Source organism: Acanthochromis polyacanthus, chromosome 17, assembly GCF_021347895.1.
Source record: "Acanthochromis polyacanthus isolate Apoly-LR-REF ecotype Palm Island chromosome 17, KAUST_Apoly_ChrSc, whole genome shotgun sequence".
Classification (NCBI taxonomy): Eukaryota; Metazoa; Chordata; class Actinopteri; family Pomacentridae; genus Acanthochromis; species Acanthochromis polyacanthus.
The window spans coordinates 31,836,164-32,412,879 of record NC_067129.1 but is presented as its reverse complement, the minus strand read 5'-3'; the positions used below and the strand labels follow the sequence as shown (position 1 = coordinate 32,412,879).

The window sequence follows — 576,716 nt, the reverse complement described above, 5'->3', positions numbered from 1 at the left end:
CGGAAGGATTTCCCCTTGTACTTCCCAAACTGCAGGATGTATTCTCCACACACCTCTGTCTTGTCCGAAGGGTCCCCTCCTGTCTGACGGACCACGCTGACAGCATTTTACCTGACCAGCTCCTCTTTCTGTCACAGCTCCCTTCTCCTCTGCCTTGTCTGTCTCCCATCCGCTCCTCTGCCTTGTCTGTCTCCCATCCGCTCCTCTGCCCTGTCTGTCTTGTCTGTCTCCCATCCGCTCCTCTGCCCTGTCTGTCTTGTCTGTCTCCCATCCACTCCTCTGCCCTGTGTCTTTCCCTGCAGCTCGGTGCCTGAGTGGAGTCTGGCTTCTCAGCTGACTCCACTCAGGCAATCAACCACCTCCACGGCTCCCGGACAGCTGATGATCATCTCTCTAATGACTCACCTACAATAAGTACCGGCTCAGCCTTCCACTCCCTGCCAGAGTATTGAACCTGAACCATGAACCATGACCCCCCGGCTCCCGCTCCGGCCCCGGAGGAGTTCCCGGCTCCGCCTCCAGTCCCCGCGGTGGTCGACGCTCCGCCTCCAGTCCCCGCGGTGGTCGACGCGCCGCCTCCAGTCCCCGCGGTGGTCGACGCTCCGCCTCCAGTCCCCGCGGTGGTCGACGCTCCGCCTCCAGTCCCCGCGGTGGTCGTCGACGCTCCGCCTCCAGTCCCCGCGGTGGTCGTCGACGCTCCGCCTCCAGTCCCCGCGGTGGTCGTCGACGCTCCGCCTCCAGTCCCCGCGGTGGTCGTCGACGCTCCGCCTCCGCTCCCTGAGGAGGCCGTCGACGCCCCGCCTCCGCCTCCTGGAGCCTCGGTGGCGTTGGGGGGGCCTGGGGTCTCCCCCAAGTCCATGAAGAGGCCTTGCGCCTCCCATCCTGCTCCGCCCCCGGAGGACCCACCGGACCCGGCTCCGCCCCCGGAGGACCCACTGGACCCGGCTCCGCCCCCAACCCAGTTGTTTGTCCGGCCCCCGGGCCGCCCGCCGGAGCGGTCCCTCTGCCCTGTCCGGCCCCCGGGCCGCCCGCCGGAGCGGCCCCGCCTGTCTGTCCGGCCCCCGGGCCGCCCGCCGGAGCGGCCCCGCCTGTCTGTCCGGCCCCCGGGCCGCCCGCCGGAGCGGCCCCGCCTGTCTGTCCGGACCCCGGGCCGTCCTCGGAGGAGGACCCTCCGGCGAGTCCGGCTTCGGCCAGCCCCGCCTCCAGGCGTCCCTCTGAAGCGTGCCCTCCGCCCTGTTCAATCTCAACTCGCCCCGCCTTCAGGCCGTCCCCCAGAACGGGTCCTCCGGCTTGCCCTGCCTCGACCAGTCCGGTCCACGAAGTGGATCCTTAGGCCGGTCCGGCCTCGACCTGTCCCGCCTTCGGGCCGTCCCCCGAAACGGACCCTCCGGCTTGCCCAGCCTCGACCGGGCCGCCCACCGGAACGGACTCTCCGCCCTGCCCATCCACGTCCAGTCCGACCCCCAGGCCACCCACCGGAACGGACTCTCCGTCCTGTCCATCCCCAGCCAGTCCGACCCACGGTCCGCCCGCCGGAATGGATCCTCCGCCCACTGGAACGGACCCTCAGGCCCACTCATCCCCAGCCAGTCCGACCTACGGTCCGCCCGCTGGAACGGAACCTCCGCCTACCGGAACGGACCCTCCGGCCCACTCATCCCCGACCAGTTCTGCCTTCGGGCCGACCCCCAGAGCTGCTGCCTGGCCACTCCAGTCCCGTCCAGTCCTGCTCTCAGTTCAGTTCAGTCCAGTCCTGCTCTCAGTTCAGTTCAGTCTAGTCCGGTCCAGTCCTGCTCTCAGTTCAGTTCTGTCCAGTCCGGTCCAGTCCTGCTCTCAGTTCAGCTCCGCTCAGTCCAGTCCAGTCCAGTCCTGTCCTGTCCAGTCCAGCTCCGCTCAGTCCTGTCCAGTCCTGCTCCGCTCAGTCCAGTCCAGTCCTGTCCAGTCCTGTCCTGCTCAGTCCAGCCCGGCCCAGTCCTGTCCTGCCCGGCCCAGTCCTGTCCTGCTCAGTCCAGCCCGGCCCAGTCCTGTCCTGCTCAGTCCAGCCCGGCCCAGTCCAGCTCCGCTCAGTCCAGCCCGGCCCAGTCCAGCTCCGCTCAGTCCAGCCCGGCCCAGTCCTGTCCAGTCCAGCTCCGCTCAGTCCAGCCCGGCCCAGTCCTGTCCAGTCCAGCTCCGCTCAGTCCAGCCCGGCCCTTCCTTCAGTCCAGTCCAGTCCAGTCCTTTCCTTCAGTCCTGTCCTGTCCTTTCCTTCAGTCCAGTCCTGTCCTTTCCTTCAGTCCAGTCCTGTCCTTTCCTTCAGTCCAGTCCTGTCCTTTCCTTCAGTCCAGTCCAGTCCTGTCCTTTCCTCCAGTCCTGTCCTTTCCTTTCCTCCTGTCCTTTCCTCCAGTCCTGTCCTTTCCTTCAGTCCAGTCCAGTCCAGTCCTGTCCTTTCCTCCTGTCCTTTCCTCCAGTCCTGTCCTTTCCTTCAGTCCAGTCCAGTCCAGTCCTGTCCTTTCCTTCAGTCCTGTCCTTTCCTTCAGTCCTGTCCTTTCCTTCAGTCCAGTCCAGTCCAGTTCCTGTCCTTTCCTTCAGTCCTGTCCTTTCCTTCAGTCCTGTCCTTTCCTTCAGTCCTGTCCTTTCCTTCAGTCCAGTCCAGTCCTGTCCTTTCCTTCAGTCCAGTCCTTTCCTTCAGTCCAGTCCAGTCCTGTCCTTTCCTTCAGTCCAGTCCAGTCCTGTCCTTTCCTTCAGTCCAGTCCTTTCCTTCAGTCCAGTCCTTTCCTTCAGTCCAGTCCTTCCCGTCCCTTCAGTCCAGTCCTTCCCGTCCCTTCAGTCCAGTCCTTCCCGTCCCTTTCCTTCAGTCCTGTCCTGTCCTTTCCTTTCCTTCAGTCCTGTCCTTTCCTTTCCTTTCCTTCAGTCCTGTCCTTTCCTTTCCTTTCCTTCAGTCCTGTCCTTTCCTTTCCTTTCCTTCAGTCCAGTCCTTTCCTTTCCTTTCCTTCAGTCCAGTCCAGTCCTTTCCTTTCCTCCAGTCCAGTCCAGTCCTTTCCTTTCCTCCAGTCCAGTCCTTTCCTCCAGTCCTGTCCTTTCCTCCAGTACTGTCCTTTCCTTCAGTCCAGTCCAGTCCAGTCCTGTCCTTTCCTTCAGTCCTGTCCTTTCCTTCAGTCCAGTCCTTTCCTTCAGTCCAGTCCTTTCCTTCAGTCCAGTCCAGTCCTGTCCTTTCCTTCAGTCCAGTCCTTTCCTTCAGTCCAGTCCTTTCCTTCAGTCCAGTCCTTTCCTTCAGTCCAGTCCTTCCCTTCCCTTCAGTCCAGTCCTTCCCTTCAGTCCAGTCCTTTCCTTCAGTCCAGTCCTTTCCTTTCCTTTCCTTCAGTCCAGTCCTTTCCTTTCCTTTCCTTCAGTCCAGTCCAGTCCTTTCCTTTCCTCCAGTCCAGTCCAGTCCTTTCCTTTCCTCCAGTCCAGTCCTTTCCTCCAGTCCTGTCCTTTCCTCCAGTACTGTCCTTTCCTTCAGTCCAGTCCAGTCCAGTCCTGTCCTTTCCTTCAGTCCTGTCCTTTCCTTCAGTCCAGTCCTTTCCTTCAGTCCAGTCCTTTCCTTCAGTCCAGTCCAGTCCTGTCCTTTCCTTCAGTCCAGTCCTTTCCTTCAGTCCAGTCCTTTCCTTCAGTCCAGTCCTTTCCTTCAGTCCAGTCCTTCCCTTCCCTTCAGTCCAGTCCTTCCCTTCAGTCCAGTCCTTTCCTTCAGTCCAGTCCTTTCCTTTCCTTTCCTTCAGTCCAGTCCTTTCCTTTCCTTTCCTTCAGTCCTGTCCTTTCCTTTCCTTTCCTTCAGTCCTGTCCTTTCCTTTCCTTTCCTTCAGTCCTGTCCTGTCCTTTCCTTTCCTTCAGTCCTGTCCTTTCCTTTCCTTCAGTCCTGTCCTTTCCTTTCCTTCAGTCCTGTCCTTTCCTTTCCTTCAGTCCTGTCCTTTCCTTTCCTTTCCTTCAGTCCTGTCCTTTCCTTTCCTTTCCTCCAGTCCTTTCCTTTCCTTCAGTCCTGTCCTTTCCTTTCCTTTCCTCCAGTCCAGTCCAGTCCTTTCCTTTCGTCCTGTCCTGTCCTTCAGTCCTGTCCAGTCCTGTCCTGTCCTTTCCTCCAGTCCTGTCCTTTCCTTCAGTCCTGTCCTGTCCTTTCCTTCAGTCCTGTCCAGTCCTGTCCTTTCCTTCAGTCCTGTCCTGTCCTTTCCTTCAGTCCTGTCCAGTCCTGTCCTTTCCTTCAGTCCTGTCCTGTCCTTTCCTTCAGTCCTGTCCAGTCCTGTCCTTTCCTTCACTCCTGTCCTGTCCTGTCCTGTCCTTCAGTCCAGTCCTGTCCTTCAGTCCTGTCCTTTCCTGTCCTTCAGTCCTGTCCTGTCCTTCAGTCCTGTCCTGTCCTTCAGTCCTGTCCTTTCCTTCACTCCAGTCCTGTCCTGTCCTTTCCTTCACTCCAGTCCTGTCCTGTCCTTTCCTTCACTCCTGTCCAGTCCTGTCCTGTCCTGTCCTTCACTCCTGTCCAGTCCTGTCCTGTCCTGTCCTTCACTCCTGTCCTGTCCTGTCCTGTCCTTTCCTTCACTCCTGTCCTGTCCTGTCCTTTCTTCACTCCTGTCCTGTCCTGTCCTGTCCTTCACTCCTGTCCTGTCCTGTCCTGTCCTTCACTCCTGTCCTGTCCTGTCCTGTCCTTCACTCCAGTCCTGTCCTGTCCTGTCCTTCACTCCAGTCCTGTCCTGTCCTTCACTCCAGTCCTGTCCTGTCCTGTCCTTCACTCCACTCCTGTCCTGTCCTGTCCTTCACTCCACTCCTGTCCTGTCCTGTCCTTCACTCCACTCCTGTCCTTCACTCCACTCCTGTCCTTCACTCCACTCCTGTCCTGTCCTGTCCTTCACTCCACTCCTGTCCTGTCCTTCACTCCACTCCTGTCCTGTCCTTCACTCCACTCCTGTCCTGTCCTTCACTCCACTCCTGTCCTGTCCTGTCCTTCACTCCTGTCCTGTCCTTCACTCCACTCCTGTCCTGTCCTGTCCTGTCCTCAGTTCCGTTCGGTTCAGCCCAGTCTTAGTTCATTCCCTCTCCCGTTTCTTTCCTTCCTGTTCCTCCCGTCGTTTCGGTCCCTCCCATCCTTCCCTCCCTCCCATCCCTCCTGTCGTTTCGGTCCCTCCCGTTCTCCCTTCCTGTCTGTTCCCCTCGTTTTTTCTGCCCTTCCTGTCCTTTGGTTCCTTCCGCTCTGTCTGGTCCCTGTGTCTGTCTGCTCCCTGGTTGCCCCAGTGGGCCCCTCTTTGGTTGGGTCCATGGGGCGCCGGGTGGCGCCCGTTGAGGGGGGGGGGGGTACTGTCACAGCTCCCATCCGCTCCTCTGCCTTGTCTGTCTCCCATCCACTCCTCTGCCCTGTGTCTTTCCCTGCAGCTCGGTGCCTGAGTGGAGTCTGGCTTCTCAGCTGACTCCACTCAGGCAATCAACCACCTCCACGGCTCCCGGACAGCTGATGATCATCTCTCTAATGACTCACCTACAATAAGTACCGGCTCAGCCTTCCACTCCCTGCCAGAGTATTGAACCTGAAACCATGCAGTTCGGTTTGCTCTCTTGCCTTTGACGTTTTCTGTTTGAGTGTCTGCTTAATTCTGACCTTGTTTTCTCCTGCCTTCACGCAGCCAGCTGTCCAGGAACCCCACTCCTGCCTGGACCCCCCCCACTCCTGCCTGGACCCCCCCCACTCTTGCCCAGAACCCCCCGCTCCTACACCCTGGCTTTCTCCATCCGCCATTATTCATCCCCTCCAATAAATCATTCTACGTCTCCTCAGGTCTTGGATGTGTGGCTCTCTGCTCGGGTCCACCAGCTCAGATACGTGACACTTTCAAAGGTGCCGACCTGTCCTGCAGGGACAGGTTGTCCTTTAATAGTTTGGCTGCATCTGTGGGGTCCTGACGAAGATATCCCAGGGGCCCCTTACGGAAGGTTAAGGTCACTCTCCCAGGGAAAAATGTTAGTTTGTGCATTTCACCTCTCATAAAGAAAATAAAAGAGTCAATCTATGCAGTGGTGGATAAGAGGAGTGAAAGTCAGTACTGTTACATTGCTAAAATATGACTCATTCACAAGTAAAAGGACTGGTGTTTGAAAATAGTGAAACAAAAATACAGAGTATTCTTTAAAAAAAACTCCTCAGAGTATTAGTTCCTTTTAACCGGTGATGTCACTGTTACCTCTCCAGGCTAGGGCTCTACATTTGCTGTATTTTGCTTTGATAGTAGTTAAAACATTATCATTTAATCATTAATAACTGATAAGATACAAAACAAGTCTTTTTCCCCACATGGCATAATGAATACTTAAGTACAAGTAAGAGTACAGACTTGGAAATCTACTCATAAAAGCACAAGTACCCCAAAAAAACTACATAATTACAGTAATTTGAGTATTTGTAAGAAATGGCTTCCAGCCCTGTATGTGTGCTACAGACAAAGATGCTTTCTATAACAGATGTTGACGTGTAGAGGAAGACTCTATCCACTGCTACTTTAAGTTGCTGCCTGTCTGCATGTTTCTGCTGTCAGTTCTGTCACCAATCAGTGGACCCCTGTGGCTGAAACTCTCTGAACAATAGGGGGCATCATGTGACACTGATGTGTGAAGTGGTTCAGAAGAGGCTGTCACAGAAACTGGTTTGACCAGTTTCAGTCAACTTTCAGCACAGTCACGTTCCTACAGTTATCTGCACACTTTCGAATAAAGCACACTGGTAATATGTCTTATTACACAACATGCTTAACAAATACAGTCATTTTGTCTTGAACGTATTTAAGGCGCTGGAGCCTATCAAGCAGTAGAAAACGGACGGATGGATTTGTCATTATATCATCATCATAACATTGAGGATAAATCCAACGCGATGTTCAGTGTTAACAGGATGAACGGACATGACGTTCTTTGATCATAACTCGAGGATGTAAATGAACTGTTATAAACGTAAACCGGCTCATGTATGTCCATCAGTCACGTTAGTTAACAGTTATTGACTCCTTAACTCGTACAGTTATGTCTTCAACATCGTACTATGTATATATGTCTATGATCGCAACAGGAGATAGACTCAACACACGGTGCGCGATACTTGGCAGCGGCAGGCGACGGCGACACCCTCACTTCTGATCGGCTGTGAAATTGGAGGGATTTTTTTACGTTTTCAAAGATTTTCATGACAGAAAAGCATAAAGATGATGAGCCAGAAGATACTGCTTGATTTAGCCGAAATTTTACTATTGACATTGGCTTATAAAAGTTTACCCTGGCGCCAACCAACTCCCATGCAGCAGCTTTTTTTATTTATATCACGATAGTCCTTAAGGGAAGGATCATAAAGACTCGGGAAGTCAATCACGGCTAAAATGATTTGCTCCTCAATGTTGAAAATGTTGCACTAATGTGAGTGGCGATAGTGTCACAAAACGATAAGGGTGTTAGTGTCATATGATGCAACTTTACCAAAAAACGTAGGTATAATCGATTAGCTTAAAGTTAGCGTTAGTATTACTACACCGTAGATGTGTCGCGCTACGTTTGACTAATGTCAGTATGAGGGTATGGTTGAATAATGTTATATTTGTCAGACACCATTACTGCCCTAGCGATATGTGTTGTGATCTAGATGCGTAACATACTGCTGCATCCACATGTTATTGCCTATTTTTATTGCGTGTTGATCTTTGCATAAACTCTCTTCTATGAGCTGTTAACCTACAGCTCCTGGTGTCTGTAAAAATACATATTGTGTTTATTAATGCATCAGTGTAGTTACACATAGATACCTAAAGACCATCCACTATTGTAAACATATGGACAATATTCACATATCGGTGTTTGGCCTCTCCTTTTACAGATGCACCCATCAATTGTTGACAAAGATGGCAATCTTTGTCACATTGTCCTTTTATCTGGAGATTTTGGGTGTCCTCCCTGTTTCAAATTTCAAACTAAAACGAGGGGCAATCCAGAGGAACATTCAGCAGTACATGGAATGTGGAGTTCATTTCAATGGTATGTTGATAACAAGTAATTTATTGATATTATATTTGTAATAGCAACTTTTAATCATATTTGTGTTTTTATTATATAAGATATGTACAATTTAGGCAGTGCTAGAATCAAGTTGCACTCATTTGAGGTCTGCTGATAAGCTATTCTCTTCAATGAAGGTACAACATGTACCACTAATTTCAGCAAGACATGCCTGTGTTGCGGAGATGGTGGTGCCTGTTACTTCTGGAGAACAACAACTTGAGCAGGTAGGAATGAGTATTCAGTAGACAGCCTAATAAACTTATGTTTTTCCTTTTAGTCTTGGTTTGTGTTATGTATTATCTTAATGCAAGTGCTGACCTCTGGCCCTTCTTTATTTCACACTTTCTCTATTTGTTTATTATCTGTTGCACTACACTGGAGTAGAAGAAGCTCAGCATTCTTGTATTTGTTCCATATGTCATTAATTATAGTTATGGAAAAGTCTTTGCCCACTGAACCAAGGAATGCGAGGACCTCCTTAAGGGAAAACATGCTCCAGTGTTAAGAATAAAAAGGAAGGCTGAACAGGACAATGTCACTGAGGTTAGTTATCAAGGGGGATGTTAACTAAAGTTAACTAACCAAAGTTTGAGTGATTTTTGTGTTATTAAATCAGTTTAACACACAAAGATGTGACAGCTGTGACTTCAAAATGCACATGGTTATCTGGATTAGAATTGTCATGACCAATTTGTCGCTTAGCTGTGGATGTAATTCTGCAAATTGAATTGTCCAGGAAACCATGGCAGCAAAGGACTGTGATGATGACAGACAGTGCATGGCTGACCCAGAGAGATTCTGTGTTTTCCAGACATCACAAAACACAGGACAGAGGTTGGTTTGAAGAAATGAAAACTTCAAGGCCTATTCAGGCTTTCTAAGAACTTGACTGAAAATATGTTTAGTTTTATAGATTTGAGGGAAATTAGTCATGCTTTTCATTCACATTGACTGTATTAGGGATGAGGGTAAGGATAACAATTGAATAGTATGTGTGTTAAATGTCAGATATGTCTCTTCGTGTTTAGACTTTTATACCCAGATGTTGAGTCTCTGGGATGGGTCCAGTGCCAGGCATGCAAGGGTTGGCTGCACAAAGAATGTGCAGGAAAATCTAAAAATAATGACCCATTCAGCTGTGGATGCACAGATATTGATGAACACCCAAGGTAAAGTATTATTAAATGATATCTGTGTGCTATCCATGTCAAATGATGGGACAACACTTCCTAGAATCATTGTGGCCGAGTAGTTCAGTTTTTTCAGCTGCTGGTTGTCCTAATTTTTTATTCATCTTTTTCTGCAGCATCATGGCCACTGTTGAGGAAGGGGGAGTTTTGGAGGTGTTTTCTAAGACACAGATCAAGGTAACTTATGAATACAGGGTGACCCAAAAGTTTGGAAACAAATAAAAAGTCTATAATCCAAATAATATAACGTTATTTCAATAAATCTGTACCACAGATATATTCAGAAGAGTAACAGATTAGTGTAAAACAAACATATTTCAACATGTTCATGTTTGTTTCTTATACAAAGTTGTGAACGTTTCCACCAACTGGTTACACTGGTATCTTCTGGAATGTATCTTCATTTATGCTTAGGAAGGTTTCTCAAACTGGCCAGTAAATGTTGCCTCATAGTACTTTTGGATGTTTAAAAAAATTTAAACTGTCAGATACTTTACCATCAAGAGTTTTGAAATCTGACACTGATGGCCTGCACTTTGAAGTTATGCTCCAGCATACCTGGACCTTATGGTTCTATTAATTTTCTTCCGAGTTATTGCACTCGGCAAATACTATGCTTTTAAGTTATTTTATTATGCTATAACAAAATGGGTAAAATAAGAGTGAATTCATGCACCCCCAACTCAAATAGACACTGCAGTTAAACTTTGTTTCCAAACTTTTGGGTCACCCTGTAGACTTTTGTTGTTGTTTTGTTGTTATTGTCTTTGATATATTCTCTGATGATTACATGTTCACCTTTCGCTCTTTGGTTTCAGAGGTTACATGATGATCTCATAAGTGGAAGCATCCATTCCAATAGGATGCATCTGTGGCAGAATCCCTCCACCTCAGTGAGCCTCAAGCAGTATCTGAAGCTGAGGGCATTAAATTTTAGTGACGAGCGGGTAAATGAAAATGCCATACGTTATGTGTATGCATGTCCATTCAGATCTCTGTCTTTCCTGATACACACCACAATAACATAGATGTGAAATGCCTTCTTTGTTGCTTTGAGAATACATTAATATTAACTATATGCTAATGTAAAAAATAATTGTGACGTTGTAACCAAATGCAATTTGAAAATGCTCATATTGTTTGGTTGTTAGTTTATCCCCAGTCCTGTGGTGTGTGTGTGTGCGCGTGTATGTGGTTTCATGACCTAACTTTAACTCATAACATAACTTGTTGTAGGCTTTTATAGTTATCAAAGACATGGACACACAATTAACTATTAAATTTTACCGTTGTAATAAACGTGCAACTGCAAAAAATGCACAAGGTAAGTAAAGAAGCAAATGTACGTGTTCTTTTAAGCATCTATTTTTATTTTAACTGTGATTCTTCCAGTAAGGACTTCCGGTAAGGACTTCCGGTATGGATTGGAAAATGGCGGCCACCGTCTTGTCTGCAGCTGGGTGCTCTTGGCTAAATTCGAGACACCCCAAAATCAAAGTGAAAAACTGATGTGGCAGGCCAGTCCATCTTTCTGAAATTCCTTGGCAGCAACTCAAAATGGTATTCAGTAGTTTGTATGGCCTCCATGTGCTTGTATGCATGACTGACGATGCCGGGACAAGCTCTGAATGAGACGACAGATGGTGTCCTGGGGTATCTCCTCCCAGAACTGGACCAGGGCATCACTGAGCTCCTGGACAGTCTCAGGAGCAATCTGATGGTGTCAGATGGAACAAAACACAATGTTCCAAAGGTGTTCTATTGGCTTCAGGTCAGGTGAGCATGGGGGCCAGCTAATGGTATCAGTTCCTTCATCCTCCAGGAACTGCATGAATTCTCTTACCACATAAGACTGGCCATTGTCCTGCACCAGAAGGAATCCAAGACCATTGCACCAATGTAGGGTCTGACAATGGGTCAAAGGATTTCATCCTGATACCTAAAGGCAGTCAGAATGCCATTGTCCAGCCTGTAGAGGTCTGTGCATCCCTCCATGGATATGCCTCCCCACACCATCACTGACCCACCACCAAACCAGTCATGCTGAACAATGTTACAGGCAGCATAACGTTCTCCACGGCTTCTCCAGACCCTTTCATGTCTGTCACATGTGCTCAGGGTGAACCTGCTCTCATCTGTGAAAAGCACAGGACACCAGTGGTGGACCTGCAGATTCCTGTGTTCTATGGCAAATGCCAGCTGAGCTCCATGGTGCCGGTCAGCGAGCACAGCGGGCACTAGAGGACGCTGGGCCCTCAGACCACTCTCATTACATCTCTTTCTGATTGTTTGGTCAGAGACATTCACACCAGTGGTCTGCTGGAGGTCATTTTGTAGAGCTATTGCAGTGCTCATCCTGTTCCTCCTTGCACAAAGGAGCAGATACCTGTCCTGCTGATGGGTTGAGGACCTTCTACGGTCCTGTCCAGCTCTCTTAGACTAACTGCCTGTCCTGGAATCTCCTCCATGCTGTTGATAATGTGCTGGGAGACACAGCAAACCTTCTGGCATTGATGTGCCATCCTGGAGGAGTTGGACTGTCTGTGGAACCTCTGTAGGGTCCAGGTATCGCCTCATGCTACCAGAAGTCACTCTGACCCTAGCCAAATGCAGAACTAGTGAAAAACAGTCAGTAAACATTAGGAAGGAAAAAAAATGTCAGTGGCCTTCACCTGTAAACTCATTCTTGTTTTGAGGGTTGTCTCATTGTTACCTAGGGTACGTCCTCTTTTGCCCGGACATGTCCTCAATGTCCGGGTTTTTGATCTTGCCTAGCTTGAGCGCATCACAGACCAGTGTATTTATCATTCACGTTGAATGGTTCCTTTGGAAACACGCTCTGAGAAGCGGAGTTTGAGCCGAACCCCGGAACGCTCCACACTCACTCACTCCTCGCAGGCTGACAGGCAGGTAGGCACACTGCGAGAGAACACTCGAACCGAAAGAAAATGCCGAAACGCAAATGTCATTTCACTGATGAAATGCGAAAAAAGTACCCCTGTTTTCGTCCGGGTCGTGTCAAATGGGAGGCAGAATGTACAGTCTGCAAAGCTGGGACTTATGTCTCTGTGGCTAATAAGAAATGGAAAAAGAAGGAAAAAAGGACTGTTGACTTGAGGCATTATTTCTATATTTTTTTCATTTGCCATTAGACACATTATTTTGAAGAATGGGCTAACTGAACATTGAAGAATAGGCTACCTCTCTTTTTTCTTTTTGTTTAATATTTTGAGGCATTATTTCTATTTTTACATAATTGATAATTGGGAGGTTATTTTGAAGAATGGTACTCTACCTCACTGTTCCTAACTGAGGTGTAAGTGTCAGACTTAAAGCTCGTGTCTGGAGTTTGAATCGCAGCGTCTCCCAAAACACTGTTGGTCCCTCCCTCCCTCTGATTTCGCCCCTTTATTTGTGCACGCGCGGAGTACATGAGAGGAGTGCCCGGAGTGCTGCAGCATCTCGCCTGTTTTGCTGTTTTCCACTCTTCTACATTTAGTACATTTAGTAAATAATAAAGGAATTACGTTAGAATTCTGTATTGAGTCTAACTTGTCCTAATACCAAAATAACATGAATCTGCTAGGACGAACGAGTAAAGTTTCAATATGTGATTACACTCGTGTATCCCTCTGGATGACGTTGTTTATCAAACTTAGTGTATTTACGCGTGTATATGTGTTACATTGTTTATTTATTTCTATCTAGAGTTCAGAATTGCATGACTCCTCTGACGAAGAGTATGTCCCAGACGCTCCAACATCTTCCTCCAGAGGTCGGGCATCTAAACGAAGCCATCAGGCGGGCTATGGAGGCCGTGGTCGGGGAGCGACGCGAGCACCCCGAGCCAAAAAATGTCCTGCAGTCTCTTGGCCTGACAAGCCGTGGGATTGGTAACTTTTCTGGAAGTTGCTGATCCCTGATGCTCTCTCCTCCACAAGCAAAACAAATGTGCTCGCGGTTGCGTAGTGCGTAGCTCGCCCACCTCTGCATGGGCTTGCTTGCTGTGCGCGTAACCGTTGATTGACAGCATGACAAAGCTGAAGCTCGAACTTGATTGGTCGGCAGCGACCAGCGCTTTTTGGAATAACATGGGGGTCTATGAGAGGAAGGCGGAGCTCAGGAATAAATTTTCATATTGCGTCATACTAACATTATATTGTAGTATCGAACTAGACTAACACATTTAAGCTTTGTTAAACAATGATACATAAATTGAAAACAAACGGAAACTTCGGACACGAGCTTTAAGAGAGATGATTATTTCTTATTTTGTTAAACATCTGAATACATATGTTCCTACACAACTTGAGTCAATAACTATTAAAGACTAGAGCATGCCATATTTGTATGTGACTGATTATATTGTTTAGGAGAATTACTTTAAATTAATAAATATATTATTTATAAAGCAACTGTTTGTGAGTGTTTTGGGCTATTTTTCTGTATATCCAGGTAAAGTGTTCTTTTCTGGGGAATTCAGAATATCTGTTTAACTGAGTTTGAAGCACAGAAAACCCCCTGACCCATGGAAAACCCCTAAAAAGGGGGGGGGGGGGGGGGAACTGAAACTTTTTCTTCCAGAAGGAGACGAGAACTAATAATCAGAGCCTGGTGGTAGAAATATAGAAGAGCTTCGGCCTTGGTTGGCTCTAAAACAACTTATCATGTGTGTTTGTAGCTCCGTCGTCTGTTTGAAATTTCTGTGGTGCCATTTTTGTTGAGTCAAAACTCCAATTCAAGATATTTTTATCCGTATTTTGACCTCCAGTTTGAGAAATCAGCATCTTTCCGACTCATTCAAACACAATTTAAGAGTCTCCAACGGACAATATACATAAAATGAATGAGGGGTTAACTTGCCTGGTGATGACGGCCTCACTGTGGTCAGTAATAACTCTGTGGTTTCCTGATGCTGAAACACTAAATGTCAAGTCACAGTTTCACATCAACACTAACTGAACGATGTTGAAGTTTCCTCCTCCTGCTGGTGTTTGGTTCAGCAGAACCTCCCATACATGAGCTGTGGTTTTCTTCTTATTTTTGCTGCAGCTGTGAAGTCAGTTGGTCGATGTTCATCATGATCGTGCTGCTGCTCACGCTCCTCACAGGTACTTTTACTCTGAAAACATCCTTTTTAAAAAACTTTTTTATCATTTAATTCTGTCTTTTTCTTTCCTTGTTTGTCTCCTTTCTGGGTTTAATTGTTCAGTCTTGTGTCTCATTTGTTGCTCTTACACATAGATCTAAGTGAGAGGATTTTATCTGCCAAAGTGTCAGAGTAACTGAGAATGAGTTCTGATTGAATGATCGAAGTTTTTTAAGGCTGCTGCAACAAGCTTTAGAAAGTACCACAAGCTCATGTCTTTGCTGGGGTTTCTAGGTTAATCTTGCAGTTTTATATTTTAAAGTCGGCTTTTGCAGTCTACAATGCCTTCTAAACCCAAAAATATGAGTAATTCATCTGCTCCACCTCAACGGTCTGCTCCACACAATGCGTCCTCACCTCGTAGAGACTCTCCCTCCTTGAGACAGGAGGCTGCAGTCCCTGAATTTAAGGAGGAGCTGCTACTTTCACTCTGTAACAAGATGACGGTTATTTTTGAAACTGAGCTCCAGACGACCTTCAGGGAAAAGGTAACATCCATCAAAATGGAGCTACAAACAGTAAAATCTGAGCTGTCGGTCAGTATTTCAAACATGAAGTCCAACCTGGGCGCCCTAAAGCACACTGTGGGTGAAATGGAAACTTCACTGTCTGCATGCATCGACGACAGTTTCACACTTGTTGAAGAAATTTCACTCTTAGTCCTTTGAAGTTTGCTGTAGTGGGTGTTTATTGGTATTCTTACCAACACAGAGCGTGAGTCTGTGAAGGTCAGTCCACCCAGAGCATTTGGAGAGTCCACATTTTACAGGCATGTCAGAGGGTAGATCAGAGGGTACGGAGGGGGCTGTATGTCAATACAGGGTGAATAGTGGTTAATTTGTGTTTGGTTGCTAATCAGTGAGAGGAGGTAATACAACTAAGAACAAAAGGTGGTTGAATTACGGGGTCTGGCAGACAGATGCAAATGGCAAAGCTGCAATGTACACTTTCTGATTTTATGTCCAAATGTGGTTGGAGATTCAATAATCCCAGTGGAAAAGAATACTCCTTTTTGTTTCAAATGCATAAGTCTGTCTCACACATTGATTTTTTTATTGATACAAAACTGATTTCCAGTGTCTCTACAGTTACATACCATCCTGTAGTCATTTCTGATGATGCCCCTCTTTCTTTGAATATTCGATTTTCACCACAACCCTGATAAGATAAGATAAGACAAGATAAGATAAGATAAGATAAGATAAGATAATCCTTTATTACTCCCCGTGTCTGGGGAAATTTCCCATGTTACAGCAGCATACATCATACAGTGGAGCAACAATAAACAACAATAAACAACAATATAATGATAATCATAATAACAATCACAATATGTTCAGGAGTGTAGGATGGAGAAAGTGGCTTATGGAGTGATGTGAAGTACAAAAAGACTCAGAATAGCGCAAGAACTGTGCAGATTATACAGTAAAAGATGATGTGATAGAGTCCAGTTTTGTGTTAACATCAGCCAGTGATGCTGACGTTATAAAGTCTTATAGCGGATGGAATGAATAACCTGCGATAGCGCTCCTTCTTGAGGGTTAGCTGTCTCAGTCTCAGTCTACTGCTGGAAAAGCTACTTTGAGACTCCACAGTGTTATGCCATGGGTGAGAGGGGTTGCCCCTGATGGATGTGAGCTTTGCCAACATCCTCCTCTCCTCTACCTCCTCTATTGAGTCCAGGGAACAGTCCAGCACAGAACTGGCCCTCCTGACCAGTCTGTTCAGTCTCTTTCTGTCCCTTTCAGAGCTTCCTGCTCCCCAGCAGACCACTGCATAGGAAACAGCAGACGCTACCACGGAGTCATAAAATGTCCGGAGCAGAGTCCTGCACACTCCAAAGGACCTCAGTCTCCTCAGCAGGTGGAGACGACTTTGGCCTTTCTTGTACAGGACCTCTGTGTTGTGTGACCAATCTAGTTTGTTGTTGAGGTGAACACCCAGGTATTTGTATGAGTCCACTATCTCAATGGCCATTAGGCTTGGGCGGTTTTACGGTAATACCGTATACCGCCAGTGTTTAAAAATAGCAGCGGTATCAGTTCCAGTACCGTCATGAAAAAAATACAATGCTCTTATACAGGACATAAGTGTTATGAGAGTGTGTGGCTCCGTTATTAGAGAGGGAGAGAGAGCAGCGTGTGTGTGTGAGAGCGGGGGAAAGCGAGATGTCCGAGCGACCCTGAATGCAGCGCGAGCGAGGAAGACGGAACGGCAGTCGATTCGGGGAGGAAGAGAGAAGAGGTGTGTAGCTGCTGGGTTAGCGCGATTGTATGGTTCAGGCGCTGTTAATAGACCCTGTGCACGTCAGAATGCTAACTTCCAGGTTCTGACCGGAGGGGCTTACAGGTCCTTCCGGAGGCTATTTCGCAGCATGGATAACATGGAATCAAAAAAGAAAAACATTGTTTTCTCGGCAAAACAAAAAATCAGATTTCAGCCTGTTCAAGGTCGATAGGGGAGGTACTGTAGTGTACCATTATGTTCGGCTTCTGGTGTTTATAACAGTTTTATAAGCCTTCACCGTTTTCCAAAAGACCAGCATTTGCGGGCTCAGTGGATTGCCAAAATTACATGAAAAAAAATGTTTCACACTGAGCTGAGGATCGGGAATATTAGTGCATAGTCACTGATCAAACAGCAAATATCTGATAAACTATAACAACAATCCGTGCACTCTTCAATCATTTGTTATTCCATTTTGACACCTAATAAAATATAGAAGAAATCCAAGCATTTTTCATTTTGTTCAAACAAAACTACAATATGTCTTGCTGAACTCGACTAACCCTTTTCAGTACAAAAAATCGCTAACATTTGTAAATAAAAATATGACGAGAAATACAGGGAATATTGAACGCGCATCGCGAGGTGCATTTCCTTGAAAACGACCTATTCGTGGAGTATATACCGACTTCAAGACATGTTTTGGACAAAATATGTTACTGGCTTGTTTCGTCTGGATGTCCAAGGTTGGATTATGGCCGTTTTTTGTGGAATATTTTCATCCGTGTGTAATAATGAACCCGGAAATGTGAGTCGCGCTGTGTACGTTGAAGCCTTGTATAGAGAACGGATGGATGGATATTCGTTGTTTGTCGGACAAATGTGTTTATATTACCCGCTGTGGTAATCACATCTGAAAGTGGTTTATACCGGCGGATTCATGAGAATCTAAGCTTTCCATCGGCGTATAGTGTTTGTATAATCGCGTTTGCAGTTTCAGACATTTAGCAAATTGCTTACGCAGATCTCAAAGTGTACCGCGGGCGGCACACTGAAGCGCAACTGAAGTGCAACGGGCTAAGTACCAAAGACTAAAGTGTAAAGTGGATTCTAGTAGCTAACTAAGCAAAAAATAGTAATGTATAAATACTAGAAAATAAAATGATAAGGTACATGTTTGGGAAGCCCTACAGTTAAGCTAGCGCTAGTTATGTAGGATGCGATGCCACTTATCTTCAAAGTTATATTTGTACTGGGATATATAAAATTTGAATCCCTTTTCCCGTTTGCTTTGAGGAGCTGACGAAAAATCATCAATGAGACGATAAACATCGTCAACAGAAATTTTAGGCAAGTTGCTTAGGCATCTGGAAAAGTAAAGTGTACTGCTGGCTTCTTCCATTTTGACAGCACTGTAAGTGGGACCGGAAGTAACTGTAGCACCCAGAGTTTTTCAACCGGAACTAGCACATGCTATCGTGCACAGGGTCTATTTACAATAAAGGCTGCAGTATTCTTCAATAAGGCCGGGCTCCTGTGTCTTTGCCTTCTACGACTGCTGAGGAAGTGAAGGGGGTTAACCCCGAAGTAACAACAGTAACTTCGGCCCTGGAGAACTGTCCTCCCAATCACGGTCGGGAGCTGAGCAGGAAAGGTTAACATAAGGATTAAATAAAAGTCATTTAATGCCTAAAATTGATTCTCTGTCCAGTAGCACTTATGTGTGGTTGAATTTTCAGTTTTACTTAAACAGTTATGTTTTAGCCTACTTTTGGAGACTTTCCATAAAGTTTATGAATGTGACATCGTCACGTAACACCGAGGGGGGGGGCGGATCCCGCATGGAGTGATTTGATGTCAAAAAAGAACACAACTTCTGCAGTTTGGCAGTATTTCGGGTTCCAGGCAAACGAGAAAGGAGAGCCGGTAAATACTGATGAAGCAATTTGTAAATTCTGCAATCAAAAGGTGATCGCGAGAGATGGAAGCAACCTCTAACCTAAGGACGCATCTCCGAATCAACCACTCACTCACTGCTGCGAGTATTCAATTTCCGAACGTGAAAGCACAAGCCAGTAACAGTAATAGTCACGGTAATACCATATACCCTGGTAAAATATGAAGGAAGTTTGACGGTATCAAAATTTGGATACCGCCGAAGCCTAATGTCCATACCCTGGATGTTCACCAGTGCAGGCTGAGGTGCCCTCCTCCTGCGGAAGTTGATGGTCATCTCTTTCGTCTTACTGGCGTTGAGCTGCAGATGGTTTCGCTCACACCAGTCCACAAAGTCAGAGATGACTGTCCTGTACTCCAGCTCGTCCCCGTTAGACACACACCCAACAATGGCTGTATCATCCGAGAATTTCTGGAGGTGACAGCTCCCAGAGTTGTAGTGGAAGTCCGATGTGTACAGGATGAAGAGGAAGGGAGAAAGCACCGTCCCCTGTGGGGCCCCCATGCTGCTGACCACTACATCAGAAACACAGTCCTGAAGCCTCACGTACTGTGGTCTGTTAGTGAGGTAATCGATGATCCAAGCAGCCAGGTGACTGTCTACTCCCGCTCCCTCAAGCTTCACCCTGAGCAGAGAAGGCTGGATTGTGTTGAAAGCACTAGAGAAGTGAAAGAACATGACCCACACAGTGCTGCCGGTGTCCTCCAGGTGAGTCAGCGATCTGTGCAGCAGGTAGACAACTGCGTCATCTACTCCAATGTTCGATTGGTAAGCAAACTGCAGTGGGTCCAGATTAGGGCTCACGAGGGGGCGTAGATTCCTGAGGATGATCCTCTCCATCATCTTCATCAGATGAGAAGTGAGGGCCACAGGTCTGAAGTGGTTGGGCTCCCTGGGGTTCCTGGTCTTTGAGACCGAAACCAGGAAGGAAGTCTTCCACAACACAGGAACCCTCTCCAAACTCAGGCTCAGTTTGAAGATGCGTAGCTGCACCTGACTGAGTTGGTCTGCACAGTTTCTGAGGAGTCTGGAGCTGATTCCATCAGGACCTGCAGCTTTCCTGGTCTTGATCTTTTTTAGCTCCCATCTCACCTGATCAGCAGTTACGGAGAGGCTGGGGGAGGATGACAGGAGAGAGGGTGATGGTGGTGGTGGTGGGGGGTGAGACAGGGAGAGGTGATGGGGCTGTGTGTGAAGTCCAGAGGGGGTGGGGGTAGGAGGAGAGGTGCTGTTGGTGGTATGGAGCTGAGGTGTGAAGAAGAAGCTGGCTGGTCAGTGCTTTGATGAGAGCGGGGAGGAGTGGGAGCAGAGTCGAACCTGTTAAAGATACTCTTCATGATGGAGAATTAATACTTTACTTCTATCTGATAACAAATTTGACAAAGAAGCAAACCGGTTGACCAGCCCCCACTAGACACAGGCCCGCCGAGACAGTGATCAGTATGCCAGATGACCAGTCCACCCCTGACTGTGGGACATGTTGGACTGTAAACAGCAGAACTTAAACTCAGTTTGGATTTTAGCTTCATGTCTTTCTGTTCTCACAGCCTCTGGATGTCTCAGCAGCAGAGTTGATGGTCGAACAGGTGAGAACGTCACCTTCACCTGTAGGTACAACCTGTAGGTTCACCTCTTTGTGACATGAAACTATGATACATCCCATAATAATGATGCTCAAAGTTGGTTCTAGAGAAAATGATCAGAAACTGGATTTAGTGTTCAGATTGTGACACCTGAATAAATGTAAAACTGATCTGGTTGAACATTTTGTGTGTCATTTTTCTTATTTTTGTCTGTTTTTATTGTTTTGTGTTCATCTTTGCCTCTTTTCTGTGATTTTACATCGATTTTGTTTGCCTTTGGGACAGGTTTTTCTCTCTGGCTTCATTTTGTTTGTCGTTTTGGGCATTTTTGCCTCTCGCTTTTGACGTTTTGTGTCACATTTCTATTGTTTTGTGTCTCCTATTTATTATTTAATGCCAGGTTTTAATCGTTCTAGGCGTTTTTAAGGGAGTTTTGTCTCTTTGTGACATGAAACTATGATACAACCCATAATACTGATGTTCAAAGTTGGTTCTAGAGAAAATGAAGAAAAAAAAAAGATTCAGCTTTTAGAATGCAACACCTGAATGAATGTAAAACTGATCTGGTGTCAGTTTTTACCAGAACTCAGATGTGTTATTCCTCCTGTGTCTAACTGCTGAACTGATGAAGTTCTGAGGCTCAGAAATGATGGAGTTTCAATCATCCTCTATGTAATTCAAGGGTCTGTAATTCTGGAAATATTTGTCGTTTGAAGGTAAAACTTCACATGACTTCAATAAATACACTAAAATTACTGTAGATAAATAATCAGCTGATTCTGAGGAGGTCAGCAGGAGAAGGTTATTTTTTTTTCATTGAATGACCCATAAAACAAGATGTTTTACAAACATTGTAAAGTCAGAGACTTAAACGAAAACTCAGGTTGGATTTTAGCTTCATGTCTTTCTGTCCTCACAGCCTCTGGATGTCTCAGCAGCAGAGTTGTCGGTCGAACAGGTGAGAACATCACCTTCACCTGTAAGTACAACAGAAAATCCTACGGAGCTCTGTCGGTTTGCTGGAATCTAGGAGACATACCAAGCAGGGGTATGTGCGACAACCAGCTGATCTCCACAGATGGAAATAAAGTGAAAGAACAGAGCGGAGTTTCCAGCAGGTATCAGCTGATGGGACGACTGGACCAAGGGGACGTTTCTCTGACGATACTGAACCTAAGAGAGAATGATACTGGACGCTACGGATGCCGGGTAGACATACCTGGATGGTTCAATGACGAAAAACATCACTTTGATCTGACCGTTAAAGGTAAGAGGCAACTTGTTTAACCCATTTTTATGTACATTCTCAATTTACACATAAAAACATCGGATTTGCTTAAACACAAAATACAAAGATTAGGTTTAACATTCTGACCACTGACAGGTGAAATGAATAACACTGATTTTGTCTTCATCATGGCTCCTGTTAGTGGGTTGGATATATTAGGCAGCAAGTGAACATTTTGTCCTTAAAGTTGATGTCAGAAGCAGGAAAAATGTTCAAGTGTCAGGGTTTGAACACAAGACGACTGGGTCAGAGCATCTCCAGAACTGCAGCTCTTGTGGGGTGTTCCTGGTCTGCAGTGGTCAGGATCTATGAAAAGTGGTCCAAGGAAGGAACAGTGGTGAACTGGCGACAGAGTCATGGACGGCCAAGGCTCATTGATGTACGTGTGGAGGAATGCTGACCTGAGTGGTCCAACAGATGAGCTGATTGTGGCGAGTGCAGTAGCAGCTAGGAAGGCTGCAAAATATGGGAACAGCTTAGAGCAAAGGCTCCAATTACCCAGTAACTTCTAAGTTGAGCTCGACAACGCCACCTTGGGGAGAGAGCCCCCAAGGAAAGTTTTTGCCTCTTAAAAGCACGTTTGAGGCACACAGGTTCGTATATCACGAAGCGAGAGACGTGTTGCTCCCTTACAATAATCCAATTTTATCTACACAACTAATTAAAATCAATTAAAACGCGATAAAACAAGGGGAGAAGGGGTGCAAAGGGTCAGAGGTCTGCTTACCATGTGGCGGTGTGTCGACGGAGGGGAGGAACTAAACCAAAAAAAACAAGGCTCACACATCACATGGGGAGGATACCACCACCGACGACACCACGTCCCAACCCCAGGTACACAGCCTCTGGAACATAGAAAGGGAATCAGTGGAGAACACAGAAACAAAAAGAACTAAACTAATAACCAAATCAGAAGGAATATTTTAACCTAGAAAACAAATATCAAAAAACAAATAAAGATCAGAATAAGAACAGAAAAAAACAAATCAATACTAGTTGGACATTAAACAATAAAGGGCATAAAGCAAAACAGAAAGACAACAAAACCCAAATAATGTCCAACGAATAACACTGTGTTCTCACTGTGGGCGCAGATAAAAAGACAGACAAAGCAACAATTAAAATCAAAGAAATAAACACAGTTACAAATAACCCAGTTCGTAGCTCGCTTGGTCCGAACCCGGCTGACACTGGAAGGAGGTAGGCCAGGCGAGTGAGGCAGAGAGATAGCAGCCGCTAGCCCCAGTTAGCCGTATAGCAGGACACAGATACACGGCAGGGCTAAGCAAAGCACAGCGGTACACATGCAGTACACAAAGCAGCAAACAAAGCAGCAGCAAAGCAGCAGCCAAGCAAAGCAGCAGCGGGTCCTTGGTACTGCCACTAAACAGCATGGGAAAAACAGAAGGGCTGGGTTACAAACATGGCAGTTTGTTATGCTCAACACAAAAGGAACCGAACCTACCTCTGTACAGCAGCGTGGCGCACACACACACACACACACACACACAGGACAGGGAGAGCACGTCAGAAGCCGCTCCAGCTTCCTACAATTGTAAAAACATTTACCATACAGGCAGGCTCCTGACTGGAATAAACCAGACGAAAGAGGTAAAAACCCTACCTTTGGCAACACATACGAGGGTTGGGGCCAGATGTCCACTACTTAAGGCCAATCACTAATCTATTCACTTCAATAATACTAACACTTATAAATCATTGCTAGGTTCTTGTTGTAAAATAATCTAAGTCTCACCAGAAAAGATGAAAAAGAGGTCCAGGAGTCAGTCTTCAGATGCCAAGACAAAAGTGTTTATTTCTGTACATGACAGGTAAAACACTGAGAAAATACCTCCGGAAATATGTTCTGAATATCTGCCAGAATGCTGAATCATTTATATTATTTTGGCTGGGGTAGGTGACACCCCTAGTCCATCCTACTTTTATCCCTTGCCAACTTTCACTTTTACACCATTACCTCATATTCTTCAAGGTCTAACAGAGGCTAGTTTTTCTCTAACTTTCCAAAAAATATGAGACTAGGTCAGGATGTCCCCATGGGGAGGGATGCTTCTTTCCTTTTAGCGTTCTTTCTGCACGTAAGCCAGTGGCACCTGGCACTTCAAGGTCTCACTACTGATTATCACACACACATTGGAACTACAGTCAACTCACACCTCTGAACATCTGGCCGCCGCTGAGTACAAGGTCACACACAGTACACACATTGTACTACACAGTTAACACATCTCTGTTAGACTGCAGAGAATACTGTTTTTTTCCACAACAGGTTCAGGGCCAGTTCATCAGAGTAAACACACACAGGCATAGATTTTTTTCTTTCACAGCAATAGATATGTTTTTACACAAGACTACACAACACCAATCAAAGTAATGCGCCGAATGTTTTAAACGCTGGTGACAGCAGCAGGGCGAGAAGCCGGAAGGGGGCGTTTCTTCAGCCTCAGCAGGAGAGAGAGAGAGAGAGAGAGTACAGGGGCCCCTCTCAGCTTTTATAGTGGGTGGGCTGATTGGCCCACAGGCCAGCACTACCTGAGAGGACACAAAATGTCCTTAAGTAGGACTCATCCTGCTACATACTGTTGCTATAACTGTAGAAGAAGTTAATACTGGTTCTGACAGAAAGGTGTCAGAAAACAGTGCATCACAATTTGTTGCGTATGGGGCTACTAATCAGAAGGTTAAATTAATTAATTCGAAATATAGAAACTGAAAATGGGAACACAGGCAAAAGAAAAACATCAACTAAATCCATTTCACACATCTGTTACACCAGTGTAAGTATGTATATGTTTGTTTCAGTCATAAAACTGAAACAGTTTGTTTTTGTTTATGCAGTTTTAGTTCGATTTTCAGCCCATATTTTTAATCACAGTTCCCCCAAATGAGCACTGGATGGTGCTAACTAGCTGGTGGTGCTCTCTCTGGTTAGTGCTTTCTAACAGATGAGATTAACTCTGGTTGGTGGTAACTAGCAACTGAGTGGTGCTAGCAAGCAGATGGTGTTAACTCTGGTTGGTGCTAACTAGCAGGTGCTGTTAACTCTTGTTGGTGCTAACTAGCAGGTGCTGTTAACTCTGGATGGCGCTAACTAGCAGGTGGCGCTAACTCTGAATGCAGCTAACTAACAGGTGGTGCTACCTCTGGTTGGTGCTACCTAGCAGGTGATGTTAACTCTGGATGATGCAAATTAGCAGGTGGTACTAACTAACAGGTGGTGCTCACTAGCAGGTGGTGCTAACTCTGGTTGGTGCTAATTAGCATTGACTTAGCTGCACTTAGTTCTTTCTCAACTAAACTGATGCCAATTGATCATTTTTTCAAACAAAGTTAACTAAAGTAATGTTGTAAAAACTATAGATTTCACTGAGAGTTGGTTTAGGAACTCACGACTCAAACCAGTGCTTTACATTAACAACATGATGTTTAGATTCATCATCAGATAACTGACTTGAGGCAGATTAAGTCTCTGATGTTGCATGTTGTGTGTTGATGTTGTGTTCATTCTTCATTTTTAGCTCTGCAAGTTACCACCACCATGACCATATGGACAGCAGCAAAGATGTCGACACCAGCCAATCAGATAGCAGGTAATCCATCACTCTTTAGCATTTTTCAGTTTTTGTTTTTTGGATTCCTAAAAGAACTAATAAGGTATATGTGACTTTATGTTCATTTCAGTCAGTAAAAACTAGAACTGTTCTGTTTTTTTTAAATTAAGTTTTAATTCAATTTTCAGGCCATATTTTCAGTCACAGTCTCCCTAAATTAACTCTGGATGGTGCTAACTCTGGTTGGTGCTAATTCTGGTTGGTGCTAAGTAGCAGGTTGTGCTAACTCTGGTTGGTGCTAACTCTGGTTGGTGCTAACTTTAGATGGTGGTAACCATAGATATATACAAACACTAGATGTCTCAAGGCGGAGTCGGCAGCGTCGTCATTTGGCGGCCATCTTAGGACAGGGGACTGCTCTGGCGCACTGTACTGTAGTCAATGGTAAGGTGGATGATTTCCTCACTTTAACACTCATAACTCGCTCAACTCTTGATTGATTTACAAACGGTTTAGTTTATTACAAACCTTATTAACGTGGCTATGATTCAGGCTAAATGTTGAAATCGCAGCTCTTCGTTTTGAAAAATGCGGCATAGTTGTGTGTCTTTTCTGCCTGGCTACTCAAGGCTGAGAACACGATCTGATTTTCAACTATTAGGTTTTCCTGAGACCAACGTTTTTTGAGAACCTAATCTTTAGGCGAAATTACATTCTTTGTGGTTGTGGTTATATTTATTTGCTTGTTAAGAGACTTAACAGTAAATCTGCAAAATATATTTATAAAAATGCAGGGTAAATAAAGATTACAATATAAGTATAAACCATAAATTAAGAATCGTAAGACACTAAATAACCTTTGACTAAAAAGACAGCTAGCAGAATATTTTCATACCCGAGATTTAGAAATAAATAAATTCAAAAGCTTAACATGATACTGTGCAGCTAGTTAGAGATATTGGTCATCAACCTCTAATCTTGTTTTTCATAAGAAGGCTAGATTAACTTAAAAATTGTCCACTCCATTGTTGTAACTTCATTTGGTTATGGGACACTGCAAAAATCCTGGAAAATGATTTATTGTAAAGAGTGGGAACCCTGTTATTATTTTTATTTATTTATTATTTATTTTTTGTTCAAATGTCATCATTTTTTTTCATTTTAGTATTACTTTTTTATTTTTTTATTTATCCATCATCATTTATTTATTTTGTCTATTTGAATATTGTAAATATTAAAGATTGACAGTATAATATCTCTGTGTGTATAGCTATTTCTTTATTACCTATCTACACACGTGGACAAAATTGTTGGTACCCTTCAGTTAAAGAAGGAAAAACCCACAATTCTCACTGAAATCACTTGAAACTCACAAAAGTAACAATAAATAAAAATTTATTGAAAATTAAATAATCAAAGTCAGCCATCACTTTTGAATTGTTGATTAACATAATTATTTAAAAAAACAAACTAATGAAATAGGGCTGGACAAAAATGATGGTACCCATAACTTAATATTTTGTTGCACAACCTTTTGAGGCAATCACTGCAATTAAACGATTTCTGTATTTGTCAATGAGCGTTCTGCAGCTGTCAACAGGTATTTTGGCCCACTCCTCATGAGCAAACAGCTCCAGTTGTCTCAGGTTTGATGGGTGTCTTCTCCAAATGGCATGTTTCAGCTCCTTCCACATATGTTCAATGGGATTCAGATCTGGGCTCATAGAAGGCCACTTTAGAATAGTCCAACGCTTTTCTCTCAGCCATTCTTGGGTGTTTTTGGCTGTGTGTTTTGGATCGTTGTCCTGTTGGAAGACCCATGACCTGCGACTGAGACCAAGCTTTCTGACACTAGGCAGCACATTTCTCTCCAGAATGCCTTGATAGTCTTCAGATTTCATCGTACCTTGCACACTTTCAAGACACCCTGTGCCAGATGCAGCAAAGCAGCCCCAAAACATTACTGAGCCTCCTCCATGTTTCACCGTAGGGACAGTGTTCTTTTCTTTGTATGCTTGGTTTTTGAGTCTATGAACATAGAGTTGATGTGCCTTACCAAAAAGCTCCAGTTTGGTCTCATCTGTCCAAAGGACATTCTCCCAGAAGCTTTGTGGCTTGTCAACATGCATTTTTGCAAATTCCAGTCTCGCTTTTTTATGAGTTTTTTTCAGCAGTGGTGTCCTCCTTGGTCGTCTCCCATGAAGTCCACTTTGGCTCAAACAACGACGAATGGTGCGATCTGACACTGATGTACCTTGGCCTTGGAGTTCACCTTTAATTTCTTTGGAGGTTGCTCTGGGCTCTTTGGATACAATTCCAACGATCCGTCTCTTCAATTTGTCATCAATTTTCCTCTTGCGGCCACGTCCAGGGAGGTTGGCTACTGTCCCGTGGGTCTTGAACTTCTGAATAATATGAGCCACTGTTGTCACAGGAACTTTTAGCTGTTTAGAGATGGTCTTATAGCCTTTACCTTTAAGATGTTTGTCTATAATTTTTTTTCGGATGTCCTGGGACAATTCTCTCCTTCGCTTTCTGTTGTCCATGTTCAGTGTGGTACACACCTTTTCACCAAACAGCAGGGTGACTACTTGTCTCCCTTTAAATAGGCAGACTGACTGATTATGAGTTTGGAAGCACCTGTGATGTCAATTAAATGACACACCTGAGTTAATCATGTCACTCTGGTCAAATAGTTTTCAATCTTTTATAGAGGTACCATCATTTTTGTCCAGGCCTGTTTCATTAGTTTGTTTTTTTAAATAATTATGTTAATCAACAATTCAAAAGTAATGGCTGTTTTTGATTATTTAATTTTCAATAAATTTTTATTTATTGTTACTTTTGTGAGTTTCAAGTGATTTCAGTGAGAATTGTGGGTTTTTCCTTCTTTAACTGAGGGGTACCAACAATTTTGTCCACGTGTGTACTTAATATAATTTTTATATGAATTCAATGGTTTTAATTATTCTTAAGTAAGCAGTAAAAGAAGTACATCTCTGACGTTTATAACAAACCAAGCTGTTCTAAAATCGGTTGAAAATTGACCAATCTACAGTGATTTAAAATCCATGCTCCATTGACTTTAATGTTATGAGTGATTGAGCAGCCCTGTCCCAAGATGGCCACTATGTGGCGACGTTGCTCCCCATAGGCTGACAGCGCTCACGAGCCATCTGGTCTTTGTAAATATCTATGGTCGTAACGAGCAAGTGATGCTAACTCTGGTTGGTGCTAGCTAGCAGATGGTGCTACCTCTGGTTGGTGATAACTAGCAGGTGGTGCTACCTCTGGTTGGTGATAACTAGCAGGTGGTGCTACCTCTGGTTGGTGGTAACTAGCAGGGGGTGCTGACTCTGGTTGGTGCTAAGTTGCAGGTGGTGCTAACTCTGGGTGGTGCTAACTCTGGGTGGTGCTAACTCTGAATGGTGCTAGCTAGCAGGTGGTGCTAAATCTGGATGGTGCTAATTAGCAGGTGGTGCTAACTAGTTGGTAGTGCTAATTCAGCTTGGTGCTAGCTCAGGTTGGTACTAACTCGCAGGGGTTGCTAACTCCAGATGGTGCTAACTAGTAGGTGATGCTAACTAGCAGGTGGTGCTAACTAGCGGGTGGTGCTAACTAGCTGGTGGTTGTAACTCAGGTTGGTGCTACCTCAGGTTGGTACTAACTAGCAGGGTGTGCTTACTCTGGTTTGTGCTAACTAGCGCGGATGTAGCTGCACTCAGTTCTTTCCAATTAAACAGATGCTAATTGACAATTTTTCAAATGAAGTTAACTGAAGTAATGTTGTAAAAACTGTAAATTTCTACAGACTGAGAGTCAGTTTAGGAACTCACTCCTCAAACCAGTGTTTTACATTAACAACATGAGGTTTAGTTTCATTATCAGATGACTGATTTGAGGCAGACTGAGTCTCTGATGTTACATGTTGTGTGTTGATGTTGTGTAAATTCTTCATTTTAGCTCCACAGGTGATCATGACCACATCAATGGCAGCAGAGACGTCCACAGAGTCGACACCAGCCAATCAGATTGCAGGTAATCCTTCACAAAACTTTGGCATTTTTAGTCTTTGTTTTTTTTATTCCTGAAAGAATTCATTTAAAAAGTGATGTCAGCAGTGTCCCGCCCACAACACAATCTGATCGGTGCAACATCGTCCAATCAACACTGATGGATTAATGCTGAAAACTTCACTAAAACACGTCAAACATAAATATCATTCAAACAAAACTGTGTTTTCACTGAAACTGTAACAAAAACATTCAAGACAAATTCTGCTGTTTTACCATAATTTTAGTAATACTCCTTGTTTATAGTGATATACTGTTTTTTTTAATTTAAAAATCACGAGATGCTGAATCTAAATAATGACTGACATCAACATGATCAGAAACTTCATCAGAACTGTCAGTTGAGTACTGCTCCCAGTGCTCCTGCTACACTTTGAATGTGACCATGACTCACTCCATACATGCAGCTTTATTTAGTTCCCCTTTACTGCCTTTAAATAACTTGCTTTTAGCAGTTTTTTTAAACAGCTTTTAATATAAAAAGAAAAATGTTTTCTGCTCAAAGTAGATTCAGATTCAGATTCAGAATATTTATTGTCATTGTCACAGAACAACGAAATTGCGTTCGGAGCATCCATACAGCAGAGTTGATAAGGTGCAAAAACCTCACAGTAATAAACATCATAAATAGCCCAGTACAAAAGCCCCACAAAAATAACAAATACCATAAATAACCCGGTGCAACAAAAACATAATCGTTGGGGAAGAAGGATCATGGAGAAGGGGTGTGAATAGTGACATTCTGCAATTATGCAAACCAGTTCAGATTTATAATTGGTGGATATGGTTATTCCCGTAAGAGCGGGGGAGCAAAGAAGGGAGAGGGGCAGAGTTGAGTAGCCTTATGGCCTGTGGATACAGACTGTTGGCCAGTCTTGCAGTTCTGGCCTGTATAGACCTGTACCTTCTCCCTGAGGGCAGCAGGTGGAAAAGATGGTGAGCAGGATGGTGCTGGTCCCGCATGATGTTGCGCACCCTCCTCAAGCAGCGGGTGGAGTAGATGGTGCTAATCTCAGGGAGAGTAGTTCCAATGATTCTCCCAGCAGTATTCACCACCCGCTGGAGAGCCTGTTGGTCAGCCTTAGTGCAGCTGGAGAACCACACTAGGAACCCATACATCAGTACGCTATTGATGGCACAGTTGTAAAAGTTCACCATCAGAGGTCTGGAGATGCAAGTGCTCCTCAGCTTCCTCAGGTAATAGAGGCGTTGTTGTGCCTTGCCCACCACTGTGGCAATGTGGTCACTCCAGCACAGGTCCTCAGTCAGTGTTACTCCCAGGAATTTAAAACTTCTCACCCTCTCCACCACATCGTTGCCTATAAAGAGCGGTTGGTGGTTGATGCGTATTTTCCTACGGAAATCTGCCACAATCTCCTTGGTGTTTTTGGTGTTTGGAACCAGGTTATTGTTAAGGCACCATGACTCCAGATGTTGCACCTCTCTCCTGTAGTTAGTCTCATCGTCGTTGGAGATAAGTCCGAGCACTGTGGTGTCATCGGCAAACTTGACGATGAGATTGGTCGCTGAGGAGTCAGAGCAGTCATGGCTGTATAGGGTGTAGACCAGAGGGCTCAGGACACACCCTTGAGGGACCCCGGTGTTAATGACAAGGGTGGAGGAGGTGTTTTTGCCCATTCTAACCCTCTGTGTGCAGTTTGTTAGAAAGTCCACAATCCAATTGCACATGGAGGTATTGAGTCCCAGTTGAAGGAGTTTGGACCGGAGTTTGTACGGCCGGATGGTGTTAAAGGCCGAACTGTAGTCCACAAAGAGGAGCCGTGCATAGGTGTTTTTATGTTCGAGGTGCTCCAGAAGTGTGTGCAGCACCATGGCAATGGCATCCTCTGTTGACCGGTTCTCTTTATATGCAAATTGGTGTGGGTCCAGTGATGGCGGCAAAGAAGCTTTAATGTGTTTAATGATCAGTCTCTCCAGGCATTTGGCGGGGATGGAGGTGAGAGCCACGGGTCTGTAATCGTTCAGACAGGTGACGTTGGACTGTTTTGGGAGAGGAATGACTGTGGCTGACTTAAAGCAGGTGGGGACCAATGAGCAGGACAGCGAGATGTTGTAGATAGGGGTGACGACGTCGGCCAGCTCAGCAGCACAGTCTTTCAGCACCCGGCCCAGTACTCCGTCTGGACCGGCCGCCTTCCTAGTGTTGATGTGTCGGAAGGCACATCTCACCTCATGTGTGCTCAGGACTGGAGCGAGGTCGATCGAGGGGAGGGGGCGCAGGACAGGATCGGAGTTGTCCCTGTCAAAACGGGCATAGAAGAGGTTTAGATCCTCAGCCAGAGTAGAACTGTCAACTGAGGGTGGTGGTGGTTTCCTCTTATAGTCCGTAATGGCTCTAATGCCCTCCCAGACTTGCCTCGGGTTTATGGTGTTTTCAAACCTGGCCTCAATACGCCTCTGGTGATGACGTTTGGCAGTATTGATGCCTTTCCTGAGATTAGCCCTGGCAGCCGTGTATGCCTCCCGGTCCCCAGAATGGAATGCGCCATCCCTAGCTTGAATAAGTTGTTTTACATTGTGTGTCATCCATGGTGGTGTATTAGAGAACACACGGAACTGTCTCCAACGTGTGACATTGTCCACACAGAAGCAGATGTAATCCAGAACAGTGGAGGCATAACTGTCCAGTGCAACACGATTGTCAGTGACCTGCCCTTTAAATACATCCCAGTCTGTGTGGTGAAAACAGTCCTGGAGCATAGAGACAGTGACCTCTGGCCATGTTCTCACTGTTTTCACTGAGATCCCAGCGCTCTTGATCTTAGGTGTGTACCTTGGGTGTAGCAGAAGCGAGAGATGGTCTGACAGACCAAGGTAGGGATAAGCCTGGGCTCTGTGTGCATCTGCTACATTAGTGTACACCTTTACCAAAGTTCTATCTCCTCTGGTAGCACACTTCACATTTCGATGGAATTTGTGAAGCACTAATTTTAAATCCGCATGATTAAAGTCCCCTGCTGCAACAAAAACACTGTCCGGATGGGCTGCCAGGCTGTTGTTGATGCTGCTGCTCACCTGAGCTAATGCTAGTTTAGCATTAGAGTCCGGAGGAATGTAAACAGCACAGATATAAACACAAGAGAATTCACGTGGAAGATAGAATGGACGACACTTTAACAGTAGCAGTTCTGCCTCTGGACTACACAGTTTATCCACTACCGTGACGTTCGTGCACCAGGAGTTGTTAATATAGATACACAGTCCCCCGCTGGTCTTCTTACCAGAGTCCGCGGTCCTGTCGGCTCGGTAGGCGGTGCAGCCAGCTAACTCGATAACCGCATCTGGAATGGAGCTATCCAGCCAAGTCTCGGAGAAAATGAAACACGGAGAGTGATTTAAAATCCTTCGCATGGCCATCTGCAGTCGTATCTCATCCAGCTTATGACGGATTGATCTTGCATTGGAGAGAAGGATGGTCGGGAGTGGTGAGATTTGAAAGGGCGAGCCTTTAGCAGAGCCCCCCCCCCCCCGCTTACCTCTCTTCTGCCTCTGCTAACAGCGCTTCCTCCTCCGGCTTGCTGCTGCGGGTGTCCCCGGGGGTGGTCAGACGGTCTCCGGGGGGATCAGATACTCCACAGACAGCTGATAATCTCCGTCCAGTTGTTAAAGTTCGTTACTGCTGTACCTAAGCGTGCAAATACTGTGTGAAATAATACACAGCACCACCAACAAGGTGCAAAAGTAGAAGCTCCAGGCCGCTGCGTCTGTGCACGCCGCCATCTTATTCCAAGTAGCTTCCTATCGCTGCGAAAAACATTTAAAAAAAAACAACAAAGCTATATCAAGCTAAAATCAAGCTAACCAAGTGTGTCATGGTCACATTCAAAGTGTAGCATGAGCACTGGGAGCAGTTCATTTTCGCACAAGGAAGCTACTTCAACAGCTGAAGTTGATTCCTTTAAGGATGCATTTTGTATTGAAAACTATCTGTATTAGACTAAATCAAGCTAACTTGTGTGAGTGTGTCGTGGCTACGTTTGAAGAGTAGCAGGAGCACTGGGGACAGTTCATTGTTGCCCAGGGAGGCTTCTTCTACAGCTATTAATTGAATTACATAAATTTTATTCACAATTTCAATCATAAAGTGTAGCAGGAGCGCTGGGAGCAGTTTGTCGCTGCACAAGGAGAATGCTAAAATTGAAGTTTGTGAAGTTTCTGAATCATATTTATTTCACAAAGACAGGAACCAAAACTGAAGCAACTTGTCACATTTAACTGCAACAATAATCTGTTTGTTTTATTGTTTCAGTGAACTCCAGCCAACTTTACCTAAGAGGAAGTGCCTCAAAAACAGGGCTCAGTGACTCAAAGGTTAATACTTTAATTTATACAATAATAATAATAATAATGTGCTTTCTTTTGTTTTTCAGCCCCATTGAGGGATTTGATCCTCAGAACTGTCGTCATCCTGCTGGGGATGGTTCTTCTCATCACTGTCCTCTACTTCTACTATGGACCACTGTACGTAAAATATATATTTAAAATAAAGATAAAAGTGATTTTAATCATTATAACACTTGTTGTCTGTCTTATCTTTCCAGCTCTGCAGAAAACAGAAGCAGAAATAAAAGAAAAAACATCCTCGCTGACCTCCAGTGATCCATGATTTACCAAGAAAAATAAAGAAAGTGATCTGTCTGGTTTTGTACATAAAATACATATACGTCAGTGAAAAAATGACAACTAGTACAGAAACAATTATATTTCAGCTGATTTAAATATAGCGAAAACAAAAAAGAACAGTGTAACTTTAGAGTCAGGTTATAAAAAATCAGATTTTTAATGTGGATGTTATTTACGGTTTTGGCTGTTTTTTTAAAAAAAATGTTAACATGTAAAATAATAAAATTTGTCAATGATTTTAATAGATATTATCTGTAATTTAACGAAAATGTGTAAAATAACAGTTAAAAACATACAATTTTTAGTTTCCATATTTTTAAACTGAATTTGAATTAATAAAATTAGTCTAAATATGCAGTCAAATATGATTTTTTTATTTTAACCAGTTTTTTTAAACCGTTATTTTTTTCCAGTTAACATTTAAATTATTACAGTTTTTCAGTGATTTTAAAAGATATCTGTAATTTAACAAAAAAGGTGTAAAATAACAGTTAAACTTTATACAATAAGACCTTTTCAGTCTTTAATGTACATAATTTCTTATGTATGTAAAGCAATGGAAATGTTGTTAATTTAAATACAATAAAAAATGTCAAATTTTCAGTCAAATGTGGACATTGTTTACAGTTTTCACCTGTTTTTCTTTTTAAAAAATAATTAATTGAACATAATCGCCTAAAAACAATCCACTAATTAATCCTTAATACCGAGGAAGCTCACAGTGGAGTTTGAAGCAGATCGGATGAACGGGGTTCGTTTTTTTTTTTTTTTTTTTTTTGTGGTCCTCTGCCTGGCCTGTGGCTGCTTGTGGGTGGAGCTACTGTTGCTAGACAACTGAATAAAAATAAACATCAAACTTTTACATTTTAAGTTGGAAACAGGTCTCTTCCACAAAAGCTACTTTAAATCAGACTGAAAACATTTCACATTTTCATATAAAACTGTGAGGGGAGCTCATGCTGTTGTGCTGTTTTGGATCTAACATGTCTGTTGGGGAGTAGGGAGAACTGAGAGGGACAGAAAGAGACTGAACAGACTGGTGAGGAGGGCCGGTTCTGTGCTGGACTGTTCCCTGGACTCCATAGAGAAAGTGGGTGAGAGGAGGATGCTGGCAAAGCTCACATCCATCATGGACAACCCCTCTCACCCACTGTATGACACTGTGAAGTCTCAAAGTAGCAATTTCAGCAGTAGACTGAGACACCTAGCCTACAAGACGGAACGCTATCGCAAGTCATTCATTCCATCTGCTATAAGACTTTATAACACCAGCATCACTGGCTGATGTTTACACAAAACTGGACTCACACAATCCCGTACCACATAAGCTGCACAGTTCTCTCGTACTTCACATCATTCCATAAGCCACCTTTCTCCATCCTACACTAGTGGACATATTGTGATTCTTATTATGATTATCATTACATTGTTGTTTATTGTTGCTGTTGTTGCTCTACTGTGAGATGTATGCTGCTGTAACATGGGAAATTTCCCCGGACATGGGGAGTAATAAAGGATTATCTTATCTTATCTCTTATCTTTTCCCCGAATCTCTCGTAGAGTGAAAAGTCAGCTCAGGCCACAGAGACAAAACAGACACATTAACAGGAAACAATAAACTTTAATGATTCTTTAAAGGTTTCAACTAAGAAAAAGCAGCTGGACTTTGTTTTCTTGGTTCTTAATAAATGTAAGATAAATTAAATAATTATTCAAAGTAGAAAATGAACATATTGAGACAAAAGTGCAAAACAAGTCAATAAAAAAGGAAAGACACATATGACAAATATGAGAATAAACAGATAAAGTACTGAACAATATTATTATGTAAACAAGCAGCACAAACACTATTGATTATTGTTTTTTACTCCACAGCGGTCACATTCGATCTGCGTTAGGACGGACGGAGTGGGAACAGTGATGTCAGAGCGATGATGTCATCGGCGGCCGATGATGTCACTCAGCGTGGTGGGAAGTTTCCCCTTCTTCATTTCTGTGGACATTTGACACCAAACGCAGGGCAGACAGCAGGTGGAGCACACACAGTCTCTGCACAGGGAGCCCTGAATGCACCAAAAAACAACAATAAACAAACAAACAACCTGCCCTGAATGCACCAAAAACAAACAATAAACAAACAACCAGCCCAGAATGCAACAAAAACAAACAGCAAACAAACAAGCTGACCTGAACGCACAAACAATAAACAAGCCATCCTGAACGCAACAAAAACAAACAATAAACTAACAAACAACCTGTCCTGAATGCACAAACAGCAAACAATAAACAAACAAGCTGCCCTGAATGGACAAACAATAAACAAACAAACAAAATGTCCTGAATGCACAAACAATAACAAACAAGCTGCCCTGAATGCACAGACAATAAACAAACAAATAAAATGTCCTGAATGCACAAACAATAAACAAACAAGCTGCACTGAATGCACAAACAATAAACAAACAAATAAACTGCCCTGACTAACTAACTAACCTTAATGCAGCACAGAGAAGAGTTTTAATAACAACTAAGGAATGAAGTAACTAACCTGAATGCAGCATGGGGAGGTGCTTTAATCACAAACACAAACTAAGTAACTAACTAACTAACTAACCTGAATGCAGCATGGGGAGGTGCTTTAATCACAAACACTAACAAACAAACAAGAACACAAACTGCTTGGAATGCAGCAAACATAGACAATTTAATCACAAACAAATGAGCTGTAAACAAAGCAGGATACAGCTTTGTGTCCCTACCCTGATGCCGTAGCGATGCCGTACAGAGGCCCTCATGGACATGGTGATGGGGGGGATGCAGCAGCTGAACATGTCCAGCAGAGGGAGACAGAGGCACTGACCGAAATCTCTGGTGGTTATACAAGCGAAGCACGGACAACACCAGAATGCAAAGCAGCCTGTAAACACAACAACAACAACAACAACAACAGAGTGACTCACTCGGAACCCTGATGTGCGTAAAATCGACTAATATTTGAATGGAGTTTGGTGTAACTTCACAGCTGTTTAAAAGTAGTATCTGTGACTTTTTTTCCTGCAAATGAGTGAAATGTGCATTACGTACACTGCTTCATGTCGTCACAGCAGCCACAGATCCCAGACGACCAATCAGCCTCCTCGGAGGAAACTAACATCGCCTGAGGCTGCGCTGACACCGGCCAGCTCATCCTCCATCTAAAGCTGCTTCACTCAATAGAGCCTGACAGAAGTTAAATTAGTGACAACATGAATGTAGTTTGGTTCAGATTCATATTCAGCAGCCAGAACACACATTAAAGAAAATACAAGGGGGGAAATTTGTAAATGTTCAAATGGAGTTTGGTGCAGTTAGAACAGATGCTTATAGAAATACAATAATCTTCTGTGGGCTGCACAGTGGCGTAGTAGTTAGCACTTTTGCCTTGCAGCAAGAAGATCCCGTTTCAAATCCCGGCCTGGGTCTGGGATCTTTCTGCATGGAGTTTGCATGTTCTCCCTGAGCATGCGTGGGTTTTCTCCGAGTACTCCGGCTTCCTCCCACAGTCCAAAAATATGCTGAGGTTAATTGGTTACTCTAAATTGTCCGTAGGTGTGAATGTGAGTGTGATTGTTTGTCTGTATATGTAGCCCTGTGACAGACTGGTGACCTGTCCAGGGTGTCCCCTGCCTTCCCCCGAGTCAGCTGGATAGGCTCCAGCACCCCCCATGACCCTAGTGAGGATAAAGTGGTGTATAGAGAATGGATGGATGGAATATTATTCTGTATACTCTACATTAAACTGATATTAAATTGGCAGACTTTTGAATGGACTTTGGTAGCATCCCATAGAAGATACTCAAAACAACACGTAACCAGCGTTAAATTATCAGATATTATCATGGAGATTGGTGTGGATTCATGTTTGCTACTCAGAAAATTAAAAAAAATCAAATCAAAAGTCTTTATCATTATGTTTGTTTTTGTTTTTAAAAAAGTGGATTCATGATCAGAAAATTCACTATGGAAAAATACCTAAACATAATTCATCATCATAGTTTTTTTCTTTTTCTTTTTTGCTTTTGTTTTTAAAATCACAGAGTTTGGTTTGGATTTTAATTTCCAATCAGAAAATGGTAATAAACTAATAATTCAATATGTAAACTTAACTAAAATCAGCAGATATTTGAATAGAATTCTATTCATATTAGCTGCTTAAAAACCAAATGAAAAAAAACATGACATTTATCAGTGGTATTCAAAAATATTATTCTAAATGTAAAATTATGTGAAATTAGTCCATATTTTAATGGAGTTTGGTGCCAATGTATATTATATGTTCAGACTGCCCAGAAATTAAAAGATGCTTTTCTTTTGCTAATACAAAGTCTAATCAGAATATAGATTTTAGAAAAGACATGAAGGTGAATCATCAGGAAATAAAATAATAATCTGCATGGTAACTGATGTTAAATCAGTTGATATTTGAATGGAGTTTGGAGCGAATTCATATTATATGCGCAGAAATTATACATTTATCATCAATGTAGTGGGGTAGTAGCTGCTGCTCAGAAAACACATTAAAGCCATGACAGCTATGTTCCTTTGAGGTTACAGGAAACTGTTTCATAACATCACTGCTGCCTGAACAAACAACTGTCAGGAAATAAACAAACAAACAAAGCAAAACAAAACAAAACAAAAGTCCGTTGAGTTTGAAACCTGTAAATAAGTTCAGGTCCTGTTTCTATAAAAACACAAAAAGGGACTAAAACCACAGAAGAAGAAGAGACAGGTGGTGCTCTTACCTGTGTGAGTGTGCGACTGCTGTGATTGGAAGGTTTCTGATGAACCTGATAAACGCGTTTGACTGGATGGTTTCGTCCTGTCGCTGCTCACTGACTCACCTGACAGAGTTTTCTCTCGGTTTTTCCTCAATCTTCAGATTCCCCACATAGAAAACACTCCAGGAATTATTATATTTAATTATAAACTTTAACAAGAAGCACTGAAACATTTCATTCTGTACATTTTTTTGTTTGTTTTTTGACAGATTTATTCTGTGTTTGTGATGTTTCTGTATTAGTTTGAATACTTTTACATCTCAGTTTATTCCGCTTTTATCTAAAGTCCTTCATTATCTTTCATTCTCAGGACAAAAACACGTCTGTTTGATCGCATTTCTTTAAGAAGCTGCAGTTCACCTCACCTTTCTTTCTCAGGTTATTTACACCCACAGGCGCAGATTCGAACATTTTCAATTAAAAAAAAAAAAAAAACAAAGCTGAAAAGACACAACTTGTGACAGAAATAAGAGTTTGATGCTCAAAATTTCCTGGAGTCAGACGAAAAGCAAACACCAAGTAGAAATACAGATGCTTTTTAAAAACAAGAAGTGTGAGTCGTTTCAGGAGCTTCTGAAAAGCTATTTCTGGAGCACATTTTAAAAATGTATTCACAAAAATGCACTGTAGAAAGCTACAATTCTAATTTAAAGCTTTAGAAGAACCTTTTAAGGCGTAAATGTTATTTTGATAGGGTGTGTTGACATAATTATGTTGCCTCGACTAAACATTGTGTGTAATTTAGACTCAAATTTTCGCGTTAGATGTTTCAAATTTAAGTCGTTTCCCTTTTTTAAAATCTACCAAATTAAAAACTTGCTTCTATAATGATGGGAATAAAATACATAATGCTTAAAAAAATACACAAATTGGAACAACCTAAGATTTGTGGGACAAGGTACGTTTTATCCGTTTGATTCCCGGCTATAAAAGACACAAGCAGAAACAAAAAATCAAGCCGTTTTTTCGTTTTTTCGTTTTGAGCAAAAAACAAAAAAACAGGAAACGGTTCGTTTTTTCGTTTTTTCGTTTTGAACAAAAAAACAAAACAAACAGGAAACGGTTCGTTTTTTCGTTTTTTCGTTTTCACCCCCAAAATGAAAATACGACTCAATATTCCGTTTCATTGGTGGGCGGGGCTTCGGAGCCTGCCGGTGCACAATAAAGCTCCTGCCCATCACAATAAAGCTCTTGCGCTGGCATTCATAGACAGACTGACTTTCATTGTATTGCCTGCCCCCACTGCACTTCCCCTAACTCTAAATCAAAGCAAGTCGTGTACACAGTAATGACAGTCATAACCAGTGGTGTAGTCTAGTTTTTTCTAGTGGGTATACTCCAACCTCATAAACCAAAGCCAGGTCAGGTTCTCATATATGTGCGCGTGCACTCACATGTCCACGCGCGCAAAATGCAGAACTTAAAAAAGCATGACTGAACAACCTGAATCGACTTCTATACATCTTTAACAATAATTAAATCTCATAAATGTAAACATTTGAACACTTTTACATTTTTGTCTGTCTCATATCACTCCCCTAATATCTCTGCAGCTTAATGGGAGAACTGAGCTGCTGCTTGTTTGAGCCGTTCTCAAAACATATTTTGATTATGTTCATAGTTGAGAAAGCTGCCTTACAGCTGTTTGCTGAGCCAAACATGGTCAGCATGTGACCACAGTCTGTCCTCTAGAGATGTATAAGGCACAAAAGATACGGTCCGAATTTCCATATAACCACTTAAAATGCTCAAACACATGTATTAGTATGTTTTTTTGACATAACGTTCACTTTTCTCTATGTCAGGAAGCGGTGAAGCTGTATGGGACGGGGGAAGGTGTCTGGCTGAGAACAGGGCTCACAAAAGGCCGACCGCGGTCCGGATCCGGACCCAGACGCCGTCTATACGGGTGTAAATTTGACAGGTCGCTTCTATTTTACCGGTGCAGCTTTCCAGTGTTTATCATTGGTCTATCGGCTCAGAAACGCACAGACCAATTATGTACGAGTTCAGGCATCCCACGTGACGCTACTCAGCCAATGACGTCGCTGAATCGCATCGCAGCTCTGCCTTCAAAAAGCAGCTGAGAGATGAACGACAAAGAGGACAGTAGTGATGGAAGTTCAGCTCTTTTCAGAGAGCTTTTGGCACTGCTTCCAAAGAAAAGCCGGTTCTTTCGGCTCCCAAATGACTCCTAATTTATTATTCTTTGTAGCCTCATGTTTTTGCCTTACCAGGCAAATATGAATCGTTTGTGTTTTGACAAACTCTTTTTCATTCAGTGTTTTTATGAGAAGTCTTATAATTGACTCATTTTGTACATTTGCTCTGTTACAAAAACAGGTATTCTTGCTTTTGTTTATTATTTCAACCAAACTTTTTTGCACAAAAAATAAATGAACAAAACTCTGCACATGAACCCACGGAACCAGAACAGAACCAGACTCAGTATTCAAACAGTATAAATGTCCTCAGAGCAGGCTGACATTCAGAAAAATCAGATGGCTGAGCTGATACATTTCTTCTTTCAGTGAATATCTGCCGTGTTTTTGAGAAGATTCTCTCAGATGGAAGAAGTTGTCTCTCCTCCATCACCTTCACCAGGTGGGGCAGACTGAGGCCTTGTCCTGCTCCAGCTCAGTGGGTCGTCTGCTGGTTGGATGAGGGCTTCCTCTAGATATGATCCTCCATTACCACATCAGCTGTAGGATTTCTCTTGAATCATCTCCTGTACACACGTGGACAAAATTGTTGGTACCCCTCAGTTAAAGAAGGAAAACCCACAATTCTCACTGAAATCACTTGAAACTCACAAAAGTAACAATAAATAAAAATTTATTGAAAATTAAATAATCAAAATCAGCCATCACTTTTGAATTGTTGATTTACATAATTATTTAAAAAAAACAAACTAATGAAATAGGGCTGGACAAAAATGATGGTACCCATAACTTAATATTTTGTTGCACAACCTTTTGAGGCAATCACTGCAATTAAACAATTTCTGTATTTGTCAATGAGCGTTCTGCAGCTGTCAACAGGTATTTTGGCCCACTCCTCATGAGCAAACAGCTCCAGTTGTCTCAGGTTTGATGGGTGTCTTCTCCAAATGGCATGTTTCAGCTCCTTCCACATATGTTCAATGGGATTCAGATCTGGGCTCATAGAAGGCCACTTTAGAATAGGCCAACGCTTTTCTCTCAGCCATTCTTGGGTGTTTTTGGCTGTGTGTTTTGGATCGTTGTCCTGTTGGAAGACCCATGACCTGCGACTGAGACCAAGCTTTCTGACACTCGGCAGCACATTTCTCTCCAGAATGCCTTGATAGTCTTCAGATTTCATCGTACCTTGCACACTTTCAAGACACCCTGTGCCAGATGCAGCAAAGCAGCCCCAAAACATTACTGAGCCTCCTCCATGTTTCACCGTAGGGACAGTGTTCTTTTCTTCGTATGCTTGGTTTTTGAGTCTATGAACATAGAGTTGATGTGCCTTACCAAAAAGCTCCAGTTTGGTCTCATCTGTCCAAAGGACATTCTCCCAGAAGCTTTGTGGCTTGTCAACATGCATTTTTGCAAATTCCAGTCTGGCTTTTTTATGAGTTTTTTTCAGCAGTGGTGTCCTCCTTGGTCGTCTCCCATGAAGTCCACTTTGGCTCAAACAACGACGAATGGTGCGATCTGACACTGATGTACCTTGGCCTTGGAGTTCACCTTTAATTTCTTTGGAGGTTGCTCTGGGCTCTTTGGATACAATTCGAACGATCCGTCTCTTCAATTTGTCATCAATTTTCCTCTTGCGGCCACGTCCAGGAAGGTTGGCTACTGTCCCGTGGGTCTTGAACTTCTGAATAATATGAGCCACTGTTGTCACAGGAACTTCAAGCTGTTTAGAGATGCTCTTATAGCCTTTACCTTTAAGACGTTTGTCTATAATTTTTTTTCGGATGTCCTGGGACAATTCTCTCCTTCGCTTTCTGTTGTCCATGTTCAGTGTGGTACACACCTTTTCACCAAACAGCAGGGTGACTACTTGTCTCCCTTTAAATAGGCAGACTGACTGATTATGAGTTTGGAAACACCTGTGATGTCAATTAAATGACACACCTGAGTTAATCATGTCACTCTGGTCAAATAGTTTTCAATCTTTTATAGAGGTACCATCATTTTTGTCCAGGCCTGTTTCATTAGTTTGTTTTTTTAAATAATTATGTTAATCAACAATTCAAAAGTAATGGCTGTTTTTGATTATTTCATTTTCAATAAATTTTATTTATTGTTACTTTTGTGAGTTTCAAGTGATTTCAGTGAGAATGGTGGGTTTTTCCTTCTTTAACTGAGGGGTACCAACAATTTTGTCCACGTGTGTAGCTCTTCCATCAAAGAGCCTCCACACAGCAGAAGTTTGAGGTTCCTCCTCCACTTGGTCCTCTAATGGTGGAGGTGTCAGACTGCTGCTCATATTCTCTGAAGTGTCTCATCAACAGCTCTGTTGTCACTGAAGGCAAGCATCTTTAATCTAGGATCCAGTAACATGTTTTCTGCTAGGACAGTGTTAAACTCCATACTCCATTAAATACGTTAGGAGTCGGCTCTTCAGATTCACTACAAAGCATCGGCTCTGAGAGTCGTATCTTTTGTGCCTTATACATCTCTAGAGGACAGACTGTGGTCACATGCTGACCATGTTTGGCTCAACATACAGCTGTAAGGCAGCTTTCTCAACTATGAACATAATCAAAATATGTTTTGAGAACAGCTCGAACAAGCAGCAGCTCAGTTCTCCCATTAAGCTGCAGAGATATTAGGGGAGTGATATGAGACAGACAAAAATGTAAAAGTGTTCAAATGTTTACATTTATGAGATTTAATTATTGTTAAAGATGTATAGAAGTCGATTCAGGTTGTTCAGTCATGCTTTTTTAAGTTCTGAACTTTATTTTAAGATATACAGTTACATATAAGTTATTTATTAATAAATGTCGAAATGTTTTTGAACCTTACAGAATTTATTTGACGGTCAGTTTTTGATTACAGGCAGACTCTAATAAAACTACCAGGTTACATCAGCATATATCACAGTAACTCAAGTTAGACATTATGATGTTTTGGACCTTTGCTGACTGGACCTCTCTGAATTTTAGCTGAATACCCCTGGCTTAGAAGAAGAGGGACATGAGTCTAGAACTTCTAATGACCCAACATCAGTCAGTGGAGAAAAAATAAGAAAAAGAAAGCAAAGCTAAATGAAACTATTTCAGTGTTTTAATAAGCCTGTTGCTTGTCCTGTGAATACTGCCACTTTAGGGAACACTACAGCTGGAGATAAGGTTAACGTTTGGGAAAGGGAGCCTGATGAAGAGGAAACATCAGGTCGACCTGATGAAGAGGAAACATCAGGTCTACCTGATGAAGAGGAAACATCAGGTCTACCTGATGAAGAGGAAACATCAGCTCTACCTGATGGCAGGAGGAGGAGCTGCTGACGCTATAATGTCTATAAGTATCTAATTGGTAGTTTGAAATAAAGGAGCTGCTGCTGCGTGTGTGTGTGTGTGTGTGTGTGTGTGTGCGTGCGTGCGCGCGCGCGCGTGGGCATGTGAGTGCACGCGCACATATATGAGAACCTGACCTGGCTTTGGTTTATGAGGTTGGAGTATACCCACTAGAAAAAACTAGACTACACCACTGGTTATGACTGTCATTACTGTGTACACGACTTGCTTTGATTTAGAGTTAGGGGAAGTGCAGTGGGGGCAGGCAATACAATGAAAGTCAGTCTGTCTATGAATGCCAGCGCAAGAGCTTTATTGTGATGGGCAGGAGCTTTATTGTGCACCGGCAGGCTCCGAAGCCCCGCCCACCAATGAAACGGAATATTGAGTCGTATTTTCATTTTGGGGGTGAAAACGAAAAAACGAAAAAACGAACCGTTTCCTGTTTGTTTTGTTTTTTTGTTCAAAACGAAAAAACGAAAAAACGAACCGTTTCCTGTTTTTTTGTTTTTTGCTCAAAACGAAAAAACGAAAAAACGGCTTGATTTTTTGTTTCTGCTTGTGTCTTTTATAGCCGGGAATCAAACGGATAAAACGTACCTTGTCCTTTGTGTTGCCACTCAATGCGTAATTAAAAATCCAAATTCTCCTAATTTAAGTTAGTTTGTTGGTTGAAGGTAATTTAACAGGATATGTAGCAAATATAATAAAAATATTGATGTAAACTGTTTGATGATATTTTATTAAATTAAATCCTGAGAAATACATGAAATTATTCCTGTAAAGAGTCTCCAGAATGGTGCTCTGTCCTGCACGATTTGGGGAAAAATATACAAAATGGCCACTTCCAGAACTCAGCATGGAAACTATTTACAAACTAAAGCTCTCTGATTGGATGACTCCCACAGCAGTGCTCTCTAGGATTTGTGGTCGACTTCTCTCCCGAAGATCTCCTCGTTTTCACAGTTCGTTCTGACTTTCGTGTCCATGTTCACGTCTCGAGGACCACAGCTCGCCGTGGTCCCAGCTCTGGTGGGCAGAGCTTCAGGGACAGTACTCGTAGTCGCCTCCGTCGATCTGGTAGATGTTCTCCACCGCCGAGCCTCGACTGTGGAGCTGCAGCGTGGACGACGACGGATTGAACTGGTCCAAACCGCTGATCTGCTGCTGAGGCCTGAGACACAACCAACACGGAGACTTATTGATCATGTGATGGAACGTTCTGAGAAAGTTCTGCAAAGTTTTCTTTTAGTTCCCTGAATGTTCTTACAGAATTCCGGATGACTAAAGACATTCTAAAAATGTCTGGTGATGAGATCATTAGGCCGTTACACTAAACGTTCCCAAAACTTAATGTTCCACTGAGAACATTCTTCTTTTCTTATCATGTAACACTGTGAAACATTATGGGAATGTTTTATAAATTCTTTAATATGTTCCTGCAATGTCCTCAGAACATTGCAGGCAGAACGTTCCAGCTTTGGTAGTTATATCACATCACAGGAACGTCTTATGAAGAACATTTTGTCATCTAAGGTCTTGGTAACATCTTGAAAACATGTTTTGTAGAAGAATGTTCTATAATGTGTTTCCTCAACAACATCCCTAAAACATCTACAGAACATCACAGGCAGAATGTTCCATTATTGTCTAAGAGTCATAAAAAGAACATTGTCTAATGTGTTCCCTCAGCAAAAACGTAAAATGTTGTACCTTCAATATATCATATTACAGAAACGTTATAAAACATGCTTTATAGAGAACATCTGGAAAACATATTTTGAATGTTGGTTTGAGAACATTCCTCTTCTGTTATCACGGAACATTGTGAGAATGTCTTACAGAAGAACATTTTACCTTGTGCTTCTCAACGACATCTCCAAAACATCCTCAGAACATTGCAGGCAGATTGTTCCGGCTTTTGAAATATCACAGTACAGGAACGTTTTGTAAAGAACTTTCTGCCATCTGAGGACTCAATAACGTCTTGAAAACATTGATTGAATGTCAGTTTCAGAACGTTCTTCCATTGTTATCATCGTGGAAACATCTTATTGAAGAATGTTCTATGTGCTCCTTAACAACATCCTCAAAACATCTTCAGAACATCACAGCCAGAACGTTCCACCTTTGTTAATATATCACAATACAGGAATGTCTTGTAAAGAACTTTCTGTCATTTAAGCTCTCGACAACATCTGGAGAACATTTTTTGAATGCTGCTTTCAGAATGTTCTTCCTTTGTTTTCATTGTGGAAACATCTTTTAGAAACACTTCTATAACATGTTCCACTTTTACCATATCACATAACAGAAACGTTCTAAAAGGTTCTGTATAAAACACATTGTCATCTGTAGCCACAGCAGCATCTGAAGAACATTTTTTGAATATTGGTTTGAGAAGGTTCTTCCTTTGTTATCATAGAACATTGTGAGAATGTTTTATAAAAGAACGTTCTACGCTGTGTTCCTCAACAACATCTCCACAACATCTTCAGAACAACTTCAGCCAGAATGTTCCACCTTTGTAATATATCACATTACAGGAACGTCTTCTAGAAATCATCTGAGGACTCAATAACGTCTGGAAAATATTTTAAATGTTACTTGGAGAACGTTCCTCCTTTGTTTTAATGGAACATGATCCATGTTCCTGACAACATCCTCTGATTTTTAACACCAAAATATTAAACACATTAAACATTAACTTTATAGGAGCATTCCTGAAAATGAAAATATACTCATAATGTTCCTGGAACATTTGATTAAAACGTTCACTTCTAAAATTTCTTAGAACTTGTAGTAGATGTTGTTGATCATTGTAGGAACGTTCGCTATCAGCCGGGAAGAAGACTGATTTAGATAAGAAATCATTTTTAGTTGTTTTTGAGCTAAAAAATGCGACACATTTTCTGATTCCAGAGTCTCAGATGAGACAACTCGCTGCTTTTCTTTGACACATTTTAGTATAACCGAGTTTTCTCTAGACGGAGTAGACATTAACCGATCGGGTCAGTTGGGTTCTTCAAATGTAAAAGCATCTAACCTTTTGAAACCTGTTTAGAACAAACCTCAAAGCTTAGGTCTAAAACCAGACGAGTCTTTAAAGGTCACCTCGAGTCGCTCCGAGCCTCGGTTGGACTGACTGCTGGTTAATCTGCATCAGCACTCGTGAGCTGACGGTTACGTTTCTCACTTTTAAACTTTGACATATTCAGAAGTTTCTCGTCAGCTGGATGATGAGCGCAGTGGAAAGTTTGATCTCGTCACTTCAAAGTTTCTGTTTCTGCTAAAAGGAAACCTGCTGGACAGAAAAGACCTGCAGCCTCAAGATGCTTTCTAAGAACTTTTAATCAGGTAGGAATAAAACTATGGAGGCTATCAGGTCTACTCAGGTGTCACTCCTCAAGAACTAAGCAGTAAAAATGAGTCCAAAATCTGATTTTGTTCTCAAAAGACCCTTTTAGAGAAGCTAGATGCGTCACGAATGCGCTGCTCGGCTGGTGTTCAACTGAAACTTGGCATGTGGTTTGTGGTTTTGGAGGTCTTCTCTCATTGTTGAGTTTCAGTCTGAACACTCGCCGGAGCTGCGATGAAGACGAAGATGACGAATCAAAGGTTTGCAGGCTGAGAAAGCTTAAAAACATGACCCATCAGCAAACCTGAAGACGCTTCAAAAACTGCCTGAAGGGAATTTATGACAGAAAAGGACCGAAGCTCACGATTATCATCACTTGTGACTCACTTAATTGATAGTTTGGTTTATAAAATGTAAGAAAAATGTCAAAAAAGATTATTTTTTACTCCCAGATGTTTTCTGGATCCATCCGTTAGTTGTTTAGTTTATAAAACGGTGAGAAATATGGTAACCCAAAGGTGTCAAATGTCTTGTTTTTGTCCATAATTCTCTAAAAGATTCTCCATTTTTTCAAACTACAAAGTCTTCCAACTGAACGTCAAACGACAAAAAATCTTATAGAAATTCATCCTGATTCTGGAGTTTGCTGGAGGTGACCAAATCAGAGCTAAAAATCAGATTCAATTCAAACACTCTTCATTTGGCTTTAACTTTAAAACTTTTTAGAATGGAGTTTGGTTTGATAACGATTCATTCTAGAGCTGCAACTAACGGCTATTTTCACTGTCAACTGTTATATGGGTCAATCGATTAGTTCTTTAGTCTATAAAATGGTGACAAATGGAGTTTCCCAAAGGTCGCAAATGTCTTCTTTTTGTCCACAATACCAATGCTTATTTTTTCCAGAAATGACAACAAATCTGACAGAAATTCATCCTGATTCTAAAATTTGCAGGAGGTGACCAGATCAGAGCTAAAAGTCAGGTTCAATTCAAATGCTTTTCATCTGGCTTTAAGTTTTAAACTTTTTAGAATGGAGTTTGGTTTGATAAAGATTCATTTTAGAGCTGCAACTCACAACTATTTTCATTGTTGATTGATCCGACACTTATTTACTTGATTAATTAATAGTTAGGTTCATAAAATGTCAGAAAAAGGTCACAAATGTCAATCAGCACTTCACAGTCCAAGAAAACAAATGTCTTGTTTTGTCCACAACACAAATATATTCAGTTTTAGATCATAGAGGAGGAAAGAAACTGAAAATATTACCATTAAAGAAGCTAAAACCAGGGAATTTATACTTTTAGAAATTCATCCTGATAATAAAATTTGCTGGAGGCAACCAGATAAAAATCAGGCTCCATTTATACTTTATCTGCTCGATCCTAAATGAAAACTTTTCAGAATGGAGCTTGGTTTGATGAATGTCCAGAGCTGCAGCTAATGACTGTTTTTACTCTCTGTTGTTTTCTGTATCAATCTGTTGTGTATCCTTTAAAATGGTGACAAATGGGGTTTCCCAAAGGTGGCGAATGTCTTGTTTTGTCCCCAACCCCACTGATAATTCCTCTAGAAGATTCTCTACTCCATAAACTACAACAACCTCCAACTGAACATTAAACGACAACAAATCTGACAGAAATTCATCCTGATTCTAGAGTTTGCTGAAGGCAACCAAATGAGAGCTAAAAATCAGGTTTAAAATAATACTTTCTCAGTCCAATTTTAATTTTTAAACTCCTAAGAATAAAGTTTGGTTTGATAAAGTTTGGTTCTAAGACTACAGCGATTATTATTGTCATTGTTTTTTTTTGTCCACAACACAGGGATATTCTGTTTAATGTTACAGAGAAGGGAAGAAATCAGAAAATATTTGCCTTTAGGAGGCTACAATCATTGAGTTTAGACATTTTTTCCTTATATATATTATATATTTGTAATATAGTGCAGTAAAATGCAGAATGTTTGAAATGTGGTGGAGAAGAAGTCAAAAGTGATTTAAACTAGTGATCCATAATGGACAGTAGAAATGTAAATATACTCACCAGGCTCTATTTAAAGGTTAATTAATTGAGAAAATAACATAAATAAGACAAGTTAAACTGCACTGAAGCACTCAAGGGTTAATTATAATAGAATTAGAGAATACTAAGTAATATTCTGGGATCAGAAAAATTACACATTTGTCTCTTTTAAAATTTCCCAACTATTATTTTAGTAGTTGAAAACTAATCGATTGAATAAAGTATGAAGTAGTTAAAATGTGGACGGGTCACTCACATTTTGTTGAGTCGCTTCCATCTTCTGGCTGCAGAGACACAAAAACATCAGGAGGAGCGTTAACAAAGAGAGAAATGTACTGTTTACAGCTGCTTTGCATCACATTTAGGACGTTTTAAACACAGAAAAATTAGAATACACGAAGCAAGATGAGTAATTGTGTGTAAAAGCAGCAACAACGAATGACAACCTGCAGTTAATTTGACAACTAATGACTTCATCTTGACTTTTTGCACCATAAATATGAATACATGACATTTACACGTTTTATTGGTACAGACTCTTTATATATTTAACATTTGTTTATCTCAGTGTGTGAGCAGATACTGGTGAGTTTGTATGAGTACTTTCTGTAAATAGTTTATAAATCTAACACAGGCCTTTGAATTCTCGCAGCTTTGAAGAAAAAAACTGCTACTTTTTAATATAAAGTGATATTGGGAAGTTTTTCACATTTCACTTCATCTCACATCTGGGCAAGTTTCAAAATTTTGTACAAATACATGCAAAAACTTGTCAACAGAGACAAAACCAAACCTGTTTAGCACATGTTAAAAAATGACATTTTAATGGCTCAGCAGTAATAATAAAATGCTTCATAAATGGAGATGAAGTCATGTTTGTTCTCTGCAGTCTGACCTGGTTAATGGTTCAGTTGTATTCAAGTATATAAACTCCCACAGCCAGTGAACTCCTCATATTATGACAGCTGAATGCCATCTGGCTAAAACTAAAGGGAGCAGGCTGGTTTTTATCTTTGACTCACTGATAAAGAAGAGTCCGCCGGCAGTGAGCAGAACAATGATCCCGAACAGAACACACACCAGAATCCCCGTCAAACTGCTGCTGTCCTGTCAACACACACAAACACACACACATGAGGCTTCAAAATAAAGAAAAGGTTTTGGCATTCAGTTGCAGTTGCTGCTTAAACTTGCAGGATTTCACATTGCTTCGTCCTCCTGCAAAACTGGACTTGTAGCTGCAGTGTTCAGTAGGTGAGCATTTATACCACACACTTAGTTAAAGTCCCACAAAACTTGGTGTTAGATGTCCTACTGCGTTGTCTGTATGTTATTCATATTGCATCAAAGGCAGAAGGTCTTTAAATGTCTCAGAGGTCTTTGTCATGGTTCCCTTTGAAACATGCTGCAAAAAAAATCTTCGGGTTGTAGTGACACTATTCTTATCAAACCCAATTTAACATTCAACTACCGGCTGGAAGTCATTGAGGATCACATAAGTCTTTGTCATGGTGACCCTTTACTGGCTAAACTCCCACAATACCCTCTTGAAGATACAAAATACTAAAAAATATGGCTGAATGACACTAATTTTAACTTTTAAGAATCACTTTCACACACAGTACCTACTAATTGTGACTAAGTTTCTCAGTACATTGATGTAGGCAGTCATGACTTTGACTCTATAACTTGCTGTTACATATCTTACTAGGCTGTAGGGAAGTTGTTCTTATTGCACCCAAAGTAGCATTCAACTACTGCTGGACGTCATGAATGGTCACAGAAGTCTTTGTCATGGTGCTCCATTACTAGCTAAACTCCAACAATGCTCTCTGGAAGATAAATACTAAAATGTGATCAAATGACACTAATTTTACTTTGTTTATTATTTTCCCACCATATCTAACAGCTTTGATAAAATATCTGACCATGTTGATGCAGACAGTCATGACTGACTTTAAAACTTGCTGTTCCATATATAACTAGGTAGCATGGATGCTCTTCTTACTGTACAGAAGTAGAGATTTGACTACTGGCCAGAAGTCAGTAGGGGTCACAGAAGTCCTTGCCATAATGTCATTTACTAGCTTAATTCCCACACTGCTCTCTGGAAGGTAAATATGCAAAAAAACATGGCTGAACAACATTAATTTTACTTCACTGTCACATAATTTCTCATCACTTTAATGCAAACAGTCATGTTGTTCACTCTAGATCCCACTGTCACATATATCACTGGGTTGTAAGAACACTATTCAGATTGCACCCAAGTAAACATTGGACTACTGGCTGGATGTCATTAGGCATCACAGAAGTCTTTGTCATGGTGCCCCTTTACAAGCTAAACTTCCCCAAAGCTCTCTGGAAGATCAGAAATATTTTAAAAATGTGGCTGAATGACCCTAATTTTATGTTGTCATTATCTGGCACCCCCCTGATTTAGCCTTTCTAACCAACAGATATTAGCAGAAAAAAGCATTATTGTGTAGAATTAACCTTTAAAACTATCAGTACTCTGACAGAAAGTGATATTTGGGTGGAATAATCTTTAAAAATCAACAAGTCTCATCTAACCTTTTGAAACAAGTCAACGTGACGACCATCCAATTCTGTAAGCGGCATAAAAACAAAACCAAGGGTCGTAGAACTGTGGTCCTGAAACTGCAGCCTCCTCTTGTATTTGTCTTCTGATATTAACTCAACCTGTTAAATCTGTTCATCTCACCTCGATACTGCTGACACTGCTGACACTGCTGGACGAGGACATCAGGCGTCCTGTGGACATCATGTGATCTACAGGATGAGGAAGTGAAAGCAGATGTTTTTAGGACGGCTGCGTCAACAGTCTGACATCATGACTCAGATTTATCCGAACACAGCAGCCTCTGATCTTTATGTCAGATGTGACTCATAATGGATCAGATTTCTGCTGGATTGAAGCAGAAAAATGTGAATGTGCGATGACTAATAAAATTTTTCCACAGAAATGATTCATCACTTTGGTTTTTCTCTAAATATACTGCCTCTGAGACTTTGCTTCCTCAGCAACATGCAGAGTTTGGTTTTACTTACCGAAAGCTTTAATATGAAGCTAAACTCTCCATTCACAAACCTCTGTTTATATGAAAGTTTTCATTCTGTACTTTATTTATTGTTTTAGCTATAAATAAAATGAAAACAATCAAAACGATGCCTCTACTATCACAAAGTATGATAAAAGTATGACTTGCAATACCAACATTTATCTCTTTATTCATATTTTTCAACTTACTGTTTTTAAGCTAAAATAGTAATTTCTACCAGTATTGCAGTTTTGACATCGAATGTCTTTGTCATGGTGCTCCTTTACAAGCTAAGCTCCCACAATGCTCAAAAAAATAAAATAAAAAGTAATAAAAATGCTGGAAATCTGATCTGGACTACCTTCAGTCTGACTGGCTGGTGTCGACTCTGTGGACGTCTCTGCTGTCGTCCATGCGGTCGTGGTGGTGTTCACCTGTGGAGCTAAAAATGAATAATTAACACAACATCAACACATATCATGTAACGTCAGAGACTTAATCTGCCTCAAGTCAATCATCTGATAATAAAACTAAACCTCATGTTGTTACTGTAAAATGCTGGTTTGAGTAGTGGGCTAACTGACTCTCAGTCTGCAGAAATTTACAGTTTTTACAACATCCATCCATATATTTTTGGACTGTGGGAGGAAGCCAGAGTACCTGGAAAAAACCCACACATGCACAGGGAGAACATGCAAACTCCATGCAGAAAGATCCCATGCTGGGATTTGAACAGGGGATCTTCTTGATGAAGGTGAAAGTGCTAACCACTACGCCACTGGTTTTTACAACATTACTTCAGTTAACTTTGTTTAAAAAATGATCAATTAGATTCTGTTTAATGGAGAAAGAACTAAGTGCAACTACATCAGCACTAGTTAGAACCATCTGGAGTTAATTTAGGGAAACTGTGACTTAAAAAATGGTCTGAAAATTTTACTAAAACTAAATTAAAAAAACAAACGGTTTTAGTTTTCATGACTGAAACTGACATAGAATCAGTTATTAGGTCAGACATACAAATGCACAGAAACATCTGGTGGAACAGATGTGAGAAATGGATTTGGTTGCCTCTTACCTTTAACGGTCAGATCAAAGTGATGTTTTTCGTCATTGAACCATCCAGGTATGTCCACCCGGCATCCGTAGCGTCCAGTATCATTCTCTCTTAGGTTCAGTATCGTCAGAGAAACGTCCCCTTGGTCCAGTCGTCCCATCAGCTGATACCTGCTGGAAACTCCGCTCTGTTCTTTCACTTTATTTCCATCTGTGGAGATCAGCTGGTTGTCGCACATACCCCTGCTTGGTATGTCTCCTAGATTCCAGCAAACCGACAGAGCTCCGTAGGATTTTCTGTTGTACTTACAGGTGAAGGTGATGTTCTCACCTGTTCGACCATCAACTCTGCTGCTGAGACATCCAGAGGCTGTGAGGACAGAAAGACATGAAGCTAAAATCCAACCTGAGTTTTCGTTTAAGTCTCTGACTTTACAATGTTTGTAAAACATCTTGTTTTATGGGTCATTCAATGAAAAAAAAATAACCTTCTCCTGCTGACCTCCTCAGAATCAGCTGATTATTTACCTACAGTAATTTTAGTGTATTTATTGAAGTCATGTGAAGTTTTACCTTCAAACGACAAATATTTCCAGAATTACAGACCCTTGAATTACATAGAGGATGATTGAAACGCCATCATTTCTGAGCCTCAGAACTTCATCAGTTCAGCAGTTAGACACAGGAGGAATAACACATCTGAGTTCTGGTAAAAACTGACACCAGATCAGTTTTACATTCATTCAGGTGTTGCATTCTAAAAGCTGAATCTTTTTTTTTTCTTCATTTTCTCTAGAACCAACTTTGAACATCAGTATTATGGGTTGTATCATAGTTTCATGTCACAAAGAGACAAAACTCCCTTAAAAACGCCTAGAACGATTAAAACCTGGCATTAAATAATAAATAGGAGACACAAAACAATAGAAATGTGACACAAAACGTCAAAAGCGAGAGGCAAAAATGCCCAAAACGACAAACAAAATGAAGCCAGCGAGAAAAACCTGTCCCAAAGGCAAACAAAATCGATGTAAAATCACAGAAAAGAGGCAAAGATGAACACAAAACAATAAAAACAGACAAAAATAAGAAAAATGACACACAAAATGTTCAACCAGATCAGTTTTACATTTATTCAGGTGTCACAATCTGAACACTAAATCCAGTTTCTGATCATTTTCTCTAGAACCAACTTTGAGCATCATTATTATGGGATGTATCATAGTTTCATGTCACAAAGAGACAAAACTCTCCCTAAGATGACTAAAATGATCAAAAAGTGACACTAATGACAAAAACCAACTCTATAAACTTCTTTGAGCGTCAGTATTATGGGATAAATCCTAATTTGACAGAAGTTTAAGTGATGCAGAATGAACACAAAAATATACAAAACAACTAAAATGTGGCACAAAAGGACCAACATTTTGACAGAAAATGACAAAAATTTTATGGAAAATGAACACAAACAGATTCTAAGCAGTCAAAATGTGAAACAAAATGAGAAAATGTGAGAAAAATATTACTAAAGCTGACGCAAAATGATGCAAAAAAACCCTAAAATATTTCACAAAGTGACCAAAATTTGATTCAAAATGACCACAACGATGGAAAACAAAACAAATCCATCCATCCAGGTGTCACAGTCTAAACACTAAATCCAGTTTCTGTTCATTTTCTCTGTAACCAGCTGTGATCATCAGTATTATGGGATGTATCCTAGTGTGAACAGTTTAATGTCTGTGACGTGAAGTCATAGAAACAATCACTAGTATCCTGGATGTGTTTCTGTTTTCTGATATTTCACCACAGAAAACTTTAAAAAGTGCATTCTGGGTAAACTTTCAAGGCTGAAATCAGCATGTTGGTAGGTGGTTGGACAAAACAAGTATGAACAATGAAAGGGGCATTTTTAACCAGGATCAACTTCATCCATCCATTCTCTATACACCGCTTTATCCTCACTAGGGTCGTGGGGTGTGCTGGAGCCTATCCCAGCTGACTCAGGTGAAGGCAGACGACACTCTGGACAGGTCTCAGGGCTACATATACAGACACACAATCACACTCACATTCACACCTACGGGCAATTTAGAGTAACCAATTACCCTCAGCATATTTTTGGACTGTGCGAGGAAGCCGGAGTACCCGGAGAAAACCCACGCATGCACAGGGAGAACATGCAAACTCCATGCAGAAAGAGCCCAGACCCAGGCCAGGATTTGAACCGGAATCTTCTTGCTGCAAGGCAAAAGTGCTAACCACTACAGCACTGTGCAGCCCAGGATCAACTTGTATTTAATAATATTTTAACACCTATAAATGCAATTTCTGGCTGCGAAATGGAGAAACAACTTTGGTGTTCACAAGTTTTTCCATAATAGTTTAGAAAAATCACACAAACTATATTCCCCGATTGATTTTAATTAAACAAACAGACTCTCAAATATTACATTTTGCCTAAATTAGAGTTGATTAGAAAAACGGCAGGACATTTCAAATCACTCCTGTGTACTTTAAGGGTCTGAAACTCTGAAAACATTCATAATAAGAAGGTAAAACTTTGCATGGCTTCATTAAAAAGACTAAAGTTGGGATTTCTTCAGATGTTGTTTATTTTAAAGAAAAAAACTTGAGAAAAGACGTTGAGTCGGGTCACTGATGGTGGATTTTCCTGCTTAAAGGAACTTTTCATCTTTTTTTCAGGCCTAACTAAAAAAACAACAGCTTCGAAATTATGAAAAACTGAGAAAAAAAAAGAAAATCCACTTTTTTAAAACCAGTTTGGTGAGTTGGGGTTTCATTTACTTCAAAATATTGTTTAGAAATAACAGGAAATGCAGTTTTCTGTCAAACAAGGTAACATATTTACTGTCCTGTTCTGAGAAGGAAAAACCTCCTGACTGATCCTCATTCTCCCTCGTTATTCTGGATTTGTTTTTTTAGATCAATTTTTTTTTCTCACAGATGAGTCTTTTAGTGGTTCCTCTTTCTGCTGCTGCAGGTCAAGATTCACACAGCAACAAAAAAACTGAAGATTTCATAATACAGTGAATATGAAACCCACAATATCATGGTTCAGCGGAGAGAGAATATCTGTCATCAAGCTAGTTGGGCGTTTGCAGCTGCAGCTTTCTTCTTGTTCTCAGTTATTCTGACAGATAAAATCTTCTCACTTACATCTAAATATAAGCGAAATAAATGAGTCTCTGTCAGACAGCTGCACGTCAAAAAGAATGTAAAAAGAACAAACTCTTTATCGATATTAATAAAAGTGAAGTTGCTTCTTGATTTAAACAATTTTACACAAAAAATGAAAAATTAAACCCAAAAAGGAGACAAACAAGGAAAAAAAGACAGAATAAATTGATAAAAAGTTAAACACAAGGGTGTTTTGAGAGTGGAAGTACCTGTGAGGAGCGCGAGCAGCAGCACGATCTTCATGACGAACATCGACTGACTGACTTCACAGCTGCAGCAAAAATAAGAAGAAAACCACAGCTCATGTGAGGGAGGATCTGCTGAACCAAACACCAGCAGTAAGAAGAAACTTCAACACCGTTTCAGTTAGTGTTGATGCGAAACTGTGACCTGACATTTAGTGTTTCAGCATCAGGAAACCACAGAGTTATTACTGACCACAGTGAGGGCGTCACCATCAGACACTAAGGAGACTTCTCAGTTCCACAGTTTAATTCTTAAGATACCATTAATTCCTCTCATTCATCTTATCAATATTGTCCTTTGGAGACTCTCAAATTTAGTTTGAATGAGTCAGAATGATGCTGATTTCTCAACCTGGAAGTCAGAATACAGATAAAAATATCTTGAATTGGAGTTTTGACTTGATGGAAACGGCACCACAGAAATTTCTGCAAACGCACACAGTAAGTTGTTTTAGAGCAAACCGAGGCGGAAGTTCTTCTATATTGTGACCACCAGGCTCTCATGATTAGCTCCTGCCCCCTTCAGGAAGAAAACTCTCTCTGTGCCTGAGAATGAATTCATTTATAGCACCCAGTCTTCTAGCATGACCAGTCCCTGTTTACTTCAGATGGGATTTAGCTTTACAAGCTCACAGACACTGGCAGAAAAAAGTATTATTTGGGTAGAATAGACCTTTAATCCTATCACTAATTGGACCGAAAGTGGTATTTTGGATGGAATAATGCTGCAAAACATGTGCTCTGTGGCAATCATCCAATATCATAGGTGGCGCTGTTGCAAAAAAATAAGGGTTGTAGAAACTGCAGTGTAGCATGTTGAATTGAGGTTGCCTTAGTTTCAAACATACACACATGATAAATTGTTTTACGGCCATGTCAGAGCAGACCGAGGCTCAAATTCTGCAAAATTTTGACCACCAGGCTCTGATGATTAGTTCCTGCCCCCTTCAGGAAGAAAACTCTCTCTACACCTGAGAATCAGCGCATCTATAGGGCCCAGTCTTATAATACGTGTCCAAAGGGGCATTTTTTTCTCACAAGGAAACGCACCACATCTGAATATCGCCTGCTTGGTGGACCACTCTTTGGTCACATGACAGCTGCTGGAGCTTCAGTCGAGTAGAAACGTCAGACCAACATGGCAGCTCGGTCACAAAATTGCTCTTTTATTACAAAAACACAAAGTATTTATAAAAGCATCTGAGGTGAAAAAAAGCTGCTGAACCTGTCCTTGTTTTAGTTCAGCGACGGCTAGTTTAGACATTTTACGAAAGTTTCCCGATGCGTCGCACCTCCACTTCCTAACCCTGAATGTAGCTGGAAATACAACCAGCATCCAGTACTGTGCGTTTCACATAGACAATGAATGGGATGCAAGAAACTGATGGATCCTGTGGACACATACCTTTACTTAGCAACCACCAGACAGAACACTCTAAGATCCACTATGAAGACCTTAGCAACCATTGAGCAACACTGTAGTGATGGTTGGTGAGTTTCTTTACATTAAATATCTAATAAAAAGTGAATTATGAATTAAAATTGTATATTATGAGGTTATGTGAGAAAAAATATGAATTGTGGATAATTATTATCTGAAATATGATCTTCTGCTATTGTTTAGTTCTAAACTACACATCTATACCTCAGATTCCTCTGGCATGCTGTTTTTGAGGATGAAGTCACATCATAATGACAGAACCACCACGATTTTAAATATAAGGGAAGTATTTGCAAAAGTCATGCCACCACATTGTCCAGAGGATTTTAGGTCAGCACATGATTTAGTTTCCTGTTTTCAACACTTTTTTCGACTGCTTCCTGCGTCTGAAACCCCACACTCTGAGTTTCACTTCATTAATTTATCTTCAAAAGGGTGAAAGAGGACAGCTGAGCTCCTCACTGCAAACAACATCTGCAGCTTGGAGACAAATATATAAATATCTGACAAATGGTTTAAAAGTTCAGACAGTGAAGTAAATTTTGCTGTCCATAGTTGATTTTAATATAATCTAGATCAGAGGACAGTCTGCTGTAGTCTGAATGCTGCAGTACCATTTATGACCACAACATGTAGGTCTATGGACTTGTGGCGCTGTTCCAAAGTTTTGACAAATGATAAAAATGATAAAATTGATATAAATACACACAAATGCACTTCCTGTTTTTGAAATCATCATTTTTATAGGAGGCATTTTTTTCTTGAAATCACTAAGACTAAAATAAAATGGGAATTGTTGAAGCTGGACTTTAATGTCCCACTCAATATGAAACAGAAAGAAACTGATATATGAAAGAAGTCTTCATGCATTTTCATCTAAAATTCTGACTTTTAACTTCACCAGAAAGAAATATGTGACAAACAGAAATTAACTAACCCTAACTCTATCACTTTAGGAATATTTACTGATAATTATTAAGGTTTTAATAAAATAGAACTTATAACATGACCAATAAGTGTTCATTGGTATTAGTAGGTTTATTTCTAGGACTTGATTAAAAACATGCAAAAATGAACACAGGTTTTACTCCTCGGCAGGCTCTGTTTTAGAGAAACATTGAAATTCTATATGTAGTAAACAAAAATATATAATTTGTATTTGTTTGCATCTGTCGAATGCAGCCACACCTTTTGAAACACAAAAAAGATTTTTCCACAAATATTTCATCATAATATCTGAGATTGTGTGAAATTTTAAAGATGTCTGAAAACTTTTTTTCAACCACTGTACATGATAACCACTACACTATGGGAATCGGTGGCCAGTGGTGCATTCAAGGACACGGGACAAACCTGTGATTACATGTTTTGATCTAAAGGTGGGTCATGTATTTATCAAGCAATTGAATGTTTCAAGGTAAATCATTCAAAGCCATTAATCAGTAAACTGGTTGTAACGTGACATGTTGTAAGCTGGCAAACATCAGCACTTTGAGGTTAGGGTGAGTTACCTGAGGTCAGAGGTCACAGTCCTGACTGAGTTTCACTGTGTTCAAGAGGAGGATCAGCTGTACACACAACTTTTGTTCTGTCTTTGTTTTCAGCTGTAAGTTTGTGGTGCTCCTGACCTAATTCCTGATTTGCTGCATTCCAAAAGATTCCCACGTTGTCAGCACGACTCTAACCTGCGCAGGGAGACCCCAATGGATTTCTAGTCCATCACCTTAACCACTCGGCCACGACAACACATCCAGAAGTTTGTTTTTTGACCCAGAGAGACACCTGTTATGTGTTTAATGCTGTTAGACGGCAAAAAACTTTTGTAGCCCAGACACACGAGCAGAATTAACATATTATTTGGATAAAATGAGCCTTTAATCCAATCACTAATTAGACCAAAAGTGGGATTTGGGTTTAACAATCTTGCAAACCCAGAAAACGTGCACTGTGGTGATCATACAAACCCATAGGTGGCGCCACTGGAGAAAAAAAATGGGTCATAGAAACTGCAGCACAGTATGTTGAATTGTGGTTGTCTTAGTTTCAAATGTGCACACATGATAAGTTGTTAGAGCAGGCTGAGGCTGAGATTCTGCTAAATTTTGACAAGCAGGCTCTGTCTTAGAGAAACGTTGAAGTTATATTTTTATTAATACATTTATTTGTAGGACATATAAAACCTAAAACAAGTTTTACTCCCCATCTGCTCACACCACCCTTATATGTACATTTGTCTGTGTTTATATCCATTTGTAAAATTAACTGAGTTAAAATGTACATTATCTGACTAAGCGTTAGCAGCAGCACGATCTTCATGACAAACATCGACCGACTGACTTCACAGCTGCAACAAAAATAAGAAAACCATAGCTCATGTGAGAGAGGTTCTGCTGAACCAAACACCAGCAGGAGGAGGAAACTTCAGCACGTTCAGTTAGTGTTGATGTGAGACTGTGATCTGTCTATGATTACCAACTACCTCACAGGCCGCCCACAGTATGTGAAGCTTCAGGATGTTACATCAAACACCGTGGTGAGCAGCACGGGGACGCCACAGGGGACGGTCCTGTCTACCTTCCTGTTCACACTCTACACCTCAGACTTCAGGTTCTGGTCTCATTCCTGCCACCTGCACAAGTTTTCAGACGACTCTGCCTTAGTGGGCTGTAAAAGTAGGGATCAGGAGGTTGAGTACAGGAGTGTGATGGACGGGATCATGGAGTGGTGTGGACTGAACCATCTGCAGCTCAACATCTTGAAGATGAAGGAGGACTTCAGGAGACAGAGGACTCATCCAGAACTGTGGATGACTTCTAATTCCTGGATGTCCACATAGACAATAAACTGGACCGGACTATAAACACAGATGCTGTTCATAAGAAGAGTCAGAGCCGGCTGCATTTCCTCAGGAGGCTCAGATTGTTCAACAATTGCAGAAGCATGCTGCAGATGTTTTATAGCTCAGTGGTCTCCAGCGTCATCTTCTATGCTGTAGTGTGCTGGGGCGGCAGGCAGAGGGCAGCTGGCACTAACAAACATAATAAGCTCTTTGCTAGAACCTCTGTTCAGGGGTTCAGCTGGAGTCGATGGTGGAGGTCTCAGAGAGGAGGATGCTGAGGAAGCTGCTCAGCATCATGGACCCCCTCTCACCTCCTGCATGCCACACTGACATCCTGTCAGATCACCTTCAGTCATAGACTGAGACTACCGAGGTGCACTACAGAAGGCCATAGGAGGTCCTTCCTACCTGTGGCAATGGGACTGTACAATTCCTCCCTCTTCTGCAGAAGTGATACAACATCAACAGACTTATTTCCATATTAAATATAATTTGAGTCTTTTCTAAGAGACTTACGATCGAGTGCTGCAGCTAGTGCTGCATTCAAGGACACAGGACAAACCTGTGATCATATGGTTTGATCTAAAAGTGGCTCATGTTTCCAACAAGCAAATGAATGTTTCAAGGTAAATCAAGCAAAGTTACTCATTAAAAAACTGAGTAACCTGGTTGAAACTCGATATGTTGTAAGCGGGCAAACGTCAGCACCTTCAGGTTAGCTAATATTGCTATATATAGGTAAGCTAATGAGAGCAACTTCAAGTTAGGGTGAGTTACCTGAAGTCAGAGGTCACAGTAATGACTGAGGGTCAATGGAGCACTGAGTCCTTGTTGAACTACAAGAGGAGGATCAGCTGAACACACAACTTTAGTTCTGTCTTTTTTTTCAGTTGTAAGTTTGTGACCTAATTCCTGATTTGCTGCATTCCAAAAGATTCCACTGTTGTCCACAGGATTCAAACCTGCATGGGGAGACCCCAACGGATTTCTAGTCCATCGCCTTAACCACTCGGCCACAACAACTCACACAGAAGTTTGTTTTTAAACCCAGAGAGGCCCCTAGTGAGCTATGTTGTAAACTGGCTAATGTTAGCATCTTCAGGTCAGCTACTGGTCAGGCCACAGACACAAGCAGAAGCAATGTTTTATTGGGGTAGAATATACCTTCAAAACTATCAGCCACTAAGGATTGTTATTCATGTTCTACTGAAACAACACAAGAGGCAGTGAGTGATCATGTTCTTTATCAGAATGATATTACTTCTGAGGAAAACAGTGTTTCCACCTGGTTACAAACCTTTCCTGTGTGAGGCAAATGAGGTCAGTGACGTGTTCAAAGACGTCAGACAAATCTGCGATCACATCATGAGGTCAAGTTCTTCAGCTATTTTTATCACGACTGTCATTGTAGAAAGTTAGCCCGTTAAGCTTCAGTGTACCCCTGGCGGTACACTTACTAATTTGCATAGGAATTTCAAGAATGTCCGAAGGCTGCAAACGCGATTATACAAACACTATACATCCATGAAAATCTTAGAGTCTCATGAATCCGCCGGTATAAACCACTTTCAGATGTGATTACCACAGCGGGTAATATAAACACATTTCTCCAACAAACAACAAAAATTTAAAGGGACACATAAAGGGCATAGCTCACATTTCGATGGTCTTTTACCGGTCAACGATGAAAATAATCCACAAAAACCGGCCATAATCCAAAAGTAGTCATCCAGACAATACTAGCAAGTATCATATTTTGTCCAAAACATGTCTAGAAATAAGTAAATAATCCACAAATAGCTCGGCTCCGTGCGCGCCCACGCGGCGCATGGTGGCGCTGCGCGTTCCATAATTCACTGCATTTTTGTCCATAATTTTATGAAGCATTCAGATATCCACACGGTCTCGGTCTGAAAATGGTGATTGAAGCCTCTGCTTTCGATTCCAGCCGCATTTCAACCAATCAAGTGACTCATCGCTGCCACCGAAGCCTAAACAGCCAACCGTTGCTGAGACCGATGGATCTGGACGTTCCTTATATCATCAGTAAATCCTGAGCAAATGACGTCGGAGGAAACCTTTGACTGACAGGGCATGTAGCCAATGAGCTTGCTGAATAGCCGAGAGGCGGGTTTTAGCGGCTCTGTGTGATTTTTCACACCTCCTGCTCTCCTGCTGCAGTCAGGAAGCTGCAGCTTTTCTCTGTCTCTGTCTGTGCCTCTGATTCAGATCAAGATCCACACTGAAGCTTATCTGAAGTGATTTTTTGAGTTCTTTATGAGTTTTTGGAATGAAAATAATGTGAAAAAGGGCTGATAAACGAACATATACCATTTTTGCACAAGGTGTACATAGGGTGTCCAAAATTGACATAATTGGGCATATTAGTACAAAAACATGTGTGAAACACTCATTTCTTGTAGTATTGCTCTGAAATTTTGTCCTGAACTATGTAAGACCCCCGGGCTGTTGCCTTGTTGTGTTTCAAGCTGTCACAGTGCTGCCACACTAATTTTCAGGTGTTTTATTAAGGAAAAATTTTAGGCGAAAATAAAATTCATCCTAATTCAGTGTGTTCCAACATAAATAACTCTGTGCCAGTAGCACCTAGAATAATTCTGACTGTACTGGGTGAAAATTCAGGTTGTCTGCTTTCAAAGGAGACCCCAACCATGCCTGTACTCCAAACAGTTCAAGAACAGCATTCAATTTACTTTCTGTACATCTTCAGTAGAAATTTCAGGCGAAAATTGACCGCTGTAACATGAAGCACAAAACAGGTTTTACTCCCCATCGGGGAATCAAACACCACTTTTCCACGTGACAGGCAGAGATACTGTCCACTATACTAACAAGGATGTTGAAAGCTTGTGGTGTGTGACATCAGGAAAACCTGTGATCATATGGTTTGATCTAAAGATAGTATATGTTTTCAACAAGCAAATGAATGTTTAAAGGTAAATTATGTAACGCTACTCATTTAAAACCTCAGTCAACTGGTTGTAACTTGATGTGATGTAAGCTGGCTTATTTGAACATTCCAGATTAAAGGGTTTTTGTCACATGTGCATACAGTTTGTAGTAAAATACAAAGAGGCTGTTCCTCAAGGATGTGCCATAAGAATAAGACTTTTTAAAGAAAAACAAAAAAAAGAGACAGAATGTCATAAATAATGAGGCAGCTGTTGTGAAGCTGAAGTGCAGATGTCAGTTAATTTTATAACAAAAAAATGACATAAAGCTTGTCCAAATTACTCAGATTTGTCCAAAAAATGTTGAAACGTAAAAAAAAATGGTCAAAATCTTTATCAAAAAGGATGAAGATTGTTCAAAATGACTTCAAATTATCCAAAATGAAACTGATGAATAATTCTTGGACCTTTAAAATGTAAAAAAGCTCCAAATGTTCAATCCAGACTGGTTTAGTGTTTCTGTAAACTTCCTGTAAGTGTATCTATATGGATATAGTTTATCCATTTATCCAGCATAAAGACACTAAATTAAGGAAACATTCAGTATCTCAGGACTTTTATCAATATGTTAAGGCTCCATGTGCTGCTACCATTGTGTTTTTAGCCCAGATTCATTATGTGAGAAAATATTGATGCAGCAAGAACAGGATTCATGATTCTAGCTTAAAGTTGCTGAACCAAAATGTCAAATCACAAACTGAACTAAAATCCAGAAAGAATCAGAGACGTCCTGAAAAACAAAGAGATCAAACCAGTAGCTCTAAGTAGTAGTTAAAAATGTCTTAACAAATATATTCTTTCTGTATTAATAAAATGTAAATGTTTTTAACAATATACAGTAAATCTAATAAGTAAACATCCTGACTGATAAATGCATGAATTAGTGACACAAAGCAACAACTTCTGCATTAAAGTTTAATTTACACATAAAACATCATTTGGAAGAGAAATTATGTTGAATATAGAGAGAAAATTAACATTTTTAAACTGTTATTTTACAGATTTTCTTCTCAGTTTTCATAAATTATAGATATTGAGTTAAATCACTGAAAAAAGTAATAATCAAATGTTAAAAATAAACTGTAAATAATTTCCACATTAAAATCGGAATTTTTCCAAATGTTAATTTTTTCTTTTGAAATTGTTTGTAAAAGTTATACAAATTATATTTAAATCCATAAAAATATTATACAGATATTTGCTGCCATTTCAAAAAATATATACAAAATGATCTGTATTAAGGATTAATTAGTGGAATATTTTTAGGCGATTATTTACTAGATTATATCCAGTAAAATCCTTGGAGAAATGTAAATATTTAGAACAGATGAAAACTCCACATTTGACAGTTTTTGTATTTAAATCCACAATAAATATTATTTTACAGACATTTGCTGCTATTTTTAAGAAGCATCACATGTATTAAGGACTAAAACATTCTAAGGTATTTAAATTGTTATTTCACAGATTTTCACGTTATTGCTGAATTACAGATAATATTTCATAGAATCACTGAAAAATAGTAATAATTTTCATATTAACTATAAAAAACAGGCCAAAAGTATAAAAAACGTTCACATTAAAAATCTTTATTTTTGAAAACAAAAAGTTTGTTCTTTTGAAACATTTCACCGGAAAATTGAACTATTTATTTGTATTTAAATCCACAAAAAACAGCAATATTTTACAGATGTTTGCCACCATTTTCAAGAAAGGACAAAAAACGTATTTTGAAAAAGTATTACTTTACAAATTTTTACAGTCTTGACTACAGATTGTATCCAGTAAAATCTCTGAAAAAATAATAACTTACATATTAACCATTAAAAAAGAAAAACAGGTGAAAACTGTAAATAACGTCCACATTTGACAACAAATTAGACGATTTTTATTGTATTTAAATTCATAAAAACATTCATTATTTTACAGACATGCTGCCATTTAAAAGAAAAAATATGTTTTAAAGACTGAAAAAGTATTGCTGGAAAGTTTAACAATTATTTTACACATTTTTGTTAAATTCCAGATAATGTCTTTTAAAGTCACTGAAAAAAACTACAATAATTTACATGTTAACTGTAAAAACAAACTATTTTAAAAAATGAGTGAAAATTGTAAACTGTAAATAATGTTTATATTTGACTGTATATTTATTGTATTGCATTCAAATATATTTTTAAAATATGGACATTTAACACCATTTTAAAGAAAAAATACCAGTGAGGGACTAGAAAAATGCATATTTTTAAAATGTTATTTACAAATTTTCGTTAAAATGGTTGTATTTATATAGCGCTTTTATCCAAAGCACTTTACATGATATGTCACATTTACCCATTCACACACACACACACACACACACACATTCACACACTGATGGCGGAAGCTGCCATGCAGGGCGCTAACCACGACCCACCAGGAGCAATTAGGGGTTCGGTGTCTTGCTCAGGGACACCTCGACGGGCCGAGGATCAAACCGGCAACCTTCCAGTTACAAGACGGCCACTCTACCCACTGATCCATGCCGCCCTAAAATATAGATTATATCTGTTAAAATCACTGAAAAACTAATATTAATTTACATGTTAACGTTTAAAAATAAAACCATTAAAAATCTGAATTTGTACAACCTGACCGTAAATTTACATCATTATTTTTTTTTGCTGTATTTTAATCAGCTGAAACATAATTGTTTTCTGTGTAAGTTGTTATTGTTTCACTTCTGTGTAAAAGTTTCTTTTATGTACAAAACCAGACAGATCATTTTCTTTATTTTTCTTGGTAAATTGTGGATCACTGGAGGTCAGCGAGGACGTTTTTTCTTGTATTTCTGTTTCTGTTTTCTGCAGAGCTGGGAAGATAAGACAGACAAGTGTTATAATGACTAAAATCACTTTTATTTTTATTTTAAATACATATTATACGTACAGTGGTTCATAGTAGAAGTAGAGGACAGTGATGAGAAGAACCATCCCCAGCAGGATGACAACAGTTCTGAGGATCAAATCTCTCAAAAGGGCTGAAAAACAAAAGAAAGCACATTATCATTATTATTATTATTAGTAGTAGTATTAATGATAATAATAATAATAATAATAATAATAATAAATGAAATGATAGGCTCCAGCACCCCCCGCGACCCTAATGAGGATAAAGCGGTGTATGGAGAATGGATGGATGGATGGATAAATGAAATTCAAGTATTAAAAGGTAAAGTTGGCTGGAGTTCACTGAAACAATAAAATCAACAGATTATTGTTGCAGTTAATCATGGTAAGTTGCTTCAGTTTTGGTTCCTGTCTTTGTGTAATAAATATGATTCAGAAACTTCACAAACTTTAATTTTAGCATTCTCCTTGTGCAGCGATGAACTGCTCCCAGCGCTCCTGCTACACTTTGAAACGTAACCGTTACACACTGGTTAGTATGTTTAGTCCATGTTTTCTCCCTTCAAACAACTTGTTTTCAGCATTTTTTAAACAGAATTTATTATAAAACCAAAACCTCTCTAAACTAATCAATGTTAGCTGCTGAAGTTGTTTCCTTGTGTGAAAATAAACTGCTCCCAGTGCTCCTGCTACACTTTGAATGTGACTATGACACACTCAGTTAGCTTGATTTTAGCTTGATTTAGCTTTTTATTGTTTGTTTTTTTTAACTTTATTGCAGTACTCGGAAGCTACTTTGAACAGAAAAGATTTTTCTTTATATGCTAAAGTGTAGCAGGAGTGCTGGGAGCAGTTTGTTGCTGCACAGGGAGACTATTTGGACAGCTAAAGTTGCTAAAATAGAAGTTTGTGAATTTTCTGAATCATATTTATTTCACAAACTGCTGTTTAAAGAGGAACAAGTGTAGATTTTTAGAAAATTTAGTTCAGGTTTGGCCGTTGCATGAATAGAATCACCACAGTGTGTCTTCGTACTGGAACTGAGACACCAATAAGCCTGAGAAGGTCTGTCTGAGAAGAAAGTAGAACTTCTATTCCCCTCCTGGACTCTGAAGCTACCTGAGGGGATGAGATAGATGGACCGGCTGGTGGAGGAGAAGTTTTGGGAGAAAACGTTGAGGTGGTAAATACAGGTGTACGTCCCTCTGTGGAGGCTTTCTGCAGCAGGAAACAGGAAAACAGCTGAATGTGTGACAGCTGGAAGAATGTAGTTGAGGGTTCTGCTGGAGGAGTTGAAGACGAGCTGGAAGGAACCTCCTGGATACTGAGGCCTGGTGGAGCAGATGATGCTGAAGTTGGAACCCAAGAGAACCCGAACCGTCTGCTGCTGGACTTCATGACGGGACGAAGACACGGAGATGTTTGGTTGAACCAGCAGATCTGAAAACACAGAGGTTTGTTCATCTACACTGTCAAAAAATCTAGTGTTTTCAGATGTTATTTGTTGAATAATTGCTGTTATTTCACTGTTTTTCCCTGTTTTGTTAAATTACAGATAAGTTTATTATTATTATGATGAGATATTCTTACATTTCTAAAAATGAGAAATTCAAGCAAACTTATGGTTGAATGACACTCAGCTGACAGTTCTGACAAAGTTTCTGATCATGTTGATGTCAGTAATGTTTTAGATTCAGCATCTCATGATTTTTAAATAATTTTTTTTATATCACTATAAACAACGAGTATTACTAAAATTATGGTAAAACAGCAGAAATTGTCTTGAATGTTTTTGTTACAGTTTCAGTAAAAACACAGTTTTGTTTGAATGATATTTAGGTTTGACATGTTTTAGTGAAGTTTTCAGCATTAATCCATCAGTGTTGATTGGACGATGTTGCACCAATCAGATTGTGTTGTGGGCGGGACACTGCTGACACCACTTTTTAAATAAATTCCTTCCGGAATCCAAAAAACAAAAACTAAAAATGTCAAAGATTTGTGAAGGATTACCTGCAATCTGATTGGCTGGTGTCGACTCTGTGGACGTCTCTGCTGCCAGTGATGTGGTCATGATCACCTGTGGAGCTAAAAATGAAGAATTAACACAACATCAACACACATCAGAGACTCAGTCTGCCTCAAATCAGTCATCTAATGATGAAACTAAACCTCATGTTGTTAATGTATAACACTGGTTTGAGGAGTGAGTTCCTAAACTGACTCTCAGTCTGCAGAAATTTACAGTTTTTACAACATTACTTCATTTAACTTTGTTTGAAAAATTGTCAATTAGTATCTGTTTAATTGGAAAGAACTGAGTGCAGCTACGTCCGCGCGAGTTAGCACAAACCAGAGTTAGCACATCCTACTAGTTAGTACCAACCTGAGCTAGCACCAACCTGAGTTAGCACTACCAGCTAGTTAGTACCATCCAGAGGTAATTTAGGAAAACTGTGATGAAAAATATGGGCTGAAAATCGAACAAAACTAAATAACGAAACAAGTTTTTATGACTGAAACGAACATAAAATCACATGTAAGGCCAAAAGTACAAAATATACATACACTGGTGTAACAGATGTGTGAAATGGATTTAGTTGATGTTTTTCTTCAGTCTGTGTTCCCACTTTAAGTTTTCAGGTTTTGAATTAATTTAACCTTCTGATTAGTAGCCCCATACGCAACAAACTGTGATGCACTGTGTATTCTGACACCTTTCTGTCAGAACCAACATTAACTTCTTCTGCAGTTATAGCAACAGTAGCTCATCTGTTGGACCAAATGGGTCCAGACTTCCTCCACACGTACATCAATGAGCCTTGACCATCCATGACTCTGTTGCCAGTTCACCACTGTTCCTTCCTTGGACCACTTTTCATAGATCCTGACCACTGCAGACCAGGAACACCCCACAAGAGCTGCAGTTCTGGAGATGCTCTGACCCAGTCGTCTTGTGCTCAAACCCTGACACTTGAACATTTTTCCTGCTTCTGACATCAACTTTAAAGACAAAATGTTCACTTGCTGCCTAATATATCCAACCCACCAACAGGAGCCATGATGAAGACAAAATCAGTGTTATTCATTCACCTGTCAGTGGTCAGAATGTTAAACCTAATCTTTGTATTTTGTGTTTAAGGAAAACCATTTTTTATGTGTAAATTGAGAATGTACACACGTGGACAAAATTGTTGGTACCCCTCAGTTAAAGAAGGAAAAACCCACAATTCTCACTGAAATCACTTGAAACTCACAAAAGTAACAATAAATAAAAATTTATTGAAAATTAAATAATCAAAATCAGCCATCACTTTTGAATTGTTGATTAACATAATTATTTAAAAAAACAAACTAATGAAATAGGGCTGGACAAAAATGATGGTACCCATAACTTAATATTTTGTTGCACAACCTTTTGAGGCAATCACTGCAATTAAACGATTTCTGTATTTGTCAATGAGCGTTCTGCAGCTGTCAACAGGTATTTTGGCCCACTCCTCATGAGCAAACAGCTCCAGTTGTCTCAGGTTTGATGGGTGTCTTCTCCAAATGGCATGTTTCAGCTCCTTCCACATATGTTCAATGGGATTCAGATCTGGGCTCATAGAAGGCCACTTTAGAATAGTCCAACGCTTTTCTCTCAGCCATTCTTGGGTGTTTTTGGCTGTGTGTTTTGGATCGTTGTCCTGTTGGAAGACCCATGACCTGTGACTGAGACCCAGCTTTCTGACACTAGGCAGCACATTTCTCTCCAGAATGCCTTGATAGTCTTCAGATTTCATCGTACCTTGCACACTTTCAAGACACCCTGTGCCAGATGCAGCAAAGCAGCCCCAAAACATTACTGAGCCTCCTCCATGTTTCACCGTAGGGACAGTGTTCTTTTCTTCGTATGCTTGGTTTTTGAGTCTATGAACATAGAGTTGATGTGCCTTACCAAAAAGCTCCAGTTTGGTCTCATCTGTCCAAAGGACATTCTCCCAGAAGCTTTGTGGCTTGTCAATATGCATTTTTGCAAATTCCAGTCTGGCTTTTTTATGAGTTTTTTTTCAGCAGTGGTGTCCTCCTTGGTCGTCTCCCATGAAGTCCACTTTGGCTCAAACAACGACGAATGGTGCGATCTGACACTGATGTACCTTGGCCTTGGAGTTCACCTTTAATTTCTTTGGAGGTTGCTCTGGGCTCTTTGGATACAATTCCAACGATCCGTCTCTTCAATTTGTCATCAATTTTCCTCTTGCGGCCACGTCCAGGGAGGTTGGCTACTGTCCCGTGGGTCTTGAACTTCTGAATAATATGAGCCACTGTTGTCACAGGAACTTCAAGCTGTTTAGAGATGGTCTTATAGCCTTTACCTTTAAGATGTTTGTCTATAATTTTTTTTCGGATGTCCTGGGACAATTCTCTCCTTCGCTTTCTGTTGTCCATGTTCAGTGTGGTACACACCTTTTCACCAAACAGCAGGGTGACTACTTGTCTCCCTTTAAATAGGCAGACTGACTGATTATGAGTTTGGAAACACCTGTGATGTCAATTAAATGACACACCTGAGTTAATCATGTCACTCTGGTCAAATAGTTTTCAATCTTTTATAGCGGTACCATCATTTTTGTCCAGGCCTGTTTCATTAGTTTGTTTTTTTAAATAATTATGTTAATCAACAATTCAAAAGTAATGGCTGTTTTTGATTATTTAATTTTCAATAAATTTTTATTTATTGTTACTTTTGTGAGTTTCAAGTGATTTCAGTGAGAATTGTGGGTTTTTCCTTCTTTAACTGAGGGGTACCAACAATTTTGTTCACGTGTGTACATGAAAATGGGTTAAACAAGTTGCCTCTTACCTTTAACGGTCAGATCAAAGTGATGTTTGTCGTCATTGAACAATCCAGCTATATGCACCCGGCATCCGTAGCGTCCAGCATCGGCCTCTCTTAGGTTCAGTATCGTCAGAGAAACGTCCCCTTGGTCCAGTCGTCCCATCAGCTGATACCTGCTGGAAACTCCGCTCTGTTTTTTCACTTTATTTCCATCTGTGGAGATCAGCTGGTTATTGCACATACCCAGGTTTGGTATGTCTCCTCGATTCCAGCAAACCGACAGAGCTCCGTAGGATTTTCTGTTGTACCTACAGGTGAAGGTGACGTTCTCACCTGTTCGACCGACAACTCTCCTGCCGAGACATCCAGAGGCTGTGAGGACAGAAAGACAGGAAGCTAAAATCCAAACTGAGTTTAAGTTCTGCTATTTACAGTCCAACATGTCACCCGGTCAGTGGTGCACTGGTCATCTGGCATATTGATCACTGTCTCGGTGGGCCTGGTTTCCTTCTTTGTCAAATTTGTTATAAGATAGAAGTAAAGTATTAACTCTCCATCATGAAGAGTGTCAGGGTTGTGGTGAAAATCGAATATTCAAAGAAAGAGTGGCATCATCAGAAATGACTACAGGATGGTATGTAACTGTCGAGACACTGAAAATCTGTTTTGTATCAATAAAAAATAATGTGTGAGACAGACTTATGCATTTGAGACAAAAAGGAGTATTCTTTTCCACTGGGATTATTGAATCTCCAACCACATTTGGACATAAAATCAGAAAGTGTACTTGACATAAGGAGGGAGTCAGTGTTTTGACAGTAGAACGGTCTAACCTGGGCTTGACAACACAGGTCATATCTCCTCCATATATGAGGTGATTGTTGTGCAGCGACGGCAGGGATTTGAAAAGCTTGTTCATGAAATGTGGATCATCAAAATTTGGGGCAAATATATTGACTAACAAAACAGGATCATTAAACAATGTCCCTGAGACGATCAAATATCTGCCATTGTTATCTGAAAAACAATTAGAAGATGAAAGATGAACTGAATTACTAATAAATAATAACAATAATACATTTTATTTATAAAGCGCTTTACAAGAAACTCAAAGATGCTGTACATAAAACATAATAAACTAAAACGAGTTATAAATAAAAACAGTTTATATAAAAGTCAATAAACAGTCATTTTAAAATCAATCAAAATTAAAGATAATATACAGTGTCACTTAAAGAAGGCAGATCTGAAAAGGTGAGTCTTTAAAAGGGATTTGAATGTGGAGAGGTTGGTGCAGTCACGGAGGGCGAGGGGGAGTGAGTTCCAGAGTGTGGGGGCAGCGATGGCGAAGGCTCTGTCCCCCCAATGTCGCCGGTTGGTCCTGTGCGTGGGATGAGCGGAGATTCCTGGGGGGGGGGGGGTATGGGAGGAGCAAATCAGTAAGGTAAGAGGGGGCGAGATTGTGGATGGATTTGAAGGTGAGGATTTGGATGTGAAATGGGGAGCCAATGGAGGTTCTGCAAGACAGGTGTGATGTGGTCATGAGAACGGGTTCAGGTGAGGAGTCGGGCAGCAGAGTTTTGAATGTATTGAAGTTTATTGAGAGCTTTGGAGGTGGTGCCAAAGAGAATGCTATTACAGTCGTCAAGGCGGAAAGTGATGAAAGCATGAATGAGGGTTTCGGCGACTGAGAGGGAGAGGAAGGGGCAAAGACGGGCAATTTTTTGAAGGTGGAAAAAAGCAGTTTTGGTGATCTGATTAATGTGGGGTTCAAAAGTGAGGTGGCTGTCAAATATCACACCCAGATTGTGGATGTGAGCGGAGGGAGACAGGGTGGTGTTATCAATGGTGATGGGGGAGTGGAGAAATGGTGTGAGTGATATGGGACCGATAATGATAAAGTCGGTCTTGTCACAGTTTAACAGGAGAAAGTTTTTCTTCATCCAGAATTTGATGTCGGCCAAGCAGCTGGAGAGAGAGTGGAGGGTGGTGGTGGAGATGGGGTTGGTGGAGATGTACAGTTGGATGTTGTCGGCGTAGCAATGGAAGTGTAGGTTGTGGCGGCGGATGATTTTGCAGAAGGGGAGGAGGTACAGGATGACGAGGAGGGGGCCAAGGACTGATCCCTGCGGAACACCATGGGACAGGGGGGTGGTGGTGAATGTGCAGTTGTTGACCTTGATGAATTGTTGTCTATTGGGGAGATAGGATGTGAACCAGGTGAGGGTGGTGCCAGTGATGTTAATGGAGGATTTAAGGGGGGACAGGAGGATGGAGTGATTGATTGTGTCAAATGCTGCAGAGAAGTCGAGGAGGATGAGGATGGTGACTTGTCCAGAGTCTGAGGACAGGAGGACATCGTTAGTGACCTTGAGGAGAGCGGTTTCAGTGCTGTGATGAGAGCGGAATCCAGATTGAAAGGTTTCATACAGGTTGTTGGAGGTGAGATGGGTTGTCAACTGGGCAGCAACGACACATTCTCAAGTTTTGGATATGAAGGGGAGGTTGGAGATGGGTCGGACGTTGTGAGGGGAGGTTGGATCCAAACCAGATTTCTTAAGGATAGGGGAGACAAAGGCAAGTTTGAGGGGTGAGGGGTCAGAGCCAGTACTGAGAGAGGTGTTGATGATGTTAGAGATGAGGGGGAAGATGACAAGAAGGCAGTTTTTGAGGAGGGCAGTGGGGATGGGGTCCAGGCAGGATGTGGAGTTTTTAGTTCCAGTCATGAATTTGGTCAGGTCCAGGGGGAAACGGGCGAGAAGTTGTGTCCCAACTTCCTTAATCCATCGTCTCTGTTTATTAGTCTCCGAGGTTACAATCCTCCCCCCGTGACACGTCACCAAACGTGATGACGCTCTGAGGAAGACAGCAGAAGCTGTCAAAACATGTCAGCAAGGTAAAAACAACGCTTTCTGAATTGTCGGTTTAAATAAATAACACTATCGTATACTATACAACGACAAAATGAACCTAATCCAACTATTAAAAGGAAGATCAGACAAAGACTGTGTCACAATATTCTGTCACCTGGAAAACCTGGAAAAGAAGCGAGCACGCCACCGAAACCATCTTATATTTAATCTCCAGTGCAGAGACAAGGACATAACACCCATGCTAGAGGACAGGAACATGTACGAAATACTTCAAAAAGATCCCACAGAAGAAAAGAAAAGAACACTAAAAACTCTGTTAAAACCATTGCTTGAATCCAATAAGAAAACACCGGAAGCATATGGCCGCCTTATTCCCACAGCTAACATTACCCCCCAGATATATGGAACACCAAAAATACATAAAAAGGACATACCACTACGTCCCATAGTTGACAGCATCGGATCAGTCACCTACAACCTCCCAAAAGCCTTAGTAGACATCATTAAATCCTCCTTGGTACATCAAAACATCATTGCAAGAATTCAAAACAACTGGCACAAGAACTCAACATTATCACAGTACAAAAAGACAAAATTTTCATGTGGCATGATGTAGTATCTCTATTCACAAAAACACCCATTGACGTCACATTACACATTGTACAGGAACGACTCTCTAAGGAAAGGACATTGAAAAAATGCACAAATCTCACAGTAAATGACATTATCACACTACTCCGGTTCATCGCCACATCCACCTATTTTCAGTTTAAAGGCACAATATACCGTCAAAAACAAGGTTTTGCAATGGGAGACCCACTATCCACAATAATGAGCAATTTGTTCATGGAGGACCTGGAAATAAAAGCCATCCACACAGCACCCATGCACTGTAGACCCACTCTCTGGAAAAGATACGTTGATGACATCCTGGAAATAGTAAAATCTGGACACGGGCAAGAGCTCACGAACCACCTGAACAACATAGACCACACTGGGAACATACAATTCACACATGAAGAAGAAATAAACCGGACCATCTCATTTTTGGACATAAACATACATCACAGACAAGACAGCAGCATCAAAATAACAGTTTACAGAAAACCTACACACACGGACCAGTACCTCCTCTGGACATCAGAACATCCCAAAGCACACAAACTTTCAGTAGTCAGAACACTCTACGAACAGACTAGTATCATAATGGATGATAAGGACAGACAGGAGGAGGAAAAACATATCAAGAATGCACTTACAAACTGCCAATATCCGACATGGGCTATAGCCAAAGGAAAACAACAAGCAAAAAATCAAAGAGAAAAAAACAAAGGGAAGCAAAATCAAAACACACACAAAAATCGGACTATAAAAATAAGGACTTAATCACCATTCCATATATCCATGGGATAACGGAACCAATACAACACATTATGAGAAAATATAACATCAACACTGCAGTAAAACTACTTACAAAACTCCGGCAGCTATTAGTCCATCCCAAAGACAGAATAGAACCGGACAATAAATGTAATATCATTTATGAAATACCGTGCAAATCATGTAACAAACATACATTGGCAAAACAGGCAGGTCATTCAAAACAAGAAGAAAGGAACATCAAACAGAATGTCAAAAAAAAACAACTGGACGCCTTACAAGAGCACAAAAAGAGAAAGCCGAACTAGAAAACAAAAAATCTGCCATCACGGATCACTGCAGAAAACAAAACCACGTCATGGACTGGGACGGGGGGGGGGGAGGATTGTAACCTCGGAGACTAATAAACAGAGACGATGGATTAAGGAAGCCATTGAGATCAGTAAGCGGGTGGGCTGCACTGTGAACCGGAATGAGGGGGCCTACATCCTCTAGTATACCTGGGACACCATCATCTGGAGACCACTAGATGGCGGGAGGCATGGTCGGTTTGACAGATTCTGACAGATCTGTCAAACCGACCATGTGATAAAAAGGACACGTCACCAAACGTCAGATGACGTTCTGAGGAAGACAGCAGAAGAATGTCGAAAAATGTCTGCAAGGTAAAAACAACGCTCTCTGAATTGTCGGTTTAAATAAATAACACTATTGTATGGTATCCGGGGGGGCAAGGAGTTTATTGGCAGTTGAGAAGTGGGACTTGAGGTTGTTGGAGCTGGTATTGATCAAATCAGAGTAGCAAGTGGACCGTGCAGATTTCAGGGCATCTTTGTATTGTTGGAGGAAGTCTGAGTAGGCTTGGCGGTGAACTGTCAGGTTTGTTTTCTTGACGAGACGTTTTAGCTGTCGTTTATGGGCTTTCATGTGGTGGAGTTCAGGGGTGTACCATGGAGCAGAGTGGGAAAAAGTGACTAATTTGGATTTGAGGGGGAGCAAGCTGATCAAGACAGGACGAGAGAGTGTGATTGTAGTGGTTAATGAGGTCCGTGGGGTTGTCAATTGATGGGAGGGGGGACAATGCAGTGGTCAGTGAGGTGGAGAATACAGAGGGGGAGAGTGATTTGGTGTTTCTAAAAAAGATTAGCCATTTTTCCTTGGGCAGAGGGGTGGGGAGGCTGATGTCCATGGTTATTGCTTGGTGGTCAGAGATGGAGACATGGCAGCTGGAGATGTTTGGGACTGTGAGACCAGAGGAGCAGACCAGATCGAGGATGTGTCCATGGTTGTGGGTGGGGAAATTGGCGTACTGGGTGAGGTTGAGTGTTTGTAGGAGGTCAAGAAACTCAGAGGCAGATTTGCTGTGAAGGTTGTCCATGTGGAAGCTGAAGTCCCTGAGGATGAGGACTGAGGAAGATGTAGCAGATAGCTGGGTGACAAAGTGGGAAAAATCAGAGAGGAATGAGAGGTTTGGTTTGGGTGGGCGGTAAATGATGGCGGAGGCCATTGGGGTGGGACCGGGTAGTTTGAAGGCAAGGAGTTCAAAGAAAGGGGGGGGGGATGGAAAGTGGGATGGTTGTGAAGACCTGTTTGTGGATGACTGCGATGCCAGCTCCTTGACCTTCTGGGCGTGGTGAGTTGTGGTAGGTGTATCCAGAGGATGTGGCTTGGTTGAGTGGGTAGAAGTCCAGTGGTTTGTGCCATGTTTCAGTTAGACAGAGGAAGTCCAGTTTATTGTCAAGGATGAATTCTTCTAGAATGGGGCCTTTGCTGGTGATGGAGCGGGTGTTGAACAGGGCAGAGTTCAGGAGAAGTGTGGATGTGTGATTAGGGGAAGGCTTCTGGGGACAAGGCTGTGAGGTCCATGGAAGTGGGTGGAGGTTAGCAAGATGGAAGTTTCTGAGGGTAGACTGCCGTGGTGGTCTGAAGCTGATGATGGTGGGGATTTGGCAACTTGTTGGATTCTGGTGGAGAGAGGGTAGCAGGCAGGGGAGCCAGACGGGTGGGACAGTGGGTGCGCTGACGGTGATGAGGGGGAGAGTTCCAGGAGGGGACAGAGGGGGGCGCTGTGGCAGGGAGGCGGTTCAGTGGAGCGTGAAGAAGAGATGGATGTAAACACTGGCACAAGTCAATCTGAAGTGTGGACGGTGTGTTGGATATTTGAAATTAAAAGTGATCTGTCGGATCTGTTTGGATGAATACCATCACTGTTAAAATATTCTGGGTGGTTCCAGAAACAGTTAAAATAGTCAATAAAATTGATTCTGCTGGTGCGGCAGGACAAGCGAATCGAGGTGCTTACGCTGAGGAGTCGGCTGAAGCGCTCAGAGTTACTGTTTACCATTGGTAAGGGCCCGATAATAAAAACTGACTTTCCACAGTCTTTCAGTAAGTCTGTCAGTTTTTGAAAATCCCGTTTTGTCTGCTCAGACTGGGGGCGCACTGTGTCATTGCAGCCAATGTGAAGGATAATGCGGTGTACAGAAGTGGGGAGTGAGGGGAAAAGGGAAGGAATTTTGATGGCGATATCTGCAGCTGTGGCACTGGGGAATGACAGTGTGATAGCATTAAAGAACCTGATGCCTCTCATCATACTGTCACCAACGATGAGCATGGTGGGGGTGAAGAGTGGAGCGAGTGGTGGACGGGAGGTTGTGGACTTAGGGGGAACGATGGTGTGAAGGACCTCCAGCTGGGGCCGCGCCGGGGCCGGTGGGTGCCTGCTGTCCTGGTGGCTTGGTGTCGGAGAGGGGGGACGTGATGGTGGAGCGATGGAGCGATGAGGAGACTACAAACTTGCGTTGTAAACAGCTGCCATGTTGGTCCAAATCTTTGCCGACAGACCCGGCGGAGTGGCGGCGAACTGCGTCCCGCAGCAGACATCGTCGGGGTTTGGGACCGCTGGGTTTGTTGCTCACCGGAGGAGGACCAAGCGCTGCCGGTTGCCAGCGGAGGAGAGACCCTGCCAGTGGCACCAGGTTGAGCCCAGGGACCACCGTACATTTGCGTGGGCGTGGTCTTTGCGCCGGTGTGCAGCAGTGACTGGGAGGTGGCCGACCCCGGTGAGGATCCACAGCATTGAACGTCGAGGGGTCCAGAGCCTTTGGCGGTCCATCGGTTGTTCGGATGGGAGCCATGAAAGCTCCAGCAGCTGGCAGGATGGAGGGCGAGAGGACCGTGTCACTGCCGCTCGGCGTTTGGGCCGGGTTGGTGGGCTGGGGCTTGACCGGTTGGGACAGAGCCGCAATGAGGCTTGGTCGGGCTGGGGAGACGGTGTGGTCGTTGCAGCTGCTTCTGCTACGAATGACGACCTTGGACCAGGATGGATGTCAGTTCAAGGTTGAGCAGGACGAGGGCCGAGGGCTGGCGGGGACCCACGGTAGGGTGTCATGGAGGGAGGCCTGGACTGAAGCGAGGTAGCGAGACTGCTTGGAGGCGACGTTCATGCAGGAGGTGAATAGATCTGATTTGATTTTTAGCTCCTCAGTCGACGGATTTCTGCCTTCAGGCAGGTGATGGTTGTGTTGGCTGTGTCCAATTCAGAGGTGTAGGGGGCAGACAAGCTGGTGGTGTCCGGCAGAGAGTCCCTGACTGTGTCCGCCATATTGACTGTGTCCGCCATGTTTGGAAGGCTTTGAAGAACATCAGCATCTGAATTAAGATGGCGGCTCCTCTGACTTTAGAGTTGAAACTAGAATGAAACATATTGGAGAACCACTGACATTTCAGCCTAACCTGGTCTGTAGTATGCATGTGAGTTTATTGTAAGAACATTGGCTTTGAGTCTCTTTAGATGAGAAAATGCTCTCGATCTTTTAACGGGGCTCAACTACCTTTTAATACTCCAGCTCACAACCCTCACAGAAGAGCTGGTAGGGGCTGCCCCCATTATGTCACTAGAGTTAGTAGACATCACTTACACAGACCCCATTCCCAAGCGACGGGAAATCCAATGCTAACTCGACAAGCAGCTGAATTCCTAAAAGTTAACGTTTTTTTCCTTAATGGTAGTGAATAGCCTAAGATAAGGCTCCTGCAATCCAAACATGACTAGCTGCATTTCCATTACCCTTAGATATGCGCAAAATGTAAATAGCGCAATAAAAAACTGGTAATGGAAACACCTGAATTTTGAAAAAGGACTAAAACAGCGCTAAAAAGTTTTTGCGCTCTTATAAGGTAGTTTTTCAGACGTTTCGATATTGAAATATATCGCAAAAGCGCAATGGAAACACTTTTTCCACCATTATACGTCACTGGACATGACGTACCTGGTCACATGACCAGTTCTTCCGGAGTAAACATGGCACGGTACGTGTGGACAGAAGAGCAGACCAAGACCTTTCTTGCCATTATTCTCGAGAAAAACGTCACTGCCATACTAGACAGCAAACAGCAGAGGAATGCAGAGTGTTATAAGGAGATAGAAGCGTCCATCTTCCTGCAGTGAAATCTCGCGGGATGATATTTTACGAGAGTTATGATGCTTCTGCCCAGAACAACCTTCAATGGAAACACGTTCAAAGCGCAAATATACTTTGTTGAAATTTTAGTAATATCGCTTTTATTTTGCGAAAAACTGTAATGGAAACCCAACTAATGATGATAGCAAGGGACACGGCACATATACACATATCTGCTTCACCATCATAAAAAGAAAAGAACTGTTATTCTTTAATTAAAACTGTCCATTTTAATTCCACAACAACAGGATTTGTTATTGGTTTTTCCTACTTGGCCAGTGTCTTACTGACTGATCTGGAATTCTCTGGTGACTTGAACTTTGAGCTCCATCATGCATAATGTGGAGGCGTGACGGGTAAAGTAGACCACACTCTGTCTGTGTAGGTTCTCATTCATCCCGGTCATGGTTATCCAAAGTAGTTTAAATCAATCCACTGGACTTTAAGAACGTTCCTTGAAGACATTTCACCTCTCATCCAAGAGGCTTCTTCAGTTCTGGTGGTGGTTGGTGTTGCCTCAGCTTTTAAACCTCTGTCAGGTGTGTCCAGGACACTTTGACAGATAAAATCCTCTCACTTAGATTTAAGTGTAAGTGTAACGAATGAGTCTCTGTCAGTCAGTTGCATGTCCAGATACATTTAAAAAGAACAAACTCTTTATCAATATTAATTAAAGCACCAGCTTTGAAGTTGTGACCTTCTTCTTCTTTGTTTTGATTTAAGCAACTTTACACACAAGACAAAAAAATAATCCCAGAAAAGAGAAAAACAAGGAATGAAAAAGACAGAATTATATGATAAAAAAGTTTTTAAAAAGAGATGTTTTCAGAGTAAAAGTACCTGTGAGAAGCGTGAGCAGCAGAACAATCTTCATGGCGAACATCGACCTTCTGACTTCACATCTGCAGCAAAAATAAGAAGAAAACCACAGCTCGTGTATGGGAGGTTCTGCTGAATCAAGCACCAGCAGTAAGAGGAAACTTCAACACCGTTCAGTTAGTGTTGATGGAAAACTGACCTGACATTTAGTGTTTCAGCATCAGGAAACCACAATGAGGCCATCACCACCAGACACCGAGGCAAGTTTTCTAGGAGACTTCTCAGTTTCACACTTTAATTCTTAAGATATCCTTAATTTTCATCATTCATCTTATCTATATTGTCTGTTGGAGACTCTTAAATTGTGTCTGAATGAGTCAGAAAGATGGCGATTTCTCAAAACTGGAAGTCAAAATAAAAAACATCTTGAACTGGAATTTTGACTCTGAAAATGGCACCACAGAAATTGCAAACAGACGACGGAGCTACAAACACACACAATAAGTTGTTTTAGAGCAAACCAAGGCCGAAGTTCTTCTCTATTCGACCACCAGGCTCTGATGATTAGTTCCCGTCCCCTTCTGGAAGAAAATTCTTTCTGTGCTTTAAAATCAATGCATCTATAGCGCCCAGTCTTCTAGTATGACCAGTCCCTGTTTACATCAAATGGGATTTAGCTTTATTAGCTCACAGACACTGACAGAAAAAAGTATTATTTGGGTAGAATAGATCTTTAATCTTATCACTAGTTGGACCGAAAGTGGTATTTTAGGTGGAATAATCTTGTGAAACCAGAAAATGTGCTCTGTGACAATCATCCAATCCCATAGGTGGCGCTGTTGCAGAAAAAATATACAAACATAAGCTGCAGCGTAGTATGTTGAATTGTGGTTGCCTTAGTTTCAAACATACACATGATAAGTTCTTTTATAACCATGTTAGAGCAAACCAAGGTCGACATTCTACTAAATTTAGAACACCAGGCCCTGGTGATTAGTTCCCGCCCCCTTCAGGAATAAAACTCTCTCTGCCCATGTGAATTAATGCAGCTATCGTCTTACTTAACAACCACCATAAGCGGACAGAAAACCCTAAGCTCCTGTGTATGATTTTCCTGATTTCAACATGATGTAATCCAAAAATGATCTAAAATGTAATCAATTTAGGAGTAATTACTGAAAACAATTTATTTATCTCTTTGTGACTTTTCTTTTTTTTTGAGAGACATTGAAGTTGTATATTTATTAGTGGATTTATATTTAGGACTCAGACATTTAATTAATTTAACAAAGAATGTAAAAGTCACTCCCCATCATTTTTTTTATCTTTAATAAAAAAATGACCTTTTGCTGAGCACAGGCATGTGTTATGTATGTACATGTTATGTATGGATATGAAACTGCATGTAAATAACACTTATGAAGGTGTGTTGATCAGTTCATCACTTTTGGCAAGCTAGTGTTAAAATAATTGCTTTTGTTTGGAAGGTGTATTTTTATTGTTTCGGGCTTTTTTTTTGTAACCATTCCAGCGGCACAGGAAGTGTTGTCTAAGAAGCGTTTTCTTGACACGATGAAGACGCTGCCGAAAAGTCCGAAAATTCACATAAAAATGACAGAAAACGGTTTCATGCTGTTGCTGTCTAGTAGAGGACGTGTCCAAACTTAGAAGCACCTAGCAGGGACAAGGTGTTATGGTGAAGAAATGAGGGAAGGGCAGAAAGGTGAATTTGTGTTCAAATAAGGCTGACGGCTGAACTTAACTGTCTGGCTGGGGTTTGCTGCATTGAGTACCCTACATATGTAGCAGTCTTCAGGAATTGATGGGACTCAGAAACACCCCACACTTTAATCATTTGTTCCTTGTATGATTTCCAACTGATAAATCAGTCATTTTGTCATAGGACAATCATGTCATCATCAGCTTGTAGCAGACAGTGTTCACGTCATGGTTACAGCCATGCTGTGCAGGCTGCTGTATCTGGCAATGGGAAATCTTTAACAAAGCCGTGAATATAAGGGACCAGGAGGTCGAGTACAGGTTAAGTCAAGTGGGTTAGTTATTTTGTTTCTGAGTACTCCGCCTGCCCTCTAGAGGGCTTCTTGAGTTTGGTTGTTCCTGAGTCGCTAGCATTTAGCGTAATTTCCGGTAATAGTCTTCCGGCCCCGTTTTGTAGTTTTTGTTATTTGTAAATTCTGTAAATAAATGTTGTCTTTTTGAATTCATTCATTCTCCTCCTCATTCCTGCATCTGAGCCTCACTGAAACCGTAACAACTTCGACTAAGATGAGTTTGACACCCCTGATCTTCAATGTGAAAAACAACAAAATGGAATCACATAAAATAACACAGCCCTGCATATTCACATTTTCACAGTTTATATATATACAGGGTTTCCCTCAGTGCTTTATAGGCCTGGCGGGCCGCCAGGTTTTTCTTGCCCCCCGCCAGGCTAAGCGTCGCTTGTTTATTTATTGTAAATATGTTTTTTATGCACCAAAACAGTGATACCAAAGACGGTCTATAGAGCTTTTAACCGCATCTGGTGATACGGTTGAAAGTGCAATGGCGACATCTTATGGTCGATACATGAACACATAGGGGGTCAGAGGTTAGGTGTATTTTCATCACCTGACCCCTACAACCACTGCCTGTCTTTACCTGACGGCACGCTAACAACTTTTACATGACATGTCATGGAGAAAGGGTCAAAAAATGTTGGACACTTTCTTTTTCCGAAGTCAGAGGAGCACAGGAGAAGACAATGAGGCCGCTCGTTCACCCCCAGGCCAAGGGGGGTGCGTCCACGGTGAGCCGACCGAGCCGCGGCTTGATGATGAGGCAGAGCCGGTGCGAGTTAGCATGGATGTCAGCATGTCGTCAGAGCAGCCTTCTGCGAGCCGCGATAGTAAACATCGAACCAGTGGATTTAATCCAAAATGATTAGCTGACCCTAAATTTAGCGGATGGCTCTACAAGACTGAGTATGGTAAGCATGTTTTGTACTATATTAAAATATTAACAATATTACGCTCGCTAATTTCATGCTGGTTTAGCAAATTTTGCTATTACATTCAGCACTAGATACGCTTCGTTTCATAGCTGTGGCTTTTTTTTTTGTGTCGTTCTTAGGTATGTTTTGTCGGGTGTGTCGCAACCACCGTCAGCGGGCAACGCAAGGATTCTCAACCAGAGTCTTCATTGAAGCTCCTTGTACAACTTATAGGCAAGATGTGCTAAACGCACATATTGGGTCTCTACACCATCGCACTAGCATTGAGATGGCGGCAAGCAAAAGCAAAAGTAACCAATAAATAATGTAATTACAGTACACTTACTAAAAAGAAATATCTATTATGAAATAACTAATAGCTTTCACGTTTTTCATGTTCTCGGCTTGTCAATCACTGAAGCCTTTGAGCCAGTGATTAATATGGAGCATGAGGCGATAGTTGGTGGGTTTAAATGCCTGTACTGGCTGCTAAAACATGAAATTGCCCACCATACAAATTATGGAGCCTTGCTTGATCTTGCCAAATTACTTGGCTGTGACTACTTCTCCAAACTTCAGGTAAATTATTTAAATGTATATTTTGTGATTCTGACAAAGTTTTCAAAACACTATAAATGTTATGTGTGATATTACTCTTTCTGTCTTTTTTTAGATTGACAAGAGGACCAATTATAGATCCCACAAAATTGTTGATGAGATGTTGGAGATCCTGGACAGTGTTGTGGAAAAAACAATTCTAGAGGCCATCCGACTCTCTACTGCCATTGACCTTGAGGTGGACGAGTCCACGGATATGTCCATGACCAGGCAACTGGATATACATATTAGCTACTGCTATGGTACTACTAATTTTACAATGAATATAAATCTGACCTTATGCTGGATAAAATAATATTAATAAAACATTTTTTAGGTACCTGGACAGAGAAGGCCATCTTTTTTGTTAGTTTCCCACTAAATGATGGGAAGGCAGATACCATTGCAGAGGCCATCCATGAGGTGATCACAGTCACAGGCATACCAAACAGATCGAATTTTTGGTTTGGGGACAGATGGTGCTGCTGTGACGACAGGTAAGAACTGAAAATAAGTTTAAGTTGAGGTATAGCTACAATTTATCTTTAACTAAGTACTGATTATTGTAACATCATACGGCATACGGGTCTCTGACAACCCGAAAGTAGCTCTTTAAAAATGTAGTTGCCTTTAATGTAATTACATGAAAATTACAGCAGTTCTGCATAATCAACCTCTTTTTCAAATACAATTGAGTACCCCCCCCCTGCACTGCATCATGGGTAATTTATAAAACAGAATGGCACTAAAGGCCTTCCTGGTCCCTATGGACCCATACACTACTAGGTGGCACTATACGTTACAAAATTTATTTTGGTGTGCTTTCTGTCACAATGCACACATCTATTAAAAAGAAATTACCATCCTCTCACTCACCTATACCAAAAAAAAAAAATCTCACGCCACCCCCACTCCCACCCCCCAAAAACATGCACATTCACACACACATGCTAGATTATGCTATAGGAAAAATCTGACATTTCATGGCTTTCTAGAACAATCAAAGAATCAAACTCCACTCTCACTCATCCACACACACCTCCAACTCTCAACCCCCCCCCCAAACACTCAAATACACACCTATCCAGCAAATGACTATTGTCTGACAAACACACACACTCCTACGTACACTTCACACACACACACACACATGTCTGGTTCTGCTATTCCCGTGGGGACCTACCATTGACTCCCATTCATATCTAACCCCTAACCCTAACCCTAACCTTAACCCAGACCAAAACAATGCCTAACCCTAAAGAAACTTTTTTGCACTTTTACTTTTTTCAGTAACAACAACATGGCCAAGAAAACACTGTTTCCCAGCTAGATTGGTGGCCAGACTCCAGGAGAGGCCCTCAGCCTCAGCAGAAGCCATCCTGACCCCCCCAGCTGTACCTACCAAAGGAGGAGATGCCGATACTGCAAAAAGAGTGACCGGAAAGTTGCTACCAGGTGCCACAAATGTAGATCATATATTTGTAAAATTCACACTTTGATATCCTGCCACACCTGCAGTTAGGGACTCACACACACACACAGGCTCACACACACACTCACTTACACACACGCACAGCAGTTTTGTTCTTGTTCTGTTCTTTTGGGCCACTCATAAAAGTTAGATCTCAACATGTATGCACACACACACCAGTTTTGTTGTTCTGTTGTTTTTGGCCACAACACGCATGCACCAAGCACACACCATATATGAACTGAATAAAGTTCAGTTGCTGTCATTATTTGTTGCCATTAAAAAAATGTTAGAGTTAAAAATGATTTGTCTCTTTCATCATATACCACTCTCTTAAAACCTATATTTTGCAACTCAGAATTCATTATTTGTAATTGCTGCTGTTGTTAACCCCCAAAATATGTATAATTTTATGCAAATAAAGTCAATGACATCATAAATTTAAAAAAAAAAGATTCAAATTTGTTTCAATTAGGTGGAGGGAAGTTGACAAATTAAGTGAAAGATAGAATTTGTGGATAATTTTAATCTGCATGCTATATATGGGTCAAACAAAACCAAGTCATTAATGACCCGGAATACAGTTAATGTCAGTGTTTGTTGCCATTCAAAAAAATTGAAAGGGTTAAAAAATGTATCATCTGAACTTTACCATATGCCCTTCTCTAAAAATCCATAATATTAAATTGGACCTCAGAAATTATAGTTTGTAATTATTGCTGTTCTTAACACTAAAAATATATATCATTTTATGCAAATTAGGTAAATGATGCCATACAATTTTTTAAAAAAGTGTAAAAATTAATTTCAATCAGTTGGAGGGAAGTTGCCATATAATGTGAAACATAGAATTTGTAGATAATTTTAATGTACATGCCATATATGAGTCAAACAAAACCGTGTCATTAATGACCCGGAATACAGTTAAAGTATTTGGTGCCATTCAAATCTTTGAAAGGGTTAAAAAAAAATTATTTTGTCTGAACTTCAACATATATGCGCCTCACTAAAAATACATAATATTGTATTGGACCTCCGAAATCATAATTTATAATTATTGTTTTCTTTTCACTCAAAATATGTATATATTTATGCAAATTAGGTAAATGATGTCATATAATTTTCAAAAAGTGTTCAAATTTGTTTTAATCAGTTGGAGGGAAGTTGACATATAAGGTGAAACACTGAATTTGTGGATAATTTGGATCTACATGGCATATATGAGTCATACAATACCAGGTCATATATGACCCGGAAGGCTTTTATGCGGTATTCAAAACGAATACCGCATAAAGGTTAATAGTGGCCAATAATTTTGACCAGAAGAAAATTTTCTGTCAGATGAAAAATTTTTGCTTTAATCCCTGGTATAGATGTGGTCATTTTGGCTGTTGGGTGTCACAAATAAGTAGAGTGGACATTCATCAGTGAAAATCCAGTTCTCCAAGTTTTTCATTTTTGCTCATTGTTTACTTAGATTTGTGGTGACTGAATTTTCAAAAACCAGTCCCTTCACAGCATTAACTAACCACGTGCCTGACAAGTTTAGTCACCAAAACAATGTGGTTTAGATGTAGAGAAATATTATGATTTGAGTCTAGATACAACCCTTTCAGAACATCTTTGGATTTTTCCTCCATGTTCTGGGTTAACAGACACCTTTATCATGTAAGCAAAGTTTTCAAGACAGATGCTAAAGCTTCTTCCATTTACTTTGGACTTGTTTGTGCTTGTTAAACTTTGTCTCTACAGAGGAACACATCATCTCCTCAAGCTTTAATGAATATTTAATGCATCTAAATGAGTCATCAGGGGACGAGGTCAGACGTGGGGATTTCTATTTGTGACACCTCAGAGTGTTTCACCAAACTGAAAACAACATTTCCAGAACAACAATAACACACCTCATCATTTGAAAAGTTTAGTAGCAGTTCAACTTTTCCTCATAACTTTGTTTATTATCTTTGTTACTGCACAATTCTCATACATTTTTATGGATGTGGACATTAGATGTGAAATCCAGAAGAGTTCAAAACTTTTTGGAAAATCCTAATAGATGATACTATGTTAGATAATAAGCAATAATAAAAGTAAACAGCATGCAACAGCCAAAGTAAACAGCATGTGAAAATGAAAATAGACTCTGAAGTCACAAGTAAAAAGTGAGCAAAAAGTCAAGTATAAAGCAATTGTGAGCCAGAGAAGCAGACAACGAGAATAATCAGCAGTTGAAGATCAAAATAAACAACGAGCAAACGCAGAAGTAGATAGCGAGAACAAATGAAATAGCAAGGAGACTGAAGACGAAACTAAACAGCAAGCAAAAACGAGCATACATAGTGATCTGTAACATTATTTGGATGTGGCGTTGGTGTTGTTTTAAGGATCTACATCTCCAGCAGAGCAGCTAGCTCAACTACACTGCATGTTTACCTCACGACAGTTTGTTCATGTGACTGATGTATTGTTAACTCTCCTTTTCTACTTTGTACAAGTTTTTGAACTTGTCTTTGAAAAAGAACAAATACAAAGTTCAGTTTTAGTTTTCTTTGTTTTTTTTTACTTAAATCAACAGCCTTCGAATTGTACCTTGAAATATAAAGTAAAGATGGAGTTTACTGCAGTGTTGACATGATTAATGACTCCCAGAGACGTTTTTAGAAGTCTTCATCCAGAGGGAAATAACATACCTCGCCATGAGGACAAATGGAGGCAAAGTTTGACGAGAATAAACAAAGTAAGTGAGAAAAGTTTACTTTAGAATTTAAATGTACGAAGCATCTAATGTTGATTTTGTTTTAGTCAGAGTACAGATTTTTATTTTTGTTTCATTCACAAAACTCCAAACATTTAACTTATACTTTAACTTTTATCTTGGGGACTGTTTTAGGCTGCAGCTATCACTCTCTTAGTGCATAGTTTCCATGGTTACCAGCATTATTATGGTCCATGAGTCAGTGTCCATTGTCCTTCAGTGCTGCAGTAATACAGCGGACTGTTTATAGTAAATGTAGTTATCAATTCTAAACTCCAACTGCTTTGTCCATCTTGGTCATTGGACATGCTAGATATTGGGAGTAAAAAGATGTTTTTCTGTGATGTATGGTGCCTGTAAAAAATTAATTCCCTTTGTAAGCTTTCCCTTTTATTGCTTTTCCACAATCAATCCCAGCCAGTGTGTTTGTTGTTTAGTTTTGGCAAATGTTGGTAATTTTTTTGCAAATATAAGGGTTTGGGTTAGGGTTAGGGATTGGTCGGGTTAGGGTTAAGGATAGGTCGGCTTAGGGTTGGGAAGGGTAAGAGTTAAGGTTAGGGTTACGTGGGGTTAGGGTTAGCGTTAGGTAGTGTGAGGGTTTGCGATAATTTTTTCGGGTTAGTTAGGGTTAGGTAGGGTCAAGGTTTGGGTTCTGGATAGGTCCAGTAAGGGGTAGGCTGGGTGAAGCCTCAGCATGGGCACATCGGCTGCGTTTGTTCCCTATTGTGTCCCTGTGAAAGATGTAAAAGGACATAAACGAACATGAGGATAAAGGCTATGTTTCGAGAAATGACTAGTGGGACTTAAGGTCAGAGGTCAGGGTCCATGTCCAGCTGGAAATTATACAGGTAAGCAATTGCTCCTGTTTCTCTTTTTTTGTTTTACAGGTTCCAGGCTGTTCTGCTGAGGGAGGACGGGACAGAGTAAGAATGCAGCCCATCATGTCGGGAGTCGGATTCAAAAGGTGAGTATGCACAGTAAGTAACAACACAGACTGTAGTGAATAGAAAACATGTTGAAGGTAAGTACTTTGAAACTCACACTAGTAAGTATTTCAGAAAATCGAATATATATACATATATCCAACCAAAATTCATAATAATGTGATAAAAACAAACCACACTTGTTTGAAAAGATACAAAGACAACAGCAATCAACGTAACATACAAGAGCAATTGATTAAAGTCAACCTAAATATATTAAGTGAATCTGTCAGGGCCTCCTCCTCCCCCATCCTACCTGGCATCCCAAAAAACCCTTTTTCCCATCTGTCTCCCTCCTTTCTCTCCCTCTCGTGCTCCTCTCTCCCTTTCTTCTGTTCTCTTCTGTCCTCAGCGCTGCACCGGGTGGAGTGCAGCCACACGGCTGCCTCCACTCAGGTGATTAGCTGCCTCCCCGGCGTCCGGACAGCTGCTGCTCACACCACTGATTACACCGACTGCAATAAAGACCGGCTGATCCTTCCACACCCTGCCAGATTGTCAAACTCGACCACACCGTCAGTTTCTCTCTAACCACACTGGTTCTCTCTGTGTCTTGGAAAAGGGCAAAGCTAACATTGTCTCTGTTCTCTTCCCGTCTAGAAGATCCAGCTGCCCGGACTCCCTCCTGCCCTGCCTGCCGAACCTTGACCTAGTGATGGTCAAATGAAGCCCCATGAATCACTGAGGCTTTCCAGCCCATTGCTTCACCAAAAGGTTCACTTCTTGAGGCCTCAATGAAACAGTGAATACTGCCATCTACAGGACAAACTGACATTACCAGCATTGCCAAAGTACCATGACCTGAGCTGAAATGTTAGCCTAGCTGTGCTAGACCCATGCTCTGAAGACACAAGGGTCTAGGCACGCTCGACAGGGAGGGAGGCGGGCTAAAAGGTTGTCTATCAAATCACTCTGCAGCAATTGGGTAGGTATACAACCAATCAGCGCAACGAATAGGCTCCTGGAGCACCGGAAATCAGAGGATGCGGGAGTTCGGTGAAGACTTATTTATACAGTCAATGGGTGAAGCTCAAGTATATTACAGACATGTTAACAGAAAGATTATTCAGAGTCGGTGCTAATAGAGCTCAACGACTGTTGTCGTTTTTGTTGTCGACCCTGGCAGAGAATTAATTCGTTGCCGTGGGTTGTCTAGCGCGGCTAGGGTAGTTGTTTCCGGTTGTTTCTGTCAGAATCGTCGCGCCTCTGTCGTCACTTAGTTACGCCCGCCTTCTGACTCTACACTTCATGGTGATTCGTCCTGCAAGTTTTAGGAGCATCCAACCTCGAGCCTTATGGAGGGTAACTAGACCCACCCTGGCAGAGAATTAAATTCGTTGCCGTGGGTTGTCTAGCGCGGCTAGGCTACTGAAATGTAGGAATGACTTTTATGTGCAGAAACAATAAATAATGGATGCTTCTTGTTGTGAAGCATGGAGATATGAGATCCCAGAATCAGCCACAAAGGGGAGACTCTGACAGAACAACAGCTAAATAAGGGAACATTGTGATATTATAACCTGTGATTTAGGATCAGATTATGCCATAACCTAATGAATGAGTTTGATCTAACCAAGTGTCTATTTCTTACATTCTTTAATGTTGAAACTGTGTAGAAGTCAGAACAGCAGCTCACTGTGAAAGCTGATGTGTTTGATAGATTTGAGTAAAAAGAGGAACTTATGCTTTATGAAATGGGAATGCTTTTAAGAGTTTTGATTTGACTACTGTTAAGATAAGAGGGTTTTAACTTTGTATTGAGGTGAGAAGTCACGAGTTAAGTGAACTAGGGTCAAATGTTCACCGTAAAGATTGCTAAACTCAAAATAGATTGGGTTTTTTTAATAAGTCTGTACACATTGTCCAAAAGATTGCACAATGGGATGCCAGCGACAGTTAGAGGCTGACATCCGCTTTTCCATTTCCTGATCAGGAGCCTGTGCTGAGTTGCAGACAGGAGAGATCAGGGGGGCAAGATGGGCTGTCTGGACAGTCCAAAGCAGATAGTTTCAGTTCCTTAAAAGTGGAGGTGATCATGCGGTCAGTGTATGGGGCAAGTGTGTGAGTTGGGAGGGGGTAGAGATGAAGTTATTGCTCAAGTTAATTTAGTATGAGATCATGGAGTCATGGCATATGCATAAGGTTCAGTAAACTATAAATTGCATCTGATCGAGACGCAAGTTGGGAGATTGTTGCGGGTATCTGCCTGGGTGCAATCCAGACATCAGTCTGAGCACAGGGGATGATTACCACGTACAGTGCATCCGGAAAGTATTCACAGTGCGTTACCTTTTCCACATTTTGTTATGTTACAGTCTTATACCAAATCGGATTCAATTCATTTTTTCCCTTAAAATTCTACACACAACACCCCATAATGACAACATGAAAAAAGTTTTTTTGAGATTCTTGAAAATTTATTAAAAATAAAAAACTAAGAGACCACATGTACATAAGTATTCACAGCCTTTGCTTAATACTTTGTTGATGCACCTGTGGCAGCAATTACAGCCTCAAGTCTTTTTGAATATGATGCCACAAGCTTGGCACACCTATCTTTGGGCAGTTTTGCCCATTCCTCTTTGCAACACCTCTCAAGCTCCATCAAGTTGGATGGGGAGCGCCGGTGCACAGCCATTTTCAGATCTCTCCAGAGATGCTCAATTGGATTCAAGTCCGGGCTCTGGCTGGGCCACTCAAGGACATTCACAGAGTTGACCTGAAGCCACTTCTTTGCTATCTTGGCTGTGTGCTTAGGGTCGTTGTCCTGCTGAAAGATGAACCGCCGCCCCAGTTTGAGGTCAAGAGCGCTCTGGAGCAGGTTTTCATCCAGGATGTCTCTGTACATTGCTGCATTCATCTTCCCCTCTATCTTGACTAGTTTCCCAGTTCCTGCTGCTGAAAAACATCCCCACAGCATGATGCTACCGCCACCATGCTTCACTGTAGGGATGGTATTGGCCTGGTGATGAGCAGTGCCTGGTTTCCTCCAAACAAAACGCCTAGCATTCACACCAAAGAGTTCAATCTTTGTCTCATCAGACCAGAGAATTTTTTTGCTGATGGTCTGAGAGTCCTTCAGGTGCCTTTTGGCAAACTCCAGGCGGGCTGCCATGTGCCTTTTACTAAGAAGTGGCTTCCGTCTGGCCACTCTACCAAACAGGCCTGATTTGTGGATTGCTGCAGAGATGGTTGTCCTTCTGGAAGGTTCTCCTCTCTCCACAGAGGAACGCTGGAGCTCTGACAAAGTGACCATGGGGTTCTTAGTCACCTCTCTGACTAAGGCCCTTCTCCCCCGATTGCTCAGTTTAGATGGCCGGCCGGCTCTAGGAAGAGTCCTGGTGGTTCCAAATGTCTTCCATTTACGGATGATGGAGGCCACCGTGCTCATTGGGACCTTCAAAGCAGCAGAAATTTTTTTGTACCCTTCCCCAGACTTGTGCCTCGTCACAATCCTGTTTCGGAGGTCTACAGACAATTCCTTTGACTTCATGCTTGGTTTATGCTCTGACATGCACTGCCAACTGTGGAACCTTATATAGACAGGTGTGTGCCTTTCCAAATCATGTCCAATCAACTGAATTTGCCACAGGTGGACTCCAATTAAGCAGTAGAAGCGTCTCAAGGATGATCAGTGGAAACAGGATGCACATGAGCTCAATTTAGAGCTTCATGGCAAAGGCTGTGAATACTTATGTACATGTAATTTCTTTGTTTTTTATTTTTAATAAATTTGCAAGACTCTCAAAAAAACTTTTTTCATTTTGTCATTATGGGGTGTTATGTGTAGAATTTTAAGGGAAAAAAATAATTGAATCCGATTTGGAATAAGGCTGTAACATAACAAAATGTGGAAAAAGTGAAACGCTGTGAATACTTTCTGGATGCACTGTAACTCGGACAGGGAATTCAACATGATCTGCAAAGGAATAACTGTTCTATTGGAATTATGGACCAAAGTACTGCGTTTCCTGCAGTGTTGGAGGATTACTGAACTGTGATCTGGAAATAATGCTGTCTGAAGGAACATTACTGAACTCTATTTTCCATGTGAGGAATACTGGACCAAACAACAAAAATGGATATATGCAGATCTAAATCTGGTCGGACCCCCGTCCACTTCCCCCTGGGCCCCGGCGGGTCTCAGGTGAGCAGCCGGGTATGGCCACACCGTGACTGCTCTCCCTCCAAATTATGTAATCTGGGTGAATATTACTTCTCTTTTATGAAAGCATAGTTCCACTAATGAGTCGTGTTAAACAATTGAAAGAATAGTGATGTTTGATTAACTGTCTGATGATTTATTGGCTATGCTTTTGCCCTGCTAAAACTATATTAATAAAGCATTATTCTGCAATTAAAGACAACAAATTGCAAGTGCTATTTTTATCCCTGAATGAATACTTATACATCTAGCTCTGGATGTAGTAAGTCAGATTACAGCGTGCATAACAATAGTAGAGGTTCTGAAAGGTTACCTAGTCATGGGGCCAGGTTGGCCCTGTATAAACATATCCTAGAGGTTGTCTATATGTCCATAACCTCTGAATTAACCTAGCAACTTAACAAGTGCAAGATCTATGAGAGGAAAAGCTGTCGTTAACAGGTGTGTCTGGTGGTTAAATTTAACTATACCGAAGTGGCTACTCGGTTAAATTAATTATCAGAGGAAGCAGGGATAGGCATCTGGATGAAGGCAGTGAGACAGCTAGGCGAATTTTCCTCGTCAACCAGCTTAACAGTTCTGCAGCATCCCTCTGAGTAAGATCTCAGGGGGCAGTAGAACCGGACCCGAAGGATGGAGAGCTGGTCCGGTGATTCCCTGACAGCTGAGTAAGTTAATCAGGGGGTCACTGGCCCTGAGGATCGACATTCTATAGTATATGCATGTGTAAGTACATGGAAACCAACAGAGATACAGAGCTCTTAATTAAAATAACAATGAAAACATCTCAAGAGTTTGTTTTTATTTAAAAACAAAGTTTTTCCATTGTGCCTGGATTCAGGCAGTTTCTTCTTTTACATAACAGTTCACCCACCTTGGAAAATACCCTTTCACAGGGCACTGATGAAGCTGGGAACATAGCCATGTAAGCGCTATTGTATAAAGGTGACGGTCTGGGTTTTGTGCATCTTCCAGTAGGCCAGGGTTATTAACACTGACATTCATCTTTAAGTCGGTTTACAGCTTCATCTGCTTTTGCCAGACTTTGGAATTCAAGTTTCTTGAACCTTGGTTGCCATTGTCAGGGCACCTGCTGATTCCAGGCAGCTTATGTGTTCCCTGAGACTTCTTATCAGGTTGTCACCAAGCTGCCTTGAAATGGTGGAAGTCATTGTCTGCGTCTTGTTGATGACTGCATTGTGCAACATTTTCATCACTGGAATGACTTTTGAAGCCGATACTGGCTTATATATATATATATATATATATATATATATATATATATATATATATACAGTGCCTTGTGAAAGTATTCGGCCCCCTTGAACTTTTCAACCTTTCGCCACATTTCAGGCTTCAAACATAAAGATATAAAATTTTAATTTTTTGTCAAGAATCAACAACAAATGGGACACAATCGTGAAGTGGATCGAAATTTATTGGATATTTTAAACTTTTTTAACAAATAAAAACCTGAAAAGTGGGGCGTGCAATATTATTGGGCCCCCTTGCATTAATACTTTGTAGCGCCACCTTTTGCTGCAATTACAGCTGCAAGTCGCTTGGGGTATGTCTCTATCAGTTTTGCACATCCAGAGACTGAAATTCTTGCCCATTCTTCCTTGCAAAACAGCTCGAGCTCAGTGAGGTTGGATGGAGAGCGTTTGTGAACAGCAGTCTTCAGCTCTGCCCACAGATTCTCGATTGGATTCAGGTCTGGACTTTGAATTGGCCATTCTAACACCTGGATACGTTTATTTGTGAACCATTCCATTGTAGATTTGGCTTTATGTTTTGGATCATTGTCCTGTTGGAAGATAAATCTCCGTCCCAGTCTCAGGTCGTTTGCAGACTCCAACAGGTTTTCTTCCAGAATGCTCCTGTATTTGGCTCCATTCATCTTCCCATCAATTTTAACCATCTTCCCTGTCCCTGCCGAAGAAAAGCAGGCCCAAACCATGAGGCTGCCACCACCATGTTTGACAGTGGGGATGGTGTGTTCAGGGTGATGAGCTGTGTTGCTTTTACGCCAAACATATCGTTTTGCATTGTGGCCAAAAAGTTTGATTTTGGTTTCATCTGACCAGAGCACCTTCTTCCACATGTTTGGTGTGTCTCCCAGGTGGCTTGTGGCAAACTTCAAACAAGACTTTTTATGGATATCTTTGAGAAATGGCTTTCTTCTTGCCACTCTTCCATAAAGGCCAGATTTGTGCAGTGTACGACTGATTGTTGTCCTATGGACAGACTCTCCCACCTCAGCTGTAGATCTCTGCAGTTCATCCAGAGTGATCATGGGCCTCTTGGCTGCATCTCTGATCAGTCTTCTCCTTGTTGGAGGTGAAAGTTTAGAGGGACGGCCGGGTCTTGGTAGATTTGCAGTGGTCTGATACTCCTTCCATTTCAATATGATTGCTTGCACAGTGCTCCTTGAGATGTTTAAAGCTTGGGAAATCTTTTTGTATCCAAATCCGGCTTTAAACTTCTCCACAACAGTATCTCGGACCTGGCTGGTGTGTTCCTTGGTCTTCATGATGCTCTCTGCACTTTAAACAGAACCCTGAGACTATCACAGAGCAGGTGCATTTATACAGAGACTTGATTACACACAGGTGGATTCTATTTATCATCATCAGTCATTTAGGACAACATTGGATCTTTCAGAGATCCTCACTGAACTTCTGGAGTGAGTTTGCTGCACTGAAAGTAAAGGGGCCGAATAATATTGCATACCCCACTTTTCAGTTTTTTATTTGTTAAAAAAGTTTAAAATATCCAATAAATTTCATTCCACTTCACGATTGTGTCCCAATTGTTGTTGATTCTTGACAAAAAATTAAAATTTTATATCTTTATGTTTGAAGTCTGAAATGTGGCGAAAGGTTGAAAAGTTCAAGGGGGCCGAATACTTTCACAAGGCACTGTATATATATATGCACCATCACATGAATTAATCATTACCCAACACCAGTGTATAGTTTACAGCTCATTTTATTAATAATTCATAAAGCTTTTGTACATATTTCACTTACACATGTTGTCTGTCAGAATGGGTAACACAGAAACTAACACATGCTTTGCAGGCCCTGCTGTAGAACTGTAGCTCCCAGTGGCTTCTTTACATATACGTGTCAAAGTAGTGTCTAGTTCACATGTGACTGAAGAAGGTGATAGAAGGTGCAGACACCAAATACAGGAGTGACGTTTACAAATGGTAAAACTGATACACAAACACCCATAATTTTACACAACCCACAAACCAGTGTAAAAGAAAATATATATAATGTCTCACATCAAAGCACTGCAGTGGGGGAATAATCTAAACTGCTGCTCTTCCTACACTTCTCCTACTCCTCCAGCTACTGCTATTGTATTTCACACCGAATAATACTAATAATACTTACTGAATAATACTAACTATAACTCGCTCTGACTACACCTCTCTACAAATCGCTTTCTCTCTACAACTTGCTCTGACTCTCCCTACAACTTGCTCGCACTCCTCTCTCCACAAACGCCAACAACACCCACAGTGTGGCTCGAGATTCGAAACGTTTTTATGGGACAGCGATACGTTGAACGAACCAATCACGTGATCTGCACAAACCGAGGCCTCGTTTGTCATCGGTCATGTGACTTTTTCGGAAGCGACCTGAGCCTCGAAGCAAAGCTTCATCTGACACGCCCACTTTTACTCGAGACACGCCTCAATGCCTCGGTTCATTTGTCCCATCACTACCTCAACCCTCTCTGTCTCCCCGCCTTGGCTCCCTCCTGCATCATGTCCCTCTCTGGTTCCCCGCCTTGGCTCCCTCCTGTTCGTGCCCCCATCTGGCTCTCCGCCTTGGCTCCCTCCTGCATCATGTCCCTCTCTGGTTCCCCGCCTTGGCTCCCCTCCCGCCTTGGCTCCCCTCCTGCCTCGTGATCGCTGACCAGACCTCCGGATCTCCCTGACCAGACCTCTGGACCGGACCTCCGGACCTCCCTGACTGGCCCTCCCTGGCCGGACCTCCCTGACCGGACCTCTGGACCGCCCTGACTGGACCTCCGGATCTCCCTTGCCAGACCTCCCTGACCGGACCTCCGGACCTCCCTGACTGGCCCTCCCTGGCCGGACCTCCCTGACCGGACCTCTGGACCGCCCTGGCCGGACCTCCGGATCTTCCTGACTGGAACCCCCGGACCTCCCTGACCAGACCTCCGGACCTCCCTGACCGGACCTCCTTGACCGGCCCTCCCTGGCTGGACCTCCCTGAGAGGACCTCCAGACCTCCCTGACTGGACTTCCGGATCTCCCTGGCCGGACCTCCCTGACCGGACCTCCGGACCTGCCTGACCGGCCCTCCCTGGCCGGACCTCCCTGACCGGACCTCTGGACCGCCCTGGCCGGACCTCCGGATCTCCCTGACCGGAACCCCGGACCTCCCTGACCAGACCTCCGGACCTCCCTGATCGGACCTCCTTGACCGGCCCCTTCCTAGCCGGACCTCCGGACCTCCCTGGCTGGACCTCCCTGGCTGGACCTCTGGACCTCCCTCACTCATCTTTTTGGTGCAACTCTCTAGACAAGCCATAGGTGTCTTTCTTGGTGGCTTCCCTTATAAGTGTCTTTCTTGTAACTCTTTCTCCAGAATCATGTGTCTTGGTGAACTTCCTTAGTAATTTTCTGTAACTTCTTCAGACTACTCATAGGTGTCTTGGTGACCTCCCTCACTTGCCTCTGTCTTGTAATTCCTTTAAGGAGTCATAGGAGTTTTGATGGCCTCCATCACTAGTCTCTTTCTTGTAACTCCTTCAGACTACTTATAGCTGTCTTGGTGGCCTCCATCACTAGTGTCATTCTTGTACCTCCTTCAGACAAATCATAGGTGTCTTTCTTGGTGGTCTCCCTGACGAGTGTCTTTCTTGAAACTCTTTCAACACAGTCATAGGTGTGTTGATGACATCCCTTAGTAATTTTTTGTAACTCCTTTAGACTACTCATAAATGTCTTGGTGGCCTCATTCACTAGTCTCTTTCTCACATCTCCTTTAGACAAGTCGTTGGTGTCCTGGCGGCACATACAAAAATCGTGAAAACATAGGAACTTCTCCACTATGTTCTCCAACATACAGTGGGTATGGAAAGTATTCAGACCCCTTGAAATTTTTCACTCTCTGTGTCATTGCAGCCATTTGCCAAAATCAAAAAAGTTCATTTTATTTCTCATTAATGTACACTCAGCACCCCATCTTGACAGAAAAAAAACAGAAACATAGAAAGTTTTGCAAATGTATTTAAAAAGAAAAACTGAAATATCACATGGTCATAAGTATTCAGACCCTGTGCTCAGTATTGAGTAGAAGCACTCTTTTCAGCTAGTATAGCCATGAGTCTTCTTGGGAATGACGCAACAAGTTTTTCACACCTGGATTTGGGGATCCTCTGCCATTCTTCCTTGCAGATCCTCTCCAGTTCTGTCAGGTTGGATGGTGAACGTTGGTGGACAGACATTTTGAGGTCTCTCCAGAGATGCTCAATTGGGTTTAGGTCAGGGCTCTGGCTGGGCCAGTCAAGAACGGTCACAGAGTTGTTCTGAAGCCACTCCTTTGTTATTTTAGCTGTGTGCTTAGGGTCATTGTCCTGTTGAAAGGTGAACCTTCGGCCCAGTCTGAGGTCCTGAGCACTCTGGAAGAGGTTTTCCTCCAGGATATCTCTGTACTTGGCCGCATTCATCCTTCCTTCAATTGCAACCAGTCGTCCTGTCCCTGCAGCTGAAAAACACCCCCAAAACATGATGCTTGTCGTTTCTCTCTCTGATGTCCGTGATGTGCAGGTGAAGGGGAAATGTCCGTGACACTGACTTTCTTTAAAAGTATTTTATTAAAAGAAAGAGCAGCATCAGTACAAACAGAAGCTGCCTGGAAGGAGCCAGCCAATCGAATCCTTGCTGGACAATAGCCAGCAATCCCTTTTATAGGTTTTCAACATATAGGAGGGGTCATAACATATGGTTCTTTATTGCCTACCATATGGGAAAGCAGAGAGCATCCCCAAACAACTCCCCTTCTCTACAACAGCTGAAGAATCCCTAAATCAGTGTTTTGGACAGAAGAACCCTCATAAAAACACCTCCAACAGGGCTCTGTAAACAGGAGAACACATTCCAATGGCATGGATAGAATTAGTCACACATGTCATGCAGGTTCCATCTGTGGTCAGAGCTACCAGAGCAGACACTACATATAACAAGCAACTCATATCAGATACTAGAACAAACAAAACAGATTCCACTCTATTAACTTATTAAGTAATACATGTAACAGATCAGATACCACATACTCCCACCACCATGTTTCACTGTAGGGATTGTATTGATCAGGTGATGAGCAGTGCCTGCTTTTCTCCACACATACCGCTTAGAATTAACACCAAAAAGTTCAATCTTGGTCTCATCAGACCAGAGAATCTTATTTCTCATAGTCTGGGAGTCCTTCATGTGTTTTTTAAACTCTATGCGGGCTTTCATGTGTCTTGCACTGAGGAGAGGCTTCCGTCGGGCCACTCTGCCATAAAGCCCTGACTGGTGGAGGGCTGCAGTGATAGTTGATGTTGTGGAACTTTCTCCTATCTTCTGACTGCATCTCTGGAGCTCAGCCACAGTGATCTTTGGGTTCTTCTTTACCTCTCTCACCAAGGCTCTTCTCCCACCATTGCTCAGTTTTCCTGGACGGCCAGGTCTAGGAAGAGTTGTGGTCGTCCCAAACTTCTTCCATTTGAGGATTATGGAGACCACTGTGCTCTGAGGAACCTTGAGTGCTGCAGAAATTCTTTTGTAACCTTGTCCAGATCTGTGCCTTGCCACAATTCTGTCTCTGAGCTCCTTGGGCAGTTCCTTCCACCTCATGATTCTCATTTGCTCTGACATGCACTGTGAGCTGTAAGGTCTTATACAGACAGGTAAGTGCCTTTCCTAATCAAGTCCAATCAGTTTAATTAAACACAGCTGGACTCCAATAAAGAAGCAGAACCATCTCGAGGAGGATCAGAAGAAATGGACAGCATGTGAGTTAAATATGAATGTCGCTGCAAAGGATCTGAATACTTCTGACCATGTGATATTTAGGTTTTTATTTTTTAAGACATTTGCAAATTTTCTACATTTCTGTTTTTATCTGTCAAGATTGGGTGCTGAGTGTACATTAATGAGAAATAAAATGAAATTTTTGATTTTGGCAAATGGTTGCAATGACAGAGAGAGTGAAAAATTTCAAGGGGTCTGAATACTTTCCGTACCCACTGTATTTCCATATTTTGTTGGGTACTTGGTGTTTTCCAGCTGCACAGCTGCTGGCTGGTTTATGTCTTCCTCTGCTGATGCGTGGACATGTGATGGTGTGACGTGAAGCTGCTGTGAGGACAGAGTTCAAAAACAACAGCAGAGGTTTAGTCATCTCTGCAGATCAGCTCTGCCCACACTGTGACACAACAACCTGCTGCTACGCTAAGGTGTGTTTGGATGATACCGTGTTTGGCTCCAAAGAGCATCGTTCTAAGTTGTATTTTTAACACCTTCATTGTGTTTTTGTGCTTCACTTCCATCATGAATCTCTGAAATGTCATTCAGAAATCAGAATAACACCACAGCTGGGCTGCAGGATGACAGCCTGCTGGGGATTGTATTGTTCTCCATTGTGACCATGCTGCCATGCTGTGTGTTTCTCTACGTTAACGGGATCATGTTGTTCACTCTGAGGAGTAAAGCTGTGTTTTGTGAGACTGCTCGCTACATTCTGCTGTATAACCTGCTGTTTGCTGAAACTGTGCAGCTGATTCTGAGTCAGGTTCTGTTCCTGTTGGCTGCTGATAGAGTAATAATGACGTATCCTCTCTGTGGATTTCTCACTCAGCTCGCTAATTTCACCACTACGATCTCTCCCCTCACTCTGGTGGTGATGTCTGTGGAGAGATATGTTGCTGTGTGTTACCCACTGAGACATGCTGATATCGTCACTGTCAGAAACACAGATGTGGCAATCATTTTGATTTGGATGTTTTCTTTTCTGAATGTTCTCATTCAACTTCTTCTGCTTTTAGAGCTTCCTTTTGACAACCTGCTGAACGTACAGGTCAAAGGAATGTGTTCGAGCATGAGCATGTTTGCTGGACCAATATCTGAAGCTTATAACGGAGCATTCACATGTTTTGTGTTCACATCAGCCGGTGTGACAGTCATTTCCTCCTATGTTGGTGTTGCAGCAGCAGCCAGGTCGGCCTGTGCAGACAAAGCTTCAGCCCATAAGGCTCGAAACACTCTGCTGCTGCATCTGGTGCAGTTGGGCCTCAGTCTCTCCTCCACCATTTACGTTCCACTGCTCATGACTCTGTCAACAATAGTAACCAGGGTCATGTTTGCCCGCATCCACAATGTTGTTTATTTGCTTATTTTCATTGTGCCCAGATGTCTGAGTCCACTCATCTACGGCCTCAGAGATCAGAGCATCAGGCCTGTCCTCATGTTCAACCTCTGCTGCCGACTGAGACTCTCATTCGTCATAGTGAAGTCTGAGGTCTCATCCTCGGCTTAAATGTAAATGAACAAAGCTCCATATGTGCCTATAAATGTGGTATTAATTGTAAATCACACCCTAAAGCTTCCAAATTCTTGATTTAGCTTGAAAGCTTCTGATTGAGCTTCCACTACGTTGTTTTTAGAATGTCGTCGTGTACTTTTGTCAGTCTGTCTTAAACCCTCTGCAACAGTAGGATCCTGTCACAACAAAGTATTATTGTTCTTGCTGAGATTATATTATTAGTGATAGTTACGTCCAGTAGTACATGTCGTGACTCTTTCTGTTCTCTCCAGGACGGATGTGATGTTTGAGATTTTCCTGTCAGCACTTTCAGTGGTCGTGTTGAGTTGTTGTTGTTATCAGCTGCTCTCTGACAGAAACAATCTCTTTCTGGTTCTTTGTCCTATGTAGCGTCACCCACCTCATCTGAAAGACACCTTTCACCTCTGTCTCATCTTTCACTGGATTTTTTTTTTCCAAGGGTGAACAACAATGTGAACTGTATTTTCTGTATTTATTTTTTTATTAAACTGGAATGTTGCAGTGAAAAATTGGTGAAAAATTGTGATTACTAAAGTGATTGATAATGACTCTTTCTTGTTATTTTACTCATATTCTACTTGATGAAACTACAGTGTGACAGAATTTTACAAGAAGGGACGATTGAAAAAAAAATGAAAACAGAACAAATTGAATGTGTTTGCAGAAAATCTGGGACTACCTAAGAGGTAGAAAAATAATGAATACAGGACTAATCTGCAGATTTATTAAATAAAAGCATTTAGAAAACCACATCCAAATGTGTGAAAGCAAGGTTGAGTTTTCAGTCTGGACTTTGAAGGATTTCTAAAAGACAAATGTTGAAAATAAGGATTTCTTGTGTTCTTTGGCAGACTAGAACAAAGAGCATCACTGTAGTGTAGTATCCTGGTTATGATGAGCATTCATGTGTCTGTTTGTTAAAGAGAGAAACTACAGCATTCAAGTAGTATTTTACTGCCCTGGTCCTCTGACACTTGACAAGTAGTCCTGACAGCTCTCTGGTCTACAAGTCAAAGTTATTGTTTTTCCAGCCACATACAATCATACAGTAAGAAATGAAATGTTGATTGACCTGGTCTGCAGTGCAGCTTCAGAAAAATGACAACAGAAATCATAGTGACAACTGTAAGAAGTCCAGATACTTGGTGAATCATATACTTAGAGAAAAGAGAGATGCACCAGAAGACAGACTATAAACATACAGTGTGGACATGGTGTACGATGCAGGAAATAGTGTATTATAGAAATGGTAATGGACAAGTCAGAAGAGGCAGGTGGTTTATGTAGAGCAGTGCAGTAAGAACACAATTTAGTGATTTAGTAATGCTCTATAAACATGGTAGTGGGTTCAATCAACCTAAATATCACAGCAGCACATAAACCAATGAAATGACAAGTTGTGGTTGAATGTCAGCTGGCAGCTTGTTCTCATTTCATACTTCCACAGAGTAAGTTTAAAAGTTATGAAAAGAAACGCTTTATTTACCACTGTAAAGTACAATAGAGTGTATATTTTTCTGATGTGAGACATGAAGCATCATGATGTGAATCCTGTGTGATGATGTGACCTCACCTGTAACAAGCTGGTGGCCCATTGTGAAGAGTGTGACGCCCTCTAGTGGCTGAATTACGGCAATGCAGAAGCTGAATTGAATTTTATTTCAACTTAATTGGAAGTGACTGTGTGAGCTTGATGTGCTGTGTGCTCTTTGTCGGTTTTACAGTCATGACTTCATTGTATATTTACCAGTATATTTACCTTCTTTTGGCTGAGAGGTGAATGAATCTGTAAAGAAATAACACCGGCCCATCCGCATTTTTGTCCTTTTTATTGAGAATAAATCTGTACTTGATGAAAGTGAGCTTGTTCAATATATTTGAAGACATAAACTAATAACGGATACATTTTAAAGAGTAGACTGACTCTGAACTATATTTTTATTTAAAAAAAAACCCAACTAGTTAAGTTCTACATTCTCTTTTTCTTTCTGGAGGACAATATGTTTCTGCATCAATGCCAGATATTTGAAAAGATATAAAATAAAATAGCAGCTTGCAGATATCAACATGTTCAATAATAAACACATTTTCATTTTCAAAGTTTTTCAACCTTTTTTGTCCATTTTCAAATATTTATCCAGACTTTTTAAAATCCATTGCAGTTTATAAATATATTTGTGTTATTGTCTCAGAGGGGAAAATAAAAATGGACGACGGCTATAATACATTGAAAACAAATAATAAAAAGAAAAAAAAACACATTTTCAGTCACTTCTTACTGTAAAAAACCTCTCAGTTTCTGGATTGTTTTTCTGTGGGACAAATTATGGTAAATTATTTGCAAATAGCCACAAATTATTATTCCATTTCCAGACTTTAAAAGACAGAATCTCAGACTATAATAATAATAATAATAATAATAATAATAATAATATGTAATAATAATTTACTGGTGACAGATATTCACTTAAAAAAATTCTACAAACAGCATTATTGTTGTTTTTTGTCTCAGAGGGAAAAACAATAGACTCATTAAAAGAAAACCTGTTTTCAACCAATTCCAGCACTGAGAGCTTTAGTGATGCTGGATTCAGTGGGTTAGCAACCCAGCTAACTCTAATAAAGCAACATTACAGCATCATACGACAGTTATTCAGTCAATGATGCTCTATTAACCATTTCATCTCCACTCTGTCTCAACGGACTGCAGTAAAACAAGATTAATATGCAGACTTTGGTTTATTGGCCCATGTGGCAGCCCTGCTGGTGAAGACGACTGACGATAGAGGTCATGTGTTTTTGGCGCTGACCACAACCATTGGATGTTTCTTGTCTTCATTTCTCTGGACATCTGACAGTTGCTGCAGACCGTGCAGAAGGCTGCGTAGACACAGTTCCGACACATGGTGTCCTGCAGAGGAAACGTCAGATTTTTACATTTAAGTTACAGGTAAAAGGCCTCAAACAAGCAACATCTGAAAGTATTTTCCCCTGTCTCCATTTCAGAACACTTAATTGATCAAATATAGTGACCGAAAAACCTGATGATCCACAAAAATAGTAGACATAAAGATTCATAATTTTTTTTAAAAACTAATGAAATCTCTTCTTCCTCTGCTTTTACATACAATACAATATTATACTGTACTGTAGTACTCTATAATACTAAAGTATATTATACTGTACTGCAGTGCTATTCTATTCTATAATGTCCTGTACTATGCTATGCTATACTATACTATGCTATTATATACTATGCTATGCTATTATATACTATGCTATGCTATGCTATTATATACTATGCTATGCTATTATATACTATGCTATGCTATACTATACTATGCTATTATATGCTATGCTATGCTATGCTATACTAAACTATGCTATACTATGCTATGCTATACTATGCTATTATATACTATGCTATGCTATACTATGCTATTATATACTATGCTATGCTATACTATACTATGCTATTATATACTATGCTATACTATGCTATTATATACTATGCTATACTATACTATGCTATTATATACTATGCTATGCTATACTATACTATGCTATTATATACTATGCTATGCTATACTATGCTATTATATACTATGCTATGCTATGCTATACTATACTATGCTATTATATACTATGCTATGCTATACTATGCTATTATATACTATGCTATACTATACTATGCTATTATATACTATGCTATGCTATACTATACTATGCTATTATATACTATACTATGCTATCATGCTATTATATACTATACTATGCTATGCTATACTATGCTATTATATACTATGCCAATGGTTCTCAACCCTGTTCCTCAAGACCCACTGTCCTGCATGTTTTAGATGCTTCCCTGCTCCAACACACCTGATTCAAATGATCAGCTCATCATCAGGCTTCTGCAGAAGCTGGAAGCTGCCCTGTGACCAGACTCAGCCAATCAGAAATTAAGTGTTTCCCGTCATTTTATGTGTGTAATATATTTTTGGCCACTAACGGGATTTTGGGGGCGCTGTTTGACCACTTTGGATGAGAACACAGCAGTTTGAGGAAGTTATTTCTGAGCTGTTCTTTTTTTTTTTAAAATAACTTACTCTCTGTAATAATGCACTGCCTGACGGGATAATTCAGTATTTATTTAAGTATGATTCCTTTTTTTTAAATTTGAGGTTAACAGAGTTTGTTATGATTCATTATTTTCCATTCATAATCACCTCACTTATTCATCTGTTCTGATATCTATCTGTTTACATTAATATATGTGTTAAAACTGTGAAACTATCTATTAATCCTGAATAGGATTATTATCAACATTATAATTGACCATGTTGTTTTTTGTAATTATTGCTCCATAATGTGCACTCTGGATTTCTCACTGGGTCTCTGATCACTGTTCATACTATATATACTGTATATGTACTGCATATATCTCATATTGTTTGTACTGCTCGTACCATCATTAGTACCTTTATATGTACATTTATCTATTTTTATATCAATTTCATCAATTAAGTGTCAACATATTTCCGTAGAAACTGTCATCTGGTTCATCCTCTGGAAAGCATCACAAAAAATTAAACAATTTTTAAGCTTCAGTGTACCGCCGGCGGTACACCAACTAATTTGCATAGGAATTTCAAGAATGTCCGACGGGTGCAAACGCGATTATACAAACACTATACACCGATGGAAAGCTTAGATTCTCATGAATCCGCCAGTATAAACCACTTTCAGATGCGATTACCACAGCGGGTGAGAAAAACACATTTGTCCGACAAAAACAAATATTCATCCATCCGTTCTCTATACACGGCTTCAAAGCACACAGCGCAACTCACATTTCCGGGTTTATTATTACACACAAAAAAAAGATTCCACAAAAACGGCCATAATCCAACCTTTTACATCAGATGACACAAGCCAGTAAACTATTTTGTCCAAAACATGTCCTGAAGTCGGTATAAAATCCCCGAATCGGTCGTTTTCAAGGAAATGCACCTCCCGATGCGCGTCCAATATTCCCCGTATTTTTCGTAATTTTTTTTATTTAAAAATAGAATATTAGCGATTTTTTGTACTGAAAACAGCTGGAATTGACTGAAGCTTAAAGGGTTAACAAGGTTGTGTTTCTTTTTGATTCCTTTAATCAGTGTGGGAACCTTCAAACCTAATCCAGGACCGCAGTGAGAAGGCCAAACATCATGATTTTACAAGATTTCAGCAACATTTTTAAAAAGAACACATTATTTTATTTGCAACCATCCTTCACTTAAGTACAAGCAATTAATATTTTTGGTATTTACATTTCAGTTTTTTTTTTAATATTTCACAATTAATTAAAGGAAAGCTGAACTAAAACAGGAACAGATGGTGGAAAAAAATCAACGTCGCCAGTGTGAAATGCTCACAAAAGTCATTGTATGCTTCTATGCCGGCTGGTTTTCTTTGCAATTTTGTTCTCGTATCAAGAGTCCATTAGAACAGAAGAAAGAAAATCTAATGAAGAAAGACATGGAAAATACATTAACCACACAAAATCACATTTAACAGCTCAACAGCAACCAGCCCTCTTAGAAACCAAGAGGATGAAGGCAAAGCAGAGGAAAAAGTGCATCTGTAAGCTAAAATAATAAAACGTCAGAAGGCTTTAAAACGTATGCTGATTTGGGACAAGAGTGCATAGGGAGAAAATTTTCTCCTAGTTTTCCTCAGAACTGCAATGACATCAATTATTCAAGTGTTTGCCTCCTCAATAAATTATAAAGTTCCGGTAAAAACTAGAAGCAATTAGAAAAACAATAACATCGCCATTTTGTTTCTCAGATTTATGTGAAACTTAGTGTGATAGCATTGTGTATATTCAAAAAGCAGCTACTATATATTACTATATATTTACCTTACTGTAGAAAATTTTTATCCCATAGAAATGCATAATTGACGTGAACAAAAAAAAAGTAACAGCATGTAAAAACCAACTGCAGTGGCTGCAATGTGGCTAATAACAGCTAGCTGGTGAGATAGCCTTTGCTACAGCTAATTTACACACTTTCCTGTGTTTGAAAAAATAATTTCATGCTCCAACAGTTTGGAAATTTATATACCACATAAAGAAGGAAGCTACATCTGATTACAGTGAGAGAGAAACGCCAGATAATCTGGTCTTGCTAATTGCTAACTAGCCTAGCAAGAGTAGCTGTTTGCATTTAGCGCTAGTGAAACTGTCTCAGTTTGAGGTGGTTTAAATCATATATTTAAAGTAAAATAAAACTGACTCTCAACATTTCCCTGTGTTTACATTCAGTGTGAGCTCCTGTGTTGCTTTTTGCAGTTTGTCCTGATAGAAAGCGTGAAAAATCAAGTATTTGAGACACATCAAAACCACCGTCCAAGGAGCAGCACACACGAATACCAGGCTCTTTGTCCATTTGCATGCTACTAAAGACAGGCTTAACGTCAATTGTGGAGAAAAAACAATGAGCTGCATCAGTGCCATGCGATTACTTTCTCTGTTTATCAGAGATTAATTCTCCAGTCGCTACACTACTCAGGAGAAAATTTTTACAGATGGTTCACATGCATCGGTATAAATAGCATAAAAGTGCTCTAGAGGTGCGTCTTTACTGTGTGCTGTGAAAATACAGAAACCATCAAGATTTTAGCAAAACAGAGTTTTAATTCCTGAAACATTTGAGTCAAGGAGAAATTATCAGTTAGCTAACTAGTGAAAGAGTCAGCTAGGCTAATGCTACGCAGCTCAATTTTAGGTTTATGATACTAGCTTCACCAGCATACTATTAGAAAGAATACTTTTGCATTTAGATAGAGAGAACACGTTACACGGTAATAAAGGTTTAATAATTTAGCTAAATTATGTGTGTCTCAGCAAAGTGGAAACCGATGAAAGCGCGATTAGCATCAACATTGTGCTAAAATAAATGGCACTAAGTGATGGTATTTAGCACGCCAAGCTAGCAGCTGGTTGAGAAAAACAATTTGCAGGTTTTTAAAATGTAATATGAGAATTTTCTTAATTGTGAAAACATTGTGACCCTGTATGTTTTCTAATAACACAAGACTTCTGCTAGCATACGCTTAGCATCAGTTAGCATTTATGGTGAAGCTTCTGTAGAAAGATAGTTATTATTGTGTTAGTCAACCACAAGATTGGACATTAGTACACACATTGGTTATTTGTCACCACCAGCAAAAGCTAACTTTGCTTGGTTTTGGTTAGCATTAATATTTCAATGAAAGTACATCTGCAACGTCAGCTAGCTAAAGATAAATATGAGGAGATAAGACTTCATTTCCATTTGTTTCTATGTTGCTTTACGTCTAAATATTAAAACTGTTCATATATGAGCTAGTGAATGTGTAACCTGTCAATAGTATGATACTAGCTAACTCAAGACTGGCTTAACAAACATACAACACTTTTTTTGTGGTAGTAGCAGTACTATAAATGCTTGTTGTTTCTTAATTTGCTTAAATGTTAATTTTTAAACTGATTGAAACCTTGTATTTGTTCATTATATAAACCAGAAGCAGTAACTGAATTAGCTTAGCTTAGCATTAAGGCTGGAAGAAGCTAATGCAGTAAAAACTTCCCCATTAGCCACTATTCGTCATGAATTAAACAAAACATGTAGTGTAATGAAAAACTTATTTCGATAAAACACGTTTCACTGAACCACAGTTTTTGTTCTTCTAACTGAACAAATGAATATTTTTGGAAGTAAAACTCTGTTATGTTTTGCATTACTGAGCCACAGAAGCACAGTAAAGACCGTCCTACCGGGTCAACAATATATACACTACGTGAGAATTACAAAAAAGATTACTGAGAGTAGGCTGTTACAGGGTAGACAATACTGGTACAAAATCAATTTACTTGAGTGACATATTGTTGGGTTAGAAGTCAGCTCATCCACAGGCAGTATTTTCTTTGATAAATAGGTTCAATACGGTGTTTATACAGGTGTGGAGATGCGTGTGCCACATGGAGACATTCATTCATTCATTGTCTTCTGCCGTCTGACCATGAGATGGATTGAAACAGTCAGGACAAGGACGCATTTAGCCTAGCTTAGCACAAACAGTGGAAGTGAAGGGAATCTGCTAGCTGACTGCTGGTATGTATCTGTAATATTTTATGATTTGACTTTAATTCTGAGGATGTTTACGTCCTATTTTGGCAAATTTCCATTTCAAAGTGACCAAAAAGCCAAATATAGTTTCCTCTGACTATGCCTCGACATCCAGCTAACTAAACAAAGAGCCCTGAAAATAGGGCCGTAAAATTCATGCTGTAAAATTATGTCCGGGAAGCTGTGTTGGCAGTGAAGAATTGATCGATCCACTGATCTGGAAATTCTAGAAATCTGTACCTGCAGTGACTCTACCAGTAAAACCCTCTGGAACCGCCAAGCATCTCAAAGAAGAACTCAGAGGGAAATTATACAACCGACAGCTTTGCAAAGTAAAAATCTAAATCGAAGTGACAGAATGACTAATAAATTATGCACATTTCAAAGGTAAAAGCCCTCTCTGTGCAGGTCTGCATGGTCGGAGGTGCATTTAGACCTGTGTAAGGACATTTTTGATTAACTTAAGGACCATACCACTGATTTAGCACATTACAGTCTATATACTTAGCATTACTGATGTATATTTAGAAAAGTATCCCATCAGGTTTTAGATTAGAGACAACCAAAGCATCACAGTTAGTGTTTAGGGATTTTTTGGTTCAAAAAAGTGGATTAATCTGACATTTGAAATATTCCCCAATAAATGCACAACGAAGGAAATCAGGGAACAGCTTTTAAAAAGAGAAACTAGATATTTTTGAAGTGGCTTTAAAAATTTATGTCTTCAGTGGGAACCAACAGGCTTTGAGCTTGTAGCCACAGACAGGACAGGGAAGTCTTAAAGAGCCCATCGTCTGCTGTTTGAATGTTACTGTTATTTTTTTTGCAAGCAAACTTACAAAACCCAAAGTTACAAAGCTTGTTCATGACCTTAAATGCCCCATTTAACGTAAATGTTTTGCTTGCTCTCTTAATTTTGTCATCATATTTGCGTAACACCTGCCTGACAGCTAGCTAAACTAAGGATGAGTATCTGCCTCATAGTCCCACATTTTTTCTTCGCTGCTTCTTTATTTCAAAAATGTTTCAGCGACAAGCAAAGAAAACGCGCTGCAGTTGGCTGCAGGAGTGAACACAAGAGTTACTATGTACTGCCAGAAACTGAGGAACTAAAGATAAAGAGGATTACTTCTATTTTTGATGATTTGCTGCACAGCAATTGGAAAATCCTTGGTGTTAGCACATTAGCTATAGTGGCTAATGGTACCATTAGCATTGATGGAACTGAGATGCTGAGGGACATTCAGATGTTGTGGAGACTTGAAGACTGAATGCCATGAACGCCAACCTCAATACTTTGCCACATTGGTGCAGACGTTCTTGTATTCAGTGGCTCTTTAGTGTTAGCATTTGCTAAACCTTTAATTGGCTTTCCCTGACTGACTGGGGCCACCTTCTCCCTCCTGAATCCTTTCCTGGATCGACTTGACTGACCATTCTTCCCTTTCGGTTGTTCAGCTTTGTCCCGTAACAGACGATCATCATGTCACCTTTAGTGCTTCGGTGCAACTTGAACTCAGTCCTTGACGGTACAAGCAAGCAACTAACGCCACTGGGTGAAACCTTTGCATGTTGATTTCTGCATGTCTCTTCTGGCTGAACTTTGGGGTTTAAGCAGCAATTTAGAGGCCTATAGTCAGAGTTCACGGTGCCAGCTGACTAATCAGAACATTTCAATACAGTATGAGATCAGTACCACACGTTTTTGAACATTATAAACCTGTAAATATGCAGAATACGGACTCTTTAAGAGACAGACTGTTGAAATGTAAAGACCTGACTCGTTCACTGTGACGGAAAATGTTTCTTAGTTAAGTCTCGAGTATTAAAATAAAGTTAAACTGTTTACTATGACAGATAATTTAGGTTTTATTTGGTTAATGTGCAATGAATCATTATATACTGATATCAGACCTTATATTGTTTGCTATGGATCGATAATTGTTAAACTCTAAGATAACTTGATTGGAAGCACGTATTTATAAACTGTAAAGAGTCACTTGATTTAAAATAGCAATATTCTAATAATTTTACTATATAAGTGGTGAGCAGATTTTTGTCCTGAATAGCGACATCAATCAAAAACATGATCAGAAAAAAACATATTTCTGTTAATTTTGCACCACATCATGTTTTGGGTTTTTTTTAATGTTGGATTGTTAATGCTCTGAAATTTACTCCTAAGAATTCAGGACTGCAGCTAATGTTTAGCAGTACTAATAAGTAAACACGACTTTTGGTTGCTTTCCAAAACAGTGGTGGTCCTTTAACGTGTAATAATTCTAAGTGGAATGTCCTCATAAGGATATGTGGCTGGCCCATCGATCAGCTGATTGGACTCGAGCGTGTTTGTGTTTGTGTGTGATGGTAAACTGATGTGTTTACAGCCTGTATGATCAACATGTAATATTCATAGACAGCGTTTGTTTTGGTTCGGCAGTGGTTATGAAGTTTTCATGCGTCTGTCCTCGTTCTTCATGCAGGGTTCTGCTTTCTGTTCTTCCAGTCAGTGGTCGGGTTCTCCTCCGGCCGTCTGGGTGCAGTTCAGGCTGCTGAACCCGGGCAGCGTGACCCGTCCGTGAGTGTAGATGTCGCGGTTGGAGCCCTGGTTCATGCGCTTGACCAGGTTCTTCTCGTACAGCAGCGGGTGGTAGGCGCCCAGCGTGCAGGCGGCGTCGTAGAAACGCTGGTAGTAATGGCAGAGCTCCGTCTTCCTCCGCGACGGCAGGAACTCGTAGACGTGCACCACCTCACACAGCGACATCATCAGCACGGTGCCTGGCAGGAAACAGAGGAAATGATTAGTCACATAAGAAAGATGGTTTTCTCTAAACTAGTGGAAGCCTCGAGACTTTGGAGAAAACTTAAACTCAGCAGAAACAGAAAAAAAGTGCTTTAAGAGGCTTTTCTTCACTGTGTGCTCTGACGCAGGAGAAACTGTGCAGATGTTAGCAAAATTTGGTTTTAGTTTCTCAAAGTAAGAATGTTAAAAAACAAGTAAACAGTAAAAAAACATGAAAAACAAGGAGCCATTTTGTTTCTCAGATTCAGATAAAACTCATTTTGTTAGCTCTCTGTCTTTTCATATTACTATACTATGACATTTTATTTTAGTGTATTAACTTTTATATCACATAAAAATGTGTAATTTACTTAAAAAAAACAAAGTAGCACCATGTAAATACCAACTGCAGTGGTAGCAATGTGGCTATTAACAGCTAGGTGGTGAGATAGCCTTTGCTAAAGCTAATTTATGCATTTTTTTAACGTTTCCTGTATTAAAAAACTATTTAATTCTCCAAAAGTTTGGAAATGCATATACCAAATAAAGAATGACGCAACATCTGAATACAATGGAGAAGAAAATCTGTCCTGCTAATTGCTAACAGCTGTTAGCATGTAGCGCTAGTAAAACTCGCTCAAATTGAGGTGGTTTTAACCCTTTAAGGTTTGGTCAATTTCCGCCCGAAATTTCTACTGAGATTTACAGAAAGTAAATTGAATGCTGTTCTTGAACTGTTTGGAGTACATGCATGGTTGGGGTCTCATTTGAAAGCTGACAACCTGAATTTTCACCCAGTGCAGTCAGAATTACTCTAGGTGCTACTAGCACAGAGTATTTCATGTTGGCACACACTGAATTAGGATGAATTTTTTTCTCGCCTACATTTTTTCCCTAATAAAACACCTGAAAATCAGTGTGGCAGCACTGTAAGAGCTTGAAAACACAATATTGCAAAAGCCTGGGGTCTTACATAGTTCAGGTCAAAATTTCAGAGCAATACTACAAGAAATGAGTGTTTCACACATGTATTTGTACTGATATGCTCTGCCCCTGTCAATGTTGGATACAATCTTTATACACTGTGCACACTCTCTACAGAATGGTATAAATTCATTTTCACTTCATTTTCACTTCATTTTCATTCCAAAAACTCATAAAGAACTCCAAAAATCACTTCAGATAGGCTTCAGTGTCGATCACACACACAGATTGAGAGGAATACAGAGAAACAGCAGGTGGAGCCCGGAGCTCACGAATGAAATATCATATAAAGCCGCTGGCAGAGGCGGGATTTATATTCAAGCCATTCAGCAAGCTCATTGGCTACCAGGCCTGTCAATCTAACGTTTCCTCCGGCGTGATTTGCTGAGAAACAAGTCAATCAAGTGATGTAATCGATATCTGTCAGACTCGGCCATGGTTGGCTATATCGCCGAAGTAGGCGGAAACGAGTCACCTGATTGGTTGAAGTCCGGTTTGAAGCGGTCGAGAAGCCTCCAGTATCCATTTTGAATCGCGAACAAAGAAAATAGGACCGTGTATGATAAAGTTATAATAGAAAGATGCAGTGAATATGAAACACACAGCGCCACCACGCGCCGCGTGCACGCGCACGGAGCCGATCGTTTTCTGGATTTTTTACCTATTTCGAGACATGTTTTGGCCAAAGTATTATACTGGATTGTTTCCTCTGGATGGCTAAGCTTGGGTTCTGGCCGGTTTTTGTGGATTATCTTCTTTTATGACCAGAAACGAGCGTCCAAACTGCGTCGACAGGTGAGCTGTGCACGTTTACATGACTTGTTGTTTGTTGGATAAATGTGTTTATATTACCCGCTGTGGTAATCACATCTGAAAGTGGTTTATACCGGCGGATTCATGAGAATCTCAGCTTTCTATGTGTGTATAGTGTTTGTATAATCGTGTTTGCAGTGTCCTTCTATTTTAAAAAAAGCGTATACCGATAAAAAAACGGCCCGCCCGCGGGCCGGCGTACTTTATTAAATGATATATTTATTTTACTCATTTTCTCGATGCAAAGCTTGAAAATATGAGCAGCAAACAACAAAGTACCATTCAGTTAGCAAGTTGAGACTTTATCTAGGCTAACAGGCTACCCGGCTTCATGTTAGCTTCACCAGTTTACTACAAGTAAGAGCACTTACAGTCTTAGCTAGAGTAAAAAAAATGTGTTTTACTAAATAAAAATTAAACTATTTAACAAAAATAAGTTGTCTCCACATAATGGAAACCAGCAGAAGCATTATTAGCATCAATGCCATGCTAAATAATTTCACTTAGCCTAGAAAGCTAGCAGTTAACAGAAAAAAGCAACAATGTGCCATTTTAAAAACACAATTCTGAGACATTGTTCAATAAGGAAGCATTATGACCTTGTTTGTTTTCTAATAAAAAAAGATTTTTCATAATTTTTGATGGTAAACAGAAGAAATTTAATGTAGCTTAGCGTCAGTTAGCATTTATAGGGAAGCTTCAGTTGAAATATATTTATTACTGTTGATGTTTAAAAGTAATAAAATAAGAAAACCTCCAACCGGGGTGAATACGTCTTATTGACACTGTAAGGATAAAGGATTGTGAAGATCCCCAAAGCTGTGATGTGAGGATATATTAATAAAATTAAATGTGATTTCATTAGAGGATAGAGTGAGTGTCCACACCTCTTACTTCCTGGAAGAAACCCTGAAATGTGATTATGAGAAAGTGTTTCATTGTATTTCCTGTAACATTATCTCTCCCATTTTCTTCACCCTGACTGCAGCTTCAGATGGAAATGCAACAACTCTGCAGAAGGATTTAACTCGACCTTCAGACTGAACTCGTTCTGAACGGGAGCAGAAATCTGATTTTAGAGTGAATATAGACACCGTGGCACTTCTGTAATCTCTGCAAGCAACAGATCAGCAGCAAAACCATCAGATTGGATCAGGAGGTGCTAAACAACCTTCAGAAGAAACACTAAGGACCAAGGACACAGCATTTGTACACCTAAAAAATCATAAAAATGACCACAGAGACACTAAACAACCAGAAGGAGACACACAGAACCACTACAAAGAAACTGAAACTACCAAACAGATGCAGAAAACCACCAAATACATATAAAATGACCACAAAAACACACAAAACAACCACTGTGAGATTTAAAATGATCACAAATTGTTGTCACTACGTAGAACCATAAGTTGATTCCAACATTGGCAACACGCGTGGAAAATAGTTTTACACGTAGGTTCCAGGTTTGTGCTGTTAAACGAAGGTGCAGGACTTTATACTGTAGTAAAAAATGAGCTCACAGTGAGGAAAAAATGTAACAGGAGCAGAAAAAAACGCTCAGACACTGGTTCTAGTTCGGGATTAAACTGTGCATATTTGTGCTTTGGGTCAGAAATTAGCATCTTAAATCACCATGGAGAGACACAAAACCACGACAAAAAGACATAAAACCATCAGAAAGACACAAAACCACCACAAAAAGACACATAAAAGACACAAAACCACCAAAAAGAGGCTCAAAACCACCACAAAAAGACACAAAACCACTACAAAGATACACAAAAACCACTACAAAAAGGCACAAAACGACCAAAAAGAGACACAAAAAACCACATATAATCCATAATTAAAATGTATGTAAAAGACAAAAACATTCACCAATGAGGCTTATTGCCATTCCTGAGCAGACAACTGATTCAGTTTACTATCATCAATGATTATTAGATCATCTGTATGACGATAATTTAATAATGATTAACAGCAAAATGTTATGTTTGTGCTGCTTTTATCTGCTTCTTTTGGTTTTGTTCCTAACAGAAAAAAAACGAAATTAATTTAATTACAAAAGTACAACAGAATGAGGGGATTGTTTGGTTTTACATTGGAGGACTTTGAGTCAGAAATTAGCTGCTAAAACACCAAACATTCCCTAGTAGCTAACAGTGGGAATAAATAGAAGAGCAATGTGTGTTACGAGCACAGAATAGAGAGTAAACACAAAATGATGAGGGGGTTTTCACGGACCGAGCAGGCCGGAGGACGGCGGGTTCTTCTGGATGGGCTCAGCCATGTTGTCTTGAATCCGCTGCCAGACCTGCCACTCGAAGCGAGGATGCAGGATGTAGAAAGGCTGCAGAGGGTGAAGCCTCCGGTACCGCTGGTACTGGGTGAAGATGGGGTAATCTGTCCGGTTGTACCACTGCAGGAGGGAAACACACAGTCAAACGTGTTCGCATCCGGTGGGAACAAACTGCTGCAACTTTTAAACAACTTCCTGAACTGTAAGTCAGCTGTGCCAACAATCAATGAATCAAATGGACACTTCTCCTTACGTTGATAAAACTACTGAACTGATTACTAGTTAATAAAAATGTTTAAAATTTGCATTTCTACTCAGAAGATATAAAAAATATGACACAGCTTTGGAAATGATTAATGGACCACTTTCTCTGCAAAGACACAAAACAGTTAACATACATAAAAGTTATCACAGACATGCAAACTGACCAGAATGACCAAACACAGACAAAAACATCACTAACACACACAAAATATTTAAAAGAAAACACAAAACACCCACCGAAGAAAATCACCACAAATAAATACAAAATGACCACAAAATTACACAGACCACGAAAAAGTGACCAAAAATGACCACAAAGAGACCATTATTACATTTCAAATGACAACAAACACACAAAGCAAAAAACAGTCCCTCAAAAAACAGAGAAAACTACAAGTGGATAGAGAATAAAAACACTCCAAAAACACACAGAGACACAAAACACCCATGAACAGACATAAAACAACAACAAAGAGACATAAACGTATCACGAAGGCACACAAAACCACCAAAAAAGACACAAACACCACAAGAAAAGACACAAAACCACTGCAAAAAAACACAATACCACTGCAAATTGACACATTACCACAAACAGATACAAAAAAATAGTACAAAAAGACAAAAAAATCACAAAAAAGACACACAAAACCAACACAGACACAAAATTACCACACAGAAACACCTGAATTACACACAAAACCCCCACAAACAGACATAAAAACACAACAAAAGACACAAAGCCACCACGAAGACACACGAAACCACCAAAGAAGACAAAAAATCCACCACAAACAGACATAAAATCCCCACCAAGACGCAAAACAAGCATAAGACACAAAAGCACCTCAAAAAGACACAAATAGCCAAAAGAGACACAGATAGCCAAAAGAGACACAAAACAATACAAAACATATTGAAAAGACAAAAAAATTCATCAATGGGGGTCATTCTCATTCCTGAGTAGATATTTGATTCAGTTTACGGTCATCAATGATTATTAGACCGTCTGCCTGACAGTTATTCAACTACAGTGCCTTGTGAAAGTATTCGGCCCCCTTGAACTTTTCAACCTTTCGCCACATTTCAGGCTTCAAACATAAAGATATAAAGTTTTAATTTTTTGTCAAGAATCAACAACAATTGGGACACAATCGTGAAGTGGAATGAAATTTATTGGATATTTTATACTTTTTTAACAAATAAAAAACTGAAAAGTGGGGTGTGCAATATTATTCGGCCCCTTTACTTTCAGTGCAGCAAACTCACTCCAGAAGTTCAGTGAGGATCTCTGAATGATCCAATGTTGTCCTAAATGACTGATGATGATAAATAGAATCCACCTGTGTGTAATCAAGTCTCCGTATAAATGCACCTGCTCTGTGATAGTCTCAGGGTTCTGTTTAAAGTGCAGAGAGCATCATGAAGACCAAGGAACACACCAGCCAGGTCCGAGATACTGTTGTGGAGAAGTTTAAAGCCGGATTTGGATACAAAAAGATTTCCCAAGCTTTAAACATCTCAAGGAGCACTGTGCAAGCAATCATATTGAAATGGAAGGAGTATCAGACCACTGCAAATCTACCAAGACCCGGCCGTCCCTCTAAACTTTCACCTCCAACAAGGAGAAGACTGATCAGAGATGCAGCCAAGAGGTCCATGATCACTCTGGATGAACTGCAGAGATCTACAGCTGAGGTGGGAGAGTCTGTCCATAGGACAACAATCAGTCGTACACTGCACAAATCTGGCCTTTATGGAAGAGTGGCAAGAAGAAAGCCATTTCTCAAAGATATCCATAAAAAGTCTTGTTTGAAGTTTGCCACAAGCCACCTGGGAGACACACCAAACATGTGGAAGAAGGTGCTCTGGTCAGATGAAACCAAAATCCAACTTTTTGGCCACAATGCAAAACGATATGTTTGGCGTAAAAGCAACACAGCTCATCACCCTGAACACACCATCCCCACTGTCAAACATGGTGGTGGCAGCCTCATGGTTTGGGCCTGCTTTTCTTCAGCAGGGACAGGGAAGATGGTTAAAATTGATGGGAAGATGAATGGAACCAAATACAGGACCATTCTGGAAGAAAACCTGTTGGAGTCTGCAAAAGACCTGAGACTGGGACGGAGATTTATCTTCCAACAGGACAATGATCCAAAACATAAAGCCAAATCTACAATGGAATGGTTGACAAATAAACGTATCCAGGTGTTAGAATGGCCAAGTCAAAGTCCAGACCTGAATCCAATGGAGAATCTGTGGGCAGAGCTGAAGACTGCTGTTCACAAACGCTCTCCATCCAACCTCACTGAGCTCGAGCTGTTTTGCAAGGAAGAATGGGCAAGAATTTCAGTCTCTCCATGTGCAAAACTGATAGACATACCCCAAGCGACTTGCAGCTGTAATTGCAGCAAAAGGTGGCGCTACAAAGTATTAATGCAAGGGGGCCGAATAATATTGCACGCCCCACTTTTCAGGTTTTTATTTGTTAAAAAAAGTTTAAAATATCCAATAAATTTCATTCCACTTCACGATTGTGTCCCACTTGTTGTTGATTCTTGACAAAAAATTAAAATTTTATATCTTTATGTTTGAAGCCTGAAATGTGGCGAAAGGTTGAAAAGTTCAAGGGGGCTGAATACTTTCACAAGGCACTGTATGATTAAAAATACGATGTCTTCACACTGTATTTTGTAGGCAGGGTGTCTGTATGAGGTCCACAGGTAATCCAAACTACTAACGACTCAACAAAGGGTAAAACTTGTAAAACTCCATTCAAGAGCAAGTTAGAAAAAGAGGCATTTTAATTAACTGTGCATTACAGTAATCGTCTTTGTGTGTGAGCAGTGCGTAAACGTCACCTGTGTGAGGTCAGCAGAGAAGGGGGCGGGGTCCCAGGCCACCAGAACACCTGAGCTGTACAGAGAGCTGGACAAGAAGCGGTGGTCATCTGACGCCATCACCTGAAACACATTTGAAGGCATTTAAGTATATAATATTATACTATATTATATTATATTATATTATATTCCTGTAACATCATTAATGTTAAAATTAACACAAAGACACAGGGTGACCACAAACTGACTCAAAACCACCAAAAAGAAACACAAAACCAACATAAAAAGACAAAAATCACCACAAACAGACAAAAAAATACGTAAAAGAAACACAGAACCATGTCAAAAGTCACAAAACCACGATAAACAAACATAAAACCACCACAAAGAGTCTCAAAAACACAAAACCACTACGAAGAAACACAATAACCACAAAAAGACTCAAAGCCACCATAGAGGGACACACAAACACTACAAAAAACCCCCACAAAGCTACCACTCAAAGCCAAAAAAGTGACACATAACTACCACAAAGAGAATCCCGACCATCAAAAAGAGTCACAAAACCAATGCAGAGACGCTATAACCACAAAAAGACCCAAAATCACCAAAAAGAAACACAAATCCAACACAAAGAGACTAAAAATCACCAAAAACACACAAAAAATTATGTAAAAGAAACACAGCACAATGTCAAAAACACACAAAACCACCAAAACAAACATAAAACCACCACAAAGAGTCTCAAAACACTACAATAAAACACAAAAGCCCCACTCAAAACCATCAAAAAGTGACACAAAACAAACACAGAGACTCAAAACCACCAAATGTGCCATAAAATCAATACAAAATCACCAGAAAGACACAAAATCACCAAAAAAAAACACAAAACCAACACAAAAAGACTAAACATCACTACAAATAGACAAAAAATATGTCAAAAGGACACGAAACCACCAAAAACAAACCACAAAGAGTTTCAAAAACACTACAATAAAACACAAAACGTGACACAAAACCAATGCAGAGACAGAAAATCATCACAGAAAGACACAAAACCACCAAGAAGAAACATAAAACCAAACACAAAGAGGCTAAAAATCACCACAAACAGACAAAAAATTACATTAAAGGAACACAACACCATGTCAAAAAGGCACAAAGACAAACATTAAACCACAAAAAAGGGACCAAGAACCACCGAAAATAGAAACAAAATCACCAAAAAGAGACACAAAACCATTACAAAAAGACACAAAAGCAACACAATGAGTAACAAAAACATTCCAAAAAAAACACAAAACCACCAAAAGGTGACACAAAACCAACACAAAGACACAAAGACACAAAATCACCAAAAAGAAACACAAAACCACCATAAAGACCCCAAACCACCAAAAACAGACTTAATATCACCACAGACAAACAAAAAATTATGAAACAGAAACACAAGATCATGTCAAAAAGAACCAGAACCACCAAAAGGAAATGCAAAACCAACTCAAAGAGACTAAATATCACCACAAAGAGACTCCAAACCACCAAAACAAGACAAAACCACTGCAGCTGCACTTTGAAAGGCTGCATTATGAATCATACAAAGCTTGAAAAGAAAATCTCACAAAATGAGATGCTCTAAATCAGTGGTTGGCAACTGGCGGCCCGCGGGCCAAAACTGGCCCGTCAGGAATAATATCTGGCCCGCCAGATGATTTTGAAAATTTGATTTGGCACGGAGCCAAGCCAGTCCGTCAACACCAAACTCGCATGGTCGGCTGCTGCCGGGCATTTCCGCGTTTGCACTACTGGTCGTACACGGTTGTACCAGCCAGATTTCAACAGTGTGTGCAAAATGTGTGTGTGTCTCGGGAGTCATTTTTAATACATCTATGATCAGAATTGAGACGTGTGTCCCAAGCAGCGGCGATCAGCTGTAGAAGCTCCGCTGCTCACGGCATCGCTCCCCCGCTCGCGGAATTGGAGCGCACCCCCCCCCGCAGGTTGGCCCGCTGTTCGATTGTTTACAAACATTTTGGCCCGAAGCCACATCTACTTGCGGACCCCTGGTCTAAATGAACTCAAGACACAAAGAGCTCAGCTACAAAAACACAGTTCCTTACACAGAAAAGCTGTAGGTTTTCTGACTTTTCTGCAGTCTACAGGGAACACAAGCTTCTCCAAGGAAAAAAAATCCTCCAGAAAGTCTTTCTTTGCAGTATTTTCTTTAATCTAGAGCTGGCTGCAGCTTTCCTCAGTTTTACATCACAGTAAACTGAATATTTGGGTCTCTCTGAGATTGTGATTTTTACTATTTTCTAACATCTTACAGAAAAATCAGTCTATAAAACTGATTTCAACTCAACAAATATTCAGAATAATTATGCAAACATGCCCTGCAAACCTAATTTAATGCAACAACTATGCAAAATCCAATGCAGTGTACGAAAAACAAAACCCTGGTTTGACTGTTAATGTAAAGCGGCTGACGAGTGGAGATGATTCAAGCTCCAGAAGTACTCCAGAGCTCGTGACACTAGTTTCAGCTCCTCATAGCGACTTGTACTCACTGCAAAAACAGATAAAAACAGATAAAAACACCCACGAGCGGCTCATCTCTGCCGTTGCTGCAGTTTCCTCCGCAAAAACACCCACAGTCCATTTGAAAAACGGCCAAAAGTTTACGTCGATGCCAAACATGCAAAGTAGAAGCGTGTTAAATAATGCAAAAACAAGCTGTATGTTTTGCACTGGGTTCAGTCTGTGTTGGACTGCATGTTAAGATGATCATTTCACACAATGCTGAGCTTAGTTTAGGAGTTTTACAGATTAAAATGACAGGAATCATAAGAATATAAATATCTTCATTTAAAAAACAGCCTGTGATGATTGTTGCTCGATACATGAGGGTTCAGTTCTTCTGTTCTAAATCGTTTGCACGCAGCAGGATGAAAATAAAAGCAGCATGATCGCTCACTGGTTTCCACAGCAACCAGTCAGCCCTGCTTTTTTTTAAACTATCATCACGTAGCCAAGAAGCATCCAGTGTTTTACCAAAACGAACTACCAACTGACCTGTTGCCCTTTGAGTACAGTTACAGGAAGCACCTCAAAATGACACAAAAACATCTACAAAAGTGAAGAAAAACCACCAGAGACACAAAATAAGATACGCAAAAATACCAAAAAAAAAGAGAAGCAATCCCACTACAAACAAATTTAAAATTATTTTAAATACACAAAATGACCACAAAAAAAGACAGAAAATCAGCACAAGGTGACAAAAAATGACTATCAAGTCAAACAAAAATACCGAAAGCCACCACAAACAGATTTAAAAAGACATAAAATTACCACAAAGAGAAACAAAACAACCACTGTGAGACACAAAACCATCACAAAAGACAGAAAACACCCGAAAAAAGACACAAAACCACTAAAAACTACAGCAAAACCATCCAAAAGAGACTCAAGTTGGAATAAGTACTTTCCATTCCAATTTTAAGCTGGATGACTGAAGCAAGTAGAGTCTTTATTTATGAAGGATTCTTTTGAAACAAGGTTCAGTCCTCAGCTGGGAAAAACTGCAGTTCCTCAAATGTCCACTAGAGGCTATAAAAGCGAGTCAATCTCCCATTGACCTCCATGCTAAAATGTTGAACTTTACAGGAGAAATAAACATGTTTACAGCCTTCTATAAAACAATTTTGGTCTCTATGGTTAGTTTTTCTGCTCGAGATAATTGTACATGATGTAACTTTTCTCATAACTCACTGTTATAATTGTATTAAGGTTCAAAGTTATGCGTAATTTAGGATGATTTTATACTGAAGCTGTCTATTAATAATGAACAGTGGGTTGATATGAAAGCAATCCATAATGATATATAAAAGTGAGTAGAGGCTTTTTTATTAGAAAACTGGAAAAAGAAAAAATTCAGTTCCTCAAATGTCCACTTGAGGCTCCAAAATCGAGTCAACCCCCCATAGAGCCCCATGTTAAACTGTCCAACTTTACAGTAGAAATAAACATGTTTACAGCCTTTTACAACAAAATGATGAGATCATTTCATTCTTTCTTGTTTTCATAAATAAAATAAAACACAATTTTTCCTTTTTCAGATTTTGGATTCTGAACTTTATACGATCTGTGGGCTTATTCTTTGTTCTAACTTGTACGTTTTCTAATGTTCACTGTGAGGTTTTCTCTTGGAAGATGCTGTATTTTTAAAGTCGTAGGCCGGATATCACAGTTTCTGCGTTTACCTGCGAGTTGATGAGGCGAATGGTGGTTTTAGAGCCGACGTCCTTCTCGTAGCCGGTGGTTGGGGCGGCGTTGAAGCGCAGCACGGCGTCATGAGAGTCTGCGGTTTAAAAACAACAGCTTTATAGGAGAAGTTCATCTTGGTGGGTCACTGTCTCTGTAAATAACTGTGGGAATGAGGCAGCCTTTAACTGACCTGCCACTTCGACGGTTGATTTTAATGAATACTTTAAAACAAAACAACAGAGGCTGCATTTAGGGGTCTTGTTTCACTAAATTAACAAAGGTCACTTTGTAAACTTCGCCTCTTTTCAACCTGTTTGTCCGCTGGGACGAATCCTCCCTGTTTACTGGCATAAACAGCAGCTGTGGGAACAAAAGTGTCTTTGAAACAACCAAGCAAACAGCTGCCCACCTCCTAGGAGGGTGAAGGTGTTTATTCATACCTGATGATCAACACATTCACTATTTAAGAAAACACTCTGATCTGCAGCTAAACACTGGACAAAACACCGGTTTAACCCTATTCTGGGCATTTATTTCTTTAACGTGGACTCATTTTTCAGTGCAATATAAAGTCCTGCACCTCAGTGGAAAGAACCAGAAATGACAAGAAAAAAATTATTTGTTTTCCAGAAATAAATTGGAATCAACATGTACAATATTTCGCAAATGTTCAAAGGCATTACCAACAGATATTGACCTATCTACATATTTACAACCTCTACAAACTTCAACTGTAGAAAGATGTTTCACCATGTTGGATGTATCTCCAACAACTTGCTCCTCTGTTCACTGTTTCTGAGCCTTGCTGCATTTATTTTATTGATCCACTTCTGTTGCAAATTATATTTTTTGGACAATTTTTAGACAGTCTGAGTCTACAAAGATGTTTCACCATGCTGAATGTATCTTCTTTCAAACATAATTTGAAACTTCTCTGAAAAAAACTACAAATTTCTACAAAGAACCAAAAAAATTTGTCCAAAAATAACTTGAAAACTGTCCTAAATAATTGCAAACTAGTTTTGGACACTGAATCATTTTTGACTATTTTCAGTTGGTTTTGAGTCAATTCTAGAAAGATGTTTCACCATGCTGAAAGTATCTTCCAACAACTTGCTCCTCTGTTCACTGTTTCTGAGCCATGCTGCATTTATGTTATTGATCCAGTTTGTTTTATTTTACTCTTTTGTCCTTTGCTCTGTGGATTTATGTCATGTCACGTAAAACAAAATGGTATAAATTAGAGAAACAACAACAACTAATTTTTAAGCTGAGATTTGGTAGTTTTCCTGATTTTACAGCGACTTGACAATCCACCAATTCTTTCTGTTTCAACAGTTTCCAGCGGATAAATGGGGTCATTTTTGGTCCTTCATTGAAGCTTACGAACCCACTAGTGTCTTCTGTGGTCCAGAGGGTCTAAAATGCAAAAATTCCAAGAGCGAGTTCCCACGCAACTCTGCAGAGAGCCGATAAAAATAGCTTGAAATGACTCCTCAAGGCATTAGGGAAGTTTTTGCAGAGATTAAACTGTTCTTCCAAAGCGGTCAACAGGGAAAATTCTTTCGGATGTGTAGGACAGAGACTTGAATTCTTGTTTTGTGTCTAAATGCGTGAACAGAAACCGGATCAGAAATCTTAAAAAAAAAAAAAGCAATAAAATCTGGCTTCCTTGGTCCAGTCAAACAAATCACACTACATATGTCACAGCGTCAGAACAGAAGCTCCAGACTGATGAAACTGACCAGATCCTCGACCAAAAACTTACTTTAGGAGGAGGATTTAAACCAGCTCATTCCTGCACATACTTTAACTACCTTCATAATACCTTGGATTTGCTTCTTATTTGACGAATTTAAAATATTTCTAGAGACACAGGACACTCAGCTGTACACTATTAAGATTCTCTATTTTAGATTGAATCCACATCTGTATATTCATCTACTGGGTGTGCAGAATTATTAGGCAAATGAGTATTTTGAACACATCATCCTCTTTATGCATGTTGTCCTACTCCAAGCGGTATAGGCTTGAAAGCCTACTACCAATTAAGCATATCAGGTGATGTGCATCTCTGTAATGAGAAGGGGTGTGGTCTAATGACATCAACACCCTATATCAGGTGCGCATAATTATTAGGCAACTGCCTTTCCTTTGGCAAAATGGGTCAGAAGAGAGATTTGACAGACTCCGAAAAGTCAAAAATAGTGAGATGTCTTGCAGAGGGATGCAGCACTCTTAAATTTGCCAACCTTTTGAGGCGTGATCGTTGAACAATCAAGCGTTTCATTCAAAATAGTCAACAGGGTCGCAAGAAGCGAGTTGAAAAAACAAGGCGCAAAATAACTGCCCATGAACTGAGGAAAATCAAGCATGAAGATGCCATTTGCCACCAGTTTTGCCATATTTCAGAGCTGCAACATCACTGGAGTGTCAAAAAGCACAAGGTGCGCAATATTCAGGGACATAGCCAAGGTAAGGAAGGCTGAAAAACGACCACCACTGAACAAGACACACAAGATAAAACGTCAAGACTGGGCCAAGAAATATCATAAGACTGATTTTTCTAAGGTTTTATGGACTGATGAAATGAGAGTGAGTCTTGATGGGCCAGATGGAGGGGCCCATGGCTGGATCGGTAAAGGGCAGAGAGCTCCACTCCGACTCAGACGCCAGCAAGGTGGAGGTGGGTTACTGGTATGGGCTGGTATCATCAAAGATGAGCTTGTGGGACCTTTTCGGGTTGAGGATGGAGTCAAGGTCAACTCCCAGTCCTACTGCCAGTTTCTGGAAGACACCTTCTTCAAGCAGTGGTACAGGAAGAAGTCAGCATCGTTCAAGAAAAACATGATTTTCATGCAGGACAATGCTCCATCACACGCATCCAAGTACTCCACTGCATGGCTGGCCAGAAAAGGTCTAAAAGAAGAAAAAATAATGACATGGCCTCCTTGTTCACCTGATCTGAACGCCATAGAGAACCTGTGGTCCCTCATCAAATGTGAGATCTACGGGGGGGGCAGTACACCTCTCTGAACAGTGTCTGAGAGGCTGTGGTTGCTGCTGCACGCAATGTTGATCATGAACAGATCAAGACACTGACAGAATCTATGGATGGCAGACTTTTGAGTGTCCTCGCAAAGAAAGGTAGCTATATTGGTCACTGATTTGTTTTTGTTTTTGAATGCCAGAAATGTATATTTGTAAATTTTGAGTTGTTATATTGGTTTCCCTGGTGAAAAAAAATAAGTGAAATGGGTATATATTTGTTTTTTGTGAAGTTGCCTAATAATTATGCACAGTAATAGTCACCTGCACACACAGATCTCCTCCTAAGATACTGAAACTAAAAAAGCCCCACTCCAACTTCGAAAAATATTCAGCTTTGATATTTATGAGTCTTTTGTGTTCATTGAGAACATAGTTGTTGTTCAATAATAAAATTAATCCTCAAAAATACAACTTGCCTAATAATTCTGCACACCCTGTATTCTCTTTCCACTGTTAACCGTAGGAGCCCCTTGATATCTTTTATCAAGTGACTCATTATTCATCTTGAAACAGCCACACCACCATCCTGTGGAGAATTCTGCATGTCAGCCGAAGTTATTCGTGGGTTTTTCTTTGTATCCCAAACAATTTTCCTGGCAGTTGTTGCTGAACTTTTGTGGATCATGGCTTGGTATCATCAGAACCCCTTATTTTTCCTTAGTTTCCTTTTCAGGGTTTAAAGACTGTTGATTGGCAAATGTTTGGATATCTTTCGATATCTGTTTCCTGTTTTATGAAGTTCAACCACCTTCTCTCGCAGGTCCTCTGATGGTTCACTGCAAAAAATGCCCCTCTCAAAACAAGAATACAAACTTATTTCAAGGAATTTTTACCTTAAAATAAGTGAAAAAAATCTGCCAACAGAACAAGTGAAAACATCTTGGTCAGATCTTAAAATTAGCTGGGAAAACTTATTTTAAGCTCTATTTTACCAGGATTGTCAAGCTTAGGTGTCTTAAAATAAACCAGACAAGCTACAAAAAATAGCAGTTTTTCACTCAAAAATAGATTTTGTGTCATGTAACCTCCTAATTTGAGATGTATAAACCCTCCTGTTGTCTTGATTTACAGACACCAAAAAAAGATTGTGTCCTTGTCTGAAAAAAATCCAAAAAAATCAGAAGAAAAATTCAACAAATTTATAAAATTTGCAAAACCTTCAGGAAGAAAACTCCAATAATTCCTTAAAAGTTTACCTGAAAAGTTTTATTTTTTAAAAAATTACCCCAAATGTGGCAAGAAAATTCTTGTAAATATTTTCAAAAAATGAGTGAAAATCTTCCAAAAAAATCTTAAAAATATCTAAAGTGATTACATATACATCAGTAAAACCTCTAATATTTTCTTTAAGAGCATTCACATAGAAATCAACCAAAATCCAGCAAAATTTACTGGATTTGGTTGATTTTTTTGTGAATGTTCTTAAGAAATATTTTTACCATTTATTTTTTTCCACCAAAAAATGTCATAATTACGCTCTGGAGATCGTTTGGAATCTGGAAAAGTCAGAACCACGACGGTGTTTGCTGAGTTCAACTGAGAAGGAGGTGACAAGAGTTTGGACGCCAACTGTGTCCATCTAAGGATGAAACATAAATGTGAAAATCTCTCACCGATCTCTTTGCCCAGTCCGGAGTAGCGCAGCGACCCGGCTGACGACACCACGGCGCAGCTCTTGTACGGCCCGAGCTCGGAGGTCAGCGGCTTCGGCGGCAGCTGTGCGGCCCAGGGCAGCGCCGAGAAGGGCTGGAGGTCGGAGGTCAGAGTCGTGACCTCCACGTTGTCCTTGAGCTGGCAGAGAAGCTCGGGACCGCTCAGTTTTGGCCGGCTGGAGACGCCGCCAGGGCCCGACAACTGGACTCCGTATTTATTCATCGCCTCGAAACGCAAGAAAATCACAATCACAAGAGCACAGTATGAGTTTAGACAAATACACACAAGCACAGGCAGCAAACGAGATTTAAAAGCGTGTTATCTTAAAACAACAACTAAAAAAAGCAAAATTTTCACCATTTATGAGCCAGAAAGTATAAAAAAACAGAACAAACCATCAGATCTTCAACTTTCTAATGGTCCTTGAACTAATTATTTGGCTGTCAGAAAAGCTTAGAATCACTATAAATAATTGAAATCACTTCTTTCATTTAAAAATTCACCAAAAATTAAATGTTTGTTGTAAATGGATTCCATAAAAAAACCAAAAATTCTGCATTCCACGACACAACCATGAAGTCATCAGTGAATCAGCTGAGACCAACGATCACCTGACAAAAATTCAGCGATTTTTCAGCTGAACTGCAGGCAGTGTTGACACAGAACAGAGAGAAGACGAGTATAGACACAAATTAAAAACTAAACTAGTGAATTATCTACAGTATGTGGAGCCACAAATTTCACCACCTGTTTTTAACACTTTTATTTCAATTTTAGTAAAAAAAATAAATAAAAGAATTTCTCTTTTGTTTTCTGTTTCTGTTGTTCCAACTGTGTCATTCTGCACAGAAGATATTTCTGAGTTCTCTCTCCTTTATGGTTGTTTGTTTCAATAGAGGTGCAGGACTTCATAATGCAGTGAAAAATTAGATTAGAGTGAGGAGAAATGCAAAAAAACGCCCAAAAACTGCTTAAGGTTTGAAGGGTTAACGTTCACATTGTGCACAACTTATTCTATTGAAAATAGAACTACAGTTTTGTGTGAAAACTTTACATATTTGTAGCTTATAAACCTCAGAGAGGAGAAAGGTGATAAAAACCTTCATGATACCTGATACCTCTGACTGCGGTTTTAGTCTTTACATAAAAAAAGCCTGAAAATATCAAACTTGCTTCAAAGTAAAAACTGTCCATCTCTGTGTTTCGCGTCCATGTTCCCCAGACTCAAAACTCCACAATCATAAACAGTCTGAGCATCAAATTTTTTCCACATTTCAGCTCTGATAACGGTCCGTAAACCTCACAAGGAGCCAGCACTAAACTTTGACTCTTATTGTGAAAGTTGTCCCACCTCCTTCCCAATAACTGAACATTAGAGCTGCATTTGTTGACAAGCTGCAGAAACAGGTGAAGCTTTGAGGCTCATCTCACCTGGTAGTTCTGCACCACCTTCCTCAGTCGGCTTCCCAGCATGCTGCTGGACATCTCGTCGTCCCACACCTCCCCCAAAAGCCCGTGAGGCCCGAAGAACTCGGCGTCCCCGCCCCTGCCGCTCAGCTCCCCCCTCCGTCGGCCTCCAAACAGGGTCTCCAGCGCTCGTGTGAAGGGCCGCGGCAGCAGCCGAGAGAAGAAGCCGGAGGGCTCACGCTCCTTTGATCTCCGCTTCGACGGCGACTCCACGAGGTTGTGGGTGTGGTTCGGAGAGGAGAGGACGGGGATTGGACGGTGAGGGTCACCTGGGACGACACCTGGGAGCTTCTGAGGGTCGATGTACATGGGCTTGGCTCCGCCTCTCAGCACCTGTGGGCGCCAGAAGGACAAAGAAAGACGACAATCAATTATTCATAGCGGTGGAAGCTTTGATTTTATTAGTTTCTTGTGGCTGGAAATGACACAAAAATACAGAAAAACATTGTGTTGAGATGCTAATGAGATTTTTGGACCACTGGACCTTCCAACGACGATGTGGAACATGGAGCTAAAGAAAAGGTGAAAAGAAAACGAATGTGTTGGAGTCCAGATCTGAATCCCATCGAGAGTCTGAAGATCAGAGTGATGGAAGGAAGTCTTCAAGCTCCAATAGATGGAGATCGAGACAAAGTGGAACTTACAGCAAGTTAGAATGATCAGATTAGCGTTTCTTTTTCCGATAAATTAGTAAAGGTGAGTTTTTACCGTGACATCTTTCGACTGCGGTTGACTGCAAAGATGTTACGGTAAAAACTCCCCCTTATGAACACTAATCTGATAGAATAAGACGACAAAATGAACATAATCAACCTACAAGTTAGAATGACTCCCAGGAACATTGAATTTTCACTAATCATACAAAATAAATATAAAAATAGTTCAAATTGATCTTGAACTCAGCCTTTTCTCAGCCAGAAGAAACCTTTTGGTCCAATAAGAACTCTATGAATCATTAACTATAACTGAATTTGACCATTTCACTTCTGTTAGCACCAAACAGCCAAACAACCACAGACCTTGATGACTGAATGTGCACGAGGTTGAGCTCGGGTTCGAGCCCGGATGCCGAAGATGGCGTCGGTGACGGGCACGCTGTTCTCAGCACAGAGAGCGTACAGCAGCGCCATGGAGACGCAGAAGAAGGCCATGCAGAGCGCTCCGCGGCGAGCCCGACGCCTCAGACGCCACAGCAGGCTGACCCGGTCCATCGCCGCCCCGGGGATCTGCACAGGAAACAGCAGTAAACACAGGAGGAAGTGAAGCGTTCAGCACATCCAGCTCTCATTACATCACACATCTGAGGGCTGAAATATGAAACCAGATTAGAGAGTTAGCAAGTAGGGGTAAGGTCTTTTAACCAACTAGATCTCCATGGTAAGTGATGCTGTGGAGTTAGATCTCCATGGTAACTGATGCTATTGAACTAGATCACTATTGTAACCGACACTGTGGTGCTAGATCACCATGGCAACTGATGCTGTGGAGCTAGATCTCCGTGGTAACTGGTGCTGTGGAACAGTTTCTGTTCAGAGTTTCAGCTTTAAATCGGCTTTCAGAAGTGTCTCTCTTTAACCAAATTCCTTCCTAATGACTCTTTATGAATGATTCAGATCCTCAGCTGAGGGGAGGAAATAAAAAAGTCCAGTTAAAGTCTGCCACCATTTTCAAAATCGTTTTTTGACACTTTTTTTTGTGTAAGTCTGAGAGCCTTTAACGGAGCTGGAATAGTAAGGTGTCACATTACTATGATATGCTTTCAGGGTTTGGTAGGATTGCAACTGCAACGATAAGTTTTCATTTCATTTGAATTCAAGTTTATTTATATAGCACAGATTCACAACATGTCATCTCACAGCACTTAGCATGGTAAGGCACAGATTTTATGAATTGTAAACAGAGAACAGCAAACCCAACAATCTAAAGATACCTTTGGATTCCCAATGAACGACGGTGGAAAGGAATGAAAAATGTTATTTGTGTTCAAATGATTCAAATAGGGTTTATTTTTGCATGGAAATGAAACGTTTGTTTGCATAAATTTTAACATTTGTGGTGAAGGACAATAAAAATTTAAAAAACAGTATTTTAGCACCATCCTCTTTTGGCATTTATCAATGTGGAGAGTTTTAGAAAAATATTTAGATGAGGGTTTTGCAATATCTCTGTTTAGGGTTTCACTTTTTATTGAAAAAGTCAACAGTACTAGGCAAGAAAATAATAAATGGATTATTCCGTAAACACATAAACCAAATCAATGAGTATTTTGTTATTTCACATTTAAATACGCAACAAAAAGATGGTACATCAATAAATAGGTCAAATTAAACCACTTAACCCTTGTGTTCTCCTGCAGGTCAAAACTGATCTGGTTTAAAGTTTGAAAATGGGGAAAAAAATATATGTTCACAGTGAAACTTCTGATGTCCACATTTTCAACATTTTTGGGAAATCTTTGAACATTTTTTGGGTGAAAAAAAAGAAATGTTAAACATTTTTCTTAAGAACATTAAAAAAAAACGAATTTTGCTGGATTTTGGTTGATTTTTATGTGAATGTCCTGATTTTTAAAAAAATATTCTTACTCATTTTAAAAAATATTTACAAGAATATTCTTGCCAAATTTGGGGGATTTTTCTTCCTGAAGGTTTTGCAAATTTTCAGAAATCTGGGGAATTTGTTTGCTGAATTTTTGTATTTTTTTCAGACAAGGAAACAAAATTTTTTGGTACCTGTAAATAAGAACAACAGGAGGGTTACTACTTCGATTAATGGTGGAATTTAAAAACCTACTGTAAAATGCAATTTAGAACTAATTTAAAATCTTAATTCCGGGTTCATGTTGAAATCAGGCATTTAAAAATTGAGACTCCTTTTCTGCATTTCCATTTTCCCTTTTGTTGGTTTGAATTCACTTTGCTCCTTTCGGTTGATGAATCTACTTTTTTCTGTCCATTTAAACGCCAGTTAATTATTTCCATGACATTTGAGACGCTCCACATTCCAGATCCACAGAGCAGAAGACGGACGCTATCTGCACGGCCGGATACCGTGTTCTGTTTGTGCAACAACGATGGTCACTTGATTCAAACGCAAAGCAAAGAAAACAGCAGTTTAAAGGGAATCCCGGCTTCTCGTACTCTGAGAACAGAGAGTGAAAGCACAAAGGGGAATGAGGGTGCGGGTGGATGCCATCGGCGCCCCGGGCGACGGGTGAAATCAGGGAGAAAGAGCAGCGAGGAAAAGGAGGAGGAGGAGGAGGAGGAAGATGACTCGACTCACGAGAGGACAGATGGAGGAAGAGAATCGGGACAAGAGAGGCCTGCAGAGAATGAAAGAGAGAGACGGAGAGCCAAGAAGGCGTCTCTCTTTATCCCACAATGCATCTGTGTCGCCTGCATTCGACCCGACTTTCCGCCACATTTAACGGCAGCAAATGAGCTTAGGGAAGCGAGCCGCTATAAATAATAATGTGGCTTCTGCAGCAGAATAAAATTTAACACCTGTTTCACCGTCATGTGTGAAAAAAAGGTGGCGTGGAGTGAAGAGGCCTCATATTACATATTATCCTGTCAGCATCGCCCAGCAGATGATAGCAATTATTCTTACCAATGTCACTGATTAATTATTAAACAAGACCTGGACAGAGATAAGCAGGAGAAAATGAAAGATGTGCATAAAAATGTTCACCAATTTATGAATATTACAGGTCTGAAACAGCAGCACAGGTAAAGATCAAACACCAAAGCCTTTAATAAGTAGCATTACCGTCTAAGGTAAGCTGGACGGATCATATAGACCAGGGGTGTCAAACTCAAAACAAAACTTTTAAACTCAAAACATTTTAGTCACAGAAATCTGGAACTGAATACCAGACAAAATATTACAAAAATGAGACGCAAAATGACAAAAACGAGACACAATACGACAAAACCGAGAACCAAAATGACAAAAAAATGAGACAAATGACAAAAATGAGACAAAAAATTACATAAAGAGTCCAAAGTTCTGAGTTGTCACCCCTGATTCTGAGTCACAGTTCACAGATATAGCCCTTGTGCCTGAAATTGAGTTGCCAGATGTCACCCTTGTTCCTGAGTCAGAGTCAACTTCTGACACCACTGTTCTTGAGTCAGTCCTCCTGGGAACATCGAGCCAAAGAAACATCAGTCTGGTCATCAGTACCACGTTCACCTTCTCAGATTATTTAATATATTTGTTAAAGACCCTTTCCTCATGTGTCTCCTCTGTTTTTTCTTCCTACTTTGGTGTTTTCTTCCTCTTTTGTTTTGATTGCCTGCCCTGCCCTCATTAGTTTCTTGTTTCAGACATAACTAACTGCGTGTACAGTTGTGTGTCTTCCTTATTCTTTGCCGGTTCTTTCCTGTTTGTTCACCCACCTGTTGACAATCTTGTGTATCCTGCGTCTCTTCTCGCGCTCTTGTGTTCCTACTTGTTTGTTCCTGAGTTGGATATCTTCTGTTGGACTTGAATTTGTTGTTTTTCTCCAGAACTCCAGACGGTTGTTGTTTGTGACTCTGCCAGCCTTTGTTTCGCTGTTTTGTTAGTGGTATTAAAGTTGTGCATCCAACCTGCCTGACTGCTGTGTGCTTGTCTTTGGCTCCAGTTTCCTTATCCTCACATAACAGGAATCAGCATTAATACTTAACGAGGAGGAGACAATAAGCAACAAAACGAGCGGCAAAAGAATGGTACTGATGTATTAGTGGTTCATTAATACTCTGAGACATCTCAGGACAAAGACAACAGCAGAACCCGCCTGAGAATTATTATGTTTTCAGGTTTTCTTCAGCATCACAGTATCCAGTGACAGCTATGTCTAATAATAATAAATCTAATAACAATAATGTGTACAATATATACAAGAACGTAGAATGGAAAATGAATAAATATAAATAATTTGTGTTAAAATGTGTGCTTTAAAATCTGATATTCAGACAACTCTGTACCTCTGTGTGACATTCGTCTCCTTGCTAAACTCTGCTGTGACTTGAGTGACTTTGAGCGTCTTTAAGAAAATTCTCCTGACAACATCCATGGATTAATTACAGACAAAATCACTCAGTAAAAACTGAGGATCACAGTGCAGCTCACTGATTCCACTTCCTGTTTACATCCTTCAAATCTGCGAGGAAAAAAATAACAACAGCAACCGCAAATCCTGCAATGTTAGCATGATTATTTACAAATAACTTTGCTCTAAAACGACCAACACACCAACCACCATCACTTTACCACCCTGCTGAGCCCTGTGGCTGAGTTAGTGGTGCTCAAGCATGAGTTTCAGCCTCACAAAACCAGTAGTGATACAATGAAATGCAATCACCGAGCCAAAGTAAATCCCTGCAGACAGGAAGGTGGGCTAACATGACTCAGCGATTCCTGCAGCAGGTACTCGACAAGCATGCAGCCTCAAAATCTGACGCAGGGCGAGCAATGCTTTACAAAAAAGGCAAAGAACAGTATTTATACTGCAATAATTTTTTGTTATTTTAGCATTTTACCCAAATACTCATGAAGTATGTTCTCTTTATGGCTTCTAAAACTGCTGAAAAATGGTTGTTTTCGTTCCTTACGTGCTCCATGGAAACACGTCAGCTGGTTTTCTTTCATTATTTTCATATTTAACCTGCTAGTGGCTTTGCTTTTAAAAATCGCCAAAATGACACCATTTATCAGAGACAGAAACTTCAAAAACAAATCACGGGACTTTCTACTTCATGACGGTCCTTGAACTCATCGTCTGTGACTTGCCATTACACTGGAAAACTTAACCAAATCCAAGATTAACATTATGACATTTCATTAAATCACTTTATTTTACATGTCTCAATTTAAATTTCATCAAAAACTAACTGTTTGTTCCAATTAGATTATGTCAAAAACAAACAATGCTATGTTTCTTGGTGCAACGGAAAAGCAATGACTGATGCAGCTACTATTAACGGTGATGTGACAAATATTCAGGAATATTCGGCTAAAGTCCAGGCTATTTACACTGAGCAGAGAAGAAACTAATGCAAAATGTTAAAAGCAAAGTATCTATAGCATGTAGAATTTGTTTTATGTTGCACATAACAATCTAAGCTTTTTTCAATTTAGGTAAAAATTAATATTCAAAGACATTCAACTTCTAGAACTTTGTTACGCTGCACAAAATACATTTCTGTGTTTTTTTCATGGAGGTGCCAGACTTTACATAGCAGTAAAAAATGAGCAAACAGTGATGAAAAAGGAGCAAAAAACACCCAGAAAACCCCTGGGGTTCAGCGGGTTTAGGGTTTTCCTGGAGGAGTTTCAAACATGGACGGTGTTTTATGTATAAACTGTGAAGACTCTGGAGACAAATTTGTACTTTGTGATGCTGGACAGTAGATACAATTTTTAAAAATGCAGAAGTGCACAATGATCTGACTGATTTGAGGCCTTTTTGCCTAATGGCTCTGGGAGAGGTTTCGCTGATTAAATCGAGGTTTTTCAGCCCTCCCGGTTCGACCGAGCTGCCAGGGGAGAAACAACGATGAGGCACTTTATCCCTGACAACAAGATTCACAGGAACACAAACAGCCCTCCACCAGTCCTCCCGGTGGAGGTATTCCAGTCATCGGGAGGGACCAGAACAAGGTGGAAGGATTATATATCCCATCTGGCCTGGAAACACCTTCAGATCCCAAAGGAGGGGCTGAAGAAAGTAGCTAAAGAGAAGGGCTCCTTTCCTCAGGTTGCTACTGCCACGACCTCGATCTGGATAAGCATCAGAAGAAGGTTGGAGGCACGATTAAATCTAAATAACACAGCTGGGATTTCTGGAAAGCGATGCCAAGCCTCTGAAACGTGACGGTCCTTGTTTCTCTCCGTTATCGCAGGTAGTGAAGCCGAATAATCTGGGACGAGTTACAGTGCTGGCAAAAAGGGTTCTAGAAAGTAATGCCAAATGTTTAAAAACATAACATGTAAATTAGTGACTGCATAAGTATCCACCTCCTTTAAAATGACTCAACTTATTCAACAGATGTACCACTAACTAGTGCTAGAAGTCTCACAGTTAATAACATAAAGGTCATCTGAGGTCAGTGAATGAGTCTCAGTGATTGTAGTATAAAGACTCCTCTATCTGGAAGGTCCGGTCACTGGTGGATCACTTCTCCTGGATAGAACTACACCATGAAGACTAAAGAACGCTCCGAGACACTCTGAGAAAAGGTTGTCAAAATAATAGCAGGTCGTCCTCCAAGCAAGAAAGAGTCTAGTGAGGGAGGCCACCAAGACACCTATGACACCTGAAGGAGATACAAGCTTCAGTAGCTTCTTCACCAGTCAAAACTTTAAGGGAGACAAAGGGAAAGTAGACGCTGTAGAAAAAAACTCAACTAGAGTTCACTAGAAGGGATGTGGAGATGCTAAAGTCACCTGTAAGAAGATTGTTTGGCCCGATGAGACCTAAATTAAGGTTTTAGATGATATGTTTGGTACATCATTGCAAACGCACGATCACTCTTGTGAAGCATGGTGGTGGCAGCATCATGACGTGAAGCATGGTGGTGGCAGCATCATGATGTGAAGCATGGTGGTGGTGTCTATAACTTTTAATTTTTTTCTGTGTATTTCTGCTGTTTTGGTCAATGTTTTTGTCTGTATTATTTTTTTAATTCATCTAATTGAATTAATATAATTCTACTGTGGTTTATCTTTAATGTATTTTTTTATTTTATGTGCTTTTGCCAGTAAAACTACTCTGAATGACCTCTGTGTGGGACAAGGTGACGTATAAACAGGTTATTGATGAATGAATGAATGAATGAATGTGAAGCGAGCAGATCAAACTGCAGAGACAGATGGCGGTGTCGGTCGGTGTCTGCTTAAAGACGACACACTAAATCCTTACACACACACACAGACAGACAGACACACAGACACACACACACACACACACACACACACACACACACACACACACACACATAAAACGACTTCAACTGACCTTGAACTAAAATCTCACGCTAAAATTTATTTACGCTACAGGTGTGTTTTTTAATCCTTAAGGGCAGCAAACGTGCACAGATTAATAATATTTAATAATATTTTGATGTTGCTATCGATTATAGATACAGACAATCTGATCTGATGCAACATGAGGGTGAAATATGTGCAGCATTGCATGGATATGATCAATATATCTCTTTATTTAGTGTTTATACTACGTGTTTATATACATTTCCTACATTTATCTTATCGTCTAATTATAAAATGCCCTAAAATGTCTCTAAATATTTACATTTTTATGCAGTCTGCAGGCAGAACTGGACTGACACTGAAGCCGTTCTCGCAGAGACGGTGTTTAATCTTCAGGCGGAGGACTTACGGAGTCATAAACTGTTGGTGATTAAAAGGTAGGAGTGTGTTTGCTGCTGCAGTGTGTGCGTTTTAATCCGTGGTGTGGTCGTGTGTGTGTGTGTGTGTCGGCAGCCGAGACGCTGATTGGTCGGCTGCGGTGCGACACTCGTCAGTCTTCTCTTTACGAACGTCGGCACCGATGCAGCTGTTTGACGTAGCGAACGCAGCCGTCCTGGATTAAACAGCCCCGCTGGAATTAATGACCCACATGAATGCTAAATCAACACACTGCAAATAAAAAAAATGCTGCAAATCTGGCAGCAAAGACGCCAGAAAAAAATACATCAAAAAATGGTGGAATAGTGTAAATTTGCAAACAGTAAAAACGGTGAAAATACTGCTAAATATCTGTAAAATAATCCTATAAAATAATAATATTTCAAGCCCATTTCAGTGTAACTTTATGGTCACACATTAGAAAATGACAAATGACTCTAACAATGCAATAGGAAATGAATAATGAATAAATATTAATTTAAAAATTTTTACAGTTAACATGTAAATTAATACATTTTTCCTCTGGAATTTTACATTATTTTTTTTTAATTTAGCAAAACGGAAAAATTGTAAAATACTGTTTTATGTGGATAATATTTACAGTTTTGTCCTGTTTTTTTTGTTTTTTGTTTTGCAGTTAACATCTAAATCCATATTTTTTTCAGATTTTACTCAATATTATCTGTCGTTAAAAAAAAATATTAATATTCATATTTTTATCTCTCAAATAACAGCAAGTGCCTGTAAAACTGTGTCTGAGCTGAAAATTTTGATATTTCATCTAAATCATTTTATTATTTGTGTTTCATTTCCTGAAAAAATAAACCATTTTCTCAAACAACAAACTTTAAAAATCTAAAAAATTTGAGCTTCTTGGAGCAACTGAGAAGTCAAAAGTGATCACATCTGATTTTAAAAAAATTCAAAAAATAAAACGTTTGTTGTAAAATAGTGTTGATGAAAAATAAAATCTGCATTCCAAGCATGAAGCCATCAGCGACTCCGCTGAGACCAACGGTCACGTGACAAAAATTCAGTGACTTTTCGGATGAACTGCAGGCAGTGTTCACACAGAACAAGCAAAGAAACAAATTAAAAATCTAAATAGGGAAATATCGTTCGTATGTGAAGCCACCGTTATTTTCTAGTGTTGGTAACATTGCTAGGCACATGAACTAAAATTAAATAATCAAAGAAATTCAACTTATTTTAGTGACTTATGGCATTCTAAAAGTGTCTCAGACAAATAAACACATAAATCCTGGATGTTAATCTGAACCCCAAACATGTTTTTAAAAGGTATGTTATCTTAAAAAAACAACAAAAAAAAGAAACATTGACACCATTTATAAGTCAGAAACTGTAAACACAGAACAAACCATCAGATTTTCAACTTTCTGATGGTCCTTGAACTAATTATGTGTGATTAACTGGCCGTCAGAAAAGCTCAGAATCACGAAAATTAATCAAAATCACTTGTCTGATTTTAAAAATTTGCCAAAAATAAAATGTTTGCTTTAAATAAATTTGATAAAAGGCAAAAAATTCTGCATTCTATCTGATAAGCATGAAGCCATCAGCAACTCCGCTGAGACCAACGGTCACGTGACAAAAATTCAGCGACTTTTCAGATGAACTGCAGGCAGTGTTCACACAGAGCAGAGAGGAAACAGGCATAGACACAAATGAAAAGAGCCTCATGTTTTTCCAACTTTTTAAAAACACCTGTAGGGCATGCAGATTTCAATTTAATTCAGTCTTAGTAAAAAAAAAACATCTAAGAAATTCCCCTTTTGTTCTGTGTTGTGTTTGATTTATGACATGACTCCTCTCTCCTTCCTCATGTTGTTCTGTTTCGATAGAAGTACAGGATTTTATATTAAAAAAAGCAAAAAAACTCCAATTCAGAGGTTTAATCTGCATTTTCTTCTGCTGATTTTCTTGGAAACCGATTAAAATTTGAGCCTCGTTTGGACGACAGCCGTGAAAAACTGTCAGAACTCTGAGTGTGATGTTTTTCCTCCGTCGGCTGCAGTAAACAAACGTGTGTTTTCTCCATTTACGACGGAATGTTTGAGGCTGCAGCTCCGGTGTTTGGCAGCTTTGCCTTCAGCGGGTCGAACCTGTGCGAGCCGAGAGCATCACAACACGGAAAACAGCTGCTGCCGAGAACAAAACACACGTCTGTGAAGACTTAGCAGGCTGAGGACGTTACCTTGTAGGCCATGGTGTTCACCGGCGTCGTCGTTGCTCAGAAACCGGCTGCTGTCTTCAGGTTTCCCCTCATCGCCTCTGCAGATACAAACACGAAAATAAAAACACCGCGGGCCTCCTGCACACAAACAAACACTGAGGCCACGGACATTAACATGTGAAGGGAGTTAAAACACAGCTTGGATTGTTTTTTTCTTTCATTATTCTACAGTTAACATGCAAATTAAAATAATAAGAAGCTGTAAAGTGATCATTTACAATTTCAGTCCTAAATGTTCATGATTTATCTCTGAAATAACAGCAAATATCTGTAAAATAATATCATTTTTAGCTGATTAATTTACAGTAAAAACAGTGCAGTTTTGTTAAAGAATGAGAAATTATTTGTATTTTATTTATTTATTATATTTATTTTAAGTTTTTACAGCTAACATGTAAATTCATTTTTAAAAATTCTGTGATTTCACTGGATTTTATTTGTTATTTGGGAAAACAGGGAAAAATTGCAAAATAACATTAAATGTTTTTACTGTTGTTTGTTTTCTAACATTTTTGGTCCTTAATATTCCAAATGTTCTTGTCTCAAATTTGAGCAAATATATGTAAAATAATATATTTTTTAGCTGCTTATTTACAGTAAAAACAGTGTAGCTTTGTAAAAGAATAAATAATTATTTGAAAAAATACATTTTTTAACAGTTTTGGTCACTTTTATTTTTACAGTTAACATGTAAATAAATACTTTTTTCTGTCATTTTACTGGATATTGTCTGTAATTTAATAAAACAGGGGACAATTGTAAAATAACAGAAAATATGGCAAAATATTTTGCCAATTATAGTCCTTAATATTCATGATTTTTCTATCAAATAGGAGTAAATATCTGCAAAATAATATAATTTTTAGTTTTACAGTAAAAACAGTGTTGTTTTCTAAAAGACTGAATAATTATCTGTAATATTACATATTTGAAGTTTTTTATCTATATATCTGTAAAATAACTACATTTTTTGATGATTTTAATAAAGGTACAATTGTGTAGTTTAATGGTTAAACATTGCAAAAGAACAAATTAACATTAGTAAAAATACAGATTTCTGAAGTGGACATTATTTACAGTTTGGGTCGGTTTGTTTTTACAGTTAACAGGAAAATTTATATTTTTTCTATGATTGTACAAGATATCTATAATTTAACAAATCAAGGAGAAAAGGTGGAATATTAATAAATAGGTAAAAAATTTACAGTTATAAACATAATTTTGTGTCACAGTTTGGGCCCATTTTTGTTTTTCACAGTAAACATGCAAGTCAGTACTTTTTTCTAGGATTTTACTAAATATTCTCTTAAATTTAAGAAAACGGGAGAAAATGTAAAACGGTAAAATACCAATAAATTTCTTCCTTTTTATATTTGTTCCTATTTTCACTCCTTAATATACACATTTGTCCATCAAATAAGAGCAAATATGAGTAAAATAATATTTTTTTAGCTGATTTAATTTCAGTTCAACTGTGTCGTTTTAAGGTCAGATGCATTTGTAATAAAGAAAGATTTTTTATGTGTGTTTATTTTACTGAACAATCAACATACAAATTAATAGTTTCTCTGATTTCACCAGATATAATCTGTGATTTAACAAAACAGCAAAAAACTGTGAAACAGTGAAATAACAGTAAATTGGTTAAAAACCTGCAGTTAAAAACGTCATTTTATACTAAAAGAGTCACATAAGAACATTACAGACCATAAAAATGAACATTTAAACATTTTTTTCCTCTTTTGCAGTCCTTTAAATAAATATTTTTTTCAGAAAAAACAGCACAAACATCTGTAATATGACAGTGATTGCTGACATAGACAATAACGGGATGTCATTCTGCAATCACAAATTATTTTTCATTTAAAAATGACTAAAAATGATAATAAGAAAATGATGTGGACATTATTTATAATCATTGCCCGTTCTTTAGTTTAGTTATTTGTTTGTTTTTACAGTCAACATGATTTCTTCTGTCATTTTACAAGATAATATTTTGGAAATTTAACAAAATAACACTGATTTTTTTTAAAATAAAATTAAAAACGGTTTATTTTCTAGTGTCTGAGGTCGTGATTTAATGTCGTTGTTTTGAAAACAGAAGCTGATATTTAACATAAAATCTGTAGAACAGGCCACAGACTCAACCAGCACATAAACATGATTGGTAGCTATTGATAAACATCGATACGAGTGATCGATCCGTGCTGATCGGGAGTGTTGCGCTGTTTTTCGCTGACCTGCGCTAAGTGATGCTCCGCCGCCGCCGGCCGCGTCGTTCCGCTGATTTATCGACGCTCCGAGCAGCTCGTCGTCTCCGCCGCCATGTTCCCGGTGAGCCCCGTGCGTCGCGGTCCCGCTGTCCGTCCGTCCGGTCCGAGGCCTCCGTCGGTGTCCGGTGGCATTTGGAGATGAGGTCCGACTGGGAGCCCTGCTGCGTCTTCTCCCGCCTCTTTCCGTCCGTGTGTCGGTGTCACCGCGCTCCCGCTGCTGCTGCTGCCGCTGCGGCACAAAGCGTCAAGCGTGCGGCGAGAAGAACGACGCGGCTCCGGGGAGATTTACAAAATAAGAGCTCACTGTGCGAGAATTTCCCACAAACAAAAGAATACCAACAATGAATCAGTATTATTGTTTGCTCTCCAAATAAAATATGTAGTGTAATAATACTAGCCTTTGTGCCGTCCTGCGGGTCAAAATTGACCCAATTTAAAGTTTGAAAATGTTGAAAATATATATATATATTCACAGTGAAACTTCTGATGTTCACATTTTCAACATTTTTGGGAAATCTTTGAACATTTTTTGGTGGAAAAAGTAATATTAAAAATGTTTCTTAAGAACATTCATATAAAAATCAACCAAGATCCAGCAAATTTCGCTGGATTTTCGCTGATTTTATGTTACGTTTTACTGATATAGATGTAATTACTTAAAATATTTTTAGGATTTTTTGGAAGATTTTTACTCATTTCCTTAAAATATTTACAAGAATTTCCTTGTCAAATTTGGGGGATTTTTAAGGAATTATTGGAATTTTCTTTCTGTAAGTTTTGCAAATTTTCAGAAACTTGGGAATTTTTTTGCTGAATTTTTGGACTTTTTTCAGACAAGAAAACAATATTTTTTGATCCCCGTAAATGAAGACAACAGGAGGTTAATTGAATAGTCAAATACTTTTACAAATACTTTTACATTTTCTCTCTAACTTTCTTCTGACCTCACTGAGTTCACTTTACCCTTCATTTAAATTAAAAAATATAAAAACATAGCCACACAATAAACAAGACATCACACCTTATGAATGATAATATTAAAAAATATTCCTGCATGTATGTGCATGTGCAATTTTGTATATATGTCTGTATTTATTTACTTACTAAATTATCTACTTATTTTTCATTTATGCATGTACATTTTTATTTATTTATTCATTCATGTGTGTATGTGTTTATTCATGCATTTCTGTATTTACTTATTTATTTTTCATACCTTTATTTATCTTATTTATTATGCATGTATTTATTTATTTACTTATTTATCTTATGATTTATTTATCGATTTATCTATTAACACATGCATTTATGCATTCGTTCTGCATTGTTGACAGTCTTTTACATAAACCTGTATGATATTTACTATGGTTGAATGTTGATATTTATATGAGCCAAGTACATTTAGATATAAATAATTAATATTACCGTACCTTTACAGCCATTTTTATATCAGTTAGTCAGATTTATATACATATACCATTTACAGGGTTTAACATTCATATTTAAATTAGCCAGTAAATGTACATTATATATAATATTGTGGGGTTTAACTTTAATATATCAAAAGTAGTAATTATTATACTGTTGATCATAATGTTGAAATTATTATTGTATTATATAGTTATTATATTGTAAATTAGTTTTCTATGTAATATTTCACAGCCTAATGTGAGTTTTTAAAGTGGTTATCGACAATAATCACGTAAATTTGAATATTTTGTTTAAATTAATCAGGTAAACGTATATTTTATATCATATTCTCAGGTCTAAACCTTGACATTTAAATTAGTCAGATGAATTTATTGTAGATGTAATTTTACTTGGCCCAAACTGTAATGTTTAAATTACTAAGGTGAATTTGCATTATACATAATATTGTGTATAAGGACTCAAATTTAACATAAAAATTATGAAGGTAAATTGAAATTAGGAGTATTATTGTCAGGTTTTAACCTTCAGATTTAGTTTATTCTGAGTAAATGATAATATTTTTGTAGGGTCCTGCCAATAATAAAATTAGTCAGGTAATTGAGTGTGAAAAATACTCACGTCTTAATAATTAATCAATAAATTAGTATTTTTATATTATTGAACGGTCTAAACCTTGATATTCAAACTTGCTGTTTACATTTCATAATAAATGACAATGCTCGGTTTTAACCTTAATTTTCTGAAATTAATCAGGCAAGTAAGTATAAGAAATAATATTGTAGCGTCTTAACCTTAATATTAAAAAAATCAAATTAACAAAATCACACAGTCTAAAAATATTTTATTTAGTCACATAAGTTGATAATACACATAAAATAATTTTTATCAGAATTTGTAGGATTTTAACTGCAATGTTTAAGTTAATGCGGTAAATTTGCAACATGTAAAATAAGAGTTTCAACTTTAAAATTTAAATTAGCATGACAAATTAGTATTTTATATAATATTGATCAGCCTTAATTAAAATAAATAAATGAATAAATAAAATCTTCAGCAGATTAATTTTAAAAAAAAAAGAACAAACTTCTGTGTTTTTTTTTTAAATTATCATTGTTGTTGTTTTATTGTGAAGGGACGGAATACTCGCCTGCGGTTGTGTTGTGTTTAAGTCTCTGTAACTAGTTGGATTTCTGCAGCAGCAAACACACGCAGCGTCTCTGCAGAACAGGAGGGAAGAAGAAGATGAGAAACAACAGGAGCATCTCCGCTGCTTACACCAGTCTGTTACTAACATTATTACATGGAAATAAAAACAAAAACAATTTAATTTACTCTCTCTGCATGTAAACTCTGATTAGATTGGGATTTGCATAACTTTGAAAATATGTGTGTGTACACACACAGACACATATACATTGTCATTAATTAAAACTAAATTATTCAAAATCCATTATTTCTTCTGTTTATTATATTAGTTGCATTAAATTTTAATACAATGTATCACTAATGAGGTTAATAAAGAAAATGAGAAAACAATTCAATAAAGTCAAAGCAGACTAATACAGGATGAATCTATACGTCTAAAAAACATAAATGAAGAGAACTAATAAAAATATAATAAATAAAATAAAATTGTGGAAGTTACTGTAATTACCTCAATTCACAGCAACTATTCAGTAATATGTTATAGTATGTATGTAACCATACATTTATTTACATTTTTTCCCAAATTACTTGAATTTATGACTGGAATCTGCATTAATATTATGCAAACGTGTTTAACAGGAACGAAAATGTAGATCTGTACGGAAAAATAACTTGTTCCCTGACCGGGAATCGAACCCGGGCCGCGGCGGTGAGAGCGCCGAATCCTAACCACTAGACCACCAGGGACAGATACCAAATTTAACAGCCCTTGATAATTTATACACATTGATATCCCTGGTTGGACTTACGTTTCTATGTTTGTGGTGTACGTTAGTCGACAGAAATATGTCTTAATATGCATGTGTAGTATCTTTGCGCTTGAACTTTTTACTTACCAGCTTCCCTGAACAGCTGTATGAACTTTTCTCCTCCCAGTGGCCGCTATTTGCAGCTAACCGGCTAATATGACCACCGTAAAGTCACCGTCAACTTCCCTCACGGTGAGCACGTTGAAAACAAATTCCTCTGTCACTTCAGTGCCAGTCACCTGAATGAATTAACCCCTTAGGTAAGTTAACGTTGTGAGTTACTAAGTTTTAAGACATTTTCTTTTAATCTTTTTTTCCTGTCTGTCGATGCTAAAGGTAGCAGGCTGGCTAACGTAGCTAAACAATAAGGCGCGCTGATCAGATTAAGCAAGCAGTGCGTGCTCCATAACCTGGTTCTTTTAGAATGTTATTTTGTGCAGTATGACGGCGCAGTTGTTCATAATGTTGAATCGAGAACATATGTATATACATATAATTTTAAAAAGGACGTAAGTGACAGAGCCGAAACTGTGACGCCAGTTTGTTTATATATCGAGTATTTGGAGTTTCCTTTAACGGACCTCGTGGCGCAACGGTAGCGCGTCTGACTCCAGATCAGAAGGTTGCGTGTTCAAATCACGTCGGGGTCAAACTTTTTCTTCTTCGAAATATATTTGTTGTTGTTGTTGCTGTTATTTTTTCATGTTATTGTTACTTTTGATCACTTTCTTCCCCAAGAGACAGCATTTATGACAACAGTGTCTTTGGTCATTATTAAATATATAAATATAATTAAATACAAGTAAACAAATGCTGCAATATATACAGAAACAAGTAGTTAAATTCATACATAATTAAAATTTCATCATTTTAATTGTTTACTTAGATTTGAAAACATTTATCATGATTCACCACCAACAGTTTTCTTATCATTGTTTCTTTCTCCTTTTTGTCTCCTTCATCTTTGAATAAAATCCTGCAGATTAGTAGATATTTACACACCTGTATCTCACACGTTCTGATAATAATAAAACAAGTTTCACTGGTGAGAGTACATTTCACAGAACACAAAAATGGCCTAATCATCTATAAATGCATTTTTTAAAAATCCAAACAAATAGAAACAAACATAAAGAAAGAATTAATAGAACTGATATAATTGAAATTATTTCTAAATTAATCGTGAGATAAAACAGAAATACATTGTTAACTGCAAATAGAAATTAATAAATACCTTTTCATAATTAGTTATTATTAATTGGGACATGAAAACATTTATATATATACTATATAATATATAACGTGCTTAACAGTGTCAGGGTTCTCGCCAGGATTTTTTTCAGCGTAACGGCAGGTTCTCCTGCACGCGCGCACAATAAACGGGAACGCGCATGTGCGCGCGCAATAGACGGGAACGGGTCAATCGACAGGAAAGTAGTGAGGTGGGGAGACATAAATTAACCTTGATAGGCACCCAGTCGATTTAAAACAAACGCACATGGCGTTATCTGTCAAAATAACAGTGCAGCGGCCCTAATCACAGTGTTAACCCTTCCTGTTCGGCCCGTGGTCAGGAAGCCCGGGGTTAACCCCCTTCACTTCCTCAGCAGCCGTAGAGGCAAAGACACAGGAGCCCAGCCATATCGAAGAACACTGCAGCCTTTATTGTCTATCAACAGTGGCTGAACCGCACAGTACCGCCAACCCAGAACTACACACCTCTCCACCTCTACCGACTGCTGTCTCGGGCTGCATTCAAGGTAGCTTGGACATCTCGCTCTCCCCCTCTATCCCACACACACACACGCTGCTCTCTCTCCCTCTCTCATGACGGAGCCACACTCTCATAACAACAGCGTAATCTTTGAAATGTGCTGGCGTAGCGGCTCTAATCACAGCGTAATCTTTTAAACTGAGCGTAACGGGCCGTTAAGACTGCGTAATGGCCCGTTAGACAGTGTAACGGGCCGTTATGACAGCGTAACGGCCCGTTACGCTGAAATGCGCTGGCGAGAACCCTGAGTGTTTATATAGCCTATAATATGAAGTGTACTGAGGGCATTGTACTCACAGTAAATTCAGTATCGTGGATACTACAATGCAGCTGCAGCTGGTGGTGGAATAAGTAGTGGCCTGCGCCTGCAACCACAGATGCAGTGTCAGCCGCACAAACATACGACTATAGAAAAGACTGACTTCCCCGCACACAAGTAGCTAGCTTCAAGCTTCTTCTGGAGAGAGATTCCTCATTGGTGTGGACACCTGTCACTCAAACATGCCCGACCAATGGAGAAGCATCCGCCCACTGTGGGATGTTTGTGTCAAAATAATTCAATCGCAAAAAACAGGCTTCAAAACTTTTTCACTTTGATTGGAAAAAAAGGTGTTTGAATGCCAAAACAAAGTCGAAACACTCCGAACACTTTTTTTTTTTTGCTTTGATTGAAAATATTTTTTTTGATTGAAGTTATATCTTTTGTGATTGAGTAATAAAGAAACAAACGTCCTACTCATTTTGTGGCTCAAATCCAAAAGTATGACTTCAATCAGAAAATATATTTTCAGTAAAATAAAAACTGAATTCAATAATGAAAAAATTTCAATCAAAGAAAAAACGTGTTCGAATGCTTTTTTTTTTTTTTTAGTCTCAAATATTTTTTCTGTTGGGAAAACGTTTTTTTCTTTGATTGAATTTTTTAATTATTATTGAAGTGACCTTTTTTTTATTGAAAACATTTTTTGAGGTTGGGGCTGCTTTTGTTTTCATTGAGTAATAAAGAAACAAATGTCCTACCCATAATATGGCTCAAATCCAAAAATATGACTTCAATCAAAAAATGTATTTTCAACAAAAAAACATTTTTTCTATCAAAGAAAAAACGTGTTTATATGCAATTTTTTGGGTCTCAAATATTTTTTTTTGCGTTTGAACAAGTTTTTTCTTTGATTGAAAACGTTTTTTTTTTTAATTGAAGTGAAGTGTTTTCTGATTGAAAACATGTTTTGCAATTGGAGCAACTTTTTGAAGAATAAAGAAACAAATTTACCTTCATAAAAAAATGCCTTGAAATTGTTTTCTCAATTAAATGAATTTTTAAATTTATTTACATATTAAATTATATATTTATTGCTGGACAATTTTGAAATTACTGTAAATAAAACTACCACTAACTGCGATGTATATAAATAAATATTCTTCTTTATTATTTTTATTCATATTTCTACACTTTTATTCACAATTATATTTCAGGAATTACAAATACTACATTCACAGTTCTAGTATTTATGATTTGATGATTATTTTCTTGATCAATCGATTTATTTTTTGTTTTACAAAATGTAAAAAGTGACACATTCCAGCACTAAAAGCTTCTAAATGCTGAAATTCCCAGGCCAACTTGCTCAACGTGAATTGTTTTATTTATTTAATGTCCAAAAATTTTCTTTTATCCTTCAGTGATGTCTTAAGATGTCTAATTTTGGTTGACTGCCTGTCAAAACTCAAAGCTATTCAGTTTTATGTCAAAGAAACACACCAAAAGTCTTTGTTATATAAATTTATTAAGCAAATAAATATAAAACATCTAACTTCTACAGATTGCGTGCTTAAAAAGACACACCAAGGCTTAAATGAATGGCTTAATATTTTAGGAAATATGCTTATACACTGAAATAGGCTTAGCTTAGCTTAGCTTAGCTTAGCATAAAGACTGCCCTCTAAACAGTGAGATGTTGAAGTGGTGAAAGGTGGATTTTATCATCTTCGTACCAAGCCAGCTTAACTGTTTCCCCTGATTTCCCGACTTTATGCTAAGCTAAGCTCATCTGAACTCTCCACTAACGAGTAAAAGAGCAAATTTTTTTGCTCTTTGTAGGCACTTTGGTGGTGTTAATCTGTGATTCCAAACATCAGCAGTGTTCAGGGAGGATAAACAGATGTTGTGTATTTTCTTGATACAACCACCAGATGGCATCAGAGTAAGCATTTTGTTGTTTTGCTGCACTATTCTGCCATCAGAAACACTCACTACAGCTTCTAATGTGGATCAGTCTGCTGCTAAAAAAAAGTCCCCAACACAAAACAATTTGTTCTTGTGTGTTTGATTGAAAATTCCAGCGAGCAGCTGTTTGAAATTAGATATTTTTGAGGGGTTTTGTGTAGAAACAGGAGAATATTATGCCCGAAACATCCTAAACATTCCTGCCTGGAGAAAAGCTCCTAAAAGGCTGTTTGATGCCGGTTTTATGTGAGGTTTATCTCATCTCATTTGATCTCATCTTATCTTATTTGATCTAATTTTACCTTATTTCATCTTGTTTTATCTCATGTCATCGTATTTTGTCTCATCTTATCTCACCTTGTATTATCTCATCTTTTTATCTCGTTTCATCTTGTCTCATCTTGTTTCAGCTTGTTGCATCTCATCTTATTTGATCTCATTTCATCGTATTTTATCTTAATTCATCTTATCTCGTCTCTGCTTATCTCATCTTGTCTCATTTTAGCTTATCTAATCTATTTTATCTCATTTCATCATCTTTCATCTCATCTTATTTCATGCAATCTCATTTCCTCCCATATCACCTTGGCTCATCTTATTTTATTTTTTCATCTCAAGTTGTCTTGTCTCATCTCATCTATTCTTAATCTCATTTCTTCTTAAGCTTTCTTTTCTCATCTCATCAAATGTATTTTATATCATACTATGTAACGTTTTGTCCTCTCATCATATTTTATCTTATCTCACTTTATCTTATCATATAATTTATTTTTAATCTCATCTCCTCTTCCGTTCTCATTTTATGTAATGTTAGCTCCTATGATCTCATTTCATCTTATTTTTTCTCATCTTTTGTAATGTCTCAGCTGATCTCATCTTATCTTGTTTTTAAATCTCATCTTATCTCATCTTGTTTTATCTCATCTCATCTTTAAAAAAAATCTAATTTCATCTTATTTTATCTCATCTCATCTCTCATTCCAATATGTCAATATGATGTGCAGTATTTCATTTTTGAGGGGATTTTGTTTAGAAACAGGAGAATAATATGCTCTAAACATCACTACATTTTATCGCTGAGCTGCCTTCCTGCTTGGAAATAAACTCCTAAAAAGGCTGTCTGACGGTGATGTGAAGCTGCTAGCTGGCAGAGCTGGTGGAGTTGGTGCTTGACTTGTGGATGCTGACTTTCTTGCGGGTTTTGTCGGTGCAGCGCTCCAGGATGAGCTCCGGACTCGGCCGTGGAGGGACGACCGGAGCCTCCTTCTTCAGCTCGCCCTCAGAGCTGGAGCTGGACTGCTCGGGGATGTTATCTGTCGGACAGAAATAGCATCCGGTTATGTCTGCGCTCAGAGCTGTTTTTGAGATATTTAGATTGAAACTCGCCATCTCAAATCTGCAGATGTTTCTCCTCAATTTGCTCCTCTGATTTGCTTGAAATTTAACCCCATAAATTAATGATATTTATAAAGATTTCTGTGAAATTTTAGCTGATCTAAAATACACTTTTTTGATAAAATGTTTTAAAAAATAACTCACTTTCTTTCTTTCTTTGCACATTTAAATCTGAGGCTGTCTGAACGACAATATCTCAGGAACTATTAAAGATAAAAGCTTCTGATTGTCACTGTTATTTCTGATCATGTCATCGATTCAGAATCTATAATATTGCAATGATGAGAAGCATCCCCACATGATGGTACTGCCACCACCGTGCTTCACTGTGGGGATGTTTATTATGATATACAGTGATGCTGTCCAGTAAAAATAGCTTCTAGTCTATACAATATCTCAAGAACTATTAAAGCTCAACGGCTAGAATTTTCACAGTTATTTCTCATCATGTCATTGATTCAGAAACTTCAAAATTCGACAAGTAGATCAAATAATCACTGATTATGGATGAGTTAAGTGTGAGAAAAAATGAAGCTTTCATGACAAGATCCATCTTTGAGCTCACTTTACCAAAGCATAATAATAATGCAGAAATCAACTAGTGATATTTTCTGAACTCCATGTAGCTGAGTGTCACAATAATACAAAATAAAACAAGCAGAATACTTTTTATTAAGAATTACTTGATCGCAGGCTTTTGTGTAAACAATTTACTGACATTTTGTTGTTCAAATATATTTTCTAATTTAAAAAAAAAACTGCTGAATGTGGGTCGACAGCAAATTTTAAACAAAATTGTCCCAGAAAAAGTATTTCATATATCTCATATCATTTAGTCTCATTATGTTTTATCTTAACTTATCATTTCTTGTCTCATCTATTCTCATGTCATCTTATTTTTTATCTAATCTTGTTTTATCTGACTTCATCTTATTTAATCTAATCTCATCCAAGTTTATCTCATGTCATCTTGTTTTATCTCATCTTATTGTATTCTATCATATGTCTCATCTTATTTTGTCTGATCTCATTTTGTCTCATCATATTTTATGTTATCTCATTTAGTCTCATCTAATTTAATCTCCTCTCATTTTCATTTTTTTCATGTCATCTTATTTTATCGTATCTTATTTTAATTAATCTTATTGTATTCTATCTTGTCTCATCTCATTTTATTTTATTTCATCTTATTTTATCTAATCTGATCTAATATCATCTTATTTTATCTCATCTCGTTTTATCTCATATTACAGTTTGTCAATATAATGTGCAATATTTCCTTTCTGAGGGGTTTTATTTAGAAACAGGAGAATAATATGCCCTAAACATCTCTACATTTTGTAAATGAGCTTGATTCCTGCTTGGAGCAAAGCTGATTAAGAAAAGGAAAGTGACTCAATGGGGAATTTTAAACAAAATTATCTTGGAATGGTCTAGTATGTCAAATTTCTCCGATGCCATTTTAGACATGCAGAGTTTATGACGTTTCAAGCAGATCATAGACGGTGGAGCAGAAGGTCCACATGAGATGGAATAACCCCAGTGTGATTCATTACTTTGGTTCTTCCTCTCCCTCAGCGGCGACTTCGCAGAGTTCTTGGAGTTCCTGAGTGGCTCGGCGAGGCGTCCGGCTTTGTGCTGCAGGTATCGGCGGCTATTCCGGCGGTAGGTGTCCTGGCTGAGCCGCTGGCGAGCCTTGCTGTGGATGCTCTTGGCGTTTCTGATGGTGGACCTGAGGCAGAAACACACAGAGGAGGTCTGGTGAGTTGAACTGCAACATATCACAAACTTTGCCAACAAAACAGTCAAACTCACTCATCAGTGCATTATCTGTGTTTTCACTAAAACATTTACACTAAATGTAGTGTTTTGTACATTTAGTAATATCAATACTTGTAGAAGAATGTGTGCAATATCAAAATGTTTTTATCCTGGAGAAAAACCTTGTGTAATAACTCTATTCAACATATTCAGAGGAATTTGTGCAATCTGTACATGATCAGCAATACTAATGTGTATTTACTGATGTTCCTGCATTTTTGAACTCTAACTTTTGTTGCTGACACTAGAAATTTGGGATTAATGAAAGATTTATCTCATCTCATTTTCTTATCTCCACTCATCTTATTTTGTCTCATCTCATCTCATCTTATTCTATTTATCTCATCTTATTTCATTTGATCTCATCTCATCTTATTTGATCTCATCTCATCTTATTTTGTCTCATCTCATCTTGCCTTCTGCTATTTTAGCTTATTTTATCTCATCTTATTTTATCAAATATCATCTTTTTCAGGTGAAATATTTCATAATTGTGTGCAATAATTTAATTTTGTTTGCACTATTTCTTTATCATGTGTAATACTGTAACTTCATGTGGAAAGGAGAGCACATCTGAAAGCGTGTTTCAGAAAATCTAAACAGCTAAAGCTCAAAAGACGCCACTGAAATCTGTAGGTTTTGGAAATCAGGCAGCCTGAAAATGAGATCAGATGTTTTTGTGGTCAATAATACAAGCAGAAGTGGAGCCATTAGATCCATAATAGGAGAGAAATTCATGGCGGTCTGCAGCGAGGAGAAATGAAATCAGCTGTGGTGCAACAGAATTTCCTTTTAATGGGAAGTGACGCAATAAAACACCAGAGTGACAACATGGGGAGTACGTGCAAACCTGCACATCAGTGGAAAATGTACATTTTAGAAAGAAGATATGAACAAAAACCTGTTTATTTGTGTTAATTCTTTGCTTCAGCTACTTTAAAGTGCCAATCAGAGTGCTAATAAGAGTTTGGCAGTTTAAAATGATTTAAAGAGATGAAATGAAAATGAACATCAGAATAAAATATGAGCAGACCTGCGAGGTGGTGGCTTCTGTCCCCTCAGGTTCATCCTCTCAGTGTCATATTTCTCCTTTTTGCCAGCCTTCTGCAGGAACATGGAGGGGAAATGACCCGTCTCCTCCCCTTTCCTGTGCAAAAAAAAAAAAAATTAGCTTCTTTTCTCTTAACATAGGTGCATTTCACATGTAGAGTAGACATAAAACTGTTCATACACTAATAAATTTGAGTGAAATCTGGCATTTCCACCAAAACGTGAAGCAGAAAAGGAATGAATTGTTGGATAAAAGTTCACCAGAATGAAGGAAATTGTGTTTCCCTCTTGATGTTCAAATGAAAAGGCTTATGCTTACGCAGGTTTTTGCCGCCGCAATTTAGTGAAAGATGTCAGTAAATCCAATGATAAGTTGGACAAAGAGCTGTTCATAGCTGATTCAGAGTTTTTGATTTTACAAAATGTGAACAAGTACAAGCTTAAAAACAAACTTCAAGTTGAAATCCACAGTGAAATTCATTTTACAAACATGTTTCAATGCTGTCTCCAAAAAACAACACTGCTATGCATTTTCAGTTATTTTTTGAAAGCTGCTAAAAGGCTGTTTAATGGTGATTTTATCACTGAAATTTATCGTATCTCATCTCATTTTATCTAATCTAATCTTGTATTATTTTATCTCATCTCGTGTTACTTCATCGCACCTTATCTGTACTTATTTTTGTCATCTAATCTCATTTTATCATACTTCATGTAATCTCATCTCATTTTATCGCATCTTATTTCTTCTTATTTTAATCTCGTCTTATCTTATCATATTTCATCTAATCTAATCCCTTTTCATCTCATCTTTTCTCATCTTGTGTTATTTTAGCTCACCTTATGATAACTCATCGTATCTTATCTGAACTTATTCTTCTTATCAATCTCATCACATCTTATCTTATCTTATGTCATCTCATCTTATTTTATATTATTATATTTCATCTAATCTAATCTTATCTTATTTCATCTCATCAAATTTCATCTTATCTCGTTTTATCTAATATCTTATCACATCTTATCGTGTTTCCTCATATAATTTTTGATCTTATCTCATTTAATCTTATCTCGTTTTGTTCTTTATCTTACCTTATGATACTTCATCGCATCTTATCTGAGCTTATTTTTTTCATCTAATCTCATTTTATCTCATCTAATCACATTTTATTTTATCTTGTCATGTCTCATCACATCTTATCTTATTTTGTCTTATATTTCATCTTATCTCATCACATTTTATCGCGTCTTAGTTCATCTTTTTCTATCCCATCTCATCTTATTTTGTCTTATATGATTTTACATCATCTTATCTCACCTTATTTTATCTCATTTCATGCATTCTCATTTAATCTCATCTTAAATTTTCTTTTCACATCCAATCTCAACTCATCTTATTTTATCTCATCTCATCATTATCTCATCTCAGAAATTACACCTCCATGCAGCTGAACTGCACTCTCAGGTATGTTTTGAAAGCAACATATAACAGACGACAAACGTAATGTTTTCTGAGGTGGTGTGGATCGTACCTGACGACCCACCAGCCGTCCAGCAGCTTGTGAATGACCTCCACGGTTTCACCGACCTCCAGAGAAATCTCGTCCTCCTGCTCAGCCTTGTAGGCTTGGACGGTGGCATGCAGCTCACCTGCAGAGATATGCAGCACTTTAAATAAATACAACCGCAAGGAAAGAGACCAAATCAGCGACATGACAAAACAGTGCTCACCTTCGTAGTCGGGCTCGGCGTCCTCGGCCTCCTCCGGTCCATCCAGAGGCTCCAGGTAGGACGCAGGAACCCAGCCTCGTTTGGACTCCAACTGGCAGAACCACCAGCCTAAACACAAAGACAGAACCACCACAACTCAGCACAAAAACAAACTAACAATAAATAAGTATTAAGAAATGCAAATATAGGAAGTAAGGAAAACAAATATTGTCCAAGTCTCAGTTCTTTTCAGACTGCATCAGGTTGTCCTCCAGGATTTCTCTAGACTTTGCTTGTTTATTTTTATCTTCTACCTTTGCAAGCCTTCCAGAAGCATCCTCGCGCCATGATGTTACCACCACCATGCTTCACATCATAATGTTACCACCACCATGCTTCACATCATGATGTTACCACCACCATGCTTCACATCATGATGTTACCACCACCGTGCTTCACATCATGATGCTGCCACCACCATGCTTCACATCATGATGCTGCCACCACCATGCTTCACATCATGATGCTGCTACCACCATGCTTCACATCATAATGTTGCCACCACCATGCTTCACATCATGATGTTGCCACCACCATGCTTCACATTATGATGCAAACTATGATCTAGGTGACTAGTGTTGTATAGTTTAGCTCTTATTTCTCCTAAGATTTGAAAAATCATTTTAGAAATGAGTATATTTATTACTGTATTATGTTGATGCAGAAAATGTAAACTTTAAATAGTTGCAGATGGAAGGACAGATAACCATTTTCCACTCTAGCACATATGCCATGTTTGTGATTTTAAAATGATATTCTCTTTTAATTTTCTGCTCACCATTCTGATTTTTCTCCACAATCTCCACCAGGTCGCCGGTGTGCAGGTTGATCTCATGTTTGGACGTCTTTTCAAAGTCTGCGATCACTCTGTAGGTGTCCAGGATGATGGGGCCAGAAATCTCTGAAAGGTAAAACACGGGTGTCTCTTTTAGTTTCAGGAATCGTGGACAATCTGAGCCGCTAAATAACTTGTAGCTGGAAATAAAGTCAGGTTTATGGATGTTTTTAGCTTTGGAATGTAGTCGTCTTAAAGGATATTAAACACAGTTATACATGTATGTTTGAATAACCAAAGGTGTTTGAATAGTTTAGTAAACCTTTTTTATGTATGCAGCTCAGTATCACAAAATTGAGTTGTGCTTTTCTGATAAGCTCAGAAAAGTCTGTTTGATGGTAAAAATGTATCTTATCTCCTTTTGTCTTATCTAATCTTTTTTTTTAAAAATCTCATCTCATCTGATCTAATCAGATTTTATGTCATGTTATCTCAACTCATCTTATTTTGTGTGTTGTCTAATGTGATCTTAGTTCGTCTTTTCTCATCTCACCTAATCTCATGTCATCTTATTTTATATCATCTCATCCTGTTTTATCCCATCTTCTCTCATTTCAACTTATTATTGTCTCATTTCATCTCATTTGCTCTCATCTCATCTGATCTTAGATTATCTTTTCTCTTCACATCTAATCTCATGTCTTCTATTTTATCTCATTTCATCTTAACTCATTTGATTGTATCTAATTTTATTCCATTTTATCTAATCTCATCCTGTCTGATCTTAGATTATCTTTTATCATTGTATCTAATTTCATTACATCTTATTTTATCTAATCTAATCTTATTTGATTTCATCTCCTTATTTTATCTCATTTTATCTCATCTAATCTTATTTTATTTCATCTCATCTTATTTTAATCTCATCTCATCTTATTTTATCTCATCTAATATCAGTTTGCCATTTCTCATCTAATCTCATCTCATCTTATTTTATCTTAACTTATCTTTTCTCATCTCACCTATAAGGAAAGACTTCTTACAGGAAAACCCCTTTTCCAGGATTGATGACTGCGTGTGCAGATAACACGAAGTTTTAGATTGTGAACATATAAAGAATCAGAGGCTAAACAGTTAAGTTTGCATGAATTTCATTTTAAATGACTCTTACCAGATGCAACACCTCTGTTGAGCTCCCTGGACACCACAAATGTCTCGTTTCTTTTCAGTCTGAAGAAAAAATTGTCATATTTTAAAAAACTGAGCTGCATTTTAATTTACACTTTCTGTTGGTTTGTAGTGGAAGCAGAGGTCTGTGTGAAGCACTGACGTGTTCGGGGCCGGCGGGTTCTCGTCCTCTGGTCGGACCTTGAAGAAGCTGGAGAGGAGTTTGCAGCGGGAGATGTGAGGCGGCAAGTTGACCAGTGAGTGGCAGTACTCGGCCAGCGTGATCTTCCTGGTTTCTCTCGACTTCTGGCTGTCCACCCACTTTGGAGCTGAACACGCAAACATAAACAGTCAAGACCGATTTCAGGTAAAAAAAAAAAAAAAGGCAACACAAAAAGACTCAGCGATTCTTTGAATTTTTGTGCATGCAGACACAGCAGACATTTCAAAACACGACGGTCAAAAACATACAGTACAATATCGGAGGACCATTTGATATACAAGTCATTCCTCATGCAGAAAAATATCATAAAATATTCAAAAATATTTAACAACGAGACAAAGCAAGCGAGGATTCTTGTGACGTCACATGCAGCAACAGTTTAGTCGTGCACTGATTAAGTTTGACATTTCATTTTCATCACAATTCTTACTTCAAACTTGTGGAGGGAAAACTTCCAAAATGCACATTTAGGTGTTTATTTTACTTCACTTTGAATATTTTCATTTGTAGATTTCATTATTTTTAAAGTTTGCTTTGGCAAAATAACTATTTTTCCTCAAACTTTAAGCCACAAATCTCCACTTCGGCAGCATTTAAATCCACCAGACTTTCTATTTGTGTTCTTATTTAGAATTTAAAGATTTTCACTGTTTTATTATTTCTTCAATCACAAGATGACACTTTACTCCTAAAAAAGGGCTGAAAATGCATTTTTAATTCTTGAGAGATCCCAAAATTGTCTCTGTAAAACATTTTTTCTCTAATTTGTAAAAAAAATGAAACATGAATTTTGAAGCTGGTTGTGTTGAAAGCTAAAATTTCTGTTCTGGAAATTAATGCAAATCAGAGCCTTTTTGATGAGACTGTGACTCATCTGCATATTTAAATATAAAATAAATGTAAAAAACAAACTTTCAATACAAAATAAATCTTCTTAACGTGAGCAGTCAGTGGTTGTTTCGTTTCCATATCTATGAGTTAAAATTTTACCCTTCAGCCTTTTGGAGCCACACAATGAAAATACTTTTAGGACAAAATCGTGTTTAATGGTCAAAACTTATCCAACAATAAAATACCGTTTCTTTTGTGGAGTTTTTTTATGTCTCTTTGACAAAAGTAAAAATTCTGTAAATGAGTCACAAAGATGTGCAGTTAGTAGATGATCTCGTTTTTGATTAATAGAAATAAAATTGGTTATTTATTCGACAGAGAGAACCCTCTGCAATGTAAAATCCACATAAATTTCTGATAATCAACCAGAAATATTGAAAAATGTCTATTAGAGACAAACAGCAGCTATTTCGTCTTCTGATTTGTGTCATAAAAATGGAATATGACAAGCGGTGGATTAAATATTTGAGAAATTGTTTGGTCGAATGTGCAGATATGTAAGAAAAAATGTTTTATCTACTATTAAATTAAAAGTACCAACTGATTTGCAAGCTTAGTTTAGCATCTTCGTTGTCTTACTGCACAAAAAGGACTGATTTTTTTAACTTCTGGCTGCTGTTTCGTCAGGTCTGAGGTTTCATCTTCGCTTCTCTTTCTTCGCGTTGCGGCAAGTGTTTTGCAATTAAAGTGTCACAAGGGGAATGTGCTAAAGCCGTAGTTCTGTTTTCATGGAAACTGTCCCCGGGTATCTGAGCAGGAACAGAAAACGATGGTGAAAACACAGACGGATTTCTCTTTGTGACACCTGGCTGTCTGCAAAAACTGAAAGTCAAATGGGAAATGCCCCAAAAATCTCTCCATAAATTTTACAATCGCACTTCTGTTTTTTTTTTCTGACTACAGTTGTTGATGTATTAATTGTGTCTTTCTGCACAGAACCAATTTCTTCCGGTTGTTCTGGTTCCATAGAGGTGCAGGACTTTAGATTACGATGATTAACAATGTTGCGCTTGCAAAAAGAGAGAAGTAAATTCACCCACAAGTGTTTTATAATCACAGGTGCTTCCTGAAAGAGCATTACAGCATGTAGTGGGGGTTTTAACTGACAGGGCAATGTTTCTTTTAATACTACTCTGTGGTTTGATGTTCATTTTGACTTCTGCAGCTTGCAGCTATAAGACATAGAAAGTTTTCAACCCAACTAGATGTTTTCTCCGTGTATTAGTTCAGCATTGAATCATGGTCAGTGCAGTTTGGCCTTTCTTGACAAGAATACACCTAAAAAAGTCATTCATGTCAAAGTTAAAACGGATTTCTACAAAATAATGTACATTAATTAAAAATATAAAATGTAAAATAAGTGCCTAAGTACTCTTCTCATGTAAAGTCACTCGCCTAATTTGACGCTGGTGCAGCCAATTAGTGCTAAAAGTCACAGAATTAGTTCAAATCAAATTATCTGAGGTCAGTGACTGTGTCTCAGTGATTGTAGTATAAAGACTGTTGTATCTGGAAGGTCCAGTCACTGGTGGGTCAGTACTCCTCGATACAACTACACCATGAAGACTAAAGAACACTCCAAGAAACTCTGAGAAAAAGCATTATATAGGTGATGACACAAGAAGATTTCCAAGTTACTGAATATCCATTTGAGTCCAGTTAAATCCATTATTAAGAAATAGAGGGAATATAAAACATGAATAAATCTGACAAGAGCAGGAGGTCCTCAAAAACTGAGCACGAAAGAGACTAGTGAGGGAGGCCACCAAGACACCTATGACCCCTCTGAAGGAGTTACAAGAATGAGACTACTGAGGGAGGCCACCAAGACACCTGTGACTCCTCTGAAGGAGTTACAAGAATGAGACTACTGAGGGAGGCCACCAAGACACCTATGACCCCTCTGAAGGAGTTACAAGAATGAGACTACTGAGGGAGGCCACCAAGACACCTATGACCCCTCTGAAGGAGTTACAAGAATGAGACTACTGAGGGAGGCCACCAAGACACCTATGACTCCTCTGAAGGAGTTACAAGAAACAGACTAGTGATACAAACAACAACCGTTGCCTGTTCTTCACCAGTCAAAGCTCTATGGGAGAGTTCAAAGAAAAAGACCCTGATGAAACAAACGATTAAATCTGGACTGGAGTTCATCAGAAGACATGTGGAGACTCTGGAGTCAAGTGGAAGAAGGTTCTTTGGTTTGAGGAGACCAGAATTGAGCTTTTTGTCCATCAGACTAGACGGTTTGTTTGGTGGACACCAAACACAGCTCATCATCACAAACACACCATCCACACTGTAAAGCATGGTGGTGGCAGCATCATGATGTTTCTCAGCAGTAGATCCTGGAAGGCTTGTAAAGGTAGAGGGTAAAATAAATGCAGCAAAGTCTAGAGAAATCCTGGAGGACAATCTGATGCCGTCCGAAGAGAACTGAGACTTGGAGAAGATTTGTTTTCCATCAAGACAATGAATCGAAGCAAAGATAAGGAGAATGTTCTGCAGAGTCAGAGTCCAGACCTCAGTCCAGCTGAGAATCTGTGGCTTGACTCTTAATAGGTCTGTTCACGTACAATTCCTGTGTAAGCTGAAAGAGCTTGAACAGTTTTGCAAAGAAAATATTCAAAATATTCGATGATCAGGCTGACTGAGACCAACATGGGTTCAACGCTGTAAATGCAGCCGCATTTGGCATTACTTTGTGGAAGTGTGATTTCAATTTGACTTGAAAGATTCTTTTTTGTAAATTATTGCCCAAAAAATAGTTCAATTTTATCAGATTTCAATATTATAAGCAATAAAAGAGGAAAACTTAGAAAAGTGACCCAGGGGTGTGAATTCACCCCAAAATGAGGAAATCATTTGATATTCTAACCTGGTAATGAAGGGATGATTCTGTCCTTCTTCTCTATTTGACCGGCCTCGATGGGAAACATCTCCTTCAGCGATTTCTGCCACAAACACAGAAACATTTCTGATTCTATTAACTGAACTTTATTTACTGGAGGCATTTGAATGATTTTCTGGGAACTCACGTGGAAAGTGTGAATTTCAGGATACGTCCTGTAGATGAGTTTCTCTGCGAGGTTGCTCCATTTCACCATCAGCATGTACACCTGCAAACACAGGTCAGGGTTTCAAACAACAAAATGAACAAAATCCACAATTTACCGCATTAACTCTTAGCACTTGAGCTTATGTTAAAAAACCACCTCTAAATGTAAAGGTTTTTTTGGAGAATCTGGAGTGTTTTGAGCAGAAATTGTGGCTGAGAAGTAGAAGTTTTTAGCCTTACGTAGTGCTGACTCGGGAAGAAGCGTTTCTCGAAGCCCAGAAGCTCCACATGCCTGACGTAGATCTCCTCCATGCTGAGATGCCGCAAAGTCCAACTGATCGAAAACACACCAGAGACAAGGCTTAAATACTCTGAATGTGTCGTCGATGTGCCGCAAGAGCTGAGTTCCTCTTTACATGTCTGTTGTTTAGCTTCGTCGCACAAAAAAAGAAACAAGGAAATGCAGCTGCTTTCACTTGTCAACTGTAAAATGGATGCTAATGATTCTAGTAATTCAATAAGTAAGTGAGGAAATGCACACTGAAGAACGCATTTTATGAAAGATTATAAGCAGGAATGATTCGATGGTGATGTAATCAAACACAAACAGCAACTAATAAAACACAAGGCACAAAAAGCCTAAGATGGAAGAAGAAGGTGCAGAAAAATTGATTGGTTGAGAATTTTTAAACCAGAATCAAAGTTACCAGAGATTAAAAACCTGAGTTTTATTCTAGTTTAGTGAGAGATACAGCTGGGCATCATCAGCAAAACAAGACAGTAAGGACAAATTAACTAAACATGAGCTTAAAATAGCAGTATTTCAAAGTACTTTATTCTATGTGCCTCACTTTTTAAAAAACAAACAATTTGCACCAAATCCTGTAAAAGAAAATCTAAAGAAATTGTGTTTTCAGCACAAGGAGTAGCCAATTATTAGCCTAGCCACGCTAGACCCACCCACGGCAACGAATTTAATTCTCTGCCAGGGTGGGTCTAGTTACCCTCCATAAGGCTCGAGGCTGGATTCTCCTGAAACTGGCCGGACGAATCACCATGAAGTGTAGAGTAAGAAGGCGGGCGTAACTAAGTGACGACAGAGGCGCGACGATTCTGACAGAAACAACCGGCGCACAATAAAAAGTTATCTTTCGACTCGGCTTTGGCCACAGCCCTTAAAGATTTGAAGCTAAAATTCAACTTGAAAGATAAACAAAGGACAGCACTGAAGTGTTTCATTGAGAAGAAAGATGTATTTGGACTTATGCCGACGGGATATGGCAAATCCTTAATATACCAGTTGGCTCCGCTGGTTGGGAAGCTAATGGGACTTAGCCACAATCCGCCGGCACTCTAGGAACTACGTCAGCCTATTCATTGCTCTGATTGGTTGTATACCCAATGCTGCAGAGTGATTTGATAGACAACCTTTTAGCCCGCCTCCCTCCCTGTCGAGCGGCCCGAGACCCTTGTGCCTTCAGAACATGGGTCTAGCGTGGCTAGGCTAGCCAATTATGACTATAATTCCAAAATAAATGTCAGGTGAACTGCAGGCCTTGTTGCCTTATTTGACAGATATCTATACATTTTCCTGATATTTCTGTACATTTGGTGAACAAAAATGTTGATTATGCCTGAGTAAATTAAAAAATACTGGCTAAGAAAATATTGTAACGAATGCCAAAACTCAAGATTTCCCAGCAGAACACTGCCTGGAACAAGATAATCAGTGGTTTGTATAATGGTACATATGGAAAATAAAAGGGCCCCATTATGTAGTTCAGGATTTCCTGTCCTGTGTTGTGAGGGTTCATTAAGTCCAATAAAATTGATTTAAAAACCCACACAGTAATCCCACTTGGTCGATCTGCATCAAATCACACAGAATTCAGGAAACGTGTCGCTGTGCCATCTCAGATTTTGTTCAGTTTACTTATTTTAACCAACATTCACATGAGTTTGATTTTTTTTTTTAAAATCAGGTGAACTTCACGTTATTTGACAGATATCTATACATTTTCCTGTTATTTCTGTATGTTTGCTGAACAAAAATGTTGATTATGCCTGAGTAAATGAAACCCCGATCAACAAAACTGGCTAAAAAATGTTTCAAATTGTATTATTTTCAGCTGTTATCATTTTGACGCCGTTGGTTTCCCTTTGATGCTGGCTAAAACTTCTTTGGCTGTGTGGCAAAAAAGTCTGGAAAAATCCCAGAATTATGGTTATAGGTATTATAATTCAGAGAATAGACTCCAAAGAAAGCCTGTTTACCCATCAGCCATAACATCAAAACCACTTGGAGAGGTGCTACTCAGGACCTCTAGAGGTACAAAGACACTGCCTTAAAATGGCCGACAACTTCCATCAGTTAAAAACAACCGAACATTTAGTTGGGTGGAATATGTCAAAGTAACCACACGAATCCCAGGACCAAAGATTTCTCAGCAGAATACTGCCTTGTAAGAAGATAATCAGTGGTTTTAATGTTCTGTATGATATGTATCGAAAATAAAATGGACCCACTATGGAGCCTTGTGGTACTAAAATGTTAAAAATTCAGGTGAACTGCAGGCACATTATTTGACAGATATCTATACATTTTCTTGTTAAGTTTTACTTATTTGCTATTTTAGACCCAAAATTACACTCTAGGGAATGTCTGTGCCAAAATTTGGCGATTTCATTCACTTTCATTCCTGTGAATTTTTGTATTTCCCTCCTCAAAGTAACATCTAATCTGGAAAATCATTTTAAATATATCCAGAAAAAAAAACTCCCACAGCCATACAACTTTGTGAAAAAAGAGACAATATAATTTCTAGCAGATCTGCATGACTGACTGGCTCCAGCAGAGGCAACATTTTCAATTATTTCATTTAAAATGGAAAAATGTGTAAAATGTTCAGATGGAGATGATATTGGGATGCTAGAAATTTCCTGTACATGTGTGTATAATACACATATTATATTATTTTATCATCAAGAACCAAAATAGACTTTGGCAAAATAATTTTAACAAAAGGCTATGTTAAGGCCCTCACATAGACTGAAAACACAGGCTCGATAAGGGAGAGAGACCGCAGCATATACAGAAGGACGCCACACAAAATATCTCCAATTAAACCCACAGGCTTTATTTGGCCACCCCAAGATAATCAAAAATAACACAAACGAAAACAGAAACAAAGGAGGGCTGGAGACCCCAGACAAAAGAACAAAAGTGGGAAGATGCTGGGCCAACCACGCAGTGGGCCGTCGCTCCCAGCGTCTCCCCCTAAACTACCTAAAAATAAGAACTAAGGCTGAAATAAACAAAAGACGAATAGCGAGACTGTCGGCAATCTCCAGCCCAAATTAATACAACGAAGAAAACCAACAAAAACCCCGGCACCTAAGCATGCACGGGGAAAACCTGCTTGGAGGGAAGAAAAACCACGGAGGAAGGTAAACTCCCTCCTACCTGTCCAGGTGTCTGTGCCGTGTCGTGCCTCTCATCTCTCCACTCCCTGTCCCTTTTAGTCCCTCCTCCTCCTCTCATCACCTGAGTGCCGATTGCACTCAGGTGAGCAGCAGGCAGAAGGAGGAGAGAAAGCCAAACCAAAGAGAAAGAGAGCGAGAGAGAGAGAGAAAGAGAGAGACTGGCACGTAACAGGCTATGACAGATATGTTAAATAAGCATAGTAGGGCCTTATATACGAGAGAGAAAGAAAAAACAAATAAGCTGGGAAACTTTTTTTTTTTAAATCACAGGAAAAAAGACCATAAAATGGAAATCCAGATGTAACAGAACCTAAAGTTTGGGGTGATGTTCATATTAATCGACCAAATAGAAAGTAAATCCACATTGAAAAGATTATGCTCCTTCTTTTTGAAAAACAAAAACAAAATCTTTCATCTCATAGATATCATAAATAATGTCAATCCAATCATCGATCATCAGTCCGATCATTTCTAAGCACATTTTGAACTTAAAGAATAAGAAACATTGAATTAAAGGTTAAAAAAAAATGTCAAAATGTCACAAGAAACACTTGATTAAAGTAAAAAAAAACTGGCCCAAAATGTGACAAAGTGCACTGAAGAAACCTTTGTGACATTAATACAAACTCAAATGCGACATGTCTATCATGTTTTCTATATTTTCATACCATTTTAGTTACTTCATTCGCTGTTTCGTCTATTTGGCCCCAAAACCTGTAAAAGATCAAATGTGAAGAAATGCTGCAAGTTAAGAATTTCCCTCTTAAGTGTTTCTCAATCGTCCCAAAGGGGAAACACCGAGTCGATTTCCACGCCGACTCCATCATTTCACACACTTATTATTTCTGGTTTTGTGTCACTTGTGTGGGCTTTCAGCTAAACTTGTGATTTCCAAAATTTTGGCAGCAGGGAAAAAAAGGAACCAGAACAATGCAAATACAAAACAAACAAACCCACATGAGTGAACTTCCTCAGCCGGAGTCACATTTAACTGAAAAAAATGAAAACTTCCCAGACTGGCACGAGATTTTAGCTTGAATTTAGATCTCTGTTTTTAGCAGAAACCAGTGCTGATGACAACAAAACAATCATCTCAGTGAGATCATTTGCTGTGTGTGAAGCTGTTTATATCTGGAGAAAGCAGATGACTTCCCTCCATGAGTCACCCAGAGTCACATTACAGTCACTGAAGGAGCTAATGACAAAGAAAACACAGATTACTCATCCATTATTGACAGTGCTGTGAACAGGCATTTACCCCCCAACAGAAGGCTTCTATTTTTGCATATTTCTCACACTTCAGTACTTCATCAAACTAATATTTTATTGAACTTTATACAGAGATAACCCACAAAACACAGTTTTTAAATGATGGTTTATTCAAGATTTATTGGAAATCAATATCACCCCTGTGAAAAAGTAATTGCCCCCCTAAACCTAATCACTGGCTTGGCTGCAGCAACTGCAGTCGTTAAGCTTCAGTGTCCCGCCCGCGGGACGCTTTGAGATCTGCATAAGCCTTTCCTTAAATGTCTAAAGCTGCAAACGCGATTATACAAACACTATACGCCGATGGAAAGCTTAGATTCTCATGAATCCGCCGGTATAAACCACTTTCAGATGTGATTACCACGGCGGGAAATATAAACACATTTGTCCGACAAACAACGAATATCCATCCATCCGTTCTCTATACACGACTTTAACGCACACAGCGCGACTCACATTTGCGGGTTCATTATTACACACAGATGAAAATATTCCACAAAAACGGCCATAATCCAACCTTGGACATCCAGACGAAACAAGCCAGTAAACTATTTTGTCCAAAACATGTCTTGAAGTCGGTATATAATCCACGAATCGGTCGTTTTCAAGGAAATGCACCTCGCGATGTGCGTCCATTATTCCCTCTATTTCTCGTCATATTTTTATTTACAAATAAAATATTAGCGATTTTTTGTACTGAAAATGGCTGGAATTGACGGCAGCTTAAAGGGCTACATGTTTGTTCCAGCTTATGATGAGTCTTTTACATCACCATGGAGGAATTCTGGTCCACTCTTCTCTGTAGAATAGTTCAAATTGATTGTAAAATCACATGATTGCGATCCTACTGCAAATCAACTGTGGAACACGACTTTTTGAAGACTCCATCATACAACTACTGAGCAGCCTTGGCGGAGAACTGCGCTCTCTGAGGGCTTTTGTTGTTGCAAAAGTTATGCTTTAATATCAGCAATATCAGTTTCTTCAGGTTAATTCTGATCTAACCAATAGAGATTGATTAAATGGTTGATAGAAACACTTTTATTATGTAATGATAAGACCGAAGGCCTCAGTCTTACATGTTGACTGTTCATGTACCAATCCAACTAAAAGCCATAATCATCCCGCCTGTCAGGGTATTATTACAGAGTAAGTTACCAGAAGCAGCTCTGAAATAATGAACCTGACATAACAGTTTTCTTCTCTTTATATGACAGAGTTGTGCTACAATGCTGGAATCAAAAGCAGTGAAACAGCGCCCCCAAAATCTTTTCTAAAAGAATGACATAATATTTCTGTTTTAATATTTCATTTAACAATAATCGAAATAGCATTAATATTTTACTTTTCATGGCAGTTTGCAGGTTCAAACACGAAGCACTTCTAAAGAAATGCAACATAAAAGAAATTGTCTTGTGATTTCCTCTCTGGGTTTAAAAACAAGCCTCTGTGTGGGTTGTTGTGGCCGAGTGGTTAAGCTGGTGGTCTAGAAATCCATTTGGGCTCCCTGCACAGGTTCGAATCCTGCCAACAGCATGGGAATCTTTTGGAATGCAGCAAATCAGGAAGTAGGTCACGAGCAACTAAAACCTTCTACAAACTTAGAGCACTGATAAGAGTGAACATGAAAGCTTGATATGCACAAGTATGATGAGTGAAGAATCATAGATTAACCTCCCATTTGGAATGTTTGAGGAAATCAAAGCTGTAGAAGATTCACTTTGTGAAACATGTTTATTTCTGCTCTAAGGCTGGACGTTTTAACATGGAGGTCTTTGAGGATTGATTGTTTTTGGATCCAACCTTAAGGGGAGTTTCCTCAGTGAGTGTTGATAGAACTTTTTGTTTTGTTTTTAATTTAGCAATTATTCTCTGTGACTTTCTAGGTTTAATTGTTTACAGAAGAAGACATTTAAAAACATGGAAAGTTTAGGAACATGAAACCATTATTATCAACCCTAAAGTGAACAAATAAAAGAGCAAGAGCAGGTAATTATAAACAATACCTCATCAATAAGTGGTTGTGTGCAAATTGTGCAACAAAGAGTTTTCATATCACTGCAGCACTTCAAGCTGATGGTAAAACATGTTGCTGTTAGCACCAGAGCTAACGTTAGCGACAACAGTCTAATGGCTAACAGTGTAGCCATCCCATAACAGACCATTTTTCAAGACCGTGTTTTAGTTTACAAAAAGTCTTAAAATGTTGAATCACTATAATTTCACTTTGATTTTGCAGTAATCTGTGAATGTAGCAGACAGATGAAAAATGCAGATAAATAGAAATGAAACAAACTATTTTATTGTTTAATTTATTACACTGTCGAGGCTCTGCCTTCTTGGAGGAGTAATAACTTAAACAACAAAAATATGTCTTTTAATAACTTAATTATAAACGTTTTGTTTATAAAAAATATAAATAAAATTTAAATTCCTAAACAAAAAAGAAGCATCAAAATGTAACCATTTATCAGACCCAGAAACTATGAAAACAGAATGAATCTCTGGATTTTCAACTCTCTGAAGGACCTTGAGCTACTAATGCTTTTGTTATAGCCATACAGTGGAAAAACAGACTAAATCCAGACTTTAAATCATCAAAATATTTTTTTCCATATGTACCATTTTACATTTATAATAGATTTGATATTATAAACAGGTATACAGCCATGGCCATAAGTCTGGACACAGCATGACTTACTATGTCTGTTTTGATGTCTATTACAGAACATAACTAATATTTTTTGACAGCACCAGTTTAATTAGTCAACAAGGGATATAATATTATCAATAAATTCCAACAATTGGAACAACTTTGTTCCCAAAACATAATATTAGAAGAAAATAACAAAAAAATGCAGTACTTCCACAACTGAATTTGGTAAGAATAACAAAATGACACCAAACTCTTTTGATGTTTTTTTAAAATATGAAACTTAATATAGTTCTCAGGAGTTGTGTACTGTATTGTAAGTGACAATTTTGTGGTATTTTCTAAGATTCACAAGCGTCATGGTACTTGTGTCCAAACTTATGGCCATGGCTGTAGGTCTATTCATTGATTCAGCTGTCAACCACAATTTTATTTGGACTGAAAAACTTCACTTTTTCGTGTCAAATCTTGCTATTTGACAAAAGTTCGAATTGCGATTAATAATTACAAAGTCTGTAATTAATTAATTTTTTTAAACCATGTTCCACCACTAATATCTATCTATATAGATAGATAGATAGATAGATAGATAGATAGATAGATAGATAGATAGATAGATAAAGTAAGATGCAACTAAAATGAAGTGACTGGATTAGATTAGATTAGATTAGATTAAGTTGAACTTTATTGTAATAGCACAGAATACAAATAATGAGAAAAAAATGTAGTTTGACGTCTAATCAGAAAACAAGATCTACTGTAAGTCAAGGAAAGGAATCAATGTGCAAACTCAGAAACAGGATGAGGGGCCACACAGGTGTTTGTTGATTTTCTATTTTGTGCTGTGTTGTTGCAACTTTCTTATGAATGGAAAGACAGAAAAAAATAATGAAATGTCCAGTTAAAAATACTTTATCTGTGGAGTAAATCAGTGCATAAAAACATGTCTTCAATCTGTATTCGCGCCATCAACTTCTATAATCTTCCTTTTTCTGGCTCTGTCCTGGACAGAGTAGAACCTCCTTCTATTTTCAGCAACCCTCTTTTCCACTTTGCTCAGGAAACCCTGCAGGAAGTCGCTGGAGTTGATGTTGAGTTCGTAGTATCTGTCTCCCACTCTCAGGATCTTTTTCAGCTTGGCTTTAGTTTTGTACAACTGAAGCTCAACATCCATCTCTGACTGGTCATCGTAGGTGAGGACTATGAAGGTGTGGTTCCAGACGTTCTCTCCAAAGATCTCCTCCATCTGCCTCACGGTGTCTTGTTCTTCATCCATTTGGGGCCCCACCTTGATGACCAGCAGGACGGCGTGGGGCCCCGGGGACAACATGTCGACACATCTCCTGATCTCCATCTTCACTTCAGGTGTTTCTGAGAATCCAGGAGTCTCAACGATCGTCACCTTCCAGTTAGGCTCGCCTCTGTAGAAGTTCATGGAGTTGGTCATCATCTCCATCTGCAGACAGCACTGAGTGTTCCCTGAGGAGAAGAAACACAGTTTGCATGTTATGGTTTGTACATATATAGCGCCTACTACCTTAACGGTACTCAAAGCTCTAAATGATGTGTTTCTCATTCACACACCAAAAGTGACAGAACTTCCATGCAAGGTGCTGTCTGTCATCGGGAACAACCTGTTATCAAGAGGAGCAAGTTGTTAGAAGATACATTCAGCATGGTGAAACATCTTTGTAAAGTTCATGTACGCAGTTTTGTGTTTAGGTTGTGTTTTTTGTTCTTTTCACATGCCCCTTTTTTCTGTTGACCTTATTCCCTTTTTCCCTTAAGGTATAGCAAATTTCTTTGCACCTGGCTGATCACACACATCTATAGCTCACCTCACCACTATGTTAAATTCTGACTATTTTTGATCTCCAGAGCCACATTGTTCTGTGGTTTCAGTACTTTCACAGTGACTCTCCAGCCCTCACCTGTGAATCAGTTGAATATTACTTTCTACGTGACTTTACTATTACATTATCTTATTTGCAATTCTTCTGATCCATTGTGTTTCCATGAGTAGATCCACCTGTGTTCTTATTCAGCTCACCTGAGCGTCAGTGTTTCACTTGTTAAAGCCTTCACTTCCACACAGAACTTTATTTTTACTGTCAAGTAGCAACTCCCCTGAATCAACTCTACAGTTCATGGTTGATGCCACTGACACTGGAGTCAGGGTTATCTTTTCTCAACACTGTTCTGGTGTTTGGTCTGTTTTGGTCACAAGCTGTTCCTTCTTTTCTGGCTGGTTTGTTCTCTGCAGACAGGAACTACAGCATCAGCACAGAACTACTAGCTGTGGTCCTGGTCCTCCAGGAATGGAAGCACTAGATGGAGGGCTTAACATATCCCTTTGTGTCCTGGACCAACCACAAAACCTTTCATGTCTATAAAATGCTTCCTGACTCAGCTCTCACCAGGCTCGGTGAGCCTTGTTCCTGGGATGATTTAGTTTCACCTTCATCTACAACCCTGGAGGCCATGAAGGGACATGAAGCTCATTGTCCTCTCACCAAGTCGTATCCCCCGAGGAAGACTTGAGGATGAAAACCATTCACTCCTCGTCCTGTGTGATAGGAGCGTCCAGGTGGGAGATCGAGCAGGTGGTCTAAGAGGCACAACGTGACCGTCCACTCCATGAAAACTGTCCATCAGATCACCTCTTTGTTCCAATGTCTGCCAGGTCTTCAGTGTTCCAGTGAGGACGTTCCTCCATCGTGGGTTTTACAGAACACTCAGCCTCCTTCGACAATGATTCTGGTGTTCAGCCTTCTCCATTTAAGCTAAGCTTCACACCGAGCTTCCTCCAGCCTCCTCAGACTTCTTCCTGAACCACTCCATCCCTGATCCCATACTGTTGATCTACCTCCCTCTGAAGGTAACACCACAATCCTCACTATCTTAGATAGAAGCAACACCTTTCGCAAGAAGCACAGACTGCACTTACTTGAACTGGCTTGTCAAAAGACAATATTAACAATTATCAATATTTACCAAAGATAATACATCAGATTCAGATTTATCTCATGTTACCTGATGATGAACTGGCAGCAGCACCACCAATACTGAAGGCGTCTCTTTCCAGTATTAAGTTTCCACAGGTGCTCTTCCCTGATCCAGTCCTCCCAACAAGAACCAGTCTGAGATCTGGCACAGGAACACAGAGACACAAAACATCCCTTCTGCTGTTAGAAGCTACAGATGTTAAAGGATCATTGAAGTTCATTGGCACCTGCAGTATTTCCTATTAACGTTTCTTTTGGTTCTTTGTGTGTCATTCCACTTTTCACCACTGCTGTAAAGATTCAGGGAAAAAAGGACAAAACTGTGTATAACGAACTATGCTCCAAAAGGACTAAAAAGATGTCCAGAACAGTGGCGGCTGGCCAATAGAGGGCGCTCGGGCACTGCCCCCCCCCCCCCCCCCCGGTGTTTTTGATTTTTCATGTTTAAAATAAATATTTTTTAAATAAACAATAATCAGTTATTTTTAGCACCATGCGTGTTTAAATTCGCAATTACATGTCATGTACAAAATATTAAATAGAATTTTCGGGGAAAATAGTTTCTTGCTCATCTCTGCTGAGCTGCTTGGGCACTAGAGAAATCGCCCTTCCAGTGGAGCAGAGCAGCCAATGACCGACAAGAGATTCGACATAGCAACAGAAATGTATCCAATCAGCGTCGTCGAATCTGATGCCCAGAGGGGCGATATCGATATCGCCCCAAGCCAAGTGAGCATACGCGAGTGCGGTGGATAACTGTGACAGGGACAATGATGGGCAAGGCGGATGGTGAAAGTGTACGATCTCTTCTCCTAATTCTATTTGAAAGGAGAACATTGGTGGAAAAACTCAAAATAAAACAGCGAGGCCCAGATCAACCTAATATCAAAATAAGTCAACAAACCAGCAAAAAAAGGTAAAATTTTATACAAGAGGCTTCTCTCGTAATTGGTACAAGAGGAAGGTTTGGCTAGCTGGATGCAGTCATGCAAATGCTTTATATTGCTTCCCGTGTTTGTTCTATAGAACGGCTGGGACAGACACGGCATGGACTGTTTCAGGAGTAAGTGATATGAAACATTTATCTGAGAAAATAAAGAAACACGAGAGGAGGAGGGCACATATGGAGAACACCGTTAAGCTAACGATGCTAGGAAAGGCTAACACACAGTTACACACTGAACTATTCTGAAGTGGCCTCCGATGAGCCCTGATCTGAATTCTACTGAACATCTGTGGAAGGAGCTGAAAAATGCAGTCTGGAGAAGGACAGCCTTCACATCTGAGACAGGGACTTTTTGTCCAGGCCTGTTTCATATTCATACAAAGTAATCTTCAACAGAAGATACTGTCTGTCTGTATACACACACACATTTATTCCCTTGACCAGATTTTTCTTTGTATAAAGTTGATTTTAGCACAACACATCACCCAGCAATGTACTACACTGAGTAATTTTTTCATATTTTGTCTAAATATTATGTGTTTGCTTATGTAATCCGCTCATCATTTTCTGGCTTGTTCACTGAAATGTTGAAATCATCAAAATTGTTGCAGATTGTATTTTTCTTTGTCTGGTAATTGAAAAATCACTTAATTGTTGCAGTTCTGATCAGTTAGTAACATTTAGCTTTATCATAAATTACTGTACAGTATTTTTCTGTTCTAGTATTAATTTCTTAATATACTTAACACTTAACATCATACTTGAGTCGTCAATTCAACACTAATGCACTGTTTCATGTGCTCAGCTGTATATATCATTTATTGCCAGAATTGTGGTTATGCAATATGTTGTTCATGTCTTGTGCAAAAATGCCTCATTATTAATATTGGCATTAAATAATTATTATTTCACAGAGCACTGATATCCTCCCGTTTCTGTTCAGTTGTATCGGGATGGTTACTGAAACTGACTTGATATGGCACAGCCCCACCTAGAATATTTTTCACCAGACACCGCTGGTCCAGAATGACTCAAATTGTCTGAATTTCTTTTTCCAACACAGCTCAAAACTTGTTCAATGTGTCAACAAATATGTTCAGAATGACTCCAAACATCTCCAATATCACTGAAACCAAAGTGACGCGAAGACTGTTTCAAATTATTCAAAATCCATCCAATATACTCAAAACTTGTCCAAGTGAAACAAAACTTGACACTTTTCTTAAATGTGCATTGGATCAACCAGCAGACAGCAGGTAGAACCACAATTTGTCCAAAATGATTTAAATATCTTTTTGCCAAAATAAGTCGAAGCTTGTCCAACTGTTATGATCCCTGTTCCTCGCCTTCCTTCTCCCTTCTTGTCCCTCTGACTCCCTCTTTCTGCATCCATCTGTCTCTGCATCTGTCTGCCTGTCTCATTGTCTCTCACTCACCCTCCTTCATCACCTATCTGCACTTTACTGATTGCTGTGACGAGAGTCAGCAGCAGTAATCAGTCCATTCAACCCACCTGTTCCCAATCACATCTCCAGGTAGATAAACTCAGTTCATTCACTCACTCCCTACTGGACCATAGACTCTGATCCCTTCATAGATTCTGGTTTCCCACCGAGCCCTGATTACCTCCCGACTGCTTCAGCTCCCCATAGACTCAGCTCCCCTCCACTACCAATTCCCGCCAGTTCTTGTTCTTTGTTTCCTGTCTGCCTTTGTCACATACAGGCTCTGTTTTCCCCAAGCCTGCATCCCCATTTTTGTGAGTACCCTATTTAGCCTGTCCAGTTAGTTTGTCATGCCTTCTCTGATATAACTTAATTGTGTTATTAGGGCTGGGCGATAAATCAAATTAATTCGATTAATTCGCTTTTTTAAAACCCGACAATTTGGAAATTTGCGAAATCGTAAAATCGAGGCGAGCTTAAATATATAACAATATAGATTCTTCTGCCTTTCATGACTTGTCCACTGGCGTTTGCTTCCGCCTCTCATCTCCTTCCGCCAAAACACTCATGTTACATCGATTATATGGAAGTGGTTCGGCTTTGACAAGACTGACACAGAGCAAACTACAGTCATGCGCAAGGTTTGCAAGGTACTGTGAAAACGAAGAGTAGCAGCACAACGAACCTCTTTCAGCATCTCCGGCAGAGAAGAATGGGAAGAGTGCCCGCAGCTAAGGGAGTGCGGCATGGCTCGGGTTGCGGCATGGCTCGGGTTGCCACCCGTCCCTTAAAATATGGAATCATCCTTTATTTGACAATTAATTGTAGTGTCCCGTATTGACTCAATATGGGACACTAATTGTTCCGTATTTTCATAAATGTCCCATACATGTCTGTCACACATGCATCAAAACTGCATAATAAAATAAAACACAGGAAATATTAAGGGCAGCCAGTTTCATCTTCCTGAGACCTATGTAGCGGGGACCTGATGCGAGGTCCAGCAGGTCTGTTTGCCGGTCCTGTCACGGGTTTCCTGGTTACAGACGCTGCTGTTCCCGTGCGTTTAAATATGTCTACACCTGAAACTCCACCACATCCAAAGAAGCAAAGATGTTTTCAAAAGCACAGACATGAGTGGGAAGACTGGAATCCCTGGCAATAGGTACAGGGCAAACTGTGTTTTCTGTTGCTCATAGACTAGCTGAAGTAAGGCAGCATCAGGAGACCAACATGTAAGAAACATGTGAACAGAGAGGACCCAACCAGCAGGTCACAGTTTATCATCATCTACTCATCTCCTGAAGTCCCTTTGGTAAGAGACATCATTACATGGTTGTGGATTTACCAGAGGATGATTATAGTCAGACTAATGTGGCCGTAGACTCTACAGTATTTTAGTGACTCAAATGCCGAAGTAGTTTAATAGTATTTTAAATGCTTTTGTTTTTTTAAATCTTCTTTCTTCTTCTTTTCCTTTCGGCTTTTCCCTTTAGGGGTCACCACAGCAAATCAATTGCCTCCATCTAACCCTGTCTTCTGCATCCTCTTCTCTCACACCTACTACCTTCATGTCCTCTTTAACCACATCCATAAACCTCCTCTTTGGTCTTCCTCTAGGCCTCCTGCCTGGCAGTGGGAAACTCAGCATCCTTCTACCAATATATTCACTCTCTCTCCTCTGGACATGTCCGAATCATCTCAGTCTGGCCTCTCTGACTTTATCTCCAAAGCCTCTAACATGTGCTGTCCCTCTGATGTACTCATTCCTGATCCTATCCATCCTGGTCACTCCCAAAGAGAACCTCAGCATCTTCAGTTCTGCTACCTCCAGCTCTGCCTCCTGTCTTTTCCTCAGGGACACTATCTCCAGACCAAACAACATGGCTGGTCTCACCACAGTTTTGTAAACCTTTCCTTTCATTTTAGCTGAAACTCTTCTGTCACACATCACACCTGACACTTTTCTCCAGCCGTTCCAGCCTGCCTGTACACGCTTCTTCACCTCTTTTCCACACTCTCCATTGCTCTGGACTGTTGACCCCAAGTACTTAAAATCCTCCACCTTCTTGATCTCTTCTCCCTGTAACCTCACTCTTCCGCTTGGGTCCCTCTCATTCACACACAGATACTCCGTCTTCCTGCGGCTAACCTTCATTCCTCTCGTTTCCAGGGCAAACCTCCACGCCTCTAGCTTCTCCTCCACCTGTTCCCTGCTCTCACTACAGATCACAATGTCATCTGCAAACATCATAGTCCATGGAGACTCCTGTCTAACCTCGTCTGTCATCCTGTCCATCACCATAGCAAACAAGAAGGGGCTCAGAGCTGATCCCTGATGTAGTCCCACCTCCACCTTGAACACCTCTGTCACACCTACAGCACACCTCACCACTGTCTTACAGTCCTCATACATGTCCTGCACCACTCTAACATACTTCTCTACCACTCCAGACTTCCTCATACAAAACCACAGTTCCTCTCTGGGCACCCTGTCATAAGCTTTCTCCAGATCTACAAAGACACAATGGAGCTCCTTCTGACCTTCTCTGTACTTCTCTATCAACATCCTCAAAGCAAATATTGCATCTGTTGTACTCTTTCTTGGCATGAAACCATACTGCTGCTCACAGATGTTCACCTCTGCCCTTAGTCTAGCTTCAACTACTCTTTCCCAGAGCTTCATTATGTGGCTCATCAGCTTAATTCCTCTGGAGTTGCCACAACTCTGCACATCTCCCTTGTTCTTAAAGATGGGCACCAGCACACTTCATTCCTCGGGCATCTTCTCACCATCAAGGATCCTGTTGAACAACCCAGTCAGAAACTCTACTGCTACCTCTCCGAGACACTTCCATACCTCCACAGGTATATCATCAGGACCAAGTGTCTTTCCACTCATCATCCTCTTCAATGACCTCCTCACTTCATCCTCACTAGTCTTTGCTACTTCCACAACAGTCACCTCTTCTACTCTTCGTTCTCTCTCATTTTCCTCATTCATCAACTCTTCAAAGTACTCTTTCCATCTTCCCATCACACTATGGGCACCTGTCAACACACTTCCGTCCTTATCCTTTATCACCCTAACCTGTTGCATGTCCTTCCCATCTCTGTCTCTCTGCCTTGCCAACCTATACAGATCAGTCTCTCCCTCCTTACTGTCCAACCCAGCATACAAGTCATCGTAAGCCCCTTGTTTGGCCTTTGCCACCTCTACTTTCACCTTACGCTGCATCTCCCTGTACTCCTGTCTACTCTCTTCAGTCCTCTCAGTGTCCCACTTCTTGTAAGCTAACCTCTTTCTCGGGATCCACTCCTGCACCTCCTCATTCCACCACCAAGTCTCCTTATCTCCTTCCTTCCAGATGATACACCAAGTACTCTCCGACCTGTCTCCCTGATCACATTTGCTGTAGTTGTCCAGTCATCTGGAAGCACCTCCTGACCGTCCAAAGCCTGTCTCAACTCTTTCCTGAAAGTCATACAACACTCTTCCTTTTTCAGCTTCCACCATTTGGTCCTCTGCTCTGCCTTTGCCCTCTTCATCTTCTTTACCACCAGGGTCATCCTACACACCACCATCCTATGCTGTCTGGTTACACTCTCACCTACCACTACTTTGCAGTCTCAGATCTCCTTCAGATTACACCATCTACACAAGATGTAGTCTACCTGTGTGCTCCTACCTCTACTCTTATAGGTCACCCTATGTTCCTGCCTCTTCTGGAAGAAAGTATTCACGACAGCCATTTCCATCCTTTTTGCAAAGTCAACCACCAACTGTCCTTCTGCCTTCCTCTCCTGGATACCAAACCTGCCCATGACCTCCTCATCATCTCTGTTTCCTGCACCAACATGTCCATTGAAGTCTGCACCAATGACAACTCTCTCACTTCTAGGGATGCTCTGCATCACTTCATCAAGGTCCAACCAGAATTTCTCCTTCTCCTCCGGTTCACATCCTACCTGTGGAGTATACCCACTAACAACATTGAACATCACACCTTCAATTTCTAGCTTCAGGCTCATCACTCGATCTGACACTCTTTTTACCTCCAGGACATTCCTAACAAACTCCTTCAAGATAACTCCTACTCCATTTCTCTTCCTATCTACACCATGATAGAACAACTTGAACCCTGCTCCTAGACTTCTAGCTTAACTACCTTTCCACCTGGTCTCCTGGACACACAGTATGTCCACCTTCCTCCTCTGCATCATGTCAACCAGCTCTCTACCTTTTCGTGTCATAGTTCCAACATTCAAAGTCCCTACTCTCAGTCCTAGACTCTTGGTGTTCCTCTTCTCTCTCTTCCTACGAACACACCTTCCTCCCCTCCTTCTTTGACCAACAGTCGTCCATTTTCCACCAGCACCCTGTAGGTCGACAGCACCGATGGCGGTCGTTGTTAACCCGGGCCTCGACCGATCCGGTATGTAAGTCATACATTTGATTCGCATATTTGATTTGGCCAAAATTTTACGTTGGATGCCCTTCCTGCCACAACCCTCTGTATTTATCCGGGCTTGGGACCGGCAAAATAAGACACTGGCTTGTGTCCCCTTGTGGCTACATTGCTTTTTTTTTTTTAAATATAAATTATTAAATAGCCTATATGTGATCAATAAATGGCCTTTGCCTATCTAAAGAAAAACTCACTCAGAACTCGGATATGTTAACAGTACTAAATAAATAAGTCAGTAAATACATTCATTGTGTTAAGGAAAGGTTTTGAGAAAAACCCAAAGGGTAGAGGGGAGGAGAGAGACCCGCAAATCCCCCTAGACCAACTAAATTAATAATTGATCTTCAGAGGATCACTGGAACTCCCTACCCCCTTCCTCAGCTCTCCATCTAACGGGTCCGGTTCTCCAGCCCAGTGGGTTCTGACCCAGATGGGTTCTGAAGAACATTTAAGCTGGTATTTCGAGGAAAATTTGCCTAGCCTCTCACTGCCTACATCCAGACGCCTGTCCTGCTTCCTCTGATAATTAATTTAACTGAGTAGCCACTTTTGAATGGTTAAATTAACTGCCAGTCATGTCTGTTAACGGCAGCTTTTCCTCTCACGGGTTTTGACACTTGGTAAGTTGCTCGGTTAAAGTTTAGAGGTTAGGAAAAAAACAAACTAAGGATATGTTTGTCATAGGCCACCCACGGTCCCAAAGACTAGTAACCTCTCAGAACCTTTTTTAGATGTAATGCACACAATAACCAGATTTTTTACCACCAGGGAAAATATAAATAATTAGTGACTGTGATAGGGATAAAGTGAATTTCTAATCTGTTCACTTTAATTGCAGCAAAAATCTTTATTATAAAATTTAGCAAGGGCGTAGCAATAGCTCTTAATCATCAGACAATTAATCAAACATCCATATTCTTTCAATGGCTTAACACAACTCATAAGTGGAACTATGCTTTCATAAAAGAGAAGTAATAATCACCCAGATTACATCATTTGGAGGGAGAGAGCAGTCAACTATGGCCGTAGTGGGCTGCTCACCTGTAACCCGACAAGCCTTTGTCACTCGTTGGGGTTCAGGGGGAATTGGACGGGGGTCCAGACCAGATTTAGATCTGCATGTGTCCGATTTGGTTGTTTGGGTCAGTAAAAACTTTGTTAATCCATTCTGGTGTTATTCCTCACAGGGAAAATAGAGTTCAGTAATGTTCCTTCAGACAGCATTATTTTTAGATCACAGTTCCGTAATCCTCAAACACTGCAGAAAAAGCAGTACTTTCATCTATAATTCCAATAGAACAGTTATTCCTTTGCAGAAAAAGCAGTACTTTCATCCATAATTCCAATAGAACAGTTATTCCTTTGCAGATCATGTTGAATCCCCCGTCCGAGTTACACACGTGGACAAAATTGTTGGTACCCCTCAGTTAAAGAAGGAAAAACCCACAATTCTCACTGAAATCACTTGAAACTCACAAAAGTAACAATAAATAAAAATTTATTGAAAATTAAATAATCAAAATCAGCCATCACTTTTGAATTGTTGATTAACATAATTATTTAAAAAAACAAACTAATGAAATAGGGCTGGACAAAAATGATGGTACCCATAACTTAATATTTTGTTGCACAACCTTTTGAGGCAATCACTGCAATTAAACGATTTCTGTATTTGTCAATGAGCGTTCTGCAGCTGTCAACAGGTATTTTGGCCCACTCCTCATGAGCAAACAGCTCCAGTTGTCTCAGGTTTGATGGATGTCTTCTCCAAATGGCATGTTTCAGCTCCTTCCACATATGTTCAATGGGATTCAGATCTGGGCTCATAGAAGGCCACTTTAGAATAGTCCAACGCTTTTCTCTCAGCCATTCTTGGGTGTTTTTGGCTGTGTGTTTTGGATCGTTGTCCTGTTGAAAGACCCATGACCTGCGACTGAGACCAAGCTTTCTGACACTAGGCAGCACATTTCTCTCCAGAATGCCTTGATAGTCTTCAGATTTCATCGTACCTTGCACACTTTCAAGACACCCTGTGCCAGATGCAGCAAAGCAGCCCCAAAACATTACTGAGCCTCCTCCATGTTTCACCGTAGGGACAGTGTTCTTTTCTTCGTATGCTTGGTTTTTGAGTCTATGAACATAGAGTTGATGTGCCTTACCAAAAAGCTCCAGTTTGGTCTCATCTGTCCAAAGGACATTCTCCCAGAAGCTTTGTGGCTTGTCAACATGCATTTTTGCAAATTCCACTCTCGCTTTTTTATGAGTTTTTTTCAGCAGTGGTGTCCTCCTTGGTCGTCTCCCATGAAGTCCACTTTGGCTCAAACAACGACGAATGGTGCAATCTGACACTGATGTACCTTGGCCTTGGAGTTCACCTTTAATTTCTTTGGAGGTTGCTCTGGGCTCTTTGGATACAATTCCAACGATCCGTCTCTTCAATTTGTCATCAATTTTCCTCTTGCGGCCACGTCCAGGGAGGTTGGCTACTGTCCCTTGGGTCTTGAACTTCTGAATAATATGAGCCACTGTTGTCACAGGAACTTCAAGCTGTTTAGAGATGGTCTTATAGCCTTTACCTTTAAGATGTTTGTCTATAATTTTTTTTCGGATGTCCTGGGACAATTCTCTCCTTCGCTTTCTGTTGTCCATGTTCAGTGTGGTACACACCTTTTCACCAAACAGCAGGGTGACTACTTGTCTCCCTTTAGATAGGCAGACTGACTGATTATGAGTTTGGAAACACCTGTGATGTCAATTAAATGACACACCTGAGTTAATCATGTCACTCTGGTCAAATAGTTTTCAATCTTTTATAGAGGTACCATCATTTTTGTCCAGGCCTGTTTCATTAGTTTGTTTTTTAAATAATTATGTTAATCAAGAATTCAAAAGTAATGGCTGTTTTTGATTATTTAATTTTCGATAAATTTTTATTTATTGTTACTTTTGTGAGTTTCAAGTGATTTCAGTGAGAATTGTGGGTTTTTCCTTCTTTAACTGAGGGGTACCAACAATTTTGTCCACGTGTGTACGTGGTAAAATCCCCTTAGCTCAGGGCATTTCTACCCTGGTTTGCATCGAGTGACTAGCACCCAACGACTCCCAACTTGCGTCTCGATCAGGTGTAATTTATAGTGAACTGAACCTTTTGCATATGCAATGACTGCACCCTTAATTTACATAGCGATGACTCCATTCCCCCCCCCCCCCCCCCCCCCCCCCCCCCAACTCGCACACTTGTACCATGCACCGACCGCATGGACACCTCCACTTTTAGAGAACTGGAAATATCTATTTTGGACAACCCGTCTCCCATCTCCAGACTTATAAAAATCCCCAATCTATTTTGAGTTTAATCTTTACGGTGAACATTTGACCCTAGTTCACTTAACTTTTGACTTCTCACCTCATTACCAGGTTAAAAACCTCTTATTTTAACAGTTATCAAAACTCTTTCTGAAACATCTCAGTTTCATAGTAATCAAAACCTTGAAAGCATTCCCATTTCATAAAGCATAGGTTCCTCATTTTAGTCAGTTTCCTATGGTAACCAAAAACATCACTTTTCACAGTGAGTTGCTGTTCAGACTTGGTTACTTCTTAAAACAAAGATTCTCAAGACAACCTTTCAAAAATAATCAAACCATCACTTTTTACAGTGAGACACTCTTCTGATTTTTACACATTAAAGAATGTAAAAAATAGACACTTGGTTAGTTCAAACACATTCATTAGGTTATGGCATAATTTGATCCTAAATCACAGATTATAATATCACAATGTTCCCTTATTTAGCCGTTGTTCTATCAGAGTCTCCCTCTTGTGGCTGATTCTGGGATCTCATATCTAAATGCTTTTTTCAAAATTAAATATATCACTCCTGGGGTGGTTGTGGCCCCGCGTTTGGTAAAGTTGGAAAGATATTCACTGATTCAGACTTCCAGTATCAATAACTCATTAGATATAGGTTGTCAAAACATAAATGATGCCTCTTTCCCATCGTTTTAAGGCAGATGTTGTGCTACAAGCCCAGTTTTATGAAAAGTAAGTGTCTTTCAAGTTGCAGAAATAACGTTGGTGTCGATGAGCAGCCGGCTGTGAACAGGGACCGCCTGCAAACTGCAAAACTGCTGCAACAGTGAAGAGAAACACAAATATTCAATAACCTCAGTCTGATACACTGTCGTGTCAACAGAATCACTGCAGCCTTCAACTGGCTCCAGTTGACACCAGTGTTATTCCTGCAGCTTGAAAGACAGCTACTTTTGATAAAGGTAGTGTCTACAGATACGGACCCGTACCCGTAGCCTGTGGCCTACGGATACGGCACTTTCCCTTACCATAAATATTAATGAGACGGACATGAATATTAATGAGCCAGCTGATGAACGCGCTTTGTGATTGGCTGGTAATCCGACGGACATAAATATTAATGAGCCGGCTTGGTAATCCGAGTGATGAAGGCGCTTCCGTGATTCGAGGTGAATCTGCGTGCCGAGCCTGTCATGTCAGTCATCTGCTGTTCTCTTTTCTATCATGCATAATGTCTTATAAATATCATTATCTGACTTTTTCACGGACAGCGATTTGGGAGTTGAAATCAGCACTACTATTAAAAATAGCAAAACTTTTTATTCACGTGACCCTGTTCTAATAAAGCACAAACAGCAAACAAAACAAATGGCGGAACTAACAGCCAGCAAACTACAAGTATTTTTTTTACCTTCAAAAGTAGCGACAGACTATTACATATTAACAACCTAAACAAAACCCTGACGTATTTTCTACGTCTGTCAACACAGACACTGCACGTCAGTCACTTTAATGTTAGCGGACTCTGTTGAATGGCTAAGTTACATCACCACAAACAAATCTCACAATATCACAGTAAATCGAGTTTGTGGGTTTTTTTTAATTCATGCCGAATTAAAGAGCTGCTCCTCACCATTCACGAGTGTTTGTTTCATATTCGACATCCTTAACTTTATCTTGTAAATTAGCGTCCAAAATTAAATGGGAACATTTGCAATGGAGTTCGTCAGCCGCTTCCACCACTGAACGCGGTAAACTCATAGGAACTGGACTTCAAACAATTTCGACACGCCGTCTAAAAGCGTAAAAACTGCAATGTCTAAAGTGTGAGAGGAGACGGTGTATTTTTGGTTAAATTATACAATGTTCGCCATCAAAGTCATTCATATAAACTGCCTGTAATGTGCAGCAAATAGTAGTTAACCGGCGCCAGCTCTTCAGTGACCTTAACGGGTCCGTACCTCTCGTACAGATGCTACGGGTACGGGTCCGTACCTCTAGTACAGATGCTACGGGTACGGGTCCGTACCCGTAGCATCAACCTTTGATAAAATTGGGCTTGTAGCACATTGTCTGCCTTACAACGATGGGAAAGAGGCATCGTTTATGTTTTAACAATGTATGTCTAATGAGTTATTGATGCCGGAAATCGGAATCTGTGAATGCCTTTTCAAATTTACTGAACTGTGGCCCCAAGGAGTCGTGGTGGGCGTCCTTTATTTTCATTTCTGAAAGGTGGCAACCACTAGCCATAGCAAAGAGACCGCAATGAAACAACAAAAATCGATTGAAATCGTAATCGTCCAAGATGACGAAAAAAAAATCGAGATTTTATTTTTTGGCCATATCACCAAATCACCATATGTGTTATAGAAATTAATAGAATGGGGCTGCACAGTGGACTAGTGGTTAGCACTTTCGCCTTGCAGCAAGAAGATCCCCGGTTCAAAAATCTTTCTGCATGGAGTTTGCATGTTCTCCCTGTGCATGCGTGGGTTTTCTCCGGGCACTCCAGCTTCTTCCCACAGTCCAAAAATATGCTGAGGTTAAGTAGTTATTCTAAATTGCCTGTAGGTGTGAATGTGAGTGTGATTGTTTGTCTGTATATGTAGCCCTGTGACAGACTGGCGACCTGTCCAGGGTGTCCCCTGCCTTCGCCCGAGTCAGCTGGGATAGACTCCAGCACCCCCCCGCCACCCTAGTGAGGATAAAGCGGTGTATAGAGGATGGATGGATATGAATAGAATGTTTGCAGAAGCAGATGAAGATCAGGGAGGACAAGGACCAAGATGAAACTCACTTGCACAAGAATAACGCAAGAGAGATATGGAGAGACCTGAGATCCTTCTCTGGTTCCAGCAGAAGCCATGAGAGGGGAGCTGCAGCAGGAGACCAGGAGTGGACCAATGAGCTGAATCTGTTCTTCAACAGATTTGATTCTGCTCCCACTCCTCCCCCATCTTATCAAAGCACTGAGCAGCCAGCTTCTTCTTCACACCTCAGCTCTCTACCACCAACACCACCCCTCCTGCTCTCTTTGGAGTGTGCAGGACTCTGGTCCAGACATTTTATGACTCTGTGGTAGTGTCTGCTATTTTCTATGCAGTGGTCTGAAAGAGACTGAACAGACTGGTCAGGAGGACCGGTTCTGTCCCTCCCTGGACTCCATTGAGGAGGTGGGAAAGAGGAGGATGATGGCAAAGCTCACATCCATCAGTGCCTCTCACTCACTGCATGTGACTGTGGGGGCCTTAAGCCTGTTTCATGCTTGCCGCTTCCGCGAAGTTCATGCGGCTCCGTGCGGACAAATTACGTAATTTTAGCAGCCACGCCCCCTCGAGCGGCCCTTCTCACATGGAAAATTTCCGCACCATGCACCTCCACATTTTTCTAACTACGCTGACGGAGCCGTGCGGAAAATCATGGCAGAGGACCAGGACCTTCTCGTAGCCGAAGTCTGTAAATACGGGCACTTATGATTCATCACACAGAGATCACCATCACAACCGGGTTAAGAACAATTCATGTTGTGAAATTAAAACTAACTTCTGAAACGCTCTTATTCAGTAGAATGCCATTTTTTAAGTGATGTAAACAATGGCAAACCTCTTCTACTAGTTTAGTACCAGAGTAGATCAGGTAGATGTGTGTTGGTGATACACTGCCCCCTGCAGGTTGGGAGCAGACGCTGCATGGAGTATAAGGTCACACACGTTCTCTCGTGCGGATTTCCGTGCGGCTCAGTCGTAATATAACCCAGCCTTTAAGCAGCTCCTTCAGCAGCAGACTTGGACATCCACCCTGCAAAAAAAGAGTGCTATCGCAGGTCATTCATTCCGTCTGCTGTAAGACTTTACAACATCAGCATCATTGGCTGATGTCAACATAAACTGGGCTATATTGTATCATCTGAAACTGTAAAATTTGCACGGCTGCATGTTTACACTTATAAATTTATTTTCAAGCCACTTTATATTGTGTTGTCCACTGTTTTCATTTTTCATCCTTATATATATTGTAAATATTATTACTATGTTTATTTGCTGATGTAAATATGTTTACTGTTGTAACAATGTGAATTTCCCCTGGTGTGGGGAGCAATAAAGGATTATCTTATCTTGCCTTATTAGCTCGCAGCTCAGCCATGTCATCATCCTAAATAATTTTAGTCATGAATTAGCTTTTAGCTTGTTGACGTCTACATCTCTGTCATTATGGTTACTCACTGTAGATACATGCTGATCCAGCACACTGAGATAAAATGCCAAGCTTAAACACTAAGTTGGCCACAGTTTATCCCATTATTTCACGTTTTAGTCTGTATTTTCTTGTACCTGTTTATCGTTTCAACGTAAACTGTGTAAATCATTAACCACGCCTGACGTACACGTCAGCGGGGTTACTGCATTCGCTTCGGTATCTGGCTGGCTGGGTACGTATGTATGTATGTATGTGGGTATGTCCGTTCCGATATCTCTGCAAGTGCTGAAGTCAGGATAATCAAACTTGGCACTGAAGATCAGTCTAAGATCCCATGCTCAGTTGTGGAGTTACAGGTCAGCAGATCAAGTAGGAAGGGATATGCGTAGGATGATCAAAATTGATACAGAGTATCACGCATGGGCGTGGTTCTGCCCTCTAATGAGGGCTCGTCTAGTTTTAAGATGCCAACATTGCAGCAACAGCAGCTTCTTACTTTAAAATAATAAAAGTCTAAACACAGCCAAACTGTAGTTTCTTGGACTTTTCTGTCATTTTTGCCATTTTCGAACCTTCCCAGGTGTTCGTGTTTTTCGAGAAAAACTGAATCATGTTCTCATGCAGAATGATCAAAGAAAAGCTGGTGATTGTGAAGTCAGTTCAGCTCAGTGAGTTGCAGCTGTAATACCTGTGAAACGCAGCTTTAGTGAACACTCCTTGTCCAGTGGGGAGTCACAATCTGGCCACAGAAGCTTAACTTGGTTTTTAGCGTCCTCGAAACTATCAAAAGTCCCGATAGCTGCTCCACCCTGGTGGCAGAACTTGAGGTTCTTTCTCAGTTGATCAGCATCGAACTTCAGCACCTAAAAAGAAAAGAAAAACTAAACAAGCAAATATTTATAAAATATGACAAACTAAAATTGTTACTACACCAAGAGTCGATGTACAGAAACCTTTAATACAAACATACTGAACAGCTCATGATTCTAGCAGGTCAACTAACTTTTCTTTTTAATGACACCTTCTGATGTCACTGGACAAAACAGAAGTTGCAAAAATAAAGTGACAACATTTTTCAAAAGGGATTTTTTTTACACTTGAGGGTGCATTAAATATTTCAGCAGTTTTTAGAGAATAAGCAGTGAAGATACCTGTTTGCCCACATGCAGGGTGATGGCAACGTTATCCCAAATATAATTCTGTCTCCATGTACACTCCTGAGCATCCATCTGGTTTTCTCCAGGTTTCTCCACCAGCTCATAACTGACAGGAAAGCCAAACAGCAACAAACAGAAATATAATAATCAACTTCACAACTCAAATGAAGACAGTTTTCGTAAATTCAGTAGATTCTCTTATTATTCATGTTCTGGTTTCGGCTACTTCAGTTGAGCCCATTACATTTATCTCTTTGTAGGTCTTACTTGACATAATTACTCATGGCGTACGGCCTCCAGATAAAGTGGCCGTCTTTGTAAACACAGACAGCGTTCGGGTCGTCAGTCAGCAGAGGATACTCAGAGAAGAGCTTCTGATTGGCTGGACTGTGGACCAACACGGTATGCTGCACTTCCTGTTTGTGCAGGACAGTTTCATAGACCCTCATGACCGGCTGATCTCCAGAGCAAAACTGAAACAAGAACAGAGGTTTTACTGGAGGATTCACACCTGACTGTGCAAGAAGGACTCATTCATCATTTGTAAATCAGAGGTAGTCAACACGGTGTCCACAGGGAACATGACAGTTGCCCACGAGGCATGTTCTAAAAATAGCACTAGTCACCATGGACATTGTTTTAAAAATTTTAGTTGCTTTTCTTTTTGACTCAAAAACACCTACATTAATGCTGATTTTATAATGACAATTCGTAATATACATTTTTAAAAACAAAAATGTTTTATGTATAAATGAACCCTGACCTTGTCTGAAGTCAAAGTTCAATGCTTGTGTCAAACCTCCACGTCACTCTTTGCTGAAGAACATGATGGGGACTAGATGTGGTTTTTACCAACAAAACATGGCAGGAAAGTGAATTTTTAACAGACATCAATGGGAAACTGAACCATTAGAACTGTGAACTGCAAGGCAAAGATAAGACTGTTGCTGACATGATAAATACTGTAAACACATTTAAAGCTAAAACGAACAATTTCTCTGTGCATTTAGAGAAAGAAAGTGCAGCACTTTCCCTCCGTACGGTCATTGTTGAATGACGATGCTGCCACATCTCAGGCTTTTTCCATAGCTGTGGAAAAGTTTTCCCAAGTCATAAACAGACTGGGGCAAGAGTTGGAGAACAGGTTTTGTGACTTTGATTAACTTGATCCATGTGAGTCATTCGTTTCCAATCATTTCATGTACGTACACGGCATGCATTGCTGAGCAGCTATTCATTCTGAATGCTGAACGGGTGGGAAATTAAATCCTGTGACATTGCAAAATGGCCTCCACCTCACGATAGATATTTACAAAAATTTCAGAGACATGATCGCAACATAATTAAAGGGTGATTGTGGAAGTTTGTTATTCAGAAAGTAGCTCTTGGTACTACTGAGTATGCTTGAAGTAGCTCTCAGTTTCAAAAACCTTGATGACTCCTGCCTGCTGTACATGTACCATTTCCACCAATCTACTCTGCATCGCTCTTATTATATTTGATATGCTCATCTACACACTGTTTGCATTTATTTCCAACTATATTTGTAGTATATTTAATGCCAGAGCTGCACATCATAACAGTAAACTATGACTCAGTTTCAATGTTAGCTTGCACTATGTATGTGTCATCTAGTTTATCATACATGTATCCAACTGTGTTTTATATGTTCCATGTCGCCCCCCACCCCCACCCCTGTCGATGGCAATTTATTAGCCATTGCAGGACAGCTGACATTTTAAGAAGAACTGAGCCTGTAAATACAGTCATGAGCAAAAGTTTCCACAAGGCCATATGTATCATGGCAATCTTCAGTTTCCAATGACTTCTATGTGAAAGTTGCAGCAAATATGTTTGTGACCCAGCAGATTCTGTCATAGACAGCAGGTTTTTAATAAATCTGTAAAAGAACCAAAATGCACAATTGTTTTTTTGTGACAAAGACACATGTTTCAATGAGTCCATCAGAGACTATTCAATGATAGGAGTCATTGGAAACTCAAGACTGTCATGATACAGAAACTTTCATTCACCACTGTGTATTAGAAGTCATTTTCCAGAGCTCCTACCTGCAGGCTGTAGGCCTCCAGTACGTCCTCCAGGTTGAAGGTGAAGCGGTACGAACCCAATCTGGACTTCTCTGAGAATGCTGGAGAGCTGATAAACTGATAGAGGAAGCTGGGATGCATGGCGACCTCATCGTCTGTGAGGTTGGAGAATTTCTGCTGCAGGAGCCTCTTCTCAGCTGACTTCACCTCCTCAGGGCCCACAGCCAGACTCCACCACAACAGGACGCCTTTGTGTGGATCATCTGAGGCTTCGTATGGAACCTTGAAGCCTTCGTCCGTCCTGATGCCCCTTAACCCGTCTTGATCTGTGTCGTGTTTCAGACGAGTCACATGGAACTCCGGCTTTGGTGAGTTTGGGACGTAGCTGTAGAGATACCCGTGTCCCTTAGCTCGAGCTTCCTCCTTCAAATCCTTCAAGTTTAAGTGCCGACCGCTGACAAAACGTTCTTCACGTCCTCTCCTGTTATTCCGTGGCTCCATTGGCATGTTTAGATGAGGATGTTGATCAAAAAGACAAACATAAAGTCTCTGCTGTGAGGAACATGTGCTGACGCTCTGCTGCTGTGGGGAGGAATGTCTTTTCTCTGCCAACTCTAATTCAAACCACGCCCAGTACAATAAATTTCCAGAAATTCAGGCGCCTCTGGAAACAGAATTGAAACTTAAGTGAACACACACACACACACACACACACACACACACACACACACACACTGGATCATTTTAAATTTGTATCCAAAGTGACATTCTTCTAAACACTTTAATACAATAAAGAAGTTGCAGATTTCACAGTACAACACATTTATGTTTGGTGGCTGCATGACAGTTCAGTTGTCTTTTGTTGTTTTGTCCTTTTGTAGTTGTTTTGTGTCTCATGGTCATACTTTTGCAGGTATTTGTTTCCATTTGTGGTCATTTGGTAATGCATTTGCATTAAGGTAATGCGTTTTATATGCGTTGTTTTAAATAATTAATGTTTTTTATTGACCAAGGACTACAGATGGAAATTAGCTTGAAGCTAAATCTGGTGCAACCATCTTTTTAATGTAACTGCACGCTGTCCTTTTACAAATAAACTTGAAACTAAACTAAACTAACTAAACTAAACATTTTGGTTTTATCTGTGGTCATTTTCTGTATCTTTGAAGTCGTGTGAAAATGCGTGTTCGTTATTTGAGATGGAAAACAAACTACTTTCTTTGTATTTAGCTGTTTATTTTCTCATATCAGGGTCTCAAAAAATCTTTTCTGACCTTTTCTGTTTGGAACAGCCTCCCAGAAAAGGATAAAGTCTGATATCAAGAGAACATTTTATTCTATCTGATGCAACATGATTGACTCTAAGACATATAAATATAATTCAATAGTGAAAAGTGAATGGCTACAAGGTGTCGATGGACCGTGGTTTAGGGTGCTTTCACACCTGTTAGTCCATTAGAGTGGTTCACTTGGACCCAAAAGTTGTTACAATGTTGCTATTTTCAACTGGTTCAGTTCACATTCACACCAGTGTTTTCGCAGTTGAACCAACTACGATGAATGTTATATCTCCCCCCAGTCGTTTGGCGGCGCTGTTCACAAAATAAGGTGTTTTAGATGAAGGTGAACGCTGATTGGCGCAGCATGTGAAGAGGGAAAAATCACGGAAGAAAACAACAGGCTGTGTTTAAATGTCAGTGTGTTCAATTAACTATGCTCTCCTGTTCCTTCTTGTTGCCATATATTCGTATCATTGCTTTATGCAGCAAGCACAAATACTGCTGTTGTTCCAGCATGAAGCTCGCATTCGGTACGAGAACATTACACAGTCGTTTTTGGCACGGAGAAGATGCATTGCAAGACGTTATCGGAGAAAGCGGGCGATGCTCCACAACCTGTGCAGGTTGCTACGGAAGCTCCCGTAGACCAAAAAGTCTGCTGCACCATCAAGCCGGTCCGAATGGAGACAGGTTTGTGTTCTCACCAGGAGCGAACCGAACTGGAGTTCATATAGAAGCGGACCGAGACCACCTCCCGAAGGTGGTCTCGGTCCGGTTCTTTAGTCCGAACCAAAAAAATCTGGTCTGCTTTCACACCAGCCCAAACGACGTACTTGCAGGTGTTGCGGACTCCAGTCCACTTTAAGCGGACCAAAAGGCGTAGGTGTGAAAGCACCCTTAGACTCAGTTCTCTCTTGGTTGAGGCACAGATATGTGCATGTCTCTTGGCACATAATTCATCCAGTCAGCAGCAGCCGCACTCTGTATAAAGAACCCCCCTTTGCTAACACTTCTAGCTCTCTAACGGTCAGTTCTTCTCCTTTGTTAGCTGCTGGTATCTCATAGGGAGGACTGTTGTCATCACCAGTCTTAAATCACTTTGGAAACCCAGGTTCAATTGGCTTTTAACTTATATTGTGTTTTGATAGGTTTCAGGTTTCTGTGTGTGCTGACCTGTCTATGACCCTCAAATATCCAATGCTTCAGGGCCTGGGACTCATGCTTTTTCTCTTCCTCTGTTCAGGTCAACACAGCTCACACATTAACTGCACAATGAAAGATCTTCATATCAGTGTTATCCTATTTAAATATGGTGACCATTTCAGTTTTAAGCTAGCGGTGTCTTTATATAAATAAGAAATCCTAGCAGTCATTTTGTGTTTCTTTGTCAGTGTTTGCATCTATTTGTGGTCGTTTTGCATCTCTTGGTAGTAGTTTTGGAGGTATTCGTGTCCATTTGTCGTCATTTTGTTTGTATTTCTGGTCACTTTCTGGTGATCTGTTGTTTATTTGGGGTTGTTTAATGTCTCTTTGTGGTCATTTTGTTTTCCGTTGTAGTTATTTGGTGTCTCATTGTTGTTATTTTCACTGTTTTTTCCAACCATCCCATTGATTTACAGTCTGCAATAATAATAAAGTATCTCCTGGTAAAGATGTGTTCTTTAGCTTCTAATAAATTCAGTTTTTTTCTAAATAATATAGGACCACAATGACAAAAAGAGGAAAATCCAACCTATATTTCAAGTGCATTTATTCAGTGGGGAAAAAAATCACACATTAAGAAATTATTCTTTTACATCAAATCATGTGCGCCACAATCAGTCCCTCCAGGAATTCGCGATGTTGCAATCGCGCGAATTCACGCGAAATCAACCATTTTCAACCATTTTCAAATTTTGCGCGGCCTTGCAGTTTTGTCCAATCACTGCAACTTTCCCGCAAGGTAGTGTCTACAGATACGGACCCGTACCCGTAGCCTGTGGCCTACGGATACGGCACTTTCCCTTACCATAAATATTAATGAGACAGACATGAATATTAATGAGCCGGCTGATGAAGGCGCTTTGTGATTGGCTGGTAATCCGACATGCATAAATATTAATGAGCCGGCTTGGTAATCCGAGTGATGAAGGCGCTTCCGTGATTCGAGGTGAATCTGCGTGCCGAGCCTGTCATGTCAGTCATCTGCTGTTCTCTTTTCTATCATGCATAATGTCTTATAAATATCATTATCTGACTTTTTCACGGACACCGATTTGGGGGTTGAAATCAGCACTACTATTAAAAATAGCAAAACTTTTTATTCACGTGACCCTGTTCTAATAAAGCACAAACAGCAAACAAAACAAATGGCGGAACTAACAGCCAGCAAACTACAAGTATTTTTTTTACCTTCAAAAGTAGCGACAGACTATTACATATTAACAACCTAAACAAAACCCTGACGTATTTTCTACGTCTGTCAACACAGACCCTTTCACAGTCACTTTAATGTTAGCGGACTCTGTTGAATGGCTAACTTACATCACCACAAACAAATCTCACAATATCACAGTAAATCGAGTTTGTGTGTTTTTTTAATTCATGCCGAATTAAAGAGCTGGGGCCTCATTTATAAAGCTTGCGTACGCACAAAACAGGGCTAGAAAGTGGCGTAGGCCACTTTCTATGCAAAGGTTGTGATTTATAAAAACAAACTTGGCGTGAGAATGTGCGCACCGGCGCACCAACCTTGATTCTTGATGCTTCTTTACGCACAAAACAGGGCGTAAATCACAAACTTTGCGTAGAAAGTGGCGTACGCTGTGTTCGTTGTGATTTCTAAAAAAAACTTGGCGTGAGAATGTGCGCACCGGTGCGCCAACTTTGATGCTTGCTTAAGCACATTTTGGAGACAGAGGGAACGGCAGTGCCGGAGGGTGAAGTGGCGAATTGAAACCAGATGGATCTCAAACCTTTATTGTTATCACATATTAGACTTGTAGAGCCGGATAATCATAAACCCTCATTGTTGTAGATGTTCCTATAGTGCGTCATTCGGCTGACGACTGTATTTGCAGAACTATGTTCATATATCAACAGGAGCGGATTGAACGTTATTTCATTCGGTCGTTTGACCAAAGGGCCGGTATCTGGGGCCGGTGCGGTGATCTTTATTAAATAATTTTGTTTACTGATCACCCGGCGCTTTTATGGCTCATCCATTTGTAGGGGTGGTTCCTGACGCAGTGGCTCGGGTTCGGTTCCTGCCCGCGGCACTTTTATGCATGTCTTCCCCCTACTCTTCTCCCCATTTCCTGTCACTCTTCACTGCAACTATCACAGTAAAAAGGCAAAAAAAAGTAAAGAATTTTGTTTATTTATCCATATACGGCCGAATGGGATGAGCGTCCAACCATTAATCAGCCCTGTACAGGCACGCAGGCACACATGCTTCACACCACAACTCCCGAGTGAAAATGAATTTGTCTATGTGAACCGAAAAAATGCACATTCAAACAGTGTGCAAATTATTTGTACATCGGACATGATCATAACAAATTTAGTGGCAGGGTGGCCTGGGTCACACATGATTCATTCATCCTGACGCACAGCAGTGAAAAGACTGCCGGCCGGCGCTGCGTGAAATGCCGTGGATCAGCAGCTTATTTATATACAGATACATTCATGAGTTACTTTGCATTGACCATTCATGGTAAAATGTGGGTGTGTTGTGGGCGGAATGTGAAGTGGATCCACCTGTGCAATCTTCCAGCTGGTGTGTGATTTATCAAGAAATTGCATGCAGCTGTGCTTACGCAAAGTTTTATAAATCAGGGGCGAGGGGCATACGCCCTTTTCGTATTTTCGGCGTACGCAAACTTTAGTATGGATCCTACGCAATGTTTTATAAATGAGGCCCCTGCTCCTCACCATTCACGAGTGTTTGTTTCATATTCGACATCCTTAACTTTATCTTATAAATTAGCGTCCGAAATTAAATGGGAACATTTGCAATGGAGTTCGTCAGCTGCTTCCACCACTGAACGCGGTAAACTACTTAATAGGAACTGGACTTCAAACAATTTAGACACGGCGTCTAAAAGCGTAAAAACTGCAATGTCTAAAGTGTGAGAGGAGACGGTGTATTTTTGGTTAAATTATACAATGTTCGCCGTCAAAGTCATTCATATAAACTGCCTGTAATGTGCAGCAAATAGTAGTTAACCGGCGCCAGCTCTTCAGTGACCTTAACGGGTCCGTACCTCTAGTACAGATGCTACGGGTACGGACCCGTACCCGTAGCATCAACCTTCCCGCAATTTTGGCCCGACTCTCAAGAGTTCTACCAATCATAGCAGCTCCCAGCGCAATCGTAATGCACGTACGTCACCGAATTCACTTCCTGTTTATGGTTTGAAGATGCAGACATGTGCGATACTAATGTCTCTCATTTCCCAACAAACATTACTGCTGAAGACTGTGATAAACAATTAATTGACTGATGTTCTTCACCAAAGTGGAGCTAAACTGTTTTACATTCATGCAATACTGTGGTGGAAAACAAAAAAAGAAAAAATCATCGATTGATACACACTTCTTTTTTTTTTAAACACGAAATGTATTAGAATGGCTGAAATAATCAGACAACAGACCAGACAAATCACCATGATGGAAACTGTTGCATCTAGATCCGTTAGAGCACTGAAAGAGTGAAGGTAAACTAGATTAATTATTCCACCAAAGAACACGGCGGAGTTATGTGACGATCAGCGTGTGTGAATCCTTCCTCTGTTACCAACGTCACTAAAAACAGACTCAGGGATTTGAATGAAATTTTCAGGGTCGGTCAGAAATGACACAAGGACCAAGTGATTAGACTTTGGCAGTGATGCGGCTTAAAGTTTGGATCCACGGATTTGTTAAGGATTAGCGTGCTCTCAGTGTGCTGGATCAGCATGTATCTACAGTGAGTAACCATAAGGTAGCGTCTGATAGCAGCACGGTAACCATGGCAACAAGTGAACGCTACCTCAGCAGCCTGCTGACGATCAAATGATTGTGATCCTACAACAAATCCACCACTGTGGACGCATTGGAAATGACACAAAGAACAACTGATTAAATTGTGGGGGTGTTTCTGAGTCCCATCAATTCCTGTCGCCCGCTACATGTTTAGGTCACGCGATTTGGTGTGTACACATGCAGAACACACACCTGTGTTCAGCACAAGGTCAGGTAATGAACAGTCTTGGTGGAGTTCTGCACTCTCTCAGTGCTGTTCTTGTTAGTTGACGTGACAAACCGTGAGCGTGTGTGTGTGAACACGTGTGTTCCAGGAAGTGAAATTAACTCTTTAAGCCACTGACAGATATGTCCAAATATGATTCATTCAATAGTAAATTGTCATTTTGTGCTGCAGATCTACCAACCACGTCATGTTAAACCAGTATCTGGCGGCTGCTAATGTCCCACCATGGTGTGTCAGCTTTGGTGGAAATGGGTTGGAACGTTAAATAATTAATTTTGGAATAAATATTGTCAACTACAGCATTGAAACATGTTCTACAAGCTGGAAAAAATTCAGCTTTTTAGCAATTGTCACTGTCTCCCACAATTTCATCACAACAAATAAGCTTAAAACATCGCAACTTTTATCGTAATTTTTTAGAAAAGCTGCTGCGAATTCAGGCATTTTCGGCCGCAGCAATCACGAAAAACGCCTGCAAAATCCGGGAGGAACTGCACAATTATTAGCACCACTGATGCTAATGCTTTGTTCGACCCCCTTTTGCCAACAGAACAGCACCTAATCCTCGACAATACATTTTTCAACAATTTTCAGTTTGAGAGTATGTTTCTGCAGTAAAAACGGAATTTATTTTAAGGCTTTCAACACATCTTAACCAGGAGTGCCAATAATTATGGAGAGTGCTGTAACTGAAAAACTTAGATGCAACTAAAAAAAAAAGCGACGAGAATAGATTAGATTACATTGAACTTTATTATAGTTGCACAGAGTTCAAGTAATATGACAAAAAATGCAGTTTTTCTAATCTGAGGTGCAAACAAAAAGAAAAAAGTTCATCACATGAAGTCAGAGTAAACAACCTCCAATCTGATAGAACACAGATATTAACATAAAGACAGATCTGAAAACAGATGTATCAGTGACACGATAATTAATGAAAAATAATGAATTATAACAAACTCCACTGTTTTTACAGCTGTGATATGAATTTAACAAAACATGTCCACTCTTGTTATGTAATTGTAGACAAAATAGAAATATGTAAATCCATCTGTAGTCACTGCCATGGAGAAGGAATGCAGAAAGTTACAAAAAAGAAATAAATAAATATAAACCTGTATTAATAAAATTAACTCCTGTTTATGAAATTATAGATGAAAGCGACTAAACTTCATGTATTTAAAACATTTCAACTTCGTAAACATCGTACATCGAAAACCTAAGTTACTACTGATCACATGAACATAATCAATAATTATTTACTGCATTGCAGTTATGAAGTAGTGATTGGCTCACTGTGGTCACATGACAGCCTCCAGCTTCCTGGTTAGTATAGTGGACAGTATCTCCACCTTTCACGTGTAAGACCGGGAGTTGCTATTTTCGATAATATGTAATTTTTATTACGTCTGCCAAGTCAGAGCTTATGTTTTTGGTGGCGCTGGTTTGTCTGTCTGTCTGTTAGCAACATCACTCAAACATGTATAAATGAATTTGGATGAAATTTCCAGGGAAGGTCAGAAATGAAACAAGGACCAAGTGATTCGATTTTGTCACTGATGCGGATTATAGTCTGGATCTAAGAATTTTTAAAAGATTTAACGGGACCATTGTAACAGTAATTATCAAGTGAACAGTACTTTAGTTGCCTCCTGATGATCACATGATTGTGATCCTATGAAAAATCGACCAGTACGGACTTATCGGGACTTATCCATTGGAAATGATACAAGGAATGAGCAGCCTTGGTGGAGGTCTGTGCTGTCTAAGTGCTTTTCTAGTCTTATGAATGGAAATATAGAAAAAAAACACAATAAAACCTGTGGTTAAAATTACTGCATCTGTGGAGTAAATCAATGCATGAAAACAGATTTTTCTTCAATCTATATTCGCACCATCAACTTTCATAATCTTCCTTTTCATGGCAAAATCCTGGACAGAGTAGAACTTCCCTCTATTTGCAACGACCATGTGTTCCACTTCCTTCAGCAAATAATAGTTCTGCAGATATTTCCAGAAGTTGATGTTGAGGTTGTAGAATCTGTCTCCCACTCTCTGGAGCAGGATCTTTTTCATCGCGTCTTCAGTTATGGCAACATGAAGCTCAGTGTCCGTCTCCGGCTGGTCGTCGTAGGTGAGGACTATGAAGGTGTACCACCAGACGTTCTCTCCAAAGATCTCCATCTGCCTCATGGTGTCTTGTTCTTCATCCATTTGGGGCCCCACCTTGATGACCAGCAGGAAGGCGTGGGGCCCCGGGGACAACATGTCGACACATCTCCTGATCTCTGTCTTCACTTCAGATGTTTCTGAGAGTCCAAGAGTGTCGACGACTGTCACCTTCCAGTGGAACACTTTGTTCGTCTGCAGACAGTACTGAGTATTCCCTGAGGAGAAGAAACACAATTTTCATGCAAAAGTATATAATCTTCTTGAACCCACTGAACTCCAAGCAGTTTCTGGGTGTTTTGTTGCTCCCGTTTTATTTTTCCGTACTATAGGCTCATTTTTCACTGCACAGGAATTGTTAACCTTAGTTCCCCTGCTTTTTCACTCAGATCTCTGCAAACAGTTCATGGTTGATGCCACCGACACTGGAATCGGACCTGCCATTTCTCAACACTGTTCTGGTGATCACAAGCTGTTCCTTCTTTTCTGGCTGGTTTGTTCTCTGCAGACAGGAACCACAGCATCGGGACAGAACTACTAGCTGTGGTCCTGGTCCTTCCAGGAGTGGAAGCACTCGATGGAGGGCTCAACGCATCCCTTAAGGTGGTAGTCTATCCTAATTTATTAAACAACTTATTTTGTTATAATTTCTAAACAATGCAACCAATCAACACAAAACTTGGCACAAAGAAAGATAGATTTAGTAGAAGCATTTTACATTTAGCTAAAGTCTGCCACATTTTATAGTTTCCATGATAGCAACAGATTTGGCGAGATACAAAAAATCTTGTGGAACAAATATCTTCAGAAGGAATATAGCTATCAACACCAAATTTGGTGTGCTGACTCCTTATGTTATTATGTATGTTTTAAGTAGACAATTTTTTCCTATTTTTGTATACTTGAATGATAACCATTAAAAGAGTCCTTTTTTTCTATTTGAGCAGAAATATTAGTTGAAGTAAAAATCTGTCTACTTAAAACATACACTCAGCCTCCTTCGTCAGTGATTCTGGTGTTCAGCCTTCTTCATCTAAGCTAAGCTTCACACCGAGCTTCCTCCATCCTCAGACTTCTTCCTAAACCACACCACCTCTGGTCCCATATTATTGATCCACCTCCCTCTGAAGGTAACACCACAATCCTCACTATCTTAGATTGAAGCAACACTTTTCTCCAGAAGCACAGACTGCACTTACTTGAACTGACTTGCAAGTTATCAACAGCCAATATTGTAAATTATCTTTGATAATATTTACCAGATTTACAGTCATCCCATGTTACCTGATAATGAACTGGCAGCAGCACCACCAGTACTGAAGGCGTCTCTTCCCAGTATGATGTTTCCACTGGAGCTCTTCCCTGATCCAGTCCTCCCAACAAGAACCAGTCTGAGGTCTGGCACAGAGAGACAAAACATCAACTCTGGTGGTAAAAACTGTGATATTTCATTTATTTTCTGCCGTTCATGTCAACTTGCAAACTACTTTTCCTCTGTTATAGAGATTCAATGAAATGTGGACAAAATTGAATCTCAATTAAAGATCTAAAATGACTCGAAATTTACATAAAATGATTCAAATATCTTTTTTGCCAAAACAAGTCAAAGCTTGTCCAGCATGACGAAAAACTTGTCCAAATTTATCAAAACAATAGTAAAAGCTTGTCAAAAATGACCTGGAAATTGTACAGAATAACTAAAAACTTGTACAATGTGACTCAAACATTTTTTTCCAAATTACCTCAAAATTAGTCAACACGTGGACAAAACTGTTGGTACCCATCGGTTAATGAAAGAAAAACCCACAATGGTCACAGAAATAATTTGAATCTGACAAAAGTAACAATAAATAAAAATTCTATGAAAATGAATCAATGAAAATCAGTCTTTGCTTTTGAACCGTGGTTTAACAAAATTATATTAAAAAATAAACTCATGAAACAGGCCTGGACAAAAATGATGGTACCCTTAATTTAATATTTTGTTGCACAACTTTTGAGGCAATCACTGCAATCAAACCATTTCTGTAACTGTCAATGAGACTTCTGCTCCTCTCAGCAGGTATTTTGTTCCACTCCTCATGAGCAGATGCTCCAGTTCTCTCGGGTTTGAAGGGTTCCTTCTCCAGACGCCTTGTTTCAGCTCCTTCCACAGATGTTCAATAGGATTTAGATCAGGGCTCATAGAAGGCCACTTCACAATAGGCCAATGTTTTCCTCTTAGCCATGCTTGGCTGTTTTTAGCTGTGGGTTTTGGGTCATTATCCTGTTGGACGATCCATGACCTGCGACTGAGACCAAGCTTTCTGAAACCAGGCAGCACATTTCTCTCTAAAATACCTTGATAGTCATGAGATTTCATTGAACCTGCACAGATTCAAGACACCCTGTTCCAGATGCAGCAAAGCAGCCCCAGAACATAACAGATCCTCCATGTTTCACAGCAGGGACACTGTTCTTTTCTTCATGTGCTTCATTTTTGTGTCTGTGAACATAGAGCTGATGTGTCTTGCCAAAAAGTTCCAGTTTTGTCTCGTCTGTCCAAAGGACATTCTCCCAGAAGCTTTGTGGTTTGTCAACATGCAGTTTGGCAAATTCCAGTTGGGCTTTTTTATCATTTCTTTTCAGCAGTGGTGTCCTCCTTGGTCGTCTCCTATAAAGTCCACTTTGGCTCAAACAACGACGGATGGTGAGATCTGACTCTGATGTACCTTGACCTTGGAGTTCACCTTTAATGTCTTCAGAGGTTGTTCTGGGCTCTTTTCTTACCATTCCTATTATCCGTCTCTTCCATTTGTCATCAGTTTTCCTCCTGTGGCCACATCCAGGGAGGTTGGCTACAGTCCCATGGACCTTAAATTTCTGAATAATATGTGCAGCTGTAGTCACAGGAACATCAAGCTGCTTGGAGATGCTCTTACAGCCTTTACCTTTAACATGTTTGTCTATCATTTCTTTCTAATCTCCTGAGACAACTCTCTCCTTGTCTTCCTCTGGTCCATGTTTAGTGTGGTACAAACCATGTCACCAAACAGCACAGTGACTAATGTAATCCTATGAATAGGCTGACTGACTGATTACAAGTTTGTAGACACCTGTGATGCTAATTAGAGGACACACTTTGATTGAACATGTTCCTATGGTCACACTATTTTCAGTCTTTTCGAGGGGTACCATCATTTCTGTCCAGGACTGTTTCATGAGTTTATTTTTTAATATAATTCTGTTAAAGCACGGTTCAAAACAATGTCTGATTTTCATTGGTTCACTTTCATAGAACTTTTATTTATTGTTACTTTTGTCAGATTCAAATGATTTCTGTGACCATTGTGGGTTTTTCTTTCATTAACAGAGGGGCACCAATAATTTTGTCCACATGTGTAGAAAATGATTACAAGCAACTTATACTGTTTTGGGTGATTTATACAGGAAAAGGGAAGCGGAGTGCTGCTGTGGATCTGCTGCAGTTTCTGGAGAGATCAGAGGAACAGTTCTTGGAACAGATCAGAAGACACCAAGACCTGACCACTGCCATGCTCCAGAACATCCAGAGGACGGATGAAAACCTTGGTTGATCTGATGAGACGATCGTGTCTGGTCCCAGAAATAAACTGCATTGTCCACTACTTTTACCCTTTTCTAGAAAAAAAAAATCATATTTTTTGTAAATTCTTTTACTTTTGAGTTATTTAAGTTCACTTGTTTTGTATTTTTACTCTTGCCATTCGGGTCAATAAAAAGAAATTTGTGTTGAGTGATGCATGTTTTGTGGACAGCAGACTACAGAGACTTTATTCAGTGTTCAGTGCACACTTCTATGTAGACACATTTTGACACATAATCAGTTGTGTTTTTCAACCAGATTCTTCGTCTTAAACATATCAGCAGCAGATGTTGTTTTACTGTCACACCAAGCTAGATAGATAAACTGCGCTACAGCAGCAGATATATTATTCACGGCTTAAAGGTATTCCGGCACCATTCCGAATTTCCAGCATGCAACGTTTGGCTCAGAAAAAAAGATAGGACTACATTGTCAATGGAGTTCATCTACCAATGGAATGAGGGGAACACAGCTTTTGCTCAAAACCAAGCTAATATCAGTAGCCAATGGGAGTAGAGTGGGGGCGGGTTTTACAAAGATGTTGAGATCCAGCTGCAGTTGAGTCAATACCAGAGTTTCACACAGTTTCAGAGTTGTGTACGCTGATGAGGAACATGGAGAACAGATTTTTAAGCCAGGGGAAGACGTCCTCATCAATAAACCACTCACAGAGCGCAGTACTCCACCAAGGCTGCTCAGTTGTATCGTTTCCGACAGATAAGACCTGATATGTCTGCAGTGATGGAGTTATCACGTTTGCCTCATACAAGCAGGTCCCTGGTTCAAGCCAGGTGGAAACATCTTTTTTAATTTTTAAAGTGAAGTGAAGATAAAACTTTACTAGTCATAAAAGAAAATTTTTATGCCACACCTTGCTCAGGAAAAAAAATAACATAACTTTAGAAATGCAGTGCCTGAAAGTATAAAGCAGTGAGATATGAAAGTAAGTCAGCTAAAATAAATCAGTGAAAAGTACAGCTGTGCTCATAAGTTTACATGCCCTGGCAGAATTAGTAAAATATGTACCATTCTTTAATGAAAACAGGAATGATCAGAGCAAATACAATAAATAACTTTGTCTGACTGCTAACCCTAAATGAAAGAAAAGTTTTTCTATGATCAAACATATTTTCTTTCAAAAAAGGACAATATGTCACAAAATTTGCCAGGAAGGAAACAAGGAGAAATATAATGATTGAGTTTATGGAATTATTATTATTGTAAAGCTCATAGTGATATTTTCACTGAAAGTACATCGCACTGTGATATTTTGGCTGCTTTCTACACTTTTCTAAGAGCAACATAATATTTCTGTTTTAATGTTTCGTTAACAATAAAGGAAATAGCATTCATATTTTTTGTGGCAGTTTGTTTTTAACATGAAGAACTTCAAAAGAAAAGCAAGAGAAGAGAAACTGTCTTGTGATTTCCTCTCTGGGTTTAAAATCCTGCCGACAAAGTGGGACTCTTTTGGAATGCAGCAAATCAGGAATGAGGTCAGTACTCAACAAATATCAGAACCAGCATTTCTGTTTCTTTGTACCAGGCAGTAAACATGTTTATTTCTGCTCTAAGGTTGGATGTTTTAACACGGAGGTCTGTGAGGATTGATTCTTGTTGGATCCGACCTCAGGGAGAGTTTTCTTATTGAGTGTTTATAGAACAGTTTTTTTCTTTATTGATTCTTCTCTGTGACTTTCCAGGTTCAAGTATCGACAGAGGAAGAAAATTTAAAAAATGGAAAGTTTAGGAACTCAAAATCAAAAATATCAACCCAAACGTGAACAAATGAAAGAGAAGGAGCACAAATTAAGAGCTGATTTTAACGATATACTATCAATAAGCAAAAGAGCTACACTATGTAAAGCAGATAAAAAAAATCAGAACAGGAAATAACCACAAATATACATGACAAGAATAAGTTACAACAAAAAAAGTGGCTATTAGATTAGATTAGTTTGAACTTCATTGTCATTGAACAGAGTACAAATAATGAGAAAAAAATGCAGTTTGACATCTAATCAGAGATGAAAACAAGAAGAAAAACGTGCATAAAGTCAGAGTAAACATCCTCCAGTCTGATAGAACACAGTTATGAACATAAACACAGATAGATATGAGGACAGATGAATCAGTGTGATGATTATTAATGGAACACAATGAATCAAAACAAACTCTGTTGACCCCAAACTAAAAAAAACTGTAATATGAATTGATCTAAATATGTCTACATCGTCACTTCCACAGCAATTTGGTTGTTCCACCACCACATAAATAAAAATACACAATAAGAAAAATATAAATTACAAAATGTGCAGCATAAAGAATGTACCAATGTCACTTTTTGTTAATTTTTTTGTCTCGCACACTATTTACACTGCGAATTAACTATAACGACTATTTACGCAATTACAAATTAAGGAGGTTAAGAGACTAAAGTTCAGACAAAAATGGAGATAAATGTAGATTCTTATTATTTAAATTAATTCCTGTCAATGTAAATATTTATAAAACTGACTAAACTGCATTTAAACATTTCAACTCTGTAAACATCGTACATCATAAACCTAAGTACCGAAGTTTGAGGTTGTTGGTTTCCTGAATCTTGGCTCAGTATTGCTTTGAATTATTTGATATTGTTTAATGTTACGTTTTTTTCTTGCTGTCAAACAGTTTTAGACCTACAGGGCTGCAGCCAAAGCAAAAAAAAAAAAAACAGTCTCACAGCCAGAAGAACAGATCTAGGTTGTTGATCCTCAGGGCCAGTGACTCCTAAATTAACTTAATCAATTTCCAGGGGATCACTGGACCAGCTCTCCGTCTAACAGGTCCGGTTCTACAGCCCAGTGAGTTCTGACTCAGAGGGATGCTGAAGAACGTCTAAGCTGGTATTCTAGGAAAACTCGCCTAGCTTCTCTCTGCCTTCATCCAAACGCCTATCCTACCTCCTCTGATCATTAATTTAACTGAGTAACCAATTTGGAATGTTTAAATTAACCACCAGTCACGTCTGTTAACGGCAGCTTTTCCTCTTAATGGCTTTTGGACTTGGTAAGTTGCAGAGCTTAAGGACAATTAGACAACCCCTAGGATATGTTTGTAATGGACCACCCCCGGCCCCTATGACTAGGTAACCTAACAGATCCTTTACTGTTGTAATGCACACATTAACCTGACTTTTTACACTCAGAGCAAGATATATATGTATTTAACTAACCAGAGTGGTAGGGATAAATAGCACTTCCAATCCGTTGACTTTGACTGCAGAATAATGCTTTATTGAAATATATCTCAGCAGGGCAAAAGCAATAGCCAATAAATCACCAGACAAATAATCAAACATTAGTTAATATTCAAATCACTCATCATGATTCCTGACTGGTACTATGCTTTCAGGTAAGAAGAGTAATAATGATCACCCAGACTATGTAATTTGGAGGGGGAGAGCAGATGGTGTGGCCACACCCGGCTGCTCACCAAGAACCCAACGAGCCACTGAGGCTCACCGGAGTTCAGGGGGAAGCTGGAGAAAGTGTTCAGTCCAGATTTAGATCTGCCTGTATTCTATTTTGTTGTTTGGGCCAATAAACTTTGTCATAACCCACTGTGATGTCGTTCCTTTGGAAATAATAGAGTTCAGTAATATTCCTTGAGTCCGTGTTGTATCTAGATCACAGTTCTGTAATCCTACAACAATGCAGAAAGAACAGTCCATTTAATCCATAATTCCATCAGATAGGTTATTCTTTGCAGATCAAGTTGATTCACCCATCCAAAGTTACGCGGTAATCCTCCCTTGTGCTCAGAACTGATGTGCGGATTGCATCCAGGGATCACCCCGCAATAACTCCCACAAACTCCTTCCAACAGGTGCATTTTATACATTACAACTCTCTTGAGACAATTTAGTAACCCCCTATTCTCACAGGGTGATCAAACTCTTCTGTAAACATCTCTGTTTCATAGTAATCTAAACCTTAAAAGCATTCCCATTTTTATAGTAATAAAAGACCTTAACCCCATTAACCCCTCTGTTAACCAGGTCCCTCTCTGCTCCCAGTGAGGTGCTGACCTTATGTGGTTACTTCTGATACAAAGATTACAAAGATATGCATTCAAAAGCACAATCAATCCCCCCTCTTTATTGCAATGAGACTCTCCTGTGACTTAATTGCTACTATCCTGGATTATATCAGACAAGTATTTAAAATTAAAGAATATAAAAAAGACATATCTCAAGAAATAATCAACTCATCATTCTTCTGAATGAGGCGCTCTTCTGATTTTTACACTGTTTCACAATTAAGAATATAAAAAGTAAGCATTGGTTAGTTCACACATTCATTAGGTTATAGCATCATAAATCACAGGTTATAATGTCATACCGCACTCCCTTATTTTGCTGTCTCTCCTCCAAAACCTCATCCTTATGGCTGATTCGGAGATCCCACATCCACAACTACTGACAAAGCTGAGAAAAGGAATTGATGTATAAACTCGGCTGAAGAGCAATAGACAAGTGTTCGTTGACTTTCTATTTTGTGCTGCAATGTTGCAATTTTCTTATGAATGGAAAGAAAGAAAAAATCCAATTAAACCTCTGGTTAAAAATACTCTATTTGTCAGTGCATAAAAACTAATTTTTCTTCAATCTATATTTGGATTAGGGATCAACCAGCAATCGACCGGGCAGATATTTGACCTTTGGACACATATCGGCATCAGCCTTTTTTAAAAATCCGACGGCTGATAAGAGATCAATTTAAAACTGAGTTCAAATTTTAGGCTCTGATGAAGCAGTGCCTCACTACTCTCACCTACAGCACCATCTGATTGGTCACACACAGAAACGGGCAGCAGCCAATCAGCAGTCAAAGCTGTGCATGCACAGTGCTCACACACATGGGAGAGGAGAAAAGTTTTCCTGAGTAAAGAAGCTCAGGAGAGCAGACACACTACTGGTCAAAAGTTTGGACACGGTTTCTCATTCAGTGCTTATTATTGACTTGTATTATTTTCTGCATTATAGATTAATACAATAGTGCATAAATAAATAAGTTAATTTCATGGTAAAATCTGTTAAAAGGTTCTGGTTAAAAACATTATCAGAGAAACATTTCTCATAAAGGATCGTTTTGGTTACTGCAGAGTGTGGGTACTCATCTGGTCTATAGACAGTCTTTGGTGTTTCTTCTTAGCTAGCAGTACCGAAACAACGTCTGAAAAACCTCATGAATACGCTGTGTTGCCTCTAAAACCTTTGAGCGTTGGGACATTTTTGTCTTTGTGAGTATTGTGTGTACAAAGCACTTATATAGAGACCACAAATGTTTTGAATTGTTGCTTTGAGTAAGTTTTGAAATTCTTTAATTAAATAAAAACATTGAATGAGAAAGTGTGTCCAAACTTTTGACTGGTAGTGTATGTTTTGAAGGTAAGTTAAGGCAGCAGACTCTCTGTAAAATTGTAATAAACATCCCAGTCCTGTACAGCTCACAACTACTCGTAATGTTACTGTGAGCCCAATAACACAACACAAACAGAAGCAGCAGCTCTGCTCCCAGCACGCCCTCCAGACATGTCTGTAAATCACTGAAAAGAAGATTGCTGATAATATCTGAATATAATAAATATAATGGTAGAGATTTTGGGAGCCATTTCATTTGTTTAGTTTTTCATTTAACTTTATAACTTTATAATGCTGCTGAGCACTTTTTGTTTATAATTTTAAAACAAAGGTGTCTCCTGTCTAAGATTAAAAAATATTCATACATGTTGCAAATCTGAAAAGCTGTTAAATAATCATATGATTAAAATTTTGACGCCAATATTTTCACTTTTACTGCAAATGAATATTGGCCTCTTTGATGACTAATAATCGGTATCGGCAATGAAAAAACCATGTTGGTTGACCTCTAATTTGCACCATCAACTTCTATAAGCTTCCTTTTTCAGGTTCTGTCCTGGACAGAGTAGAACCTCCATCTATTTGCAATGACCATGTTTTCCACTGCATTCAGCAAATTAAAGACATGCCAGGAGTTTCTGTCATTGATGTTCAGGGTGTAGATTCTGTTTCCCACTCTCTGGGGCAGGATCTCCTTCAGCTTGGCTTTAGCTACAGACACCTGATCCTCGGTGTCCGGTTGGTAGGTGAGGACTACATATGTGTGGCTCCAGACGATCTCTCCAAAGATCTCCTCCATCTGCCTCACGGTGTCTTGTTCTTCATCCATTTGGGACCTCACCTTGATGACCAGCAGGAAGGCGTGGGGCCCCGGGGACAACATGTCGACACATCTCCTGATCTCTGTCTTCACTTCAGGTGTTTCTGAGAATCCTGGAGTGTCGACAACCGTCACCTTACGGCGGTACACTATCTGCGTCTGCAGACAGCACTGAACGTTCCCTGAGGAGAAGAAACACAGTTTACAAATTTTGTTAAATGGTAAATGTTTGTAATACATCACATCTTCTATTTTAGTGGTACTCAAACCACTAAACAATGTGTTATCATTTCTACATCATATATCTACATTCATTATATTTCTACATTTATTTGTACACATTTATTATATCTCTATATTTTATGTCTACATTCATTTAGGAGCAAGTTGTTGGAAGATACATTCAGCACAGTGAAACATTTTAGTAAACTTCATGTACACAGGTCTGTGATGGGGTCATTTTTTGAGAAAAGGGCTTCAGGAACTCATCAAGAAGGCCTCACCTAATGCTGAGTGGACACACTGTTATACACAGAGAAGCACCGGCATCAAGGCAGATTAGCTCTGAATTAAGTGAGGTTATGACTGACATTGTAGGTGTAGTCAGTTTTATAAAGAATAGACCACTAAAAACAAGAGTCTTCTCTGCTATCTGTGAGGAGATGGGAGCTGAACATCAAGCTGTGCTGTTTCACAGTGAAACAAGGTGGCTGTCAAGAGGAAAAGTCTTGTCTCCAGCTTTTGAGCTCAGAGAGGAGATAAGAATGTTTTTGGAGCAGGAGCACAAGCATGAAGCCACAGAAAAATTTAGTGATGAAAATTTCCTGGGGAATCTGTCCTACCTGGGTGACATATTTAGAAAGCCAAAAATCTACAGCTTCAAGGGAAAGATAAACTCCTCCATCAGGTCACAGACAAGATCAGCTCTTTTACTAGAAAGCTTGATGAAGGGAATACTGATTCATTCCAGAACCTTGAAACTACTGACTGATGCCACCTCAGTGATTCCATGTATGAAGCAGCATATTTCATCACTGATGGAATCTTTAAAAAGTACTTCCCTGAAAACAGTTCCTAGTATGCCTGGGTGACAGATCCTTTCAATGAACCAGCTCCCACTGGCTTCAGTTCTACAGAGGAGGAGCAGCTCATTGACATGATGCCTCAGGTTCACATCACAGACACTGAGTGAGTTCTGGCTGAGTGTAGAGAGACAGTATCCACTGTTAGGGCAGAGGGCTGTGGGCATTCTTCTTCCCTTTACAACATCTTATCTTTGTGAAACTGGCTTCTCTGCTGTTGCTGCACTGCAGACCAAGTACAGGTCCCAGCTAAACACTGAGCAGGAGCTGAGAGCTGCAGTATCATGCTTCAAACCCCGCTTTGAAAAGCTGTGCACTGCAAAACGTGCTCATTGTAGCCATTAATCCTGACTTACTCATTTTGATAAAAAATAATCAGCACAATTTGTTTTATTCATTTTTGTTTGTAGGTTAAAGTGTTTTATATGTTGTACTCCTGAGGTAATGGTGCTGATCAGTTTTCATTTATTATTATTTACTGATTTTACTTAAATGTACTTTTCAGTATCAAATGGCTCCATTAGTTGGTTGAAAAATGCTTATAGTTTACATCAAAATTTAAATGTGCTGAATTTAAGGCAAATTGGTGCACTTTAAATCTTTTCTGGTTCAGACTGAAAAACAAGGTTAATGAAGTTATTCTTCTGTTGTTTTTTTAGTTTTCCTTAATGTTCATAAGAATACAGTGTTCTGTAGAGATGTACTTGTAACAATTTTATAGACAAATGATACTGTTCATAGTCGTGGTGGAGGGTGGGGGGCTTAACAGAAAACAGAAAACAGAATAGCACTAACTGCACTTTCTTGAACTGGCGTGCAGGTTGTTAACAGCTAATATTAACAATCATCCTGATAATATTTACCGTATTCAGATTTATCTCATGTTACCTGATGATGAACTGGCAGCAGCACCACAATTCATAAATAATGAAACTTCAAAGTTTAATTTCTATTTAACGTGGAACCAACATTTTTCCAAGTGCACAAAGGCATTACCAATTATGGACAAAAGGGGGCTCCACATCAGGAGAGGGCTAGTCAATAGAGGGCGCTAGGGCGCCGCAATCTCCGTCTCACATCATGTAGAGTCACAGCCCTTCCTTTAATAAGACGTTTTAAAAATTACATTTACATGTATATCCTATGTTTTTAACAAGCAAAATGATCATAGAGCCTGTAGAGAGTTACTAAAATGTATAATTTGTAATAAAAAGTCAGATTAGAAACGTCTGACATCTACAATTACTAATAGTGGAGATGTATCCGGCCAGGACGCACTCATCTTTCCCCATTGACTCTCGTTATAACTTTGACATGCGGAGTTCGTTCCTCTTCAATGCAAGAAATAGGAGACAGCGGGGCACAGATGTAGAGGTGCTGGCTTTAATCTCTAAAATGTGAGGATTTACTTTTTTGTCATTTAATAATGTAAATAGAAATGTTAGTTGACACAAGTGGCCCTTTAGACTGAAAGCCTGTTGATTCTCATATGTTCTGAAATCTGAGGAATTACTGTTTTTCTTTATTTTCATTGTAAATATTTAATGTTAGTTGACAGAAGCACTTTGGGCTCAAAGCCTAAGATAAGATAAGATAGGTTTTATTTTCACATGCACAGTTATACAGAGTATAATGCCTAATGGTTTCAGTATTTTTTTTATTGCTTTGATCTTAAATATGCAGATTTGCTGTTTTCTCATTGTCATGTAAGGTTGTTCATGTAAAAGTTAGCTCACAGAAGCACTGTCTGCTTTAAGTCTTATAGTTAGGGTTTTTTTTTAACAAAATGTCCAATGTTTGTTGGTTTAACAGGTATGGATTTGTTTTTGTTTATTTGAGTATGTAAATATAAATATGTTGTTGACAGAAGAAGCACTTGGCACTCTTTGAAGCTGGAAAAATGAATTGTTTCTTTTTTTACTTTTGAAGTAAAAAATAGATTTGCATATTTATACATTCTTAATTTGTTTAATTATAGAAAAGGAGATTTTAAGGGTTTGTGTGTACCAATTACACCTTATCTGGAGCAAATCATATCAAACACTGGGGAGATAAATTCAAATTCACTAGCTGGTAACATTTACGTGCATAATTGTCTATTTGACTCAGCAGTAGTGCTTAGGTGTACCCTCGTAGCACATCAAATGGCTGTGAACATAATTTACATCAATTCTTGTATTCCGGTGTTGCCGACTCTGCTATTTGGTTTGGTAAATTAAGTGCGCCCCCCAAGAGAAAAATTCACCAGCCGCCACTGCTCCACATGGACTAAACATCCAGTGTTACCTGCAGCAGCACCACCAGTACTGAAGGCGTCTCTTCCCAGTATGATGTTTCCAGTGGAGCTCTTCCCTGATCCAGTCCTCCCAACAAGAACCAGTCTGAGGTCTGGAACTGGAACACAGAGAAACAAACATCAACTCTGGTGGTAAAAACTCTGATATTTCCTTTCTTTTCTGCCATTACTTGTTAACTACTTTTGCTCTGTTGTTGTCAGGGCTCCCTCCTCACCCTCACCCTTTCCCACCTGGCATCCCAAAAACCCTTTCCCCTCTTCTCTTTCTCCCTCCTTTTTCTCCCTCCTGCTCTTTTTCTCTCCCTCTCTGTATTTCCTCCCCAGCAGAGCTCTGAGTGGTACACGTCTGTCACAGCTGTGTCTACTCAGACAATCAGCCGCTGCACTGGAGCCCGGACAGCTGAGAAGCATTCCACTAATCACCACTGCTGCCATAAAAGACTGGTTCACTCTTCCATTCCCTGCCAGATTGCTGCACTAGGCTTTCAGTCAGTCTTCGTCTTGCCGACTCTAGATTCTGCTGTGTTTATTGTGAAACGTTACTAACGTCTATTTTTCCTCTGCATGCCTAGGACCAGCTGTCCGGGTTCTTGTCCCCGCCGAGACCTGCCTGCTTCCCCATGAACAACTCAGTCCCTATCATTCTGGACCTCCTCCCTTGGTTTCCCCCTCCTTGCCTTCTGGAACCCACGGACCCGCCGGACCTCCACGAATTCCCACCACCGCGAACCTCCTGGAACCACCAGCCGCCAGGGATCCCCAACACATCTGCCGCCTCACTCTGCTCCCCTCCGGAGCCCTCCCACGGCTGTTAATCCCCGGCTCCCCTCCACCTCTGCAGCCGGAAACCCCTCATCCGCCTCCGCTGCGTTCCTGGACCCTCACCCCTGACCACACTCACTCCTTCCCTCCTACAATAAAATCCGTTCTTTCTCTACTAAGCCTCGACAGCGTGGTTCTCCGCTCGAGTCCAGACCCACACACTGTGAGAGCTGTAGAGATTCAAGGTAATGAGGACAAATGTGAATTCTGATTCAAGCTCCAAAATGACTTAAAATTTACATAAAATGATTCAAATATCTTTTTTTGCCAAAATAAGTCAAAGCTAGTTCAACATGACTAAAAACTTGCATAAATTTATATTTAAAAATACTAAAAGCTGGTCAAAAAATGACTTGGAACTTGTATAGAATAACAAAAACTTTACCTCAAAATTAGTCTATAATGATTCAAATATTTTCCTAATTTTTTTTTAAACTTAAACAAAAGCAATCTGAAATGACTTTAAAATTGTTCAGAATGACTGTAAATAATGTGACAATAAAATTACTGCACAAACAGTTGATGAATAGTAAATATTTGTAATGCACTTTTCATTTAGGCAAAATCTCAAAGTGTTACATTTAAGATATAAATGGATAGAAACAACAATCATGAAATAAAAATAGAGCAATCAGATAAAATAACAATAAAAAATAGAAACATTCAGGGGCATGAAGTCATGAAATCATTGCTGAATCATCTGCTGCTGACCTTCCTCCAGCCCACTGCTTCCAGTCTACTCTGCTTCACCCTCACTACACTTGATGTGCTCTTCTACATACTGTTTGCATTTTACTACCAGCTATATACAAGGTTTATTTAATGCCAGAGCTGTACATCATAACAGTAAACTATGAATCAGTTTCAATGTTAGTTTGTACTTTGTATGTATCATCTGTCTTATCATACATGTATCCAACTGTGAGTTATATGTTCCTTGTTCCCCACCCTCCCCTTCTCCCATCCCTATCCCTCTACCTCTCTACCTCTTCTGTCCCTCTCAACCCGCCCGGCCAGCAGCAGATGGGTTCCCCCACATAAAGAGCCAGGTTCTGCTCAAAGTTTTTTCCCTGTTAAAAGGGTTTTTTTCTTGCCACTGTCACCTTTGGGCTGCTCTGGGGGTTCAGGCATTTGGGTTCTGTAAAGCGTCTTGAGACAATTTGACTGTAATTGGCGCTATATAAATAAAATTGAATTGAATTGAGCTGAATTGAATTGAATACAGTCCCTCCAGGAAGTCATGATGCAATCGTGCAAATTCACACAAAATAAAACAACCTCCGTGAATTTTGCGTGGCCTTGTCCAATCACTGCAATTTTGGCCCGCCTCCCGTGAGTTCCATCAATCACAGCAGCTCCCAGCACAATCGTAATGCACGTACGTCACCGAATTCACTTCCTTGTTTATGGTTTGAAGACGCAGACATGTCCGATACTAATGTCTCTCTTTTACCAACGAAAATTACTGCTGAAGACCGTGATAAACAATTAATTCACTGATGTTCTGCACCAAAGTGGAGTGAAACTGTTTTACACCCGTGCAAACTATAATTTTGGAATACAAAAAAAAAAAAGAAAAAATCATCGATTGATAAACACTTTAAATAAAAAAAACACACGGAACACATTAGAATGGCTGGAATGAGCGGACAACAGACCAGACAAATCACCATGATGGAAACTGTTGCATCAGATCTGTTAGAGCAGTGGTTCTCAACCCTGTTCCTCAGGACCCCATGTCCTGCATGTTTTAGATGCTTCCCTGCTCCAACACACCTGATTCAAATGATCAGCTCGTCATCAAGCCTCTGCAGAAGCCTGATGACGAGCTGATCATTTGAGTCAGGTGTGAATTGACATCTGCATCTCTGTTGTCATGGTTACTGACTGTAGGTATATGCTGATGCAGCACATTGAAATAAAACGGTAAACTTAAAAATACTAACTTGGTTTCCATTTTTAGGAATTAATGGGTGGTACTTTTGATGTGATGTTGGAAAAATTGACAACATTTTTGGCCACAGTTTATCCCATTTTTAAAATATTTTGCTTGTACTTGTTTATAGTTTCAAAGTAAACTGTGTAAATCATTTTTAAGATACCAACATTGCAGCAACAGCAGCTTCTCATTTTACGATAATAAAAGTCCAAACACAGGTTAAATAAAGGTTAAATAAAAAATAAAAATACAGCCAAACTGTAGTTTCTTAGACTTTTCTGTCATTTTTGCCGTTTTCAAACCTTCCCAGCTGTTCGTGTTTTTTGGGAAAAAACAGGTTCATACAGTCAACAGAATCAAGTTTTCATGCAGAATGAACAAAGAAAATCTGGTGATTGTGAAGTCAGTTCAGCTCGGTGAGTTTCAGCTGTAATACCTGTGAAATGCTGCTCCAGTGAACACTCCTTGTCCAGTGGGGAGTCACAGCCCGGCCACAGATCTTGAACTTGGTTTTCAGCGTCCTCAAAACTATCAAAAGTCCCGATAACTGGCTTGCCCTTCTGGCAGAACTTGAGGTTCTTTCTCAGCTTATCAGTATCGAACTTCAGCACCTGGAAAAAGAAATAAAGCAAAACTAAAGAAAATATTTATAAAATATGACTAATTGAAATTATTAGTACAAGTACAGCTGAAACAAAGAGTTGATGTACAGAAAGTTTAAATTCAAAATTGCTGAACAGTTCAAGCAGCTCAAATTAACTTTTCTTATTAAAGACGCCTTCTGACGTCCCGGACAAAACAGAAGTTGGAGAACAAAGTCCCAATTTTTTTGCCTTGACTTTTTTTGACAACTGAGGGCATTTTTTCCCTGAAACATTAAACATTAAAGGTTTAAGCTGTTTAGACAGAACAAGCTTTGAAGATACCTCTTTGTCCACATGCAGGGCGATGGCAACATTATCCCAGATATAAAACTCTGGAGGATGCCACTCCTGAGCATCCATCTGGTTTTCTCCAGGTCTCTCCACCAACTCATACCTGATGGAAAAACCAAACAGCAACAAACAGAGATATTCTAATCAGCTACACAACTGATTCTGCTGCCATTCATGTCCTGGTTCTGAACCCGTTTATCTCTTTGTTGGTCTTACCTGTGAGTCTCACTCATGGCGTACGGCCTCCAGATGAAGCGGCCATCTCTGTAAACACAGACGGCGTTCGGATCGTCAGTCAGCAGAGGATACTTGGAGAAAAGCTTCTGATTGGCTGGACTGAGGACTGGACTGTGGACCAACACAGTATGCTGCACTTCCTGTTTGTACAGGACAGTTTCATAGACCCTCATGACTGGCTGATCTCCAGAGCAAAACTGAAACAAGAACAGAAGTTTTACTGGAGATAACACCTGACTGTACAAGAAGGATTCATTCATCAGTCTGTAAATCAGAGGTAGTCAACAAGGTGTCCACGAGGCATGTTCTATAAATGGCACTAGTCACCATGGAGTTTGTTTTAAAAATTTGTTGCTTTTCTTTTTGAAACATAAACACCTACATTAATGTAGATTTTAAAATGACAAGATTTAGTATACATATCCATCCATTCTCTATACACCGCTTTATCCTCACTAGGGTCATGGGGGGTGCTGGAGCCCATCCCAGCTGACTCAGGTGAAGGCAGGGGACACCCTGGACAGGTCACCAGTCTGTCACAGGGCTACATATACAGACACACAATCACTCTCACATTCACACCTACGGACAATTTAGAGTTATCAATTAACCTCAGCATATTTTTGGACTGTGGGAGGAAGCCGGAGTACCCGGAGAAAACCCACGCATGCACAGGGAGAACATGCAAACTCCATGCAGAAAGATCCCAGGCCCAGGCCGGGATTTGAACCGGGGATCTCCTTGTGCTAAACACTACGACACTGTGCAGCCCTAATATAGATTTTTAAAACCAAAAATGTTTTATGTGTAAATGAACCCTGACCTTGTCTGAAGTCAGAGTTCAATGCGAGCTGAAGGTAAACATAGCGGATCGCAGCTGGAAACGCACCAACCGGACCAGCATGCCACATGCTGTGTGTCGCATCAAGTGGACACACACCTTAAGTCACTGCATTATCCTACATTTCTTCCATTTTAAAGTGAGGAAACGTAATATCAGTCTCTCTGGTAACTTGTCTGATGCTAGGGTTAGCTTATTAACTGATTAATGACAGTGATGGGGCGTGTGTGACTGTGAGAGAGGTTTTATTTCACTTTCATCAGCTAAAGCATGGTTTGAATATGCATTACAAATAAACGTAACTTGCACACTATGGTGGTAATAATTTGAAGATTATGCCTCAAGTTTTAATTTTCTGACGACATCTGAGTGAAGACACTGGTCTGTGTTGGAGTGAGGCAGAATGAATTGCATTGATAGGCTTCATGTTGAGAAAGACCTCATGTACACCACAGCAAGCAGCTGTCTGACTGAGAGCATCCTTAACATTACCGTCACTGACATGAGGCCTCTGTTGATGGTTGACGACAAAGGCTTCACTACAATCATCTTATTTGCTCTGTCATTCCAAATGTTCGATTTCTGAATAAAGAGGCAGAAATTAAAAGTTTTTTTATCCGATTCATCGATTAATAGAAAAAATAATCGACCGATTAATAGATGATTAAAATAATCGTTAGTTGCAGCCCTAGTTTTTACCAACAAAACATGGCAGAAAAGTGAATTTTTAACAAACATCAATGGGAATCTGAACCATTAGAACTGTGAACTGCAAGGCAAAGATAAGACTGTTGCTGACATGATAAACACTGTAAACACAATTAAAGCTAAAACAAACAATTTCTCTGTTCATTTAGAGAAAAAAAGTGCAGCACTTTCCCTCCGTACAGTCATTGTTGAATGATGATGCTGCTGCATCTGAGGTTTTTACCATAGATGTGGAAAAGTATTCCCAAGTCATAAACAGACTTGGGCAAGAGTTGGAGGTTTTATGACTTTGATCAACTTGATCTATGTGAGTCATTCATTTCAGATTCTTTCATGAACGTAAACATGACATGCATTACTGAGCAGCTATTCAGTCTGAATGCCGGACGGGTGGAAAATAATATCCTAACTGTGCAAATGGCCTTCACTTCAAGAAATATATTTACAAACATTTCAGAGATGTGATCCCGTTGACTTTTAAATGTTAGAACAGGTTAACAGCAATGAATAATGTTGCATGTTTATATACATCTGTTTCCTACCATCAATGTTGTGGAAATCAGTAAAATAATTATTATTTATTAACACCAATGTGAGCAGACAGTCTCTTTACATATCACTATTATTATTGTTGTTATTATTATTTTGTTGTTATTATTATTATTATTAAAAGGTGATGCAAAAAGGTGCAAGTTTGTCATTCATGAAGTTTGGATCAAAACAGTCGGTCTTCTGAATTCTTAGCCTTTTTGCATCTGAGTCTATTCAGTGCATCAAGAGCGTTCGATTTAAATCACACACAAAAAGTTTAGAGTCCACTAAGAAAATGTGATTAGCACGACATTCATCACCAAAACTGAATTAAAGTTGCTGTACGTACAGTATATTTTTGACCCAGCAAATTTTATCATGTATAGAAGATCAATACTGTTGTGATATAAACATTATTTAAAGTATACAGAAACGTTTGTTCAGCTCTGTATAATAGAAGTGATTTTCCAGAGTTCCTACCTGCTGGCTGTAGGCCTCCAGTACGTCCTTCAGGTTGAAGGTGAAGCGGTATGAACCCAGCCTGGACTTCTCTGAGAAGGCTGGAGAGCTGGTAAACTTATAGAGGAAGCTGGGATGCATGGAGGCCTCATCCTCTGTGAGATTGAAATTCTGCTGCAGGAGCCTCGTCTCAGCTGACTTCACCTCCTCAGGGCCCAAAGCCAGACTCCACCACGACAGGAAACCTTTGTTTGGATCCTTGAAGCCTTCATCCATCCTGATGCCCCTCAACCCTTGTCGAACTGTGTCGTGTTTCAGACGAGTCACATGGAACTCTGGCGTTGGTGAGTTTGGGATGTTTTCTTTGTAGAGGTACTGGTTTTCCAAATGTCGAGCTTCTCGCATCAAATCATTCAGGTTTAAGTGCCGACTGAGGATATAATGTTCAGGTAGTCCTCTCCTGTTTGTCCGTGTCTTCATTGGCATGTTTAGATGAGGATGTTGATCAAAAGACAAATATAAAGTCTCTGCTGTAAGGAACATGTACTGATGCTCTGCTGCTGCGGGGAGGAGAGTTTTATCTCCACCAGCCCAAAGGTAATTCAAACCACGCCCAGTACATGAAATTTCCAGAAGTTCAGGCTCTTCTGGAAACAGAAATGAAACTTAAAGTGAACACACACACAACAGATGGTTTTAAATCTTTGTACAAAGTGAGATTCTTCTAAACACTTTAATCCAATAAAGATGATGCAGATTTCACAGTACAACACGTTTATGTTTTGCTGGCTGCATGACAGTTCAGTTGTCTTTGGTTGTTTTGTCTCTTTGTAGTTTGTTTTGTGTTTCTTGGTAGTACTTTTGTAGGTATTCATGTTTATAATAGTTTTGTTTCTATTTGTTGTCATTTTCTATATCTTTGTAGTGATTTGTTGTTATTTTGTGTCTCATTTTGTTTTTATTTGTGGTTGTTTATTGTCTCTTGTGGTCATTTTTGTGTTCCTTTGTAGTTATTTGGTGTCTGCTTGTTATTTTCACTGTTATTTTCAACCATCTCATTGATTTACAGTCTGCAATAATAATAAAATATTGATCCCAACATCAGTAAGACATTATTTTGAAGTGTGGACATATTTCCATTTTCAGACTCTATATTGTACTAGAATGTCCAATGTCAGAGAACTGGAATTACAGAACAATCTATAGCTTGTATAGTTCAACAACCGTGTCTTTTGTTGTTATTTTGTGTCTCTTCATAGTTATTTTGTGTCTCTTTGTAGTTATTTTTGATTTTCTTTGCAATTATCTTCATTACTTTACTCCTTTGCAGTTATTTTCAATACTTGATAAGGATGAAGCTGGTATCAAACCTGAAACTTTACTTCTTGAAGGCACAAACTGAGTCATTGCAGCCACCAGAAACTCAGCATGTTTGATCGTGTTCTGGGTTCTCCACATAAATCTTTCTGCTGTTAAGGTGAATTATCACTACAAGGCAACAGAGTCCCAGTTCAGAGAAATTAAGATAAGATAATTGTAGTAGTTCTTAGAATTAGCGTCTGTTAATGCTAGCACATGCTAACGTGAGCATGCTAATATTACCTCACAGCCAAACAGAAATTGTCTTAATTCATTCTCTGTACTTCTGTAAACCACAAACACCCCAATAGTGTGAGTTTTTGATGTGAAAAAAATTCTTTCTGTGGGTTGTCGTGGCCGAGTGGTGATAGACTAGAAATCCATTGGGGTTTCTCTGTACAGGTTTGAATCCTTCCAACAACGTGGGAAGTTGGTCACGAGTAGCGACCACAAACTGAAAGCACAGATAAGAAATAACATGGAAGCCTCACACGCGTAACTATGATGAGCTAAGAATCATAAATGAACCTCCCTGTTGGCTGTTTGAGGAAGTCAGAGCTGCAGGAAACTCCCTGTGAATCCAGTAATCTCAGTAGAACCAGTTTTTGCCAAACTCGTCAAACAGTGTCTTCTCAATAAAAATCAAGCAGCATCGTTTCACAGAAACAACATTTCTGTTTCTTTGTATCAGACAGTAAACATGTTTATTTCTGCTCTAAGGCTGGACATTTAACATGGAGGTCTGTGAGGATTGATTCTTTTTGGATCCAACCTCAAGGAGAGTTTCCTGATTGAGTTTTTATAGAACAGTTTTTTTTCTTTATTGATTATTCTCTGTGACTTTCCAGGTTCAAGTATTTACAGAGGAAGACATTTAAAAACATGAACAGTTTAGGAACACAAAGCAAACATATCAACAGTACTGAGCCCCGATGTGAAAAAATGAAAGCGCAAATGCAAAACAAAAAAATAGGTAATTTCAAATGTTCAAGTAAGTAAAAGAGATAGACTCATGTAAAGCAGATCAAAATTCAGAACAGGAAATTACCACATTTATATAATTGGAAAAACTGAGATGCAGCTAACAAAAAGCAACTAGATTAGATTTAACTTTATTATCATTGCACAGAGTTCAAATAATATGACAAAAAAATGCAGTTTTTCTAATCTGAGGTGCAATCAAGAAGAAAAAAGTTCATCATATGAAGTCAGAGTAAACAGCATCCAGTCTGATAAAACACAGATATGAACATAAACACAGATCTGAGAACAGATGTATCAGTGTGACGATTATTAATGGTAAATAATGAATCATAACAAACTCTGTGAACCCCAAACTAAAAATAAAACCTCTCTTTAAAGCTGTGATATGAAATTAGCAAAACATGTCTACTCTTGTTATGTAATTGTAGACAAAATAGAAATATGTAAATACATCTGGAGTCACTGCCATAGAGAAGGAATGCAGAAAGTTATAAATAAGAAATAAATTAAATAAATAGAAACTTGTGTGAATTCAATTCACTCCTGTTAATGAAAATATTCATTAAAACGACTAAACTTCATGTCTTTAAAACATTTCAACTTCGTAGACATCGTACATCGTAAACCTAAGTTACTACTGATCACACAAACATAATTATAATTATTTACTGCATTGTAGTTATGAAGCTGTGATCGGCTCATTGTGGTCACATGACATCCTCCAACTTCCTGTTCAGTGTCATGGACAGTATCTCTGCCTGTCATGTGGAAGACTGGGGTTTGATCCCCTGATGGGCAGTTGCTATTATCAATAATATGCCGTTTTTATTACCTCCACCAAGTGGGAGTTAATGTTTTTGGCCGCTTTGCTTCACTGTGAAACAGCACAGCTTGATGTTCAGTTCCCGTCTCTTCACAGATAACAGAGGACACTCTTGTTTTTAGTTTTTCTGGTCTTTATAAAACTGACTACACCTACAATGTCAGTCATAACCTCACTTAATTCAGAGGAAAGGTGTCTTGATGCCAGTGCTTCTCTGTGTATAACACAGTGTGTCCACCATCACTGCAAACACCAATGTAGTTCTCCCACTTTAGATCATTCTCAGTCAGGAAGCAGTCCAAAATTTTGAATAGCTCTTCAGCGGTGAACCTAATGATGGTGTTGGAGGGCTGGATGGGTGTACAGTCATATGTGTAGAGGGTGTACAGGAGGGGGCTCAGTACACAGCCGTGGGACATAATTACAAAAAAGTACATCCTCACACAGGGAGTCTGTCATGCTAAAACGTACATAAGCAATGAACAAGCAGTCTTTGTTGCTGTCAGATGTTTCATTGAATTGTAAGGCAAAACGTTTGTCTCTGAGTTTATCTACCAGATGTTCCTGAAGATCGTTAGTGATGTCATTTATACATCTGGACACAGAGTCTTTGGACAGAGGGATTGTTTTTATTTTTGTGGCACTTGCGTCATCCAGCATGACAGAGACCATGGGCCTATTTCACGAAGCAGGTTCAAGAAACTCTAAGTTTCTTCTGCGACTCTGAGTTGATCTACTCTGAGATAGAAAACTCTGAGTTTTCGGTTTCACAACGGCTGATTTGACTTGGGTTAATCAACTCGGAGTAGTTTGACCTGGAGTTACGCGCGTGCACCGCAAGTCTGAAAAGACAGCATCAATGGAACCCCGATTCGACGAGTCACCATGGAAACGGGGAAGCGAAAGGCTGCGTTTTTGAAATGGAAGTTTTTAACGCGCTCATATGGCGAGTTTGAACACGTTTTTAGAAAGAAGTGCAACACCGCTGCAGCTGCAAAAGAGAGAGAGACGGTGTAGAGAACACTGCTGCCCGGATCAATGCGTAAGTTTAAATGTAGTCCTTTGTAATCGTAATAATATTACAGGGAATAACTGTCTGAATGGCAGCCTAGTAAGTTATTTCATTTAGGTGAAATCCCGACGGGGCAGCAGCTTAAGATGAAATATAAAAACACTGTTCAAACAGGTCAGACCTCGGCATTATCTCATGGAGGTACTTCATGTTGATCATGTTTTACATTGTAAAGTCGCCTAAATATTAAGTGGCTGTTTGACTGTGCAGTTGTTTTATCCACACATAGCCTAAATGTCTGCATCCATATCATGTCCTGCTAAATAATTAAGCCTATTTAAACTAACATAGACTTCTGCTCAGCCAACAGAAAGAAAGTAGATGCCTGTAAAACGGTGGTATAAAAGGTCATGGATGCATATATATATATATATATATATATATATATATATATATATGTATGTATATATATATATATATACCTTGTAATTGTAAGTAGGCAACACTCCAAAGATTTATCCAAATGGTAGTTTAAGTTTACTGAAACATGTCACTGATCTAGGATGAAGAGGATGAAACTGTGTCTGCTGCCTTTACAGAGGGGGATCCAGAAAGGCATACAGAGGTATGTTACTGAAAGTTCTCTTCTCATTCAGATTTTGGGTGGAATATAGAGTGTGACATTTAGCCTACACTGAAGTATTGCACATTCTCATCCTTTTTAACAGAGCATGGCTGGACAGCAGCAGGATGGTCCCTCAGCTTCCACTGCAGTGAGATGGATGTTCAGGAAACACCAGAGCTTCATTCTGTGGAATTCATGTGCAACTGTATAATTTAATGTCCTCTATGCATTCCCAGTTATCAGTAAAACGGATTTACAAACTGCATTTGCTGAGAAAAATCCAAAAAACAGATTAGGAGGACAGATCTGGAAATTGAACTACTGGAGCACAAGTTAGAGGTGGTGATGGTCACAGGTGAATTATGTTAACTACTGGAACATGAACTGAACTATCTCTTTTATTTGTAGGAAATAAAGAAGACCAAATGAAATGTGTATCATGTCTTTATTTGCTGTGGTGGTGATGATGGTGACTTAAACTCTAAAGTGATTATTGCATACGGTGTCTCTGACTGCTCTGCTGTCCTGGATAGCTGCAGGTGGATGGGCTCATCATCTGGGTCTTCAGTTTGTAGGGCAGGGTGTTGCTCTCCTCTAATGGTGGTAATATTATGAAGAACAACACATGCCACAGTAATATCACAGGCCCTCTCAGGGGTCACCCTGAGGAGACGTAGGCTCTGGAAACGGGCTTTCAGCAGGCCTATGGTCATCTCCACCCGGGCTCTGGTCCTGCAGTGAGCCCGGTAGAAGTTCTGTTGGGGGCCTGGTTCAGGGTCAGGGTATGAGGTCATCAGCCTGGGTTGGCATGGTAACCCCTGTCACCCAGCAGAAGGCCATCAAACTCTCCTGTAATGTATAGTGGATACATCAGAGTATATTAAAGGAGGGAGACAAGAGAATTCTATTGTGAAAATCTTTAGGCTGCTGACCACACTGCAGTCTGTTGCTCAGGTTAGACTCTCCATAAATCCTGGAGTCATGAACAGACCCAGACCACGTGGCCTCCACATTAGAAATGATGTATGCAGCATCACATATGATCTGGACAGTGCAGAGAATGACAGATGTTGAACTATGATGCAGTCTTCAACATTTAGAAACAGTAGTCAATCTACCTGTAGCCTACCTGCACATTTATGCTGTGAATGGACTTCCTGTTCATGATGTGAGGGAGCTGTGATGGGGATGTGTGGGCATCTATGCAGCCAGTCACACTGGGAAATCCTAAAAGAAATTAAAATGACTAATCCCAGTCTGAGGCTGCAGCACAATGTCATTAACAGAATATGATTTAAAATGAATTTAACAGATCTCTACATCATTCACCTGCAATCCTATGGATCCTCCTTGATGCTCTGACAGGTTTATGTCCACAATGATGAGTAAAAGTCGTTTCAGAACCAGGAAAACTTTTCTGACTGTCCTGCATACAGTTGTCTTACTGTAGTGCTCTGCATCTCCGACATTATATAAAAACTTTCATTTGCAAAGAACCGCAGTGAAACACACAATATCTGCTGGATGTGAGAGCATGACTGCGGCTGGTAATGTAAATGTAAGGACGGATTAGGTTGTTTATGTAGATTATGGACTTGAAACGATTACGAAACGGTACCGCTCACACCGATAATTGTCCGGAAATGCGAGAACATTTATGCGCGGTCTGATAACAATCTACCGACGAATATTTAATTATCTGTGCAGTAACGCTGCTCCTTTATCCACTGGATCGTTAATAAAAGCTGTTCTACGCCAAAACTCGCTCGCTTACTGACTGAATGAATGAGGAAATGAAACAGCGTGTGTGGCTGAAAGAGGGCGGAGACGGAGAGAAACTCGAGGTTTTCTCAGATAAACCTGCTAGCGAGCAGGTTAGAGTCATAGAGTCTGTTACTGCGGTAACTGACCGAGAGTTGAAGTTACCCCTCTTTGTGAAACAGGCTCGAGTTACCCCGCATTCCCCGGTTAGAGTTACCTCGCTTCGTGAAACGGAAAACTCTGAGTTTCCCTCATTTCAGGGTTAACAAACTCAGAGTTTTCACTAAACCTGCTTCGTGAAGTAGGCCCGAGCTCCTCAGACTTTCGCACTGCAATGTTTGTATCTGAGTCTAATCAGTGGATCAAGTGGGTTCTATTTAAATTTGGCTCAGAGGAGTCACCAGTTCACCACCAATCACTCATAAAAAGTTCAGACTCTACTAAGAAAATTTGATGAGCTTGATAATTCCAGTTGCTGTATGTGTTTTTGACCCAGCAGATTTTGTCATAGACAGCAAATCTTTAATAAATCTATGAAAGAACTGAAATGCATACTTGTTTTTTGTGACAAAGACGCATGTGTTATTGATTCTATCATGGAAAATTCAGACTTCTAGGAGTCATTAGAAACTCAATTCAATTCAATTTTATATATATAGCGTCAATTACAGTCAAATCGTCTCAAGACGCTTTACAGAACCCAAATGCCTGACCCCCAGAGCAAGCCCAAAGGCGACAGTGGCAAGGAAAAACACCCTTTTAACAGGGAAGAAACCTCGAGCAGAACCCGGCTCTATATAGGGGGGACCCATCTGCCTGCTGGCCGGGCGGGTTGAGAGGGACAGAGGAGGGCAAGGGGGAGGGATGGGAGGAGAGGGAGGGGTGGGAAAGCAAGGAAAACACAACACACATTTGGATACATGCATGACAGGATATGTGACACAGACAAAGTATAAGCTAACATTGAAAACTGACTCATAGTTTACTCTTATGATGTACGGCTCTGACATTAAACATACTCCATATATAGCTAGCAGTAAAATTCAAACAGTATGTAAGTTAGCATAACAAGTATAGTGAAGGCGATGCAGAGTTGACTGGTGGAAAAGGGGAGTTGGAAGCGGAGGGCTGGAGGAAGGTCAGCAGCAGCATCCCACAGTGGAAATGGTGGAGACTGGACCAGTTGGTGGAACATCAACCGCAGATCTGAAGCGTCCAGCTCTGGGACCAGGGACACTCGGAGAAATAGCACAAGACTGGCATGATATTCTACAACTGTGGTGATGATCCTGAGACAGAGAGATCTAATACAAGGAATACAACAACAGCTACACAACAATACCACCATATTTATTCAGGTGTAATAATCAGTGTGTTTTACCCCTCTTTTAGTCACTGGCAGCTCCCGTCTCCCCAGCAGTTCCCAAAGCAGAAAACCCGTGACAATAACTCCACAAGTGATTAAAAAAACAAGTGCATCTCCTTCCTCTCCACCCCTGGAAGGCCTCCATTATTCTGCAAAAAGCAAACTTTCCAGAACTCTGCACTTATGCACACTTTGTATTTAGAAGACAACCTTCTCCCAGAGAGCTTAAAACCTTCTTTAATTGATTACAGAGTCACTTTCCATGGAGCAGTGGTTCACTAATCTCCCTCCTTTCCTTCAATAATGTTCTGAAGCAGACAATGTAACATGTCCGCAGCCAATTCGTCATCAGTGCGTTCTCTGCCATGGTCTCTTTCAATTTGTCTGTGTTCCATCAGGAGCTAATCAATGGTGTCAATGTGTATGCGGTAGGTCTGATGTGATGCAGGAAACGCAACTTTTGACTTTTGTCATTGTCAGAAACAAACTCCTCCTCAGGGGTAACTCCAAGAGACCTCAAATTTGGCAAGTACATACAGCAGGCCTTAGTGAAGAAAAGTTATCAAAATGTTCCACAAAAGTCAGAGGGCGTGGCCAGAATTTTGATGCTTTGTGATGAAACATCAACTGCCGTGTAAAAGCCCTGTACATGCTCCAATCTGCCTCAAACGTTAAAAGTTTGTTGAGAGCCTTGCCCTGATCACATCCATATATCAAAATACATTCACAGCATGGACCATAGCCTCCTAGCAGCATTTTTAGCAAAAAGCCCTCTCAACAAGTTTAACCTACATTTATGAAATTTGGTGCATATGTAGCACATCAGGGCCAACAAGAAAGCCTCCTGGACCCATACTCTAAACCCAACAGGAAGTCCGCCACTTTGAATTAAGTGTTAGATTTTGGGTGTTTTTGGTCATTTTCAGTGGTTAATTCCTCACAGGCCTCAAACTTGGACAGTATATACAACATACCTTAGTGATAAAAAGTTTTCAAAATCATCTGCAAAATTCAAAGGGCGGGGCGATTGCGGCCCCCTGAACTTTGATGCATTGCCAGGAAAGAAGAAGTGTTTTGTAAATCTCTTGTACATGCTGCAATCTGCCCCAAACTTCATATGATTAATCAGAGTTCTGCCCCGATAATGTCCATATCAAAATACACATTCACAGTCATAGTGCCACCTGGGGGCAACCTGAGATGACATGTTTTGCACTTTGATTTACTATTCTTAGTGAGTTGCCAGTATTCATGATTCTTTCATGGTTTTTACACTAACTTTCACTTATTTCTGCCTTTTTATCCTCACTCCCAGCATGTTACAACCCCTTTACACTTCCTCCTAGTGCATTTTCATGTCTATATCATGGCTCCCACTATGTTTTAGATATTCTTCTTATATTGGCTCCTGCTATGTTGCAGTCTATTCAAACTGGCTCCCAGTATGTTTCAGCATCTCTACACTGGCTCCAATATATTTTATCCTCTTTTAAATACCAATTTGATCTTTTTTGTCTCTCTCTCTAAAACATGTTTGTTTCATTTTGCCTCCTTATGAAGCACGTTGAAACTCAGAAAACTGCTCCATGTTAGCACATACTGTTGCTACAAACTTGGCAAGATAATCCTTGAACTATGTCTGCGATGTCTCCACACCTTCACTTTGATGTCACACCCCGAGGTTCGCTGCACCTCGACATGCTCCACGTCCCGATGTGCGTTGGTGTGCGAGGACCCGTTCAACCTGCTTGTAGCTTTAATTCTTCTTTTCTTTTCTTTCTGGCTGTTGTCTACCTGCTTTACAACTTTGGAGTTTCACTGAGGTGTTGCCAACAATGCAGAGATGAGCCAGATTATTCCTGTAGCAACATTTCAAACTTTTTGTACCTACTAACTATGTTTTTGCTGCACTTTTTGCTTGCATTTTAGCCGAGTTTAGCCTGCTAATCTACCATTGTTGATTATGTTTTGTATCATTAATACAAGTCTAAAACTGATTCAAATGATCAAATTAACACTGTGAAGTAAAGACTACTGTTAATGTGCAGCTCTTTTCATGATTTCAAGGTAAAATGCTGATTGTTCTTCAGGTTTCAACTTTGCAGATGTGGAAATTCAACACATTGATTTCTGATACTCGTGTTTTTGGTGGTTTTTAGTTGTTGCTCAAATAAAAAAAGGCATTGAGCACTGCTGGTAATTGTTACAGGTAATTTTGTAACATTTTCTAACATTGTATGGACAAAGTAATAATGAATCAATTAATGGAGAAAATGGTTTGTATTACAGATGCTATCAACAGCATGTTTTGTTCATTTTATTTAGTTGTTAGCCTTGGATGATGAGGTCCAGTTACCAGGAGCACTAGTCTGTTTAGACTGTGCAGACATCAACATTCAGGTTTAAGTGCTGACCGCTGAAAGAATGTTCTTCATGTCCTCTCCTGTTTTTCCGTGTCTTCATTAGCATGTTTAGATGAGAATGTTGATCAAAAGACAAATATAAAGTCTCTGCTGTAAGGAACATGTAGTGATGCTCTGCTGCTGTGGGGAGGAGAGTTTTATCTCCACCAGCCCAAAGGTAATTCAAACCACGCCCAGTACATGAAATTTCCAGAAGTTCAGGCTCTTCTGGAAACAGAAATGAAACTTAAAGTGAACACACACACAACAGATGGTTTTAAATCTTTGTACAAAGTGAGATTCTTCTAAACACTTTAATCCAATAAAGATGATGCAGATTTCACAGTACAACACGTTTATGTTTTGCTGGCTGCATGACAGTTCAGTTGTCTTTGGTTGTTTTGTCTCTTTGTAGTTTGTTTTGTGTTTCTTGGTAGTACTTTTGTAGGTATTCATGTTTATAATAGTTTTGTTTCTATTTGTTGTCATTTTCTATATCTTTGTAGTGATTTGTTGTTATTTTGTGTCTCATTTTGTTTTTATTTGTGGTTGTTTATTGTCTCTTGTGGTCATTTTTGTGTTCCTTTGTAGTTATTTGGTGTCTGCTTGTTATTTTCACTGTTATTTTCAACCATCTCATTGATTTACAGTCTGCAATAATAATAAAATATTGATCCCAACATCAGTAAGACATTATTTTGAAGTGTGGACATATTTCCATTTTCAGACTCTATATTTGTACTAGAATGTCCAATGTCAGAGAACTGGAATTACAGAACAATCTATAGCTTGTATAGTTCAACAACCGTGTCTTTTGTTGTTATTTTGTGTCTCTTCATAGTTATTTTGTGTCTCTTTGTAGTTATTTTGATTTTCTTTGCAATTATCTTCAATACTTTACTCCTTTGCAGTTATTTTCAATACTTGATAAGGATGAAGCTGGTATCAAACCTGAAACTTTACTTCTTGAAGGCACAAACTGAGTCATTGCAGCCACCAGAAACTCAGCATGTTTGATCGTGTTCTGGGTTCTCCACATAAATCTTTCTGCTGTTAAGGTGAATTATCACTACAAGGCAACAGAGTCCCAGTTCAGAGAAATTAAGATAAGATAAGATAATTGTAGTAGTTCTTAGAATTAGCGTCTGTTAATGCTAGCACATGCTAACGTGAGCATGCTAATATTACCTCACAGCCAAACAGAAATTGTCTTAATTCATTCTCTGTACTTCTGTAAACCACAAACACCCCAATAGTGTGAGTTTTTGATGTGAAAAAATTCTTTCTGTGGGTTGTCGTGGCCGAGTGGTGATAGACTAGAAATCCATTGGGGTTTCTCTGTACAGGTTTGAATCCTTCCAACAACGTGGGAAGTTGGTCACGAGTAGCGACCACAAACTGAGAGCACAGATAAGAAATAACATGGAAGCCTCACACGCGTAACTATGATGAGCTAAGAATCATAAATGAACCTCCCTGTTGGCTGTTTGAGGAAGTCAGAGCTGCAGGAAACTCCCTGTGAATCCAGTAATCTCAGTAGAACCAGTTTTTGCCAAACTCGTCAAACAGTGTCTTCTCAATAAAAATCAAGCAGCATCGTTTCACAGAAACAACATTTCTGTTTCTTTGTATCAGACAGTAAACATGTTTATTTCTGCTCTAAGGCTGGACATTTAACATGGAGGTCTGTGAGGATTGATTCTTTTTGGATCCAACCTCAAGGAGAGTTTCCTGATTGAGTTTTTATAGAACAGTTTTTTTTCTTTATTGATTATTCTCTGTGACTTTCCAGGTTCAAGTATTTACAGAGGAAGACATTTAAAAACATGAACAGTTTAGGAACACAAAGCAAACATATCAACAGTACTGAGCCCCGATGTGAAAAAATGAAAGCGCAAATGCAAAACAAAAAAATAGGTAATTTCAAATGTTCAAGTAAGTAAAAGAGATAGACTCATGTAAAGCAGATCAAAATTCAGAACAGGAAATTACCACATTTATATAATTGGAAAAACTGAGATGCAGCTAACAAAAGCAACTAGATTAGATTTAACTTTATTATCATTGCACAGAGTTCAAATAATATGACAAAAAAAATGCAGTTTTTCTAATCTGAGGTGCAATCAAGAAGAAAAAAGTTCATCATATGAAGTCAGAGTAAACAGCATCCAGTCTGATAAAACACAGATATGAACATAAACACAGATCTGAGAACAGATGTATCAGTGTGACGATTATTAATGGTAAATAATGAATCATAACAAACTCTGTGAACCCCAAACTAAAAATAAAACCTCTCTTTAAAGCTGTGATATGAAATTAGCAAAACATGTCTACTCTTGTTATGTAATTGTAGACAAAATAGAAATATGTAAATACATCTGGAGTCACTGCCATAGAGAAGGAATGCAGAAAGTTATAAATAAGAAATAAATTAAATAAATAGAAACTTGTGTGAATTCAATTCACTCCTGTTAATGAAAATATTCATTAAAACGACTAAACTTCATGTCTTTAAAACATTTCAACTTCGTAGACATCGTACATCGTAAACCTAAGTTACTACTGATCACACAAACATAATTATAATTATTTACTGCATTGTAGTTATGAAGCTGTGATCGGCTCATTGTGGTCACATGACATCCTCCAACTTCCTGTTCAGTGTCATGGACAGTATCTCTGCCTGTCATGTGGAAGACTGGGGTTTGATCCCCTGATGGGCAGTTGCTATTATCAATAATATGCCGTTTTTATTACCTCCACCAAGTGGGAGTTAATGTTTTTGGCCGCTTTGCTTCACTGTGAAACAGCACAGCTTGATGTTCAGTTCCCGTCTCTTCACAGATAACAGAGGACACTCTTGTTTTTAGTTTTTCTGGTCTTTATAAAACTGACTACACCTACAATGTCAGTCATAACCTCACTTAATTCAGAGGAAAGGTGTCTTGATGCCAGTGCTTCTCTGTGTATAACACAGTGTGTCCACCATCACTGCAAACACCAATGTAGTTCTCCCACTTTAGATCATTCTCAGTCAGGAAGCAGTCCAATATTTTGAATAGCTCTTCAGCTGTGGCTCTGTCTCCGACATTAGAATCAGAACGGCTTTATTGTCATCGTACATGGCATGACGAAAATATAAATAGCTTCCGCTGGTCAGTGCACAACAACAAGCAATAAGAAATAAAATATCAACATTAAATAATAGAATCAAATGTACATATATATACCGATATATACAATATGTGAGGTAAATGAAATGGAATGAGAACCAGTAGAGTATGAATATGTTAGGACATTGTATGAAAGCAGCAAAAAGTAACATTCAGGTAGACATGTGTTTGGAGTTTAGGAGTCTGATGGACCATGGATAGAAACTGTTCCTCAGCCTGTTTGTCCTGCATTTTGAGGATCTCAGTCTCTTCCCTGATGGCAGCAGACTGAACAGTTTCTGGCCAGGGTGTGCGCTGTCTGCCCAGATCTTTTTTGCTCTGCTGATGCAGCGGGAGGATGCGATGTTCTCCAGAGGGGGCAGAGGGCAGCCGATGATTTTCTCTGATGTCCTGATGACCCTCTGCAGAGCCTTCCTGTCTGTGAACCAGACAGTCACACAGTAGGTCAGCACAGACTCTATGGTGTTCCGGTAGAAGGACACCTGCAGTCTCTCTTCCAAGTGGTTCCTCCTCAGCACTCTGAGGAAGTGGAGTGTCTGCTGTGTCTTTTTAACCAGTGCTGCTGTGTTGACTGTCCAAGAGAGGTCCTCAGATAAATGAGTCCCCAGGAACTTGAAGGAGGCCACTCTATCCACACAGACTCCGTTGATGGACAGTGGAGCATGGACAGACCTATGCCTCCTGAAATCAATGACCATCTCTTTGGTCTTCTTGGTGTTCAGCTCCAGGTTGTTCCTGAAACACCACCCACCCTGCCAACTCCTGTATTTCCTTCCTTTCATCACCCCCCGAGATGAGACCAACCACAGTGGTGTCATCGGTGAACCTAATGATGGTGTTGGAGGGCTGGATGGGTGTACAGTCATATGTGTAGAGGGTGTACAGGAGGGGGCTCAGTACACAGCCGTGGGACATAATTACAAAAAAGTACATCCTCACACAGGGAGTCTGTCATGCTAAAACGTACATAAGCAATGAACAAGCAGTCTTTGTTGCTGTCAGATGCTTCATCGAATTGTAAGGCAAAACGTTTGTCTCTGAGTTTATCTACCAGATGTTCCTGAAGATCGTTAGTGATGTCATTTATACATCTGGACACAGAGTCTTTGGACAGAGGGATTGTTTTTATTTTGTGGCACTTGCGTCATCCAGCATGACAGAGACCATGGGCCTATTTCACGAAGCAGGTTCAAGAAACTCTAAGTTTCTTCTGCGACTCTGAGTTGATCTACTCTGAGATAGAAAACTCTGAGTTTTCGGTTTCACAACGGCTGATTTGACTTGGGTTAATCAACTCGGAGTAGTTTGACCTGGAGTTACGCGCGTGCACCGCAAGTCTGAAAAGACAGCATCAATGGAACCCCGATTCGACGAGTCACCATGGAAACGGGGAAGCGAAAGGCTGCGTTTTTGAAATGGAAGTTTTTAATGCGCTCATATGGCGAGTTTGAACACGTTTTTAGAAAGAAGTGCAACACCGCTGCAGCTGCAAAAGAGAGAGAGACGGCGTAGAGAACACTGCTGCCCGGATCAATGCGTAAGTTTAAATGTAGTCCTTTGTAATCGTAATAATATTACAGGGAATAACTGTCTGAATGGCAGCCTAGTAAGTTATTTCATTTAGGTGAAATCCCGACGGGGCAGCAGCTTAAGATGAAATATAAAAACACTGTTCAAACAGGTCAGACCTCGGCATTATCTCATGGAGGTACTTCATGTTGATCATGTTTTACATTGTAAAGTCGCCTAAATATTAAGTGGCTGTTTGACTGTGCAGTTGTTTTATCCACACATAGCCTAAATGTCTGCATCCATATCATGTCCTGCTAAATAATTAAGCCTATTTAAACTAACATAGACTTCTGCTCAGCCAACAGAAAGAAAGTAGATGCCTGTAAAACGGTGGTATAAAATGTCATGGATGCATATATATATATATATATATATATATATATATATATGTATGTATATATATATATATACCTTGTAATTGTAAGTAGGCAACACTCCAAAGATTTATCCAAATGGTAGTTTAAGTTTACTGAAACATGTCACTGATCTAGGATGAAGAGGATGAAACTGTGTCTGCTGCCTTTACAGAGGGGGATCCAGAAAGGCATACAGAGGTATGTTACTGAAAGTTCTCTTCTCATTCAGATTTTGGGTGGAATATAGAGTGTGACATTTAGCCTACACTGAAGTATTGCACATTCTCATCCTTTTTAACAGAGCATGGCTGGACAGCAGCAGGATGGTCCCTCAGCTTCCACTGCAGTGAGATGGATGTTCAGGAAACACCAGAGCTTCATTCTGTGGAATTCATGTGCAACTGTATAATTTAATGTCCTCTATGCATTCCCAGTTATCAGTAAAACGGATTTACAAACTGCATTTGCTGAGAAAAATCCAAAAAACAGATTAGGAGGACAGATCTGGAAATTGAACTACTGGAGCACAAGTTAGAGGTGGTGATGGTCACAGGTGAATTATGTTAACTACTGGAACATGAACTGAACTATCTCTTTTATTTGTAGGAAATAAAGAAGACCAAATGAAATGTGTATCATGTCTTTATTTGCTGTGGTGGTGATGATGGTGACTTAAACTCTAAAGTGATTATTGCATACGGTGTCTCTGACTGCTCTGCTGTCCTGGATAGCTGCAGGTGGATGGGCTCATCATCTGGGTCTTCAGTTTGTAGGGCAGGGTGTTGCTCTCCTCTAATGGTGGTAATATTATGAAGAACAACACATGCCACAGTAATATCACAGGCCCTCTCAGGGTCACCCTGAGGAGACGTAGGCTCTGGAAACGGGCTTTCAGCAGGCCTATGGTCATCTCCACCCGGGCTCTGGTCCTGCAGTGAGCCGGTAGAAGTTCTGTTGGGGGCCTGGTTCAGGGTCAGGGTATGAGGTCATCAGCCTGGGTTGGCATGGTAACCCCTGTCACCCAGCAGAAGGCCATCAAACTCTCCTGTAATGTATAGTGGATACATCAGAGTATATTAAAGGAGGGAGACAAGAGAATTCTATTGTGAAAATCTTTAGGCTGCTGACCACGCTGCAGTCTGTTGCTCAGGTTAGACTCTCCATAAATCCTGGAGTCATGAACAGACCCAGACCACGTGGCCTCCACATTAGAAATGATGTATGCAGCATCACATATGATCTGGACAGTGCAGAGAATGACAGATGTTGAACTATGATGCAGTCTTCAACATTTAGAAACAGTAGTCAATCTACCTGTAGCCTACCTGCACATTTATGCTGTGAATGGACTTCCTGTTCATGATGTGAGGGAGCTGTGATGGGGATGTGTGGGCATCTATGCAGCCAGTCACACTGGAAATCCTAAAAGAAATTAAAATGACTAATCCCAGTCTGAGGCTGCAGCACAATGTCATTAACAGAATATGATTTAAAATGAATTTAACAGATCTCTACATCATTCACCTGCAATCCTATGGATCCTCCTTGATGCTCTGACAGGTTTATGTCCACAATGATGAGTAAAAGTCGTTCAGAACCAGGAAAACTTTTCTGACTGTCCTGCATACAGTTGTCTTACTGTAGTGCTCTGCATCTCCGACATTATATAAAACTTTCATTTGCAAAGAACCGCAGTGAAACACACAACATCTGCTGGATGTGAGAGCATGACTGCGGCTGGTAATGTAAATGTAAGGACGGATTAGGTTGTTTATGTAGATTATGGACTTGAAACGATTACGAAACGGTAACCGCTCACACCGATAATTGTCCGGAAATGCGAGAACATTTTATGCGCGGTCCTGATAACAATCTACCGACGAATATTTAATTATCTGTGCAGTAACGCTGCTCCTTTATCCACTGGATCGTTAATAAAAGCTGTTCTACGCCAAAACTCGCTCGCTTACTGACTGAATGAATGAGGAAATGAAACAGCGTGTGTGGCTGAAAGAGGGCGGAGACGGAGAGAAACTCGAGGTTTCTCAGATAAACCTGCTAGCGAGCAGGTTAGAGTCATAGAGTCTGTTACTGCGGTAACTGACGCGAGAGTTGAAGTTACCCCTCTTTGTGAACAGGCTCGAGTTACCCCGCATTCCCCGGTTAGAGTTACCCTGCGCTTCGTGAAACGGAAAACTCTGAGTTTCCCTCATTTCAGGGTTAACAAACTCAGAGTTTTCACTAAACCTGCTTCGTGAAGTAGGCCCCGAGCTCCTCAGACTTTCGCACTGCAATGTTTGTATCTGAGTCTAATCAGTGGATCAAGTGGTTCTATTTAAATTTGGCTCCAGAGGAGTCACCAGTTCACCACCAAATCACTCATAAAAAGTTCAGACTCTACTAAGAAAATTTGATGAGCTTGATAATTCCAGTTGCTGTATGTGTTTTTGACCCAGCAGATTTTGTCATAGACAGGCAAATCTTTAATAAATCTATGAAAGAACTGAAATGCATCTTGTTTTTTGTGACAAAGACGCAATGTGTTATTGATTCTATCATGAAAATTCAGACTTCTAGGATCATTAGAAACTCAAATTCAATTCAATTTTATATATATAAGCGTCAATACAGTCAAATCGTCTCAAGACGCTTTACAGAACCCAAATGCCTGACCCCCAGAGCAAGCCCAAAGGCGACAGTGGCAAGGAAAAACACCCTTTTAACAGGGAAGAAACCTCGAGCAGAACCCCGGCTCTATATAGGGGGGACCCATCTGCCTGCTGGCCGGGCGGGTTGAGAGGGACAGAGGAGGGCAAGGGGGAGGATGGGAGGAGAGGGAGGGGTGGGAAAGCAAGGAAAACACAACACATTTGGATACATGCATGACAGGATATGTGACTACAGACAAAGTATAAGCTAACATTGAAAACTGAACTCATAGTTTACTCTTATGATGTACGGCTCTGACATTAAACATACTCCATATATAGCTAGCAGTAAAATTCAAACAGTATGTAAGTTAGCATAACAAGTATAGTGAAGGCGATGCAGAGTTGACTGGTGGAAAAGGGGAGTTTGGAAGCGGAGGGCTGGAGGAAGGTCAGCAGCAGCATCCCACAGTGGAAATGGTGGAGACTGGGACCAGTTGGGTGGAACATCAACCGCAGATCTGAAGCGTCCAGCTCTGGGACCAGGGACACTCGGAGAATAGCACAAGACTGGCATGATATTCTACAACTGTGGTGATGATCCTGAGACAGAGAGATCTAATACAAGGAATACAACAACAGCTACACAACAATACCACCATATTTATTCAGGTTGTAATAATCAGTGTGTTTTACCCCTCTTTTAGTCACTGGCAGCTCCCGTCTCCCCAGCAGTTCCCAAAGCAGAAAACCCGTGACAATAACTCCACAAGTGATTAAAAACAAGTGCATCTCCTTCCTCTCCACCCCTGGAAGGCTCCATTATTCTGCAAAAAGCAACTTTCCAGAACTCTGCACTTATGCACACTTTGTATTTAGAAGACAACCTTCTCCCAGAGAGCTTAAAACCTTCTTTAATTGATTACAGAGTCACTTTCCATGGACAGTGGTTCACTAATCTCCCTCCTTTCCTTCAATAATGTTCTGAAGCAGACAATGTAACATGTCCGCAGCCAATTCGTCATCAGTGCGTTCTCTGCCATGGTCTCTTTCAATTTGTCTGTGTTCCATCAGGAGCTAATCAATGGTGTCAATGTGTATGCGGTAGGTCTGATGTGATGCAGGAAACGCAACTTTTGACTTTTGTCATTGTCAGAAACAAACTCCTCCTCAGGGGTAACTCCAAGAGACCTCAAATTTGGCAAGTACATACAGCAGGCCTTAGTGAAGAAAAGTTATCAAAATGTTCCACAAAAGTCAGAGGGCGTGGCCAGAATTTTGATGCTTTGTGATGAAACATCAACTGCCGTGTAAAAGCCCTGTACATGCTCCAATCTGCCTCAAACGTTAAAAGTTTGTTGAGAGCCTTGCCCTGATCACATCCATATATCAAAATACATTCACAGCATGGACCATAGCCTCCTAGCAGCATTTTTAGCAAAAAGCCCTCTCAACAAGTTTAACCTACATTTATGAAATTTGGTGCATATGTAGCACATCAGGGCCAACAAGAAAGCCTCCTGGACCCATACTCTAACCCAACAGGAAGTCCGCCACTTTGAATTAAGTGTTAGATTTTGGGTGTTTTTGGTCATTTTCAGTGGTTAATTCCTCACAGGCCTCAAACTTGGACAGTATATACAACATACCTTAGTGATAAAAAGTTTCAAAATCATCTGCAAAATTCAAAGGGCGGGGCGATTGCGGCCCCCTGAACTTTGATGCATTGCCAGGAAAGAAGAAGTGTTTTGTAAATCTCTTGTACATGCTGCAATCTGCCCCAAACTTCATATGATTAATCAGAGTTCTGCCCCGATAATGTCCATATCAAAATACACATTCACAGTCATAGTGCCACCTGGGGGCAACCTGAGATGACATGTTTTGCACTTTGATTTACTATTCTTAGTGAGTTGCCAGTATTCATGATTCTTTCATGGTTTTTACAAACTAACTTTCACTTATTTCTGCCTTTTTATCCTCACTCCCAGCATGTTACAACCCTTTAACCTTCCTCCTAGTGCATTTTCATGTCTATAATCATGGTCCCACTATGTTTTAGATATTCTTCTTATATTGGCTCCTGCTATGTTGCAGTCTATTCAAACTGGCTCCAGTATGTTTCAGCATCTCTACATGGCTCCAATATATTTTATCCTCTTTTAAATACCAATTTGATCTTTTTTGTCTCTCTCTCTAAAACATGTTTGTTTCATTTTGCCTCCTTATGAAGCACGTTGAAACTCAGAAAACTGCTCCATGTTAGCACATACTGTTGCTACAAACTTGGCAAGATAATCCTTGAACTATGTCTGCGATGTCTCCACACCTTCACTTTGATGTCACACCCCGAGGTTCGCTGCACCTCGACATGCTCCACGTCCGATGTGCGTTGGTGTGCGAGGACCCGTTCAACCTGCTTGTAGCTTTAATTCTTCTTTTCTTTTCTTTCTGGCTGTTGTCTACCTGCTTTACAACTTTGGAGTTTCACTGAGGTGTTGCCAACAATGCAGAGATGAGCCAGATTATTCCTGTAGCAACATTTCAAACTTTTTGTACCTACTAATATGTTTTTGCTGCACTTTTTGCTTGCATTTTAGCCGAGTTTAGCCTGCTAATCTACCATTGTTGATTATGTTTTGTATCATTAATACAAGTCTAAAACTGATTCAAATGATCAAATTAACACTGTGAAGTAAAGACTACTGTTAATGTGCAGCTCTTTTCATGATTCAAGGTAAAAATGCTGATTGTTCTTCAGGTTTCAACTTTGCAGATGTGGAAATTCAACACATTGATTTCTGATACTCGTGTTTTGGTGGTTTTTAGTTGTTGCTCAAATAAAAAAGGCATTGAGCACTGCTGGTAATTGTTACAGGTAATTTGTAACATTTTCTAACATTGTATGGACAAAGTAATAATGAATCAATTAATGGAGAAAATGGTTTGTATTACAGATGCTATCAACAGCATGTTTTGTTCATTTTATTTAGTTGTTAGCCTTGGATGATGAGGTCCAGTACCAGGAGCACTAGTCTGTTTAGACTGTGCAGACATCAACATTCAGGTTTAAGTGCTGACCGCTGAAAGAATGTTCTTCATGTCCTCTCCTGTTTTTCCGTGTCTTCATTAGCATGTTTAGATGAAGAATGTTGATCAAAAGACAAATATAAAGTCTCTGCTGTAAGGAACATGTAGTGATGCTCTGCTGCTGTGGGGAGGAGAGTTTTATCTCCACCAGCCCAAAGGTATTCAAACCACGCCCAGTACATGAAATTTCCAGAAGTTCAGGCTCTTCTGGAAACAGAAATGAAACTTAAAGTGAACACACACACAACAGATGGTTTTTAAATCTTTGTACAAAGTGAGATTCTTCTAAACACTTAATCCAATAAAGATGATGCAGATTTCACAGTACAACACGTTTATGTTTTGCTGGCTGCATGACAGTTCAGTTGTCTTTGGTTGTTTTGTCTCTTTGTAGTTTGTTTTGTGTTTCTTGGTAGTACTTTGTAGGTATTCATGTTTATAATAGTTTTGTTTCTATTTGTTGTCATTTTCTATATCTTTGTAGTGATTTGTTGTTATTTTGTGTCTCATTTTGTTTTTATTTGTGGTTGTTTATTGTCTCTTGTGGTCATTTTTGTGTTCCTTTGTAGTTATTTGGTGTCTGCTTGTTATTTTCACTGTTATTTTCAACCATCTCATTGATTTACAGTCTGCAATAATAATAAAATATTGATCCCAACATCAGTAAGACATTATTTTGAAGTGTGGACATATTTCCATTTTCAGACTCTATATTTGTACTAGAATGTCCAATGTCAGAGAACTGGAATTACAGAACAATCTATAGCTTGTATAGTTCAACAACCGTGTCTTTTGTTGTTATTTTGTGTCTCTTCATAGTTATTTTGTGTCTCTTTGTAGTTATTTTGATTTTCTTTGCAATTATCTTCAATACTTTACTCCTTTGCAGTTATTTTCAATACTTGATAAGGATGAAGCTGGTATCAAACCTGAAACTTTACTTCTTGAAGGCACAAACTGAGTCATTGCAGCCACCAGAAACTCAGCATGTTTGATCGTGTTCTGGGTTCTCCACATAAATCTTTCTGCTGTTAAGGTGAATTATCACTACAAGGCAACAGAGTCCCAGTTCAGAGAAATTAAGATAAGATAAGATAATTGTAGTAGTTCTTAGAATTAGCGTCTGTTAATGCTAGCACATGCTAACGTGAGCATGCTAATATTACCTCACAGCCAAACAGAAATTGTCTTAATTCATTCTCTGTACTTCTGTAAACCACAAACACCCCAATAGTGTGAGTTTTTGATGTGAAAAAAATTCTTTCTGTGGGTTGTCGTGGCCGAGTGGTGATAGACTAGAAATCCATTGGGGTTTCTCTGTACAGGTTTGAATCCTTCCAACAACGTGGGAAGTTGGTCACGAGTAGCGACCACAAACTGAGAGCACAGATAAGAAATAACATGGAAGCCTCACACGCGTAACTATGATGAGCTAAGAATCATAAATGAACCTCCCTGTTGGCTGTTTGAGGAAGTCAGAGCTGCAGGAAACTCCCTGTGAATCCAGTAATCTCAGTAGAACCAGTTTTTGCCAAACTCGTCAAACAGTGTCTTCTCAATAAAAATCAAGCAGCATCGTTTCACAGAAACAACATTTCTGTTTCTTTGTATCAGACAGTAAACATGTTTATTTCTGCTCTAAGGCTGGACATTTAACATGGAGGTCTGTGAGGATTGATTCTTTTTGGATCCAACCTCAAGGAGAGTTTCCTGATTGAGTTTTTATAGAACAGTTTTTTTTCTTTATTGATTATTCTCTGTGACTTTCCAGGTTCAAGTATTTACAGAGGAAGACATTTAAAAACATGAACAGTTTAGGAACACAAAGCAAACATATCAACAGTACTGAGCCCCGATGTGAAAAAATGAAAGCGCAAATGCAAAACAAAAAATAGGTAATTTCAAATGTTCAAGTAAGTAAAAGAGATAGACTCATGTAAAGCAGATCAAAATTCAGAACAGGAAATTACCACATTTATATAATTGGAAAAACTGAGATGCAGCTAACAAAAAGCAACTAGATTAGATTTAACTTTATTATCATTGCACAGAGTTCAAATAATATGACAAAAAAATGCAGTTTTTCTAATCTGAGGTGCAATCAAGAAGAAAAAAGTTCATCATATGAAGTCAGAGTAAACAGCATCCAGTCTGATAAAACACAGATATGAACATAAACACAGATCTGAGAACAGATGTATCAGTGTGACGATTATTAATGGTAAATAATGAATCATAACAAACTCTGTGAACCCCAAACTAAAAATAAAACCTCTCTTTAAAGCTGTGATATGAAATTAGCAAAACATGTCTACTCTTGTTATGTAATTGTAGACAAAATAGAAATATGTAAATACATCTGGAGTCACTGCCATAGAGAAGGAATGCAGAAAGTTATAAATAAGAAATAAATTAAATAAATAGAAACTTGTGTGAATTCAATTCACTCCTGTTAATGAAAATATTCATTAAAACGACTAAACTTCATGTCTTTAAAACATTTCAACTTCGTAGACATCGTACATCGTAAACCTAAGTTACTACTGATCACACAAACATAATTATAATTATTTACTGCATTGTAGTTATGAAGCTGTGATCGGCTCATTGTGGTCACATGACATCCTCCAACTTCCTGTTCAGTGTCATGGACAGTATCTCTGCCTGTCATGTGGAAGACTGGGGTTTGATCCCCTGATGGGCAGTTGCTATTATCAATAATATGCCGTTTTTATTACCTCCACCAAGTGGGAGTTAATGTTTTGGCCGCTTTGCTTCACTGTGAAACAGCACAGCTTGATGTTCAGTTCCCGTCTCTTCACAGATAACAGAGGACACTCTTGTTTTTAGTTTTTCTGGTCTTTATAAAACTGACTACACCTACAATGTCAGTCATAACCTCACTTAATTCAGAGGAAAGGTGTCTTGATGCCAGTGCTTCTCTGTGTATAACACAGTGTGTCCACCATCACTGCAAACACCAATGTAGTTCTCCCACTTTAGATCATTCTCAGTCAGGAAGCAGTCCAATATTTTGAATAGCTCTTCAGCTGTGGCTCTGTCTCCGACATTAGAATCAGAACGGCTTTATTGTCATCGTACATGGCATGACGAAAATATAAATAGCTTCCGCTGGTCAGTGCACAACAACAAGCAATAAGAAATAAAATATCAACATTAAATAATAGAATCAAATGTACATATATATACCGATATATACAATATGTGAGGTAAATGAAATGGAATGAGAACCAGTAGAGTATGAATATGTTAGGACATTGTATGAAAGCAGCAAAAAGTAACATTCAGGTAGACATGTGTTTGGAGTTTAGGAGTCTGATGGACCATGGATAGAAACTGTTCCTCAGCCTGTTTGTCCTGCATTTTGAGGATCTCAGTCTCTTCCCTGATGGCAGCAGACTGAACAGTTTCTGGCCAGGGTGTGCGCTGTCTGCCCAGATCTTTTTTGCTCTGCTGATGCAGCGGGAGGATGCGATGTTCTCCAGAGGGGGCAGAGGGCAGCCGATGATTTTCTCTGATGTCCTGATGACCCTCTGCAGAGCCTTCCTGTCTGTGAACCAGACAGTCACACAGTAGGTCAGCACAGACTCTATGGTGTTCCGGTAGAAGGACACCTGCAGTCTCTCTTCCAAGTGGTTCCTCCTCAGCACTCTGAGGAAGTGGAGTGTCTGCTGTGTCTTTTTAACCAGTGCTGCTGTGTTGACTGTCCAAGAGAGGTCCTCAGATAAATGAGTCCCCAGGAACTTGAAGGAGGCCACTCTATCCACACAGACTCCGTTGATGGACAGTGGAGCATGGACAGACCTATGCCTCCTGAAATCAATGACCATCTCTTTGGTCTTCTTGGTGTTCAGCTCCAGGTTGTTCCTGAAACACCACCCACCCTGCCAACTCCTGTATTTCCTTCCTTTCATCACCCCCCGAGATGAGACCAACCACAGTGGTGTCATCGGTGAACCTAATGATGGTGTTGGAGGGCTGGATGGGTGTACAGTCATATGTGTAGAGGGTGTACAGGAGGGGGCTCAGTACACAGCCGTGGGACATAATTACAAAAAAGTACATCCTCACACAGGGAGTCTGTCATGCTAAAACGTACATAAGCAATGAACAAGCAGTCTTTGTTGCTGTCAGATGCTTCATCGAATTGTAAGGCAAAACGTTTGTCTCTGAGTTTATCTACCAGATGTTCCTGAAGATCGTTAGTGATGTCATTTATACATCTGGACACAGAGTCTTTGGACAGAGGGATTGTTTTTATTTTTGTGGCACTTGCGTCATCCAGCATGACAGAGACCATGGGCCTATTTCACGAAGCAGGTTCAAGAAACTCTAAGTTTCTTCTGCGACTCTGAGTTGATCTACTCTGAGATAGAAAACTCTGAGTTTTCGGTTTCACAACGGCTGATTTGACTTGGGTTAATCAACTCGGAGTAGTTTGACCTGGAGTTACGCGCGTGCACCGCAAGTCTGAAAAGACAGCATCAATGGAACCCCGATTCGACGAGTCACCATGGAAACGGGGAAGCGAAAGGCTGCGTTTTTGAAATGGAAGTTTTTAATGCGCTCATATGGCGAGTTTGAACACGTTTTTAGAAAGAAGTGCAACACCGCTGCAGCTGCAAAAGAGAGAGAGACGGCGTAGAGAACACTGCTGCCCGGATCAATGCGTAAGTTTAAATGTAGTCCTTTGTAATCGTAATAATATTACAGGGAATAACTGTCTGAATGGCAGCCTAGTAAGTTATTTCATTTAGGTGAAATCCCGACGGGGCAGCAGCTTAAGATGAAATATAAAAACACTGTTCAAACAGGTCAGACCTCGGCATTATCTCATGGAGGTACTTCATGTTGATCATGTTTTACATTGTAAAGTCGCCTAAATATTAAGTGGCTGTTTGACTGTGCAGTTGTTTTATCCACACATAGCCTAAATGTCTGCATCCATATCATGTCCTGCTAAATAATTAAGCCTATTTAAACTAACATAGACTTCTGCTCAGCCAACAGAAAGAAAGTAGATGCCTGTAAAACGGTGGTATAAAATGTCATGGATGCATATATATATATATATATATATATATATATATATGTATGTATATATATATATATATACCTTGTAATTGTAAGTAGGCAACACTCCAAAGATTTATCCAAATGGTAGTTTAAGTTTACTGAAACATGTCACTGATCTAGGATGAAGAGGATGAAACTGTGTCTGCTGCCTTTACAGAGGGGGATCCAGAAAGGCATACAGAGGTATGTTACTGAAAGTTCTCTTCTCATTCAGATTTTGGGTGGAATATAGAGTGTGACATTTAGCCTACACTGAAGTATTGCACATTCTCATCCTTTTTAACAGAGCATGGCTGGACAGCAGCAGGATGGTCCCTCAGCTTCCACTGCAGTGAGATGGATGTTCAGGAAACACCAGAGCTTCATTCTGTGGAATTCATGTGCAACTGTATAATTTAATGTCCTCTATGCATTCCCAGTTATCAGTAAAACGGATTTACAAACTGCATTTGCTGAGAAAAATCCAAAAAACAGATTAGGAGGACAGATCTGGAAATTGAACTACTGGAGCACAAGTTAGAGGTGGTGATGGTCACAGGTGAATTATGTTAACTACTGGAACATGAACTGAACTATCTCTTTTATTTGTAGGAAATAAAGAAGACCAAATGAAATGTGTATCATGTCTTTATTTGCTGTGGTGGTGATGATGGTGACTTAAACTCTAAAGTGATTATTGCATACGGTGTCTCTGACTGCTCTGCTGTCCTGGATAGCTGCAGGTGGATGGGCTCATCATCTGGGTCTTCAGTTTGTAGGGCAGGGTGTTGCTCTCCTCTAATGGTGGTAATATTATGAAGAACAACACATGCCACAGTAATATCACAGGCCCTCTCAGGGGTCACCCTGAGGAGACGTAGGCTCTGGAAACGGGCTTTCAGCAGGCCTATGGTCATCTCCACCCGGGCTCTGGTCCTGCAGTGAGCCCGGTAGAAGTTCTGTTGGGGGCCTGGTTCAGGGTCAGGGTATGAGGTCATCAGCCTGGGTTGGCATGGTAACCCCTGTCACCCAGCAGAAGGCCATCAAACTCTCCTGTAATGTATAGTGGATACATCAGAGTATATTAAAGGAGGGAGACAAGAGAATTCTATTGTGAAAATCTTTAGGCTGCTGACCACGCTGCAGTCTGTTGCTCAGGTTAGACTCTCCATAAATCCTGGAGTCATGAACAGACCCAGACCACGTGGCCTCCACATTAGAAATGATGTATGCAGCATCACATATGATCTGGACAGTGCAGAGAATGACAGATGTTGAACTATGATGCAGTCTTCAACATTTAGAAACAGTAGTCAATCTACCTGTAGCCTACCTGCACATTTATGCTGTGAATGGACTTCCTGTTCATGATGTGAGGGAGCTGTGATGGGGATGTGTGGGCATCTATGCAGCCAGTCACACTGGGAAATCCTAAAAGAAATTAAAATGACTAATCCCAGTCTGAGGCTGCAGCACAATGTCATTAACAGAATATGATTTAAAATGAATTTAACAGATCTCTACATCATTCACCTGCAATCCTATGGATCCTCCTTGATGCTCTGACAGGTTTATGTCCACAATGATGAGTAAAAGTCGTTTCAGAACCAGGAAAACTTTTCTGACTGTCCTGCATACAGTTGTCTTACTGTAGTGCTCTGCATCTCCGACATTATATAAAACTTTCATTTGCAAAGAACCGCAGTGAAACACACAACATCTGCTGGATGTGAGAGCATGACTGCGGCTGGTAATGTAAATGTAAGGACGGATTAGGTTGTTTATGTAGATTATGGACTTGAAACGATTACGAAACGGTACCGCTCACACCGATAATTGTCCGGAAATGCGAGAACATTTATGCGCGGTCTGATAACAATCTACCGACGAATATTTAATTATCTGTGCAGTAACGCTGCTCCTTTATCCACTGGATCGTTAATAAAAGCTGTTCTACGCCAAAACTCGCTCGCTTACTGACTGAATGAATGAGGAAATGAAACAGCGTGTGTGGCTGAAAGAGGGCGGAGACGGAGAGAAACTCGAGGTTTTCTCAGATAAACCTGCTAGCGAGCAGGTTAGAGTCATAGAGTCTGTTACTGCGGTAACTGACCGAGAGTTGAAGTTACCCCTCTTTGTGAAACAGGCTCGAGTTACCCCGCATTCCCCGGTTAGAGTTACCTCGCTTCGTGAAACGGAAAACTCTGAGTTTCCCTCATTTCAGGGTTAACAAACTCAGAGTTTTCACTAAACCTGCTTCGTGAAGTAGGCCCGAGCTCCTCAGACTTTCGCACTGCAATGTTTGTATCTGAGTCTAATCAGTGGATCAAGTGGGTTCTATTTAAATTTGGCTCAGAGGAGTCACCAGTTCACCACCAATCACTCATAAAAAGTTCAGACTCTACTAAGAAAATTTGATGAGCTTGATAATTCCAGTTGCTGTATGTGTTTTTGACCCAGCAGATTTTGTCATAGACAGCAAATCTTTAATAAATCTATGAAAGAACTGAAATGCATACTTGTTTTTTGTGACAAAGACGCATGTGTTATTGATTCTATCATGGAAAATTCAGACTTCTAGGAGTCATTAGAAACTCAATTCAATTCAATTTTATATATATAGCGTCAATTACAGTCAAATCGTCTCAAGACGCTTTACAGAACCCAAATGCCTGACCCCCAGAGCAAGCCCAAAGGCAACAGTGGCAAGGAAAAACACCCTTTTAACAGGGAAGAAACCTCGAGCAGAACCCGGCTCTATATAGGGGGGACCCATCTGCCTGCTGGCCGGGCGGGTTGAGAGGGACAGAGGAGGGCAAGGGGGAGGGATGGGAGGAGAGGGAGGGGTGGGAAAGCAAGGAAAACACAACACACATTTGGATACATGCATGACAGGATATGTGACACAGACAAAGTATAAGCTAACATTGAAAACTGACTCATAGTTTACTCTTATGATGTACGGCTCTGACATTAAACATACTCCATATATAGCTAGCAGTAAAATTCAAACAGTATGTAAGTTAGCATAACAAGTATAGTGAAGGCGATGCAGAGTTGACTGGTGGAAAAGGGGAGTTGGAAGCGGAGGGCTGGAGGAAGGTCAGCAGCAGCATCCCACAGTGGAAATGGTGGAGACTGGACCAGTTGGTGGAACATCAACCGCAGATCTGAAGCGTCCAGCTCTGGGACCAGGGACACTCGGAGAAATAGCACAAGACTGGCATGATATTCTACAACTGTGGTGATGATCCTGAGACAGAGAGATCTAATACAAGGAATACAACAACAGCTACACAACAATACCACCATATTTATTCAGGTGTAATAATCAGTGTGTTTTACCCCTCTTTTAGTCACTGGCAGCTCCCGTCTCCCCAGCAGTTCCCAAAGCAGAAAACCCGTGACAATAACTCCACAAGTGATTAAAAAAACAAGTGCATCTCCTTCCTCTCCACCCCTGGAAGGCCTCCATTATTCTGCAAAAAGCAAACTTTCCAGAACTCTGCACTTATGCACACTTTGTATTTAGAAGACAACCTTCTCCCAGAGAGCTTAAAACCTTCTTTAATTGATTACAGAGTCACTTTCCATGGAGCAGTGGTTCACTAATCTCCCTCCTTTCCTTCAATAATGTTCTGAAGCAGACAATGTAACATGTCCGCAGCCAATTCGTCATCAGTGCGTTCTCTGCCATGGTCTCTTTCAATTTGTCTGTGTTCCATCAGGAGCTAATCAATGGTGTCAATGTGTGTGCGGTAGGTCTGATGTGATGCAGGAAACGCAACTTTTGACTTTTGTCATTGTCAGAAACAAACTCCTCCTCAGGGGTAACTCCAAGAGACCTCAAATTTGGCAAGTACATACAGCAGGCCTTAGTGAAGAAAAGTTATCAAAATGTTCCACAAAAGTCAGAGGGCGTGGCCAGAATTTTGATGCTTTGTGATGAAACATCAACTGCCGTGTAAAAGCCCTGTACATGCTCCAATCTGCCTCAAACGTTAAAAGTTTGTTGAGAGCCTTGCCCTGATCACATCCATATATCAAAATACATTCACAGCATGGACCATAGCCTCCTAGCAGCATTTTTAGCAAAAAGCCCTCTCAACAAGTTTAACCTACATTTATGAAATTTGGTGCATATGTAGCACATCAGGGCCAACAAGAAAGCCTCCTGGACCCATACTCTAAACCCAACAGGAAGTCCGCCACTTTGAATTAAGTGTTAGATTTTGGGTGTTTTTGGTCATTTTCAGTGGTTAATTCCTCACAGGCCTCAAACTTGGACAGTATATACAACATACCTTAGTGATAAAAAGTTTTCAAAATCATCTGCAAAATTCAAAGGGCGGGGCGATTGCGGCCCCCTGAACTTTGATGCATTGCCAGGAAAGAAGAAGTGTTTTGTAAATCTCTTGTACATGCTGCAATCTGCCCCAAACTTCATATGATTAATCAGAGTTCTGCCCCGATAATGTCCATATCAAAATACACATTCACAGTCATAGTGCCACCTGGGGGCAACCTGAGATGACATGTTTTGCACTTTGATTTACTATTCTTAGTGAGTTGCCAGTATTCATGATTCTTTCATGGTTTTTACACTAACTTTCACTTATTTCTGCCTTTTTATCCTCACTCCCAGCATGTTACAACCCCTTTACACTTCCTCCTAGTGCATTTTCATGTCTATATCATGGCTCCCACTATGTTTTAGATATTCTTCTTATATTGGCTCCTGCTATGTTGCAGTCTATTCAAACTGGCTCCCAGTATGTTTCAGCATCTCTACACTGGCTCCAATATATTTTATCCTCTTTTAAATACCAATTTGATCTTTTTTGTCTCTCTCTCTAAAACATGTTTGTTTCATTTTGCCTCCTTATGAAGCACGTTGAAACTCAGAAAACTGCTCCATGTTAGCACATACTGTTGCTACAAACTTGGCAAGATAATCCTTGAACTATGTCTGCGATGTCTCCACACCTTCACTTTGATGTCACACCCCGAGGTTCGCTGCACCTCGACATGCTCCACGTCCCGATGTGCGTTGGTGTGCGAGGACCCGTTCAACCTGCTTGTAGCTTTAATTCTTCTTTTCTTTTCTTTCTGGCTGTTGTCTACCTGCTTTACAACTTTGGAGTTTCACTGAGGTGTTGCCAACAATGCAGAGATGAGCCAGATTATTCCTGTAGCAACATTTCAAACTTTTTGTACCTACTAACTATGTTTTTGCTGCACTTTTTGCTTGCATTTTAGCCGAGTTTAGCCTGCTAATCTACCATTGTTGATTATGTTTTGTATCATTAATACAAGTCTAAAACTGATTCAAATGATCAAATTAACACTGTGAAGTAAAGACTACTGTTAATGTGCAGCTCTTTTCATGATTTCAAGGTAAAATGCTGATTGTTCTTCAGGTTTCAACTTTGCAGATGTGGAAATTCAACACATTGATTTCTGATACTCGTGTTTTTGGTGGTTTTTAGTTGTTGCTCAAATAAAAAAAGGCATTGAGCACTGCTGGTAATTGTTACAGGTAATTTTGTAACATTTTCTAACATTGTATGGACAAAGTAATAATGAATCAATTAATGGAGAAAATGGTTTGTATTACAGATGCTATCAACAGCATGTTTTGTTCATTTTATTTAGTTGTTAGCCTTGGATGATGAGGTCCAGTTACCAGGAGCACTAGTCTGTTTAGACTGTGCAGACATCAACATTCAGGTTTAAGTGCTGACCGCTGAAAGAATGTTCTTCATGTCCTCTCCTGTTTTTCCGTGTCTTCATTAGCATGTTTAGATGAGAATGTTGATCAAAAGACAAATATAAAGTCTCTGCTGTAAGGAACATGTAGTGATGCTCTGCTGCTGTGGGGAGGAGAGTTTTATCTCCACCAGCCCAAAGGTAATTCAAACCACGCCCAGTACATGAAATTTCCAGAAGTTCAGGCTCTTCTGGAAACAGAAATGAAACTTAAAGTGAACACACACACAACAGATGGTTTTAAATCTTTGTACAAAGTGAGATTCTTCTAAACACTTTAATCCAATAAAGATGATGCAGATTTCACAGTACAACACGTTTATGTTTTGCTGGCTGCATGACAGTTCAGTTGTCTTTGGTTGTTTTGTCTCTTTGTAGTTTGTTTTGTGTTTCTTGGTAGTACTTTTGTAGGTATTCATGTTTATAATAGTTTTGTTTCTATTTGTTGTCATTTTCTATATCTTTGTAGTGATTTGTTGTTATTTTGTGTCTCATTTTGTTTTTATTTGTGGTTGTTTATTGTCTCTTGTGGTCATTTTTGTGTTCCTTTGTAGTTATTTGGTGTCTGCTTGTTATTTTCACTGTTATTTTCAACCATCTCATTGATTTACAGTCTGCAATAATAATAAAATATTGATCCCAACATCAGTAAGACATTATTTTGAAGTGTGGACATATTTCCATTTTCAGACTCTATATTTGTACTAGAATGTCCAATGTCAGAGAACTGGAATTACAGAACAATCTATAGCTTGTATAGTTCAACAACCGTGTCTTTTGTTGTTATTTTGTGTCTCTTCATAGTTATTTTGTGTCTCTTTGTAGTTATTTTGATTTTCTTTGCAATTATCTTCATTACTTTACTCCTTTGCAGTTATTTTCAATACTTGATAAGGATGAAGCTGGTATCAAACCTGAAACTTTACTTCTTGAAGGCACAAACTGAGTCATTGCAGCCACCAGAAACTCAGCATGTTTGATCGTGTTCTGGGTTCTCCACATAAATCTTTCTGCTGTTAAGGTGAATTATCACTACAAGGCAACAGAGTCCCAGTTCAGAGAAATTAAGATAAGATAAGATAATTGTAGTAGTTCTTAGAATTAGCGTCTGTTAATGCTAGCACATGCTAACGTGAGCATGCTAATATTACCTCACAGCCAAACAGAAATTGTCTTAATTCATTCTCTGTACTTCTGTAAACCACAAACACCCCAATAGTGTGAGTTTTTGATGTGAAAAAAATTCTTTCTGTGGGTTGTCGTGGCCGGGGTTGGGGTTTCTCTGTACAGGTTTGAATCCTTCCAACAACGTGGGAAGTTGGTCACGAGTAGCGACCACAAACTGAGAGCACAGATAAGAAATAACATGGAAGCCTCACACGCGTAACTATGATGAGCTAAGAATCATAAATGAACCTCCCTGTTGGCTGTTTGAGGAAGTCAGAGCTGCAGGAAACTCCCTGTGAATCCAGTAATCTCAGTAGAACCAGTTTTTGCCAAACTCGTCAAACAGTGTCTTCTCAATAAAAATCAAGCAGCATCGTTTCACAGAAACAACATTTCTGTTTCTTTGTATCAGACAGTAAACATGTTTATTTCTGCTCTAAGGCTGGACATTTAACATGGAGGTCTGTGAGGATTGATTCTTTTTGGATCCAACCTCAAGGAGAGTTTCCTGATTGAGTTTTTATAGAACAGTTTTTTTTCTTTATTGATTATTCTCTGTGACTTTCCAGGGTCAAGTATTTACAGAGGAAGACATTTAAAAACATGAACAGTTTAGGAACACAAAGCAAACATATCAACAGTACTGAGCCCCGATGTGAAAAAATGAAAGCGCAAATGCAAAACAAAAAAATAGGTAATTTCAAATGTTCAAGTAAGTAAAAGAGATAGACTCATGTAAAGCAGATCAAAATTCAGAACAGGAAATTACCACATTTATATAATTGGAAAAACTGAGATGCAGCTAACAAAAAGCAACTAGATTAGATTTAACTTTATTATCATTGCACAGAGTTCAAATAATATGACAAAAAAATGCAGTTTTTCTAATCTGAGGTGCAATCAAGAAGAAAAAAGTTCATCATATGAAGTCAGAGTAAACAGCATCCAGTCTGATAAAACACAGATATGAACATAAACACAGATCTGAGAACAGATGTATCAGTGTGACGATTATTAATGGTAAATAATGAATCATAACAAACTCTGTGAACCCCAAACTAAAAATAAAACCTCTCTTTAAAGCTGTGATATGAAATTAGCAAAACATGTCTACTCTTGTTATGTAATTGTAGACAAAATAGAAATATGTAAATACATCTGGAGTCACTGCCATAGAGAAGGAATGCAGAAAGTTATAAATAAGAAATAAATTAAATAAATAGAAACTTGTGTGAATTCAATTCACTCCTGTTAATGAAAATATTCATTAAAACGACTAAACTTCATGTCTTTAAAACATTTCAACTTCGTAGACATCGTACATCGTAAACCTAAGTTACTACTGATCACACAAACATAATTATAATTATTTACTGCATTGTAGTTATGAAGCTGTGATCGGCTCATTGTGGTCACATGACATCCTCCAACTTCCTGTTCAGTGTCATGGACAGTATCTCTGCCTGTCATGTGGAAGACTGGGGTTTGATCCCCTGATGGGCAGTTGCTATTATCAATAATATGCCGTTTTTATTACCTCCACCAAGTGGGAGTTAATGTTTTTGGCCGCTTTGCTTCACTGTGAAACAGCACAGCTTGATGTTCAGTTCCCGTCTCTTCACAGATAACAGAGGACACTCTTGTTTTTAGTTTTTCTGGTCTTTATAAAACTGACTACACCTACAATGTCAGTCATAACCTCACTTAATTCAGAGGAAAGGTGTCTTGATGCCAGTGCTTCTCTGTGTATAACACAGTGTGTCCACCATCACTGCAAACACCAATGTAGTTCTCCCACTTTAGATCATTCTCAGTCAGGAAGCAGTCCAATATTTTGAATAGCTCTTCAGCTGTGGCTCTGTCTCCGACATTAGAATCAGAACGGCTTTATTGTCATCGTACATGGCATGACGAAAATATAAATAGCTTCCGCTGGTCAGTGCACAACAACAAGCAATAAGAAATAAAATATCAACATTAAATAATAGAATCAAATGTACATATATATACCGATATATACAATATGTGAGGTAAATGAAATGGAATGAGAACCAGTAGAGTATGAATATGTTAGGACATTGTATGAAAGCAGCAAAAAGTAACATTCAGGTAGACATGTGTTTGGAGTTTAGGAGTCTGATGGACCATGGATAGAAACTGTTCCTCAGCCTGTTTGTCCTGCATTTTGAGGATCTCAGTCTCTTCCCTGATGGCAGCAGACTGAACAGTTTCTGGCCAGGGTGTGCGCTGTCTGCCCAGATCTTTTTTGCTCTGCTGATGCAGCGGGAGGATGCGATGTTCTCCAGAGGGGGCAGAGGGCAGCCGATGATTTTCTCTGATGTCCTGATGACCCTCTGCAGAGCCTTCCTGTCTGTGAACCAGACAGTCACACAGTAGGTCAGCACAGACTCTATGGTGTTCCGGTAGAAGGACACCTGCAGTCTCTCTTCCAAGTGGTTCCTCCTCAGCACTCTGAGGAAGTGGAGTGTCTGCTGTGTCTTTTTAACCAGTGCTGCTGTGTTGACTGTCCAAGAGAGGTCCTCAGATAAATGAGTCCCCAGGAACTTGAAGGAGGCCACTCTATCCACACAGACTCCGTTGATGGACAGTGGAGCATGGACAGACCTATGCCTCCTGAAATCAATGACCATCTCTTTGGTCTTCTTGGTGTTCAGCTCCAGGTTGTTCCTGAAACACCACCCACCCTGCCAACTCCTGTATTTCCTTCCTTTCATCACCCCCCGAGATGAGACCAACCACAGTGGTGTCATCGGTGAACCTAATGATGGTGTTGGAGGGCTGGATGGGTGTACAGTCATATGTGTAGAGGGTGTACAGGAGGGGGCTCAGTACACAGCCGTGGGACATAATTACAAAAAAGTACATCCTCACACAGGGAGTCTGTCATGCTAAACGTACATAAGCAATGAACAAGCAGTCTTTGTTGCTGTCAGATGCTTCATCGAATTGTAAGGCAAAACGTTTGTCTCTGAGTTTATCTACCAGATGTTCCTGAAGATCGTTAGTGATGTCATTTATACATCTGGACACAGAGTCTTTGGACAGAGGGATTGTTTTTATTTTTGTGGCACTTGCGTCATCCAGCATGACAGAGACCATGGGCCTATTTCACGAAGCAGGTTCAAGAAACTCTAAGTTTCTTCTGCGACTCTGAGTTGATCTACTCTGAGATAGAAAACTCTGAGTTTCGGTTTCACAACGGCTGATTTGACTTGGGTTAATCAACTCGGAGTAGTTTGACCTGGAGTTACGCGCGTGCACCGCAAGTCTGAAAAGACAGCATCAATGGAACCCCGATTCGACGAGTCACCATGGAAACGGGGAAGCGAAAGGCTGCGTTTTTGAAATGGAAGTTTTTAATGCGCTCATATGGCGAGTTTGAACACGTTTTTAGAAAGAAGTGCAACACCGCTGCAGCTGCAAAAGAGAGAGAGACGGCGTAGAGAACACTGCTGCCCGGATCAATGCGTAAGTTTAAATGTAGTCCTTTGTAATCGTAATAATATTACAGGGAATAACTGTCTGAATGGCAGCCTAGTAAGTTATTTCATTTAGGTGAAATCCCGACGGGGCAGCAGCTTAAGATGAAATATAAAAACACTGTTCAAACAGGTCAGACCTCGGCATTATCTCATGGAGGTACTTCATGTTGATCATGTTTTACATTGTAAAGTCGCCTAAATATTAAGTGGCTGTTTGACTGTGCAGTTGTTTTATCCACACATAGCCTAAATGTCTGCATCCATATCATGTCCTGCTAAATAATTAAGCCTATTTAAACTAACATAGACTTCTGCTCAGCCAACAGAAAGAAAGTAGATGCCTGTAAAACGGTGGTATAAAAGGTCATGGATGCATATATATATATATATATATATATATATATATATATATGTATGTATATATATATATATATACCTTGTAATTGTAAGTAGGCAACACTCCAAAGATTTATCCAAATGGTAGTTTAAGTTTACTGAAACATGTCACTGATCTAGGATGAAGAGGATGAAACTGTGTCTGCTGCCTTTACAGAGGGGGATCCAGAAAGGCATACAGAGGTATGTTACTGAAAGTTCTCTTCTCATTCAGATTTTGGGTGGAATATAGAGTGTGACATTTAGCCTACACTGAAGTATTGCACATTCTCATCCTTTTTAACAGAGCATGGCTGGACAGCAGCAGGATGGTCCCTCAGCTTCCACTGCAGTGAGATGGATGTTCAGGAAACACCAGAGCTTCATTCTGTGGAATTCATGTGCAACTGTATAATTTAATGTCCTCTATGCATTCCCAGTTATCAGTAAAACGGATTTACAAACTGCATTTGCTGAGAAAAATCCAAAAAACAGATTAGGAGGACAGATCTGGAAATTGAACTACTGGAGCACAAGTTAGAGGTGGTGATGGTCACAGGTGAATTATGTTAACTACTGGAACATGAACTGAACTATCTCTTTTATTTGTAGGAAATAAAGAAGACCAAATGAAATGTGTATCATGTCTTTATTTGCTGTGGTGGTGATGATGGTGACTTAAACTCTAAAGTGATTATTGCATACGGTGTCTCTGACTGCTCTGCTGTCCTGGATAGCTGCAGGTGGATGGGCTCATCATCTGGGTCTTCAGTTTGTAGGGCAGGGTGTTGCTCTCCTCTAATGGTGGTAATATTATGAAGAACAACACATGCCACAGTAATATCACAGGCCCTCTCAGGGGTCACCCTGAGGAGACGTAGGCTCTGGAAACGGGCTTTCAGCAGGCCTATGGTCATCTCCACCCGGGCTCTGGTCCTGCAGTGAGCCCGGTAGAAGTTCTGTTGGGGGCCTGGTTCAGGGTCAGGGTATGAGGTCATCAGCCTGGGTTGGCATGGTAACCCCTGTCACCCAGCAGAAGGCCATCAAACTCTCCTGTAATGTATAGTGGATACATCAGAGTATATTAAAGGAGGGAGACAAGAGAATTCTATTGTGAAAATCTTTAGGCTGCTGACCACGCTGCAGTCTGTTGCTCAGGTTAGACTCTCCATAAATCCTGGAGTCATGAACAGACCCAGACCACGTGGCCTCCACATTAGAAATGATGTATGCAGCATCACATATGATCTGGACAGTGCAGAGAATGACAGATGTTGAACTATGATGCAGTCTTCAACATTTAGAAACAGTAGTCAATCTACCTGTAGCCTACCTGCACATTTATGCTGTGAATGGACTTCCTGTTCATGATGTGAGGGAGCTGTGATGGGGATGTGTGGGCATCTATGCAGCCAGTCACACTGGGAAATCCTAAAAGAAATTAAAATGACTAATCCCAGTCTGAGGCTGCAGCACAATGTCATTAACAGAATATGATTTAAAATGAATTTAACAGATCTCTACATCATTCACCTGCAATCCTATGGATCCTCCTTGATGCTCTGACAGGTTTATGTCCACAATGATGAGTAAAAGTCGTTTCAGAACCAGGAAAACTTTTCTGACTGTCCTGCATACAGTTGTCTTACTGTAGTGCTCTGCATCTCCGACATTATATAAAAACTTTCATTTGCAAAGAACCGCAGTGAAACACACAACATCTGCTGGATGTGAGAGCATGACTGCGGCTGGTAATGTAAATGTAAGGACGGATTAGGTTGTTTATGTAGATTATGGACTTGAAACGATTACGAAACGGTACCGCTCACACCGATAATTGTCCGGAAATGCGAGAACATTTATGCGCGGTCTGATAACAATCTACCGACGAATATTTAATTATCTGTGCAGTAACGCTGCTCCTTTATCCACTGGATCGTTAATAAAAGCTGTTCTACGCCAAAACTCGCTCGCTTACTGACTGAATGAATGAGGAAATGAAACAGCGTGTGTGGCTGAAAGAGGGCGGAGACGGAGAGAAACTCGAGGTTTTCTCAGATAAACCTGCTAGCGAGCAGGTTAGAGTCATAGAGTCTGTTACTGCGGTAACTGACCGAGAGTTGAAGTTACCCCTCTTTGTGAAACAGGCTCGAGTTACCCCGCATTCCCCGGTTAGAGTTACCTCGCTTCGTGAAACGGAAAACTCTGAGTTTCCCTCATTTCAGGGTTAACAAACTCAGAGTTTTCACTAAACCTGCTTCGTGAAGTAGGCCCGAGCTCCTCAGACTTTCGCACTGCAATGTTTGTATCTGAGTCTAATCAGTGGATCAAGTGGGTTCTATTTAAATTTGGCTCAGAGGAGTCACCAGTTCACCACCAATCACTCATAAAAAGTTCAGACTCTACTAAGAAAATTTGATGAGCTTGATAATTCCAGTTGCTGTATGTGTTTTTGACCCAGCAGATTTTGTCATAGACAGCAAATCTTTAATAAATCTATGAAAGAACTGAAATGCATACTTGTTTTTTGTGACAAAGACGCATGTGTTATTGATTCTATCATGGAAAATTCAGACTTCTAGGAGTCATTAGAAACTCAATTCAATTCAATTTTATATATATAGCGTCAATTACAGTCAAATCGTCTCAAGACGCTTTACAGAACCCAAATGCCTGACCCCCAGAGCAAGCCCAAAGGCAACAGTGGCAAGGAAAAACACCCTTTTAACAGGGAAGAAACCTCGAGCAGAACCCGGCTCTATATAGGGGGACCCATCTGCCTGCTGGCCGGGCGGGTTGAGAGGGACAGAGGAGGGCAAGGGGGAGGGATGGGAGGAGAGGGAGGGGTGGGAAAGCAAGGAAAACACAACACACATTTGGATACATGCATGACAGGATATGTGACACAGACAAAGTATAAGCTAACATTGAAAACTGACTCATAGTTTACTCTTATGATGTACGGCTCTGACATTAAACATACTCCATATATAGCTAGCAGTAAAATTCAAACAGTATGTAAGTTAGCATAACAAGTATAGTGAAGGCGATGCAGAGTTGACTGGTGGAAAAGGGGAGTTGGAAGCGGAGGGCTGGAGGAAGGTCAGCAGCAGCATCCCACAGTGGAAATGGTGGAGACTGGACCAGTTGGTGGAACATCAACCGCAGATCTGAAGCGTCCAGCTCTGGGACCAGGGACACTCGGAGAAATAGCACAAGACTGGCATGATATTCTACAACTGTGGTGATGATCCTGAGACAGAGAGATCTAATACAAGGAATACAACAACAGCTACACAACAATACCACCATATTTATTCAGGTGTAATAATCAGTGTGTTTTACCCCTCTTTTAGTCACTGGCAGCTCCCGTCTCCCCAGCAGTTCCCAAAGCAGAAAACCCGTGACAATAACTCCACAAGTGATTAAAAAAACAAGTGCATCTCCTTCCTCTCCACCCCTGGAAGGCCTCCATTATTCTGCAAAAAGCAAACTTTCCAGAACTCTGCACTTATGCACACTTTGTATTTAGAAGACAACCTTCTCCCAGAGAGCTTAAAACCTTCTTTAATTGATTACAGAGTCACTTTCCATGGAGCAGTGGTTCACTAATCTCCCTCCTTTCCTTCAATAATGTTCTGAAGCAGACAATGTAACATGTCCGCAGCCAATTCGTCATCAGTGCGTTCTCTGCCATGGTCTCTTTCAATTTGTCTGTGTTCCATCAGGAGCTAATCAATGGTGTCAATGTGTGTGCGGTAGGTCTGATGTGATGCAGGAAACGCAACTTTTGACTTTTGTCATTGTCAGAAACAAACTCCTCCTCAGGGGTAACTCCAAGAGACCTCAAATTTGGCAAGTACATACAGCAGGCCTTAGTGAAGAAAAGTTATCAAAATGTTCCACAAAAGTCAGAGGGCGTGGCCAGAATTTTGATGCTTTGTGATGAAACATCAACTGCCGTGTAAAAGCCCTGTACATGCTCCAATCTGCCTCAAACGTTAAAAGTTTGTTGAGAGCCTTGCCCTGATCACATCCATATATCAAAATACATTCACAGCATGGACCATAGCCTCCTAGCAGCATTTTTAGCAAAAAGCCCTCTCAACAAGTTTAACCTACATTTATGAAATTTGGTGCATATGTAGCACATCAGGGCCAACAAGAAAGCCTCCTGGACCCATACTCTAAACCCAACAGGAAGTCCGCCACTTTGAATTAAGTGTTAGATTTTGGGTGTTTTTGGTCATTTTCAGTGGTTAATTCCTCACAGGCCTCAAACTTGGACAGTATATACAACATACCTTAGTGATAAAAAGTTTTCAAAATCATCTGCAAAATTCAAAGGGCGGGGCGATTGCGGCCCCCTGAACTTTGATGCATTGCCAGGAAAGAAGAAGTGTTTTGTAAATCTCTTGTACATGCTGCAATCTGCCCCAAACTTCATATGATTAATCAGAGTTCTGCCCCGATAATGTCCATATCAAAATACACATTCACAGTCATAGTGCCACCTGGGGGCAACCTGAGATGACATGTTTTGCACTTTGATTTACTATTCTTAGTGAGTTGCCAGTATTCATGATTCTTTCATGGTTTTTACACTAACTTTCACTTATTTCTGCCTTTTTATCCTCACTCCCAGCATGTTACAACCCCTTTACACTTCCTCCTAGTGCATTTTCATGTCTATATCATGGCTCCCACTATGTTTTAGATATTCTTCTTATATTGGCTCCTGCTATGTTGCAGTCTATTCAAACTGGCTCCCAGTATGTTTCAGCATCTCTACACTGGCTCCAATATATTTTATCCTCTTTTAAATACCAATTTGATCTTTTTGTCTCTCTCTCTAAAACATGTTTGTTTCATTTTGCCTCCTTATGAAGCACGTTGAAACTCAGAAAACTGCTCCATGTTAGCACATACTGTTGCTACAAACTTGGCAAGATAATCCTTGAACTATGTCTGCGATGTCTCCACACCTTCACTTTGATGTCACACCCCGAGGTTCGCTGCACCTCGACATGCTCCACGTCCCGATGTGCGTTGGTGTGCGAGGACCCGTTCAACCTGCTTGTAGCTTTAATTCTTCTTTTCTTTTCTTTCTGGCTGTTGTCTACCTGCTTTACAACTTTGGAGTTTCACTGAGGTGTTGCCAACAATGCAGAGATGAGCCAGATTATTCCTGTAGCAACATTTCAAACTTTTTGTACCTACTAACTATGTTTTTGCTGCACTTTTTGCTTGCATTTTAGCCGAGTTTAGCCTGCTAATCTACCATTGTTGATTATGTTTTGTATCATTAATACAAGTCTAAAACTGATTCAAATGATCAAATTAACACTGTGAAGTAAAGACTACTGTTAATGTGCAGCTCTTTTCATGATTTCAAGGTAAAATGCTGATTGTTCTTCAGGTTTCAACTTTGCAGATGTGGAAATTCAACACATTGATTTCTGATACTCGTGTTTTTGGTGGTTTTTAGTTGTTGCTCAAATAAAAAAAGGCATTGAGCACTGCTGGTAATTGTTACAGGTAATTTTGTAACATTTTCTAACATTGTATGGACAAAGTAATAATGAATCAATTAATGGAGAAAATGGTTTGTATTACAGATGCTATCAACAGCATGTTTTGTTCATTTTATTTAGTTGTTAGCCTTGGATGATGAGGTCCAGTTACCAGGAGCACTAGTCTGTTTAGACTGTGCAGACATCAACATTCAGGTTTAAGTGCTGACCGCTGAAAGAATGTTCTTCATGTCCTCTCCTGTTTTTCCGTGTCTTCATTAGCATGTTTAGATGAGAATGTTGATCAAAAGACAAATATAAAGTCTCTGCTGTAAGGAACATGTACTGATGCTCTGCTGCTGTGGGGAGGAGAGTTTTATCTCCACCAGCCCAAAGGTAATTCAAACCACGCCCAGTACATGAAATTTCCAGAAGTTCAGGCTCTTCTGGAAACAGAAATGAAACTTAAAGTGAACACACACACAACAGATGGTTTTAAATCTTTGTACAAAGTGAGATTCTTCTAAACACTTTAATCCAATAAAGATGATGCAGATTTCACAGTACAACACGTTTATGTTTTGCTGGCTGCATGACAGTTCAGTTGTCTTTGGTTGTTTTGTCTCTTTGTAGTTTGTTTTGTGTTTCTTGGTAGTACTTTTGTAGGTATTCATGTTTATAATAGTTTTGTTTCTATTTGTTGTCATTTTCTATATCTTTGTAGTGATTTGTTGTTATTTTGTGTCTCATTTTGTTTTTATTTGTGGTTGTTTATTGTCTCTTGTGGTCATTTTTGTGTTCCTTTGTAGTTATTTGGTGTCTGCTTGTTATTTTCACTGTTATTTTCAACCATCTCATTGATTTACAGTCTGCAATAATAATAAAATATTGATCCCAACATCAGTAAGACATTATTTTGAAGTGTGGACATATTTCCATTTTCAGACTCTATATTTGTACTAGAATGTCCAATGTCAGAGAACTGGAATTACAGAACAATCTATAGCTTGTATAGTTCAACAACCGTGTCTTTTGTTGTTATTTTGTGTCTCTTCATAGTTATTTTGTGTCTCTTTGTAGTTATTTTGATTTTCTTTGCAATTATCTTCATTACTTTACTCCTTTGCAGTTATTTTCAATACTTGATAAGGATGAAGCTGGTATCAAACCTGAAACTTTACTTCTTGAAGGCACAAACTGAGTCATTGCAGCCACCAGAAACTCAGCATGTTTGATCGTGTTCTGGGTTCTCCACATAAATCTTTCTGCTGTTAAGGTGAATTATCACTACAAGGCAACAGAGTCCCAGTTCAGAGAAATTAAGATAAGATAAGATAATTGTAGTAGTTCTTAGAATTAGCGTCTGTTAATGCTAGCACATGCTAACGTGAGCATGCTAATATTACCTCACAGCCAAACAGAAATTGTCTTAATTCATTCTCTGTACTTCTGTAAACCACAAACACCCCAATAGTGTGAGTTTTTGATGTGAAAAAAATTCTTTCTGTGGGTTGTCGTGGCCGGGGTTGGGGTTTCTCTGTACAGGTTTGAATCCTTCCAACAACGTGGGAAGTTGGTCACGAGTAGCGACCACAAACTGAGAGCACAGATAAGAAATAACATGGAAGCCTCACACGCGTAACTATGATGAGCTAAGAATCATAAATGAACCTCCCTGTTGGCTGTTTGAGGAAGTCAGAGCTGCAGGAAACTCCCTGTGAATCCAGTAATCTCAGTAGAACCAGTTTTTGCCAAACTCGTCAAACAGTGTCTTCTCAATAAAAATCAAGCAGCATCGTTTCACAGAAACAACATTTCTGTTTCTTTGTATCAGACAGTAAACATGTTTATTTCTGCTCTAAGGCTGGACATTTAACATGGAGGTCTGTGAGGATTGATTCTTTTTGGATCCAACCTCAAGGAGAGTTTCCTGATTGAGTTTTTATAGAACAGTTTTTTTTCTTTATTGATTATTCTCTGTGACTTTCCAGGGTCAAGTATTTACAGAGGAAGACATTTAAAAACATGAACAGTTAAGGAACACAAAGCAAACATATCAACAGTACTGAGCCCCGATGTGAAAAAATGAAAGCGCAAATGCAAAACAAAAAAATAGGTAATTTCAAATGTTCAAGTAAGTAAAAGAGATAGACTCATGTAAAGCAGATCAAAATTCAGAACAGGAAATTACCACATTTATATAATTGGAAAAACTGAGATGCAGCTAACAAAAAGCAACTAGATTAGATTTAACTTTATTATCATTGCACAGAGTTCAAATAATATGACAAAAAAATGCAGTTTTTCTAATCTGAGGTGCAATCAAGAAGAAAAAAGTTCATCATATGAAGTCAGAGTAAACAGCATCCAGTCTGATAAAACACAGATATGAACATAAACACAGATCTGAGAACAGATGTATCAGTGTGACGATTATTAATGGTAAATAATGAATCATAACAAACTCTGTGAACCCCAAACTAAAAATAAAACCTCTCTTTAAAGCTGTGATATGAAATTAGCAAAACATGTCTACTCTTGTTATGTAATTGTAGACAAAATAGAAATATGTAAATACATCTGGAGTCACTGCCATAGAGAAGGAATGCAGAAAGTTATAAATAAGAAATAAATTAAATAAATAGAAACTTGTGTGAATTCAATTCACTCCTGTTAATGAAAATATTCATTAAAACGACTAAACTTCATGTCTTTAAAACATTTCAACTTCGTAGACATCGTACATCGTAAACCTAAGTTACTACTGATCACACAAACATAATTATAATTATTTACTGCATTGTAGTTATGAAGCTGTGATCGGCTCATTGTGGTCACATGACATCCTCCAACTTCCTGTTCAGTGTCATGGACAGTATCTCTGCCTGTCATGTGGAAGACTGGGGTTTGATCCCCTGATGGGCAGTTGCTATTATCAATAATATGCCGTTTTTATTACCTCCACCAAGTGGGAGTTAATGTTTTTGGCCGCTTTGCTTCACTGTGAAACAGCACAGCTTGATGTTCAGTTCCCGTCTCTTCACAGATAACAGAGGACACTCTTGTTTTTAGTTTTTCTGGTCTTTATAAAACTGACTACACCTACAATGTCAGTCATAACCTCACTTAATTCAGAGGAAAGGTGTCTTGATGCCAGTGCTTCTCTGTGTATAACACAGTGTGTCCACCATCACTGCAAACACCAATGTAGTTCTCCCACTTTAGATCATTCTCAGTCAGGAAGCAGTCCAATATTTTGAATAGCTCTTCAGCTGTGGCTCTGTCTCCGACATTAGAATCAGAACGGCTTTATTGTCATCGTACATGGCATGACGAAAATATAAATAGCTTCCGCTGGTCAGTGCACAACAACAAGCAATAAGAAATAAAATATCAACATTAAATAATAGAATCAAATGTACATATATATACCGATATATACAATATGTGAGGTAAATGAAATGGAATGAGAACCAGTAGAGTATGAATATGTTAGGACATTGTATGAAAGCAGCAAAAAGTAACATTCAGGTAGACATGTGTTTGGAGTTTAGGAGTCTGATGGACCATGGATAGAAACTGTTCCTCAGCCTGTTTGTCCTGCATTTTGAGGATCTCAGTCTCTTCCCTGATGGCAGCAGACTGAACAGTTTCTGGCCAGGGTGTGCGCTGTCTGCCCAGATCTTTTTTGCTCTGCTGATGCAGCGGGAGGATGCGATGTTCTCCAGAGGGGGCAGAGGGCAGCCGATGATTTTCTCTGATGTCCTGATGACCCTCTGCAGAGCCTTCCTGTCTGTGAACCAGACAGTCACACAGTAGGTCAGCACAGACTCTATGGTGTTCCGGTAGAAGGACACCTGCAGTCTCTCTTCCAAGTGGTTCCTCCTCAGCACTCTGAGGAAGTGGAGTGTCTGCTGTGTCTTTTTAACCAGTGCTGCTGTGTTGACTGTCCAAGAGAGGTCCTCAGATAAATGAGTCCCCAGGAACTTGAAGGAGGCCACTCTATCCACACAGACTCCGTTGATGGACAGTGGAGCATGGACAGACCTATGCCTCCTGAAATCAATGACCATCTCTTTGGTCTTCTTGGTGTTCAGCTCCAGGTTGTTCCTGAAACACCACCCACCCTGCCAACTCCTGTATTTCCTTCCTTTCATCACCCCCCGAGATGAGACCAACCACAGTGGTGTCATCGGTGAACCTAATGATGGTGTTGGAGGGCTGGATGGGTGTACAGTCATATGTGTAGAGGGTGTACAGGAGGGGGCTCAGTACACAGCCGTGGGACATAATTACAAAAAAGTACATCCTCACACAGGGAGTCTGTCATGCTAAAACGTACATAAGCAATGAACAAGCAGTCTTTGTTGCTGTCAGATGCTTCATCGAATTGTAAGGCAAAACGTTTGTCTCTGAGTTTATCTACCAGATGTTCCTGAAGATCGTTAGTGATGTCATTTATACATCTGGACACAGAGTCTTTGGACAGAGGGATTGTTTTTATTTTTGTGGCACTTGCGTCATCCAGCATGACAGAGACCATGGGCCTATTTCACGAAGCAGGTTCAAGAAACTCTAAGTTTCTTCTGCGACTCTGAGTTGATCTACTCTGAGATAGAAAACTCTGAGTTTTCGGTTTCACAACGGCTGATTTGACTTGGGTTAATCAACTCGGAGTAGTTTGACCTGGAGTTACGCGCGTGCACCGCAAGTCTGAAAAGACAGCATCAATGGAACCCCGATTCGACGAGTCACCATGGAAACGGGGAAGCGAAAGGCTGCGTTTTTGAAATGGAAGTTTTTAATGCGCTCATATGGCGAGTTTGAACACGTTTTTAGAAAGAAGTGCAACACCGCTGCAGCTGCAAAAGAGAGAGAGACGGCGTAGAGAACACTGCTGCCCGGATCAATGCGTAAGTTTAAATGTAGTCCTTTGTAATCGTAATAATATTACAGGGAATAACTGTCTGAATGGCAGCCTAGTAAGTTATTTCATTTAGGTGAAATCCCGACGGGGCAGCAGCTTAAGATGAAATATAAAAACACTGTTCAAACAGGTCAGACCTCGGCATTATCTCATGGAGGTACTTCATGTTGATCATGTTTTACATTGTAAAGTCGCCTAAATATTAAGTGGCTGTTTGACTGTGCAGTTGTTTTATCCACACATAGCCTAAATGTCTGCATCCATATCATGTCCTGCTAAATAATTAAGCCTATTTAAACTAACATAGACTTCTGCTCAGCCAACAGAAAGAAAGTAGATGCCTGTAAAACGGTGGTATAAAAGGTCATGGATGCATATATATATATATATATATATATATATATATATATGTATGTATATATATATATATATACCTTGTAATTGTAAGTAGGCAACACTCCAAAGATTTATCCAAATGGTAGTTTAAGTTTACTGAAACATGTCACTGATCTAGGATGAAGAGGATGAAACTGTGTCTGCTGCCTTTACAGAGGGGGATCCAGAAAGACATACAGAGGTATGTTACTGAAAGTTCTCTTCTCATTCAGATTTTGGGTGGAATATAGAGTGTGACATTTAGCCTACACTGAAGTATTGCACATTCTCATCCTTTTTAACAGAGCATGGCTGGACAGCAGCAGGATGGTTCCTCAGCTTCCACTGCAGTGAGATGGATGTTCAGGAAACACCAGAGCTTCATTCTGTGGAATTCATGTGCAACTGTATAATTTAATGTCCTCTATGCATTCCCAGTTATCAGTAAAACGGATTTACAAACTGCATTTGCTGAGAAAAATCCAAAAAACAGATTAGGAGGACAGATCTGGAAATTGAAATACTGGAGCACAAGTTAGAGGTGGTGATGGTCACAGGTGAATTATGTTAACTACTGGAACATGAACTGAACTATCTCTTTTATTTGTAGGAAATAAAAAAGAGCAAATGAAATGTGTATCATGTCTTTATTTGCTGTGGTGGTGATGATGGTGACTTAAACTCTAAAGTGATTATTGCATACGGTGTCTCTGACTGCTCTGCTGTCCTGGATAGCTGCAGGTGGATGGGCTCATCATCTGGGTCTTCAGTTTGTAGGGCAGGGTGTTGCTCTCCTCTAATGGTGGTAATATTATGAAGAACAACACATGCCACAGTAATATCACAGGCCCTCTCAGGGGTCACCCTGAGGAGACGTAGGCTCTGGAAACGGGCTTTCAGCAGGCCTATGGTCATCTCCACCCGGGCTCTGGTCCTGCAGTGAGCCCGGTAGAAGTTCTGTTGGGGGCCTGGTTCAGGGTCAGGGTATGAGATCATCAGCCTGGGTTGACATGGTAACCCCTGTCACCCAGCAGAAGGCCATCAAACTCTCCTGTAATGTATAGTGGATACATCAGAGTGTATTAAAGGAGGGAGACAAGAGAATTCTATTGTGAAAATCTTTAGGCTGCTGACCACACTGCAGTCTGTTGCTCAGGTTAGACTCTCCATAAATCCTGGAGTCATGAACAGACCCAGACCACGTGGCCTCCACATTAGAAATGATGTATGCAGCATCACATATGATCTGGACAGTGCAGAGAATGACAGATGTTGAACTATGATGCAGTCTTCAACATTTAGAAACAGTAGTCAGTCTACCTGTAGCCTACCTGCACATTTATGCTGTGAATGGACTTCCTGTTCATGATGTGAGGGAGCTGTGATGGGGATGTGTGGGCATCTATGCAGCCAATCACACTGGGAAATCCTAAAAGAAATTCAAATGACTAATCCCAGTCTGAGGCTGCAGCACAATGTCATTAACAGAATATGATTTAAAATGAATTTAACAGATCTCTACATCATTCACCTGCAATCCTATGGATCCTCCTTGATGCTCTGACAGGTTTATGTCCACAATGATGAGTAAAAGTCGTTTCAGAGCCAGGAAAACTTTTCTCACTGTCCTGCATACAGTTGTCTTACTGTAGTGCTCTGCATCTCCGACATTATATAAAAACTTTCATTTGCAAAGAACCGCAGCGCAACACACAATATCTGCTGGATGTGAGAGCATGACTGTGGCTGGTAATGTAAATGTAAGGACGGATTAGGTTGTTTATGTAGATTATGGACTTAAAACGATTACGAAACGGTGCCGCTCAAACAGATAATTGTCTGGAAATGCGAGAACATTTATGCTCGGTCTGATAACAATCTACCGACGAATATTTAATTATCTGTGCAGTAATGCTGCTCCTTTATCCACTGGATCGTTAATAAAAGCTGTTCTACGCCAAAACCTGCTCGCTTACTGACTGAATGAATGAGGAAATGAAACAGCGTGTGTGGCTGAAAGAGGGCGGAGACGGAGAGAAACTCGAGGTTTTCTCAGATAAACCTGCTGCCGACCAGGTTCAAGTCATAGAGTCTGTTACTGTGGTAACTGACCGAGAGTTTAAGTTACCCCTCTTTGTGAAACAGGCTAGAGTTACCCCTCTGTCTCAGGGTTAAGTTACTTCGCTTCGTGAAACGGAAAACTCTGAGTTTCCCTCATTTCAGGGTTAACAAACTCAGAGTTTTCAATGAACCTGCTTCGTGAAATAGGCCCCAGCTGTCCCCATCTTGTCTCTGCCCTGCTAATAACAACTCAGCAGAGTGATCCTATGATGACATCTAGCTGTCATTAAAAGCAGCTCAATTATGGACAACTTTAACTCTAAACACAATTTAAACAGGTCATTTATATAAAAATCCACCCACCACGTTTGTGTATTTATCAAATCAAACTGGGTTAAGGTTTATTTATTACACATCACATGAAAATATTAGAATTTTATGTCTTGATTATTTATTCTTGACACAATTTGTGTTTCAGATTCAGATTTAGAAAACTTTATTTGTCCCCAGAGGACAATTAAAACCATATAAAAGGACAGAATCTTTAGTTTCATTCACAACTTTAAGATGAGATAAAACTTTACTGATGATAATTAAACGGAATCTTGAATACAGAAATCTACATGTGAGCTGCTGTTTACCAAAGGTCAGAGATACTGATAAGCAGATTAATTACACATTCACACGGTTTAGTGACTTTACTGCAGCAGCTGGTCTGTTTTTAGCCTGAATTACAGTTTAAACTCCTCATTGGTTTAGGGTTATAGTTTGTTCTTCTTGTAAGAAGAATATAAAGTTGTTCACACTTCCTTTAGAGTCAGACTATGTACTGCTTTGGATTGTGTTTTAATATTCATTTTTTTCTTGCTTTCAGAAAGTTTAAAACTACAGGACTGCAGTCGAAGCAAAAAAACAAAAAACAAAAAAACAAACTGTCTCAGAGCCAGAAGAAAAGATCTAAATCTGGGAAAGAAATCGATGAACAAAACCATAAACAGGATGAGGAGCCACTGATGGGTGTTGATTTTCTATTTTGTGCTGCGTTGTTGCAATTTTGTTATGAATGGAAAGAAAAAACAGAATAAAACCTCCATTTAAAAACATTCCATTTGAGGAGTAAATCAGTGGATAAAACTGATTTTATTTCAGTCTATTTTCGCACCATGAACATCTATCTTCTTTCTTTTTCAGGCTCTGTACTGGACAGGGCAGAACCTCCATCTATTTGCAATGACCATGTTTTCCACGTTGCTTAGTAAATAAAAGTCAACCCAGTCACTGTCTTTGATGTTCAGGTCGTAGTATCTGTCTCCCACTCTCTGCTGCAGGATCTTCTTCAGCTTGTCTTTAGCTGCTGCCACCTGATGCTCGGTGTCTGGTTGGTAGGTAAGGACTACATATGTGTGGCTCCAGACGTTCTCTCCAAAGATCTCCTCCATCTGCCTCACGGTGTCTTGTTCTTCATCCATTTGGGGCCCCACCTTAATGACCAGCAGGAAGGCGTGAGGCCCCGGGGCCAACATGTCGATACATCTCCTGATCTTACGTCTCCGTTTTTCTGAGAGTCCAGGAGTGTCGACGACGTTTGCTTACATAGATTACATGTTTGCAAACATAGATTCAACATTAATTAAACATTGACCTGTCAAACATTTTAATTAAACCAAAATACAACGTAGATTCAATGGCATCTTTTAAACACAAACTTCAATGTTGACAAAATGTTGTTGAATCAACGTTGATCCATCCATCAATCTTCAACCGTAACCAAAATTCAACCTTCTTAACCCTAATTCAACATTGATTTAACATCTTTTGTTATCTGGGTAAAGTGTGATCTATGGTTGAAAAGCAAATGTTGACTCAACATTTTATCAACCTTGTACTTTCTGTATAATTTCTACGTTAGGTCTCAACATAGATTCAACATTGATTCACCCATAGTTTGCTATCTGGGTGATCACACACACCTGCAGCTCACCTCATCACTATGGGAGACGCCAGTGTTTACAAACCGTGACGTCACGAAGTCACGTGATTACCGCGCTGATTGGCAAAAGGAACCAGAGGAACAATGGCGGCTGATAACAATGCGAACTATCCTTCCGTGAAATTGTCCGATTATGCTCAATCCTTATCACCTGAGGCCCGACAAATATACGTGAGTAAGCTGAGATATCAGGGAAATAGTAAAACCTTGCCAGATCCCTACAATTTGAAGACTGAGTGGGTTGACGATCATTGTGGCCGGACATTTCCTTCACCGACATTTATTTTTACTTGATTGACACCGCTGGTCAGGTCACCCACCCAAAAATATATAATTATGAATTAAAAATAATATATCTTCTGTTAATCTTAAACAAGATATCAAAGAAACGTCAAGAAGTTGCTGTATTTTTTGTCTGCAGTATGGCTTCTATGTAACAGTAACAGACCCACAGCATTGGTGATCGAAAATAGGACAATTCTAAAAAAACGATCGCTAGACGCATACAGAAACAAATATGGTTACAAATAGGAGGCTGCTGGCTTAAGGAGATGTTATTGAATATGCTTCATTCGACTTTAGTATACTTTCATCGCCTGAAAAGCGATCGGTAACACGTGACAACACTGAACCAAACCGAAAGTGTAGAGATCGCTTCATGTGAAGGATGCGACACTAAATCAATATCTTTTGGTAAATAAGCTCAAAGTTGGACATACTAAACATGCTAAACTGTTGAATAGTTCACCTGAAGAAAAGTGGGAGCCACAAACACGATCTCTGCTGCTTACTGGGGTACAATTTTTGATGTTGATGGCTGAAACCATCGGTATTCGGTGAAATTTCAAGCCTGATCCCTTCTCAAAAAGCTTCGTACAACCAACAACTACACACGATATTACGATTGTGGTAAATACATGTGCAATTTCATTCATGAAAAGCGACAACTTTACGTATTTGTTTCAAACCCGATACCGTTCTCGTAGCAAGCCGTTATGTTACTGCCAGTTCTTGCCAACCAGCAGCGGTCTTGTACCACGTGACCATAGCAAATGACGACACGTTAGCGTCTCCCATATTAAACCTTGACTCCTTCTGCTCTCCAGAGCCACATTGTTCTGTGATTTCAGTACTTTCTGAAGGCGTCTCTTCCCAGTATGATGTTTCCACTGGAGCTCTTCCCTGATCCAGTCCTCCCAACAAGAACCAGTCTGAGGTCTGGAACAGAGAGACAAAACATCAACTCTGGTGGTAAAAAGTGTGATATTTCATTTCTTTTCTGCCATTCATGTCAACTTGCCAACTACTTTTCCTCTGTTGTAGAGATTCAATGAAATGAGGACAAAACTGAATCTCAATTAAAGATCTAAAATGACTTGAAATTTACATAAAATGATTCAAATATCTTTTTTGCCAAAATAAGTCAAAGCTTGTCCAGCATGACGAAAAACTTGTCCAAATTTATCAAAACAATAGTAACAGCTTGTAAAAAACGACTTGGAACTTGTACAGAATAACTAAAAACTTGTACAACGTGACTCAAAAAATGTTTTCCAAATTACCTCAAAATTGGTCAACACATGGACAAAACTGTTGGTACTCCTCAGTTAATGAAAGAAAAACCCACAATGGTCACAGAAATTATTTGAATCTGACAAAAGTAATAATAAATAAGAGTTCTATGAAAATGAACCAATGAAAATCAGACATTGGTGTTGAACCGTGGTTTAACAGAATTATTTTATAAAATAAACTCATGAAACAGTCCTGGACAAAAATGATGGTACCCTTAATTTAATTTTTTGTTGCACAACTTTTGAGGCAATCACTGCAATCAAACCATTTCTGTTACTGTCAGTGAGACTTCTGCAGCTCCATCCATTCTCTATACTCCGCTTTATCCTCATTAGAGGGTGCTGGAGTCTATCCCAGCTGACTCTGGCGAAGGCAGGGGACACCCTGGACAGGTCACCAGTCTGTCGCAGGGCTACATATACAGACAAACAATCACACCTATGGGCAATTTAGAGTAGCCAATTAACCTCAGCATATTCTTGGACTGTGGGAGGAAGCCGGAGTACCCGGAGAAAACCCATGCATGCACAGGGAGAACATGCAAACTCCATGCAGAAAGATCCCAGGCCCACCCCGGGATTTGAACCGGGGATCTCCTTGCTGCAAGGTGAAAGTGCTAACCACTACATTACTGTGCAGTCCCACTTCTGCAGCTCTCAGCAGGTATTTTGTTCCACTCCTCATGAGCAGATGCTCCAGTTGTCTCAGGTTCCTTCTCTAGATGTTTCAGCTCCTTCCACAGATGTTCAATAGGATTTAGATCAGGGCTCATAGAAGGCCACTTCACAATAGTCCAATGTTTTCCTTTTAGCCATGCTTGGCTGTTTTTAGCTGTGGGTTTTGGGTCATTATCCTGTTGGACGATCCATGACCTGCGACTGAGACCAAGCTTTCTGAAACCAGGCAGCACATTTCTCTCTAAAATACCTTGATAGTCTTCAGATTTCATTGAACCTGCACAGATTCAGACACCCTGTTCCAGATGCAGCAAAGGAGCCCCGGAACATAACAGATCCTCCATGTTTCACAGCAGGGACACTGTTCTTTTCTTCATGTGCTTCATTTTTGCATCTGTGAACATAGAGCTGATGTGTCTTGCCAAAAAGTTCCAGTTTTGTCTCGTCTGTCCATAGGACATTCTCCCAGAAGCTTTGTGGTTTGTCAACATGCAGTTTGACAAATTCCATTCGGGCTTTTTAATCATTTCTTTTCAACAGTGGTGTCCTCCTTGGTCGTCTCCTATAAAGTCCACTTTGGCTCAAACAACGATGGATGGTGGATCTGACACTGATGTACCTTGACCTTGGAGTTCACCTTTAATGTCTTCAGAGGTTGTTCTGGGCTCTTTTCTTACCATTCGTATTATCCGTCTCTTCCATTTGTCATCAGTTTTCCTCCTGTGGCCACATCCAGGGAGGTTGGCTACAGTCCCATGGACCTTAAATTTCTGAATAATATGTGCAGCTGTAGTCACAGGAACATCAAGCTGCTTGGAGACGCTCTTACAGCCTTTACCTTTAACATGTTTGTCTATCATTTTCTTTCTAATCTCCTGAGACAACTCTCTCCTTGTCTTCCTCTGGTCCATGTTTAGTGTGGTACAAACCATGTCACCAAACAGCACAGTGACTAATGTAACCCTATGAATAGGCTGACTGACTGATTACAAGTTTGTAGACACCTGTGATGCTAATTCGAGGACACACTTTGATTGAACATGTTCCTATGGTCACACTATTTTCAGTCTTTTCTAGGACTGCTTCATGAGTTTATTTTTTAATATAATTCTGTTAAACCACGGTTCAAAACAGTGTCTGATTTTCATTGGTTCACTTCCATAGAACTTTTCTTTATTGTTACTTTTGTCAGATTCAAATGATTTCTGTGACCATTGTGGGTTTTTCTTTCATTAACCGAGGGGCACCAATAATTTTGTCCACATGTGTAGAAAATGATTACAAGCAACTTATACTGTTTTGGGTGATTTATACAGGAAAAGGGAAGCGGAGTGCTGCTGTGGATCTGCTGCAGTGTCTGGAGAGATCAGAGGAACAGTTCTTGGAACAGATCAGAAGACACCAAGACCTGACCACTGCCATGCTCCAGAACATCCAGAGGACGGATGAAAACCTTGGTTGATCTGATGAGACGATCGTGTCTGGTCCCAGAAATAAACTGCATTGTCCACTACTTTTGCCCTTTTCTCGAAAAAAAATCATATTTTTTGTAAATTCTTTTACTTTTGAGTTATTTAAGTTCACTTGTTTTGTATTTTTACTTTTGCCATTCAGGTCAATAAAAGAAATTTGTGTTGAGTGATGCATGTTTTGTGGACAGCAGACTACAGAGACTTTATTCAGTGTTCAGTGCACACTTCTATGTAGACACATTTTGACACATAATCAGTTGTGCTTTTCAACCAGATTCTTAGTCTTAAACATATCAGCAGCAGATGTTGTTTTACTGTCACACCAAGCTAGATAGATAAACTGCGCTACAGCAGCAGATATATTATTCACAGCTTAAAGGTATTCCGGCACCATTCCGAATTTCCAGCATGCAACGTTTGGCTCAGAAAAAAAAGATAGGACTACATTGTCAATGGAGTTCATCTACCAATGGAATGAGGGGAACACAGCTTTTGCTCTAAACCAAGCTAATATCAGTAGCCAATGGGAGTAGAGTGGGGGCGGGTTTTACAAAGATGCTGAGATCCAGCTGCAGTTGAGTCCATACCAGAGTTTCACGCAGTTTCAGAGTTGTGTACGCTGATGAGGAACATGGAGAACAGATTTTTAAGCCAGGGGAAGACGTCCTCATCAATAAACCACTCACAGAGCGCGGTACTCCACCAAGGCTGCTCAGTTGTATCATTTCCGACAGAAAAGACCCGATATGTCTGCAGTGATGGAGTTATCACGTTTGCCTCATACAAGCAGGTCCCTGGTTCAAACCAGGTGGAAACATCTTTTTTAATTAGTGAAGTGAAGATAAAACTTTACTAGTCATACAGGAAACTCTTGTGCCACATGTTGCTCAGGAAAAAAATAACATAAGAAATGCAGTGCCTGAAAGTATAAAGCAGTGAAATATGAAAGTAAGTCAGCTAAAATAAATCAGTGAAAAGTACAGCTGTGCTCATAAGTTTACATGCCCTGGCAAAATTAATAAAATATATACCATTTTTTTTATGAAAACAGGAATGATCAGAGCAAATACAATAAATAACTTTGTCTGACTGCTAACCCTAAATGAAAGAAAAGTTTTTCTATGATCAAACATATTTTCTTTTAAAAAAGGACAATATGTCACAAATTTTGCCAAGAAGGAAACAAGGAGAAATATAATGATTGAGTTTATGGAATTATTATTATTCTGAAGCTCATAGTGATATTTTCACTGAAAGTACATTGCACTACCCGATGATATTTTTGGCTCCTTTCTACACTTTTCTAAGAGCAACATAATGTTTCTGTTTTAATGTTTCATTAACAATAAAGGAAATAGCATTCATATTTTTTGTGGCAGTTTGTTTTTAACATGAAGAACTTCAAAAGAAAAGCAAGAGAAGAGAAACTGTCTTGTGATTTCCTCTCTGGGTTTAAAGTCCTGCCGACAAAGTGGGACTCTTTTGGAATGCAGCAAATCAGGAATGAGGTCAGTACTCAAGAAAAATCAGAAACAACATTTCTGTTTCTTTGTACCAGGCAGGAAACATGTTTATTTCTGCTCTAAGGTTGGATGTTTTAACACGGAGGTCTGTAAGGATTGATTCTTGTTGGATCTCAGAGAGAGTTTCCTTATTGAGTGTTTATAGAACAGTTTTTTTTTTCTTTATAGATTCTTCCCTGTGACTTTCCAGGTTCAAGTATTTACAGAGGAAGACATTTTAAAAAATGGAAAGTTTAGGAACTCAAAATCAAAAATATCAACCCAAACGTGAACAAATGAAAGAGAAGGAGCACAAATTAAGAGCTAATTTTAACAATATACTATTAATAAGCAAAAGAGCTACACCATGTAAAGCAGATCAAGATTCAGAACAGGAAATAACCACATCTATACATGACAAGAATAAGTTACAACTAAAAAATTGGCTATTGGATTAGATTAGATTAGGTTGAACTTTATTGTCATTGAACAGAGCACAAATAATGAGAAAAAATGCAGTTTGACATCTAATCAGAGATGCAAACAAGAAGAAAAACGTGCATGAAGTCAGAGTAAACATCTGATAGAACACAGTTATGAACATAAACACAGATAGATGTGAGGACAGATGAATCAATGAGATGATTATTAATGGAACACAATGAATCAAAACAAACTCTGTTGACCCCAAACTAAAAATTAAACCAAACTTTTTGGACGTGTAATATGAATCAAGCAAAATGTCCACACTTTTAATGTAATTGTAGACAAAATAGAAGTATGTAAATACATCTGTACTCAATGTTATAATAGTTTGGTTGTTACAGCAGAAAGAGTCCCACCACCATAAATAAAAATACACAATAAGAACACTGTCCCATGTAAAGAATGTACCAATGATAAAGTGTTTTATGTGTAAAATAAATAGCAAAACAAAAAAGTGTGCAAATACAAATTAAGGTGGTTAAGAGATTAAGGTCCTGATTCTCAGACAAAAATGTGAGTAAATATAGATTCTTAGAAATTAAACTAACTCCCGTCAGTAAAACCTGTGTTTCCTTAAAAGCAAGCAATTTATTACAAATTAAAGTAAAATAATCAAAGGATAACTGTAAGTATGGAGTGTGTCTAGTCTGTAATATCAGTCGTGTGTATGTGGCTGTGTGGAAGTGATGTGATGCAAGGTGTTGAAAGGTGCACTAACAAAAGAAGCTAAATAATGTGGATGTGGCTCAGGCGACTGGAACCAGGAGCAGAGAGAGCCCAGACAGATCACAGGAAGGAAGTATAGCTGAGGTGGAGCAGCGGGCCCAGGTGCTCCACATCTCAATGATTACACCTGGCCAATCCCAGCACCTTAAAGAGAACAGATGTCATTAGTTCACCTAATAGACGGACACATGGGGGCCGTCACAATGCTAAAGACTAAAAATTTGCCCAAATTTATCAAAAAAAGGTAAAATCGTGTCAAAAATGACTTTAAACTTGTACAGAATGACTAAAAAATTGTGCAGTGAAACTCATTTCCCCCCCCCCCAAATTACCTCAAAATTAGTAGATAATGATTCAAAGAATTTCCTAAATTATTCAAAAAAAACTCAAAAAGTTACAGGAAAACAATCTGAAATGACTTTAAAATAGTTCAGAATGACTGTAATAATGTAATAATAAAATTACTGCACATACAGTTGACAAATAGTAAATTCAAACCATTATTTAAAACCATTAAATCATTTTTGTAATAAATTAGCTCTTATCTGGCTGACGTCTGCATCTCTGTTGTCATGGTTACTGACTGTAGCTACATGCTGATCCAGCACATTGAAATAAAATGGTAAACTTAGAAATATTAAGTTGGTTTCCATTTTTAGGAATTAATGGGCGGCACTTCAGATGTGACTGGACAAAACAGATGTTGCAAAAAAAACATTTTTTGCCACAGTTTAGTATTATTATTTTTTTAACATTTTGCTTGTACTTGTTTATAGTTTCAAAGTAAACTGTGTAAATCATTTTAAAATACCAACAGTGCAGCAACAGCAGCTTCTTACTTTATGATAATAAAAGTTCAAACACAGGTTAAATAAAGGTTAAATAAAAAACAGCCGAACTGTAGTTTCTTGGATTTTTCTGTCATTTTTCCCATTTTCGAACCTTCCCAGCTGTTCGTGTTTTTCAGTAAAAACAGGTTCATGCAGTCAACAGAATCAAGTTTTCATAAAGAATGATCAAAGAAAAGCTGGTGATTGTGAAGTCAGTTCAGCTCAGTGAGTTTCAGCTGTAATACCTGTGAAATGCTGCTCCAGTGAACACTCCTGGTCCAGTGGGAAGTCACAGTCTGCCCACAGACGTTGAACTTCGTTTTTAGCGTCCTCGAAACTTTCAAAAGTCCCAATAGCTGGTTCACCCTGGTGGCAGAACTTGAGGTTCTTTCTCAGTTGTTTAGCATCGAACTTCAGTATCTGAAAAAGAAATAAAGTAAAACTAAACAAGCAAATATTTATAAAATATGACTAATTGAAACAAAATTACTGAACAGTTCAAGCAGCTCAAATTAACTTTTCTTTTTAAAGACGCCTTCTGACGTACTTGACAAAACAGAAGTTGGAGAACAAAGTCCCAATTTTTTTGCCTTGACTTTTTTTGACAACTGAGGGTATTTTTTCCCTGAAACATTAAGCGTTAAAGGTTTAAGCCGTTTAGACAGAACAAGCTTTGAAGATACCTTTTTGCCCACATGCAGGGCGATGGCAACGTGATCCCAGATATAAAACTCTGGAGGATGCCACTCCTGAGCATCCATCCGGTTTTCTCCAGGTCTCTCCACCAACTCAAACCTGATGGAAAAACCAAACAGCAACAAACAGAGATATTCTAATCAGCTACACAACTGATTCTGCTGCCATTCATGTCCTGGTTCTGAGCCCATTTATCTCTTTGTTGGTCTTACCTGTGTTCCTTACTCATGGCATATGGCCTCCAGATGAAGCGGCCGTCTCTGTAAACACAGACGGCGTTCGGATCGTCAGTCAGCAGAGGATACTTGGAGAAAAGCTCCTGATTGGCTGGACTGAGGACTGGACTGTGGACCAACACGGTATGCAGCACTTCCTTTTTGTACAGGACAGTTTCATAGACCCTCATGACCGGCTGACCTCCAGAGCAAAACTGAAACAAGAACAGAAGTTTTACTGGAGATAACACCTGACTGTACAAGAAGGACTCATTCATCAGAGTCTGTAAATCAGAGGTAGTCAACAAGGTGCCCACGAGGCATGTTCTATAAACTGCACTAGTCACCATGGAGATAGTTTTAAAAAAATGTAGTTTCTTTTCTTTTTGACTCAAAAACACCTACATTAATGCAGATTTAATCATGACAATATGTAATATACATTTTTAAAAACAAAAACGTTTTATGTGTAAATGAGTTCAACGCTTGTGTCAAACCTCCACATCACTCTTTGCTGGAGAACATGATGGGGACTAGATGTGGTTTTTACCATCAAAACATGGCAGAAAAGTGAATTTTTAACAGACATCAATGGGAAACTGAACCATTAGAACTGTGAACTACAAGGCAAAGATAAGACTGTTGCTGACATGATAAACACTGTAAGAAATGGCCTTCACTTCAAGAAAGATATTTACAAACATTTCAGAGATGTGATACCGCTGACTTTCAAATGTTAGAACAGGTTAACAGCAATGAATAATGTTGCATGTTTATATACATCTGTTTCCGACCATCAATGTTGTGGAAATCAGTAAAATAATTATTAACACCAATGTGATCAGACTGTCTCCTTACATATCACTATTATTGTTATTATTGTTACTGTTATTAAAAAGTAGTTGTGCCAGTTTATTCAGGAAGTTTGGATCAAAAAAGTGTCCCTTTAAGACTCGTTCCCCTTGAAGTATCTCTCAGTTTCATGAAGTTTGGTGATCCCTGCTATAAATGTTTCAACAACAGATAGTCAACCTTGATGGCAGATTATTACTGTTTGCAGGACAGCTGACATTTTATTGCAAATTGAACCTGTAGATACAGTCATGAGCAAAAGTTTCCATCAGACCGTATGTATCACTGCAGTCTTGAGACTTCTGTATATTAAAGTTGCTGTATGTTTGTTTTTGACCCAGTGTATTTTAGCATGTATAGAAGATCAGTACTTCTGTGATATAAACATTATTTAAAGTGTACAGAAACTTTCATTCACCACTGTGTATTACAAGTTATTTTCCAGAGTTCCTACCTGCTGGCTGTAGGCCTCCAGTACGTCCTTCAGGTTGAAGGTGAAGCGGTATGAACCCAGTCTGGACTCCTCTGAGAAGGCTGGAGAGCTGGTAAACTTATAGAGGAAGCTGGGATGCATGGAGGCCTCATCCTCTGTGAGATTGAATTTCTGCTGCAGGAGCCTCGTCTCAGCTGACTTCACCTCCTCAGGGCCCAAAGCCAGACTCCACCACGACAGGACACCTTCGTATGGATCCTTGAAGCCTTCGTCCATCCTGATGCCCCTCAACCCTTGTCGATCGGTGTCGTGTTTCAGACGAGTCACATGGAACTCCGACTTTGGTGAGTTTGGGATGTTTTCTTTGTAGAGGTACTGGTTTTCCAAATGTTGAGCTTCCTGCTTCAAATCATTCAGGTTTAAGTGCCGACCACTGACATAATGTTCAGGTAGTCCTCTCCTGTTTCTCCGGGTCTGCATTGGCATGTTTAGATGAGGATGTTGATCAAAAAGACAAATATAAAGTCTCTGCTGTGAGGAACATGTAGTGATGCTCTGCTGCTGCGGGGAGGAGAGTTTTATCTCCACCAGCCCAAAGGTAATTCAAACCACGCCCAGTACATGAAATTTCCATAAGTTCAGGCTCTTCTGGAAACAGAAATGAAACTAAAAGTGAACACACACACAACAGATGGTTCTGAATCTGTACAAAGTGAGATTCTTCTAAACACTTTAATCCAATAAAGATGATGCAGATTTCACAGTACAACACGTTTATGTTTTGCTGGCCACATGACAGTTCAGTTGTCTTTGGTTGTTTTGTCTCTTTGGAGTTTGTTTTGTGTTTCTTGGTAGTACTTTTGTAGGTATTTGTGTTTATAATAGTTTTGTTTCTATTTGTGGTCATTTTCTATATCTTTGAAGTGATTTGTTGTTATTTTGTGTCTCATTTTGTTTTTATTTGTGGTTGTTTAATATCTCTTTGTGGTCATTTTGTGTTCCTTTGTAGTTCTCTGATGTCTCATTGTTGTTATTTTCACTGTTATTTTCAACCATCTCATTGATTTACAGTCTGCAATGATAATAAAGTATTGATCCCAACATCAGTAAGACATTAGTTTGAAGTGTGGACATATTTTCATTTTCAGATTCTATATTTGTACTAGAATGTCCAATGTCAGAGAACTGGAATTACAGGGCAATCTATAGCTTGTACAGTTCAACAACCGTGTCTTTTGTTGTTATTTTGTGTCTTTGTAGTTATTTTGATTTTATTTGCAATTATCTTCAAGACATTACTCCTTTGCAGTTATTTTCAATACTTGATAAGGATGTTAATGCTAGCACATGCTAACCTGAGCATGCTAACATTACCTAGCAACCAAACAGAAATTGTCTGATTTCATTCTCTGTACTTCTGTAAACCACAAACACCCCAATAGTGTGAGTTTTTGATGTGAAAACAATACTTTCTATGGGTTGTCACGACCGAGTGGTGATAGACGAGAAATCCATTGAGGTCTCTCTGTGCAGGTTTGAATCAATAAAAATCACGTGGCATTGTTTCACAGAAACAACATTTCTGTTTCTTTGTATCAGACAGGAAACATGTTTATTTCTGCTCTAAGCCTGGACGTTTTAACATGGAGATCTGTGAGGATTGATTGTTTTTGGATCAAACCTTAAGGGGAGTTTCCTTATTGAGGTTTTATGGAACAGTTTTTTTTTCTTTATTGATTATTTTCTGTGACTTTTCAGGTTCAAGTATATATAGAGGAAGACGTTTAAAAACATGAGCAGTTTAGGAACACAAAGCAACAATATCAAAGCATTTTTAAAATTTCGTATATCCCTTTTTGATCATGAAAAGGAAAAACGCCTTGTATTTCTAATCCGTGAAACCGTGTATCATTCGTTCTTTCTATTTTCAATTGGCAATCAAAAATGAAAACATAAAAAAGTGACAGATTATTTTGTTCTTCGTTTTTTAATCTAACACAAAAAACGACAAAATGCCTGGTTTTTTATATTTCAATTTCAGGATCAGATCAAAAATAAATGGAAAAACGGGCCGCATGAATGAATTTGATTTTAATATTTAATTGGTTGGATGTACGTGACCCGGAAGTTTTGTAATGAGTGTTAGCAAACATAGTTACGCTAGCTTGCTCATCGCAACAATCTTTCGATCTGGAATAGCAGCCAGGAGCCATCAGCCCCAACAGCCATGGACAGCTTTGTGTTGTTTCGGGGAGCAAAGCGTATCACCCTAAAGGAGGATGACATGACTACCGAAAAAATAGCCAGGATTTTCCAGGTAAATATTTTTTTATGAAATTGCCCTCTACTGTTAACCACAAAACGTAACCTAGCTGTTCATTTCTGATGTCTACAATGAGATTTCAGATAACGTAGTTTCAGATATCTGTATTTCACGTTTTGACTAGTTACATTCACTCATTCAGGCCGATCACATCTATCTATCTATCTATCTATCTATCTATCTATGCCATAAAACACTACTGAAAAACAGAGGCAACATGAATAAGACAAGGAGGAAAAGTCTGATTCGTTACCTAGCAACCGGAAGATTCTTTGTAGCAACTTAAAGTCTAAACAATACACGAAGGGAAGACAACACAACACATTTCTATTTCAAAATAAAAACATTTGTCATTGTAACCTGTCACTATTATTAATCTATTGTCAGAGAAAAATATTTACAACACTACCCCACATTTTTCATAAACCTCTTGCTCTGTTTTTTCAAAGGTTCATAACTCCAGTCTCTACATTACCGATGATAACAATATGGCCATATTCCCTGGAAATGAGGGTCAATTCAGAACTATTGACCTTATTGTAAGGGGATATTATGAAGAGCATGGAGAGAGTGATGATATGGGGGAGCCAGCCAGTGTGCCTGGACCATTCCCGACCCGTTTCTCCTTCCGCCGGCCAGCAAGTGCCGCTGCGGGCTCAGCTTCAACTGCAAGGCCCTCTCCGAGAGCACCCATGGCTAAGACATTCCAAAGGTGACCAAATGCTTGAGCACATAAGATAAGCGCATCAGGCTTATATGAGAATCTATCTATCTATCTGTCTATCTGTCTGTCTGTCTGTCTATCTATCTATCTATCTATCTATCTATCTATCAACCATAATTGGTGTGAATTTGATATGTTCTGTCTGTATTACAAGAATGTACAAGGAATTTCCAAATTATTTTCATCTTCAGGACCGTCTTCATTGCTGATCTTGTGGATGGCAGATTGGAAACAAGCAAAGCCCTGACAGTCCGATTCTTGGAATTTGAGGCTTCTTTCGTGGGCATCACAAGTAAATGATGCCCTTGAACTTACTGATGCTCAGGGAAACCAGATCTTGGACACAGAGGGCACCAGAGGTAAATTAATAAATAAAAACTAATATTTATAAACCTCTGGTCTTAACAAACTCTCCCTTTTTCTGTAAACTGTATACTTCACGTACTACTAAATAAGCTATTTTATTTTCAGGATCAGTGTTTTGGAAGCAAACTGCAAGGAAAGTTTGTGCTGTGAAGGAAGGAGATTTACGGCAGTTACAAGGAAGCAAAAAGAGGAGACTGAGGTGAAATATGACACAGGCACCAAGACTGAACAACTGGTTACAATGATTGCATTTTTACTGATTAGGATTCTGTTGAGCCCAAATATATTTTGCCTGTTTTTTTTAGTCGGCGAGATGATAATGGTCTAGATGCAGTGTTTGATACAATTGAAGAGGTGGTACTGGCAGCACAGGGTCTTCAGGAGGTGTCAACTACAATCAAGGAGCTGACAAACCGAGCAAGTTTAAGAACAACAGTGTCCTTGACTGAGGCTGAAGCAGCTGCTGTGAAGGATGCCTTTGCCTGTATTATCTGCAAGAGTCTTCGGAAGGCCGCTTGGACCGATCCTGCAGGCGACGTCTGACGTTACGGGGAGCGTATTGCGTCATTTCCTGTTTCAGCACTGTGTCGTGTTGTTAGCATGGCTTCTGCTTCTGCCTCTTCCTCTCCCTCTCTTTCCCTCTCCTGCTCAGTGTGCCACATGTTTAGTTATTCCTCTGCCTCCTTTCGTGATAACGATATGTGTAATAAGTGCAGCCTTTTTGTAGTTCTGGAGGCGAGGCTCTCTGAATTGGAATCGCGGCTCCGCACCATGGAAAATAACCTGCTAGCAGCTAGCCAGGCCCCCTTAGCCGGTGCGGATCGCAATAGCTTAGCTACTGTAGCATCTGTTAGCCGTCCCTTAGCAGCGCCCGAACAGCCGGGAGGATGGGTGACAGTTCGTAGGAAAAACAGTCCTAAACTCAAGCCTGCTGTCCCGGCTCACCACAAACCGCTTCATGTTTCAAATCGTTTTTCCCCGCTCAGCGATACACCCGCTGAGAAACCAACTCTGATCATTGGCAGCTCCATAGTCAGAAACGTGAAGCTAGCGACACCAGCGACCATAGTTAAATGCCTCCCAGGGGCCAGAGCGGGCGACATAGAAGCAAATTTGAAACTGCTGGCTAAAGATAATCGTAAATATAGTAAGATTGTTATTCACGTCGGCGGTAACGACACCCGGTTACGCCAATCGGAGGTCACCAAAATTAGCGTGGCATCGGTGTGTACTTTCGCCAAAACCATGTCGGACTCCGTAGTTTTCTCTGGACCCTTGCCTGATCTGACCAGCGATGACTTGTTTAGCGGCATGTCGTCGTTTCGCCGCTGTTTGTCTATGTGGTGTCCATCAAACGACGTGGGCTTTATAGATAATTAGAGCTCTTTTGGGGGAAAACCTGGTCTGATTAGGAGAGACGGCATCCATCCCACTTTGGCTGGTGCAGCTCTCATTTCTAGGAATATGGCTGATTTTATTAGTACTCCTAAAGCATGACAACCCAGAGTTAAGACCAGGATGGAGAGCTGTAGTCTTACACACCTCTCTGCAGTTTCCTCACTGCTGTCACCCTCCAGTAATTCAGTTAACTTTATTGAGACTGTGTCTGTCCCCCGACCACCAAAATTCAATAAATTAAACAAATCAAAAATATACAAAAGAAATAGTAACCACAAAAATTTAATAAAAATTAATACCTCTATTTCAACGGAGCAAAGAAACAGGAAAATTAAATGTGGTCTGTTAAATATTAGATCTCTCTCGTCTAAATCTCTGCTAGTAAATGAGTTGATAACTGATCACCAGATTGATTTGTTCTGTTTGACTGAAACCTGGTTGCAGCAGGAAGAATTTGTTAGCCTAAACGAATCAACTCCCCCTAGTCATATTAACTGTCATATTCCTCGAATCACAGGCCGAGGAGGAGGAGTAGCAGCAATCTACCATTCTAGTTTAAAATTGAACCAGAGGCCTAAACCTGATTACAGCTCATTTGAAAATCTCACTCTTAGTCTCTCTCATCCAAATTTGAAAGCTCAGAAACCAGTTTTATTTGTTGTTATATATCGTCCTCCTGCTCCTTATTCTGAGTTTTTATCTCAATTCTCAGACTTTTTATCTGAATTAGTGCTCAGTTCAGACAAAGTTATTATTGTGGGTGACTTTAACATTCATGTTGACATAGACAGCGACAGCCTTACAACAGCTTTTAATTCACTATTAGACTCAATTGGGTTTTCTCAATATGTAAATAAACCAACTCATAGTTTTAATCACACTCTTGACCTTGTCCTGACTTATGGCATAGAAATTGAAGAGTTAACAGTATTTCCCCAGAACCCTCTTCTTTCTGACCATTTTATGATAACATTTCAATTTAAAGTAAAGGATTGTTTAGCAGCTGAGAACAAATATCATTACAGTAGGTGTTTGTCTGACAATTCAGTATCTAAATTTAAGGAAATAATACCCTCTCTGTTTACTTCAGCAACATTTACTGATAAATCAGAAGGCAAATATTATAATTTTACCCCCACAGAAGTGGATTATTATGTTAATAATGCTTCAGCCTCACTGCGTTCAACTCTTGATAGTGTTGCACCTGTAAAAAAGAAAGTTATATCTCAGAGAAGACTTGCTCCTTGGTATAATTCCCAGCTGCGGACTTTAAAGCAGGCATCCCGAAAGCTGGAAAGAAAGTGGTATTCCACTAATTCAGAGGTAGTGTATGTGGCTTGGAAAAATAGTCTAGTAATCTATAAAAAAGCTCTTCGTAATGCCAGGACAACTTATTATTCATCTTTAATAGAGGAGAACAAGAACAACCCCAGGTTTCTCTTTAGCACTGTAGCCAGGCTCACAAAGAGTCAGAGCTCCGTTGAACCTTGTATTCCTTTAGCTTTAACCAGTAACGACTTCATGAGCTTCTTTACACATAAAATAGTTCTGATTAGAGATAAAATTAATCTGGCCCTTCCTACAAATGTCACAGATGCTTTTGAATTGGCTGTTAGACCTGATGGATGTTTAGAATTCTTCACTCCTATATGTCTCTCTGAACTAATTTCAACAGTTTCTACATCCAAACCATCAACATGTCTTTTAGATCCTATCCCAACTAGACTCTTCAAGGAGATTTTACCTTTAATTAATTCTTCAATGTTAGATCTGATTAATCTCTCTCTAGTAACAGGCTATGTACCACAGGCTTTTAAGGTTGCTGTCATCAAACCTTTGCTTAAAAAGCCCACTTTAGATCCAGATGTGGTAGCTAACTATAGACCGATATCCAACCTACCATTTCTCTCTAAAATTCTGGAAAGAACAGTTGCAAATCAGTTATGTGAACACTTACAAAGGAATAATTTGTTTGAAATGTTTCAGTCAGGCTTCAGAGTGCATCATAGCACAGAGACAGCTCTAGTGAAAGTTACTAATGATCTTCTCATAGCATCAGATAATGGACGAGTCTCTGTACTTGTTTTGTTAGATCTTAGTGCAGCGTTTGATACAATCGACCACAAAATTTTATTACTGCGTCTAGAACATTCAATTGGCATTAAAGGGACAGCACTGTACTGGTTTAAATCCTACTTATCAGATAGGTTCCAGTTTGTGCATGTCAAGAATAACTCTTCTGAGCATACTAAAGTTAATCATGGAGTTCCGCAGGGTTCTGTCTTAGGACCGATATTTTTCACATTATACATGCTTCCTTTAGGCAATATTATTAGGAAGCATTGTATTAACTTCCATTGTTATGCAGATGACACACAATTGTATTAATCTATGAAGCCAGATGAAACTGATCAGTTAGCTAGACTGCAAGATTGTCTTAAGGACATTAAAACCTGGATGACTTTTAACTTCCTACTGCTAAATTCAGACAAAACTGAAGTCATTGTATTTGGCCCCAAACATCTTAGAAACTCGCTTTCAAAGCAAATAGTTACTCTGGATGGCATCACATTGGCCTCCAGTACCACTGTGAGGAATCTTGGAGTTATTTTTGACCAGGACATGTCCTTTAATTCGCACATAAAGCAAGTCTGTACGACTTCCTTTTTTCACCTGCGTAATATTGTAAAAATCAGGAACATTCTGTCTCAGAGTGATGCAGAAAAATTAGTTCATGCTTTTGTTACTTCCAGGCTTGACTATTGCAATTCCTTATTATTGGGTTGTCCAAATAGCTCTTTTAAACATCTACAGTTGATCCAAAACCCTGCTGCGAGAGTACTGACAGGAGTTAGCAAAAGAGATCATATTTCCCCTATACTAGCTTCTCTTCACTGGCTTCCTGTTAAATCCAGAATAGAATTTAAAATCCTTCTTCTGACATATAAAGCTCTTAATAACCAATCTCCATCATATCTTAAAGATCTGATAGTACCTTATTATCCTAGTAGAACTCTTCGCTCTCAAACTGCAGGCTTACTTGTTGTTCCTAGAATTTCTAAAACTAGAATGGGAGGCAGAGCCTTCAGTTATCAGGCGCCTCTCCTGTGGAACCTGCTCCCAGTTTGGGTTCGGGAGGCAGACACCCTCTCTATTTTTAAGACCAGGCTTAAAACGTTCCTTTTTGACTAATCTTATAGTTGGGGCTGACTGGGTGACCCACAGGGGTTCGGCTTGTGTCTTCATTGCACAGCTGACTCCTTCTTGGACGTCCCTTCGTTCTGCCCCCAGTCATGCTGCTTTAGGCCTAGGCTGCTGGGGGACTTTTCTTGACGCACTGAGCCCTTCTCTATCTACCTTTACATTTAATACGTATACCGTTATTGCAGTACATTCACTCTGTTTCTCCCTGTGCTATTTCTCCGAGTGTCCCTGGTCCCAGAGCTGGATGCTTCAGATCTGCGGTCGATGTTCCACCAACTGGTCCAGTCTCCACCATTTCCACTGTGGGATGCTGCTGCTGACCTTCCTCCAGCCCTCTGCTTCCAACTCCCCTTTTCCACCAGTCAACTCTGCATTGCCTTCACTATACTTGTTATGCTAACTTACATACTGTTTGAATTTTACTGCTAGCTATATATGTAGTATATTTAATGTCAGAGCCGTACATCATAAGAGTAAACTATGAGTTAGTTTTCAATGTTAGCTTATACTTTGTCTGTGTCACATATCCTGTCATGCATGTATCCAAATGTGTGTTGTGTTTTCCTTGCTTTCCCACCCCTCCCTCTTCTCCCATCCCTCCCCCTTGCCCTCTTCTGTCCTTCTCAACCCGCCCGGCCAGCAGGCAGATGGGTCCCCCCTATATAGAGCCGGGTTCTGCTCGAGGTTTCTTCCCTGTTAAAAGGGTGTTTTTCCTTACCACTGTCGCCTTTGGGCTTGCTCTGGGGGTCAGGCATTTGGGTTCTGTAAAGCGTCTTGAGACGATTTGACTGTAATTGACGCTATATAAATAAAATTGAATTGAATTGAATATTGCATTCTGATTTGGGCAATGCAGGGAATATTTGCTGTTATATAAAAAAGTGAAGTTCTATGATTGTGTTGCTGTTTTGTGTTGAGCACTGAGGGTACTGAAAACTGTTTGATTTGTTAGGTGTTTAGAACCGATGTGTTTACTGGAGTTGTTTTCTTTGTGTTGATTTTTTGCCCATTGTTCTGTTTTAGTAGAAACGGGGACGTTTCTTATTGGGAGGGGGACATGTGTAACAGACTGTTTAGTGTTTATGTTGGGATAGAGAGGAGGTTTGTCCCTCGGAGTTGCCATGGGACGGAAGTGAATGAAGTGTTGGCACAGTTGCGCGGGGAAAAATAGTGCTCTCTCTCTGGTCGGGAGGAATAAAAACAGAAGCAGAGCGCTATTGAACCTGTTAGCTTGTCTCCTGCCCCGTTTGTTATTTTATTACATACAAACAGTATAGGCAAACCCAGAACAGTCGGCTACACGTTTATTTCTGCTCTAAGGTTAGACGTTTTATCATGGAGGTCTGTGAGGATTGATTCTTTTTGGATCCAACCTCAAGGACAGTTTCCTTGTTGAGTTTTTATGGAACAGTTTTTTTGTTCTTTATCAATTAATCTCTCTGACTTTTCAGGTTCAAGTATTTACAGAAGAAGAACATAAACATCAGAGCTCTGTTGAAAACATGGCAAGTTTAGGAACACAAAGTAAAAATATCAACAGTACTGGGCCTGAACAAATGATAGCGCAAAATGCAAAACAAAAAATAGGTAATTTCTAATGCATAAGTAAGTAAAAGAGATAGACCCATGTAAAACAGGTCACAATTCAGAAAAGGAATTTTCCACATATATATATTATTGAAACAACTAAGATGTGACTAACAAAAAGCGACTGATTTGATTGAACTTCATTATGAATGCACAGAGTTCAAGTAATATGACAAAAAAATGCAGTTTTTCTAATCTGAAGTGCAAACGAGAAGAAAAAAGTTCATCATATGAAGTCAGAGTAAACAGCCTCCAGTCTGATAAAACACAAATATTACCATAAACACAGATCTGAGAACAGATGTATCAGTGTGACGATTATTAATGGTAAATAATAAATCATAACAAATTCTGTTAATCTCAAACTAGAACCACTTTTTTAAAGCTGTGATGAAATTGTAAGACAAAATAGAAGTATGTAAACACATCTGTAGTTACTGCCATAGAGAAGGAATGCAGAAAGTTATAAATAATGAATAAACTAAATAAATATAAACTTGTATTAATTAAATTAACTCCTGTTTATGCAAATATTTATAAAAGCAACTAAACTTCATGTCTTTAAAATATTTCAACTTCGTAAATATCGTACATCGTAAACTTAAGTTACTACTGATCACATGAACATAATAAACAATAATCATTTGCTGTATTGTAGTTATGAAGCTGTGATTGGCTCGTTGTGGTCACATGACAGCCTCCAACCTCCTTGTTATTATAGTGGACAGTATCTCTGCTTGTCATGCGGAAGACTGGGGTTTGATTCCCCGATGGGGAGTTGATATTGTCGTGGTTTCTCTCTGATGTCCGTGATGTGCAGGTGTAGGAGAAATGTCCGTGACAATGACTTGCTTAATAATAAGTTTATTATAAGGAAGAACAGCATCGATCAGACAGAGAGACTGTCTGGGAGGATACGGCCAAATGAATCTCCCCGAACAGTATACGGAAGTCACTTTTATATGTTTTAAACAAGTGGAACCATTGTCGCAACATGTGATTTGTATCAGAAGATCAAATAACAAGAGCCTCATTGATAAACGCTGTGGCAAAATCCATAGGATAATTCCCTAGACACAGGAACTACTAGTACAACACTGAGTTCTTTGAACAAGAAGATACACTCCATTCTGACATATAGCACATGCCTAGCAACACCAACATCACTTGTCTCAAGTCATGAGAATCACATGTCTAACAGCACATCTGGTCAGATACTACAATATTGTTATCAATAACAGTGTGTTGTTTTTTTTTTGACATGCAAAGTTTTGTTAACAATAATATCAATAAATTCTAGTTAATTTTGGGGTTTATTGTTTTCCTGAATCCTGGTTTAGAAGCTCAGTGTTGCGTCTCCAGCTGTCCCCATCTTGTCACTGCACTGCTAATAATAACTTCTTCTGTCCCTCTCAACCTGGTGGCCACTGGCAAATGGGTCCCCCTTATGAGCCGGGTTCTGCTCTAGGTTTCTTCCTGTTAAAGGGGAGTTTTTTTCTTGTCACTGTCACCTTAGGCCGAGCTCTAGGTGTTCAGGCCACTTGGGTTCTGTGAAGCATCTTGAGACGATCTGATTTGTAATTAGCACAACATAAATAAAATTGAATTGAATAATGTTTTAATGAAACGGGGTGAGGATCCATAGGTGAGTTTGTTGATTTTCTATTTTGTGTTGCTGACTCTGGTTTGTCTGTTTGTCTGTCTGTTAGCAACATTACTCAAACATGTATAAACAGATTTGGATGAAGTTATCAGGGACAGTCAGAAATGACACAAAGACCAATTGATGAGATTTTGTCAGCGACACGGATTATTGTCTGGACCCAAGATTTTTATAAAGATGTCTTTATCATTGCGAGATAATGGGACCATTGTAACAGTAATTATCAAGTGAACAGTATTTTAGTTGCCTCCTGATGATCACATGATTGCAATCCTACGAAAAATCGACCAGTATGGACTTATCGGGACTTATCCATTGGAAATGATACAAGGAATGAGCAGCCTTGGTGGAGGTCTGTGCTGTCTAAGTGCTTTTCTAGTCTTATGAATGGAAATACAGAAAAAACACAACAAAACCTGCAGTGAAAGATACTCAGTCTATGGAGTAAATCAGTGCATAAAAACTGATTTTTCTTCAATCTATATTCGCACCATCAACTTCGATAATCTTCCTTTTTCCAGTTCTGTCCAGGACAGAGTAGAACTTCCCTCTATTTGCAACGACCATCTTTTCCACTTCCTTCAGCAAATCAAGGCATTGCTGGGAGTTCCAGGAGTTGATGTTGAGGTCGTAGTATCTGTTTCCCACTCTCTCGGGCAGGATCTTTTTCAGCTTGGCTTTGGCTACAGCCACCTGAAGCTCAACATCCATCTCTGACTGATAGTTGTAGGTGAGGACTATGAAGGTGTGGCTCTAGACGTTCTCTCCAAAGATCTCCTCCATCTGCCTCACCGTGTCTTGTTCTTTATCCATTTGCTGCCCCACCTTGATGACCAGCAGGAAGGCGTGGGGCCCCGGGGACAACATATCGACACATATCCTGATCTCCGTCTTCACTTCAGGTGTTTCTGAGAATCCAGAAATCTCAACGATCGTCACCTTCCAGTTAGGCTCGCCTCTGTAGAAGTTCATGGAGTTGGTCATCATCTCCGTCTGCAGACAGCACTGAGCATTCCCTGAGGAGAAGAAAGACAGTTTTCATGTTTTTAAATGATAAATGGTTTGTACATATATGGCGCCTTCTACCTTAGTGGTACTCAAAGCACTTTATGTTTGTCTTGTTCACACATTCACACATCAAAAGTGACAGAACTTCCATGCAAGATGCTGTCTGTCATCAGGAGCAACTTCTTGTCAAGACAAGCAAGTTGTTGGAAGATACATTCAGCACGGTGAAACATCTTTGTAAAGTTCATGTACACAATTCTGTATTTAGGTTGTTTTTTGGTTTTGCATTTCCCCAGTTCTTCTCATCTTCCCCTTTTTTTCTGTTAACCTTATTCCCTTATTCCCTGAGGGTGTGGGTCATTTGTTTGCACCTGGCTGATCACACACACCTGCAGCTTTGTTTTTCCATTATCCCAACTCGTTGCACCTGCCCATTAGTTATATTAACCTTATTTCCATATTTACTGAGGGTGTGGCTCATTTGTTTGCACCTGGCTGATCACACACATCTACAGCTTTGTTTTTCCATTATCCCAACTCGTTTCACCTGCCCATTACTTATATAACCTTATTTCCATATTTACTGAGGGTGTGGCTCATTTGTTTGCATCTGGCAGCTCACCTCACCAAGCACTCTCTCCAGAGCCACATTGTTCTGTGATTTCACTACTTTCTCAGTAACTCTCCAACCTTTATCTGTAAACCAGTTGAGTATTACTTTCTACATAAATGTAATATTACCTCATCTTGTTTACAACTCTTCTGATCCATTTTGTTTCCAGGAGTAGATCCACATGTGTGCTTATTCAGCTCATCTTTGCATCAGTGTTTCACCTGCTAAAGCCTTCACTTTCACACTGAATTTTACTTTGATTGTCGAGTAGCAACTCCCCTGTATCAATTCTGCAATCTGACAATCTCATTTAGCAAATGCTTTTATCCAAAGAGATGTACATCTGAGAATCACTCACCTCTTCTAAGGTCCCTTCACATGGTCCCCCACCACTGACCTAGCCTTCAACCAATTCCAAGAACTGTTCTCTTTAGTTCCCGTGTTTTCTCACCCAGATCTCTGCAAATAGTTCAAAGTTGATGCCACTGACACTGGAGTCAGGGTTATCTTTTCTCAACACTGTTCTGGTGATCACAAGCTGTTCCGTCTTTTCTGGCTGGTTTGTTCTCTGCAGACAAGAACTACAACATCAGGACAGAACTACTAGCTGTGATTCTGGTCCGAATTGAGGCATTGGCTGGAGGGCTTTAAATATCCCAACATATACCAGTACTGAAAGCGTCTCTTCCCAGTATGATGTTTCCACTGGAGCTCTTCCCTGATCCAGTCCTCCCAACAAGAACCAGTCTGAGGTCTTGCACTGGAACAAGGAGACACAAAACATATCATCTGGTGGTAAAAACTGTGATATTTCCTTTCTTTTTCTGCCAGTCACACTTTGTTTTAGAGATTCAAGGAAATGAGGACAAAACTGAATCTCGATTCAAGCTCCAAAATTACTTAAAAATTGTCTAAAATGATTCAAATTTCTTTTTGCCAAAATAAGTCAAAGCTTGTCCAATTTGGCTTTAAACTTGTCCAAATTTATATAAAAAAATAGTACAATTGTGTCAAAAATGACTTTAAACTTGAACATAATGATTAAAAACTTGTGCAATGTAACTCAAACATTTTTTCCCAAATTACCTCAAAATTAGTCTAGAATAATTCAAAGACTTTCCTAAATTGATTTTTTTTTTAAATTGAAAATTTACAGAAAAAATCTAAAATGACTTTAGAATTGTTCAGAATGACTGTAAATAATGATAAAATAATGACCAAACAGTTGACAAATGGTAAATTCAAACCATTACTTAAAATCATTAAATCCTTTTTGTAATAAATTAGCTCTTACCTTGTTGACATCTGCATCTCTGTTGTCATGGTTACTCACTGCAGATACATGATGATCCAACTCATTGAAATAAGACGGTAAACTTAGAAATATTAAGTTGGTTTCCATTTTTAGGAATTCATGGGCGGTACTTCTGATGTGATTGGACAAAATGGATGTTGAAAAAATGTGACAACATTTTTGGCCACAGTTTAACCTTTTGTTTTTTCAACATTGTGCTAGCACTTGTTTATTGTTTTGATGTAAACTGTGAAAATCATTTTAAGATACCAACACCGCAGCAACAGCAGCTTCTTTGTAATAAAAGTCCAAACACATCCAAACTGTAGTTTCTTGGGATTTTCTGTTATTTTTGCCGTTTTCCAACATTCCAATCTGTTCTTGTTTTTTTGGCAAAAACAGGTTTATACAGTGAACAGGATCATGTTTTCATGCAAAGCTGAAAACACGATGACCTGAGCAAAGAAAATCTGGTGATTGTGAAGTCAGTTCAGCTCAGTGAGTTACAGCTGTAATATCTGGGAAATGCTGCTCCAGTGAACGCTCCTTGTCCAGTCAGAAGTCATAGTTAGGTTAACTCCTGATAATGAAAGTATTTATAAAAGTGACTAAACTTCATGTAATTAAAACATTTCAACTTCGTACACATCGTACATCGTAAACCTAAGTTACTACTGATCACACAAACATAATCAATTGTTATTTGCTGTATTGTAGTCATGAAGCTGTGATTGGCTCACTGTGGTCACATGACAGCCTCCACTTTCCTTGTTGGTATAGTGGACAGTATCTCTGCGTGTCACGTGGAGGCCAGCAGCGTATACCTGTAGAGGGCGATCAGCCGTGCGTGGGATCGAGTCCTGCCCGGGGAAGCCTTGATTTACAGTTAAATTATATTTGAGCTATATTTTTAAAGTTGTAACTGAAAAGTTTGCATCATTACTGTTTTTTTTAACTGTGTAACCACTTTTTAAGTGTTATTACATTTTTTAGCAGTTCAGAGTTGTGACCCAGTTTTAAATGGAGACTTTATTGAATTATTATTTTTCTAAAATAAAACAAGACATTTTTATATTAAGGCGCAAATAACTTGTTTTTAAAATGTAGTACAGAACATATATATATATATATATATATATATATATATATATATATACACACGTGGACAAAATTGTTGGTACCCCTCAGTTAAAGAAGGAAAAACCCACAATTCTCACTGAAATCACTTGAAACTCACAAAAGTAACAATAAATAAAAAATTATTGAAAATTAAATAATCAAAATCAGCCATCACTTTTGAATTGTTGATTAACATAATTATTTAAAAAAACAAACTAATGAAATAGGGCTGGACAAAAATGATGGTACCCATAACTTAATATTTTGTTGCACAACCTTTTGAGGCAATCACTGCAATTAAACGATTTCTGTATTTGTCAATGAGCGTTCTGCAGCTGTCAACAGGTATTTTGGCCCACTCCTCATGAGCAAACAGCTCCAGTTGTCTCAGGTTTGATGGGTGTCTTCTCCAAATGGCATGTTTCAGCTCCTTCCACATATGTTCAATGGGATTCAGATCTGGGCTCATAGAAGGCCACTTTAGAATAGTCCAACGCTTTTCTCTCAGCCATTCTTGGGTGTTTTTGGCTGTGTGTTTTGGATCGTTGTCCTGTTGGAAGACCCATGACCTGCGACTGAGACCAAGCTTTCTGACACTAGGCAGCACATTTCTCTCCAGAATGCCTTGATAGTCTTCAGATTTCATCGTACCTTGCACACTTTCAAGACACCCTGTGCCAGATGCAGCAAAGCAACCCCAAAACATTACTGAGCCTCCTCCATGTTTCACCGTAGGGACAGTGTTCTTTTCTTCGTATGCTTGGTTTTTGAGTCTATGAACATAGAGTTGATGTGCCTTACCAAAAAGCTCCAGTTTGGTCTCATCTGTCCAAAGGACATTCTCCCAGAAGCTTTGTGGCTTGTCAAAATGCATTTTTGCAAATTCCAGTCTGGCTTTTTTATGAGTTTTTTTCAGCAGTGGTGTCCTCCTTGGTCGTCTCCCATGAAGTCTACTTTGGCTCAAACAACGACGAATGGTGCGATCTGACACTGATGTACCTTGGCCTTGGAGTTCACCTTTAATTTCTTTGGAGGTTGCTCTGGGCTCTTTGGATACAATTCCAACGATCCGTCTCTTCAATTTGTCATCAATTTTCCTCTTGCGGCCACGTCCAGGGAGGTTGGCTACTGTCCCGTGGGTCTTGAACTTCTGAATAATATGAGCCACTGTTGTCACAGGAACTTCAAGCTGTTTAGAGATGGTCTTATAGCCTTTACCTTTAAGATGTTTGTCTATCATTTTTTTTCGGATGTCCTGGGACAATTCTCTCCTTCGCTTTCTGTTGTCCATGTTCAGTGTGGTACACACCTTTTCACCAAACAGCAGGGTGACTACTTGTCTCCCTTTAAATAGGCAGACTGACTGATTATGAGTTTGGAAACACCTGTGATGTCAATTAAATGACACACCTGAGTTAATCATGTCACTCTGGTCAAATAGTTTTCAATCTTTTATAGAGGTACCATCATTTTTGTCCCGGCCTGTTTCATTAGTTTGTTTTTTTAAATAATTATGTTAATCAACAATTCAAAAGTAATGGCTGTTTTTGATTATTTAATTTTCAATAATTTTTTATTTATTGTTACTTTTGTGAGTTTCAAGTGATTTCAGTGAGAATTGTGGGTTTTTCCTTCTTTAACTGAGGGGTACCAACAATTTTGTCCACGTGTGTATATATATATAAAGGCCACTGTAAAGAATAAAGGCATGTGAGATTCATTTCAATTGAATATTTATTAATAAAAGAGATAAAACAATTTACAAATAATGACAAAAACAAAATGAGTAAAAATGCACTGTACAAAACAAACATATAAAATATACTGATAGAAGAAAAACAAAACTAGAACTAATATAAAGTAACTACAATTATTTACAGTTTTATGTACAAATGAAAAGTCTACTTCTGCTTTTCCTTCTCATTCACCCATCTGTCCCTCTCAACCTCATAGAAGGCAGACCTCTGGAACTCCCTCCATGTCAGCTCTTTGGTCATACCGTGGCTCCTGTACACAGAAAACACTTTGGAGGGACAGTATATATATTTTCCAGGCACCTCAGGAAACCCTGTGTGAATGTAAGGACTGCCTGGGCCCTGCTTCAAGGGAAGGTGGCAGAACCTGCAGCGGTGTCCAGTGGGAGTTTTTGCCTCTACTTTCTTCTTTTCTCTCTCACTTTTCACCCTCTTCCATTCATCTCCTCTGTCCCCAGCACCTTCCAACTCCCTCTCAAAGAAGGGGGAAGCAGAAAACTCTTCAAAGGTCATCCTTGTGTTGGTCAGGCCTTCACTGGAGTACTTTTGATGCACTTTTGTAGAACAATAAAACAGTGGTGTAGTCCAGGGTATACGGTGGTATACGGCGTATACCCACTTATTTTTCAGTTAGCATTGCGTATACCCACTTCTAATGCTCCCCGGTGCGCATCATTCAGTAATATCTGTATGCCAGGTAGCCATGAACAACCCTCCTCTGCCTGTAATTGGCTGGTACATGCTACCTTCACTGATTTGATTGGTTAACTTTAGGGATGAGCCAATCAGAGGCAGAGTAGGGCGGGTCATACAGAGGAAAATTTTGCTAACACCTCTGTGGCACTCCAGTTGATTGACAGGTCTGCTTGAAAGATGCGCGGAAATGCGAGAAAGGCAGAATAAACACCTTTCAAGTGAGTGACACGTATCGAGCGAACCTACTTTCATGGACGATATAATTCTCAGGTAAGTTTTAAGGTGGTTTCCAAATGAATCATAGTTTTAAACTACTGGCAACATGACTGCACATTTCAAGGAGAGGATATTTTGTCGTCAGTGGTTAAAGCTGCAGTCAATTCCAGCCATTTTCAGCACAAAACAAAAAAATAAAAATCGCTAATATTCTATTTGTAAATAAAAATATGACGAGAAATACAGGGAATATTGGACGTATATCGCGAGGTGCATTTCCTATTCGTGGATCATATACCGTCTTCAAGACATGTTTTGGACAAAATATGTTACTGGCTTGTTTCGTCTGGATGTCCAAGGTTGGATTATGGCCGTTTTTGTGGAATATTTTCATCTGTGTGTAATAATGAACCCGGAAATGTGAGTCGCGCTGTGTACGTTGAAGCCGTGTATAGAGAACGGATGGATGGATATTCGTTGTTTGTCGGACAAATGTGTTTATATTACCCACTGTGGTAATCACATCTGAAAGTGGTTTATACCGGCGGATTCATGAGAATCTAAGCTTTCCATCGGCGTGTAGTGTTTGTATAATCGCGTTTTCACAGTTTCACACATTTAGCAAATTGCTTATGCAGATCTCAAAGTGTACCGCGGGCGGGACACTGAAGCGCAACTGAAGCGCAACGGGTTAAACTGAGTGTCGGGCCAAGTCTGACTAACGTTTTGAAAGGCTAACGTTATTCTAACATAAGTCTGAAGCTAGCTACATTGGGATAATGTGCGAAAACCTCTAGGCTGGTAGTTGATTTTAAAGTAAGTAAAAACACAAGAATGGGGACAGGTAGTTAAAGATTCGACCTAAAACAATATTGAGGTTTTATTCATGATGAAATATGAACAAGGATGCACTGTCAACTTCATATTTGAAGTATTTTATTTAAATAAATTTTCAAAAGTAACTGAAACACCATGTTTGCCTCATGATGAATACATGTTACATTAATCCAGTTTGCTTGTGTGACCAGTAATAACTACAAACTGCTCCTAATCAAGTCATGATAATTTTATAATCGTGGGCAAGTAGAAATGACTGAATAAATTGAAGAGAGTAGTCTTCTATGCCAGTGGTTCTCAACCCCGTTCCTCAGGACCCCATGTCCTGCATGTTTTAGATGCTTCCCTGCTCCAACACACCTGACTCAAATGATCAGCTCGTCATCAGGCTTCTGCAGAGGCTTGATAACGAGCTGATCATTTCAATCAGGTGTGTTGGAGCAGGGAAGCATCTAAAACATGCAGGACAGTGGGTCCTGAGGAACAGGGTTGAGAACCACTGTTCTATGCCACTGTTTCTAAAACAGGGCGTTTTTCTGGACTAATTTTAAAAAAAAAAGAGGTGAAAATTAAGAGTATACCCACTTCTCCAGGGACCACTACACCACTGCAATAAAAGTACTTCACTGTGGCACTCTGATAAAAAAAAGTGAATGGTTGATCCATCTCCAAGATAACAGGACTTTGGTGGCCCACAGGCCAAGCAGGTCCTCCTTCTCTTCTTCTCCTTGGTCTCCTGTTGTGGTGGCTGTAGAGGCTGTTGTTGCTGCTGCTGCTTTAGTGCTTCCTGCACTATTTGCTCAACAGCTGCCCGGGTCAGTGTTTCATGGCCTGACTATACTGTTGGAGGGCTGAGGACTGGAGGAGGAAGAGTAGTCACAGGCACACTGGTGGTCTTGCTGCCTGTGGTTAGAGTGTACCAGAGCTGCTGTGTGGAGGTCACCTGCTCTGAGCTGGTGTTAAGGGCAGAATGGGTGTTTTTCAACTTGGCCAGATGTTTCACATATCAAGAGATATGTTGCCATGTTGTCGGGTGGAGAAGGCTGTTTGGGTCAGTGCAAGTACTCTGAACCATGAATGCATATTCTGCATCCACCCTCCTCAGCATGTCCTTGGTGCCACGGTGCTTCACTAGCAGACCATCAATAGCAACTCTCATAGGCTGTGTCCACCGAGGATGATCCAGAACATGAATCAGACCACCAGCTTTAACAGGTCCTGTTCGAGTGGCCCGGGGAGAAGCAGTAATGGGGAGAGGGTCAACCGCTGGAAGATCTGTGATTGCAAGTAAAATGTGGACCTGCTGAATTCTCCACACCTTCAGCATAGAGGGCTTAAACAAAAGCTCACTGTTGGCATCTACTGAGAGATAAAAATGATGCAGGACATCCTCCACTCTCTGCAGCAGCTCCTGGGGCTGTGGCACTTTTGTCCTGCAGTGCTCACGAATGTGCTGTTTGGTGGGATTTGGTGGTGTGATCCCACAGAAGATGTAAGCCTCTTTCAGCTTCTTGAGGTCATCTTGGTCCACAACCACAAAGGCAGCGAGAGGTACTGGCAGAATCGACTGAAGGCAGAATGGTGCTCTGACACACACTCCTGAGTGAAGCGATGCATGCAGTGAAACAAGTCCAACTTAGCGTTTATATCTTTGTTGAACTTGAGTCTGCGGAGATGTTGACCAGTTCACCAGAGGTTGCTTCTGCTACATTAGCAGCTGTGGTCTTCCAGCTGTCCCACAGAAGATGCTCCTGTTCTGCTGGATTTGGAACCCTGAAGGCTGCACGGCAGTCCCTGTAAAATCAAAAATATTTTTTCCTTGCTTCAGCTTTTGTTACAGTGAAATTAACTTTAATATATTATTAATTGTGTTTAAAAAATAATTTTGATTTGTATTTGCAACAATAAAACTCTAATGAAATGTTATAATGTGTTCAGTGTGATAAATACCTGTCCACCCACTGGAAGGCTGCCTTCTCCAGTCCAGCAGCAGTGTAGCGTCGAGCCAGCCCTTCATACAGGGCACCAAGAGAATTCTCAGACTCAGACTGCAGCATGACCCAGCTGAGAATGGTCCAATGCTCACTCATCACAGCATAAGATGACATTGTGCCAGATGAAAGTACCACCTTCCTCGCTACTCTCCGAGTGTGGTCTGACCTCAGCACCTGCCCAAATGTGCCCTGCAGGAGCAGATTTAGGAGCTGCTCCTGCCGCTGGTACTCCTGGACCAGGCAGTCCACCAAATAGTGGGAAGAAATGGACACTCCAGCCCAGTCGTCAGCATCTTCATATCCCCCGAATGGAGCAGGCTCTTCCCTCTGCTTTAGATGACCTGTGATGGTTCTCTGCCCGTAGACTCCAGCCTCAGCATCCCAAATGTTCTGCACACTGAGAAGATAAGCCAGATGTGCCCGCTCATACTTGAGATGCAGTCCCTCTATCAACTGCTTGGCCATGTCCTCAGGTGACCTCCACACTTCTCCACAGCTCGTCCATCACCGACTTGCAAATGGCCTTCTTGTGGGTCATGAAAGCTGGCACAATCATGCTGAATCGCTTTGGCAGTTTCTCCAGCCACTGGGGCTTGTCAGCATGCCAGTATTTTTTACAGACTTTGCAGGTAAGTCTGGAAGCAAAAATATAGTACTGACCGCTGATGCCAACGATGACTCTTGGTCGTCCCACTCCTGAAGAAACTACCTGAGGATTAGTGCAGCCGGAAAGACAGGGCAGGATGTAATTATTCCTCAGCCTCTCCATAATTTGATTTTCTGGCTTCCAAATAAAAAATGGGTGAAGCTGAAAATGTTTGGGAGATGAGAGGTCTGAGACTGTGTCTATGAGCTCAGGCTGAGGAGGATGACGCCACAAAGGAAAGGGAACATGTCCTGGGGTAGAACTGGGCCACAGTCCTAGTGTTTGGAGCTCTGTCCTCATCCAGATCTTTTGTTGGTGAGAGCACCTCCACTGGACAAAGTCATGGTCCACTAAAGCCTGGGCACGATGAACTGTGTGTGGGACATTAGAGGCTCCAAGGAGAATGAAAAAATATTGTTTATATTATTGTGTATAATAAGTCTTGCATTTTATCACATAATTTGAATAAAGCATTTGCCACTTATGGTATATTACCACAACAACTATATGTATTATATAAATAGATTTATTCATTGCATCTAAAATCATACAAAACGATGACAATAAATTCCATTGGCCTTACATGATGTTGAAGCAGGTGGCTGTTCCCCAATGCCCAGCTGTGTTGCAATGGCCAGCAGGTGAGGAGGAACTGGAAGAGGAGGCTTCAATGCAACTGAGAAAGACAAAAAGTGGATATAAACTCCATAATATAAAATTACTTAACACACACTAAAGGACTGACCTGTGCTGCTGTCAGCTGCCGTGGAGAAAGGGTGAGCTGGATCAACATTCTGACCTGCTACTAAGAGAAGACGATTAACTGAATGAATGAGAAAAGTGCATAATAATAAAGAAAGAAAAACAAAAACAAAAAAAACTGTTACTGACCCGTGCTTGTATCAACTGTCCTCTGAACCGTGCTAACAGGAAGAACTGGAGCAGCAGTCTGTTTCCCTGATTCTAAGAAAACCATCCATCCATCCATTCTCTATACACCGCTTTATCCTCACTGGGGTCGCGCTGGAGTCTATCCCAGCTGACTCGGGTGAAGGCAGGGGACACCCTGGACAGGTCACCAGTCTGTCACAGGGCTACATATACAGACACACAATCACACCTACGGGCAATTTAGAGTACTCAATTATCCTCAGCATATTTTTGGACTGTGGGAGGAAGCCGGAGTACCCGGAGAAAACCCACGCATGCACAGGGAGAACATGCACACTCCAAGCAGAAAGATCCCAGGCTCACCCCAGGATTCGAACCAGGGATCTTCTTGCTGCAAGGCGAAAGTGCTAACCACTACACCAGAGCAGCCCCTAAGAAAACCAGATTGGTGTTAAACTATTAATATGGTTTTAATGTGCTAATTTAATGGCAAAATGTCTGCTCCAAACAGGGCCGTTCCTGACTCATTTGGCACCCTAGGCGAGACTCTCCCAACGCCCCCCGCCCAAAAAAAGATATTAGAAAAAAATATGTTTAAACTAACTTTAAACATTTTTCACTTTATTGAACATAAATTACACACTTAAAAAACACACACACACACATTAAATAGCTTAAATAAATAGGCAGCACTAGGGTGGGGATAGAGGAAGGTGTACCTATTTGATTAACAGGCTGGTCTGATGTAGAGGGGACTGTGGGTATGTTTTCACTGCTTCCAGGTTGGGTGTCAGAGAGTCCTCCATCACTGGGTACCAAGGTGGATGTGGAGGCTTCTGTTGATCCAGTAGTGGCAGGAGTGGAAGATAAATATTTCAGAAGGGAATCTAAAAAGAGACAGTAAGGTCATTGATTAACTGGGTGTTTACATGGGAAGGTAAATACATGCACTGCCTTTAATTCCACCTGGCTTAGTTGTGAATCTGCTCTTTTAGAGAAGATTCCCCTGCATAATTTACTCTATATCTCCTCTGAAAACTTGTCTCCTCTAATAAAAGACAACATTATCCTTAAGAATATGGTGAATATTTGGCGACGAATTAGGAACTTAGAGGGGAATAACAAAAAGCTGTCCTTGTTAACTCCCCTCCATGAAAATCCAGATTTTTCCCCTGGCCTTCAGGGTGGTTTTGTAGATTGGAGACACCGTGGCCTTAGAGTTATTGGTGACTTGGTTCAGGGAGAATCAATCCTCACATTCTCACAAGTAAAAATTAAGTTTGGAGTTCCAGATTCAGACTTCTTCAAATTTCTACAGGTCTGGAATTTCATTCAAACTAAGCTAAAGGAGTTTAATGGAGGCTTTGCAACTTCGACAATAGAGCCCTTATTGAAAGAAAATGCAAATGTTAAGCTTATCACTAAACGACTCTACAACAATCTCTGCTGCCATAGGGTGGAAAATTCTGATAGGGTGAGAGGCAAATGGGAATCTGATTTGGGAACTGTAATAGATCCAGAGGCCTGGAATGCCCTGTTTAAAAGGCCCCAAGGTATCATAGCATCCAATTCTGCATGGGAGAGACTGTTCACCAGCTTGAAAAAATTTTTAAGCGCTCTCTCCTGTTAGGTGCTAGGACTTGTCTTCTGGGACTAAATGATGAGATACCCGTTGATTTTCATAACAGGAATCTTCTGTATATTCTGTTACATTCTGCTCGAAAATGCATTCGAGCAATGTGGATTATGGATAAAGCTCCTACGCTTAAGCAGTGGGTAAATGCGGTGACAAGCATTGTCCCACAAGAAGCCTTTAGTACAGCCCTTAAAGACAAACCCTTTCTATTTTACCGGACTTGGGACCCTTTCCTCGACTATCTTGGATCTACAAGATCTCAAAGGATGAGAATGGAACTGATTGACATGGCTTGGAGAAAGTGACTGTGAGTCATAGCTTTAAGAGATGTGTTGTTATGGTACTCTCTTCTTGCTCTCTCTCTTTTCCTAACTGGTGATCTAAAATCTGATGTGGCCATCCAAGACTCCCAGATTATTATTAACATTATTATTTTATTTTATTTTTGTTTATTATTTTTATTTTTATTTATTTCTGTCCGTCTGTCGGATATGTATTGATTTGTCTTGTTTTGATTTTAACTGTATACCTGCTGTATCCATCCGTACTTCAGTGTACTGTAAAAGTACCACTGCAAGATGTAGTTATTTTTTTACTTTTGCTTTGCACTAAAAAAGTTCAATAAAAATATGTTTGAAAAAAAAATACATGCACTGCATGAAAGGGGGGATTTTCGACAGTTAACGGCACTGAAAATTTCCGTGGAATTTCAAATTAACGGCAATAAACAGCAGTTTTCAGGAAGCACAAAAAACTACTGAGAATTGTCAGGAATTGAGATGGACGGCTAATCTCCAAGGGGGGAACTTTCCAGTTTCACTGAAAATGCTGTGAGCTATACAAATGCAAATCAGATTGATGGGTGTGTGTCTGTGGCGGGAGGGTTGGTGGGTGTGGAGGGTGTAAGGTAGGGGGTTGGGGGTGGGGTTGACTTTTCACACTTGAACTGGTTTTTAGAGAAAAAGGACCCTGCACAAACTAAACTATACAGTATATACTTTATTTGAATCAGGGTTCATACAGCTTTTATAAAAGTAAAATCAAAGGACATCACAGGCACTTAACACTGTTGAAATCCAACATCTCAAACTCCATGCAGAGCAGCATGACTACAGTCACCTTTTCTCTTGTGTTGCTTAACTGTACAGTGGATGTGTTTACCACACATCTGCCAGCAATGCCCTCAACAAGAATTTGAACATTAACATTTTGATAACTTAAGTGGGATTTTATTAACTCAATCATGCCAGATGGAATGGCCTTCACAATAGTAACAAGTTCTCTGTATTTGACTGGAAAGGCTTTAGCCTTTAGGACGTTTTAATAGCTATAAAGGCTTCCATTATCATCAAATAAGGATGTCACAAAGATTATTTCCCTCCCAATCCAGCTCTCATTATATACACTTTTGTTTTTAATGGTAATTTTCCCATTGTGCCAAAGTATTTCTTTATGTGGAGAAAAGTTGTGAACATAACACAATTTCCAAGAAAATAATGCCTGCTGATAATACTTTCAGTGGCAATTTAGAAACTGAGAAGTTGCAGCTCATTAGAAATTGTAAGCCTCCTACTTTTTTAAATACATTGTGTGAAATCAAATTCCAGAGTGATTCTGGTAGCTCCAAACATTTTTTAAGCCATGTGTGGTGCACACCAAAATTGGGTGACCACTTATGTGTGTACTTCATTTAACCTGCGAAATATGTTGTTTCAATCAATCATTTATTTACTGTTTCCTAAGACCTTATATTTGCCCTCGTAATTTTGGATGTTATTTATGTCGATTCATTTTCCATATGTAGTGTGGAAAGAAATAATAACTATAAGCAGCATACAGGTGGAACTTTTGGTACGGGAGCAGTTGCACCCCGGGTTGTCTAAGGGGGGGAGCATCCGCCCACACCTCAGACACCAACTGGATGAGAAGCTGAATGCTCCGTGTCTTCATTGCTGCTTAACTTTTCTGTTTTATACAGGTTAGTAATTGGTTAAAATGACCACTGTAAACGCTGTAAAGCCACCTTAACCTGGGGAGATGTCACAAAAGTATTGCAATACTATTTTAGCCTCCCAATTAATATTGGAAAAATCGCGAGTTTGTGTGTGTGTGTAACGCGGCCATTTCAGGTGTCACTGAACGGGCAGGAACTATGCCGCGGGAAGTCGAGTTGCTATTACCTGAGTATTGTCTTGTAGGCAGGTCTTTGGGGTTAAGTAGTTTTTATTTTGCAGTGTTTTATATTTGCTTATGGATAATTTGCACATTGTTATTAAGGTTTCAGGATTGAATTTAACTGAGATTGTACTGTATGGCTGTTGAATGTAAAAGGTTACTATGATATATATGAATATGGTTGATATAATTGTTTTATGTTGAATTTTGAAAATAAGACACCAACTGGATGAGAAGCTGAATGCTCCGTGTCTTCATTGCTGCTTAACTTTTCTGTTTTATACAGAGATTCATCTTCTGTTGCTGGGGCCCCCTCCAAAGCCGGGGACCTGTAACAGATTGTGGGGGCTCGTTCCGGGATCACTCACGCCAAGCGGCCGGGAGCTGATCCAGTGATCCTGAATCCTTGGACCTACCTGTGACCTGATGCGACCAGCGAGTGAGGATCCACGTTTTCATCGCTTGTGCCACCTGTGATAAAGGGGAAGTAAAGACTGTGCTGTGCCGAAACCACCACTCAGCGAAAAGCAGAGACTGAATAAAATTCCTGGACAGTGCGACCACGTGCGAGGAATAGGGAAGCAGTTATGGCGGACAGTGAGCGGAGAAGCTTGGTGTGGGCCATCAAGAAGGACCTGCTCACTCTTTCCACACATGAACTGTTCCAGATTGCCAAATCAGTGGGTCCAGTGCCAGGATTGGACCAGTCTCGTGTCGAAGCAGATGATGAGGAGGGGTGTTTTGAGTACATTTGCAGTTTTATGCACAGTAAACCCTTACTAGAGTCTGAGGATCAAGGTATGGCACACTTGTTAGAGTTAAGAGATGTTGTTGGTGTTGCCATTCAGGGTCGTGTGACTGATGTAACTGTTGATGTTTCTCCTGCTGTGCATGTAGACTCCAAAGCTGATGTTTGTGTTGAGGTAGGACAAAATAACATTGAAACTGGTTCAATTGTGATAAATGAAAGTGGGATGATTGAAGGTGCACCTGCTAGTGTAACTCAAAATGTAGCCACAACAAATACAGTTAATAATGACACAGAACTACACAAAATCCTGAGTAGCTATGAGGAATTAAGTAAGCAAATTTTGCAGTACATGCCTCACACCACCTCTCAGCCCGCATTTCAGTCACCTGCAAAAACACAATACATGTCTCATAACAAGAATGTATCAGACACCAAATGCAGAGATGAACTGTTTAAACCTGTAACACATGACAAAGTGGTCTCCTTAAGGGATCTCTCATACCTCCACCGTCGTGAATTTAAAATTCAAGGGGGTCAGATTGGGGACCAGGTTTCAGACATCAGCTACAGCAGTGTCTGCCGACAGATGGAGGAAGGTTTAAAGGAGCAGTTCAGTGAGGCTGAAGTTGTGAGGGCTGTACTCAGAGTTATCAAACCTGGAAATTTCAAAGACATGCTCATGAATAAGGATGATTTGACAATAGAGGAGTTGAAAGGATTCCTTCATTCCCATCTTGGCGAGCAAAGTAACACAGAGCTGTTTCAGGAGCTTATGTGCACTAAACAGAAGGACAATGAAACGCCACAACAGTTCCTATACAGGGTTATTGGTCTTAAGCAAAAGATCCTGCTGGCTTCAAAGCATGGAGATACAGACATTAGGTACAGTGCCAGCACAGTTCAGGATGTCTTCCTCCACACTGTATATCAAGGCTTGGGGCACAAACACGACGATGTGCGCAGGGAGCTCAAACCATTGCTTGTTGACAGCCAAGTAAGTGATGAGACAATCCTGAAACAAATGAAGAAAATAATGAGTGATGAAAGTGAAAGGCAGCGACGGCTAGGTTCAGTCACTCGCCCAAAACACACAAATGTGCACAGTGCTCAGCTGGAGGTTAGCGTGGCTCAGGGGCCGGATGTTAAGGGGGAGCACCTTGAAAAAAACCTAAAACAGATATGATCCAACAGCTAACAGAGAAAGTTGAGAGACTTACCTGTATGGTTGAGCTTATGAAACAGTCTCTGCAGACACAAAAGCCAGATGAATCAAACCAACCCTGGAAGGGAAAAGAAAATAAAAGGAGGGAAAAAACATATGCCTGTGAAAAGTGTATTGAACAGAACTGTCATGAATGCAATCACTGTTTCCACTGTGGTGAAGCCGGCCATAGAGCAGTGGGCTGCCTGAAGAGACCAACACGTCAGGGAAACTGGAGGCGGTCGCTGCCGGGGGACAGACAGTGACCGGATTCCAGCCACAGTCCCAGCCTGAAGGTTTGGCAACATCCAACACTCAAACACAAGACAAGTCAAAAGTGAAATGGACACAGAGACAACCAGATAAGGCAGCTGACCCACCCATACATAACTCACCTAATGGTAAAAGTGAGCGACTAGCCAAGCTGATTGGAAGAAAAGCTCTCACTCACTGTAACTTAAATGGTTTAGCTGTCACTGCACTGCTTGATACCGGAGCCCAAGTGAGTATGATTGATAGAGACTGGAAGACCAGGTACTTACCGGACACCACTATAAGACCACTCAGTGAAATTGTTGATGATGAAGAAGAGCTTCAAATCTATGCTGTGAATGGTGATATTGTCCCGTTTGATGGTTGGGTCTCTCTTATAGTCAACCTGCAGGGAAACGAGGATCCTAGCCTGTCACTCACTGTGCCCTTTCTTGTCAGCAGTCTTGTTTTGGAGAGGCCACTGCTTGGATTCAATGTGCTGGAAGAGATGATCAAAGAACAACCAGAAAAACTGATTCCAACCCTCACAAACCTGATCTGTAATGCCATGTCGATTCCAGAGGAAAAGGCGGGAGTCCTGGTACACTTCATCCAGACAGACAGGCCCTCTGTGCTGTGCAGCCGCCTACGAACAGGTAAACAAGACACTGTCATCCCAGCAGGTCAGGTGGCCTGGATCAAATGTCATGTCTCACCTAACATGAACTCATCTGAGGCAGCCTTCATGTTCGAGCCTGATGACAATAATGTGCAGCTGGTGGAATTAGATATTGGTGAAGGTCTGTTGGAGATACAAAATCCAAGAAATCCCTATGTAGCTGTACCGGTGGGGAATAATACAAAACATGAAATTCTCTTACCAAGGAAAACAGCTCTTGGCAGCATCCACAGTGTTGAGAAAGTGATCACCATAGACTCGCCAGAAACATCCAAGTCGTCAGTGACAGTTAACAGCGCAGTAGTATCACCTGCTGATGTTAGTCCGTCGCCGTGGCAACCTCCTGTGGACCTTAGCCACCTTGATGAGGAACAAAGAGCAAAAGTTAACAAAATGTTGAGTGAAGAATCAGGAGCTTTTGCATGTGATGGTAACGATATTGGATGCATTCCAAGCTTGCAGATGTCAATCACCCTGAAGGATGAAGTCCCTGTTCAGAGAGCGTACTCATCAATCCCAAAGCCACTCTTTAGAGAGGTAAAGGAATACATACAGGAACTGCTGATGAAAGGTTGGATAGTCAAGTCCCAGTCGTCATATGCAGCTCCAGTCGTCTGTGTGAGGAAAAAAGATGGCAGTCTGCGTCTGTGCATCGATTATCGCCTCTTGAATAAAAAGACTGTACCTGATCGGCATCCGCTGCCTAGGATCCAAGACTTGACAGACACCTTGGGAGGATACGCATGGTTTAGTATCCTAGACCAAGGGAAAGCATACCATCAAGGCTTTGTTGCTGAAAGATGCCGCCATCTCACTGCCTTCATTACTCCCTGGGGCCTCTATGAATGGGTTCGTATCCCTTTTGGTCTGTCAAACGCACCTGCCACATTTCAGAGGAGCATGGAGGAGATGCTTGGCCCTCTCAGAGATGAATGCTGCATTCCATACCTCGACGACGTGCTCTGTTATGCAAAGACATTCGATGAACATGTTGAGGCTCTGCGCAAAGTTCTCCAGGCTCTCCAGCGTCATGGAGTCAAACTGAGACCGGAGAAGTGTGAGCTCTTCAGGAAAGAAGTCAGGTACGTAGGTCGCCTCGTGTCCGCTGAAGGGGTCAGGATAGACCCACAAGACCTTCAAGCTGTACAAACCCTGACGAGTAAGAAACCACACACTGTTGGTGATGTGAGAAAACTGACTGGGTTCCTGGGCTACTACCGCTCATACATCCAGGATTTCTCTCGGATAGCAAAACCAATTTATGAGCTGCTTCAGACTAAGCCAGGGAAAGTGCAAGCTTCAACACATGGGGGAAACAGCAAACGCCCACAACTGTCCTCCCGAGAACCGGTTGATTGGACCACTGAACATCAGAAAGCTCTCGAACATCTAATTACTCTCTTGACAAACCCACCTGTCCTGGCGTATCCTGATTTCAATCTGCCTTTCACACTACACACCGACGCATCAGACCAGGGTCTAGGGGCAGTCCTCTACCAGCGGCAGAATGGCAGATTGAGGGTCATCGGATATGGTTCGAGAACACTGACCCCAGCCGAGCGTAATTACCACTTACACAGTGGAAAACTGGAGTTTCTCGCTTTAAAATGGGCTGTGTGTGAGAAGTTCCGTGACTACCTATACTATGCTCCACATTTCACCATTTACACGGATAACAATCCATTGACGTATGTCATGAGTACAGCAAAGCTCAACGCTGTTGGTCATCGGTGGGTTGGAGAACTCTCGGATTTCCGGTTTGACATTAAATACAGGCCTGGAAAGTCCAATGCTGATGCCGACACATTATCCTGTCTGCCTTTGGACATGGACAGCTATGAAATGGCCTGTACAGAAGAGTTCTCAGATGAGGCAGTGCGTACTATGTGGGAAGGAAGTCAGGCCGCAGAGCATAAGGATGTAGCCTGGGTCGCTGCCCTCAACCTCTCCATCCCAGACTCTCATCAACAGCCACCTTCATACTTACCAGCTATCAGCCACAATGATCTTGTGATGGCTCAAAGAGAGGACCAATCAATCGGAAAAATCATTGAGTTGAAGGTGTCAAACACAAAGATAACTGATGAAGCACGGAACTCAATGAGTGGAGCCACAAGGAAGCTACTGCATGAGTGGAGCAAGTTGCACCTTGAAAATAACCTCCTGTACAGGCAGACACATGACCGAAAACAGCTTGTCCTCCCCCTTAAATATAGGACACTTGCCCTGAAACACCTGCACAATGAAATGGGCCATGTGGGCACAGAAAGGGTGCTCCACCTTGCAAGGCAGAGATTCTACTGGCCGTCCATGGCAAAAGAAATTGACGAATACGTCACCCAAAAATGTCCATGCATCAAGTCTAAGAAGCCTGCCACACATATTCGTGCTCCCATGGGCAGCATCACATCCAGCTTCCCCCTAGAGCTAGTGTGTATTGATTATTTGCATTTAGAGACCAGTCTGGGAGGATATGAATATATCCTTGTCATAGTTGACCACTTCACTAGATTTGCTCAGGCATATCCGACAAAGAACAAGAGCGGAAAAACAGCTGCTGAGCGCATTTTTAGTGACTTCATACCCAGATTTGGATATCCATCTAAGTTACATCACGACCAAGGTCGCGAATTTGAGAACAAACTGTTTGAGACATTGCAAAGCCTGTCTGGAGTGAGACATTCAAGGACGTCACCTTATCACCCACAGGGTAACCCAGCTGAGCGTCTGAACCGCACCATACTCCAGATGTTGAGAACGTTGACGGAAAGTGAAAAGCTGCGGTGGAAGGAGTACCTCCCGCATGTTATACATGCGTACAACTGTACCCGTCATGAATCTACCGGCTACTCACCTTTTTTCCTGCTTTATGGTCGTCATCCACGTCTCCCAGTCGATTTGTTGTTTGGCCTTAGTGGAGAAAAAGAATCATTCTCCCCCAAAGGTTATGCAGAAAAATGGGCTAAAAGAATGACTGAGGCTTACCAGATTGCCAGTGAGAACAGTAAAAAGTCTAGTGCAAGAGGGAAAGTGGCATATGACAGGAAAGTCAAAGGTGTTGGACTGCAACCAGGAGACAGGGTTCTCGTTAGGAACCTCAGTGAGCGTGGAGGACCCGGCAAGTTAAGATCATACTGGGAGAAGGACATTTACATTGTTGAGAGTCAACTGGCCGACAATCCAGTGTACATTGTTCACCCTGAGTCTGGAAACAAGCAGAAAACCCGAACACTGCACCGCAACCTCTTGTTACAAGTAAATGACTTACCAGTGGAAGTTGTTCCAGCCGCAGCCAGGCCAACCCCTGAAAGAAAAACACATCCTGAACAACACAAAGTGAAAGTGAAAAAGACACTAAAACACACAGGAATAACAACCAATAGTGACGACTCAGAAAGTGACTCGGATGATGAATGTCACCCAGGATACTGGTTAAGGGCACCTGTAGAAAGAATGGAACAGAGACCTTATACTGAATGTCAACAGCTTGCTATGCTTCCAGGACATCCTCGAGCATCAGTGAGAGAAACACCTGTACCACCATCTACTAGGAGAGAAAGTCTCCATGTGACCGATCGCTTACCGAATCATGACTCTGAACCTGAACACTTAACAGCTCCAGCTCAGACGCTGGCGAGAGAAGAAGCCGAGGACAATCAATACAGGAATGAGGACCCTCCTGGCTGTGACAGTCCTGAGGAAGAAACTCAAAATGATGAGAGTGAACCAGAGGCCAGACTCCAACCACCACTCGCAGCATATACTCACCCTGAGGTCAGAAGATCAGCCCGTGAGAGGAAGCCACGACAAATCCTCACCTATGAGTCGCTGGGTGAACCATCATTGCAAACACAGGCCACTGTTAATTCAGTAACCGGACATACTGCACCATATTCACTGGCTAGAGTTGTGCCTCATAACACTTCACCTGCATACACCTTTGCACCATATATGCTACCTATCTGTACGCCATGCTCACACCCCATCTTTTACACACAAACACCATACATTCCATACACTCACCACACACCACCTATATACATTCCATCAACAACGCATGTCTGTTAAGTAGAGATTTAAAGGCAAGAGGAAAATGGCTAAGGGTTAAACACTTGAGATAAGGAGTGTGTGAGATGTGTGGAGCCATTCTCATTTTTGTGGGGGAGTGTGTGGTGCACACCAAAATTGGGTGACCACTTATGTGTGTACTTCATTTAACCTGCGAAATATGTTGTTTCAATCAATCATTTATTTACTGTTTCCTAAGACCTTATATTTGCCCTCGTAATTTTGGATGTTATTTATGTCGATTCATTTTCCATATGTAGTGTGGAAAGAAATAATAACTATAAGCAGCATACAGGTGGAACTTTTGGTACGGGAGCAGTTGCACCCCGGGTTGTCTAAGGGGGGGAGCATCCGCCCACACCTCAGACACCAACTGGATGAGAAGCTGAATGCTCCGTGTCTTCATTGCTGCTTAACTTTTCTGTTTTATACAGGTTAGTAATTGGTTAAAATGACCACTGTAAACGCTGTAAAGCCACCTTAACCTGGGGAGATGTCACAAAAGTATTGCAATACTATTTTAGCCTCCCAATTAATATTGGAAAAATCGCGAGTTTGTGTGTGTGTGTAACGCGGCCATTTCAGGTGTCACTGAACGGGCAGGAACTATGCCGCGGGAAGTCGAGTTGCTATTACCTGAGTATTGTCTTGTAGGCAGGTCTTTGGGGTTAAGTAGTTTTTATTTTGCAGTGTTTTATATTTGCTTATGGATAATTTGCACATTGTTATTAAGGTTTCAGGATTGAATTTAACTGAGATTGTACTGTATGGCTGTTGAATGTAAAAGGTTACTATGATATATATGAATATGGTTGATATAATTGTTTTATGTTGAATTTTGAAAATAAGACACCAACTGGATGAGAAGCTGAATGCTCCGTGTCTTCATTGCTGCTTAACTTTTCTGTTTTATACAGAGATTCATCTTCTGTTGCTGGGGCCCCCTCCAAAGCCGGGGACCTGTAACACATGTAAATTTGAAGGGAGAATTTAAGTGAAAAAACTTTTAAATTTCTAAACCTCCTTCTGCTGCCTGGAGAAGTCTTTTATTTTTATTTTTGACTGTGGCCACACAAAGCAGGCCTGGAGAAGTCTGCAACTTTCAGAAATGCTGCGTCACTGACGTCATCACGTTAGAGTTGCTCGTCCAATCACATGCGTCGTCTCGCAAGAACCGCGCGATAAAACGAACGGACAAAGAAGTGGTCTTTGTTATGTGAGCTTCTACAGTGGCGGCCCGGTATCGCCAGTCTCACTACAGGCTCCTCGTATGGAACAGCCTGGACATGACCGACTGGTTTCAGTCAGACCCGCGACAGACACTGAGAAGAAACTGTTGAGCGTTATCAGCGGGCTGTCTGCCAGAGAGCACCGCTGGAGGAGAAGCTGGAGGAGAAGCTGGAGCACAGGCTGGAGCAGTGTCTGAGCTGCAGGAGAGGATGTCCGCTATGGAAGCCCAAATAAACACTTTATCCAGCACGAGGGCGTTGAGGAAATTCAGCGGAAAAGAGGAGAGCACAGTCCTAAAATTGTGGTAAGGATATATTCCATTTGTAGGATATTTTTTATTGAGTTTTGGTACAATTTTCTGAATTGGTAACATTAAGCAGTGATATGTCGTCCTCCATCTTCTCCAAGCTAATAACGGCTTCATTTTACTCTTTTCCAGCCGCTTGTAAAACCCATTACTCTGCGCAGGAATTTCCGCTGTAGTCAACCCAACATAGTGGATCAGGCGGAGGCGATTAAGTTATCTGCCCGGAGTCAGCAGAGAAGAAAGAGAGTAAGAGATATTAATTTGATTACAGATTCATTCATGGGAGCGTGTGTTTTATATAAAATGTGGTTAGAATAGTATTGCTGGTCTCTATGATATTATTTTTCTGTTACATTAGTAAATGTATTGATTTCTTGTACTGATTGTATTCGCAGCTGCTTGATGCCAGGAAGACGGTCCTTGCTCCAGACGAAGAGGAGTTCTGGACTGGTATCACAGCGGACATGATGTCGGATGAGGAGGACGGCAGAGTAGATGGCGTACATGGATGGATTGTGTGGCCTCCATCCTTCCGCAGCCAGGAGCTTTCCAACTTGTGTGCTGCCCTACAGGCCAGGCTGGAAGCTGATGGAAGGTAAACAGCTCTTCGTCACAGACGTTTTTACAATGGACAGCCATCTGAAAGACTGAAGCCATTGAAATACGACAGGGCAGCAGCCAGGAAACATTTAATTCCAGAGCTGATGCCTGAGACCAGCCCGGAGTGACAGATCAACTATGTTTTTCTTTTTGTTTTGCAATGTATATATTTTTTGAAACTTTGAACAATTCTATTTCATTTTTTCATTTTAATTTTTTTGTATATTTTTTTAAAGAACAGCTTATTTTAATTTTGATTTTGGATTACTGAAACTGTAGACTGTTCAATAAAGCGCTTGTTTGTCAAAATGTCTCAAAATGTCATTTTTTAGCCAATTGGTTAACAAGGACAAGTATGCAGGTTAACTAAGTAGACACTTTACATGGCCCATATTTATTAATGCCTTATTAAAAATATTAATAATAATAAGCATTATTATTATGGTGTGTGAGGAGGGATGAGGAGGTGGGGGAATGGCGGGGGGATTTCATGGCCCAGGGGTTGACCAATAGTAACAAATCTTTCAACCAATCATGACATAGTTTTTTTCTGTTGCCATGTCTTATTTAATCCATTCAGTGACCCGAGTCACGCCAGACAGGAAGGCTGGATGCTAATTAGTTTTCACACCTCTGTCATGCCCCAGGTGCGAAGTCTCATTCCCCCCCCTTGCCTCCAGGTGCGACGTCACTCCCCCCCTTTCCCCACACACCCACCCCCCACCCCACAAATCCATTCCGTTTTAGGGCGTTCTCAGCCCGTTCTGAGTGGTTGTTCACACCCTGAGAACAGCCAAGCACTGTGGAGAACTAGGTAGGTTTTTCAGAATTCACAGGGTCGATAATCTGGCTTTTCATGCAGTGATGGTAACACCTGACATAATAACATCCCTGACCTAGGACATCCGAAACACAGCAGCAAGCTAATGTCAATACAAACATCTCAAAATTGTAACATGTAAATAATTGCTGTATGTGGAACAACAGCTTCAGTACACCTGTTCTAATTAAATGTGATACACTGGTAATGACGTGTCTGATAAAGACGATGTAATCCCCTCCTGTTGTACGGCCGTCTGGGACGCATGGAGTCATATTTCCATTCATATAAATATGTAAATATTCTTAAACTTGTGTTTAAGTTGATTTATTTATTTTAATGGCTTAAAATAAATTGAAGCCAGTTAGTGAAGTTCAATGACGGTAGCATCACCTACACACAGGCAACGGTACGAGACTGTCAGTGCGTCAGAGCACAAACTTTAAAAGAAACGATTTCTATCAACAATGTCATCACTACGTGCATTTCGTACATCACTGTCTTTGATACTTTCTTCAACACAGAAGTAACTTTATCATATTGAAAGTGAGCTAACAAAGCAGCACTAACAGTACTGTCACTACGAGGGCTAACGTTAGCCCATTAGCATTACGAGCTAGCCGATACGCGGTTGTGTGTTCATGCAGTTTCTAACAAAATATTTCATGACCCCATACCTCGACTTCTTTCTTGCTTCTCCTCATCTTCTTTACAGTATCTCAAGGCGCTGCTGGGAGTTCCAGGAGTTGATGTTGAGGTCATAGTATCTGTTTCTCACTCTCTGGGGCAGGATCTCATTCAGCTTGGCTTTGGCTATGGCCACCTGAAGCTCAACGTCTGTCTCCGGCTGGTCGTCGTAGGTGAGGACTATGAAGGTGTACCACCAGACGTTCTCTCCAAAGATCTCCTCCATCTGCCTCACCGTGTCTTGTTCTTCATCCATTTGGGGCCCCACCTTGATGACCAGCAGGAAGGCGTGGGGCCTCAGGGACAACATGTCGACACATCTCCTGATCTCTGTCTTCACTTCAGGTGTTTCTGAGAATCCTGGAGTCTCAATGACTATCACCTTCCATTTGGACACCTTCTCCATCTGCAGACAGCACTGAGTATTCCCTGAGGACAGTTTTCATGTTTTTAAACGATAAATGGTTTGTACATATATGGCGCCTTCTACCTTAGTGGTACTCAAAGCACTTAATGTTTGTCTTGTTCACACATCCACACATCAAAAGTGACAGAACTTCCATGCAAGGTGCTGTCTGTCATCGGGAGCAACTTCTTATCAAGACAAGCAAGTTGTTGGAAGATACATTCAGCACGGTGAAACATCTTTGTAAAGTTCATGTACACAATTCTGTATTTAGGTTGCTTTTTGGTTTTGCATTTCCCCAGCTCTTCTCATCTTCCCCTTTTTTTCTGTTAACCTTATTCCCTTATTCCCTGAGGGCATGGGTCATTTGTTTGCACCTGGCTGATCACACATACCTACAGCTTTGTTTTTCCATTATCCCAACTCGTTTCACCTGCCCATTTTTTTGTATTAACCTTATTTTCCATATTTACTGAGGGTGTGGCTCATTTGTTTGCATCTGGCTGATCACACACACCTGCAGCTTTGGTTTTCCATTATCCCAACTCGTTTCACCTGCCCATTACTTATATAACCTTATTTCCATATTTACTGAGGGTGTGGCTCATTTGTTTGCATCTGGCTGATCACACACACCTGCAGCTCACCTCACCAAGCACTATGTTAAACCCTGACTCTTTTTGCTCTCCAGAGCCACATTGTTCTGTGATTTCACTACTTTCTCAGTAACTCTCCAACCTTTATCTGTGAACCAGTTGAGTATTACTTTCTACATAAATTTACTATTGCCTCATCTTGTTTACAACTCTTCTGATCCATTGTGTTTCCAGGAGTAGATCCACATGTGTGCTTATTCAGCTCATCTTTGCATCAGTGTTTCACCTGCTAAAGCCTTCACTTTCACACTGAATTTTACTGTGATTGTCGAGTAGCAACTCCCCTGTATCAATTCTGCAATCCGACAGTCTCATTTAGCAAATGCTTTTATCCAAAGAGATGTACATCTGAGAATCACTCACCTCTTCTAAGGTCCCTTCACATGGTCCCCCACCACTGACCTAGCCTTCAACCAATTCCAAGAACTGTTCTCTTTAGTTCCTGTGTTTTCTCACCCAGATCTCTGCAAACAGTTCATAGTTGATGCCACTGACACTGGAGTGAGGGGTTATCTTTTCTCAACACTGTTCTGGTGATCACAAGCTGTTCCGTCTTTTCTGGCTGGTTTGTTCTCTGCAGACAAGAACTGCAGCATCAGGACAGAACGACTAGCTGTGATTCTGGTCCGAATTGAGGCATTGGCTGGAGGGCTTAACATATCCCTTTTGGTCCTGGACAAACCACAAAACCTTTTATGTCTATAAAATGCTTCCTGGCTCAGCTCTCATCAGGCTCAGTGGACTTTGCTCCTGGGATGTTTTGATTTCACTTTCGTCTACCACCCTGCTTCCAGGGACATGAAGCTCATCACCCACTGACATTCCCTGAGGAAAACTTGAGGATTAAAACCATTCACTCTTCCTCCTGTGTGATGAGGGCAGCCAGGTGGGAGATTAAGCAGGTGGTCTAAGAGGCACAACGTGACCGTCCACTCCATGAAAACTGTCCATCAGATCACCTCTTTGTTCCAATGTCTGCCAGGTCATCAGTGTTCCAGTGAGAACGGTCCTCCACCATGGGTTTTACAAAACAGTTGCCCTCCTTCGTCAGTGTTTCTGGTGTTCAGTCTTCCCTTCTCCATCTAGGCTAAGGTTCACACCGAGCTTCCTCCAGCCTCCTCAGAATTCTTCCTGAACCACTCCACCCCTGGTCCCACATTACTGGTCTACCTTCTTCTGAAGGTAACACCACAATCCTCACTATCTTAAATAGAAGCAACACCTTTCACTAGAAGCACAGACTGCACTTACTTGAACTGACTTGCTGGTTGTCAACAGCCAATATTAACAATCACCATTGGTAATATTTACCAGATTCAGATTTATCCCATGTTACCTGATGATGAACTGGCAGCAGCACCACCAGTACTGAAGGCGTCTCTTCCCAGTATGATGTTTCCACTGGTGCTCTTCCCTGATCCAGTCCTCCCAACAAGAACCAGTCTGAGGTCTTGCAGTGGAACAAGGAGACACAAAATATCCCATCTGGTGGTAAAAACTGTGATATTCCCTTTCTTTTTCTGCCAGTCACGCTTTTTTTAGAGATTCAAGGAAATGAGGACAAAATTGAATCTCGATTCAAGCTCCAGAATAAGCTTCAGTCAATTTTCGCCTGAAATTTCTACTGAAGATGTACAGAAAGTGAATTGAATGATGTTCTTGAACTGTTTGGAGTACATGCATGGTTGGGGTCTCCTTTGAAAGCTGACAACCTGAATTTTCACCAAGTGCAGTCAGAATTACTCTCGGTGCTACTGGCACAGAGTATTTTATGTTGGCACACACTGAATTAGGAGGAATTTTATTTTCGCCTAAATTTTTTCCCTAATAAAACACCTGAAAATAAGTGTGGCAGCACTGTGAGAGCTTGAAAACACAATAAGGCAACATCCTGGGGTCTTACATACACACGTGGACAAAATTGTTGGTACCCCTCAGTTAAAGAAGGAAAAACCCACAATTCTCACTGAAATCACTTGAAACTCACAAAAGTAACAACAAATAAAAATTTATTGAAAATTAAATAATCAAAAACAGCCATTACTTTTGAATTGTTGATTAACATAATTATTTAAAAAAACAAACTAATGAAACAGGCCGGGACAAAAATGATGGTACCTCTATAAAAGATTGAAAACTATTTGACCAGAGTGACATGATTAACTCAGGTGTGTCATTTAATTGACATCACAGGTGTTTCCAAACTCATAATCAGTCAGTCTGCCTATTTAAAGGGAGACAAGTAGTCACCCTGCTGTTTGGTGAAAAGGTGTGTACCACACTGAACATGGACAACAGAAAGCGAAGGAGAGAATTGTCCCAGGACATCCGAAAAAAAAATGATAGACAAACATCTTAAAGGTAAAGGCTATAAGACCATCTCTAAACAGCTTGAAGTTCCTGTGACAACAGTGGCTCATATTATTCAGAAGTTCAAGACCCACGGGACAGTAGCCAACCTCCCTGGACGTGGCCGCAAGAGGAAAATTGATGACAAATTGAAGAGACGGATCGTTGGAATTGTATCCAAAGAGCCCAGAGCAACCTCCAAAGAAATTAAAGGTGAACTCCAAGGCCAAGGTACATCAGTGTCAGATCGCACCATTCGTCGTTGTTTGAGCCAAAGTGGACTTCATGGGAGACGACCAAGGAGGACACCACTGCTGAAAAAAACTCATAAAAAAGCCAGACTGGAATTTGCAAAAATGCATGTTGACAAGCCACAAAGCTTCTGGGAGAATGTGCTTTGGACAGATGAGACCAAACTGGAGCTTTTTGGTAAGGCACATCAACTCTATGTTCATAGACTCAAAAACCAAGCATACGAAGAAAAGAACACTGTCCCGACGGTGAAACATGGCGGAGGCTCAGTAATGTTTCGGGGCTGCTTTGCTGCATCTGGCACAGGGTGTCTTGAAAGTGTGCAAGGTACGATGAAATCTGAAGACTATCAAGGCATTCTGGAGAGAAATGTGCTGCCTAGTGTCAGAAAGCTTGGTCTCAGTCGCAGGTCATGGGTCTTCCAACAGGACAACGATCCAAAACACACAGCCAAAAACACCCAAGAATGGCTGAGAGAAAAGCGTTGGACTATTCTAAAGTGGCCTTCTATGAGCCCAGATCTGAATCCCATTGAACATATGTGGAAGGAGCTGAAACATGCCATTTGGAGAAGACACCCATCAAACCTGAGACAACTGGAGCTGTTTGCTCATGAGGAGTGGGCCAAAATACCTGTTGACAGCTGCAGAACGCTCATTGACAAATACAGAAATCGTTTAATTGCAGTGATTGCCTCAAAAGGTTGTGCAACAAAATATTAAGTTATGGGTACCATCATTTTTGTCCAGCCCTATTTCATTAGTTTGTTTTTTAAAATAATTATGTTAATCAACAATTCAAAAGTGATGGCTGATTTTGATTATTTAATTTTCAATAAATTTTTATTTATTGTTACTTTTGTGAGTTTCAAGTGATTTCAGTGAGAATTGTGGGTTTTTCCTTCTTTAACTGAGGGGTACCAACAATTTTGTCCACGTGTGCAGTTCAGGTCAAAATTTCAGAGCAGTACTACAAGAAATGAGTGTTTCACACATGTATTTGTACTGCTATGGCCAGGCGCTGTCAATTTTGGACACCCTCTGTACACCCTCTGCATACCCTGGGCAAAAATGGTATATTTTCGTTTTTCAGCCCGTTTTCACATTATTTTCACTCCAAAAACTCAAAAAGAAATTTTAAAAAAAAAATCACTTCAGATAAGCTTCAGTGTGGATCAGTATGAGAGACACACAGAGGTGTGAAAAGTCACACAAACCTGCTAAGCGGAGGCTCTAGTTATATCCTGCTATTCAGCAGGCTCATTGGCTATCAGCCAATGAGCCTCCGACGTGATTTGCTCAGAATTTACTGACGAAATGAGGTCGGTCCAGATCTGTCAGTCTCGGCGACGGTTGGCTGTTTAGGTCTGTGACGCAGGCCAGAGTCACTTGATTGGTTGAAATGCGGTGTAAACAGGAAGGATAGAGTCCAGCTGCCATTTTGACTCCAAAACAATGGCGGTATTTTTCTTTTTTTTTATTGAAAAGATTTTATTTTCAGTATACATCCAACAATACTGCCAGGGGGTAAGGTAAAAAAAAAAAAGGAAACAAATACAAACAACAAATGTATTTCATTACAATGACATCAATTGAGACCATATTTGTAGTGTTTTTGCAGCCTTACTATTAGTACAGAATTCAATACATTCAAAATACATATCAATTTCTTTGCGAAAGACATAAAATAAAGGTTCCTTATTTCCAAATTTACATTTATGAATTAAGTATTTTGCTAAGAGTATAATAAGGTTCACAATATATATTTTCTCAGGGCTCATAAGTTTCTGTTCAAGATATCCCAGTACAACAAGCCTGTAATACATTTTATAGTTGACACATATTTTGGCACCAATAAAGTTGGTTGATGCTACGGGTACGGAGCCGTACCCGTAGCATCTGTACTAGAGGTACGGACCGTTAAGGTCACTGAAGAGCTGGCGCCGGTTAACTACTATTTGCACATTACAGGCAGTTTATATGAATGACTTTGACGGCGAACATTGTATAATTTAACCAAAAATACACCGTCTCCTCTCACACTTTAGACAATGTAGTTTTTACGCTTTTAGACGCCGTGTCTAAATTGTTTGAAGTCCAGTTCCTATTAATTAATTTACCGCGTTCAGTGGTGGAAGCGGTTGACAAACTCCATTGCAAATGTTCCCATTTAATTTCGGACGCTAATTTACAAGATAAAATTAAGGATGTCGAATATGAAACAAACACTCATGAATGGTGAGGAGCAGCTCTTTAATTCGGCATGAATTATAAAAAACCCACAAACTCGATTTACTGTGATATTGTGAGATTTGTTTGTGGTGATGTAACTTAGCCATTCAACAGAGTCCGCTAACATTAAAGTGACTGTGACAGTGTCTGTGTTGACAGACGCAGAAAATACGTCAGAGTTTTGTTTAGGTTGTTAATATGTAATAGTCTGTCGCTACTTTTGAAGGTAAAAAAATACTTATAGTTTGCTGGCTGTTAGTTCCGCCATTTGTTTTGTTTGCTGTTTGTGCTTTATTAGAACAGGGTCACGTGAATAAAAAGTTTTGCTATTTTTAATAGTAGTGCTGATTTCAACCCCCAAATGTCCGTGAAAAAGACTGACATGACAGGCTCCGCACGCAGATTCACCTCAAATCAGGAAGCACCTTCATCAGCGTAGCCGGCTCATTAATATTTATGGACGTCGGATTACCAGCCAATCACGAAGCGCGTTCATCAGCCGGCTCATTAATATTTATGTCCGGCTCATTAATATTTATAGTAAGGGAAAGTGCCGTATCCGTAGGCCACAGGCTACGGGTACGGGTCCGTATCTGTAGACACTACCAATAAAGTTAGTTACATCTTTCCAAAATCTTTGAGTCATTGCACAACTCCAAAAGAGATGAGTCAGAGTTTCTGGCTGTAAACCACGAAACGAACAATTGGCATCTATGTCTTTTTTAAATTTGGTTACAAAGGCGGTATCTGTATGCTTCATAAAAACATGGACAGAAATACAGTGAATATGAAACGCGCAGCGCCACCAAGTGCCGCGTGAATGCGCACGGAGTCGAGATATTTGTGGATTATTTACTTATTTCAAGACATGTTTTGGAAAAAATTATATACTTGTTAGTATTTTCTGGATGCCTAAGCTTGGATTCTGGCCGGTATTTGTGGATTGTTTTCATCTTTGACCAGTAAAAGAGCGTCCAAAGGTGAGTTCTGCCCTTTAAATGTTTTGTTGTTTGTTGGAGAAATGTGTTTATCTTACCCGCTGTGGTAATCACATCTGAAAGTGGTTTATCCCGGCGGATTCATGAGAATCTAAGCTTTCCATGGGTGTATAGTGTTTCTATAATCGCGTTTGCAGCTTCGGACATTTAGTAAATTGCTTATGCAGATCTCAAAGTGTACCGCGGGCGGGACACTGAAGCGCAACGGGTTAAAAATTGTCTAAAATGATTCAAATTTCTTTTTGCCAAAATAAGTCAAAGCTTGTCCAATTTGGCTTTAAACTTGTCCAAATTTATATAAAAAAAACAGTTGTGTCAAAAATGACTTTAAACTTGAACATCATGATTAAAAACTTGTGCAATGTAACTCAAACATTTTTTCCCAAATTACCTTGAAATAATAATTCAAAGACTTTCCTAAATTGATTTTTAAAAAAACTTGAAAATTTACAGAAAAAAATCTAAAATGACTTTAAAATTGTTCAGAATGACTGTAAATAATGTAATGATAAAATAATGACCAAACAGTTGACAAATGGTAAATTCAAACCATTATTTAAAATCATTAAATCATTTTTGTAATAAATTAGCTCTTACCTTGTTGATGTCTGCATCTCTGTTGTCATGGTTACTCACTGTGGATACATGCTGATCCCACACATTGAAATAAGACGGTAAACTTAGAAATATTAATTTGGTTTCCATTTGTAGGAATTAATGGGCGGTACTTCTGATGTGATTGGACAAAATGGATTTTGAAAAAATGTGACAACATTTTTGGCCACAGTTTAACCTTCTTCTTTTTTCAACATTGTGCTAGCACTTGTTTATTGTTTTGATGTAAACTGTGAAAATCATTTTAAGACACCAACACTGCAACAGCAGCTTCTTTGTAATAAAAGTCCAAACAAAGCCGAACTGTAGTTTCTTGGAATTTTCTGTCATTTTTGCCGTTTTCCAACATTCCAATCTGTTCTTGTGTTTTGGCAAAAACAGGTTTATACAGTGAACAGGATCATGTTTTCATGCAAAGCTGAAAACACGATGAATTGGGCAAAGAAAATCTGGTGATTGTGAAGTCAGTTCAGCTCAGTGAGTTACAGCTGTAATATCTGGGAAATGCTGCTCCAGTGAACACTGCTTGTCCAGTCAGAAGTCATAGTTAGGTTAACTCCTGATAATGAAGGTATTTATAAAAGCGACTAAACTTCATGTCTTTAAAACATTTCAACTTCGTAAACATTGTATATCGTAAACCTAAGTTACTACTGATCACACAAACAATCAGTTGTTATTTGCTGTATTGTAGTCATGAAGCTGTGATTGGCTCACTGTGGTCACATGACAGCCTCCACTTTCCTTGTTAGTATAGTGGACAGTATCTCTGCTTGTTATGTGGAAAGCTGGGGTTCATTTCCCCAACAGGGAGTTGTTATTATCAATAACATACAATTTTTATCACCTCCTACAAGTTGGAGTTTATGTTTTTGCCAGTATGAGTTTGTCTGTTTGTCTGTTCGCAGCATTGCTCAAACATGGACTGACTGATTTGGATTAAATTTTCCAGAAAGGTCAGAAACTAAACAAGGACCAATTCATTAGATTTTGTCAGTGATGCAGATTATAGTCTGAATCCAAGATTTTTTTAGAGATATCTTTATCATTGTAAGATAATGGGACCGTTGTAACAGTAATTATCAAGTGAACTGTACTTTAGTTGTCTTCTGATGATCACATGATTGTGATCCTATGAAAAATCGACCAGTATGGACTTATCGGGACTTATCCGTTGGAAATGATACAAGGAATGAGCAGCCTTGGTGGAGGTCTGTGCTGTCTAAGTGCTTTTCTAGTCTTATGAATGGAAATATAGAAAAAAAAACACAATAAAACCTGTGGTTAAAGATAATCCATCTGTGGAGTAAATCAGTGCATAAAAACTGATTTTTCTTCAATCTATATTCGCACCATCAACATCTATAATCTTCCTTTTTCCGGTTCTGTCCTGGACAGAGTAGAACTTCCCTCTATTTGCAACGACCATCTTTTCCACTTCCTTCAGCAAATAATAGTTCTGCAGATATTTCCAGAAGTTGATGTTGAGGTTGTAGAATCTGTTTCCCACTCTCTGGGGCAGGATCTCCTTCAGCTTTGCTTTGGCTACAGCCACCTGAAGCTCAACGTCTGTCTCTGGCTGGTAGTCGTAGGTGAGGACTATGAAGGTGTACCACCAGACATTCTCTCCAAAGATCTCCTCCATCTGCCTCACGGTGTCTTGTTCTTCATCCATTTGGGGCCCCACCTTGATGACCAGCAGGAAGGCGTGGGGCCCCGGGGACAACATGTCGACACATCTCCTGATCTCAGTCTTCACTTCAGGTGTTTCTGAGAATCCAGGAGTCTCAACGACCGTCACCTTCCAGTGGAACACCTTCTTCATCTGCAGACAGCACTGAGCATTCCCTGAGGAGAAGAAACACAGTTTTCATGCAAAAGTAAATATAATCTTCTTGAACCCACTGAACTGCAAGCAGTTTCTGGGTGTTTTGTTGCGCTCAATTCATTTTTCGTCACTATAGGCTCATTTTTCACTGCACAGGAATTGTTCACCTTAGTTCCCATGCTTTTTCACTCAGATCTCTGCAAACAGTTCATGGTTGATGCCACCGACACTGGAATCAGACCTGTCTTTTCTCAACACTGTTCTGGTGATCAAAAGCTGTTCCTTCTTTTCTGGCTGGTTTGTTGTCTGCAGACAGGAACTACAGCATCAGGACAGAACTAACAGCTGTGGTCCTGGTCCTCCAGGAGTGGAAGTACTGGATGGAGGGCTTAACATATACCTTTGTGTCCTGGACCGACCACAAAACCTTTCATGTCTATAAAATGCTTCCTGACTCAGCTCTCATCAGGCTCGGTGGGCTTCATTCCTGGGATGATTTAATTTCACCTTCATCTACTGCCAAAACTCGAGTATGAAAACCATTCACTTGTTCTCCTGTTTGATGGAAGCAACCAGGTGGGAGATCAAGCAGGTGGTCTAAGAGGCACAACGTGACCGTCTACTCCATGAAAAATATCCATCATATCACCTCTTTGTTCCATTGTCTGTCAGGTCTTGAGTGTTCCAGTGAGGACGTTCCTCCATCGTGGGTTTTACAAAACACTCAGCCTCCTTCGTCAGTGATTCTGGTGTTCAGCCTTCTTCATCTAAGCTAAGCTTCACACCGAGCTTCCTCCAGCCTCCTCAGACTTCTTCCTGAACCACTCCATCCCTGATCCCATACTATTGATCTACCTTTCTCTGAAGGTAACATCACAATCCGCACTATAGAAGCAACACCTTTCACGAGGAGCACAGACTGCACTTACTTACTATCTTTGATAATATTTACCAGATTTATAGCCATGTTACCTGATGATGAACTCTCAGCAGCAAAACCAGTACTGAAGGCGTCTCTTTCCAGCATGATGTTTCCACTGGAGCTCTTCCCTGATCCAGTCCTCCCAACAAGAACCAGTCTGAGGTCTGTCACAGGAACAAAGAGAGGCAAAACATCCCATCTGCTGTTAGAAGCTACAGATGTTAAAGGATTGTTGAAGTTCATTGCCACCTGCAGTATTTCCTATTAACATTTCTCTTGGTTCTTTGTGGGTCATTCCACTTTTCACCGCTGCTGTAAAGATTCAGGAAAATAGGGACAAAACTGTGTATAACAAGCTGAGCTCCAAAATAACTCAAAATGTGTCCAAAATGACTCAAATGTGTCCAAAGTGTCTGCATTTCTTTTTCAAACATAGCCGAAAAGTTGTGCAACATCACTAAAAATATGTTCAAAATCACCTCAAAGATCTCCAACATTACTGAAACCTTGTCCAAAAGAGCCAACACCTCAAACGTCCTGGAGATAAGCTGTGCAAAGTTATACACCAAGTAATGACGAAAGAAAAAGTTATTTTCTCTGAGGGTCGTTTCATGAAATCTTAACATGAGGCATATTGGTGTTTTGATTTATGATTTCGCGTCGTGTTCTTTTGTTAAAAACACAATAAAACCATTCATTTAAAATACTCTTAATTTTTTACATCTGTGAAATAAATCAGTGTATAAAAAACATTCTTGAGCCTATAATTGCACCATCAGCATCTGTGATCTCACCCTGGATGACTCTATCCTTGAAGGAGTAAACTTTGTTCTCTACAGCCATCTTGGCCACCTCGTCCAGCAGATCCCAGACCTGCTGGTTGTTGTTGAGGACGTAGCATCTGTCTTTCACTCGACTGGGCAGGATCTTCTTCAGCTCAGTTTTGTTTTCTTCCAAAATTTGGACGTCCATCTCCAACTTGTTGTCGTAGGTGAGGACTACGAAGGTGTGGCTCCAGACGTTCTCTCCAAAGATCTCCTCCATCTGCCTCACAGTGTCTTGTTCTTCATTGATTTGGGGCCCCACCTTAATGACCAGCAGGAAGGCGTGGGGCCCTGGGGCTGACATGGCGATGCATTTTAAGATCTCCTTCTGTATTTCTAATTTTTCTGAGAGTCCAGGAGTGTCAACGATGGTCACCTCCCAGTCGAACACCTTCTCCATCTGCAGACAGCAGTGAACGTTCCCTGAGGAGAAGAAACACAGTTTACACCAAGTTCCAAAAAGTTCATTACCTCCACTGGACAAAATGTTTGATTGTTTGTCACCAAAACTGGCTACACCTGGTCAGTCACGTTCTGTTTGTTTGTTTGTCTCGTCAAACTGTCAGGTCCCAGTATATAAATGTTTTGCTTGACCAAAATGCATTACTTTCACAACCAAATTCTGGAAGCATTATCGTGGCCAAGATTAAAGGTGGAAAAGGTACTCTTTCAGAATCTGAGATAGGTCCAGACAGCATCGAGACAGAACTGCTAGCTGTGGTCCTGGCCCTTCAGGAATGGAAGCGCTGGTTGGAGGCCTCAATGCATCGCTTTGTGGCCTGGACGAACCAGAAACTTTTCATATCTACAAAATGCTTCCTGACTCAGCTCTTACCAGGCTCAGTGGACTTCGTTCCTGGGATGATTTAGTTTCACCTTTAACTACCAGCCTGGTCCCAATGACATGAAGCCCATCGGCCCCTCGCCAAGTCATATCCCCTGAGGAAGACTTGAGGGTGAAAACCATTAACTCCTCCTGTGTGATGGGAGTGTCCAGTTGGGAGATCAAGCAGGTGGTCTAAGAGGCACAACGTGACCATCTACTCCATGAAAACTGTCCATCAAATCGCCTGTTCCAATGTCTGTGTTTCAGTGAGGACATTCTTCCTCTGTGGGTTTTACAGAACCATTGGCCTCCTTCGTCAGTGATTCAGTTTTCTCCACCTGTGCCTGTAGCTAAGCTTCACACAGAGCTTCCTCCATCCTCCTCCAACTTCTTCCTGAACCACACCATCCCTGGTCCCACATTACTGGTCTACCTCGCTCTGAAGGTAACACCACAATCCTCACTATCTTAGATAGAAGCAACACCTTTCGCAAGAAGCACAGACTGCATTTACTTGAACTGGCTTGCAGGTTGTCAACAGCCAGTATTGTAAATTATCTTTGATAATATTTACAAGATTTATAGTCATCCCATGTTACCTGATGATGAACTGGCAGCAGCAAAACCAGTACTGAAGGCGTCTCTTTCCAGTATGATGTTTCCACTGGAGCTCTTCCCTGATCCAGTCTTCCCAACAAGAACCAGTCTGAGGTCTGGCACAGGAACAAAGAGACACAAAACATCCCATCTGCTGTTACAAGCTACAGATGTTAAAGGATTGTTGAAGTTCATTGCCACCTGCAGTATTTCCTTTTTACGTTTCTCTTGGTTGTTTGTGGGTCATTCCACTTTTCACCGCTGCTGTAAAGTTTCGGGGAAATGAGTACAAAACTGTGTACAACGAGCTAAGCTCGAAAAGAACTAAAATGTGTCCAAAATGACTCAAATGTGTCCAAAGTGTCTGCATTTCTTTTTCAAACATAGCTGAAAAGTTGTTCAGCATTACTAAAATTTGTTCAAAATCACCCCAAAGATCTCCAACATGACTGAAACCTTGAAAAACCTCAAACTTCCTGGAGATAAGCTGTACAAGGTTATATGCCAAGTAATGATGAAAGAAAAAGTTATTTTCTCCGAGGGTTGTTTCGTGAAACCTTAACTTAACATATAGGCGCATTTGTGTTTTTTTTTTTTTTATTTTGTGCTGTGTTCTTTTGTTAAAAACACAATAAAGCCATCCATTTAAAGTACTCTTGATTTTATACATCTGTGAAAAAAAATCAGTGCGTAAAAAATATTTTTTTCATCCTGTAATTGCACCATCAACATCTGTGATCTCACCCTGGATGACTCTATCCTTGCAGGAGTAAACTTTGTTCTCTACAGCCATCTTGGCCACCTCGTCCAGCAAATCCCAGACCTGCTGGTTGTTGTTGAGGACGTAGCATCTGTCTTTAACTCTACTGGGCAGGATCTTCTTCAGCTCAGTTTTGGTTTTTTCCAGAATTTGGACGTCCATCTCTGACTGAATGTCAGAAGTGAGGACTATGAAGGTGTACCACCAGACATTCTTTCCAAAGATCTCCTCCATCTGCCTCACAGTGTCTTGTTCTTCATTGATTTGGGGCCCCACCTTGATGACCAGCAGGAAGGCGTGAGGCTCCGGGGCCAACATGTTGATGCATTTTAAGATCTCCGTCTGTATTTCAAACGTTTCCGAGAGTCCAGGAGTGTCAACGACGGTCACCTCCCAGTCGAACACCTTCTCCATCTGCAGACAGCAGTGAGCGTTCCCTGAGGAGAAGAAACACAGTTTACACCATGTCCCAAAAGTTAATTTCCTGTCATATATGTTGATGTAACCTAATAGTTTTATTAGCGTCTGCATGTAATCAATAACTGACCGTCAAATCAATTAAATTCAGTATGGTTCAAAAACATTTTGACAACATTTATTAATAAATACATTTTGATATAACTGTACATCTTAGAATAAAGTGCAGAACTTGACAAAAATAATGACTGAACAACCTGAACCAACTTAAATACATCTTTAATAGTACCTCAGTCTACAAACAAATTAAACAATTGAACACTTTAACATTTTTACCCTGTCTTCTACCCCTGCTGCTTAATGGGAGAACTGAGCTGTAGTTTGCCCTGCAGTATTTTGAATTGTGGCCTGAATGGTGTCAGGGTCGTTCTCAAACACATTTGGTGCTCTTTAGTTATAGTTGTAATAGTATTATAGTTGAAAAGCTGCCTCACAGCTGTATGTTGAGCCAAACATGGTCAGCATGTTTTTCTCTCGGTGTTGATTTATATATTTTTCTTTTTGTCCATCCTTCTCTCTGTTGCTCTCCTCTCAACTGTTTTCTGAAGGCAGAGCTGCGATGTTTAGCACCAGAGTCTTCATTGGCTGAGTAGTGTCATGTGGGGTGGCTGAACTGGTACGTAACTAGTCTGTGTGTTTCCTGAGCTGATAACCAAAGCAGCAAACACTGGAAAAGCTGCACTGGTAAAATAGAAGTGACCCATCAAATTTATTATCACATTAGAATTGACTGATTATAGGTTCGGGTCCATATAAGATGGCGTCTGGATCCGCTTCTGGACCTCGGTCCAGCAGTTAGTGACCCCTGGTGTAAATTATAAATGATGAAACTTCAAGTTTAACTTCTCTGAAATGTAGAATCAACAATTTTTCCAAGCGCACAAAGGCATTACCAATCCTGGACAAAAGGTGGCTCCACATGGAGTAAACATCCAGTGTTACCTGCAGCAGCACCGCCAGTACTGAAGGCGTCTCTTGCCAGTATGTTGTTTCCACTGGAGCTCTTCCCTGATCCAGTCCTCCCAACAAGAACCAGTCTGAGGTCTGGCACAGAGAGACAAAACATCAACTCTGGTGGTAAAAAATGTGATATTTTCATTTCTTTTCTGCTGTTCATGTTAACTTTTCCAACTACTTTGCCTCTGTTTTAGAAATTAAAGGAAATGAAGACAAAACTGAATCTCAATTTAAGCTCCAAAATTATTTGAAATTTGCCCAAAATGATTGAAATTTATTTTGCCAAAATAAGTCAAAGTTTGTCCCACATGACTAAAAACTTGCCCAAGATTACTCCAAAAATGTCAAAAAGTATTAAAATATTTGGCTAAAATGACGTGAACATCACCGAAGCAGCGGAGAAAGCGTCAAGATGGCTCAGGATCCAGAGAGGAGAGCCATGGGGGGAAGCAAATGCTACCTGTACACAAGCTGTGACTTGATCAACCGCAGCTGGGTCGCCTGGGCGAGGGTGTCTAATGTTGAAAGACCCGAAACACCCTATGACCCCAGGTTACATTACTGATGATGTGTACAGGTGCATCAGAATCATCTGGTGTTTTTAAGAACATGAAAGTTGTACAGAATGACTTGTGCGTGATTCAATTTTTTCCCCCGAAATGTCTCAAAATCGGTCAATAATGACTTCAAGATTGTCCTTACATTAATTTAAAAAACTCAAAAACCTATTTTAAAAAAGCTAAAATGACTTTAATATTGTTCAGAATGATTGTAAATAATGTAGTAATAAAATTATTGTGCATGTAGTTGACAAATAATGAATATAATTTAACAGCGTCTTTCAGATTAGTAAGCTGCTCAGCCATGTTTTTGTAATTTTACAAATGAATGAGCTGTTAACTTGTTGACATCTACATCTCTGTTGTCATGGTTACTCGCTGTAGATATATGCTGATCCAGCACACTGAAAAAAATTCCAAACTTCAAAATACTAAGTTGGTTTTCGCTTTGACGAATTAATGATGATATTTTTGGCCACAGGAAATCCCATTTTTTCCACATTTTTGTCTGTTTTTGCTTGTACTTGTTCATCGTTTCAACGTAAACTGTGTAAATCATTTTAAGAAGCCAACACTGCAGCAACAGCTTCTTACTTTACAATAAAAAAGTCCAAACACAGCCGAACTGTAGTTTCTTGGACTTTTCTGTCATTTTTGCCGTTTTCAAATCTTCCCAGGTGTTCGTGTTTTTCGGGGTAAACAGGTTCATACAGTCAATAGAATCAAGTTTTCATCCAGAATGATCAAAGAAAAGCTGGTGATTGTGAAGTCAGTTCAGCTCAGTGAGTTTCAGCTGTAATACCTGTGAAACGCTGCTTTAGTGAACACTCCTCCTCCAGTGGCCACAGATCGTTAACTTGGTTTTTAGCCTCCTCGAAACTATCAAAAGTCCCGATAGCTGGTTCACCCTGGTGGCAGAACTTGAGGTTCTTTCTCAGTTGATCAGCATCGAACTTCAGCACCTGAAAAATAAATACAGCAGAATGACAAGACAAGCTAAATTTTTCATGTTTATAAAATGAGACTAGTTGAAATTGTTAATACAAGCTGTAACTTCAATATAAAGTTACTCAATAGTGCGTGATTCCATGATTCAAATTAACTTTTCTTTTTAAAGATGCTTTCTGATGTACTGGACAAAACAGAGGTTGCACAAAAAAGGGACTTTTTTTTTTAACAACTGTGGGTGCATTAAAGACTTCAGCAGTTTCCAGAGAATAAGCAGTGAAGATACCTGTTTGCCCACATGCAGAGCGATGGTGACATGATCCCAAATATTAAACCGTTTTTTGTTACACTCCTGAGCATACATCTGGTTTTCTCCCGGTCTCTCCACCAGTTCATACCTGACAGGAATGTCACACAGCAACAAACAGAAATATTATCATCAACTACAACAACTCAAGTGACGACAGCTTTCATAATGTCGATAGATTCTCCTATTATTCATGTTCTGGTTTCGGCTCGGGCTGCACAGTGGCGTGATGGTTAGCACTTTCGCCTTGCAGCTAAAAGATCCCCGGTCATATTCCCAGGATCTTTCTGCATGGAGTTTGCATGTTCTCCCTGTGCATGCATGGGTTTTCTCCGGGCACTCCGGCTTCCTCCCACAGTCCAAAAATATGCTGAGGTTAATTGGTTACTCTAAATTGTCCGTAGGTGTGAATGCGAGTGTGATTGTTTGTCTGTATATGTAGCCCTGTGACAGACTGGTGACCTGTCCAGGGTGTCCCCTGCCTTCGCCCGAGTCAGCTGGGATAGGCTCCAGCCCTCTGCAACCCTGATGAGGATTAAGTGGTGTATAGATGATGGATGGATGGTTTCAGTTACTTCAGCTGAGCCCGTTACATTTATCTCTTTGTAGGTCTTACCTGTGTTCATCACTCATGGCATACGGCCTCCAGATGAAGTAGCCGTCTTTGTAAACACAGACGGCGTGGGGGTCATCAACCAGCAGAGGATAATAGTTAGAGAAGAGCTCCTGATTGTCTGGACTGTGGACCAACACAGTATGCTGCACTTCCTGTTTGTGCAGGACAGTTTCATAGACCCTCATGACCGGCTGATCTCCAGAGCAAAACTGAAACAACAACAGAAGTTTTACTGGAGGACTAACACCTGACTGTACAAGAAGGATTCATTCATCAGAGTCTGTAAATGTACCAACAAAACACAGATCATCACCTCTGATGGCAGCTTATTACTCACCGCAGGACAGCTGACATTATATGAAGAACTGAACTTGTAGATACAGTCATGAGCAAAAGTTACCATCAGACCAAATGTATCATGGCAGTCTAGATTTTCCAGTGACTCCTATAACTGGATTTTCTATGATGGAACCATTGAAACACATGCACTTTTGTCACAAAAACAAACAAACAGAAAATACAATCACGTATTTTGGTTCTTTTATAGATTTATTGAAGGTTTTTGGGAAATATGCCAAAATCTGTTTGGTCAAAAATATACAAACAGAAATTTTATTTGCTTTGTTTGGTGAGCTCCTCAGACTTTCCCACTGTAGTTTCTGTATCTGAGTCTAACCAGTGGATCAAGTGGGTTCTATTTAAATTTGGCTCAGAGGAGTCACCAGTTCACCACCAATCACTCAGAAAAACTTCAGACTACACTAAGAAAATTTGACTAATTTGATCATTCCAGTTGCTGTATGTGTTTTTGACCCAGCAGATTTTGTCATAGACAGCAGGTATTTAATAAATCTATGAAAGAACTGAAATGTAAACTTTGTTTTTGTGATAAAGACGCATGTGTTATTGATTCAATCATGGAAAATTCAGACTTATAGGAGTCATTGAAAACTCTAGATTGGCATTATATAAACATTATTTACAAGTGTACAGAAACTTTTGTTCACCACTGTGTATTAGAAAGGATTTTCCAGAGTTCCTACCTGCAGGCTGTAGGCCTCCAGTACGTCCTTCAGGTTGAAGGTGAAGCGGTATGAACCCAGTCTGGACTCCTCTGAGAATGCTGGAGAGCTGGTAAACTTATAGAGGAAGCTGGGATGCATGGCGACCTCATCCTCTGTGACGTTTCTGAATTTCTGTTGCAGGAGCCTCGTCTCAGCTGACTTCACCTCCTCATGGCCCACAGCCAGACTCCACCACAACAGGACGCCTGCATGTGGATCATCTGAGCCTCCGTATGGAACTCTGAAGCCTTCGTCCTTCCTGATGCCACTCAACCCGTCTTGATCTGTGTCGTGTTTCAGACGAGTCACATGGAGCTCCGGCTTTGGTGAGTTTGGGACGATGTTGTTGCAGAGGTACTGGTTTCTCAAATGTCGAGCTTCCTGCTTCAAATCATTCAGGTTTAAGTGTCGACCACTGACGAAATGTTCTTCATATCCTCTCCTGTTTCTCCGTGTCTCCATTGGCATGTTTAGATGAGGATGTTGATCAAAAATACAAATATAAAGTATCTGCTGTGAGGAACATGTACTGACGCTCTGCTGCTGTGGAGAGGAAAGTCTTATCTTTTATGCATGTGTAATTCAAACCGCGACCTGTAGAACAAATTTCAAAGTTCAGGCGCCTCTGGAAACAAAAGTGAAACTTAAAGTGAAAACACACACAACAGATCGATTGTGTGTAAAGTGGGATTCTTCTAAACACTTTAATACAACAAAGATGTTCCTGATTTCACAGTACAACACGTTTATGTTTTGCTGGCCACATGACAGTTCAGTTGCCTTCAGTTGTTTTCTTTCTTTGTACTTATTTGTGTCCATTTGTGGTAATTTTGCTTTTATTTGTGGTTGTTTTGTGTCTCTTGGTAGTAATTCTGTTTCTCTTTGTGGTTATTTTGTAGTTATCTGTTATTTATAGTCATCCCATTGAGTTATAATAGGCAATACATAAAAAGTAATAATCCCAATATAAGTAAGAACTGTTTTTGTAATTTGGATATATTTCCATTTTCTTATCCCAAATATGGACTAGGATGTTACAGGGTAATCTACAGCTTGTCTTTAGCACTCATTGTGTGTCTATGGTTGATTTGTGTCTCTTGGTACCACAACCACCAGAAACTCAGCATGTTTGATCGAGTTCTGGGTTCTCCACATCCATCTTTCTGCTGTTAAGTTGAAGTATCACTCGAGGGCAATCAAAGAACACAAATGTCTGCCACAGCATTATTTAATGGTCTGATCTGTCTTAGGGATTGACACAACTTAAGATGACAAGTCAAACAAATGAAAAACAGCAATTAACTCCCCTTGAAAAAAATTGATATTCGTGTAGACAAAAAACACACACTTTGCACATTTTGTGACTGACAAAGATTGTTAGTATGAAGTCAACACTGTAAAGGAACTCATTAAGCACAAATACCACACAGTCCTGTTAAAATGCCCTTTGAACAGTACTTTTGTACGTGTCCGAAATCGAATTACTTGCATCCTAAAAGAACATTTCAGAGTCTACTGACCGGGCTATAACCAGACACACTATAGATGATGACAGCCTTCATATTCTGTTTAAACTATAAGTGTGCTTACATTGGTAATTCAGTTACAAATATTTAAATTAAGCATTTATACCCAATGTAAAGTCATAAATTAAAATATCAAAGCCTTGGGAGTATTTTAAGCCTTAAATGGAGTCTGTCGGTGCATGAATGTCAGAGCAGTAAAATGTTAAAGTCAAGTTTATTTAATTAAAGTTTCATTTGTTCTCACATTTTAAAAAAAACAATAGAAAATCAACAATTACACACAACAGCACAAGAATTCATAGCACACATCTTCTTAGCATGATTCACATTTAGTTTTGGAGCCATGATTCGTATGAATTTCGTATCTGCAGCTTGTACAGTTAAATCTTGAAAAGTTGGTACAGATGCCATGATCTTATGATTTGAGGGTAACCACTCTGCCAGCTGAGCCACAGTCACTGCAAGCTGTAGAAAAATTGGAAGTAGTAATTAGAATGAGCTTGTAACGCTAGCATTAGCTAGCCTGAACATGCTAGCATTAGCTAGCCCACAACAAATTGAGGTGCAACCAGTTTAGTTGGTTATTTGTGCATCTGTATTCAGTGCCATAGGAAGGACTTTGGTTGTTACAGCAGACAGAGTCTCACCATGAGTAAAAATGCACAATAAGGAAAATATAAATTGCAAATTGTCCCATGCAAAGAATTTACCAATGTTAAAGTGATTTATGTGTAGGGTAAATAGTGTGCAAGAGTAAACAAAAAAGTGTGCAATTATAAACTGTTAGGCCTGCCTCTGCAGGCTCTAGATAGGGCCCCTCCTTCCCTGTGTATTAGCTTCCTTTTTAGGTGTGCTGTGTGTTGCGGCGACAGGTGAAGGCAATCCTCTGCAGCTAATCAGCAGAAACAGGAGCAGGTGCACCAGTGTCAATCAGCCCATTTCTCCTCACAATATAACCAGACTCTATTCACACTGTTGCCAACTCCTCAGTCAGGAAAGTTGCTGTTGGCTATCCTAAAAGTTGCTCAATGATGTCATTGCCTAATTTGCATGTAATTGTAATCAACATTGTAGGAGAGAGGAATAACGTTGAGGAAGAGACCAAAAAGTGAATATAAAACACCCAAAATATGTTTTTGTACTCGAGGCTAAATGCTGTGGTTTATTTTAGCATGACAGTGAAGAAACATTTTCATTTATATCCCGCTCCGTAAGTCTGTATGGGATCTGTAGTGTGTCAAGTGGGGCCTAGTTATTTGAGATCCCAGGAGCAACCACCACCTAAATAAAAGCTTTAAGCAAACCAATGAAAAGTTAAAATGAGAAACTATATAAGTTAACCACATGATTATGCTTATGCTTGATGCAAGAATGATTTTAATAGGCTGATATATATTCTGGAAATGATAATTGCTATAGAAGAGAATGATTTAAAATAAGTTATTTGATCATGCTAAGAAAAATGATTTAAAGAAGTGATTCAGTGTAACTAAGTGAGTTTTGAATGGAAGTAATCTGTGCTGTTCTGAGCTGTATGCAGACAGGATGGGAAAAGCAGAAGTCTCCTCAGAAATGAGGAACTTGGAGTTTCCACAGGATGACAGGATGGGCTCAGGCCTACATTGTCATGACAACTGAAGTGTGTGTAACAAGTGGATGTGTTAACAGAAAAGATGGAAAGAATGATGTATGCGTGATAGGAAGAAGGTTGTGTCTTAAACCTATGAATTAATTACCTGGGCGTACCTATTAGTTAGAATTGTGTGTGAAAATGTGTATGTGCTAAGCTGAAGTCGAGCTAGGGTATAAAACCCAGAGACACAGACACTGAATTGGGAGTTCTCCCCCGGAGGGGAGAGATGCTGCTCGCCGGAGCTGCCGGGGAGCATCGCCAAAGTTCTGAAGAGTCGACACCGGACCCTTTTGCCCAAGAGACGTGAAGACAACGCGGGACTTAGGCTCCAGAGTTCGCTGAGAACATCGTTGGAGGCAAAGTCTTTTTCTGACTTTGTTCAACAAGCGAAGACCACACTCTGCCAGACAGAGAGTCCTGAGAGGTCTGCAGTTGTCCAAAGAGATGAAGAGAGGCAAGCACCCATGGCATCCAGAGAGGCACAGGAGGAAGCAGCAGAGGGCTGCTCCACTCCAGGGGCTGGAGGACCCAGTGACCCACCGCAGCCTGATGAGACGGGGGCTTTCCACCACCACCATCCGACTGAGAAGACAGCTGAGACGCCCGCACTTGTGTTCCAGCTGCTACTAAAGATAACTGCCAGACCAACGATTGGCTTTCGGGACCTCTCCACTCCCCCTGCCTATGAAGAACACCCTCTGCCCACAAAGAAGACTTCGTACCGAGTCTGCTGGTCCACGGAGGAGTTCAACTAGACGCAGGTCAAGACCGGGCGTGGCAGCTAAGGCCTGGCTGTCCGCTCTCTCTCCTAAATTTACTAATTAGAGAAGATTCTTAGGTACGCTCAATTTAGTTACTTTAGTATAATTTATAATCAGAAATAATTAAATTGTTTAATCATGAATTAATGCTGTGCCCCTGCTAATAATTGCTTAATAAAACGCTATATTGCATTTAAAGAGAAGTCTAATGAAATGATTATGATTCACCTATTCTGCATAGTGGTAAAAAGTTAAGTTGATTGTGTGCATTAAATCTAATGGTTCTTAAAGGTTACTTTAATCCAACTAGTTATTTAAACATTACCCCTGGGGTTAGTTATCCAAACCTCTAAAACGAACCTAGGAATATCAACAAGTGCCACAGTTTTAAGAGGAAAGCTGTCGTTAACAAACGTGGTCAATAAATCAATTCTACTACTTAGGTGGGCTGCTTAGTAAGAGAGTATTTATTGGAGTAAGAGGGGTAAGACGTTTGGAAGAAGACAGTTAGGACCTAGGTGAGTATTCCTCGACACCAGCTTAATTATTCTGCTGAAACCTGTTAGGTGGAATACTAATAGGCAGATAGAATCTAACCCTTTAAACGGAGAGCTGGTCCTGATTTAACCTGAGGCAAGGGTTAAAGAAGGCTATACTGAACGACAAGTGACTTTGTGCATGCGCGATTCATCTGCCACCTGGCCGTGGAGTGATGTGGGTCTCCCCCTCCCCTCACTGGGTCTGCTGCGGGTTACTGGACTGACAGCCTGTGCTTTGGGAGGGGGAGAAGCTCACAGCAGCACCTGCTGCTTGTTGAAAACAGTAACTGCAGAATGAGCCGTGTTTTCCTGTCAGAGTCTCCAAAACAGCAGAAAAAGTCGCTAGATTTGTCGCTAGTCGCTTTTGACAAAAAAAAGTCGCTAGGAGCTTTGAAAAGTCGGTAGATTTAGTGAGAAAGTCACTAAGTTGGCAACACTGTTCACCTCTCAGATGACGGATTGTGAACTTCCACTGTCAGTTCTCTGATAAAGATTCTACAACCTTAACTCCTGACTGAACCTCAGTAACCCAGTTTCTGCTCTTCCTCAGTTTTGGACTCCACCTGCTACTGTCTGGTCTGACTCTTCGGCTTCATCTTCAGCCCAAATCCATTTCCCTCTGGACACATTGCCTGGTTCATCTCTGCCATCTCCACATAACCCAAGCCCCTTATTCCTTCTCCTGTCATTGTAGCCTCTGCCTTCAGCCCCCAGACAGCCAAGCCTTCAGCTCCCAGTTTACCCCAGTAAATGTCACAGTAGCAGTGCCTCAGTCAGAGCAGTCACAGGTCAGGTTTTCTTGTGTTTTTAGCCTACAGAGGATTATTGCCCTTAGCTTGAATTTTGTTTATAGACTACTGTTTGCTTTTTAGTCACCGTATTTCTGTAGCCTTAGCTTAGCTTTAGTCTCAGAATTAGTTAGCCTTTTTGTTCTTATAGTCGTCATAGCTTAGTGACCCCTTTGTTCCAGGTGAGAGTTATCTTGTGGTACTGTAGCTCTTTGTTACTTTCAGTATTTCCTGTATTGTTGTATCCTATTTGAGAGTTTCCCTAGTTAATGTAGCTGAACTTTTTGAAATGCACCTTAGTTTTATTATTGTGTCCTAGTGGGTTTTTCCATCTTGCATTCCTTCCAGGTGTTACCTGCAGTATGTTTACCTTAGTTTAGTCTGCCAACCTCTAGGGGCAGTGTAGTTTTCCCCAGCTTAGTTTCCTTAGGTCCCCAGTTTAGTTTCTGTGGGTCGATAGCTGGGATTTGTACTTCTGTTTGAGTTTGTTGTAAATAAATCATTAATACTGCATCTGCTTCTCGTTCTCTTTTCCTGAGCTCTCATGCAAAACCAAACACAAACTAAGGAGGTTAAGAGACTAACGTTCTGAAAAATGTCGATAAATGTAGATTCTGAATTAAATTGAGTTTGTAAGAGGAAGCAGAAAAAATTTTAATGACAGGTTTTTAGTTGACCCATACCTGCTTTATTTTAGTTGTTTGATCCACTGTTCTTTAGCTCTTCCTGTTTAACAATTTATCACATTTTATCATTGTCTTTGGTTTTTATCCTTTTATTGTTACAAAACAGATTTTATATATATGAAAGGTGCTACATAAGTTTAACATACTTGAGTTAACTCCTGTTAATGAAAATATTTATAAAACTGACTAAACTGTATTAACCCTTGCATGGCATTCTGGTCTGTGGGACATCTTTTCATTTTTCTAGCAAAGAAAAATGAACGATTAATTATTTGTTCCAACTCAGATTCATTGGCCTTGGCTCATTTTCTGTGAAGAACATATCACAACACATCAATGACCACACACACTGTACATCTCCTACACATTTATTACATACAGGATGCTTGGCTCCACTGAACTCAGGGGCAATAAAAATGTGGAAATTTTAGGTCCTGTGCACCTGCACTCTGTCCTCCTGTCTGGGCCTGGTGTTTGTGTCTGCCCTGTCATTCCTGCACAGTTTTGCAGCATTGCTACAAAATTCAAGCACCAACACCTGCTCTCCATCCCAGCTGCAAATTGTTGGTGGGACACAATAAATACAGCTTCACAGTGTGGTTCCTTATCAAAACTAATCAAGATGGCCAGAAGATTCTCTCTTCAGAGGGCCTTGGAATGGATAATGGAAGAAAGGGAAGCTTTTGATGATGTAGAGGAAGAGGTTTCAGAAAATGAGGATCACATTTCTGAAAATTCAGAGTCTGACAGTGACTCTGAAGAAGAAAATGAGAGTGAGCATCAGCTAGCTCTAAAGACAAGCCACAGGACCAGTCCAGCAGCAGCAGTGAAGAAATGTGGATGTCAAAAAGTGGTGAAATTTAATGGTCTTGCTCAAAAGAGTCACCCCGCATGACTGCGAATGTGATTAGGATGCAACCAGGCCCATACACATGGCAGTGACTCACGTGGAGGACATCAAGTCTTTTGAGCTTTTCATCCCAGATCCCATTCAGAAAATTATTGTGGATTGCACTAATTTAGAATGAAGACGTGTTTTTGGAGAGAGGTGGAAGGAGATGGACCAAACCCATTTACAAGCTTACTTTGGGCTTCTTATCCTTGCTGGAGTTTTCAGGTCCAAAGGGAAATCCACAGAAATTCTTGTGGGATGCAGAAACTGGCAGAGAATTTTTCCGTGCAACAATATCTCTGGAAAACTTCCACATAATTTCCAGCATTATCCGGTTTGATGACAGACCAGCTTCACGGCAGAGAGAGAAGCTCGCTGCCATCAGGACAGTGTGGGACAAGTGGGTGCACCGAGTCCTCTGGTTTTAAAATCTTGAGTTTTAAAACCCCTAAATGATGCCATTTAGAGGCCACTGCCACTTCAGGCAGTATATACCATCTAAACCTGCAAAATATAGTATAAAGATCTGGGCCGCCTGTGCTGCCACCTCCTCATATGCTTAGAACTTACAAGTCTACACAGGGAAACCTCATGGAGGAGCCTTTGAGAAAAATCAAGGAATGAGAGTTGTCCTGGACATGACTCAGGGACTCAGTGGACACAACATCACATCCAACAATTGTTTTACCTCACACAAGCTGGGACAGGAGCTCCTAAAGAGGAAGCTGATCATGGAGGGAATGATACGGGAAAAACAAGTGTGAGCTCCCACCACAACTGCTGACAACAAAGAACAGACCTGTCAAGTCTTCCAAGTTTGTGTACACGGCTGACACGTCCCTGGTATCCTATGTACCAAAGAAAGGCAAGAATGTGGTACTCATGAGTACACGGCACAAGGATTTGAGAATCTGTGGCCAGGAGCATAAAAAAAACAGTGATCATCATGGATTATAATGCAACAAAAGGAGGGGGGACACATGGACAAGCTGGTGACTACCTACAGCTGCAACAGGAGGACCCTACTCTGGCCTTTGTCATCTGGATGGCACTGAACCCAAGAGTGGAGCGCCTTCTACCTTAGTGGAAACCAAATTATTCCCTTCATTTTAATGCCTGGTACAACGAAAGGGACAAATATAATGAGAGCAACAACAGTTCATTGGAGCTTAATTTCAGAGCTGATATCAGACATTTTCTATGCTTTTCTTGATAAGAACCAAAATCACTTCAGTTCTTCCATCAATAGCTATGGCATTGTACTGACAAAAACAGTGCTTTTAGACATTCCATGTTTTCTTTTCTGTCTGTTTTAGTCACATGATCCACACAGGAGTTAGTATTTGATTGCATAACCATTGTTTCTGATGACTGCAGCCATGCGTCTTGGCATGCTCTCCACCAGCTTCTGACAGCAGCTCATTCCTGTTGCACAAATTCAAACAAATTTGCTTTATTTTTGGGCTTGTGGTTCTCATTTTGATTTTGCGTTTGATTATTTTCTAAAGGTTTTCAGTTGGATTTAGATCTGGTGATTGAGCAGCCAAGGCATGGTTCCAATGTTCTGGTTCTCCATCCAGGCTTCAACTGACATTGTCTTGTTGGAAAATCCAGTCATTGGAGGCAGGAAAGAGTCTGTTTTTAGAGTAGTCCTGTACATGACTTGGTTCATTTGCCCTGTTCCACCCAGACTGAAACTACCCCAGATGGTCACTGATCCACCCCCATATTTTACTGTAGGGGAGACAGACTGGTCTGTAGCTTCTCCAGGCTTCCTCCTAACCAGTAAGTTGACTGGAGTGGGCATCAAGTGAAAACTGGAGTCATCATTGAAGAGAACCTTAGTCCAATCATCAACAGTCCAATCCTTGTGATCCCAGCAAAGAGTAACCGGGCTTTCCTCTGCCTTTCCTTGATGAAGAGCTTCTTCCTGCCCTGTGTGACTTCAGACCAGCTTCAAGAAGTCGCTTTTGAACGATCATTGCCAAACAAGTCACGCTTCTCCACAGTGTCCACTCATTTTAAGGTCCCTGGAGGTCTGACAACAATTCCTGACACAGGAACAGATGAGTGCCATCTGGTGGGTAGAAAGACATTTCCTGCCGTGACCAGCTAGCAGTTTGGTAGAACCATGTTGGGTTTGTTTTTTCTTGATGTAATGAACGGCTGTCTTGGAGATCCTCAGTTTTTTCACTACTTGTCTCTCACTCATGCCAATTTCCAGAAGGACCAAGATGGCTGCCTTTGTGGCTTCACATAATTCTTCAGTTTTAGGCATTATATGAGAGCTGACAACTTGGAAGTTGTTCTACAGCTTGAAACCGTTCTAGGCCTTTGCATGAGCTGTGCTGTTTATGACATGAAATGTCCTCTTATTTACCCTGGGAATACAATGAAGCTGAAGCATGAGAGGACATAAAGTATGATGGAATCAGCTGCATTTTTGTCGTGTTCATTGTATTTTTCAGGTAGTATACCTTTAGTGGTACCAAGCATTAAAATGAACAAGAAATTCAGAAAACAAGGATGGTCTAATGATTTTTTCCTTGACTGTATGTATATATTTTATTTATTGATTCTTCTCTGTGACTTTCCAGGTTATATAGAAAGACATTTAAAAACACAGAAAGTTTAGGAACACGAAACCAAAGATATCAAGTGCACTGAGCCCAAACGTGAACAAATATAAGTGGAAGTGTGAAACAAAATAGGTAATTTTACAAAAGTAAGTAAAAGAGATAGATGTAAAGCAGATCCAAATTCAGAACAGGAAATTACCATATTTATATAATTGAAAACAATAAGATGCAATGAAAATAAAGTGACTGGATTAAATTAGATGAAGTTGAACTTTATCGTCATTGAACAGACTACAAATAATAAGACAAAAAATGCAGCTTCACATCTAATCAGAGATGCAAACAAGAAGAAGAACAGATGAATCAGTGTGATGATTATTAATGGAAAACAATGGTTCAAAACAAACTCTGTTGACCACAAACTAAAAATAAAATCGCAATTTTTTAACCAGTGATATGAAATTAGCAAAATATGTCCTTTCTTATGTAATTGTAAGACAAAATAGAAATATGTAAATACATCTTTAGTCACTGCCATAGTGGTTTGGTTGTTACAGCAGAAAGAGTCCCACCACCATAAATAAAAATACACAATAAAAACAATATAAACTGCAAAATGTCCCATGAAAAGAATGTACCAATGTTAAAGTGTTTTATTTGTAGAGTAAATAGAGTACGAAAGTAAACACAAGAATGTGCAATTACAGGTTAAGGAGGTTAAAAGATTAAGGTCCTGATTGTCAGACAAAAACGTGAATAAATATAGATTCTTATTAATTAAACTAACACCTGTCAGTGAAACCTGTATATCCTAAAAACATTTCAACTTCGTCCATACGTACAACTTTGTACATCATAAACCTAATTCACTACTGATCACACAGACCTAATAATCAATAATTATTTGCTGGATTGTAGTTATGAAGCTGTGATTGGCTCATTGTGGTCACATGACATCCTTTAACTTCCTCATTAGTATAGTGGACAGTATTTCCACCTGCCCCATGGAAGACCGGGGTTCTATTCCCTAACAGGGAGTTGGTATTAGTGTCAGTAATTGTGTGATTTGGGGGTTTTTTGCATGCAAAGTTTTGTTAACAATAATATCAATAAATTCTAGTTAATTTTTGGGTTTATTGGTTTCCTGAATCCTGGTTTAGAAGCTCAGTGTTGAGTCTGTCCCCATCTTGTCTCTGCCCTGCTAATAATAACTCAGCAGAGTGATCCTATGATGACATCTAGCTGTCATTAAAAGCAGCTCAATTATGGACAACTTTAACTCTAAACACAATTTAAACAGGTCATTGATATAACAATCCACCCACCATGTTTGTGTATTTATCAAATCAAACTGGGTTAAGGTTTATTTATTACACATCACTTGAAAATATTAGATTTTTATGTCTTGATTATTTGTTCTAGACACAATTTGTGTTTCAGATTCAGATTCAGAAAACTTTATTTGTCCCCAGAGGACAATTAAAACCATATAAAAGGACAGCATCTTTAGTTTCATTCACAACTTTAAGATGAGATAAAACTTTAATGATGATAATTAAACTGAATCTTGAATACAGAAATCTACACCTGAGCTGCTGTTTACCAAAGGTCAGAGATACTGATAAGCAGATTAAATACACATTCACACAGTTTAGTGACTTTACTGCAGCAGCTGGTCTGTTTTAGCCTGCATTACAGTTTAAACTCCTCATTGGTTTAGGGTTATAGTTTGTTCTTCTTGTAAGAAGAATATAAAGTTGTTCACACTTCATTTAGAGTCAGACTATGTACTGCTTTGAATTGTGTTTTAGTATTAATTTTTTTCTTGCTCGCAGAAAGTTTTAAACTGCAGGACTGCAGTCGAAGCAAAAAAACAAAAACAAAAACAAAAAAAACAAACTGTCTCACCGCCAGAAGAAAAGATCTAAATCTCGGAAAGAAATCGATGAACAAAACCAGAAACAGGATGAGGAGCCACAGATGGGTGTTTGTTGATTTTCTATTTTGTGCTGCGTTGTTGCAATTTTGTTATGAATGGAAAGAAAAAACAGAATAAAACCTCCATTTAAAAACATTCCATTGGAGGAGTAAATCAGTGGATAAAAACTGATTTTTCTTCAATCTGTTTTCACACCATGAACATTTATCATCTTCCTTTTTCAGGTTCTGTCCTGGACAGGGCAGAACCTCCATCTATTTGCAATGACCATGTTTTCCATGTCGTTTAGTAAATAAAAGTCAACCCAGTCACTGTCTTTGATGTTCAGGTCGTAGTATCTGTCTCCCACTCTCTGCTGCAGGATCTCCTTCAGCTTGTCTTTAGCTGCTGCCACCTGATGCTCGGTGTCCAGTTGGTAGGTGAGGACTACATATGTGTGGCTCCAGACGTTCTCTCCAAAGATCTCCTCCATCTGCCTCATGGTGTCTTGTTCTTCATCCATTTGGGGCCCCACCTTGATGACCAGCAGGAAGGCGTGAGGCCCCGGGGCCAACATGTCGATACATCTCCTGATCTTACGTCTCCGTTTTTCTGAGAGTCCAGCAGTGTCGACGACGGTCACATCCTGTGCCATCTTTAACTGTGACTGAACAAATTAGTAAGTGGATCAGTTAAATAAGTTAAACATGGATTAAAAGGTTGAAATGAAGAGTTCATTTGCAAAAACAGGTAACTCCGTTTTCAGAAAACTCATTTTTTTTATTGTTTACTTGAGATAATAATAATAATAATAACACTAATAATTTATTTTTTCTCTATTTTGTCATGTATTTTTCTACTGAGTAAAATCCACTCAACTTCAGTTTGATTGATATTATCTAAGTAAACAATTTTAAAAAAAGTTTTCTGAAAGTTTATCAAAACGGAGTTATCTGTTTTTGCAATTGAACTCTTCTAAGAATCTAAGCAAGCTATTCTCATTTGTGTTTTCAAACAGCGTCAGAGTGAGCGCTCTTCTTTCTAGTTTGGTTTTCAGAAGTGGTGACAGTGTGAGCGCTCTCACTGCTCTGCTAACCTATCTTTGAGGGACAGACAGCCATGATGGACAGAGCTAATTCATGGTGTTGATCATGTTTTTACGATACACTTCTGCCCAATTGGAGATCATTTGTCTGCCAGTAAAATGTGTACATAAGCACCAAACATGAATGTCACATTAGAAGTTTTCTGTTGTGTTTTGTGAAGTCGTCAAATTGTGTCTTTTACTGTATATTGCAGATTAATTGTTGGTAGAAACTTTACACTCAGTTAAAGTACATGTGTAATACTTACTGTCTTCATGAATATGTCAGTGCTTGTATATTGATTGATTTAATTCCTCTGCAATGTTTCAGTTTTGCCATATTGATCCAACAGCCAAGACTCAAGTAAAGTACAGGAAAAACAAGCACTGTGTGTTTATTTGAAGACTTTTGAAATGTTAGCTAGCTGTCTAGATCTGTCAAGATCACGCGCTGCAAGGACAACATACCCCCAATAGGTGCTCCTTCTTCGTCTGCAGACAGCACTGAATGTTTCCTGAGGAGAAGAAACACAGTTTTCATGTTTTTAAATGATAAAAGGTTTGTACATATATAGCGCCTTCTACCTTAGTGGTACTAAAAGCCAAAAACAATGTGTTTCTCATTCACACATCAAAGGCAACAGAACTTCCATACAAAGTGCTGTCTGTCATCAGGAGCAACTTGTTATCAAGAGGAGCAAGTTGTTGGAAGATACATTCAGCACGGTGAAACATCTTTGTAAAGTTCATGTACACAGTTTTGTGTTTCGGTTGTTTTTTGGTTTTGCATTTCCCCAACTCTTCTCACCTGCCCCCTTTTTTATATTAACCTCTTTCCATATTTACTGAGGGTGTGCCTTGGCTGTTTTCACCTGGCTGATCACACACCTGGAGCTCACCTCATCCCTATATTAAACCTTGACTCCTTCTGCTCTCCAGAGCCACATTATTCTGTGATTTCAGTATTTTCTGAAGGCGTCTCTTCCCAGTATGATGTTTCCACTGGAGGTCTTCCCTGATCCAGTCCTCCCAACAAGAACCAGTCTGAGGTCTGGCACAGAGAGACAAAACATCAACTCTGGTGGTAAAAACTGTGATATTTCATTTCTTTTCTGCCGTTCATGTCAACTTGCCAACTACTTTTCCTCTGTTATAGAGATTCAATGAAATGTGGACAAAATTGAATCTCAATTAAAGATCTAAAATGACTTGAAATTTACATAAAATGATTCAAATATCTTTTTTGCCAAAACAAGTCAAAGCTTGTCCAGCATGATGAAAAATTTGTCGAAATTTATCAAAACAATAGTAAAAGCTTGTCAAAAATGACTTGGAACTTGTACAGAATAACTAAAAACTTGTACAATGTGACTCAAACATTTTTTTTCCAAATTACCTCAAAATTAGTCAACACATGGACAAAACTGTTGGTACCCCTCAGTTAATGAAAGAAAAACCCACAATGGTCACAGAAATCATTTGAATCTGACAAAAGTAAGAATAAATAAAAATTCTATGAAAATGAACCAATGAAAATCAGACATTGGTGTTGAACCGTGGTTTAACAGAATTATTTTATGAAATAAACTCATGAAACAGTCCTGGACAAAAATGATGGTACCCTTAATTTAATATTTTGTTGCACAACTTTTGAGGCAATCACTGCAATCAAACCATTTCTGTAACTGTCAGTGAGACTTCTGCTCCTCTCAGCAGGTATTTTGTTCCACTCCTCATGAACAGACTGCTCCAGTTCTCTCAGGTTTGAAGGTTTCCTTCTGCAGACGCCATGGCTACAGGATTTAGATCAGGGCTCATAGAAGGCCACTTCACAATAGTCCAATGTTTTCCTTTTAGCCATGCTTGGCTGTTTTTAGCTCTGGGTTTTGGGTCATTATCCTGTTACAGACCCATGACCTGCGACTGAGACCAAGCTTTCTGACACTGGGCAGCACATTTCTCTCTAGAATACCTTGATAGTCATCAGATTTCATTGAACCTGCACAGATTCAGACACCCTGTTCCAGATACAGTAAAGCAGCCCCAGAACATAACAGATCCTCCATGTTTCACAGCAGGGACACTGTTCTTTTCTTCATGTGCTTCATTTTTGTGGCTGTGAACATAGAGCTGATGTGTCTTGCCAAAAAGTTCCAGTTTTGTCTCGTCTGTCCAAAGGACATTCTCCCAGAAGCTTTGTGGTTTGTCAACATGCAGTTTGGCAAATTCCAGTTGGGCTTTTTTATCATTTCTTTTCAACAGTGGTGTCCTCCTTGGTCGTCTCCTATAAAGTCCACTTTGGCTCAAACAACGACTGATAGTGAGATCTGACTCTGATGTACCTGGACCTTAGAGTTCACCTTTAATGTCTTTAGAGGTTGTTCTGGGCTCTTTTCTTACCATTCTTATTATCCGTCTCTTCCATTTGTCATCAGTTTTCCTCCTGCAGCCACGTCCAGGGAGGTTGGCTACAGTCCCATGGACCTTAAATTTCTGAATAATTTGTGCAGCTGTAGTCACAGGAACATCAAGCTGCTTGGAGATGCTCTTACAGCCTTTACCTTTAACATGTTTGTCTATCATTTTCTTTCTAATCTCCTGAGACAACTCTCTCCTTGTCTTCCTCTGGTCCATGTTTAGTGTAGTACAAACCATGTCACCAAACAGCACAGTGACTAATGTAACCCTATGAATAGGCTGACTGACTGATTACAAGCTTGTAGACACCTGTGATGCTAATTAGAGGACACACTTCGATTGAACATGTTCCTATGGTCACACTATTTTCAGTCTTTTCTAGGACTGTTTCATGAGTTTATTTTTTTTAAATAATTCTGTTAAACAAAGGTTCAAAACAGTGTCTGATTTTCATTGGTTCACTTTCATAGAACTTTTATTTATTGTTACTTTTGTCAGATTCAAACAATTTCTGTGACCATTGTGGGTTTTTCTTTCATTAACCGAGGGGCACCAATAATTTTGTTCACATGTGTAGAAAATGATTACGAGCAACTTTTCTGTTTTGGGTGATTTATACAGGAAAAGGGAAGCGGAGTGCTGCTGTGGATCTGCTGCAGTGTCTGGAGAGGTCAGAGGAACGGTTCTTGGAATAGATCAGAAGACACCAAGACCTGACCACTGCCATGCTCCAGAACATCCAGAGGACGGATGAAAACCTTGGTTGATCTGATGAGACGATCGTGTCTGGTCCCAGAAATAAACTGCATTGTCCACTACTTTTACCTTTTTCTAGAAAAAAAAAATCATATTTTTTGTAAATTCTTTTACTTTTGAGTTATTTAAGTTCACTTGTTTTGTATTTTACTTTTGCCATTCGGGTCAATAAAAATAAATTTGTGTTGAGTGATGCATGTTTTGTGGACAGCAGACTACAGAGACTTTATTCAGTGTTCAGTGCACACTTCTATGTAGACACATTTTGACACATAATCAGTTGTGTTTTTCAACCAGATTCTTACTCTTAAACATATCAGCAGCAGATGTTGTTTTTTTACTGTCACACCAAGCTAGATAGATAAACTGCACTACAGCAGCAGATATATTATTCACAGCTTAAAGGTATTCTGGCACCGTGCCGAATTTCCGGCGTGCAACGTTTGGCTCAGAAAAAAAAGATAGGACTACATTGTCAATGGAGTTCATCTACCAATGGAATGAGGGGAACACAGCTTTTGCTCTAAACCAAGCTAATATCAGTAGCCAATGGGAGTAGAGTGGGGGCGGGTTTTACAAAGATGTTGAGATCCAGCTGCAGTTGAGTCCATACCAGAGTTGTGTACGCTGATGAGGAACATGGAGAACAGATTTTTAAGCCAGGGGAAGACGTCCTCATCAATAAACCACTCACAGAGCGCAGTACTCCACCAAGGCTGCTCAGTTGTATCGTTTCCGACAGATAAGACCCAATATGTCTGCAGTGATGGAGTTATCACGTTTGCCTCATACAAGCAGGTCCCTGGTTCAAGCTAGGTGGAAACATCTTTTTTAATTTTTAAAGTCAAGTGAAGATAAAACTTTACTAGTCGTTAAGGAAATTCTTTTGCCACATGTTGCTCAGGAAAAAAACATAACATAACTTAAGAAATGCAGTGCCTGAAAGTATAAAGCAGTGAGATATGAAAGTAAGTCAGCTAAAATAAATCAGTGAAAAGTACAGCTGTGCTCATAAGTTTACATGCCCTGGCAGAATTAGTAAAATATGTACCATTCTTTAATGAAAACAGGAATGATCAGAACAAATACAATAAATAACTTTGTCTGACTGCTAACCCTAAATGAAAGAAAAGTTTTTCTATGATTAAACATGTTTTCTTTAACCTCTTAAGCCCTGGCCATATTTTCAGAAAAAAACGCCTAAAAAGACATACCCAAAGTAAATGAAGAATTACTCCACTATAAAAAAGTTCATATGCATGTTCTTGGTGTCCTTGGACATCTCGGGACTTCAGAGAATGTATTCCTGGTGTAAAAAATGTTGTGTCTGTCACTATGCCTGAGTAAACTGGAATAAACCAGAGGAGAAATGTGAAATTTGTATCCTCGCCTGATTTCTCCCCCTATTTGACAGAAGATAACACTATGCCAACAATGATTTTTGGCATAGTTGGCATAGATGGTGTGAAAATCGCGGATTTCACACCATCAAGGTTTAAAATCATCTGTAAATACTAACATTTGCACTAAAATGCACATCCGAGCTTATTTTGTGACCATTAGAGTATAAACTTTGATCAACAATTGAAAGTAAACACAGTTGTCCTGTTTTACTACTTCTTTTACTGTGTGTATTACTTTCGGGATTTCTTCGGCCCACCCGTGGGCCGACCGGGCTTAAGAGGTTAAAAAAAGGACAATATGTCACAAATTTTGCCAAGAAGGAAACAAGGAGAAATATAATGATTGAGTTTATGGAATTATTATTATTATAAAGCTCATAGTGATATTTTCACTGAAAGTACATTGCACTACCCGATGATATTTTTGGCTCCTTTATACACTTTTCTAAGAGCAACATAATGTTTCTGTTTTAATGTTTCGTTAACAATAAAGGAAATAGCATTCATATTTTTTGTGGCAGTTTGTTTTTAACATGAAGAACTTCAAAAGAAAAGCAAGAGAAGAGAAACTGTCTTGTGATTTCCTCTCTGGGTTTAAAATCCTGCTGACAACGTGGGACTCTTTTGGAATGCAGCAAATCAGGAATGAGGTCAGTACTCAAGAAAAATCAGAAACAACATTTCTGTTTCTTTGTACCAGTCAGTAAACATGTTTATTTCTGCTCTAAGGTTGGATGTTTTAACACGGAGGTTTGTGAGGATTGATTCTTGTTGGATCCAACCTCAGGGAGAGTTTCCTTATTGACTGTTTATAGAACAGTTTTTTTTCTTTATTGATTCTTCTCTCTGACTTTCCAGGTTCAAGTATTTACAGAGGAAGAAATTTAAAAAAATGGAAAGTTTAGGAACGCAAAATCAAAAATATCAGCCCAAACGTGAACAAATGAAAGAGAAGGAGCACAAATTAAGAGCTAATTTTAACAATATACTATCAATAAGCAAAAGAGCTACACCATGTAAAGCAGATAAAAAAAATCAGAACAGGAAATAACCACAAATATACATGACAAGAATAAGTTACAACTAAAAAAGTGACTGGATTAGATTAGATTAGATTAGGTTGAACTTTATTGTCATTGAGTACAAATAATGAAAAAAAAATGCAGTTTGACATCTAATCAGAGATGAAAACAAGAAGAAAAACGTGCATAAAGTCAGAGTAAACATCTGATAGAACACAGTTATGAACATAAACACAGATAGATGTGAGGACAGATGAATCAGTGTGATTATTATTAATGGAAAACAATGAATCAAAACAAACTCTGTTGACCCCAAACTAAAAAAAAACTGTAATATGAATTGATCTAAATATGTCTACATCGTCACTTCCACAGCAATTTGGTTGTTCCACCACCACATAAATAAAAATACACAATAAGAAAAATATAAATTACAAAATGTGCAGCATAAAGAATGTACCAATGTCACTTTTTGTTAATTTTTTTTGTCTCGCACACTATTTACACTGCGAATTAACTATAACGACTATTTACGCAATTACAAATTAAGGAGGTTAAGAGACTAAAGTTCAGACAAAAATGGAGATAAATGTAGATTCTTATTATTTAAATTAATTCCTGTCAATGTAAATATTTATAAAACTGACTAAACTGCATTTAAACATTTCAACTCTGTAAACATCGTACATCATAAACCTAAGTACCAAAGTTTGAGGTTGTTGGTTTCCTGAATCTTGGCTCAGTATTGCTTTGAATTATTTGATATTGTTTAATGTTACGTTTTTTTCTTGCTGTCAAACAGTTTTAGACCTACAGGGCTGCAGCCAAAGCAAAAAAAAAAAAACAGTCTCACAGCCAGAAGAACAGATCTAGGTTGTTGATCCTCAGGGCCAGTGACCTCCTAAATTAACTTAATCAATTTCCAGGGGATCACTGGACCAGCTCTCCATCTAACGGGTCCGGTTCTACAGCCCAGTGAGTTCTGACTCAGAGGGATGCTGAAGAACGTCTAAGCTGGTATTCTAGGAAAACTCGCCTAGCTTCTCTCTGCCTTCATCCAAACGCCTATCCTACCTCCTCTGATCATTAATTTAACTGAGTAGCCAATTTGGAATGTTTAAATTAACCACCAGTCACATCTGTTAACGGCAGCTTTTCCTCTTAATGGCTTTTGGACTTGGTAAGTTGCAGAGCTTAAGGACAATTAGACAACCCCTAGGATATGTTTGTAATGGACCACCCCCGGCCCCTATGACTAGGTAACCTAACAGATCCTTTACTGTTGTAATGCACACATTAACCTGACTTTTTACACTCAGAGCAAGATATATATGTATTTAACTAACCAGAGTGGTAGGGATAAATAGCACTTCCAATCCGTTGACTTTGACTGCAGAATAATGCTTTATTGAAATATATCTCAGCAGGGCAAAAGCAATAGCCAATAAATCACCAGACAAATAATCAAACATTAGTTAATATTCAAATCACTCATCATGATTCCTGACTGGTACTATGCTTTCAGGTAAGAAGAGTCATAATGATCACCCAGACTATGTAATTTGGAGGGGGAGAGCAGATGGTGTGGCCACACCCGGCTGCTCACCAAGAACCCAACGAGCCACTGAGGCTCACCGGAGTTCAGGGGGAAGCTGGAGAAAGTGTTCAGTCCAGATTTAGATCTGCCTGTATTCTATTTTGTTGTTTGGGCCAATAAACTTTGTCATAACCCACTGTGATGTCGTTCCTTTGGAAATAATAGAGTTCAGTAATATTCCTTGAGTCCGTGTTGTATCTAGATCACAGTTCTGTAATCCTACAACAATGCAGAAAGAACAGTCCATTTAATCCATAATTCCATCAGATAGGTTATTCTTTGCAGATCAAGTTGATTCACCCATCCAAAGTTACGCGGTAATCCTCCCTTGTGCTCAGAACTGATGTGCGGATTGCATCCAGGGATCACCCCGCAATAACTCCCACAAACTCCTTCCAACAGGTGCATTTTATACATTACAACTCTCTTGAGACAATTTAGTAACCCCCTATTCTCACAGGGTGATCAAACTCTTCTATAAACATCTCTGTTTCATAGTAATCTAAACCTTGAAAGCATTCCCATTTTTATAGTAATAAAAGACCTTAACCCCATTAACCCCTCTGTTAACCAGGTCCCTCTCTGCTCCCAGTGAGGTGCTGACCTTATGTGGTTACTTCTGATACAAAGATTACAAAGATATGCATTCAAAAGCACAATCAATCCCCCCTCTTTATTGCAATGAGACTCTCCTGTGACTTAATTTCTATTATCCTGGATTATATCAGACAAGCATTTAAAATTAAAGAATATAAAAAAGACATATCTCAAGAAATAATCAACTCATCACTCTTCTGAATGAGGCACTCTTCTGATTTTTACACTGTTTCACAATTAAGAAAATAAAAAGTAAGCATTGGTTAGTTCACACATTCATTAGGTTATAGCATCATAAATCACAGGTTATAATGTCATACCGCACTCCCTTATTTTGCTGTCGCTCCTCCAAAACCTCATCCTTATGGCTGATTTGGGGATCCCACATCCATAACTACTGACAAAGTTTAGAAAAGGAATTGATGTATAAACTCGGTTGAAGAGCAATAGACAAGTGTTCGTTGATTTTCTATTTTGTGCTGCAATGTTGCAATTTTCTTATGAATGGAAAGAAAGAAAAAATCCAATTAAACCTCTGGTTAAAAATACTCTATTTGTCAGTGCATAAAAACTAATTTTTCTTCAATCTGTATTTGGATTAGGGATCAACCAGCAATTGGCCGGGCCGATATTTGACATTTGGACACATATCGGCATCAGCCTTTTTTAAAAAATCCGACGGCTGATAAGAGATCAATTTAAAACTGAGTTCAAATTTTAGGCTCTGATGAAGCAGTGCCTCACTACTCTCACCTACAGCACCATCTGATTGGTCACACACAGAAACGGGCAGCAGCCAATCAGCAGTCAAAGCTGTGCATGCACAGTGCTCACACACATGGGAGAGGAGAAAAGTTTTCCTGAGTAAAGAAGCTCAGGAGAGCAGACACACTACTGGTCAAAAGTTTGGACACGGTTTCTCATTCAGTGCTTATTATTGACTTGTATTATTTTCTGCATTATAGATTAATACAATAGTGCATAAATAAATAAGTTAATTTCATGGTAAAATCTGTTAAAAGGTTCTGGTTAAAAACATTATCAGAGAAACATTTCTCATAAAGGATCGTTTTGGTTACTGCAGAGTGTGGGTACTCATCTGGTCTATAGACAGTCTTTGGTGTTTCTTCTTAGCTAGCAGTACCGAAACAACGTCTGAAAAACCTCATGAATACGCTGTGTTGCCTCTAAAACCTTTGAGCGTTGGGACATTTTTGTCTTTGTGAGTATTGTGTGTACAAAGCACTTATATAGAGACCACAAATGTTTTGAATTGTTGCTTTGAGTAAGTTTTGCAAACTCCGTGGTGTTTCCATTATACTGATGTATTACATGTGTATTAGCTGCTGGTGTTTAGAATACATGTACTACAGAGATCGTAGTTGCAGTTTTCTGTATGTTATAGTCACCAGTTGTCCTGTTTGACTGGAGATCTCCACAAATGCAAGAAAAGAAAGCCTTCAGTAGAGTTTTCTTTAACGGTTCGCTGGCTGTCTAGCAGAACACAGTCATGTGTTGTGAGGACAGCACACAACATAATTCTATATGTGTTCTTTTATAGTTTTGATGTCTTCAGTATTAATCTACAATGTATAAAATAATTAAATAAAAAATATTGAATGAGAAGGTGTGTCCAAACTTTTGACTGGTAGTGTATGTTTTGAAGGTAAGTTAAGGCAGCAGACTCTATAAAATTGTAATAAACATTCCAGTCCTGTACAACTCACAACTACTCGTAATGTTACTGTGAGCCCAATAACACAACACAAACAGAAGCAGCAGCTCTGCTCCCAGCACGCCCTCCAGACATGTCTGTAAATCACTGAAAAGAAGATTGCTGATAATATCTGAATATAATAAATATAATGGTAGAGATTTTGGGAGCCATTTTATTTGTTTAGTTTTTCATTTAACTTTATAACTTTATAATGCTGCTGAGCACTTTTTGTTTATAATTTTAAAACAAAGGTGTCTCCTGTCTAAGATTAAAAAATATTCATACATGTTGCAAATCTGAAAAGCTGTTAAATAATCATATGATTAAAATTTTGACGCCAATATTTTCACTTTTACAGCAAATAAATATTGGCCTCTTTGACGACTAATAATCTGTATCCGCAATATAAAAATAAAAAAACGTTGGTTGACCTCTAATTTGCACCATCAACTTCTTTAATCTTCCTTTTTCTGGCTCTATCCTAGACAGAGTAGAAGCACCATCTATTTGCAATGACCATGTTTTCCACGAAGGTTTGTAAAACAATGTCAAACCAATCAATGTCTTTGATGTTCAGGTCGTAGTATCTGTCTCCCACTCTCTGCTGCAGAATCTCCCTCAGCTTGGCTTTAGCTGCTGCCACCTGATGCTCGGTGTCCGGTTTGTAGGTGAGGACTACATATGTGTGGCTCCAGACGTTCTCTCCAAAGATCTCCTCCATCTGCCTCACGGTGAACAAGAGTTCTTCATCTATTTGGGACCTCACCTTGATGACCAGCAGGAAGGCGTGGGGCCCCGGGGCCAACATGTCGACACATCTCCTGATCTCTGTCCTCACTTCAGGTGTTTCTGAGAATCCAGGAGTCTCAACAGCCGTCACATTACAGCAGCAGGCTATCGCCGTCTGCAGACAGCACTGAACGTTCCCTGAGGAGAAGAAACACAGTTTACAAATTTTGTTAAATGGTAAATGTTTGTAATACATCACATCTTCTATCTTAGTGGTACTCAAACCACTAAACAATGTGTTATCATTTCTACATCATATATCTACATTCATTATATTTCTACATTTATTTGTACACATTTATTATATCTCTATATTTTATGTCTACATTCATTTAGGAGCAAGTTGTTGGAAGATACATTCAGCACAGTGAAACATTTTAGTAAACTTCATGTAGAGAGTTCTGTGTTGGGGTCGTTTTTTGAGAAAAGGGCTTCAGGCATTCATCAAGAAGGCCTCAGCTAATGCTGAGTGGACACATAAAGGCACATTAGCTCTGAATTAAGTGAGGTTATGACTGACATTGTAGGTGTAGTCAGTTTTATAAAGAACAGACCACTAAAAACAAGAGTCTTCTCTGCTATCTGTGAGGAGATGGGAGCTGAACATCAAGCTGTGCTGTTTCACAGTGAAACAAGGTGGCTATCAAGAGGAAAAGTCTTGTCTCCAGCTTTTGAGCTCAGAGAGGAGATAAGAATGTTTTTGGAGCAGGAGCACAAGCATGAAGCCACAGAAAAATTTAGTGATGAAAATTTCCTGGGGAATCTGTCCTACCTGGGTGACATATTTAGAAAGCCAAAAATCTACAGCTTCAAGGGAAAGATAAACTCCTCCATCAGGTCACAGACAAGATCAGCTGTTTTACCAGAAAGCTTGATGAAGGGAATACTGATTCATTCCAGAACCTTGAAACTACTGACTGATGCCACCTCAGTGATTCCATGTATGAAGCAGCATATTTCATCACTGATGGAATCTTTAAAAAGTACTTCCCTGAAAACAGTTCCTAGTATGCCTGGGTGACAGATCCTTTCAATGAACCAGCTCCCACTGGCTTCAGTTCTACAGAGGAGGAGCAGCTCATTGACATGATGCCTCAGGTTCACATCACAGACACTGAGTGAGTTCTGGCTGAGTGTAGAGAGACAGTATCCACTCTTAGGGCAGAGGGCTGTGGGCATTCTTCTTCCCTTTACAACATCTTATCTTTGTGAAACTGGCTTCTCTGCTGTTGCTGCACTGCAGACCAAGTACAGGTCCCAGCTAAACACTGAGCAGGAGCTGAGAGCTGCAGTATCATGCTTCAAACCCCGCTTTGAAAAGCTGTGCACTGCAAAACGTGCTCATTGTAGCCATTAATCCTGACTTAATCATTTTGATAAAAAATAATCAGCACAATTTGTTTTATTCATTTTTGTTTTGTAGGTTAAAGTGTTTTATATGTTGTACTCCTGAGGTAATGGTGCTGATCAGTTTTCATTTATTATTATTTACTGATTTTACTTAAATGTACTTTTCAGTATCAAATGGCTCCATTAGTTGGTTGAAAAATGCTTATAGTTTACATCAAAATTTAAATGTGCTGAATTTAAGGCAAATTGGTGCACTTTAAATCTTTTCTGGTTCAGACTGAAAAACAAGGTTAATGAAGTTATTCTTCTGTTGTTTTTTTAGTTTTCCTTAATGTTCATAAGAATACAGTGTTCTGTAGAGATGTACTTGTAACAATTTTATAGACAAATGATACTGTTTATAGTCGTGGTGGAGGGTGGGGGGCTTAACAGAAAACAGAAAACAGAATAGCACTAACTGCACTTTCTTGAACTGGTGTGCAGGTTGTTAACAGCTAATATTAACAATCATCCTGATAATATTTACTGTATTCAGATTTATCTCATGTTACCTGATGATGAACTGGCAGCAGCACCACAATTCATAAATAATGAAACTTCAAAGTTTAATTTCTATTTAACGTGGAACCAACATTTTTCCAAGTGCACAAAGGCATTACCAATTATGGACAAAAGGGGGCTCCACATCAGGAGAGGGCTAGTCAATAGAGGGCGCTAGGGCGCCGCAATCTCCGTCTCACATCATGTAGAGTCACAGCCCTTCCTTTAATAAGACGTTTTAAAAATTACATTTACATGTATATCCTATGTTTTTAACAAGCAAAATGATCATAGAGCCTGTAGAGAGTTACTAAAATGTATAATTTGTAATAAAAAGTCAGATTAGAAACGTCTGACATCTACAATTACTAATAGTGGAGATGTATCCGGCCAGGACGCACTCATCTTTCCCCATTGACTCTCGTTATAACTTTGACATGCGGAGTTCGTTCCTCTTCAGTGCAAGAAATAGGAGACAGCGGGGCACAGATGTAGAGGTGCTGGCTTTAATCTCTGAAATGTGAGGATTTACTTTTTTGTCATTTAATAATGTAAATAGAAATGTTAGTTGACACAAGTGGCACTTTAGACTGAAAGCCTGTTGATTCTCATATGTTCTGAAATCTGAGGAATTACTGTTTTTCTTTATTTTCATTGTAAATATTTAATGTTAGTTGACAGAAGCACTTTGGGCTCAAAGCCTAAGATAAGATAAGATAGGTTTTATTTTCACATGCACAGTTATACAGAGTATAATGCCTAATGGTTTCAGTATTTTTTTTATTGCTTTGATCTTAAATATGCAGATTTGCTGTTTTCTCATTGTCATGTAAGGTTGTTGATGTAAAAGTTAGCTCACAGAAGCACTGTCTGCTTTAAGTCTTATAGTTAGGGTTTTTTTTTAACAAAATGTCCAATGTTTGTTGGTTTAACAGGTATGGATTTGTTTTTGTTTATTTGAGTATGTAAATATAAATATGTTGTTGACAGAAGAAGCACTTGGCACTCTTTGAAGCTGGAAAAATGAATTGTTTCTTTTTTTACTTTTGAAGTAAAAAATAGATTTGCATATTTATACATTCTTAATTTGTTTAATTATAGAAAAGGAGATTTTAAGGGTTTGTGTGTACCAATTACACCTTATCTGGAGCAAATCATATCAAACACTGGGGAGATAAATTCAAATTCACTAGCTGGTAACATTTACGTGCATAATTGTCTATTTGACTGAGCAGTAGTGCTTAGGTGTACCCTCGTAGCACATCAAATGGCTGTGAACATAATTTACATCAATTCTTGTATTCCGGTGTTGCCGACTCTGCTATTTGGTTTGGTAAATTAAGTGCGCCCCCCAAGAGAAAAATTCACCAGCCGCCACTGCTCTACATGGACTAAACATCCAGTGTTACCTGCAGCAGCACCACCAGTACTGAAGGCGTCTCTTCCCAGTATGATGTTTCCAGTGGAGCTCTTCCCTGATCCAGTCCTCCCAACAAGAACCAGTCTGAGGTCTGGAACTGGAACACAGAGAAACAAACATCAACTCTGGTGGTAAAAACTCTGATATTTCCTTTCTTTTCTGCCATTACTTGTTAACTACTTTTGCTCTGTTGTTGTCAGGGCTCCCTCCTCACCCCCACCCTTTCCCACCTGGCATCCCAAAAACCCTTTCCCCTCTTCTCTTTCTCCCTCCTTTTTCTCCCTCCTGCTCTTTTTCTCTCCCTCTCTGTATTTCCTCCCCAGCAGAGCTCTGAGTGGTACACGTCTGTCACAGCTGTGTCTACTCAGACAATCAGCCGCTGCACTGGAGCCCGGACAGCTGAGAAGCATTCCACTAATCACCACTGCTGCCATAAAAGACTGGTTCACTCTTCCATTCCCTGCCAGATTGCTGCACTAGGCTTTCAGTCAGTCTTCGTCTTGCCGACTCTAGATTCTGCTGTGTTTATTGTGAAACGTTACTAACGTCTATTTTTCCTCTGCATGCCTAGGACCAGCTGTCCGGGTTCTTGTCCCCGCCGAGACCTGCCTGCTTCCCCATGAACAACTCAGTCCATATCATTCTGGACCTCCTCCCTTGGTTTCCCCCTCCTTGCCTTCTGGAACCCACGGACCCGCCGGACCTCCACGAATTCCCACCACCGCGAACCTCCTGGAACCACCAGCCGCCAGGGATCCCCAACACATCTGCCGCCTCACTCTGCTCCCCTCCGGAGCCCTCCCACGGCTGTTAATCCCCGGCTCCCCTCCACCTCTGCAGCCGGAAACCCCTCATCCGCCTCCGCTGCGTTCCTGGACCCTCACCCCTGACCACACTCACTCCTTCCCTCCTACAATAAAATCCGTTCTTTCTCTACTCAGCCTCGACAGCGTGGTTCTCCGCTCGAGTCCAGACCCACACACTGTGAGAGCTGTAGAGATTCAAGGTAATGAGGACAAATGTGAATTCTGATTCAAGCTCCAAAATGACTTAAAATTTACATAAAATGATTCAAATATCTTTTTTTGCCAAAATAAGTCAAAGCTAGTTCAACATGACTAAAAACTTGCATAAATTTATATTTAAAAATACTAAAAGCTGGTCAAAAAATGACTTGGAACTTGTATAGAATGACAAAAACTTTACCTCAAAATTAGTCTATAATGATTCAAATATTTTCCTAATTTTTTTTAAACTTAACAAAAGCAATCTGAAATGACTTTAAAATTGTTCAGAATGACTGTAAATAATGTGACAATAAAATTACTGCACAAACAGTTGATGAATAGTAAATATTTGTAATGCACTTTTCATTTAGGCAAAATCTCAAAGTGTTACATTTAAGATATAAATGGATAGAAACAACAATCATGAAATAAAAATAGAGCAATCAGATAAAATAACAATTAAAAAATAGAAACATTCAGGGGCATGAAGTCATAAAATCATTGCTGAATCATCTGCTGCTGACCTTCCTCCAGCCCACTGCTTCCAGTCTACTCTGCTTCACCCTCACTACACTTGATGTGCTCTTCTACATACTGTTTGCATTTTACTACCAGCTATATGTAAGGTTTATTTAATGCCAGAGCTGTACATCATAACAGTAAACTATGAATCAGTTTCAATGTTAGTTTGTACTTTGTATGTATCATCTGTCTTATCATACATGTATCCAACTGTGAGTTATATGTTCCTTGTTCCCCACCCCCTCTTCTCCCATCCCTATTCCTCTACTTCTCTACCTCTTCTGTCCCTCTCAACCCGCCCGGCCAGCAGCAGATGGGTCCCCCCACATAAAGAGCCAGGTTCTGCTCGAAGTTTTTTCCCTGTTAAAAGGGTTTTTTTCTTGCCACTGTCACCTTTGGGCTGCTCTGGGGGTTCAGGCATTTGGGTTCTGTGAAGCGTCTTGAGACAATTTGACTGTAATTGGCGCTATATAAATAAAATTGAATTGAATTGAGCTGAATTGAATTGAATACGGTCCCTCCAGGAAGTCATGATGCAATCGTGCAAATTCACACAAAATAAAACAACCTCCGTGAATTTTGCGTGGCCTTGTCCAATCACCGCAATTTTGGCCCGCCTCCCGTGAGTTCCGCCAATCATAGCAGCTCCCAGCACAATCGTAATGCACGTACGTCACCGAATTCACTTCCTTGTTTATGGTTTGAAGACGCAGACATGTCCGATACTAATGTCTCTCTTTTACCAACGAAAATTACTGCTGAAGACCATGACAAACAATTAATTCACTGATGTTCTGCACCAAAGTGGAGTGAAACTGTTTTACACCCGTGCAAACTATAATTTTGGAATACAAAAAAAAAAAAAAGAAAAAATCATCGATTGATAAACACTTTAAATAAAAAAACACACGGAACACATTAGAATGGCTGGAATGAGCGGACAACAGACCAGACAAATCACCATGATGGAAACTGTTGCATCAGATCTGTTAGAGCAGTGGTTCTCAACCCTGTTCCTCAGGACCCCATGTCCTGCATGTTTTAGATGCTTCCCTGCTCCAACACACCTGATTCAAATGATCAGCTCGTCATCAAGCCTCTGCAGAAGCCTGATGACGAGCTGATCATTTGAGTCAGGTGTGAATTGACATCTGCATCTCTGTTGTCATGGTTACTGACTGTAGGTATATGCTGATCCAGCACATTGAAATAAAACGGTAAACTTAAAAATACTAACTTGGTTTCCATTTTTAGGAATTAATGGGTGGTACTTTTGATGTGATGTTGGAAAAATTGACAACATTTTTGGCCACAGTTTATCCCATTTTTAAAATATTTTGCTTGTACTTGTTTATAGTTTCAAAGTAAACTGTGTAAATCATTTTTAAGATACCAACATTGCAGCAACAGCAGCTTCTCATTTTACGATAATAAAAGTCCAAACACAGGTTAAATAAAGGTTAAATAAAAAATAAAAATACAGCCAAACTGTAGTTTCTTAGACTTTTCTGTCATTTTTGCCGTTTTCAAACCTTCCCAGCTGTTTGTGTTTTTTGGGAAAAAACAGGTTCATACAGTCAACAGAATCAAGTTTTCATGCAGAATGAACAAAGAAAAGCTGGTGAAGTCAGTTCAGCTCGGTGAGTTACAGCTGTAATACCTGTGAAATGCTGCTCCAGTGAACACTCCTTGTCCAGTGGGGAGTCACAGTCCGGCCACAGATCTTGAACTTGGTTTTCAGCGTCCTCAAAACTATCAAAAGTCCCGATAACTGGCTTGCCCTTCTGGCAGAACTTGAGGTTCTTTCTCAGCTTATCAGCATCGAACTTCAGCACCTGGAAAAAGAAATAAAGCAAAACTAAAGAAAATATTTATAAAATATGACTAATTGAAATTATTAGTACAAGTACAGCTGAAACAAAGAGTTGATGTACAGAAAGTTTAAATTCAAAATTGCTGAACAGTTCAAGCAGCTCAAATTAACTTTTCTTATTAAAGACGCCTTCTGACGTCCCGGACAAAACAGAAGTTGGAGAACAAAGTCCCAATTTTTTTGCCTTGACTTTTTTTGACAACTGAGGGTATTTTTTCCCTGAAACATTAAACATTAAAGGTTTAAGCTGTTTAGACAGAACAAGCTTTGAAGATACCTCTTTGCCCACATGCAGGGCGATGGCAACATTATCCCAGATATAAAACTCTGGAGGATGCCACTCCTGAGCATCCATCTGGTTTTCTCCAGGTCTCTCCACCAACTCATACCTGATGGAAAAACCAAACAGTAACAAACCGAGATATTCTAATCAGCTACACAACTGATTCTGTTGCCATTCATGTCCTGGTTCTGAGCCCGTTTATCTCTTCATAGGTCTTACCTGTGAGTCTCACTCATGGCGTACGGCCTCCAGATGAAGTGACCGTCTTTGTAAACACAGACGGCGTTCAGATCGTCAGTCAGCAGAGGATAGTCAGAGAAGAGCTCCTGATTGACTGGACTGTGGACCAACACAGTATGCTGCACTTCCATTTTGTACAGGACAGTTTCATAGACCCTCATGACCGGCTGATCTCCAGAGCAAAACTGAAACGACAACAGAAGTTTTACTGGAGATAACACCTGACTGTACAAGAAGGATTCATTCATCAGTCTGTAAATCAGAGGTAGTCAACAAGGTGCCCACGAGGCATGTTCTATAAACAGCACTAGTCACCATGGAGATAGTTTTTTTAAAATGTAGTTCCTTTTCTTTTTGACTCAAAAACACCTACATTAATGCAGATTTAATCATGACAATATGTAATATACATTTTTAAAAACAAAAACATTGTATGTGTAAATGAACCCTGACCTTGTCTGAAGTCAGAGTTCAATGCGTGTGTCAAACCTCCACGTCACTCTTTGCTGAAGAGCATGATGGGGACTAGATGTGGTTTTTACCAACAAAACATGGCAGAAAAGTGAATTTTTAACAGACATCAATGGGAAACTGAACCATTAGAACTGTGAACTGCAAGGCAAAGATAAGACTGTTGCTGACATGATAAACACTGTAAACACATTTAAAGCTAAAGCAAACAATTTCTCTGTTCATTTAGAGAAAAAAAGTGCAGCACTTTCCCTCCGAACATTCGTTGTTGAATGATGATGCTGCTGCATCTGAGGTTTTTAACGTAGCTGTGGAAAAATACTTTCAAGTCATAAACAGACTTGGGCAAGAGTTGGAAGTTTTATGACTTTGATCAACTTGATCTATGTGAGTAATTTGTTTCAGATTCTTTCATGCACGTAAACATGACATGCATTGCTGAGCAGCTATTCAGTCTGAATGCTGGACGGGTGGAAAATAATATCCTAACTGTGCAAATGGCCTTCACTTCAAGAAAGATATTTACAAACATTTCAGAGATGTGATCTCACTGACTTTCAAATGTTAGAACAGGTTAACAGCAATGAATAATGTTGCATGTTTATATACATCTGTTTCCTACCATCAATGTTGTGGAAATCAGTAAAATAATTATTAATTATTAACACCAATGTGATCAGACAGTCTCCTGACATATCACTATTATTATTATTCTTGTTATTATCATTACTGTTATTAAAAAGTAATTGTACAAGTTTATTCAGGACGTTTGGATCAAAAAAGTGTCCCTTTAAGACTCATTCCCCTTGAAGTGTCTCTCAGTTTCATGAAGTTTGGTGATCCCTGCTATAAATGTTTCAACAACAGATAGTCAACCTTGATGGCAGATTATTACTGTTTGCAGGACAGCTGACATTTTATTGCAAATTGAACTTGTCGATACAGTCATGAGCAAAGGTGTCCATAAGACCGTATGTATCACTGCAGTCTTGAGACTTCTGTATATTAAAGTTGCTGTATGTTTGTTTTTGACCCAGTGTATTTTAGCATGTGTCATGGTTTCTCTTAGATGTGCCGAGGTTGAATAACACATCCGGTGACACTGGTGCTTTTAATATAATCTTATTATAAAAAGACAGCATCTAATCAGACCCATGGTCTGTCTGATGGAGGATTCAAAAGCCAATAAGAATGTCACAGAACAAAGAAGGTAGGTCGCTTTTATACCTTCTGGTGAAGGATAGAATTACAACATCTGGTTCATGTTTGAAAACCCCTTACTCAAAAACAAGACCACCCTTGAATAGAACCCCTCGGCACTGAATAGGCTTGCGCTAGCCGATCGCCACAGCGCCATTGGCGCATCGTTTTGCTGGATGGCGAAGTCATTCTGAACCATGTGAGCCACAGTGGCGCACCATTTTTCTTGTAAAAAGTAGAGATGGGCGGATCGATCCCAAATATTGATAATATCGACCTCAGCGTGGGTGTTGATATCCAATGATACCAGTGCTGCAATATCATACTTTAGTTTCAGTTTCCGTTGAGTATGTTTGAACTGATGCGGCTTCAATGAACAGGCGATCTGCCTGTCAGAGGTCCTCCATCTGAGGAGCAGCTGCTAATCCTCCGCTTGTGATTGGATGTTGACCATCACGTGACTCGGCGGCGCCAGACAAACAAGCAAGTAGGCTCAGCTACATCATAAATCATAGTGGTGGAAAGTATAACTTTAATTTCTTCCGTGGCTCTGTCAGTCTGTTCCTGTCTAATGTGTAGAATGAGCTGTTTAGCTGTTGTACGTTCCTCAACCGACACTGAGGAAAGAGGAGGCAGAGAAGGAGACAGACTGAGACACAGCTGATGATCATGTTATGGTACGGTGGAACTGCACCCAGAGTGAGAGCCAGTGGCGGTTTTACAATAGAGGCAAGGTAGGCAACTGCCTGGGGCCCCTCCAACTGCAGGGGCCCCCAGACCGGCAGCCCACTCTCCATTCAGCTGGGAATCAGGGCCCTGTGGACAGTGATAATGGACTATTCCATCCAGGCCATGATCGCGAGAGCTTCAAAAGTGAAAGATGGAAGTGGACATGATAGCAGCCTGCACAGTGTTGCTGTCAAAGACATATATACATAGACGCCTCATAGGCTGTCGAGAGACGTGCTTACAGCGCCGCCATCTTGAACCGGGGCCAGTGGAGGCAGTGGTCCATAGACATCTACGGAGGCAAGAGGTACTGCTGAATCTAAAAGTGGAATTATTCGCTGAATTTTGAACCGATTGCCAAACTGTTTGATTTTTTAGAAACGTCACACGTGTAGCTACTATACAATGTGCTCGGATATTTTTTACAATGCTGGTTTTGCCACTCAGCACTTAAGCTACACACTATCTCCCTCTGACTCCAGCATAGTTATTTAAACAGCAGACGAGCTTAGCGAAAGATGCCGGACTTCTGTTCAGCCTATGGATGCTCTAATGAGCGCTGTAAAGAAACAAGAGCTCGTGGGATTACTTTTCACATGTAAGATGTATGTAAGAATAATATATTGTTAGCAGGTTGTCATAGCTAGAGTGAAATAAACGCAGACAAGACGGATAGAACCCCATCAGCTCCGTGTCTGGCTTCTACCCATGATCTAACCAGCTCTCTACATCATCCTGTGTATTACACAGCTGATTACCGGTGAAATAACTAATCTGAGACCATTTTTTGTTTAAAATTCGATGTTATGAATCTAGCGTTCCCAGCAACAGCCTGTTACAAAGAAAGAAAAACAGACTTACTGCAGTAATTGGTGGGTTAGAATACAACATTTGATAGATCTAATAATAGCCCTGATTTATGATGGAATTATTTTTGTTGTAGACAATTCTTTATCTCTGGCTACTTTTCTCACATGTTTAAGCTTTCCCAAAGAACGTGATTTATAGACGTGATATAATAGTAATAGTAGTAATGATAACAGTAATAATAATAATGATAAAAATAATAGTAATAATAGCAGTAATAATAGTAATAATAATAATAATTGATATAGTAGTAATAGTAGTAGTAATACTAATAATGATAATGATAATAGTAATAGTAGTAGTAACAATAATAGTAATAATAATAGTAGGGTAATATAATAGTAGTAATAATAATAATAATAGAAGTAATAGTATTAATAATAATAATAATAATAGCTACCAGTAACTGTAATTGTACTAGAGGCTCTTATTCTGAAGGGACATTCCTCTGCTGACACAGGAAGTAACGGCAGCACCGCAACAAGCCGTCCTGGAGAGAGAGAGAGAGCGTAGCCGCAGCAAAAACACTTTCCTTACCTGTTCGATTTTTGTTGTTACCTGTTGGACAATACTGAGATCTGTCTGTTTCCAGATGTGTTGTAAGTGTGTGTTTTTTTGTCCTGACACTCGCTGTTAAGTCAATGAAAAAACGTGAGTATCGTTTCATGTTGTCATTGCTTGCATGTAGCATGTGTGCTCGTACTGATACACTTATTCTGGGCCCTGTTTGGCCAGCAGAGGGCAGTATCGGTCAGAGTAATTCAGGCGAATATGGATGTGGACACATTTTGGGTGTTTAATGATGAATACGCAGGAGGAAGCGGTGTATAGATTTAAGTTTATGGTTTATTTGTATGTGCATATGTTATTAGGTGAATTGATGTTTTTATTGTTATTTTCATTATTTCAGAACTGTATACACCCGTGTGCCAGATTAAAACGTCACCATATTGAAGACGCTGGTCTCCTCCTTTCATGTCCTGACCGACATCCATTTTGGATACTGTATCAACCTAAAAGAATCAGCTAAAGATCCTTTACCTCCCTTTCAGTAATATAAAAAATAATAAACAATAATCATACAATATTATAGGAATATAATGATAATTAAATGAATAGCAATAACAGTAATACAGTAGTAGTACAATAATACAAAAATAATAATTGTACTCCAATGCAATGTAAAGCTGCAAATGTAAATTTCTATTTCTATCTATCTATCTATCTATCTATCTAGCTATCTATCTATCTATCTATCTATCTATCTATCTATCTATCATGTCTGGCTTTTGTTACAAGCAAACCCCGTCAAAATTGCTTGAGTATTGAGCGATTTATGACAACTTTAATTGTATAAGCAAATCATTCCTCTATGGAAGTAATGCATTGTAGGAGCGAGTGGCCCCGATCCAAGATGGCGGCGCTGTAGGCACGCCGCTGGAGTGGGCGGCCGCAGTCAATGAGGCGTCTATGTATATATGTCTATGGTTGCTGTAACCATGATGTGAACATTGTCTGCTACCTGCTGCTGGCCATCACATGATTTTGATCCTACTACAAATTGACCGTGATTTATCAGCTGGAAATCATACAAGGAACAAATGGTTAACCCTTTAAGCTTCAGTCAATTCCAGCCATTTTCAGTACAAAAAATCGCTAATATTCTGTTTTTAAATTTAAAAAATGACAAAAAATACAGGGAATATTGGACGCGCATCGCGAGGTGCATTTCCTTGAAAACGACCGATTCGTGGATTTTATACCGACTTCAGGACATGTTTTGGACAAAATAGTTTACTGGCTTGTGTCATCTGGATGTAAAAGGTTGGATTATGGCCGTTTTTTGGGGAATCTTTTTTTCTGTGTGTAATAATAAACCCGGAAATGTGAGTCGCACTGTGTATGTTGAAGCCGTGTACAGAGAACGGATGGATGGATATTCGTTTTTGTCGGACAAATGTGTTTTTCTCACCCGCTGTGGTAATCGCATCTGAAAGTGGTTTATACTGGCGGATTCATGAGAATCTAAGCTTTCCATCGGCGTATAGTGTTTGTATAATCGCGTTTGCAGCCGTCGGACATTCTTGAAATTCCTATGCAAATTAGTAGGTGTACCGCCGGCGGTACACTTGAGGGGCACTGAAGCGCAAAGGGTTAAACTGTGGGGTGTTTCTGACAGAGCCCTAGAGATAGTAAGTGTTGCGACACTCATGCTCTCGCAGCGGGGCGGTCACGTGGTTCATGTAAGCCTGAATAGTTCCAAACAGGCAGCGCTGTCATTTCCTTCTATGGGACTGAGAGCGGCGATTTCACGGTAAAAAAGGAATAAAATCACACCTCCAAGTACTTGTTTGATTATTAATTCATTGGAGTATGTATGTAAATGTCAGTTTTACATTTTGAGCCGTAAGGTGACATATTAAAGACACTTTTGGGGTTTTGGAGTGAATGTTTCACATTCGTGTTAGCATGGAAAATCGACTTTTACACAGAAATGTAAGATGATTGAAGATGTTAATTTTTGCCCAGCTGGATTATTGTATTTCCAGACAATGTCTATATTTCTCTGATTCACTTACCCGTAGTCTGGGAGTTATTGAAAAGCAGAATAACAACAGTCCATTCAGCAGATAGTGTCCAGCCACTTCTGATGAGGCAGGAGTTGACTCACTATAACCATTTTAAGACATGCACAAAATATATATTCAAGAATAACAACTCATTATGCTTTGATGAATGAAATAGTATGTTTTATTGACAATGGGAGAAACAATGAGGGTCTTCGTGTCTTCAGTGAGGGTTCTCGGGATACTGGAGGATAGATAGATACGACAGATATTAATAAATATATTTGTTAAATACTTACAAGTATAAGTTTATGCATTATAAAGGGTCTCATATAAAGGACGTAGTCTTGACAATTAAAAAGAGGTAGCGATGTAGCTAGGTAGCTTTCAAAGAAGAGCTAACAAGCACAAGGCAATGCCTGAAAGTCGGTTATCTGCCAGTATTCACAAATACAGATAAATGTATGCACCACAAAGGGCTTCTGATATAATATAAAGACGTTAAAATTAAAAAGAGGTAGCGACTCATCAACAATTAATCCGTCAATATATCCCTGGAGATAGGGTTGCAAAGGGGCGGAAAATTTCCAGTAAATTTCCGGTAAATTTCCAGAAACTTTCCATGGGAAGTTAAGCTGGGGAATTTTGGAAATATTCCTTTCCTTCAATATTAGCTTGTGTGAAATGCTTCCACACATCAGATGGCAAATGTGGCATTTTTCTGTAGAATAAAAAACAAAAAAGCTGGTAAACACACTAAAGCAATGGCATGAACAGAAATATAGTTGGCTAAACAACTGGAATGTCTTCAAAATATTTGACAATTGATGTATAAATTCTTGTATGGTTACAGAAAACCGTCTTGCAGGAGTAAGAAGAAACAGCATCAAATTTGAGCTAGCTACCACCATAATTAGCTAGCCTCTTATACGGTCAATGAAATGAAAAATAGCTTTAATTTAGCACCTAACTTACCAGCTAGTTAGCTACTGTATTAATACATTTTTATTTAATATTTGCAAGTTAACAGGGCTTGGGTAAATATATTTACCCCATGATATTATCAAAACTTACTTGACTTTATATAGTCTGCAGGCTCAAATGTGTGGCTTCAATAGTCTTGTGCTTTGAGCTCAAAAGTGTGGCCTCCAGGCTTCAAGAAATCACCTGTGCATGTGATGGAGGAATGCACAGTGCATGGAGGGGGCGTGGCCTCAATAGCCCTGCAGTAAGCAGTGTGCTGTGTGCATGTGATTGAGGAGCGTACTTGCATTAAATCTGGTTGTTTTAGCCAAGACTATGCTACAATATAGTCCCCCCAACTATATTTAAGTTCCCTGTTAAGGGCCAACCTTCAATTTAGTAAATTTCTTATTTATTCCCGTTTATTCCCATATATTCCCGTTAATTCCCATGGAAAGTTTCCAACTTTGAAAATTCCTGGAATTTTGCAACCCTACCTGGAGATAACTTCACAGCTAACAGCAGAGTCGAGCGAAAAAAAATAGCAGAAATTCGGTCGTCTACCAAGATAAAAAATATATATAATTACGCTGCGCAAATACAAATAAAGCTCAGCATGTGCATCATAAAGAGCCTCTGATAAAATATAGGCAGTTGACAATTCAAAAGGCATTTCATCAGCTTACCACCACATATACTCAACAACCTGTAGTGCAAATGAACGGTGGCTATCACTGTCGAAGCGGTGCTTGGAACTAAACAAGCCTCCACAACCCGGAAGTAGACCGGAAGAAAGCGTACAACGGCACCCTATGGGAGTGTCGCAACTCTTACTATCTCTAGGGCTCTGGTTTCTGAGTCCCATCAATTCCTGCCAACCGCTACATATTTTAGCCACGCCATGCAGCAACCCCAGCCAGACACCTTAAGTTCAGCAGTCAACCTTATGTGAACACAAATTCACCTTTCTGTCCTTCCCTAAATTCTTCACTGTAACACCTTGTAACCGCTAGGTGCTTATAAGTTTAAACACATCCTCTACTAGACAGCAACAGCGTGGAACCGTTTTCTGTCATCTTTATGTGAATTTTCGGACTTTTCCACAGCGTCTTCGTCATGTCAAGAAACTGCTTCTTAGACAACACTTCCTGTGCCGCTAGGATGGTGACAAAATAAAAGGCTGCAACATTAAAATACGTCTTCAAAATTAAAGCATTGAGGGAATGGTTATTTTAACATTAGCTTGCCAAAAGTGATGAACTGATCAACACACCTTCATAAGTAATTTACACGCAGTTTCATATCCATACATAACATGCACATGTATAACACATGCCTGTGCTCAGCACAAGGTCATTTTTTATTACAGATTTCATCTGTTGTAAATAATCAGGCATGTTATTTGGTCGTGGATCCGCGAAAATTCGCGTATGGAGGTATCAATTTTGAGACCCAACGTGAATCGCCCAAATTCGATGAGAAAAAAATATGGGGTGTAAGGGGTATAGGGTTGGATTGCACGAAGTTGTCAACAGTGCGCTGGCAAAAGCACGAGTTGGAAATAACGATTGGAGAGCATTATCGAAAGTTAGATGTAGCTGGGAAAGCGAGGTGCATGGTGTGCGACGAGACGAAATACAGCGACAGAGGATGCCAAGCGCTGATAGACCACATGAAAACGAAAAATCATGCCAGGAAATTGTACGAAAAGCGCTCTAACCACCAAATGTCCAGCAATTTTTTCACCTGGCGGAGGGAAGAGACGCGACAACAAGACCAAACATACGGGATCAGTAGTGTGTACTTGCAACCATAGACATAATAAAGAGTAGACGCTGCTCGGGCTGCTGCGCAGCGAGAAATACGGCCGCCCTCTTGGTCCGATCACCCGCTCCACTCAGCGCTGTTTGACAGCGCATTTAATCCATCTTAACTCTGAATATTAAACTGATTTTCACGCGTTTTTTTATTTTTTGCTGCAAATGTCATACATGTAGCTATGATACAGGACAAATGGTTCAGCGTATTTTAATATTCATAGCGGGATTAACAGTAATAGAATATTCTGATATTAAGCTCGACTGTAGACAGGTATTTTGCAAACACTGTAAACACACACACACTAATATATGTTAGAGAAGCAGATAATGGCAGTAAAGTCAATTATTTTAATAATTTGAAGAGACAATATGTGATTATGCTATATACACATATATAAACAAAATACTGACTAATGAACACATATTTCTATATAAAACAATAAATAGAAGTTATATATCAGAGAAAATGAATACATATAAATCATAGATGGAGTATTAATATAATCAGTATATCAGAGAAATTTATTATATAAATCACATATAGACTATCAATATAATTCATACATATATAATAAAAAAGATATATCAGAAAATGATAATATAGATATATATATATTGTTTGATATAGAAATGTGTTCATTAGTCAGTATTTTGTTTATATATGTGTATATAGCGTAATAATATATTGTCTCTTCAAATTATTAAAATAATCGACTTTACTGCCATTATCTGCTTCTCTAACATATATTAGTGTGTGTGTGTTTACAGTGTTTGCAAAATACCTGTCTACAGTCGAGCTTAATATCAGAATATTCTATTACCTATTATTATTATTATTATCTATTATTCCCGCTATAAATATTAAAATACGCTGAACCATTTGTCCTGTATCATAGCTACATGTATGACGTTTGCAGCAAAAAAAATAAAAATAAAAAACGCGTGAAAATCAGTTTAATATTCAGAGTTAAGATGGATTAAATGTGCTGTCAAACAGCGCTGAGTGGAGCGGCTGACCGGACCAAGATGGCGGCCCCACCGCTCGTCAGCCCCAATGGACAGTAGCGGTTGATGCGGCGTCTACTCTTTATTATGTCTATGCTTGCAACAACCCTGTGGCATTGCCCCACAAGTTCCTCAACAGAAGAGGCTCACTCCCATGGTCGATCGGAAAGCACACATAGTGATGACTTCATGTGGCTCATTCAAATTTGAATCCAGTATAAATATTTGGTTTCATCACATTAACATGACTTTGTGCTGTTTTTGGGGGGTGCCTAGAAGGTCCCATACAGACATTTTTTTAAGCCTTCATGTTTAAAGAATTCTAGGTGTCAGAGTTCACCAGAATGCACCGTTTCAGCCTTTAAATTTCAAAGGTTTCTTGCATTGGAGGGGGGCGGGGCCCCCTCCCAAACCCTCCCCCCGGCTCGGTCGCTCCGCTCACTTGCTTCCAAGGATTCACTTATTTGGTAATTTCCCAATGACATGCCTGAATAATACATTAACTCAGCATCCTTGGTGGAGTACTGCGCTCTCTGAGTGCTTTTCTAGTTTCAATTTGCAGACCATGAAGAGAAGTCAAGACATCTCTTCTTACTTCAAGAAGAAAATTAGCACAGGAGGCGAGAGAGAGCCAACGGTCGAGCAGCAGAGGCATAGTGATGAGGAGGAAGGAAGGGAGCAAATTAACTCAAAATGTTAACTGTACTCTTATTAGTCTATACACATTAGATCATTAGTAACATTAAATATAACATAAGACGAGTTTATCAATAGGTGCTTCTTCCAGTCTTTCTTTTCTGCTAGCCTACATACTACAGTATTTTTTTTTTTTAAAAAAGGACAGTAATAATAGTACTAGTAAAATACCAAGTAAAATAAAATTCCTGAAATTATGACTTTTCAGTTTTGTTGTGCCACCCCACGATTTTAAGTTTTAAATTTTGGGGTGGCTGTGGCTTAGGTGGTAGAGCGGGTCGTCCAATGATCGAAGGGTCGGCGGTTTGATTCCCGCTCTCGCCTAGTCATGTGATGTTGTGTCCTTGGGCAAGACACTTAACCCACCTTGCCTCCAGTGCTCTTCACTGGTGTAAGAATGCGTGTGAATGTTGGTGGTGGTCGGAGGGGCCGTAGGCGCGGATTGGCAGCCACGCTTCCGTCCGCCCCAGAGTGTGAATGTGTGAGTGTACGGTTGAATTGAAGCAATTGTTGTGTAAGCGCTTTGAGTACTCTAATGAGTAGTAAAGCGCTATATAAGAGCAAGTCCATTCATAAGTGGCCCCACCTGGCCACCCCTATGAAAAAATTCTGCAGGCGCCACTGAAAGCAGCAGGGAGACAGTAGCAGTAAGGACAGAGACACATGGACATCCAGGGAGAGAGAAGCAGAAGAAGACAACAGCACTAAAAGAGGAACAAAGCAGCAGGGAGACAGTAGCAGTAAGGATAGAGACACTTTCCTCCACTCCTTCATTCACACACCCTTGTTTTCTCTCTCATACACATACATTCATTCACACACTCTCACTCTCTGTGTCTCTGTCTCTGTCTCGAGCTCTGTCTCTCTCTACACATTGCTGTGATTGATATTATTGATATTATTATTGTATTATTACAATATTGTGTTATTATTATTTTTATTATTATTTATTGTTCAGTTACAGTTACATTTATAGATAAAATGGGACTTATTGACTCACTCACACAAATACTCTGTCACGCTGCTTAACTATTTAAAAAAATAAATATTTCGCATTTTGGCATACAACAGGATGGAATCTGAATCGTATTTCTCACATTTTAAAAGGTCCTTGTTAAAAGTAAGGATTTGAAGGGTGTTCTGAAAGGCGTTGCTAAATAAAATGTATTATCATTATTATTATTATTATTATTATTATTATTATTATTATTACCTCCGCCAGGAGGTTATGTAATCACTGGACTTTGTTTGTCTGTCCGTCTGTGTGTGTGTGTGTGTGTCTGTCTGTTTGTCTGTTAACAGCATAACTCATAAAGTCATGGACGGATTTTCACCAAATTTTTACAGGATGTCCGGAAGAGCAAGAGTAAGAATCGATTAGATTTTGGAGGTGATCCAGATCACCGTCTGGATCCAGGAATTTTTTGAAGGTCGAAGGACAATTGAGAGATGGATCCAGACGGTGATCCGGATCACCTCCAAAATCTAATCGATTGTTACTTTTGCTCTTCCGGACATCCTGTAAAAATTTTGGTGAAAATCCGTCCATGACTTTATGAGTTATGCTGTTAACAGACAGACAGACAGACACACACACACAGACACAGACGGACAGACAAACAAACAGACACACGGCATGACGGAGGTATGCGCTCTCCGAGTGCTTTTCTAGTTATTAAATAAAATAGTTAAAATAGAACTGTTTAATTGAGCATTTTTACCTCAAAATGCACCAGAATGCAGGAAAATGACTCAATTTTTTCCGCTATCACTGACACAGAAATTTGTGGCTCATTGTGGCTCATTGTTATTCTTATGAGTGAGCCACAGTGGCTCTTCATTTCAAATTCCTAGTGCAAGCAGGACCACATCCATCTTCTAGCTAGACATAGGTGCCCCAAACACAACAGTTCATCAGGTTCCTGAGACTGAAAAACACATTCCAATGACATGGGCAAAATTAGTCACACATGTAGTTCAGGTTCCATTTGTGGTCAGGTGACACCCACAAGGAATCATATCAGAGCAGACACTACATATAACAAGCAACTCAAATCAGATACCAGAACAAACAAAACAAATTCCATTCTACTAACTTATTAAGGAATGCATCTCTCAGATCAGATACTACACATGTATAGAAGATCAGTACTTCTGTGATATAAACATTATTTAAAGTATACAGAATTGTTTGTTCAGCTCTGTATAATAGAATTGATTTTCCAGAGTTCCTACCTGCTGGCTGTAGGCCTCCAGTACGTCCTTCAGGTTGAAGGTGAAGCGGTATGAACCCAGCCTGGACTTCTCTGAGAAGGCTGGAGAGCTGGTAAACTTATAGAGGAAGCTGGGATGCATGGCGACCTCATCCTCTGTGAATTTCTGCTGCAGGAGCCTCGTCTCAGCTGACTTCACCTCCTCATGGCCCACAGCCAGACTCCACCACGACAGGACACCTTTGTATGGATCCTTGAAGCCTTCATCCATCCTGATGCCCCTCAACCCTCGTCGATCGGTGTCGTGTTTCAGACGAGTCACATGGAACTCCGGCTTTGGAGAGTTTGGGATGTTTTCTTTGTTGAGGTACCTGTTTCTCAAATGTTGAGCTTTGTGCTTCAAATCATTCAGGTTTAAGTGCCGACTGAGGATATAATGTTCAGGTAGTCCTCTCCTGTTTGTCCGTGTCTTCATTAGCATGTTTAGATGAGGATGTTGATCAAAAGACAAATATAAAGTCTCTGCTGTGAGGAACATGTAGTGATGCTCTGCTGCTGCGGGGAGGAGAGTTTTATCTCCACCAGCCCAAAGGTAATTCAAACCACACCCAGTACATGAAATTTCCGGAAGTTCAGGCTCTTCTGGAAACAGAAATGAAACTAAAAGTGAACACACACACAACAGATGGTTCTGAATCTGTACAAAGTGGGATTCTTCTAAACACTTTAATCCAATAAAGATGTTGCAGATTTCACAGTACAACACGTTTATGTTTTGGTCATGTTTGGTCATTTTCTATAGCTTTGTAGTGATTTGTTGTTATTTTGTGTCTCATTTTGTTTTTATTTGTGGTTGTTTAACCCTCAAGCAACCAAGCTATTTTAGCGACTAAAATGACCGACTGGGGTCATTTATGACCCCACTATATTTTACACAGGAATACGTCTACTTTAGTGCCTCTTTTGTGCTTTCTTACCTATTCCACTCCACTGCATTTAAGATGGCTATTCTAAAATATCCTTCAGTAATTATTCATGGATTTTAATCATTTTTGACTCAGAGCTAAAGTAAAACCATATGAACAATATGACGCACTGTAAGAACGCAATAACATTTATTTAGACACGCTTTGTCTGCCACTTCTTTTAAAACTTTATTCCTTTTGTTTCCTCAATAGTAAATCAAAAGCACATAAAAACAAAATCTACACAAACATCTTTTCTGTATGTGTGCAATGTAACATGCAGAGAAGTGTCTGTGGCTCAGGTAGTAGAGCGGTTCGTCTAGTGATCAAAGGGCCGGCGGTTCGATTCCCGCTCTCCTCAGGTGCTGTTGTGTCCTTGAGCAGGAAGAATGCTGCCACTTACACTGGTGTATGAATGTGTGAAATGTTGGTGGTGGTTGGAGGGGTTGTAGGTGTCAGTCTACCCCAGGGCAGCTGTGGCTTAAAATGTAGGTCTGCCAGCTATAGTACACTGAAATATAGCGATTAGAGGTAGAAATAAATAAATAAAACTAAGGCCTACAATAGTGAAAAACCTATACATCTTGACAAGTTTCCATTATCCTTGTCACACCAGTTGGCCGATCCCTACAAAAAACTATGAGCAGCTGTAGGACAAGTAGATTGACAAATTCATGGTAGGAAACACTTTTTCGGATAAAGGATATAAAAACGACAAATATAATTATACGGCTGGGGTCATAAATGACCCCACTCGGTCGCTTGAGGGTTAATGTCTCTTTGTGGTCATTTTGTGTTTCTTTGTAGTTATTCGGTGTCTCATTGTTGTTATTTTCACTGTTATTTTCAACCATCTCATTGATTTACAGTTTGCAATAGTAATAAAATATTGATCCCAACATCAGTAAGACATTATTTTGAAGTGTGGACATATTTCCATTTTCAGACCTTATATTTGTACTAGAATGTCCAATGTCAGAGAACTGGAATTACAGGGCAATCTATAGCTTGTACAGTTCAACAACCGTGTCTTTTATTGTTATTTTGTGTCTCTTCATAGTTATTTTGTGTCTCTTTGTAGTTATTTTGATTTCCTTGCAGTTATTTTCAATACTTGATAAGGATGAAGCTGGTATCAAACCTGAAACTTTACTTCTTGAAGGCACAAACTGAGTCACTGCAACCACCAGAAACTCAGCATGTTTGATCGTTTTCTGGGTTCTCCACATAAATCTTTCTGCTGTTAAGGTGAATTATCACTAGAAGGCAACAGAGAGAACTTACACTAAGCAAAACAACAAAGTGCATGAATACTGCCATTCTTCTCCCATAACCTTGTGTTGTGTGAGATTTTGCGCGCTGCCTGAATAACACAGCTGGGCCCACGCCTGTTTCAGTCGCACTTTGAAGACATCACTGATGGTCTACTTTCTTTGAAAGACTGTCAACGAGTCTCCCAGTTCAGAGAAACTGTGAGTAGTTCTCAGAATTAGCATCTGTTAATGCTAGCACATGCTAACCTGAACATGCTAACATTACCTAGCAACCAGAAATTGTCTTAATTCATTCTTTGCACTTTTGTAAACCACAAACAACCAAGTGGTGATAGACTAGAAATCCATTGGGGGTTCTCTGTGCAGGTTTGAATCCTGTCAACAATGTGGGACTGTTTTGAAATGCAGCAAGTCATGAAGTAGGTCACGAGCAATGACCACAAACCCAGAGCACACCCATAGGAAAAATGTGTTGCTCATCTGTTGTTCAATCTCATCTCCTGAGCTAAATTTGAGCTTCTCATATTTGTATTATTCTGTGATCATTTTTTTCTGAATTACTTCTCCTAAGGGTCCCTTCGGAGCAAGAGATAAGCTAAAATGAGATCAGACATCACTGAGACTGAGGAGGTTGAGTTGAGAAAACCATTTGAGCAATACTTGAGAAGTGGGATAAACAGATAAGAACTCATATTTGTATGCCCCTGATCTCAATTATGTCTTGGTTAATATTAAGGAGAATAATATGAGATGAATCTGAGAATTTTATGAGACAAATCTGAGAAGTATGAGCCTTAAAAGAGATCTTGTTATTATGTGTCCAATGTCTCTTTCATGTCTTGATTATTTCTCTTAAATGTCTTACTGAAGCTATATATGAAATAATATGAGCCATATTTGAGAAATATGAGAACAAATTGAGAATGTCATTCAAAGATGATCTTTTGTAAATAAAATTAACTGTAAAAACAACACTCAAAATTGAAAACTTTTAACATTTTTATTTGGGTAACACCTTTAGTACAGTATAATTGTGTATCTGTACACTATGTATTTGGGTAGCAGCATAACACTTCTTTAAAAGAATTAAGACAAAATACAAAAAAAACAAAACATAAAAATAAACAAAATACAAATAAATTAAATACAGAAATAAAAAAAACAAAAAAGAAGTCAGGTGTAATTTGTAATCCTCAAAACCTAATCACAGACAAACCCAAATAAAAGTATCCCCCCAAAAAACCTTCAAAATCCTCAAAGCACAGAGATGAAGAATTACATTTTTGGGGCATATTTTTTTGGTCAGTAGTTACGATAGATTGTTGGGAAAAATTAGGCAGTTACAAAAACAAAAAAACTTGACGTCTTCTCAGGGGGTGACTAAATTTTCTTTTTTGGTGAACTATTCTTTTAAGTTAAACAGAAATACATTTGCATAATTCGAACAATGGTTTTCACACCCAGAGGTCCGTTTAGAATGGTGTGTAAGCCCTGTCTATGGAACTTGAGTAATCACAATGTGAACTGTGGTGCATTCTATGAAGCAATCCAACCAACATACAGAAAATGAAAACTTCATGATTTAAAAAAAAAAAAAGACCATTCTGACCAGCACTTCTGAGGTACATGGAACAACCACACTTGGGTTTGTATCAAGCACATCAAACTATGTGAAAAAGAATCTCAGAGTCAACTTGGCAGGTACTGTCTTAAAATCTCTGGTCCATGAAAATGAAAAAGAATAAAGAAAGGGTGAGACAGAAAGCAGTCCACATACCATAGGCTACAGCAGTGGCCTACTCCTGAGAACCTGCTCTGGCCCTACATTTGTTGACAAAGGCTTTCTTGAGCTTGGCTTCCTCAATTTGTTCCCAACCAGGTAGAGTAGCACATCTCAGGACGTAAGCTGCAAGACAAGAGCATTAAAACCTGGCATAAGTAATTTTACAAAAAGACTTAACACCTATACCATACACAATTGCACTGCAGGTTAAAAGGACATAACACAGTGAGATACCCATTTCAGTTCAAAGAACTGCACATTAGCTAGAAATTTTTTGGGCCAATCATTAACAGAACTGTAAAAAACAGTCTGTTATCCTGATTGAGTATAATCATTATCCTCACTAGCACAGCTTAAACACTTAGGGCCCTGTATTCCCCACAGGATTTTAGGAGACCATCCGAGTACCATGCAGTTAACTGTATACGTTCACATTCACACATGCACGCAAAAAACATGGGCGCATTTACAAGTCACCCTGGGGAGAAAACACGAGAGAGACTGCAAGAGGAGGAGCTGACAGAGATGAAAGATAGGAATGCTGCGAAGTAAAACACAATGATGTCTTTTTTTGAAATGAGAGACTATGGTGGGCCCAAACGAGACTGTGGCAATTGCCAAAGACGTGTTAATTACAGTGGGTTGCAAAAGTATTCATGACCAAACTCAATTTCTCAGCACAGAACAAAGGAAAAGTGTGCTTCACCTGTTTGCATGACAGCAAATAGCACAAACACAACAATCCATCACTGTTTTTTTTCATAAGCACTCTTCACTATAGACAGATTGCACAAGTCTGTATTTCATTGCTGTAATAGTAATTACACCCTTGCACCGAAGTTGTTATTTTGAGTCGAAAATGATTGCACACCATAAACTATTGCATCACAATGTCACAAGCCTGCATTTAGTCACCTGTGACTCATTTAGGCTTGATTACTCAATATAAATTGTGCCCAATAGTCACCTGTCCACAGTCATCCCATGCTTGTCAGCAGACAGCAGTCATGAAGTCCAAGGAGCTGTCAGAAGACCTCAGAAAGAAAGTTCTAGAGAAGCACAGAGATGGACAAAGCTATGCAGCCATTGCAAGTTCACTGTGTGCTAAAAAGTACTGTTGCGTCACTGGTCCAGAAGTGGAAGTGCCATGGTACCACTGTGAACCTCCAAAGAACAGGGCATCCCTCCAAGATCACGGCAAAAGGCAAGAGGAAGCTTCTCAGGGAAGCCAGAGCAAACCCTTCCATAACTCTAGAAGACCTGAAGAAGTCTCTCCAGGTTGCTGGGACTAATGTACACAAGTCCACAATATCCTGCACTTTACACAAGGGAGGTCTCTATGGGCGTGTTGCAAAGAAGCCATACCTGAAGAAACAACATCTCAAGGCTCGTCTGCAGTATGCTACCACACATCTGAAAGACACTCCAGCAATGTGGGAAAGAGTGATCTGGTCAGATGAAACGAAAATGGAACTTTTTGGCCTGAACACCAAGAAGTATGTTTGGGGCAAAGCCAACATAGCTGATGATCCGGCTCATACCATCCCTACCGTGAAACGTGGAGGTGGGAACATAATGCTATGGGGCTGTTTCTCTTCCTCTGGTCCTGGTGAGCTTGTCTGTGTACAAGGGACTACGGAAATACATTGACATCCTGGAGAAGAACCTCTTCAAGTCTGCAAAAAGCCTGAACCTTGGGAGGAGGTTCACCTTTCAGCAGGATAATGATCCAAAACATACAGCTGGAGCAGGGCCGTGCAGAGACAGGGCAGGTGCTCAAAGTTCAAAGGGGGGCACATGGAGCACAAATTTGAAACACCATAAACACCATACAGAAACATACCTACAATATACCTGGGTGAATTGTAGCAGCAGATATTCTTAAAGAATGAAACATAAAATCACAACATACGACACACCTGTGTCATTCTTACCTTTTGTGCTCTTTGTGATCCAGCTGGTGAGTGATCCGATGCCTTTCGCAGCCTCACACAGCTCCTTTTGTTTTTCTTTCGACGACCTCTCATTACGAGGCATCTCTGCAAATTGAAATATGATTGATAAACCACAATCTGATACACACACACACACACACACACACACTTCATACCTTTTCAAGACATACACTGTATAACCATAGATTTACTCCATGGTGTTGATTCATAATCTGCCCTTTATTATTCATAGTGCTAATAATAAAGCATAAAAAAATATTTAATGATATAGAAATCATGTATTTAAACTGATTTGTGCTTTTATTGAATTTGACTATCCGCTTTGGGCAAGACAGTAAGGTTATAAAAGCTATATATTTTATATTTATGGATATCATATATATTAATTTTGTGTGTGTGTGTGTGTGTGTGTGTATATATATATACACACACACACACACACACACACACAGACATTCATATGGGAGACGCCAGCGTGTCGTCATTTGCTATGGTCACGTGGTACAAGACTGCGACTGGTTGGCAAGAACCGGCAGTAACATAAAGGCTTGCTACGAGAACGGTATCGGGTTTGAAACAAATACGTAAAGTTATCGCTTTTCATGAATGAAATTGCACATGTATTTACCACAATGGTAATAGCGTGTGTAGTTGTTGGTTGTACGAAGCGTTTTGAGAAGGGATCAGGCTTGAAATTTCACCGAATACCGATTTCAGGAGAGAGAAGATGGCGGTGGCTTCAGCCATCAACAGGAAAAACTGTACCCCAGTAAGCAGCAGAGATCGTGTTTGTGGCTCCCACTTTTCTTCAGGTAAACTATTCAACAGTTTACCATGTTTAGTATGTCCAACTTTGAGCTTATTTACCAAAAGATATTGATTTAGTGTCGCATCCTTCACATGAAGCGATCTCTCCACTTTCGGTTTGGTTCAGTGTTGTCATGTGTTACCGATCGCTTTTCAGGCGATGAAAGTATACTAAAGTCGAATGAAGCATATTCAATAACATCTCCTTAAGCCAGCAGCCTCCTATTTGTAACCATATTTGTTTCTGTATGCGTCTAGCGATCGTTTTTTAGAATTGTCCTATTTTCGATCACCAATGCTGTGGGTCTGTAACTGTTACATAGAAGCCATACTGCAGACAAAAAATACAGCAACTTCTTGGCGTTTCTTTGATATCTTGTTGAAGATTCTGTTAATCTAATATAATTATGAATTAAAAATAATATGTCTTCTGTTAAGATATATTATTTTTAATTCATAATTATATATTTTTGGGTGGGTGAACTGCCCAGCGGTGTCAATCAATTAAAAATAAATGTCGGTGAAGGAAATGTCTGGCCACAATGAAGGATCGTCAACCCACCCAGTCTTCAAATTGTAGGGCTCTGGCAAGGTTTTACTGTTTCCCTGATATCTCAGCTTACTCACGTATATTTGTCGGGCCTCAGGTGATAAGGATTGAGCATAATCGGACAATTTCACGGAAGGATAGTTCGCATTGTTATCATCAGCCATTGTTCCTCTGGTTCCTCTTGCCAACCAGCACGGTAATCACGTGACTTCGTGACGTCACTGTTTGTAAACACTGGCGTCTCCCATACAAATGTTCTAAACAAATACTGATATGTTGAAATGAGAGGTTGAGAAAATCACAATTCAAATTCTTCTAATTCTAATTGTTACTGTTGTTGTATTTATATTGCAATACAATAATTTCCAGTCCAAAATTAAGTGAATATACATGTACATGGCATAGTTTCAGTGAAATAACATAACCTCTGCCTCATTGCCTCTAGAAACACAGGAAACACACTGCAGCTCACTGACAGTAAAATAATACATCTCTCTGATGCACTTTGCCCATGACAAAAGAAACATACAGAAACAAAAAGAAGTCTGGCACACTTTATCCTCTCAGCACGCTGTGTGGTTAACTAGCGATGTTTAACTAACTACAACTGATGACAGGTGTGTTAAGAGTCAGACACACACACACAGGATGCTCACTTTACTTCGTCAGTCATCTTGCAAGAAAACACCGTGCGCAAACGAGTACCGCTGCAAAACATACTGACCGGACCATCAGTTGTCCTTCCTTGAGTCTTCCCTTTCAAGATTAGCAGCACCAGACCATTGGTTGTCCTCCTTCGGGTCTTTCGTTTCTAAATTAGCGGCGCTAACGGTGAGCTTCGGGGCACGTCAGGGCACGTCAGGGCCGTGACTGACGTCTACCTGGATCATGTGACCGACTGAGGGTAGACCTGAATTATTTTTTTGTTTGTTTGAGTTATTTATTATTTTGGACCGCACAGATTTTCTCACACACACACACACACACACACACACACACACACACACACACACACACACACACACACACACACACACACACTTAAAAAAAAAAAACTTTGACAAAAGGGCACTTTGGGCATCAGGTGCAAAAGGGGCAGGTGCTTCAGCCCCCCCAGCCCCCCCCTTGCACGTGCCAGAGCTGGAGTGACACAAGAATGGCTCAGGAAGAAGAAAGTGAAGGTTCTAGACTGGCCAAGTCAAAGCCTGGACATCAACCCAACAGAAAACCTGTGGTGGGATCTGAATATTGCCGTCCACTGGAGATCACCTGACTCAGCTGGAGCGGTATTGCAAAGAGAAGTGGGTCGAACTGTCCAAACAACATTGCGCAAAACTCACTGCTGGCTATCCAAAGCGATTGGAAGCTGTTATTGCTGCCAAAGAAGCTGCAACCAAGTACTGACTATGACTTGATGTGAATACTTTTGCAACAATGAAATACAGACTTGTGCAATCTATTATAGTAAAGAGTGCTTTTGAACAAAAACAGAGATGGATTGCTGTGTTTGTGCTATTTGCTGTCATGCAAACAGGTGAAACTAACTTTTCCTTTGCTCTGTGCCGAGAAATTGAGTTTTGGTCATGGGTATGAATACTTTTGCAACCCACTGTAATGGGAAACACTGGACCCTAATTTTGAAGAAACTTACTTAGAATTCCATCGACTTCTTTCCGGTCAAGGATCCGCTTTCCTTCCTGTCCTCGGGGGTTGTCCCAGGGCGACCAAAGGGGACTGCATTTTGACACTCTTCAACAGTGAAGAAATGTTCAAAAAGTGCATGAAACAGACGCATGCAATGTGGTTTTGACGCTTGATTCATGGCAGCAAGGCGAAACGATGAGAACACACCACTCCCAGGAAAGAGCTCCTGCTGGCCCGATGGGGATGATGGGTTGTCACGATGTTTTTCTCCAATGAGGTCACAGAGTCTGAAGCTCTCTGACCTGATCTGGATCTGAAAGGGAGAAAAAGTACAAAAATACAACAATAAGAAAGTACCAGGATACTCTTTAAAATGGTTAAAAAATTCAGTGGCAGGCAAGTTCATTTTTGAACAGATTAAACACATGCGTACACAACATTGCAAAGGCCTTCTTCAGGGCAAATAAAAAACAATATACCACGAGAAGAAAAAAGGATATATAAAAATATATGTATGTACACACATACATACTCTCCTGATCAAAATATGTTTATTCATGCATATGTGTATAAACACTCCTGATAAAAATTTTAAGAAATTCTATGATCACAGATTGGATACAAAAGTTATCCTAATGCTGTTTTTTTTTTGGTTTTGAACTTTGCCAAATCAGATATTGATCAAAAGTTTTGATCATCGGGGGCCCGGGCAATTATGTAACAGTTATGACAAGCCTACCCATTGGGTGGTGAGCCAGAGGTGTTGCGGCCTGTTGCATGTTTCCCGTCAGGTGATGGATTCAGTGATGGGATTTTCTCACCATGTTCAGACTGTGGGCTCCTATCTATTATAATAGTGTCAGACCCTGATGATGAATCTGATGTCTCATCGCCTTTCAACATGCTTAAGGAGGACTCCGGTTGAAATGGGTGGCCTGTAGGTGGCTTAGCCTGATTTTCTTCTGAAATATATTCAACAGTGGCCTTGTAAAATTTCCCATCTGACCACTTTGCCAAAACAGGATCTCCTGTTCTAAGATTTTGCAGCTGCACAGGAGCCTCATCTCTTTCTAAAATGTCAGATGCTGTAAAGATTTTGCCATTGTAACCATCCTCCCACCTGACAAATACAAAACACCCTGAAAGAGAGAGAAAGAGAGAGAGAATGTCTAAAAATTTCTGTAAGGGCATAATAATTTTAGACTGACATTTTCAGACCTGCATTTGGCCCATAATGCGAAAATCATTACCCTCCATCTCTATTTGCAACATAGCATACACAACAGAAACTATAAGTTAACATTAATATCTCAACACTTACCGGATTTCTCATTCAGGGGAGGAGAGCTCTGTAGGTTCTTCAATTTCTTGGTGGGAAACCATACCCTCTCTTTTGCTGGCATTTTGCCTCTGTCCATCCTGAAAATAAAAAAAATGGATCTTTAAGTATAATATAAATAGACACCATTTTAACCCAATGCAATTGTTTTAAGGCAATAGTTGGATCAAAATGAGCAAAAACCCAATCAAATAATCTTCCTAATTGATTGGTAGTTTCATAAGCTGTAAACCTACCAATATTAAAATAATAAAAATAACTTAAGACTGTGAACCTTAGCGTGTCTATTCTTGGGCAAGCTTTTGTGTAAAAAAAGAAAAAGATCTGCAGCTACCATAGAGGGGGACTCCGGTCAGCCAAGGAGAGTTTAAACTGAATCAAACTGTGAACTTAAATTTTTAATCAGAAATAAAATCAAATCATCGTTTCTCTCACATACAAAAATTTAACAATTGAATAAACGGTCAATAAATGTAATCATTATGTCAATCAGAGATTTCACAAGTGCACTGTACATCAGCGGTTCTCAATTGTTTCCATTTCAAGGACCCCAGTTTGATATGCATTGTAGAGTTAGTTTGAAAATGTTTTTGTACCTGAGACCTACATGAAAGCCTAAATAGTTGTGGGCATTTATTGAGAACAGTTGATTACGACCTCACAAATCTCCTGAGAACTTTCATATCTGGCTTTTTCCCAAACCAGGACTACACCGTAACATCTTGTTCCTCATTTTACAACATAGACTAACTCTTCACCTAAAACACATCTTAATATTTTTTGGAAAATACTAAAATAAAAATTAGATGGAGACAAAGTGTTGACTGCACAGCTTAGCCATTATCTACCACTTTTTCTTATTGCAGCTAGCCAACCATACCATTTTTCATGTAGACATAACGAACATAGACGCCTCATTAGGTGGTGGAGCTTGATGCAGTGTCACCGCCATATTGGATGGGTCTCTTCACTCCAGTTCAGCACCAGAAACAAGTGGAGTAAACACATTTATGCCCATATTCTGCACAGCCCAAGGTTATAGTAAACTGCACAGCACTTAAAGATTCTTCTCCCTTTCATGAAAAACTAAATATAACTGTTGTTGTTATTATTATTTTCATATCTTTGGTTTCCTATATAAGCATGTTGCCACCGTTATTAATTTTACTACGATTAATATGATAATAATTATCATTATTACAAAATGTGTTACGTTGGCATTGTCAATTACTTATTCACGAACATATACATTTTTCTATTTTTAGCTTTGTTTTTACTTCTTTTATAGTTATTACTCCTTCTGACTGTCTAATATTTGCTGGCTTTTATTACCTCCGCCAGGAGGTTATGTAATCACCGGAGTTTGTCTGTCTGTCCGTCTGTGTGTGTGTGTGTGTCTGTCTGTTTGTCTGTTAACAGCATAACTCAAAAAGTCAGGGACGGATTTTCACCAAATTTTTACAGGAGGTCCGGAAGAGCAAGAGTAAGAATCGATTAGATTTTGGAGGTGATCCGAATCACCGTCTGGATCCAGGAATTTTTTTGAAGGTCGAAGGACAATTGAAAGATGGCCGCTAGGCCATCTCTCAATTGTACAGACAGAGGTCGCTGCAACAATCCCGGGCGCCGGCCGAATCCCCCCGCGGCAGGTTCGGCCTTCCCGGGCGAGTCGGGACCGACGAAATGAAGCGGCGGCGACGCGTGCGGTACCGTCACACGCACGCGCAACGGTACCGTCACGTGCGTGCGGCAGCGCCGCGTGCGTCGCAGCAACGATCCCGGGCGACGGCCGAATCCACCGCGGCCGCTTCGGGCTGCCCGGGCGAGTCGGGACCGACGAAACGAAGCGGCGGCGACGTGTACGGTACCGTCACACGCGCGTGCAACGGTACGTGCAGGCGGCGGCGCCGCGTGTAAAACACTGTGCTGTTACACTGTACATGCATGTTATGCTTTCTGTACAAACTGTTGAAACTCAATACAATCCGTCCATGACTTTTTGGGTTATGCTGTTAACAGACAGACAGACAGATGGCCTGGCGGAGGTCTACGCTCTTCAAGTGCTTTTCTAGTTATTACTGTTATTATCATTTTATGGTCATACAAGCCTTGTTAACGTTTCCTTTCACCACCATTAACATCAGCTATCTCTGTGATAATAATGCAACTGTAAATATCACCAATCAAATTGCTAGCACACTCACATGACCACAAATTTTGTTGTTCACATGTCGTTTGTCGGTCCGTTTCACTGTACCGTTTCATTGCACAATAAAAGAGCATGATACAAAGTATTTCAGCATGAACATTTGTATTTTCAAAATCTAACAGGGTCCTGTATCATAAGTACATCTCTGTCGTTTGTAACAAACTACACTGTGAGAAAGTCGGGGGGAAATCCAGGGAGTTCTGATAATTATAGTTGGGCATAACACACCATCCTCAGTGGAAATAAATGCACTGGGGCCACATGGGAGACCCTTCGAAGATGGCGGCTGATTGCTGCGTCAGCTTCAATAGGCAGTGCCCCGCCAGTCGGCAAGCCCTCTTAATAATTATGAATGATTTTTCAGAGGTCTGAATAAAAAACGGGCTGGAGTTACTATACCTACAGCAGTATTTTCAAACATTTTCAAAGTCTTAATTAATATGCATTGTGAAAGCTCATTTTGAGGATTTACTCAAAGACACTCTAAATAAGTTGATGAGCAGACGCCATTTCTGGACCAATTCGTTGTCCATTAGCTAAATATGTGATGGACGACGGTCATAAATTACTTTATTCTGCACTTTACAACGTTATGTAGTTCACCAACTAATGTAGCTTGGGACTCTTACCTCTCCAACTATCGCCGTGCAGCAGCAGCGGCCTGCAGTGCGTACACCTTCTATGGCAAGCCGTTTTAACATTTAATGCCTAGATTGCACTATCCGGAACTAAGACTGCGGATATCCACAACTCCATTCTGATTAGGCGTTAATGAATTTTGGATATCCGGAATTTCCATTAAAGATATCCATAGCGTAATTTTGACTATCCGAAAGGACAGATAGAGATATCTAAATCTCAGTTTCGCCTAGTCGAAACTGAATTAGGGATATCTCTAATGACGTAACTGAAACGTCATGAAACGCGTCACATATCCTAAATGAAAATTACAGATATCCGTAATTCAGTTTCCACTAGGCGAAATGTAAGTAAAAGATATCTTAAATGTCACTATGACTCGTTGGAATGACGTTGCCCTATTTTAGATATCCAGAAATGCGTAACTTCCCAACCCCGCCAGAAAAAACAGGAAGCTTATGGCAAATGAAGCTGTTCCATGGCGGTAGTACTGAACAAGATTGTACAAAAATGCCATGGAGTAGAACGAGCCCTCAGTCAGGGGATTTGCGGGGAGAGAGAGCGTCGTGCTGTCCAAAGCTGTCAAAGTAATGTGGAACGAATTGAACATTTGCTGTCGCCGGACACAGAAAATGCGCTTAAAGCCTGCTTAGATGAGCTAAGAACGCTCATTTACACGGATGTACCGGCAGTGGGAAACCGAGGTTTCTCTGTGAGGCGCATTCGATCAGGTAAATCCTTTTATAATCTTGTTCATATATGAGGAAAAAATGCGCGCGCGTGTGTGTGCATTGGGGGTGTCTTTTATTGCATGTCACTGTTTTATTGCACGTCAAATGTCGTGGACAGCAAGAGCACATTAAATAAATATTGTTTTTTCATCCGATAATTAACAGATAATAATAAACATTGAATCAATTCATTAAACATTAATAAATAAACATTGAATCAATATTGCAATACACTGAACCCACATTGATTCATGATCTCTGGTTGATTACACGTGGTTGACCAGGTGATGATACCAATGATAACATGGTTAAGATAATAATAAACAATTAATATTATTATTCAAAATAGTTTCAGTAACTGCTCGCTGTCTGGACATTCATGTGGAAAATCACATCAAAATAATTCTCATTTTCCTCTTTTTTTGTCTTGCAGGGAGAAGAGGCCGCCCAGAAATTGAGATAGAAAGAGAGCAGATTGAATTTCTGCTGAAACAAGGGCATATAATTGCTAAATGTGCAGAACTACTGGGATGCTCCGCATCATATCTTTACAAAAAATCCAAGATCATGGGTATACCTGCCACAAGTATGCGGTCTGCAATAAATGACACAGAGCTTGAACATCAAGTGAGGCAACTTCAGTGCCAGTATTCTAACTCTGGAAATGAGGTATTTGGCGGTCTTCATGCCATGGGTTGTAATTAATTAAAATTTATATGACATTTGTTGGCCGGTTTTGTAAATTCATCTCTTTTGAAAAATTTCTTTCAGATGATAAGAGACCTGTTGCGCACACAGGGTGTGTTCGTTACACGGTCCAGGGTGCGTGAGACATTAGCTCGGGTAAATCCTGCTGCTGCTGCAAGAAGATGGAGCCAGACAGTTGCAAGGCGTGTTTATCATGTACCATACCCCATCAGTCTATGGCACATTGATGGGAACATGCGTCTCATAAGGTTATTATTACCAGACCTGTCATACTTTTTTATAATTGGAAAAGATTTTCAACAAGTGTTACTCAAATAACTCAATAATATAATCTTTTTCAAGTATTTTTTTTGTATCTGTCACGAATAGGACAGGTGTGAACCCATGCAGCAGGCAGACAGACAGGCAGGTGATTTGAAGAAAACAAGGTTTAATTAATTAAACTGAAATAAACACGCAAAATGCAGAAGCACAGGAACAAACAGAAAGGTAATGAAAACTAAACTAAAAGCGACGAACCAAATCGGCCGTGGTGAGAATTAAATAAGATACAGAACCAAGGGCGGACCCGAAGGCCAAGGAAAAACTAAACATAAATCAAAACTAACCTAAGAGGTAACTCACAAAAAGTCCAGCCATCGGGAGACGGAGTCGGAGGGGGGCAGAGACTGAGAAGCAGACGGGGGATTGGGTGCAAACGGAGCAGAGGTAATTACAGGCGAGTCAGACACAAACATCCAGGAAGTGGGAGATGCATAGCGGAGAATAGTCCAAACGGAACAGACAGAGTCCAAGCAGGATGGCTGACAGAGGAGCGCGTTCATGAGCGGGGAGAGTAGTCCAATGCTGCAGCGCTGAACAGAGTCTAGAGCCAGGCTTTAAGCAGCGCTGATTAAAGATTGCTGCTGGCTGCACACACCGCGCAGCCGCTCGTCATGAAATTAACGAGCCGGCTCATTGCATCAAGAAGGGTGTGACAGTATCTTTTTTAGGTGGGGCTTTGTGACTCATGGTGCTATTGATGGATACTCCCGTCTGATCATGTACCTTAATTGCAGCACGGACAACCGTGCCACAACAGTGCTTTCACATTTTTTGAAAGCAACATGCCTCTACAGTCTACCATCAAGAGTCCGATCTGACCATGGTGGTGAAAACATCCATGTGGCTTTATTCATGCATCTTGTTCAAGGACTTGAACACAGAGGTGTAATAACTGGGGAATCAGTGCACAATCAGAGAATTGAGTGCCTTTGGCGTGATGTATTTTTGCATGTATTGCAGCACTTTTACCTTTTGTTCTACGCCTTCGAGGACTTAGACATCCTTAACCCAGATAATGATGTCCACAGACAAGCACTACAGATTGTTTATCATCCTGAGATTCAAAACAGACTAGAGCACTTTAGACGTGCCTGGAACCTCCATCCACTGCGAACAGAAAATAATCGCACACCAAATCAGCTCTGGACAGAGGGCATGCTTACAAACATTGCGACAGAAAGCACGGCTGTCAACAATGTTTTTGGGGAAAATCCCTACAGCGAACAAAACATTGACACCATTCTAGAGCAGAATGGAATTCAAACACTGCCTGCTCTTGATGAGGAAGAGTTCCCAGCTGTAAATGTAGAACCACCTCAACTCATCCTCACTCAGCAACAACAGAGAAATGTGCAGAATGCAATTCAAGACATTTCTGATCCAAAGACAAAATATCAGTCTTGCTGTGCTGAGATTATCAGTATTTTGCAAATGTAAGTACACTCCAATTCCAAGCTCAAAGCTAAAGTGTATTGTTTGTATCCATTTCATTCCATATTCATTGCTAAAATATGTTTGGTGTGCAGCTAAAGCTGATGAATGAAAAGTATGCTGGCTTTGAGATTGGCAGTCAACCAGCTTTGGGAGTAGTTTTAAGCATTTGAGGTCAACAGTATTTTTTCATTGTTGTTTTGTCATGTGATTCGTCTCCTTGAACTGTGTTACAGGTGGTTGGGTGTGTTGTCGAAATGTATGGCTAACAAACTATTTGTACTGTTTCTAAATTTACTTACTGTTTGTATTTACTAACTTTTGGCGACTTGAGGGCTGATGTTGATCTGATGATGAGAAGGCAGTGCAGGTTTAAGCTCTGAGTAACAACAGCTGCAGTTGTCTGTAAATTCTGTTGCTATTACCAAGCTGTTTCTTGATTGTTTTTGTATGCACACAAAAACATATAGGCCTACATGAATGAATTCACCAACATATTTGATAACAGATTTCATACACAAAGAGCCAGGAATTAAAGAAATCAGTATTTTCTGAAACCGCATTCTGTTACTACACCACATACATTTACTGTTTTCAATAAAAAGCACTTTTTTGTCTGCAATTTCACGTCATAATTCTGGTGACAGTGGAGCATGGTCCAGAGTTGGATGCTTGTGGCTGAGGTGTGAACAGTTGGGGGGAGCTGCATTGAAGAGGTACACACAATAAAATGTGTTCTGAAACACTATTTGTTTTTTTTTATTTTGCACTTTGAATGTTTGGAACAGGAGAGGAACATTACAACATTTTAATGCAGCGAACATTTTGCCATAATTATTTGTGTGTGTGGTAAAACCATACAAAAATAAATTGCTTAGATCTTAAAATACATACAAACTTAAAATAAATAATGAATCACAAGTAAATGAACGACAATTACACACAAACAGCTAAACACTGAGTTAACTGAAAAACCTTTAAAAATATTGAATAACATTCATTAAACTGATGCTCAGTTTTACAGAATTCAACAGAATTCATTTTTTTTGCCTTTAAAGGCTAATTTATTCTCAATTAATTGGTTTTTAACTCTTTAAACAAGAGCTAGGAGATTACTGTGCAGAATATTTAGATAGGTTGTCTTTAACACTTTAACCAGGCTGTCAAAGGAACACAGTGGCATTAAATTGTTTTGCCGCCTCACTGACATCTCTGCAACAACATCCAGTTGTGCCAGTCACAATCCAATTCAGTCCAGCCAGTCCATCCAATTTGCCATTCGGCATGCTGCCCTTTCTTTTTATGAATATGTCTATTAGTTTTAGAGTAAACTTAGTAAACTTACTTAACGTAAACCATCTAAAAACAAGGCATGCAATTCTGTCTTTCCCGAACCTATAACTTCTAGCTTAAAGACAGCATACCATAGAAAAGCTTCTAAAACATCAATATAGCTCAAATAAAGATGTGCTTCAGTTACATTTTACAGAAGGCACACATTTTGCAAGTCCAAAGCTTGGAGCTTGCAAAACTCCCTCTGTCATGTATTGTCTGAAGTCCTCATAGGAAGAGTGAAAAGGCAGGCGGAGAACAAGACTGCATGTGTTTGCTTCTAGAAACACTCTATTGCCCTCATGAAGGAACTGAATCTGTGGCTGGTGTGGAAATCCCAGTGGAGGCACCGTTGAGGCTCCAGACGTAAACTCCAATACATTCTCAAGGGTGAGTGGACTGCATTCTCCTTCTGTAACACAAGAAAGTGCTGAAAAAAGTCCTATTAACATATCAACGCTGTCTAATACCTACAGCTATGAATGGCAAACACAATAATTCAAATGAGAGGAGTAAAAAAAATGCCCCATATTTATTTTAATTTGAAACACTACTTTGTTGTTGCACTTTTTTTATTCTACCAAAACAGCTTGGCAAGTATGTAAGCTATGTAGACACTGTCAGATGCTATTACTAGTCTGACTTTCATTAGCCTTCAAAATTAACACCACTAATTGTAATTATAAAGTCCATCATTTTATATCTTTTACAATATACGTATAGTATACCTTCAACGTCAATCAACCAGTCACGCCAATAGCATATTGTCGTGTTTTCACTGATTCTCCTGTTGCTGCCCTGCACAGAGAAATCCACAGAAAACAGAGTACATCGGTCCTTCGCTTGTAACGGCTTCTCCTGACTGACAAACATGTCGTAGAACACAGCTGGATTCTTTTTCAGCTCCTCCAGTCAGCCAAGGGTTCTTAACCCTTCAACAAACCTAGTAAAAGAAAAAAAACATTATAAACTTGAAAAAAAAAAATGGGATGACACAGATAAATTTCCCTGGACTAAAAAACGAGTCGAGTGTGTTACTTACTGGTCCAGGGCACTCGCCAATCTTCCATTTACAAAGAAGTCTGCAGCTGACTGGACAAGGGAATCCTTCTCCTCCATGCTGGACACATCTCAATGCACCTATAATGCTGAGACTGTCTGCTGCCTCTGTAATCGCATTGTTTGCCTCCTGGACTGTTTTTGCTTCCTGAATCTAAAAATAAAGAAAGTAAGAGGAAAAAAAGAAGAAATACAATGAAAAAAGTGTTTTACATTAGTAAACGTGTAGAAGACAAGAATCTAAAATATGCCCATTAGGATACCTTTTCGATATTAATTTGACATAAACAGTTGAACATTCTACTGAAGCAGTGCTTCAATATTATTTAAAATCAAAAGAAAGCAACTGGAAGTGTTATATCACATTAGAATGTACGGTCAAGTATAATGTCTCATTCTAACTTCTTACCTTGATTAACTGTTCCCTAAATGTGTGGTCACCAACTTCATTCACTGTGGCTGCAGGTGTTGATAACCCACAGATTTGCTGGTACAGCCTTTCAGAGAAGAAGAGAGGCCCAACTCCTCCGTGGATGACACACACAGCTATCATTTTCCCAACCCATTTGTACAGTGAAGTCTGCAAAGCTTAAATTAAAAAATGACAATAATTATTCTGATGTGATACTCTATAATTGTAATATTTTAAAAAAGGGTTAATATTAGTGTAACTATTTAATGCACCTTTCAAAAGTTGTCCAGTGCACCGAAAAGGTAAGGCACAATGTCATGAATTACTTTAAGAATCATGAAAAAAAAATTCTAACCAAAGACTAACAAACCAAAGCACTGACAAATATAGCGTGTGACAGAACGGAGCCTTCCTCCGCTACACATTTAATTTGAGATTGACATTTATTTTTTGAAATATATAATATAAATTTAACATTCGCTACAACAACAAACAAAAGCTGATTTTGTGTTCTCCTTCTTGGAACGTCAACAAACAGGCAAGATTTTCTTATAACTGCTCTACTGTGTAGCAAACGCGAGCCAAGTTAGCCACTGCAGCTGGATAATACGCATCTACTTTTAAATAATAAAAACACTTTTTTATTTAACATAAAACATCCAGAAAAATCCAATCACACACAAAACAAAACTATCCTGAATGAAATTTAAATTAAACACATAAATATGTAATTTATAATATATCTCTAATATATATGTCAGGGTAGAGACTGCGATTTGGTAGAATTGGAGTTTCTACCAGTAGAGATTGCGATTGTAAACTCTACCAGTAGAGATGGAACTTTAAATCTGACCCCTGCCCTGACCCCTGACCCTAACCTTAAAAGTCTAACCTTAGCCCTGACAAATCTCTACTGGTAGAAACTCCAATTCTACCAAATCGCAGTCTCTACCCTGACATATATATGCCACACAAACAAAAGGTAAGAAAGATGACACCTGGTCAAGTTAAATATAGATATGAGGTGCATCTACATCTTGGAATTCTGTCAGTTGAATCAGGACAGTCATGTGGTAATAACTTACCTTGAGTATCAAGACACAACTGTCGGTCTTTCTCATGTCCCTCAAAGATGTTTGACTGGTGGATGGCTCTCATCAATAGCCTTAGGTACTCTCTCTTGTTGGACCCCCTTCATCAACCGCCCCCTCACCATTGTCATCTTCATCCACGAACACTACATCCAGTTTAGCTTCAGGGTTGAAACTCCTCCTTTTGAAAGCTCGCAGGCTACACATTAAAACATTATTCCGACACACATTTATTTGGTTGCTGGTAGGACACAAGTCTCCATCAACTTGGCTGACCAGTTTTTTCAATATGGTCTGTAGAGCAATCCTGCAACCAAAATAATTTCATGAGTTTTATTCATATGCTAAATATGAATATGAAGACTTAGACTGTGATCATGCTCATTTTAGTTAAGTGTAGCCTTTTAGGATATATACAAAGGGAAAACATACACGTACATACAGAAACCATATAAAGTCAAGCTGATAAACAAAAAAACATACTCATCCACAGGTCCCCCTTTAATGTGATCGGTTGATGTAGGAGACAGATTTTGGGCAACTGTCTCATCTTCATCGTCAATAACAATTGGTTCCTGGAAAGATGAAGGAGGGAGTGATGGTTATTCATGAAAATTAAGGATTTCTTCAGAGTATGAGTTCCAAGGTGATAGAGGCACAACAGAAGGCTCAGAGACCAGTGCTTGAGTGGAAGACTCAAAAAGCGATGGCTGAGAGGAGGGCACAGTGGGCATCAGCTGGGGAGTGGGCACAGCAGGCATTGGCTGAGGAGAGGTGGGCATCAGGCGAAGAGAGGGCACATCGAGCATCGGCTCGTGAGCGGGCACAGCGATAGCTGGCTGAGGAGAGGTGGGCATCAGGCGAAGAGAGGGCACGTCGGGCATCGGCTGGGTGGAAGGCTCAGACAATGACTGACAGAGAGATGTGTGGTGTAGGCCATGAGTGCTATCATTTTGTTGATCTGAAAGATATGTCTTAAGACAAATAGAAAAAAAAAATTAATGAGCTTGGAAAATCCAAAATGTGAGACAAATAAAATACAATGAACATTTACCTGTACATCCTCAGTAGAGAACCACAACACATATAGAACTGCGGATGATTGTATTCCGTGATCCATGATTGACCCAGAGGAAGTACTCTCGATTGATTTTGATGATGTGGCCTCCTGAACCACAAAGATTTCACTGGCAATATCATCTTGTCCGACAAAGTCAAACAACATCTAAAAAGATATGAGATAGTGTTACACCATGAAAGTTTTACACCGAACCAAAGCGAAGACTCTTGAGGTGAACATTAGTCACCTGAATTTGATCAGACAAGTTGAATTTCCTCATCGTGATTTGTCCATTGGGATATTTGAATTTCAATAATACCCCATCTGAGGGTTCATCACATCCAGCCATCTGCTGACGTCTTGCCTCAATAGCCTGAAAAGTGATTTCTCTCTTAAGAAAAAAAATCTTCAAATAGTTAAAGAAAATTGCATTAAAAACACAAACCTTTTGGCGACTTGCTTCACAGGCCTGATAAGCCAGTCTCTTCAACTCCTATCAAAAAAGTAATTATTAAAACGTACTTCTAATTACTGAAAGGGCATTTAAATACCCATAGTATGCTTGAAAATATTACCATCTCCTGATCCACCAACAAGCTTTCATTATATTCTTGCTCTTGGTTGGCTCGCACTGCTCGCCATTCTTGGACAGCCTCAAGTAGAACATAAAAAAAGGGAATTCTCACAATACACCATCAAATAGTACACACACAAAGCTTATGTTCTAACGGTTTTATGTATAACAGCTCAGACATCACACAGCAAGTACATCAATATACGAATTAAAATGAGACAATATTAACACTGAATACAGATGTAAAATAATTTTAACATGGTTTACCTGGTCTGAAACCACATTTTCCACTTGAGCAGTCTCATCTGCAGTTGTTGAAATGGCAGGTGTGGATATCACCTAAGAGTAGAGGGGATAACTTCACTTACAGGCATACACATTACCGAACATTTACTTGATTGTAGTATGATATAACCCATGGAGAGTATGAAATGACTTACCTGCAAGACATTGGCTTGAGGTACAATGTAAATGCGGCTTTTGCCCACTGCTGCTTTTAGCTCCCGCACTGAACTCACATGTAGAATTTTCATCCTGCGACCTTTGCCTGCTCTGGCCAATTGAAAGCCTACCAAAATTAGACTTATGCGAGGGTAGCTTTGGCAAATAAAATTTTGAAACTCTGCTAAAGTCCAGTCCAACTCGATGTTGGACTTTGTGTGTCTGGCCTCCCGGGACTCATTCATAGGTTTTCCTTTAAAGAAAAATGTAACATCAGTACAAATTGTTTCTAGTAGCAGAGTCACACTTTCGTAGTTGCAATGCAAGTTGATATTGTGGTGACTTTTTCTGTAAATATAACTGGGATGTAATAAGCTATTTTCACAGCTCCACTACTTCCTGAAATTAACAGTGTGGCCAATAAAGCAAAGACAGGAAATGAATGTGAACAGTTATATCAATATCAGGAAGTCGTGAAGCTGTGAAAATAGGCCCTTGCATTGTAATAATTTTCATGTGTTTTGAGCTCACATTTACCTAATCCAAGTTTAGTCAAATTATCAAGTTCCTTTGTGGGGGGTAGAAAATCATTTCCCAGCCCTGACAGGAGGAAGAGTTCTGTTTTTCAGATAAATTTTTCTGTTCGGCCACCAGATCCTCCTGAAAGCACGAAAAGGGGAATTTCTTGGTCAGCAGAAATCAGGAAATCCAGTCAACTGGACATAGAATTTTCTATGTAAAATCAGTTGACCTGGACGCATAATTGCACCACAATTGGCGGTGGTGGTTGTGTGTGAGTGTGTGTGTGTGTGTGTGTGTGTGTGTGGGGGGGGGGGGTCTAAATGTCGGCTTAAGTGCTAATTTCTGCTGGATATTACAAAAGCGTATAGTCCGCTTCGTCTGGGCAGGTGTAAAAGCTAATCTGAACTCTGATGCGGACCAAAAAAAGCGAACTCTGGTCCGCTTGAAATCGCGGGTCTCGGTTTGCTTGCAAGTGAATCCTGGTTCGGTTCGTATGCGGCATGAAAGCTCAGCTAATCAAACACAGGACCAAATGTACGTAGTGGCGCTATACATAACGCATCAGTGCGTACTCAAAAAAACAAACAAACACGGTGAGAGTAACCGTTAATGTTTACTGTCGCTATGGCAACATGTGACCGCTGACATTAGTAGTTGCTCGCTAGCTTTGCTCAATTGTCTAAACAATCGCCTATATATTCACAATTTGGCATATTTAACAAATAAAACAACCAACGGTCGACAAGACAGCAACAGCAGGCAGAAGGGTGGGATATGTCGATTTTATTCTCAACATTTTTTTCAAAGTGCTTGATGAAAAAATCTATGAAAACACCTACTTCCTCTCTGTTTTTTCTCATGAGTGGCCCTAAATTCCGTAGAATATAATTCTAGCACGAAAGGTTTGTCAGCGTACAACACCTATTAACTATTAACACAATTCAGCCGCGCTTTTGCTACTTTGCTAGTTCGGTGGTATGTAGCCTATGCTAGCAACACTTACTCCGAAGGAGTTGGGGTTGACGGCGAAATAGCCGTCTCGTTGCATCCACAATATTTTCAGTGTCTCTTGCTGCCAGTTCCTGTCGAGCACGGGTAGTTGCATTGAAAAGTCTATCAAAAAGGGAGACGTTCTCCAGCCGGGAGGCCATGGCCGCGTCAGAAGTTCAAATCGGAATTTCACCGCTTTCCGCCTGAAAGTGGGAGGAGTAATAGCACGACATTACAGATATCTGCAACGTCATTTCGTCTAGTCAAAACTGTCATTCAAGATATCTTTAATTACATTTTGCCTAGGCAGAATTGTAATTACAGATATCTCCAGTTTTAGATATCTATATCAAAATTCATTAAAGATATCTCTAACATAATTTTAGATATCTACAATCAAGCTTTGCCTATCCGTAATTCCCATTTGAGATATCTACAACGTCATTTTGACTAGGCATTACTTTAAATTAAGATATCTACAACGAATTTCACCTAGTCAAAACTGCGTTATGGATATCCATAAAGAAACATGTAGATATCTGTAATTGAGGAGAGGTTGGAGATATCTCGAATTGGAATTTTGACTATCCATAATTCAGTTGTAGATATCTGCAACTGGAATTATTGATATCCGTAATTCAGTTGCAGATATCCGTAACTCATATTGCGGATATCTGCAACTGAATTATGGATAGGCGCAACGACGTAACCCATACACATGAATGGCAAAAGTGACATCATTTCTCCTAGGAAGAATGTATTTGTGGATATCTGAAATGATAATTACGGATAGGAGAAATAGAGTTGTTGATATCTCTAACGTTCTTTTCGACTAGGAAGAACTGAATTACAGATATCTGTAGCGAATATCCAGTCTGGGCATTAAATGTTAAAACAGCTTGCCATAAGCTTGGGACTCTTACCTCTCCAACTATCACCGTGCAGCAGCAGCGGCCTGCAGTGCGTACACCTTCCTCTTCTTTTTGTTTGACAACTTGGCGGTCTTGAGTGTTCCCACTGGTGAAACAATCATCTTCTTCTCCTTTTTTTGTTTTTCGGCGTTCGGCATTTAGCAATAGGTGCAACAGCGCCCCCTCTGGGAAACGAGCAAACATTGCCAGCACGCTCATTTGGCCGGTGGAGCTGAATGACAACGTTTAGGAGAAACTACGCTGCGTCTCTGTAAAGAATAACGACTAAAAGTAAGTAATAGCATAATTTCTTCTTGTCTTGTGCTTCAATGGACTCTATTAATTCGTGAGTTAGGATTCTTTCAACTACACTAACGACACCGCGTTACGAAACAAAGATATAAATGCAGCATTTAATGGCCCGACCACTTACCTGTGATACCTTCTAGATCAGGGATGTCAAACTCATTCCACAAAGGGCCGGTGTGGCTGCAGGTTTTTTTTCCAACTAAGCAGCATCACACCAGACCTGACTCATTTAATCAACCGATCTCAGTCTCCAGACAGGTGATTGGTCAGACTGTGTGCTCTAGGCTACAGCATTTAGTTCCAACATATCTACAGCACACAGTCTGACCAATCACCTGTCTGGAGACTGAGATCGGTTGATGAAATGAGTCAGGTCTGGTGTGATGCTGCTCAGTTGGAACAAAAACCTGCAGCCACACCGGCCCTTTGTGGAATGAGTTTGACATCCCTGTTCTAGATCATACATGGATGTCGACTGAGGCAAAATGTCTACTGTTCATAAAATTAATCACAATTGATTATAAATATCGATGGTTACAAATCTCATAGACTTAAGACTCTTACAAAAGTTTTAACATAGGGTGACCATATTCTGTTTCTCTGAAAAGAGAACACACTTCCAGCTCGCGCACGAAAAATTTTCAGTCCCCCCTCCCATTTTTAGGGGTTTTCCATGGGTCAGGGGGCTTTGTGCGTCAAACTCAGTTAAACAGATATTCTGAATTCCCGAGAAAAGAACACTATACCTGGATATACAGAAAATTGCCCAAATTAGATTGAATTAGGGTGACCATACGTCCTCTTTTGCCCGGACATGTCCTCTTTTGAGAGGCTGTCCGGGCTGTCCGGCCGGGGTTTATAAAGTCCTTCAAATGTCCGGGTTTTTGATCTTGCCTAGCTTGAGCGCGTCACAGACCCGTGTATTTATCATCATGGTAGTGTCTACAGATACGGACCCGTACCCGTAGCCCGTGGCCGACGGATACGGCACCTTCCCTTACCATAAATATTAATGAGCCGGACATAAATATTAATGAGCCGGCTGATGAACGCGCTTCGTGATTGGCTGGTAATCCGACGGACATAAATATTAATGAGCCGGTTCCCATTCACGTTGAATGGTTCTTTTGGAAACACGCTCTGAGAGGCGGAGTTTGAGCCGAACCCCGGAACGCTCCACACTCACTCACTCCTCGCAGGCTGACAGGCAGGTAGGCACACTGAGAGAGAACACTCGAACCGAAAGAAAATACCGAAACGCAAATGTCATTTCACTGATGAAATGCGAAAAAAGTACCCCTGTTTTCGTCCGGGTCGTGTCAAATGGGAGGCAGAATGTACAGTCTGCAAAGCTGGGACTTCTCTGTAGCTAATAAGAAAAGGAAAAAGAAGGAAAAAAAGGACTGTTCACTTGAGGCATTATTTCTATATTTTTTTCATTTGCCATTAGACACATTATTTTGAAGAATGGGCTAACTGAACATTGAAGAATAGGTTACCTCTCTTTTTTTCTTTTTGTTTAATATTTTGAGGCATTATTTCTATTTTTACATAATTGATAATTGGAAGGTTATTTTGAAGAATGGTACTCTACCTCACTTTTCCTAACTAAGGTGTAAGTGTCAGACTTAAGAGAGATGATTATTTCTTATTTTGTTAAACATCTGAATACATGTGTTCCTTCACAACTTGAGTCAATAACTATTAAAGACTAGAGCATGCCATATTTGTATGTGACTGATTATATAGTTCAGGAGAATTGCTTTAAATTAATAAATATATTATTTATAAAGCAACTGTTTGTGAGTGTTTTGGGCTATTTTCTGTATATCCAGGTATAGTGTTCTTTTCTGGGGAATTCAGAATATCTGTTTAACTGAGTTTGAAGCACAAAGCCCCCTGACCCATGGAAAACCCCTAAAAATGGGGGGGGGGGGGGGGGGGGGGGGGCGACGGGACTGAAAGTGTGTCCTCTTTTCAGAGAAACAGAATATGGTCACCCTAGATTGAATCCCCTATTACGGAAAGAACACTTGATGCTTCATCATAATGAAGAGTTTTACTTTTACAGAACGTTCCAGTGTATATTCCAGCAACTTGTGTCTGTATTTGTATAGTACTGATAGTCAAAATGACCAGACGAAAACCTGGGAAACGATGGAGAAGGACTGGTTAAGAAGACCACAAAAACGACCAAGACGGACTGTGCAATTGGTGAGTAGCCTGGCATAGCTGTGTTGTAGCAAACTTGCACCAGATATGAAATTTAATCCCCTTTTTTCCTCTCTGCATTCATCCCTCCCTGCAGCCACCAGTGTTCATGTGGAGACTGATCAGCAATATTTAGGCAAGTTCTGAAATGTGTGTATGTTTTATGTTTAGAATATTTAACTAATTAATTGATTATTAAGAAAATATATTTTCATCCCTACTGTGAACCTTTCACATTTAAATTAAGGCTGTTAATAACATAAGGCCATGATACTTTAATATAGGTCACCCTGTGGCAACAGCCTCATGTTGGTGTGGCATTCTACTCATTATTGGCATTGTCTGCCACTGTCAGCCTGTATCATATATATCCTTCCAAACACTGTCCAGCTACTTATTCACCTGAGATCCCTCAACCTCTCATTATGTGTGTATTCTGTGTTGATGAGTTACATTCAACACTATGGGTTACATGTTACCACAAACACAGGAAGAGATGTAAACATAAACTGCTACAATGTGATCAAGATGTGGGAAAAAAAAGTAATATGCATCCCATTAGCTGTATTTGTATAATTGGTTTATGTCAACTTGCCTCTTGTTTGCATGTTCTGTTTTGTTTTTGTATTTTTATTTCGAACATATTTACAACAAAAATATATGCAAACAAAAGAAGAAAGAGAAAATAATAAGAAAGCAAATAACAAAGTCACAATATTCCTCATAAGTTGCAGTATACATGCTCGAAACGGAGTAGGAAGGAGTAAAACTCATCTAGTCCTACCCCTTGATCTCTGTAACATGTTTAACTTAAGTTCTACCTACTCCAACTGACTTATTATAAAAAAGTATGCAGACTTGTGCAAATATATCTACATATTCACCTACCTATTTTCTCTACACATATAAATATAAATACCTCTTTACCTATCTGATTACCGACTCATATCCATATATTCTTTAACACCCACACCTATATACACCTATATACAAGCGGATATCCATAAATTCATACATACATTTAAATATCTATATGCATTGTTAATACATACATGTCTGTTTACTAATTTGCTCACACACACTCATGCATTGGTTTTGACTGCTGTTTATAATATTCATTCACTTCATTCATTTTCTACACCGGCCGTCCCCGGTTGTCTCTTTTTCCTTCTTCTTTTTGATCGTTTGAGTTTCTTGCAAGAAAGTTTCTCACAAGAAATCTGTTTTTTTTTAAATTTATTTTTGCAAATTAATGAATATATATAATGAATGTAATTTAAGCAAAATGCGACTCTTTCAATATTTTCAAGAGGGTCCTGTTCCAGAAAAATGTGTTAACTATTCATGTGTGCCCTGTTATCTGTCAGGAGTAAGCAGCAGGAGAACACTGCCACATGAGCCGGTACTGGATGCAACAAAGGGCCTACAGTATGTGGTGGCAAGATGAATTCCACTATTGTATTATCTGGATGACTTGAATGATAAGTATGAAATTATGTGCTCCACTATACGTTACACTTTCCAAGACTCTTTTACTGCTCTATACAATCTAACTTTGCTGTGAATTCTGTGAAAAATCAACTGTATTCATGTACATATCTACACTATTGTCAGAAAACATGTTAAGAAATCAACAGCACAAATTGTAATTATTGAGTTATATTACTTGTGTAAGAATCATCAAATTTTATGAGTTGAGCATTATGTAAATAAACCATATATATCATAAATTACTTGCTCGAATTGATTGCTTATTTTTTCAAATTTTGGCATGAGATTAACTGAGATATGATTGCGGTATAATAAATCATGTGTCGTATTGAGACTAATTTGAGAGCTTGCACTACTCTCATTTTTCTTTTTGTTGAGACACTAGAAAAGACACAACTGGAAGAGAATACACACGTGGACAAAATTGTTGGTACCCCTCAGTTAAAGAAGGAAAAACCCACAATTCTCACTGAAATCACTTGAAACTCACAAAAGTAACAATAAATAGAAATTTATTGAAAATTAAATAATCAAAAACAGCCATTACTTTTGAATTGTTGATTAACATAATTATTTAAAAAAAAAAAACAAATGAAACAGGCCTGGACAAAAATGATGGTACCTCTATAAAAGATTGAAAACTATTTGACCAGAGTGACATGATTAACTCAGGTGTGTCATTTAATTGACATCACAGGTGTTTCCAAACTCATAATCAGTCAGTCTGCCTATTTAAAGGGAGACAAGTAGTCACCCTGCTGTTTGGTGAAAAGGTGTGTACCACACTGAACATGGACAACAGAAAGCGAAGGAGAGAATTGTCCCAGGACATCCGAAAAAAAATTATAGACAAACATCTTAAAGGTAAAGGCTATAAGACCATCTCTAAACAGCTTGAAGTTCCTGTGACAACAGTGGCTCATATTATTCAGAAGTTCAAGACCCACGGGACAGTAGCCAACCTCCCTGGACGTGGCCGCAAGAGGAAAATTGATGACAAATTGAAGAGACGGATCGTTGGAATTGTATCCAAAGAGCCCAGAGCAACCTCCAAAGAAATTAAAGATGAACTCCAAGGCCAAGGTACATCAGTGTCAGATCGCACCATTCGTCGTTGTTTGAGCCAAAGTGGACTTCATGGGAGACGACCAAGGAGGACACCACTGCTGAAAAAAACTCATAAAAAAGCCAGACTGGAATTTGCAAAAATGCATGTTGACAAGCCACAAAGCTTCTGGGAGAATGTCCTTTGGACAGATGAGACCAAACTGGAGCTTTTTGGTAAGGCACATCAACTCTATGTTCATAGACTCAAAAAGCAAGCATACGAAGAAAAGAACACTGTCCCTACGGTGAAACATGGAGGAGGCTCAGTAATGTTTTGGGGCTGCTTTGCTGCATCTGGCACAGGGTGTCTTGAAAGTGTGCAAGGTACGATGAAATCTGAAGACTATCAAGGCATTCTGGAGAGAAATGTGCTGCCTAGTGTCAGAAAGCTTGGTCTCAGTCGCAGGTCATGGGTCTTCCAACAGGACAACGATCCAAAACACACTGCCAAAAACACCCAAGAATGGCTGAGAGAAAAGCGTTGGACTATTCTAAAGTGGCCTTCTATGAGCCCAGATCTGAATCCCATTGAACATATGTGGAAGGAGCTGAAACATGCCATTTGGAGAAGACACCCATCAAACCTGAGACAACTGGAGCTGTTTGCTCATGAGGAGTGGGCCAAAATACCTGTTGACAGCTGCAGAACGCTCATTGACAAATACAGAAATCGTTTAATTGCAGTGATTGCCTCAAAAGGTTGTGCAACAAAATATTAAGTTATGGGTACCATCATTTTTGTCCAGCCCTATTTCATTAGTTTGTTTTTTTTAAATAATTATGTTAATCAACAATTCAAAAGTGATGGCTGATTTTGATTATTTAATTTTCAATAAATTTTTATTCATTGTTACTTTTGTGAGTTTCAAGTGATTTCAGTGAGAATTGTGGGTTTTTCCTTCTTTAACTGAGGGGTACCAACAATTTTGTCCACGTGTGTATGAGAACTCAGATAGTGAGCAGTGAGAGACAGATTTATGTTTGTTTCTCACTGAGACATAACTAAGATAGTGCTTCCAAGTAAGGATATCAAAATGAGACATATTTGAAAGTGTCTCACTTTTCTCTTAGTTGAGATCAGGAAAAGAGAAAGCTGTAAGAGAATTAAGAGAACTTGCATGGTGCTCACTGTGAGACATTTCTCAAGAGAGAAATTTTAGAAGAATGAAAAATCTCTTTGGTCTCCATTAGTGCTCATTTATATCTAGGAGATGTAAATGTGACATAAAGGAGATCTCATCTCCAATTTTGCTTTGCTATGGGCAGATAAGAATGAATATGGAAGCTTCACAAGCAACTATGACAAGTTAAGAATCATAAACCAACTTCCCATTTGGACTGTTTGAGGAAATCAAAGCTGCAGAAAACTCGCTGTGAATCCAGTAATCTCAGTAGAACCAGTTTTTGCCAAACTCATCAAATGTTGTCTTCTCAATAAAAATCAGGCGGCATCGTGTCACAGAAACTACATTTCTGTTTCGTTGTATCACACAGTAAACATGTTTATTTCTGCTCTAAGGCTGGACGTTTAACATGGAGGTCTGTGAGGATTGATTCTTTTTGGATGAAACCTCAAATGGAGTTTCTTTAGTGAGTATTTATGTCATTTTAAGTGATTATTATTTTATTTTTTCTTTATCAATTATTCTTTGTGACTTTCCAGGTTCAAGTATCTATAGAGGAAGACATTTAAAAACATGAACAGTTTAGGAACACAAAGCAACAATATCAACAGTACTGAGCCTGAATGTGAACAAATGAAAGCGCAAATGCAAAACAAAAAAATAGGTAATTTCACATGTGTAAGTAAGTAAAAGAGATAGACCCATGTAAAACAGATCAAAATTCAGAACAGGAAATTACCACATTTATATAACTGGAAAAACTGAGATGCAACTAAAAAAAAAGTGACTAGATTAGATTTAACTTTATTATCATTGCACAGAGTTCAAATAATATGACAAAAAAATGCAACTTTTCTAATCTGAAGTGCAAACAAGAAGAAAAAAGTTCATCATATGAAGTCAGAGTAAACAACCTCTAGTCTGATAGAACACAGATATGAACATAAACACAGATCTGAGAACAGATGTATCAGTGTGACGATTATTAATGGTAAATAATGAATCATAACAAACTCTGTGAACCCCAAACTAAAAATATAACCACTTTTTTAAAGCTGTGATGAAATTGTAAGACAAAATATAAGTATGCAAATCCATCTGTAGTCCCTGCCATAGAGACGGAATGCAGAAAGTTATAAATAATGAATAAACTAAATAAATATAAATTCGTATTTATTAAATTAACTTCTGTTTATGAAAATATTTATAAAAACAACTACACTTCATGTCCTTAAAACATTTCAACTTCGTAAATATCGTACATCGTAAACCTAAGTTACTACTGATCACATGAACATAATAAACAATAATCATTTTCTGTATTGTAGTTATGAAGCTGTGATTGGCTCGTTGTGGTCACATGACAGCCTCCAACCTCCTTGTTATTATAGTGGACAGTATCTCTTCTTGTCATGCGAAAGACCGGGGTTTGATTCCCCAATGGGAGTTGATATTGTTATCAATAATAGTGTGGAGTTTTTTACATGCAAATATATCAATAAATTCTCGTTAATTTTTGGGTTTATTGGTTTCCTGAATCCTGGTTTAGAAGCTCAGTGTTGCATCTCCAGCTGTCCCCATCTTGTCACTGCACTGCTAATAATAACTTCTTCTGTCCCTCTCAACCTGGACGGCCAGTGGCCCCTGATGAGCCGGGTTCTGCTCAAGGTTTCTTCCTGGCCTGGACTTGGTTCACGTCCGACCCCTCAGGGAGATACTTCAGAGCATCTTGGAGGGGAAAAGTATCTGAATTGCACAATCTATCCGCAGGGGTTCCTCAAGGGTCAGTGCTCAGTTCTCTGTTCTTCTCATTATATACAACCTCACTTGGTGCAATAATCCTCTCCCATGGTTTTTCATACCATTTCTACCTACGGCCCCTTCGCACACCACCAACATCCATACACCAGTGTGAGAGGCTTGGACAGACCATGACTAGGACAGAGCGGGAATTGAACCGCCGACCCTTTGATCATTGCCACAGATCTGAGCCACAGCTGCCCACCTGTTAAAGGGGAGTTTTTCTTGCCACTGTCACCTTAGGGCTGCTCTGGGTGTTCAGGCCACTTGGGTTCTGTAAAGCGTCTTGAGACAATCAGATTTGTAATTAGCTCCATTTACATACAATTGAATTGAATTATGTTTTAATGAAACGGGGTGAAGAGCCATCGGTGTGTTTGTTGATTTTCTATTTTGTGTTGCTGACACTGGTTTGTCTGTTTGTTTGTCTGTTAGCAACATTACTCAAACATGTATAAACAGATTTGGATGAAATTTTCAGGGACAGTCAGAAATGACACAAAGATCAATTGATTAGATTTTGTCAGCGACGTGGATTATTGCCTGGATCCAAGGTTTTATAAAGATGTCTTTATCATTGTGAGATAATGGGACCATTGTAACAGTAATTATCAAGTGAACAGTACTTTAGTTGCCTCCTGATGATCACATGATTGCAATCCTATGAAAATCGACCAGTATGGACTTATCGGGACTTATCCGTTGGAAATGATACAAGGAATGAAAATGAATGGAAATACAGAAAAAAAAACACAAGAAAACCTGTGGTTAAAGATACTCAGTCTACGGAGTAAACCAGTGCATAAAAACTGATTTTTCTTCAATCTATATTCGCACCATCAACATCTATAATCTTCCTTTTTCCGGTTCTGTCCTGGACAGAGTAGAACTTCTCTCTATTTGCAACAACCATCTTTTCCACTGCCCTCAGCAAATCAAGGCACTGCTGGGAGTTCCAGGAGTTGATGTTGAGGTCATAGTATCTGTTTCCCACTCTCTGGGGCAGGACCTTTTTCAGCTTGGCTTTGGCTATGGCCACCTGAAGCTCAACGTCTGTCTCCGGCTGGTCGTCATAGGTGAGGACGACGAAGGTGTGGCTCCAGATGTTCTCTCCAAAGATCTCCTCCATCTGCCTCATGGTGTCTTGTTCTTCATCCATTTGGGGCCCCACCTTGATGACCAGCAGGAAGGCGTGGGGCCCCAGGGACAACATGTCGACACATCTCCTGATCTCTGTCTTCACTTCAGGTGTTTCTGAGAATCCAGGAGTGTCAATGATCGTCACCTTCCATTTGGACCTTCTCCGTCTGCAGACAGCACTGAACATTCCCTGAGGAGAAGAAACACAGTTTTCATGTTTTTAAACGATAAATGGTTTGTACATATATGGCGCCTTCTACCTTAGTGGTACTCAAAGCACTTAATGTGTTCCTTGTTCACACATTCACACCTCAAAAGTGACAGAACTTCCATGCAAGGTGCTGTCTGTCATCGGGAGCAACTTCTTCTCAAGACAAGCAAGTTGTTGGAAGATACATTCAGCACGGTGAAACATCTTTGTAAAGTTCATGTACACAATTCTGTATTTAGGTTGTTTTTTGGTTTTGCATTTCCCCAGCTCGGCATGGCTCATTTGTTTGCACCTGGCTGATGACACACCTACAGCTTTGGTTTTCCATTATCCCAACTCGTTTCACCAGCCCATTATTTATATTAACCTTATTTCCATATTTACTGAGGGTGTGGCTCATTTGTTTGCATCTGGCTGATCACACACACCTGCAGCTCACCTCACCAAGCACTATGTTAAACCCTGACTCCTTTTGCTCTCCAGAGCCACATTGTTCTGTGATTTCACTACTTTCTCAGTAACTCTCCAACCTTTATCTGTGAACCAGTTGAGTATTACTTTCTACATAACGTTACTATTACCTCATCTTGTTTACAACTCTTCTGATCCATTGTGTTTCCAGGAGTAGATCCACATGTGTGCTTATTCAGCTCATCTTTGCATCAGTGTTTCACCTGCTAAAGCCTTCACTTTCACACTGAATTTTACTTTGATTGTCGAGTAGCAACTCCCTTGTATCAATTCTGCAATCCGACAATCTCATTTAGCAAATGCTTTTATCCAAAGAGACGTACATCTGAGAATCACTCACCTCTTCTAAGGTCCCTTCACATGGTCCCCACCACTGACCTAGCCTTCAACCAATTCCAAGAACTGTTCTCTTTAGTTCCTGTGTTTTCTCACCCAGATCTCTGCAAACAGTTCAAAGTTGATGCCACTGACACTGGAGTCAGGGTTATCTTTTCCCAACACTGTTCTGGTGATCACAAGGTGTTCCGTCTTTTCTGGCTGGTTTGTTCTCTGCAGACAAGAACTACAGCATCAGGACAGAACTACTAGCTGTGATTCTGGTCCGAATTGAGGCATTGGCTGGAGGGCTTAACATATCCCTTTTGGCCCTGGACAAACCACAAAACCTTTCATGTCTATAAAATGCTTCCTGGCTCAGCTCTCATCAGGCTCAGTGGACTTTGCTCCTGGGATGTTTTGATTTCACTTTCGTCTACCACCCTGGTTCCAGGGACATGAAGCTCATCACCCATTGACATCCCTTGAGGAAGACTTGGTGATTAAAACCATTCACTCCTCCTCCTGTGTGATGAGGGCGGTCAGGTGGGAGATTAAGCAGGTGGTCTAAGAGGCACAACGTGACCGTCCACTCCATGAAAACTGTCCATCAGATCACCTCTTTGTTCCAATGTCTGCCAGGTGGTCAGTGTTCCAGTGAGAACGTTCCTCCACCATGGGTTTTACAGAACAGTTGCCCTCCTTCGTCAGTGTTTCTGGTGTTCAGCCGTCCCTTCTCCATCTAAGCTAAGCTTCACACCGAGCTTCCTCCAGCCTCCTCAGACTTCTTCCTGAACCACTCCACCCCTGGTACCACATTACTGGTCTACCTCTCTCTAAAGGTAACACTACAATCCTCACTATCTTAGATAGAAGCTGCACTTTTCACTAGAAGCACAGACTGCACTTACTTGAACTGACTAGCTGGTTGTCAACAGCCAATATTAACAATCACCATTGGTAATATTTACCTGTTTCAGATTTACCCATGTCACCTGATGATGAACTGGCAGCAGCACCACCAGTACTGAAGGCGTCTCTTCCCATGATGATGTTTCCACTGGAGCTCTTCCCTGATCCAGTCCTCCCAACAAGAACCAGTCTGAGGTCTTGCACTGGAACAAGGAGACACAAAACATCCCATCTGGTGGTAAAAACTGTGATATTTCCCTTCTTTTTCTGCCAGTCATGCTTTTTTTTAAAGAGATTCAAGGAAATGAGGACAAAACTGAATCTCGATTCAAGCTCCAGAATTACTTAAAAATTGTCTAAAATGATTCAAATTTCTTTTTGCCAAAATAAGTCAAAGCTTGTCCAACGTGGCTTTAAACTTGTCAAAATTTATATAAAAAAAATAGTACAATTGTGTCAAAAATGACTTTAAACTTGAACATAATGATTAAAAACTTGTGCAATGTAACTCAAACATTTTTTCCCAAATTACCTTGAAATTAGTCTATCATAATTCAAAGACTTTCCGAAATTGATTTTAAAAAAAAAACTTGAAAATTTACGGAAAAAATCTAAAATGACTTTAAAATTGTTCAGAATGACTGTAAATAATGTAATGATAAAATAATGACCAAACAGTTGACAAATGGTAAATTCAAACCATTATTTAAAATCATTCAATCATTTTTGTAATAAATTAGCTCTTACCTTGTTGACATCTGCATCTCTGTTGTCATGGTTACTCACTGTAGATACATGTTGATCCAACTCATTGAAATAAGACGGTAAACTTAGAAATATTTAGTTGGTTTCCATTTTTAGAAATTCATGGGCGGTACTTCTGATGTGATTGGACAAAATGGATGTTGAAAAAATGTGACAACATTTTTGGCCACAGTTTATCCTTTTGTTTTTTTAAACATTTTGCGAGCACTTGTTTATTGTTCTGAATTGTTCTAAACTGTGAAAACCATTTTAAGATACCAACACCGCAGCAACAGCAGCTTCTTTGTAACAAAAGTCCAAACACATCCAAACTGTAGTTTCTAGGGATTTTCTGTCATTTTTGCCGTTTTCCAACATTTCAATCTGTTCTTGTTTTTTTGGCAAAAACAGGTTTATACAGTGAACAGGATCATGTTTTCATGCAAAGCTGAAAACACGATGAACTGAGCAAAGAAAATCTGGTGATTGTGAAGTCAGTTCAGCTCAGTGAGTTACAGCTGTAATATCTGGGAAATGCTGCTCCAGTGAACACTGCTTGTCCAGTCAGAAGTCATAGTTAGGTTAACTCCTGATAACGAAAGTATTTATAAAAGTGACTAAACTTCATGTCTTTAAAACATTTCAGCTTCGTAAACATCGTACATCGTAAACCTAAGTTACTACTGATCACACAAACGATCAATTGTTATTTGCTGTATTGTAGTTATGAAGCTGTGATTGGCTCACTGTGGTCACATGACAGCCTCCACTTCCCTTGTTTGTATAGTGGACAGTATCTCTGCTTGTTATGTGGAAAGCTGGGGTTCATTTCCCCAACAGGGAGTTGTTATTATCAATAACATACAATTTTTATTACCTCCTACAAGTTGGAGTTTATGTTTTTGCCAGTTTGAGTTTGTCTGTCTGTCTGTTAGCAGCATTGCTCAAACATATACTGATGGATTTGGATGAAATTTTCCAGAAAGGTCAGAAACTAAACAAGGACCAATTCATTAGATTTTGTCAGTGATGCAGATTATAGTCTGGAACCAAGATTTTTTGTAGAGATGTCTTTATCATTGCAAGATAATGGGACCGTTGTAACAGTAATTATCAAGTGAACAGTACTTTAGTTGCCTCCTGATGATCACATGATTGCAATCCTATGAAAAATCGACCAGTATGGACTTATCGGGACTTATCCGTTGGAAATGATACAAGGAATGAGCAGCCTTGGTGGAGGTCTGTGCTGTCTAAATGCTTTTCTAGTCTTATGAATGGAAATACAAAAAAAAACACAATAAAACCTGAGGTTAAAATTACTGCATCTGTGGAGTAAATCAGTGCATGAAAATTGATTTTTCTTCAATCTATATTCGCACCATCAACATCTATAATCCTTCTTTTTCTGGCTCTGTCCTGGACAGAGTAGAACTTTCCTCTATTTGCAGTGACCATGTTTTCCACTTCCTTCAGCAAATAATAGTTCTGCAGAGAGTTCCAGAAGTTGATGTTAAGGTTGTAGAATCTGTCTCCCACTCTCTGGGGCAGGATCTTTTTCATCTCGTCTTCAGTTATGGCAACATGAAGCTCAAAGTCCGTCTCTGACTGGTAGTCGTAGGTGAGGACTATGAAGGTGTACCACCAGACGTTCTCTCCAAAGATCTACCTTCCTCTGAAGGTAACATCACAATCCGCACTGTAGAAGCAACACCTTTCGCGAGGAGCACAGACTGCACTTACTTACTATCTTTGATAATATTTACCAGATTTATAGTCATCCCATGTTACCTGATGATGAACTGGCAGCAGCACCACCAGTACTGAAGGCGTCTCTTGCCAGTATGATGTTTCCACTGGAGCTCTTCCCTGATCCAGTCCTCCCAACAAGAACCAGTCTGAGATCTGTCACAGGAACAAAGAGACACAAAACATCCCATCTGCTGTTAGAAGCTACAGATGTTAAAGGATTGTTGAAGTTCACTGCCACCTGCAGTATTTCCTATTAACATTTCTCTTGGTTCTTTGTGGGTCATTCCACTTTTCACCGCTGCTGTAAAGATTCAGGAAAATAGGGACAAAACTGTGTATAACAAGCTGAGCTCCAAAATAACTCAAAATGTGTCCAAAATGACTCAAATGTGTGCAAAGTGTCTGCATTTCTTTTTCAAACAAAGCTGAAAAGTTGTTCAACATCACTAAAAATGTGTTCAAAATGACCTCAAAGATCTCCAACATTACTGAAACCTTGTCCAAAAGAGCCAACACCTCAAACATCCTGGAGATAAGCTGTGCAAAGTTATACACCAAGTAATGACGAAAGAAAAAGTTATTTTGTCTGAGGGTCGTTTCATGAAATCTTAACATGAGGCATATTGTTGTTTTGATTTATGATTTCGCGTCGTGTTCTTTTGTTAAAAACACAATAAAGCCATTCATTTAAAATACTCTTGATTTTATACATCTGTGAAATAAATCAGTGTATAAAAAACATTCTTGAGCCTATAATTGCACCATCAGCATCTGTGATCTCACCCTGGATGACTCTATCCTTGCAGGAGTAAACTTTGTTCTCTACAGCCATCTTGGCCACCTCGTCCAGCAGATCCCAGACCTGCTGGTTGTTGTTGAGGACGTAGCATCTGTCTTTAACTCGACTGGGCAGGATCTTCTTCAGCTCAGTTTTGTTTTCTTCCAAAATTTGGACGTCCATCTCCAACTTGTTGTCGTCGGTGAGGACTACGAAGGTGTGGCTCCAGACGTTCTCTCCAAAGATCTCCTCCATCTGCCTCACAGTGTCTTGTTCTTCATTGATTTGGGGCCCCACCTTAATGACCAGCAGGAAGGCGTGGGGCCCTGGGGCTGACATGGCGATGCATTTTAAGATCTCCTTCTGTATTTCTAATTTTTCTGAGAGTCCAGGAGTGTCAACGATGGTCACCTCCCAGTCGAACACCTTCTCCATCTGCAGACAGCAGTGAATGTTCCCTGAGGAGAAGAAACACAGTTTACACCAAGTTCCAAAAAGTTCATTACCTCCACTGGACAAAATGTTTGATTGTTTGTCACCAAAACTGGCTACACCTGGTCAGTCACGTTCTGTTTGTTGGTTTGTCTCGTCAAACTGTCAGGTCCCAGTCTATAAATGTTTTGCTTGTCCAAAATGCATTACTTTCACAACCAAATTCTGGAAGCATTATCGTGGTCAAGATTAAGGGTGGAAAAGGTACTCTTTTAGAATCTGAGATAGGTCCAGACAGCATCAAGACAGAACTGCTAGCTGTGGTCCTGGCCCTTCAGGAATGGAAGCGCTGGTTGGAGGCATCAATGCATCGCTTTGTGGCCTGGACCAACCAGAAACTTTTCATATCTACAAAATGCTTCCTGACTCAGCTCTTACCAGGCTCAGTGGGTTTCGTTCCTGGGATGATTTAGTTTCACTTTTAACTACCAGCCTGGTCCCAATGACATGAAGCCCATCGGCCCCACGCCAAGTCATATCCCCTGAGGAAGACTTGAGGGTGAAAACCATTAACTCCTCCTGTGTGATGGGAGTGTCCAGTTGGGAGATCAAGCAGGTGGTCTAAGAGGCACAACGTGACCATCTACTCCATGAAAACTGTCCATCAAATCGCCTGTTCCAATGTCTGTGTTTCAGTGAGGACATTCTTCCTCTGTGGGTTTTACAGAACCATTGGCCTCCTTCGTCAGTGATTCAGTTTTCTCCACCTGTGCCTGTAGCTAAGCTTCACACAGAGCTTCCTCCATCCTCCTCCAACTTCTTCCTGAACCACACCATCCCTGGTCCCACATTACTGGTCTACCTCGCTCTGAAGGTAACACCACAATCCTCACTATCTTAGATAGAAGCAACACCTTTCGCTAGAAGCACAGACTGCACTTACTTGAACTGGCTTGCAGGTTGTCAACAGCCAGTATTGTAAATTATCTTTGATATTTACCAGATTTATAGTCATCCCATGTTACCTGATGATGAACTGGCAGCAGCACCACCAGTACTGAAGGCGTCTCTTGCCAGTATGATGTTTCCACTGGTGCTCTTCCCTGATCCAGTCCTCCCAACAAGAACCAGTCTGAGGTCTGGCACAGGAACAAAGAGACACAAAACATCCCATCTGCTGTTAGAAGCTACAGATGTTAAAGGATTGTTGAAGTTCATTGCCACCTGCAGTATTTCCTTTTTATGTTTCTCTTGGTTCTTTGTGGGTCATTCCACTTTTCACTGCTGCTGTTAAGTTTCGGGGAAATGAGTACAAAACTGTGTACAACGAGCTAAGCTCGAAAAGAACTAAAATGTGTCCAAAATGACTCAAATGTGTCCAAAGTGTCTGCATTTCTTTTTCAAACATAGCTGAAAAGTTGTTCAGCATCACTAAAAATGTGTTCAAAATGACCCCAAAGATCTCCAACATTACTGAAACCTTGAAACACCTCAAACTTCCTGGAGATAAGCTGTACAAGGTTATATGCCAAGTAATGATGAAAGAAAAAGTTATTTTCTCTGAGGGTTGTTTCATGAAACCTTAACTTAACATATAGGCGCATTTGTGTTTTGTTTTTTTAGTTTGTGCTGTGTTCTTTTGTTAAAAACACAATAAAGCCATCCATTTAAAATACTCTTGATTTTATACATCTGTGAAAAAAAAATCAGTGCGTAAAAAATATTTTTTTAATCCTCTAATTGCACCATCAACATCTGTGATCTCACCCTGGATGACTCAATCCTTGCAGGAGTAAACATTGTTCTCTACAGCCATCTTGGCCACCTCGTCCAGCAGATCCCAGACCTGCTGGTTGTTGTTGAGGACGTAGCATCTGTCTTTCACTCTACCGGGCAGGATCTTCTTCAGCTCAGTTTTGTTTTTTTCCAGAATTTGGACGTCCATCTCTGACTGAATGTCAGAAGTGAGGACTATGAAGGTGTACCACCAGACATTCTTTCCAAAGATCTCCTCCATCTGCCTCACAGTGTCTTGTTCTTCATTGATTTGGGGCCCCACTTTGATGACCAGCAGGAAGGCGTGAGGCCCCGGGGCCAACATGTTGATGCATTTTAAGATCTCCGTCTGTATTTCAAACGTTTCCGAGAGTCCAGGAGTGTCAACGACGGTCACTTCCCAGTCGAACACCTTCTCCATCTGCAGACAGCAGTGAACGTTCCCTGAGGAGAAGAAACACAGTTTACACCATGTCCCAAAAGTTAATTTCCTGTCATATATGTTGATGTAACCTAATAGTTTTATTAGTATCTGCATGTAATCAATAACTGACTGTCAAATCAATTAAATTCAGTACGGTTCAAAAACCTTTTGACAACATTTATTAATAAATACATTTTGATATAACTGTACATCTTACAATAAAGTGCAGAACTTGACAAAAATTATGACTGAACAACCTGAACCAACTTAAATACATCTTTAATAGTACCTCAGTCTACAAACAAATTAAACAATTGAACAGTTTAACATTTTTACCCTGTCTTCTATCACTCCTCTTCTACCCCTGCTGCTTAATGGGAGAACTGAGCTGCAGCTTGCCCTGCAGTATTTTGAATTGTGGCCTGAATGGTGTCAGGGTCGTTCTCAAACACATTTGGTGCTCTTTAGTTATAATTGTAATAGTATATAGTTGAAAAGCTGCCTCACAGCTGTATGTTGAGGCAAACAGGGTCAGCATGTTTTTCTCTCGGTGCTGATTTATTTATTTTTCTTTTTGTCCATCCTTCTCTCTGTTACTCTCCTCTCAACTGTTTTCTGAAGGCAGAGCTGCGATGTTTAGCACCAGAGTCTTCATTGGCTGAGTAGTGTCATGTGGGGTGGCTGAACTGGTACGTAACTAGTCTGTGTGTTTCCTGAGCTGATAACCAAAGCAGTAAACACTGGAAAAGCTGCACCAGTAAAATAGAAGTGACCCATCAAATTTAATATCACATTACAATTGACTGATTATAGGTTCGGGTCCATATATGATGGCGTCTGGATCCGCTTCTGGACCTCGGTCCAGCAGTTAGTGACCCCTGGTGTAAATTATAAATGATGAAACTTCAAGTTTAACTTCTATGAAATGTAGAATCAACAATGTTTTCAAGCGCACAAAGGCATTACCAATCCTGGACAAAAGGTGGCTCCACATGGACTAAACATCCAGTGTTACCTGCAGCAGCACCACCAGTACTGAAGGCGTCTCTTGCCAGTATGTTGTTTCCACTGGAGCTCTTCCCTGATCCAGTCCTCCCAACAAGAACCAGTCTGAGATCTGGCACAGAGAGACAAAACATCAACTCTGGTGGTAAAAAATGTGATATTTTCATTTCTTTTCTGTTGTTCATGTTAACTTTTCCAACTACTTTGCCTCTGTTTTTGAGATTAAAGGAAATGAAGACAAAACTGAATCTCAGTTCAAGCTCCAAAATTATTTGAAATTTGCCCAAAATGATTTAAATTTATTTTGCCAAAATGAGTCAAAGTTTGTCCCACATGACTAAAAACTTGCCCAAGATTACTCCAAAAATGTCAAAAAGTATTAAAATATTTGGCTAAAATGACATGAACATCACCGAAGCAGCGGAGAAAGCGTCAAGATGGCTCAGGATCCAGAGAGGAGAGCCATGGGGGGAAGCAAATGCTACCTGTACACAAGCTGTGACTTGATCAACCGCAGCTGGGTCGCCTGGGCGAGGGTGTCTAATGTTGAAAGACCCGAAACACCCTATGACCCCAGGTTACATTACTGATGATGTGTACAGGTGCATCAGAATCATCTGGTGTTTTTAAGAACATGAAAGTTGTACAGAATGACTTGTGCGTGATTCAATTTTTCCCCCCGAAATGTCTCAAAATCGGTCAATAATGACTTCAAGATTGTCCTTACATTAATTTAAAAAACTCAAAAACCTATTTTAAAAAAGTTAAAATGACTTTAATATTGTTCAGAATAATTGTAAATAATGTAGTAATAAAATTATTGTGCATGTAGTTGACAAATAATGAATATAATTTAACAGCGTCTTTCAGATTAGTAAGCTGCTCAGCCATGTTTTTGTAATTTTACAAATGAATGAGCTGGTAGCTTGTTGACATCTACATCTCTGTTGTCATGGTTACTCGCTGTAGATACATGCTGATCCAGCACACTGAAAAAAATTCCAAACTTCAAAATACTAAGTTGGTTTCCGCTTTGACGAATTAATGATGATATTTTTGGCCACAGGATATTTCATTTTTTTCCACATTTTTGTCTGTTTTTGCTTGTACTTGTTCATCGTTTCAATGTAAACTGTGTAAACCATTTTCAGACACCAACACTGCAGCAACAGCTTCTTACTTTACAATAAAAAAGTCCAAACACAGCCGAACTGTAGTTTCTTGGACTTTTCTGTCATTTTTGCCGTTTTCAAATCTTCCCAGGTGTTCGTGTTTTTCGGGGTAAACAGGTTCATACAGTCAATAGAATCAAGTTTTCATCCAGAATGATCAAAGAAAAGCTGGTGATTGTGAAGTCAGTTCAGCTCAGTGAGTTTCAGCTGTAATACCTGTGAAACGCTGCTTTAGTGAACACTCCTCCTCCAGTGGCCACAGATCGTTAACTTGGTTTTTAGCCTCCTCGAAACTATCAAAAGTCCCGATAGCTGGTTCACCCTGGTGGCAGAACTTGAGGTTCTTTCTCAGTTGATCAGCATCGAACTTCAGCACCTGAAAAATAAATATAGCAGAATGACAAGACAAGCTAAATTTTTCATGTTTATAAAATGAGACTCGTTGAAATTGTTAATACAAGCTGTAACTTCAATATAAAGTTACTCAACAGTGTGTGATTCCATGATTCAAATTAACTTTTCTTTTTAAAGATGCTTTCTGATGTACTGGACAAAACAGAGGTTGCACAAAAAAGGGACTTTTTTTTTTTTTTTTTAACAACTGTGGGTGCATTAAAGACTTCAGCAGTTTCCAGAGAATAAGCAGTGAAGATACCTGTTTGCCCACATGCAGAGCGATGGTGACATGATCCCAAATATTAAACCGTTTTTTGTTACACTCATGAGCATACATCTGGTTTTCTCCCGGTCTCTCCACCAGTTCATACCTGACAGAGTGTCACACAGCAACAAACAGAAACATTATCATCAACTACAACAACTCAAGTGACGACAGCTTTCATAATGTCGGTAGATTCTCCTATTATTCATGTTCTGGTTTCGGCTCGGGCTGCACAGTGGCGTGATGGTTAGCACTTTCGCCTTGCAGCTAAAAGATCCCCGGTCATATTCCCAGGATCTTTCTGCATGGAGTTTGCATGTTCTCCCTGTGCATGTGTGGGTTTTCTCCAGCTTCCTCCCACAGTCCAAAAATATGCTGAGGTTAATTGGTTACTCTAAATTGTCCGTAGGTGTGAATGTGAGTGTGATTGTTTGTCTGTATATGTAGCCCTGAGACAGACTGGTGACCGGTCCAGGGTGTCCCCTGCCTTCGCCCGAGTCAGCTGGGATAGGCTCCAGCCCTCTGCAACCCTGATGAGGATTAGGTGGTGTATAGATGATGGATGGATGGTTTCAGTTACTTCAGCTGAGCCCGTTACATTTATCTCTTTGTAGGTCTTACCTGTGTTCATCACTCATGGCGTACGGCCTCCAGATGAAGTGGTCGTCTTTGTAAACACAGACGGCGTTCGGGTCGTCAACCAGCAGAGGATAATAGTTAGAGAAGAGCTCCTGATTGACTGGACTGTGGACCAACACAGTATGCTGCACTTCCTGTTTGTGCAGGACAGTTTCATAGACCCTCATGACCGGCTGATCTCCAGAGCAAAACTGAAACAACAACAGAAGTTTTACTGGAGGACTAACACCTGACTGTACAAGAAGGATTCATTCATCAGAGTCTGTAAATGTACCAACAAAACACAGATCATCACCTCTGATGGCAGCTTATTACTCACCGCAGGACAGCTGACATTATAAGAACTGAACTTGTAGATACAGTTTTACAGATACAGATTTATTGAAGGTTTTTGGGAAATATGCCAAAATCTGTTTGGTCAAAAATATACAAACAGAAATTTTATTTGCTTTGTTTGGTGAGCTCCTCAGACTTTCCCACTGTAGTTTCTGTATCTGAGTCTAACCAGTGGATCAAGTGGGTTCTATTTAAATTTGGCTCAGAGGAGTCACCAGTTCACCACCAATCACTCAGAAAAACTTCAGACTACACTAAGAAAATTTGACTAATTTGATCATTCCAGTTGCTGTATGTGTTTGTGACCCAGCAGATTTTGTCATAGACAGCAGGTCTTTAATAAATCTATGAAAGAACTGAAATGCACACTTGTTTTTGTGACAAAGACGCATGTGTTATTGATTCAATCATGGAAAATTCAGACTTATAGGAGTCATTGAAAACTCTAGATTGGCATTATATAAACATTATTTACAAGTGTACAGAAACTTTTGTTCACCACTGTGTATTAGAAAGGATTCTCCAGAGTTCCTACCTGCTGGCTGTAGGCCTCCAGTACGTCCTCCAGGTTGAAGGTGAAGCGGTATGAACCCAGTCTGGACTCCTCTGAGAATGCTGGAGAGCTGGTAAACTTATAGAGGAAGCTGGGATGCATGGCGACCTCATCCTCTGTGACGTTTCTGAATTTCTGTTGCAGGAGCCTCGTCTCAGCTGACTTCACTTCCTCATGGCCCACAGCCAGACTCCACCACAACAGGACGCCTGCATGTGGATCATCTGAGGCTTCGTATGGAACCCTGAAGCCTTCGTCCTTCCTGATGCCACTCAACCCGTCTTGATCTGTGTCGTGTTTCAGACGAGTCACATGGAACTCCGGCTTTGGTGAGTTTGGGACGATGTTGTTGTAGAGGTACTGGTTTGTCAAATGTCGAGCTTCCTGCTTCAAATCATTCAGGTTTAAGTGTCGACCGCTGACGAAATGTTCTTCATATCCTCTCCTGTTTTTCCTTCTCTGCATTGGCATGTTTAGATGAGGATGTTGATCAAAAATACAAATATAAAGTATCTGCTATGAGGAACATGTACTGACGCTCTGCTCCTTTGGAGAGGAAAGTTTATCTTATCTTTTACGCATGTGTAATTCAAACCACGCCCTGTAGAACAAATTTCAAAGTTCAGGCGCCTCTGGAAACACAAGTGAAACTTAAAGTGAACACACACACAACAGATCGTTTTAAATCTGTGGGCAAAGTGGGATTCTTCTAAACACTGATACAATGAAGATGTTCCCGATTTCACAGTACAACACGTTTATGTTTTGCTAGCCACATGACAGTTCAGTTGCCTTCAGTTGTTTTCTTTCTTTGTACTTATTTGTGTCCATTTGTTGTAATTTTGCTTTTATTTGTGGTTGTTTTGTGTCTCTTGGTAGTAATTCTGTTTCTCTTTGTGGTTATTTTGTAGTTATCTGTTATTTATAGTCATCCCATTGAGTTATAATAGGCAATACATAAAAAGAATTAATCCCAATATAAGTATGAAATGTTTTTGTAATTTGGACATATTTCCATTTTCTGATCCCAAATATGGACTAGGATGTTACAGGGTAATCTACAGCTTGTCTTTAGCACTCATTGTGTGTCTGTGGTTGATTTGTGTCTCTTGGTACCACAACCGCCAGAAACTCAGCATGTTTGATCGAGTTCTGGGTTCTCCACATCCATCTTTCTGCTGTTAAGTTGAAGTATCACTAGAGGGCAATCAAAGACCACAAATGTCTGCCACAGCATTATTTAATGGTCTGATCTGTCTCAGGGATTGGGTCAGGGGCCAAAAGTATAATCTGTTTTTCTGACCAAACCAACAAACGAAAAAGGGAAAAACGGCTCAATTTTCCTTTTTTCGTTTTCAACCAAAAACGAAAAAACGGTTTTTTCCTTTCTCAATTCAAAACCAAAAATGAAACCAACACAAGCAAATTACGGCCGAATTTGGTTTTTTGGATTTCAATTTTCCGTTTTTTCGTTTCAGGTCTCAAAACGAAAAAACGGAAGCACGTGACCACTGACTGTCACGGGTCAAATGGACTCCCTACCAAAAGAAAAGCCTTACTGATAAATGGGTAATAAAAGATAAATTACGTTAAATAGCGTTTTTATTTTGCACAGTATTTATTATATACACTACTCGGCTTGTGATAATGTTAGAAAATAATAATTATTATTATTAACAACAATACTACTACTACTACTATAATAATAATGATAATGATAATGATAATGATAATAATAATAATTACAGGTCCGCTGCCTGGCCTGGATACATCTAATGCGCGGACGCGAGATCGTTAAATGTTCACCTTTGCGATAAGTGTGACATCAACCGGCACTCCGGTTGATGCTATGTCTGTTGATCATAAAATACGTGGGTCATTTTAACTTTGTGACATGTCAGCTGCATGGCGTGTGCTGATGAGAAACTCGGTCGTCCGGGAGGAGCTTGGAGTAGAACTGCTGCTCCTTCATGCCCCTTTACGCATTGAGAACAGCTGGATGAGACAGCTCGAAAAGAACCCTTTCCCTTAACTTACTAGGCTACCATTCAAACAGTTTTTCCCTGTAATATTATTACGATTACGCTTCCCCGTTTCCATGGTGACTCGTCGAATCGGGGTTCCATGCTGTCTTTTCAGAGTTGCGGTGCACGCGCTTATCTCCGGGTCAAACGACTCCGAGTTGATTAAACCAACTCAAATCAGCCGTTGTGAAACTGAAAACTCAGAGTTTTCTATCTCAGAGTAGATCAACTCAGAGTTGAGGATGAAACTCAGAGTTTCTTGAACCTGCTTCGTGAAACAGGCCCCTGGACGACCGAGTTTCTCATCAGCACACGCCATGCAGCTGACATGTCACAAAGTTAAAATGAGCCACGTATTTTATGATCAACAGACATAGCATCAACCGGAGTGCCGGTTGATGTCACACTTATCGCAAAGGTGAACATTTAACGATCTCGCGTCCGTGCATTAGATGTATCCAGGCCAGGCAGCGGACCTGTAATTATTATTATTATCATTATTATTATTATTATTATTATAGTAGTAGTAGTAGTATTGTTGTTAATAATAATAATAATTATTATTTTCTAACATTATCACAAGCCTAGTAGTGTATATAATAAATACTGTGCAAAAATAAAAACGCTATTTAACGTAATTTATCTTTTATTACCCATTTATCAGTAAGGTTTTTCTTTTGGTAGGGAGTCCATTTGACCCGTGACGGTCAGGGGTCACGTGCTTCCGTTTTTTCGTTTTGAGACCTGAAACGAAAAAACGGAAAATTGAAATCCAAAAAACCAAATTCGGCCGTAATTTGCTTGTGTTGGTTTCATTTTTGGTTTTGAATTGAGAAAGGAAAAAAACGTTTTTTCGTTTTTGGTTGAAAACGAAAAAGGAAAATTGAGCCGTTTTTCCCTTTTTCGTTTGTTGGTTTGGTCAGAAAAACAGATTATACTTTTGGCCCCTGACCGGGTCGATTGACACAACTTCAGATGACAAGTCAAACAAATGAAAAACAGCAATTAACTACCCTTGAAATTTTTTACATTCGTGTAGATAAAAAAACGACTTTGCACATTTTGTGACTGACAAATGTTGTTAGTAGTGATGGGAGTATCGATGCCATGGTATCGATATATCGATACCCGTACATCACAAATTTTGGTATTGACTACTGAATCAAAGTATCGATTACTAATTAATAAAGGTGACATAAAAGTGCGTGTGTCAATTCTAGATATTTTTAGGTGACTTTAGTGTTTTGTGCCGAAACACCCCCCAGCCCGCAGCACATTGAACTGATCCATCAGTCACGTGACCAGAAGAGCCGCGAGTTGTGTGTGTTTACCCTGTGAGCAACAAGACGGCACAGCACGAAGAGATGACTTTGAAAAAACGGACAAATGGAGAAACGGTCAACAAAAAGAAGCGTTGTATGGACACATTTCTCGCCAGCTGATAAAACTTCACCCACGTGTGAATTGTGTCACAAGAGTTCAACACAGCAGCAGCACGAGCAATCTGTTCAAACACCTGAAGTGTGTGCATCCAGAGGCTCATGCCGACGCTGAGAAAGGCAAGAAGACGCAGAGCAGAATGCAGCACCTGCACCCACCAGACAAACAACTTAGCAAGAAAGTTTTTAAAAAGGCAAAGTCTATCCAGGTAAGGCACTGTGTCTGTCCCTAAATACAGAGACATCATGTTGCGTTGAAGAGGCTGTTTGAATTTAAATCGAGTATCTTGTTTTTCATTCCATGGAAAGAAATGATTGAAGCTGAGATTTCTGTCAGCTTAAAATAGTTAGGGGCCAAGCACTAATAGTGCAAAGCCACTGTTGTAACCGCTTGGTTTATTATTGCTCTGTATCAAAATCCAACTAGAATGTACAATACACTGGATACAAGCTGTCCAATTTCTGATTTGTCCTTGTCATTAATCCTTTCCAGATGACTCACATAGAGCCCAGGAGATCACCAGGACCCTTGCTCAGATGATTGCAAAAGACTTGTGTCTGAAAGACTATTTAGTGGAGTGCTGAAAGTTACGAGGTGAGCCTGTTTTTAAGTTGTATTGGTATCAGACAGTTTATTTGTTAACTTGAGTTAAGTTTTTGTTTTGACCATGTGACCAATTAAGCAATTCCAATGCTCGAGACTCCATTTGTGTGCAATTTTAACCATGTGGATGCATAGTTGTGCCCTATTTTATGTTTATACTGTGGTTTTAAGTGTTGTATATGCATGTTGTGCACATTTATTATGTTGTTAATAGGTTGTCTGCACTATTAATATGCTACAGCCTTATGTGCACATATTAGAGCAGGATATTAAAGGGTAACTGCTGTAGGTAGATTTATTGCATTAATATCGATACATTTAGATTGCTTCTGAGGTGTCATTGTGAATAATGGACATAGACATAACATTTTTGTTTATTACTTTATTTAATTGTTATTCTACATCATGCTAATTATACATAGCTATATTTCTTTTCTCTCTGTTTTAGACCACACCCACACACATACACTACTACACACACGACTGTAAGGTGCCCGATGATTACCTGCTGCCCCAAATAAAGTGTTGGAAGGATTCTCTGGCCGGAATCTTCTGTAGTGCTCCTCCCCTAAAACGAACCACTAATCCATACTTTACAACTTGCAACCCATTTCAATTGCTGAGGATCCAGGTTTCCGTCATTTTATGAAGGTGGTGGATCCCCACTACCAGATCCCAAGTAGAAAATCCCTGATGACAGGTGTACTTCCAAATTTATATGCACAAGTACGAGAAACATTGAAAGACTCCATACAGTCAGCAAGCAGTCTGGCTTTAACATGTGATATGTGAACTGCAAGAACAACTGAATCTTATTTGACTGTGACAGGACACTTTATTGACAAGGACTGGCAGATGCAGTCCTGCAATCTTGCAACAGTCCATGTAGCTGTACAGCACACAGCAGACAACATTTCTGAGCTCCTTGTGAAAATCACTGATGACTGGGACATTACTGCTAAAGTTCATACTGTTGTCACAGACAGCGGGGCTAATATGGTGTCTGCTGTGCGGAAAACTTGCTTGAAGCACCTTCAATGTTTTGCACATACACTCAACCTCATTGTAAAGGACTCCATAAAGGCAGACACAAGTCTCGAGTCCATCTTGGAGAAATGTGGTGCTATTGTTCGATTCTTCCACCACAGCACCAAAGCAACTGACAAACTGAAGGAGGTACAAAATCAGCTGCAGTTGCCACAGCACAGACTAATGCAAGCAGTGGATACACGGTGGAATTCTGTGCTGTACATGCTGGAGAGACTGTACGAACAGCAACAAGCCATCACAACTGCACTTTCTCTACTTGGAAGGAACAGCTTGTGCCTGAATGGGGAAGAGTGGTCCCACATTACCGAGGCCTTTGAAGCACTAAGACCTTTTGAAGAGGCCACTAAGGAGGTTTCAGCAGAGCAGTATGTGACTATTTCCAAAGTCATCCCACTGGTTTGTCTTCTTCAATGTTCTGCAGGGCAGAAGGATAACACTTTGGCTTCACAACTTGAAGCACAATGCAAGCGGCGCTTTCAAAACATTGAGCACAACCACATTCTTGCAGCAAGCACCTTTTTGGACATCAGATTCAAAAACATTGCTTTCTGTGACATCAGAAATGTGGAAACAATTAAATCACGAATCATCGGTGATTTGCAAGCCATGGGCTGCAGTGAGAGAGAGATGTCCAGCAGTGAAGCCTCAACATCTGCATCTGTTACTGCGTCAACATCAGCAGAGTGTTCAGCATCCCTGGGAGGATTGTGGCAGGAGTTTGACACTCGGGTTTTGGCTTCTCAGAGCAATCGCACAGAAAACACAGACGCATACATTGAAATGTGCAGATACATGGAAGAAAAAGTGATCCCAAGGAGTGAGGACTGTTTGCTTTGGTGGAAAAAAAAATGAGAGGGCATTTCCACAGGTGAGCAAAGTGGCAAAGAGATACCTCGGAACTGTTGCTACATCTGTTCCAGCAGAGAGGCTGTTTTCTAAGGCAGGAGAGACAGTTAGCCAGAAGCGCAATCGCCTCAAACCTGAGAATGTTAATATGTTGCTGTTCATAAACACCAACCTGAAGTTGTAAAGTTGTAAAATGTGCACTTTTTTCAATTTTATTTAATTCATACTTTTGTTTTTCATTATATTATGTTGTTGACAAATATTTTTCTCAGAATCATTTTGTATAAATAATGCTGCTCAGCCAGAATTCAGAGTAAGCTCAAATATGTTTTGTTTTATTTAATTCATATTTGTTATTTTTTCACTTTTGTATTTTGAACTGTGCACATTAAAGTTGTTACGTGGCCAGTATTTGATGTTATTTGTTTTTAGGAGTACTAATAATATAGTTGAGAAAAGATTCATCAATAACAAATTACCAGTAATCGGTATCGGTACTTGGTATCGAATATTTTATGCAAAAAGTAATCGGTATCGAATCTTAAAAGTGTGGTATCGCCCATCACTAGTTGTTAGTATGAAGTCAACACTGTAAAGGCACTCATTAAGCACAAATACCACACAGTCCTGTTAAAATGCCCTTTGAACAGTACTCGAATTACCTGCATCCTAAAAGAACATTTCAGAGTCTACTGACCGGGCTATAACCAGACACACTATAGATGATGACAGCCTTCATATTCTGTTTAAACTATAAGTGTGCTTACATTGGTAATTCAGTTACAAATATTTAAATTAAGCATTTATACCCAATGTAAAGTCATACATTAAAATATCAAAGCCTGGGAGTATTTTAAGCCTTCAGTGGAGTCTGTAGGTGCATGAATGTCAGAGCAGTAAACTGTTAAAGTCAAGTTTATTTAATTAAAGTTTCATTAGTTCACACATTTAAAAAAATAAAAAGCAACAATAGAAAATCAACAATTACACACAACAGCACAAGAATTCATAGCAAACATCTTCTTAGCATGATTCACATTTAGTTTTGGAGCCATGTTTCGTACGCATTTCGTATCTGCAGCTTGTACAGTTAAATCTTGAAAAGTTGGTACAGATGCCATGATCTTATGATTTGAGGGTAACCACTCTGCCAGTTGAGCCACAGTCACTGCAAGCTGTAGAAAAGCTGTAAGTAGTAATTAGAATGAGCTTGTAATGCTAGCATTAGTTAGCATGAACATGCTAACATTAGCTCGACCTCAACAAATTGAGGTGCAACCAGTTTAGTTGGTTATTTGTGCATCTGTATTCAATGGCATAGGAAGGACTTTGGTTGTTACAGCAGACAGAGTCTCACCATGAGTAAAAATGCACAATAAGGAAAATATAGATTACATATTGTCCCATGCAAAGAATGTACCAATGTTAAAATGATTTATGTGTAGGGTAAATAGTGTGCAAGAGTAAACAAAAAAGTGTGCAATTACAAACTGTTAGGCCTGCCTCTGCAGGCTCGAGATAGGGCCCCTCCTTCCCTGTGTGTTTGCTTCCTTTTTAGGTGTGCTGGGTGCTGCGGGGGCTGCTCAGTGGAGTAGTGGTTACCACTTTCGCCTTGCAGCAAGAAGATCCCTGGTTCAAATCCCGGGGTGTGCCTGGGATCTTTCTGCATGGAGTTTGCATGTTCTCCCTGAGCATGTGTGGGTTTTCTCCGGGCGCTCCGGCTTCCTCCCACAGTCCAAAAATATGCTGAGGTTAATTGGTTACTCTAAATTGTCCGTAGGTGTGAATGTGAGTGTGATTGTTCATCTGTATATGTAGCCCTGCGACAGACTGGCGACCTGTCCAGGGTGTCAGCTGGGATAGACTCCAGCGATCCTAGTGAGGATAAAGCCTAGTGAGGATAAAGCAGTATATAGAGAATGGATGGATGGATGGGTGCTATGGCGACAGGTGAAGGCAATCCTCTGCAGTTAATCAGCAGAAACAGGAGCAGGTGCACCAGTGTCAATCAGCCCACTTCTCACAATATAACCAGAGTCAGTCACCTGTCAGATGCTGGATTCTGAATTTCCACTGTTAAGAGTCTACAACCTTAACTCCTGACTGAACCTCAATAACCCTGCTTCCGCTCTTCCTCAGTTTTGGACTCCACCTGCTCCTGTCTGGTCTGGCTCTTCGGCTTCATCTTCAGCCCAAATCCATTTCCCTCTGGACACGTCGCCTGGCTCATCTCCACCATCTCCACATAACCCAAGCCCCTTATGCCTTCTCCTGTCGTCGCAGCCTCTGCCTTCAACCCCTCAGACACCCAAGCCTTCAGCTCCCAGTTTACCCCAGTAAATGCCACAGTAGCAGTGCCTCAGTCAGAGCAGTCACAGGTCAGGTTTTCTTGTTTATTGCCTACAGAGGATTATTGCCCTTAGCTTGAGTTTTGTTTGTAGACTACTGTTTGCTGTTTAGTCAGTGTATTTCTGTAGCCTTAGTTTAGCTTTAGTCTCAGAATTAGTTAGCCTTTTTGTTCTTCTAGTCGTCATAGCTTAGCGACCCCTTTGTTCCAGGTCAGAGTTATCTTGTGGTACTGTAGCTCTTTACTTTCAGTATTTCCAGTATTGTTGTATCCTATTTGAGAGTTTCCCTAGTTAATGTAGTTGAACTTTTTGCAATGCACCTTAGTTTTGTTATTGTGTCCTAGTGGGTTTTTCCGTCTTGCATTCCTTCCAGGTGTTACCTGCAGTATGTTTACCTTAGTTTAGTCTGCCAAGGGGCAGCGTAGTTTTCCCCAGCTTAGTTTCTGTGGGTCGATAGCTGGGATTTGTAGTTCCGATTGAGTTTGTTGTAAATAAATCATTAATACTGCATCTGCTTCTCGTTCTCTTTTCCTGAGCTCTCATGCAAAACCTAACACAAACTAAGGAGGTTAAGAGACTAATGTTCTGAACAAATGTCGATAAATGTAGATTAATTAAATTGTGAGCTTTTAAGAGGCAGCTGAAAACATTTTCATTCGGACAGGTTTTTGGTTGATCCATACCTGCTTTATTTTATTTGTTTGAGCCACTGTTCTTTAGCTCTTCCTGATTTAACAGTTTATCACCTTTTATCATTGTCTTTGGTTTTTATCCTTTTGTTATAAAACACTTTTAAATCTGTGAAAGGTGCTACATAAGTTTTACATACTCAAATTAACTCCTGTTAATGAAAATATTTATTAAACTGCATTAACCCTTGCATGGCATTCTGGTCTGTGGAACATCTTTTCATTTTTCTAGCAAAGAAAAATGAACGATTATTTGTTCCAACTCCGCTTCATTGGCCTTGGCTCATTTTCTGTGCAGACCATAACACATTATCAATGACTGTACATCTCCTACACATTTATTACATACAGGATGTTTGGGTCCACTGGACCCAGGGGCAATAAAAATGTGGAAATTTTAGGTCCTGTGCACCTGCACTCTGTCCTCCTGTCTGGGCCTGGTGTATGTGTCTGCCCTGCCATTCCTGCACAGTTTTGCAGCATTGCTACAAAATCCAAGCACCAACACCTGCTCTCCATCCCAGCTGAAAATTGTTGGTGGGACACAATAAATACAGCTTTACAGTGTGGTTCCTTATCACAACTAATCAAGATGGCCAGAAGATTCTCTCTTCAGAGGGCCTTGGAATGGATAATGGAAGAAAGGGAAGCTTTTGATGATGTAGAGGAAGAGGTTTCAGAAAATTCAGAGTCTGACAGTGACTCTGAACAAGAAAATGAGGCTGAATCCCAAACTGCCCCCTACACACTCCCCCTCCACTACCGAGTGTCACTCCAAAAGAAGTCACACTCGCAGCTGTCAAGGGCACTTTAATTGAAGGGGGAGGGTGTAAATATGATCATCAGGAATGGGACGCCCTGTCACCTCACCGGAAAACGGAAGCCGTCATCGCCATGGTAACACAAAGACGCCTACTGTGCATGGCTGTAGCGCTGTGGCACAGGTTGCAGGTAATGATGTAGGGGCTACATTCTGCTTCAAATAATTTGAAGTCATCCCACATGTTTTCCAATCCTATTATCTGGCATTTCAAATCCAACAAATGAATGAATAAATGAATTCTGCCAGTTGTGTTCAAATTTTAAGGTGTCAGGGGGTGCACAATTAAATCAAACGTCAGCAGAGAAGAAGATTTGTTTCTTTTGTTTTATCTTTTTTCACCACTCTTTTTGTGATGTTCTGTCAGTGTGAAAAAGGTGTGGGAGAAATAATGGACACATGTGGAACTTACATCGATATGTTGTTTCCTCCTCCATTTCGACGTTGCACTTCCTGAAAAAGTTGTCCAGAGTGAGCATCGATGCAGACTCGTTATTTAAGGGCTGAACAGTCCACTCCCCCTCCGCACTACGCGGTTTGGGACGGCCCTTAATATGGAGGACCCTCCGCGGGAACACGCAAACGGAGGGGTAGTGTGTAGGGATAGTGTGTAGGGGGCGGTTTGGGATTCAGCCTGAGAGTGAGCATCAGCGAGCTCTAAAGACAAGCCACAGGACCAGTCCAGCAGCAGCCAGTTCCAGGATCAGTCCGTCAGCAGCAGTGAAGAAATGTGAATGTCAAAAAGTGGTGAAATTTAATGGTCTTCTTGCTCAAAAGAGTCACCCTGCATGGCTGCTAATGTGATTAGGATGCAACCAGGCCCACACACATGGCAGTGACTCACGTGGAGGACATCAAGTCTTCTTTTGAGCTTTTCATCCCAGATTCCATGCAGAAAATTATTGTGGATTGCACTAATTTAGAAGGAAGACGTGTTTTTGGAGAGAGGTGGAAGGAGATGGACCAAACCCATTTACAAGCTTACTTTGGGCTTCTTATCCTTGCTGGAGTTTTCAGGTCCAAAGGGGAATCCACAGAAATTCTTGTGGGATGCAGAAACTGGCAGAGAATTTTTCCGTGCAACAATATCTCTGGAAAAGTTCCACATAATTTCCAGCATTATCCGGTTTGATGACGGACCAGCTCCACGACAGAGAGAGAAGCTAGCTGCCATCAGGACAGTGTGGGACAAGTGGGTGCACCGAGTCCTCTGGTTTTAAAATCTTGAGTTTTAAAACCCCTAAATGATGCCATTTAGAGGCCACTGCCACTTCAGGCAGTATATACCATCTAAACCTGTAAAATATAGTATAAAGATCTGGGCCGCCTGTGCTGCCACCTCCTCATATGCTTAGAACTTACAAGTCTAAACAGGGAAACCTCATGGAGGAGCCTTTGAGAAAAATCAAGGAATGAGAGTTGTCCTGGACATGACTCAGGGACTCAGTGGACACAACATCACATCCAACATTTGTTTTACCTCACACAAGCTGGGACAGGAGCTCCTAAAGAGGAAGCTGACCATGGAGGGAACGATACGGAAAAACAAGTGTGAGCTCCCACCACAACTGCTGACAACAAAGAACAGGCCTGTCAAGTCTTCCAGGTTTGTGTACACGGCTGACACGTCTCTGGTATCCTATGTACAAAAGAAAGGCAAGAATGTGGTACTCATGAGTACACGGCACAGGGATTTGTGAACCTGTGGCCAGGAGCATAAAAACCCGAGATCATCATGGATTATAATGCAACAAGCTGGTGACTACCTACAGCTGCAACAGGAGGACCCTACTCTGACCTTTGTCATCTGGATGGCACTGAACCCAAGAGTGGAGCGCCTTCTACCTTAGTGGTAACCAAATTATTCCCTTCATTTTAATGCCTGGTACAACTAAAGGGATAAATATGAGAACAACAACAGTTCATGAGAGCTTAATTTCAGAGCTGATATCAGACATTTTCCATGTTTTTCTTGATAAGAACCAAAATCACTTCAGTTCTTCCATCAATAGCTATGGCATTATACTGACAAAAACAGCTTTTAGACATTCCATGTTTTCTTTTCTGTCTGTTTTAGTCACATGATCCACACAGGAGTTAGTATTTGATTGCATAACCATTGTTTCTGATGACTGCAGCCATGCGTCTTGGCATGCTCTCCACCAGCTTCTGACAGCAGTTCATTCCTGTTGCACAAATTCAAACAAATTTGCTTTATTTTTGGGCTTGTGGTTCTCATTTTGATTTTGCGTTTGATTATTTTCTAAAGGTTTTCAGGTGGATTTAGATCTGGTGATTGAGCAGCCAAGGCATGGTTCCAATGTTCTGGTTCTCCATCCAGGCTTCAACTGACCTTGTCTTGTTGGAAAATCCAGTCATTGGAGGCAGGAAAGAGTCTGTTTTTAGAGTAGTCCTGTACATGACCTGGTTCATTTGCCCTGTTCCACCCAGACTGAAACTACCCCAGATGGTTACTGATCCACCCCCATATTTTACTGTAGGGACACTCAGTACAGTTGATATCTTTGGTTTCGTGTTCCTAAACTTTCTGTGTTTTAAATGTCTTTCTATATAACCTGGAAAGTCACAGAGAAGAATCAATAAATAAAATATATACATACAGTCAAGGAAAAAATCGTTAGATCATCCTTGTTTTCTGAATTTCTTGTTCATTTTAATGCTTGGTACCACTAAAGATATGCTACCTGAAAAATACAATGAACACGACAAAAAAATGGAGCTGATTCCATCATACTTTATGTCCTCTCATGCTTCAGCTTCATTGTATTCCCAGGGTATATAAGAGGCCATTTCAGGTCATAAACAGCACTGCACATGCAAAGGCCTAGAACGGTTTCAAGCTGTAGAACAACTTCCAAGTTGTCAGCTCTCATATAACGCCTAAAACTGAAGAATTATGTGAAGCCACAAAGGCAGCCATCTTGGTCCTTCTGGAAATTGGCATGAGTGAGAGATAGGTAGTGAAAAAACTGAGGATCTCCAAGACAGCCGTTCATTACATCAAGAAAAACAAGCCCAACATGGTTCTACCAAACTGCTAGCTGGTCACGGCAGGAAATGTCTTTCTACCCACCAGATGGCACTCATCTGTTCCTGTGTCAGGAATTGTTGTCAGACCTCCAGGGACCTTAAAATGAGTGGACACTGTGGAGAAGCGTGACTTGTTTGGCAATGATCATTCAAAAGCGACTTCTTGAAGCTGGTCTGAAGTCACACAGGGCAGGAAGAAGCCCTTCATCAAGGAAAGCCAGAGGAAAGCCCGGTTACTCTTTGCTGGGATCACAAGGATTGGACTGTTGATGATTGGACTAAGGTTCTCTTCAGGGATGAATCCAGTTTTCAGCTGATGCCCACTCCAGCCAACTTACTGGTTAGGAGGAAGCCTGGAGAAGCTACAGACCAGTCTGTCCCAAACGTGAACAAATATAAGTGGAAGTGTGAAACAAAATAGGTAATTTTACAAAAGTAAGTAAAAGAGATAGACCCAAGTAAAGCAGATCCAAATTCAGAACAGGAAATTACCATATTTATATAATTGAAAACAATAAGATGCAATGAAAATAAAGTGACTGGATTAAATTAGATTAAGTTGAACTTTATCGTCATTGAACAGACTACAAATAATAAGACAAAAAATGCAGTTTCACATCTAATCAGAGATGAAAACAAGAAGAAGAACAGATGAATCAGTGTGATGATTATTAATGGAAAACAATGGTTCAAAACAAACTCTGTTGACCCCAAACAGAAAATAAAATCGCAATTTTTTAACCAGTGATATGAAATTAGCAAAATATGTCCTTTCTTATGTAATTGTAAGACAAAATAGAAATATGTAAATACATCTGTAGTCACTGCCATAGTAGTTTGGTTGTTACAGCAGAAAGAGTCCCACCACCATAAATAAAAATACACAATAAAAACAATATAAACTGCAAAACGTCCCATGAAAAGAATGTACCAATGTTAAATTGTTTTATGTGTAGAGTAAATAGAGTACGAGAGTAAACACAAGAATGTGCAATTACAGGTTAAGGAGGTTAAAAGATTAAGGTCCTGATTGTCAGACAAAAACGTGAGTAAATATAGGTTCTTATTAATTAAACTAACACCTGTCAGTGAAACCTGTACATCCTTAAAACATTTCAACTTCGTAAGCATCTTCGTCAATACGTACAACTTTGTACATCATAAACCTAATTCACTACTGATCACACAAACATAATAATCAATAATTATTTGCTGGATTGTAGTTATGAAGCTGTGATTGGCTCATTGTGGTCACATGACATCCTTTAACTTCCTCATTAGTATAGTGGACAGTATTTCCACCTGCCCCGTGGAAGACTGGGGTTCCATTCCCTAACAGGGAGTTGGTGTTATTGTCAATAATTGTGTGATTTGGGGTTTTTTGCATGCGAAGTTTTGTTAACAATAATATCAATAAATTCTTGTTATTTTTTTGGTTTATTGGTTTCCTGATTCCTGGTTTTGAAGCTCAGTGTTGAGTCTGTCCCCATCTTGTCTCTGCCCTGCTAATAATAACTCAGCAGAGTGATCCTATGATGACATCTAGCTGTCATTAAAAGCAGCTCAATTATGGACAACTTTAACTCTAAACACAATTTAAACAGGTCATTTATATAAAAATCCACCCACCATGTTTGTGTATTTATCAAATCAAACTGGGTTAAGGTTCATTTATTACACATCACTTGATAATATTAGATTTTTATGTCTTGATTATTTATTGGCACAATTTGTGTTTAGCACATAAAAGGACAGCATCTTTAGTTTCATTCACAACTTTAAGATGAGATAAAACTTTAATGATGATAATTAAACTGTATCTTGAATTCAGAAATCTACACCTGAGCTGCTGTTTACCAAAGGTCAGAGATACTGATAAGCAGATTAATTACACATTCACACGGTTTAGTGACTTTACTGCAGCAGCTGGTCTGTTTTAGCCTGCATTACATTTTAAACTCCTCATATTGGTTTAGGGTTATGGTTTGTTCTTCTTGTAAGAAGAATATAAAGTTGTTCACACTTCCTTTAGAGTCAGACTATGTACTGCTTTGCACGGGGGGCAGCATGGATCAGTGGCTATAGTGGCCATCTTTCAACCGGAGGGTTGCCGGTTCGATCCTTGGCCTGTTGTGCTCATGTCAAGGTGTCCCTTGTGCAAGACACCTAACCCCTAATTGCTCCTGATGGGTTGTGGCTAGCGCCTGGCATGGCAGCTTCTGCCATCAGTGTGTGAATGGGTGAATGTGATGTATCTTGTGAAGCGCTTTAGGTACCTTGCAGGTATAGTAAAGCGCTATATAAATACAGACCATTTTGAATTGTGTTTTAATGAAACAAGATGAGGAACCTCAGATGGGTATTTGTTGATTTTGTATTTTGTGCTGCATTGTTGCAACTTTCTTATGAATGGAAAGAAAAAATTCAACGAAACCTCTGGATAAAAATACTCCATCGGAGGAGTACATCAGTGTACAAAAACAGATTTTTCTTCAATCTATATTTGCACCATCAACTTCTATAATCTTCCATTTTCAGGCTCTGTCCTGGACAGAATAGTACTTCCCTCTATTTGCAATGACCATGTTTTCCAATTTCCTTAGCAAATCAAGCCAGGAGTTGATGTACGGGCTGTAGTATCTGTTTCCCACTCTCTGGGGCAGGATCTCCTTCAGCTTGGCTTTGGCTGCGGCCACCTGATCCTTGGCGACTTGGTGTTGATAGGTGAGGACTACAAAGGTGTGGCTCCAGACCTTCTCTCCAAAGATCTCCACCATCTGCCTCACGGTGTCTTGTTCGTCATTCATTTGGGGCCTTACCTTGATGACCAGCAGGAAGGCGTGGGGCCCCGAGGCCAACATGTCGACACATCTCCTGATCTCTGTCTTCACTTCAGGTGTTTCTGAGAATCCAGGAGTGTCAACAATGGTCACCTTCCATCTGGACACCTCCTCCGTCTGCAGACAGTACTGAGCATTCCCTGAGGAGAAGAAACACAGTTTATATGTTTTACATGGTAAATGGTTTGTACATGTATAGCGTCTTCTACCTTAGTGGTACTAAAAACACTTAACCTCTTAATCCCGGTCGGCCCACAGGTGGGCCGAAGAAATTTTTTCTGAAAATATGGCCAGGGCTTAAGAGGTTAAGAATGTGTTTTTACTGGTCTACGTCCCTCTCAAGGTAATACCACAATCCTCACTATCTTAGATAGAAGCAACACCTTTACCTAGAACCACAGTCTGACACTGGAGTCAGAGTTATCTTTTCTCAACACTGTTCTGATGATCACAAGCTTTTCCTTCTTTTCTGACTGGTTTGTTCTCTGCAGACAAGAACTACAGCATCAGGACAGAACTACTAGCTGTGGTCCTCCAGGAGTGGAAGCGCTGGCTGGAGGGCTCAACGTATCCCTTTATGTCCTGGACCAACCTCAAAACCGGTGGGCTTCATTCCTGGGATGATTTAATTTCACCTTCATCTCCCAACCTGGTTCCAGAGACATGAAGCTCATCGCCCATTCATATCCCCTGAGGAAGACTTGAGTATGAAAAACATGAACTCCTCCTCCTGTGTAATGGAAGCAACCCAGGTGGGAGCTCAAGCAGGTGGTCTTAGAGGCACAACTTGATCTCCCACTCCATGAAAACTGTCCATCAGATCGCCTGTTTGTTCCAATGTCTGCCAGGTCTTCAGTGTTCCAGCGAAAACGTTCCTCCACCATGGGTTTTACAGAACCATCGGCCTCCTTCATCAGTGTTTCTGATGTTCAGCCTTCTCCATCACTGACTGCAGCTAAGCTTCACACCGAGCTTGCTCCATCCTCCTCCAACTTCTTCCTGTACCACTCTGTCTCTGGTCCCACATTATTGATCTATGTCCCTCTGAAGGTAACACCACAATCCTCACTATCTTAGATATAAGCGACACCTTTACTTAGAACCACAGGCTGCACTTACTTGAACTGACTTGCAGGTTGCAAAAAAAGCCATTTTTTTGTTTTTAAAGAGTTTTTTTTTGGCTTTTTATATAGGACAGTGGAGAGAAAGACAGGAAACATGAGGAGAAGATTGGGGGAATGACATGCAGCAGATGACCATGGGTAAGACTCAAACCCATGACCACTGTATTGGAGACTGTAGCCCCTGTTTATGTGTCACCTGATCAACCAGGTAAGGTACCGGGGCACACAAAAGCCAATGTTGACAATCATCTTTGGTAATATTTATCAATGATGATACACCAGATTCAGATTTATCCCATGTTACCTGATGATGAACTGGCAGCAGCACCACCAATACTGAAGGCATCTCTTCCCAGTATCATGTATCCACAGGTGCTCTTCCCTGATCCAGTCCTCCCAACAAGAACCAGTCTGAGGTCTGGCACAGGAACAAAGAGACACAAAACATCCCATCTGCTGTTAGAAGCTACAAATGTTAAAGGATTGTTGAAGTTCATTGGCACCTGCAGTATTTCCTGTTAACGTTTCTCTTGGTTCTTTGTGGGTCATTCCACTTTTCATCACTGCTGTAAAGATTCGGGGAAACAAGGACAAAACTGTGTATAACGAGCTAAGTTCCAAAAGGACTAAAAATATGTCTAAAATGACTCAAATTATCTGATTTCCTTTTTCCAACACAGCTCAAAACTTGTGCAGCGTATCAGAAAATTCAACATGACCCCAAAGACCTCCAACATGACTGAAATTTTGTTCAAAATGACTCCAACTCTATTTCAAATTCCTCAAAATCTGTCCAGTATAGTCACAACTTGTCCACACTAAGCAAAACTTGACAATTTTCTTAAATGTGCATTCGAGCAACCAGGCAATTGCAGGTAGAACCACAATAAACCTGGAGCACATTTGTGTTTGAGGGTGGGTTTTGTTAGCTAAATGAGATTCAATAATAAAGAACTTTACACACCAAAAATACTATTTAAGTCATTGGAGGAGACTCCAAATCTTGAGTTTCTAAACATGCAGCAGAAAAGACATTGCTAAAAGAGTCAACACCTCAAACTTCCTGGATATCAGTTGTTCAAGGTTATACTAACAATGATTTCAGGAAAAGTTGTTTTCTCTTTGTGTGACCTTCACTTAACATATAGGCATATTTTTTTTTGATTTTGTGATGTGTTCTTTTGTTAAAAATACAATAAAGCCACTAACTGAAAAATACTCTTGATTTTATACGTCTGTGAAATAAATCAGTGCATTAAAAAATTATTTTCTTCTGCCCAAAACTGCACCATCAACATCTGTGGTGTTACCCTGAATGACAGTCTTGGCCACCTCGTCCAGCAGATCCCAGACCTGCTGCTTGTCTTTGAGGACGTAGCATCTGTCTTCCACTCCACCGGGGAGGATCTTCTTCAGCTCAGTTTTGTTTTCTTCCCGAATCTGGACCTCCATCTCCAACTGATTGTCGTAGGTGAGGACTACATAGGTGTACCTCCAGATATTCTCTCCAAAGATCTCCTCCATCTGCTTCACAGCATCTTGTTCATCACTGATTTGGGGCCCCATCTTGATGACCAGCAGGAAGGCGTGGGGCCCCTCCAACATGTCGACGCATCTCTTGATCTCCGTCTTCACTTCACGTGTTTCCGAGAGTCCAGGAGTGTCGATGATGGTCACTTTCCAGTCGAACACCTTCTTTGTCTGTGGGCAGCACTGAGCGTTCCCTGAGTAGAACAATCACAGTTCACATGTGAATTCTTAGCAGTTTCTGGGTGTGTTTTTGCTCCCGTTTCATCTTCTTCTCACTGTTTTTTCTCACTTTGTAACTGCAATATAAAGTCCAGCACCTCTATGGAAACAGAATAAACAGGAAGTAGAGAGAACACAGAAGTGTCTTATGCATAGAATCACTCAGCTGTAATGCTTTCATTCACAAATAATGAAATTTAAACATTCAATTTCTATTAATCCTCAAGCGACCAAGCTATTTTAGCGACTAAAATGAACGACTGGGGTCATTTATGACCCCACTCTATTTTACACAGGAATACGTCTACTTTAGTGCCTCTTTTTGTGCTTTCTTACCTATTCCACTCCACTGCATTTAAGATGGATATTCTAAAATATCCTTCAGTAATTATTCATGGATTTTAATCATTTTTGACTCAGAGCTAAAGTAAAACCATATGAACAATATGACGCATTGTAAGAATGCAATAACATTTATTCAGAGACGCTTTGTCTGCCACTTCTTTTAAAACTTTATTCCTTTTGTTTCCTCAATAGTAAATCAAAAGCACATAAAAAAAAATCTACACAAACATCTTGTCTGTATGTGTGCAATGTAACATGCAGAGAAGTATTTAGATTAGGGACGGCTGTGGCTCAGGTGGCAGAGCCGTTCGTCCAATGCAAGACACTTTGCCCACCTTACCTCCAGTGCTGCCACTTACACTGGTGTATGCATATGTATGCTGTGTAATGTTGGTGGTGGTCAGAGGGGTTGTAGGAGTGGATTGGCAGCCAGTCAGTCTGCCCCAGGGCAGCTGTGGCTAAAAATGTAGGTCTGCCAGCTATAGTGCACTGCAAAACACTGAAATATAGCGATTAGAGGTAGAAATAAATAAATAAAACTAAGGCCTACAATAGTGAAAAACCTATACATCTTTCTGGGGTCATAAGTGACCCCAGACAAGTTTCCATTATCCTTGTCACACCAGTTGGCCGATCTCTACAAAAAACTATGAGCAGCTGTAGGACAAGTAGATTGACAAATTCATGGTAGGAAACATTTTTCGGATAAAAACTATAAAAACAGCAAATATGGAATCAACATCCAATACTGGATAAAAGGTGGCTCCACATGAAGTAAATATCCAGTGTTACCTGCAGCAGCACCACCAGTACTGAAGGCGTCTCTTCCCAGTATGATGTTTCCACTGGAGCTCTTCCCTGATCCAGTCCTCCCAACAAGAACCAGTCTGAGGTCTGGCACAGAGAGACAAAACATCAAAGGTAGTAAAAACTGTGATATTTCCTATTTTCTACCATTCATGCCAACTTTCCCAACTACTTTGCCTCTGTTGTGGAGATTCATGAGGACAAAAAAATGAGGACAAAACTGAATATCCCATTTTTTCACATTTTGCTTGTACTTGTTTGTTGTTTCAATGTAAACTGTGTAAGCCATTTTAAGATACCAACACTGTAGCAACAGTAGCTTCTTAATAAATGTCCATCTCAACTTGCCAACTACTTTTCCTCTGTTGTAGAGATTCACAGAAGTGACAAAACTGAATGTTGAGGTGAGCTCCAAAATGATTTGAAATTCATCCAAAATGGTTCAAATTTCTTTTTGCCAAAATCAGTTTCAGCTTGTCCAACATGACTAAAAACTTTCCCAAATTTATCAAAATAGAAAAAAATTGTCAAAAATAACTTGAAACTTGTACAGAATAACTAAAAACGTATATACTAAAGAGTCATATTTTTCCCAACAATCTCAAAACTGGTAATTAAGTATTAATAATGACTCAAAGATTTTCCTAAATTAATCTAAAAAACTTGAAAAGTTACTGAGAAAATAATCGAAAATGACTTTAAAATTGTTCAGAATGACTGTAAATAATGAAATAGTAAAATCAAAGACCATACAGTGTTATGGTTTCAAGAGGCTCAGGCACAGGAAATGAGACAGAGCATGAAGGTATAAAACAAAAGTTTTTATTTTACAGAATGCAAGATACAAGAATACCTGAACTACAAAAGGTTGCTGGAAAAGTAAAACCAGAAATAATCCAGGGACTGAGATTGCAAAAGGCACAAGACTATGAGCTGCCCTAGCAGTTGTGATGGGTCTGGATCCGTATTTCCGTATTTAGTGAAGTTTTGAGAGCGTTGGAAGTTACGAAACGTACACAAAAGTGTACAGCCACGCAGGTCTGGGGTCTCCACAATGTGCTTGTTTATTACAACAAAAAGGCAGACATAACCTTACCAAGCCCGGTTACACGGCTGCTATTTTATCATACAAACAAAATAGCTGGTACGAATCCATACATCACTTGTGAGTCCAGTGGTAGAAAATAAATATGAGAGCTCAGCGTCAGGAATGCGTCCATAACGAGAGTGCCACTCAGACTGAAAAAAGATGACAACCGCCCCCTCTGGTGGCGTTGTACAGTCTTTCTTAAAGGTACATCACACAACCTTAACTGTTACATATGCCCCCCTAGTAAGACAAAGGCTGACCTCAGCCGTACGCTCTGAGACTGTCACGGCGAGCGGGTGGACCCGAGCAGAGAGCCACACTACCAAGGCTGGCTGAATGACAGTGATTTATTGTAGGGGGGTGAATAATGGCACGGAGGGGGGAAATCCAGGGTGCAGGAGCGGAGGGGTTCCAGGCAGGGACAGAAGGGTCCAAGCAGGAGTGGGGGTCCAGGCATGAGTGAGGGTCCAGGCAGGAGTGGGGGTCCAGGCAGGAGTGAGGGTCCAGGAAGGGGAAACCGGTGAAGATTGGTCTGGGGAGAGCCGGAGGGGAAGGAGGATGGCGGGGATCCCGGACAGCTGATGCGTGGTTCTTGTTCAACAATCTGGCAGGGAGAGGAAGGATGAGCCGGTTCTTATTGCAGAGGTGATTAATCAGCATGATGTCCCTCAGCTGTCCGGGAGCCGTGGAGGTGGTTGATTGCCTGAGTGGAGTCAGCTGGGAAGTTGGGGGACTGGAGCCCCTCCGGGGGCAGGACTGAACACAAGGCCAGGGACTTCACTTCAGCTGGAGGGTGGGAAGTTTCGTTGCGCCTCCTGCGACCAGGTCGCTTAGTGGCTGGCCCCCTAACTGGTGCATCGGCGGGGCCTGGTCGACTACCAGAGGAGTCGGCGGGCGGGTCGGCCAGGGAGGTGCTCAGGAAACCCCGAATATAATCAGGTAAGTGGCCGGTTAACCAGGGTCGCTGGTTGGCTATCTTGCGGCCCAGGGTTATGCAAGAGTCATTAGGGTCTTCTCTCCATTTCTCCCACAATTCGTACAGCACATTGAAAAAAATGCTGTGCTCCTCGCAGGAGGAGAACAGATCCACAGACGTGCTCTGAGTTCCACTCAGGGTGCCTGCTGGCTCCGGGGTTGGTTGAACTGGCAGAGGAGAATTTGGTGGGGACTGGGTGGCAGAAAACTGGGGTAGGGACGAGGTGACTTGATTTAGCTGAGTGGTGAAATTGTCCAATAGTGCCTTTGTGGCAGCAACGTCCTGTAAAGCTTGGCTGTACTGGATTATGAGGACCGGGTCAGGAGCTACCTGTGATATTTGGTTGGCTAACACGGTGAGTTGAGTATGCATTCATTGATAAGTCTCGGTGAGCGCACGGAGGGTCTGGTGGTGTTGGCTCAACAGGGTTCCTTGGCTGGCGACGGTGTGCATTATGTCCAGTGGGGTGGGCAGGTCCAGTCTCGATAGTGGGCTCTCCGGGTCCATTTTATGGCCAGATTGTTCTGTCACGGCAAGCGGGTGAACCCGAGCAGAGAGCCACACTACCAAGGCTGGCTGAATGACACTGATTTATTGTAGGGGGGTGAATAATGGCACGGAGGGGGGAAATCCAGGGTGCAGGAGCAGAGGGGTTCCAGGCAGGGACAGAAGGGTCCAAGCAGGAGTGGGGGTCCAGGCATGAGTGGGGGTCCAGGCAGGAGTGGGGGTCCAGGAAGGGGAAACCGGTGAAGATTGGTCTGGGGAGAGCCAGAGGGGAAGGAGGATGGCGGGGATCCCGGACAGCTGATGCGTGGTTCTTGTTCAACAATCTGGCAGGGAGTGGAAGGATGAGCCGGTTCTTATTGCAGAGGTGATTAATCAGCATGATGTCCCTCAGCTGTCCGGGAGCCGTGGAGGTGGTTGATTGCCTGAGTGGAGTCAGCTGGGAAGCTGACTCCACTCAGGCACCAAGCTGCAGGGGGAGAGACAGGGCAGAGGAGCGGATGGGAGACAGCCAGACAGGGCAGAGGAGCGGATGGGAGACAGCCAGACAGACAGACAGGGCAGAGGAGTGTTAGAGGGGGAGAGGAGCGTGAGAGGGAGGAAACAGATGGGGAAAAGGGGTATTTGGGGATGTCAGGTGGGAAGGACGGGGGTGAGGAGGGAGCCCTGACAGAGACAGTCCATACTTAAAATACTTACATAAATGCTAAAGCATTTAAGATGTCCAAACCAAACAGGGTTGCAATCTGTGAAGCACCACAGTATCTGGCATACATGTCAGTACTGAATAATGTGTAAGTCCACAAAGATGTTACAAGCAAAAATAATAAAAAGTATTCAAACAAGCAACAATGGTGAATTTCCCCCCTTTTTCTTTTTTTTCAACAATTGACTCTTGAATGAGAAAAGTCCTTAACTATAACAGGAAACAGTCTGAAAACTAAACAAGGCAACATTCACAATCTCTCTCACATGTTGCACAAGGAACAAAATCAGTAATGCCGTTTTTGGGCATGATATCAACACACACTTAAGAACCTCAAAAGCATTACTTCAAGTCAAGCCGGTCAGTGTGGAAAGCATTAGTCCATCTGGTGTCTGACCATCCAGAGGTCACTCTGGGGACATGTCTTGGTCTCAAGTTGTAGTGTTCAGCAGGCACGGGAACCATGTCAGTCAAAGGCAAGTTGTAGGTCTGGGAGTCATGAGCCATCGTGGCAGCGTCATTTACTGAAGTCGGTGTAGAGTAAGTCCTATTAGAGTCGGTGTTCCAGTCATGTTCGTCATCAGGGAGAGACATGGGGACATCTGCGGCTTCAGGGATGGTGATGTTCGAACTGCTTGGCTCTGGGACATCCAGGTCAGGGGGCAGATCACTGTCCACAAACTTAGGGCTCCAGCAATCAGCAGGCACATGTCTTGTCCGTCCACGGGGAGAGGCTGTGTCCCACGTATGAAACGGTAGCAGATTCACCACATGGAAAACATCTGCATCTGTTCCTGTGTCGTTTCTGGCGAGTCTGTAGTTCACATCAGACAACTTCTGGGAAATGCGGTAGGGGCCAGTGTAAAGTGGGGCCAACTTTGCTGTAAAATTGGTCAGGGCATCTGATCTGGGGTCGGATTTAGCTCTAACAAGATTTCCAATGTTGTAGGAGGCATGATGGCATCTCAGATCGTAATAGGGTTTTTGACGTTTGTGGCTCTCATTCAGCACAGCTCGGGCGTGGTCATGCGCTTCCTGAAGTGAGGCCCTGAGGCTTTCAGGATAGGGGACACCAGGATCATCAACACTATCACTGGAGGGTTGAGTGACCAGATCAAGGGGAGTGTTTAACTCTCGTCCATACAACATCATGGAGGGACTTAAACCTGTGCTTTCATGATGTGCAGTGCGCAGTGCAAAACAGATCTGAGGAATGTACTTGTCCCATGCAGTATGTTTGTCACCCACATAGGCACGAATGGCTGTTTTGAGAGTTCGATTCACTCGTTCAGTGGCATTTGTTTGTGGATGATAAGCCGCTGTGCTCAGTCCCTAATGTTGAAACAACATGCTCAAAGAGTTCACTCACGAATGGTGTTCCTCTGTCAGAGATAAGGAATGAGGGGGCACCATGTCTAGCAAAGACATCACTGATGAACTTATTGGCTGCAACCTGTGTCGTAGCCTCTCTCACTGCACTGACTTCGATCCATTTTGAAAAATAATCCACAAAGACAATGATGTAGGCATTACCACTCGGTGTGCATGGCAGGGGTCCGACATAGTCCACACCGGTATATTCCCATGGTCTCTGTGGTTGAATGGGGACCATGAGGCCAGCTGGCTTTCTTTGACTTGGCTTAGTGGTCTGGCACACTGAACAAGAGACAGCATACTTCTTGACATCAGAGGCCATGTTTGGCCAGAAGAACCTCAGTCTCAGGCGAGCCAGTGTTTTTGAAGCACCCAGGTGTCCAGCTGTTGGGTGGTCATGATAATACCTCAGCAGACTACCACGGATGGCAGTTGGAGCATAGAGCTTCATTTGCTTGAGTGGATGTAGACCACATTTAGTTTTTGGGTCGTGAAAGTAGAGCAGTCCATCCAGAGCAGCATACTGGGAGAGATCATTATTGTCCTCATCCTGACTGCTTTCCTCCAATTCACGGAGCAAATCCCCAGTTACAGGGTCATCCAGCTGCAGCTGTTGTACCTGAGAGCGGTCTGCCAACACTACCAAAGGCAGAGTACGAAGATCAAGGCTGCCAATGACAGCATGAGCCGGTAAGAGATCCATCGGAGCATCTGTAGCTGGGAGAGGGTTGCGTGAGAGTGCATCAGGCACTTTGTTACGCTCACCGGGTTTGTGAACAATGCTGAAGTCAAAGTCTTGGAGGCGGAGGGACCATCTGGCGAGTCTGCCAGATGGATTCGGGCGAGACATCAGCCATCTCAGGCTGCTGTGATCAGAGTAAATGGTGACATGTAGACCCTCTATGTACGGCCTGAAGTGTTCCAAGGCCCAAATGACAGCCAAACACTCCTTTTCTGGAGTGGAGTATGGTTTTTCAGACTTGTGTAGCGCACGGCTAGCATATGCTACAGCAACATCTTTGCCTTCATCGTCTTTCTGCATTAGTGCAGCACCAAGTCCAGCATCACATGCATCAGTGTGGATGAAGAAGGGGTGTTCAAAGTTGGGAAACCTTAGAACAGGTGCAGAAATGATGCATTTTTTCAACAAATCCAAGGCTGCTTGACATGTACTGTCCCAGCTGAAAGGTGTATCCTTCTTTGTAAGTGCGAAGAACGGCTCTGCATGACGAGCATAGTCCTTTACGAAGTGTCGATAGTAACCTGACAGGCCAAGGAACTGTCGCACGTGCTTTGCAGAGGTTGGCACTTTAAAGTCCATCACGGTTCTGACTTTGTCAGGATCAGGGTATATGCCAGATGGAGTGACACGGTAACCAAGGAAGGTGAGCTCACTGAGGCAGAACTGGCATTTGCTTGGTTTTAGGGACAGTCCAGCTGATTTTAATCTTGCCAAGACCTCCTCCAGATCTGCTAGGTGCTGTTCAAAGGTTGGAGAGGCGACAACAATGTCATCGAGGTAAACTGCGCAGGACTTGTAAATAAGGCCAGCAAGGACTGTGTTCATGAGCCTCTGAAAAGTCGCTGGAGCGTTACAGAGGCCAAAGGGGAGGACTCTGAACTGGAACAGTCCGCAGTGTGTGACAAAAGCTGTTTTTGGTCTTGACTCCTCAGCAACAGCCACTTGCCAATAACCCTGAGCAAGATCTAGAGTGGAAATGAACCTCCCTCTGGACAGGAAGTCAAGGGATTCATCCACACGTGGGAGTGGATATGAGTCTTTCCCAGTCAGTTGGTTGAGACCTCGAAAATCCACACAAAATCTTGGCTCACATTGGGGTCTGTTTACAATGACAACAGGAGCAGACCATGGCCCTGATGCTGGCTCAATGATGTCCTCCTTTAACATCTTCTGAACCTGTTCCTCGATGATTTTCTTTTTCATGGGTGAAGTGCGGTAAGGAGGGAGGTTAACAGATTTTGCATCTCCTGTATCAATAACATGCTCAGCCAGTGATGTGCGGCCCAAGTGACCATCAAATAGATCACTGTAGTTCTCAAGCAACCTTAACAGTTCAGCTTTTTCCTCTTTCACCAAGCAAGCTTCTTCAACTTTGTCACGTAAGGCCGATGGTGAAACATCAAGAAACATCATAGTTCCAGATCCAAAGTCACAAGAGTCTGGCCTGTCATCCTCAGGATCATCAGGGAAAGGTTGATTGTCATCCATTATCACTGTTCTGGTAGGTACATGTATGGTCAGTGAGGTACGTATCATAAAGTCCATTCCCAAAACGATGGGGGAGGATAGCTCAGGGATCACCACAAATCTCCGGTAGAAACGCTTGCCCATAAATCCGATGGTAAGCCAGGTGATTCCCAGTGGGTCACAGTACGTGTTATTTGCAAGGAGAAGGGGTAAACCTGACCGGGCTGTAGTAGCATGTTTGCTCTGATTGTTTTCTGAAATCAAGTCCGCCCTCACAGCTGAAACTGAGGCTCCTGTGTCAAGTGTGGTGTCCATCGCTGCACCTTTAAAGTTCACTTTAACTCTAAATGGGGTGTTCCATGGAGACAGCGACGTCCTATCCTCAGCGTGATTGAGCACAGGCTGCTCATCTGGAACAAGAGGAATTAGGGGAGGTGGAGTCAGTGCCTGGGGGGAGGGTTGCCTCTGCGAAATGACCTCCTCCCTTGGAAGTTTCCCTGCTTCCTACTAGAGTGTCTCAGCTCCGATGCTGAGCCACCCTCAGCCGTACTTGCACCAACAGTGTTGGAGTTCAGGCCTTGAGGCTCAGTTAGGGGAGGTTCAGGTGTGGACTTGGGAGGACTCAGGGGAACCCTTGGGGTAATGGAGCAGTTAGGGCAGGTGCGGGATGTAAAACCTGGCATGGAGCATTTGAAGCAGTGGGTGCCACCATCATTTATCCTCTTTGCCTGAGAACGAGGAAGCAGCATGGTATTGGGGCCAAGAACAGAGTGGAGTTCATGTGCTCTCAACATCAGGTCAATGACTGAGTCAACACACGTGCCAAACAGAGCAACTCTGTATTTCTCCTGAGCGTGCTTACAGATCAGTTCTATTTGCTCTACATCAGATGGGGGGTTCCTCAATTTCTTGAACTCACCGAGCATGTGGGCTACAAATGTGGGTAGGGGCTCCTCAGGACCCTGGACGCGGTCAAGGATGCCTCTCATCACACGTTCTTGGTTATCAGAGGGGAGGAAGACCGTTCTGAATAACACACAAAAATCTGTCCATTTACCAATATGATTATTGAGCACACTGAACCATTTCTTTGCCTCTCCAGATAGGAAGCGTGGCAGCTCCCTAAGGATCTGAGCATCTGACAGTTCAAGAGAGGACCTGTAAGTACTACCAGAATGGAGTCAGTCCTCTGGATGGATCACACCGTTCCTAGCAAACACAGGAGGCTCCAGTTTAGCTTGGTGCAAAGCAGCTGCTAGGACCCTGGTCGTATTAGCAAGTTCGAGACAGTTTGAATGTTGATGGTTCATATCCTCAATGGCTTTAGCATGAGATTGTGATGCCACATCAGAGTATGGAGGTACCTTGGTAAGAGGAGCAGGGGTGTAGGGGGTTGAGGCAGCTACTGGGAGGGGATTGAGGGGGTCGTCAGTGGGTTTAGTAGCAGCTAACTTGTCATCTCTGTCCCAGAGCTCCAAAATTTTCACTGTAGATCAAGAGACTCATGTAGGTACTGCTGAAGCATGTCAACTGTGGCCTGTAAGCTTTTTACTTTGTGTTCAAGGTCAACATTTGCATGTCTTGTAACAGTCAGTCTCGGGAGAGCTGCAAAGTCAGTGTCATTTTGGGGGTCTTCAAAGTCAAGGTACTGAGGATGCTTTGCCATGGTATTAACTCATTAATGTCGTCTATGGTCTCTAAAGCTTTTCTCTTATCTCAAAAAAATTTAAGTCAATGCAAAATGTAGAAGACAATTGCAATCTGCACACATTTGTATATAGCATGTACAACCACAAAGATTCTTCTTCTCCAAAACTGCAGCCTTTTCACTCATTTGCAGAGATAAGCAGAAAAAACAACAGAAAACCATCAATAAAGACCATGCAAGTGTCATATGTAGTTAGAATACAGCTACAATATTAGAGAAACAAACTTAAAAAGTCACTTCAACAGAGTAATAACTCCAATATATCTATTTTTTCTTATTAATAAAGCAATTGTATTGATCACTTTCAATTCTCAAGTATTTATGAGCTTATCAATGCAGTCAGAGTCCTTATAGTCATTACTCACAGTACTCAAATCAGTCTCTTCTCTTCCGGTGCTCCCACAATCATGACAGGTATCAATTCACAGTTCAGCTCAGCCTTAATAATCCTCAGAGTTTCACAGTTCATCCAGAGCCGGTAGAAATGCAGAATGGGAATCCACACAGGCAGCATGCAGCCATGAGAAAGGTGAGGTACAGGTCCGGTGACAGGGACAAAGATTCAGCTCAAATCTCAACAGGACGTCCTCCTCCCCGCAGCAGGATAATCCACAACAGGTCCAACGATGCCGAGTAATCCCACCGGAAGGCTGGCTCCCTCTCTCCTCCGTTCAGCAAAACGTGGCCTGTCTGAATCCTTGATGTTGCCGACGCTCGGTAAGCTAGCGCTAACGGTGTTTACTCTCTAGCTGAGACCTGGAAATGGCTCGCAGAGTCCGGTTGATGCAGGAAGGTCCAAGGAAAAGATGTTCGGGCGCCAATTGTGATGGGTCTGGATCCATATTTCCGTATTTAGTGAAGTTTTGAGAGCGTTGGAAGTTACAAAACATACACAAAAGTGTACAGCCACGCAGGTCTGGGGTCTCCACAATGTGCTTGTTTATTACAACAAAAAGGCAGACATAACCTTACCAAGCCCGGTTACACGGCTGCTATTTTATCATACAAACAAAATAGCTGGTACGAATCCATACATCACTTGTGAGTCCAGTGGTAGAAAATAAATATGAGAGCTCAGCGTCAGGAATGCGTCCATAACGAGAGTGCCACTCAGACTGAAAAAAGATGACAACCGCCCCCTCTGGTGGCGTTGTACAGTCTTTCTTAAAGGTACATCACACAACCTCAACTGTTACACAGTCCGAGGGTAACTACACTATAACTAGTAGACTAGAATAACAAAACTCACAGAAGGTAACACCTAAGGCAGGCTAGAACTAATACCAGAACAAACAGTTAATACCGGGAGAACAGGAGGGTGGTGAGGCTGGTTGCGAACAGAGGATCCAGCAGAGTAGATAGGCAGAGGATCCAGGGAACAGACAACGGCTGACTGTGGCAGGCGAAAACTGAGGAAGGCACGAGCAGGCAGGAAATCCAGACTGGAAGAAAAACACAAGTTACAAAGAGCTTGAGAACCAGGAAGCTGGACTGAACTGAGCGGAAAACTGACTGATGATCGTTCACAGTTCGGCGACGAGTAGTGAATGGCATCTGTATTTATAGCAGCTGAGGAGGACTTGATTGACTTGGTCCCACCTGCTCGTGCTCAGCTCCTGCTGATTACCGATGAGATGCACCTACTGCTGCAGGATCTGTGTCACACACCTAGAAAGAAAGGAGGGGCGGGGGAAGGGAGAGAGCTACATGCAGCCCGCAGGAGTGGGCATGACAGTACCCTCTATGGGTACCTCCAGGTGCCTGACCGGGACGAACTGGGTTGTGCCGATAGAAGTCTTGGATAAGGGTGGAATCCATGATCAGCCTCCTCGGGATCCAACTCCTCCCTTCCGGGCCATAACCCTCCCAGTCTACCAGGAACTGTAGACCGTGACGCTAGCGGCAGACGTCCAGGAGACGCCTGACGGTATAAGCCACGGTGTTATCGATGACCCTGTGAGGTGGAGGGGGCAGATGGGGGGCCAGCGAACTCTCCAGAACAGGTTTTGTCTGAGAAACATGAAACGTGGGATGACTTTTCATAGAAGACAATAGGCGGAGATGTTCCGAACTGGGGTTGATGATGCGATCCGCCTCCAACAGACCCACAAAATGAGGAGCCAACTTCTTAGACTCCACCCTAAGTGGAATGTCCTTAGCCCAGAGCCATGCTTTCTGTCCAAATTGCTAATCCAGGGCCGGTCTCCGGTGGCAGGCTGATTTGAAGTCTTGTTTCAATCACAGGTATTGCAAGCTCCAACATACTCCCTGGTGTCGGCCTCTAAGGTGGTTTACCAGAACTTGCATCACAGGACCTCTAATGTTCAGTTGACCCCTAGATGACAGGCCACCTTGGATGAATGACCCCACTGGAGAACCTGGGAACGGACAGGATTAGACAAAAATAAGCAGTTAGGGGGGATACCTGGATCAGGATGTCGTCTCTGTGCCTGACGGACTTGAGCATCCATTTGCCAGGTCAGGGTGGCTACAAGACAGGACTAAAGCAGGATGGTTTTGGGCTTCTTGGGTTCCTTGGAGGCAGTGAACTGGCGAGATAGGGCATCAGGCTTGAGGTTTGTGGAACCAGGGTGATATGAGAGCGTGAAGTTGAACCATCTGAAGAACAAGGTCCAGCAGGCTTGTCAGGAGTTCAGATGTTTAGCAGATCTGACACTCGAGGCTCTTGTGTTCAGTCCAAGCTGCAAATGTTTGTACCGTACCCTCCAGTTACTGTCGCCACTCCTCCAAAGACAGCTTCATGGCCAGAAGCTCCCAATTCCCCACATCGTGATTCCATTCCACTGGGGACAGACGGCTGGAATAGAAGGCACAAGGGTACCATTTCTCATCCTTAGCGAACTGCTGGGAAAACACAGCCCCAACTCCAGTGTCAGAGGCGTCAACTTCAACAATGAACTGTAGTGAGGAGTCTGCCTGGGTCAGGATAGGTGCAGAAAGAAAGCAGTGCGTAAGGTCCGAGAAGGTGTGCTTGGCTTCAGGAGTCCAGAAAAAGGCCTGAGTGGTGTAGGTCAGAGCGGTGAGGGGGCAGCGGCCTTACTGTAGTCTCGAATGAATCTCCTGTAGAAGTTTGCGAATCCCAAGAATCGCTGGAGTTGTTTTCGGTTCTCAGGAACCAAATTCCTGGATCAACGGCTCACCAGGAACTCCCCTTTTATTGATGAGCTGGACCTGTTAAAGGACAACGAGAGCAAACTGCGACGAAATGGCCTGGTTTACCACAATACAGACACAGCTTGGCCTCCCTCCGATGCTCCTTCTCCTGGGGGGTCAACTGGGCTCACCCTAGCTGCATCAGCTCGGGTTTGGAGCAGAAAAACAGCCTTTGGACAAAATGCTCTTTCTGTGAAGGCCAGTAAAATCTGGGACAGTAGCCAAAAGGGGAACCAATCCTGTGACCACTGACCTTTAACTTGTGTACACTTTGTAACGTCCTTTGATTGAGATCTACTGACTTTATATTGTGACTTATTGACCTTTTATTGTGACTTATTGTCTTCTTATTGTGACCTAGTGTCTTTCTATTATGGCCTATTATGTTTTAATTACGACTTATTGTCTTTTTATTACGACCTATTGTCCTATGTTTTATCGTATGTTTCACTGTTATGTTTTCTTTGGTACTTTTCGCAATGTGCTTGTATTGTGACTTATTGTTTTATGTATCACTGATATGTCTTTTTTGTCTCAGGGACTGCGGATGGAAATTCGCATTGTGCTATAATCCTGCATATTTACGCCCATTTCTGAACAAACAGGCGTTCATTAATGTGCACTGTCCCTGCTAAATAAAGAAATTTTTTAAAAAGATGAGAACAAACAGTCAAGAAATACAAACCCTAAGACACGTTAGCGGAAGAGTGACACTAAGCACTCACAGAAAAATACTCAGAAGAATCTAAGATTCACTAAGACAAAACTATACGAAATACTAACCTGAGAAATACTCTGACAAGATCCGAGACACTAAGAATACTACAATAGACCAGAACAATGCAAGAAAACACCACTGTGAGAGAAAGGAGGGGTGGGGGAGAGAGAGCTACCTGGAGCCTGTAGCAGTGGTCATAACATACAGCTGATGAATAGTAAATACAAACCATTATTTAAAATCATTAAATCATTTTTATATTAAATTAGGTCTTACCTTGTTGATGTCTGCATCTCTGTTGTCATGGTTACTGACTGTAGATACATGCTGATCCAGCACATTAAAATAAAATGGTAAACTTAAAAATAAAAAGTTAGTTTCCTTTTTTAGTAATTAATGGGTGGCATTTCTGATGTGATTGGATAAAACATGTTGAAAAATGTTTTTTAAGACTGACAACATTTTTGGCCACAGTTTATCCCATTTTTTGACATTTTGCTTGTACTTGTTTATTGTTTTGATGTAAACTGTATAAACAATTATAAGATACCAACACGACAGCAACAGCAGCTTCTTACTTTGTAATAAAAGTCCACACAGCCGAACTGTGGTTTCTTGGACTTTTCTGTCATTTTTGCTGTTTTCGTGTTTTTCAGCAAAAACAGGTTTATATTGTGAACAGGACCATGTTTTATGGCAGGCTGATCAAAGAAAAGCTGGTGATTATGAAGTCATTTCAACTCAGTGAGTTTCAGCTGTAATACCTGTGAAACGCTGCTTTAGTGAACGCTCCTTGTCCAGTGGGAAGTCACAGTCCTTCCACAGATCTTTAACTTGGTTTTCAGCGACCTTGAAATGATCAAAAGTCACCATAGTTGCTGTGCCTTCATAACAGAACTTGAGGTTCTTTCTCAGTTGATCAGCATTGAACTTCAGCACCTGAAAAAGAAATAAAGAAAAACAAAACAAGCAAATATTTATAAAATATGATTACTTGAAATTTTTAGTACAAGTAAATCTGCTCTGAAGACTTGATATACAGAACATTTTAATACAAGCATACTGAACAGTTCATGATTCCAGCAGCTCAAATCAACTTTTCTTTTTAATGACACCTTCTGATGTACTGGACAAAACAGAAGTTGCACAAAAAAGGGACTTTTTGACAGCTGAGGGTGCATTAAAGGCTTCAGCTGTTTAAGGAAAATAAGCAATGAAGATACCTGTTTGTCCACATGCAGGGCGATGGCAACATTGTCCCAAATATAAAACTGTTCATGACGATACTGCTGAGCAACCATCTGGTTTTCTCCAGGTTTGTCCACCAGCTCATACCTGAAGAGAAAGCCAAACAGCAACAAACAGAAATATTATAATCAACTACACAACTCAAGTGAAAACAGTTTTCATGAATTTGGTAGATTCTCTTATTATTCATGTTCTGGTTTCGCTACTTCAGTTGAGCCCATTACATTTATCTCTGTAGGTCTTACCTGTGAGTCTCACTCATGGCGTACGGCCTCCAGATGAAGTGGCCGTCTTTGTAAACACAGACGGCGTTCAGATCGTCAGTCAGCAGAGGATACTTGGAGAAGAGCTCCTGATTGGCTGGACTGTGGACCAACACAGTATGCTGCACTTCCTGTTTGTGCAGGACAGTTTCATAGACCCTCATGACTGGCTGATCTCCAGAGCAAAACTGAAACAAGAACAGAGGTTTTACTGGAGGATTAACACCTGACTGTACAAGAAGGACTCATTCTCATAGCTGACATTTTATGGAGAATTTAACCTGTAGATACAGTCATCAGCAAAAGTTACCATACAACCAAATGTATCATGGCAGTCTTGAGTTTCCAGTGACTCCTATAACTGAATTTTCTATGATGGAATCATTGGAAAACATGCACCTATGCATGAAAAACAGAACAATCGGGTATTTTGGTTCTTTGATAGATTTATTAAAAATCTCCTGGAAATATTCTGAATTCTGTTGGGTCAAATATACACTGCTCCAAAAATTTAAAGGAACACTTTGAAAACACATCATATTTCAATGCGGGGGGAAAACAAACTGGATATTAGCATTGATATGGACTGGATAATGTGTTAGGAATGAAAAGTGCCACATTGTTTGATGGAAATGAAAATTATCAACCCCCAAGACGGCTAAATTCAAGACACCCCAAAATCAAAGTGAAAAACTGATGTGGCAGGCTAGTCCATCTTTCTGAAATTCCTTGGCAGCAACTCAAAATGGTATTCAGCAGTTTGTATGGCCTCCATGTGCTTGTATGCATGACTGATGATGCCGGGACAAACTCTGAATGAGACGACAGATGGTGTCTTGGGGTATCTCCACCCAGAACTGGACCAGGGCATCACTGAGCTCCTGGACAGCCTGAGGAGCAACCTGATGGTGTCAGATGGAACAAAACATAATGTTCCAAAGGTGTTCTATTGGATTCAGGTCAGGTGAGCATGGGGGCCAGCTAATGGTATCAGTTCCTTCATCCTCCAGGAACTGCATGAGTTCTCTTACCACATAAGACTGGCCATTGTCCTGCACCAGAAGGAATCCAGGACCACTGCACCAATGTAGGGTCTGACAATGGATCAAAGGATTTCATCCTGATACCTAAAGGCAGTCAGAATGTCATTGTCCAGCCTGTAGAGGTCTGTGTGTCCCTCCATGGATATGCCTCCTCAGACCATCACCGACCCACCACCAAACCGGTCATGCTGAACAATGTTACAGGCAGCATAACGTTCTCCACGGCTTCTCCAGACCCTTTCATGTCTGTCATATGTGCTCAGGGTGAACCTGCTCTCATCTGTGAAAAGCACAGGGCACCAGTGGTGGACCTGCCAATTCCTGTGTTCTATGGCAAATGTCAACCGAGCTCCACGGTGCCGATCTGCAAGCACAGCGGGCACTAGAGGATGCTGGGCCCTCCGACCACTCTCATTACATCTCTTTCTGATTGTTTGATCAGACACATTCACACCAGTGGTCTGCTGGAGGTCATTTTGTGGAGCTATTTCAGTGCTCATCCTGGTCCTCCTTGCACAAAGGAGCAGATACCTGTCCTGCTGATGGGTTGAGGACCTTCTACGGTCCTGTCCAGCTCTCTTAGACTAACTGCCTGTCTCCTGGAATCTACTCCATGCTCTTGAGAATGTGCTGGGAGACACAGCAAACCTTCTGGCAATGGCACACACTGATGTGCCATCCTGGAGGAGTTGGACTGTCTGTGGAACCTCTGTAGGGTCCAGATATCGCCTCATGCTACCAGAAGTGATTCTGATCCTAGCCAAATGCAAAACTAGTGAACAACAGTCAGAAAACATTAGGAAGGAAAAAAATGTCAGTGGCCTTCACCTGTAAACTCATTCTTGTTTTGGGGCTTGTCTCATTGTTACCCCTCTAGTGCATCTGTTGTTAATTTCATGAACACCAAAGCAGCTGAAATTGACTAAAAATCTCCTCTGTTACTTACTTGACCAGATCAGTATTCCACATGTTTGACTGACTTGATGCAGTACTTAGATTAAAAAGTGTACCTTTAATTTTTTTGAGCAGTGTATATATACAGAAATGATCATATTTGGTTCAACATCCTTTGGCCATTTTCACCACAACTAGGCACTTTTGGTACTAACTGACCATTTCTTTACCACTTTGATGTGTGTTTGGGCTCACTGTCTTGTTGAAACATCCAACTGTGTCCAACATCAACCTTCTGGCTGATGACTTCAGCTTTCCATAAAGAATATGGAGGTGATCCTCCTTCATTATTCCATTTACTTTGTGTAAATCTCCAGTTTCACAGAGCATGATACTGCCATCGCCATGCTTGACGGTAGGTCACTGGGGCCAGATCACTTAATTACCTCCGCCAGGAGGTTATGTAATCACCGGAGTTTGTTTGTCTGTCTGTCTGTTTGTTTGTCTGTTAACAGCATAACTCAAAAAGTCATGGACGAATTTTCACCAAATTTTTTACAAGATGTCCGGAAGAGCAAAAGTAACAATTGATTAGATTTTGGAGGTGATCCAGATCACCGTCTGGATCCAGGATTTTTTTGAAGGACTCTGTACAATTGAGAGATGGCCGCCAGGTGATCCGGATCACCTCCAAAATCTAATCGATTGTTACTTTTGTTCTTCCGGACATCTTGTAAAAAATTTGGTGAAAATTCGTGCTTTTCTACTTATTGTATCATCTCACCACTGAACTTTCCTCCAGAAGGTCTTTTCTTTGTCCATGTGATCAGCAGCTTTAAGGTTCTGCTTCTAGAGGAAGAACTTCCTTCTTCATGGATTCTCTCAGCTCATGTTGATGTAAAACACTGTGGATACTGACAGCTGTGTTCCAGCAGCTTCTCATTCATTCAGACCTGCTTTTAGATGGTTTTTGGTTGTCTCTTGACCATCCTGACCAATTGTCTCTCAGCAGCAGGTGATAGTTTGTGTTTTCTTCCTGATGGTGGCAGTAACACAACTGGACCACGAACTTTACATTTACAAATGGTTTGCACAGATGATTTTGGGATCTGTAGCCGCTTTTGACGTATTCAAGTTAATGATTCACTATTTCAGATATTTGCTGAGTTCCTCAGACTTTCCCCACTGTAGCGTTTGTGTCTGAGACTAATATGATGATCAAGTGAGTTCTATTTAAATTGATTCAGAGGAGTCAACAGCTGTAGTCAATTACAGTCACTCACAAACCACCAAGAAAATCTGATTAAAACAACTTTCTACATCACCAAAGCTGATCATTTCAGTTTCTGTGAGTGTTTTTGACCTAGTGTAACCGGTGTGTACACAAATTAGTAATTTCACCTAAAATCCTTCATTGTTTCTTTTCATTGTTATTTAATTTGTTTTGGATATGATATCATTGCTGTTGTGTATTTATTTATTGAGTATTTTTACTTGGGGAGGTTTATTGTATTTTATTTTGACATTGTGACTTTCACTCTTGCAATATTTCTGTGACATTTACCCTTTTGTGATGTCACTTCCTCTGTTTTATTCAGACGGTCTGTGAATCTGATAGGAACGGAGCGACAAGCGGTTGCTTTACCAAAACTTATTTTATTTTCATCAAGAACGGGAACAGAAATATATCAGCATCAGCCGTCGTGCAACAAAGTGGTCTGCCAACATCATCCCCCCCAGCTACAGCAGATTTTGTCATATAGAGAAGATCTTTAGGAGTCATTAGAAACTCTAAACTGCCATGATATCAACATTATTTACAAGTGTACAGAAACTTTCATTCACCACTGTGTATTAGAAGTTATTTTCCAGAGTTCCTACCTGCTGGCTGTAGGCCTCCAGTACGTCCTCCAGGTTGAAGGTGAAGCGGTATGAACCCAGCCTGGACTCCTCTGAGAAGGCTGGAGAGCTGGTAAACTTATAGAGGAAGCTGGGATGCATGGTGACCTCATCCTCTGTGAGGTTGGAGAATTTCTGCTGCAGGAGCCTCGTCTCAGCTGACTTCACCTCCTCAGGGCCCACAGCCAGACTCCACCACAACAGGACGCCTTTGTGGGGATCATTCAAGCCTCCGTGTGGAACCCTGAAGCCTTCGTCCATCCTGATGCCCCTCAATCCATCTTGATCTGTGTCGTGTTTCAGACGAGTCACATGGAACTCCGGCTTTGGTGAGTTTGGGATGTTTTCTTTGTAGAGGTACTGGTTTCTCAAATGTTGAGCTTCCTGCTTCAAATCATTCAGGTTTAAGTGCCGACCGCTGACGAAATGTTCTTCACGTCCTCTCCTGTTCTTCCGTGTCTCCATTGGCATGTTTAGATGAGGATGTTGATCAAAAAGACAAATATAAAGTATCTGCTGTGAGGAACATGTACTGACGCTCTGCTGCTGTGGAGAGGAAAGTCTTATCTTTTACGCATGTGTAATTCAAACAACGCCCTGTAGAACAAATTTCAAAGTTCAGGCGCCTCTGGAAACAAAGGTGAAACTTAAAGTGAACACACAGACAACAGATCGATTGTGTGTAAAGTGGGATTCTACTAAACACTTTAATACAATGTAGATGTTCCTGATTTCACAGTACAACACGTTTATGTTTTGCTGGCCACATGACAGTTCAGTTGCCTTCAGTTGTTTTCTTTTTTGGTGCTTATTTGTGTCCATTTGTTATAATTATTCTTTTATTTGTGGTTGTTTTGTGTCTCTTGGTAGCAATTCTGTTTCTCTTTGTGGTTATTTTGTAGTTATCTTTTGTCGTTGTTTCTCTCTCTGGTGTCCATGATGGGCAGGTGAAGGAGAAATGTCCGTTTCTTTAAAAGTATTTTATTAAAAGAAAAAACAGCATCAGTACAGACAGAAGCAGTCTGGAAGGAGTCGGCCAATTGAATCCTCCTTGCTGGACAATGACCAGCAATCAGGTTTTATAGGTTTTCAACATATAGGTTAAAACAAATGGTTCTTTATTGCCTACGATATGGGGAAAGCAGAGAGCATCCCCAAACAACTCCCCCTCGTCTACAACAGCCGAAGAATCCCTGAATCAGTATTTTAGACAGAAGAACCCTCATAAAAACACCTCCAACAGGGCTCTGTAAACAGGAGAACACATTCCAATGGCATGGGTTGAATATAATGCAGGTTCCATCTGTTTCCATCTTTCCAAATGTCGAGCTTCCTGCTTCAAATCCTTCAGGTTTAAGTGATGACTGTGGACATAATGTTCTTCATATCCTCTCCTGTTTTTCCGTGTCTGCATTGGCATGTTTAGATGCGGATGTTGATCAAAAAGACAAATATAAAGTCTATGCTGTGAGGAACATCTGCTCACACTCTGCTGCTTTTGAGAGGAATGTCTCATTTCTGCCAAACCAAAGGTAATTCAAACCACGCCCAGTACAAGAAATTTCCATAAGTTCAGGCTCTTCTGGAAACAGAAATGAAACTTAAAGTGAACACACACACAACAGATGGTTTTGAACCTGTACAAAGTGAGATTCTTCTAAACACTTTAATACAATAAAGGTGTTGCAGATTTCACAGTACAACACGTTTATGTTTTGCTATTGTTACGTACCGCGCACTAGGGGATGAGGGGAGTAACAAGTAGTAAGAATGAATAAATGCAGAGGCAGGGAAAACTGGCTGTAACCTCAACAGAGAGGAATTTATTTGCTACAAAGGAGAAATAATAGCTCAACACAAAACAGGCTTCACAAATCCAACACTGGGCGCCCCACACACAGCCCCTCCGTAAGTAGACCCTTTGTCTTAAACAGAACATGAGGAAACACCAGCTCCACACTCTGGCAGCTGATCTGGCCCACTGGCACCGATGATCAGGCTTTCCTCCCCATTTAACCATCCCGACTGATGGTAAGGAGCCACAGGTGCACCTCGCCACTCCCACCTGGTGTAACCTAGGAACAGGAAAAAAGAGAAGGGAAACACAATCCTACTTACACACCACAGAACGTAACAGCTATCCACATGACAGTTCAGTCGAGTTTGGTTGTTTTGTCTCTTTGGAGTTTGTTTTGTGTTTCTTGGTAGTACTTTTGTAGGTATTTGTGTTTATAATAGTTTTGTTTCTATTTGTGGTCATTTTGTGCATCTTTGTAGTGATTTGTTGTTATTTTGTGTCTCATTTTGTTTTTATTTGTGGTTGTTTATTGTCTCTTTGTGGCCATTTTTGTGTTCCTTTGTAGTTCTCTGATGTCTCATTGTTGTTATTTTCACTGTTATTTTCAACCATCTCATTGATTTACAGTCTGCAATAATAATAAAATATTGATCCCAACATCAGTAAGACATTATTTTGAAATGTGGACATATTTCCATTTTCAGACCTTATATTTGTACTAGAATGTCCAATGTCAGAGAACTGGAATTACAGGGCAATCTATAGCTTGTACAGTTCAACAACCGTGTCTTTTGTTGTTATTTTGTGTCTCTTCATAGTTATTTTGTGTCTCTTTGTTGTTATTTTGATTTTCTTTGCAATTATCTTCATTACTCCTTTGCAGTTATTTTCAGTACTTGATAAGGATGAAGCTGGTATCAAACCTGAAACTTTACTTCTTGAAGGCACAAACTGAGTCACTGCAGCCACCAGAAACTCAGCATGTTTGATCGTGTTCTGGGTTCTCCACATAAATCTTTCTGCTGTTCAGGTGAATTATCACTAGAAGGCAACAGAGAGAACTTACGCTAAGCAAAACAACAAAGTGCATGAATACTGCCATTCTTCTCCCATAACCTTGTGTTGTGTGAGATTTTGCGCGCTGCCTGAATAACACAGCTGGGCCCACGCCTGTTTCAGTCGCACTTTGAAGACATCACTGATGCTCTACTTTCTTTGAAAGACTGTCAACGAGTCTCCCAGTTCAGAGAAACTGTGAGTAGTTATTAGAATTAGTTAATGTCTGTTAATGCTAGCACATGCTAACCCGAACATGCTAACATTACCTAGCAACCAACCAGAAATTATCTTAATTCATTCTCTGTAATTTTGTAAACCACAAACACCCCAATAGTGTGAGTTTATGATGTGAAATAAATTCTTTCTGTGGGTTGTCGTGGCCGAGTGGTTATGGACTAGAAATCCATTGGGGTTTCTCTGTACAGGTTTGAATCCTACCGACAATGTGGGACTGTTTTGAAATGCAGCAAGTCATGAAGTAGGTCACGAGCAATTACCACAAACCCAAAGCACAGATAAGAAAGAACATGGAAGCTTAACAAGCAACTATGACAAGTGAAGAATCATAAACCAACTTCCCATTTGGACTGTTTGAGGAAATCAAAGCTGCAGAAAACTCGCTGTGAATCCAGTAATCTCAGTAGAACCAGTTTTTGCCAAACTCAACAAATGTTGTCTTCTCAATAAAAACCAGGCAGCATCGTGTCACAGAAACAACATTTCTGTTTCGTTGTATCAGACAGTAAACATGTTTATTTCTGCTCTAAGGCTGGACGTTTAACATGGAGGTCTGTGAGGATTGATTCTTTTTGGATCCAACCTCAAATGGACTTTCTTTAGTGAGTATTTATGTCATTTTATTTGATTATTATTTTATTTTTTTCTTTATCAATTATTCTCTGTGACTTTCCAGGTTCAAGTATCTATAGAGGAAGACATTTAAAAACATGAACAAGCAAACAACATCAACAGTACTGAGTCCGGATGTGAAAAAATGAAAGCACAAATGCAAAACAAAAAAATAGGTATTTTCACATGTTTAAGTAAGTAAAAGAGATAGACTCATGTTAACAGGTCAAAATTCTGAACAGGAAGTTACCACATTTATATAACTGAAAAAACTGAGATGCAACTAAAAAAAAGCGACTGATTTGACTTTATTATAATTGCACAGAGTTCAAGTAATATGACAAAAATGCAGTTTTTCTCATCTGAAATGCAAACGAGAAGAAAAAAGTTCATCATATGAAGTCAAAATAAACAGCCTCCAGTCTGATAAAACACAGATATGAACATAAACACAGATCTGAGAACAGATGTATGAGTGTGACGATTATTAATGGTAAATAATGAATCATAACAAACTCTGTGAACCCCAAACTAAAAATATAACCACTTTTTTTAAAGCTGTGATGAAATTGTAAAAAAAAAATAAAAGTATGCAAATCCATCTGTAGTCCCTGCCATAGAGAAGGAATGCAGAAAGTTATAAATAATGAATAAACTAAATAAATATAAATTCGTATTTATTAAATTAACTCCTGTTTATGCAAATATTTATAAAAACAACTACACTTCATGTCCTTAAAAGATTTCAACTTCGTAAACATCGTACATCGTAAACCTAAGTTACTACTGATCACATGAACATAGTAAACAATAATCATTTTCTGTATTGTAGTTATGAAGCTGTGATTGGCTCGTTGTGGTCACAGGATAGCCTCCAACTTCCTTAGTATAGTGGACAGTATCTCTGCTTGTCATGCGAAAGACCGGAGTTTGATTCCCCCATGGGGAGTTAATATTGTTCTCAATAATAGTGTGGGGGTTTTTTTACATGCAAAGTTTTGTTGACAAATATATCAATAAATTCTCGTTAGTTTTTGGGTTTATTGTTTTCCTGAATCCTGGTTTAGAAGCTCAGTGTTGTATCTCCAGCTGTCCCCATCTTGTCACTGCACTGCTAATAATAACTTCTTCTGTCCCTCTCAACCTGGTGGCCAGTGGCAGATGGGTCCCCCTTATGAGCCGGGTTCTGCTCAAGGTTTCTTCCTGTTAATAATAATAAATAATGGATTAGACTTATATAGCACTTTTCTGGGCACTCAAAGCACTTCACAATGGATCCATTATTCATTCACTCACACATTCTCACTCTGGTGGTGGTAAGCTACATGCTAATCCACACCTACAGCCCCTCCGCCTACAGCCCCATTCATACACCAGTGTGAGAGCAGCACCAGAGGCAAGGCAGTGTAAAGAGTCTTGCCCATGACTAGGACAGAGCAGGACTCGAACCGCCAGCCCTCCAATCATTGGACGACCCGCTTTATCACCTGAGCCACAGCCGCCCACCTGTTAAAGGGGAAGGGTTTTTTTTGCCACTGTCACCTTAGGGCTGCTCTGGGTGTTCAGGCAACTTGAGTTCTGTAAAGCATCCTGAGATGATCCGATTTGTAATTAACACCATATAAATAAAATTGAATTGAATAATGTTAACAGGGTGAGGATCCATAGGTGTGTTTGTTGATTTTCTATTTTGTGTTGCTGACACTGGTTTGTCTGTTTGTCTGTCTGTTAGCAACATTACTCAAACATATGTTAATGGATTTAGATGAAATTTTCAGGGAAGGTCAGAAATGACACAAAGACCAATTGATGAGATTTTGTCAGTCATGCGGATTATGGTCTGGATCCACAAATTTATAAAATATTTCTATATCATTGCGTGATAACGGGACTGGCCTAACAGTAATTATCAAGTGAACAGTACTTTAACTGCCCTCTGATGATCACATGATTGCGATCCCATGAAAAATCGACCAGTACGGACTTATCGGGACTTATCCGTTGGAAATGATACAAGGAATGAGCAGCCTTGGTGGAGGTCTGTGCTTTTCTGGTCTTATAAATGGAAAATACAGAAAAAAACACAATAAAACCTCTGGTTAAAGATATGCAGTCTATGGAGTAAGTCAGTGCATAAAATCTGATTTTTCTTCAATCTATATTCGCACCATCAACTTCTATAATCTTCCTTTTTCCGATTCTGTCCAGGACAGAGTAAAACTTCCTTCTATTTGCAACAACCATCTTTTCCACTTCCCTCAGAAAATCAAGGCACTGCTGGGAGTTCCAGGAGTTGATGTTGAGGTCGTGGTATCCGTTTCCTACTCTCTGGGGCAGGATCTCCTTCAGCTTGGCTTTGGCTATGGACACCTGAAGCTGACTTTACTATTACATTATCTTATTTGCAACTCTTCTGATCCATTGTGTTTCCATGAGTAGATCCACCTGTGTGCTTATTTAACTCACCTGTGTGTCAGTGTTTCACCTGCTAAGGCTTTCACTTCTACACTGAGCTTTACATTTACTATTGAATAGCAACTCCCCTGAATAAATTCTACAATTTCATTTAGCAGACACTTTTATCCAAACAGACGTACATTTGAGAATCACTCACCTCTTCTAAGGTCCCCATCACATGGGCCCCCACCACTGACCTAGTCTTCAACCAATTCCAAGAACTTTTCATCTCACTTCCTGTGTTTTCTCACCCAGATCATTACAAACAGTCCATAGTCTGACACTGGAGTCAGAGTTATCTTTTCTCACCACTGTTCTGGTGATCACAAGCTGTTCCTTCTTTTCTGGCTGGTTTGTTCTCTGCAGACAAGAACTACAGCATCAGGACAGAACTACTAGCTGTGGTCCTGGTCCTCCATGAATGGAAGCACTGGATGGAGGGCTCAGCATATCCCTTTGTGTCCTGGACAAACCGCAAAACCTTTCATATCTATAAAATGCTTCCTGACTCAGCTCTCATCAGGTTCAGTGGACTTCGTTCCTGGGTTGGTTTAATGTCACCTTCATCTACCACCCAGGGGCATGAAGTTCATCACCCATTCACATCCCCTGGGGAAGGCTTGAGGGTGAAAACCATGAACTCCTTCTCCTGTGTGATGGGAGTGACAAGGTGGGAGATCAAGCAAGTGGTCTAAGAGGCACACTGTGACCGTCCACTCCATGAAAGATAGCCACCAGATCGCCTCTTTGTTCCAATGTCTGTACCACACTGCCCCTGGTCCCACATTACTGATCTACCTTTCTCTGAAGGTAACACCACAATCCTCACTATCTTACATAGAGGCTACACCTTCACTGAGAAGTGCCAACTGCTCTTACTTCAACTGACTTGCAAGTTGTCAGTCAATATTTACAATTATCTTTGGTAATATTTACAAGATTCAGATTTATCTCATGTTACCTGAGGATGAACTGACAGCAGCACCACCAGTACTGAAGGCGTCTCTTCCCAGTATGATGTTTCCACTGGTGTTCTTCCCTGATCCAGTCCTCCCAACAAGAACCAGTCTGAGGTCTGGAACAGAGAGACAAAACATCAAATTTGATGGTAAAAACTGTGATATTTCCTTTCTTTTCTGCTGTTCATGTCAACATGCACACTGCTTTTCCTCTGTTATAGAGATTCAGGGAAATGAGGACAAAACTGAATCTCAATTCAAGCTCCAAAATGACTTGAAATTTACATAAAATGATTAAAATTTCTTTTGTCCAAAATAAGTCAGATCTTGTCCAACATGACTAAAAACTTGTCCAAATGTATTAAAACAAGAGTAAAAGCTTGTCGAAAATGACTGGCCTCAGTTTCTCGATCTTGTCATTATGCCCTCTACAACATCAGGAAGATCAGACCCTTCCTGACCCAACAGGCCACACAACTTCTGGTTCAGGCTCTTGTGATGTCATACATTGACTACTGCAGCTCTCTTCTGGCAGGTCTCCCTGCATGTACAGTCAAACCTCTACAGATGATTCAGAATGCAGCAGCACATCTGGTCTTCAACCAGCCCAAAAGAGCTCATGTCACTCCCCTGTTCATCTCTCTTCACTGGCTTCCAGTTGCAGCCAGAATCAAATTCAAAACTCTCCTCCTGGCTTACAAAACATTTACAAGAACGGACCCAGCCTACCTGGATTCCCTGATCCAGGTCTACTCCCCTTCACGCCCACTTCGCTCTGCATGTGAGAGCACGGCACGGCTCGAAATCTCTAGCCAGACTCTTCTCCTCTGTTGTTCCCAAATGGTGGAACAAACTACCAAACTCTGTGCATTCTGCTGAGTCCCTTTCTACTTTTAAGAGACAACTGAAGACTCAGTTGTTCAGAGAACACCTAGGCACTTAATCTGACTCCACCTTAGGGGTAGAATAAGTCAAGTGACCCAAAACCCAGCACTTATTTAGCGCTGACAAAGTTGAAAAAACAAAAAAACAAAAAAACAAGCAAAAAAAAAGAGGGGGTGGTGGTTAGCAATTCTTCTGCAACTTGACCTTTGACCAATCGCACTTTTTGCACTTTTTGCACTTACTACAGGTTTTTCCTTATGTCTGAATTCTTGCTTGTGTTGTACGTCGCTTTGGACAAAAGCGTCTGCTAAATGAAATTGCAGAATTGTTGAATGATGAAAAATTTGTGCAATGTGACTCAAACATTTTTTTTCCAAATTTCCTCAAAATTAGCCTATAATGAGTCAAAAATTTTACCAAATTTATAAAAAAAATTGCTAAAAAAATCTAAAATGGCCTTAATATTGTTCAGAATGACTATAAAAATTGTAATAATAAAATTACTGCACATACAGTTGATGAATAATAAATATAATTTAACAACATGTTTCAGATTAGCTAGCTGCTCAGCCATGTCATCATCCTAAATAATTTTTGTGATGAATGAGCTGTTAGCTTGTTGATGTCTACATCTCTGTTGTCATGTTACTCACTGTCGACAAACTTCAAAATACTAATTAATGGATGATATTTTTGGCCACAGTTTATCACATTTTCTCACTTTTCTATCTGGTTTCGCTTGTACCTGTTTATTGTTTTTGATGCAAACTGTGTAAACCATTCTAAGACATCAACACCGAAGCACCAGCAGCTTCTTACTTTGTAAGAAAAGTGCAAATAGAGCTGAACTGCAGTTTCTTTCCTTTTCTGTCATTGTTCTGTCATTCCCACACCTTTCAGTATTTGTGTATTTCAGCAAAATTCTACAATTCTACAATTTGATTCACATCCAAGAGTAGATACAGCACAAGCAAGGAGCTATTCAGGAGAAAACAACCTGGATAAGAGCCATAGAACAAGTTCAGGTGTGATGATCTGAACTTGTGGACCAAGGTGTCTACAGGCAGTGCAGATGTAGTATGATGTTTTTGTTTGTTTATTTTGGATTTGGTCAAATCCAAAAATGTTCGGGGAAGAGCTGATTTTTAGTCTTTTCTTAAAGCCAGAGGGATTCTGCAGACGGAACAGAGTTTGATAACTCGTTCCACCACTGGGGAACCACAGAAGAGAAGAGTCTAGCTAGGGACCAGCCCTGTATGGTGGTTGAATCAGGAGACTTTTGTTGGCCGAGCATAGTGAGCAGTAGGGAATGTATAGAGCTGAATGAGAGAGTTCAGGTAGGGGGAGTGGATTTTATTGTAGTTTTGATTGCAAGTGTTAGAGTTTTGAATTTTATGCAGGCAGCAACTGGAAGCCAATGAAGCGATCTGAACAGCAAGGTGACGTGCTGTTTTTGGCTGGTTGGCAACCAGAAGTGCTGCTGTGTTCTGGTTTATCTGCAGAGATTTGACCATACATGTGGGAAGGCCTGCCACTAATGAGTAACTGTAGTTGATGCATGATATTTCGAGAGCCAAGACCAGGAGTTGAACTGTATGTTCAGACAGGAAAGGTCTGATCTTCCTGATGTTGTACAGGACCAACTGACACAACTGAGTTTAGTTTAGTTTAGTTGGTCATCGATCGTGACACCCAAGACTTTGTGGATTTTGAGTTGGGTTGATTCAAGCTGGATGTTGATTTCTTGTTGAATAGAGGGAATGACTGGGATGACAAGGAGCTCAGTCTTGTCGAGGTTGAGTTGAAGGTGGCATTTTTACATCCATTCTGAGATATCTGCAAGGCATGATGACATCTGGGCAGAGACAGTGTGCTCATCTGGGGGAATGACAGGAAGAGCTGGGTATCATCAGCATAGCAATGGTATGAGAAACCAAGGGAGAGGATTATTGCACCAAGTGAGGTTGTATATAATGAGAAGAACAGAGGACTGAGCACTGACCCTTGAGGAACCCCTGTGGATAGATCGTGCAATTCAGACACTTCTCCCCTCCAAGATGCTCTGAAGTATCTCCCTGAGAGGTAGGACATGAACCAGCGGAAGACTGATCCTGAGATGTCAAGCTCAGTAAATGTGGAGAGGAGGATTTTGTGGTTAAACGTGTCGAAAGTAGCTGACAGATCTAATGGCAATCGATCTAAGGACTGCCCAGCAGCTCTAGTAGAACGCAATGATTCTATTACCATTAGGAGTGCAGTCTCGGTGGAGTGACCCTGTTTAAAACCAGACTGATTCGGGTCATACAGGTTGTTTTTAGAGAGGAAAGCAGAGACTTGGTTGAAGACAGTTCATCAAGTATTTTAGACAGGAAGGGTAGGAGTGAAACTGGTCTGTAGTTTTCAACCTGGGCTGGAACAAGTGTAGGTTTTTTGAGTATTAGAGTAACTTGAAGTTGCTTAAAATCTTAGCAGGGAACACACCTGCAGCAAGTGAGGAGTTATGTTACTGCCAGGTTAGGTGCTGGGGAAATGGTTTGTAAGAGGTCAGATGGTGTGGGATCCAGTGGACAGGTAGTGGGAGGAGAATCCAGCAATAATTTGGAGACTTCCTCCTCAGTCAGAGGGGAGAATGAGGAGAGTGTGGTTCTATTAGCTGGTGGGTGGAGTTGAGTTGGTCAGACCCAGATAACTGGTTACTGCTTGCAGAGACTTTGTACATGTAGTGTGACACAAGCAGAGTGGAGGGTTGGGGAGGAGGTGTTTGAAGGAGTGAGGTAGCCCTATAAGGTACAGTCAATTCCAGCCATTTTCAGTACAAAAAAAATCGCTAATATTTTATTGGTAAATAAAAATATGATGAGAAATACAGGGAATATTGGACACACATCGCGAGGTGCATTTCCTCGAAAACGACCTATTCGTGGATTATATACCGACTTCAAGACATGTTTTGGACAAAAAATATTTTACTGGCTTGTTTCGTCTGGATGTCCAAGGTTGGATTATGGCCGTTTTTTGTGGGATATTTTCATCTGTGTGTAATAATGAACCCGCAAATGTGAGTCGCGCTGTGTACGTTGAAGCCGTGTATAGAGAACGGATGGATGGATATTCGTTGTTTGTCGGACAAATGTGTTTATATTACCCGCTGTGGTAATCACATCTGAAAGTGGTTTATACCGGCGGATTCATGAGAATCTAAGCTTTCCATTCTATCATCGAGTTGGCAGTGTCATTCTATTTCGAAAAATGCTTATACAGATATCAAAACCGTAACAGAAGCAAAGAATATTTTTTGAGCATCTGATGTGCTACAGAACTTGTTCTGATAGAACTTGGTCTTAGCAGTTTTAAAACTGGAAGAGACTAATGTAAGTAGATTCAGAGAGTCACTGAGGTCAATGGGCTCTCTGTATTTATGCCATTTTCTCTGAGCCACTCTGATCCCCGCCCTTTGCTTTCTGGTCACTTCAGTGAGCCATGGACAAGATGGAAAGATATGAGCAGGCAAAAACTGGTATATACAGTGAACAGGACCATGTTTAATCGTAGCTTGATCAAAAAAAATCTGGTGATTGTGAAGTCAGTTCAGCTCAGTGTGTGTCAGCTGTAATACCTGTGAAACGCTGTTTTAGTGAACACTCCTTGTCCAGTGGGGAGTCACAGTCCGGCCACAGATCTTTAACCTGGTTTTCAGCGTCTTCAAAACTATCAAAAGTCCCGATAGCTGGTTCACCCTGGAGGCAGAACTTGAGGTTCTTTCTCAGTTGATCAGCATCGAATTTCACCACCTGAAAAAGAAATAAAGCAAAGCTAAACAAGCAAATATTCATAAAATATGATTAATTGAGGGCTGCACAGCGGCATAGTGGTTAGCACTTTCACCTTGCAGCAAGAAGATCCCGGTTCGAATCCCGGGGTAGGCCTGGGATCTTTCTGCATGGAGTTTGCACGTTCTCCCTGTGCATGCGTGGGTTTTCTCCGGGTACTCTGGCTTCCTCCCACAGTCCAAAAATATGCTGAGGTTAATTGATAACTCTAAATTGCCCGTAGGTGTGAATGTGAGTGTGCTTGTTTGTCTGTATATGTAGCCCTGTGACAGACTGGCGACCTGTCCAGGGTGTCCCCTGCCTTCGCTCAAGTCAGCTGGGATAGACTCCAGCACCCCCCACAACCCTAATGAGGATAAAGCGGTGTATAGAGGATGGATGGATGATTAATTGAAATTTCTTGTACAGTAAGTACAGCTGCAATGAAGAGTCAATGTACAGAAACTGTTTGTACAAAGTTAGTGAACAGTTCATGATTCCAACAGTTCAAATGATGTTTTCTTTTTAATGACACCTTCTGATGTCACTGGACAAATCAGAAGTTGCAAAAACGAAGTGCCAATTTTTTTGCCTTGACTTTTTTGACAACTGAGGGTGTTTTTTCCCTAAAACATTAAGCATTAAAGGCTTCAGCTGTTGATAGAGAATAAGCAGTGAAGATACCTTTTTTGTCCACGTGCAGGGCGATGGTGACATGATCCCAAATATAAAACTGTACAAAATTACACTGCTGACCATCCATCTGGTTTCCAGGTCTCTCCACCAGCTCATACCTGATGAGAAAGCCAAGTCACAACGAATATAAATATTAGACAGTAGGTCCTCGGTATATGACGTCCTCGGCCTACGGCATTTCGTGGTTAAGTCGCCATGTCCCATAAATTTATTAACAAAGTCTTGTTCTATCATTCCGACGTACGTTGTTTGCGACATTAAAACAATGTGCAGGAGCTAACTGACGAGCGAGCGGATGAGTACGTCGTCACGCGCCCCTATACGAGGAAGATGGCTTTGTTTAGATTCGCCGGTTGTATGGCACATACGTCACAGTATATGAGTTCCAACTTTGGGCGAAAATCGAAATACATCGCGCTGTAGGAACGGAATTCCGATGTAAGATAAGGATCCCTGTAATGAACTGCGCAACTCAAGTAAAGAGAGTTTTCTTAAATTCTGTAGATTCTCCTACCATTCATGTTCTGGTTCTGAGTGTCAGAGCGGATTCTTTTGTTACTGCTAATGAGGAAAAAACACGATGCAAGGAAGACTCAGAGTCAAAATATTCAGTTAAGAATATTTAGTAAAAAATGCAAAGGATGAACAGAATATGCATGCATGCAGATTCTATCTTGCTCAATGCTGACAGTAGAATTGCTAAGGCTAAGACAATGATTCTTCTGCATGCAGCTGTAATCACAAGAAAGAATGAATTTCTAAGCTAATACATGAGTTTTTAACTAAGAATTTGCAGTCTTCTGATTGGCCCCCACCAAGAGAGGCCTTCCCGGATGTCTTGGGTCTTCGTCCAATCACCGCCGTCTTCCTCCTGCAGAAGGTGTCTCTGAATGTGTGTGTATGTGGCCGCTCCCTGTGACCTTTGCACAGTTTTTTAAGAGCTCAGTTTTGCTGAAATCTGCAGATTTCTGTTCCATTTGGTGTTGAATTAAACAATTTACTGATTCAGTTTTATTCAACTTAACTTTGAACAATATTTTAATAATTTAATCACACCTATATGGCAGATTTGAATGATCCCATCCCTTTATTGATTTACTTTAATCCTTATTAATTAATATAAGATTTCCATGTTCTTCCCCATTTTATTGTTAATTTAATACATTGCTAATTTAGATTCCTCTATAGTATTTTCTCATGAAGCTTAATATTTTAATCTTAATTCTCAACATTGTTTTATGGTTCAATAACTTTTATTCTTGTTTAAACATCTAGCTGCTGTTTGAACTTTTCACCCTCTCTCTGTCTTTCTGCGCGTACGTGACAACCTGCGCATCTCTGTAACCGCAGACCCCCCTCTTTCTTCCTGGTATCACAGTTTTAATGGATGTTCTTTACTTTTAATTTAAAAGCTGTCACCTGACCACGCTAAACTGCCATCCTAGATGCTATTCTTATTTCAGTTTGTCAGTTTGAAGCGAGGGAGAAAAGTTTTCCCCTCAGCTCTTGAAAGGTCAGATGCAACCGCAAGCCTTTTAGTCAAGTGGAGCATGAAGCATTTACCTTAAACTCACTTTCCTTAGGTTTAGACGTTGAAACTTGCACAACCTGCTTAGATCAACACTTTCTCTCCCGGTTAAGAGCTAGAATTCAAACATGCATTCATAAGCACTTTAATATATTTGATTATAGGGTTAATACAATTTGCAAGCACATTAATATATGATTAACACATAATATGATCAAATGAAGGTTAATGATGAATATAAGTAATAAGTAAAAGAGTAATTAAAATGATGATTGTAAGTAATGAGTAAAAAGTAATAAAATGATGATCATAAGTAATAAGTAAAAAGTAATTAAAATGATGATTGTAAGTAATAAGTAAAAAGTAATAAAATGATGATTGTAATTGATAAGCAAAAGAGTAATAAAATGATTATAAGTAATAAGCAAAAAGCAATAAAAACATGACAGTTTAATAGATATGTAAAATGAATATTCCCCACAATCCCGACTGAGGTATTGCTAAGATAAGGCCGAACAGCTTCAAAATGTTGTTCCGAAAGTACTGAAATTCATCTGGCATCCCATATTCTAACTGGATTTGGTATTATTATATCAGGAATAATGCACATTTTCCTGACAGAGTGTTTTACTCATGGCAAATTGTACCATTAGTAAATTTGGTATGATAGTGTGTAGTTATTCAAAGACATCCACTCGTCAAAACAAAACAACCGCCCCCACTTGCAGATATTTATTAAATATGATAATCACAGGGTTAAACAAGCAAACAAGTTTTCAAACTCACCACAACCATTGTCAGATGGAAATGCACACCCTGGGTCGGAGCTTTCACTTGGCACCAGGGCCGTGCGGCCCTATAGGCAGAATAGTCAAATGCTAGGGGCGCAAGCCAGCGGGGGGGCGGCACCGCAGGGTTTTGTTTTGTTTTGTTTTTTTAGATTAAGAAGAAGAAAATAGGCACCGGTAGATCCGTGTTGACAGTGCCGGATACACCGAACTTCCAAAATGAAGAGGCAAAAGCCCTCTGGAGCTCATTTCAGAAAAAAAGCGTAAAGAAGATGAGGAGAAGCAAGAAAGAAGTCGAGGTATGGGGTCATGAAATATTTTGTTAGAAACTGCATGAACACACAACCGCGTATCGGCTAGCTCGTAATGCTAATGGGCTAACGTTAGCCCTCGTAGTGACAGTACTGTTAGTGCTGCTTTGTTAGCTCACTTTCAATATGATAAAGTTACTTCTATGTTGAAGAATGTATCAAAGACAGTGACGTACGAAATGCACGTAGTGATGACATTGTTGATAGAAATCGTTTCTTTTAAAGTTTGTGCTCTGACGCACTGACAGTCTCGTACCGTTGCCTGTGTGTAGGCGATGCTACCGTCATTGAACTTCACTAACTGGCTTCAATTTATTTTAAGCCATTAAAATAAATGATCAACTTAAACACAAGTTTAAGAATATTTACATATTTATATGAATGGAAACATGACTCCATGCGTCCCAGACGGCCGTACAACAGGAGGGGATTACACCGTCTTTATTAGACACGCCATTACCAGTGTATCACATTTAATTAGAACAGGTGTACTGAAGCTGTTGTTCCACATACAGTAATTATTTACATGTTACAATTTTGAGATGTTTGTATTGACATTAGCTTGCTGCTGTGTTTCGGATGTCCTAGGTCAGGGATGTTATTATGTCAGGTGTTACCATGTATTTACCTTCCCATGTAAACACCCAGTTAATCAATGACCTTACTGTCTCTTTTTAGATTCACTTCTGAAATATTTATCTTCCACTCCTGCCACTACTGGATCAACAGCAGCCTCCACATCCACCTTGGTACTGTCAGGACCCTTCCCTCATACACTGCTACGTTAAATGATTCTAACTCTCTTCATGCCTTTTTCTCCCTCTCCTGTCAGCAGAGCTGACGAGGAGCAGCTGAATCTGGTCAGGTAATCAGTCACCTCCGGCAGAGTCTGAGCAGCTGACAATCATTCTCCCAATTACACACCAACCATAAAGACTCCGGCTCTCCAGCAACACGTCGCCAGATTGTTTGATTTGACTTACATGTCAGTTTTTTCACCTGCCCTTTTGCTCTGCTGCTGGAAAGAAGTTTTGCTAATCCTGTTTCCCTGTTTCTCCAGAACCCGCTGCTCGGACTCCTGCAAACTGCTCTCCTTGGTTCTCCCTCCTGGACCCTGTCATTCTCCAGGCTCATCTGTCAGCACCTGAGTTCTCCTCGTCTGCCCAGTCTACAGCCAAATCCTCACTCCTTGCCGACTCCTGCCACCGGGGATCTAAAAAACAACCGGCGCCGCACTCTGCCTCCCCTCCTCGAACCAACAGCCGTCGAGTCCCCGGTGAGAACGTCGCCCACCCGGCACCCCTCCTCATTCTTCTCTGACAAACTCCGGCTTCCCCTGCCATCAGATTCCACTCATCCTCCTACAATAAACCTTTTAAACTGCATCTTGGCCTTGGTGGTGGTTCTCTGCTCGAGTCCGGTCTTGATTGCGTGACAGGTACCCAGTGATGGAGGACTCTCTGACACCCAACCTGGAAGCAGTGAAAACATACCCACAGTCCCCTCTACATCAGACCAGCCTGTTAATCAAATAGGTACACCTTCCTCTATCCCCACCCCAGTGCTGCCTGGCTTCAAAGAGGTAAGACAACCTGTCCTATTCACTTCAGGACAGCTTCAGGATATATCAGCTCCAGCAATAGACCCGGCAGACTGGCCATCTGTTTTATCTGACAAACTTAGAACAGAGTTTATTCAAAGGGGACCATTCCAATTAGAAAACAATTTCACTTTTCCCAAAAATAGCGATGGTAGAAGGTGTCAGCAGGATTATTTCACCAGACAGTTAACTAATGGACAAAAAATACAAAGAAGCTGGCTGATGTACTCAAGAGAAACAGACAGTTTGCACTGTTTTTGTTGTAAACTTTTTTTCAGTCAAAGAATTCAAACTGAACAGAGAAGTTGTCACAGACTGGAAGAATGCTCCCTCCATTCTTAAGCTCCATGAGTAGTTAGTTAAAGTGAGTTTATACGTATTTTTTTAAATATCTTTTTTTGGGCGGGGGCCGTGGGAGGGTCTTGCCTAGGGTGCCAAATGAGTCAGGAACGGCCCTGTTCTAAACACTTTAAAACAATGAAGATGTTCCCGACTTTACAGTATAATGCTGAATGTATTTGTTTTTTGAGATAGAAGACAAACTTCTTCTCTCCATTGAAGCTGATTATTTTCTAAATATCAGTGTCTCAAAAGAATCTTGTACAAGGACCTTTTCTGTTTAGAACAGCCTGCCAGCATTTTGTTATTATCCGTGGTTATTTTGTATTATATAATATTACATATATTAATGTTATATAATATTACAATAATTATATTTTATTTTGTGTGTCTCTGTAGTATTTTAGTGTCTCTTTGTGGCTACTTTGGGCTGCTCTGTAGTTATTTGTGTCTGCTTGTAGTAATTCAGTGTCTCTTTTTGTCCATTTTCTGTCTCTTTGTGATTATTTGGTGTCTCTCTGCAGTTATTTTCAACACTTGCAAAGAAGAAAGCTGGTATCAAACTTGAAACCTTACTTCTTGAAAATACAAACTGAGAAACAGCAACCAATCTGAAACATGTTCTGGGTTCTCCACATCCATCTTTCTGCTTTTAAGTTCAAGTATCACTAGATGGCATTCAACAACCACAAATGTCTGAGACCGCATTTTCTGATTGACAAAACATAAGGTCGTTCGTCAAACAAATGAAAAACAGCACTTAACCCCTCCTTTAGGAAACTTAACATTCATGTAGACACAAAATTTGAAAAAAAAAAAAAAAAAACTTTATACATTTTTCTCACTGACAAAGGCTGTTAGTATGAAGTCGACATTGGCCTTTTAAACTCAGTGTTGTTCTACTGGATCTAAGTGCTGCTTTTGATACAGTAGATCACATTTTATTAAACAGACTCAGACACCTGGTCAGCCTCTCTGGTACTGTTTTTAACTGGTTTAATTCTTATCTCACAGACTGATGTTTTTATGTAAGTATTGATACGTGTTCCTCAGGAACCCATGAAATTAGGTGTGGGGTTCCCCAAGGGTCAATTTTAGGTCCCATTCTTTTTAATCTTTATATACTTCCTCTTGGGGACGTCATCAGGAGGCACGGCATCAGTTTCCATAGCTACGCTGATGACACACAGCTGTGCATTGCCGTGTCTGCTGATGACACAGGGCCAATAGATACCCTTTAAACTGTATTTTAGACATTAAATCATGGATGGCAGCGAGCTTCCTACAGCTCAACAGGACAAAACTGAGGTTTTAGTTACAGGTCCTGAAGGCCAGAGAGAGAAACTTTTATCAGAATTACAAGATTTTAAACTAGCATAATCTGTAAAAAAAAAAAAACAAAAAAAACAAAAAAAACCTGGGTATTATTTTTGACTCTGAGCTGAATTTTATCCCAAATGTTAAACATATAGCAAAGATAGGTTTTGACTATCTTAAGAACATAGCCAGAATCCGTCCATTTCTCTCTCAGGCCAGCATGGAGGTGCTGATGCATGCTTTTATCTCTTCTCCTTTAGACTATTGTAATGCCCTGCTCTCTGGTCTTCCCAAAAAGAGCATTTTAAATCTATAGTTATTACAAAACTCAGCCGCAGGCGTGCTAATGAGGACCAGAGGGCGGGAACACATTACACCAGTTTTAAAGTCGCTGCATTGGCTCCCTGTCCGCTTCAGGATCGATTTTAAGGTTCTTTCACTAGTTTTTAAAAGTCTTAATGGCCTTGCGCCTTCTTATTTGTCTGATCTTCTTTCACCATATCGACCCTCGCGGACCCTGAGGTCCTCTGGCAGCGGCCTTTTATCCATACCACAAGCAAGGAAAAAACCCAGGGCGAGGCGGCATTTAGCCACTACGGCCTCCGTCTGTAGAACAGCCTGCCGGAGAGCCTCAGGACTGCAGAGACTGTTGATGTTTTTAAAAGAAAGTTAAAGACTCACCTTTTTAATCAGGCTTTTAAATAACCTTTTCATTCTTCTTTTGTTCTTACTTACTTTATATCTTATATATTTTTGCTCTTTCAACTTTCCACCCTTTATTTATTTATTTACTAATTTATTATTTTATTTTATTTTGAATCCAGTGTTTCCTCAGAGGGTCCTCCTCACTGGGGGCTCGGCTGGTTGGGGGACTCCCCACCTCAGTGTGCACAGTGACGTAGCAGTTAGCACTTTCGCCTTGCAGCAAGAAGATCTCCGGTTCAAATCCCAGCCTGGGCCTGGGATCTTTCTGCATGGAGTTTGCATGTTCTCCCTGTGCATGTGTGGGTTTTCTCCGGGTACTCTGGCTTCCTCCCACTGTTCAAAAACATGCCGAGTTTAATTGAGTACTCTAAATTGCCGTAGGTGTGAATGTGAGTGATTGTTTGTCTGTATATGTAGCCCTGAGACAGACTGGTGACCTGTCCAGGGTGTCCCCTGCCTTCGCCCGAGTCAGCTGGGATAGACTCCAGCACCCCCACGACCCTAGTGAGGATAAGGCGGTGTATAGAGGATGGATGGATGGATATTTCCACTTGTATTTTCATATTCTTTTACAGCGTTGGAAATGAGCCTCTTCTAAAACAATAAATCAGAGTGTGTGTCAGGCTATTTCCACCCAGTTCTTTTGATGAAGTAGTCAGAAGACTTCTTCTTAGGTCAAAGAGTATTTATTACATCAAGATTGAATTGAATGTACAATACAGAATTCTGGGCCTGAAACACCTTTCCCTGATCAACAACAGATGTTGCAGTCAGTTCGAGCTGAAACGAACTGCCTAAACTTGCCCTGACCCAGTATTTATAGTCTAACAATGATCGTATAAGCTAAGCACTCCTGCATTGCGTAATTCCCCTCAGTCACTGTCCGTCTTGCAATCATATTACCCAATATTCTTCACTATTCTTAGCTTAAGGTCAAAAAGGCACTTTACTCAGCAACTGTAACTTAAGGTCAAAAAGACACTTCTGCTTACCAACTGGTTATTAATAGGCACTAAGATATATGGCCTTTCATCCTTTCATTCTGATCTGGTCTTACCTATCTTTAATTCACTCTAATTCCACTGTAGGAATGCTGTTTGAAACTCTCATATTAAACAGATCAGTACAACACCTATAAGCATATTAATACCATATTTAAAAGTCAATGTTAATCTCAAAGATGAATAACCATTACCACAATAGATTTATTTTTGTGATTTGTCACTACTCCATAGGCCTGTGTTACTTTTACAGAACGTGAATATTAATACTCTGTTTGTCCCTGAGCTGATTTCCTCAGCACTCAGATACAGTGAATGTTTGACAGATTCATGCCATCCTGCTTTAATGATGTCTCATTTAATGAAGCTATCTCATGTTAAATGTACCGCACAGTAAATGTTAAAGCTTGACTTTAAAAATATTGTGTTGCAATAACTACAAAAAAATAGATAATACATAACAGAAAAATAAAGATAATAGAACAGAAATGCTGACATGAACAAAGAAAGGAGAACAGATGTATCAGTGTAATAACTATTAATGGAGAATAATTCGAGAATCATAACAGTTATCTCCTCTAGAACCCTGGACTTTGTTTGATTGTGTGAAATAAGGCTTTTGGGCTATATACAGTAGTTCTAAATGATAGTAGAAAGTTAACTAGCTCTTGCAGCTTTTACTAAACGTCTGTAAAGTACCAGATGACCTTCGGAATATAAAGCTTGTAACCCGTCTTTTGTCTGTTTGTGTTTAGCTTTTCATCGTGGCTGCCAAAGAGCGTGGATGAGGTCTATAAACCAAAGCTGGGGTTTAGCTCTTGGTTTTGTCACTCTCAGTGGTGCGACATTGTCCAGGATATGTCCACAGATTGAGTTAAAGTCACAGATTAATTGTTGAGGGTTTGATTGAAGGGGTTGTGCTTTAGGTGCTCGAAGGTATCTTAAAAAGGTGTGGGTAGTTGGATCTGGATCTACGTCCAAGTCAGCGATTGTCACCCCGATGTAAAAACCCAATCCAAACCACAGCCATAGTTGTGAGTAGAGCTGTGTGAAATTTAAAGTGTCTGTAGTGCTAAAAAATTCACCATCAATGGCTTTGGAGTCCGGAAGTTCAAACCTCCACAAGTTAAGGTCCTGTCAAAGTTTAAAACAATTAATGATAAAAACTTGTAATTTAGTGGGCAAAGATCCAAATGCTGGCTGTATTCACCACGTTCCAACCAGGTAACAAAAGTAAAATGTTGAGGGCGGTGGTAAAGATAAAATTATTAAGACTAAAGGTCTGAGTCGAAGTAGAACTAACATTTAGAAGCACCGTTTTGATGGAAGTTAGTTCGTGAAAGTATTCAGGACAACATCTGCAGTGAGATAACAGGTGTTGTAGCTGGGAGAGGACAGCAGGGGGCACCAGGGCTAGAAACTGTAGAAGAAAAGGTCCAAAGTGTAAACACTCAGCCATGTACACTAGACCGTAGAGTGCGCTTCATGTTAGCAGCTAGCTTGTATGAGCCACGTTTATTTAGATACAATCCGTTTGGAGCAAACCAATACCAGCGATTCCAGAACACTTTGAAATTGTCGATGTATCCTAAAGGCTGCCTCTTGCAGATCTGCTTGAGCCAATCATGGAGGCTCAAGGTTCTGGAGAACCAACAACTGCCACGATTCAGAGGGGGAATGGGACCTGAGATAAACACAACTTTGCCACATTGTTTTAAAAAGTCAAAAAGTTTGATGAAGTCATCTTTGGTGTACTCTGACTGTTGATTGATGATGTCAGATCCTCCCACGTGGATGATGACTCTCTGGATGGATGGGAGGGAAGGCAGCAGATCTTGGAGTTTATTGTGGATAATGGAGACCGTGGCGCCTGACAAACTGTGTATTTTTGCCTCGTAGAAAGGAAGGTTCCTAATGACTGTGTCGCCAATAATCAGAGTGGTGGTGTCGGAATGAAGACCGGATGATGGAGACGTTTGGCCTCGCCACTGTCTATTCAACATGCGGCGGGCAGAGGACAACCTGCCTCGTCGTCTGGTCGGCTGGTTCCCATGCAGTGAGAAGACCTGCCCTCCATTTGTTACAACCATCTTGGCCACAGCATCCAGCAGATCCCAGACTTGGTTGTCGTCACTGCCGTTGTGTTTGAGGGCGTAGAATCTGTCTTTCACTCTATCATTTAGGATTCTCTGCAACTCGGCGTTGGTTCTGTTCAGGACAAACTCTGACTGGTTGTCGTAGATTAGGACTATGAAGGTGTGCCTCCAGACATCATTTCCAAAGATCTCCTCCATCTGCCTCACAGTGTTTTGTTGTTCAGCAATGAGGGTCCCCACCTTGATGACCAGCAGGAAGGCATGGGGCCCCCGGTCCAACAGATCGATGCATTCGGATGCATTCTCTTCAGTTATTTCTGAGAGTCCAGGAGTGTCGACGATGGTCACCTCCCAGTTGGACACCTTCTCATTCTGCAGATAGCAAAGAGTGTTTCCTGAGGAGAAGAAACATAGTTTAAATAAAAATTTTATTCTAATCCTCTGAACTTTAAGTAATTTCTGACTATTCTTTTTTCTACACCGTTAGCTCTTTTTTTTTTTACTGTAATATAAACTCCTGCACCTCTATGACAACATAAAAACCATGAAAACGAGAGAGAACTCAGACGTGTCTTCTGTGCAGAATTAAACAGTCAGAATGTCTTAAATCATAAATAGCGAAAAAAAAGTTGAATTTCTATGAAATCTGGAATCAACAATATTTTTCCAAGCACACAATGGTGTTACCAATTCTGGACAAAAGGTGGCTCCACATAAAGTAAATATCCAGTGTTACCTGCAGCAGCACCACCAGTACTGAAGGCGTGTCTTCCCAGTATCATGTTTCCACTGGAGCTCTTCCCTGATCCAGTCCTCCCAACAAGAACCAGTCTGAGGTCTGGCACAGAAACAAAGAGAGACAAAACATCAAACATACTGCCGAAAAAAACTCTTGGTCTTTACGAGATTTAAGGAAACAACCATGATAAATTGCCACCTCATCGTGGTGGAGGGGTTTGAAAAAGCAGCAGAGGTCCTACTGAAGGACTCATGGTCATTTTGTGTCTTTTTGGTGTGTTTTTCTGTATTTTGGTCAGCATTTTGTTGTTTTTGCTGCCAATTTAATGTCTTTTTGTCGGTATTTTGTTGTTTTTGGTGTCAATTTTGTCTTTTTGTTTTTTCGTCTGTTGTTTTATGTATCATTGTCATTATTTTGTGTCTTTTCAAAGTTATTTGTGTTTCTTTGTAGTGAATATTATATTTTTATTATTTTGTCTTTTTGCTGTTTTGTCATTTTGTTGTAATTTTGCATTTTGTTTGGTCTCTGTAGTTATTTTGTGTCGATTTACAGTTATTTTGAATCTTTTTGGAGTTATTTTATGTTGTTTTGTTTCTTTCATTTTGGTTGTTTTGTTGTTATTTTGTGTCTGTTGTGGTTTTTGGTTATTATTTTTGCGTGTTTTTGCAGTTACTTTAAGTTTTTCTGTTCTTATTTTGTATTTTTACGAGTTACTTTTGATGCCTTTTTGTTATTTTTTGTCTCTCTGTAGTTATTTTCTGTCTGACAATAGGCCCTGGTAGGGTGTCTGTGGGAAATATTCTCTTATTTTACATTTAATCAGTATCCTATTATATTCTGTCTCCTATTTCCATCAATCATAACCCAATTGATCAGCATATAATCACAACTCAACTTATTATATAATCCAACCGTATGAATGTGTACAATAGTTTTACTTATATAGTATACAACGACAAAATGAACCTAATCCAACATATGAATGTGTTATTTCTTATAAACTTTGTTGCGAGCTTGCTTATCATGTGTTACCCCAGCTTTGACCTCTCACACCCACAAAACAGAAGAGACAGCTCAGACACTAAGACTCCACATTAACCACTGTAGAGAATATCTTAAAATAACAAACACACCTGCAAGGTGTCGCTTTCAGAAATAGACATGGAACAAACGGTCCAGCTCCTAAAGGATTGAAGTCGCTTTATTTCAGAGAAAAATTGGCTCGGTGAATATGCAGAAGCGCACGTACGCACAAGAGGTAATGAGAGGACAAGCAAAGAATCATGCATAAATGAACAATTTGTGTCTCACGTTTCCACCCAAATCCGTTTTTTCCTTGATACCAACACCTCAGCAGAAATCTCCCACTCCACTCTATGGGAGACACTTAAAGCCTATATTCGGGGGAAGATAATTGAATACTTCTCCAGATTAAAAAAATTAAAAGACTCCAAACTTAATGAAATTTGTGAACTTATTGCCAACATTGACAGCCAATACTCAGTCTCACCCTCCCCAATGTTATTTAAAGAGAGATTACGTTTGCAGACAGAATATGACTTACTAACAACAGATCGATCCACATACTTACTGACAAAAGCTCAGTTTAACATTTACGATTAAGATGACAAGGCCGGCAAGCTATTAGCCCAACAATCTCGCCAAGCCCAGTCCTCTCGCCTCATTCCTAAAATATACAATCAAGCAGGGGAAACACTCACAGATCATACAGAAATAAACAATGCTTTTAAGCAGTATTACAGTAAACTATACACCTCTGAATGTGACAACGACTCATCACAGCTTAGACTCTTTCTGGAGAAACTTAACCTTCCATCAGTTCCAGCGGAATATAATTCTATATTAGGAAGTGAAATCTCCAAGGCAGAGATTCTGGAAGCCATTAAATCCTTGAAGTGTGGCAAAACTCCAGGACCAGATGGTTACACGTCTGAATTTTATAAAAAATTTGCCCATCAGCTATGCCCTCTGCTTCAAGCAATGTATAATGAGTCACTGTCAGTGGGAATTCTCCCCCCAACTCTTCGGAAAGCAGTTATAACACTTTTACCAAAAAGTGGTAAGGATCCGCTTTACTGCGCCTCCTTTCGGCCTATCTCTTTGTTAAATGTCGACTACAAAATTCTATCAAAGGTATTAAGAGTGAGACTGGAAAAGGTCGTTTCACACATAATTTCAACAGACCAAACGGGCTTCATCTCCAAAAGACACCCAAGTTCGAACCTTCGACGACTTTTTAATATTATTTATTCCCCTCCATCCGACTCTCCTGAAATGGTGATATCGCTCGATGCTGAGAAAGCATTTGATCGAGTCGAGTGGCAATATCTATTTTCCTCACTTAAAAAATTCAAATTTGAGGAATCCTTTATCTCTTTGGTAAAACTGCTGTATTCTCTACCCCTGGCTGCAATAATAACAAATGGACATCAATCTGAGTACTTCCCGCTTGGTAGAGGCACCCGCCAGGGCTGTAGCCTCTCTCCCCTCCTTTTTGCTATTACGATTGAACCACTGGCTGCCACCCTTAGACAAGCCAAGGACTTTGCTGGCATTGAGCGTGGGGACCTTGTTCATAAAATATCCCTATATGCGGATGACATCCTTTTATACGTTGCAAAACCTCTATCATCTATACCTGTCATACTCACTACATTAAACCAATTTGGGAAAATGTCAGGCTACAAGATCAACTTTGACAAAACTGAAATGTTTCCTATCAATCAGGCAGCCACTCAAATATCACCATCACATTGTCCATTCAGAACCGTCAGTAAGGGCTTTAAATATCTTAGAGTGGAGGTCACATCTGCATTCTCATCACTTTTTGCTAAGAACTTTGGTGTTTTATTTGAGAAATGTAAAAAAGACATGGAAAGATGGAGAAATCTTCCGCTGTCCATAACTGGACGAATCAACCTGATCAAAATGATTGTGTTGCCAAAATTTCTCTATTTGTTCCAAAACCTTCCAATTTTGATCAGGAAGTCATTTTTCAAATCTCTCGACAAAAGCATACTGTCTTTCATCTGGAATTAAAGCCACATAGAATCAAAAAGAGTGCCCTTCAAAGACCTAAAACTCTTGCTGGCCTGGCACTACCCAATTTCATGCACTATTACTGGTCATGCAACAAAAAATCTATGCTGAACTGGACTGATGAAAGTCCAACTATTAGCCCCGAGATCTGGGTCCAAATGGAGTATGCCTGTAGCTCAGTTGATTTAAAGTCTGTTTTATGTGCACCAACAACCCCTCCTCTTAGCCAGTTTCGCCTTAATCTGGTGGTTTATCACTCAGTTAGAATCTGGTCCCAATTTAGAAAACATTTCAACCTCCAGACTGCCTCAATATTCTCCCCTATCAGAAACAATTATAATTTCCCACCCTCCCTTTCAGATGGTACCTTTAAGAGATGGTAGTCAAAAGGTATTAAATCTACATTAAATCTACATTTCCTAATATCCCGGCAAACAACACAACTGATCATATTTTGTCACTATCCCCACATTGCAAACATCTAATCTCTGTCCTATATAGCAGTAGAGATAAATGTGTTCCTCACTCACTTCAAGATATCAAAAGACTTTGGGAAAGTGACCTTGGAAGAGTAATGACAATTAATGAATGGGAGGCAGTGCTTGAACTAATAAATACCTCCTCCCCCTGTGCAAGGCATCGCCTTATACAACTTAAGGTCGTGCTGAGGGTGCACTTGACCAGAGGAAGGCTGGCAAATATGTTCCCCAATACAAATCCTTCATGTCCTCGTAGTCAATGCCAACCTGCAGATCATATACATATGTTTTGGTCCCGCCCAAGACTTAATACATTTTGGTCTGTGCATATATGAACATGTTTCAAATAGATATTACCCCCAATCCCATGTGTGCCCCATTTGGTTATAGCCAGGAGATCTCTTTACTTAAAGAAAATGCTCATGTTATAATAGCATTCACCTCCTTAATAGCCAGGCGCCGCATACTTCTCTCCTGGAAAGAGCAGGCACCTCCCAGCAAAGAACAACAACAAAAGACATATATATATATATATATATATATATATATATATATATATATATATATATATATGTCTTTTGTTGTTGTTCTTTTTCTTTTTTCTTCTTTTTTCTTTTTCCCCTCCCTTTTTTTAATCATTATTATTCTTTGATTATTCATATTTAGTACAGTCAGAGGTGTGGGATTTGGGCCTTGGGACTGAAGGGAGGGATGGGGTGGGTTTGGGTGAGACGGGAAGGGGCAAAGCGGGACAATTTCAGATATTGTAACAGAAATGCTGCGACAGCAATTTTGTATTCCATCTTCTGTTATTTGCAATGTGTGCCGCAAGCAAAATGCATCACAGTGAAGTTAATGAAAAATTCAATACAAACTGTTAAAAGAGAATCATGCATAAAGGCCAAACACTTAAAGAACCAAATTATGAGATTTCTTAAAAGGAAACTGTTAAAACATTGCAACAAAATAAAATACTCAAAGAAAAATTGACATGTGACACATAAAGAAAGCAATTTAAACAACATTATAAATAACAAACAGTTAAGTAAAGTTAAACAAAGAGTACTCTGAATTAATAATAAAGAAAACTAATAAATCTGCCTTATCAGTGGATGAATAATAAAATAAGTTATATTTTATCACCTAAATTAAAGTTGAACAAACTGAGAAAAACCCAAAGGGTAGAGGGAGGAGAGACCCGGTAAATCCCCCATCCATCCATCCATCCATTCTCTATACACCGCTTTATCCTCACTAGGGTCGCGGGGGGTGCTGGAGTCTATCCCAGCTGACTCGGTGAAGGCAGGGGACACCCTGGACAGGTCGCCAGTCTGTCACAGGGCTACATATACAGACAAACAATCACACTCACATTCACACCTACGGGCAATTTAGAGTAACCAATTAACCTCAGCATGTTTTTGAACTGTGGGAGGAAGCCGGAGTACCCGGAGAAAACCCACGCATGCACAGGGAGAACATGCACACTCCATGCAGAAAGATCCCAGGCCCAGGACGGGATTTGAACCGGGGATGCTAACCACTACTCCACTGTGCAGCCCTAAGTCCCCTAGGACCAACTAAATTAATAATTAATCTTCAGAGAATCACTGGACCCTCAGCTCTCCGTCTAACGGGTCTGGTTACAGCAGCCCAGTGGGGGTCTGACCCAGATGGGTTCTGAAGAACATTTAAGCTGGTATTCGAGGAAAACTCGCCTAGCTTCTCACTGCCTCCATCCAGACACCTAATCCTGCTTCCTCTGGTAATTTAACTGAGTAGCCACCTTCGAATGGTCAAATTAACTACCAGTCACGTCTGTTGACAGCAGCTTTTCTTCATGGGTTTGGCCCTTGGTAAGTTGCTAGGTTAAAGTTTAGAGGTTAGGAAAAACCCCAAGGATATGTTTATGATAGGCCACCAAGGCCCCAAAGACTAGTAACCTTACAGAACCTTTTTTAGATGTAATGCACACAATAACCTGACTTTTTACCACCAGGGAAAATATAAATAATTAGTGATTGTGATAGGGATAAATTTCTACCCTGGTTTGCATCGAGCGACTACCACCCAACGACTCCCAACTTGTGTCCCGATCAGGTGTAATTTATAGTGAACTGAAACTTTTGCGTGTGCAATGACTGCAGCCTTAATCAACACAGCAATGGTCTCATACTAAATTAATCTGAGCAATAGCTTCATTTCTACCCCCTCCCAACTCACACACTTCTACCATGCACCGACCGCATGGACACCTCCACTTTTAAGGAACTGAAACTATCTGCTTTGGACTGTCCTGTCTGCAGCTCAGAACAGGCTCCTGATCAGGAAATGGAGAAACAGATGTCAGCCTCTAACTGTCGCTGGAATCCCATTGTGCAATCTTTTGGACAATGTGCACAGACTTATAAAAATCCCCAATCTATTTTGAGTTTAATCTTTACTGTGAACATTTGACCCTAGTTCACTTAGCTCTTGACTTCTCACCTCATTACCAGGTTAAAAACCTCTTATTGTAACAGTTATCAAAACTCTCTCTCATTCTTAAGGGGTTAACACTGTGAGTTTCAGCTGTAATACCTGTGAAATGCTGCTCCAGTGAACACTCCTCCTCCAGTGGGGAGTCATAGTCCGGCCACAGTTCTGTAACTTGGTTTGTAGCCTCCTCAAAACTATCAAAAGTCCCAATAGCTGGTTCACTATGGTGGCAGAACTTTAGGTTCCCTCTCAGCTGATCAGCATCGAACTCCAGCACCTGAAAAAGAAAAACAGCAGAACAACAAGACAAAGCTTAAAGAAATCCCATATTTTTAAATGCATCTGATGATGTTATCGGTAACAGCGCATCAGCTTCCATCTTTAACACCAAAGGCCTGAGATTTCTACATAGGATAAGCAGTGAAGATACCTCTTTGTCCACATGCAGGGCGATGGCGACGTTATCCCAAATATAAAACTGTTTCCAATAACGCATGGTGGCGTCCATTCGGTTTCTTTCACGCATCTCCATCAGCTCATACCTGATGAGAAAGCCAAATAGAAAAAAACAAGAACATTATAATCGACTACACAACTCAAGTGAAGACAGTTTCCACAAAGTCAGTATATTCTACTGCCATTCATGTCCTGGTTCTGACCCCGTTTGTCTCTTTGTAGGTCTTACCTGTGAGTCTCACTCATGGCATACGGCCTCCAGATGAAGCGGCCATCTCTGTAAACACAGACGGCGTTCGGGTCGTCAGTCAGCAGAGGATACTCAGAGAAGAGCTTCTGATTGGCTGGACTGAGGACTGGACTGTGGACCAACACAGTATGCTGCACTTCCTGTTTGTACAGGACAGTTTCGTAGACCCTCATGACCGGCTGATCTCCAGAGCAAAACTGAAACAACAACAGAAATTTTACTGGAGGACTCACACCTGACTGTACAAGAAGGATTCACCATTGTTATTTTGTGTCTTTTTGATGAGTTTTTCTGTATTTCTGTTGGTATTTTGCTCTTTTTGGTGCCATTTTGTTATAATTTTGCTTTTTGTTTTGTCTCTAGTTATTTTGTGTCTTTTACAATATTATGTTGTGTCTATTTGGAGTTGTTTTGAAGTTATTTTGTGCTTGTTTATATTATTTTTTTCATTTATTATTTTGTCTCTTGTTTTATGTTAGTTTTTGTTATTTTGAAATAATTTGTTGTCTTTTTTTTGCCTTTTGCTTTGTTTGTAGTTATGTTGTGTCTGTTGTAGTTGTTTTGTGTGTTTTTGTAACTATTTTCTGTTTTGTTGTTATTTTGTGGCATTTGTTTTAATTGTTTTTATGTATTTTCTCGTTATCCTGTCTTTTGTGGCTTGTGGTTATCATTTTGTGTCTCTTTGTGGTTACTTCCAGTGTTTCCGTTGTTATTTTGCATCTTTAGTTCTTATTTCTGATGCATTTTGTTGTTATTTTGTGTCTCTCTGTAGTTTTTGATGCAGAAACAAAGTCAGAGGCCAGATTCTAAGACTTGACCATGTTCAAATGTCCAAAAAGCGTCTTTAAAGATCATCAAGAATCCTCAAGAGAAGTCAGCATTCAAAGGCAACAGAATTTATTGTCGACAACCCGAGAGCAGTTGGTAGCACCGTCTCGCGTCACCAGAAGTCCTGATCTAAAAGAACTTTTCATCCCTTTTCATACTGTCAGAGCTGGCACTGTTTCCACACCTATAGCAGTGTGCGCCAATGACGTCGGACCATCGGTCAAATCCGATTTGTGTACCAAAAGTCCGGTAAAACTTACTACATTACTGGTCTCATGTCCGGTGTAATTTTTTTCCTGTAAATCACCCTAAAGTCAGTACAACAAAAAAAACGCTAATATTCTATTTGTAAATCAAAAATATGATGAAAAAATACAGGGAATATTGGACGCGAGGTGCATTTCCTTGAAAACGACCAATTCGTGGATTTTATACCGACTTCAGGACATGTTTTGGACAAAATAGTTTACTGGCTTGTGTCGTCTGGATGTAAAAGGTTGGATTATGGCCGTTTTTTGTGGAATATTTTCATCTATGTGTAATAATGAACCCGGAAATGTGAGTCGCGCTGTGTACGTTGAAGCCGTGTACAGAGAACGGATGGATGAATATTCGTTTTTTGTCGGACAAATGTGTTTTTCTCACCCGCTGTGGTAATCACATCTGAAAGTGGTTTATACCGGCGGATTCATGAGAATCTAAGCTTTCCATCGGCGTATAGTGTTTGTATAATCGCGTTTGCAGCCTTCGGACATTCTTGAAATTCCTATGCAAATTAGTAGGTGTACCGCCGGCAGGACACTGAAGTTTAACGGGTTAAATATGCACAAACTGAATGTAGCTTAGGTGATATGAACCTTTTTTATTTGAGGACATATAGGATGTTTGTAATAATGAATTAAATAGCTCTCAGCAGATTTTGTGACCTTATGCATTCTTATCCAATCTTAAGCAAATATTATTAGTAAGAACAGAACGAACGTATGGGTTGTGTGAAATCAATAATGGATAGATAGTTAAATAAGAATGTTCTTAGCCTGCTTTTCACCGTTTTTCTTCCCAAAATATAGATAAAAAATAGAAACATTTAAATTGAGTCAGTTTTGTAGCAGTTTTGTTGTGGTTGGTGTTGTTTTGAGTTCTTGTTAAATCTACTGAAGAGATAAAAATATTAAAAGTTTTTAATAATACATGTACTTGATTTTCATGATTTTTTCCCCTTTACACTAAAATAAATCTTTGCAATTATAGTGATGTGGTATTGAAACATCAACACAAAAAAAAAATCAGACTTGGGGCACTTTCTAAAATGCCTTGAATTTTGGCAGTAAGGTTTTACATTTGAGCAACAATAAAATAGTGGGATCATAATGGCCATTATTTCCACCAGATGACCTCATATTTGCTCTGAATTAATAGAATCTCATATATATTGTGTTTTAGTGAGTTTTAAAACACATTTGAATACGTTTATTGACACTATAAATTGGAACTTAGAAGTTCAGGCTCAGGATTTTTTCTCACTTTAAGCCCTGATAATGAGAGAGGGTGGATGCTGAACTAGATTTGGCTGTTGCTATGAGAATATGGTAGATTATTTCATGGATTATGGTATGCAAGGGTTGATGGTGGGATGGTAGAATGGTGTGGAAGGGTGTAGTGACGGTGACAGTGCAGTCCACTGTGACTTGACTTGTTTCTATCTTCTACTCTTTAAACCTACGCATGGGCTGTTTTGGGGCTTTCTTGAGCGAGAATCTTGATCTTGGTTTCATACATACCTGCAAACATAATTAATAAAGTAGTAAATTTGTATAACAATTATTAAAATTAAATTATACATCAACTTTATGTATGTTTTCAACCCAGAATATTTTGTTAAATTTCTAGAAGATCTTTAATAAATCTATAAAATAACCAAAATGCATAGTTGTTTGTTTTTTTGTGACAAAGACCCGCATGTTTCAGTGATTCCATCACAGAAAATTCAATTAAAGGAGTCATTGGAAAGCAAAGACTGCTGTGATACATGAACTTGTTCACCACTGTGTATTAGAAGTGATTCTCCAGAGTTCCTACCTGCTGGCTGTAGGCCTCCAGTACGTCCTCCAGGTTGAAGGTGAAGCGGTATGACCCCAGTCTGGACTTCTCTGAGAAGGCTGGAGAGCTGGTAAACTTATAGAGGAAGCTGGGATGCATGGCGACCTCATCGTCTGTGAGGTTGGAGAATTTCTGCTGCAGGAGCCTCTTCTCAGCAGACTTCACCTCCTCATGGCCCACAGCCAGACTCCACCACAACAGGACGCCTGCATGTGGATCATCTGAGGCTTCGTATGGAACCCTGAAGCCTTCGTCCGTCCTGATGCCACTCAACCCGTCTTGATCTGTGTCGTGTTTCAGACGAGTCACATGGAACTCCGGCTTTGGTGAGTTTGGGATGTTTTCTTTGTAGAGGTACTGGTTTTCCAAATGTTGAGCTTCCTGCTTCAAATCATTCAGGTTTATGTGTCGACCGCTGACAAAATGTTCTTCATATCCTCTCCTGTTCTCCCGTGTCTGCATTGTTCAGATGAGGATGTTGATCAAAAAGACAAATATAAAGTCTCTGCTGTGAGCAACATGTACCGACAATATGCTGCTGTGGGGAGGAGTGTCTTATCTTCAACAGCACAGTTCAGAATTGAACATGAGCCGTCCCCCCAAAACGGAAGTGAAACTTGAAGTGAACACGCCCACAACAGATCATCTGACATCTGGGGACAAAATGTGTTTCAACTGGAAAAAAGCAGCTCAAGCTCTTCAATACAATGGAGATGTTCCCCACTTCACAGTCAGACACATTTTGCTGGTCACACAACAGTGATTGTTTTGTGTTTTGATGGAAACGTATTAAGGATTGTTTCACCTGCTCTGTGAGAGGGTGAAGATCTGTGTGAAAGTGCAGAAAAGAAACGTGGCCTTGGACAGAGTTGCAACGCCGAGCCAGATAAGATAGAGAGTAGTGCTGTCCTCCCAAATCAGGACAAACAGGAACTATCCAGTGTGACGGAGAAGTGATTGTCTCCCTTTGCTGAGGATATCCCCTCACAGTTATTAGCTGAAGTCATTCTAAGTCATAGGTCCCTATACACTACTGTTCAAAGTTTGGGGTCACCCAGACGATTTCATGTTTTCCATGAAAACTTGAAACTAGATGAGCAGGTAAATCATTTTCTCAGATTTTTTTGAAAGCGTTTTTAAACTTGTACTCATTTTTACTGATGTTTTATGTCTTTTTTTGGTTTATCTGATGTTTTGTGTGTTTTAACGGCAGTTTAGAAAGGTGCAATAGAAATAAAGTTTATTATTATTATGTAGTTTATGACACCTGCAGAATGGAAACGGTGACGGCGGTTGAGTTGCAGATCCCTGTCGTCCCATTCAGCTACAGTTAAAAACGTCTTGCTGCTTCCTCTTCCATCGGTTTGAGCTGTGTTGAAACGGATTTGTGAATTGCTACTGAGGTACCACTCTGAAGAACCATTTGTTTTAAGCTTTTAATCTGTCTCTTCAGTTTTTATGAGTGAGAGGTCAATGCTTAGGTCACATGTTATGAGCACACTACTAATACATATGCTGGCAGGAGTAGCATAAGTTCATTATAAGAAACAGCACAGTAATATAATTTGATTATGACAGGAAAGTTGTGGTTAAATGTGATTAAATGATGATTACATGAGTTATGATTAATGAGATTAATTGTAGATTAAATGTGATAGAATGTTGATTAAATGTAATAAAATATTCCCCATAGCTGCGACCAGAACTTTTTTTTCTGCTTTCACGTGATGCAGACAAGCCGAATGAAAAATCCACAGGTTGGAACTGTTCAGAGACGAGGACGAAGGGCAGAACTCACTCAGAGCTTCAGCTTTATTCATTCTAAGTGGATAAATTTACACTACCGTTCAAATTCAGATACCGCCTCCTGCATCAAAAAGTAGGAACTGACTGTATTTAGTGTCCAAGCTGAGAAAAGTTGTGAGCAGTTCTTAGAATCATCTTCTGTTAAATTACCTGTTGGTGTGTTAGCGTCAGTTTGCTCATTGAAAATATGAGTCAGACTTCTGACATTTCCAGTTATGAGCCAACAACAGCGTCAAAATGCATAAATGCCGTCATTATACATGTCTGTCCTACGTCCATGAACGCATCACCAGACAGCCGTTTCCGTCGTGCAGCAGTTATCACGTTTGCCTGACAGACCGGGGCCAGCTGCAGATACCCGTAGCAGAGAATTTAGAGAGTCGGATGCTGTCTGACAGGCGTGGGATCGAAACCAGTTCAAATCACATCATGATCAACGTTTGTGTTCAACATTTACAGTAATTACTGTGCGTACAAATGCTGAATTGATTTGAGTAAAACCGTTTAAGCACTATTAATCTGTAACTGCACGAAGTCATGCAAAAATATTTGCACCTCAAAATAAATAAGGCATATGAAGGTATATATTGTGCTTAAATTATGTTATAACTACTGTCAAGTAATTCTGTTACCGTATAATTCAATAATCATGATATGAATAAGGTTTAAAGAACAAAATACAGGTTAATTAAGCATAACATACAGCTAAAACACAGTACAAATATGACATTTATTCTGTAAGAGCATATCAAAATGAACATGTGTGGATTGCAAAGTTTGTTTACACTTTTAGAAACAGGAAAATATTTTTGCTGTCCCAAAATCAATAATACCAGGGGTGGAAAGAGTACAAAAAATATTGTGGTTAGGTAAAAGCATGGTTATGCTTTTATTCTGTGTAAAACGAAAACTTGGCTGGTAATGGTAAGGCTTTCTTTATAAAAGTTTCCCTACAGTACTGACAATATTTAAACTTTTCTGTGTTTTAACCTCTTAAGACCTGCCGTCCACATATGTGGACATTTTTTTTGTCTCTTGATTTTTTCCCCCCAAAAGGGCATATTGTTAATATTAATAATAATACTAATATTACTGCTTCTACTACTACTACTACTACAAATAATAATAATAATAAAAACAATGTAAATCTAGTAATATATATATATATATATATATATATATATATATATATATATATATGTATATATATATATATATATATACATATATATATATATGTATATGTATATATATATATACATACATACATACATATATTAATTAATTAATTTATTTATTTAGATATATGTAATGTAATAAACATAATAATCAGATATTAGATATTATCCAGTTATTATATTTATTGGTTACTCATTATCCCAAGTAAGTAGAAAAAAACTAAAATGCAAACCAAACCAAAGCTGGGGTCTTAGGAGGTTAAATAGTTTAATTTAAAGACTTAAATACATTTAATTCAAAATTAAGTATTATATGGTAAATATAATAATAATAATATTATTATCTGGCCCAAAAAAATACCACAGGGTAGAGGTTTGTCCTGTTACAGTAAATTTAATCACATTATTTAAAATATTCCATTTGAAGACCTAATATTGCATATGTACATACAAAAATAATGCCCTGATAGATACTGCCTCAGTAAAACTGTAAATGTATTTTTTACACTCAATGTGTTTAATTTACTGTAAATGACACACAAATTGAGAACATTTCTTCAGATTAATCAGATATTGAGTATCAACCTGTGTTGTTTCATATCAAGTATTGTTTCAGCATTGAGTCTCTCAAATATAAATCTATTTATATATTTCTGGATATGATATAAAAGCTTTTACAAACACTGTTGAACAGGAATTGGTTAAAATCAAGATATGGTTTGAAGACAATAAATGATCATTAAATGTAAACAAGACAAAATTTATGGTTTTTACAAATAGGAAAAAAAAAGGAAGAAAATCTTGTACTGTCCATAGATGGAATTAAAATAGAAAGGGTCAATGAACTCCGCTTTTGGGAGTAATATTGGATGATGGTCTAACTTGGAAAGCCCACATTGCACATGTAAGGAAAAAATGTCAAAAAGTATTTTTATTTTAAAGAAGGTAAAGCACATATTAGATTTTAGCCCAATGAGGACACTGTATTGTGCACTTATATTGCCCTATATTAGTTATTGTGTGGAAGTTTGGGGAAACACTTATAAAACACAAAACCACTGTACCTCCTACAGAAGAGAGCAATCAGGATTATTTATAGAGCAGATTATCAGGAGCACACAAATATGCTATTGTTCGATAGATTATTGAAGTGGCAGGAATTACTTCAGTTACATACATTATTAGTTATGTTCAAAGTCAAAAACAAAGTTTTACCAATAGCAATACAAAACTTATTTTTCTGCACTTCAGAGGAGATTGAGCATAGAAGGAAAGGTCACTTTAAACAGCCATATGCAGCACGGACCACATTAAAACGGATGTGTGTGTCAGTAGTGAGTGTTAAACTCTGGAACTCTCTTTATGATGAATTCAAGGATTGTACAAATATATTTTATCTAAAGAAAGTCTTTAAAGACAGAACAATGAGATTAGATGCAAGAGCATAGGTGTCATGTTTGATCTGTTTTGATTTTTATTTTGTGCCTAAATTTGGACTATTTACTCAGGTACCTATGATTTAGAAAAGAAAAGATGTCCCGTACAGTTTTGTAAGCTGCACAGTTGTATGTGTTGTGTTTGTTTTGTATTTCATGAAAGGTTGTGGAAGGGTAATTTTGTTTGTGTTTTCTTCTTCTTTTTTATTATCTTTGAATGTATTTTGTGTGGATTGTTTCAATATGTTTACTTAGTCGTGTGAGTCATCCAGCAAAGCTAACTTCAGTTGATAAGCGGCAGGAAATATAAGATTTTCTTCAGCCTGCTCCTTTTCGAGCAGGGGTGTGTATCACACAACATGTGTGTATGACTGGTCATCTGATGATCATAAAATGTGTATTTCTGTGCTACACATCCTTGACGAAATAAATAAATTTGAATTGAATTGAATAATATTAACGCTTAACTCATTTGGTAATTTGGTAACACTAGTTAATGGAAAACATTGCTTAGTTAAGCTATTATTTTTTCACATTTTTAAGATGGCAAATGTCATTGAGTACAATATCCCCCTAGTAAAAGCCACATTTCTCTTTTTTTAAAACTGTTACAAATCTTACAAAATACACACAAAAACCCGACACAGTTGCAGTAACTTAAAGTCATGAAGATCGCCGAAATCAATTCCAGTCATACTCAGAGTTAAAATCAACAGATTACATGATTACATGCTGCAGACTGGCAATCATACAGTAAGAAGCGGGGGCTTGTCAGCGCTACCAAAGAGTAGAGTGCCTGTATAATGAGAGTGGCGATATGACGGGTCCAAAAAATTTTGGTCACGTGATCTATAGGAGCCATTTTGTTTCCAATTCATGAACGCCGGTTATGCCTGTTAACGTTGTTTACAACGCAGAGAGTAATTCTAGGTCGTTTTTGGCTTCATAAATACCTGAAAAATGACGGGCTGTTGTGCCTTTGGGTGCACAAATCGATCGGAGAAGGGATTACACATGTTTAGATTTCCCAGTAATAGTGAAAGAATGAACCTGTGGGAAAATAAAGTCCAGAGAGTGGGACGGAAACCGACTTCATCGTGATTTCTGTGCCAGGTTAGTCCCATGTATGTACTTTCATGTTATGATGTATGGGTGAATGACAGATAGAAAAGTTTGATGTGATTTTAGGCAGTTGTGGTTATTTTGACTTTGACCATTTTCATGCACAACAGCCTCCCTGTTCATTCGCATGATTTCCAATTCAACAAACAGCTGACAGTTTTCTGTTTCCTATTTTCTGTTTTCCGTCCAACCTGCAGTCACTTATCAGCCTCATATGACCCGAACAGGCTCCGTGTTGTTCACCTATTTCTGGGCTGTTAGCCGCCGTTAGCATGAGGATGCTGTTAGCCATATGCTTACAGCTGCAGCACCGTACAGGCGGACGGGAAAACGTATTTTACTAAATTGACCGAAGCTGCAAACTCGATGATAGAAACATTCAGTGTTTCCCCTACGATTATATTAGGGGGGCGCCCCGCCCCCCCAACGGCACCCCCCACCCCCCCAGAAGGTCAAGTTAAATTAAAATAATTGTTACTTTTTTACACGCAAACTTTAGTTTTCCTGCATAAAGGCCGCTCCACATGCTGTCCTTACAGCACTCGCTGCAGCACTCCACTGTGTCTACTCCCCCCTCCCTCCATCTTGTAAACAGTCACACTGCCCCCCCACCCCACAGTCACCACACACACAAACACTAGTTTGCAGTGGCACGTCTCGTGTTTTACTTTCTGCAACAAACTACGGCCAAAATATAGAGTTATTTCAGCCATAAAATAAAGAAGCAGAAGGAAAAACCACCTCTGATGACAGTGACGCGCGCCATGAGGTAATTACGACCGTATAGCGGGGCCATGTGTTGTTGTTCTCAATCGTGTAGGAGTGTTAAAAATGAAAAAAGAATGAAGGGAAGTGGGACCCGCGATGAAACTTCATAGAGATTTTTAAAAAAAATGAAGACGCTCTTTTTAACAGCATGACTTCTTATGATGCAAAATTGGTCCTTTGAGACGACGTCTGTCGTAATATTGGGCCTAAAATAAATAAAATATTATTATTATTATTATTATTATTGTAATAAAATAATTAGATGAAGCCTTTCAACACCGTAACGTAAAAATGGGCTAAAAATGATTCACACGCTCAATAAGTGGTACAAAATGGTGAAAATTATATATTTTAATATCGGCGTGCGCACACACGTGTACACACACACAAGCGTGAGCGCACATGTGAGCAGACTCCCGCCAGCGACTGTCAGAAAATGGCACATGAAAAACAAAGCAAAATCTCAGCGTTTTTTAAACGTTCACAGTCACAGGGTGATAATGGCAACACCAGCCGCCCCTCTGGCTCTTCAAGCAGTAGCACCCAGAGCAGCTCTGCCTCTCCCGGGCCAAGTGACAGCAGCCAAAGTTCTGCACGGCAAGCCCCCCCACCTGCCTCGCAGCAAAAGTCATCATCTCACCACCGCATGTCGGGCTTTGACCATAGACTGTATATATAGTGGACGTAGCATCTGGCTCCAGAATTGAAGTCCACCCGGAAGTGTCTAAAACTTGCAATATCACGCCGTCAGCTAGGGTTGGCTCCAAAAAGCTTTTTCTCCATAGACCCCAATTCATTCTTGGAAAAAATAAAATTTGATAGACTGATGTTCTACAGCTCAGGATTTTTTTCCCGTTAGTTCTCATGGTCAAAATGAGAGATCAGGTGGCCGATCTCAAAATAAATCAATACTGAATTTTAAATAAATCGTTAAAGTTGGCGGAGCCAGGGGGCGTGGCTATACTTGATAGACAGCAACAGAAGCCTCTGCGGTAAAATGTGGGCGGGATAAGAGAGTCCTCAGCCAATCCTGCCCCGAGTTTCTCTCCGGTCCAGCCTGTTTGATGACGCTTTTTACGTCACTGGCTCCAAAAAATCTAAAACGGTGACCAGGAAGTAGCAAAATCCGGGCTTCATTTTAACTCGGCGTTGAAACCAACGGGTGACGTCACGGTTAGTTTACGCCTGGCTTTGACCCAGCTTGGTTGTCAGAGGGGAAATATTCCCCCTGGCTGTACAAAACTGATATTGGTAAGTAATTAATGCTTAGAGCACACTATGCGATATCAGGCCAATTTTAGTTTAGTGTTGGGTGAGACAAGAGCAGACAAGCTCCGACAAAAAACCTAGCCAAAATCGGCCTGATATCGTATTGTTAGCTCTAGGCATAAGCAAGTAATTAATAAAAATACATACATTACATAAATGTAGGGAGGTAATTAAAACATATTATGACTCAAATTCCTTATTTCGAGTTTTTGTACGACGGCGACAACGACCGACGCGAAAACAACCCCCCCCCCCCAGGCACCAATCCTAGGGGAAACACAGACATTATACACCCATGGAAAGCTTAGATTCCCATGAATCCGCCGGTATAAACCACTTTCAGATGTGTTTACCACAGCGGGTAATATGAACACATTTGTCCAACAAACAAATAACGTAAACAGCACAACTCACCTTTGAAGGCTCAAAACTAGTCACAGATGAAAATATTCCACTAAAGACGGCCATAATCCAAACTTGGACATCCAGACAAAACAAGCCAGTAAATTATTTTGTCCAAAACATGTCTTAGTTTTCGTGAATGTGCACCTCGCGCTGCGCGTCCCATATTGAGTGAATGGAAACAAAATGGCGTCAAATCCCCAGTTGTCGCCACTCTCATTATATCGGCACTCTACCAAAGAGGGTGAAACAGCGCCCCCCAAATCTCCATAGTGGCCAAAAATATATTACATCCGTACCCAAGGGTTGTCGGTGCGAGACCGGGCGGAAACATGGTGTTGGTTTATTATTTCCTGTTCTGAAAAATGGATGCGGTTTAGCATCGAAGCAGACGTGCCAAGCAAGAAGGAAAAAGTACCTGGTATGAAGTGAATAGTGTAGAACACACAGATACTGATTGTAAATGGAAAATAATGAATCATAGCAATAAACTTAAGAAATAAAACTTTAAAAAAATTTAATCTGTAATATAAATTTAGCAAAAATATGTCCACTTTTGCCATGTTATAAAAGACTAGGTAGATATGTATATTGTTGGGAATATCTTCTATCTAATCTACAGTTAATCTCATTTAACCACAACTTGTTTTATCATATAATCAGTTTTATATTAGTGTGCTATTGCAACTGCAGTTTTTGTAAGCCATGCAGTCAAGTATATTACCAGTGTGCTCATGATGTATTATCTAAGCATTGACATCTGTGTACTCTGACCCTAAACTTAGAGGCCAGTTTAAGAGAGATGCTTTCAACACCTACTCGGGTGTCAGACGTTTTAAGGGAAATGTACCCGACGCTTGCTGTCTGGTATCGAAGACAAGAATAGACAGGTTACACCACAATAACGGCTCCGTTTCATGGATGAATGGAGTCGCATCATTTCAGAGAAAAATGACAAAGTGCACTTAGAAGCAGTCATGTACGCATGAGGCAACTATGAAAGGTCGAAAGGATCAAAGCAAACACAATCATTTAATAGTACCAAATTGTGAAATACCTTAGAAAAAGGAAACTAAAGAACAATGAAAATAAAATATTAACGGAAAGATAAAGATAAACTTAAAGAAACCAATTGGAACAATATTCTAAACAACAGTTAAAGATAAAACTATGAGAATCCTTTATTAATCATGAAGATAAACTAAATAAATTTGCCTTATATCAGTGGTTAAATAATTTAATAATTTAAATTTAGTCATCTTAAATATAAATTGGACAAACTGAATGATAACATTTTAAAGTTTAGACGGACATAGAAACAGGAAGCCACACCTAAGTTACTTCTGTATCTAAAAACTGACACACACAACACATATAAGTACTCGATTACACGATGAAGACGACTTGGATTGGACGAAGATACTTCATACATCTGTCCTACGACCGTGAACGCATCACCAGACAGCTGTGTCCGTAGTGTAGTGGTTATCACGTTCGCCTAACACGTAAAAGCATGTTAGGCGAGACATAAGACATAAACAGACATAAAAAAGACATAAAACAGACATAAGGAAGCTCCACAGACTCAACCAGTGACAGCATGAGAGTCAAAATGCATAAATGCCGTCATTATAATACTTTACACGTCTGTCCTGCGTTCTTGAATGCATCACCAGACAGCCGTTTCAGTAGTGTAGCGGTTATCACGTATCTCTGCCTGCCATGTGGAAGACTGAGGTTTGGTTCTCTGATGGGGAGTAATTTATATTATTATTATCGTTGTATTTATTAGGCAAGTCAACCAAATGTACATTTAATTACATACATAGAACATTCCATTCATTCTGTCGATGCTTCTTGGTATTTAAAGCTGTAAACTGCTCTTACAACCAGAATAATGCCACCATTTCTATGGGACGCAAAGATGATGTCGAGGAAAAAAAAAAGCTGCAGGAGCATCACAAGAGCTTCCAAAAAGGGAAAGTCAGTGGTTTGTTCTTGTCGGTGCGACACGGCTGGAGGTGATCTGTGACGTCAGGGGTCACTGATGATGTCACAGCTGGGCCGACGCCTGATTCAGTCATTTTGAACACATCATTGATGGATGACTTTCTTTTGAAACTGCTGAGAAAACCTGTGAGTAGTTCTTAGAATTAGCTTCTGTTAATGTTAGATTTGGCTAAGCTAAGCATGCTAACATGAGCTAGCAACCTCACTGTAGTTGTCTTATTTTATTCTCTACATCTTGAACTCCCCAATAGTGTGTTTTTGATGTGAAAATGTACTTTTCTATGGGTTGTTGTGGCCGAGTGATGAAGGTGATGGACCAGAAATCCATTGGGGTCTCCCTGCACAGGTTGGAATCTTGCCGACAACGTGGGAATCTTTTGGAATGCATCAAACACCAACTGAACTTTCAGCAGTGACTCACAAAGGACGTCTGGTTGTATTTAACTGAAGATTCAAAGTTTAGAGTCATGATTAACCTCAAATGTCATCAAACTGTGGAAAGAAGTCTCAGTTTAGACATTTCATTCCAAAAGGCTCCAACGTTGTTGGCAGGATTCGAACCTGCGCGGGGAAACCCCAATGGATTTCTAATCCATCGCCTTAACCGCTCGGCCACGACAACTTCTGACCTTTGGCTCAATCGTATTTTTAACAAGGAAAAACACATTTCCACATAAAACATGTAAAACGTGTCACTTGAAGCCGAGTGAATGGTTCCAGCTAGCTAATGTCCAGGTTAGACTCTACTTAACTAGTCTCCAAGTTGAGAAAAGTTGTGAGCAGTTCTTAGAATCATCTTCTGTTAAATTACCTGTTGTTGTGTCAGCGTCAGTTTGCTCGTTGAAAATATGAGTCAGACTTCAGACATTTCCAGTTATGTGACAGCAACAGCGTCAAAATGCATAAATGCCGTCATTATAATACTTTACATGTCTGTCCTACGTCCTTGAATGCATCACCACACAGCAGTTTCCGTAGTGTAGTGGTTATCACATTCGCCTAACACGCGAAAGGTCCCCGGTTCGAGACCGGGCGGAAACATGGTGTTGGTTTATTATTTCCTGTTCTGAAAAATGGATGTGGTTTAGCATCGAAGCAGACGTGCCAAGCAAGAAGCAATAAGTACCTCATATGAAGTGAACAGTGTAGAACACACAGATACTGGTTCTGAATAGAAAATAATGAATCACAGCAATAAAATTAATCAATAAAACCTTCTTTATTACTTTTTTCGTGTTATGAAAGCCTGGTTATATATATATATATATATATATACACACACATCTGTACTGACTGCCATGAAGAAAGTTAAGCAGAGTATGAGACTGAGGTTCAGAAATGTGGATAAATATAGATTCTAACTAATATGAAGCTCCTGTCAGTGCATGTATTTGTTTGTCAAAATGATTGAGCAAACAGGCATTTAGGAAAGCCAACGAGACCATATGTACTTAAAATATTTCAATTAAACCTGCTTGTCAATCAATCAATCAATCAATTAATCAATCAGTCAATCAATCAAGCAGTCAAGCAAGCAATCAATCAAACTTTATTTGTATAACACTTTTCATCCAATAAAATTGCACCACAAAGTGCTTTACAACATTAAAATCATTGAATTAAAAACAAGAAAGCCTTTCCCTCCCACACTGGGAATGTACACTGCTCAAAAAATGAAGGGAACACTAAAGTAACACGTTGTAGATCTGAATGAATGAAATATTTTTATTAAATATTTTGTTCTTTCCATAGTTGAATGTGCTGACAACAAAATCACACAAAAATTATCAATGAAAATCAAATGTATGGAGGTCTGGATTTGGAGTTATACTCAAAATTAAAGTGGAAAAATACACTACAGGCTGATCCAACTTTGATGTAATGTCCTTCAAACAAGTCAAAATGAGTGTTCCCTTCATTTTTTTGAGCAGTGTACATTCCCAGTGTGGGAGGGAAAGGCTTTCTTGTTTTTAATTCAATGATTTTAATGTTGTAAAGCACTTTGTGGTGCAATTTTATTGGATGAAAAGTGTTATACAAATAAAGTTTGATTGATTGCTTGCTTGACTGCTTGATTGATTGACTGATTGATTAATTGATTGATTGATTGATTGACAAGCAGGTTTAATTGAAATATTTTAAGTACATATGGTCTCGTTGGCTTTCCTAAATGCCTGTTTGCTCAATCATTTTGACAAACAAATACATGCACTGACAGGAGCTTCATATTAGTTAGAATCTATATTTATCCACATTTCTGAACCTCAGTCTCATACTCTGCTTAACTTTCTTCATGGCAGTCAGTACAGATGTGTGTGTATATATATATATATATATATATAACCAGGCTTTCATAACACGAAAAAAGTAATAAAGAAGGTTTTATTGATTAATTTTATTGCTGTGATTCATTATTTTCTATTCAGAACCAGTATCTGTGTGTTCTACACTGTTCACTTCATATGAGGTACTTATTGCTTCTTGCTTGGCACGTCTGCTTCGATGCTAAACCACATCCATTTTTCAGAACAGGAAATAATAAACCAACACCATGTTTCCGCCCGGTCTCGAACCGGGGACCTTTCGCGTGTTAGGCGAATGTGATAACCACTACACTACGGAAACTGCTGTGTGGTGATGCATTCAAGGACGTAGGACAGACATGTAAAGTATTATAATGACGGCATTTATGCATTTTGACGCTGTTGCTGTCACATAACTGGAAATGTCTGAAGTCTGACTCATATTTTCAACGAGCAAACTGACGCTGACACAACAACAGGTAATTTAACAGAAGATGATTCTAAGAACTGCTCACAACTTTTCTCAACTTGGAGACTAGTTAAGTAGAGTCTAACCTGGACATTAGCTAGCTGGAACCATTCACTCGGCTTCAAGTGACACGTTTTACATGTTTTATGTGGAAATGTGTTTTTCCTTGTTAAAAATACGATTGAGCCAAAGGTCAGAAGTTGTCGTGGCCGAGCGGTTAAGGCGATGGATTAGAAATCCATTGGGGTTTCCCCGCGCAGGTTCGAATCCTGCCAACAACGTTGGAGCCTTTTGGAATGAAATGTCTAAACTGAGACTTCTTTCCACAGTTTGATGACATTTGAGGTTAATCATGACTCTAAACTTTGAATCTTCAGTTAAATACAACCAGACGTCCTTTGTGAGTCACTGCTGAAAGTTCAGTTGGTGTTTGATGCATTCCAAAAGATTCCCACGTTGTCGGCAAGATTCCAACCTGTGCAGGGAGACCCCAATGGATTTCTGGTCCATCACCTTCATCACTCGGCCACAACAACCCATAGAAAAGTACATTTTCACATCAAAAACACACTATTGGGGAGTTCAAGATGTAGAGAATAAAATAAGACAACTACAGTGAGGTTGCTAGCTCATGTTAGCATGCTTAGCTTAGCCAAATCTAACATTAACAGAAGCTAATTCTAAGAACTACTCACAGGTTTTCTCAGCAGTTTCAAAAGAAAGTCATCCATCAATGATGTGTTCAAAATGACTGAATCAGGCGTCGGCCCAGCTGTGACATCATCAGTGACCCCTGACGTCACAGATCACCTCCAGCCGTGTCGCACCGACAAGAACAAACCACTGACTTTCCCTTTTTGGAAGCTCTTGTGATGCTCCTGCAGCTTTTTTTCCCTCGACATCATCTTTGCGTCCCATAGAAATATTGTATTTTTTCTGTGTGATGTTTTCATAAACTGCTGCCCACTTCTCCTTTACTACAAGCTGGGACAGATTTAGCTAATCTCCTCAATAACCTGAAACAAGAGTGTGTGAACTGTCGCTCCCAACACATAAACTAAACATAATTCAAGGTGCTTCACAATGGCAAAGACATACATTCTGATAATTAATTATAAAGATGATTTAAAAGTAGACATAAAATCATAGAAATCAAACAAAAGTGCAAAAAATAAGACAACCTGTTACGACCCTGGCTCGTTATGTGGGTAAGGGAGGTAACATAAAAAAAAGGCCAGATGTTAATAGGTTGTTTTCACTTGACGTCACTTCCGTGCTGGGCAGTGTGTGCGAAATACAAACGGAGGGCAACAAGTGAAGTAGTAAGCAAGTCTGTAACCAAGATGGCGATGTTTTGCGTCGTTTACGGCTGGTGAGGTGAGGCGGATCAGCAGCAGCCTGAGAATAAGACAGGACACACGTACACACAAGCACGCCACACCCCCACACACAAGCACCCAGAGGAGGAAGAGCCCCGAATACGGCAGCGCCCGTAACACAACCTCTTTTAGCTTGTTCTAATTTGTTTAAAAAAATATTTTAAAAAAGTGAGCCATAGGTGAGAAAACTATGTCAATCATATTGTTACTTCACTGTATTTTTATTGTCACAGAAAGTTAAGCTTCTAAAGTATTTTTTACAAGCAAGAACACGTTTCCACATAAAACATGGAAAGCGTATAACTTTAAGCCGAGTGAACAGATGCCGGCTAGCGAATGTCCAGGTTAGCTAATGGTGGCATTACTTTCTCCACTACTGTTCTCCCTGTACACCAACAGCTGCACCTCCAGGCACCAGTCTGCCAAAGTCCTGAAGTTTGCAGATGACACCACCCTCATCGGACTCATCTCTGATGGGTCTGATGGGTCTGAGTCTGCTTACAGACTGGAGGTGGACAACCTGGTGACCTGGTGCAGCCGGAACAACCTACAGCTCAACGCCCAGAAGACAGTGGAGATGGTGGTGGACTTCAGGAGGAACACAGCCCCCGCCCCCCCGCTCGAATCAAGCTCTCTGACTCCACAGTGCTCACCGTGGAGTCTTTCCGCTTTCTGGGATCCATCATCTCCCAGGACCTGAAGTGGGAGATGAACATCACCTCCATAAACAAGAAGGCACAGCAGAGGATGTACTTCCTGAGGCAACTAAAGAAGTTCAACCTGCCTAAGACAATGATGGTGCACTTCTACATGGCCATCATAGAGTCCATCCTCTCCTCCTCCATCACCGTCTGGTACCCTGCAGTCACTGCTCAGGACAAGAGCAGGCTGCAGCGCATCATCCGCTCTGCTGAGAAGGTGATTGGATGTAACCTGCCATCCCTCCAGGTTCTGTACACCTCTAGGCTTTTAAGGCGTGCAATCAAGATCTTGGCCGACCCCTCTCACCCTGGACACAAACTTTTTGAACCGCTTCCCTCAGGCAGGAGGCTGCGGTCACTCAGGACTAAAACCTCTCGCCACAAGAACAGCTTCTTCCCCTCTGCTGCATCACTGATGAACACTGCCCGTGCCACTGCAAAAAAGCTCTGTTGACTATATTAATTACTACTGCGTTGTAACTATACATACCTGTCTATTTTACCCGTATTTCTCACATCACTTACTTACAATTTTATTGTATTAGCACCAAGAGCACCATAGAAAATTCCTTGTAAGTGTAAAAACCTACTTGGCAATAAACCGCATTCTGATTCTGATTCTGATTCTGATTCTGGTTGTAAGAGCAGTTTACAGCTTTAAATACCAAGAAGCATCGACAGAATGAATGGAATGTTCTATGTATGTAACTAAATGTACATTTGGTCAACTTGCCTAATAAATACAATGATAATAATAATATAAATTACTCCCCATCAGAGAACCAAACCTCAGTCTTCCACATGGCAGGCAGAGATACCGTCCACATACACGCACACACACACTCTCTCATCACGAACTGTAGGAAACCAGAGTTTGTATTTGGTCTGGGAGACACTAAAATAACTACTGATCACACAAGCATAATAATCAATAATTGCAAATGGTATCATAGTGAGGATCTATAATTGGTTTGTTGTCATTTAGTAATTCCATCTTCCTCGTTAGTATAGTGGACAGTATCTCCGCCTGTCACGCGGGGGCCAGTCGTGTATAGTTGACACTCAGTGACAGCCAATGAAATTGCAGCTTTCCTGACCCTGTCCCCAGTGCTGGGTCTCATTAGGATTGTGTGATTGGAAAAATGATTGAAATCACAGGGGGAGGATGAAATCAGTTTAAAACTCTTTCTGTTCTTTTTTTGTGCATGAACTACAGAGAGATTCTCTGGTATATTCATTAATGTATTTTTCCATTATTTGTCTTTTTTCTTAGTACTACTTACATGTCAGAAATTAAGAGCTAAATTGAAAACAAATCAAAGATAAGGGAATGTTTCTTTAAGTGACTAACTTGGTAATCTTCCTCAAAGTTTTAATTACAATATTCTACTGATTACTGTACATTATACACACATATTAATGAGAGCTGCAGACGGAACTGAATGAAATGTGTTCTTTATTCACACAGAACAACAGTTCAACTGTTTCACAAACAAATCAAATTGAACAAAGACATATATACATATATACAGACGCACATGATCAGCCACCAGCCCACCCTCTCACTCATTTTCGTTTTTCAGCCTCCCACCTCTGCTTTTCCACTTCAAAGAAAGGAGACTCCTGGAACTCTCTCCAGGTCATCTCCTTGTCCATACCCTTATCTTTGTAGACAGAAAAGATTTTTGCTGGGCAGTAGATGTACTTCCCTGCTACTCCAGGAAAGCCAGCGTGGATGTGTGGACTGTCTGGGCCCTGCTTTAGCTCCAGTCTGCAGAACCGGCATTTGCGTGTCCCTGTCGGCTGGGAGTCAGTCCTTTTTCTTTTTTGCTGTACTCTGTCCTCCACCCTTTGCTTTGTTGCCTCCAGTTCACGCTGAAAGAATGCTGTCCGTGCAAAGTCTTTGAAGTCCATTTTTTCATCTGTCAGACCTTCAGCACCATATGTTTTAAAGACCTTAGTGGAACAGTAGAAGTACCTGACCGGGCCCTGTTGGTAGAAGAAATGGACGGAAGAACCGTCATTTTCATACCTGGACTTAGGCTGGCCACAGGACAGGCACTTCTTCGTCTGGGTTTTTTTCCCCGGCTGTTGCTGTGGTGGTTGCTGCTGCTGCTGCTGCTTGGTCATGATACCTTTCACGATTTCCTCTATTGAGTCCTGCGTTAGAGGTGTCTGAACAGGTGGAGGGGGGTTAAAAACAGCAGCCGGCATGGCAACAACTGGCACGCTGGTTGTCTCACTGCCCTCTGTCAGAGAGTGCCAAAGCTGCTGCCTTTCTTCCACCTTCTCTGGGCTGGTGTTCAAAGAGGATCTGGTGTTCAGCAGCTTACTCAGGTGTTTCATATATTGTGTTATGTGCAGCTTAGTGGTGGGATGGAGCATGCTGTTCAGGTCCTTACAGCTGTTGTGAACTAGAGCAGCATACTCCTGGTCCACCAGCTTCAGCATGTCCTTTTGCCCGCGGTGTTTACTGAGGAGCTCGTCTATGGTCTTTTTCATGGGAGCTGGCCAGCGCTTGTGGTCGAGCACAAACACCCTCCCACCAGTCTTTATAGGTCCAGTGCGGGTTGCAGATGGCGAGGACAGCAGGGGCAGAGGTGGTGGAAATGTGGATCCTAGAAGATAAGAAAAGTACAATATATACATACAATAAATATAATTGTCACATCTTGTGTTCATCTCATCATATTTCTAAGAAAGATAGTTATAGAAATTAATAGGATTCAATTGTGGGACTGCTGTTCATGCTAGAGGTTTTTTTCTTCAAATGTTTACCTGGTTCTGTCTGTAGTTTGGGAGTGGTACTTGAAGTCATAAATGGATCAGTCATGTCACCAGATGGACGAGCAGGAAACTGCAACAGCTTGGGTGGGGCCGTGGATGCTGACTGAGGAGGCTCAGGCTGGACAGTCGGCACAGCGCTTTGAGGAGGACCACTCGGGGCAGAGGTAGAGTCTGTCTTGGTCCTGTGCTTTTCCCAGTCCAGAGGAACTGGGCGGCAGCCAGGCTCAGTATATTCCAGGCCAAACTTCTCTCCAGTGTCTCTGCCAGACAGGTGAAAAGCAGGATACTTCTCACGCCCCAGCACCTTTTCAGATGCAACGTTTAGTGCTGTTATCAAAGCTGGATCAAAGACAGCTGGAAGACGAACACCAGGTTGTTTCAAGTCCACTAGACGCTGGTAGTTCCACCTTGCCACGCCTGTCATCCCCTGTGCTTGAAAGAGCTCCGGGGACACGCGTGTTCCAGTGACCCACTGAGCCTGATGAAAATGGTAACCTTCCTGCTGTGATGTGCCTCTGATGGGGATCCACACAGGAAGTTTAGCCCCTTCGCCCTGCACATGGTTGAGCTGCAAGGTCCCCCCATGCCTGTACAAGATCCCTCCTTCCACCTCAGGATCGCTCAGGCAACCTCGCAGCATATGAGTTCGCTGGATCCGCCAGGCTTTCAGCATCGAGGGCTTGAAGAGAGGCACATCATTCGGATCTTTGGCCAGGTAGAAGTGCTGGAACACTCCCTCAACCCTCTTTACAAGCTCCTGAGGCTGTGGGATCTTGGTCCTGCAGTGCTCCCGAATGTGCTGCTTTGTGGGGTTGGCAGGCTGAATGCCACAGAAAGCATAGGCATCTTTCAGCTTCTGCAAGTCCTCCTGGTCCACGATAGAGAAGGCGACAGACAGGAACTGTGCAAAGGAGGCGAAGAGAGGATGATGCTCTGAAACGCACTCACGGAGAAATCTCCTCATGCAATGAAACAAGTCCAGTTTTATTGTTATGTTTGTATTGAAGTGTGTTCTTGATGCACATGTGTTCATTAAGTTGCCAGTCGTGGCCTCAGCAACAATGGTGTCAGTTGTTCGCCACGCTTCCCAGTTGAGATGCTCTCCGGGGTGACACTCTGACACTTTAAACGCTGCACAGCAATCCCTGAAAGTCAAAATAGATAAAGTATATTAATGTCATATCAGTTAGTCTTTGTGTAAAATGAATCAAAAATTTTCCATCAGTTGTGGAAGTGGAAAAATATGAAACACGACCAAAAACAGATAATTTGTTACCTGTCCACCCACTGGTACTGTGCCTTCTCTATGTCTGCGGCACTGTAGCGGTTTGCCAGACCCTCATACAGTGACGTCAGTGACTTCTCTGTCTCCGACTGCACCATGACCCATGAAAGGATCATCCAGTTTTCATTCATCACAGCATATGATGACATGGCGCCCGATGAAAAGGTGACCTTTCTGGCAATTTTGCGGGTGTGGTCTGAGCGAAAAGCCTGTCCAAAGGTGCCCTGCAGGAGTTTCTTGATGGCACCCTCCTGGTGTTGGTATTCATGCAGGAGGCAGTCCGTCAGGTAGTGTGAAGACACAGAGATTCCATTCCAGCCGTCTGAATCCTCATATGCCCCAAAAGACTCTGGCTGGGTTTCCTGTCGTATGAACTGGGTGATGGTTCTTTGTCCAGATCTTCCTGCCTCAGCATCCATTATGTTTTGGCAGCTGAGGAGGTAGGCCAAGTGTGCACGTTCATATTTCAAGTGCATCACTTCCATGATCTGCTTTGCCATGTCAGTGGGTGAGTTTCCTGTTCGCCTGAGTTCATCCAATACTGACTTACAGATTGCCTTCTTGTAAGTAAGTTTTGCTGGCAACAGGTTGGTGAACCTCTGCGGAAGTTTTTCCAGCCAGTGAGGGTTGTCAGCGTACCACCTCCTCCGGCACACTTTGCAGCACAGCCTGGATGACAGCAGGTAATATTGTCCAGTGAGGCCAACAATCACGCGAGGTCTTCCGACACCCGCAGAAGTAACTTGAGGATGAGCGCAACCTCCAATACATGGGAGGGCTTCGTTGTTCCTCAGCCTGCCCATTAAATTGTCATTTTCAGGCTTCCATATGAAAAAAGGATGGAGCTGGAAGTATTTGGGAGATGGAAAGTCTGCAACACTGTCAATTAATTCTGGCTGAGGGGGGAAACGCCACAGTGACACCATCTTCATTAGGTTGCGCACAGGGATGGAGCCCGGCCAGAGACCCATTGCTTCCAGCTCTGTCTTCATCCAGATCCTCTGCTGCTGTGAACAGGACCACTGGCTGACATCGTGGTCGTAGGCAGGAGGTTGTGGTGGAGGACAGCTGGAGACAGGTGATGGCTGGGTCGAAGGCTGGCCTAATCAGACAGAAATAAACATAGAAAGAAATAATAGGATTTTGAGTGTGACTTGATAAATCTGCAGTAAACAACTGAATCAAAATCATTTGATAACTGACTTTGAGCTCTCTGTGCCGCCGGCTGCTGAAGTGAAGGTTGGCTGGGAACTGCAGACGTCTCAGCAGAATGTGAAAGTTCCTCTGACGCTAAATTGAACATGAAACATTTCATTATTATTCGCAAAGAAAAACATAAGAATTTAACATTGACACTGCAGTCCCTGAATCTCACTGGGCCCTGCCATGTAACTATTATTATGTTCAAAATTGCACACTAGATGTCTGCTAGCAGTTATCTTTCGTATACATTAACATCATGCTATACTTGATTTATGACAACGAAACACCCTTTAAAGGATTTACAACAGAGAGTGTCACAACATGGAGGTAAGCAGGTCAGGAACACTCTCTCTACATGACACACACCTGTAGCTGTGACAGTGGTGTCTGTTGGTGCAGGATCTGCAGTTTCTGGCAGGAGGAACATCAGCTGCTGAGGCAGAGGTACAGGTCTTTTCACAGGCAAAGCAAGAGCTACAGAGAGGGAACGATGACAAAAAAACAACAGGTTATGACAGACATAAGTACAACACAATACAAAGGTTTAAATGGAAAAACAGATTGTTGTGTACTTACTGACTGATTCTGCATCCTTCAGCTCAGTTACCCTGGACTGTGCAGCTGATGGTTCTGCAACAGAAAAAGTCTCATCAGTCATTTGAAAACTGGCAAAGTATGAAAAGCGACATTAGTAAAAGCAGGCCACACTGCAAACACAAGCATTCGAGTGTTAGTAGCCAAGCCATACGCACTTTTTCCGTTCACTCTCATGAGAAAATAAAGATTGGTACTTACCCTCATCATGACTGGAATCAATTCATAGTCACTAGGACTTTATACAGAAAAGGAGAACACAAACATGACCAGAACATGGTCAATGGAACAGAACAGACAGAACGGTCTCGGTCATGCTTCATGTAGGAGAACAATTCATGGTTCCAGAGTCATCAGTCAGTTAGTAACCTCTTTCTGTTCTCGAAGCCTGGCTGCATCTGATCACTGCTGCCGATGAGGATGTTGGAGCAGCAGCTGTAAGACACAAGACGAAATAAAGAATTATGTAAAAAACAGTGACTGTTTAAAACTAGATTACTTCTAAAGACTCTTGTTCATTACTACTAATAAGTAATCTAATAGCAAAGGGGCTGAACTATTAGTGAGTCTGAATTATCAATTAGTTAAAATAACAAAAGTTTACTCACAGCTCTGCACATGTTCCTTTGAAGGAGAGATGCTGAGCATTGCTGTTTCCAGCTCTTCATCCTCTTCCATCGCTGCAATGCAAACAGACAAGAGTTCACAATTAGTTTTCTCACTCCCATGGCATCTTCTTGACCAAATAAATGAAAAAACAACACTCACCCATGGCTTGAGCCGGTGCAGGCGGTGTATGTGTCTGAGAGGCACTGTGAAGCTTCTGTTGCAGGTACAGCTGGAGCTTGTGCATCTTTGTCCCCTGAGCACAGCGCTGCTTCAGGATGAAGGCTGCATAGCCGTCATCTCTGCTCTCCCAAATCTCCCGCCAGGTGTTGTTGGCACGAGAGCCAAAACCAACCAGCTGGTCATCCTCCGATGATGATGCTGATGATGTCACCACTGGCCTTTTGGACTCAAAGCTGAGAAGAGACCGAACCTCTTCAAAGCTAAGGGCATAAGTGATGAACGAGAGCAGGCTGTCCTTGCTATGACCCTCTGCTGTGAATACTCCTGCAGCCTCCTCTTTTTGCTGAGTCTTTATGAGGTAGATGGTGTACCCGACATCATTCTCAAGGAGCCAACGGAAGGATTTCCCCTTGTACTTCCCAAACTGCAGGATGTATTCTCCACACACCTCTGTCTTGTCCGTAGGGTCCCCTCCTCTCTGACGGACCACACTGACAGCATTTTGCCTGACCAGCTCCTCTTTCAAAGGTGCCGAACTGTCCTGTAGGGACGGGTTGTTCTTTAATAGTTTGGCTGCATCCGTGGGGTCCTGACGAAGATATCCCAGGGGCCCCTTACGGAAGGTTACGGTCACTCTCCCAGGGTAAAATATTACTTTGCGCATTTTAGCTGTCATAAAGGAAATAAAAGAGTCAATCTATGCAGTGGTGGATAAGAGGAGTGAAAATCAGTACTGTTACATTGCTAAAATATGGCTCATTCACAAGTAAAAGGACTGGTGTTTGAAAATAGTGAAGCAAAAATACAGAGTATTCTTAAAAAAAACTCCTCAGAGTATTAGTTCCTTTTAAGCGGTGATGTCACCGTCACCTCTCCAGACTAGGGCTTTACATTTGCGGTATTTTGCTTTGACAATAGTTCAAACACTATCAATTAATCATTAATAACTGATAAGATACAAAACAAGTCTTTTTCCCCACATGGCATAATGAATACTTAAGTACAAGTAAGAGTACAGACTTGGAAATCTACTCATAAAAGCACGAGTATCCCAAAAAAACTACATAATTACAGTAATTTGAGTGTTTGTAAGAAATGACTTCCAGCCCGGTATGCGTGCTACAGACAAAGATGCTTTCTATAACAGATGTTGATGTGTAGAGGAAGACTCTATCCACTGCTGCTCTAAGTTCCTGCCTGTCTGCATGTTTCTGCTGTCAGTTCTGTCACCAATCAGTGGACCCCTGTGGCTGAAACTCTCTGAACAATAGGGGCCATCACGTGACACTGATGTGTGAAGAGGTTCAGAAGAGGCTGTCACAGAACCCGGTCTGACCAGTTTCAGTAAAATTCCACTACAGACACAGAAACCGGTCTGACCAGTTTCAGTCAACTTCCAGTACAGTCACGTCCCTACAGTTATCTGCACACTTTAGAGTCACATAAAGCACACATACTGGTAATATGTCTTAATACACAACATGCTTAAAAAATACAACCGTTTTATTGAACAGTCATTTTGTCTTGAACGTATTCAAGGCGCTGGAGCCTATCAAGCGGTAGAAAACGGACGGTTGGATTTGTAATTATATCATCATAACATTGAGGATAAAGCCAACGCGATGTTCAGTGTTAACAGGATGAACGGACATGACGTTCTTCCATCGTAATTCGAGGATGTAAATGAACTGTTATAAACGTAAACCGGCTCATGTGTGTCCAACAGTCACGTTTGTTTACAGTTATTGACTCCTTTTGTCTTCAACATCGTACTAAACATACTCATTTAGCTTCGACAAAAACACAAGCCTCACAATAAAGCGGGTAGAAATATACATAGACCTTCATTCATTCATAGTTTGTGTCATCACTCGGTTTGTCATAAAACTTACCGTTTAACTCAGTCCAAGGAAAGTTGTGCGCAGTCTGTCTCTCCAGCGACCGGGCAGTTTCAAACTGAGGGAGGGAAGCATGAGCATGCGCACAAACGGCGGAGCGAACAGGCGCATACTAGTGGTGGAAAATATATTACATCCGTAATGTTTCAGCACTACCATAGAGAATGAATGGGAAACGGTTTAGGGCCGTTTAGCTAAAGAATTGTCGGCTGCCGCGCGGGAGACCGGGGTTCGATTCCCCGACGGGGAGTAATTTAATTTTTTATCGCTGTTTTTCTAGGCTAGACGACCAAATGTACATATAATTTTATCTATCTGTCTATCCATCTACCTGTCTATCTGTCTATCTGGTCCGTGAAGGTGTCACAGAGCGACATCAACGTGAGGTCCATGAAGGCAGCGCGTACGACGTATTTACGTCACGATCACGTGATTGCGTGTACAGAAACAAACATGGCGCCGCGAAAGTGAGGAGAGGTGAACCGTGAGTGTTTCTCAACTCTTCTAAACTCATCTCTTAGCGGTCGTTTTCTGTCGTCATTGAGGAAACAAACGCTAAAATAGTTAAAACACTTATTTGACGTTACGGTTATCCACACAGAAAAGCGACAACAGGAACTTTATTTGCGGGTTTTAGTGTCTCGAGTGGTCAGTTTGTTTCCATGTCAACAGACTGTTTAAGCTAACGGTCACTTCAACAGCCAGTAAACTCTGATTGTGCTATAGATATTAATCTGCTAGGGTAGTTTCAGTGTTCTCACTCTGCTCTGCTTCACGTCAACACAGATTTTGGTTAAATTACTTCGGGTCCACTCACGTCGTGCCGCCGGACAGATGAGAGGACGAAGAGGACCGTCGTCATCATCAGGTGAAGCAGCTCATTCTGCAGGTCTGTCGTTCACTTTACTGCACTTCACAGCTGGGAAAATGTCTCAAAATGTCACTTATTAATAGAAGAAATTATTACTTAATTTCTACAGAATTTTTTTAAATGTAGGAAAATAATAAAATGCCAGAATATCAGTTATTTTTATTATTATTCAAGAATTTTTCATAAAATCTTTGATAATTCTTAATAAAATATTGACATGTCTAAAATATTAATGCAAAATGAAGAAAATATTATAAATAATAAAATACAAGAAGCTGTCAAAGTAATAATTAAAGGCCTGGGAATATTACCAGAAAATATTTTTAAAATATCAGTTATTTTTATTATTATTCAAGAAAATATTCATGAAACCTTTAATCATTTTTAAAGTATTAACATGTCTAAAATATCAATAAAAAATTTAAAAAAAAATTATTCTAAACAATAAAAAGAAGCTGTTAAAGTAATAATAACAGACCTGGGAAAATTAATAAAATGTAGGAAAATAATAAAATGCCAGGGAATAATCTTGAAGGCAAGAAAATATCATTAAAATGCTTGAAGGTTTTTTTAAAATGCTCAAAATTATTAACAAAATGCTCAAAACTGTAAAAATGTTAGACAATATGCACACAGAACAGTCTGAAGCTGTTAATAAAATACCTGTAATTACCATTTATTTGTCTGAAAATGTAGGAAATTAATTATATATCAAAACACAATGAAATGTCAGTAAATAATATGCAAGAAAATATTAATAAAATGTCAGAAAAATTGCATTAGGGTCATTCCATATCATTTCAACCAATGGTCCGAACCTGACCCTCTCAGATTTTGCTCGGTTTTTACATACATTTAGTACATTATATATGATGGGAAACTCCAAAATTTGAATGCTTTATTGTCATCAGTTTCAAAGTTTTGGCCATTTGAAGTAGGTAGGGGGTACCCTAAAATTGCGGCCAAAATTAAGACTTACCATTTTCAGACTTCTATAACTTCTGAACAACAAAAGATAGAGATCTGAAGTTTTCAGAATCATTTCACAGTGACCTATAGTTTAGGCTTGGGCGGTATCCAAATTTTGATACCGTCAAACTTCCTTTACATTTTACCGGGGTATACGGTATTACCGTGACTATTACTGTTACTGGCTTGTGCCTTCACATTTGGAGCACAGGTACTTTCGGGCCAGTCGCGACATCTGGGGAAAATGACTGGCAGCATATTTCCACAAGAGAAGTGGGTCCTTGTCTCCTTGAATGACAGCTTCTTCTAAACCCTTCTATGTTTAACGTTGACCTTTGAATCCGAAGGTCGGACAGATATTTTTTATTTTTCACTGTGAAATGATTCTGAAAACTTCAGATCTCTATCTTTTGTTGTTCAGAAGTTATAGAAGTCTGAAAATGGTCGAAAATTTCAAGTCTTTATTTTGGCCGCAATTTTAGGGTACCCCCTACCTACTTCAAATGGCCATAACTTTGAAACTGATGACAATAAAGCATTCAAATTTTGGATTTTCCCATCATATATAATGTACTAAATTTATGTAAAAACTGAGCAAAATCTGAGAGGGTCAGGTGGGAAGTTTCCTTAAAATTGGTTGATTTCATACGGAATGACCCATTAAAATGTTGGAATATATTAAGAAACCATCCCCGACTCGCAGGAGCTTCTTGTGTTTTTTCTTTTCCAGATGTTTGTCCAGTTTCAGCCAGGCCAGGATTCCCACAGTCAAGGTTTAAGAAGGAAAATCAGCTGGGATTTAAGCTGGGGTTCCAGCAAAGGATTATGGTTATGGTTAAGGTTATGGGAGGCTTATGGGAATAATAGTTATAACAATGACGATAATCGACATGCTCTAGCAGTTCAAACGATAAAAAGTTCTGTAACGTCCAATCACATTCTTCCTTCACTGTGATGTCGTAGTGTCCACATTATGATGCATCAATCTGTGAAAATCTGCTCTAAATATTCAGCAAGAGGAGTCAGAGGCCCTCAGGATCTACAGGAACGGAGCTGGGACTCTGTTTGCTGTTGCTTCATTAATGATGTTGATCATAAACAGACGGATCAATGGACAGTGTTCAAGAAAGTACACACTTAAAATAAGTTCTTAGTTATTTATTTCATTACTAAATCGACTAGAAATCCATTGTAAAAGCAGCAGGGGTTTGTGCGGTGGTGAGCTGATTTAATGCGACATTTGAGTGTTTTTTTTGTGTGTCTCTGTTGGTCTAAGGTGTTCGTCAGCTGAGCAGGATGTCTCTGAGGAAGCAGATAATCAAAGACGTCCACTCTGAGAGCCAGCAGACGGACGAAAACACGCAGGAGGACGAAGCTGCCGCCGACGGAGACGACAAGGTAAAGAAACGGAAACTTTAAATCAGATCGGGTTCATTTCCAACCACAGTTTTCTCCAGGACGTCCTGAATTCACGAGCGCAGCAGCTCTGACAGGACACTAAACTGTGATTTGTTGTTATTCCCTGAAGGGTTAGCAGTCCTTCCTAAACTGTGATGCTTTCATGAACTCGGGGAAATGACGGCATCAGATGTCTTACCGGTTTTTTTGTTCTTCCAGGACGAGCTCTCAGCGTCACTTCTGCCAGCGTCTTCAGCTCGAGAGCAGCGTTGGAAAGGAAGAGAGGACAAATCCAAACCCAACGGTACGTCAACTGAAGCACAATAAGAAAGATCAGAAACGGAGACCATTTCCATACACATCATTCTATTCTTCTACTTATTTTACCTATTTTTAGGTCATGTTTTTCTATACATTGTTATGACATATTTTTCTGCTTGTTTTTATGTATTTTTAGTTCACATTATTCTTTATATTTTTATGTTTTTAGGACATATTTTTCTATATATATATTTTAATTTTTGGACATATTTTTATATATATTTTTAGGACCTATTTTTCTATATATATTTTTATTTTTCAATATATTTTTAGATATATATTTTTAGATTTTAGGACATATTTTGCAGCATATATTTTTTGATTTTTTTTTAGCATTTTTTTAGATATATATTTTTAGATTTTTAGGACATATTTTTCTAAATATATTTTTTATTTTTGAACATATTTCTAGATATATATTTTTAACTTTTTAGGACATATTTTCTATATACTTTTTTATTTTTGAACATATTTTTATATATATAGTTTTAGATTTTTAGGACATATTTTTCTATATATATATTTTTATTTTTGAACATATTTTTAGATATATATTTTTAACTTTTTAGGACATATTTTTCTATATATATTTTTTATTTTTGAACATATTTTTAGATATATATTTTTAACTTTTTAGAACATATTTTTCTATATATTTTTTTATTTTTGAACATTTTTTTAGATGTATATTTTTAGATTTTTAGGACATATTTTTCTAAATGTATTTTTTATTTTTGAACATATTTTTAGATATATATTTTTAACTTTTTAGAACATATTTTTCTATATATTTTTTTATTTTTGAACATTTTTTTAGATGTATATTTTTAGATTTTTAGGACATATTTTTCTAAATGTATTTTTTATTTTTGAACATATTTTTAGATATATATTTTTAACTTTTTAGGACATATTTTTCCATATATATATTTTATTTTTGAACATTTTTTAGATATATATTTTTAAATTTTTAGGACACGTTCATTTATTTTGATAATTATAGGACTTGCTTTTCTACTAATGTTGATATTTTAGTATTTTATTTATTTTTATATTTTTAGCACACATTTTTCTACTTATATTTAGATTTTTCGGACGGATCTTTCTTCTTATTTTTATATTTTTAGGACACATATTTCTATTTATTTTGATAATTATAGGACTTGCTTTTCTACTAATGTTGATATTTTAGTATTTTATTTATTTTTGTATTTTTACGACACATTTTTCTACTTAAATTTAGATTTTTCGGTCAGATTTTTCTTATTATTTTTTGTATTTTTAGGACACATTTTTCTACTTTTAATTGTATTCTTAGGACAATCTAAATAATAATAAATAAAGTCTAAAACAGAAACACCAAAGCCGTGCATGCAACACTAACTAACTAACTAACAAAAGCTGCTGACGGGTTTAAAAGCATTGAAAATTATCTTGTTTTTCTCTATGACAAAATTTCGCCATTAATCATATCCAGAAACTCAAAAACAGAAAGAATTGTAGCTTTCTCGCTTTCCGACGGCCCTTGAAGGTAACATGAACGACAAATTGGAAAAAAATTAACCAAATCACAACTTCAAATTGAGGTATTTTACCAAAATCACTTTATTCTACATTTAAACAGTCGCCATAATGAATCCATTTGCACCAGATCTTGCAAGAAACAATCTGCAGGTTGAACTGCAGGCAGTGTTTCCACAGAACAGAGGAAATAAAACAAACTGGAACAGTAAAATAAATGCAGCATGGCTCAGAAACAGTGAACAGAGGAGCACGTTGCTGGAGATACATCCAGCATGGTGAAACATCTGGTGGTGGAACATCTGGTGTTTGAACCTGCAGCTCTGCTTGTGCTGTTTTCAGAGATGACGGAGGAGGAGATGATGGACTTGGCGTTGCGTCTGAGCGAACAGGAGGCCAGCGTCACGGCGCTGCGACGGCGGCAGGAGGAAGAGGAAGTGATGAAAGCCATCGAGCAGAGCGTGAGTGGTCGAGTCAGAGCTACGGTTTGGTTTAGATGCAGCAGATCAGACGAGCCGACAGAGCGTCCGTTCTCAGCAGCTCATTTCTGTGTTTATTTCAGTCCGACATTGAAATGTTCAACGTGATTTGTGTCAAAAAAATAAATAAATCTGGTGTCTTTGAAAGCAGCAGGAGCGACTCCTCGTTTGCCTGTAAATATTATTTAAAAGCAGGAAAATATTTGTAAAATTTTTTAAAAGTATTGCCAATAATATATATTTTAAAATTTGTTAAAAGTTGGAAATGGTGAAAATTCCACAAAATATTAATAAAATATTCTACGATTAATATTTTTAATCCTGTTAAAAATTCACAATCAAATGTAAGAAAATGTCAATAAAATAAAAAATATGAAAAATATACATGAAAATAATAAATTGTTTAAAAATAGAGATAAAATGTCAGAAACTTGTATTAAAGTATATGCCTGGAGATATGTTTAAAAAATGAAATAATTCCCTAACTTGATAATGTCGGAAAATATCCACACACTGTTTAGAAATATGAAATAAAAATCTGAAAAGTGTTAATGTGTCTGAAATAATAATTAAAATGTAAGGACCTACAGTGCATCCAGAAAGTATTCACAGCGCGTTACCTTTTCCACATTTTGTTATGTTACAGTCTTATACCAAATCGGATTCAATTCATTTTTTCCCTTAAAATTCTACACACAACACCCCATAATGACAACATGAAAAAAGTTTTTTTGAGATTCTTGAAAATTTATTAAAAATAAAAAACTAAGAGACCACATGTACATAAGTATTCACAGCCTTTGCTTAATACTTTGTTGATGCACCTGTGGCAGCAATTACAGCCTCAAGTCTTTTTGAATATGATGCCACAAGCTTGGCACACCTATCTTTGGGCAGTTTTGCCCATTCCTCTTTGCAACACCTCTCAAGCTCCATCAAGTTGGATGGGGAGCGCTGGTGCACAGCCATTTTCAGATCTCTCCAGAGATGCTCAATTGGATTCAAGTCCGGGCTCTGGCTGGGCCACTCAAGGACATTCACAGAGTTGTCCTGAAGCCACTTCTTTGCTATCTTGGCTGTGTGCTTAGGGTCGTTGTCCTGCTGAAAGATGAACCGCCGCCCCAGTTTGAGGTCAAGAGCGCTCTGGAGCAGGTTTTCATCCAGGATGTCTCTGTACATTGCTGCATTCATCTTCCCCTCTATCTTGACTAGTTTCCCAGTTCCTGCTGCTGAAAAACATCCCCACAGCATGATGCTACCGCCACCATGCTTCACTGTAGGGATGGTATTGGCCTGGTGATGAGCAGTGCCTGGTTTCCTCCAAACAAAACGCCTAGCATTCACACCAAAGAGTTCAATCTTTGTCTCATCAGACCAGAGAATTTTTTTGCTGATGGTCTGAGAGTCCTTCAGGTGCCTTTTGGCAAACTCCAGGCGGGCTGCCATGTGCCTTTTACTAAGAAGTGGCTTCCGTCTGGCCACTCTACCAAACAGGCCTGATTTGTGGATTGCTGCAGAGATGGTTGTCCTTCTGGAAGGTTCTCCTCTCTCCACAGAGGAACGCTGGAGCTCTGACAAAGTGACCATGGGGTTCTTAGTCACCTCTCTGACTAAGGCCCTTCTCCCCCGATTGCTCAGTTTAGATGGCCGGCCGGCTCTAGGAAGAGTCCTGGTGGTTCCAAATGTCTTCCATTTACGGATGATGGAGGCCACCGTGCTCATTGGGACCTTCAAAGCAGCAGAAATTTTTTTGTACCCTTCCCCAGACTTGTGCCTCGTCACAATCCTGTTTCGGAGGTCTACAGACAATTCCTTTGACTTCATGCTTGGTTTATGCTCTGACATGCACTGCCAACTGTGGAACCTTATATAGACAGGTGTGTGCCTTTCCAAATCATGTCCAATCAACTGAATTTGCCACAGGTGGACTCCAATTAAGCAGTAGAAGCGTCTCAAGGATGATCAGTGGAAACAGGATGCACATGAGCTCAATTTAGAGCTTCATGGCAAAGGCTGTGAATACTTATGTACATGTAATTTCTTTGTTTTTTATTTTTAATAAATTTGCAAGACTCTCAAAAAAACTTTTTTCATTTTGTCATTATGGGGTGTTATGTGTAGAATTTTAAGGGAAAAAAATAATTGAATCCGATTTGGAATAAGGCTGTAACATAACAAAATGTGGAAAAAGTGAAACGCTGTGAATACTTTCTGGATGCACTGTATGAGCAAAATGCCTGAAAACAAATGTTAAAGTGTCTGAACGTTGATCATTTCTGAATATTTAAATGTAATATTTTAATTAAAACTGCAATGAAAAACAGTTCAGAACCGGAAAAATGTCCAAAAATGTTCAGAAAATGTCATGAGCTGTTCATGAAATGCTGACAAATATTAGTAAAATGTCAGAAGTTGTTATTGAAATGTCAGTTACTGTTATTTAGGAAAATATTAATAAAGTGTCTGAATATTTTAAATAAATGTCTAGACAAATATCAGTTAATAACGGTCCTGGAAGTATTAATAAAATATATGAAAATAATAAAATATTCTTAAAATTTAATTAGAAAATATAATGTCAATGTCTGAAGGTTTTATTAAAATGTCTAAAAGTGAAAATATCAGATGATTTAAAAAATAAATGTCTGAAGCTGTTAATAAAATGTCTCCAATTATTATTTAATTATCTGAAAATATTATTTAAATTTAGAAACTTAAAGAAATACCAGAAAATAATGAAATGTCAGTAAATAATATGCAATAACATATTACCAAAATGTCAGAAAATTGTATTAAAATGTTGGAAAATATTGAGAAACTGTCTCTGAATGACAATAGCTTCTTTGCTTTTCTTTTCCAGATGGTCGACCGGTCTCAGCCAGGCCCGGCTTCCCAAAGTCAAACTCTGCTCGCCGACGCTTCGCTCAGGTGCTGCCCCCGACGGAAACTTTCCTTCTCCAATGGGAAGAAGTCGGCCGCCGTCGATCCGCAGACGAACCTGAACTCTGGTGAGTCGGACGTGATGTTGAGCAGAAAGACTAAATCCTTTCAGAGTCCGGCTGAGTTTTACAGCAGCCGATGTTTTCCAGGAGCAGGAGGAGCTGGAAAGGAAAAGAATCACTGGAATAACAAGCGGACGAGGAAAGCCGACAGTCCTCTGCTGGAGATGCCTGACTTGTCTCAGAACATCTGCTCCCAGGCTTCACCCAGCAGCTCCGAGTGTCTGTCAGCTCATCCAGACTCCCCACAGGTCCGTCCATTCTGCAGTTACTGGTCCAAGTTGTTGGTTAAAAGGATAAAAGATGCAGGAATGCAGTTATATCAGCTCTGTGTCATTAACTATGTAACCATTTGTATTTTTGTATCTTAATGTCATATTTTTAAAAATATTTTTAAGTCATCTTTCTACTTTCTTTTTGTATTTTTAGTTCATGTTTTTCTGTTCCTGTTTACATATTTAGGACATACTTGTCTACCTTTTTTTATATATTTTAGGTCATATTTTTCTATTTATTTTTCTGTTTTAACTGTATATTTTTCTCAGTATTTTTGTATTTTTACTTCATAATTTTCTCTACATTCTTATATTTTTAGGACATATTTTTGTACTTATGTTTATATTTTTAGGACATAATTTTTCTATTTATATTTATAGGACATAATTTTTCTATTTATATTTATAGGACATATTTTTCTACTTATTTTTATGTATTTTAGTTCATATTTTTCTATATGTAACTAATTTTTGTAATTATTTTTAGACATTTTTAGTTCATATTTTTTTACTTATGACTAAGTTTTGTATTTATTTTTGTGTATTTTTAGGACGTATTTTTGTACTTGTGTTTATATTTTTAAGACATTTTCATATTTATAGTTTTAGGACATACTTTTCTACTTGTTTTTATATATTTTTAGTTCTTATTTTTGTATCTTTTTATATTTTTCGTTCATATTGTTCTACTTATATCTAATTTTTCTACTTGTTTTTATACATTTTTATGGCATATTTTTGTACTTATTTTTACAGTGGGTACAGAAAGTATTCAGACCCCTTGAAATTTTTCACTCTGTGTCATTGCAGCCATTTGCCAAAATCAAAAAAGTTCATTTTATTTCTCATTAATGTACACTCAGCACCCCATCTTGACAGAAAAAAACAAAAATGTAGAAATTTTTGCAAATTTATTAAAAAGAAAAACTGAAATATCACATGGTCATAAGTATTCAGACCCTGTGCTCAGTACTGAGTAGAAGCACTCTTTTCAGCTAGTACAGCCATGAGTCTTCTTGGGAATGACGCAACAAGTTTTTCACACCTGGATTTGGGGATCCTCTGCCATTCTTCCTTGCAGATCCTCTCCAGTTCTGTCAGGTTGGATGGTGAACGTTGGTGGACAGACATTTTGAGGTCTCTCCAGAGATGCTCAATTGGGTTTAGGTCAGGGCTCTGGCTGGGCCAGTCAAGAACGGTCACAGAGTTGTTCTGAAGCCACTCCTTTGTTATTTTAGCTGTGTGCTTAGGGTCATTGTCCTGTTGAAAGGTGAACCTTCGGCCCAGTCTGAGGTCCTGAGCACTCTGGAAGAGGTTTTCCTCCAGGATATCTCTGTACTTGGCCGCATTCATCCTTCCTTCAATTGCAACCAGTCATCCTGTCCCTGCAGCTGAAAAACACCCCCAAAACATGATGCTCCCACCACCATGTTTCACTGTAGGGATTGTATTGATCAGGTGATGAGCAGTGCCTGGTTTTCTCTACACATACCACTTAGAATTAACACCAAAAAGTTAAATCTTGGTCTCATCAGACCGGAGAATCTTATTTCTCATAGTCTGGGAGTCCTTCATGTGTTTTTTAAACTCTATGCGGGCTTTCATGTGTCTTGCACTGAGGAGAGGCTTCCGTCGGGCCACTCTGCCATAAAGCCCCGACTGGTGGAGGGCTGCAGTGATAGTTGACTTTGTGGAACTTTCTCCTATCTCCTGACTGCATTTCTGGAGCTCAGCCACAGTGATCTTTGGGTTCTTCTTTACCTCTCTCACCAAGGCTCTTCTCCCACCATTGCTCAGTTTGGCTGGACGGCCAGGTCTAGGAAGAGTTGTGGTCGTCCCAAACTTCTTCCATTTGAGGATTATGGAGGCCACTGTGCTCTGAGGAACCTTGAGTGCTGCAGAAATTCTTTTGTAACCTTGTCCAGATCTGTGCTTTGCCACAATTCTGTCTCTGAGCTCCTTGGGCAGTTCCTTCCACCTCATGATTCTCATTTGCTCTGACATGCACTGTGAGCTGTAAGGTCTTATACAGACAGGTGTGTGCCTTTCCTAATCAAGTCCAATCAGTTTAATTAAACACAGCTGGACTCCAATAAAGAAGCAGAACCATCTGGAGGAGGATCAGAAGAAATGGACAGCATGTGAGTTAAATATGAATGTCGCTGCAAAGGCTCTGAATACTTCTGACCATGTCATATTTTAGTTTTCTTTTTAATAAATTTGCAAAAAATTCTACATTTCTGGGTTTTTTTCTGTCAAGATGGGGTGCTGAGTGTACATTAATGAGAAATAAAATGAACTTTTTTTATTTTGGCAAATGCCTGCAATGACACAGAGAGTGAAAAATGTCAAGGAGTCTGAATACTTTCCGTACCCACTGTATGTGTTTTTAGTTCTTATTTTTGTACCTTTTTATATTTTTTCGTTCGTATTGTTCTACTTATATCTAATTTTCTACTTGTTTTATATATTTTGATGACATATTTTTCTACTTATTTTTTAATATATTTTAAGCCACATTTTTCTGTTTTTGTGTATATTTTAGGACTTGTTTTTCTGTTTATGTTTGTATTTTCAGATCATATTTTTCTATTTGCATTTATATTTTAGGACATATTTTTCTACTTAGTTTTTATATATTTTTAGTGCATATATTTCTACTTATAACTAAGTTTTGTACTTATTTTTATATATTTTTAGGACATGTGTTTGTACTTATGTTTATATTTTGAAGACATATTTTTCTATATATATTTATATTTATATTTTTAGGACGTATTTTTCTACATATTTTAGGTAACATTTTTTTGTTTATTATTTAGGGCATATTTTTGTACTTTTTTTAAAATATATTTTTAGTTAATATTTTTAGCTCATATTTTTTAATTTGTATTTATATTTTTAGGTCATATTTTTCTACTGGTTTTTAGTAAATATTTTCTACATTTGGTTATACTTTCAGGTCATGTTTTTCTACTGGTTTTTAGTAAATATTTTCTACATTTGATTATACGTTCAGGTCATATTTTTGTTTTTATGCTTATCTGTACATTCTGTTTATATTTGTGACTTTGAAGGGAGCAGCAGTGAATTCTGATTTGTTTCCTCCAGAGCTCCGACTCGACGCAGATCGACGAGCTCCAGCTCTGTAAATCTCCCGTCTTCCCGTCGACCGGTGGCAGAGCTGAAGTTCACATCAGCCGGCTGCCCCAGGACCAGCTGGACTCCTGCAGGAACTCCGGCTTCGTGTTGTGCTCCCAGGACAGCTGGGCCTCCACTCAGATTCCTGCTCAGCCCAAGAGCCCGACGTTCCCCGAGAGCGACCCCACGCCACCGCGCCCCGTCTCCTCCGAGGCCGATCCGAGCCCCGTCTTTGGCCGGAATGCTCAGCGAGAGACATCTCCAAGTGCCTGCAAACCCCACGCCTCCGTCTGTAGCCCCACATGTGAAAACTCAGGGTTCACGCTCTCTTCTCAGGACAGTTTAAGCGCCACCGCAAGGCCCAAGAGCCCGGTGTTCCTCTCAGAACGGCTCCACAACAAACCCGACCGAGGACCAACCGAGCTGAGCCAAGGTCGATCTGGAAGTCCGACGTTCGACGGGACGGAAAGACGTCAGGAGAGCCGCAGCGACGTTCAGGAAAAGTCTGAGATTCTTTCAGTCAGCAGGGAGGTGAGTTCAGCTCTCAGAGAGGAAACGAACGTAAACGAACGTCTGCTTCACTTCTGTTCATCTTCAGCAGTGCACTTTTTTTAAAATAAATAAAAAAAAACTATGAAATAAATATCAACAGGTAATCCAAAAACTTGTGAGTGAATGACAATAACGTTTTTCCACATGTAGCAGCAGCAACTCCTCCTGCTGGTCATTAAACATATTTAAAGTGTTATTAAATATTCAGAAATCATAATTAAATGCTTTCAAATATTATTAAATTATCCAAAGATATTATTATTACATTGTCAAAACCTGTGACTAAATAGAAATAAAATGTTTTAAATATTAAAATGTCCAAAAACATTGTGTAGTGAATCATTAGAACCGTTTAATATGAATTATTGAGACCACCAAGCACAACTAGAAACCTTTGGATTGTAAAAATAAAGAACAATTAAAGACTTTTCAACACATTTAACTCATCTTTTTTAATAAAATGATCCAACATCTGTGCAAATATCCGATTATGGAAAAGCTGAACACAGATTTTTTTTTTTTCTGGTGTCCCTGAATATGAAGCTGATATAAAAATAGTTTAAACCTGCTGCAGACGCTCTGATGACTCACTGTTAATCTAATGTCAGACAAACCAAATACAACTTTTACTGCAATTTAGCCGCCATATACTTTTACTTTGGTAGGATTTTTCTTTACATTGTTGCACTTTTTTCACTCCAACCCTCCACTTTAACGAACGTCCGGCAGCTGCTGATGATTTATACTCACTTTAAACAAGAAAAACATTTTAAACACAGAAACAGACTTTTCCTCTTAAAAGGCTCCTGAAATCCAAGACGAGGGATAAAAAAACCCTTAAATGCAAATATATATAGTGGACGTAGCATCTGGCTCCAGAATTGAAGCCAACCCGGAAGTGTCAAAAACTTGCAATATCCCGCCGTCCGCTAGGGTTGGCTCCAAAAAGCTTTTTCTCCATAGACCCCAATTCATTTTTGGAAAAAATAAAATTTGATAGACTGATGTTCTACAGCTCAGGATTTTTTCCCCGTTAGTTTTCATGGTCAAAATGAGAGATCAAGTGGCCGATCTTAAAATAAATCAATACCGAATTTTAAATAAATCGTTAAAGTTGGCGGAGCCAGGGGGCGTGGCTATACTTGATAGACAGCAACAGAAGCCTCTGCGGTAAAATGTGGGCGGGATAAGAGAGTCCTCGGCCAATCCTGCCCCTAGTTTCTCTCCGGTCCAGCCTGTTTGACGACGCTTTTTACGTCACTGGCTCCAAAAAATCCAAAACGGCGACCAGGAAGTAGCAAAATCCGGGCTTCATTTTAACTCGGCGTTGAAACCAACGGGTGTGCAGAATTAAACATTTTAATAACACTATCAATAATTTAATTATACATATACGGCAGATCTGAATGATTCTATTCCTTAATCTGATTTTAATTTAGGATCCTCATTAAATAGTATAAGATTCCTCTGCTTATCCCCCATTTATTGTTAATTTAAGACACTGCGGATTTCATTTCCTTTTAAGTATCTTTCTCATGAACATTATATTTTAATCTTAATTCCCCAATATTGTTTTATGGTTTAATACTTTAACTTTTATTCTTGTTTGAGCAACTGACCTTTACTTAAACCTTTCTGCCCCTTCTCTGTCCCCTGTGCCTACATGACACTCAGCACATCTCTGAAACCACAGAAGCCCACCCTCTCTCAAGGTTTTCCATCTGGTTTAATGGGTGTTGTACCTTTTTCTCTTAAAACAGTCAGCCTGTGTCTTATTTTTGTGTCAACTTGTCGAGTTGAAGCGAGGATGGAATGCGAGGTACTTTTCCCCCAGCGCTCCGTCTTAAGGTCATATGAAACCACAGGCCTTTTGCTAAATTGAGTGTGAAATATTTACCTTAAGTCAACATTTTCTTTTAGGTTAGAAGTTGAAGCTTAAACATTTTCATTAGCACTCTAATATATTTGATTATGGGGTTAATACAAGTTGCAAGCACACTGATATATAATTGATTACATGATGTGATTAAATGATGATTAAATGGATTATAACTAAAGATAGAATTAAAACATGATTGTTTGATAGATAGGTTGAAATGAATATTCCCCACAATATGTTTTAAAATTTCAAAAATAAAGTTACGGTTCTGTTAAACATCTCAAGGTTCCTCCTTAAATGTGACACTAGAGGCTCAATTTCTTATAAGAGGAACTTTTTTCACTCCAACCCTCCACTTTAACAAAGCTCCTGATACTTTATTCTCACTTTAAACAAGATTATTAAACTCTTTAAACACAAATAGACTTTTTCCTTTTAAGCTCGAGTCCAGCATAAGGGGGGAAAGAAAACCTTAAATACAAACATAGTTTAAATAAACTCAGATCCTAAAATGCACCACTTTCATATGAACCTTCACATACATTTTAAATTTCAAAAATAAAGTTGAATTTTTTTCTAACAGCAAACCCCGGAGCATTTCCTCCTTAAATGTGACACTTGAGGCTCAATTTCTGATCAGAGGAACTTTTCACACCAATCCTCAGTTTATTTACTCAGTTCCAGCCTTTTTCCTTCTTTCACAGCTGAAAAACATTTAACTCAGATTATTAGACGTCAGTTCAGGAGCAACGACCACGAGAACGACAAAATTAACGCTAATTTTGAAATAAAATCCCCTCAAATATGAGTGAACTGGCAAAAAGGGTTCACATTAAAAAATTTAAAGCTGCACATGCAATAAAAGAAGCCTGAAATAATTCCTTAAGTCTGAGATAAGGGGAAATAAAACCTTAAATGCAAAAGTAAACAGTTTAAACAAACCTAAACATCCATAATTTTAATGACATTAACCTTCATATATGTTTTACATTTGAAAATAAAGTTGTGGTTCTGTTAAACATCTTAAGTTTCCTCCTTAAATGTGACGAGGCTAAATTTCTTCTCATCTGAGGAACTTTTTGCACTTTTTTCACACCGATCTTCCACTTTAACAACGCTCCTGCTGATGATTTATTCTTACTTTAACAAGATAAAACATTTTAAATACTGTACCGACGCCTCGTTCTGCACCGCATTCTCTCAGTTCTTTCCTTCTTTCACAGCTGAAAAGCATTTACCTCGGGTCATTAGACATCAGTTCAGGAGCACCAACCATGAGAACGACAAAACTAACGCTAATCTTAAAATAAAATCCCCTAAAATATGAGTATAAGTTGTAAAAAAGGGTTCACACTGAACGACTAAAAGCTGCACATGCAGTAAAAATAAGAGAACAAAATGCAGCGACTAAAACAAGTACATTTTTAAAAAATCTCAAAACAAACTTTCAAGGCATCTAAAGCTCAAAACAAAAGTGAGAATAAACTATTTTAATGAATGCATCTGTAATTCTGATGTTTTTTATCTTAAGTTTACTGTGTCAACGGTAAATGAAGGAAAACCTGAAATCTGCAGCAGAGAGCGATCTGAACAAACGACCTCCTTATATAGACTCCGCCCACTCACATGCACAGGTGCTCCTCAATCAGCTGATCAGCTTCAGTTCATTTCTGTTAGGGACTGAATAATCTGCAAAAAAGGAGGTGGATGGATGATAATAATAATAATAATAATGGATGTTCAATAAACAGGCAAACAAGAAGATAAAACAGAGTATTAAGGGTGCAAACGGAAGGTAAAATGAAATTAACTACAGTAAATTAAAATAAAACAAAATATAATAGAATTTTAAAAAATAAGATAAAATAGGATAAAATAAAGTTAGATAAAATAGAATAACCTAAAAAATAAGATAAAATTAAATAAAATGAACAAGTTAATTAATAAGATGAAATAAAATTAAGTAAAATTAAATATAATAAAATAAGATAAAATAAAATAGAACAAAATAAAAACTAGAGAAGCACTCGGAGAGCGCAGACCTCCGCCATGCCATCTGTGTGCGTGTGTGTGTTTGTCTGTTAACAGCATAACTCAAAAAGTCATGGATGGATTTTCACCAAATTTTTACAGGATGTCCGGAAGAGCAAAAGTAACAATCAATTAGACTGTTACTTTACAGCCATCTCTCAGTTGTCCTTCGACCTTCTAAAAAATCCTGGATCCAGACGGTGATCCGGATCACCTCCAAAATCTAATCGATTGTTACTTTTGCTTTTCCGGACATCCTGTATAAACATAAACACATATGTCTATGTGATCACACCTTCCTCCCACCAGACGAAAATATTCGGAGCTCGTCTCTTCCCTTCGGCCCACTTCGGCTCCTCCATTCGTGTTTGTAAACACCACCCGAATGGCCGGGTTGCTGCCGACTCTGACGTCACGCTTCACTTCGTTGCATAAACACAAGATAAGATGCTGAAGACCTCCGCTGTTTGGGAATTGTTTAGTTTAACTGAAGACAAAACGAAGGCAAAATTTGGACCCGGGAGGGGCCGTCTCCGCCACAAGCCTCCCCCCCCCCCCCCCCCCCCCCCACACACACACACACACACACACACACACACACACGTCGGACATTAGGGGGCGGAACGAATATTCGGATCTTCTTCTCTTCCTTTCGGCTTTTCCCTTCAGGGGTCGCCACAACGAATCGATTGCCTCCATCTAACCCTGTCTTCTGCGGAACGAATATTCGGATATTCGTCTTTAATAGGGGCCAAATATTTGGAGGCCAGAAACCACCATTCGGGCTTAGAAATTAGGCTGAAATTAGATTTTTGATGGAGCAGATGTTTAGTTCGAGGACTGTTGGAAAGTTGAAAATCCGTCAGTTCTCACTGTTTTTGATGAAGAGTTTGATTTTAGCAGATTTTTAAAGACAACCTGCCGGCAGTTTTAGGACTCAGAGGGTTCATTTTTAGGTGAGCAGGTAAATTAGGGAGCAATCGCATTAAATTATAACTTCTGTTGAACTTTTCTCTGATTTTTAAAAACATTTTTAAAGTTGTGCATTTTTTTTTTCTATGTTTTATTTCCTTTATTGGTTTATCTGATGTTTTAATGCCAGTTTTTAAAGGTGCTGTAGAACTAAAGTGTTTTATTGTTGTTGTTATTTTTATTATTGTAATAATTATTATTATATTTAGTAATAATAATTAATTTTGACACCTACAGGTTGGAAACGTCGCCTCCCAGTCGTCCCACTCAGGTACGTTAAAAACATCTTTCTGTTTCCTCTTCCTTCGGTTTGAGCTGCAGTCAGAACTTCTATAGTGTTTTCTTTGTCTGTTTTCACGTGATGCAGACGAGCCGAACACGAAAGCCAAAGACTGGAAGTGTTCAGAGACGGAGCTGACCAGCGACATGACGCTGGTTCTGTCCGACGAAGACGAAGACGTCACGGTACGGAGCACACAGCTCACTCACAGCTTCAGCTTTAATCATTCTGAGGAATAAAACTCATCATTTTCTCAAAAAATCACCTTCAAAGTAGAGTTTCAGGCAACAGATGTGATGTTAAACGAGTGTCAGGAGAATCAGTGTTGTTGGACAGACAGATGGAACAAACTTTAATATCTTTATTTTACAAATAATTGGAGATATTTGAACAGTTTTTACAGCAGTGGACACGTCGTATTTAATTCAGACTGTGGTTTCATTTAATTAATGAGGATTATTGTAAATGAATCAAACTTTTTTATTTCTCTTTTAAAGCTAATAAATGAATAATAAGTGAAATAGTCAAATGAAATTCAGTAACAAGATGCTTCATTTGTGCATTAATGTGAGGCATTTTTTTTAAAAAAAAACGTTTTTTCACAGGCTCACTTATAGAACATTTTATCAGATAAGACAACCTTCAATTTAACCCATAATGGGGAAATTTGCTACAAATTTGATACATATTTTTGTCAAAATTATTTTTTCCTCCAACTCTGAGGAAGAAATCTTCGCTTTAGCTGACTTCACTTTTTATTCTTTTTTATTCTTGTCTGTATTCCCTAAGTTTTTTTCATATGTTGTTCATAGCCTAATTTATAAAACATTTTTTGCCTTTTAAATGTATTTTTTCTGTGTGTTGACGGTATTTTCCGAGCGATTAAAACAAAGTTGTCACTGTAAAGCTTTTGGCTCGAACATGCAAACATAAAGCTGAGTGTCGTCAGCATAGCTTTGGAAATTGATGCCGTGTTTCCTGATGACACTACCTAGTGGAAGCATATAAAGATTAAAAAGAGTAGTGCCTAAAATTGAACCCTGGTGAACACCACACCCAATGTCATACCATTGTGATAAATGATCCCCAAGGTTCACATAAAACTTTCTACCTCTAAGATAAGATTCAAACCAGCTAAAAACAGTGCCTGAGATGCCAATAAAATCATGCAGTCTACTTAAAAGAATTTTGTGGTCAACAGTATCAAATTCAGCACTCAGGTCCAATAAAACTAAAACAGAGGGTAATTTGTTATCCATATTGCACCTGAGGTCATTAACAATTTTGACCAGAGCAGTCTCTGTACTGTGATTTTTCCTAAAACCAGATCGATAAATTTCATAAATATTTCTTAAACTAATAAAATCATTTAATTGGTTCAAAACAATCTTCTCTAAAAGTTTACTTAAAAATGGCAAATTGGATACAGGTCTAAAATTATAGCTACAGCTGTATCCAAATTGCTTCTCTTCAGGAGAGGTTTTATAATAGAGGTTTTAAAAGCAGAGGGGAACACGCCTGTCTGAAGAGAAGATAATACACCACCTAATTTTCATATTTAAACACAACATTTCTGAAACCTTGTCACACAAAAATCTAAATTCATCTCATTGTAAGTGATTATTTGAGGAGTTTCACGATGATTTGACCCTTTTTACCCTCAGTGTTGCCCTTTAAATCCATAAAAACCCTCAGACTTCATCTGAAGTTAGCACGTCTGAAAATGACAGAATATAAAACTACGTATCTGTGAGATTTTCTGCAATAAGAACCGACAGGCTTTGAGCTGAGAGCCAAAGACAGCAGAGAAGCTTTGGAAATAGGAGAAAAAACTGAATAATAATTAAAAAAAAAACATTATTTGTGGAGCAGACAAAGTCACAGAGCGCTTTACAGTACAATGAATGTCAAATCAGGCGAATAACGGAAGCAAATTCCACAAATTAATAAGACAAAATGTGAAACATACTCAAAATCTGTTATAAAAATGTATAAAACGCTACTTCAACAGACAATAATGCATATTAGACTGAGAAACTGCGAATTATGAAGCTAATATAAATACTGTCGCTTATTTATTTTGGAGATAAACCACATTTTTTTAGACATATTTGATGTATATTTGGTGCTGCAGTGAGTCAGGACGGTGTTTATGTGGATTGTTTAAAATATACTGTGAAAGAAAACCAGATTTATCCTTTAAGTGGCACGTTTTACTTCTTATTCTCACCACAAAGTGTCAGACAGCTCCAGTGTTGTTCATAAATATACAATATGATGTTTGAAAAGTGTGTTTTTATCAGGAGGATCTCACATTTTTTCCTCTGTCCTCCTCTCCCGGTTGCAGCAGGTAGGGGGCTCTCCCAGCCCGGTCTTCCCAGGGGAGACGCCTCCTCATCGGGCAGAGAGCCAGACAACCTCCCTGAACCACCTGGAGGAAGATTCTCCAGAGACCAGCTGCAGGTAGAGAAACACAAAAGTCTCATTGACACATTTAAATAACCTTTAAGCCTTCTGTCGTCCTGCGGGTCAAATCGACCTGTTTTAAAGTTTTAAAAATGTGGGAAAAAAAAATATTTTGACAGTGAAAACATCCACATTTTCAGAATGTTTTTTAGGAAATTTTAAACATTTTTTTGGTGGAAAAAAACAAATAAAAAATGTTTAAGAACATTCAGAAAAAAATCTACCAAAATCCAGTGAATTTCACTGTCAAATTTGGGGATTTTTTATTTAAATAAATGAAACTTTTGAGGGAAACTTTTCAGGAGTTTTCTTCCTGAAGATTTAGCAAATTTTTATAAATTTGAAGAATTTTTTTCTGAATTTTTGGACTCTTTTCAGACAAGGCAACAACATTTTTTGGTGGAAAAAAACAAATAAAAAATGTTTAAGAACATTCAGAAAAAAAATCAACCAAAATCCAGTGAATTTTGCTTTTAAATTTGATTTTTTATTTAAAAAAATAAAACTTTCAAGGGAAACTTTTTAGTTTTCTTCCTGAAGATTTTGCAAATTTGTATAAATTTGGAGAAATGTTTTCTGAATTTTTGGACTTTTATAAGACATTTTTTGGTAAGGACGACACGTGGGTTAAGCTGCACTGACTTCACATTGTGTTCGTTTAAACTCAAATGTCAGTGATTTAAATTCAGATTGATCCGACTTAATGATGAAATCTGCTCGATAATTTAATTTTCTACACTTTGAAGTCTCCTTCTTCTGTTTTAGCCCGTTTTTTTATCGTAGTGGAAAAACTAATTCCTCACTGTGGCTCGTTGAGACATAATTTTTGTTTATTGTGATTCTTCCATAATTAGTGATTAGTCAGTTGAAGCTAATGCAGATAGTAAACACTTATTTACATGTTCTGTTGTTCTAATCACTTACACCCAAATTACCTGCCTAATTTCAATGTTTTTAATCATCCCAGTGGTATGAAAAAGTTTGATTTAATGAATTTAAATGTCTTTGATTCAAACACAATTTTTGCTTCCAGCTTCCTGAACATGTTTCTTGTTTTAGATGTTAGAAAATGATAATATTGTTTATGATTATATTGATAACTGTGGGAGAAATGAGCATGTGTCAGAGTTTAAAGATATTTTTCCAGCTACAGTAAAACTTAATTCAAACCTGAGTTACTCGATTAATTTAAAGTTCTTTTTATCGTCCCGACAGAATCAATAAACTCGATTTGATTGATTTAAATGTCTTTTATTTGTTATAAAATGAAACTGTTGTGTTTTAAACAAACCTAACAGCCAGTTTTTAGGTTATTATAGTTGTTTTTACAATCATAATTATTGATTCGTCAATTAAAGCCAATATGTTTATCGTCCAAACAGTATCAGTAAGTTTGATTTAATTAATTTAAACGTCTTTAATTCAAAGACAGTCTTTGCTTTCAGCCTCCTGAACGTATTTTTCTTGTATTAGATTTTGTAAAATGAAAATATTATTTATTATTGTTTTATTAACTTGGAAAAACCAGCATGAGTCACTATTGGTGTTTACTTTTCCATCTACAGTAAGATCTTGTTTCTTAACGATGTAATAAATTTAAGCTTAACTTAATTTAAATACATTTGTGGTTTCTTCATGATTTTGAATTAATGAGATTTTACTGTATTTAGAAGGTTCTTGGATGTTTTCTGTTGTCAAAACAGCATAAAAAAAGACGTCATTGTCATAAAAGTTGGAATGAAATGACATTTAAAAGTATTTAAAGCTGAGATTTTGATGAGGATTGGAACGCCTCTTTCCCCGTTTCCAGCCTGACTCCTCAGAGATGTGATCAGAGCAGCTCCAATAGAACACCCAGAGCTGCTTCTTCTCCTTCTTCTGGTTCCAGCCTGGGGGCGATCAGCAGGACGGCGCCTCCGTCTGGTCAGCCTGCAGACGGGCCGACGGTCCACTACTACTGGGGGGTTCCCTTCTGTCCCCGAGGCCTGGACCCCGACAGATACACCAAGGTGATCCTTTCACTGTGTTCACGTCTAGTTAGTATAAGAGCTAACATCCAATAAAATCTAATTTACAAACTGTAAAAAAAAGCAAATGTTTTTGTGTGTTTTTACCTGTAAGTTTTATAATAGTGAACTGTTGTTTTACAAATTTTGCTAAACTACAGATAAAAGCTAATAAAATCAATAAAAATATATTTATTTGCAAATAATTGTAAAAAAAAAAAAAAGATAAAATCTGTAAAATTTTTTACTGTATTTCATTCATCAAATTGTATTATTACTTTACAGATATTTGCTGTTATTTCACAAAATAATTCATTTAATTAAGGCCTGAAAAATGGTCAGTAATTATTTTTTACTTTTATTTTACATAATTTCCCGGTTTTGTTAGATTAAAGATAATAACTGGTAAAATCACTAAAAAACATGTTAACGTTAACTGTACAAACACAGGCCAACACTGTAAATAATATTTGCATCAAAAATCCGTAATTTTAGAAATATTTTTTCTTTACCTTTTTCCAGTCAAATGTATAATTTTTTTGTGTTTGGTAAATGGTCTGTATTTATATAGCGCTTTACTATACCTGCAAGGTACCCAAAGCACTTTACATGACACATCACATTCACCCATTCATTCACACACTGATGGCGGAAGCTGCCATGCAAGGCGCTAACCACGACCCCATCCGGAGCAATTCGGGGTTAGGTGTCTTGCTCAGGGACACCTCGAACATGACGGGGCGAGGATCGAACCGGCAACCCTTCGGTTGCAAGACGGCCACTCTACCCACTGAGCCATGCCGCTGTTTAAATCAGCAAAATAAATTCATATTCAAGAAAATGTCCTTTTTAATTTAATTTTACAGATTTTTTCTGTTTTGTTGAATTTCTGACATTGACGAATATTAATTTACATGTTAAGTGTAAAAAAAAAAAAAAGCAAAACAGGTCATAATTGAAAATACATCTGTATTTATACAAATAATAATTATTTCTTTTACATTGTTTGACTAAAAAATTGCACAATTTTTACTATATTAAAATCAACCAATTGTATTTACACAAATTTGTTGTTATTTCAAAGACAAATTATGTTTATTAATGCATCATAATAAATACTGAGGTCATCCTTCAAATAAAAGAGTTTTTTTCCACCTTTGTTCTGCTCTCAGGTGATCCTGGCTCAGATGGAAGTTTATGAAAAGAGTCTGAAACAGGCTCAGAGGTGTTTGATGAGGAAGGCAGAGTGGGGGGAAGCCATCCTGCCACAGCCAGAGGTACCATCATCCACTCATAAATCTGATCTTATTTACCTGTTAGCTCTGAGATATACTGCTGTAGAACCACTAAGGGCAGCTGCAACACTTAGTTTCAGTCATAAAATGTACTCAGAGACATTTAATAAGTCATATGTGGCGTGTTTTTACTGCACAGAACACTAAACTTCTGCAGGATTTCCTCCCGACTTCTCTCTATAAGGATTTTTATTGTGACTTTTTCTAAACGTGTGCACTAAACAAGCATGATTTTTTTCCTTTAGAAATCTCCGTCACCAGAGTTGCTCGCTGAATCGCCACAACATCCCGCTCCTCAAAGGTAAAACGCTTTTGAAAGAATCAACGTCTTAAAATCCATTTTCTGCTTTTTGAGCTGCTTTGTTAAATACAGACAAACACAGGGAATATTCAGGGCCGAAAAACACATCTGAGTTCTGTTAAAACTGCAAAATATGACATTTTTAACCCTCCTGTTGTCCTTATTTACAGGCACCAAAAACTATTGGTCATTGTCTGAAAAAAATCCACAAATTCATCAAAAAAATTCCCCAAATTTCTGAAATTGCAAAACCTTCAGGAAGAAAAATTCTGCAAGACGACATGAGGGTTAAAAAGTATTTTTGTCACAGAATGAGTCACATCTATTAATTAAATATTCGGGTTCTTTAAATCAACTTTCAGTTTACAAATCTATAAAACCAGACGCTCTGGGGAAGTCTAAACTTCAAGCCACTATTTTGTCTCTGCTTGAGTTTGCTGCATTTCAGATATAAAGTCTCACGCTTTGATTCCATCTGAGTCTTTGTTTGACAGGAAACTTTCCATCCTTCTGTCTTCTGACCTGCAAAATATGTTGGAACATAAATCTAACAAAGATCTGAGGCTCACAAATGATGGAAAAAGTAACTTCAATTTAAAAAGCGTGAATTTTTAACACACTCAAAGGGCCTGAAGCTCTGAAAATATTCATACTATGAAGGTAGAACTTTAAACGGCTTCATAAATATACTAAAGTTATTGTATTTTGTTTTTTACCTTTTTCAGATTTGTATTATTTATTTCAGCTGTTTGTGTTTCTGCTGCATCAAATCTGGTCCCACTTTGTCCATGGTTTTTAGTTTTCAGGTGTTTGTGTTTAAATCTACTCTTCTGGGTTTGATGCACGACTCAGCAGCAACCACCAGGTGTCAGTAATGAGCCCGATCAGGCAGTAAAATCACACCAAATCCAAATAAAGTTTGGATTGTTGACTTAAACCTGGCAAGTGTTTGAACTCCAGAGCGACTAAAGGCAGAATAAGTTTTCGTTTTAAACCAAAAACATCTTTGAATGTTGGAATTCTGTATTTAAATTATTTTTAAAATGAAATTTCTCAGTTTAAACTTTACATCTGATGTGACTGAAATGTGTTTTCAGACGAGGCCTCAGACTGAGAGCTCAAAAACTGAGCGAAGCAGCCGAGAGTCTTCCACCCGAGGCAGAGGAGGAGGAGGAAGAGGAGCGAGGAGAGAAGGAAAAGACAGAAGAAGAAGAAGAAGAAGAAAAGAAGGACGGCGATGAAGAACCGGTGGACGTCGATGACTGCGAGGTTTGTCCAGGTAATGAAAGGAATCATTTAAAGCTTCCACCTAGATGTTCCACGTCTGCTTCACACATTAAAGGCCTCAAACAGATCTACTTCCTGTGCAGTCATTGTGGTACCGTGACAGTAAGCTTCTGACAAGTTTGGTTTTTTTGACAACAGAGACACCACTGAGCGACGTCACGCAAGATCTGATGAAAGACGACGGAGCTGAGGTGAGTTTCAGCGCTGAATGTCTGAAACGATCCATTTTTAAGAAAGTCTGAAGGTTTTAAGTTCTGTTGGATGCAGCACTAAACTGGTCACGATGTATGAAAGAAATCAGGTTGTAATGTGGTCAAAAACTTCTCGTCAGACATCAAAACTATGGATGGATCCGTATGGATTGTTCAGTGTCGATGCAGGCGCTGATTACTGGTGATCAAGTTACACAGATACAGCCTGAACATGTTGAATGAAATGCTTCAGTAATATCTGCTCTTCCTGTTGTGTTTTGGCATTTTCTCCAGTTTCAGTCTGAAAAGTTTCCCATCCCATCACTCAGGTTTCTCCACAGCCGCCTCCTGAAAGCACCGACTCTCCTGAAGTCGAGATGATCGTCCAAGAAGATTCTCGTACCGGCGACGAGCCGCCGCCACAGGACGAAGAGATGGAAGTGGACGGTAATGAAACACTTTGAATTAAACAACAAGAAGCCAACGCCTAAATTGTTCTATCAGCGCAGCCACACAGAAGTTTTTAGGACTTTAGGACGATTGTGGGCAAGTTTCCAATATTTTAAACAGTTTTAACTCATTTTGGGGCAATTCTGAGTCTTTTTGTTGAATTTTTAAGTAACTTTGGAAAAATTTCAAAGCATTTTAGACCATTTAACTCAGTTTGGACAGGTTTGTTCTTTATGGACAATTTTTGAGTCTTTTTCAGCAATTGTGAGTCCTGTTGGACAACTTTTTAATCCTTTTAGACAAATCTCAAAGCATTCAAATAAACTTATTTTGGACAAGATTCCAGCAATTTTGGGCCAAATCTGAATTCTTTTGTACAAACTTTGAGTAACTTGGACAAGTTTCAAAGCATTTTAGACCATTTTTTAACTCATTTCTGACAATTTCTGAGTCAGTTTGGACAGGTTTGGTGTTTTTGAACAGTTTTTGAGTCTTTTTGAGCCATTTTTATTCCAATTGTGTAAATCCTTTTAGACAAGTTTCAAAGCATTAGAATGGTTTTCAACTAATTTTTGACAGGACTCCAGTCATTTTACGCCAAATTTGAGTTCCTTTGTACAAATTTTGAGCAACTTTGAACAAGTTTCAAAGCATTTTATAGACTATTTTTAACTCATTTAGGACGAGTTTCGAGTCAATTTGTACGAGTTTGGTCTTTTTGGACCATTTTTGAGTCATTTTGGACAGGATTCCAGTCATTCTGAGCAATTTTGAATAAATTTTGACTGCTTTTAATTCAGTATAGATGTGTTTTAAGACGTTTTGGACAAATGTTGAGTCATTTTGCACAATTTTGAGGACATTAGGACAGTTTTGGGCAAATTTCCAACATTTTACAACAATTTTAACTCCTTTTAGACACTATTTCAGTCATTTCTGATCAAGTTTGAGTTCTTTTGTACAAATTTTGGGTAACTTTCTACGTGTTTCAAAGCATTTTTAGACCATTTTTAAATTCATTTATGAAAAGTTTAGAGTCAATTTAGACAGGTTTGGTCTTTTTGGACAATTTTAGCTAAATCTGACACGTGTTTGAACTCCAGAGCGACTAAAGGCAGAATAAGTTTTCATTTTTGAATCAAACGCATATTTTTACTTTGGAATTCTGTATTTAAATTCTTTTTAAAATGAGATTTAAGTAATTTTGGACAGGATTCAAGTAATTCTGGGTAATTTTGAGTCCTGTTCAATAACTTTTTATAATTTTTCACAAGTTTCAAAGCATTCAAATAGTTTTTAACTCACTTTTGACAGGTTTTGAGTAACTTTTAAGCAATTTTAGACCCATTTCAAAGCATTTTAGGCAGTTTTTAACTTAAATAATGTAACTAGTCCTCAATTTTGAGTCCTTCAAAACTATTTTATGCAAATTTCAAAGCATTTTAGGCCATTTTTTATTTGTAGTCTTAAAGTAGAGAGGGTGTCTGCCTCCTAAAACCCAAACTAGGAGCTGATTCCACAACAGAGGAGCTGATAACTGAAGGCTCTTCCTCCCATTCTGCTTCTGGAAACTCTGGGAACCACAACAAAGGGCTCTGTTAGGATAATATTGTACAATTAGTTCTTTAAGGTACAATGGAACTTGGTCAGTAAAGTTTTTGTTGTAGAATTTTAAATTCTATCCTGGGTGTTACAGGGAGTCAATGAAGTGAAGCTAATATGGGAGAAATATGGAGGTTTTTAAGAGAGTTATTGGGACCTCCTGATAACAGGGATTTACACTAGTTCAGCCTAGAAGTAACAAGTGCATGAACTAGTTTTTCAGCATCACTGTGAGACAGGATGTTCCAGATTTTTACGAGATTACATAGATGAAAGAAGGCCGTCCTACAGACTTTATAACCTCATATCTCTGTTCAAAATTAACTCCAAGGTTCCTCACCGTAGAGCTGGAGGCTAAAGCAATGCCATCTGGTTAGATCATGTGTTTCTGAAATGTTTAGAGCCAAACACAATCACCTCAGTCATTTACACATTTATATCCTTCAGTCCTGTCTGGAGTTTGACTAACTGAGTGGTTTCATTTGGCTTCTTAGATGAATAAAACTGGGTGTCATCTACATAATGATGGACACGCATGCAGTGTTTCCTAAGAGCATATTTGAGGTTAATAGTTTGAAAACTGGAGGTTTTGGTGGTATAATTTCAATTTAAATTGTCTTAACTGATCAATAAGCACACCTGTAGTATTGTCAGATACAGTGATTTGGTCTAAAACCCTGTTTGGTTCCATTGTCATTACTCTAATTAAAAAATATGCATTAACTTTGGATAAACACCTGTCACTGGGGCTGCATTCAGTGTCTGATGTCAAAAACTTTAGTGTTACTGTTCAGGAAACGGGTGTGTTTTACCCTTCAGGTTATGTCAGAGACATGAATGGAAAGTTGTTGCAGGGAATAGATTTATTTGTGACCATTTTCAGCCCCAACGGACGAGAAGACAGAACCTATCGACAGCATCGACTCTGGTGGACAGACTGCGAGACAAGAGGAGGTGAAGGAGGACCGGATGGATCCAGATGTGGAGGAGGTGGCAGGACGTCGGCTTCAGAGGTCGGAGTCTCCTGAGCTGGAACTGGCCATCGTCCCTCATAACTCCGAGGCCGCCGTCGACTGTCCGATCTGCCAGACTTCCTTCCCCTCCAGCCAGATCGAGATGCATGCAGCGTACTGCGACGGAGAGGCCGCAGACAGGAGGAGCTCTGGAGGTTCCCACGGTAACAGAAACTTTAGTCAAAGCATATTGAGCCTTTTTTTTTTTGCGTTTGCATTGGTGCAAGTACGTGGTGATCATTTGGCTGATTTGGTGCCAAGGTTTGAGTTTTTGGCGCACAACTTGAAGTCTTTTAGGGCAATTTTTGAGTTACTTCATGTCAGTTTCAGAGCATTTTAAACAGCTTTTAACTCATTTATGATGCGTTTGAAGTCATTTTGGGCAATTCTGAGTCCTTTTGGGGGACAATTTTTTAGTCGTTTTAGGCAATTTTAAGTCACTGTGGACATTTTCCAAGGAATTTCAAATTCATTCTGCACAAATTTCAAGTCCATTTGGACAGGTTTGGGTCTAGTAAGACAATTTCTGAGTCATTTAAGCCAGTCTTCCAGTCATTTGGTGCAATTTTGAGGCCTGTTGGACAACTTTTTAATCATTCAATCAAGTTTCAAAGCACTCAAATAGTTGTCAAATCATTTTGGACAAGTTTGAAGTTATTTGGGGCAATTTTAAACCAATTTCAAAGCATTTTAGACTGTTTCTATGTCAAATAGTGTAACTAGAGTCCTGAAATTTTGCACTTGGACAAACCAAGCTTCAAGTCATTTTGCGCAATTTTGAGTCCGTTAACTATTTTTGACTCATTTTGTGTCGGTTTCAAAGCATTTTACACTGCTTTTAACTAATTTGTGATGGGTTTTAAGTTACTTTGGGCAACTCTGAGTCCTTTTGGAGACAAATTTTTGAGGTCTTTTGGCCAATTTTGAGTACTTCAAGAGAATTTCAAGTCATTTTGAACACATTTCAAAGGATTTTACACCATTTTTTAACTCATTAAGGAAAATTTTCGAGTTCATTTGGACAGGCTTGGGTCCTTTAGAACAACTTCTAAGTCTTTTTGAAGAGGATTACAGTCATTTTGGGCAATTAAAGAACTGTTGGATGACTTTTTAGTGATTGTAGACAAGTTTCAAAGGACTCAAATAGATTTCAAATCGTTTTGGACAGGATTCAAGTCATTTGGGGCAGTTTTGGGCCATTTTTAAGCAATTTTTGACCTATTTGAAAGCATTTTAGGCAGTTTCTTACTAGAGTGCTAAAAGTTTGCGGGATCATTGATATGCACATGTAGACAAACCAAGCTTTTAGTCATTTTGCGCAATTTTGAGTCCTTTAGGACAAGTTTTTGGGTCATTTTTTGCAGGTTAAAAAGCATTTTAAACTACTTTTAACTCATTTTTGATGGGTTTTAAGTTACTTTGGGCAATTTTGAGTACTTTAGGAGAATTTTTAGTCATTTTGGACACAAATCAAAGCATTTTAGACCATTTTTAAAACTCATTTAGGACAAATTTTGAGTCCATTTGGGCAGGTTTGGGTCCTGTGGGACAATTTCAGAGTAATTTAAGACACAATTCTAGTCATTTTTGCACAATTTTAAGTCCTGTTGGAAAACTTTTTAATCATTTTAGAAAAATTTTCAAGTATTTTAAACACTTTGAATTCATTTTGGGGTAATTTTGAGTCCTTTTGCACAGTTTTGAGTGACTTTGGACATGTTTCAAAGCAGTTTAGACCATTATTAACTCATTTTGGACAAGTTTCAAGTCCATTTGGACACGGGTTTTGTAGGGCAATTTGAGCCGTTTAAGACAGGATTCCGGTCATTTTGGGCAATTTTGAGTCCTGTTGGACAACTTTTTAATCCTTTTAAACTTATTACGAAGCATTCAAATAGTTTTCAACTCCTTTTTGGGGACATTTCAACCCTGCATTTTACTCAGGCTGCTGTGAGACCAAAAATCACTTTGAAGAGTGAAACCATGAGGTCAAACTAGAAGTTACTTCACTGCAAAGCTCCACAATGGGACAAAGACACTCCAAAATGCATCATTTTTGACAGTAAAGCACTTCTGAAGACATGAAGTTTTACAAGTATGAATGGATTTAAAAATTAAACGTTTGTACTTTGGTTTCTTCTCCTCCTTATAGCGTCTCTGAAGCCTCGAAGGAAAAGAACCAGAAGAGCAGAGGCGACTCCCGACGAGACAAATGAACCTTCCAACTCCGGACGGTGAGTCGGTATGGACCGTCGAATTATAACCGTGAGAGCTTTTTTATACCGACTCTTATTTTAATTCAATCCACAGGAACCAGGAGAAGTGTTACATCTGTCAGAAAAACATTCCTCTGAGAGACTACAGCCTGCACACCGAGCTCTGCTTCCACCGTCGACCATCGAAGACTGTAAGAAACACTGATAGCATTTTATTATTCAACAGGAAGACCAGCCGGTCAGGGCAGAATATTCAGAAATATTAAGTTACAGTGCAGGAGTCTGACTTTTAGGTGGCATGTCTGAGGTAAATTATAACTTGATCGATCCTACAAGACTTTTTGCTTATTATGTATTTAAAAAATGCTTCTTTTTCTACATTTCTGACCCTCCAGAGGGGAAACTTGCTGTCGGCTCTGGAGCAGACAGAGAGCAGAGATTCAGGTAAGTCTGACTTTTCTAAAAACTTCTTTTTATTTTGTGATTATTCAACCTGAGCTCTGGTTGGGAGTCACAATAATCTGTGAGAAAATCATACAAAAGTAAAACATGAGTGGATATTAAGCAAACTTTTTCGAGGTGTTTCCAGCTGTAACTGACTCATTGTCATGGGAAAACAGGCGACAGTCGAGGAGGGTTTTAAGTATTTGCACTGATTTGATTGTAGTAAATGTTTTCCTGATCTTTTGGTCTGATGTGACGACCTGAGAGTCATCACAGGGAAGAGCTGTGGAGTACAGAAAGTCTTTTCATTTGCAGTCTTTAGAAAGGCCCTCAAGCCTAAAAGTGGCAGAATTTGTGAACCAGAGTGGGGCTAAACAGTAAAGTTCATGTGTGTTTTTATTTGACCACGTTCAGGCAAACCAGCAGCAGAACAGAGAAAACATCCAAATTGTACAAAACAATAGAGATTTGACATAAAATCAGATGAAACAACCAAAATTAGACATGAAAAGACATGAAACTACCTAAATGTCATGCAAAATTACCAAAATGTAGCAAAAAACAACCATAAAAGGTCTGACACAACCAAAATGTGATGGAAAATTAATAAAATATGACACATAACGAACACAAAAAGAAGTGAAAATAGCAAAAAAAAAAGTCGCCAAACAACTACCATTATGTCATTTAACGTTAGCAGCACTGTAGTCCTCTTTCCACTGGAGCCGTTCCTGTATTTTTGATTTATTGTGAAATAAGAGCTCCTGTAAATAAAGACACTTAGATTTGCATCACAACCAAAAAAAATAGTGCAACAAGCAAAATGTGATGTAAAACGACCTCAAAATGACAAAACAACCAAAATGTGAGGCCAAATTCACATTCATTCATTTATTTTTGATTTATTGTGAAATAAAAGCTCCAGTAAATAAAGACACTTCAAGTTTACGTCTGTTGCTGGAAAAACAAACAAAAATGGGGAAACGCTTCACGATTTTGCGTGTCATCCTTTCGCAGGGGCCATGCTAGTCTTCTCTGTATCGATTCCCATTTATCGTATGTGCTGCCTGAGCGAGCACAGCGGCCCTGAGGCAGGAAGCAGCATTTAGCTCCCTGCTGGAGGAGGCTGCTCCTCACAGCGGTGCAGATCGCTGCTGGTCGGACCGCTGAAGCTCACTCAACACACCTTTTACCGCTTTATCGGATCCACAAAAACACGTCCACGCTCATTTTAGATCCTCCAGCGTCTTTACAAACATCTGCATCCACCCGCTGTCCTCACAACCACAGTTTAGAGTCAAACTTTAGAGGAATTTCATCAAAAATTCACCAAAGAGAAACGCCCCCAGCTCGTCACCTGACCCACCCTCCTGGAGGGATTATGTGAACATCTGCTGGGAGTTTATTACCAGAGAGAGAAAAAAAACACAACTAGAACTTATTAAAGGAGGCGTTGACACAAAACAGTCACAAAACAACAGACTGTCTGAACGTGATGCAAGATGAACAAAATATGAAGCTAAACAGCCACAAAAAGACGCAAAACACTCAAAATGTGACACAAATCCTCACAAAATGAGCAATAAAAGACGGAAAACCACCTCAGTGTGACACGAATCACCACAAAAAGCTGTAAAATTACCTCAATGTGATGCAAAATTCACAAATATGTCACAAAAATATATGCAGAACGTTCACATTTACAACACAAAACAGGCCAAGCATGATCAGAATGTGATGCAAAATGGACAAATGTGACAAAGTCTGCAGCTTTTTTTGTCTCTCTGGTAACAAACTCCCAGCAGAGGTTCATGAAATCACTCCAAAATTCCCTCTCATTGTCAGGAAGGTGGACGTAAACATCAGAAAGATAAGCCCCGCCCCCAGCTTGTCACCTGCCCCGCCCTCTTTCAATTTTAAATAGGGAATATTGGGGATTTTATAGTAATTTCTTGTTTATTTATTGACAGAGAGAGAAAAAAAATACACATCCTTAACTCATAAAAGGAAGCGTTGACATAAAACAGTCAGAAAAAGACAAACTGAACGTGATGCAAAATGAACAAAATATGAAGCTAAACAGCCACAGAAAGATGTAAAACACTCAAAATGAGCACTAAAAACCATAAAACTACCTCAGTGTGATGCGAATCACCACAAAAAGGTGTAAAATTACCTAAATGTGATGCAAAATTCATAAATACATCACAAAAATATATGCAGAACGTTCACATTTGTAATACAAAACCACAAAACAAGCAAAATATGATCAAAATGTGACATAAAATAGAAGAATGTGACAAAGTCTGCAGCTTTTTTTGTCTCTCTGGTAACAAACTCCCAGCAGTGGTTCATCAAATTACAAACATCTGCATCGGCCCACCATCGTCACAACGCCAGTTTAGTTTCAAACTTTTGAGGAATTTCATGAAAAGTTACCAGCAGAGAGAGAAAAACACTTTTCACTGCCTTAAATGGAGATGAACTGATCATCAGCCTGGCTAATATCGATTATTGTTACTGATAATCAGCTCAGGAATCTGGACGACCACTGACTTATCGCTGCTCCTGATGCTTTAAAAGCTTTTTAATCCTTAGAATGAAACCGTCTCTGAAGTTTTTGGCGCTCAGATCTGGTGTCACGTCGTCTTAATGCTTCATTCTGCTTTCTGACAACAGAAATTAAAATACATGTGAATGAAAACATGTTTAGGAAACGTGAAGCACAGAGAGCAAGAGAAGAAAACTGATGTGAAGGATCGACAGCAAAACAACATTTAGTCTGTTTGGCGATATTTACAAATGCAGAAGAGGCTCTAGTGAGTAAATAAAATAGTGGAAGCTGCTCATTTAAAATAAAAAGGGGACGGGGCAGGTGATGAGCTGGGGGCGGAGCTTATCTTTCTGATGTTTACCTCCACCTTCCTGTCAATGAGGGAATTTTGGAGTGATTTCATGAACGTCTTTTGGGAGTTTATTATCAGAAAGAGAAAAAAAGCTGCATACTTTGTAACATTTGTCTATTTTACATCACATTTTGATCGTGTTTTGGTTTTTATTCTGTTTTTTGTGTCACATTTTGAATGTTTTGCGTCTTTTTGTGATGTATTTATGAATTTTGCATCACATTTAGGTAATTTTACAACTTTTTGTGGTGATTCGCATCACACTGAGGTAGTTTTATGGTTTTTAGTGCTCATTTTGAGTGTTTCACATCTTTCTGTGGCTGTTTAGCTTCATATTTTGTTCATCTTGCATCACGTTCAGTTTGTCTTTTTCTGACTGTTTTATGTCAACGCTTCCTTTTATGAGTTAAGGATGTGTATTTTTTTCTCTCTCTGTCAATAAATAAACAAGAAATTACTATAAAATCCCCAATATTCCCTATTTAAAATTGAAAGAGGGCGGGGCAGGTGACAAGCTGGGGGCGGAGCTTATCTTTCTGACGTTTACGTCCACCTTCCTGACAATGAGAGGGAATTTTGGAGTGATTTCATGAACCTCTGCTGGGAGTTTGTTACCAGAGAGACAAAAAAAAGCTGCAGACTTTGTCACATTCATCTGTTTTATGTCACGTTTTGATCATATTTTGTTTGTTTTGTGGTTTTTGTGTTGCAAATGTGAACATTCTGCATATATTTTCTGACATATTTATGAATTTTGCATCACATTGAGGTAATTTTACAGCTTTTTGTGGTGATTCGTGTCACACTGAGGTGGTTTTCCGTCTTTTATTGCTCATTTTGTGAGGATTTGTGTCACATTTTGAGTGTTTTGCGTCTTTTTGTGGCTGTTTAGCTTCATATTTTGTTCATCTTGCATCACGTTCAGACAGTCTGTTGTTTTGTGACTGTTTTGTGTCAACGCCTCCTTTAATAAGTTCTAGTTGTGTTTTTTTTCTCTCTCTGGTAATAAACTCCCAGCAGATGTTCACATAATCCCTCCAGGAGGGTGGGTCAGGTGACGAGCTGGGGGCGTTTCTCTTTGGTGAATTTTTGATGAAATTCCTCTAAAGTTTGACTCTAAACTGTGGTTGTGAGGACAGCGGGTGGATGCAGATGTTTGTAAAGACGCTGGAGGATCTAAAATGAGCGTGGACGTGTTTTTGTGGATCCGATAAAGCGGTAAAAGGTGTGTTGAGTGAGCTTCAGCGGTCCGACCAGCAGCGATCTGCACCGCTGTGAGGAGCAGCCTCCTCCAGCAGGGAGCTAAATGCTGCTTCCTGCCTCAGGGCCGCTGTGCTCGCTCAGGCAGCACATACGATAAATGGGAATCGATACAGAGAAGACTAGCATGGCCCCTGCGAAAGGATGACACGCAAAATCGTGAAGCGTTTCCCCATTTTTGTTTGTTTTTCCAGCAACAGACGTAAACTTGAAGTGTCTTTATTTACTGGAGCTTTTATTTCACAATAAATCAAAAATAATTGAATGAATGTGAATTTGGCCTCACATTTTGGTTTGTATTGTCATTTTGAGGCTGTTTTGCATCACAATTTGTTAATTTTTTTATCACATTTAAGTGGTTTCATGTCTATTTTTGTCAAATTTTGATTGCTTTGCCGTCACATTTTGGTTGTTTTATCTTTTTTTTTGGTAATTTGGTGTCCCATTTTGTTACTTGGGCCTGACATTTTGGTTGCGTTTTGCTTTTTGTGGGGTTTTTTTGCACTTGTTTTTGTGGTCGTCATCCATATCTAAGTTTCTTTATTTGCTGGAGCTCTTAATTCGCGATAAATAAAAAATACAGGAAAGGCTAAAACTAAATGACATAATGAACGATTAAAGAGTCTCTAAAGATGCGATACAGAAACAAAAGTACAGATTCCTCACTGATGTTTTCAGTTTTAAGCCCTAAAGAGAGAATAAGGTCCTTGTTATATTTCCGTTGTATCTTCAGCCAAACATGGACCTTAAATGCATCACTTATATTTCCACATTACACCGGTGTACTGTTAAATATTTACACATTGATGTAAATACCATTTGGACACCAACTGTATGCTCTTTTGTACGTCGTTCCTCTATAAAAAGTATTCAATCCTTTGGATGCTTTTGTTGCTTTTATACATGAAATCTTGGTCAATATAATTTGGCTTTTTGACAAGGATTTGTCAATGAATTAAAAATGTATAAGGTTAAGTAAATGATGACATAAATATTCATCCCCTTTAAGTGACTGATTAATTCAACAGAGTCCATTAGTTGATACCAGCAGTGTCACAATTAGTGAGCTGAGATCAGCTGACTGTGGGATAAAAGCTCCTGAATCTGGAAGGTCCAGTTTAATAATGGAAACATGAAGGCAAAGAACTTCTCTGGGTTGTTTTCTCCTGACTAGGTCCTTGCTGGTGTCGTTTCTACTCTCAGATGTACGTCGGTTTGGATAAAAGCTCAAAGAAACTGTAGAAAACTTTAACCAACTCAGTGAAAAGATCTGTGAAAAGTCAGGAGACAAAAAGATGCATCTACTAAATACTGAGCTGAAGGGGTGAATATTTATACTTTATTTTGTAAAAATCTGTTTTCACTTTGACATTAAAGAGGTTTTTTTATTTTGCAAATTCTTGTCAAAAAAGTCAAATAATGTGGATTGTAATTTCATGTATAAAAGCAACAAAAGGGCAAACATCCAGCTGGGGTGAAAACTGTCTGTCTGTCTAAACCTACATTCTTTCTACCATCCAGCAGGGGGCGACTCCTCTGGTGGTAAAATGAGTCTGAACCTTTGTTTTCACCTGATCTGTTCCATCAGTGAACATTTGTCTGATGAGTTTCTGGTCTCAGTCTCTAGTTTTCATCTCCTTCAGTACAGCTCTGTGTTCTTTTATGGCCTCATGTAGAACTCAGAGAGCTGTCCTCCTCCAAGGCTGTTCAGTTGATGTGTCATTTACAACAGATGAAATCTTTAATAAAAATGACCTTGTGCTGAGCACAGGCATGTGTTATACATGTACATGTTATGCATTTATACAGAATCACTTGTAAATTATACTTATGAAGGTCTGTTGATCAGTTCATCAATTTTGGCAAGTCTTTGTTTTGCTACTGTTAAAATAACCGTTCCGTCAATGCTTTTATTTTGAAGACGTATTTTTAAAGAAACCGGCTTTTATTTTGTCACCATTCTAGCAGCACAGGAAGTGTTTATCTTAGAAGTGGTTACTTGACATGACAAAGACGCTTCCAAAAAATCTGAAAATTGATGTAAAGATGACAGAAAACGGTTCCACTGTTGCTGTCTAGAGAAGGATGTGAATAAACTTAGAAGCAGCTAGAATGGAGACAAGAAATGAGGGAAGGACGGAAAGGGGAATTTGTGTTCAAAATAAGGCTGACGGCTGAACTTAACGTGTCTGGCTGGGGTTAGCTACATCGTGACCGAAATATGTAGTGGTCTTCAGGAATTGATGGGACTCAGTAACACCCCACAGTTTAATCATTTGTTCCTTGTATGATTTCCAGCTGATAAATCATGGTCAATTTGTAGTAGGATCACAATCATGTGATCGTCAGCAGGTAGCAGACACAGTGTTCACGTCATGTTATAGTGATGCTGTGCAGGCTGCTGTATCTGGCAATGGGAAATCTTTTACAAAGCTGTGGATCCACATTATAAGCTGCATCACTGCTAAAATTTAATCACTTGGTTCTTGTGTAATTTCTGACCTTCCCTGAAAATTTAATCTAAATCTGTCAGTCCGTTGAGTAATGTTTCACACGGACAGACTCACAGACAAACATACGCTGATTGTCACAAAACTCCGCCGTTCCTTTCATCAGAGTGAGAACTTTGAGGTCTGACCGTCTACTGTCTGCTAACAGAACCACCTCCTCCTGTCGTCTCTGCTGTTCAGCACCGTGAAAAAAGACTAAATTAATCTTTAATTTTTGTTTTTGAACATAAATATGTCTCCACTGAGTCCAGAGACACAAAATATGAAAAAAAAACGCCTCTGTTACTTTGTCCATCAGTCTGAAGCCGTGAGTCTAAACAAACCTTCCAGATGTTCAGTCTGGTGTGACACCTGGACAGGATAAGCTCCACCCCCAGACCTGTCACCTGCCCCGCCCCCTTTGAATTTTAAATGAGCAGCTTCCACTATTTTTATTTACTCATTAGAGCCTCTTCTGCTTCTCTAAATATCTCTGACAGGAACAAACGTTTTCTTCTCTCCTGCTCTCTGGGCTCCACATTTACTGGATTTAATGCAGCTGACTTCACTATATTATTATTTCTATCACATTACATTTGTTTTACATCTAACTCTTGCCCTTTTTCAACCTCATTTTGTTCATTTTGCATCATACTTTAAGTGTTTTTGCAGCTCTTTGTTGTTTTGTGTCACAGACTGGTTGTTTTCTGTCTGTTTGTGGTCGTTATGTTTCATATTTTGTGCTTTTTTGTGGTCATTTTGTGTTCCATTTAAGTTGTTTCATGTGTTTTTGTGTCAAATTTTGATTGTTTTACCTTTTTTGTGACCATTTTAGGTCACACTTTGGTTGTTTTACATGTTTTTGTAGTCATTATGCCTCATATTTTGATTATTTAAAGTTTTTTTTTTATCATTTTGCGTCCAGTACTGCTTCTTTGACATCACATTATGGTTGTGTTTTGCCTTCTGTCGTCGTCTTACGTCAGGTTTCTGTAATTTTGCATCACATTTAGGTAGTTATATGTCTTTTTGTTTCAACTTTTGTGGCCATTTTGCATCACTCTTTGGTTGTTTTTTAAATTTTTTTGGTAACTTTGTGTCCCATTTTGTTACTTCGGCCGTACTTTTTGGTTGCGTTACGCCATTTGTGGTCGTTTTGCGTCACATTTTGGTAATTTTGCATTTACGTTTAGATTGTTTTACATCTAATTGGTGTCCTTTTTCAACCCTATTTTATTTGTGATGCTTTGTATTATGAGTTTTTTGCTTTTTTTGTTAACTTTGTGTTCCATTTTGTTAATTTGGCATCGCAGTTTGGTTGCGTTTTGCCGCCTGTAGTCGTTTTGTGTCACGTTTTGGTCGTCAGTTTCCAGACCCCTTATCAATTGGACGTTAAAGCTCCGTCCAGTCGCTGTGTTCAGACCTGCACATCAGTCGTGGTGTCACAGCAGGTGTTCACTTCAAACTCCACATTTATGTGAAGAACTGTTGAGGATGTTTTTTCCACCTTGTTCTGTTGTCACTGCAGAAAAAAGGAGCTGTTCCTGATTTTTCTCATTTTTGACATCATCTAAAAACTATTTGAATTTTTGTCGAGTGACTGTTGGTCACAGCTGAGTCAATCATGGTCTGTCAGGTGTGATGAGGAGAGCAGAATTTTTAGTTTTTTACGGAATCTAGTTAGAGCAAACGGTTTATTTTTGACAGTTTTTTAAATGACACATGAATAAAAATGATTCAGATTTCTTTTTTACAATTTTCAGCTTAGATTTGATTTGAAACAGGAAGTCACATGTGGTTAGTTCAAGGACTGCTGGAAAGTTGGAAAATTTGACTATTCTTGCCTTTTTCACAGTTTCTGGCTGATGAACTGTGTCTTTTTGGTGACTTTCTCATTAAAAAAAAAACACAAGTTTAAGCCAGTAACTGAGTTTTGGGCAAAGAAAGAAGGAAAAACCCTTCAGAATTTTCTCAGATTTTTGATTTTTGGTGAAACTTTGCACATTTTTATCCGTTTAAGGTTTAAATTCAACAAGTTTATAACCCAAAGATCTCTGAAACTGGTTTACAGTTTTTATTTTTGCTTCGTGATCGTCATAAAACCGGATGTGAAATCATAAATTCTTGTTTTTGTGTTTGTGCAGATGCCGGGCCGTCTGGATCCAAACCTGCTGCAGGGTGAGATGTCTTCACAACACCTTAACATTTAATATTTGTCCTCATTCTACATCACGTTTAGTTTGTCTCAGGTCCTTTTATATCTGATGTTGTGTCACATTTTGATAGTTTTACGTCTTTGGGAACTATTTTCTGTCTCATTTTGGTTGTTTTGCTCCTTTTTGTGATCGTGATGCATTTTTTAAATTTTACTTTACATTTTGGTTGTTTTACATCATCTTGTTTTTGTTTTGTGTCCCATTTTGGTTGTTTTATGTCTGTTTGTGGTCATTCTGCATCACGTTTTGTTGTTTTACTTTTTTGTTTTCGTTTTCTGTCCCATTTTGATCATTTGGCCTCACATTTCGCTTGTTTTATGCCTTTTTGTGGTCATTTTGTTCTGATTTTGTTTATCTGTTTTGTTCATTTTGTGTCACATTTTGTTATTTTTCTTCTTTTTGTTGTTGACATGGGTCATATTTTAATTGTTTTACTATGTTGTGGTCGTTTTGCGTCACATTTTGTTGAATTTTGTGTCTTGTTTTTGTATTTTTTAAACTTTTTTGTTTTGTGTCACGTTTTGGTTGTTTTTGCATGTTTTTGGCATCAGAATTTGGATATGTTGCGTCTCTTTGTGGTTGTTTTGCGTCACCTTTTGCTAATTTTGCATTACATTTTATTTGTTTGATGTCATTTTGTGTCAAATTTTGGTTGTTTTGTCTTTTTGGGTTCCCATTTTGCGTCACATTTTGGTTTTGTCGCTTCTTTTATGGTTGTTATTCGTCATGTTTTGTTCATTTTGCACCAGATTTAGGTTGTTTTACATCTCTCTGTGGTTTGTCGTCTTTTCGTGGTCATGTTGTGTTCCATTTTTTAAAATTGACATCACATTTTGATTGTGTTATGCCTTTTGTCGTCATTATGCATCACTTTTGGTAACTTTGCATCAGATTTAGGTTGTTTTACATCTAACTGTTGTCCTTTAAACCCCATTTTGTTCCCTTTCTGTCATATTTTGTGTGTTTTTACGTTTCTTTGGTTGTTTTTGCATCACACATTTAATTGGTTTATATCTTTTTGTGGTCATTTTGTATCCTGCTTTTTGAAAATGGCATCAAATTTTAGTTGCGTTATGCATTTTGTGGTTGTTTTGCGTCACATTTTGCTATTTTTTAAATCATATGTAGGTGGTTTCATGTCTATTTTTGTCAAATTTAGTTTGTTTTGTCTTTTTGTGTTCATTTTGCATCACATTTTGGTTTTGTTGTCGTTACATATCACATTTAGGTCGTGTTACATCTAATTCTTGTCCTTTCTTTTTCAAATCCATTTAGTTCATTTTCTGTCATATTTTGGGTGATTTTACGTCTCTTTGGTTGTTTTATGCATTTTTGTGCTCATTTTGTGTCCCTTTTTTTAAATTTGTGTCACGTTTTGGTAATTTTGTTTCACATTTAGGTAATTCTATGTCTGTTTTTGTTGATTTGTTTTTTGTGGCCATTTTTTGTCACATTTTAGTTTTTTTTCCTTCTTTTTGTGGTCGTTATGCATCACATTTTGATAGTTTTACATTTTTTGTGGTCATTTTTTGTCACATTTTGCTAATTTCACGTCACATTTTCCATAAAAAAGAAAACAAAGACATTTCTTTGATCATGTATGTTCAAACATTTTTCAAAAAAACTGTATGTTCAACATTTTTCAAGTGTCAATAGGAGTCACAGATAAATATAGACATGAGGTTTTACATTTTTATTTTGTCTGCTCTGTGGAAACACTGTCTGCAGTTCATCTGAAAACTCTCAGAACAACGAGGAGAGCTGGATTCTTTGTTCTTAAGGGAATCTATTTTTAGGGAATCCAATTTTTAAAATGAGACGTATCAATAAAATGATTCTGGTAAAAAGAAAAAAATCGCCATCATAAGCTTATATTTGGTTCAGCTTTTTTAATGAAACAGGAAGTCAGACTTGATTAGTTCGAGAACTTGAAAGCTATAAAATCTGACGTTGCTGTTTCTGAAAATGGTGTCATTTTGGTGACTTATTAAAAAATTACGTCTTTCAAACCTGTCGCAGGTTTCAGAGCTTTAATGGGAGAAGAATTTGAACCTTTTTTTGATGAAACGTTGCTCATTTTTACCTGTTTGAACCTTAAATTCAAGAATTTTACCGTCCAAAGACGTCCTGTAGAGCTCAAAGACGTGTGGAACCTGGATTACCCTGAACTGTCAGATATGAAGCGGCATTAAACATCAAACTAACGTATCGTCTGTTGGCTTTCAGAGAAGTCATCGATCTGCGGGACGACGATGACGAGGAGCAAGAGGTGGTTTCAGCGTTGAGGATCAGCGACTCTCCCATCAGATCCTTCACCCCCATCTCTGAGGCCACCGACTGCCTCATCGACTTCAAAAAGCAGCGCCGGACCGCAAAGCCGAGCCAGAGACGGCGATGAAACCCCTGGAAAGCGGAGCCTTAAGTGAAAGTCCAAAGAGGTGGGATGTTCAGAGGAGACGTCCATGGACTGAAGCCACATTCTGGATATTTATACGAACAGAAAACGCACTTGAAACCCGACGGCGACTCTTTTGGTGCCACTTTATGTTGACGATGTTTCCGACTACCTCTTTGTGTATCGAAACGTTTCCTTTACTGTAGCTTTGCTTTCAAACTGAAATTAAAGGACTTTTGTTTTTGTCTGTCGCAGCAGAAAACGTCTTGACTCTTCAGTGAATCAATCCAAACAGACGAGCTCATGCTTCTGCCTTAACTTCACATTAAATACTGTTTAGGATGCAGCAGATCGACTAATGCACATTAAGCACGTCTTTTTCTGGAGCTCGGCTTCTTGAACGAGTTAAAACTTTACAGCCAACGGATAAAAATGTAATTAGCATCAAAACAGCAGGTAAAAGTAGCTGTGGTTAGAAACTGCTGATGTGGTTCTGAATTAATCAAAAAACAATAAAAAGTTTGTTTACAGTTGAATTACAGCATTAAAGGATTATTTCAACCAAAATAGTTATTTTTAACAAACTACTGAGAGTTTTAAAGGCTTATAGTATACAAAATGCCACTTTCTGTTCAACAACTCAATGTTTTAAAGGCTTATTCCACCAAAATAATTCATTTTAACAAAGTGCTGATGGTTTTAAAGGTTTATTCTGTCCAAAATACTACTGTCTGTCCACCTACTTATAGTTTTAAACTATAAGTTTGACAATAAACCAAACTTTCTCGTGTCAGAGGACTTTTCTCACTGCTCCTCCAGCACGCAGGATGTGGAAGAAAATTCAGAATTTCTGCTTTAAGGTTGTAAACTGTGCAGCAAGTGTTGACTTTTCCCACTGAAAATGAACACAGCAGGAATTATCAAATTTATTTGAAGTGACAATGATCAGATCTGTCCTAAAGCACACTTTTATCCATGTGTGCTTTAGGACAGAAAATATTTTTTTCTTCAAAGGGGGAACTGCAGAAAAAGTTTGGGAACCACTGGCTTATGGCATATTGTATTTTTTGACATTTATGATGTGCTGAACTGACTTCATGAATAAGCTGAGCTAAATTTTGCCCAAGCTGCCCTTGGCAATGGACAGAAAAACATGTCGATGGATCAAAGGCAACTTTAGCGCCCAGCGGTATTACGACATACAAACCATTTGTTTTCTGTGTAGTGTGTGATAAAAAAGTAAAATTATCATTGAAATTATGCATCCATGCAACAGCAGTAGTGGGAAAAGATCAGAGGGAGCTGTGGTTGGTCGTACAAGAACTGTTGAAATTCATTGTGAGCAATTAAGAGAGATTAGGCGACTTGAGGAACCTGTTCCAGTTAAAAGAACAACCTTGTGAATAATCAGTGTGGAATCCTAAAGGTAAAAAACACTTTCTCCAACACCAACATTTCTGTTGCAGGAAGCTGAAGAGTGAAGTTGCTGACAGGTTTTTGTAATGGAACCAATGTGCAGTCTAAAACGAAAGAGACTCGTGACTTCTGAACTGTGCATCATTCATGATGGAGACACTCAGGAACAAACATTCACACTTGGTTTGCAAGGAAAGGAGACGCTAAGGCTGCTTCAGAAGCTAGACGAAACTAAAAGATCACGATTACAGGAAGGTGATTGACCACACTGATTGTGTTTTTGCTTCAGAGACAGGTGGCACAACCAAAAACTACCGAAGGTGTTATCCAGAGTTGCCAGAAGGTCACAGACTGTTTCTTCTAACCAGCCTTCAACCAGTCAGACCCAAACACCTGTAGAGAAAACACCAAGGACGACTTCAATGCTGAGAATTTCTGCTGCTCCAATGAATTGCAAACTGTGAATCTTCTGGCAGGATTTAAAAGTGTTAAAAGTGTCTGGGAAGCTGTATAATGCGGCCATTTTCAATACAAACAAGCATATTCTAGAGGCCTGTCAGTAATTCATGTAAGACTCTCTGGAGTTTTTGACCTCATTGCATCAGAAGGAAAATATCACTTGAATATCTGCAAGAAATTCCTGTAGCGAACAACGGAAACAAATAAGTTGTTCTCAGAGGTGAAAGACACAGCAAGGAAAGCAGAAGTTCTTGATTCGTCAGAGGCATGGAACCATTACCTTAAAATGGTGGAAGACACAGAAGAGACAATACTTCAGTCGTTCATCAGCAGGTGCAGCACTTTGAAAAGCAAACTCTACTTTCACATCAGTGTCTTTTGCAACTTTATTACACTACAACAGCCTGAAAGAAAGAAGTTTCTTGAGATGATCCACGTTGCTCTGAAACTCCGCTCTGACATACCGTCACATCCTGTTTACAAAAGCTTGGATGTCAGTGAGGATAAGATGATATGATCACTTCCAGAATCCCTGTTCATGTTCCTGAGAATGATGTTTGGTGGCACCACTGTGCTAGAAGAAGATCGGGAGGTTGGAGACGAAGACCCCTGCAAAAAGGATGTGTCCTTAGCATTGGTCAGGATCTCGTCTACAACGTCTCTGGGGGAAAGAACTTAACCTCAAAACACACTGGGCTAGGGAGCGCCCTGCACCAAGTGACGAGATGGAAAGAGCTCTGTCGTCTCTTTCACAATGCGTTACATATCCCCCATGACCAGAACGTCCTGCAGGTTTGTACTGCTTTAGCAAAGGAAACTCTGGAAGCAATGGATCCTGAGACTGGTGCTGTTGTACCACCAAATTTGGTGCTGGACAGGTTTGTGCATTTCACATGTGACAATATTGATATCAACAACTCCAACTTTGACAGCAAAAACAGTTTTCATGCTGCTCAAGTTGCAGCATGGTGAAGAGGCCCAGAGGCTGATATGGGCTGAGATGCTGTGGAACCCTCACAGGAAGCGACTCTTGATGTTTCTGATGTCATGGAAGACATTATCCCTGCTTGTGTTACTGAGGGAATTGGAAAGCCCAAAACAGTTACTGATAAAGAGTGGTTTCATCCATCTATGGTGAAATGCAAGTCAAGTCAAGCTACCAATGCAAGTCAAGTCAAATGCAAGTCAAGTCGAGCTGCAGCGAAGGACGTGCATTTTTCATCAAACGACAAAAACAAGACTGCTCTGAGAGGGGATGGTGTCACGCCCTCTTGCTGCGGCAAACTGATTAATTACTTTCAAATCAAATCAAATCAAATCAAACTTTATTTATATAGCACCTTTCATCCATTTAAAATGCAACACAAAGTGCTTCACAAAATAAAAGAATAAAACAACAGAGAGAATAAAAAACATAGTATAACCAACAATATATATGTATACATACACATACACACACATATATATACATACATACATACATATACATACACATACATACATATATATACACAACATACAATATATATACACATGCGCTCACACACACACTCACACACAACACGGTGCTGAGACACGGCAGGGCACTGAGGAACCATGTGGGGAAACACCTATGGGAGCCCTCCACACCGAGATGCGCCACAGCCTACAGAGAGCGCCGCCACAGAGACGACCCAGACGCCGATGGGCAGGGGCAGACCCCGCACTAAATGCAGAGCCGCCCCAGCCCCGCGGGCCCAGGAGGCCTCCAGGGCAATGCCCCCCGCGGGCAGACCGGGCATCCATCCCAGTGTGGAGGCCTCCCACGAGGAAACACTGAAGCTAAGAACTAAAAGACTAACGAGAAAAAAAGAAAAAAAGCAGGTATAATGCATAAAAATTAAACGCTTTAAGAAAGTTAAAAATGTAGAAATAAAATAGACAAATAAATAAATAATAAATAGTAAATAATAAATAATAATAATAAGGTTTTAAGATATAATACTGATGAAAGGCAGAAGTGCAGAAGAGCTATAAGAATATAAGAACTAAAAATAACATAATAGAAGAATTAAAAGTTTAAAAGAAATTAGTTAAAAGCCAAACCAAAAAGGTAAGTCTTGAGCCTCCTTTTAAAAACATCAACAGTCTCTGCAGTCCTGATGCTCTCCGCCAGGCTATTCCATATTCGAGGGCCATAATGGCTGAAAGCAGCCTCCCCGTGGGTTTTTGTATTGACTCTAGGAATAATTAAAAGTCCAGTGCCGGAGGACCTCAGGACCCGTGAGGGTTGATATGATAAAAGCAGGTCAGATAAATAAGAGGGCCCAAGACCATTAAGACATTTAAAAACTAATAAAAGAACCTTAAAATCGATCCTGAAGCACACAGGGAGCCAATGCAGCGATTTTAAAATCGGTGTAATGTGAGCCCGCCCTCTGGTCTTCGTCAGCACACGTGCGGCTGAGTTCTGTAATAACTGCAGATTAGAGATGGTCTTTTTGGGAAGACCAGAGAGCAGGGCATTACAATAGTCTAAACGACAGGAGATAAAAGCATGCATCAGCACCTCCGTGTTAGCTTGAGAGAGAAATGGGCGGACTCTGGCTATATTCTTAAGATGATAAAAACCTATTTTTGTTACATTTTTAATATGTGGAATAAAATTCAGCTCAGAGTCAAAAATGACGCCCAGGTTCTTTACACATTGTGTTGGTTTAAAATCTTGTAGTTTTGGTAAAAGTTTCACTCTCTTGCCTTCAGGACCAATGACTAAGACCTCTGTTTTGTCCTGGTTGAGCTGTAGGAAATTCTCTGCCATCCATGAATTAATATCTAAAATACAGTTAAAAAGAGCATCAGTTGGCCCTGTGTCTTCAGGAGACACGGCAATGTACAGCTGTGTATCATCTGCGTAACTGTGGAAGCTGATGCCGTGTCTCCTGATGACGTCTCCAAGGGGAAGCATAGATATATTAAAAAGAATTGGACCTAAAATTGACCCTTGGGGCACCCCACAATTTATTTTATGTGTTCTGGAGGAACATGTGTCCAAACTTACACGGAAATATCGATCTGTGAGATAGGAGCTGAACCAGTTAAAAACAGTACCAGAGAGGCTCATGACGAGCGGCTGCGCTGAGGACGCAGCCGGCAGTAATTACTGATCAGCGCTGTATAAAACAGAACTCGAGACGTTGCTCAGCGCTGCAGCATTGGACTACTCTCCCCGCTCATGAACGTGCTCCTCTGTCAGTCATCCTGCTTGGACTCTGTCTGTTCCGTTTGGACTATTCTCCGCTATGCATCTCCCACTTCCTGGATGTTTGTGTCTGACTCGCCTGTAATTACCTCTGCTCCGTTTGCACCCAGTTCCCCGTCTGCTTCTCAGTCTCTGCCCCCCTCCGACTCCGTTTCCCGATGGCTGGACTTTTGTGAGTTACCTTTTAGGTTAGTTTTGATTTATGTTTAGTTTTTCCTCGGTCTTCTGGTCCGCCCTTGGTTCAGTTATCTTATTTAATTCTCACCACGGCCGATTTGGTTCGTCGCTTTTAGTTTAGTTTTCATTACCTTTCTGTTTGTTCCTGTGCATCTGCATTTTGCGTGTTAATTTCAGTTTCATCAATTAAACCTGGTTTTCTTCAAATCACCTGCCTGTCTGTCTGCCTGCTGCATGGGTTCACACCTGTCCTTTTCGTGACAGATGGACACACTTCAGCCAGGTCAACAGTGCTACTGGTGTGTCTTCAGAACTCACTAGTGTTGCTGAAGAGAAATGCCTCACACTTTTTAAGTACAATCTTTTCTGGGAAATGGAAGCAGTCTAACCCGTGAGATGGGAGGAATCTCACCGAGCCTCATTCATTGAGGAAGTTCACTGTCAGTTGGAGCCGCAAGACGCAAAGGGTGAGTTCCTCTACTGATTATTCACATCAGAGAAGTATCTTTTTAGAGAATCTGAGATTTTCATTGTGTTTCTATGAGTTTTCTACACATTTCAGCCAGTTTGATGCCCAGAAAAGCATCAAACTGGTTAGTTGGTTGGTTGGTTGGTTGGTTGGTTGGTAGGATAGATAGATAGATAGATAGATAGATAGATAGATAGATAGATAGATAGATAGATAGATAGATAGATAGATAGATAGATATTTTATTAATCCCAAGGTAAATTCCAGTATTCAGCAGCTTACATACAGCAACATAAATAACAAACAGACAGGACAGGCAGGTTAGTAACATTAACAATAAAGGTTAGTATATACTCTGACACAAACTTTCTGTAGAATAAAATTAAAAGCACTTCTAATTTTAAAATCTATAGAATACTAAATGTAAATAAAGTTCAGTAAACAACATTTGCACATTTCAAGGCACAGTGATTTAAAGTGACTTTGACAAGTAGTCGGAAAACAGTTGTATCAACCTGGCTAAGGTGCATAGACATTCTAAAATCACATTGGTCCTAATGTGATCGTGACTGCTGGTTTAATCCTCAGAGCTCCTCAGCAGCCTTTACAGCTGCAGATTGGATATCTCAAGGTCTTGTCAAGAACTGGTTTGGTTTGTTTTCTGTCGCCTCCGATCTGGAAGTGGAGACAAAACGAAGCTCAAGTGTGTCTGAAAAGCCTCAAGTGTACCGTAGTTCTAAGTGTGAGATTTACAGACAGTCCAGGTGGTAACCAGGTAGTTTCTGCTAACCTGAACTCTAACACATGTTCAGGGTTGAATCTGGTGACTTGACGAGGCGTGACTCTTCTGCAGCCTCCACATACTTCATCAGGTGCAGATTACAGTAGGTTACAGTCGGCACTTATTGTGGAACTGCAGCCTAAATCTACCATTAAGACCCACCGATAAAACCCTCCCTGCTAATTTACAGGATCTGAGCTGTCAAAGGTGAAACAAAAGATAAATTTTGACTTTTTGTATTGAAAGAGCAAAAGCAAATCAAACAGTGGCTTTAAACAGCTATAGGTGGCTTCAAATTGTTGTATTTAACATCCATCCATCCATCCATTCTCTATTCACTGCTTCATCCTCACTAGGGTCATGGGGGGTGCTGGAGCCTATCAGCTGACTCGGGCGAAGGCAGGGGACACCCTGGACAGGTCACCAGTCTGTCACAGGGCTTTGTACTTAACATTTTATGAAAAAACAAGAAGATAAACAGGAAGAAATTTTGATAAAAACATTTTTAAAAGATTATTTTGGAGAAAATGGAATTCTTTTCCTTCTTCAGCTTTAAAAGATGAGTCTAAGGTAAAACAACAATGAAGTTCGTTATATAGCCTGAATGTTGATGTTTTTGGTGGTGGAGACCAAAATCGGAAGAAAAAGGGCAAATATTGAATTTAGAGGGTGAATACCAAGAACTTTTGCAAACACGTTCAACATAACAGTTGATTAAAGTTTGATTTCTCTTCATTGGGTATCCAGGGTTTTTCTCACTTAAATGCATTTGTTGTGAAACTGAAGCCTAAATCCACCATTAATACTCACCGATAAAACTCTGTCTACTAATTTACAGGATCTGAGCTGTCAAAGCCGACACATAAGAGGTAAGCTTGGAATTTTTTTATATTTAAAGAGCAAAAACAAATCATACAGTGGCGTTAAACAGCTGCAGATGGATTCAAATTGCTGTATTTAGTATCTTTTATGAAAAAACAAGAAGGTAAACTGGAAGAAATTAATATAAAAACAGCTCACTGTTTAACAAATTACACTTTTTGAACACTATTCTTGAAAAGACACTTTCTTAATGAACTTTAAAAGATGAAACTGAGCTAAAATAAAAATGTTCTACTTTATATAACCTGAATCTTGTATGTTCTTAATGGAGGAGAAAAACAGAGCAAAAAGGTCAATAAACACGATCAAAAACCTTCTTTGTAGGCCAATTGAGATTAGGACATCAATTTATCATCAGCTGATTATCAGCTAATCAATTAAATGACTCAGAAATCCAACGGATTTAAAACCTCATTGAGATTCAACACCTGTTGTTTAAAAAATGTCTTTAGTCTTTTATCACCTTGCTGACAGTAGATACCATCAGCCTTAGCCCCACCTACACCTCTAGGGGTTAAATACCTGGGACTCTCCATACTAGTTTTAGAAATGAGGACGCCTTTCGGATGAGAGGTGAAACGTCTTCAAGATCACAAGAATAAGTCCAGTTGCCTGAACTAAACCCTTCACCCAAACAGATTTACAAACCTGAGAAGCTAAAACCAATGAATTAGTCACATTTAAGTGGTAAAATTGTGACTTAATCCAAATTAAGTAACTTGACTCTGTTAAATCAAAGCCAACAAATAAGAGGAGACTTGCTTTAAGTTAAATTTAGATTTTTTTCAAACTCGAAATATTTTTTAACACATAGATGACTCCAACAGGTGATTTTGCAAAAACATGACCACACAAATCTCTTAATGGCAGCTGGTGGCTTCAAATTGTAATGTGAAGGAAATTATAATAAAAACAGCTAATTCATAGACATTATTCCTGAAAAACAACCTGAATGTTTATGTTTTTGGTGGTGGAGACCAAAAATAGAGCAAAAAGTAGCAAATATTGAAGGACACACCATCTATGTAGGCCTGGATTTAAACTGGTGGTTTTGTGGTCAGAAATTAGAACCATATCTGCACTTATATGTGTAAAAAAAAATAAATGTACAAATGTTAGGACAAGAATTTTTTTATTAAATAAATAAATTGCTCTCATTGCATGTCTGCTGCATGATCAATATTCTCATTTAAAGAGGAAAAACAGTTAAATCAGCTATTTCTTGTCTTTTATCATTCAGTTTCACAATAAAGGAAAAAAACTTCTCATTCTCATGATTTCATAGACTTTAGTTAGCTCATCCTAAAAGTGGAAGCAGCCGTCCTCAGAAATAGATTTTTAGCTGGATAAACTCAGATGAGGGTGTTGGCTGTTTTAATGTTTTACATGTGTGTTTTGTTGAGTCTTTATAAAGTAAAATCAAATCTGTGAGTTTAATTCTTGTTTCTAGACTTGTTTATTTTGACCTGTTTGATTATCTCAGGATTAGCTGGCGGAAGTGAAAGAAGCATTCGTTCCTTTTCGTGAGCCGCAGCATCTTCCTGTTTGTGGACTTTAAACCACCTTTAATTCTGTATGACCTTCAGAAAAAAACAGATTTTGTGTTTTAGTTGTTCCCTTCATGGGAAACATAGCAAACATTGCATCTTCTCGTCAGTGTCTTTTATTGTTGAAACCGTCAAGCTTGATTAGCATCAAATTAGCAGTGTTGTTCAACATGCTAACATGCTTACAGCGATTATGCTAATGTCCTGATGAATTAGAAAGCCAGAATTTCTGAGTTTCGAGTCTGAAAATGTAACTGTTAGTTCAAACTTGCTTGGAACATAGTGTCTGTTTATCATATGTTATTGTAGCGTGTGTTATTTTAGCATGTGTCACTTTAGCTTGTGTTATTTTAGCATGCTACTGACTAATTAGCAGTGACGTAGCACTAAAATCTTGTCCCTGTGCAGACTTATGTCCTTCATGGCTGTAGGTTTTATGATTCTGGACAAAAAACTAATAAAACATAATTCTTGTTTGGCTTTTATTATCCCCCGCCTCCACAAAGTGGAAAAGGGGGATATAGGTTTGGCCTACGTCCGCCCGTGTGTCCGTGCATCCGTCCTTCCGTCCGTCTGTCCGTCCGTCCGTCCGTCCGTCCGAGATGAAGGGGACAGCTTTTCTCGGAAACTATTACAGCTAGGATTACAAAATTTAGTGTGTAGCTTCACACCATGATCAAGTTCGAAAATGAGACCTGTGCGATAATATTTAACAGAGTTATGGCCCTTGATCACTATTTTGGATATAGACTCATAGACATCACATGTGACGGGGGATATTGATGACCATGTCGTCTTGTTGGATTTATTTTACAATGAAGGACGACTGAATAAGAGCCGAATAAAAACAAAATGGCTTCCAGACAGTATGACGAACCTGTTTGTGGATATTTACTGGTATTTTCAGTGTTGTCACTGTTTATTATTTCTGTTTGTTTATTACTTCTTTTACAACGATTAAATAACAGAATAACAATAGCGCTGCTGTTAGCTAACTGCTGGATGCTACTTCTTTTCGCTGTTAAGCACGGAAGTGGAAACCAGTTCATCTCATAAAAAAAACTACATTTCAATGCCCCTTCCCAGGTTTTACAATCTTATATATTTAATAAATGGTTAAAATTAGCAGCTCACTACACCAGCTCCACTCTAAACTGTGAAACATATTTAACTATATTTAAATGTTTGAGTCCACTGGAGAGATTTTAATTATGTTTGTACCCACACAGGATAAAACACAGATCTCCACATGGACGTCTAGCTGTGGTCCAATGATACTACATTAGCCAAAAAGATGAAATGCAGTTTATTTTTTTCTTTTCTGTGGCTCCATTGAAGACAGCGTTGGTCCAAATCTTAACAACTATTGGACAGATTTCTCTTAAATGTCATGCAGATAGATGATGGACGCCACCAGAAAATTAAGTTTTGCCTCCTGTGAGGCATCATCAACGTTCATGATCATCCACCAACTTTGTGGATTTTTATCTCCAGCTGCATCACAATGTTGGTATATGTGCTTTTTGTTGACATTTTTCATTAGTTAAACGTCCAGCATACTCATATTGTCAAAATTGTCAATTGTTCAGTCAAAACTGAACTTGGATGAGCAACTTTCAGTTTCTTTGCACCACATATCTGGAACAAACCCACAAAAGACACTTTAGTATTTATATTTTGTTTGTACTTTTTATGTCTCTTTATGTTATTTCCTCTGGGTTTTTTTTTTAAATCAAATGCACAGCTAATGGCTAAAGTAAATAAAACACAAACAACATGATTTGTATTTGCAATCTGAGCGAACTGACTTTTTAATCTCTTCTGTCCAGATGAGCAACATGGAGGCAAACGGCAACAACAGCGTTCAGATTTCCAAGAAGCTAAACCTGGACGACATCCCTCCAGACATGCGCAGTGAGGTACTAAGATAGAAAATCACATTTTTGTTGTTGTCATGATTAGAATGTAGCATGGAAATCCCCCAAGAACATGGTAAAAAAAAAAAAGTACTTTGTGGTCACCACTAGATGTATTTCATTTAAAAAAAAAAAAAAAAAACCAGAAAGATACGATTTACAATTTGTTCTTAATAAAACACGGCTGAATTTTGAGGGAACTTCTTTAGTTTGGACAGATGAAAATTTTGACAAGAAATTATTAAAATTCCTCCAATTTTCATGGCTGTCCATGCCAGTTGGAAGAAAACCTGAGGATCATCAAACTCCATAGGATAATTTTTTTCTTGGAAGCTTGAGTATTTGCACCAATTTTCATGCCATTCCATCAGGTAAATGGATGACAGTTAAATACATAGCTAATGCTAAAGCAGCTAACCACATGGCTAAAGTCAAAGAAAGAAGCTAACTATGCAGCTAATGACATAGAGAGAAGCTAACTACACAGCTAATGTCCTAGAAAGAAGCTAACTACACAGCTAATGTCCTAGAAAGAAGCTAACTACACAGCTAATGTCCTAGAAAGAAGCTAACTACACAGCTAATGTCCTAGAAAGAAGCTAACTACACAGCTAATGTCATAGAGAGAAGCTAACTACACAGCTAATGTCCTAGAAAGAAGCTAACTACACAGCTAATGTCCTAGAAAGAAGCTAACTACACAGCTAATGTCATAGAAAGAAGCTAACTACACAGCTAATGTCCTTGCTGGGTCATTCCAACTGAAATGACCAGATATTCCTTGGGGGTGTAGCTGCACCATTTTCAAATTAGTCCTAAATTTGCATGCCATTAGATAGTCACAAAAGTACTTTCTATGCAAAATTGTAGGCCTGTAGCTCAAATAGTTTCTGAGTTGTGGGGGTCTGAAATTTTCAGATTTTGGGCTATAAAAAGCCTCGCCAGTGTTTTTTGCATCTTTAAGTGGTTATTTCTCAGCCTCTAGACATACCAGAGAGCTGTGAGTTGGTAAACAAGGCCTCTGCATGTAGCTAGTGCCCCACAAACATCCCCAGGTGTTTCCCTACACTCTGCAGGCCGTGGGGGCTTGCTAAAAATGCTAAAAAATTAAGAGATACCTACTCACGAGTGGGGTTTGGGACCTTAAAAGTACTAGAAATACTGCACAGAAGTGTTCTAACGCCCCTGGGTTCCATTCTACACAAACCTGTGTGATAACTTAGCAAACTGGAGCTTTCTAGGTACCTCAGTTTGGAAAATATGAGCTCCCAAAGTTGGACAAGATTTTTAATTGGCTATTTTTGGTGGCAAAAATCTCAGTGTGGGACAGGTACCAGAGACCTCAAATTTTTCTACAAGACAGTTCCATCTGTCTTCTATCACTGTACAAAAAAGCAGCAGGGTTATATTTGTAGTTACTGAGATATTCTTACTCAAAATGGCATGGGTAATGTCAAAATCGTTTTTTGCTTCTTAGTACTTTAAACTGGGATACAAGTATTAGTAGTCATTCCAATGGTAGTATTATGTATGTTTTGTTCTTTTTGAAATATTAGTTGTTAAAGGTGACTACCTTCAAAAAGTGTAATGGTACAACTTAGGTATACCTAAGTTATAACTTAGGTATAGGTTCTTTTACTTGTAACATGACATTGTACAATTAAATTTAACATGTTTAATCCCACTGCACTGATACTGTAAAATTCAACATTATTGTTGTCATTTTTAAATGAATCAACCATGAACTACTACAGCGCTCCCTGAATTCAAGTTAGTACATGTAATTTGTATGTGTAAGTGTCTAATGGTGATCTAAATTCCTACGTCCTAAATGAATGCACAGCTTGAATTATGGCTTTGTGGATGTAGGCTGTACCTCCAGCCTCCTTTATTCTGGTCTCCCCATTTCAGTTTATGAATGAGCAGCTAGTTCTGTTTAGTTCCAGCAGTCAGCCTGACTGCAGCCTCTCTCAGCAGGAGTCTCCGACAAACAATCAGCAGTATGGCCGGAACTAGAACTGCTGTTTAAACTATATGTTTTTTCTAAATCGTTGAAACTTTCCAGTTAAAAGACTGTCGGTTCTTATTTTCTGATTGATTTATTTTAAACAGTCAAATTGTTAAAGTTTTTCTTTTATTTATGATTTATGATTATGATTAATGATATATTTCAAATAGTCACTGGTTTAAAGACTCGGTTTCTCTTTTTCTGAATGATATATTTCAAACAGTTAAATTGTGAATGTTTTATTTTCTGATTGGTATATTTCAACAGTTAAATTGCTAAAGTTTTTATTTTCTGATCAATATATTTCAAACAGTTAAAAAGACTGTCGGTTCTTATTTTCTGATTGGTATTTTTCAACAGTTAAATTGTTCATGTTTTATTTATCCAAATGGTATATTTCAAACAGTTAAATTGCTAATGTTTTATTTTCTGATCGATTATTTCAAACAGTTAAATTGTTAAGTTTTAGTTTTTTCTTAGTTCTTGTTGAGTGTCTTGTGTTGAAATTAACTAGCAGACTGTAAAAAGATTCATGTTTGTTTAACATTCCCCGCTTCTCCCCCGTGATGCTGATTAACCCTCTCGATTAAGGAGGGACTTCCTGTGTAGCCGGGGGGAGGTTTGTTCTTGCGCTCACGACAGCTCTCGCTGACAGAACGCATGGGGGAGAAATAGTGGACTGCTGCATAGGGTTCAGAGAACGCTAATAGAGAGAATACAGAAACTTTGATTTCACAGGTTTCTCAGTCAAAAAGAATGCTAAAAAACTTTTGTCATCGGGTGGAGGGACAAGAATGCAGAAATTTTGTTTTACAGGGACGCCTGTGCTCAGGATCAGATAAAAAACTTTTTGACAATTAGGGCTGGGAGGGAGGGAGGGTGGAGGGGAAGGGGGCGCATCTGCACCGAATAGATAAGCCGCTGACGGTCAGGGAGAGACTTTAGACATGACTTTGGCCTCAGTTGGGAAGGGTCTTCAGGTAAAAACACGTGGTAAAAGACCACGTGGTAAGGTGGGGCTTCCGGTCATGTGTGACGTAGCCGCTTCTGATTGGAAGCTGTCAAATTTTGACGAAAGGTGGTTTATAGTACTCTCTAATCACAAACAGACAAAATGACAACAAAGAGACAAGAAAAGATAAATAAAGACAAAAAATTACAATAAAGAGTCACGAAAGGAGCACAAAGAAATGAACAACTACTACAAAGATACACAAAATGATGACAGAGATGGAAAATAGACAAAAAAATGACAAGAAAGAGTCACAAAATGGCCTCAAAAAACACGAAAAGACTACAAAGCAACAAAAACAGCAACAAATGGATGCAAACTGACTTCAGAGACACAAAATTACAAGAAAAAGATGCCAAAAGCCCACAAACAGATTAGTAACAACTACAAAGAAACAAAAAATGACAAAAGGGCTGAAAATGACCACGAAGAGACACAAAAAGACAAAAAAGCAACAGAAAACAACCACAAACAGACAAACTGACAAAAAATAGACACAGAATTAATATCACAAGCCAAAGAAACAGCCACAGAGACAAGAAAATATCCAGAAAAGACACAAAATGACAATAAATAGTCAGAAAATGACCACAAAGACACACAAAAATACAAAAAAGTAACAAAAAACAACAACAGATAGATGCATACGACCACAAAGAGACACAAAATTACAAGAAAAATAAAACGAATACAAAGTTGAACAACAACTACAAAGAGATACAGAATGACCAAAAAGACACACACAGCAATCAGAAAAAAACAGACTTTTTTTTAGAGAATTATTGATGTTTTTTTTAGTTCTGGAACTCATCTCTGCAGCGTTTTCATTTTGAACTCAGCAGATTGTGATGAAACATCGCCATCTGGTGGCGAATCCAGAAATCACAGCTTTGGTTTCTTTACTTCTACAAAAATATAATGGTTTTTATCTCTGTTACCTGCTGTGATTGTGGATAAAACGACACATCCACGTCTGAACCTTTGACTTAAAGGGTTTTATTGATTGTTTCAGGTGGAGAAGTACCTGGAGCCTTTCCGTCTGTCTCTGGAGAAGCTGAAGGAAGTTTCTGTCCGGCTGTTGGAGGATCTGATCAAAGGTCTGGAGAAAGACTCGCATCACGTCAAGATGCTGCCCACCTTCATCAGGGCCACGCCGGACGGGACGGGTCAGTTCACCTCCAACACCAGACGAGTTCAAGTAGAGAAACGTCTTATTCAACAAATAAACTGTTTGTGGAGATTCAAACATTAAATCTTTAACCCTCTGGCAGGTTTTTAGCGATAACATGCAGTAGTTTTTGTCTCTTTATGGTCATTTTGCAGGTCTTATGGCTGTTGTGTGTCTTCTTGTTGTGATACTGTTTGATTTCAGACTTTTTCAAAAAACACTAAAATTACATCATTTATGAGACATAGAAACTGTAGAAATTAGTTTTGGGACACAATTTTAAAAAATTAATTACAGGCTTTGTAATAATTAATCGTGATTCATCGCATTTTTGCCAAATAGCAATATTTAACACATCAAGTAAAGTTTTTGAATTCAAAGAAAGTTTGGTTGATGACTTCATTAATGAATAGACATAAACATGTTTATAATTTTAAATTTTCAACATTTTACAACAGGGCATTTCAACAAAGGTGATTTTGATGATTTAAAGCCTGGATTTAGTTCGATTTTCCCACTGTATGGCACAAACCCATTAC

The 576,716-nt window shown here is 40.0% G+C and overlaps 12 protein-coding genes, 11 long non-coding RNA genes and 10 other non-coding genes across 44 annotated transcripts; 14 read left to right on the top strand and 19 right to left on the bottom strand.

The window, feature by feature from the left end:
- Positions 1–1,537: 1,537 nt before the first annotated feature.
- On the top strand, positions 1,538–21,826 carry LOC127530655 (hepatitis A virus cellular receptor 1 homolog). The gene is made up of 3 exons (XM_051937937.1): positions 1,538–1,740; positions 14,268–14,326; positions 21,050–21,826. Exons 1-3 carry the CDS (start codon positions 1,538–1,540, stop codon positions 21,415–21,417), a joined length of 630 nt encoding a protein of 209 aa, XP_051793897.1. The 3' UTR covers positions 21,418–21,826.
- A 13,546-nt stretch (positions 21,827–35,372) lies between these two features.
- Positions 35,373–37,681, bottom strand: LOC110970295 (cornifelin homolog B-like). The gene is made up of 3 exons (XM_022220559.2): positions 36,792–37,681; positions 36,467–36,624; positions 35,373–35,770 (listed from the first exon to the last, which is right to left on the bottom strand). The coding sequence occupies exons 1-3, from the start codon at positions 36,892–36,894 to the stop codon at positions 35,645–35,647; spliced, it is 387 nt and encodes a 128-aa protein (XP_022076251.2). The 5' UTR covers positions 36,895–37,681; the 3' UTR covers positions 35,373–35,644.
- Positions 37,682–44,742: 7,061 nt separating this feature from the next.
- Positions 44,743–57,132, bottom strand: LOC110970296 (hepatitis A virus cellular receptor 1 homolog). Its single transcript, XM_051937740.1, has 7 exons — positions 56,935–57,132; positions 53,547–53,894; positions 52,830–52,910; positions 52,132–52,199; positions 50,429–50,513; positions 49,663–49,690; positions 44,743–45,195 (listed from the first exon to the last, which is right to left on the bottom strand). Exons 1-7 carry the CDS (start codon positions 56,975–56,977, stop codon positions 45,066–45,068), a joined length of 783 nt encoding a protein of 260 aa, XP_051793700.1. The 5' UTR covers positions 56,978–57,132; the 3' UTR covers positions 44,743–45,065.
- A 2,943-nt stretch (positions 57,133–60,075) lies between these two features.
- Positions 60,076–60,157, bottom strand: trnas-uga (transfer RNA serine (anticodon UGA)). The gene has a single exon. It is a non-coding gene; the product is annotated as a tRNA-Ser (tRNA).
- Positions 60,158–62,191: 2,034 nt separating this feature from the next.
- On the bottom strand, positions 62,192–62,273 carry trnas-aga (transfer RNA serine (anticodon AGA)). The gene has a single exon. It is a non-coding gene; the product is annotated as a tRNA-Ser (tRNA).
- Positions 62,274–101,891: 39,618 nt separating this feature from the next.
- On the top strand, positions 101,892–103,188 carry LOC127530595 (odorant receptor 131-2-like). Its single transcript, XM_051937739.1, has one exon. It carries the CDS (start codon positions 102,026–102,028, stop codon positions 102,995–102,997), a length of 972 nt encoding a protein of 323 aa, XP_051793699.1. The 5' UTR covers positions 101,892–102,025; the 3' UTR covers positions 102,998–103,188.
- Positions 103,189–108,147: 4,959 nt separating this feature from the next.
- On the bottom strand, positions 108,148–144,824 carry st6gal1 (ST6 beta-galactosamide alpha-2,6-sialyltranferase 1). Its single transcript, XM_022220905.2, has 9 exons — positions 144,518–144,824; positions 142,239–142,315; positions 132,631–132,837; positions 131,576–131,944; positions 130,105–130,369; positions 125,437–125,534; positions 121,193–121,294; positions 118,010–118,184; positions 108,148–113,961 (listed from the first exon to the last, which is right to left on the bottom strand). The coding sequence occupies exons 2-9, from the start codon at positions 142,248–142,250 to the stop codon at positions 113,690–113,692; spliced, it is 1,500 nt and encodes a 499-aa protein (XP_022076597.1). The 5' UTR covers positions 142,251–142,315; positions 144,518–144,824; the 3' UTR covers positions 108,148–113,689.
- A 2,978-nt stretch (positions 144,825–147,802) lies between these two features.
- trnae-cuc (transfer RNA glutamic acid (anticodon CUC)) lies at positions 147,803–147,874 on the bottom strand. Its single transcript has one exon. It is a non-coding gene; the product is annotated as a tRNA-Glu (tRNA).
- Positions 147,875–148,514: 640 nt separating this feature from the next.
- Positions 148,515–148,586, top strand: trnaw-cca (transfer RNA tryptophan (anticodon CCA)). The gene has a single exon. It is a non-coding gene; the product is annotated as a tRNA-Trp (tRNA).
- A 2,892-nt stretch (positions 148,587–151,478) lies between these two features.
- Positions 151,479–164,504, bottom strand: ncf1 (neutrophil cytosolic factor 1). The gene is made up of 11 exons (XM_051937738.1): positions 164,331–164,504; positions 164,071–164,151; positions 163,911–163,986; positions 160,079–160,244; positions 159,920–159,978; positions 158,752–158,874; positions 157,935–158,042; positions 157,736–157,853; positions 156,187–156,300; positions 154,889–155,064; positions 151,479–153,250 (listed from the first exon to the last, which is right to left on the bottom strand). The coding sequence occupies exons 1-11, from the start codon at positions 164,400–164,402 to the stop codon at positions 153,078–153,080; spliced, it is 1,266 nt and encodes a 421-aa protein (XP_051793698.1). The 5' UTR covers positions 164,403–164,504; the 3' UTR covers positions 151,479–153,077.
- A 7,658-nt stretch (positions 164,505–172,162) lies between these two features.
- LOC110972118 (GTPase IMAP family member 8-like) lies at positions 172,163–496,014 on the bottom strand. The gene is made up of 11 exons (XM_051937134.1): positions 495,457–496,014; positions 492,529–492,746; positions 492,274–492,385; positions 491,946–492,120; positions 445,070–445,171; positions 443,494–443,907; positions 419,808–419,921; positions 418,356–418,808; positions 417,612–417,725; positions 327,765–327,925; positions 172,163–172,783 (listed from the first exon to the last, which is right to left on the bottom strand). Exons 1-11 carry the CDS (start codon positions 495,937–495,939, stop codon positions 172,445–172,447), a joined length of 2,685 nt encoding a protein of 894 aa, XP_051793094.1. The 5' UTR covers positions 495,940–496,014; the 3' UTR covers positions 172,163–172,444.
- On the top strand, positions 202,035–204,510 carry LOC127530462 (uncharacterized). Its single transcript, XR_007937031.1, has 2 exons — positions 202,035–202,187; positions 204,186–204,510. It is a non-coding gene; the product is annotated as an uncharacterized LOC127530462 (long non-coding RNA).
- LOC127530468 (uncharacterized) lies at positions 225,667–237,149 on the bottom strand. The gene is made up of 2 exons (XR_007937038.1): positions 237,002–237,149; positions 225,667–226,089 (listed from the first exon to the last, which is right to left on the bottom strand). It is a non-coding gene; the product is annotated as an uncharacterized LOC127530468 (long non-coding RNA).
- LOC127530467 (uncharacterized) lies at positions 247,318–247,971 on the bottom strand. The gene is made up of 2 exons (XR_007937037.1): positions 247,824–247,971; positions 247,318–247,740 (listed from the first exon to the last, which is right to left on the bottom strand). It is a non-coding gene; the product is annotated as an uncharacterized LOC127530467 (long non-coding RNA).
- LOC127530465 (uncharacterized) lies at positions 258,132–258,785 on the bottom strand. Its single transcript, XR_007937035.1, has 2 exons — positions 258,638–258,785; positions 258,132–258,554 (listed from the first exon to the last, which is right to left on the bottom strand). It is a non-coding gene; the product is annotated as an uncharacterized LOC127530465 (long non-coding RNA).
- On the bottom strand, positions 278,323–463,361 carry LOC110972346 (uncharacterized). Its single transcript, XM_051937136.1, has 6 exons — positions 462,999–463,361; positions 379,257–379,382; positions 366,683–366,888; positions 366,458–366,569; positions 365,968–366,142; positions 278,323–278,949 (listed from the first exon to the last, which is right to left on the bottom strand). The coding sequence occupies exons 1-6, from the start codon at positions 463,359–463,361 to the stop codon at positions 278,927–278,929; spliced, it is 1,005 nt and encodes a 334-aa protein (XP_051793096.1). The 3' UTR covers positions 278,323–278,926.
- On the top strand, positions 283,954–285,666 carry LOC127530461 (uncharacterized). Its single transcript, XR_007937030.1, has 5 exons — positions 283,954–284,148; positions 284,604–284,866; positions 285,070–285,237; positions 285,350–285,443; positions 285,550–285,666. It is a non-coding gene; the product is annotated as an uncharacterized LOC127530461 (long non-coding RNA).
- Positions 293,977–320,865, bottom strand: LOC127530466 (uncharacterized). Its single transcript, XR_007937036.1, has 3 exons — positions 319,532–320,865; positions 319,354–319,409; positions 293,977–294,714 (listed from the first exon to the last, which is right to left on the bottom strand). It is a non-coding gene; the product is annotated as an uncharacterized LOC127530466 (long non-coding RNA).
- LOC127530460 (uncharacterized) lies at positions 309,433–310,216 on the bottom strand. Its single transcript, XR_007937029.1, has 3 exons — positions 310,092–310,216; positions 309,944–310,006; positions 309,433–309,738 (listed from the first exon to the last, which is right to left on the bottom strand). It is a non-coding gene; the product is annotated as an uncharacterized LOC127530460 (long non-coding RNA).
- Positions 316,093–317,388, top strand: LOC127530459 (uncharacterized). The gene is made up of 3 exons (XR_007937028.1): positions 316,093–316,460; positions 316,596–316,709; positions 316,859–317,388. It is a non-coding gene; the product is annotated as an uncharacterized LOC127530459 (long non-coding RNA).
- Positions 320,943–352,532, top strand: LOC127530463 (uncharacterized). 2 transcript variants are annotated; one of them, XR_007937033.1, is made up of 3 exons: positions 320,943–321,080; positions 350,219–350,253; positions 352,209–352,532. It is a non-coding gene; the product is annotated as an uncharacterized LOC127530463 (long non-coding RNA). The 2 variants fall into 2 exon arrangements; XR_007937032.1 differs by lacking the exon at positions 350,219–350,253 and adding an exon at positions 333,354–333,388 and having other exon boundaries at positions 320,965–321,080.
- On the bottom strand, positions 321,040–426,228 carry LOC127530457 (uncharacterized). 2 transcript variants are annotated; one of them, XM_051937138.1, is made up of 4 exons: positions 425,331–425,912; positions 424,442–424,650; positions 423,376–423,535; positions 321,040–321,082 (listed from the first exon to the last, which is right to left on the bottom strand). In XM_051937138.1, the coding sequence occupies exons 1-3, from the start codon at positions 425,817–425,819 to the stop codon at positions 423,529–423,531; spliced, it is 705 nt and encodes a 234-aa protein (XP_051793098.1). In that variant the 5' UTR covers positions 425,820–425,912; the 3' UTR covers positions 321,040–321,082; positions 423,376–423,528. The 2 variants fall into 2 exon arrangements, with proteins under 2 accessions (XP_051793098.1, XP_051793097.1); XM_051937137.1 differs by lacking the exons at positions 321,040–321,082; positions 423,376–423,535 and adding an exon at positions 423,949–424,350 and having other exon boundaries at positions 425,331–426,228.
- On the top strand, positions 336,749–342,521 carry LOC127530464 (uncharacterized). Its single transcript, XR_007937034.1, has 2 exons — positions 336,749–337,089; positions 341,773–342,521. It is a non-coding gene; the product is annotated as an uncharacterized LOC127530464 (long non-coding RNA).
- On the top strand, positions 370,434–396,341 carry LOC127530458 (uncharacterized). Its single transcript, XR_007937027.1, has 4 exons — positions 370,434–370,621; positions 379,410–379,601; positions 393,564–393,799; positions 393,902–396,341. It is a non-coding gene; the product is annotated as an uncharacterized LOC127530458 (long non-coding RNA).
- On the top strand, positions 425,663–434,167 carry LOC127530456 (zinc finger BED domain-containing protein 4-like). 2 transcript variants are annotated; one of them, XR_007937026.1, is made up of 4 exons: positions 425,663–425,677; positions 428,638–429,020; positions 429,305–429,406; positions 433,451–434,167. XR_007937026.1 is itself a non-coding variant. In XM_051937135.1 (3 exons), the coding sequence occupies exon 3, from the start codon at positions 430,271–430,273 to the stop codon at positions 431,315–431,317; it is 1,047 nt and encodes a 348-aa protein (XP_051793095.1). In that variant the 5' UTR covers positions 428,665–429,020; positions 429,305–429,406; positions 429,864–430,270; the 3' UTR covers positions 431,318–434,167. The 2 variants fall into 2 exon arrangements, 1 of the variants encoding a protein (XP_051793095.1); XM_051937135.1 differs by lacking the exon at positions 425,663–425,677 and having other exon boundaries at positions 428,665–429,020; positions 429,864–434,167.
- Positions 496,015–506,008: 9,994 nt separating the features above from the next.
- On the bottom strand, positions 506,009–506,090 carry trnas-aga (transfer RNA serine (anticodon AGA)). The gene has a single exon. It is a non-coding gene; the product is annotated as a tRNA-Ser (tRNA).
- Positions 506,091–506,436: 346 nt separating this feature from the next.
- On the top strand, positions 506,437–506,509 carry trnav-aac (transfer RNA valine (anticodon AAC)). The gene has a single exon. It is a non-coding gene; the product is annotated as a tRNA-Val (tRNA).
- Positions 506,510–508,020: 1,511 nt separating this feature from the next.
- Positions 508,021–508,093, bottom strand: trnav-aac (transfer RNA valine (anticodon AAC)). The gene has a single exon. It is a non-coding gene; the product is annotated as a tRNA-Val (tRNA).
- Positions 508,094–508,439: 346 nt separating this feature from the next.
- Positions 508,440–508,521, top strand: trnas-aga (transfer RNA serine (anticodon AGA)). Its single transcript has one exon. It is a non-coding gene; the product is annotated as a tRNA-Ser (tRNA).
- Positions 508,522–511,759: 3,238 nt separating this feature from the next.
- Positions 511,760–519,194, bottom strand: LOC127530251 (uncharacterized). 3 transcript variants are annotated; one of them, XM_051937482.1, is made up of 10 exons: positions 518,871–519,194; positions 516,958–517,647; positions 516,798–516,869; positions 516,391–516,624; positions 516,172–516,225; positions 515,962–516,069; positions 515,596–515,682; positions 514,384–515,494; positions 513,099–514,252; positions 511,760–512,938 (listed from the first exon to the last, which is right to left on the bottom strand). In XM_051937482.1, the coding sequence occupies exons 6-10, from the start codon at positions 516,020–516,022 to the stop codon at positions 511,887–511,889; spliced, it is 3,465 nt and encodes a 1,154-aa protein (XP_051793442.1). In that variant the 5' UTR covers positions 516,023–516,069; positions 516,172–516,225; positions 516,391–516,624; positions 516,798–516,869; positions 516,958–517,647; positions 518,871–519,194; the 3' UTR covers positions 511,760–511,886. The 3 variants fall into 3 exon arrangements, with proteins under 3 accessions (XP_051793442.1, XP_051793440.1, XP_051793441.1); XM_051937480.1 differs by having other exon boundaries at positions 516,172–516,624; XM_051937481.1 differs by having other exon boundaries at positions 516,172–516,624; positions 516,958–519,194.
- A 100-nt stretch (positions 519,195–519,294) lies between these two features.
- Positions 519,295–561,363, top strand: uimc1 (ubiquitin interaction motif containing 1). 7 transcript variants are annotated; one of them, XM_022218533.2, is made up of 23 exons: positions 519,295–519,360; positions 519,663–519,744; positions 521,993–522,114; positions 522,334–522,418; positions 524,299–524,417; positions 527,296–527,443; positions 527,525–527,685; positions 530,821–531,381; positions 536,522–536,555; positions 536,652–536,749; positions 538,912–539,027; positions 540,841–541,039; positions 542,209–542,313; positions 542,577–542,632; positions 543,730–543,911; positions 544,058–544,110; positions 544,440–544,557; positions 547,046–547,339; positions 549,328–549,409; positions 549,486–549,582; positions 549,787–549,835; positions 558,635–558,668; positions 560,933–561,363. In XM_022218533.2, exons 2-23 carry the CDS (start codon positions 519,711–519,713, stop codon positions 561,102–561,104), a joined length of 2,919 nt encoding a protein of 972 aa, XP_022074225.2. In that variant the 5' UTR covers positions 519,295–519,360; positions 519,663–519,710; the 3' UTR covers positions 561,105–561,363. The 7 variants fall into 7 exon arrangements, with proteins under 7 accessions (XP_022074225.2, XP_022074224.2, XP_022074222.2 ...); XM_022218532.2 differs by having other exon boundaries at positions 519,663–519,765; positions 527,531–527,685; XM_022218530.2 differs by having other exon boundaries at positions 519,663–519,765; positions 538,915–539,027.
- Positions 550,808–550,914, bottom strand: LOC127530725 (U6 spliceosomal RNA). The gene has a single exon (XR_007937402.1). It is a non-coding gene; the product is annotated as a U6 spliceosomal RNA (small nuclear RNA).
- On the top strand, positions 554,074–554,180 carry LOC127530724 (U6 spliceosomal RNA). Its single transcript, XR_007937401.1, has one exon. It is a non-coding gene; the product is annotated as a U6 spliceosomal RNA (small nuclear RNA).
- Positions 561,364–576,716: the final 15,353 nt, after the last annotated feature.

What these genes read in the sequence shown, in the direction of transcription:
- LOC110970295 (XM_022220559.2), bottom strand. Translation starts at nt 36,894, where the DNA reads ATGAGCTGGCCGGTGTCAGCGCAGCCTCAGGCGATGTTAGTTTCCTCC. An exon ending in CTGTGACGACATGAAGCAGT is followed by an intron (nt 36,625 to 36,791) that starts GTACGTAATGCA and finishes TTGTGTTTACAG; the next exon opens with GCTGCTTTGCATTCTGGTGT. An exon ending in GGCATCGCTACGGCATCAGG is followed by an intron (nt 35,771 to 36,466) that starts GTAGGGACACAA and finishes TGGTGCATTCAG; the next exon opens with GGCTCCCTGTGCAGAGACTG.
- ncf1 (XM_051937738.1), bottom strand. Translation starts at nt 164,402, where the DNA reads ATGGAGGAGATCTACGTCAGGCATGTGGAGCTTCTGGGCTTCGAGAAA. An exon ending in TGTGGAGAAAAATCAGAATG is followed by an intron (nt 158,043 to 158,751) that starts GTGAGCAGAAAA and finishes CTTTGTGTTTAG; the next exon opens with GCTGGTGGTTCTGCCAGTTG. An exon ending in CAGAAGCCACCACCTCGCAG is followed by an intron (nt 155,065 to 156,186) that starts GTCTGCTCATAT and finishes TTTCTGCCTCAG; the next exon opens with GTCCACCATCAGAAACGCCA.
- LOC127530655 (XM_051937937.1), top strand. Translation starts at nt 1,538, where the DNA reads ATGGATCCTCCGCCCACTGGAACGGACCCTCAGGCCCACTCATCCCCA. An exon ending in CCAGTCCTGCTCTCAGTTCA is followed by an intron (nt 1,741 to 14,267) that starts GTTCAGTCCAGT and finishes TTTTTGCTGCAG; the next exon opens with CTGTGAAGTCAGTTGGTCGA. An exon ending in GCTGCTCACGCTCCTCACAG is followed by an intron (nt 14,327 to 21,049) that starts GTACTTTTACTC and finishes CTGTCCTCACAG; the next exon opens with CCTCTGGATGTCTCAGCAGC.
- st6gal1 (XM_022220905.2), bottom strand. An exon ending in AGGTGGTGCAGAACTACCAG is followed by an intron (nt 130,370 to 131,575) that starts GTGAGATGAGCC and finishes TTGCGTTTCGAG; the next exon opens with GCGATGAATAAATACGGAGT. An exon ending in TCTCTGCTGACCTCACACAG is followed by an intron (nt 118,185 to 121,192) that starts GTGACGTTTACG and finishes TCCCTCCTGCAG; the next exon opens with TGGTACAACCGGACAGATTA.
- LOC127530251 (XM_051937481.1), bottom strand. Translation starts at nt 516,253, where the DNA reads ATGACTGATGAGACTTTTTCTGTTGCAGAACCATCAGCTGCACAGTCC. An exon ending in GAAGGATGCAGAATCAGTCA is followed by an intron (nt 516,070 to 516,171) that starts GTAAGTACACAA and finishes CCCTCTCTGTAG; the next exon opens with CTCTTGCTTTGCCTGTGAAA. An exon ending in GGCGGCACAGAGAGCTCAAA is followed by an intron (nt 515,495 to 515,595) that starts GTCAGTTATCAA and finishes CTGTCTGATTAG; the next exon opens with GCCAGCCTTCGACCCAGCCA.
- LOC127530595 (XM_051937739.1), top strand. Translation starts at nt 102,026, where the DNA reads ATGTCATTCAGAAATCAGAATAACACCACAGCTGGGCTGCAGGATGAC.
- LOC110972118 (XM_051937134.1), bottom strand. Translation starts at nt 495,939, where the DNA reads ATGCAGACACGGGAGAACAGGAGAGGATATGAAGAACATTTTGTCAGC. An exon ending in CCCTGCATGTGGACAAAGAG is followed by an intron (nt 492,121 to 492,273) that starts GTATCTTCACTG and finishes TTTCTTTTTCAG; the next exon opens with GTGCTGGAGTTCGATGCTGA. An exon ending in CCTTCCTGCTGGTCATCAAG is followed by an intron (nt 172,784 to 327,764) that starts GTGGGGCCCCAA and finishes CTGGTCATCAAG; the next exon opens with GTGGGGCCCCAAATGGATGA.
- LOC127530457 (XM_051937137.1), bottom strand. Translation starts at nt 425,819, where the DNA reads ATGCCAATGCAGAGAAGGAAAAACAGGAGAGGATATGAAGAACATTTC. An exon ending in TGGAGGCCTACAGCCAGCAG is followed by an intron (nt 424,651 to 425,330) that starts GTAGGAACTCTG and finishes TTGTTGTTTCAG; the next exon opens with TTTTGCTCTGGAGATCAGCC. An exon ending in GCCATGAGTGATGAACACAG is followed by an intron (nt 424,351 to 424,441) that starts GTAAGACCTACA and finishes AATCCTCATCAG; the next exon opens with GGTTGCAGAGGGCTGGAGCC.
- LOC127530456 (XM_051937135.1), top strand. Translation starts at nt 430,271, where the DNA reads ATGCAGTCCTGCAATCTTGCAACAGTCCATGTAGCTGTACAGCACACA.
- LOC110970296 (XM_051937740.1), bottom strand. Translation starts at nt 56,977, where the DNA reads ATGTTCGTCATGAAGATCGTGCTGCTGCTCGCGCTCCTCACAG. An exon ending in ACCAGCCAGTCAGACTGAAG is followed by an intron (nt 52,200 to 52,829) that starts GTAGTCCAGATC and finishes CTCATCCTGTAG; the next exon opens with ATCACATGATGTCCACAGGA. An exon ending in GCAGTGTCAGCAGTATCGAG is followed by an intron (nt 50,514 to 52,131) that starts GTGAGATGAACA and finishes GTGTGTTGACAG; the next exon opens with GACAGCAGCAGTTTGACGGG.
- uimc1 (XM_022218529.2), top strand. Translation starts at nt 519,711, where the DNA reads ATGAGAGGACGAAGAGGACCGTCGTCATCATCAGGTGAAGCAGCTCAT. An exon ending in TCTCCAGAGACCAGCTGCAG is followed by an intron (nt 539,028 to 540,840) that starts GTAGAGAAACAC and finishes CCCCGTTTCCAG; the next exon opens with CCTGACTCCTCAGAGATGTG. An exon ending in TGAAAGACGACGGAGCTGAG is followed by an intron (nt 544,111 to 544,439) that starts GTGAGTTTCAGC and finishes CCCATCACTCAG; the next exon opens with GTTTCTCCACAGCCGCCTCC.
- LOC110972346 (XM_051937136.1), bottom strand. Translation starts at nt 463,361, where the DNA reads ATGCCAATGGAGACACGGAAGAACAGGAGAGGACGTGAAGAACATTTC. An exon ending in TGGAGGCCTACAGCCAGCAG is followed by an intron (nt 366,889 to 379,256) that starts GTAGGAACTCTG and finishes TTGTCGTTTCAG; the next exon opens with TTTTGCTCTGGAGATCAGCC. An exon ending in CCCTGCATGTGGGCAAAGAG is followed by an intron (nt 366,143 to 366,457) that starts GTATCTTCAAAG and finishes TTCTTTTTCCAG; the next exon opens with GTGCTGAAGTTCGATGCTGA.